The sequence below is a fragment of the Bubalus kerabau genome, chromosome 4 (assembly GCF_029407905.1).
Source record: "Bubalus kerabau isolate K-KA32 ecotype Philippines breed swamp buffalo chromosome 4, PCC_UOA_SB_1v2, whole genome shotgun sequence".
Lineage (NCBI taxonomy): Eukaryota > Metazoa > Chordata > Mammalia > Artiodactyla > Bovidae > Bubalus > Bubalus kerabau.
The window spans coordinates 53,070,758-53,552,141 of record NC_073627.1 but is presented as its reverse complement, the minus strand read 5'-3'; the positions used below and the strand labels follow the sequence as shown (position 1 = coordinate 53,552,141).

General features: G+C 37.8%; 4 protein-coding genes, 2 non-coding genes and 2 pseudogenes across 30 annotated transcripts; 5 read left to right on the top strand and 3 right to left on the bottom strand.

Moving 5' to 3' along the window:
* Positions 1-90,893: 90,893 nt before the first annotated feature.
* TRNAR-CCU (transfer RNA arginine (anticodon CCU)) lies at positions 90,894-90,966 on the bottom strand. The gene has a single exon. It is a non-coding gene; the product is annotated as a tRNA-Arg (tRNA).
* Positions 90,967-118,475: 27,509 nt separating this feature from the next.
* Positions 118,476-216,237, top strand: MED13 (mediator complex subunit 13). Of its 2 annotated transcripts, none has more exons than XM_055577431.1 (30): positions 118,476-118,999; positions 120,819-121,053; positions 129,154-129,322; positions 147,148-147,293; positions 148,142-148,339; positions 149,718-149,912; positions 150,466-150,628; positions 150,823-150,933; positions 161,491-162,174; positions 172,914-173,127; positions 174,384-174,465; positions 176,153-176,274; positions 178,519-178,609; positions 178,744-178,958; positions 179,176-179,372; positions 180,108-181,024; positions 190,876-191,037; positions 195,302-195,525; positions 197,152-197,341; positions 198,215-198,677; positions 199,853-200,072; positions 200,762-200,953; positions 201,133-201,356; positions 203,179-203,321; positions 203,784-203,942; positions 204,061-204,246; positions 206,311-206,459; positions 207,990-208,163; positions 211,803-211,903; positions 212,242-216,237. In XM_055577431.1, the coding sequence occupies exons 1-30, from the start codon at positions 118,934-118,936 to the stop codon at positions 212,372-212,374; spliced, it is 6,525 nt and encodes a 2,174-aa protein (XP_055433406.1). In that variant the 5' UTR covers positions 118,476-118,933; the 3' UTR covers positions 212,375-216,237. The 2 variants fall into 2 exon arrangements, with proteins under 2 accessions (XP_055433406.1, XP_055433407.1); XM_055577432.1 differs by lacking the exon at positions 118,476-118,999 and adding an exon at positions 128,742-128,780 and having other exon boundaries at positions 120,948-121,053.
* Positions 216,238-232,991: 16,754 nt separating this feature from the next.
* INTS2 (integrator complex subunit 2) lies at positions 232,992-289,517 on the top strand. Of its 13 annotated transcripts, none has more exons than XM_055577424.1 (27): positions 233,080-233,139; positions 234,256-234,313; positions 234,511-234,817; positions 235,681-235,819; positions 237,459-237,561; positions 238,393-238,506; positions 240,148-240,278; positions 240,526-240,699; positions 243,322-243,548; positions 245,231-245,356; positions 249,841-249,912; positions 250,000-250,114; positions 251,981-252,049; positions 253,383-253,517; positions 254,661-254,837; positions 255,341-255,445; positions 255,911-256,019; positions 267,390-267,494; positions 269,627-269,791; positions 270,935-271,136; positions 278,492-278,617; positions 282,300-282,498; positions 284,749-285,000; positions 285,353-285,460; positions 285,835-285,940; positions 287,207-287,383; positions 287,484-289,517. In XM_055577424.1, exons 3-27 carry the CDS (start codon positions 234,525-234,527, stop codon positions 287,651-287,653), a joined length of 3,699 nt encoding a protein of 1,232 aa, XP_055433399.1. In that variant the 5' UTR covers positions 233,080-233,139; positions 234,256-234,313; positions 234,511-234,524; the 3' UTR covers positions 287,654-289,517. The 13 variants fall into 13 exon arrangements, with proteins under 13 accessions (XP_055433393.1, XP_055433399.1, XP_055433397.1 ...); XM_055577422.1 differs by lacking the exon at positions 233,080-233,139 and adding an exon at positions 233,149-233,426; XM_055577423.1 differs by lacking the exon at positions 233,080-233,139 and adding an exon at positions 233,188-233,279.
* TRNAG-CCC (transfer RNA glycine (anticodon CCC)) lies at positions 248,542-248,614 on the top strand. The gene has a single exon. It is a non-coding gene; the product is annotated as a tRNA-Gly (tRNA).
* LOC129649701 (glycine cleavage system H protein, mitochondrial-like) lies at positions 258,224-259,382 on the top strand. Its single transcript, XM_055577430.1, has one exon. The coding sequence runs from the start codon at positions 258,825-258,827 to the stop codon at positions 259,341-259,343; it is 519 nt and encodes a 172-aa protein (XP_055433405.1). The 5' UTR covers positions 258,224-258,824; the 3' UTR covers positions 259,344-259,382.
* Positions 289,518-290,162: 645 nt separating the features above from the next.
* Positions 290,163-479,299, top strand: BRIP1 (BRCA1 interacting helicase 1). Of its 12 annotated transcripts, none has more exons than XM_055577414.1 (20): positions 290,163-290,564; positions 293,726-293,839; positions 295,913-296,024; positions 297,784-297,957; positions 304,476-304,603; positions 306,376-306,495; positions 344,129-344,419; positions 349,903-350,124; positions 352,262-352,461; positions 355,816-355,948; positions 368,669-368,823; positions 371,972-372,134; positions 372,248-372,388; positions 378,403-378,564; positions 409,656-409,815; positions 410,757-410,878; positions 444,599-444,711; positions 461,155-461,237; positions 466,847-467,074; positions 476,789-479,299. In XM_055577414.1, the coding sequence occupies exons 2-20, from the start codon at positions 293,750-293,752 to the stop codon at positions 477,505-477,507; spliced, it is 3,516 nt and encodes a 1,171-aa protein (XP_055433389.1). In that variant the 5' UTR covers positions 290,163-290,564; positions 293,726-293,749; the 3' UTR covers positions 477,508-479,299. The 12 variants fall into 12 exon arrangements, with proteins under 12 accessions (XP_055433389.1, XP_055433388.1, XP_055433385.1 ...); XM_055577413.1 differs by lacking the exon at positions 290,163-290,564 and adding an exon at positions 290,756-291,339 and having other exon boundaries at positions 293,730-293,839; XM_055577410.1 differs by lacking the exon at positions 290,163-290,564 and adding an exon at positions 290,756-291,339.
* LOC129648503 (cytochrome c oxidase subunit 7C, mitochondrial-like) lies at positions 294,792-295,935 on the bottom strand (annotated as a pseudogene).
* On the bottom strand, positions 359,707-360,732 carry LOC129649699 (40S ribosomal protein S13-like; annotated as a pseudogene).
* Positions 479,300-481,384: the final 2,085 nt, after the last annotated feature.

The window sequence follows — 481,384 nt, the reverse complement described above, 5'->3', positions numbered from 1 at the left end:
GGATGTCTAGCTGTAGTTCAGTGATCACACCATCATGGTTATCTGGGTCATGAAGATCTTTTTATATCTCTGTGTATTCTTGCCACCTCTTCTTAATCTCTTCTGCTTCTGTTAGGTCCATAGCGTTTCTGTCCTTTATTGTGCCCATGAAATGTTCCCTTGGTATCTAATTTGCTTGAAGAGATCTTGAGTCTTTCCCATTCTATTGTTTTCCTCTATGTCCTTGCATTGATCACTTAGGAAGGCTTTCTTATCTCTCCTTGCTATTCTTTGGAACTCTGCATTAAAATAGGTATAGCTTTCCTTTTCTTGTTTGCCTTTAGCTTCTCTTCTTTTCTCAGCTATTTGTAAGGCTTCCTCAGACAGCCATTTTGCCTTTTTGCATTTCTTTTCCTTGGGGATGGTCTTGATCACTGCCTCCTGTACAATGTCATGAACCTCTGTCCATAGTTCTTCAGATACTTTATCAGATCTAATCCCTTGAATCTATTTCTCACTTCCACTGTATAATCATTAAGGGATTTGATTTAGATTATACCTGAATAATCTAGTGGTTTTCCCTACTTTGTTCAATTTAAGTCTGAATTTGGCAATAAGGAGTTCATGGGCTGAGCCACAGTCAGCTCCCAGTCTTGTTTTTGCTGACTGTACAGAGCTTCTCCATTGTTGGCTGCAAAGAATATAATCAATCTGATTTCTGTGTTGACCATCTGGTGATGTCCATGTGTAGAGTCATCTCTTGTGTTGTTGAAAGAGGGTGTTTGCCATGACCAGTGCATTCTCTTGGCAAAACTCTGTTAGCCTTTGCCCTGCTTCATTTTGTACTCCAAGGCCAAACTTGCCTGTTACTCCAGGTATCTCTTGACTTTCTACTTTTGCATTCCAGTTCCTTATGATGAAAAGGACATCTTTTTTTGCTGTTAGTTCTAGAAGGTATTGTAGGTCTTCATAGAACCGTTCAACTTCAGCTTCTTCAGCATTACTGGTCGGGGCATAGACTTGGATTACTGTGATATTAAATGGTTTGCCCTGGAAACGAACAGAGATCATTCTGTCATTTTTGAGATTGCACCCAAGTACTGCATTTTGGACTCTTTTATTGACTCTGAGGGCTACTCCATTTCTTTTAAGAAATTGATGTATGAGAAAACCAATACAATATTGTAAAGTAATTAACCTCAAATTAAAATAAATAAATTTATATTAAAAAAAAAAAGAAATTCTTGCCCACAGTAGTGGATATAATGGTTATCTGAGTTAAATTCGCCCATTCCAGTCCATCTTAGTTCACTGATTCCTAAAATGTCAGTGTTCACTCTTGCCATCTCCTGTTTGACCATTTCCAATTTACCTTGATTCATGGACCTAACGTTTCAGGTTCCTATGCAATACGGTTCTTTACAGCATTAGACTTTACTTCCATCACCAGTCACATCCACAACTGGACGTTGTTTTTGCTTTTGCTCCACCTCTTCATGCTTTCTGGAGTTATTTCTCCACTCTTCTCCAGTAACGTATTGGGCATCTACTGACCTGGGGAGTTCATCTTTCAGTGTCATATCTTTTTGCCTTTTCACACTGTTCATGGGGTTCTCAAGGCAAGAATACTGAAGTGGTTTGCTATTCCCTTCTCCAGTGAACTACATTTTGTCAGAACTCTCCACCATGACCCGTCCGTCTTGGGTGGCCCTACACAGCATGGCTTGTAGTTTCTTTGAGTTAGACAAGGCTGTGGTCCATATGGTCAGTTTGATTAGTAGTTACATAGGATGTGAGAGTTGGATGTGTGGAGAGTTGGCTGTGTGGAGAGTGGGATGTGTGGAGAGTAGGCAAGTATGGATGTGAGAGTCATGTATGGATGTTTCCAGTAGTCATGTATTGATATGAGAGTTGGACTGTGAAGAAAGCTGAGCACCAAAGAACTGATGCTTTTGAACTGTGGTATTAGAGAAGACTCTTGAGAGTCCCTTGGACTGCAAGAAGGTCCAACCAGTCCATCCTAAAGGAGATTAGTCCTGAATATTCATTGGAAGGACTGATGCTGAAGCTGAAACTTCAATACTTTGGCCACCTGATGTGAAGAGCTGACTCATTAGAAAAGACCCCGATGCTGGGCAAGATTAAAGGTAGGAGGAGAAGGGGACAACAAAGGATAAGATGGTTGGAAGGCATCACTGATTCAATGGACATGAGTTTGAGCAAGCTCCAGGAGTTGATGATGGACAGGGAAGCCTGGTGTGCTGCAATCCATGGGGTTGCAAAGAGTCAGACATGGCTGAGCAAATGAATTGAACTGATGTCAACTGCTGTATTTATAGCACCTAGAACATTGTGAGACATAATTTTTTGACATACAAAATCAAGGTTTTTTTTAAAAAATTTATTGGAGTATAGCTGATTTACAATGTTGTGTTAGTTTCAGGTACATAGCAAAGTGAATCAGTTATACATATATCAGTATATATCCATCCTTTTTTTAGATTCTTTTTCCATGTAGACCATTAAAGAGTATTGAATAGAGTTCCATATGCCATACGTATATTCTTCTTAGTTATCTATTTTATATATAGCAGTGTATATATGTCAATACCAATCTCCCAATTTATCCCTCCCCACTTAATGTAACAGCTTTATTAAGTATAAGTCATGTATCAAACAACTGACCCATTTAAAGTGTATAATTCAATGGGTTTTAGTATAATCACATTATTAAGAGCTGTGCAACTGTTATCATAATTAATTTTAGAACATTTCCCCACCCTCAGGAGGAAACCCCATGTCCATTACTTGTCACTCCCATTTTGTCCATACTCTGGCCCTGGGAAACCACTAATCTACTTTCTGTCTCTATCAGTTCAGTTCAGTTAAGTCGCTCAGTCGTGTCCAACTCTTTGTGACCCCATGAATTGCAGCACGCCAGGCCTCCCTGTCCATCACCAATTCCTGGAGTTCACCCAAACCCACGTCCATCGAGTCAGTGATGCCATCCAGCCATCTCATCCTCTGTCATCCCCTTTTCCTCCTGCCCCCAATCCCTCCCAGCATCAGAGTCTTTTCCAATGAGTCAACTCTTCGCATGAGGTGGCCAAAGTATTGGAATTTCAGCTTTAGCATCATTCCTTCCAAAGAACACCCAGGACTAATCTCCTTTAGAATGGACTGGTGGGATCTCCTTGCAGTCCTATAGCATTTGCCTATTCTGGACATTTTGTATAAATAGAATCTAAAAATGGATAATCTTTTTTTTATAGCGGAAATAAAATCTTTTTTAAAAATTAATTTTGATTAGAGGATAATTACTTTACAGTATCGTGATGGTTTTAATCTTTTATGACTGGTTTCTTTGGCTTGGCATGTTTTCAGGGTTCATCCATGTTGTAGCATGTATCAATATTTCATCCCTTTTTATTGTTCAATAATATTACATTATGTGGATATATTGCATTTTATGTATTCAGTCATCAGATGATGGATAATTGAATTGTTTCTGCTTTTTGGCTACTATGAATAATGCTGCTATGAACATTTGTTTTTAAGTTTTTTGTGGACATGTTTTCATTTCTCTGGAAATTCCTAGAAGTGGAATTGATGGATCATATGGTGACTACTGGGGCTTCCCAGGTGGTGCTAGAGGTAAAGAACCTGCCTGCAAGTGCAGGAGAAGTAAGAGACACGGGTTCAATCCCTGGGTTCAGAAGATCCCCTGGAAGAGAGCATGGCAGCCCACTCCACTATTCTTGCCTGAAGAATCCCATGGACAGAGAAGCTGGGCAGACTACAGTCCATGGGATTGCAGAGTCAGACATGACCAAAGCGACTTAGTTCGCATGGTAACTATACATTTAACATTTTGAGGAACCGCCAGACTGTTTTCAAAGCGAATGTACCATTTTACATTCCCACCAGCAATGTATTAGGGTTCCAGTTTCCCCACACATCTCCAACACTTATTATTGTCTTTTCTGTTATAGCTGTCCTAGTGAATGTGAAGTGGTATCTTATTGTGGTTTTGACTTATATTTGCCTGATGGTCAATGATATTGAGTATCTTTTCATGTGCTTTGGGCCATTTGTATATTTTCTTTGAAGAAATGTTTGTTCAGTTCTTTTGCTTATTCTTATACAGCATTATTTTTTTCTTTTTAAAATCAGGTGTTCTTTATATAATCTAGATATAAATCCATTATAAATATATGATTTAAACATATTTTCCCCATATTTTTGTGAGTTGTCACAAAAGTTTTTAATTTTTATAAAGTCCAATTTATCTGTTTTTCCTTTTGTCTCTTGTGTTTTGATATCATATCTAAGAAGACTTTGCCTAACCTAAGAGCACAAAGATTTACTCCTTTATCTGTTTGGGCTGCTATAACAAAAATATCATAAAAACAAGAGAAACTTCTACGTGGCTGATAACAACAGAAATTTATTTCTCATTCTTCTATAGTCTGTGAAGGCCAAGATCAAGATGCTGGCAAATTTGTTATCTGATGGGGACCTATTTCCTGGTTCACAGACTGCTGTCTCTCACTGTATCCTCAGGTGGCAGAAAGGGCAAGGGAGCTCTCTGGGGTCTCATAAGGGCACTAATCCCATTTATGAGGGCTTCACCTTCATCACCTGGTCACTTCCCAGAGGTTCACTTCTAAATACCACTTTGGATGTTGAGATTTGGCATGTGAATTTCTAGGGATACAAACATTGTCTATTGCAGTTTTCTTTTGTGAATTTTACAGTTTCAACTGTCATATCTAGGTCTATGATCCATTTTGAGTAAATTTTGCACACAGAAATTTTAATAAATATTGCTGAATAAATAACATTGTTGTATTTAAACTACTCTTTATAGCCACTGTTGGTGAGGATATCTGAGAAATGAAAACTCTAACACAGTATCTTTGAGAATGTAAGTTATGATAACCTTTTTGGAGAACTGTTTGACAGTATGTATAAGTTTCTAGTGCATATACCCTCTGACCCAGTAATTTCACTTCTAAGAATTTATCTTACAAATATACGGTAGAGGTACTGTTAATCAGTCTCCACTTAAACAACTTAAACAGCTCACCAGAATAATCAACACTGTAGTTCTGTCTTGAAAGTACACACGGACACTAATTAAGTATACACTAATTCCCATCCTAAAACCCACAGTCCACTGAACTCTACACTGAAAAAAAGCTGAAATGGGAAATTGTAAACCTTATGTTTTGGCAATGGTTTATGCAAGACACATGATATAAAATTATACGTGATCAGTGAAACTCATTCTCCAAATAAAAGACCCTGACAATAGGCAATTTGACAAATAGTCAAAATATTAGAGAAGAACATATTTACTATATGTCTTAAGTTAATATAAAGCATTTAAAGCATGTTGCATTAACTTTTACATTTTCCTTGAATTGATTAAGCAACCACTGGTCCCAATAGGGTTAGATGAGATGGCTTCTACTCTACTTATTCAAGAATATTCATTGTAGCATTACATAAAACAGCAAAAATTTGGAAATAACCAAATGTCCCACTACAGGGGGTTGGCCAAGTAAATTATGAAACACTTATGTAATGAAATGCTAAGTGACTATAAAACATGATGTAGATATATTTATACTGACATCAACAGATGTTTAATGTATATTAAGTGAAAAAAACGAAATTATAAAGCAGAATGTATAATAATCTTATTTTTATTAAAATAACTAAAAAAACTGTTCCTATAATAAAGCCACACATATATGATAAGGAAAGAAGGTTAAATTATGACTACTTTCCATTGCTACTCCTGCCCTTCTTATCTTTCTAAGAAAGAAAGGTCCTTGATTTACTTGACTAATTACCTAATAATGGGATCAGTTTGACTGCAAACTAGAAAAGCCTACAGACTACTCTACTTGAGAAAAGAAAAGGGAAACATGAAAGACAGGGAAGAGCAAGGAGGTTTACGAAAAGGTGACTATGAATTTGGAGGAAGAGACCATGTGCGAGAGAGAAAGCAGTTTTGTGAAGTGGAGGAAAATAAAGTGAACACTTTGGAAATTTTGTAATGATATAATTTTCATGTTATTTCTTTTCTGAAAGGTGCAATAAAGCTCTCTGTTGCTCACCAAGCTTTTGGAGTTGGTGTTGTGTTTTTTAAACCTAGATACTGATTTCATATATGGATAGAAAAAAATATCAGAAAAAATTATACCATATCACTGGTAGTGATAATCTCTGGGGAGATAATTTTGTGGGGGAACTTTCATTTTCTTTGTTGGATGTTTCTTTAAGTGTGAATGTTCTGTAATGAGCATGCATTCCCTTAGTTAATAGGAAGCAAAATATAAAACTGTGGGGTTTGTTCCCTTATCTCAGGGCAAAAGGTGAAAGTAGTGAAATAAAAATGACTTAATTCTATCCAGGGTTTTTAGATCAAAGCTTTCCCACTGATAATATTAAAACAACCAGCTGCCTTTATTTTTTATTTTTTGATTGAGGTATAGTTGATTTACAATGTTATATGTATCAAGTATACAGCATGCTGCTGCTGCTGCTAAGTCGCTTCAGTCGTGTCCGACTCTGTGCGACCCCAGAGACGGCAGCCCACTAGGCTCCTCCGTCCCTGGGATTCTCCAGGCAAGAACACTGGAGTGGGTTGCCATTTCCTTCTCCAATGCATGAAAGTGAAAAGTGAAAGTGAAGTCGCTCAGTCGTGTCTGGCTCTTCGCGACCCCATGGACTGCAGCCCACCAGGCTCCTCCATCCATGGGATTTGCCAGGCAAGAGTACTGGAGTGGGGTGCCATTGTCTTCTCTGAGTATACAGCATAGTGATGCATAATTGTAAAGGTTATACTCCATGTATAGTTATTATAAAATATTGGATATATTCCCTTTGTTGTAAAATATATCCTTGTCCACTGTCTTTAATTTTGAAGGTATTGACTAAACTTAATTTTCATTACAGATATTTGCTCAACTACTGTAGCACTTGGAATTATCAGCTGTGTAAAGGATGAGCGTGTGTGTGTGTGTGTACGCATGCACACACATAACCACATATTGTTAAATAATTTAAAAAATAATTTATTTGTTTGTTTATTTTTGATTGCTCTGAGTCCCCTTTGCTACACTTGGGCTTTTCTCCAGTTGCGGTGAGCGGAGGAGACTCGTCATTGCAGTGCATGGGCTTCTCATTGTTGTGGCTTCTCTTATTGCAGAGCACAGGCTCTCAGCACATGAGTTTCCGTAGCTGCAGCACGCGGTCCCAGTACTTGTGGCTTGCGGGCCCTAAAGAGTGTTGGCTTCAGTATTTATGGCACATGGGCTTAATTGCTCTGTAGCATGTGAGATCTTCCCAGACCAGCAACTGAACCCATGTCCCCTGTATTGGCAGGCAGATCCTTATCCACTGTACCACCAAGAAAGTCCTGTTGAACAATTTTTATCAACTTTAGTTCATAAATCTTTTCAAACAGTTTCAATGACCGCTTGTTCATATATGGTTTTTTTCTTATTTTTAAAATAAACTTAACTTTAGAGAAGTTTTAGGGTCACAGCAAAATTGAGAGGAAGGTACAGAGATTTCCTCTTCACTCACTCCCCAACATATGCACAGCCATCCCCATTATCAATATCACCTACCAAAGTAGTACATTTGTTACAACTGATGAACCTATATTGACACATCATTATCATCCAGGCTTCATAATTTGCATTAGGATGCACTCTCGGTATTGCACATTCTATGGGTTGAGACAAATGTGTAATGACATGTGTCCACCGTGCTTGTTTGTGTGCTCCGTCCCTGTCGTGTCTGACTTTTTGCAACCCTATGGTCTGCATGTAGCCCACCAGGCTCCACTGTCATGGTTTTTCCCAGGCAAGAATACTGGGTAGCCATTTCCTCCTCCAGGGGATCTTCCTAACACAAGGATTGAACCTATGTCTCCTGTGTCTCCTGACTGGCAGGCGGATTCTTTACCACTGAGCCACATGAGAAGCCTGCTATATCCACCATGCTGCTGCTGCTAAGTCGCTTCAGTCGTGTCCGACTCTGTGCGACCCCATAGATGGCAGCCCACCAGGCTCCCCCGTCCCTGGGATTCTCCAGGCAAGAACACTGGAGTGGGTTGCCATTTCCTTCTCCAGTGCATGAAAGTGAAAAGTGAAAGGGAAAAGCTCAGTCGTGTCCGACTCTTAGCAACCCCATGGACTACAGCCTACCAGGCTCCTCCATCCATGGGATTTTCCAGGCAAGAGTACTGGAGTGGGGTGCCATTGCCTTCTCTGATACCATATCCACCATATGGTATCATATATTGTAGTTTTACTGCCCTTAAAATCCTCTGCGCTCCTACTAATCATCCTTCTCTCCAGGCTGCCTACTGCATTCCGGACTAATGGAGTATTTATGGGTCCAAAAGGATATGGGAACAAAGGAATGTTATTCATGAGTTTGAACATGATTATCAGGCATAGGCCTGAGAGAGAGCCTAATGTCAGCAAAAAGAGCCAGCAGACCCAAAGAAGTCCGAAGCAGGAAGGCATCTCAATACCTAGCAGGGCCCAGGTAGGAATGAACACGTCAGCTTGAATAGATGGCAGCTAGAAGCCCCAACATCATGTCCATCTCTGGAATTCAGGAATTCCAGAAAAGGCAGGAGAGGGACATTCTGCATTCACTGAGATTAAGTTCCTGCCCATTAGGCAGAATGGGAGTTTAAAATAGGAATTAAATGTAGTGATATAAAAATCAAGTTAACTTCATGTACTTCTAAGTTAAAGTCTGAAATCTATAAAAATCTAAATATGCTGCCAATGTCTTACTAGAATGTTTTGAAATGTCGTTTCTTGCCTCTGAAAAGCTTTAGGCTACCTTCCAAACATCATGACTAGAAAAAAGGTGTCATTGTCCTTGATTCTGAGTACATATTGCATAAGGAGTAGATGTATTAACCATAGCTGTGTAGAATTAAAATAGTACCTTGATAGATACTCAACAAAAATGTGTACTTATATTCACTAAAAGATATGCTCCAGAATATTCATAGCAGCATTATTTGTAATAGCTCAAATCCAGATGCTAACCAAATGCCCACTGATAGTATAATGGAGAAATAAACTGTGGTATGTTTAAAAAATGAAACAGTTTGTAACAGTGAGAAGGAGCAATTTATGACAGCATGACTACATTTCACAAATCTAAACCAGGTGGAAGAAGCCATTCACAAAAGTATGAACGTATTATCTCATTTATATCAAGTATAAACGCAGGAAAAACTATCAGTTAACTGTCAGGAGAGTACTTACCTTGGGGGGTGCAGTGGCTAGTGAGTAGAAGTGAGACTAAATGGTGCTTCTTGGGAGTTAGTAGCATTCTACTTCTTGATCTGGTTGAGTATATATGGATGTGTTTGTTTTGTGAAAATTCATTCAGTTGTACTTATATATGTCTTTAAAAAGTACTGTAGCTCTTATGTACTTGTTCTTCCTTTTGGCATTCAACTGTGCAGTTTCCAGTTTATGATTTGTCAAAAAAGCTGAGAGTCAGGTAAAGAAAAGTTAAGCCCTGAAAAATGGGATGATCAAAATTTTAAAATTTTTTCCTTTTTACACTGATAGATATTTTCTTCTACTTAAAAGATGATTGCTCAAAATAGTAGAGTAATTTTGGAAGGACTCCTGAATTTGAAAGAAAGCTACATTTTGGAATACCTAGTACTTAAGATGATTTCCATGTGAGGATGCTAAGGAGTCTAAACTTGCTTTATGAAGATGGACTTTCTTGAACAGCACCACTTAGATAATTCAGCATTCAGAGCATCAATGAAAACTTAGCACTTTAAATCTGGCTGGATTGTAGATAGAGACTGTCATGTTAGATTTAGTACAACTGTAGAATTAATACTCAAAAATCCCATGCTGCACAGTTTTCCCATATGTTACATAAAAATGCTATATAGTTTCTCACTCACAAGCTGCTACATTAGAGTGCTAGCTGATTTTATGCCTTCAACTTGCTTAATGTTTTCATTTATAAACAACCGAATTTTAAGCCACATTGGTCAAACAATCTATTGCAAAATAATTTAGAGTAAAACTATAATAAATTTATACAAAGTATTGATTTAACATTTATTTTCAAACTATGAAAGTCAATGAACCATAAATCTGTAAATAAATTGGTGAAGCAAAAGACATAAATGACAGAAAATTGGTCACTGTGTCGTGTATGTTCTTTTTAGATGGCTACATAGGGAAAATATATGGGAGGAAGCTTCATAAAATTTAAAATTAGTAACATAAAAATAACATAATGCACAAAGAAGTAGACTGTCTCAACAAAATTGTGAAGAAAACCACCCAGGAATCTGGTTCATAATCTTGACATACTGGCTTCACCATTCTATTGAATGATACCCTGCAAAGGAAAGCATCTTCACACTCTTCTGCTTCCAAAGATTTTTGGAGGCAGATAGATAGAGTCTATTTAATTCTTAGAATATCATGTTTCTGTTTGTGTGCATATGTTTGAATATCTTTGCTATTTAAAAGACCGCACTGAAGACATCACCTTGGCCCCCAGTGGATGTTTGAATCCCCTCTACTACGTGCTTTAAACAGTCATTCAGCCTGGATTTGATCACCTGCAGTGATGGAAACTCACTACCTTCAGTACATTTTGGTCCATTTGCTCTAGCCTTGACTGGTTCCTTAGGGATTATGGCAATGCCAGTTTAGTCTCATTTTGTCAGATAAAACCTTTTTTTCTAAAAAAACCTTTGAAATCCAGTTTCAGTGGTGTCAACTGGGCACAGGAGAGACCAAACAAGAGAGTCACTACGTTAATGAAGATACACCATCATCATTGCTTAAGAAAAAAAGGAAGTCCTTCACTTTGACACATTTAATTGATAGTTGCTGTCTTCATTAAATATTATTAGTATGAAAAAAAAAGACAGGGTTTTCATTTGGAAAATCATGTTATAACGAAGTACATTCCCATTAAAAATTTCTGAGATCCATCCTGATTGGACTAGTTTAGGTTTAGTTCATGTGCCTACCATTGACCCAGGGGCCAGGCGAATGGGATTATTAGCTCCATCATGTGCTCTAACTGTAGGGAGGTATTCTGTCAGATCATGTTGACTGTGACAGGGTGAACAGTGAATCACAAAGGAAAATGAGGCTGTGGTCAGGTCTGCTTCGAATGTTGTGCAGATTGCGCGCTACACAACTCCAAGAGTTACCTCTCACACCGTCTGCAGTGTGACTGGCACCACCTTGGAGTTCTGTGATGCATAACCTATGCAGCTGTATGCAGTACGCTGGCTGTGACTTGGAAAAGGAATTATTATCATTCTGGAGAAGCAAATTACAAATGTCCACTGTTCTGATTAACTTTTTTTGATTATCTGTTTGTTCCCAAAAGGCTTAAGAGGATGCTTATTTTTTTAAATAAAGGTAAAAAGTATTTTTTAAAGTTGACAATGCAGTCTAAATAATAGAACAATGAATTTATAAGCAGGATAATTCTGTAATTCTATTCACTCTGCCTCATATGTATTCAAACAAATGTTTAAATAAACATCTTGTCCAGCATGTGGTTATTTTGTGAGAGTCATGATTTTTCGCAAAAGTTAAGAGGGTACTTAATGATCCTCAATCTTATCTGGTCTATTTATATATTCTGTCTCTGCAACAGTGGTTTTCAGTTCTTTTTTCTCCTGTTACAGTATGAACCAAGAATGGTTTTCATGGAAGTGCATACCTAGGTTACATAAATTCTGAAGTGTGTGTTCTTGAACTCCATTTGTTTGAACTCCTTTGTTGCTCATTCAAGAAAGCACACCTATGGTCTCTTGAGCACCATAGGAAAAGAGAGGCATGGACCTGATTGTGTGTGCTCTGTTCATGGCGATGTGACTTCCTCCCCTAATCATAGCAAGCCAGGTAAAATGGGAAATGCTTAGAGGATCTCTTGTAAACTGTGTTTTGAGGGATACCTGCAAGAAGGAGTGACAGGCATTTTGGTATCCTGGATGTCCATATATCTGCTTAGGCAGCGCATCTGATCTATCACCTGTGCCTATCTGAGCGAGTGACTTCCCTCGTGGCTTAGATGGTAAAGAATCTTCCTGCAATGCAGGAGACCCGGGTTTGATTTCTGGATCAAGAATGTCCCCTGGAGAAGGAAATGGCAACCCACTCCAGTATTCTTGTCTGGGAAATCCCATGGACAGAGGAGCCTGGCAGGCTACAGTCCATGGGGTTGCCAAGAGTCAGAAGCGACTGAGTGACTAACACTTTCACTTCACACCAGACATACAGAATCAGAAATTGCAGGAACGGGGCCCAAAGAGCTGTGGTTTAACAAGCCTTCTAGGTGAACTTAATACACACAGAAGTTTGAGGACTTAAACCAATGCTTCTTGAACTTTATCTTTTGGCCGTGCCCTGGGTCATGTGGGATCTTAGTTCCCCGACCAGAGATCCAGTGAACCTGCGCTCCCTGCATTAGAAGCAGGGAGTCTTAACCACTGGGTCGCCGGGGAAGTTCCAGTGCTTCTTGAACTTTAATATGCATAAATATCACCTGGAGATCTTATTAACTGCAGATTCCGGTTAATAGGCATACTGATGCAATGGTTACATACAGATCCCCCCTTCAGGACTGAACCTCCCGGGAACCTCTCTGGGAATTGCCTTCAGTCAAAGAGAGCCACCTCATGCAAAGTCATGCCCCCTTCCAAGGGGTAGCCTGCATCCAGTGGCTGGTTGACATGCAGGAATAAAAGTCCTACCCCTTTTCCTCAAGGCAGAGAGGCCTCACGGGAATCTCTGATCTCTAGACATCCCTGTAGAGTCAGCTGAAGCCTCTCTTGCTTCATAGTTCAACTTCTCCCACTTCACAAGCCTGCTGTCCTCACCTCTCATAGGTGTTGTTCCCTACATAGAGTTGCCAGATTTAGCAAATATAAATGCAGAACACCCAGGTAAATTTAAATTCAGATAAACAAAAATAATATTTAATATAATGAAGTGAAAGTTGCTCAGTTGTGTCCGACTCTGTGACCCCATGGACTGTAGCTCGCCAGGCTCCTCTGTCCATGGAATTCTCCAGGCAAGAATACTGGAGTGAGTTGCCATTCCCTTCTTCCCAACCCAGGGATCAAACCCAAGTCTTCTGCACTGCAGGTGGATTCTTTACCATCTGAGCCACCAGGGAAGCCCAATATTTAAAATAAGCATGTCCCCAATATTGCATTGTTTATTGTTTATCTGAAATTCAAACTTAACTGGGCACCCTGTATTTTATCTGGCAACACTATCCCTGTAGCACTACCAAATAAACTTCCTGCATGTAAATCTCAGAGTCTCAGAGTCTGTTTCCCAGGGATCCTAATTGACAAAATGACAGTTAATCAAGTAACAGTTGGTTCCGGGAGATACTCGGAAAAGCAGACTGAAATGGGATTTTGGAGCTGTTTCACCCAACAACTGGCTTACAATGAAGACCTGATCACTGATGTAGATGTTAACCCTTGCCAAGTGGTTGTTGTATAATTGTGAAAACTCTGCCTGTGGGTAACTGGGATGGAAGACCAGAGGAAGGGGATGCTCTGGAGGGTTCTTTGAGAGTTCCAAGGGACGTAATTGACTTTGGAATTGGATGACTATTTCTCCAGTCTATTAATACATTATAGAAAGATGATGAAAGGCTGAGGGTCATTAATCACCTATATACGTTGACGTGTGAAACCAGAGACCCTCCTTGCCAGCATATAAACAGCCACTAATACAGCTGGAATCAAGATTGCCGGGGGAAATATCAACAACCTCAGATATGCAGATGACACCACCCTTATGGCAGAAAGTGAAGAGGAACTAAAAAGCCTCATGATGAAAGTGAAAGAGGAGAGTGAAAAAGTTGGCTTAAAGCTCAACATTCAGAAAACTAAGATCATGGCATCTGGTCCCATCACTTCATGGGAAATAGATGGGGAAACAGTGGAAACAGTGTCAGACTTTATTTTTTCGGGCTCCAAAATCACGGCAGATGGTGACTGCAGCCATGAAATTAAAAGACGCTTATTCCTTGGAAGGAAAGTTATGACCAACCTAGATAGAATATTCAAAAGCAGAGACATTACTTTGCCAACAAAGGTCCGTCTAGTCAAGGCTATGGTTTTTCCAGTAGTCATGTATGGATGTGAGAGTTGGACTGTGAAGAAAGCTCAGCGCTGAAGAATTGGTGCTTTTGAACTGTGGTGTTGGAGAAGACTCTTGAGAGTCCTTTGGACTGCAAGGAGATCCAACCAGTCCATCCTAAAGGAGATCAGTCCTGGGTGTTCATTGGAAGAACTGATGCTGAAGCTGAAATTCCAATATTTTGGCCACCTCATGCAAAGAGTTGACTCATTGGAAAAGACCCTGATGCTGGGAGGGATTGGGGGCAGGAGGAGAAGGGGACGACAGAGGATAAGATGGCTGGATGGCATCACCGACTTGATGGACGTGAGTTTGAGTGAACTCCGGGAGTTGGTGATATACAGGGAGGCCTGGCGTGCTGCGATTCATGGGGTCACAAAGAGTCGGACACGACTGAGCAACTGAACTGAACTGAACTGAATCATTTGGAGGCCAGAAAAGACTGAGGAACAGAACCAGGACTTATAAATAGCAGAATCCGAAGAAAATTGGGTTTTCTATCATGTCAGTTCTGTTATAGCAAGGTCAGGAGCCTGAGTGGGAAGAAATGGTACCCTGAGATTTGAGATGAGAGTTTATATCAGTGAGTCTATATATGAATTCAAGATCCTCTGGGTCAAAGCATTAAAAATTCTTCTGAATCCTCTGAGCTTCCAGAAGTAGCCTACTCCTCCCTGTTAAAGGCTAGCATTCCCCTGCCCTCCCTTTCTTTTTTAAAAACAATTTTTATTTATTTTAAATTGAAAGCTGCTCAGAAAACCCTGGCAGTCATAGGAGGGCCAAGGAAGGCAACTATTTCAGGAGGGTGGGCTGGTTTTTTGCCAAAAGCCTGGGCAGAGCAGTCTGGATCACATGGCACCCTCCCGAGTGGGACCCCAAAGTATCTCCCATGTGCAAGGATCCCTGGATTTGCTCCAGCCCCACCCTCTTCTTCAACCATATGGATGGCAGAAGAAAGATCAGAACGTACAGCCCACTTATGACTGGAGAGGATAACTTGTCATCTGGCTTTGCAGAGAAGGTTCCACCTTATGCTCAGAGTACATTATCTTTACCATGTGCTAGGATATCACATTTACAAGGGAAAAAAATGTAAAATACTTGAATGAGATTGTATTATAACCTTAATATTATTGACAGTATCTGCTTTCCAGGCTGAAGTGATTCATTCATTATTCTAGTCCTGCTTCAGTCATTTATAATTTGTGGTAATTATGCTTTTCTTTCTAATATAAAAATGTATAAAAATAAAAACTTGAAAAGGCAAAAAAAAAAAAAAAAAGAATGCTAGAGTGGGTTGCCAGGGCCTTCTACAGAGGCTCTTCCTGATTCAGGGATTGAAACCCATGTCTCCTGTGGCTCCTGCATTGCAGGTGGATTCTTTACCACTAAGCCACAGGGAAGCCCCCTAGATTCCATATGCATTTATATACAGTACTTGTTTTCTTTTTCTGACTTACTTCACTCTGTATAAGAGGCTCTAGGTTCGTCCACCTCACTTAAACTGACTCAAATTCATTTCTTTTTTTGGCTAAGTAATATTCCATTGTATACATGTACCACAACTTTATCCATTCATCTGTCGATGGACATCTAGGTTGCTTCCATGTCCTGGCTATTGTAAATAGGGCTGCAGTGAACATTGGGGTACATATGTCTTTTAGAATTGTGGTTTTCTCAGGGTGTATACAGGCTTTCCAGGTGGCGCTAGTGGTAAAAAACGCACCTGCCAATTCAGGAGACCCAAGAGATTCAGGTTCAATCCCTGGGTCGGGAAGATCCCCTGGAGGAGGACATGGTAATCCACTCCAGTAATCTTGCCCGAAGAATCCCATGGACAGAGGAGCCAGGCGGGCTACAGCCTATGGATGGCAGAGTTGGACATGACTGAAGCGACCTAGCACATACGCACATACAGGGCATATACCTAGCAGTGGAATTGCTGGGTCATACGGAGAAGGCAAGGGCACCCCACTCCAGTACTCTTGCCTGGAAAATCCCATGGATGGAGGAGCCTTGTAGGCTGTAGTCCATGGGGTCGCTAAGAGTCGGACACGACTGAGCGACTTCCTTTTCACTTTTCACTTTCATGCTTTGGAGAAGGAAATGGCAACCCACTCCAGTGTTCTTGCCTGGAGAATCCCAGGGGCAGGGGAGCCTGGTGGGCTGCCGTCTATGGGGTCGCACAGAGTCGGACACGACTGAAGCGACTTAGCAGCAGCAGCAGCAGCATGGTATTTTTATTCCTAGTTTTTTAAAGAGATCTTCATACTGTTCTCCATAGCAGCTTTATCAGTTTACATTCCCACCAACAGTGCAAGAGAGTTCCCTTTTCTCCACATCCTCTCCAGCATTTATTGTTTGTAGATATTTTGATGATAGCCATTCTGACTGATAAGAGGTGATACATCGTTGCAGTATTAATTTGCATTTCTCTAACAGTCAGTGGTGTTGAACATTTTTTCACGTGTTTATTAGCCATCAGTATGTCTTCTTTGGAGAAATGTCTGTTTAGGTCTTCTGCCCATTTTTTGATTGGGTTATTTGTTTTTTCTAATATTGAGCTGCCTGAGCTGCTTATATATTTTGGAGATTAATATTAATACTTTGTCAGTTGCTTCATTTCCCTTCCCTTTCCTGAAGACGATTCTGTCTTGCAGGACAATTCATGCTTTTCATTGGATTTATTCCCATTTTGTCTCCTGACCATAAAACCGATTACTAGGTCATGACATAATCTAGCACGGAAAGTGGTAGACCTGCTGAGGGAGAAAAGGACTATACACCAAAGGTACTGTAGGAGTTAGCTGACAGGTAACCTTGGGAACCAGGAGAGCATATGGACCATAGATTGAGTTTCCTGGGTAACAGATTCTGAGGTTGCTAAATCAAAGGGCACTGAATAGAGTTGGATAACAGAGCTTATTGATAGTGGACCAATATCCCATGATACAAGATTTAATACCTGGTAAGGATCCAGCGAAATGGTGGATTTTCCATTGTGGTTTAATCCTATATTGAATATAGTTCCTTGTGCTATACAGTAAATCCTTGTTGCTTATCTCTTTTGCATATAGTAGTGTGTACCTGTTAATGCCATATTCCTAATTTATCCCTCTTCCCCCTTTCCGTTTTGGTAACCATACTGTGCTCAGTCACTCAGTCATGTCCGACTCTTAGTAACCCCATGGATTGTAGCCCACGAGGCTCCTCTGTCCATGGAATTCTTCAGGCAAGAATACTGGAGTGGGTTGCCATTTCCTACTCCAGGGTAACCGTAAGTTTGTTTTCTATGTCTGTGAGTCTGTTTCTGTTTTGTATGTAGATTCATTTGGATTATTTTTTAGATTTCACATTTAAGTGATATCATGGTATTTTTCTTTGTCTGACTTATTTCACTAAATATGATATTCTCCATGTCCATTCATGTTGCTGCAAATGGCAATATTTTATTCTTTTTATGGCTGACTAATATTCCATGTATACATATTCTTAAGTCAAATATCTGTTGATGGGTACTTGGGTTGCTTCCATATCTTGGCATTGCTATCAACATGGAGGTGCATGTATCTTTTCAAATTTGTGTTTTCATTTTTTCTGGACATGTGCCCAGGAATGGGGTTGCTGGATCATATGGTAGTTCTATTTTTAGATTTTTGAGGAACCTCCATACTGTTTTCCATAGTGGCTGCACCAATTTACATTCCCAAAAACTGTACAAGGGTTCCCTTTTCTCCACATTCGTTATTTGTACACTTTTTGATGAAAACCATTCTGATAAGTGTGAGGTGATATCTCATTGTTATTTTGATTTCATTTTCATTTCTCTGATAATTAGCAATGTTGAGTATCTTTTCTTGTGCTTGTTAGCCATCTGTATATCTTCTCTGAAAAAAATGTCTATTTAGATTTTCTGTCCATTTTTTATTGGATTGTTTGTTTCTTTGATATCACATTGTATGAGCTGTTTATGTATTTTTGTATATCAACCAAAATGACATGGCCAAAATTTGTTGGCCATGTCATTTGCAAATATTTTCTCTCTTAGAGCTGCTTTTGCTGTATCCCATAAATTTTGGAAAATTATATTTTCATTTTTATTTATCTCAAGGTATTTTCTGATTTTCCCTTTAGTATCATCACTGACTCATTGGTTTTTTAGTAGCATATTGTTAATATTGTTTAGTCTCCATGTGTTTGCTCTATTCCCATTTTTCTTATTATAGTTGACTTCTAGTTTCATACTATTGTGGTTGGAAAAGATGCTTTGTATAATTCCTATCCTCTTAAATTTGTTGAGACTTGTTTTGTGACCTAATATGTGGTCTATCCTGAAGAACATTCCAGGTGGGCTTGAAAAATAATGTGTATTCTGTTTTTGTTTTTTTTTATATACTGTCCTGTACATACAAATTGTGATCTGTTGTGTTGTTTAGGATCTCTGTTGCCTTATTAATGTTCTGTCTGGATGATTTGTCCATTAATGTCAATGGGGTATAAATGTCTCCTACTATTATTGTATTATTTTCAATTTCTCCCTTTATCTGTTAGTATATGCTTTATATAGTTAGTTGTTCCTGTATTGAGTATATATCTATTAATGAATATAATATCCTCAATTTGTATTGATTCTTTTATTATTATATAATTCCTTTCTTTGTCTTTTGCTATAAAGTCCATTTTGTCTGACATGAAGGTTTTTTTCCTTAATCCAACCAGCCACCCTGTGTCTTTTGATCAGAGCAATTAGTTCATTGACATTTAAAGTAATTGCCATTTTATTACTTGTTTTCTGCTTGTTTTTGTAGTTCTTATCTGTTTACTTCTTTTGTTCTCTTGTGGTTTGATGATTTTCTTTAGTAGTATTTTTGTTTGTTTTTCTATATCTATTGTAGGTTTTTGTATCATGGTTACCATGAGGTTCATCTGTGTTGACCCATTATTATATATACTTGTTTTAAACTGGTAGTCATTTGAGATCAAACACATTCTAAAAAACCTACATTTTGTGTTTTTGATATCATGTTTTACATCTTCATATGTATCCCTTGTTTATTGTAGTTAAAGTTGCTTTTAAACTTTTTTGTCTTTTAATCCACATACTGGCTTATTTAAATTGTTTTCAATCCTTACTATGTATTTGCCTTTCCTAGCGGAATTTTCTTTTTTATAGATTCTTACTTCTTTTCCATTTAGAGAAGACCCTTCAACATTTCTTTTAGAGTAGGCTTGATATTGATGAATTCTTTTAATTTTTGCTTATCTGAGTTCTTTATCTCTCCATCTATTCTAAATGATAATCTTGCTGGGTAGAGTATCCTAGGTTGCAAGATTTCCCCTTTCAGTAGGGAATACATCACACCACTCCCTTCTGCTTGAATTGGCACTGGACATGAGGTTGGACTTCCTCTCTGCTCACTGGTCATCACTGCCCTCTCAGGGACAGGATCTGAGCCCAGATTGTTGGAGCAGAAGCCCTGAGGGTTGGACTTGAGTTGGCTCTGTTTCCTTTAAGTGTGGGCTTTTCCCCTCTCCCTGTATCAGGACCTTTGCCCCAGAGGAGGGGAGTATTGAAGCAAGGGGGGCCCATGCCTGTAGAGAGGTCCAGTGTGCTGCCTGGACTTTAGTCAGGCAGAGCCCTTAGTAGACAGAGACCTTAGTCAGATCTTTTCCCTGAATATGGGAACCCCAGAGTAAGTGCCTCACCGTGGCATGGAGCGAGTAGAGCCAGAGTGTTTGCTAGGCACATGCTGGGCCTTCTGGGGAGGTGGTCATGGAAAACACCACAGCCACTAGGGCAGACCTCTCGCTCCCCTGCCTTTGGGGCTGGCCAGTGCGTGTGTGCTACTCATGAGCAAAGTCCAGGCTTCTCCAGAATTTCTGTCCATCCAGTGGTCCTCCAAAGGAACTTGTTTCCTTCAAGTAGGACCTCCAGCCTGGGATTCCCAGTCTGTGGCTTGACTCACCTGGGCAGGTGTCAACCCATCCAATCTCCTTTCTCTTGTGAGTCCCCTCCTAGGGGCACAGATCCAGACTTGATCACAATTCGTCCATTCCTACCTGACTACCCATGTATCTTTCTTACAGTCTTGGTTGTACAGAACTCCTGCCAGTTTCCAGTTAGTCATCACTGATAACTGTTCCACATGTAGATGTATTTTTTATGTGTTTGTGTGGAGAGGTGAGCTTTACATCCTCTTACTCCACCATCTTGATCTCTCGATCACTTTTTGAATAGCAAGACCTTAGACTAATATTAGACAGTTTCATTACTTGCACCCTAAAACTATTTCTCATTGAAACAATAACTTGCTAACTTTTGACAACATAGTCTGGCTCCCCAGTATGAAAGAAGAGGATTTAGCTTATTTATAACTACCTGTATTTTCTTTTTCTCAGCAATGGTCCAGTTATTTCTGAATCTCAGACCTCTTCAGGACATACTGGCTTCTTCCTCCTCTGTATCCCCTAGTGTATATTCCTGCTACATCCTCCTTTGCTTTGCTTCATCAACCAGTAACGTTTCTCCAGTTGCTTTTTGTCTTCCAGAAATATAAGGTGATTTCTTATTTGTTAATGACTCCTATAGTAGAATAGTAGCTGTCCCCCAGTATCCTCTTTCTTAGTAATAGAACTCCCAATTTTTAAGTGGATATGTGGCCACCCAGAATAAAGTTTACATCTGTCATTCTTCCCACAGCTAGCTACAGCCCTGTGAATAAATTTTTTGCCAAAGGGATATAAATGAAAGTGCTCTTTCATTAAGAAGCATCCTCAAAAGGAAGGCACATCCTTCTTCATCCTTTCCATCTTCCTGTTGGCAGTGTTGTTAAATATTTACTGGCTATAATTCAAGCAGTCATTTTGGACCCTAAGGTGATCTTGGGAATAGAAACAAGGATGAGCAAAAAATGAGGAGTCTGAGGTCCCTAACAATAGGCTGACCACTGCTGGCCTTCTGGAACATAATAGAGAAATAAACTATCTTATTTAAGACACGATTATTTTAGATTTTTCTGTTATTCGAAATGAACTTAATCCCAAATTACAGAGCTGCTCTAGCCTTCATTGTTGTACTTTTAATACCTTTTTCTCCTTTGTTCACATGGTGTGGCATGGACCTTAATTCCCCAACCAGGGTTCGAACCCACACTCCTGCATTGGAAGCACAGAGTCTTAACCACTAGACTGCCAGGGAATTCCTTTAATGCCTTTTTTTTTTAATTCCTTTACTATTATTTTAGAGACTATTAAGAAGGGAAAGATTCAACTCATGGGTCTGATCTTGAATCTGGGCTCTAGATCATTCTTTAAGACATTTAGATATAAGAACAGCATTAAAATGGCCATGAGGGAATTCAAATAAAAGAAAAAGAATCATCTACCCTTTGGCCATCCCACCACCTCACAAATTCTCTTTCTCTGGTTCCCCTTCCAGGTTTCCAGATTTAATCACAATTTTATACTTTACTTTTTCTATTTATCTTCAGCATTTTCATAAGCTGTATACTGCTTCTAATTATGATTTTAACTATGTATAGTTTATTAAGTATATGTATCATAATTGATTTAACCCTTCCTCTAGTTCTATTTATTAAAATAATTTCTTAAGAGTGGGATTACTAAATCCAAAGATTTGAACATTTCTATGGTTATTGAAATGTATTATCAAATTGTAACTCCAAGGGACTTTCCTGGTGGCCAAGTGGTTAAGATTCTACACTTCCAATGCAGTAGGCCTGGGTGGAATCCCTGTTCAGGGAATTAAGATCCAACAAGCTGTGTAGTGCAGCAAAAAAAAAGAAAAGGAAAGAAATTGTAACTCCAATACAGATTGAATTCAGGTAAATGAAGGGGAATGAATTCAGATAGGATAAGAGCTGGGGTAATGATGTTGAGATAGTCATGTGTGCCTACCAAGTCGCTTCAGTCATGTCTGACTCTATGTCACATCTACTCTATGGACTGTAGCCCACCAGGCTCCACTGTCCATGAGATTCTCCAGGCAAGAATACTGGAGTGGGTTGTCATGCCCTCCTCCAGGAGATCTTCCTGACCGAGGGATCAAACCCAAATCCTTTGCATTGCAGGCAGATTCTTTACCACTGAACCACCAGGGAAGCCGTCTCTCCCCTCTTCATCACCCTAATGTACACGAGACAGCTGGATCCCTTTAGAACTTCTCTTGGTAGCTTGTTTAGTTACTAAGTCATGTCTGACTCTTTTTCAGTCCCATGGACTGTAGCCCACCAGGCTCCTCTGTCCACTGCATTTGCCAGGCAAGAATACTGGAGTGAGTTGCCATTTCCTTCTCTATGAGATAGTCATTGTCCATTGAATATTCAGGGACAGTGATTGTAATAGAGTTTGAGTAGTGAGTGGTGTAAGTGTGGATAACTAAGGTCCCATATTGAGATCTGATTGTGGAATGCCAACCGAAGGGAATTGGGACTTTATTCTGCAGGCAGTGGGAAGCCTGTGAAGATTCACAAAATGACAATGACAATGAAATTTTATAACAATGTTTGGATGAATTGTAAGAAAGGATTTGAGAGAGGAAATATGAAGTGAGGAGGGAATAGGGATATATGGAGACTGCTTTGAAATTATTACAGTATTCCAGAAATGAGAGGAGACGCCTGGTCACACAGGAAGTGGAATGAAAACCTTCCAAGTTAATGGTGGCAGATTAGTTGGGCTTGATGTGTCTTCTCTCTATTGTTTTTGAAAAGGCTCAAAGAAATTTTAAAATTTATGTACAGATTTTAAAAAAACAAATTGGCAATGATAGTGTAAATTTTAAAATGAAAGCCTATGTGTCAAAATAATAGATTCTTTTTTTAATTGCATCATGATTTGGTTGAACTGGAAGCTGTCAGTGACACTCTTTTGAACCTTTGAATGTCTAAGAACAGACGGAATACTGATTGTCCCCCACCGTCTGTTTCATCATCTGCCTCTGCCCCAGGATGAAGGGGTTGTACTGGTCAGAAAAACAGTCATATCCAAAACACAAAGGAATGACCGCTCCCTAGGAAAGCTAATAGAATCGGGGAAGGAGTGGCTAAAGGAGACTTCAGCCATAATTCTATTGTTTAAAAAAATCTTTTTTATATTGTATTAGAGTATAGCCAATTAACAATGTTGTGATAGTTTCAGATGGACAACAAAGGGACTCAGCCATACATATATGTGTATAATTCTCCCCCATCCAGGCTGCCAATAACATTTAGCAGAGTTCCACATGCTATACAGTAGGTCCTTGTTGATTATCCATTTTATATATAGCAATGTGTACTTTAAATATAACAATGTATAGCAATGTCCAACCCAAACCCCCTAGCCCTTCCTCCCATCCTTTCCCCCAGCAACTGTAAGTTTGTTCTCTAAGTCTGTGAATCTGTTTCTGTCTTGTAAACAAGTTCATTTGTATCATTTCTTTTTAGATTCTGCATATAAGGAATGTTATATGATATTTCTCCTTCTTTGTCTGACTTACTTCATTCAGTATGACAATCTCTAAGGCCATCCATGTTGCTGCAAATGGCATTATTTCCTTCTTTTTTATGGCTGATAATATTCCATTGTATATATGTACTACATCTTCTTTATCCATTCCTCTGTTGATGGACAGTTAGGTTGCTTCCATGTCTTCTTCCATGTTCCAGCCATAATATTAATGTTTGCTTTTATAAAAAGAGAATCTATTTCAATATCACTCATATAGTTAGAAATATTGGGTTAAACAAACCCATAAATACCTGAGTACATTGTACTACATTTCCTACCAGTCTTTAACCTTTATTTACTTTATCACTTAATCTTTTGCTGATTTTCTTAGTAGGCGTGAATAGAATTCTGTTTTCTAACTCATCTTAAGTACTTGTCTCAGAGTAATGTCCTTTTCAAGGTTTGTGTAGAAACTTCAGGACTTGAGGCTATTTTACCCCAAAAACATCTATTCTGGCTTGTCCTGCCGCAGTCACTACCCTTCAGGTGACCCTGTTTGGAACTGGGCTAAGTAATGAGCTGTTCTGCCTCAGGTTCCACTTCTTGTTCCTTCCCTCTTTCTTCTTTATGGTCCTATGAGAGTCTCCCCACAAGCAGCCTCTGAGCAAAAGAGAGCACTTCAGGGAAGAATCAGCTACCCCAGCTATTAGTTTATCATTCAGCATAGAATCACCACTTTAGCAATCAGTAATCTGCCTCTGAGAGAACAATTTAAAAAGTCTTCATTTAATCCAGAAAATTTTTTTTCTAAAAGGGTCAACATATCTAGGAGAATAAATGCTGTCTTTAAGCAAAAATCTAATATTTAAGCCCAAAACATCATTTTAGAACAAAACTATATAATATATTTTTATTACAATTCACTAAGAAGAGAACAAAAAAGAGATGGGTTTAGGTCTAGGTTTGCTAAAAGGAATGTTGTTACATCGCTTCAGTTGTGTCTGACTCTTTGCAACCTCATGGGTTATAGCTTTGCCAGGCTCCTTTGTCCATGGTATTCTCCAGGCCAAGAATACTGGAGTGGGTTGCCATTTCCTCCTCCAGAGGATCTTCCTGACCCAGGACCTTCTCAAAATATAGATTATATACCGAAACATGTTATTATAGATTACCTTCCTTCAGGATCTTTAAAAATAGAATAGACAATCATTCCTCTTGAATGATTTAGCTGCAGACCTGCTTGGAAGCAAGAACTGAAGTAAATGCTCCAAAGTTTGTCTAATCTATGATTTCTAACAACCCTTATCCCTAGCCACTGACTTTATCCCAGGTCATTATGGCATGGCAGAGATATAGAAATTGATGAGACGTAGATGCTGGTAGTGACATCACAGAACTGAGAAGAAATTATTACAATACTCTGTCAGTCCACCAACTGAGCAGTTAGCATAAGCTGGACTGTACAGCATAATCCTTCAGTTATTTCTAGAATCTTGATAACTCAATCAATCCATTCTTGAACAAATGAAGGAAAATAGTTACCCCACCCCCAAGGAGATATGATAAAGCTGTGATTCCGATATGAGCATAATATTGATCAGAACACAACAATGATATTCTTTTCTTCATATTCCTCCATAATGTCCAGTTCTTGTTCAAAGTCCAATACGTATGACATTGTTTTTAAAAAAGTGATTCATGGTGTACATTTATTGGAAACTCTGTAGAATGTATATAACCGACATGAATCTCCTACTATGAATTCGTTTTTCAAGAAATGCATCTTTCTTCATTATTCTACAACTTAATTTCTCTCTCTCTTTAGTCTCATTCTGCCAAGCGACCTCCTGCCTTAAACAGCGCCCCAGTGTCAGGGTGGAAACGGGCAGTGCCTCGTCCTTGTTCATCGGGGTGCGCTCATGTCTTTTGGAGTGTACCACCTCCTGTCTGCCTCCTCTGACTTTGGCCCAGGTGATTGTTCCATTGTCTCTCTTCCTGACTGCAAAGCCTCTCCGGATGTGCTCTCTTTCCCTACTTCCATGTTCCCTCACCATTCTTAGACCGCAGAAAACTAGGTGGGATGTCTAAGCTCCTACCCCAAGTCTGTGTTATTCTCAGGCATGCGGGAAGCATGTTGCTTCTCTCCACACCACACTGAGGCCCAAGGGAGGCTTCGAGGCCACCCCTTCCCCACGTGCCAAGGCACAGGTGTTTCCTGTGTGCCCTCACCATGCTGGGTACGGAGGACTCTGGTATCTTGAAGCCTTCTTGGGCTCTCTCTGGGGATGCGCCACAGGTTTCCTCTACCCTTGTTTCCTCACAGCACATTGGATAAATTGGAGAAGGATCTTGAACTCTTTCTTAGGAACTCACCAGTGTCTAAACCTGCTTTCCTTCTGATTTCTTTTTTCATCTTCTAGTTCAAGTAAACTTTATTTAGTCTCAGGCTTCCCTGGTGGCTCAGATGGTAAAGAATCTGCCTGCAGTGCAGGAGACCCATGATTTGATCCCTGGGCCGGGAAGATCCCCTGGAAAAGGAAATGACAACCCATTCCAGTTTCTTGCCTGGAGAATTCCATGGACAGAGGAGCCTGGCAGGCTACAGTCCTTGGGAGCACAAAGAGTTTGACTTGACTGAGTGACTAACACTACTACTACTTATTTCGTCTCAGCAGTATGGGACCTCAGATCTTCCAAACTATCCATGCTCGCGAGATTTTCAGCTTTGGGGTTTGTCATATTTGAAAATGTTTTCTGCTGTAACAGCCCTTCCCCAAGGTAATCAGTGCTTCACAGTATAGCTTTCATTGAAGATATAAATGAACTAGCAAGAATTAGAAACATATCTGTAAATATATCAAAATATGTTGCCACTCTACTGACTGCTATAAAAGAGATTTAATGACAAGAGGCGATGACTCTCTCTCTCTGTCTCTCTGGCAAAGCGTAAAAAGCACCTAGTTATTTCTTTTGGTTCAGCCTGATTTTATCTCTTACTGCACTCTCAGGCAGGTATCTATTACTACATAAGTCGAGGTCTACTTGACTGGCATCTGGAAAGCCCTCTCCTTGGAAAAGGAGAGATATTTCTCTGATATTTCAGGGTTTGAGTTAGAACCTAATCCTACTAAACCTTGGGTGGGGAGGAGGGGGTCCCTCAGTGGGTGCATAATGGCTGCCCACATACCCTCAGATAGGAAAACTGGCAAGAAAAAGTAGAAATAAATCAATCTCCTCTACCTTGGAAATTAGTTCTTTTCAACAGATTGTGTTAGCACTTGGAATCACTGCCTTAACTACTAAAATTGATTAAATTAGCAGCTCTGTATTTTGCCAAGATTTTTATAGGCTTTTCTCCCCCTTCTCAACAAATTAAAACCTGGCTTGGAGGGGAGTATAGTAGACTGGAGACATTTCTCCTCCTGTTGCTGGATGCTGGTGTAGCAAGCTTTTGACAGTTTTTAAAGAAAAAAATTTACTTCTTGATTACTCTTCCTTATGTGTCTTATATCAGGACTGCAGCATGGGTGTGTGGGAGGAAAACTAATGTAGCATTGAAGGGTTTAATAAATATTTGTAATTTGGGGTTTTTAAATCATTGATTCACAGAAGTCTATTATTATTATAAAAAAATAGAATTGTTTCATTTCAAAGGTAATGCTAGATCTTTGGTAATGTATTATGAGTTGAATAAAATATTCCACATTATAATGTCAGACCTAGTGCAATCTAACAGATTTAAAGCAACATTTTTAATTTGTCATAAAATATAATAGCTGCTAACAATCATACTCACTGCCCAAAATGATAACACTCTCCAAAGTCTAGAAAAGATGTAATGTTTAACTTAAATAATGCAACAATAGGATGTGGTAGAATGATGAAGAAATATGTATTATGATGTTCAAAGTGATATTATAACCTCGACTTTCAGTTCAACTGAAACACATATTTTTACTAAATTCTGTACTAACAACTTTGAAAGTATGCGTTTTTGCTTGTGTTATAATTGGAAGTGAAAATAGGACACACGCATGATATATAGATATAGATATAATGATCATAGCAATGTCTTTTTAAAACTGTGCATGAATAAAAGCCCAAAAGGCAATGCAGTGAAGTATTGTTAATGCTTGTCTTTTGGGTAGTGGGTATATAAACACGATTTTAAAATTTCTTTCTCCTTTCTAACACTCTCAAAATCTTCTTTAACAGGGACATATTTCTTTTATGTTGGCCAAATGAATGAAAACTTCTATGTTTAAAGTATTTATTTCCATCACTTGTGTTTATTAAGTACACTATTTTCTTTCTTCATGCTCCTCATGATGGTTTGGGAAAGTGGTATAAGCAAGAATTAAATGCTAACATGGTCGCTGAGATGCATCATCTTCTCCACACAGTGTTACCAGGAAGCAGGTATCAGAACAAGGATCAAACACACTTTGGTCTTCAAAGTAATAAAGACACTGAATAGTCATAATTTCAGTGTAACTCTCCTCCCTCTGTGACTAGATAGATGGCTTTGCCTTTGAACTGACCACTGTAAAGATTCAGGTGTGTAAATGCTCAGATCTTTCTAAGGTTGACAACTGCTTCCCTTCACATTTCATTTTACATAATGATTTCAATGTAGGAATGTCATGGTGTAAAGTGGTAGGGAAATATAAGGTGCTAAAATAAGGTAAAGCACTGTAGTTGAAAGGCTATGCGAAAAAAAGGCTATGGAGTTGCCTGTTGATTGCTGAGGTTTCTGCAGATTTTATCTATACATTGAGTGAATCCTACTGATGGGGAAGGCAATAGAACCTGAACAACAAGGATCAAAAGGAGAGAATGTCTTTGATCATCTGTTTGACTGAAAGTAGTAGTCACAATTTACTTGAGTATTTTGTAGGTGCTAAAAACTCATCCAAAATAACTTGCTCATCTGCTTTTAATGCCGCTGTCAGCACTGGTTTGTACAAAGATTTGTTTAAGAGTCTAGGAAAACAGGCAAATGCATGCCTTATAATTTCCCTACCACTGTTTCTTTGGGCTTTATTCTTTACCAGCCCTGTTCTCTAAGAAGAATCACTATTTTATTAAACTTGTATTGAGAGCCTTAGGGGCAATCCCTAGGTTATGATATCTCTCAAAGACCGTCTTTAAAATGTTATAAACAAATGGTTTAAATGAATCTATAAAGATTGTTTCATTGTTTCCCTATCAGAGAAAAGACCTTGGGTAATCATTTAAGAAGTTAAATGAAAGAAAGATCCAATGTATACAAGATGTAGAGTAGAAATCACAAAAATATAGGTTTCCAGAGCAGAATGAGCCTTGATGGGTACCCCACCTGAGAGGGTTCAAAATATGATATAGCTCTGAAGCCTTCTAGAAAAGACTCCCACCTGTTTTTTTACACTAACACCTTTGCGCCTGACAGGGTCCGTGTGCTAGGACCAACTGACTAGGGCAGCATGGAAGAGAAGATGGGCTGGAATATTGGCTCAATGGGAAGATCCCTAGGTCTGGAACATGGTCAAGAGTAGATAATGATCCCCAAGTTCTGGCAGATCAGAAATGGCCAGCAGGTGCTGGGTAGAACACAGTCTGCTTCTGAGAAAACCTAGGTAAGTCAATCGGAACTAGGTAATTGGATGTGCAGGGGTGGAACCAAGAGTAAAGAAATGGCAAAGAGTTGGACAGTGGGTCTCCCTGTAAGAAGGGTTCTAAGAGCAGAGACCTGGTAGCCAGAAAGGGATGGAGAGTTGGAATGGATAGACAAAGACAAAACCAGGATCAGTTCCTCTATTGTTATTGTTCAGTTGCTAAGTTGTGCCCAACTCTTTGCGGCCCTATGGACTGCCACACACCAGGTTTCCCTGTCCTTCACCATCTCCCAGAGTTTGCTCAAACTTAGGAACATTGAGTTGGTGATGCCACCCAACCGTCTTATCCTCTGTCACCTCCTTCTCCTCCTGCCCTCAATCTTTTCCAGCATCACATTCTCTTCCAGTGAGTCAGCTCTTCGCATCAGGTGGGCCAGAGTATTGGAGCTTCTGCATCAGTCCTTCCAACGAATATTCAGGGTTGATTTTCTTTAAGATTGTCTGGTTTGATCTCTTTGCTGTTCAAGGGACTCTCAGTTCCTCTATAAAAGGGTGATAATAATAAAATCAAAATCACTCTCAGAATATTGTTGAAAGAATTAAATGAGGTAATGCCCGGAGAAAAATAACTCAACTGAAAATAGATCCAGATCAAGAAAGAGCATAAAAGAAATAAGCAAAGTAGATCCTCAGAGTGGATGCCCAGGACTCTTTGAATGGTTTTCATGTGCTCAAGTTTTCTAATTAGTACTTCTCATTTCTGGTATCTCAGAGCCCTCAGAGACTGGAACCTTTCTTGTCCTACCTTCCACCTAACCCCAACTCTATAGAAGTATCATTTCATTCAGTTCAGTTCAATTAAGTCACTCAGTCGTGTCTGACTCTTTGTGACCCCATGAATCGCAGCACGCCAGGCCTCCCTGTATATCACCAACTCCTGGACTTCACTCAAACTCATGTCCATTGAGTCGGTGATGCCATCCAGCCATCTCATCCTCTGTTGTCCCCTTCTCCTCCTGCCCCCAATCCCTCCCCACATCAAGGTCTTTTCCAATGAGTCAAGTCTTCACATGAGGTGGCCAAAGTATTGGAGTTTCAGCTTCAGCATCAGTCCGTCCAATGAACACCCAGGACTGATCTCCTTTAGGATGGACTGGTTGGATCTCCTTGCAGTCCAAGGGACTCTCAGGAGTCTTCTCCAACACCACAGTTCAAAAGCATCAATTCTTCAGTGCTCAGCCTTCTTCACAGTCCAACTCTCACATCCATACATGACCACTGGAAAAACCATAGCCTTGACTAGACGGACCTTTGTTGGCAAAGTAACATCTCCGCTTTTTAATATTCTGTCTAGGTTGGTCATAACTTTCCTTCCAAGGAATAAGCGTCTTTTAATTTCATGGCTGCAGTCACCATCTGCAGTGATTTGGGAGCCCAAAAAAATAAAGTCTGACACTGTTTCCACTGTTTCCCCATCTATTTCCCATGAAGTGATGGGACCAGATGCCATGATCTTCGTTTTCTGAATGTTGAGCTTTAAGCCAACTTTTTCACTCTCCTCTTTCACCTTCATCAAGAGGCTTTTTAGTTCCTCTTCACTTTCTGCCATAAGGGTGGTGTCATCTGCATATCTGAGGTTATTGATATTTCTTTGTCAGACCTCTCTACCATGACCCATCTGTCTTGGGTGGCCCTACATGGCATGGCTTAATTTCACTGAGTTAGACAAGGCTGTGGTCTGTGTGATCAGATTGGCCAGTTTTCTGTGAGTATGGTTTCAGTGTATCTGCCCTCTGGTGCCCTCTTGCAACACCTACTGTCTTACTTGGGTTTCTCTTACCTTGGACGTGGGGTATCTCTTCACAGCTGCTCCAGCAAAGTGCAGCTGCTGCTCCTTACCTTGGACGAGGGGTATCTCCTCATGGCCGCCCCTCCTGACCTTGAACATGGAACATATTTCCCTGGTGGCTCAGATGGTAAAGCGTCTGCCTACAGTGCGGGAGACCCGGGTTCAATTCCTGGGTCAGGAAGATCTCCTAGAGAAGTAAATGGCAACCCACTCCAGTATTCTTGCCCCCCACCAAAAAAAAGGGGCTCAAAGAAATATCATTTCATTATCACAACTAAAGTCAGGTTCTACATAACAAAGCTATTTCTGCAGCCCCCAAATAATGTTATCAATGGAAATTTGTTTTCCTCTGTTTGGCGTTATCTCCTCATAGGGAAATAATCTTTTAGGCAAGTAAAATCTCATACCTGATCCTAGATTCTCAAAGCCAAAGGGATCATAAAAGACAAAATAGTCCAACACAATACCTGAACCATCTATAACAACCTTGTATTTGTTGCCAATGCTGCATAACAAATTACCCCAATATTGTTGACTTAAAACACAAGTATTATCTCAGTTTCAGAGCATCAGGAATCCTGGAGTGGGTGGTATTGCTAGATCACATAGTGATTCTATGTTTTACCTTTTGAGGAACTGCCAGACTGTTTTAAAGTGGATGATCCATGTTGTATTCCCAACAATAGTGTATAAGGATTTTAGGTTCTCTACATCCTCATCTATATTACCTGTTTTTTGACTCACATCACAATTGGAGTTAGTGGTATCTCACTGCGATTTAATTTGCATTTTCTAAATGACCGATTTTTGAGAATCCCTGTTTTCTGAGAATGCCTACATAATGTTGAACATCCCCTAATGATGAGCATCTTTTCTTTTGCTCTTAACCATTTGTATATTTTTGGAGAAACATCTATTCAGATCTTTATTTTTAGTTGGGTTATTGGTCTTTTTCTTTCCCCTTCTTTTAAAACTCTCTTAACAACTTTCATATATAGCATATGGCAGTGTTAATTATTAGGTTGATACAAAAGTAATTGTAGTTTTGCATTGTTGAACTTTGCCTTTTGTTATTGGAACATATTCTTAAATAAATGTGGTTGTGTTATACATCATTTTAATGTACATTTCTCTCTTTTTGTTTTTTGTGTTTTTTTTTTTGGTAATGACATTACTTGGTGTTTATTTTACATTTATTTTAGACTAAGGAAATGTTAGACAAAAAGCAAATTTGAGGAATTTTCTTATTCAAGTTCAAAATGGGTTGTAAAGCACTGGAGACAATGCACAACATTAACAATGCATTTGGCCCAGGAACTGCTAACACATGCACAGCGCAGTGGTGGTTCAAGAAGTTTTGCAAAGGAGAGGAGAGCCCTGAAGGTGAGGAGCGCAGTGACCGGCCGTCGGAAGTTGACAACCACCAGTTGAGAGCCATCATCGGAAGCTGATCCTCTTACAACTACACGAGAACTTGCTGAAGAACTCAACGTCAACCATTCTACGGTCATTTGGCATTTGAAGCAAATTGGAAAAGTGAAAAAGCTCGGTAAATTCGTGCCTTATGAACTGACCACAAAGCAAAGAAATCATCGTTTTGAAGTGTCATCTTCTCTTATTTTATGCAACAACAATGAACCATTTCTCAATCAGGATTGTGATGTGCAACAAAAAGTGTGAAGTGTGATGGTTTCTAAGACAGCTGGTGATGACTAACTCAGTGACTGGACCGAGAAGAAGCTCCAAAGTACTTCCCCAAGCCAAACTTGCACCAAAAAAAATGTCATCGTAGCTGTTTGGTGGTCTGCTGCCAGTCTGATCCAGTACAGCTTTCCAAATCCCAGTGAAATCATTACATCTGAGAAGTATGCTCAGCAAATCGATGAGACGCACTGAAAACTGCCATGCCTGCAGCTGGCACTGGTCAACAGAAAGGGCCCAATTATTCTCCACGACAATGCCTGACTGCATGTCCCACAACCAGTGCTTCAAGAGTTGAACAAATTGGGCTATGTGGTTTTGCCTCATCCTCCATATTCACCTGATCTCTTGTCTCGATATCTCGACAACTTTGCAGTGAAAATGTTTCCACTACCAGCAGGAGGCAGAAAATGCTTTCCAAGAGTTCATCGAATCCCAAAGCACAGATCTTTATGCTACAGGAATAAACAAACTTATTTCTCGTGGGCCAAAATGTGTTGATTGTAATGGTTCCTATTGTGATTAATAAAGATGTGTTTGAGGCTAGTTATAATGATTTAAAATTCACGGTCTGAAACCACAATTACTTTTGTACCAACCTAATATATTAATCATTTTGTGCATTCTATCCCTAGTGCTTATTTGTCTTATAACTAGCAGTTTATACCTTTCAACTGCCTTCATCCAATATCTTCCCCCATCCCTATTAGTCTTTTTATCATTGAGTTGTAAACATTTCTTAACATATTTCAGATACTAGTCCATTATCGGAGAAGGCAATGGCAACCCACTCCAGTACTTTTGCCTGGAAAACCCCATGGACGGAGGAGCCTGGTAGGCTGCAGTCCATGGGGTCGCACAGAGTCGGACACGACTGAAGCGACTTAGTAGCAGCAGCAGCAGCGGCAGCAGTCCATTATCAGATATGTGATTCACAAATGTTTTCTCCCATTCTGTGGGTTGTCTTTTTCTTGATGGTATCTTTTGAAGCACAGAAGGTTTTAATTTTTGTGAAGTCCAGCTTACTTATTTGTTTTTCTCAGTTGTGCTTTTGGTGCCATATCTAAGATGGCTCTGTCTAACTCCAAATCACAAAGACTTATTCTGTATTTTCTTCTAAGAGGTTAATAGTTTTCACACTTACATTTAGGTCTGTAATCTATTTGAGTTGATTCTTGTGTGTGGTGTGGGGAAGGGATCCAACTTCATTCTTTTGCATGCTGATATTCAGTGGTTCCAGCACCATTTGTTGAAAGATTTATTTATCCATTTAAAAATTTAGATAATTTTCTATTAATATTAATAATACCTAAAATTTGTTGAGCACTATGTATGTGCTAAACACTGTTCCAAGGTTTTATGTATGCTACCTTTTAACCCTTACACTAATTCCAAAGGGACTTTATCTCCCACAAGGGCTTCCCTTGTTTCTCAGGAGGTAAAGAATCCGCCTGCAATGTGGGAGACCCAGGTTCCATCCCTGGGTCGGGAAGATCCCCTGGAGAAGGAAATGGCAACCCATTCCAGTAGTCTTGCCTGGAAAATCCCGTGGACAGAGGAGCCTGGTGGGCTACAGTGCTTGGGGTCACACAGAGTTGAACATGACTGAGTGACTAACACTCTCCCTATGAGGCAATGATTGGGGATATGAATATGGAGAGAAGAAGGAAGCTGAATGTTCATTGCTTCTCGGTGGCAGAAATAAGAGCAGGAACTCTTTTATTCTCTTCCTTGCTTTTAATACTAGCGGCAGTGACTAGATTCCCTGATACGGATGCCATAATGTTAAGGGAAAAGCAAAAGACAGGGGATCTATTCAAATTCTTTTTTGCTGCTATCACCAGGAAAAGTGATAAGATGTTTAGGAGAAAAGCAATGGTGGTGGTGATGCTTAGAGAATACAGTATGATGTCACTGAGTTTGAAACTTTTGGCCCAGGGCAATTATAGCTAAGAATGAAAGACCTTGCAGATGTAATAACTCTGTTGTTGGCATCATTTTCACTGAATGTGAATAAGAAGTTCTGGAAGACTCAAGACTTGCTGTTTTTCAAAATGAATCAGGTGCTCAGTTCTGTCAGTCCTAGAAAACAGCTTGGCAGCTAGTGCAGACAATATCCTAGAATGGCTTTTAAAGTGGATGGTTTGTCAGGGGCTGTGTATCAACCTAGAGGGGTGGGATGGGGAGGGAGATGGGAGGGAGATTCAAGAGGGGATATATGTATACCTAAGGCTGATTCATGCTGAGGTTTGACAGAAAACAGCAAAATTCTGTAAAGCAATTATACTTCAATAAAAAATAAATATTTTTTAAAAAAGTGGATGGTTTGTGATTATTTAGGAAGAGAAGTGGTGACAAGTAGGAGATACCATGGGTTTGATTTCAGGTGGCCTCAGCCTACAATGACTTGGAGCAAGGCTTGGGTTCTGAACCAGAGACTGAGGCCAGGTCACGGTGGTGAAGGCACCAGATCCTAGCCACTAGACCCAGTGGTCAGTGGCAAGGATCCTGGCCCTTCAGTTCAGTTAAGTTCAGTTACTCAGTCGTGTCCGACTCTTTGAGACCCCATGAACTGCAGCACGCCAGGCCTCCCTGTCCATCACCAAATCCCAGATTTTACTCAAACTCATGTCCATTGAGTCAGTGATGCCATCCAACCATCTCATCCTCTGTCATCCCCTTCTTCTGCCTTCAGTCTTTCCCAGCATCAAGGTCTTTTCCAATGAGTCAGTTCTTCGCATCAGGTCGCCAAAGTATTGGAGTTTCAGCTTCAGCATAAGTCCTTCCAATGAACACCCAGGACTGATCTCCTCTAGGATGGACTGGTTGGACCTCCTGGCAGTCCAAGGGACTCTCAAGAGTCTTCTCCAACACCACAGTTCAAAAGCATCAATTCTTTGGCACTCAGCTTTCTTTAGAGTCCAATTCTCACGTCCATACAAGACTACAGGAAAAACCATAGCCTTGACTAGACGGACCTTTGTTGGCAAAGTAATGTCTCAGCTTTCTAATATGCTGTCTAGGTTGGTCATAACTTTTCTTCCAAGGAGCAAGCGTCTTTTAATTTCATGGCTGCAGTCACCATCTGAAAAAGCCCCTGGCCCTTCGGCTTTGCATGTAAAGTATTTATTAGAAGGAAAAAGAGTACAGTACGTGTGGATAGACACACAGGCAGCCTCAGAGGGAGAGTCCCTGAGTTGCTGAGTTGTGCAATGGCACCCCACTCCAGTACTCTTGCCTGGAGAGTCCCATGGATGGAGGAGCCTGGTAGGCTGCAGTCCATGGGGTCATAAAGAGTCGGACACGACTGAGCGACTTCACTTTCACTTTTCACTTTCATGCATTGGAGAAGGAAATGGCAGCTCACTCCAGTGTTCTTGCCTGGAGAATCCCAGGGACTGGGGAGCCTGGTGGGCTGCCGTCTATGGGGTCGCACAGAGTCGGACACGACTGAAGCGACTTAGCAGCAGCAGCAGCAGCTCTCATGGTAGTTTGAATTACTTTTATAGGGTATTTCTTCCAGGTTTCCTTTGGCCAGTCTTTCTGATTTGCCTGGTTCACAGTCTGTATTTGTTATATCTCAGAATCCTCCCATGTGTGCACACGCATCTCTTAGCCAAGATGGATCCTACTGAAAAGGCGTCTGGGTAGAGCATCCTTTGACATGACTCCCATTTGGCCCCCAAGGAAACTTTTCTGCGCATGTATGGTCAGGGAGGTCTCCTGACTTTGGGAACCAGAAATATGTGGTCTGTGCAGGGTCCAGCCTCCTCCCTTAAATGCCCTGCTATTCTTGTCTTGGAGTTTCAGTCAATAGAGAATGAATCTCCAGTTGCTTTACCCTGGGTTGGGGGGGTGCCCATCTGCCTCCTGCCTCAGGTTCACCATTCGAGTTGACATTAACAAGTTGACATTTGTTAGTAATCCTCTATTTGTACATGTACAATAATGTGTAATAGTTAGCAGTAAAAGCTCTCCATAAATTATATTTTCAGGTTGAAAAATAATATTTGAAATTGACATTGTATGTTCAGTCACTTCAGTCATGTCTGACTCTTTATGACCCTATGGACTGTGGCCTGCCAGGCTCCTCTGTCCATGGGATTCTCCAGGCAAGAATACTGGAGGGGGTTCCTATGCCCTCCTCCAGGGATTTTCCCTACCCAGGGATCAAACCCGAGTCTCCTGCATTCCAGGCGGATTCTTTACTGCTTAGCCACTGGGGAAGCGCCAAGACTGACATTAGTAATGTTATTGTTGTCGTTCAGTCGTGTTGGACTCTTTGAAACCCCATGGACTGCAGCATGCCACGCTTCCCTGTCCTGCACTGTCTCCTGGAGTTTGCTCAAACTCATGTCCATTGAGTCAGTGATGCCATCTCACCATCTCATCCTCTGTTACCTGCTTCTCCTCCTGCCCTCAATCTTTCCTAGCATCAAGGTCTTTTCCAATGCGTCAGCTCTTCATATCAGGTGGCCAAAGTATTGGAGCTTCAGCTTCAGCATCAGTCCTTCCAATGAATATCCAGGATTGATTTCCTTTAGGTATGACTAGCTTCATCTCCTTGCTATCCAAGGGAATCTCGAGTCTTCTCCAGCACCACAGTTCAAAAACATTACTTCTTTGGCATTCAGCCTTTTTTAGTAATCTGAAGAAGTAGTAATTCTTTTCTAACAATGATCTGGCACTTTGAAATTGAATAAGGTTTAGAAAAAGATTTTATTTCTATGTGTAACTGAATTTCCTTGTTGACCTGATTAATTATATCTGTTCTGTTTACATAAGAACATATTTTAGAGTAAAACTCAATTTAATAAATAAACAAACTTATTATGATGTAATTACTTTTGTAAGTTGCATGTTTTAAAAGTCAAAAATTAAAATGTGGATTGCAAACTGTTCTACTTGTAGCCTCAGGGAGGTTTGGCTTATAGTTCTGTAATTTTGTTTGGTTTAAAGCTAAATGTGTATTAAAATGGAGTGCAAGATTTACAATTGGAGTCATTTCATACTGATAAAACAAAGTTTTATTTAAAAAACAGTTTTGTTTAAGACGGGTAAAGGGGGAAGAAAAGCATCTCTAAGTGAAAGGAGTTTCTGATTAGGCTTCATATCTCTCCACACATAAACATCATATATATTATTTATGGACATCAAGTGTGAATGTAAACATGGATAGTATGAATACAAGAAGAAATAGTACAAAAGTATGCATGGGAGTAATATAAATTAACTTTAGGATTGTGATTATCTCTGGAGAAATACGAAAGATGAAGGGAGAATTTAGGGCTTTAGTTTTGGCTGTAATATTTCACTTCTAAGAAGAGTGAGAAAGAGGGTGGGTTTCTCTTTTTATTTTCTTTATGTTTGAAATATTTCAGTAATTGAAAATTTGAAAATGAAAAAGAGAAAAGCTGCTTAATTCTGATTACTTTTCTAAAGGATCAAAGTGTTTACCTCCTGTTGACTTGAAAATATGGTTAAAAAGGCTTAAAGGGTGCCTAGGGGTTTGATTTTTATAATCTTAGTGTATACTAAAAAAACAACAGCTACTATTGTTAACCACATACAGTGAGCCAGGCACTGTGCAGGATGCTTCAGATGAGTTCTCTACTGCTCTGACAGTAACTGTGTGAAGAAGTTATTTCTTTCATTCCCATTTAACAGATGGCAAGGTGAACTATAGTTCCAATCCGTTACTGGTGATAAAATATGCTAAGTGAAAATTCAGACTCCCAAATGTCAAGTTAAATATCCCAAAGATCATTTCTCATGTAATAATTTTCTTTTTCCCAAGAGGTATCTCTGCATTTTAGCATGTTTACTTAAGAAAAATTAAAAAAAAAATATGGACAGGGAAAAAGAAGATAAAAATTGCCTGTAATTTCAGTATCACCTATAGAAAATTACTGCTAGATCTTGATAAGTGCCCTTTCATGTGTTTTCCAGGAATAAATTTCTGTGAACTTTCAAATGTTTTGAGAAAGAACTATATCAGAAATTTCTCTATTAGTGTTGCTTCATGCCATATTACATAGAATAAATTTTTAAACTTCCTTTTATTCCATATATGTCTATATTTTTAAAAGCAGAGTTTAAAACTGAAAATTTTTATTTACAAATTTATACAACATATATAAAAAGAAATTAAATAGGCTGCTTTTAAAAACAATGTTGGCATTTATTATAATGATATTTCTAATTCAGAGACAAAGTGGACAATTACTGCATTATAAATTGCCAGTAAATTGTGGGATCAATAATCAGGATGTTACCTATTGTGGATAACTTATTTTAAAGGACAGATGGCTCTTCATTTTAAGGAAAAAAAGGAAAATGTCTATACAAAATATGAAAACCAATATTTCTAAATTTTAAATTTCTGTCATGCAGTTGTAATCTAGAATGCTCAAAAGTTAAATTGAGAAAAGATACAACTTATATATTGTTTCTAAATCCTTTTAGATATTTTATGTTTTCCCAAATTCTTTGATTAATTCAAGAAATATGACATGAAGCTTATCGTGACATCTTTCTGCTCTTCATTCCTGGAGAATATTCCCATGGGAAATGAAACGTTCATTCACTTCAGTTCAGTTGCTCAGTCATGTCCGACTCTTTGTGACCTCATGGACTGCAGCACCCCAGGCTTCCCTGTCCATCACCAGCTCCCAGAACTTGCTCAAACTCGGGTCCATCGAGTCAGTGATGCCATCCAACCATGTCATCCTCTGTTGTCCCCTTCTCCTTCTGCCTTCGATCTTTCCCAGCATCAGGGTCCTTTCCAATGAGTCAGTTCTTCACATCAGGTGGCCAAGGTATTGTAGTTTCAGCTTCAGCATCAGTCCTTCCAATGAATATACAGGACTGATTTCCTTTAGGATGGACTAGTTTAAGCCCCTTTAGTCCAAGGGACTCTCAAGAGTCTTCTTCAGCACCACTCAGACATTATTTGTGTTATGTTTCATGGAAGGAAACATTGATTTCTATTTTATTTCCCAATTTTTTTAATCATGGGAAAATAGATATAACAAAATTTACTATCATAACTGTTTTTAAGTGTATAGTGCTGAGGCATTAAATGCAGTGATGTTGTTGTGCAGCCATTACAATCATCCATCTCCAGAACTCTTTCATCTCAAAAGCACAACTTAAACAGTCACTCTCCATCCCCTCCTCCCCCGCTGCTGCTGCTGCTAAGTCACTTCAGTCTTGCGACCCCATAGATGATAGCCCACCAGGCTCCTCTGTCCCTGGGGTTCTCCAGGCAAGAATATTGGAGTGGGTTGCCATTTCCTTCTCCAATGCATGAAAGTGGAAAGTGAAAGTGAAGTCGCTCAGTCGTGTCCGACTCTTAGCAACCCCACGGACTGTAGCCTACAAGACCCCTCCGTCCATGGGATTCTCCAGGCAGGAGTACTGGAGTGGGGTGCCATCCCTTTCTCCACCTCCTCCCCTGAGCCCCTAGTAACTACTACTCTGCTTTCCAACTCTATGAATTTGACTAGTCTAGGTAACTCTCATAAGTGGAAGCATACAGTATTACAGTATTTGTCTTTTTGTGACTGGCACATTCTGCTTAGCAAAATGTCCTCAAGATTCATCTGTGTTACAGCATATGTCAGTATTTCCTTCCTTTTAAAGGCTGAAGACATACCATATAGCACATTTTGCTTATCCACTCATCTGTTGATAAACACTTGGGTTGCTTTTATGTATTAGTTATTGTGAATAATGCTGCTGTGAACATAGGTGTACAGATACCTCTTCAAGGCCTTCAATTCTTTTGGTTATATACTCTGAACTGGAATTGCTAAGTCACATGGTAATTCTATTTTACTTTTTTTGAAGAACTTCCATACCATTTTCCATAGCAGCTGTACCATTTAATATTCCCATCAACAATGCACGAATGTTCCAATTTCCCCATATCCTTGCCGTCACTTTTTTTTTTTTTTTAATTGTAGCCATTCTAATAGGTAGGATCTTCCCAGTAACTTAGACAGTAAAGAATCTGCCTGCAATGCAGGAGACCTGGGTTCAATCCCTGGGTTTGGAAGATCCTCTGGAGAAGGGAATAGCAATCCACTCCAGTATTCTTGCCTGGAGAATTGCATGGACAGAGGAGCCTCCGGGCCACAGTCATGGGCTCACAGAGTCTGACACGACAGAGCAAGTAACACTGCACTGCACGACACTATTCTAATAGGTATGAGGTAACTCTCTGTAGTTTTGATCTATATTTCCCTAATGATTAGTAATTTTCAATACTTTTTCATGTCCCTATTAGCTATTTATGTATCTTCTTTAGAGAAATATCCACTGAAGTCCTTTGTCCATTTCTTGTTGTTGTTAGTGGTGAGTTTTAGGAATTCTCTATATATTCTGGATATTAATCCCTTATCAGACATGATTTACAAATATTTTCTCTCATTCCTTGGGTTGATTTTGTACTGTCTTAATTGTATCTTTTTAATTAAAAGATAAATGTAAAACACTTTTAATTTTTATGAAGTTGAATTTGTCTGTTTTTCCTTTGTTGCCCATGCCTTTAGCATCACATCTAAGAAACCACTGTCAGGTCAAATGTTGTGAAGGTTTTATCCTATGTTTTCTTCTGTTTTACAATTTTACTTCTTGCATTTATGTCATGTATCCATTTGAGGTTAGGTTTTTGTACATGGTGATAGATAAGGATCCAACTTGATTCTTTTGCATGTGGATATCCAGTTGTTCTATCCATTATTAAGAGTGAGATACTGAACTCCAACGATCATTGTAGAACTATCGATTTCATCTTTCAATTCTGTCAGTCTTTGCTTCATATATTTTGATGGTCTGTTATTAGGTGCATGAATCTTTATAATTGTAATATATTCTTGTTATATTAATATATAATGTCCTTCTTTATCTCTTTTAAGTTTTTTGGTTTAAAATCTGTTTTCTTTCATGTAAGTATAGCCATTTTACTATTGCATGAATTTTCTTTTCCATCTTTTCACTTTCAATCTGATTATGTCTTTGGACCTAAGGTGAGTCTTTTAGAAACAGCATGTGGTTGGATCATGTGGTTTTATCCATTTTGCCAATCTGTCTTTTGACTGGAGAATTTAATCTATTTACATTTAAAGTAACTACTGATAAGGAGGGATTTACTTAGGTCATTTTGCTATTTGTAATTTTTATGCCTTAGCTTTTTTGACCCTCATTTCTTACGTTACTGTCTTCTTTTGTGTTTAGTTTGACTTTTTTGTGATGAAATATTTAAATTTATTTACCATTTCCTTTTTTGTAAACTCTTTGTGGTTACCATGGGGATTGCATTTAACATCCTTGAACTATAGTTATAATACTCTAATTTGAATTTATACCAGCTTATCTTCAATAACATACAAAATTTCTTCTCCTTTAACAGCTCCATCATTACCTCATTCAGTTTTGATGTCACAAAATCACACCTTTATACATTGTATGTCTAAAAAATAAGTTAATATTTAAATGTATCAGTCTCTTAATTGTGTAGAAAACAAAACGTGAAGTTACACCATGATATCAACTTTCATAACTGCCCATGTGCTTACTCCCTTTACCAAGATCTTTATTCATATACCTGGTTTTGGCTGCACAGGGTCTTCACTGCTGCTTGGCTTTCTCTGGTTGTAGTGAGCGGGGGCTACACTCTAGTTGTGGTTGTGGTGTGTGGACTGCTCCTTGCGGTGGCTCCTCTTGGGGCAGATCAGGGACTCTAGGCACACAGGATTCAGCATGTGGCATGTGGCCTTAGTTGCTCCACAACATGTGGAATCTTCTCGGAGCAGAGATCCAACCCATGTCCTATGCATTGGCAGGCAGATTCTTAACCACTCAACCACCAGGGAAGTCTGAGATCTTTATTTCTTCATACAGCTTTGAGTCACTGTCTAGTGTCTTTTTGTTTCAACCTGCAGGACTCCTTTTATTATTTCTTGCAGGAAGGTCTAATGGTCATAAATTCCCCCTAGTTTTTGCTTACTTGGAAATGTCTTTATTTTCCCCTCACTTTTGAAGGTCAGTGTTGCCAAATATAAGCTATTTGGTTGGCAGTTTCTTCTTCTAGCACTTTGAATATATCACCCCACTGCTTTCTGGCTTTCAAAATTTCTGATGAGAAATCTGCTAGTTATCTTACTGATCCCTGCTAGTTATCTTAGAAGAATCCCTTGTATGTGACAAGTTGCTTCCTCACTGCTTTCAGACTTCCATCTTTGGCTTTGTACAGTTTGATTATAATATATCCTGGTGTTTGTCTCTCTGAGCTCATCTCGGGGTTCTTTGAGCTTCTTGGGTGTTTATATTCATGTATCTCATGAAATTTGAGAAGGTTAGATCCATTATTTTTTCAAATATTCTCTCTGCCTTTTAAATCTTTCTCTTCCCGTTTTGGACTCCCATGATGTGTTATGTCAGTCCCCTTGATGGTATCCCACAGTTCCCTTAGGCACTGTTCACTTCAACCTTTTCTCTTTCTGTTTCTCAGATTCAGTAATTTCCACTGTCCTTTTTAAAGTCTGCTGGTTCTTTCTTCTGCCTGCTCAAATCTACCTTTGAATCTTTGTAGTGAACTTTTCATTTCAATTATTGTACTTTTAGCTCCAGAATTTCTTTATGGTTTCTTTTGAGGTTTCTAATATCTTTTCTGATGTTTATATTTTGTTTGTACATCTTTTTTTTTTATTGAAGTATAATTAACATACAATATTATATTAGTTTCAGGAGCAACATAATGATTCGATATTTGTATATCCTGAGAGATGACCCCGATATTAAATCTAGGTACCATTTAGTTACCATAGAAAATTACAAAAAATTTCTTTTTTGTGTGCTGTGAATTTATAAGTTCTGGTTTTAGTTGTTTTTTTTTTTTAATTATTGTTGACTCTCTTTGTGCCAAAGTGAGGTATAAACTTAAGGTCTTCTCAGGTCTCCTCTGAACTTGGGCCTTCTCTTGGCTATGCAAGGTTACTTTCTAATTTTTCCTGTATATGTGGTTGCTTTGGAATATCCTAGTCTGGCCCTTTGCTTCTGCTGCTGCTAAGTCGCTTCAGTCATGTCCGACTCTGTGTGACCCCATAGACGGCAGCCCACCAGGCTCCCCCGTCCCTGGGATTCTCCAGACAAGAACACTGGAGTGGGTTGCCATTTCCTTCTCCAATGCATGAAAGTGAAAAGTGAAAGTGAAGGTCAGTCGTGTCCGACTCTTAGCGACCCCATGGACTGCAGCCCACCAGGCTCCTCTGTCCATGGGACTCTTCAGGCAAGAGTACTGGAGTGGGGTGCCATTGCCTTCTCCAAGTCTGGCCCTTTAGATCCCTTGAAAATCAATTCACTTCCGGTGTGGGGCTTACAACAAGGCATGCGGGGTATGCAACAACAATGGCCACAGCTTCTTTATCTGCACCTATGTGACTGTTGTTGTTCAGTCGCTCAGTTGTGTCTGACTCTTTGCAACCCCACGGACTGCAGCACGCCAGTCCTCCCTGTCCACTCCCACCTCCCGGAGCCCGCCCAAACCCATGTCCACTGAATTGATGATGCCATCCAACCAACTCATCCTGTTGCCCCCTTCTTCCCCTGCCCTCAATCTTTCCCAGCATCAGCTCTTTGCATCAGGTGGGCAAAGTATTGGAGCTTCAACATCAGTCCTTCCAATGAATATTTAGGGTTGATTTCTCTTAGGATGGACTGGTCTAATCTCTTTGCTGTCCAAGAGACTCTCAAGACTCTTCTCCAGCGCCACAGTTCGAAAGCATCAATTCTTTAGCACTCACGCTTCTTTATGGTACAGCTCTCACATCCATACATAACTACTGGGAAAACCATAGCTTTGACTAGACAGACCTTTGTTGGCAAACTAATGTCTCTGCTTTTTAATATGCTGTCTAAAAGCAGCAATCAAGTGAGTGAAGCACAGATCCCTGGTATTTGGAAGTCAGGGTTCTTTTTGCCCACTCTGGCTTCTGCGAGCTGTGTGCAGGCTGCTTCAGGAACACATGCATATCTGCCTACAGTGGGGCTGAGGTGTGGGGATGCTTAACTACTACTGTGATAAGAGCTGAAATTGACTGAAATTAAGCACAATTTACCATTCATCTTTCCTCTGGAAATTGTGAGCCTTTGATGGACTCAAGAGTTCCAAAATTACATCAGACCAATTCTGCTAGTTATAATTGTTGTCTAGGTGGGGAGACAGATTTCTGGTGCTTTCTCTACTCTGCCATCTTTCCAGAATCTTTTTCTTTCTTTTATTTTTTAAAGCTATTGAGTGCTTACTATATACCAGGCACTGTTCTAAACATCTAGTAAGGGCTTCCTTGGTGGCTCAGTGGTAAAGAATCCACCTGCAGTGCAGGAGTCATGGGTTTGATCCCTGGGTTGGGAAAATCCCCTGGAGAAGGAAATGGCAACCCACTCCAGTATTATTGCCCGGAAAACTCCAAGGACAGAGGAGCCTGGTGTGCCACAGTCCATGGGGTTGCAAAAGAGTCGTACGTGACTTAGCAACTAAACATTTAGTAGTTTACTGCTGGAGCCTCCCTAGTGGCTCTGATGGTAAAGAATTGTCTGCAGTGCCAGAGGCTGCCTGCAGCGCAGGAGATGTGGGTTAGATCCCTGGGTCAGGCAGATCTCCTAGAGAAGAAAATGGCAATTCACTCCAGTATTCTTGCTGAGAAAATCCCATGGACCAAGGAGTCTGGCAGGCTACCCACCACGGGGTTGCAAGAGTTGGACATGACTTAGTGACTAAACCACCAGCCAGTCTACCACAGATTTTTTTTTTCTCATTTGAATAAATATATACTTTTACACCTAATTTTGTATTTGTAACTCTCCATTACTTTTCTTAAAGAGGGTTCCTAAAATTTTATGGATTTCGGGATACAGAAAGATTGAATCTTCCCCTTCTGTGGCATCAAGAAAGTAACATGCTTTAGGGCTTCCCTGGTGGCTCAGTGGTGAAGGATCTGCCTGCCAATGCAGGAGACACAAAGTCAGTCTCTGGTCAGGGAAGATTCTACATGCTTCGTAGCAACTAAGTTTGTGTACTGCAACTCCTGGAGCCCATGCACCCTAGAGCCTGTGCTCCACAACAAGAGGATGTACCGTGATGAGAATCCAACGCACTCCAACTAGAGCATAACCCCTGCTCACCGCAATCAGAGAAAAGCCCGTGCAGCAATTAAGTCCCAGCACAGCCAGAAATAAAAATTATTTTTTAAAAAAGAAAGTGACGTGCTTTAATTCAAAATGATGCCTAAATTGTCTAATCTTCAGTGTGGCCCCTGGTTTTCATTTTTGCTTCTTGGACACATTATTATCCCTACCCAACTCTTTGCCAATAGGAAAGTGTTACAACCAGATCTGGAAGGCAAGCTCACTGAAACACATCACCTTTTGCCTGCTTTGTGCTGTGCTCAGTTACTTCAGACTCTTTGCGACCCTATGGACCGTAGCCTGCGAGGCTCCTCTGTCCATGGGATTCTCCAGGCAAGAATACTGGAATGAGTTGCCATGCCTTTCTCCAGGGGATCTTCCCGAACCAAGGATCGAACCCACGTCTCTTACATCTCCTGCACTGGCAGGCAGGTTCTTTACCACTAGCGCCACCTGGGAAGCCCTAGAGTAAATTTCTAGGGTTGCCAGAAGTAGCAAATAAAAATACAGAATTCCCAGTTAAATTTGAATTTCAGATAAATGTTACATGGCACATACTAAAAAAAAAAAGATTCAAATTATCTGAAAATTTGATTTAAGTGTCAACCTTTATTTTATCTGGCAACTCTGAATTTCTCAAAAATAGTCCCTCCAGGACAGGAATTAAGTTTTGTTCATCTTTTTGTAGAACTAGAACAGTTTCTCAGATCAACGTTAGTGGTGTAGAATACTAACTTTAGCGGCTATCTCTTAACCTTTTCTGGGAAAGAAAAATCTAGTGCAACTTGTGGATCCTCTTCCCCCAAAAATGCACAAGAACAAAACACTTTGCACACAGTTTCAGAGCCCTAAGTCCCAACTTGTAAACTGTCTGTTCCTGCCCTCCCTGCAACCCAAGACTCCTTATGTAGAGCTCCTTGTTTGTAAATTTTATGATTTAGGAAGTACTTTTATCTTCACAACAGTCTTGTAATAAAACTATCCCATTTTGTAGATGAAGAAACTGAGACGTGGGTTCAAAAACACTGCATGCCCAGTAATTATGATGAGTTCATGATTAAATGGACTTGATGAACTTAAATGCAATTCTTCCTATTTCAATTCATGGGCTCTTTGCACTGTGCTAACCTGCCTCATTAGTCTTCCTTCTTAAAATATTCTGATTTCTACCAGTGTGTTGTTTTGTTTTTTGTTTTTAGCCGTGCCACACAGCTTGCAGGATATTAGTTCCCTGACAAGGGAATGAACCCGGGCCCACAGCAGTGAAAAGTGCACTGGGTTCTAACCACTGAGCCACTAAGGAATTCCCTCCGCCAGGGTTTTTGTGTGAAAGTCAGAGTGGGAGACTGAGGAGGACATTTGGATGAGGAGTCCTAGGCACTAGTCTCTGTGCCTTCTCTAGGAAGCTGTATGACACCCTGGTTTCCAGACAGCTCACTCTCATCCTTTCTAGGGAATCTACTTCCTTTTCACTTAATAAAACTCGTGCTAGTTAAAACTGCAGGGAAAAAAAAAAAAACACAGAAAAAAGAAGCCATAGAACTTTGACTAAACACTTTACCTTTCTGGGCCTTAGCTTATCTATCTGTACAATGAAGAATCTGGACAACATTCTCTGAGAAGCACTAGTATTCTGTGATTATAAAGGGCCCTTCTAATTGTCCAAATTTTCCTAGTAACCAAAATAAAAACTACTTTTTATTATTTTATTATTTACTCCAACCCTCTAAGGTACAGGGATTACATATGTAGGAATTTGCTGTTGAAAGGTTTAGGAGACATATGAACTTGTTCTATTTGGCCGGGCGGGGGCGGGGGTGGGGGGCAGGGAGCGGTTTCCAGGAACTATGGTTTAAAGTATTCGGTCTCAACCCAGCCAAGGTATGAATGGAGTCTCTAGGCACAGAAGAATGAGATGAACCCCCTTCTGCAAATCCTGGGTTTGCAGGGCTAGAAGAGCATTGCTTGAAGTTCCAGGCTTTGCTTTTATCATCACACTTTGGTTCCGCTTGAGGGAGAAAGAGCCTAAGTGCTGAGAGACCCCACTCAGATCATCAGCCCTGCTCAGCTGTCGTCAGCTACTTTACATGGAGCAAAGGACTTGGAGCCTCTGGTACTTGGAGGTACTTTCCCTATTTCAGGATTTAAAGGGAAACTCTTTCTTTGAAGATCAAGGGAAGAGAGTCCTGGGTTCTGTTCCCTGGTACCTAAAAGAGCAACTAACTAAATTCCTGTGCCAATGGCTGTCTTTTCTTCCCTTACATGGGTTCAACATGCCTGAACCTAATAAACATTTGATACCTCATGGGAATCCTCACTGACATGTGTGTGTGTGCTCAGTTGCTCAGTCATACCCAATTCTTTGCAACCGCATGGACTATATAGCCTGCCAGGCTCCTCTGTCCATGGAATTTTCCAGGCAAGAATACTGGAGTGCCATTTCCTACTCCAGGGGATATTCCTGACCCAGGGATTGAACCTATGTCTCTTGCGTGTCCTGCACTGGCAGGTGGATTCTTTACCACTGTGTCACCTGGGAAGCCCCCTAACTATTAATAATAACTTTAAGTCAAAATAATGTGTCAAGGACTTTCCTGGTGGTCCAGTGGTTATGACTCCACACTTCCACTGCAGGAGGTGAGAGTTCAGTCCCTGCTTGGGAAAGTTTCACATGCTGTATGGTATGGCTAATAATAATAACATGTCAAGAAATATCTTGGCCGTTACCTTAGTGGGTTTTCCAATTTGGGAATACTTCTAAGAAATTCTTACAAACCAAATTGCTTTGCCTCACCTTCATGATGGTGAAATTGTCAAAGTCAGAAGATGCCATTCCAAAGAAAGAACACAGCATGTGAAAGAAATCAGGGACCTTAGCACGGTGAATCTAAGGGAAGAAGGAGCCTTCCTTTTTCTTCTCTTCCTCCTCCCAGACAAACTTCATCCCTGGAGATACCCACAAGTCACCTCCTCTGTGATGCCTTACCCATTCCATTCCTATTTCAGGGAAAGTTTGAGACACAGAGTATTCCAGACCAATATTAATAATTTGGTGCCTCTTCAAAACAATTCACTTAAAAATATTTATCCAATGTCTATTAGGTGGGGTTAGGGAGAAACCAATATTTTTATTATTATATTAAAAAAGAGGTTCTGCTACTTCTACTTTGTGAAGTAGAGCCAATATTCTGGAAAAAAAGAAATCTCATTTTTCTGTGATTCTTGTTCTCATTTCTATTTTCTTTTGCAATTTACTGAATCAGACTACTTGGGAGACATACCAAAGAATTTAAAATTTAGGCTTTGTTCAACAATTTAAAATTCATTCCAGAAAAAACAGCTTGGTGCTATGCATGACTTGATTTAAGAATTTCAGTTGACTTCATCTGCAGCTGCTCACGGCAAAACTCATCAACAGACATAGGACAGCTCTAGAGAGGAGATCTTTGGTTTTTTATTTCCATGTGAAAGTATTATCTTTGGTGGAAGCAAAACCAAATTATCTTTCACCAGAAAGTTAAGGAGTTCTGCACAGAAACCTGAGTTAATTAGCACATTTCTGGTCTCTCATTCCTCAGTCCAGCCCTGTTCCTCAACAGAATGGAGTTGTGTGCTCCCTCTGGCTTTCCACAGCCCTCTACGTTGCCTTGATTAGAGACAATGTTCATCACATGATTTGTAATTGTTTTTGCATCTTTGTCCTCAGAAGGCAATGGCACCCCACTCCGGTACTCTTGCCTGGAAAATCCCATGGATGTAGGAAGGCTGCAGTCCATGGGGTCGCTGAGGGTCGGATACGACTGAGCGTCTTCACTTTCACTTTTCACTTTCATGTATTGGAGAAGAGAATGCCAACCCACTCCAGTGTTCTTGCCTGGAGAATCCCAGGGACCGGGGAGCCTGGTAGGCTGCCGTCTATGGGGTCACACAGAGTCGGACACGACTGAAGTGACTTAGCAGCAGCAGATTGTGAGCTTGCTTAGGTCAGAGACCATATCATCTTCATGATGCCTAGTGAGCCCTCAACAGATGAATGAGTAAATGCCATAACGAACTAAGACAGATGAACAGGCACCAGGACTACATGTGGGACAGCAATGAAAGATCTGAAGTCTCACTGGGCAGAGCCTTCTATATGATAGTCAGAAACCCTGAGCAGTCTTCATTGCCAAACGTTCAAAGATTTTAGTCACCCATTGGCTCTTTTTTGTGTGTTCAGAGTCCACACTAAGTAATCACCATCTCTAATTTGATACAAAACAAAATTGATTGTAATCCAGATACTGACTAATTCAGACAGACTAATATCCAGACAGACAGATCTTTACACATACTTCTTGTTAAATTATCATAACACCCCTGTGAGATAGATATTATTAGTCTCTAATTTATAGGTTAAATAACTAAATTCAGAAAGACTTAGTAAAAGCTCATCATCTCCAAGCCAGGAAGAGATGGAACTGGCCTTTGAATCCACCTCTGCTTTCTGATTCCACTATAACTCCTGTTACAGTTACACATTACATACCTCACTATGGAGCTATAAGGAACAAGGAACACTCAAGCATTACATTAATTAGAATATCATAATATAATATTCAAGAAATCAGAGACCAATTCTTTCCAGCCTCAGCCCCGAAACTGAAATACAGTAATGCTAGACATAAAAATCTATTTCGATTTTCCCTCAAGGAATCTTCCTCTCTTATCCACATAGTGAGCATTAACAATTAATGGGAAGTGCTTTCCAAACCCTATAACATCATTCTTAATATTTATGATGCCCACGAAACACACAAACATCTGTTCTGTAGAGTGATAGCTATTGAAGGATACTTAAGTGCCAAGTACTCTCATTCATGTAGATGAGTCAAAGCTTTAAGCGGTTGCCCCTCTGGAGATATCTAAATAGCAAGGATTCCAAGAAGATGGGAAGAAGATTATTTTAGACTCCACTCATCTTCAGTAGTATTAGTTCATTTCATTATGGACAAAAGCATACAGTAATTTTAAATGGAATAAAGTTATGTTTAAATGGTTGATATGATCTTTCATATTGAGGATGACTGAAATGCACTCTAAAGCTGAAGTTAAGATTTCTCTTTGAGAAACAAAATTAGAAGACTCAAAAGGTTCTTTTGATGGGTGCAATCATTCTTCAGCAGGAATGACATATCTAAGAAATCCTCTGTTAAAGTAAGACTGAAGAGTTGGGCACACCCCAAATCCAACTAAGGTGGCTCAGAGAGCAGGGCTGGCTTAATGTTATTACTAAGAAAGAAAGTCTTGCATTCTGCTTGTAAAGAGAAAATGTTTATGGAAGGCAGTGGTCAGCTTGGATTTTTGATAGCAGAGTTGATCAGTGGAGGAGCCCATAGCTTCACAGGAACTTCCTATTTGACAATAAATAAATAACTATTTGTGGTTTCGTGTATATATGTGCATGTGTTAAGTCACTTCAGTTGTGGCTGACTCTTTATGATCCCATGGACTGTAGCCCACCAGCTTCCTCTGTCCATGGGATTCTCCAGGCAAGAATACTGGAGGAGGTTGCCATTTCCTCCTCCAGGGGATCTTCCAGACTCAGGACGGAACCTGCATCTCTTACGTCTCCTGCGTTGGCAGGTGGGTTCTTTACCAGTAGTGCCACTTGTATACAACACACACAGACACACACATGTACAAACAAGCACTGCTACCTAGCCTTTCCCAGCTGACACTTCTTAAAATTGCAACAAACACAAGATTAACCTAGCAGCAACAACAATATTGGCAACTAACAATTGTTGAGTTAGTTATCAAATGTCAGGCATACTTCTAAAGCTCTACTTATGAATTACCCATTGAGTGTTCACAGCAAGCCCTTGAAGTAAAAGAAAATGCCTGCAGAGATTCCATAATATGTGCCATATCACGTGCTACTGAGTAGTGGAGCCTAAATTCTAACATAGGTAGGCTGTAGGCATTCTTAACCACTGGCTGGAGTTGAGGGAGCAGGGTAAACAACATGAATAAATTTAAATTAGATGTTCAAGCAGAGTTTCTTTTGTTCTTTAGTATGCAAGATACAAAACAAACTATTTCAAATAAAATGTTGAGTGAGGCTCACTGTAAGCCTAGTATTCTTTTCCCATAACATTTTGCATTTATCTCTGTCGTTGCATTTACTGCCCTGTGTTATCATTCTCTTTGTTCATTGTAATGATCCCACTTGATCCCAACAACTGTATTTTTTCCCTTTTATTTACTACTATATTCTTTGTACAAATAACAGTGTCTGACAAATGATAGGTACTGAAGAAATATTTGTTCAGATTAAAAGTAGGGTTGAGGACACTGGACAGCGATGGGGGTATTAGTTGATTAATAGTTAAAATAGAAACAAAAGTCAGCCAGATCTTATCAGAACTGAAAATTCAGGAACAGAGTTTATTCCCTATTCTGCACTGTACCCATGGTATCTTGCCTCTGTAATTTTTGGCATAAATATTCCATTTTCCTTTTTTAGAATAGCCTCCCTTTGCTTGTATATGATTTCTGCTCCTTCATAATTTTGACTTTTGTAAACTCTGGACAGCCTTCCTATGAGTCTTCCAGGCTAATGCTGCAAACCATCTCCCGACTCTACATGAGTCAGAACTCTTCAAGTTCTGAGCCCGCTGCAGACTCAATACTTACTCATTTAAAATTTCAGGAGAAAGATCCGGATCGGTTCAGCTTAGGTCACAAGGTCTCCAATTGTCCAATAAGCTGAGGCTGGGATGTTATGCGTCAAAGATGGCTGTGTAGGCTTGGCTTTTTGTCAAGAAGACAAGTTTGTCTGAAAGGATGTGTGCACCCCTAAAATGGGTCTCCTACAAAGGTCAATCTGATATTTTTTTGATTTGAAATGTAGACAGTTTTTAAAACCATCAAAGAGTATATTCTAAATTGCAAAGAAAATTTATAGTCATACACTGACTGTATTTTAACGGAATTTCTATGGGCTGCCGGCTGCCATTTTCCAGTTGCTCACATTTTCATTTTTGTTCTTTGAGTGCTTAAGAAACACAGATGTATTTTCTTTCTTGCCATGCAATGAAAATGTTCTATTTTGATATGGTATGTGTTAGTCATAGTGTTTGCATTTTCTTTATGATATCAAGAAGTTAATCTGTTCCACTTTTTCTAGCTAGTGTAGTTAAGAGCTTTTGATGGTTTCTTGTGATAATTGCATTATGATTTTCACCCTCTTCTGTTTTTGACTACATAATTTCTGAAGCATTAAGAGAATTGCCTGAAATTTTACTTGTAGTTCTTGATTTAATACCCGTGCTGAAGAGCCCTAGATTGCCCTTAATTTACAAATGAATTCCAAAAGATCACTTCTAAGTCAGTTTGAAACTGAAACACATTCTCCTAGTGTTCCACTAGAGGTTACTTAACCTATAATATATTCACTCAGTTATTCATTCCCTTAGGAGCCACCATTTTCCTGGCACTGTGTTAAACAACCGTGGGTACAAAAGGAAAGAAACAGATATGGTCCCTGTCCCCATGAAGTTTATAATCTATGGGAGGAACACAAATTGGCAAACAATTACACTAAGTAATTACACTTAGTAATAGTAACAGCTAACCGTTTGTCTGGTGTATAAGAGTTCTACAAAAACATTCATGGATGTGTGATTCAATAGGTTAAAGCTGACTACATTCATCATATCATTTAATCATCACAATTCTCTGAAGACTTAACCTTTTAAAATCTCTAATCATAACTAAACTGGTTAGTAATTCCTACTCAAAAAGACAAATTTACAGTGGATATATTTTTCAACCTTTATTGATATAGAATATATATATATGGAGAAGTGTGCATATTGCAAATACAACTCAGTGCGTTTTCTCAAACAGAACACAACTGATCAAGAAACCAACTTTTTCAGCAACCCAGAACCTTCCTTGTGCCTCATTACAGCCACTACACCCTCAGAGATAAAGGATATTATTTAAAAATTAAAATAGATGGGCTGGTAGTCATATAATAATGTATTTGAGAAGAAAGATAAATTTAAGTATATCCTAATTTGTCCATTTGAAATTCAATAAAATGTGTTACTAAACTTGTTTTTCTTATTACTTATGATTAGATTTATCTGTACAGATTAAAAATTCAAAATAACAATGGCTTAAGTAAGGCTATTCATTTATTTTTCATTTGAAAGAGGTTTCATTTGAAGGAGATATTTAGAGCTGATTTGGCAGCCCAGCAGTTTTCAGACACCGGGTTTCTTCTTTTTTTAACATTGATTTTTCTTTATTTATTTGGCTACGCCAGGTCTTTGCTCCCGAATGCAGGACCTTTCAGTTGCAGCACGCGGGTTCTTTAGTTGCAGGCGTGTGAACTCCCAGCTACAGCTTGTAAGATCTAGTTCCTTGACCAGAGATTGCTCCCAGGCCCTCTGCATTGGGAGCATGGAGTCTCAGCCACTGGACCACCAGGGAAGTCCCAATGCCAGGTTTCTTCTGTTTTATAGATCAGACATTCTAGTGCATAGCTAGTAATGGTCCAAGGTGGCTATTGGAAATCTGACTATCATGTCTATAATCCAGACAGGAAAAGGAGGAAGGGCAAAAGGACTCTACCTCCCAGCTGATTAAGTTTGCCTTTAAGGAGTCTGTCCCTAAGTCCCACATCATATTTCTGCTTTTACCTAATTGTCCAGAATTTAGTCATGAGGTCACATGGTTTTAAGGGAAGTTGAGTTTTTAGCTGGATAAATCGATACCTCCAACCATATAAGGGTTCTGTTAGTAAAGAAGAAGGAGAGAGCATATTTGGGGTAGACAACCCCTAGTGTCTACTATAGTTATATTAATTTTCATTATAATTACTTATCATACATCAGATGGTCTAGCAAAAATTTTCCTCCTGGGAAGGAAAAAAATGGAAACTTAAGGGTCATGTTTAAGAAAATGAGAGATGAGAGTTCAAAGAAAGTTCATTTACTATATAACACAATCTTTTAGCCAGATTTAATTTCTTGCTGGAGGCTCTGGAAGCCTCTATGGGCCTGAGTCTCACTGGTGGAAGGTAGAGCTATACCTGCCCTCTAATTACAGCACAGAGTCATGGTTAGAAAAGTTCTCTAAAACACTGTGTATGTGTCTGTGTGTGTGGTGTGTGTGTGTGGTTTAAGCACTGGCTAGAAAAATTCAAACTGATAATTTTCAGTTCTCACAGGCATACTTTCTTTTTCAAGTTTAGTGTTTGGAGATCAGGAAATGGATAAGTGTTACAGTAGAACCTGGCTTATTATATGGATTTGTAACTAGAACATGTTAGGTCTTGCCTCCCACAAGAAAAACTACTTACATAAAAATGCTAATGCACCATGATTAGAAGGCAGGTACCACTCTCATCTCCCTTTTTTTTTTTAACCACGTTATTTTATTTTTTACCATGTTATTAATGTTGGGCTTAGTTCCATGAGGAGTCCTCCCCAGGGCTGGGTGAGACTGGAAGCAAGTTGTACTTTGAGGCTTTCTTGTGTATCAGTTTTATTTATTTATTGGCTGCACTGTGCAGCATGCAAGATCTTAGTTCCCCGACCAGGGATCGGGCCTGTGCTTCCTGCATTGGGAGCTTGGTCTCTTAACCACTGGACTACCAGGGACATCCCCTTGTGTAGCACTTTTGAACAGGTGAATTCTGGTTAGAGTAAGCCTCATGGGCACTCTGTACTAGTAGAGTTAAGGATGTAAATAAACATCAGGAGGATCAGGAGGTAGAAAGGGAGATCAACAGCTGCCAAAAGAGCATGTCTCTAAAGAAATATTGTCTGGGACTAACTAGGAGCTGGCACCGGGAAGTGAGAGTGGGAGATGAGAATTTCTATACAGAGAGAGAATGGAGAAGGGGAGGCGGGGATAGAGGGAGGTTCCCAAGTAGGCAAGAGAGTTGCAGTGAGCATATGCAGGGCCCCAAACTTCAGGAGAATGGCAGCTGTACTGGAGCAAGGGCTAAGTGGCTGATTCAGTGGATGTGATGGAGCACCTGCCGTATCAAAGACACCATACTAGGAGCCATGGGGGACACAGATTTATTTATTTTTCTTAGTATATATATATATATATATATATATATATTTTAATTGAAGCATAGTTGACTTAACAATGTTTCAGGTACACAGCAAAGTGATTCAGTTATACATGTACACATATTTATTTTTGAAGGGGACACATTTAAATCAGACATGGATTCAGCCCAAAGAGTGCTGTTGGTCACCATCCTCTGTCGAGAGAGAAGGTATTTGCTTAAAGTATGCCACAAAGTTCAGGGTGATCAACACTATAAAAGAGGAGTAAATGATATGTTCGAGAAGTTCAGAGGAGCGGGGTAACAGAAAGGATGAAAAAGTGAAGTAAGGAAGGGAGAGGGGACTGTAAAGATTTGAGGAGACGTCTCGAGTTGAATCTTGAAGGCTGAGCAAGAAGAATAGGGTTTTGTTTGTTTGTTTGTTTTTAGAGAAAGCAGACAAAATCCATTTTGCAAGTTGTTTGCCATTACTGTTTTTTGGCATGTGGGATCTTTTTTTTTTTTTTAATTTTAAAATTTATTTATTTGGCTCTGCCAGGTCTTAGCTGCAACATGTGAACTGTTAGTTGCAGCATTTGGGATCTTAGTTCCCTGACCAGGAATCAAAGCTGCACCCCTTGCATTGCAAGGGCAGAGTCTTCTCTGCTGGACCACCAGGGAAGTCCTAGGGGGATAGGGTTCTTAAATGTAAGAAGAATAGAGTTCTTGGCAATGGGAAGATAGAGCTAAGAGACACAGGGGAGCTGTGAAGAAGGTAGGCCTAAGAGGCATGGCAAAATTCTACTGTCCTACAGAGCATAGGTGGGTGCCCAGTACCTTATAATTGAGAATCTATTCTGTGGAATAGTCTCTGATATGAGAGCAAGGAAAATACATGCTCTTTCCCTCAGTCTAGAGTTTCTACTTTTCTCCTATTCCTGCTATACCTCGACTTTGCCATCTGCGTCTGCTGCCGTCATCACAAAGAGACTTAGGGACACTCTGTTCTTTGACCTTTCAACTTAGATGGAGTAGCTGCAGACACAGTTGGAGAAGGTGGATCAATTAGAGGAGACATGAGTGAAAAGTAAGGGGTGGGGGGACGATGATGATCGCAAAAGTGGTTCCTTTATAATACACTTGGTGGATTTACAAGATTCTCTTGCGTTGTACCTTTGAAATCCTTCCTGAGGAATAACTTCCTCTAAGGTGCAGCAGAAAATACATTCTTCTCAGTTCAGTTCAGTTCAGTCCTTCAGTCGTATCTGACTCTGTGACCCCATGGACTGCAGCACACCAGGCTTCCCTGTCCATCACCAACTCCCGGAGCTTACTCTAACTCATGTCCATTGAGTCAGTGATGCTATTCTTCTCAAGTGCACATGAAACATTTTCCATCATATATTGAGCCACAAAATAGTCTTAATAAGTTTAGGAAGACTGAAATCATATTAAGTATATTTTCTGTAATCACGCTATAATGGTATGAAACTAGAAATCAGTAACGGGAAAATTGACAAATACGTGGAAATTAAACAACATACTCCTGAACAACCAATGGGTCAAAGAAGAAATAAAGAGGGAAATTAAAAAAAAAATTTAGACAAACAAAAATGAAAACACAATATATCAGAACTTATGGGATGCAGCAAAAGCATTCTAAGAGGGGAGTTCATAGCAATAAGTGCCTACACTTTTTAAAAAACATCTCAAATAAACAACCAAGCTTATCAGTGAACCAGAAAAAGAACAAGCTAATCTCAAAATTAGCAGAAGGAGGGAAAAAAAAATAAAGATTAGAGTAAATATAAATGAAATAGAGACTAGAAGGACAATAGACAAGATCTATGAAACTGAGTTGGTTTTTTGAAAAGATAAACAAAATTGACAAATCTTGGTTAGCTAGCCTAACCAAGATAAAAAAGAGAAATCAAATAGATAAAATTATAAATGAAAGGGGGAACTTTAAACTGATACCACAGAAATAAAAAGGATCATGAAACCCTACCAACAATTGCATGCTGACAAATTGGACAACTTAGAAGAAATGGATAAATTCCTAGAAACATAAAACCTGCCAAGATTGAGTCAGTTTAGAAAATCTGAACAGATCTATAATGAGGAATGAGATTGACGTGGTAATCAAAAATCTCTAAGGAAAGCCAGATGGCTTCACAGGTGAAATTCACCAGCCATTTAAAGAAGAATTAATACCAATTCTTCTCAAACTCTTCCCCAAAATTGAAAACTCACTTGATGAGGCCAGGATTACCCTGATACCAAAGCCAGATAAGGACACTTTTCTAAGTGAAAAGAAAATTATAGGCCAATATCTCTGGTGAACATAGATGAAAAAGTCCTCAACATAATACTTGGCAAAGAAAATTGAACAGTACATTAAAAGCATCATTCTCCAGGATCAAGTGAGATTTCTGAGGATCCAATTTTAAATTCTTCTCCATGTGATTATCTAGTTTCCCCAGTACCATTTATTATAGGAGAAAGAAGCCCAGCAACAACTTTCACCAAACTCCCCTGTTAACAGCCTTGTCAAGGGAGATTCAAAAGGTTAGAAGGGAAGCAGAAGCCATTATTGTTTCTCCAACATCAAAGGCATGTGGGCCTTGGGACTTCCCTGGTGGTCCAGTGGTTAAGACTTCGCCTTCCAATGCAGGGGGTGCATATTCAATCCCTGTTTGGGGACCTAAGATCCCACATGCCTTGTGGCCCAAAATCCAAAACAGAAAAGAAGTAATATTGTAACCGATTCAATAAAGATTTTTAAAAATTTTGTTAAAGGCACATGGATCTCAAGAGATAGCTAAATGAAGTTTTATAATGGCCTCTGGATGTCTACTGAATTCCCTCTTCCTTGGCTACGCAGGCAGCCGAGATAACTTTTGAGATTTCTTTATTTCCTCAGTTTATTGGTGGTTTTTCCATGAACTTTGTTCCCCCAACCCTTTCCAAAGAGTTATAAGCCTTCTATTCCCCACATTAAATCTCCTCCTACCTGAAACACCTACAGTGGTTTCTGTCTTCTTAGTATATCCTGGTTGATACACATAATGAAATGGAAACTTTCAGTAGAAACTAAGTATTTTAGGAAAAGAGATTTATATTCTCTGCACACCTGAATTTGTGGTTGCGATACATACACACATACTCACTTCACCACAAGCAGCTGAATCATAGACTTCTTTAATTAACAGCAATGCCGCCTCTTCTGTCTCCCCGCTCTTTTGATTCACTGACTAAATCCAATCAAATCCTGAAATCCAAAAGAACGGGGTTTAGGAAATGTGCCATTTCCGAATCCTAGGTATAACTGTATTTCAGGATGAGCAAAATTCTGTTTCATACTTGCTTTCATTTCCTTTCCATGTTTTCTTTAGCCTTGGTCTTTACCCATTTGCTAAGTCTGTACCACGTTCTTGCCATGTTTCATCTTTTCTCTTCGGGCCCAACTCTCCATTTACTGCTGCTAATCCAACTCTTGGAGAAGGCAATGGCACCCCACTCCAGTACTTTTTCCTGGAAAATCCCATGGACGGAGGAGCCTGGTGGGCTGCAGTCCATGGGGTCGCTAGAGTCAGACACGACTGAGCGACTTCACTTTCACTTTTCACTTTCATGCATTGGAGGAGATGGCAACCACCACTCCAGTGTTCTTGCCTGGAGAATCCCAGGGATGGGGAAGCCTGGTGGGCTGCCGTCTCTGGGGTCGCACAGAGTTGGACACGACTGAAGTGACTTAGCAGCAGTGGCAGCAGCAGCAGCAGCAGCAATCCAACTCTACACATGACTAAACAACTCTCCAATCACCCCAGCATGCAGATGCTGGGAGTAAAAAATAGGAAAGGCATAGCCCCTGTTCCAAGGAACTTACAGGGTATTTTGAAACATTATATGGGATTTCCATCCTGATGTTACTAGAATGTTATTAATAGTTACAAAATGTACACTCTTTAAAAGACTCTTTCAAAACATAGAATTAGATATGGTGAGACTGTAATCCATAGATTTACAACTCGAATGAACTCTTGCATATCAGGTTAATTTAAAGCATGCCCACTTGGCTATTAGTGAGCAGTTCTTAATGGAAAGGAGGTGCATCAATTGATTTATTATACAGAGGTCAGGATCCAAGCTGTCACTGCTTTGTATCTAAATTTGATTCCTAAAGGGTATCCAGGTGAAAGAATCACTTTTCAGATGAAAGAGGGCAATTTTAAAGAATACGTGATGGATTCATAAATACTTATGTTAGCCTGAGGCAAGCAAAGTTTATGTACTACTCTTTTTGAATATTTATTCATTCTTTGAGTGGTTTAAATTAGTACTTTCACTCAAAGCCCCAAAGGCATTATGTTTTCAGCAAAACTAATAATCACTTCCTGATAACACTAACTGACTTATGTATGTTTTTCTTCTTATCTTGCTGTTGAGAGAAGGAAGTCATAATGCTAAGCATCTGGTTTCAGTATTAGGCTTCAAAGAAAGAGTTATAACCTATCTTGCAGAGAACTGGTATACTGAAATCCTTTTGCTCTTTTAATTTACCTTCTAAATCTAGTTGCACAGTGTAACCTGTGGACCACCCAGATGAGAAGGGGCCGCCTTCAGTAATGGATGCTCTTATCTTGGTGTGCTTTTTGAGCCCCCAAATCTTGTTTTCAAAAGTCAGGCTGAATTCGGCTGGTTCAGGTACCATTTTTTTTAACAAAAAGATTCTTAACCATGACATCAGTAAGTTATCAGAAGGATTAGATAGATTTTTTTGTTGTTGTTTAGTCTGTCTCGTATCGGACTCTTTTATGACCCCATGGATTGTAGTTTGCCAGGCTTCTCTGTCCATGAGGGTACTGGAGTGGGTTGCCTTTTCATTCTCCAGGGGATCTTCCTGACCCAGGGATTGAACTCCCATCTCCTCGTCTCCTTCATTGCAGGCAGATTCTTTACCACTGAGCCACCTGGGAAGACCAGGTAGGTAGATAATAAAATAAACAAAAAGTCGCTCAGTCGTGTCCGACTCTTTGCGACCCCATGGACTGTAGCCTATCAGGCTTCTCCATCCATGGGATTCTCCAGGCAAGACTACTAGAGTGGGTTACCATTTCCTTCTCCAGGAGATCTTCCCGACCCAGGGTCTCCCGAACCCGGGTCTCCCGCATTGGAGGCAGACGCTTTAACCTCTGAGCCACCAGGGAAGCCCAGAAGGTAGATAGAGCAGCATAAATATGTGTATTAGCACTCTTGATGAAGGTAACTGAAACCAACTTGAAGTAGCTTGATGCTGAAGAGGGAATTTATTATATTTGTTAAAGGTTATCTCAAGCTGGAAGACAGCCAGGTTTCAGGAAGCAAGTGGCATTGGACACAGGGGAATTGTTAAGATTCTGGCTCTCTTGTAATCTGCTCTCTGCACAATTTCATTTTTCTCTCCATAGACCAAGTTTTACTTGTGTTGTTGTTTTGTTTAATTGTTTTAAATTTTGGGAATCATAAAGGCCTCTGGACAGATGCCTTGCAAATGTCAAAGTCTACTTTATGTTCACAAACATTTAAAAAATAAATTTATATTGTTTATTTATCTATTTATTCTTGACTGCCCTGTGTCTTCACTTAGGGCTGTGGGCTCCGTGTGAAGGCTGTTCCCTAGCTGCCCTGTGTGGCTTCTCTTGTTGTGGAGCAGAGGACCTCGGTGTGCAGGCTTCCGCAGCTGTGGTGCCCAGGCGGAGTTGTCCCACTGTACATGGATTCTTCCTGGACCAGAGATCGAACCCATGTCCCCTGCAGATCGAACCCATGTCCCCTGGATTGGCAGGCAGATTCTTAAGCACTGGACCACCAGGGAAGTCCTCACAAACATTTAAGCTACGGAATATCACTTTTAAAAACTTAAAAAAAAAGTGTAAGGAATGCTTGAGACCTGGCATGTTAGTAAATACAGATTCAATAGGGATGCATTTTAAGAGCTTATCTTAATTACTTATGGGAAAAATCCTTTTTACTTTTTCAGGAGATTATAGTATTGATTTCAGATTTATTCCTAATCAAAGGAGTAAAAAATTATACAAAAATCTTTAAAATTATGCCTTCTAATTCATAACACATTAAACATATTAAACCACTAAGCTGGTTTACCTATATTAAAGCAAATTAATCTTCATTTTTCATGAAAAAAAATTGCATGTATTATGTGTACTAAAGCCTTTCCTGTACTAACTTAAGAGTATGAGATGTTAAGATTTTTTGGATGCAATTCTTAAAGGAAGATCAAGTTTATGGACTTAATCAAAGTCCAAAGACTTTATGTCTTTGATGGAAAGACAGTATAGTCCTTTATTGTTGCATTAAACACACACAACTATACAAAACAAGTAAAACAATGTTAGTGAAAACTCAAAGATACTTTAATGATAATCAGAAATTAGGATATGCAGGAAATATAGAGAATAGGAGAAATAATTTTAAAATTAATCTAGTGATTGTGAATTTATATAAGGGCTGAAAAATAAAACAATATCATGAATATCATTTCAAAGAGTTCTTTCTCTTAAGTATGAAAATATCAAACAATTTTGATTTTGCTTTCTTATTGTTAATTAGTGTTTTTGGCTTGGGCACTTTCCAAACATTCTGAAAAATGTTTAAATAGCAGCAAACATATTTGCATAAAATTGGCTAAAAAAAGCAATTAGAACTTGATTAATACATAAATTTCATCCAGTACAAATACATCTATATCGAGCTTGTTGAGTAAATCTCTCTTGCTGCAATAGAAACCCAGGTGCATTTATTTACTTTAAAATTGAGCAAACTGATTCATAAAAAGTTTGATCTGAGAAAGTGAATTTGCAATCCGACTACCAAAAAAATGTTTTTCATTTGTTATTGACTTAATTACATGACATCAAACACAAAATGAAACTAGCTTTTTATAAGATAGTTATCTTGTAAACATATTTTTCCCATGTAGAAATTTTTCCTTACTATCTGGAATACAAAGTTAAAGATACCCATATAAATAATGTGAATAAAACACCTCTTATTAGAGCTGTGTGAAGAGACTGCTCCATTTGGAGAAAACACACAAGACCAGGAATTTAAAATCCCATGCCAGGAGTGACTTCCATCATTGTCTCCCACTAATTATGTAGGAAGCCTTTTTGAGATTCACTACAAAAATTTGGCAGTTAAACTCTAGAGGCTAATTATATTTCTCAGCCATCAGTCAGAAGGATTAACCAGTGACTTTTAAATATATATTGTAAAAATCCAGTTAAAAATTAGTCCTTTGGCAACTTATTGTATTTTATTGATATTTTTAATATTATGTGACATTTGGTGCATACCAAAGAGTAGAAGTAACATGTCTAAATATAGTGATGAGTGCCTGCCTGTTACTGACCACCCCGTGTAAGAACTAGAATGTTGCCTTTGCCTTTGAAGCAGGTGCTTCTGCCTATCCTATTCTTCTGCTCTACCTCCTAAGTACTCTGTATTTTCCTGTCTTGGTCTGTTTAGGCTGCTATAACAAAATACCACAGACAAGATGACTTGAAAGCAACAGAAATTTTTTCTCACGGTAATGGAAGCTGGATGTCAAAAAATCAGGGGGCCCACGTGGCTAGCTTCCATGTCTGGTGAAAGCCTAATTCCCAGTTCATAATCAATCATCTCTTCACAGTAACCTCACATGGTGGAAGAGGCTAGGGAGCTCTGTCAGGCTTCTTTTGTTTGTTGCTTAGTTGCTCAGTCATGTCCAATTCTTTGCAACCCCATGGACTGCAGATTGCCAGGCTTCCTTGTCCGTCACTGTCTCCTGGAATTTGCTCAAACTCACGATCATTGAGTCGATGACTCGTGGCCATCCAACTATCTCATCCTCTGTTGCCCCCTTCTCCTCCTGCCCTCAATTTTTCCCAGCATCAGGGTCTTTTCCAATGAGTCAGCTCCTTGCATCAGGTGGCCAAAGTATTGGAGCTTCAGCATCAGTCCTTCCAATGAATATTCAGGGTTGATTTCCTTTAGAATGGACTGGTTTGATCTCCCTGCAGTCCAAGGGACTCTAAAGAGTCTTCTCCTGCACCAGAGTTAGAAAGCATCAATTCTTTGGTGCTCAGCCTTCTTTATGGTCTAACTTTCACATCCATACATGACTACTGGAAAAACTGTAACTTCGACCATATGGACCTTTGTCAGCATAGTGATGTCTCTGCTTTTTAATTCAATGTCTAGGTTTGTCATAGCTTTTCTTCCAAGGAGCAAGCATCTTTTAATTTCATGGCTGCAGTCGCCGTCCACAGTGATTTTGGAGCCCGAGAAAATGAAGTCTATCATTGTTTCCATTTCCAACCCCCCCCCACCCCCGCATATATTTGCCATGAATTGATGGGACTAGATGCCGTGATCTTTTTCTGAATGTTGAGTTTCAAGCCAGCTCTTTCACTCTCCTCTTTCACCTTCATCAAGAGGCTCTTTAGTTCTTCTACACTTTCTGTCATTAGGGTGGTATCATATGCATATCTGAGGTTATTGATATTTCTTCTGGAAATCTTTATTCCCACTTGAGCTTTATCCAGCCCAGCATTTCTCATGATATACTCTGCATATAAGTTAACCTGCCAGGCTCCTCTGTCCATGGGGATTCTCCAGGCAGGAATACTGAAGTGGGTTGCCAGTTCCTCCTCCAGGGAATCCTCCCAACCCAGGGATCAAACACGTCTCTGTTATGTCTCCTGCATTGGCAAGTGGGTTCTTTACCACTAGGGCCACCTGGCAGGCCCCTCTCACAATCTAGTCACCTTCCAAAGACCCTACTTCCTGATACCATCATATTAGGCATTGGATTTTAACATAGGAGTTGCGGGCGGGGGAAAGGGGGGAAAAACATTCAGACTATAGCAATTATTCTTGCTTTTAAAATAATTTAATCATGTATATGTATGTCTGAGCAATGTATTACTTAGTTTTCTTTGTGAACCTTATAAAAGTGATATTCTGTATATAGCTTTCTGCCACCTGCTTTTTTTACCCAGTGTTATGTTTCTGATTCATCCTAAGATTATGTTCTAAGATTCATATGCTGTTGCATATGGCTGAAGCAGGGCTTTATGACCTACTTTTTCCACTCATTCTTGTGTTTCTAAGCTACATCCTTGTTGCTGTGTATCTGAGTGACCTTGGGCTTTCTCCCCAAGCCAGAGTTTTATTACTTTAAAATATAAACAATAATAATAACTACTATGCAGGACTGTTGTGAGAACCAATAAATTATTGTTTTCCCTCCTTCTAAAAACAAAGTCTTCTTATAGTTTAGTGTTTTTTCCTTGTAGGAGCCCTGACTTTTTCCCTCTGGGATTTTTAAGGTCTTCACTATCACACCAATTCATTATCCCAGTATGTCTAGGTGTGGATTTCTCTTTATTTTTTTTTAAAGCTTTATTTATAGAAATATTTATTTATTTACTTGGTTGTGTTGGGTCTTAGTTGCGTCGTGTGGATATTTCCTTGAAGGGCTCAGTGGCTCAGTAGTTGCCCTGCATGGGCTCAGTTACCCCAGGGCATGCGGAATCTTAGTTCCCTGACCAGGGTTCAGACCTGCGTCCTCTGATTTGAAAGGTGGATTCTTAACCACTGGACCACCAGGGAAGTCCCGGATTTATCTTTATTTATCATGCTTGATCTATGCTGTGCTTTATCTACAGATTTGTCTTTAATCAGTTCAGGATAATTCTTGGCCATTATCTTTTTCAATATTGCCTTTCTCCTAGTCTCTCTATTCTTTTCTTCTAGAACTTTGAATAGACGTATATTGAACCTTGTTCTAGCCTTTCTTTTAAGTCCTCTCATATTTTCTGTCTCCTATGCTCTCTGTGCTGTATTCTAAGTACTTTACTCAGATATGGTTTCCAGGTTATTAATACTGTATTTAGCTGTTTTTGTTCTGTTTTTAACACATTCACTGAGTTGTTAATTTCTCCTATTGGCCAAAAAGTTCTGCTTTTTAACTAATCATTCTGGTCATTTTAATAGTCTCTTGTCTCTTAATCTGTTTAATCCCATATTTGATTTCTTTAAATGGCTCATAAAACATTATTTGTAAATGACAATTCCAGTTCCTGCTCTTCAGTTCTTATAAATTTATTTTTTGTTTTTTTTTTCTGTTGATCCTAACTCATGGTGGTTTATGCGTTGGTGATTTTTTTTTTAATTGACAGCTCATATTTTATTGAACTTAAGTTATGGAAACCCAAGGACCCAAATTGGGAGGGAATTTCCTCCAGAGAGTACTTGCATTTGATTCTGAGGGGGTGGTCTGGGAAGCAGTTGATCAGGGATCTCTGAGGCTCCTCTCACAGAACCAGGCTCAAAGGAGGGATCTCAGGTGTAGTTCTGACACCTTGCCGTGCGCCTTCACGCGTCGTCTCCTCGTCCGGGGCTGCTGCTGGCACTTGACCATGGGAGCTCTGGCTCTTAACGTTTGCTTATTGCCTCCTGTTCTTGTCTGAGCTCACTTTTGTTTCTCCCTCTTTGACCTCTTTCATGAAACCCCAGAAAAACTTTCAAATGCTTTTTAGTTTTGATTCAAATCAGGTTTAATTCTCTCATAGCTGATGGCCCTTCAGCTTATTTAGCTTTCCTTGTTGCCAGAAATAGATGTCTATATACAACGTTTCTAGCTGAGTAACAATTCTTGGATGAAAGATGTGGAGGATTCTTACATTAGTATAATATTAAGCCTCTCCTTTCACTAAAGTCCCTGTCACAGAACTTAAGTTCTGTGCAGAGGAATACTCAGTTGAAAGACTTGCTCTTTGGTGATCCAGTGGTTAAGAATTTGCCTACCAACGCAGGGGACATGGGTTCAGTCCCTGGTCCAGGAAGATTCCGTATGCCAATAAGCAGAAGATTCGTAGGCAAATAAGCCTATGAGCCACAACTACTGAGCCGGAGGGCTCTAGACCCTGCGCTGTGCAATAAACCAGCACAGTGAGAAGCCTGGGCACCACAATTGGAGAGTAGCCCCCACTTGCCACCACTAGAGAAAGTCCATGCGCAGCAGCAAAGACCCAGTGCAGCCAAAAATAAAAAGAAAGAAAGCATACATGTGAATTATTATCTGTGTTGAGAAAAATCACTTATCCTGGATAAATTATTTAACCTCTCTGTTTCCATCTGTTGTACTATCAAATGGGGACATACTTACTACTGTGTGTGTGAACTCAGTTGTGTCCAACTCACTGCGATACCGTGGACTGTAGCCTGCCAGGCTCCTCTGTCCTTGGGATTTCCTAGGCAAGGATACTGGAGTGGGTTGCCATTTCCTCCTCCAGGGGATCTTCCCGACCCAGGGATCTCACCCGTGTCTCTTGGGTCTCCTGCATTGGTAGACGGGTTCCTTACGGCTAGTGCCACCTAGGAAGCCCCAGGAATGGGATTAGTATTTACCACCGCACAGTGTGCTAGTCACTCAGTCGTGTCCGACTCTTTGCAATGGACTGAGGCCCACCAGGGTCCTCTGTCCATGAAATTCAACAAGCAAGAGTACTGGAGTGTGTTGCTGTTCCCTTCTCCAGGGGATCTTCCTGACCCAGGGATCAAATCTAGGTCTTCTGCATTGCAGGCAGATTTTTTACCATCTGAGCCACCAGGGAAGCCACTTACCACCATATCTTCCCACAAGTTGTAAGGAGAAAATGAGACTCTGTGTTAAAAAACAAACAACAACAACAAAATAAAACCTTAAAAAATCATGAAGTAAGAAACAAAATACAGTGTTAATAATAGTAACTACCATTTATTGAGCACTTCTTATGTTTAGCAATTTGCTAAGCTCTTTATAAAACTCTCATTGGCACCTTACAGCAACCCAATAAAATGGGTGCTAATATCCTCAGGTAAGAGTTGAGGACATTAAGACTCAGAAAAACTAGAAGTATGAGATGATGGTACTGTTATTTAGGCGCTCCTTATTTTCATCATGAAATGATCCAGTTCAAAAAGAGAGCAGATAATTCCTCAAGGTAAGTTAAGCACTGCCATATCTCAATTTTCTGGACTGTTTTCCTCTCAAATAATGAGAAGTATTTTGCAAGGATGCATGCCCATCGAGATGCCTGCAATGTTAAAACTTCCTGCCTGAAGAAGTGATGTATTTTTGATAAAAGCAACTTAAGCGATGAAGACTCCATTGCAATTTGTACAGCTGTGTAATCGACACTACTAAAAGGCAAGTTAATATATTATTCTACTCACAGAACAGCAGTTTGATTCCTATGACTTCTTGGCACATCTGTTTGGGATATAAATCCTAAGCAGACTGAGCAGTCACTTTCTAAATCTTCAAAATGCTTTACTAAGCAAAGTCTTTAGTGTGGTTAAGGGGAAAAAAAATTAATGGACTCCCAAGTGAATGGAGTAGTCTCACTCACAGCAGAGTGTTTAGGGTAGGTGCAGGCAGACTGGGAGGTTGAGGAAGGTGCAGTCTGAGGTAGAGCATGGCACACAAGCCTAAAAGCACCAGAAGGCGAACTCTCTTGCCAACTTGAGATAATTAATGAAAATGGGTTGCCCATGTTTGCAACATGTTTAATTTTTCTTATTGGCAAGAGTTCAAATTATATGTTAAGTGGGTTTGATTAGAGATGCCAGTTATTACTGGCCTTCTCAGATCAGTTTCTAATAAAATCCCTATCCACTGACCTTGCTGAGTGGACCACATGACCGTGACCATGGCTGCTTGCACACCTGACCATAATCTATATCCAGTGACATATGCCTCATGTACTTTGGTTTACAAGGAGAGAAAAAGTGAAATCTGCTCTCTCGGGAACCGACAATAAGAGACACAGAAGAAAGCTGCAATATTGGTGTATCCTGGAACTGGAAGGCCATCAGAGTCCAGAGGCTAGAGTGGCCACTTTTGTAGACAGGTACAAAAAGTCAGTGAAGAAGGCTGGTCTAGAGAGAGTGGTGCTGATTCACTGGGAGGTCAAAAAGCCCTGAGAGATGATGAAGTATCCGTTCCTTACTGTAGCTATGTTGCAGTTCCGCTGTACAGGCCTCTTCCTGAGGCCTTGTAGTTCAATTTACTTAAAATTTAGTGAATATATATGTTTTTTTCTATTGTTATTCAGTTGCTAAGTCGTATCTGACTCTTTCCAACCCTATGGACTGCAGTACGCCAGACTTCCCTGTTCTTCACTATCTCCCAGAGTTTGCTGGAACTCATGTCCATTGAGTCGGTGATGCCATCCAACCATCTCCTCTTCTGTTACCCCCTTATCCTCCTGCCCTCTATCTTTCCCAGCATCAGGGTCTTTTCCAATGAGTCAGTTCTTTGCATCAGGTGACCAGAGTATTAGATCTTCTATAATCCCTCCTTTCAACCTGTGTCTTAGTGATGACTAATTTATCTTTAGTAACTTGACTCAATCTCTGTTTGTTGTAACCAAACCAACCCAGTGTGGATCAGACATCACTATTCTGTTTAATGCTGCTCTGGGTGTTTATACCTAGACGATCTTCAAAAGTACCCTACTTGTTTCCTGTTTAAATAGGACTCCTGCATTGCAAGTGGCAGAAAGCCACATCAAGCTGACTGGAAAGGGGGGATTTTTATAGGAATAACTGGAGTATCTGATGAAACAACCTAAGTCTGGAGAAGAACAAGGATGCTCCTGAGCCTCAGGGACAACGAACCAAGGACTCAAGCCCTGTAGGAACTCTAGCTCTACTTCTTATGTCTGCCTCTTTCCTTTTTAAAATTCTCTCTCCTTGCTGCAGACTAAGGTCCTCTACGTGATAGAAAGCATATCCTCCGAGCATCCCAGTTGTGTGCAGAGCTATACGGTTTAGTGATTAAGGAGCATGGGCCCCAAGTCAGATGTGATCGTTTTGAATCCAAACTTAGCCATCAACTAGCAGGGAGGTTTTTTGTTTTTGTTTTTTAACTTTTATGTTTTTAAAAAGTTGTTTATTTATTTATTTTGGCTGTGCTGGGTGTTATGTTGCAGCACATGGGCTTTCTCTAGGTGCATTAAGCAGGGGCTCCTCTCTAGTTGTGGTGCTCAGACTTCTCATTGCGGTGGCTTCTCTTGTTGCAGAGCACAGGCTCTGCACGAGGGCTCAGCAGTTTTGGCTCGTGGGCTCTAGAGCGTAGGCTTGGTAGTTGTGGCTCACAGGCTTAGTTGCTCCATGGCATGTGGGATCTTAGTTCCTGGAATAGGGACTGAACCCATGAGGACAGGTGGATTTTTCCACCAGGGAAGTCCCTAGCAGGGAGATCTTGACCTTTAAGCTTAACCTTGACTTCTGCATAACCTCTCTAAGCCTCTGTTTCCTCCTCTGTAAAATAGAGATTAAAAATAGGTACCCATCTCCCAACATTGTTGTGAAGATTATGTCTGATAATGTATGTAAAGCATTTAGCGCAGCATCTGGCACTCAATTAAGTTAGTTCTTATTATTACTTCCCTGCCAAGTGCAAAACCAGAAAAGGCTTTTCCTGAAGGTAGATCTTAGCATCTGATACAAATACATTTACAGGAAAAAGAAAGACAGGGTCTTTGGTAAATTTCTCCATCAGCAAGTTGCCGGAGGTTGAACTGCAAGGGACCAATCAGAAGTAAGGTTTGCCAAGATCTGACAGTAGATTCTAAAAGCAGCTCTTTTTAACTGTCACTGGAGGGCCCTAACAGGCCCAGGGATTCTCAAGTAGGACCTCGCTCTGAAACTCGCTGACAGCCAAGGCGCAGTCATCCATGACCACCGGAGGGTGCCAGATCGTCAGCACAGGGAGCGGGCCCAGGCAATTTGGCTGACCTCGGAGACTATTCTTGGAGAATGAACTGAGAGAAGGAAAGAGGGCCAATAAAGAAGTGTGTGCCTCACTGGCTTGTTGGGGGCATCATGCCAGCTGGAGACTCTGGAAACGTGAGCCAGGAAAACCCAGAGCCTCAGGAAATCTCTGCACGAGCTTGGACTGAGTTGAAGACTCACACAACCAAGCCTCAAAGAGAACAGGCTGGAAACCCAGGAAACTGTTGAAACATCACGACAAGAGGATTGTGAGAGATAAGAGTCAGATTTGAATTGAAGAGCCTTCAGAGAAGGCAAAGACCAAGATCAAGATCAAGATGGAGCCTGAAGATGTGACCTAAGGCAAAGTCAATGGAGGGCAGGAGCATCTAGGCTGCTGTCTGAGTGGGGAATGTGGAAACTCTCAAACCAGTTCAGGCTGAACTGTCAGAATGATTATTTCAGTCTTAATAAATGCTGCTAATTAGTTCAATCATGCTCCAAGATTATAAATATTAAAACACAAAGTTATCTAATATATAATTATCTAATATATGGGCTTCCCAGGTGGCGCTAGGGGTAAAGAACTCATCTGCCAGTACATGAGTAGTAAGAGACAGGGGTTCAATCCCTGGGTCAAGAAGATCCCCTGGAGGAGGTTATGGGAACCCACTCCAGTATTCTTGACTGGAGAATCTGTGGACAAAGGAGCCTGGCGGGCTACAGTCCATAGGATTGCAAAGAGTCGGACACGACTGAAGCAACTTTGTGCTCCATGAGAAAATTCATTTTAGGGTACAGCTGTAGAAAAAATAAAAGGGCAGCTAGTCAGCAGTCCAGAGGCAATTTAAAAGACAACATTTATTGGGCTTCAAAAATATGAGAAAGATAGAAAAGTATAAGTAAAACAAAAATGATTTGTACTCCCTCAATGGCACCCCACTCTAGTACTCTTGCCTGGAAAATCCCATGGGCGGAGGAGCCTGGTAGGCTGCAGTCCATGGGGTCGCTAAGAGTCAGACATGACTGAGCAACTTCACGTTCACTTTTCACTTTCATGCGTTGGAGAAGGAAATGGCAACCCACTCCAGTGTTCTTGCCTGGAGAATCCCAGGGGTAGGGGAGCCTGGAGGGCTGCCATCTATGGGGTCCCACAGAGTCGCACACGACTGAAGTGATTTAGCAGCAGCAGCAGCAATTTTAGTTGGTCGTTTAGTCTTATTTTAAATATATACTTTATGAGTATATTCATTTTGATATTCTGCCTTTTACACCTACCATCAGTTTACAAGTTTCTTTCTGTGTAACAAAATTATTCTTAATGACTGCATATGGGAGCCATGAATTTCATGTGGATGCACCATAAATTACTTTTACACACGGTCACTCTTACTGAATATTTAGATTGTTTTCAATTATAAATTATGCTATGATGGATATGTTTTGTGCATAAAACTGTGTTCACATTTCTGATTATTTCCTTAGAAGCGATTCTGGAAAATAGAGTTATTGGTTCAAAGAGCCTGAGTGTTTTAAGTCTCTTGCTATATAAGGTCAGATTGTTTTACAGACATTTTGGCCAAATCTATATTATCTCTACATTCTCACCAGCACTGAATGTTGTTTACTTAAGTATTAATAATATGATCTTTGATTAACAATACTGATAGAACTGTAAAGTTTAAAATATTTTTAGTCATTTGAATCAATATTACATCTGTCATGAATTATCTGTTTGTGTCTTATATTTATTCTTCTAAATTTGGAAAGACTTCCCTGGCAGTCCAGTTAAGACTCCCCTTCCATGGCAGCGGGCTTGGACTTGATCCCTGGATGGGGAACTAAGATCCCACAAGTCACATGATGCAACTGAAAAGGAAAAGAGAAACAACAAATATTTGGATCACAGTGTTCTTAGGATTTTCCAGGCAGGAGTACTGGAGTGGGGTGCCATTGCCTTCTGCAAATAAAACATAATAAAGAGTTTAAGAGACCTCCCTGGTGGTCCAGTGGTTAAAAATCTGTGCTTCCAATGCAATGGGTGCAGGTTCTATCTTTGGTTGGGAAACTAGACATAAATTGCAAAACATAAAGGCAACAAATTTTAACTGTAGGAGCAAAATCTGTATTTAAAAAATATAAATAAATAAAAAATTTTAAAAATAAATACTTTAAAGTATGTTTACCTTTTGTCCTATTAACAATTGGCATCTATTTTTATTGTGACACCTTGCTTTATTTCTTTTATTTAATTGAATTTATTTGTTAATTTGGCATTTCATCCATTGATTTAATTTCTATTGTGAAACCTTGCTTAGAGAAGTTATTCCTTCTATTTAATTGAATTTATTTGTTAATTTGGCATTTCATCTATTGATTTAATGATTATAAAGTTTTTCCTTATCTAAGAGATGAGGTGAATATTCTCATCTTTTCATCTTATTGTATTTTCATTTAGTATTTTAAGATTTTATCTTATATTTAACACTTGAAATTAGCAGGATTTCCTTTTGAGAAGTGATGTAAGGTGAGACTCAGTGTACCTTGTGTGGTGTGTGTGTGTGTGTGTGTGTTATTCTCTCAGTCGTGTCTGACTCATGCAACCCCATGGACTGTAACCCGCCAGGTTCCTATGTCCATGGAATTCTTCAGGCAAGAATACTGGAGTGGACTGCTCTTCCCTTCTCCAGGGGATCTTCCCCACTGAAAGACTGAACCCAGGCCTCCCACATTGCAGGCAGATTCTTTACCATCTGACCTGATAGTAAAGCAAAGTACTTGTGACAGGGCTCTCTTCTTGTGAAACACAGCCGCTGGTCCTGGTGAAGGAGCTTCATGGCATTCGGGGTCTCCCTGGTTTATTCCATGACTTACTCCCTTAGTTCCAAGAGCATCAGACACTGAATTGCTTCTGTGAGTTGTAGCCGCAGGAGGATTTCCAAAGTTTTCTCTGCTCCCTGGTACTTTGAAGTAGGGAACCCATTGGGCTGTTTCACTCCCTAGTTTATAAGAGATAGTAAAATCAGAATACTCAGAGAAAGAGGTTCATTTGGATCTGTCTCAGCTGCTCCAGGCTCCAGTGGTCCAAGCACATTTTCAGAGGATACTGGATACCTGTATCCAGCTTGAAGGTTTCAAACCTCTGAGGTAGCAGTGATAATGATTCCCATTCTTAAATCAGATAGTTGATATTCCATATGCATTGACTGCTGCCAGAGCCATGGCTCTCTTCTATTTGGGAAACATGGCCCTCACAGCATTTTTTAAAAATGTATTTATTTAGTCTATGGTGGGTCTTTTGTTGCTCTCGGGCTTTCTCTATTGTGGCGAGCGGGGTACTCTAGTTGCAGCGTGCGGGCTTATCACTGCGGTGGCCCCTCGCGTGGAGCACAGTCTCCAGCGCATGTGCAGACTTTGGGAGCTGTGGCTTGCAGGCTCAGTGGTGCAGCTTGTGGCCTAGGGCTGGGGCTCAGTTGTCACTGCACTTTCAGAGGCATTGGCTTCAATGGTGTAGAGCTGTTTGGATCATGGTAAATCAAAGTTGGGGAGGAGACAAGCAAGTCCTTAACTGCTAGAATGCTTTATCTAACTCTGGATCTGAGGGAAACTTTTTCTACCTTTTAAGAAGGTTAATTTTGGTCCAGGAAAGGCAGAGGCCTGTGAGAACTCCAGGAACAACTCAATACCTTTGGTGAACCCAGCTGAGTAGAAAGTACAAGGCTACCACATGGACATCCATGGGGATCTCTAACACAGTTCTTGGAGTTGGCCTGGAGTTAGTCAGCCTGCTACTGCCAGTGGTCAAAGAATCTGGTTTGCGGGCTTATGTCAGATTGGGGAAGTATCTCATGAGATTCTGCAGAAAGAGCATGACCTCCAGGAAGTCATACAAGTTGCTGTTTATAAATGACTAAGACAACGCGTAGGCAACATAGCGATGCCACGTATTTAAGACTTAATCATGGGCAGTCTTTCTTTCACTTTTCTTCCTTCCAGATCAGGGAGAAGTTGCAGGTTCCTTAAAAGTTTTCATTTTGTAAAGACCTATGCCGGATGTCAGAGATCAGTAGGAGCAGTTAGTGATCTCAGATAGATGATTTGTAGAAGTTGTGGTAATTCTACAGAGGCACAATTCCCTGTTTATTACAAAAGATGCTGGGACTGAGATGAAGGAGGCAACGAGACTGATGAAACTGTCACAAAAGGGAGGTGGCCAGTTACACCTGCTAACTGAAGGTCTCTGACTCTAACTCTGAAGGACACCGGATCTGTTGAATGGTCCCACTTACGTTACAGTAAGGAGATTCTTATATTTCTGTATCTAAAAACCACCTTCCTGGGACTTCCCTGGTGGTCCAGGGGCTAAGATTCTGTGCTTCCAATGTAGGAGGCCTGGGGAAATACCTGATTAGGGTGCTAGATCCCACATGCCACAACCAAGAGTTCACGTGCCTCAACTAAAAGATCCGGCATGCGGCAACTAAGACAGGGCCCAGCAAAATAAATACATAAATACTTTTAAGAATTAATAAGAACAGTAAAGCCACTTCCCTGGAAGTCTCGTGCTTATCCAGAATTCTGGAAACTGAGATCATGGGTGAGATCTGACCTGGCTGGGAGCTGATGTAATGGGAGCACAGGCTATAATGACGGCAGAAATATGACAGCGGGGAGAGGGAGTGGGTTTTCTGAGACGTGGTAAGGTCATAGGCTTCCAGTCAGAGCCGGAGATCCAGGGACAACATGTACATCGAGTGTCCCCAGTTCCTATCCATGCTGCAGTGGCCTTATATCAGGCGGGAGAGAGACCAGCTAGACCGGAGAAAGCTGTCTGACCCCCTTGATCCACCGCTGTTTCTTCTTCTTCTTTTTAATGTGGCTGGTTTTGGCTTTTGATATAATTTTTATTTATTTATTTATTGGCCGTGCTGGGTCTTCATTGCTGCACTTGGGTTTTCTCTAGTTGTGGTGAGCAGGGGCTACTCTTCACTTCGGAGTGCGGGCTTGTCGTTGAAACGGCTTCTCTCGTTGCGGAGCACAGGTTCTAGGCGTGCCAGCTTCAGCAGTTGCAACTTGCAGGCTCGAGAGCATGGGCTCAGTAACTGTGGCACACGAGCTTAGTTGCCCTGCAGCATATGGAATCTTCCTGGACCAGGGAGCGAACCCGTGTCCCTTGCATTAGCAGATAGATTCTTAACCACTGGACTACCAGGGAAGGCCTCCATCTTTGTTTCAACCTGAAGACTGTAACCCACAAACCTGTGTTCCACTGACATGTGAAACATCCCTCTGTGAGCCTAAAAACTAGGTTACGCATAGACTGAGGTGCAATAGGCTCTATAGTGGGATGAATGGGACCTATTTGAACCAGGCTCAATAGATAAAGTAGCCTGCTCTGTTTTAGACAAACCCAGCCACCCTGCCTGCTAGTTGTGAAATAAATAGAAAACGTCAACTAGTTGAGTTGAAACATAGACCTCACTTTATTTGGCCAACTGTTTGGTTTAATTAACAGACACACGTCCAGACACACTTTGTCTCAGTTATTTTTAATTTAATGATGAATCTTAATTCAGCCCTTTTAAAGGAATGGCACTGCAACTTGCCTGTTATCCTAAACACCTTTCTATTAATGTAAATAAATATATTTATTTCTATAAATAAGTGAGATAAAAGCCATGGTTACTACTGAATACCACTATTTTAATTATTATGTCACCATGATATATAGCATAGTGCGAAGTTGGTAATTGGTAACCTGCTCCCAGGATAATGTTTCTTTGTTTTGTTTTGGGGGTTTTTGTTGGTTTACTTTTTAGCTGCACTGGGTCTTTCATGCAGCACATGGGCTCTTCACTGCTGCACGCAGGGCTGCTCTTTAGTTTCAGCACACGGACTAGAGCACTCAGGCTTCAGTCGTCGTGGCGCTTGGGCTTAGCTGTCCCACAGCATGTGGGACCTTTGTTCCCGGAACCAGGATTGAACCCATGTCAGTTCATGGGGTCGCAAAGACTCAGACACAACTGAGCGACTTTCACTCCCACTCCACTCCAACATTGGCAGGCAGATTCTTAACCACTGAACCAGCAGGGAAGTCCTGGGACAATGTTTATGTTAGCCTTCTCTTTATCCACTCACCTTGGCCTTCTGAGGTAAAGTAGAGCCCATTACTTCTCAATGACCCGAATCATCATTTTTGTAGGTGGGGATGACACCCCCCTAAGGCCCGCCAGTCCACCGTTGCTCTAGTCTTGAGCGCCCCACTTGCTCTCCGTCAGTGGCTTCTGCAGCTCTCCCAGGGTCAAATTTGAATCCTCAGCACTTCTGGTTGCCAGAACCACCATGTGACGTTGTCTTCTACCACTGAGGCTGGGATTTTTTATTTTTTGTGGTTAGCACTTTCTTTAACAATGTATGACCATGTATAGGGTCTCACCCAGCTCTGCCACACGAGGGGACTCACAGGTGAGCCCCTGTGATCCAGTGCAGATTTTTTGGAGGTGGAGCAAGATGCCAAGATGGCCACCATCTAAGGACAGGTGGGAAGTCCCCACAGTCCTGGCTTGGCTGATGTGCAGCTGGACGGGCCCATCCCGAAGGCACAATTGGCCTGACCCAAAGACCGAGGTGGTGCAGACGATGAGGCAGGCGGTTCAACAGCGATGCAGCCCGCACAGGAGCACTGTGTGCGTGCCTAGACGTATGCCTCCTAGTGCCTCTTATCAAACCCATTTCGATCGAATGGCAATCCCTGCTTCTCCTCTGTGGGGCTGGAACTTGAGATGTAATAAAAAGGTTTCCTACAATTGCAACTTTTATAGCCAGCAGGCAAGATGTTTTGCCTACAGAGAAATGATAGCTCTGTTTTTAGACCCTCAAAATACCATATGGGCCCTTCAGTCTTCAGCGAGCTCCCCAAGTGAGACTGTTTGAGGGCACCCCTCTGTATCGCACTCAGGAATCTCTCACACTACTTCTCTGATGAAATGACGACTCAGGGTGTCTATCCAGAGATGTGCAAGTGAGGTCCCTAGTGTGACAGAGTTTAAGTGTTGGCTTGTGATATGGTATGCAAATATGTGTTAGTCGCTCAGTCGTGTCTGACTCTTTGCGACCCCATGGTCTGTAGCCCCCCAGGCTCCTCTGTCCATGGAATTCTCCAGGCAAGAATATTGGAGTAGGTTGCCATTCCCTTCTCCAGGGGATCTTCCCCACCCAGGGATCGAACCCAGGTCTCCCGCATCGCAGGCAGATTCTTTACCATCTGAGCCACCAGGGACACTAGTACAAATATGAGGCTCCATATTGTGCTTGGGAGGCTTCCCTGGTAGCTCCGCTGGTAAAGAATCCACCTGTAATTTGGGAGACCTGGGTTCGATCCCTGGGTCGGGAAGATCCCCTGAAGGAGGGCAAGGCAACCCACTCCAGTATTCTTGCCTGGGGAATCTCCATGGGCAGAGGAGCCTGGCGGGCTACGGTCCACGGGGTCACAGAGTCACAGCTGAGCGACTGCAGCACTGTGCAGGGTACGTGGTGGGGGCTGGGACCGTTTCAGTGGAGATGAATTACTATAGAAAGAGACTAATCTGCCCTCCACCACATATGGGGCCATTGTGATAAGATTCAGCAGAGCCCCGAGGACTCCCAGGGCTGAGGCATATGTTACTGGTACTAGAACTTTAAATGCACTTTCACGTAGAAGTACCGTTACTAAATAAATGGTGGTCAGAGTCTTTAGCATTATTAGTACAATATTTAGGTACATTAGGGTTCTGTACGTTTTTGTGGACTGGCCTTGGGGCAGAGACACAATTTGTAATATTGTTTCTATAGGAAAACTTGTTCCCAGTTCCAGACAACAACCCAACAAATAAACTAATAAGCTGGGAATTGCATATTTTGAGGCTTTTCACTGGTAAACACAGTAGATTCATAAGGCTTTTGTGAACCTACAGCCTGTGGTCTCAGATATTGGCTCTGAGCCCAGAAGCCCTCTTCTGACCCACTGTCCTCTCTCTGCTGACCATTGTGATTGAATTCCTCATAGCCTCAAGAGTCCATCAGCCAGTGTTGTCCCTGTCCTCAGACCCACCTGCAGGCATTCCATTAAGTCAAAGCTGAGTACAGTTGGCCCCCGTATGGACCAGTTCTGCGTCCGAGAATACAGAGGCCTACTATGGGACTCCAGCATCCATGGATTTTGATATCGGCAGAGGGGCTTGAAAGCAGTTCTCCCACAAATACTGAGGGCTGACTGTGCCTTTAATCCTAAAATTTTTAATGAAAATATTTCAGAATTACAAGAAGGTAAAAAGAATAATGCACCCTGATGTACCCATCTCAGAAACAAAGTATCGCCTGTAGCAGGGGTCCCACTTGCTGGGATCTAATGCCTGGTGATCTGAGGTGAGGCTGATGTCATAATAATAAAGTGCACAAGAAATGTAATGTGCTTGAGGGCTTCCCTGGTGGCTCAGTGGTAAAGAATCCACCTGCCAGTGCAGGAGACGCGGGTTCGATCCCTGATCCTGGAAGATCCCACATGCCACGGAGTTACGAAGCCCGTGCACCTCAACTGTTGAGCCGGTGCTCATAGAGCCAGGGAACCGCAAATACAGAGCCCATGTGCTGTAACTACTGAAGCCCGTGTGCTCGAAAGCCTGTGCTCCACAACGAGAGAAGCCACCAAATGAGAAGCCCATTCACTTCACCTAGAGAGTAGCCCCTGCTTGCCCCAAATAGAGAAAAGCCCATGCAACAACAAAGACCTAGCACAGCCAGAAGTATATAAATAAATAAAATAAAATTATAAAACCATGTAATGCACTTGAATCATCCCAAAATCATCCGCCTCTCCACCCACCGAGGTCCATGGAAAAATTGTCTTCCACGAAACCGGTCCCTGGTAACAAAAAGTTTGGGGACTGCTGACCTATATAGGTGAAGCCCCTGTAGCCTGTCTCTGGTCTCATCTTATCCTGGTCCTAATCCAAGTATTTGGGGACTCAAGCCCTGTTGTAAAGGTCTCAATTTTAGGAGGTGGAGAAAACAGTCATTATGTGTGAGGCTCATGTGTCAGAAGGAGGCAGGGAAGGCAGTCCAGGAAGAATCAGTATATGGTGTCACATGGGCTAGATCTGTCTAGCCCAGCAGATGGTCTATGTCTGGAATCAAGGCCAGGAAATGAGTAACCATAGAAAAGGGTGGTCAAGAATGGAAAAGTCTCATCAGAGAGGCCACCCCCTCTGAGTCCAACATTTCTAGGCTCTAGGAACAGGGCAATGTTACATGAAAGTCCATTCACTCTCTCAGTCATTCATTGTTATTCATCCAATAAATCAGTCCCTGTGTCTAGATCACAAACATTAGAGGAGAGATATATAATCAAGAACAAAAAAAATGGCCCTGTTCTACAGAAACTTCGATTAAAAGAGGAGAGGACAAGGACTTCCCTGGTGGTCCAGTGGTTAAGGATCTGCCTTCCAGTGCAGGGCTCACAGGTTCCATCCCTGGTCAAGGAATTCAGATCCCACATGTTGTAGGGCAACCAAACCCACTCGCTGCTGCAACCAGAGAGCCCACATGCTGCAGCTATGAGCCTGCATGCTTTAGAACCCTTGCTCTGCAACAAGAGAAGCTCACCACTAGAGAAAGCCCATGCACAGCAATGAAGACCCAGTGTAACCAAAATAAAAAAGAAAGAAAGAATCCAGAATGTAGCTTCTTAGGGAGGGTCGTAGAGGGTTGGGTGGCACTGTGAGGATCTAAGAGATGTTCTGGAGTTTAAAGGAAGGGGATGAGAACAGCAGAGGTCAGAAATTCAGATTCAGTGGGTAAGGATGAGTCAGGTGCAGACAGAGGTCTGGAATGAAACAGTTCAGGCACTGGACCCACGGGACAACTGCCATCTTCTGCTTACAGGTCCTCCACTCTAGATACCACCTGCCTGACAAATGGACTCCAGAAACTGCACTCTAATGCTCACACTCCTCTACTTCTGCTTCTCTTTAACGCCCACCAGACATTTGTGTCCTTAGGACTGCTGTCTATTGGTGAACAAATGCTCCTACTTCCTCAGCTTCTTTTCAGGACACGTTTTGGAGGACCATTCCAGCTCATCAAGACCTTTGTCCCACCTCTCCTCCCCCATCACCGTTACTCCCCCAGCCCTGTCCGCCCTGCTGCACAGAGAGCTAGAGTTCATTTCTGTTACATGCAACGAGAGACCTCGCTGATCTCCCACCACCTTCTAGCCTGAACTGAAACCTGGCTTTCCCCTGAGGTTACCACTTCCCCTGCAGTCCTTTTCAAGTAGAAGCTATTTATTCCTCCTTGCCCCACATAGAGAGGCGCTAGCAACATTCTTCTAGCTCCTGAAGCTAGAAATTGAGCAACTTCTCCTCTCCTCTAGTATGAAAACCCTGCCCCACTGAGGTCCTGCCATTCAACTAGCCACCTTCTCTCCTGTCATCTACCAACCTGGTTACACCCTCACATTTTGTTAAATGCCTGGCTCCTTTCTTCATCCTCTGGGGAGAGATTTTGCTGACATTGTGAAACACCCACTCACTGGCCCAGCTTCTTCTTAGTTTCTCGACCTTTCAAACTCAATGTCTTCACTTCCAGTCTACTTTAGTGCCTCCTATGGCCACACCCTGTACTTTGTTACCACCGGTACAGTGCCACCATAGAAAATGCAAACTCTCTATCACTATGACTACCCATCCGGCTCTCTCCTCTGATGCAGCCTGATGAATTGAGGCCTCTACAAATTTTCAGCTATGTTTTCAGCTTATTGGGTAAACCTGTTCACTGGTTTCTCATTAGCTTTCCCTTTAGTATCCGTCACTATTCTTCCCCAGCTCTACACGATGAGGTGAAACTTTATTTATTAATTTACTCATAATACTATTAAACAAATATTTATTGTGTACCTACTATGTGCTAGGCACTGTGGCTACAGCTCTACCACCGAGGAGCTCAGAGTCAAGACGGAAGCCAATCCCATGATCACACACATAATCACAAACCAGGATAAGACCCTGGGGTGGGGGAGCAGAGCCAGGGTGTAGAACAGAGAATTTCAGGAAGAAGCAACAGAATGAGGAAATTCCCTGGTGGTCCAGTGGTTAAGACTCCATGCTTCCCTTGTAGGAGACATGGGTTTGATCCCTGGTGGAGAAATTAACATCTGACATGCCTCATAGTTTAAAAAAAAAAAAAAGAAAAGAAAAGAAAATGTATTGAACTGAATAAAAATGAAAATACAACATATCAACTTTAAAGAATTATTAACAAAAGAAGTTTGCCAGTTTAAAAAGAAACAGAATGAGTGAAACTCTGAGGCAGAATGAAGTGTGGTTTGAGGAAATGAAACAAACAAACAAAAAAAACCTATCTGGTTGGAGACGGAAAATTAGAGAGTGGTGCAAGGTGAGGCTGAGTGAGAGCAGTGACGGGGTAAGATCTGCATTTTGAAAAGACCACTGTCAAGGAGTGAATAGGTGGAGCCCAGGGGCTTTTTAGGGCAGCGACACTGTTCTGCATGATACTGTAACAGTGGATACATGACAATATGCATTTGTCAAAACCCATTGAACTGTATCATACAAAGAGTGAATCCCAATATGAACTATGGGCTTTAATTAATAATAGTGTTTTAACATTGGGAGGCTACCCACTCCAGTATTCTTGGGCTTCCCTTGTGGCTCAGCTGGTAAAGAATCTGCCTGCAATGCGACAGACCTGGGTTTGATCTCTGGGTTGGGAAGATCCCCTGGAGAAGGGAAAGGTTTCGCACTCCAGTATTCTGGCCTGGAGAATTCCATGGACTGTAGAGTCTATGCGGTCACAAAGAGTCAGACACGACTGAACAACTTTCACTTTCATCAATTGCTAGAAGTGTATCTCACGAATGCGGGATCTTAATAATAGGGGAAACTGAGGGTAGAGTAGAAAGGGGTATAAGAGAATTCTGTGCACTATGAGCTCAGTTTTTGTAAATTGAAAACTGCTCTAAGAGATAAGACCTACTAAATAACAAAAAATAAATATAGGGAAGGAGGAAGACCACTGATAGCTTTGAGGAAAGTAGACTGCAGACAGAGGAGATGTGGGCAAATCATGAGAAAGATGTCTCAGAAGTCCAGGCAAGTCAAGACGATACCTCAGACCAGAGTGGTGATAGAGAGAAAGGAGAGAAATGGAGAGAAGAGGGTATTGACAAGACTTGGTGTTCGATTGCATATGGGTTGGGGATCAAGGGCACCTGAGATTTCTGTCTTGCCCAGCTTACTGGTTGAATGGTGTCACTTGATGATTAAATGAGACTCTAGGACTATTTTATCAACACTGTTACTATTGGCTGAGAAACCATTGAACACATAGATTCTAAGTATGCTTGTAAATGTGATGCTCAAATAAAAGTCATTTCATTGCCTGCTTTTCAGCTCTGTGATCATTCCCTGCCAGACCTTGTTTAATAGGGAAGTCATCCCATGAGTCCTGTTCTTGCTTTAACTGTTGATTGAAGTAGACAAGGTTACTTGGCTTTTTCTGGGCCTTAATATGTACAGCAGTAACACAAGAACGCTGAGCCAGATGGCCTCTAAAGGTTGGTACAGAGCTGGGATGGGGCATACCAGTGGTCTCTTACAGTCAGATTTCTTCCAGATACTGACTTGTTCTTCCTGCCTGTCTCTCCCCAACCCCTGGGGCTCCACAGTGAATGCTGATATAGCCTATTTGTTGGTCATTGTTCTGCTCCTGGCAGGGTTGCAGGTACCAGCTTCTTGATTCTGTAATTCCAGGAGTGTGACTAGGTCTGCATGAACCGCCGTAACCTTGAGCAACTGTGGACCGACATCAAATGCTTGTCTCTAAGTCAGGTTTGGGACACAATCCCAGGTGGTCCCAGAGGAACTTTAGTCCTCTGTGTGTTTCCATGTCAAAAGCAAGCCTATCTTCTGACAGCAGAACAAATGTGCTGACATCCTGTTCCAAAAACCAAAATACACAGACTCCAAGGAACCACCAGCCCTTTCGTCAAGCTGCCTTCTGGAGAATGCTGTTACCATTCAGTACCCCTGGGTTTACCCTCTTTTCAGCCACAATAATAACATAGCACAGCACCTCTAACTGACTGAGTCATGCCAACTTTGTTGCCAACCCACAATCAACAAAGTAGGGGGCTGCCCCTCAGTCTAAATTCTCCATGTAAACTCCTATCTATGGGTTCCTACAGGGGAACTCAAGGTCATATACTATAGTTGTGGCCATGATGCCTTTGCATATCATGGCTTGTGTAAAAAAAAAAAAAATCATTGAAGAAATTCCCTGGCAGCCCAGTGGTTAAGGACTCCATACTTCCAATGCAGGGGTATGGGTTCGATCCCCAGTTGGAGAACTAAGATCTCCAAGATAAGATAAAATAAAGTGAAATACTTCATTGAGAACTGCTTAAAGTAAACACAACGACAGAAGTCTGGCATGAAAAACCAGCACTACGTTGAAACCTTTGGCTTGCATGCTCAGTCGCTTCAGTCATATCTGACTCTTTGCGACCCCATGGACTGTAGCCCGCCAGGCTCCTCTGTCCATGGGGTTCCCCAGGCAAGAATCCTGGAATGGGTTGCCATTCCCTTCACTTAGGCTCAGACTAAGGACTGTCTCAGAGAATCCAAAGACCTCGTGCTCCTGCCACTTCTTCCTGGCAGCCCTGAGAAGCACACCTTATGGAAACTATCACTGATTTATCTCTACCTTCCTGCAAGGACTGTGGCAGAGTTTCACTGTGCCTCACTCTGCTCCTGATTTGAGTGATGAACCCTGCCCTGTGTTATGTTCAGATTACTCCTGCCCTCTGCCCTGCTTCTTCCTCAGAGTCCCTGAATGAAATAAGTGCCCTCTAACTTTCCATCTCATGAATGAGAAAGCTCCCCATGGATGAAATCCTTCCACATTTAGATTACTGCTCTGGCGTGTAAGCTTATCTCCCAGTGGTAAATATGTTAATTCTATATAATGTCTGCTACACTATAATTTCTTCCTTCTGTGGAAAGCTTATTAGTTTGAGTTAAACTGCAGGTTGCTGGCCAGGCACTGTATTAATTGTCCCTGGTCAAGAGCCAACCCTGTCAACTCTGTCTGGGGGAAAGGGGAGTGGCTTAGTGATAAACATAAAAGTCTCTTGCTGCTCCTGAAGGCAGCCAGTTAGTCCACAGCGTTTCCAACAACGGATCCCAAGGCCTGGTTTGAACAAAGAAGCCGAGGCAATTAGAATACACCTGAAGCACTTCTGTGATTATCTGATTAGTGTCTGTCTTTCTGACTAAATAGTAAACTGCATGGGAGCACACAGTATGTGGTCCACAGGTATTTCGCAAATGAATGAATAAAGCTGAAAGGATTCAGAGAAGTCAGGAGGAGACTTGAATGAGTCAGTGCTTTGACTATGTCAGGTTATGAGTAACCTAAGTTATGAGTAAGCAGAACCTGTACTGCAGAAGAGATGCACAGACTAGATGGGAAGAAAACCAGGCAGTAGTGAGTGGAGAGTGTGGCAGACACACAGCAAGTAGCTGAGTCACTTAAAAGTAAAGATTCACAAAATCTGCAGCTGAGGTCTTGGAACTGCCTTGAATCCATAGCCACCCTCCTATTCCTGTTCTTCCTGATCCTGATGGCTCATCCTTCCCTGCGTTTCCATAAATATCTATCTTTATAATAAACCATCTGTTAGTAAAGATAACTTGAGTGAACTGCCCCTTGTTGGGAGTCCCAGCTTTAGGGAGCCTGAAGATAACACATGACAGCCTAGGAATCATTATTATTTTCCCCGTGAAGCACTTTATCCCTTTCTGTGGCCATCACACATGAAAGTGTCCTGATATACTTGAATTCAGAGTAGAGACAGTTGAGGCTTAGTCTATAACTCCTGCCATCCTTATCTTATTTTTTAACCCCACATTTTAAGAATACTCTCTTATCACACTTGACCTAGGATAGCCAGATTTGCTTGGCCACATCAGCATTTTAAGGTTGAAGATTAGAGGAATTCCAGCTGAACTATTTCAAATCCTAAAAGATGATATTGTTAAAGTGCTGTACTCAATATGTCAGCAAATTTGGAAAACTCAGCAGTGGCCACAGGACTGGAGAAGGTCAGTTTTCATTCCAATCCCAAAGAAAGGCAATGCCAAAGAATGCTCAAATTACTATACAGTTGTGCTTATTTCACATGCTAGCGAGATAATGCTCAGAATCCTTCAAGCAAGCTTCAATAGTAGGTGAACCAAGGACTTCCAGATGTACAAGCTGGATTTAGAAAAGGCAGAGAAACCAGAGATCAAATTGCCAACATTTGTTAGATCATAGAAAGAGCAAGAGAATTCCAGAAAAACATCTATCTCTGCTTCATTGACTATGCTAAAGCTTTTGACTGTGTCAGATCAGATCAGATCAGATCAGTTGCTCAGTTGTGTCTGACTCTTTGCGACCCCATGAATCACAGCACGCCAGGCCTCCCTGTCCATCACCAACTCCTGGAATTCACTCAGACTCACGTCCATCGAGTCAGTGATGCCATCCAGCCATCTCATCTTCTGTCGTCCCCTTCTCCTCTTGCCCCCAATCCCTCCCAGCATCAAAGTCTTTTCCAATGAGTCAACTCTTTGCATGAGGTGGCCAAAGTACTGGAGTTTCAGCTTTAGCATCATTCCTTCCAAAGAAATCCCAGGGCTGATCTCCTTCAGAATGGACTGGTTGGATCTCCTTGCAGTCCAAGGGACTCTCAAGAGTCTTCTCCAACACCACAGTTCAAAAGCATCGATTCTTCGGCGCTCAGCCTTCTTCACAGTCCAACTCTCACATCCATACATGACCACAGGAAAACCATAGCCTTGACTAGATGAACCTTTGTTGGCAAAGTAATGTCTCTGCTTTTGAATATGCTATCTAGGTTGGTCATAACTTTCCTTCCAAGGAGTAAGCGTCTTTTAATTTCATGGCTGCAATCACCATCTGCAGTGATTTTGAAGCCCAGAAAAATAAAGTCTGACACTGTTTCCACTGTTTACCCATCTATTTCCCATGAAGTGATGGGACCGGATGCCATGATCTTCGTTTTTTGAATGTTGAGCTTTAAGCCAACTTTTTCACTTTCCACTTTCACCTTCATCAAGAGGCTTTTTAGTTCCTCTTCACTTTCTGTCATAAGGGTGGTGTCATCTGCATATCTGAGGTTATTGATATTTCTCCCGGCAATCTTGATTCCAGCTTGTGTTTCTTCCAGTCCAGCGTTTCTCATGATGTACTCTGCATATAAATTAAATAAACAGGGTGACTGTGTGGATCACCACAAACTGGAAAATTCTTAAAGTGATAGGATTATCAGACCACCCTACCTGCCTCTTGAGAAACCAGTGTGTAGGTCAAGGAGCAACATTTAGAACCAGACATGGAATAACTTGTTAGAACCAAACATGGAACAGACATGAAATGATAGTTCAAAATTGGAAAAGGAATACAATAAGGCTGTATATTGTCACTCTGCTTATTTAACTTATATGCAGAGTACATTATGCTTAATACTAGGTTGGATGAATCACACGCTGGAATCAAGATTGCCGGGAGAAATATGAACAACCTCAGATATGCAGATGATACCACTCTAATGGCAGAAAGCAAAAAGGAACTATTAATAAAGAGCCTCTTAATGAAGGTAAAAGAGGAGAGTGAAAAAGCTGGCTTGGAACTCAACATTCAAAAAACTAAGATCATGGCATCCAATCCCATCACTTCATGGCAAATTGAAGGGGAAAAAGTGGAAACAGTGACAGATTGTATTTTGGGGGGCTTCAAAATCACTGCAGATGGTGACTGTAGCCATGAAATTAAAAGACGCTTGCTCCTTGGAAGAAAAGCCAAGACAAACCTAGACAACATACTAAAAAGCGGAGACGTTACTTGGTCGGCAAAGGTCCATCTAGTCAAAGCTATAGTTTTTCCAATAGTCCTGTACAGATGTGAGAGGTGGACCATAATGAAGGCTAAGCACTGAAGAATTGATGCTTTTGAATTGCGGTGGTGGAGAAGACTCCTGAGTCCCTTGGGCTGTAAGGAGATCAAACAAGTCAATCTTAAAGGAAATCAACATTCATTGGAAGGATGCTGAAGCTAAAGCTCCAATACTTTGGCCACAATGTGAAGAACCAACTCATTGAAAAAGACCCTGATGCTGGGAAAGATTGAAGGCAAAAGGAGAAGGGAGTGGCAGAAGATGAAATGGCTAGGTAGCATCACTGACTCAATAGACATGAATTTGAGCAAAGTCTGGGAGGTAGTGGAGGACATAACAACCTGTCATGCTAGAGTCCAGGGGTTTGCAAAGAGTCAGACACAACTTAGTGACTGAACAACAACAACAACCTTGGTGTTCCAGTGGCTAAGACTCTACTCTTCCAATGCAGGGGACCCGGGTTTGATCCCTGGTCAGGGAACTAGATCCCACACACTGCAACTAAGAGTTTGTACTGCAACCAAGACCTGGCATAGCCAAATAAATAAATGCATAAATATTTTTAAAAGAGATCAGAAGGAAATAATAAGTATTATTTTGGAACAATATTTATAAGGAGTTGTGAAGATCATTTTTATTATATTATTGACAATTACTGCTTGATTATTATGAGTCATCAATTGGTTGATTGGACCACCATGCTGTCAATTATCCCCATGGTCCTGAGCTTTTAAAAGAAGATATTTATTTGACCACACTGGATCTTGACCACATGCAGAATCTTTAGTTGTGGCGTGCAGGGTCTAGTTCCCTGACCAGGGATGGAACCCAAGCCTCCTGCATTGAAGGTATGGAGTCTTAGACACTGGACCACCAGGGAAGTCCTCTGAGCCATTTCTTCTGCCTGTATATATTGGTTTTTATTGCTGCTATAACAATTTACCACACCTCTGGTGGCTTTGTTGTTGTTCAGTTGCTCAGTCATGTTCAGCTCTTTGTGACCCCAGGGACTATACAGCACATCAGTCTTCCCTGTCCTTCACTATCTCCAGGAGTTTGCTCAAACTCATGTCCACTGAGTCGATGATGCCATCCAACCATCTCATCCTCTGTTGCCCCCTTCTCCTCCCGCCCTCAATCTTTTCCAGCATCAAGGTCTTTTCCAATAAGTGTTTAGTGGTTTAAACAACAGAAACGTATTGTCTTAACAGCTCTGAACATTAGAAGTTCAACACATGCCCCTCTGGACTAACATCAAGATATCATCAGGGCTTCCTTCCTTTATGGAGGGCTTATGGAAGAATCTGTTTCCTACCCTTTTCCCACTTTATAGGATGCCTGCATTCCTTGGCTTATGGTACCCTTCTTCCATTTTCAAAGCCAGTAATGGTGAGTTGAGGCCTCTTTACATCACATCTCTCTTACCCTCCAAAGGCACATCTCCCTCTGACTTCATGTGGAAAAGGTTTGCAGCTTTTAAGAACTCACATGATTATCCTGAGCCCACCTAGATAGTCCAGAATAATCTTCCCTGGAATATAGTAATAATCTCAAGGTTGTTAACCTCAATCATATTGTTTACCAAGTGAGGTAACACATTCAAGATATTCACATGTTACAGGGATTAGGACATGGACATTTAAAAAATTACTTACTTTTATTTATTTATTCCGCTGCACTGGGTCTTAGCTGCGGCACACAGAATCTTTAGTTGTGGCATGTGCATTCCAGTTCCCTGACCCGGGATTAAACCCTGCACTGGGAGCACAGAGTCACAGCGATGGACCACCAGGGAAGTCCCAGGACACAGGCGTTGTTGTTGTTGTTCTGTTGATTCATTTTTTTTTCTCTCTCTCTCTTTTCTTTATTTTAATTGGAGGCTAATTGCTTTACAATATTGTGGTGGTTTTTGCCATACATTCACATGAATCAGCCATGGGTGTACATTTGTTCCCCATCCTGACCCTCCCTCCCACCTCCCTCACCATCCCATCCCTCAGGGTCATCCCAGTGCACCAGCCCTGAGCACCCTGTCTCATGCATTGAACCTGGACTGGCGATCTATTTCACATATGATAATATACATGTTTCAATGCTATTCTCTCAAACCATCCCACCCTCTCCTTCTCCCACAGAGTCCAAAAGTCTGTTCTTTATATCTGTGTCTCTTTTGCTGTCTTGCATATAGGGTCATCGTTACCATCTTTCTAAATTCCATATATATGCCTTACTATACTGTATTGGTGTTTTTCTTTCTGACTTACTTTGCTCTGTATAATAGGCTTCAATTTCATCCACCTCATTAGAACTGATTCAAATGTATTATTTTTAATGGCTGAGTAATACTCCATTGTGTAAATGTACCATAGCTTTCTTATCCATTCGTCTGCCGATGGACATCTAGGTTGCTACAATTATTCTGCAGTTACACACTGTAGTTACATATTCTTTTATGCTTTATTATCTCCATTTTATAGTTGGAGAAACAAAGTGGTTAAATAATTTGTGCAATGTAGCTGTTAAGTGGTAAAACTGAAATTCAAACTAAATTTTTCAGACATGAAAACCCATGCACTTCCACTATATCACTTGGCCTTCCAAATTTTCTGTGGAACTTAGCTTGTCCACATAAAAATTGATACACCACCACCTTGATTCTTTCAGGGGTTTTAAGACTGACTTTTCTGGACTCTTTAAAGATATACTTGGTGTTACACATCTTTAAAAAAACATGTTTCTAGACAATACCTTCTCTATTTCTCCACTGAAGTATAAAACCAGGAAAACTACTAAACACACTAAGTATTTCCCTCAGAAAGAGATCATGGATACTTCTGCCAATTAAACAGGAAGGTTGTGGACCTGAGGACTGCCCATGGAGATTTACTGATCAGATTCATGGTTCAATCAAGTGTTCTCTCTCTCTTTTTTTAAATATTTATTTGGCCACTTCCGGTCTTAATTTCAGCAGTAGAATCTTCAAACTTCGTTGTGCTATCCAGGATCTTTAGTTGAAGCATGGGGAATCTATTTCCCTGGACAGGGATCAAACCCAGGCCCCCTGCATTAGGAGTGCAGAGTCTTAGCCACTGGACCACCAGGGAAGTCTCTAAGTCCTCTCTTTCCATCAGTGACACTCAGATACACCTGCCTGTAAGAAGCCAGTGAAGGCGGCGCTGAAATACTTTTTCAGACAGCTCTGTCAAGTCTCACCCTCACTCTTAACCTTGCAGTCACTATGACCAGCAAGATTACAGACCAGGCTCACTGCAGATGCTTCTCACTAAGGTGGGAGATCTCTAATGGCTGCTGAGGCTCAGGGAGCATGTGGTCCTTCTCTGTGTGGACCCACGTGTATTGAGAGTCCTTCTCTGCCTGGTCTGAGTACTGTATGTTCTCTTTCCAACTCTGCCTTTTCCACATTTCCCGTGACCCACTGTGACACGCCAACTGTTTGACTGATCAACAGCTCTCCTCCCTGCAGAGTGTTTGCATGTACTTTGGTCATCATATCTTGTTCTGCCCTCTGATATTTATTTACTCACTCTTGATTTCTGTTGATTAATTGGCCTTTGTCTTATTGCTGCTCAAACCCGTGGCATTTCTTGTTGCTGCCTTGTTCTCTCATACACTCAGCCTGCTGCCACATTCAACATGAAGGCTGTTTCCTTCAGAATTCTCTGTGGGTAGACTGAGCATAGGGGCTTAAGTGGTACAGTGGTAAAGAATCCACCTGCCAAGCAGGAGATGCAGGTTCGATCCCTGGGTTTTGGAAGATCCCCTGGAGTAGGAAATGGCCACCGACTCCAGTATTCTTGCCTGGAGAATCTTGCCTGGCTTAGAAAGGTCAGGTAACTTGTCCAAAGTCTCCTCACTAGTAGATGATAGGAAGATCCAGGATTTCACCTCCATTCTGTCAGTTTCCAAAATGTAGATTTCCACTACCCTTTCTTATGGTTGTCAGTTCATATCTTAGTTTGCAACATTTTAAGAAGTGCAGTTAGTCAGTTCACTTCAGTCGCTCAGTCGAGACCAACTCTTTGCGACCCCATGGACTACAGCACGCCAGGCCTCCCTGTCCATCACCAACTCCCGTAGTTTACCCAAACTCATGTTCATTGAGTCAGTGATGCCATCCAACCATCTCATCCTCTGTTGTTCCCTTCTCCTCCTGCCTTCAACCTTTCCCAGCATCAGGGTCTTTTCAAATGACTCTGTTTTTTGTATCAGATGGGCAAAATATTGGAGTTTCAGCTTCAGCATCAGTCCTTCCAATGAACACCAAGGACTAATTTCCTTTAAGATGGACTGGTTGAATCTCCTTGCAGTCCAAGGGACTCTCAAGAGTCTTCTCCAACACCACAGTTCAAAAGCATCAATTCTTTGGCACTCAGCTTTCTTTATAGTCCAACTCTCACATCCATACATGACTACTGGAAAAACCATAGCTTTGACTAGATGGGCTTTTGTTGGCAAGGTAATGTCTCTGCTTTTTAATAAGTTATCTAGATTGGTCATAGCTTTTCTTCCAAGGAGCAAGCATCTTTTAATTTCATGGCTGCAGTCACCATCTGCAGTGATTTTGGAGCCCCCAAAAATAAAGTCTGTCACTGTTTCCATAGTTTCCCCATCTATTTGCCATGATGTGATGGGACTGGACGCCATGATCTTAGTTTTCTGAATGCTGAGTTTTGAGCCAACTTTTTCACTCTCCTCTTTCACTTTCATTAAAAGGTTCTTTAGTTCTTCTCTTTCTGCCATAAGGGTGGTATCATCTGCATATCTGCTGCTGCTGCTGCTAAGTCGCTTCAGTCGTGTCCAACTCTGTGCGACCCCATAGACGGAAGCCCACTGAGCTCCCCCATCCCTGGGATTCTCCAAGCAAGAACACTGGAGTGGGTTGCCATTTCTTTCTCCAATGCATGAAAGTGAAAAGTAAAAAGGAAGTCACTCAGTCATGTCCGACTCTTAGCGATCCCATGGACTGCAGCCTACCAGGCTCCTCCATCCATGGTATTTTCCAGGCAAGAATACTGGAGTGGGGTGCCATTGCCTTCTCCTCTGCATATTGAGGTTATTGATATTTCTCCTGGCAATCTTGATTCCAGCCTGTGCTTCATCTGGTCCAGCATTTCTCATGGTGTACTCTGCATATAAGTTAAATAAGCAGGGTAACAATATACAGCCTTGACATACTCTTTCTCAATTTGGAACCAGTCTGTTGTTCCATGTCCAGTTCTAACTGTTGCTTCCTGACCTGCATACAGATTTCTCAGGAGGCAGGTCAGGTGGTCTGGTATTCCCATCTCTTGAAGAATTTTCCACAGTTTGTTGTGATCCACACAGTCAAAGTCTTTGGCATAGTCAATAAAGCAAAAGTAGATGTTTTTCTGGAACTCTCTTGCTTTTTTGATGATCCAACCGATGTTGGCAGTTTAATCTCTTGTCCCTCTGCCTTCTCTAAATCCAGCTTGAACATCTGGAAATTCATGGTTCATGTACGGTTGAAGCTTGGCTTGGATAATTTTGAGCATTACTTTTAGGAAAGAGAATATCAACTAGGGCCTTCCCCAGTAAAGAATTGGCCTACAATTCAGGAGATAAAGAGTTTGATCCCTGGGTGAGGAAGATCCCCTGGAGAAGGGAATGGCTGGCTACCCACTCCAGTATTTTTGCCTGGAGAATTTCATGGACAGAGGAGCCTGGCGGGCTACGGTCCATGGGGTCGCAAAGAGTTGGACATGACTGAGTATGCACGCACATAATATCAAATAGTCAGGTAAGCAGCAAGAAATACCATAGGGAAAAAAACAAACAAATGGGAATTTTGATTACCCTCTGCTGATAAGATAAAATGGAACAAAGGTGGCTGAGTAGGGTAGCATCCTAGAGAGACCCAGATAGAGTGCCCGGTCCCCTCGCTGTCCTAGAGGGGTGCCAAGGTGTGGAATCAGTATGGATAAGAAAACAAGGGGAGCCAATGAATAAGTAGAAGCAAAGAGGAAAGAAAGGACTATAGCCTGGAGGAATTCCCAGCATGGAAGCAAATACCAGTGGACTTTGTTACAAGGCTCCCATGTCAGCTTGCATGGATTTGCCAAGTACAATAACACAGTCTGAAAGGGAACAACAGACTGGAACAGAGACAGTGTATGGTGGCTTGTGCAGCAAAGAAATGATCTTGAGATCTGAAGCAACTGGCTTGCTTGGTTCTTTCTATTAAGGATCTCCCACCTCTTAGAAGGTGATGGTGACTGAAGGATTGGGGAATGGTTGATCTGGGACAGGTCAGGAGGTTGTTAGCCATGTGTGTAAATTCTCACTTGAGACAGTGGGAAATGCCCATATCATCGAAGCTAGCAGAATTGGGAAATAGTCAAGGAATCAAAATCCTGGAAGCTAGGAGAGTCTGGAGGGAAGATGCGACTGAGGGATGTCATCCAACGATCCCAGAAAGGGAGACTGCGTAGAACAGTGGAAAGTCTATAGCATTCTTGTCTAGAATAGCTAAGCCCTGTTCTTTTCTAGAACAGTTCTTTCCTAATCCATTGAGACTGTAAAGGCCCTATAAACAGCGTGTGGTTGCTCATCTCCACATTAATTTTCTACCAAATCCACTTGCCCTTATGGTTTCCATTTCTATCCCATTGAACTGTACCTAGACTCTGCTGCTCAGCATGTTTCTTTGGCCAGGTACTTCATTAAGATAATCTTCTTGGTCCTCTATTCCAGCTTCGATCCTTGACCAGATTTGCTATGACTCCATGCTCTGCAGCCTGTCTTATCCTGTCAACCTGGTTAACTCATCCCAGAACACCCCCCTGAAGCCTTCTTAGAGCTGGGCCCGCAGTGATGTTCCTTCCATTCCACCTGGGAACCTGTAGAGTGTTGCCATACCACTGACCATGCCCTGCTAAATATTGAGATGTTCAGGGACTTCCCTGGTGATCCAGTGGCTAAGACTCCACACTCCCAATAGAGGGGGCCCAGTTTTGAGCCCAGTCAGGGAACTAGATCCCATATGCTGCAGCTAAACCTAGATAGCATATTAAAAAGCAGAGACATTACTTTGCCAAGAGATGGACCTTTGGTCCATCTAGTCAAGGCTATGGTTTTTCCGGTGGTCATGTATGGATGTGAGAGTTGGACTGTGAAAAAAGCTGAGTGCTGAAGAATTGATGCTTTTGAACCGTGGTGTTGGAGAAGACTCTTGAGAGTTCCTTGGACTGCAAGGAGATCCAACCAGTCCATTCTGAAGGAGATCAGTCCTGGGATTTCTTTGGAGGGAATGATGCTGAAGCTGAAACTCCAATATTTTGGCCACCTCATGCGAAGAGTTGACTCATTGGAAAAGACTCTGATGCTGGGAGGGATTGGGGGCAGGAGGAGAAGGGGACGACAGAGGATGAGATGGCTGGATGGTATCACCAACTTGATGGACATGAGTTTGAGTGAACTCTGGGAGTCGGTGATGGACAGGGAGGCCTGGCATGCTGTGATTCATGGGGTCACAAAGAGTCGGACATGACTGAGCTACTGAACTGAACTGAAGAGTTTCTATGCCATGATTTAAAAAAAAAATCCCACATGCCGCAACAAAGATCCCATGTGCTGCCACTAAGACCTGGTACAGCCAAATAAATAAATAAATACTAAAAAAAGAATCATGATATTCGGTTTGGGGAAATGTTTCCATTATGGCAAAGGAATCCATAGATCTTTTAGGAAAATAGGAATAGCTAGGTTTTCCAAAATGACAAGTAATACAAGAAAACCCATTTACCCCACCGCTAACCTTGAGCATCCTTTATAATTACATTTCCTGAACGAAACAAGGAAAATTTTTCTGTCATTCACTTTATTCACAGATACCATGTATAGGAAAATACATGAATCTTAAGTGTACAGCTGGATGGATTTTTGCAAAGTGAACACACTGGTTTAATCAGTACCCAGATTAAGAAACAAAATGTTATCAGCATCCAGTCCTCTCATATCCCCACCTGATTAGCACTCCCCATATGGTAACCACTTTTCTGACTTCTAACAACATTGATCAGTTTTTTCTGTTTTAGAATTTCATATAAGTGGAATATATGTTATGTGTTCTTTTGTATGTGGCTTTTTCGAGTCAACATTGTATCTGGAAGATTCATCCATGTTGTTGTGCATAGCAGTAGCCTGTTCTTTTTCATTATTATATAATATATTATATGAATATACTACTCTTTGTTCATCCTACTGCTGTTGGACATTGGGATTATTTCCAGTTTTTAGCTATTATGAATAGTCCTGCTATGAGCATTTTTGTGCATATCTTTTGATACACATATGTATGCATGTCTGTTATGAATATTATCTAGGAGTAGAACACAATATTGTACATGTGTTCGATTTTAGTAGATATTGCTAAACATTTGTTGTAACCAAGGATTTTTTTTTTAATCCCTCCTAAATCCTTAGGAGCCAGAAGGAAAGGGGTGCAGAAGTAAGCAGATAGAAATTTGGCTGGCAGGGACTTCTGTGGTCCAGGGGCTAAGACTCCAAGCTCCCAATGCAGGGGGTCCAGGTTCAGTCCCTGATGAGGGAACTAGATCCTACATACAGCAACTAAAGAACCCACATGCCACAACAAGGATCTAAGATCCCACATGTGACAGCTAAGACCCGGTGCAGCCAAATAAATAAAATAAATACATAAATAAATATTATTTAAAAAAAAGAAAAAATTGACTGCAGCGCCAGCAAGTGCAAGTTAAAAGCAACTCTTCCCTCTCCTTTATCATTTTTCTTTTGGTCAGGTAGTTTTCTTTCCAAAGGCACAGAGCTTGGAAAATAGATGCCATCCAGGTGCAGTTGGAAGGTGGAATCCTGCAATACCAGGGCTTAGTATGAAGATTCTCAGCTAAGTCAATATAGGATACCAAGCCAGAGGAATTAGAACAACTGAAAACTGGGCAAGAGGTCAAAGTCCAAGCAGCCTGAAGGAGAAAGTAGAGTCCCGTGAAGAAGGGTTGACACAACAGAAGAGGGACATGCCGGCATAGGTTGGCGTGTAGGGTCAAGAATCCAGGACGAGAAGAGAAAGAACAAGCAGGGGAAGAGTGAACGGCAATAGGTGTGCGTGTACACCAGCCTGGGGTTGAATGAGAATGGTCAATTGAGTTTAAAGAAGTGAAAAAGACAAAACAAGACAAAATAATCTCATCCTACTGAAAACCAAAGCTGAGTAAGCCTTGTCTGGAAATGTCTTGTGAGGATAATTGCAAACTTCTGGGAACTTGAATGGAGAATTGTGGGGGTGGGATGAGTATGGAGTTTTCTGTCAGAGATGTAATGTTTGTGTAACACACGTCTCTCCCAGCCACTCCAGTTTGATGGTACAACTGGATAATATGGAGAGAAGCAGCCTCCACGGGGAGACTGCTGGAATCTCAAGTCCCCTCCGTATCTCTCAAGGATACATGGGGGGAGGGGATGTCTCACACGGATTTCTGAGTGGCCATTCACTGACTCATATCACTAACCATAGCCGGCATGCAGCAACTTCTCTGCTAAAGCAGAGAGAGATGCCTTCCTCCCACCTGGTTCCATAATTAAGCCACAGAAAAGGGTGATCTTGGGGCCCTGATTCTTTGGGTGCCTTTAATGGTACAGCACTTTCATTTGACTTTGTTTTTCACTTGAACAAAAAACTGAGATGGCAATGTGAGTGACTTCACAATGTGCCATACCCAAAAATCATCTCTCCTTATTGACCTCCCCAAGCCACTCCTGTAATTCCTAATATTATATAATAATGCTAATATACGTGTAATAATATTAATATATAATAATTCCTGATAATACTTACTAGCTGTGTAACCTGAAGCAAGTTACTCAGCCTCTCTAATATTTAACTTTCTCGTAGGTAATATAGCAAGAAAAAGACCTACCTTTCAGAGTTACTGTGAGAATTACATGAGATAATATGTAAAGAGCCCAGGGAAAGGGATACTTCCACAGTGTCTTTCTTATCACCCTTGGTGTTCCCCTGCCCCCACGAGAGGAGTGACCAATCTGGTGGATTAGATTCCTAACCAGGTCATTTTCCCCAGCAGTTAAGGTCATGCATGATGTGTTGGATCATGCATGTGGGTATGGTGCCCTCCGAGTTCTTCTCCCTCTGCCCTCATGGGACTGAGTGACACTCCAACCCAAGCGTGCTCTCAGGCTCAGAGAGAGAAGTCAGCTAGTCTGTAGTTAAACGGTGCATCCTGGCTCAGTCAATGTCCATTTTGATTAGGCAGGATCCTAGCTGTCCTGGTGGTCACATAGTTTTAATTTTGCCTATGAAAAAGGCCCTGTAAGCATCCAGTTCTAGGCACGTGACCTCAGATTACCTTATCAGACTGTGCAAGCTTAGCTAAAATTCAGGTGTCGTTCTTCTTCTGCCACTGTCTCCTGTGGATAGTTCTCTCTCCAGACCAAAAACGTAGGGGCGGGCATGGCTGCGGTCTAAGGTAGGATTCTGGTATTCTTAAGCCTCTTTAAGAATACCAGAACCCTACTTTGATTCTGGTGTTCTTAACCAATGGGACTTGAGACCAACCATAACCTTTGGCAGTATTAATATTAGTAGTGTTTTGGTTATCTATGACTGCTTACTAAACCACTCCAGAATGTAGTGGCTTAAAACAAGTCTTTCTTTATTTTTTAATTTCTCATAATTATGTGAGTTGACTGGTTGGGGCTCTGCTGGTCAGTTCTGCTAGTCTCATTTGGGTCTCTCACATGCTGTAGTCAGATGGCAGCTAGGGCTGAAACCTCCAGGATGGCTTCACTCCTGGGTCTGACACCTTGTCAGGGATGTCTGGAAGGCCAGACCCAACAATGGATGTTGGCAAGGCAAGACCTCACTTTCTCACCAGGTAAACCCAGGGCTTCTCCGTTTCAATGTGGACTTATCAAACGGTGCTCAGGGCTTCTGAAAGAAGGAAAGTAGAAGCTACCAGACATTCTTAGAACTTAGAGCTGACTCATTGGGAAAGACCCTGATGCTGGGAAAGATTGAAAGCAGGAGGAGAAGGGAGAGACAGAAAATGAGATGGTTGGAAGGCATCAGCGACTCAATGGACGTGAGTTTGAGCAAATTCCAGGAGATAGTGTAGGACAGGGAAGCCTGGCGTGCTGCAATCCATGGAATCACAAAGAGTTAGACACGACTTAGCGACTGAACAACAAAGGCTTGGAACAGACACAGTGTCACTTCTGCCATTACTATTCTTTAAAATAAGTCACAGGGACTTCCCTGGTGTTCCAGTGGTTAAGACTTCACTTTCCAATGCAGGGGGTGCAGGTTCAATCTCTGGTCAGGAAGCTAAGATCCCACATGCCTCGAGGCCAAAAAAACAAAATATAAAACAGAAGCAATGCTGTAACAGCAAATTCAATAAGACTTTAAATATGGTCCACACATTAAAATAAAACAAGTCCCCTGATTCAAGGGGAAGGACTAAATAAGGGTACAAACATTAGTAAGTATGGTTGATTGGGGGTCATCAATATAACTGACTTTCATAAGAAATATTAGTATCAATTTCATTTGCAGTCTCTGAATTCAGTGAATGTACACCAGGATTTACCTCTCTTTTGATTCAGGGTAAGTTTTTTCTACATGTGGTACACTCTCCACAAAGTGTTTCCTGAGAAATGGGGGTCTTGGTGTATGTATGCATACTAAGTCACTTCAGTTGTGTCCGACTCTTTCCAACCCTTTAGACTGTATCCCTCCAGGCTTCTCTATGCATGGGATTCTCCAGGCAAGAATACTGGAGTGGGTTGCCATGCCAGCCTCCAGGGGACTTTCCCACCCAGGGATCGATCCCACATCTGTTGTGTTTCATGCACTGGCACGTGGGTTCTTTACCACTAGCACCACCTGGGATGCCCTATAGGACTGGTTATATACCCCAACATATCCAGTCACTATCCTTTGTATATGGTTTAATTTACAGTCATGCAAATAAAGCCTCTGTTGACCCACCCTCTCAAATTTGACCTCATAGGGTTGTGTAGAGGATTAAATAATATCACTTATGTAAATTGCTTGGCACTGTGTGTCAGTGAGAACTCAATGATGGTAATTATTATTTTATTATTAACAGGCTCCCTAATATATTGGGCTGGCCTTGGTAACAAAAAGTAATGAGATGACTTTGAGAAGTCACAATTTGCCCAGGCATCTGAGTGATGAATACCCAAGAAATCAGGTAAAGTCGTTAACCTGAGAAAATGGGGACAGAACAGGTTATCAGCTGCCCACATGGAAGATGAAAAGAGAATCCCCAAGTGCAGGAAGTGCCAGAAAAACAACAACAACAAGAAAAAATAGAAATTGTCTGAGGCCAAATGAATAGGAGGAAGAAATTTAGAGGCGAGATATCAGAACAAAAGGAAGAATCATATATAAACCACATTTGTTTCTTAGTCGGCAATAGGCCCCTAACAGGCGATGAGAGTGAAAAGTGAAAGTCGCTCAGTCTTGTCTGACTCTTTGTGACCCCATGGACTATATAGTCCATGAAATTCTCTAGGCCCGAATACTGGAGTGGGTAGCCTTTCCCTTCTCCAGGGGATCTTCCCAACCCAGGAATCAAATCCAGGTCTCCCGCATTGCGGGCAGATTCTTTACCAGCTGAATCACACGGGAAGCCCAAGAATACTGGGGGGTGTAGCCTTTCGCTTCTCCAGGGGATCTTCCCAGCCCAGGAATCGAACCAAGGTCTGCCCACATTGCAGGCAGACTCTTTACCAACTGAGCTATCATAAGGACAAGCTAATAGAGATTGTCTGGAGAGGGGAATGAGATGAGGAGCTGCCAGGAAGCAGCTTGCAAGAAAGACAGAGCCAGGTACCAATTAGACCAAGAGACCAGTGGGACCCACGTTCCCTTTGGAGTGGTATCAACCTTTCAACACAACCAGCTATGGAGAACCCAGACAGCAAAAGGCAAAGGGAAAAAACAGCCCTTGGAAGGTAAGAAATCAGTTTGTCCAGAGTGAGGAACCTGAGCCAATCAAAACAGCTTTGGTCTCATCATGATTACAATGTTAGCATTTAGCCAGTTTATAACTCACTATCTAGAAATTTCCTTTTCCCACATTTGTTACTCTAGTTTTCCTCTTAGTTCTCCTAGAAAAACAAAAACAAGAGCTAATAATCCATTTGAGAACAAAGAGATTAAATTTAAGTAAAGCCATAGGGGTAAAAAGCATTTTATAGACTTATAAGTACACTACAAATGTGAAATGCTATTATTTTTAAGGGAAGTAGATTCAAGTGTCACTCAGAGAGGGAGTGTGTTAGAGCCCCATGACTGAGGTGAGCAGTTCTAAGGCTGAAGACAGTGGGGAGTTGTAAAAACCACAGAGAGACCGTAGTAAAACCTTTGCTAATTATAGACCTTCTGAGCCCCACTCCAATACTCACCCCCCAAACTCACCTCTGTCCCTTCTCTCAACAGCTTTGAGAGAGAAAGTGCTTGGTATTATTTACATTCAACTAAGTTTGTGAACTGAAGTTGCAAGGAAAAAGATAGTGAGTACTTAACCACTGTATTAAGCTAATAAATATCTAGACACAGGTAATTCAGAAAGAAGTGCTGAGAGTAAATAATCATCATCATCGTCACTCCTAGTTTCATTTGTACCAGAGAAAGAAGAATTTTTGAACAGAGGGGAGCAAAATGTATGGGGAAATACTTCAGTAGTGGGCTGAAAGGAGGGAAGTCATAGTGATAGTTTAGATAGGAGGGTCTTGTAGGGGTTTTGGTGCTAAGTTAGCCTGAAACTGCAAAGCCATAGAAATGTATCAGAAAAGATGTTTGACTTTTTCTATAAGATTCAATATAAATTTCACATATTCTTTAATTCAGCAAGTATTTGTTGAGTACTTATACATATGGTACTATCTGCCCTCATGGAACTTATATTCTGGAGGGTGAGGCAGAAAATGAAATAATACATAAACACATATTTAAATAAATTTTCAGGGAATGATAAATTCTATGAAGATAATTTGGAAGAGGGGATGGAGAATAATTGTGTACTCACAGTGTATTTGTTTCCTCTACACTTAGCACAGGAAGGCACATTCTGCTTTCATACTCCCTTCCTTGTTTGCATGTGTGACGCACGCCATTGCCTGATTTTATTTACTTACTTAATTTTGGCTGCACTGGGTCTTCCTTGCTTGGGCCTCTCGTTGAGGTGACTTCTGTCTTGCAGAGCCTCAGGCTCTAGGGTGCTCAGGCTTCAGGAGTTGTAACCTCAGGCTTAGTGGCCCTGCAGCATGTGGGATCTTCTCTGACCAGGGATCAAACCGTGCCCCCTTCATTGGCAGGTGGATTCTTAACCACTGGACCGCCAGGGAAGTCCCATTGCCTGACTCAAAATGCTACTTTTATCATGACACTTTTCTACTCCAAAACCTTCAGTGACTTCCTACTGCCTTTTTTAAAAAGCAAAGTTTAAAATAGTGTATCTATCTATAGCTGAATCTTCTTTATTGATTAATATTATTTATTCTCCTAGATCTTACTAAAGACATGTTGTATCCTTTTAATGTTATTATTAACCTCAACAACCTTATAGGAAAGAAGGTAATAAATAGTCAACTCCATTTATGACACTCCAAATCTTTGAACTATGGAATCACTAAATGCCAGCGTTTGAATGGCCTTGAAGTCAGTTGAGATCAACTTTTTTTTTCACAGGTGAGGAAACAAGCAAATAAATTGCTCATACATGGATGCCCAGCCAAGTAAGGCCAAGTTAAAACTAGAATTCAGCCCTTCTTTTTATTTTATTTCTTTTTGGTTATGTCGGCTGTTCATTGCAACATACAGGCAACAAGGGATTGAACCCATGTCCCCTGCTTTAGAAGGCAGATTCTTAACCAGGAAAGTCCTGAACCCACCTCTTCTGATTCCCACTTTCCTTTCCATTACACTACGTCATACATATATATACATACATTTCTACATGGTTTAATCAGAGCACATATGCTATATTATGTCTCTTCTGTTTATATGGGCTTCCCTTGTGGCTCAGATGGTAAAGAATCTGCCTGCAATATGGGAGACCTGGGTTTTTACTCTATGTCCACATTTTAATGTATGGTCATTAAGCTAGGTTCTTGTCATCTGGGATAGCTATATGGCATTCTATCATATCCATATAGGCTATGGTCCTTTAAGAATCATTTTGAGTTGCCCCCCACAAAAGAAAACTAGCCTACTTTGTCTAAACTGTTTTTAATAATATAATATCTGTAGCTGCTTCACAAATTAAGTTTTTAAAAAATCATGTATTCTTAATCTGATTTACTTATATTTTTTTTCCTAAAAGTGGGAATGCTCATTTTGTGTTTTTTCTAAGTGCCGTTTGTATTTAAGTTTTTTACAGTATATGAAAAGGTCAAAGTGTAAATATATACGAAGTACAAAATTGTTTTGCATTGAAAAGTATCAAACTTATTTACTAAGGATTCAAAATGTGTACATATTTACATTCCTGATTATTCTCTGTAATTCATCTCTTTGATCATGGCTATTCTGCCTTTGAATATACAAAAAAGGGTTTAGGAACATATAATCCTTCTCCACCTTCCATCTAGAAAAGAGAAGGAAAGAGTCTTACAAAGGTAAATACCTCCAAAGTTCATTCAGTACTTCTCAAAATGTCTCAAGACTTATGTCTTTGGGAAAATTAAGCCCAGACTGATAAGCTAATGACCATTTTGTGGTGTTACAGCATCTTGTGTTTCTTGAAAATCATTACTGTAAGAAAAAACAAATTTAAAAAATTTCTAGTCTGTATTTAAATTAGGTATTGAATGGACTGCTTTCATCCAGAGAAAACTTTAAAGAGCAACACACACCTTCATAAATTGAGTTTTTTAATCATTGTTATTTTTATAGTTCCTTCATTTCAATATTTGGAAATCACTAGTCACAGATGCTGCATCATCTATGAGTGTAAAGTGTTAATCACTCAGTTGTGTCCAACTGACACAACTGAGTGATTAACACTTTACACTCATAGATGCTATGGAGTAGGTAACTAGGAGTAGGTAAGAGCGGAAGACTAGAAAAAACTTCTCATGGGTAGCATTGCTTGCTCAATTGTCTTGTTGTTGTTGTTGGGGGTTTTGTTTTGTTTTTAATTTTTGGCTGCACTGGGTCTTCACTGTAGCATGCAGGCTTTCTCTAGTTGAAGTGCACATGCTTCCCTATTTCCGGCACGTGGGCTTAGTTGCCCTGCATGTGAGATCTTAGTTTTCCTGACCAGGGATCAGACCCGAGTCCCCTGCAATGAAAGGCAGATTCTTAACCACTGGATCACCAGCGAAGTCTCCCAAATTGTTAATAATAACTATCATTCATTGAGCCCTTACTCTAATTGACATTGTGCTAAACATTATGACTATATCAAAAGCTATGGTTTTTCCAGTAGTCATGTATGAATGTGAGAGTTGGACCATAAAGAAGGCTGAGAGCCAAAGAACTGATGCTTTCAAACTGTGGTGCTGGAGAAGATTTTTGGGAGTCCCTTGAACTGCAAGGAGATGAAACCAGTGAGTCCTAAAGGAAATCGGTCCTGAATATTCATTGGAAGGGCTGATGCTGAAGCTGAAGCTCCAACATGTTGGCCACCTGATTGGAAGAGCCGCCTCTTTGGAAAAGACCCTGAGGATGGGAAAGATTGAAGGCAGGAGGAGAAGGGGATGATAGAGGAGGAGATGGTTGGATGGCATCACAGACTCAATGGACATGAATTTGAGCAAACTCCAGGGATAGTGAAGGACAGGGAAGTCTGGTGTGGTGCAGTCCATGGGGTTGCAAAGAGTCAGACAGGACTGAGCAACTGAATAGCAACATTTCTGTGTAAACATATTATGCTGAAACTTAGCCGTTTAAAACAACAAATAGGGCTTCCCTGGCGGTCCAGTGGTTAAGAGTCCACCTTGCAATGCTGGGGACACTGGTTCAGTCCCCGGACTGGGAAGATCCCACATGCCTCAAGGCAAGTAAGCCTGTGAGACACAACCACTGAGCTGGTAATTAGGAAGAGAATAGGCATCTTTTCTGCAAAGCAATATTTAAATGGTAGTGTATTTAAGTTACCTATTTGGGCAAACCAAATTATCCTAAAACTTCAGGTAACTAATAGAGATGTTGCTACCTGAAAGTGAGATTCAGCCATAACAAAATCCTTAGATCCATAAGTAACTTTGGAACAGGCAATACACTTTGGGGAGAGTGTTAGTGAAAGGCTACGGTACCTTGAAGAAACTGTTAATATAAGCATCGCAATTTTTGACATGCTGCAGGTGAAGGCTTGCAAACAATTAGGTAATGTTATTGGAAACTGGAGGGAAGGAAATCCTTAATATATAGTACAAAAAGTTAAATAACACTGTTGCCCACAGTAACCAAAATGCAGGAAATGTGACTAATGAACTGGGTGGTCTAGCTAGGGAGACCTCCAAGCAAAGGTTACCTTTTGTTGCTTATAGTAAATGTGAGAGCAGAGAGGTAAACTAAAGGACAAAGTGTTAACAGTTTCAACAAAAGGCAAACAGAGTTTAATGGTTTTGAGAATTCTCAGCCTCTCTAAACAGTGTGCGTTCAGTCACTAAGTTGTGTCCGACTCTGCAACCCTATAAACTGCAGCACGTCAGGCTTCCGTGTCCTTCACTATCTCTCAGAGTTTGCTCAAACTCATGTCCATTGTGGTCATTGTTGGTGATACTATCTAACCATCTCATCCTCTGCTGCCCTCTTCTCATTTTGCCTTCAATCTTTCCCAGTATCAGGGTGTTTTCCAATGAGTCGGCTCTTCTCATCAAGTGGTCAAAGTACTGGAACTTCAGCTTCAGCATCAGTCCTTCCAAAAAATATTCAGGACTGATTCCTTTTAGAATTGCCTGGTTTGATCTCTTTGTAGTCCAAAGGACTGTCAAGAGTCTTCTCCATCACCACAGTTTGAAAACATCAATTCTTCAGCGCTTAGCCTTCTTTATGGCCCAACTCTCACATCCATACATGACTACTGGAAAAACCATAGCTTTGACTATATGGACCTTTGTCAGCAAAGTGGTGTCTTTGCTTTTTAATAAGCTGTCTAGGTTTGCCATAGTTTTCCTTCCAAGGAGCAAGCATCTTCTAATTTCATATGGTAAACAATGCTAAAATTAAGATGTACCTTCTGAGCTACAAATCCAGGGCCCTGTTAGTACATGGTCTTAAGACGAAGCAAAGAGTGTGATTGTAAAATCTTTACCTAAAGTCTCAGAAAGATTGAAGGTTGTGCATCAGAATACTGTTTGGTCCTCTAAGAAGATTAAAGGTGTTTCACACAGTTTCTCAGTAAAATGATTAAGGACCTAGGAAGTATAAGGACATTGCCTGTCAGTCATTTCATCAGAAGCCCAAGGTAGAGAATAACTTATCTGAAAGATACTTGTAGGTATGACTTTTATCTAATGGAGTGGGCCCCAATAACATTCATGTAAGACTCATAGCATTTAAAAAATAAATACTTATGCAGAAACATTGCCACCTTGGACTGAAAGGGATATAGAAAGCAAAGCGAGAAGAACCCTTTGGACCCTCAAAGTTCCACTGGCAAGAAGTAGGCTGAGACAGTAGTATGGGCTATCTTTCATTATAAAAGGGCGTGTCGGGGGATGACTCAGGGGTCAGAACCAAGACTCCAGAACATGGATCTGAGAGCCAGGGAGAATTACTCCCAGGTTTTGAGACTTAATTAAGGTTTGTTCAACATTTGTTCAGCTGGATTTCAGAACTATAATGGGCCAGTGACTCCTCTGTGCCTGCCATTTTCCCTCTCTTTGAATAGGATTGTCTGTAACAGTTACCCTGTTACACCTGACTCACCATTGTGTGTTGGGGGTATGGAGGAGCACATAAGTTGTCATTTAGTTTCACAGGGGGAGAGGAACTATATTCAAGTAGCTATATTTAAGGAACTACACTCAAGGAGCCTCAAGGAGTGACGAGGAGATGTTGGATTTCAAGCTGACACTGTGATGAGATGAGACTTTTGATGACTTGGGGAGGAAGTGAGTGTATTTTGCATGTGGGAGGAACATGAATCACGGGACCAGAGGATGGACTGTGGTAGCCAGCCTCCAAGGTACTTCTCAATTATCCTTGCCTCCTGGTATTCACACCCTTGTGTAGCCCCTCCCCCAAACACACACACACTCTATCACAGTTGGTCTGTGTGAGCAACCTCATGTGCCAGAAATGATGTATGTTACTTCTGAGATTAGGTTATTAAAAAGACTTCAGCTTCCATCCCGGTCTCTCTCTCTCTCCATTTCCATCTCCATCTCTTGGATAACTCCCTGTTGGAGAAGCAAGCTGCCACGTTGTATATAGCTCTAAGGAGAAGGCCACCTGGAAGAATACTCAAGCCTCTGGCCAATGGCCAGCTAGAAGCTATGTCCTGCCAACAACCATGTGAGTCAACTAGGAAATCAATCCTCCAGCCGTACGGAAGCCTTGAGATGTCTGTAGCTCCAGCCAATATCTTGACTGCAACCTCATGAGAGACCATGAGCCAGAACCACCTGGTTAAGTCCCTCTCAGATTATTAACCTTCGGGAACTGGGTAAGATAGTGAAATGCTTGTTGTTTTAAGCTGTGAAGTTTCAAGGTAATTTATTATGCAGCAATGGATAACAAACACACCAGCCAAAGAGCCAGGACTTGCCAGCGAAACTGAGACCACCAAGGGAGGGGCCGTCTGTCTGCAGTTGGAGTCACAAAAAGAGATGCAGCCACTACTGGAGACGCTGCCTGAAGCACAAGGAGAAGGAAAGACCTACTCTCTCCACGGCCCCTACGTCTCACCTCTGCCTCCATTGGCCAAACCAAACCACAAGGAAATCGATAAGGGAGCCTGAAAAGTGTCATTTGCAAGCAGCAACCTCTCGCGATACAGAACAGGGCAGAGGAAGAAAAGGAAATTAATCTGAAAACAAATAGGCAAATTTCCAGCACAACCAAGGACCTTTTTCACATGGAATTCCCAATACACTCTTCAGAAGCATGACCTTAAACTCCAGTTTGGGAAATAATGGCCTAAATGGGTCTTCCCCAAATCTCTGTAAGCTCATATCTTAGACATCAATTATTATCCACACTATTTTATTTACTTATTTATTTTTGGCTACACTAGGTCTTCATTGCTGCGTGAGGGCTTTCTCTAGTTATGGCAAGCAGGTGTTAATCTCTAGTTGCAGTGGTTGGGGTTATTGTGGTGGTTTCTCTTGTTGCAGAGCACAGGATCTAGGGCGTATAGGCTTCAGTAGTTGTGGCTTAGCTGGGGTTTAGTTTCTTCTCCTCATGTGGAATCTTCCAGGACCAGGGATCAAACCTGTGTCCCCTGCCTTGGCAAGTGGATTCTTAACCATTGAACCACCAGGTAAGCCCTTATCCACTTAAATGCAAAGTCTTTCTCTGCTAACCTTTTGTTCCTTATTACCTGGGGTAGCTTCATCTTCTTTCAATTCTACAACATTTAATCTATACCCATTTTAGGTATTTTCAAACACAACTTACAGTTATTTAGTGCATGTCTTATTGTCTGAGATTAATAAGCTTCTTGAGGATCAGATCTGTTTCTAATATATTTTTGCATCTTGCCCCAACATCATAACACGTAGTACAGAACCTTGCTCATAGTAGATATCAGTACGTATTAAGTGAATGAATGAGTGAAGGTCAAAGTCAGCGGTAGAAATGGTATAAAACTGTTACCTTCTTCTATATTACTATCAATATTAAATCCCTCTTGGTTCTTAGAACCAAGAGATTCTAGAATAATCTTCTATTTTCTTGGCTGGTTACATCCTTTGAACTCCTTTGAACCCTTTCTTGGGTGAAGAGTATAATAACATTGCAAACCGGTTTGTATCTTGCCAGGAATAATTATCCTGTGAGACCAAAGTCCTGCCTGGAACCTTTTAACAGGAGGAGCAGGTTCAGTAAACTGCACTTGTTTCCTGTCTCAACTTTGAGAAAAATCATCTACTCAGTAAGAAAAGAATGCTCAGCAGTTTGCAAAAGTGATTTCCTCTACTTCCCTGTCTTCCTTGCAGATGCCTTAATAGAGGGAATAAATGTGAAACAGAAAGCATGTTTTCAGATAAACTCTTTTTAATTAGTTCAGGCCTCTTCACTTCCTGCCTGGATTACCACCATGCCCCCCACAAGTCTCTTGGCATCTTCTTTCTAAAAACAAATCTAGCTCGGCACTCTCATGTTTAAAGTTTTCAATCATTATTAATTCTCTTCTGGACTAAATCCAAACTCTTCATGATTTGGCCTTGGGGGTTCCTTTTTTAGCCAAATCTTTTCTTACCAACACCAGGCTTTCCAGCCTTCCTCTGTGTCTTCTGTCTCTCTCCATCCCCTCTGACCTGCATTTCCAGTTCAACCCACTCATCCTTTAAGATGTAGTTTCAACTGTCCCTCCTGGAGGTTTCTCCTTAGCCCCTCATGGTAGATTAGCATACTTTACGGACTTCTTTGGGCTTCCCAGGTGGCGCAGTGGTAAAGAATTCACCTGCCAAGCAGGAGATGCAGGTTCAATCCCTGGGACGGGAAGATCTCCTGAAGCAGGAAATGGGCAATCCACTCCAGTATTCTTGCCTGGAAAATTCCATGGACAGAGGAGCCTGCAGACTACAGTATGGGGTCACAAAAGAGTTGGACCCAACTGAACGACTAAACAACACAGACATCTTTGGCCGTAGGCAAGTTGCTCTTTAAACCTCAGCATTCCAATCTAGGGATCCCTGGAGCAGGAAATGGCAACCCACTCCAGTATCCTTGCCTGGAAAATCTCATGGACAAAGGAGCCTGGTGGGCTGCAGTCCATGGGGGCGCAAAGAGTCGGGCATGACTGAGTGACTAACACTTACTTATCCCAATCTAGAGAACTGGAATAATATATCAGTAGTGTGTACTTACCTCAGAAGCTTGTGGCAAGGATTATATAGATAATTAATTCAAAATTAATGTGACAAAATGACAGAATGTGGTCCCCTGGAGAAGGGAACGGCAAACCACTTCAGTATTCTTGCCTTGAGAACCCCATGAACACTATGAAAAGGCAAAAAGATAGGACACTGAAAGATGAACTCACCAGGTCAGTAGATGCCCAATATGCTACTGGAGATCCATGAAGAAATAACTCCAGAAAGAATGAAGGGATGGAGCCAAAGCAAAAACAACACCCAGTTGTGGATGTGACTGGTGATGGAAGCAAAGTCTGATGCTGTAAAGAGCAATATTGACTAGGAACCCGGAATGTTAGGTCCATGAATCAAGGCAAATTGGAAGTGGTCAAACAGGAGATGGCAAGAGTGAACATCGACATTCTGGGAATCAGTTAACTAAAATGGACTGGAATGGGTGAATTTAACTCAGATGACCATTATATCTACTACTGGGGGAAAGAATCCCTTAGAAGAAATGGAGTAGCCATCATAGTCAACAAAAGAGTCCAAAATGCAGTACTTGGATGCAATCTCAAAAACGACAGAATGATCTCTGTTCGTTTCCAAGGCAAACCATTAAATATCATGGTAATCCAAGTCTATACCCCGACCAGTAATGCTGAAGAAGCTGAAGTTGAACTGTTCCATGAAGACCTACAAGAACTAACCTTCTAGAACTAACACCCCAAAAAAGATGTCCTTTTCATTATAGGGGACTGGAATGCAAAAGTAGGAAGTCAAGAAACACCTGGAGTAAAAGGCAAATTCGGCCTTGGAATATGGAATGAAGCAGGGCAAAGGCTAATAGGGTTTTTCCAAGAGAACACACTGGTCATAGCAAACACCCTCTTCCAACAACACAAGAGGAGACTCTGCACATGGGCATCACCATATGGTCAACACCGAAATTAGATTGATTATATTCTTTGCAGCCAAAGATGGAGAAGCTCTATACAGTCAGCAAAAACAAGACCAGGAGCTGACTGTGGCTCAGACCATGAACTCCTTATTGCCAAATTCAGACTTAAATTGAAGAAAGTAGGGAAAACCACTAGACCATTCACATATGACCTAAATCAAATCTCTATGATTATACACTGGAAGTGAGAAATAGATTCAAGGGATTAGCTCTTATAGAGTGCCTGATGAACTATGGAATGAGGTTTGTGACATTGTACAGGAGGCAGGGATCAGAGCCATCCCCAAGAAAAAGAAATACAAAAAGGCAAAATGGTTGTTTGAGGAGGCCTTACATTAGCTGTGAAAAGAAGAGAAGTGAAAAGCAAAGGAAAAAAGGAAAGATATACCCATTTGAATGCAGAGTTCCAAAGAATAGCAAGGAGAGATAAGAAAGCCTTCCTCAGTGATCAATGCAAAGAAATAGAGGAAAACAATAGAATGGGAAAGACTAGAATCTCTTCAAGAAAATTAGCTATACCAAGGGAACATTTCATGCAAAAATGGGCTCAATGAAGGACAGAAACAGTATGGACCTAACAGAAGCAGAAGATATTAAGAAGAAGTGGCAAGAATACACAGAAGAACTACACAAAAAAGATCTAAACGACCCAGATAATCACGATGGTGTGATCACTCACCTAGAGCCAGACATCCTGGAATGTGAAGTCAAGTGGGCCTTAGGAAGCATCAATATGAAAAAAGCTAGTGGAGGTGATGGAATCCCAGTAGAGCTATTTCAAATCCTGAAAGATGATGCTGTGAAAGTGCTGCACTCAATATGCCAGCAAATTTGGAAAACTCAGCAGTGGCCACAGGACTGGAAAAGGTCAGTTTTCATTTCAATCCCAAAGAAAGGCAATGCCAAAGAATGCTCAAACTGCTGCACAATTGCACTCATCTCACAAGCTAGTAAAGTAATGTTCAAAATTCTCCAAGCCAGGTTTCAACAGTATGTGAACTCTGAAATTCCAGATGTTCAAGCTGGTTTTAGAAAAGGCAGAGGAACCAGAGATCAAATTGCCAAAATCAGTTGGATCATATAAAAAGCAAGAGAGTTCCAGAAAAGCATCTACTTCTGCTTCATTGACTACGCCATACCCTTTGACTGTGTGGATCACAACAAATTGTGGAAAATTCTTAAAGAGATGGGAATAACAGACCACCTTGCCTGCCTTTGAGAAATATGTATGCAGGTCAGGAAACAACAGTTAGAACTGGACATGGAACAACAGACTGGTTCCAAATTGGGAAAGGATTATGTCAAGGCTGTATATTGTCACCCTGCTTATTTAACTTATATGCAGAGTACATCATGAGAAATGCTGGGCTGGAGGAAGCACAAGCTGGAATGAAGATTGCTGGGAGAAATATCAATAACCTCAGATATGCAGATGACACCACCCTTATGGCAGAAAGCGAAGAAGAACTAAAGAGCCTCTTGATGAAAGTGAAAGAGGAGAGTGAAAAAGTTGGCTTAAAGCTCAGCATTCAGAAAACTAAGATCATGGCATCTGGTCCCATCACTTTATGCCAAATAGATGGGGAAACAGTGGAAACAGTGACAGACCTTATTTTGGGGGGGCTCCAAAATCACTGCAGCTGGTGACTGCAGCCATGAAATTAAGACACACTCCTTGGAAGAAAAGTTATGACCAACCTAGACAGCATATTAAAAAGCAGAGATATTACTTTGCCAACAAAGGTCCATCTAGTCAAGGCTATGGTTTTACCAGTAGTCATGTATGGACGTGAGAGTTGGACTATAAAGAAAGCTGAGCGCCGAAGAATTGATGCTTTTGAACTGTGGTGTTGGAGATGACTCTTGACAGTCCCTTGGACTGCATGGAAATCCAACCAGTCTATCCTAAAGGAAATCAGTTCTGAATATTCATTGGAAGGACTGATGTTGAAGCTGAAACTCCAATACTTTAGCTACCTGATGCGAAGGACTGACTCATTTTAAAAGACCCTAATGCTGGGAAATATTGAAGGTGGAAGGAGAAGTGGACAACAGAGGATGAGACAGTTGGATGGCATCACTGACTCAATGGACATGAGTTTGAGTAAACTCTGGGAGTTGGTGATGGACAGGGAGGCCTGGCGTGCTGCAGTCCATGGGGTCTCAGAGTCAGACACAACTGAGAGACTGAACTGAACTCAACTGAACTGAACGCAAAATACTTAGCACAGTGCTTGACATATATTAAGTATTGCATATTAGGTGATAAAATCATACCAGTTGTTTAATCTGATCTCTTTCATTAGGTTTGAGGAAACAGACATCCAGAGGAGTCAAAGACTATCTCAAGTGGAATAAAGATTGGAGAGGGAGATATCTGATTTGCTTATGAAGGTTTACAAGTCTAATTTCTAAGTAAGGAAATTAGAGGGAACTGACAGAGATCAGCACTGGGATTTCTTTGGAAGGAATGATCCTAAAGCTGAAACCCCAGTACTCTGGCCACCTCATGCGAAGAGTTGACTCATTGGAAAAGACTCTGATGCTGGGAGGGATTGGGGGCAGGAAGAGAAGGGGACGACAGAGGATGAGGTGGCTGGATGGCATCACTGACTCGACGGACGTGAGTCTGAGTGAACTCCGGGAGTTGGTGATGGACAGGGAGGCCTGGCGTGCTGCGATTTATGGGGTCGCAAGGAGTCGGACATGACTGAGCAACTGAACTGAACTGAACTGACTTAATTTAACATTAAAATAAAACATTTATTGAGAGTAAGACGAGGTTGAGAAAATGTACTACTAAGAAAATGGCCAGTCAGGGCAACTTTCAAAATAATTCAGGATATTTAAGGTTTAGAACTAATAAGTGTTCTTATTGTCTCAACTTGCTAATTTACTATTGTTGTTCAGTTGCTCAGTCCTGTGGACTCTTGTGACCCCATGGATTGCACCACACCAGGCTTTCCTGTCCTTTACTATCTCCTGGAGGTTGCTCAAACTCTTGTCCATTGAGCCGGTGATGCCATCCAACTGTCTCATCCTCTGTTGCCCCCTTCTCCTCCCGCCCTCAATCTTTCCCAGCATCAAGGTCTTTTCCCATAGGTTGGTTCTTCGCATTAGGTGACCTAAGTATTTGAGCTTCCATTTCAGCATCAGTCCTTCCAATGAATATTCAGGGTTGATTTCCTTTAGGATTGTCTGGTTTGATCTCCTTGCAGTCCAAGGGTATCTCTTTATTTCTGTCTTCAACTAAGTGGTGTCTGTGCATTCACTAAATAAAATAGTCTGTGATGCCTCAGCGTTTTGTTTTCTATTGAATTAAGTACAACATTAAACCATTAACATGACCTTAAGAAAATCAATATTGTCCCCAGGCTGAAGACCATTCATTCCACAGCTTAACTGGTCCTTAGCTTTAGCTTTTGACTGTGAACTTGTATTATCCACCACAGCAGCACTAGCTACATGTGGCTATTAGGCACTTGAAATGCGACTAAACTGAAATGTGCTATAAGTGAAAATATAATACATGAAGATTTTAATGTTTTGATTAAAAAACAATGTCCCAAACATAAATTTTTATGTTGACTACATGTGAAATAATAATATTTATATTAGGGTAAATAGAGTGTGTGCATGTTAAGTCACTTTAGTCACGTCCTACTCTTTGGGACCCTATAGACTGACTGTAGCCCGCCAGGCTTCTCTGTCCATGGGATTCTCCAGGCAAGAATACTGGAGTGGGTTTCCATGCTCTCCTCCAGGGGATCTTCCCCACCCAGGGATTGAACCTGCGTCTCCTGTGACTGCTGGGTGGAAGGTGAATTCTTTACTGCTGAGCCATCGGGGAAACCCAAATATAGTACAAAAGTAAAATGAATTTCATTTATTTCTTTTTTTCTCTTTGAATGTGGCTACGAAAAACATTTAGTTACTTATTTAGCTCTTATTATTTCTACTGCTTGAGACCCTGGCTTGTTTCAGAATCAGGAGGGAAGCAGGAGTCCTAAGGACAAACACTGCCCTTTCCTGGACTTTCTCAGTCTCAGGTGACGTAACTGTCACCCTTCCTGGAGGCTTGGGATCTCCATTTTCTCACTCAGGATGGAGCCCTGAAAAGGATGAAGAAGTGAAAGAACAGTTTAAATGTAGATCATTGAATCCACAATTCAAAGAGTAGAAGACAATCGGTGATTATCAACTCAGGGCAACTCCAGATTCATCTTGAGATTCCTGATTGGCTCTCCTCTTCTACTTGAATTACATCTTGTCATCACAGCAGTAAAATGTAGGTGCTATTATGACATAGTAATACATTTTACAAATGAGGAAATGGAAGTTAGGGGACTAGTAAGCATCTTGTGGAGTTTTGATACTAGTTTGTTCAACTGTCTAAATGCCGAATCTGGCAAGATTATGAATGAGTTCCTTGTATATCCTTTCATGACCTGACTGACATTCTAGATGACAAGTATGTGTAGTAAAATGTATTGTGATATGACTTCAACCATGCATATATATATTCCCTGTATATACACATTTGACAGTTAACTGCGAATGGTGATGTGCTCATGGGCATTTACAGGGGAGGAGGTAGCACATGCATTTAAAATGTTTTCACCTTTACACTTTCCTGTGTCTTCCAAACTTTTGACAATGTACATATACATTTTTCTTATTCTTTATATCACACAAAATGCCATTTTAAGAGAATGTGGATGGCTATGATATATTGTTCTTTTATCTCCTCCCCAAGATTTCAACATGTTTCCATTCCTCTCACTGTTGGTGTCTCTTTCTTCCACTTTGCTTCTCCTTTCTTTCTCTCTCAATTTTTCTTTACTTTTTCACCTCTTCCTTCCATTCTTGGCCACCCCCCCCCCCCCCCGTCTTTAGGGGAAGATTGATACTCAAATGAAATGCCAGTCAAAATGTTACTTCCCATCAGGTGGGTTTCAGGCAGATCCTGTCTGCCTCTGGAGTCCTAAGGAAGGTGCTCGAGTTGGGGGCAGGACAGTGGAGGGTGAGACTTCTAAAAAGGTTGGTTTTAGATAAAATAAATGACGGGGGAGAGCTTTTCAGAGTGACAAAAGCAGTGGGAGCAAGGACCTGAGGATTCTCTCCAGGAAAAAGAGATGAGCAGAGGGTCTCTTACCTTGTTGGGTCTGGAGATTGCAGTCTCCCAGTGCAGGAACTTAGTTAGAAAGGATGTGAACTTTAGTTGATTTGAGCTCCTGGATTGAATTAGTCCTGGTTGCATAATTGACTTTGATTTGTGGCCTTTGGATCTGAATTGGGTTTAATAAGATTTAACTGCTTCAAAGGGCTTTATAAGAATTCATTTTATCCTTCAAATCTGATTTCAAATGCTACCTACTTTGAGCCGCCTTCTCTGACTTTGGTGCTCCTCCAGCACTCCTATTGTGCCAGTTGATACATACCTTATTCAAGCAATTACCTACATGTATTTTATCTTATCCTGTGGGAAATGGTTCCTTTGTTGCCTTGCTTCAGGAATTCAGTTCAGTTCGATCAGTTCGGTTGCTCAGTCCTGTCCGACTCTTTGCAACCCCCATGGACTGCAGCACACCAGGCTTCCCTGTCCTTCCCCAACTCCCAGAGCTTGCTCCAACTCATTCCTGTTGAGTTGGTGATGCCATCCAACCAGCTCATCCTCTGTCATCCCCTTCTCCTCTTGCCTTCAATCTTTCCCAGCCTCAACGTCTTTTCTAATGAGTCAGTTCCTTGTATCAGGTGGCCAAAGTGTTTAGGGTTATGCATATATCTTATTCATATTTGTATCCCAGGCCTAGCACAGACCAGGAACACATATGAGTGTGTTCAATAATGATTTTTTAAAGTATATTAACAGCTAACATTTAGCAAGCACTGTGGCAAACCCTATGTCTGCAATGTTTCATCCTCCAGACACTTTAGGAGGAAAGTACTTTTATTATCCCTATTTCACAATGAGAAAATTGAGAGCAGGAGAAATTAGTTTGATCTAAAGTCAAATTTGATCCAAGATCAACTTGGATCAGTGGCAGTAATCTCCTGTAGTAGTGTGGCAGAACATCTCCTGTAGGTTTTTGGCTTCAATATCTGGGCTCTTCACTACCATATTTGAATCAATAAAGGAGGAAGGCTTTTCAATCTGTGGCTGAATAAGGGGCATAGAAGAATCCACCATCATTTTACAGAGGCAACTAAGATGAAAAATTATGGTAAAGTCCTAACTCGATGATGTCTCCAATTTTTTGAATCACCTTTACTTCTTCCTCCCTCCCTTCTTCCCTCTTCCCTTCTTTCCCCCTCGCCGCTGTCTTTCCTTTCCATCTCTCTCTCTTCCCTTCTCTCCCTTCTAAAACTTAGGGAAAATGTCTTGAGTTCCTACGTTGAAGTATGATCCAATCAAGAACTGAAATGTTTTGTGGGAACGGGAACGAACGTTTTATTTGGCTCCTACTTCTTTCCATTCAGTCGCCAATTCGCAAATACCAAGCACCTACTGTGTGCTAGGAACCTTTTTGAGACACTGGAGATACAGCGGTAAAGCAAAGTAAGGGCGGGTTCTCGCGGAGAGATGACTCTCAGTGGGCATTTTACATACACTTGGGTCACTTACTCCTCACAATAACCACACGAGGTAATGATGAAAACAGTAATAGACAACTCTCAGCAGTGTTTATCTGTGCCGGGCACTGGGCTTGCCTACGTGTTTTCTTTGTATTAACTCATTTACCACAACAACCCGTGAGGGAGACAAGTCTTCCTCATTTCACAGATGAGTAAACTGGGACGCAGGTAAGTGATCTGCTCAGAGTTCGAACCCAGGCAGTGTAACTCTAACTCCCCGGCTGTGAACCACAAGGCTATACTGTTTCATTTATGTTTCTTTCTTAATATCCCAACTTTCGAGCGGCCGAGTCTGGTCTCAGAGCATCTGACGCCCAAGACCAGGGGTTTGTGCCGCACCCCAACGGCCTTGAGGAATAAGTGAGATTGGCTTGGAATTTTGCCCTACTTTTTCTCTTCCAAAGAATTCAAACTGATTTCAACGTAATTCTCAGATTTGTGATATGAACCCTCTGGTACTGTCAATTGCCCGGCAAGGAGAGAGAGAGGGCGAGGGCCCGGGTCATCGCACACTGGCCGGGGCACCCAGCAGATGGCGCTGTCTCGGTGGCCACCAGCCGGCTGCCCCGTCCCCCGGGGCTCAGCGCCTCCGCTGAAAGCTTCCCGGCCCTCCCTCACTCCCTTCTCTCTCCCCCTCCCCACGGAGCCTGGGCCCACGTGACCTCCAGGCGGCCAATGGGCGAGCAGAGAGGGCGAGCTGGTCCCTGTGGCCGCCATTAAAGCGAAGGGAAAACCCGTGAATTCGGATTAAAGGGGGAAAAACACCGCCCGCTGGGCCCACAAAATGGGGGAGACTACGGCGTCCCGGCGGTGAGGCCGCAGGAGAGCGGACGTTAGGCCGGTCTGGCTCAGGGACGACACGAAGACACAGCCAGAGAATGGTCTGAGCCCGCAGACGCCGCCACCAACCTCCGCCACTGAGGAGACTCTGGGCTTAAGGACATCGCCGCCGCCGGGCCGGGGGCCTGGGCTTCTCTCCCGGTTCTCGCCCTTCCCGCCCCTCTGCGGGCGCCTCTCCGCTCCGGGAGCACCCCTCCGGGGCTCGGGCTCTGCCCGCTCGGACTCGGTTTTAATTATTTATTCTGTAATTTATTATTTTTTCTGGTGGCAGGGGCACACATCCCCTCCGTCCCCCAAAGAGGGACGAGCGTCCGCGGGCTCCGAGGCGGCCGCAGTCCGGCCGGCGGGGCGAGCGCGGCGCGGCCCTCCCGCCTCCGGCCCTCGGCCCCGGGCGGCTGGGTGCCGGCCGGGCGGCGAGGGCTGCTCGCGGCGGCGGGGGGGTGGGTAGGGAGGGCGGGCGGCCCGGCGGCCTTCTCTTCCACCGCCCCCCCAACCACCACCCCCCCGCCCTCCCCGGTGTCTGTTTCTCTCTCTGGTCGGAGGCGGCGGTAATGGCGGATGGTGGGTTGTGGCGCCGGCGGCGGCTGCTGTGAGGGACGATGAGTTCCTCCTTCGTGCCGAACGGGGCCAGCCTGGAAGATTGTCACTGTAACCTCTTCTGCCTGGTGAGTGCCGGGCGGGGGCCGCGGCGGGCGAGCGGTGGGGGAGGGGCCGCGAGGTGCGCCCTTGGGCCGTGGGGGAGGGGGTCCGGGTCGGATCCAGATGCCCGAGTCCCCGGGCGAGGCCCGGCCCGAGCCGGCGCCGCGGGAGCCCCGCACCGGCCCGGAGCCGCCGTCCTCGCCCGCCGTCCCGGGCTGCCCTAGCAGCGTCGGCCTTTTCTCCCGTTTCTGACACTTTTCTCACCCGCAGTCCTGTCTCCCAACTTGGGCTCCTTTCCTGGCAGGACAGCGGCATTTCCCTCTTGTGTTGCTGGCTGAACTGTTGCTTGTCTCCTTATTGACCGTGTATCCCTTTTCTGCCACTTTCTATTATTGCCCATTCTCTCACTGCCTGGCTCTGCTCCTCTTGTTTTCCCCCAGTAAACGAGACCCCGGAACTTAGCAGTCCTTTAATTTTACGTGTTCTTTTTTTTTTTTTTTTTTAATAAAGATGAGTCAAACTGTAGGGGGTTCGTTTGTTCCTTGGGTGACTTGAGACTCTTTAAAAAAACAGTGAATGCCATTCCGTAGTTTTTCTTTTAAACTTTGGAAACACTTTGAGGTTTTGACAATCTCTAGCCGACATGCTTTTATTAGAACATTAGGTTTGTGAGAGTGGAGCGAACTTATGGAAGAGATGCTATGGTTCTGGACTAAATATTTTTATACAGAAGGCTGCTCCTCCTCTGACTGAAAAGTCAGGGGACGCTGGCTCTACGGATGGCAGTTGTGTTGGTTGGCTCCTGTCTGGGAACGTTTCAATAAAGACTTTCAAAAGTACCAACTGTTGCAAATACTCAGTCTGCAGTTGGATAGGAGCTTAGCTTCATCAATGATTTGAAGTTTCGGTAACTTTTTTTTTCATTTTCCCTGTCCTATGAGAAATATTAAGAGTGTGTGATAGGTAAGTGAATTGAGTGGGCGGAGCACAACTAGTTGGCAAGTGTAAACTGCCAGTCATGTATCAGCAGTTTCATTTTTGGCACCTTAAGCTTGCACTTTTAAGTTAGATTAAAAAATTACTGAATTCACGCTGATAATTTCTTTTACGATACTAAATTGAGATCTTTAATACCTTTCCCCCTTATAAAATGTTTCTTGTACAATATCCATTAATCAGCATCTCTTCAGATATAGTAGACAAACAGCAGGTTTTACATTTCTGTCTTCTCCAACTCAGTCTATTTTTGGTACTTTTAGGATCGGGTTCTTTGAAGATAAGACTAGCACAAATCTGACAGTTTTTTGTGAGCAGCTATTTGACTTTTCCTTAAAGGGATATGTAAAGATTTAACAAGAATGTTTTCAATTGTAGTTGAGATTTCTTTTCGTTAGAGCTGTGACTTCTATAAACACGGAATGATGAATCTTTAAAAGTTAATTTTGTAGTAAGTTTGATACCAAGAAACAAATGTAACCAGTAAGAACAGAATTTAGGACTGAGAGCAAATGTTTACTCAGTGTGCAGTATTAAAGTCTATGTTTATATTTAACATTATTAAAGTTTTTTAATTTATCCTTGGGACACATTTATTGACTTGTATTCAGTGACATGTCAGTATTAATTTTTTCAGTGTCTTTGTTCTTTTCCTTTAATTTTTGGTTGTTGAATTATCAAAATAAGCTTTTTTTTCCCCCCTTTCTTTTCTGGTCAGTCAGTTTTCAGTATCCCAAGGATATGTTGAAAAATTGTAATGTCTTCATGAAATAAGGGACTTTAATAGTGAGGACTTTTGATTTTGAGTGAATATGCAATAATAAAAAAATCATACTTTCTTTTCCTCAGGCTGACTTGACGGGAATTAAATGGAAGAGATATGTATGGCAAGGCCCAACTTCTGCCCCTATTCTGTTTCCGGTGACAGAGGAAGACCCCATTTTGAGCAGTTTTAGTCGCTGCCTGAAGGCAGATGTACTTGGTGTTTGGCGGCGTGATCAGAGACCTGGAAGAAGAGAATTGTGGATATTTTGGTGGGGTGAAGACCCCAATTTTGCTGACCTTATTCACCATGACTTATCAGGTGAAAGCAGCTTATCATTTCTAACTTAAAGATACAGCAATGTTGTATACTTTTCCTAAAAACATTTGTGTTACAAATAATTTTTTTGGTGGAATATTGTTTACTGTGAAGCCAGACAAAAATTCAGCTTCATGTTTTATTTCACTGCAGTTATTTTATTTTACTGAAAATTATGCATTTTATGGCAGGTTTTTTTGAGCCTTGAATAACTTTATTCTTCTACCTCCCAGCTTTCTCATGAATTTCTGGCAGACAGGCCCAAGGAAGGCGTGTTAGTAAATTAATTAAAATTAAGAAAAATGGAATTGGGGAGCATTTCCTAACAAAGTCAAAAAATACTTTTGAAACCAAGTGTAATTCATCTTTGAGTCAATTCTGCTACTACTCTCTTCTGTGTAAATATGCACACAGTTGTAGAAATATCTGGAAATATTGTAACTTTCTCATGTGCTTTTTTTCCCCCCAGGCATATAGTTTTTTCAGTATTTTTATTTGTGGTTGTTACATTATTAACAAATGAAGGCATATGTTAATTTTCTTATTCTTGGAATGTGATTCTTTTATTTTAGGTACTGTTCCATCAAAGACTGTCTTTGATATGAAACAGTGCCAACTTGTTTAGCTTTTATAGTGGGACATGTGTCATAATCTGAAAAGTTAGGGAAGTGATTCTATTATGAGCAAATTGATAAGGTTACTTCTGTCTTATTTTCTTGATATTTAGGACCAAATGTTACTTTCAAAAGAGAAACTATAATTCTTCATGTAGTACTGAAGCTTGTGTTTACTTTAGAGTCCATGTTAACTGAATCTTTGATAATAGGAATGTAAATGATTAGTTGTTTGCTGCAGTGTACCAGAGATTTCAGTAAGATGTAACATAATGATTCTTGACGAGAAAATTTGGGATTTTTAGATAACTGAAAAAGTTTTCTTATTGGAAATCAAGTACTCTGGAGTTTCTATTGTCTATTTGATCTATAGAACTTATTTTATTTTTGGATGTATGTAATCCAGGTGACTATCTCAAACAAGCACTTAAGACCAGTGTTTGTGCAGGAATGTGTGTGTTACATTTTTTATCTTCAAATTAACAAACCCTTCAGTCTTAATATTTATTTTTGAGAGTTGTTGCAATTCTTTTATGATCAGTGCTTTCCAGCTTTTCTAATAAGATCCTGCTGGAGAATCTAGCCCTTATTTTTAAGTATGTAGTGTGGTTCTAAATATATTAAATGATGAGTTTGTATATATGTATGTGTATATGATGTATGCATATACGTCAGAGTATAATAATTCCTTTATAGCATCAGCAAGGTGATGCTTTGTAATTGTCATGCCAAAAACTAAGCCTGCCAGCTTCCTTTTTCTTTCATTGACTTTAGGTATGCTTGAGTTATTTTAATCTTGAAGTGATTATAAATACCACCTTGCTAAAATATTTGAAGACTGTTTTAATATTATTGATCATATAGATAAACTTACGCTGACTTGGAAGTTTCAGTCTTCTTAATAAAGTTAGAACGTCTGAACAGACCATTTCCCTCTCCCCCAGATTCCATGAAATACATTTCGTGGAATCAGACATAATTTAACAGTTATGTAGTATTAGTATTACATTAGTAGGACTAACATTTTGAAAATTAAAAGCCTATTAAAGTTCATTGTGAACTGGCGTGATGTATATTAAAATACTATGGGTAGTTTTTTTTTTCTGTTTTAAATAGGTTTTCTCCTGAAAATTCACAGCTATTAAATTTTTTTCCTCTAGTTTGCTTATAAGCATAATTATTTAAAATAGTGCTGCCTATACTTTAAAATATTTATTTGAACATAATGAAAGTAATTTTGGAAGTTTAGGCTTTACTTGTCAGATTTTGCTGAATGCCAATTAACTTAAGAATTTTATCAGTGAAAGCAATTAAAATAGTAAACCTAAATATAGTAATGGTTATATGTAATCATATTTTCTCTTCCAAAGTCTGTCTGGTACTATCTTAAACAGTTTGTGTAGCCAATGGTATTTTTATAATGTTTTAGCTTTTTTTTTTAACCTGTCATTTACTTTAGAATGTTTTTACTTAAATCAGACATATCTTAAAGAATAATAAGGTCTTTTCAGATGGAGTATATTTGTCTCGCCCTTTTCTTTGCTCCAGGGACACCGTCTGCCTCCCTTTTGGGGTAATTAGTCTGCCGCTGTCTCTCGAGCTAACCCCTTTTTCATTTCTTCCCATCTGTGGCACTCCATCCCCTTCTTTTAAGCTCCCCTGAGAAGAGAGCAGCTGGACAGTAGGGGTGGCATCAGCTGCTGGAGGCAGTCCTGAGTTCCAAGTGGAGGTGTGGTAGCAAGGAGAGGGGAACCGGAAGGACCCAGGTGGTAACCAAAGAGCTGGTTAATTTAGGTTGAGTGTGCTCTTTGCAGGCAGTGTCTTCCTGTTGGTTCAGCAGCTACCACATCTTGTTACTGAAATATTTGTGATTGTGGCAGTAACTCTGCCGTTCTTGGTGAGAGAAGGCAGAAGCCATTCCTTTTTGCAGATGAGAATTCTCAGTTTTTCATATTAAGTCAGTAATAAAAGTGCAAAATTGCCTTTACTTCACCCCCTTAATTTCATTTGTGTCGTTCATAGTGCATTTTTTTTTTAAGTAACTTTTTGTTTTAAAATAGGTGTAGATTTCCATAAATTGAACAGAGACAGCATAGAGTTCGGAGCTACCCTCACCTAGTTTCTGGTATTGCTAACACCTTCCATCAGATGGTGCATTGTCCACAGCTAATGAAGCAATACTGATACATTGGTGTTACCTACAATCGATAGTTTCTTTGGTTATCCTTTATTTTTATTTAATGCCCTTTTTTATCCTATGATCTCATCAAGGATACTATATTACATTTAGTTGTCATGTTTCCTTTGACTGTTCTAGACTCTGACAGTTTCTCAGACTTGCTTTATTTTTAATGATCTTTATAGTTCTGAAGAGTCTAGTCAGGTTCCATAGTGCATTTTTAATTTCTGCCTGCCTCTTACATGTAGCACATGTTTGGGTCACCTTCCTTTCAAGTTTTGCTAATGTGTAGAAATAGAATATAAACTCGTTTTACTGCTAATTGGTAAAAGTCTTTTACAGCAAGCCAAATCTGATTCGATACTTTAACCCTCAGTTCGAAGTTTATTGTTGTCACTATAGGCTTTTAGTTTTTCCCTTGAAACAAAAATAAAAACAACTACCCCCTCTCTGAGGCTTGCATCTTAAAAAAAATTATAGTAGCTAGAATGTGATGAGACTCTGAGAAAACTGATACCCTGAGAATTGAAAAAACAGAATCAGTCAGGGCTAAAAATATATCTTTCCTGGCTCCTGTGGTATTTATGCAGGATTTTAGTGACATATCCAAATACTTTTATTATAACAATTTCATCGTAAATACTGTCAAATAGGTCATTGTTTAGTCTTAGAATTTAATTTTAGATGCTTTTACTGAAGAATATTAATTACAGTGGAATTTAACCTTAAGTGACAGCTTTAACAAGATTGACAAATAGATAAATAGCAGCCAAGTATAGCAGTCTAGTGTTAGTCAACTAAAAATTTATTTTATGCCTCAGGTAGCCTGAAGAGAGTTAATTCATTTCTGTCTTCTGTTACATAATTTACTTGTGATCCAACTTTTTATGTTTGCTGGTCTTCTAGGGACAGCATTGCCATGCTTTTCTGTGTACTATCAAGCAAGAAAAGTGTATTTTTTAGATCTTCAAATCAAAGATAAACAAAAGAGGCTGCTTTTAAACCAGTTTTTCAGGTTTTGCTGATTGATAATGCTGCGAATTTAAGGCTCTCAGCAATTTGCTGAAAGAGCAGCTTATGAATGGGCAATTATTAGTCAAGACAGGTGCTAAACTAGACACTTAAACATTTCTCTATTCTTTCAAGAAATACATAGTATTTTCAACAATGGTCTATTTTGACCCATTTATTATTTTTTAGTATATGCTGCATTTTAATAGCCTGGCAGACTTACTTAGGTAGATTCCTTTTTTACTGGCTTACCACTATGAGGATATTTAACAATGTCAGTTTTGAGAAAACTGAGTACAAATGCTAAGGTATATCAAAATTTTTTTTTGTTTTTATTTTTCCCCCTACTCATAGAGAATTATTTTGATGACCTATCACATCCTTTTGTATCACTATACTCTGTAGCCTCAGAAAATTATGGAAATCAAATTTAGCGTTTGAACTTACTCATTGTTCAAATATTTTGTAAAAATTTTTCAAGTAACAGTAACGGTTAAGAGTTCTAATCCTAAGGCTAACAGAAAAGTACTAAAAACACAGAATTGAAACTGTTTTCTCTGGGGATACAGATAGAAGAGGAGGGAAACATTTATTTAAATACATTAAGTAGACTTTTTCCGTTAGGCTGTGGTTAATTAAGTTCAAAAAAGTTAGGTAAAGATTTGCCCCTGTGTTCCCCCTCCCACCCTTTTCTGTTATGCTGGTGTTGAGACACAAAGGCTTATTTTAATTAATGTAAGGGGTGTATGCCACTATGTCTTTGGTGGCTTGGTTGTACCATTTTGTTTTTTATATCTATGAATACAAGATGTGGAGAAGTACTTTTATTATGGTTACTATAATATCAAGATAGAAGCTTGGCCTAGTAGGCTTCTTTCTGAGTAACACTTCCCCCGCCCCTCAAAAAAAAAAAACCTTCTGACTTTTCATTGAATGTTATTAGGAATTATTCTTATTTCCTCAGCAATGAAAAATCAAATTGTTATTTAGTGTGATGGTTGCTTAGTTATCTACTATATAGGTGAAGATGTGCTTAAGAGATTTGTTGGCCTTAGAAAATCCTAACAGGTGATCAGATCTTTGTTTTATGCATAACTCCCATTTAGTGTTAATGAGCATTGTGGGCATTTGTGGGTTTAATGTAAAATGAGGGTTAAGTTCACCTGAGTTTTTCTAGACAGAGAATTAGAGCAATGAGAGAAAAATGCTTGAATATTAATACTGATTAATTTTCTAAACTATATTTAGTTTTCTTAAACTATTAACGACATACAGGTTTAACTGAAATAGATTTTTTAAAATACAATCTTAATATGTAAAAATTAATAAAAATTATTGTATTGCAGTTTTTACTATTTTAAAGATTTTTAACTTTTGGGTAAGAAGGTGAATTCAGTCTCAAGTTTTAAGTGAGTAATTTTCTGATATTTGAAGTTTATAGTGACTGTAGATGTTTGAAATGTAATGGTATCTGTGTTTTGGTTCTTTGTTGCTTAAAACTTAGAAGTAGTTTGAGAAAAGATTTTGGTAGGGGCTTCTTGTGTATGACATGTTACTCCATTGCATTTCCTTAGAAGGTAAGGATTTTTGAGGTAAAAGGCTATAAAAAGTACACCAGGACCCACTCCAGTGTTCTTGCTTGGAGAATCCCAGGGATCGGGGGAGCCTGGTGGGCTGCCGTCTATGGGGTCGCACGGAGTTGGACACGACTGAAGCGACTTAGCAGCAGCAGTGGCTATATATCCAGCTGAAGACTAGCCAGGGGGGTACTCTTTCTGTCCCCTTCTGATGCCTATGTCAGAAGCTTTCTCTGTCTCCTTTATACTTTAATAAAACTTTATTACACACACACACACACACACACACACACACACACAAAGTACACTAGGTAGTTTATAAAGAAGTGAAGAATTCCAGCATAATTCTTTTGGAATTAAGAATATGTGTACTTTTAGTAATCATAGATCACATAATTTTAGATAAAACTTTTAATGTAACTTTCGTTTTGAAATGATAGAAACTGATTAGACTAAAAACAGATTGATAAAGTTTTGATTTTTTTTTTCTCTCAATAACTTAGATATGCTTGTGATCTAGACTTTATAAATAAAGTGAAGCCACTGTGTGCCACTTCCCTTCTAGCCTCCTGTTTCCTTTAATAAAGTGAAACTTGGGAAATTTTGGCTTTAATTGGAAGTAGATAAGGATGTCTATAATACAGTAGAATATGAAGAACTTCTGTTTATTATTAATGATTTAAAAATTATTTCAACTCTCAAATATGGTCATTTTCTAAAGCTTTTCTCACTTTTAAAAAGCTTATCCTTCGGAAAAAATGAGTTGATTTGAAAGATTTTTACTGTAATTTAGGAAACGAACAACATAAAATCAACATTAACTTTTGTAGTAGCACAAATTTCTAGTGAAGTTAAAGTCCACTGTCATTGTGCTATTGTGCTTTTGAGTTAATGTTTATTCTGCTCAGTTGTTGTACAAGTTATGAATGTTTGCCATCTGTCACTCTTAATATGTGTCTCTGCTTTTATTCTAAAGCATCATGGTTTATTATTTTTCTTTTGGGATAGTTATGCATTTTTAGTGTTGAATTAAGAAAGATTTTTTTTTTTACTTAAATTGAAAGAAGGTCCATACTTTAAAAATGTTTTATAAAGTTAAATAGACTATAGGAGTATGCCACACTGTTTTATATTTGAAATAGCAAATTAAAATATTCCAAAAGTTAAAATGTTGACGGCAGTAGCTCCTATTTATAGTAGGGTTCCTTGGATGCTTTCTTACAGGTATAGATGGATAGAGAGTAAAAAGCTTTTTTTCTGAACCACATCCATACTTATCTCAAAATGACTATGTTGTTGTTATTTTTTTTTGTAACTTCACTTGGAGTAGTTAATAGATTTGCTGGCAAAATTGAGGCTGTATAGTTAGCAAAGGTTGCAAAAACCAAGATGATGGCATCCAGTCCCATCACTTCATGGGAAATAGAAGGGGAAAAAGTAGAAGCAGTGACAGGTCTTATTTTCTTGGGCTTCAGAATCACTGTGAATGGTGACTGCGGCCATGAAATTAAAAGACGCTTGCTCCTTGGAAGAAAAGATATGGCAAACCTAGACAGCGTATTAAAAAGCAGAGACATCACTTTGCTGACAAAGGTCTGTATGGTCAAAGATATGGTTTTCCAGTATTCATGTACAAATGTGAAAGTTGGACCGTAAGGAAGAAATAGTGTTTTTGAATTGTGGTGCTGGAGAAGACTCTTGAGAATCCCTTGGACATCAAGATCAAGCCAGTCAATCCAGTCAACCCTGAATATTCATTGGAGGGATTGATGCTGAAGCTAGAGCTCCAATACTTAGGTCACCTGATGTGAAGAGCCAACTCATTGGAGAAGACCCTGATGCTGGGGAAGATTGAAGGCAAAAGGAGAAGGGGGCAGCAGAGGATAAGATGGGTTGGATGGCTTCACTGACTCAATGTACATGAATTTGAGCAAACTCTAGGAGATGGTGAGAAGGACAGGAAAGCCTGGTGTGCTGCAGTCCATGGGGTCACAAAGAGCTGGACACGACTTGGCGACTAAACTACCAACATAACTTTATATCAGAAGTGCCATTTAAAATTTGTCTTTAAATTTTTAAATTTCTCCCCCATGTAGAGAATCTTATACTAAATAGTAAGCATGGGAATCATTTGGTTGAAATGAGACCTAAGGTGGCTGATAATGCGCTACTTGTTAGGCTCTGTGCCAGAAACTTCCTTTTTATCCATCACTTATTTTTATAGTTGAGTCGTGGATTAGAATGCTGATGGACGTAAGATGTTTTGAGTTTAATTATTAACTGTCTAGTTTTTTTTTTTTTTTTTGGCAGGGTGAATGACTGGAAGAGTTAGGACAAAGTAACTAACAAGTGAGTCAACTTAGAAATTGGCACTTTAGGTATAGAGTGTGTGGTATTTCCCTTGGTTATGCAAATGTCCTATTCATTTATACAGAAACCAAATCAGTATGTTTGTGATATATCATTGCTTTTTTATGTGGTGGGAAAATAATTTTCAGGTAATTTAATAGAGTACATGGCACTTTGGCCTTTTATTCTCTATGGATTAGCTTTGAAACCTGATGTTTTAGTGTCTAGAGAGATAGCAAAGTGGTTGTAGTTCAATATTCTGAGGTGAAGTAGGGTTTATGAATTTAGGGATTAAACTGTAATACGTTCAGTTTAACTCTGAGTAGATGCAGTGCCTCTATGTTACTTTTTGTTTCTTTCATTTCTTTTATAGAAGAGGAAGATGGAGTGTGGGAGAATGGACTTTCCTATGAATGCCGAACTTTGCTTTTCAAAGCAGTTCACAATCTGTTGGAACGGTGTTTAATGAACCGGAACTTTGTACGTATTGGCAAGTGGTTTGTGAAGCCTTATGAAAAAGATGAAAAACCTATAAATAAAAGGTAAGCTATCTTTAAACTCTTACTTGATATTTCTTTAGGCTTGTTAATATTAATGACTTTATAGAATGTGTGCTAAAACTAATATCTCACAGACATTCAGAAGGTTAACTTTGGCAAAGTCCTATGAGTATTCAGTTTTCTTTGATTCCTTCATTCTTTCTTTTACACATTTTAAGAATTTTCTTGTAGTACAGATAGGCTATGTGTCAGTACAGTGGCTTAAGTTTTGATTTGGGATAATAGAAAAAATGTGAGATGAAAGCAGAGACTTACGCATTGAAGTATATATATTTTTTAGTACGAGTGGAAATACATTCATGGTACTCTGTTAAAATTAAGTAGTATTAATATTTTTTTTAGATGGTGATCTGTAGTCATGTTTGGGTTGAGGTAATCCTCATTCTCAGCATCTTTTTGCTTTAATTAAAGTTATTTAAGTTTGTATGTTTCTATGTAGGACATGTTTACTTTTGGGGTGCTTATGATTTTCTTCAGCTTTAAATTAAGCAAATTCATGATGCTAATGTGTAGGATAGTTGCAGATGGAGGCACAGAAGACTTAAGACATATTCAGGTAAAAGCTTTAGGTTACTACAGTTCTCTGGTTTAAATAATATGAGGCGTAATCTGTTAGAAGATTTAGTTGCAAGCAGTTGTTGAATTAGTGAGACTTGAAGAGAAATGAAACAGTGGTGTGTAAGATGGGATATGGGAAAAGAAAAAAATGAAGGAAATTTATTGGTTTTCCCTAAAAGATGTGATGGTTGTAATCATTATTGAGATGTCATTTTATGTCAGGTGCACATCTTTTTTCATCCCTTTCTAGTTTCATTATAATCAATGAGTAGGTAAGACATATCAAGGCTTTCATTTTTTCTCTCTGAAAATTAAAACAAACCTTTATTGTCAAAGAATAATTGTACAAGGTAGGAGTGCATTCAGTTGCAAATGACAAAAAAGTCCTAACTAGCTTATGTAGGAACTGATTTTTCTTAATAGTCTAGAAATAGAATAGAAGATACGTTCAATGATACCATCAAAACTTAGGTTCCCTGGAGTTTTCTGCTCTTTTATCTCTAGCCTTTGGCTTTTATCTTCATGGTTCCAGTAAGTGTTCCATCTCCAGACTTCACTCACGGTGGATTCCAGGCAGGAAGAGGAAGGGAAGGAGGAGATGAGAAGGGGTGACCATTGGATCAGAAATTAGATTCTTTTCTGGAACTTTTAGCTGACATATCATTGGCTATCTTAAGATAAATACTCTGTACATGGGAACATTGCCACTCTGAGCAAAATAAACCTTGGTTAGTAAGAGGAAATGGAGAATAGATAGGAGGTAGTCAGTTTGAAGAATTCAAGCTGATTACCAAGAATTAAAAAGAGAACCTGTAATCCTGAGCCCCAACTACTAGATGTGCTCCTCAGAGGCAATCCCTTTAAATTCTTCTAACTTAACTTTAATCTACCCGTTTAAAAACTTACAAGCAAATGCTAATTATTGAGCTGTTATTTCAGTTATTCAAGATTTAATCTTCTATTAATAATTTAGCTATCTTACCGTCCCCTCCACCCCAGCCATCTCCCAACTCCCATCCCTACCACTTGGACATTGGCATACTGAGATACTCTGTTCTCCTGTCCTTTCTTTTTTTTCCCTTATCTTACCTATTGTTATGAGATTTGGTTAAAAAAAAAAAAAGTACCTATTGTTTCTATTATAATTTTATAAATATTTAGTGAGTCATACAGCATGTAGGATTACATTCCATTTTATTTTTCCCAGTGTTAATGTGATTACCTCTTTTTTCCCTTAATTACCTATGTCAAGGGTTGGTAAACTACTCCGCACAGGGAAGATATAGCCTGCCCCCTGTTTTTGTAAATTTCATTGTAACACAGCCTTGTTCCTTCATTTTTGGATTACTTTATGCCTGCTTTCACACTCCAGCAGAGTTGAATAGTTGTGATAAGAGACTGATGATCCCACAATACCTAAAATATTTCTCTGGCTTTTTACAGATAGTTTGCTGATCCCCAACCTGTATACTTACTGGTAATTCGCCCCTAGGCTATCTACAGGAAGTATAAGTCTCCCCTCTACCTTTAAGAAGTTTGTGTAATCTTTTAATTTCTTCTGACTCTCTCTCAGTATCCCTGTTTGAACCCTTCATTGTTCGATTCTGTTTTGGACTTGTTTTATTAGGCCTGTTTCACAGTAGTCATCTTGGGAATTTGCTTTGCCTTTTTGTCTGTGTTGGGTCACTTATTTCCTGGATCTCATGTTTTGTTTTTTTGTTGTTTTGGTAATGCCCATCTACCTGTAGTTTCCTGAGAAGAGAGTACATAAGAAGTAATATTTTTGAGATCCTGGATTGTCTGAATTATCTCCTTTTCTACTCTTAAGACTTCTGGGCACTGAAATGCTGATTGGAAGTTCTGTATGTGTAAATAGCTATGAAGCAAGCTGCAAGCTTTAGTAAGGTGATTGGGACTTGGCCATTTTTATTTAAAACTGTACTCTTATAGTAGCCACCAGTCAATTATAGCTATTTAAATTTCAGTGAATTGAAAAAATAAAAATTCAGTTCCTCAGTTGTCTAAACCACATTTTGAATACTCTTACGAGTGCTGGTTATTGTATTGCATAAGTTCTTTTGGATGATATTGCTTACACCAGAGCCTTTACACTTAAAATAATGCCTCAGCATCACTAAAGAAGTCAGTTAAGGGTGTTTTTGTTTTTGTTTTTTTTTGGAGGGGTTGGGCAGTAACTGAAAGACTACTTTAAACTTCACTCGTAAAGCTTTGTCTTCTTTCATACACCTGTGGCTTTTACACAGTCCCTTCAACTCCATCTTATTTAAATAGAAGCACCACAAGATTTAAGGTGGCTTATTAAGTAGCCATTTTGTATAGCTTTGGGATATCCTTTGATTGGATTCCTCAATACCTTTGAAAACTTAACTTCTACGGAAGCTATTATGTTTTCTCAGGACTCAATTCTTTTCTTCTTGTCTTCTAAGATGGCACTGTCTAATAGAAATACAATATGAGTCAATATGTATTTTAAAATCTTGCAGTAGGCACATTAAAGAAAGTTTTTTAAAAAGTGAAATTGATTTTCATATATTTAACCCAATATATCTAAAATATTTCAGTATGTAATTGCATATGCAAATGATATTAATGAGGTAGTTTACTTTTTTTAAAACTAGGTCTTTGAAATCTAATATGCATTTCATTCTTTAGAGTACATCTCAATGTGATCTGTCCACATTTACAAGTGCTCGATAGTCATGTGTATATTGGTTTGCATCAGTGGTGATGAACCCTCTTGGAATTGTATGCTAAATTGGGATTGTACTTGAGACTCAAAAATAGGGGAACTTCCAATTTCTGTCAAGATGTCCTTTATTTGCTAAGTTGGGCCTGGTTACTGTCTTATTTTTCCTCCTCTTAGCTTAGTCTATCATTAATGTCCATCATCAAGATTATTCTGAAGTCCTCAGTGATGATATAATAGTACTTAAGACCTAATGAAATCTCTCTGTGATGTTTGAGTCATTAGGATTTGCATGGTCAGTTTTCCCCATTCTCATGCTTTCTAGAAACATTTTTGAGAAAAATTCAGGACTAGGAAAGACTTTTTTCTCTCTTTTTTCCTTCCAATTAAGCTTTTCTTACTGTCATTTCTTACTGTGATTCTTAGAGATTCATGCAAATCTGTCTTTTTGAACTGTTGGTTTTAGATATGAATGATAATAGAGAAATTTTGTTTTTCTGAAGGGGAGAAGGGAATGAGAAACCTTTGCGTAAGCAGAACTGACCAGGCCGTGTTTGAAATCAGGGCTTAATAGGTGTTAAATCAGTTTTCAAAACAGACCTGTTAGTCCAGTTTTACAGTTGTTAAATCTGAAGAATAGGGAGGTTAAGGAACTTCTTGGAATTCATACGTCTTGCAGGTATTGGAGCTGGATTATAGGGCATGAAAAAATATGAGACAGATTGTGCCCTGTAGATCGCTGTATCTCCTGTACCTACGTGTTATTGTTTTATTTATTTTTTATTATTTAAAAAAATCTTTTAGCTGTGTCACACAGCATTGTGGGATCTTAGTTCCCTGACCAGAGATTGAACCCACACCACGTGATCTGCATTAGCCCACCAGGGAGGTCTTAACCTACATCTTTTTAAAGTTATAGAAAATAGTAAAACAGAAGACTTAAAAATATTAGGGAGATGCTATATTCTCTGAGCATTTGAAGTTGTAAACCAAAATAATGTCATTGCTTTCTGAGTATTCTTTACTATATAATGTAAGTGATGTGTTCACTAAGTGAGCTGAAGTATATAAAATTCACAGATAAAGGTGTTATATTCTGGATTTTAATATATATCTTTTGTTCATTCAGATATGCATGGTAAGGATATTTGATATTGAAATTGTACCTATAAATTTAAGGAATTTAAAGAATCACTCTGAGGGCTACAGAAATACAGATTAATGCAGTGGTCTGGTCCAAACTTGTCTGGATATGGAATCACCTTGAGAGAATAAAAACATAATCTGTGTATTAACCTGGGAATGTGGTGTAGGGTTTGGAATTTATAAAAGATCTCTGTGTGGTTCTAATGAAAGATAGGTTTGAAAACTATTTAATCAATGGAATAAAAATCTTGAATTAGGATGACTAGGATTCTTTTTTTGTGTGGTATAATATAAACAACACAAGTTACCATTTTAGCCATTTTTTAAGTGTATGGTACAGTAACATTAATTACATTCATACTGTCATGCACCCATCACACTATCGCCAGAAATTTTTCATCATTCCAGGCTGAAAATTTGCCCATTGATTAATGACTCCCTATTTTCTCCCCCTCACAGCCCAAGGTAACCACCATTCTACTTTTTGTCTCTATGAATTTGACTGTTCTAGATACCTTACATAAGTGAAATCAAAAGGTATTTGTCCTTTAGTGTCTGGCTTATTTCACTTAGCACCATGTTCTCAAGGTTCTTATCCAAGTTGTAGCATGCACTTTCATTTCTCTTTATAAAATATTTACATATTTCTTTATTTGACTGTTCTGGGTCTTAGTTGCAGCATTCAGGATCTTTAGTTGCAGCATGCATCTTGTTGGATCTAGTTCCCAACCAGGGATCGAACCTAGGCCCTGAATTGGGAGTGTGGAGTCAGCCACTGGACCATCAGGGAAGTCCCCGTTTCTTTTTAAGACTGAGTAATTTTCCATTGTATTTTTATACCACATCTTGTTTATCCACTCATCTGTCAGTTGACATTTGGGTTATTTCTACTTTTTGTCTATTGTGAATAATGCTGCTATAAATATTAGTATACAAATATCTATTCAAGTCCTTGCTTTCAGTTCTTTTGGAAACATACAAGAAGTAGATTTGCTAGGGCATACAGTAATTCTATTTTAATTTATTTTTTGAGGAATCTCTGAAGTCTTTTCCACTGTGGCTGCCCCATTTTATATTCCTGTGAGCAGTGTAGGAGGATTGCAGTTTCTACACATCCTCACCAATACTTCATTTTTTAAAAAATAGCAGCCATCCTTATGGATGTGAAGTAGTTATCTCATTGTCATTTTAATTTGCATTTTCTAAATGACTAGTGATGTTGAGCATCTTTTCACCTGTTGGGTGGCTGTGTATCTTCTTCAAATGTCTGTTGAAGTCCTTTGCCCATTTTAATTGATTGTTAGGATGACTAGAACTTTAAGTCAACACTCCCTTTAAATAGGTTTATGATTTTAAGACAAGTCAGTTAACTTCTTTGTGTCTTGAATTCCCTACCAGCAAAATGGGATATCATCTTTCTGTACCTGCCTAACAGAAGTGCTAAGAATACAGCACTTCCTAAAGCAGTATACTTACCTGTTACAGTATTAGAACAGCCGACTTTAATCTATAAGCATATTTTCAATTTATGTCTTAGAAATAAAGAATCTTTTGTTTAATTTCAGTACTTAACATTTTTCTACAACAGAAGATTATCTGTCCAGGTTTCATCTGTAAAATTATGCCTTATTCTTACCTTTTTGCTTTGGTTGTTACTGTAAAAGCTCCTGGAGAGCAGTTTTATTCTCCATAATACTTTATGGTACATAACAGTACCTTGGATTCTTATTGTAGTTGCACATATTTGTTTTAACTCCACTTTTCTAAGTGCTGAGTACTAAAAATGAAGTGATGTTGTAAAATGATCTCTCTCCTCGAAAGACAAGCCATTGTGAATTTAGTATGGTGGTATTACCTAACATTCACTTTGGCCTATAATATTTTCTGACTAGATTACCTTTAATATAGGTATACCTTGGAGATAATTGCTTCCCTGGTAGCTCAACTGGTAAAGCACCCACCTGCGAAGCAGGAGACCCTGGTTCCATTCCTGGATTGGGACGATAAAGATCTCTGGAGAAGGAATAGGCTTCCCACTCCACTATTGCTTGGCTTCCCTGGTAGCTCAGATGGCAAAGAATCCTGGGTTGATCCTTGGATTGGGAAGATCCCCTGGAGGAGGGCATGGCAACCCATGCCAGTAATCTTGCCTGGAGAATTCCCATGGACAGAGGAGCCTGGTAGGGGTCCATGGGGTCGCCAAGAGTTGGACACGACTAAGCTCAGCACAGCACATAAACCTTAGAGTCATTTTGTCAGTATCTGCAAAATAACTGCTCAATTTTTATTGTGATTGTGTTGAATCTTAGTATTCTATATCACCACAGTAAAGCACACATCATAATAAATTGGGTCACAGGAAATTATTTGGTTTCCAGTGCGTATAAAAGTTACGTTTACACTAACTGTAGTCTATTAAGTATCCAGTAGCAGTATTTGTAGAAAACAGTGTACGTAACTTACTTTATTACTAAAAAATGCTAACTATTCTCTGAACCTTCAGCAAGTCATAATCTTTTTGCAATAGTAACATCAAAGATCACTTACCACAGATCACCATACCAAGTATAATAATTATGAAAAAGTTTGAAATGTGAAAATTACCAAAATGTGGCACACAGACGTGAAGTGAACACACGCTGCTGAGAAACCGCTGCCAGCAGACTGGCTCGGTGCCAGGCTGTCACACCTGCGATTTGTGAAGCCCTCAGTTGTCTGTGAAGCACAGGAAAGCAAGGTGTACTTGTGTAAGAATTTCAGAAAGTTTATCCCATATTTAGAATTTTTAGTTGTTTTCCTCCTATACATGCACAAACTTTGGTTTATTTTAAACCATTTTCTATTACAGCTAGATCAGTCTGTATAGGAAACATATGCTAGCAGTATATGGTGTGATGTTTTTCCTAAAATAGGCAACTGGAATTGAGAGCTTGCTGTTAAGTAGGGTAGTACAGAGAGTAGGAATGGAGAGTTTATTTTCTTTTAATATTTTATGTATGAAATGAAACAGTTGAAAGCTGTAGTTTTAACTATAGTTCACTGATTAAATATGAGGATATAAAATACAGGTCTCCAAGCCTCTTTGTCTTTTAAAGATAAAGACTATGAACTTCCCTGGTGGTCCACTGGTTAAGAATCTACCTTGCAGTGCAGGGGACACAGGTTTGAACTCTGGTCTGAAAGATTCCACATGCCACGGAGCAACTGAGCCTGTGCCTCACAACTACTGAGCCCCGTGTGCTACAACTAAGGATCCCAAATGATGTCAACAAAGATCCTGCGTGCTGCAACTGAGACCCCAGGCAGCCAAGTAAACATTAAAAATAAGGAACAATGGACTGTTCTAGGTTGTTGCTTAAACTTGCAGATGTTCTTGAAAGTGTTTGCAATTTAGCTTTTGGAATCTGCTGTTGAATTATTGATTAAGCACACAGCATTCGTGATGATTTGTATACCATACTTACCTTAAACTTAATCAAATTGCAGTTTACCTATGTCTAGATTATTATTACTTGAGTCACTTCCTTAGTAAATGTTTCCCTTGACATAGAGAATTTTTAGTTATTCCCCTTTAAATTCTTAGTTTTTTTGTCAGCAAAATTTATCTTTTAATGTTTTCTGAAAAAACTGTATAGAGTTATAATGTTAAAAACTATATATATATTCATTCTAACTAGTTTAATATGAAGTTTTCTTAATTTTTTTTAACCACGTCTTTTCTCTTATCCACTCTTTGGAGAGAGATGCTTTGAAAATTGATTTCTGCTTGTTTTATGTCAGTACATATAATTGGGGTCCCAAATGGCTCAGTGGTAAAGAATCCACCTGCCATTCAGGAGAGGCAAGTTTGATCCCTGGGTTGGAAAGATCCCTTGGTGAAGGAAATGCAACCCAATCCAGTATTCTTGCCTGGGAAATCCCACAGACAGAGGAGCCTGGAGGGCTACAGTCCACAGCATTGCAAAGGAGTCAGACATGACTTAGTACTTAAACAACAAGCAATGTATAATGGGCATAACCCTCTCTGAACACTATTGGCTTGCTAAGATAAAAATACTTAGAAAAAAATTTAGAAATGATGTTATGTATATTTACGTTCTGTACCACTTAACAGTTATAGAATAATTTTGTCAGAAAAGAGGTCACTCGAAAGAAAAGTGTAAATATGGCTTTGTAAGCATTCCCACATCTAGTAATGAGATTGGTTGCGTATATTTGTTTACTTTAGATACATTCTTTGAGGAAAATGTATGGCGGCTTGTGGGTAATTTTTAAAAAATCCTAATGTTCCCTGGAGAAGGACATGGCTACCCACTCCAGTATTCTTGCCTGGAGAATCCCATGGACAGGAATCTGGTGGGCTACCATCCCTGGGGTCACAAAGGATTCGGTTCAGTTCAGTTCAGTCACTCAGTCGTGTCCGACTCTTTGCAACCAACCCCATGAATCGCAGCACGCCGCCAGGCCTCCCTGTCCATCACCAACTCCCGGAGTTCACCCAGACTCATGTCCATCAAGTCAGTGATGCCATCCAGCCATCTCATCCTCTGTCGTCCCCTTCTCCTCCTGCCCCCAATCCCTCCCAGCATCAGAGTCTTTTCCAATGAGTCAGCTCTTCTCATGAGGTGGCCAAAGTACTGGAGTTTCAGCTTCAGCATCATTCCCCCCAAAGAACACCCAGGACTGATCGCCTTTACAATGGACTGGTTGAATCTCCTTGCAGTCCAAGGGACTCTCAAGAGCCTTCTCCAACACCACAGTTCAGAAGCATCAGTTCTTCGGCGCTCAGCTTTCTTCACAGTCCAACTCTCACATCCATACATGACCACAGGAAAAACCATAGCCTTGACTAGACGGACCTTTGTTGGCAAAGTAATGTCTCTGCTTTTGAATATGTTATCTAGGTTGGTCATAACTTTCCTTCCAAGGAGTAAGCGTCTTTTAATTTCATGGCTGCAGTCACCATCTGCAGTGATTTTGGAGCCCAGAAAAATAAAGTCTGACACTGTTTCCACCATTTCCCCATCTATTTGCCATGAAGTGATGGGACCAGATGCTCTGATCTTCATTTTCTGAATGTTGAGCTTTTTAAGCCAACTTTCTCACTCTCCACTTTCACTTTCATCAAGAGGCTTTTGAGTTCCTCTTCACTTTCTGCCATAAGGGTGATGTCATCTGCATATCTGAGGTTATTGATATTTCTCCTGGCAATCTTCATTCCAGCTTGTGCTTCTTCCAGCCCAGCGTTTCTCATGATGTACTCTGCATAGAAGTAAAATAAACAGGGTGACAATATACAGCCTTGACGTACTCCTTTTCCTATTTGGAACCAGTCTGTTGTTCCATGTCCAGTTCTAACTGTTGCTTCCTGACCTGCATATAGGTTTCTCAAGAGGCAGGTCAGGTGCTCTGGTATTCCCATCTCTTTCAGAATTTTCCACAGTTTATTGTGATCCACACAGTCAAAGGCTTTGGCATAGTCAATAAAGCAGAAATAGATGTTTTTCTGGAACTCTCTTGCAGAAATACATGTTTTTCTGGAACTCTCTTGTTGGCAATTTGATCTCTGGTTCCTCTGCCATTTCTAAAACCAGCTTGAACATCTGGAAGTTCACGGTTCATGTTTTGCTGAAGCCTGGCTTGGAGAATTCTGAGCATTACTTGACTAGCGTGTGAGATGAGTGCAATTGTGTGGTAGTTTGAGGATTGGACATGACTAAAGCAAATTAGCATGCACACACGCACAAGGGCATACCCCAGCTGTACAAGAATCGGCCTAATTCTTACTGAAACGCTTTTTGCTTTCACAACATCCATTCTTCTCAATGTCTTCTTCTGACACGCAGGCTGTTCTTTCTTGGTCCCGTCTGTGAGTGTCTTCTATTATACTAAAGCTGCAGTTTTTAGAGCTCCCTAGGGCCAGTTCCCTCTGTTTCTCAACATTCCCTCTCTAGGTGATCACATTCATTCACAAAGATGTAAATACCATCCACACCCTGATAATCCCCAGATTTATACTATAAACCCAAACCTCCACCACATCATAAAAGTTACTTTGTCCAAAAACTGATTTCTTGATCTTTACCCCACACCTGCTCCTTCTCTAGACTTCTGTATGCTCTACCCTGAGGCTCATATCATCAGATACCGCTTTAATTCTAGGGACCTCCTGGTTCCCGTATATAATCCATCACCAAATTCCCAAACACATTGTAGATGCGCCCACTTCTGGCCATTTCTACTGTCACTACCCTAGTCCAAGTCACCACTGTCTCTCACCTGGGCTATTATTGCTCTAGGTCCTGGTGGCTCAGTGGTCAAGAATCTGTCTGCCAATGCAGGAGACGCAAGAGAGACAGTTTCAACCCCTGGGTTGGGAAGATCCCTTAGAGGAGGAAATGGCAACCCACTCCATTATTCTTGCCAGGAAAATTCTGTGGACAGAGGAGCCTCAAGGGTTACAGCACATGGTGTTGCAAGGTGTCGGACTTAACGATTGAGCATGTACACATGCACACATATCCTACGGATTCTCTTCTCTAATAACTGGTGAGATCTCCCAAGTAAAAACAAAAAAATATCAGATACTATCATTCCTCTGATTAAAAATCCTTCAATAATTTCCCCTTGCACTTTAGAACAAAATTCAAACTGCCTTGTTGTGTATATTCTGACCTGCTTGTTCCTCTTCCATCTTAATCCCAGTTTTTTGCTCCTGTCTATACTCCAGTTGATACTGATCTTCCTTCAGTTCTTCCAGTAAGCCAAAATCCTTCCTGCCCCAGGGCTTTTGGACCTGCTGGTTGCTCTATCTGGAATGTTTTCCTCTACTTCTTGCCCTGTAAACTGATTCATCTTTCAAATTTCAGCACAAATATCACTCTTCCTAAACCGCCTTCCATCCAAATTAAATTAGTTCCCTCTAGTGAGTTCTCTTTTAACATCCTTTTCTTTTGTATCATTCATTACAGTCTTTTAAGTAAATAAATATGTATATGTATGAACACATGTATAGGTATGTGTGTTTTGTGTGTGCACATAAAATGCCTGAGTCTTCCATTAGGTTGTGAAATTCATGAAGACAGGGACTCTGTTCATCTTGGTCACCTCTGCATAGCCTACACTTTGCATGGTGTCTAACACATAATGTGTGCTTTATTAAATATTTGCTGAACTAATTAATTAGTGAAAGTCTCCTTTTCCACCAATACTCTGTTTCTGAAAGCAACCCTTCTAAGAGTTCTTTTATCTTTCCAGATATGAAAACATGATTAAAGTGAAAAGAGTTCCAACATGATCGCATTCTAGGTTGTTTTCCTAGTACAAATTTTTACATTTGAATTAAATCTAATAAAAATAGCTTTAGAAAGATAATTAAAGAGAAGTAGGGGCTGCCGTCTATGGGGTTGCACAGAGTCGGACACGACTGAAGCGACTTGGCAGGAGCAGCAGCAGGGCCTAGATAATAATTAAAAGATAGTAAGAAAAAAAAGTTGAGATTTGACAATAACAAAGTACATGTTACATAGAAAGAAGCCATTACCATGTAGAACTTCAACACAGTAAATTTTGCTGAGCATTTATTATTATACACCAGGTCCTGTGGCTCATGTGCATAATGATTTGCCAGCACCTTTTTATCACTTGGTTTTATTTCTAATTTATTTTTTTAATTGAAGGATAATTGTTTTACAGATATCAGTAAGTTTTAAAAGGAAGGTGGTAAAGATTTCTTTAGTAAAACTGTTAAAAAGTGGTTAATTGTGTTACAAAGAAATACTTTATTTAGTAGTGAGAAAAATACTTTTGTTATTTCACAAAGGTGTTGAATTTTTAGCAAGTTGATTTTAGTAGTCCCGCTTTCAGAAGAAGAAATGCACATTTTGCTCAGTCCTTACTTATAGCAATGGTAGTTAATTAAAAAATCCAAAATTATTTTTTAGCAAGCCAGTAGTTTCGCATTTATTCAAGTTAGCCTTGTCTCCATAGGCACAGAGGACCTGAACTGTCATTCTAATGTACTTTTTTAATTGAAGTATATTCGAATCGTGTTTCAATTCATTGCATTAAAAAATCTGTTAAAAAAAAAAAACGTTTGGTAATGAGTAATGTTTGGTATTAACAAGAGGGTCTGAGATTTTACACACTTTTTTTTTTTTTTTAACTATGCTGGGTCTTTTTTGTGGCACAAGGGCTTCTCTTGTTGTGGCACAGGGCCTCTCAAGTTGCAGTGCACAGGATTAGTTGCCCTGTGGTATGTGGGATTTATTTCCCCAACCAGGGATTGAACCCTCATTCCCTGTATTGGAAAACAGAGTCTTAACCACTGGACTATCAGGGAAGTTCCTGAGATTCACGCTCTTGATTTGGTATTTTCTTGAGCTGTGTTATAACATAGTCCACACTATTGCTTTGTTGGGAAACTTATTTTCCAGCCCTGCAGTAAGTTCACTTAGGCATGTTTTCTGCATTCCAGATTATTTCAGGCAACAGTTCTGTGAAGTATTCATGTATTATATTAACATAGGTTACCATTTTCCTGACTGTTTTTCAGTGTTTGTATTCTTTGCTACCAATTCTCTGATCCCAAAATGAATGCCACATGTTTAGGTTTTTCTTATGGTAGTGCCTCACCTTTGGTGCCAGTTTGTATATCAGCTATGGCTGTGTAATAAACCACCCCAAAACATAGGGATTTAAAACAGTTACGTATTCTCACTAGTGTACCTACAGGTCAGCTAGGGATTAGTCAATCTAGTCACTGTAAACTGTAGTGTGAGTAGAGGTGTATTTTGTATGATTCTCATCCCTCTTTCGACCAGTGGACCAGTCAGGGCATATTCTTGTGATGACAGAAGCACCAGAGGACAAGCTAAGTATTCTTCAACCTTCTGCTTGGCCAAAGCAAGTCACAAAGCAAGCCTGATTCAAGGGTTGGAGAAGTATATTTCACCTCTAATAGGAAGAACTACAAAGTCTGGATAAAGGGAGGAATGAGCAAAACATTACAGAGCTACAGTAATCAAAACAGTATGGTACTGGCATAAAGACAAACATGTAAACCATTGGGAGAGAATAGAAAGTTCAGAGATAAGTTCTTGTGTATATGTTCAAATGACCTTTAACAAGTGTGCCAGGACCACTCAGTGGGGAAAGGACATTCTCTTCAAAAAACGGTGTTGGGAAAACAAGTATTCACATGTAAAAGAATGAACTTGGACCCTTATCTTATACTGTATACAAAAAATAACTTAAAATTGATTAAAAACCTAAATGTAAGACCTAAAACTATAAAGCTCCTAGAAAAAAAATGTATTGGAAAAGCTTCATGTCACTGGATTTGGCAGTGATTTTATGGTTATGGCACAAAAACATAGGCAACAAAAGCAAAAATAGACAAATGGGACTATATCCAACCTAAATTTCTTTGTGCATTATGGATTGGAGAGAATATTTGCAATCATGTATCTACTAAGGTGTTAATAGCCAGCATTATAAAGATTGGAAGGACTGATGCTGAACCTGAAACTCCAGTACTTTGGCCACCTCATGCAAAGAGTTGACTCATTGGAAAAGACCCTGATGCTGGGAGGGACTAGGGGCAAGAGGCGAAGGGGATGGCAGAGGATGAGATGGCTGGATGGCATCACTGACTCGATGGATATGAGTCTGGGTGAACTTCGGGAGTTGGTGATGGACAGGGAGGCCTCGCGTGCTGCGATTCATGGGGTCGCAAAGAGTCGGACACAACTGAGCAACTGAACTGAACTACAACTCTACAAAATATCAAATAACCCAATTAAAAAATGGGAAAAATACTTCAATAGATATTTCTTCAAAGAATATATATAAATGGTCAGTAAGCATAAGACAAGATGTTCAGGACTTCCCTGGTGATCCAGAGGCCGCCTGCCAATGCAGAGGGCACGGTTCTATCCCTGCTCTGAGAGGAATCCATGCTGTGAGGCAGCTGAGCCCGTGAGTTGCAACTACTGAAGTTTGCACGCTTAGAGTCTGTGCTCCGCAACAAGAGAAGCCACCGCAATAAAAAGCATGTACCACAACTAGAGAGTAGCCTCCTTTTGTGAAACTAGAAAAAACCCATGTGCAGCAACAAAGACCCAGCACAGCCAAAAATGTAATAAATAAATCTTAAAAAAAAAAGTTACTCAGTATCACTAATCGGAGAAATATAAATAAAAACGTGAAAGTCATTCAGTTGTGTCCGACTCTTTGTGACCCCATGGACTGTAGTCCATGGAATTCTCCAGGCCAGAATATTGGATTGGGTAGCCTTTCTCTTCTCCAGGGTATCTTCCCAACCTAGGGATCGAACCCAGGTCTCCCACATTGCAGGCGGCTTCTTTACAAGCTGAGCCACAAGGAAAGCCCAAAAACATATTAGGTGGCTACTATTGAAATAAAGAATAGCAGATGTTACTAAGGATAGAGAAATTGGAACCCTTATGCATGGTTAGTGAGATTGTAAAATAGTATAGTCACTGTGGAAAATGTTACGGGATTGCTCCAAAAATTGAAAACAAAATACCATATGATCCAGCAGACCTTTTTTGGAGTGTGTATCCAGAATAATTGAAAGCAGGATTTTGAAGACATTTTGCACATCCATGTTCATAGCAGCAGCATTCTTAATAGCCAAGGGGTAGAACCAACGCGAATATCCATTGATGGATGATGACTAAGCAAAATGTGTTATAAACATACAATGAATTATTGTTCATCCTTTAAAAGGGAAGAAATCCTGTCATGTGCTACACTATGGATGAACCTTGTGGACATTATGCTAAGTGAAAGAAACCAGTCACAAAAAGGCAAATATTGTATGATTCTCCTTATGTGAGGTATCTAAACAAAGGGGTAATTCTTGGTGGATTAAGTGATCTCGGTCTAGAGAGTTTAGTGCAAGGGTCAGATTGTGGAAGATCTAAAGTGCTGTGCTAAGGTTTTAGGGGTTTTTTTGACTTAGTCCTGAAGGCATTGGGAAACTATTGATTTTGAGCCTCCCAGTTGCATGATTAGAATTAATTTTTAGATCGCTGGCAGTGTTGTAAAGAAAGGTAAATTAGAAATTTTAACAACTACTCAGACCTTAAAAAAAACAAAGAACAAAAAAATTATCTAAGAACTGGAATCAGTAGGAATTAGTGATGGATTAGTTGAAGGTAGGAAGTTTGGGGAAATTGAAAAATTGGAGATGATTTATATATCTGGCTTGCACAACTGTGCAGATTTGATAAGAAAAGGAGAATGGTTAGGGGAAAAAAAAAAGATCAAATGTGGATTTTATTCTACAGTATTTAGTACTATGTGTCAAGGACCAATTCTATCAATACAGGGATACAACATTGTACGAAGGAAACACATTCCTTCTCCAGCAGAGCTTACATTCTTGGTGACTATAAGAAATAAACTGTGTAATAAGTTAGATTTTGATTATTTCTTAAGCCAAAACAAATCCCAGAAGAACAATTTAAAGGAGGGTGATCAGTGAAGACCTCACTTAGAAGGTGTTTAAAAATCTGAGAAAGGTTGATGAAGGTGAGTATAGCTATCTAGAGTGTTCCAGATGGAATAACAGTAGGTACAAAGGCCTAATGTGTTTAAGGAACAGCAGAGGGGTCAATTGAGGAAAAAGGGGGAAGTATTAGAGAACGATAAGTAAGAAATGAAATTGGAGAAATAAGAGTTATGGGGGGGATAGGCTGATGAAAGGTATCATAGGACGTAATAACTTTTATGGCGTTAACCCAAGTGTGATTCTTTTTCCCTTAGAAATTATATATATATAAAATGTATGTATATAAGTTTATTTTCATGAGTTAGGTCTTGTTAAGACAGTCTGTTAGTATCCTGTACATAATTTTTGTTATAGCACTTAGCAGAGCTGTAATTAAATGATTGAGATTAACATAGTGTCATGTGGTTTGCTACAAAACACTTTTTTAATAAAAGGAGTAACACTTGTCTTCACTTGGTTGTTTAATATAGAGTGCATTTATGTCTGAATATAAGCAAATGTCTACGGTCTTTGTAATTACACAACCATAGTTATTCCAAAGGACTTAGGTTTTTTAATCAGAAGAAATGAGCTTAATTTATTTTTAAATAATATAAATAATTTTATTTCCTGTAGTTATCACTTAAATCTCAATACAGCTGAAGCAAAAAAATAATTGGGTAAATGCATTGTGATATCTTGGATTTGATTCTGGAACAGAAAAAGGATATTAGTGGAAAACTCTGGTGAACAAAAAAAAAACTGGAGTTTGTTGTAGTAATGTGCCAGTGTTAATTGCTTGTTTGACCAATGAAGCATGGCTATGTAAGACGTTAAGGCAAACTGAGTGAAGGGTATATGGGGACTTCCTATGTTTGTAAATTTTCTGTAAATTCAGAATTATCCTGAAAATAATTTAACAACAAAAGCTACTGGGATGGGGAAAATACAGTAATTACTTTTACTGTAACTTAATTTATTATACCCTTGTCTAGTCCAGAAAAAATTCAAGGGGTTTAAGGATGTATACAATAGATTTCAAGCTTATTAATGGTTATAGCTTAAAGAATTGGTTCTTTAAGATGATTCTTAGGATAAGTGTTTGGAGAAGGAATAAAGTAAGTAAATTCTTCTTAGTGTATAATCTCATTCTCTTCTGGGCCCCTCGACTTTTCTAAATTTTACCTTATGGATATATCTACTTTCCTCTTGGGAACTTTCATTTTCCAATCTGTATACCCAGTCATATCTAAATTTCCTAAGATGGTCTATTTTGCTTGTAACTTTGATTCTAGAATACCTTCAATTATAACACTCATCATTGCTTTAAAATATTCATTGGGGAGGGGGAGGGCAGCACATTAGCTGCTTGATTAATTGCATTCAGCCCAGTTTCAGAAATAATATGAGAAAATATATTTCCATTTATTTTTTAATAGAGAAGAAATAAAAAATTAGATCATTTTTAATTCTATTGTATGCATAGATTTTTTTCATCAACATAACCTTTTTTTTCCTTAAAAAAAAAATTGAAACTATACTAAACTGTACTATTACCTTTCCCATCAAACCCACTCCCCCTCCTTTATTTATTTTAGTGGCTATATTATCATTATGTGTGGGTGTACCTAACTTGTTTAACTGGTTCCTTTCTTTGCAGCTTTTCCTATTATAAACAGTGCTGTGAAGAACATTTCTTATAGCTAAATCTTTGCTTATATCTGTGATTTCTTTTTTTCCCTTTAGGTGATAAGGTAGAATTTCTGGGTTAAAGAGAATGTGCATTTTTGTGGTGTAACTTCTTAAAAAAAAAAAGCAAATTGACTTTGTTTTTGGCTATAAATCATTATTAAAATACTATTTTTTCTTCTTTATTAGTGAACACTTGTCCTGCTCTTTCACCTTTTTCTTGCATGGAGACAGCAATGTTTGTACCAGTGTGGAAATTAATCAACATCAACCTGTATACCTTCTTAGTGAAGAACATATCACCCTTGCTCAACAGTCTAATAGCCCATTTCAAGGTAGATTATTTTATGGGTATAGTTCCTTGATTTTTTTATTGTTGTTTCAAGAAAAAAATCTTACTGGTAGAGATTAATGAGATTTCCCCCAATCTTTAGCCTAATGGTGATTCTGATGTAGTTTACTTCTTTCCCATTAGAGTATTAAGTCAATTAAATAAATTTTTAATGCAAATATTATTTTTAAAAGTTCTTGTACATGAATGTTAGCATATTTTAAAGTGTTCTTTTAAATAGGCTATAGATGGTATACATGTTATATATATTCAAGGTTCTCTTTTGTATCAGTTCACATAAGCCATGTTTAATGTAGGTACATAGGACTTTTGATATAATTCATACCATGAAAGTGGTTGAACTCTAGAGGAAATAATTTTGTAAGATTGATGATTAAAAAAAAAATTATTTGTTTGCAAGGACTGTGAGTTCTTTCAAGTGTGTTCTTTGTAAGACAGTGTGTTCTTGTTTTAGTTCTAAGCTTCCTATTTGCTCTTTTAAAATTTATATGGCAGTATATAATAAGGACTTATATGTTGTTTTTCCTTAAATTGCTTTTTCTTAGTGGAAAGTCAAGAGAAATTGAAGGATATACAAATATTCACAGTTTATGTTGAAACTATCCATCTGAGATTTTTGGGTAGACAGAATCTTAAGTTTTATAATAAACTCGGGGTTACACTTTATCTTCACTTAATGAAGTACAGTAAATTCATTTTCTCTGGAATTGATCATTATGGGTTTCCTTTTCTTTGTTTGAATTGCGTAATTATTTGCCATACTATTCAGTGTCATCTTATTTGGTATAATTGTCTTTAGTTACTTACTTAATGTCTCTTTTGGGTTTCTAGTTATCTTAAGCCCATTTGGACTAAATGGCACTCTCACAGGACAGGCATTCAAGATGTCCGATTCAGCTACAAAAAAATTGATTGGTGAATGGAAACAGTTCTATCCTATCTCATCTTGTTTGAAGGAGATGTCTGAAGAAAAACAGGAAGATATGGATTGGGAAGATGATTCTTTAGCTGCAGTAGAAGTTCTTGTTGGTACGGATTCTGAGTATTAATCCTAAGTGGGAAATGTGTGACTATATGTATTAGTTAGATTTTGCTGGATGATATAACTCTTTAATATCTTAGTGGCTTTTAATATCAAACATTTGGTTTGGCTTTCTTGTATCTTTTCATCCAGTATCTGGGACATAATATTCTTAAAAGAACAGAGGAATAATAGGAACTGAGTCTAACCATATTAAGTATATTTAATCTTCTGCTAGGATATGATATATGTGGCATGTGCTTACATTCCATTAGGTAAAAACTAGTATATGGCCAAGTCAGTCATTGGGGAAGGGAACTATAACCCACCTAGAGGGAAGCATGCTAAAGGTGAGAAGAAAATAATTGTGAATGAAGAATATTTGGAGGTGAGAAAGTTGACAGCCTGTGTGATGCAGTATCTTAATGTTTGGTAAAACTGTCTCCTCTGATGACTTGAAAGGCAGAAAATGTATACCTAAAGACCTTGTGGCTGATTAGCTCTGTCCAGGTCAGCTCTGCTTAGGTACGCTGTATTACATGCATCTTCTTCCTCAGGGACCTAAGTTAACAAGGTAAACTGTATTTGAGACATGCTAATATGAAGGCAGAGGACGTAAAGTAGGAGAGGCTGCAGTGATCCTGCAAGTGCATCTAAAGTTCTTGTTGGGTTGTGGCATTTGTCACCTGCATGTAGATTCCAGAGCAAGGTGCACATCCAACCTAACAATGAGTGCAGATGTATACTCCACCTTAGAGAGATGTGGGAAGTGTGGGGAATATATGGTTGAGCAGATAATTGGGATTAAAATTTGCAGCATTGTATTTAATGAATTCATATGGTAATGTTATATGAAGATTACCTTCTTTGTTTTTTTAATCAAAGGAGTATCAGTATTCAGTTTCAGTAAATACATCATCAGAGTAGTTGTGTCAGAAACAGGAACAAAACACAATAACATATATTAGACTTTTCAGATAGAAATATATAAAGAAGAAAATAAAAAGGTCCATAATTCCAGTGCCAGTTACCTTTGTTAAAGTTTTAAAATAAATTTGATCAAATTTGCAAATACAGTTTTTTTAAGTAATGCACATTCATGGTTAAAAAATCCAAAAGTGAAACGAGAAAGCTGCTTTCTTCTAAGTCTCTCTCACGAAGGGTAACCACTACCACCAGCTTCTTGTGGTTTCTTTCAGAAAAACATTTTACCAGAAAGAGTGTATATTTATAAAAATACACTAAATGTATTTTATATTTAATGTATTTTTATTTTAACAAATGTGATCATTTTGTATCTGCTTTTCCATTATTGCACTTTTGAGTGAAACAAATCCCACTACAAACCCAAAGGTAATTAATTTTCCTCTTTTCCCCCCCTTTTAGCTGGTGTCCGAATGATCTACCCAGCATGCTTTGTTCTAGTCCCTCAGTCAGACATTCCTACTCCTAGCTCTGTGGGATCCTCTCACTGTTCAGCTTCTTGCTTGGGTGTCCACCAAGTGCCTGCTTCCACAAGAGATCCTGCTATGTCTTCGGTTACTCTTACACCACCTACATCTCCTGAGGAAGTCCAAACAGGTGTTGTACTAATCTGTTTTATTAGCTCTAGTGGTAAATGGGTTCTCTTGAATATAATAAACACTTAAAAATAATTATTTTGAAATAATTTCACACTTACTGAAGTGTTTGCCAAGTACCTTACAAAAAGCTCTACTCATTCAGATTCCCAAATTGTTAATACTTGCTCCATCACCCTCTCTCTATGCATATATTCCTTAACATGGGTCTTTTTCTGAACCATTTGAGAACAAGCTGCAGACATAATGCCTCATTATGCCTAAGCACTAAGTCTGTTTCCCAAAATTAAGGACTCTCTTCTATATGACTACCATTTAATCTTCCAAGTCAGGAAATTAACATTAATATAATACTACCATCATTGCCCATCTCCTGTTCAAATTTTTTTGCTTTTTGTATTTTAAGTGAAGTGACCTGCTTTTTTTCCTCAAAATGTAAGTAGGCTTACCAGGTAGCTGGAGCAAGTTGTATGAGAAATCAAAGAAACAGAAAACAAAGTAATACTCTTTAACCTGCCTTTATTCTCCTACAATCAATTTTTTTTTGTTTTCAGTTGATCCTCAGTCTGCCCAGAAGTGGATCAAATTTTCTTCAGTATCTGATGGCTTCAGCTCAGATAGTACTAGCCATCATGGTGGGAAGATACCCAGAAAATTAGCAAATCATGTGGTGGATAGAGTTTGGCAAGAATGTAATATGAACAGAGCACAGAACAAGTATGTATTTTCATCTTCAAGTTTAAAAATTGCGTGTTGGTAGTTACTTGGAGATAAGAGATTTGAAAGTATAAGTGGTCATTCTTATGATTTTAATTCAAAAAAATTGATTTAAAAAAATTCAATTTTAATGCTTAATTCAATTTTACAAAAATTTTTATGAATTCTAAAGATTACATAATTTCAAATTTTAGGAGGAAGTATTCGGCTTCATCAGGTGGTCTGTGTGAAGAAGAGACAGCTGATAAAGTAGCATCCTGGGATTTTGTTGAAGCCACACAAAGAACAAATTGCAGCTGTTTGAGGTAAGTACTTTCCCCCCCCAGTTGAATGATGTAAGTACATATATGTGTGTGATAGTTTCTTACGCCATTGCATACTTATGCCCCACTTTGTTTGAGGTAAAAATATACAAACACAGTGTCAGGATTTTTCCCAAAAGAAAAAAATTTGAGGAAAATAAAAATTCAGTAATATGGAGCTAATTATAGAAGTACATAAAAATGTATGTCATAGATTCTTACACAGTTACCAGAGTTGGACTGTGAAAGCTTGAATTCACAGCCTAAAAGAATTTTATACTGAATTATGGAATATATAGTATCTGTAAGATAAGAGGAACACAAGTCTCTTGAGAAAACTGTTCATAAATAGCACTATGGTTGAGAAATTTCTCCCAAGTGTCCTCATAAAAAAGATGATGCATGATATACTAGATAAAATTTTTCTCAATTTTTTTTATAGTAAATTCAATATTGGGTTTTGTGCAGCAGTTTCTTATAGCATCCCTTTGGTCAAGCTGTAGGTGAAATGCTGAACTAAAAATCAGAAAATAAGATTCTACAAGGGACCAAAGCTGTAAAAATACAGGCTTTCTAATAGACTGTATTGATTGAAAGCTCAGTGGAAGAATGAATGTACATGGAATTCTTTAGGGACTTGGATGAGGTTTGGTTATTAAGGGATGCATATTGTATTGCCAAGAGTTTATTATTTTAGTCTACAGATTAAAGGTAGATCATATGCTTTTGCAGATGAGTAAACAAATAATGGCACTGACACCCCCTAATCAAGGACTTGTGAATAAATACGGTTTATTTATTGGTTGGAACCTGTGTCTCCTGCACTGACCAGCCACCTCTTATTGTCATGGTTGTGAGCCAGAGGGAAGGAGGCATGCAGGTTAGGGTCAGGGTTTTTCTTATATTAGCTTTGAATACAGTGACACCCCTTCAAGTGTTCTGGTGTGTTTTTGCATAGATTAAATTTATGTTTATATTTCTTTGGGTTAAAGACTACACTTTTAAATATTTGTCAACCTCGTTAAAAACTTGCCTCTGACCAGAATGGGGGGAGCTCTCACACTGTGTGTGACAATCACAGAGCACAACAGAAAGAAGAAACACTCCTCTCCTTTCCAACAAGGATGAGGCCAGCGAAAAACCATGGACTCTGTTTACTATACCCGTCCCATCTTCGTTTATTCCTCTATCAAAGTGTTGGCCTTCCCTTGCCATACAGGGAACTCACTCTTTGCTCACCATGTTTGTAGACCCCATATTGCTGTTCTCTGCTTATCCTGAATAAATCCATCTATGTTGGGGGTGGCATGGAGGTGGGCCATGTGCTCAGTCATTTCTGACTCTTTTGCGACCCCATGGACTATAAGTCTGCCAGGTTCCTCTATGAAATTTTCCAGGCAAGAATACTAGACTGGGTTGCCATTTCCTCTTCCAGGGGTTCTTTCTGACCCAGGGATGGTTGGAACCTGTGTCTCCTGCACTGCAGGTAGATTCTTTACCCCCTGAACCATCAGGGAAGTGCCAGGTTGGGAGTGCAGGTGGGGATGGAGGCGAACAACAAAAAAAATGCACCTGTGTTGTTGATAGGTTGGATTAAAAATATAGATAGATTAGTTCCTGTTTAACAGTTTAAAATAGTTAAAAGCTATACTCACCTTGGAGGGAAAAATCAAACTTAGTTTTGAAACGTAGAGATTCAGTGCATTATTTTGTCGGAGACCAGGGGTTGGCAAACTGATCTGTTGGCCAAATCTGGCTCACGTGGTTGGTATGGCCTGTGAGCGGAAATGATTTCAGTTTTAAATATTTGAAAAAAAAAATGGAAAATATTTTGTGAAAGTTATGTGAAATTCAAATTTATGTGTCCATAAATAAGAATTTACTGGGACAGAGCCACATCTGTTCATCCATGTACTAACTGTGGCTGCTTTTACAGAGTTGATTAGTTACAGGAGAGACTGTATAACTCCTAGAGCCTAAAATATTTACCGTCTGGTCCTTTACAGAAAAAGTTAGCTAATCCCTGGTCTAAGACCACTAGAATGCATAATGGAATTAGGCTTTTCTTTCCCTGTATTGGCATGTTTTGGTAGCAGCTCTTCTGTTTTAGTTTCTAACCTTTTTGAAAGATTTAGGTTTTAAGGCTATTTGCCTAGAATAGTTTTAGAGGAAGACACTCAAAGTTCACGTTGGTGAACATAAGTGTTAATTCTTGGTCTCTAAGCTAAACTTTTATTTTTAAAGACATACTTTGTCTCAGATTTCCAGAAATTCCTCCAGAATACAGAGATTTCATATGGTGAAATTTCATATAATCTATGTATTTGACTAACTTTGGTAATTTTACCCATCTAGTAAATAGTGTTTCTAATCATTTACTTTTTTACTATTGCATTTTGTACTTTAGATTCCTGCTCTACCCCTGCCCCTCCCCCCAAATCTGGTTCTTTTTTACTTAAGTAAGGCTTGAAATGGACTTTGAGCCACCATATGTGTGAGTCCTCTCCTGCCATAGAATATCGGAAGTAGGGCATACACTGATAACTGACTGTGCCAGTCAACCAGCTTATTATCAAATCTATCCGTATCTTTTCCCTGCCCTATTCTGTATTGCAGGGAATTACATTTTGTAGGCTTCCTTGCTTTCAACATGTTTTGTTGGTTTCCCCTCCCAACTTTATTGTGATATAATTGACAGTGATAACTGTATGACTTTTAAGATGCACAGCATGATGATTGATTAGGCTCACTTGTTTTTGGAGTTGACTAATTGGAGGCACTAACAGAAGATTAGTTATAATCTTAAGATTGGAAGAAACCAGGGTATTTCCCCACCCGTTTTTTGAGCCAGCTCCAGCAACAGCTGTGTCCCTTTATCAGCTGGTTCTTCCCTGGTCCCAGTTACCGTTAGGTAGTTCCTGTTGTGGTTCTAGCATCGTCCCAGGCTTTTGTGATCTGATGGGACTACATCATCTTATTGTCCTTTCAGTCATAGAAGTGATTGAAGCTCCTTGCTGTTACTACTTTCTCTGTTACCTCATTTTCCTGTGTTTTTTTTTTTTTTTTTGTAAATGATTCTCTGTAGTAAGTTAACTCTGTGTGAAAGATAGGACTGGACCTTTCTCTTGGAAATTGATTTGAAAAAAAAGTTGCATAGTTATATAAGCAGTTTGCATGAGTATATGTGATTTTTAAGAATTTAAATTATACAAATAGAGCTGAAGTACCCCTTGAGTGCTCTCTCTTTCCAAATCCTACTCTCTTCTCACTAGAAATAATTACTTGCCAGGTAAGTATTATTCTTTTGTGTGTGTGTGTGTAATTTTGTGTGTATATATGTTTTTCCTCCCAACACGGAAACATAATACAGATGTATTTAGCAACTTATTTTTTTCACTTAATGTGCCTGCAGTCTCTTCATTCTAGTTACTTGCGACTCTGCCTTACTGTTTTAAAAAACTTCTTGATATTCTACTGAATATAGGTATCATAGTGTTTTTAATCATTCTAGGATTGATGGGCAAATAGGTTGTTTGCAAAAGTTTTTAGCTTGTGTTTAACTTTTTAAAAATAAAATAACAATTTTGTGACTATCAGTTACTTGCTAGGTCTTTTTTTTTTTTTTTTTTTTTTTTGAAACACTCAGTGATAGATGATGTCCAAGGTTCAGGGTACAGTAGTGAACAGGGCTTCTCGTCTTATGAAGCCTGCATGCTAAGGGGAGGGGCAGATAATTAATTTGTTTTCAAAAAGAATTCTTAATCTTTTAAAATTAATGAGTGATGAGTGCTAAGAAGGAAATAAAATTAGGTGGGTGATGTGATAGACAGTTGTGGGTGAGGGGACCTTTTTAAATACTTTTCTTTAGACTTCAGAAGGACTACCAGTTTTACTTCCACTTTTTACATACAAAGGTATTGGTTTTTCTTGTGATTTCACTGATCTGAGAACTGCCCGTAAAATTATTTTTTTCCCATTATAATAAAACATAAAACATGAAAAACATAACATTTTAATTGGCATTTTTTTTTAGTTATTAGTGAGATTAAAAATTACACATTTATGGTTATTAGGCTTTAGTCTGGTGGAATGTGCATAAGAAAATTAGACTTTAGCAAGCTATATAAGTAGAAAGTGATGCAATTATTTTAGATATTAACACTGAAATACTAGGAACTTCAGTCAGTTGGAAACATAATCTAAAGGAGTCATTTTGTTGGATTGTACTTTCAGGACAGTTTCTTTTTTAGAAAAATTTCCCCTTTGTTGCTTCTAGTGTGAAATTCACTTGTCTCTAAAGATTAGACCTTTTAGGCAAAGGTCGATATAGAAGAAAGGGACTATGATTTGATGTTACCAAAGTTTTGGAGAGCCATTGCTGTTCTTATATAGCTCAGATTAATAGTTCTTAGCCTCACAGAAGGATACTTTTTGTATCCCTTGTATACTTGGAACACCTTAGATTATTAGAGATTGTTTCTCTCCTTAGTGCCTTGCATAACTTGATGAATTCTTAAATTTTTGGTTTCAGAACTCATTTATACTTTTAAAGTTACAGAGGCTCTGAATGTGCTTTTATTTATATGGGTTATGTCTGTTTATGGGGCTTCCCTGGTGGTTTAGTGGTAAAGAATCCACCTCCCAATACAGGAGATGTGAGTTCAGTCCCTGAATTGGGAAGATCTCCTGGAGAAGGAAGTGGCAACCCATTCCAGGATTCTTGCCTGGGAAATTCCATGAACAGAGGAACCTAGTGGGTTATTTAGTTTATGGGGTCACAAAAGAATAAACAACATGTGTGTTTATATAATTTTAGAGAAATTTTAAAGCACTGCTTAGTTTATTTTAAAAAAATAATAAGCCCAGTACAAATTAACATGAATAAAATACTTTTATAGAAATCAACTGTATTTTGGAAAGCAAAAAAAAAAAAAATTTACTTAGTTGACATTCTTTCATAAATGTCTTTAAAAATTAAAGTATGTTTTACATTATAAGGCACGTGTGGCTTTGGATACCATTCTTGGGCAGGACAGCTTTAGAAATAGAATTCAATATAAGACTAATACCTGGGTATAGGAAAAATGCATATATATATACACACACACACACACACACACACACGAATGTCTGGCTTAGAAAAGACAAGTTTCTATTTCAGTATAATTTTCTAACAACTAGAGCTATTTGATGATGGAATGCATTTCCTCATAAGGTAATGTGGTCCTTGTTGTTGAAAATATTCAAAGAGGGGGTAGGTAGAGAAGGGATTATTCTTAACATTGGGTAAGAACTACTGTTTATTTTTTTAATAGCCAGTAATTTTATTAAAATTTTAAATGCTATTAAAAAATAATGCACATCTATATAAAAATTAAAATGACAAGTTGTCCCTCTTATGTATGTATGTAGATCTGCCTGCTTGCTTTCATTTCTTCAAAAGGAATCATGCTATGTATACTGTTGTCTAACTTGCTTTTTAGAAAAACAGTTATCCTAGGTATCTTTCCTTGTCAGCACATAGAGTTTCCACTTTGTTTTTTCAAGTTCATAGTACTCTATAATACTGTTGATATAATGCTTTATTTGGCTAATCCTCAAAGCTGCACTCTTGCTGAAGGTTTTTAAAGCAGATCTTAAGTATCTTCATTTCACTCCTACTCCAGCATGCAACTCTTAAAAAAAGTCAGTATTTTCTTACATAATTCCATTATCATATCTGATAAAAGAAACTGCATTTTATTGGTGTCATCTGATACTTTATACAGATTTGTCTCAGAAATATCTTTTTGTGTTTAGTTTGACTTCCAGGATTCAAACAAGGAATGTAGAATTGATATTAAGTTTTCCAGGTCTCTCTTGTAGTGCTCTTACCCCTTTTATGACATGGACTTGGTTGGAGAAACTAGATAAGTTGTTCTCTAGAATGTCCCACATTACAGATTTTCTCAGTTTGTCATATATTTTAACTTGTTCTTTATTCCTTGTATTTCTGAAAATGGAAGGTAGCTCTAGAGCCATACCCTCCAATACCAGCTAGCTATGTTTGTAACCACGAGTGGCTATTTAAAGTAACTGGTTTTAAATAAAATTAAAAATTTAGTCCCTCCATTGCATAAGTATCATTTTAAATCTGCAGCAGCCACATAACATTTCTGTCATCACAGAAAATTCTTTTGGGCACTACTGATCTAGAGGCTTAGTGAGGTTCGGGTTTAATATTTTTGGTGAGAATATTTCATAGGTAGTGTTGTGTTGCTTTGTATAGTGTCACATCAGAGGAGACATGTGCCTGGTTTTCCCACTTTTAATAATGTTAAGATTGAGAAGATGGTGATCAGCCTAATGCCTTCATTGTAAAGTTCTAATCATGTGTTCTGTGAATAAAGACAGTTTTTCTTCTACTAGTTGTAGTTTAGTCGCTAAGTCATGTCTGACTCTAGCGACCCCATGGCTCCTCTGTCTGTGGGATTCTCCAGGCAAGAATACTGGAGTGAGTTGCCATTTTCTTCTCCAGGAGTTTTTTAATAGATGTTTTTTATTGGATTAGAGAGTTCTGACAAAATATGGTCCACTGGAGAAGGGAATGGCAAACCACTTCAGTATTTTTGCCTTGAGAACCCCATGAACAGCATGAAAAGTCAAAAAGATAGGACACTGAAAGATGAACTCCCCAGGTCAGTAGGTGCCCAATATGCTACTGGAGTTCAGTGGAGAAATAACTCTAGAAAGAATGAAGAGATGGAGCCAAAGCAAAAAAAACACCCAGTTGTGGACGTGACTGGTGATGAAAGGCAAGTCCGATGCTGTAAAGGGCAATTATTGCATAGGAACCTGGAATGTTAGGTCCATGAATCAAGGCAAACTGGAAGTGGTCAAATAGGAGATGACAAGAGTAAACAACAACATTTTAGGAATCAACGAACTAAAATGGACTGGAATGAGGGAATTTAACTCAGATGACCATTTTATCTACTACTGGGGGCAAGAATCCTTGGAAGAAATGGAGTAGCCATCATAGTCAACAAAAGAGTCCAAAATGTAGTACTTGGATGCAGTCTCAAAAATGACAGAATGATCTCTGTTCGTTTCCAAGGCAGACCATTCACTATCATGGTAATCCAAGTCTATGCCCCAACCAGTAATGCTGAAGAAGCTGAAGTTGAATGGTTCCATGAAGACCTACAAGATCTTCTAGGACTAACACCCCCAAAAGATGTCCTTTTCATTATAGGGGACTGGAATGCAAAAGTAGGAAGTCAAGAAACACCTGGAGTAACAGGCAAATTTGGCCTTGGAGTACAGAGTGAAGCCGGGCAAAGGCTAATAGAGTTTTTCCAAGAGAACACACTGGTCATAGCAAACACCCTCTTCCAACAACACAAGAAAAGACTACACATGGACATCGCCATATGGTCAATGCCGAAATTAGATTGATTGTATTCTTTGCAGCCAATGATGGAGAAGCTCTATACGGTAGGCAAAAACAAGACCGGGAGCTGACTGTGGCTCAGATCATGATCTCCTTCTTGCCAAATTAGACTTAAAATGAAGAAAGTAGAGAAAACCACTAGACCATGCAGGTATAACCTAAATCACATCCCTTATGATTATACAGTGGAAGTGAGAAATAGATTCAAGGGATTAGCTCTGATAGAGTGCCTGAAGGACTATGGACAGAGGTTCATGACATTGTATAGGAGGCAGGGATCAAGACCGTCCCTAAGAAGAAAATACAAAAAGGCAAAATGGTTGTTTGAGGAGGCCTTACAAATAGCTGTGAAAATAAGAGAAGCGAAAGGCAAAGGAGAAAAGGAAAGATACACCCATTTGAATGCAGAGATCCAAAGAATAGCAAGGAGGGATAAGAAAGCCTTCCTCAGTGATTAATGCCACGAAATAGAGGAAAACAACAGAATGGGAAAGACTAGAGATCTCTTCAAGAAAATTAAGAGATACCAAGGGAACATTTCATTCAAAAATGGGTGCAATAAAGGACAGAAATGGTACGGACCTAACAGAAGCAAAAGGTATTAAGAAGAGGTGGCAAGAATACACAGAAGAACTATACAAAAAAGAGCTTCATGACCCAGATAATTACGATGGTATGATCACTCACCTAGAGAGCCAGACATCCTGGAATGTGAAGTCAAGTCAGCCTAGGAAGCATCACTGTGAACAAAACTAGTGGAGGTGATGGAATTCCAGTTGAGCTCTTTCAAATCCTGAAAGATGATGCTGTGAAAGTGCTGCACTCAATATGCCAGCAAATTTGGAAAACTCAGCAGTGGCCATAGGACTGGAAAAGGTCAGTTTTCATTCCAATCCCAAAGAAAGGCAATGCCAAAGAATGCTCACACTCTTCATAATTGCACTCATCTCACACGCTAGTAAAGTAATACTCAATATTCTCTAAGCCAGGCTTCAACAGTACATGAACTGTGAACTTCCAGCTGTTGAAGCTGGTTTTAGAAAAGGCAGAGGAACCAGAGATCAAATTGCCAACATCCATTGGATCATGGAAAAAGCAAGAGAGTTCCAAAAAAACATCTATTTCTGCTTTATTGATTATGCCAAAGCCTTTGACTGTATGGATCACAATAAACTATAGAAAATTCTGAAAGAGATGGGAATACCAGACCACTTGACCTGCCTCCTGAGAAATCTGTATGCAGGTCAAGAAGCAACAGTTAGAACTGGACATGGAACAACAGACTGGTTCCAAGTAGGGAATGGAGTACGTCAAGGCTGTATATTGTCACCCTACTTATTTAACTTCTATGCAGAGTACATCATGCTAAATGTTGGGCTGGAAGAAGCACAAGCTGGAATCAAGATTGCCGGGAGAAATATCAATAACCTTGGATATGCAGATGACAGCACCCTTATGGCAGAAAGTGAAGAAGAACTAGAGAGCCTCTTGATGAAAGTGTAGGAGTAGAAAAAGTTGGCTTAAAACTCAACATTCAGAAAACTAAGATCATGGCATCTGGTCCCATCATTTCCTGGCAAATAGATGGGGAAACAGGAAACAGTGACAGACTTTATTTTGGGGGGCTTCAAAATCACTGCAGATGGTGACTGTAGCCATGAAATTAAAAGACAGTTGCTCCTTGGAAGAAAAGTTGTGACCAACCTAGACAACATATTAAAAAGCAGAGACATTACTTTGCCAACAAAGGTCCATCTAGTCAAGGCTATGGTTTTTCCAGTGGTCATGTATGGATGTGAGAGTTGGACCATAAAGAAAGCTGAGCTCCAAAGAATTGATGCTTTGGACTGTGTTGTTCAAGAAGACTCATGAGAGTCCCTTGGACTGCACTGTGATCCAGCCAGACCATCCTAAGGGCAATCAGTCCTGAATATTAATTGGAAAGACTGATGCTGAAGCTGAAACTCCAGTACTTTGGCCACCTGATGTGAAGAACTCATTCATTTGAAAAGACCCTGATGATGGGAAAGATTGAAGGCGGAAGGAGAAGGGGATAACAGAGGATGAGATGGTTGGATGGCATCACTGACTCACTGGACATGAGTTTGAGTAAACTGGGAGTTGGTGATGGACAGGGAGGCCTGGCGTGCTGCAGTCCATGGGGTCGCAAAGTGTCGGACACAATTGAGCAACTGAATTGAACAGAACTTTATTGGATTAAATTCTAGTACTTGCTAGCCGAATCTTTTTATATGAATAAGTATTGAATTTTGTCATGTTTTTTCTATATTTATTGAGATAATCATATAGTTTTGTTTTATTAATATGATGAACAATACTGTTTTTTTTCCTTATGAATGTTACACCTTACATTCATGGTGCAAATCCCATTTGATTATGATGTGTTCTTAATTTATGCATTTCTCAATTGCTTATCTTTTGTTACTGATTTACATCTGTGTTTTTTTTTTTTTTTTTTTAAGTGAAATTTATTGAGGTATAATTTTAATAGAGTAACTAACACTCATCCTTCTCAAGTGGGCAGTTTTGAATTCTGACAAATATATACAACCATGTAATCACCAAGTACATTTGTTTTCTTAAGAAATTTTATTCTATGATTTCGTTTTCTTACAGTGTCTTTGATTTTGGTGTCATGGTAATAATGGGTTTCTCTTGTGTCGTTTCAGCATAACTGCAGTTTTAACTTTCATGCTTTTTTCCCCTCCTGTACAATAAGAGGTCCCAGGCTCTGCACAGAAGGGTATCTCAGTATGTTCCCTCAGTGGAGAGGATTTAAATGGATAGATTTGAGTCTATTTTATACCTTTTTATCTCAACTAGACTCTTATCTCTATATTCAAATACTAAGATACTTAAATTATGTAAGGCAAATCACCTTTGCCTATCTGATTACATATTAAGTGAGCATGAGAGAATTGACTTTTATAAAGTTTTCTACATGGTCTTAGTTTTAGGCCACTAAAGAGAATTTTCCTATGTAAATTTAAATAATTTTTAGGATTATGTATGAAAAACAAATGACATGTGAAATTTCGAATACTGTTAACTTGTATACTTTGATACAACAGTTATGCTATTAATACACCTTTCTTTTAACTTTTCAGACACAAAAATCTCAAACCTAGAAATCCTGGACAACAAGGACAGGCACCATCTTTAAGTCAGCAACAACAAGTACTTCCGAAGCACAAGACCAATGAAAAGCAAGAAAAGAGTGAAAAACCACAAAAACGCCCCTTGACTCCTTTTCACCATCGTGTATCTGTTAGCGATGATGTTGGCATGGACACAGATTCAGCCAGCCAAAGACTTGTGATCTCTGCTCCAGACAGTCAAGTGAGATTTACAAATATCCGAACTAATGATGTAGCAAAGACTCCTCAAATGCATGGCACTGAAATGGCAAATTCACCTCAACCACCCCCACTTAGTCCTCACCCCTGTGATGTGGTTGATGAAGGAGTGACTAAAACACCCTCAACTCCACAAAGTCAACACTTTTATCAAATGCCAACACCGGATCCCTTGATTCCTTCTAAACCAGTGGAAGATGGGATAGACAGTTTATCCCAGTCTTTCCCAGCTCAATTCCAGGAAGCTGTAGAACCTACAATATATGTTGGTACAGCAGTAAACTTGGAAGAAGATGAAGCTAATATAGCCTGGAAGTATTACAAGGTCCCAAAGAAAAAAGATTTAGAGTTTTTACCACCTCAACTTCCAAGTGATAAATTCAAGGATGATCCAGTTGGACCTTTTGGACAGGAAAGTGTAACATCAGTTACAGAGTATGTATTTTTTTTAATAGTCAATTAAAATTTAAGGGTGGAAATGATGTAAGTTCTTAATAGACACCAGAATGGTTTCAGGGTTGGATTTACAATAATAAATCCTTTCAGTAGTTGAATATTAATTTTGGATAATTTCTCTACTGTATTTTTTCCTCAGGGGACCTCTTTATTATGAAATATTTTAGTCACAAAAAAGAGGAAGAAAATAATAACATTTATCCATCAACTAGGTTGGTCCATCAGCCAACTTAAGGATTTTACATACAATTAGCACTTTTGTATACTATTATTTTTCCTCTATTCTTCCTTCCACTATCCTGAATTTGGTATTTATCAGTTCTCTACATGTTTTTAGACATGTGGCTCTAGTTAATTAATTTCACTTGCTTTCAAGTATTTTCTTTGTTACGAATATATTAGCCAGAATTTACACAATTTATCTGCTCTCTTGAGATGGTATGTTGATCATTTTCAGTTTTTCACAAAAGATGTAGCAGTGAATTTTTTTGTACACATTTCCTTGTACACTTGTATGTAAGAATTCCTCTAGGGAATATAACAAAAAGTGGAATTGCTGTGCCATGGCGTATATTGATATTCAGCATTAAAGGTTGTTGCCAAATTACTTTCTAAACTGTACTAGTTTACACCCTCATCAAACAGCAGAGTATGAGAATAGCTATTCTACATTTTCCTCAGTCCTTGGTATTAAGAGACTTTTAATTTTCTAGTCTGCTGCATGCAGAATGGCATATTATTGTCTTACTATATGTTTTACAGTTTCCTAGTAAGGTTGCTGCTGCTGCTAAGTCGCTTCAGTCGTGTCTTACTCTGTGCGACCCCATAGACGGCAGCCCACCAGGCTCCCCCGTCCCTGGGATTCTCCAGGCAAGAACACTGGAGTGGGTTGCCATTTCCTTCTCCAATGCATGAAAGTGAAAAGTGAGAGTGAAGTCGCTCAGTCGTGTCCGACTCTTAGCGGCCCCACAGACTGCAGCCCACCAGGCTCCTCTGTCCATGGGATTCTCCAGGCAAGAGTACTGGAGTAGGGTGAGGTTAAGCAGCACTTAAAGTGTTTATGGGCCTATACTGTATATCATATTTTAGTCTATTTTCTTTTTCCCCCCTGATTTATTCCTTTCATATTCTGGTTATTAATCTTATATTGGTTATATATGCTTTGGATATAATTTTTTGTCCATTTTTGGTCTTTCACCTCCCTCCCACCCCGATTTATTCTTTGTATCTTCTGGCTGTTAATCTTGTGTTAGTTATATGTACTACAGATACCTTCCTCTGTTCAGTGGTCTGCTTTCTTTGTCCACAAAGTATGTCATAGGTACACGTTATGTATGATGTACTTTGGGGCAAAAATGGTCTTATTTTCAGTTCTCCCTTTACTTTCTCTGTTGTTCTGATTATCATCTGTCCCACAGCTTTTTGCATTTGTATCTATAGTAGGGTTTTTTCCCCTAATTTTTTATTGGAGTATAGTTGATTTACAGTGTCGTGTTAGTTTCAGGTGTACAGCAAAGTGAATCAGTTGGTGTTTTTTTTAAAGGTGAAAACCAACCATTATATTCATTTTACTATTATAGTCATTAAAACTATCTACCTATTTATCAATACAAGGCCAAGTAGTGTGCAGAGATTACATTTTCTTCTCTGTCTGTTGTCAGTGAAATTTTTTAGGATCTTTTGCTTAGAATGTTAAAATTTCACAAGAATATGTGTATGTGTATATATATGCACACGCACACATATAAATGTGATATTTTCATTCATTGCTTGTACTGTACTTTTGAGGAGGGCTGGTTTAATTTGAAGTCTTTTTTTTTTTTTTTTTTTTGTCCCATTACTGGAAGTTACTTTTTTCTTGGATAATGTCTTTGTTTTTTCCTCTATTCTCTGTGGAATTTCTAGAATTCAGATGTTGAACTTTAATATTTTCTCTCTCTTTTTTTTTCCTGAGAGGATTCCTCAACTTCTAGCTCTTTTCTTGTACAGTTTTAATATTTATTATTCATGTGTTTTTAATTTCTAAATTAAAAAATAATAGCACCCCCTTGTTAAATGTCCTGTAACTTTTTTTTCCTTTAGAAGTTCTTTGTTTTGGTCTTTTTCTTTACTATACTGATTCTCATCAAATTATTGTTTAATCTTACACATTTTATTTATTTGTTTTGGCTCTGCAGCATATGGGATCCTAGTTCCCTGATCAGGGATCAAACCCATGCCCCCTGCATTGGAAGTGCAGAGTCTTAGCCTCTGGATCACCAGGGAAGCTCCTCATCTTACACATTTTAGAATGAGGGAATAGAGGAGCTGAGTGGAAATTTGTGTGTAAAGATAGAACCTTGTCAATTGGCAGGACTTACTCATTCAATAAATATTTCAGTATCAATTGTGTATCAGTTCTAAACACTTTATGGTAGTGGGGTAGGGGATGTTTTGGAGCGGAGGCCTTATACCTAAACTTTCAGGATAAAAAGAATGACAAATCTTGTGCCTTCAGCAGGTTATTTATTCATTTTTCTTAGAAAAGGAACCCTTTCAGTACTGGGGCGGGGGTAGAGGAGGGGGATAAACTAGGAGTTTGAGATTAACATATCCATACTAGTATATATAAAATAGATTAACAACAAAGACCTGCTGTACAGCACAGAGAACTATATTACAATGTCTTGTAATAACCTGTAATAGAAAAGAATCTGAAAAATAATGTATACACACACACACACACACACGCACACACACACAAAACAGAATCACTGTACACCTGAAAGTAATAGAACATTGTAAATTAACTATGCTTCAATTTAAAAAATGTTTATTTTTTAAAAGGAACACTTTCTGTTTCTCCATTTTCAGCTTTTTGATTTCTTTCTAGAGATAAAAGTAGAAGTTTTCTCTGGTTTTTAGGCAGTTTGGCTCTCCTGTTGTTAATGTAGTTTGCCTTTAGCCCCCTCTTGCATATTCTAAGCTATGAACTTTCTCTACAGTGTTTCATTGATTTTTTTTTCTTTTTTTTTCATTTTGCTCGTGTTTCATTGATTTTTGAGCTTCCCTGAGATAAAGTAAAATGCCCGATCCATTTATAGCCTCTCATTTTCCCTACAGAGATGTATTTTCTTTTAAAGTTCCTTGATTATTATTTTAATAGATATAAATGTGTGCTTTGTCTAGCACTTTGAATTGTAAAAGCATACTAGTATGACTTTTTAAAAAATTAAAATTAATTTAAAATTGAGGGACTTTAGGATATCCTTATGATCATGGAAGACGACTAACTTAGTTACTAAATTAGTCAACAGTTCTCTTGAAAACAAATGATATGTTGGAAACAAGTAGTTCCCCTTTAAATTAGAATAAAATCCATAGTCTTTTCCTCATTTGTAAGGTTTCTACACAATCTCCTGCATACCTGGTTCTTCACTTGTGTTTACTACTCTCCTATTTGCTTCCTGACTTAACCACATCGGCTTTCTTGCTGTTCTGTCAGAAAGCTAAGGTCATTCCTCAAGGCCTTTAGAATTGCATTATGGGGCAGTGGGGGAGAGGGGACAGCTCACTCCTTTTTGTTCAGTCGAACTCGAAATTTACCTTCTCAGGAAGTATTTCCTTGACCACTGTAACTAAACTGTGGCTTCTCTTTAATCCCTAAGTGACTGCCTATCCTGTGAACTGCTTTCTTCCTGTTTTCCGTGTATATGTATATGTATATGTGTGTGTGTGTGTGTGTATATATATATATAATTACCTGAAATTACATATTTGTTAATGGTCTCTTCCTCCATTAGAATGTAAACTCTATGAGGGTAAGGATTTTGTCTTGTGTACTACTGTGTTCTTCCAGCATAAACACATACACAGGTTGTTTGTCACGACTGGGAGTATGCTGCTGACAGACATCTGTTACACACACACACACCCCCCTCCCAGGTGAGATTTGGCAATGTCTAGAGATAGATTGTTGGTCATGACCGAAAGTGTCCTACTGACATCTGATACACCCACACACACACACACACACATACACACACACACACACACAGGTGACATTTGGCAATGTCTACTGACATCTGATACCCAGACACCCCACACACACACACACACACAGAGGTGACATTTGGCAGTGTCAACTGGCGTCTGATACACAGACACCACACACACCCCTCCCAGGTAACATTTGGCAGTGTCTAGAGATGCATTGTTTGTCACGACCGGGAATGTGCTACTGCCATCTGATAGGTAGAGGCCAGGGATGCTGCTAAATATCTTACAATGTATAGGATTTTATCCAGTACAACAAGAAATTATTCTCCAGCCTGAAATGTTAGTCATGTTGAGATCCTTTAATGTCACGAATAACTTTTAACAGAAATAGAAATCTAGAATAACTTATTATATTAGATATGCTAACCATGTTTAATGGTTAGTTTCACGTGAGAGCTCTCCCATACTCTGTCTCTCCAAACCACAATAAAATACCTGGCATGGTCTTCTGTGTTTGTATTGTGCTGAAACAAAAGTTATTTTTTCTCACAGTTAAAGAGATCTTGTTGAAATAACTTATTAATTCAAGTGCCTGCTCTTAATATCACTTGAGATGGGAAATCATGAGGACTGGTCATCTCCTTACAGTAAATGGCAAAGCCAGATGACAGAGTCAGATGATGTCCCTTATGATTAAAAATAAATTCTCTAAAAAGAATTATAAATACCCTAAATTACTGTTAAACTTCCTTAATGGCATTTAAACAATCTTCTTAAATTCTTTGTAGAAGTATTCTATATTTTCAAAGATGTAATATGTCAAACACCTTTCTGGCCATATAGTAATCCATTCAAAAGCCTAGTTTGTTTTATATTAAAAAATTTTGTGAATTCCTATTACCCAGTCACTGTAAATTTCTATCATCTTTTTCCATACTTTGAGTTTTGAAAGTCTTAAAATGTATAACACTTAATTTTAATGAGGTTAATTAATTAAAAGGTTGTTGCAACTCCTACATTATTCTTTCTCCTTTTGTAGGAAGATTATCTTTTTAAAATTCATATTCCTCAAAGATGCATTATCAATTTGAATAAAACTGAAGTTTCTGTAACATACAAGATGCCATAAGATGTTGGAGTATAAGATAAATTTGGTCCTGGCCCTAAATGAAATTGTAATCTAATAGAAAATAATATTAAATTCTCTGATACAGATATATATGCAATATAGTAGGAACACAGAGTCAGAGTGGAAAATAATTCCATTTATAGAGATCAGAAGCTTTAAGTAGCTTAGTATGGAAAGATTATAGGGTGCTGCTCAATGATTTGGTATGTCATGATGAGAAATGAAATCTCAAGAGTAGGGTGGAACTGTATAATAGAGTAGCAAATTATTATTTATAAGGTGATACAGGGACCTTCCTAGGAAATTAGAAGGATGTAGTAGGGATGGATGGATTTTATAGATGTGGAGTAGACTAAAGAACCTTATGGCCAATTAGAATAGATCTATAATACAAAGAGTGGCAAGAGTGCATCAGTAGAAATAAAAAGTTTCTTTGTACTAGTTGACTTTTACAAATGTATGCTTTTTTAGGAAATAATGAAGGAGAAATTTAGACCTTTATTTTTGTTTAAGTGGCAATTCAGTTTACATTTGGCATAAATAAATGAAGTTTTCCACTGATTAGTATTAAAGGTTGTAATAGGTATTAATAATAAGTAGATAAAAGAAAGACATACTCTTTATTTTGCTAATCAGTTTTAGTTGGTGATGGCCACTTGTGAAGAGTAATTAATTACTTCATCATTTCTAAGCATTTCCTTTATTCTTAGGCTTCATGTGCAGGAGTTGATGCCAAATTTTTTAGTAGCTCGGTTCAGTTCAGTCGCTCAGTTGTGTCCAAGTCTTTGTGAGCCCACTAACTGCAGCACGCCAGGCCTCCCTGTCCATCACCAACTCCCAGAGCTTGCTCAAACTCAAGTCCATCGAGTCAGTGATGCCATCCAACCATCTCATCTTCTGTCATCCCCTTCCCTTCCTGCCTTCAATCTTTCCCAGCATCAGGGTCTTTTCCAGTGAGTCAGCTCTTCACATCAGGTGGCCAAAGTACTGGAGTTTCAGCTTCAGCATCAGTCCTTCCAATGAATATTCAGGACTGATTACCTTTAGGATTGACTGGTTGGATCTCCTTGTAGTCCACAGGACTCAAGAATCTTCTCCAACACCACAGTTCAGAAGCATCAATTCTTAGACGCTCAGCTTTCTTTACGATCCAACTCTCACATCCATACATGACTACTGGAAAAACCATAGCTTTGACTAGATGGACCTTTGTTGGCAAAGAAACGTCTCTGCTTTTTAATACGCTACCTAGGTTATTCGTAGCTTTTCTTCCACCAAGCAAGCATCTTTTAATTTCATGGCTGCAGTCACCATCTGCAGTGATTTTGGCGCCCAGGAAAATAAAGTCTGTCACTGTTTCCATTGTTTTCCTGTCTATTTACCATGAAGTGATGGGACGGGATGCCATGATCTTAGTTTTTTGAATGTTGACTTTTAAGCCACCTTTTTTCACTCCCTTTCACCTTCATCAACAGGCTCTTTAGATCCTCCTCACTTTCTGCCCTAAGGGTGGTATCATCTGCATATCTGAGGTTACTGATTTTTCTCCTGGCAAACTTGATTCCAGCTTGTGCTTCATCCAGCGTGGCATTTTTTAGTAGCCACTTTAAAGCAAAATTCCTTTTCTGATGTGTTAGAATTTAATTGGAGGAGAGAGAGGTTGGGTGGAGCTTAGCGTATCTCCCACACAAGATATATACATCTTTGACAAATATCTTTATTTTCTTTTTGTGTCTAATTATAGTTTCTTTGTTAATGATAACATCTATTTTAGAATAGTGGCTTAAGACCTTGTAAATATTTTTAAAAAGCAAAATTTCTGCCAAGAAACATTACAGTTGCTTTTTGACATATTTTTTCAAGAGTTTAGTTTTAGTAGAATTTGTGACAGCTTAAAATAATCTGCTATTCTGATTCACAAGGAATCTTTCTAAACCCTGAACAAAGAACTGTACTTGAGCATAGTTCTTATCATGATGTCTTGGTCAGTATTAAGGATACATCAGGATATCTTAACCATAATGTCCATTAGTAGAATTAGCTTTTATGTTGTATCAGTGATATATCAGATTTTTATTGTATGTATATAGTTATTATAATGCATTATTTGATCTCTAAAAGATAGATTTTAATTACTTTGTTTCATAGAAAGATGTCTATGATGAAGTAAACTTGCTTTGATTTACTGTATTCTAAATCTTTTAAGTTTTTTTTCAAGATTGTTTTTCTTTCTTATTTGATATCATACTTTAATGCAATACAGCTAAACTTTTGACAGCTAGCTTGACTCAGTTTAAGGATTGGTTCTGAATATTGGAGATGGTATTAGAAAAGGTACTATTAATTTTTTTGAGATTTATTAAATTCATTTCTTCATTAGCAATTCTTATATTATAGCTTACCTCTTTTTATAATTGCTAGTTCTAAAATATTGTTACATCTTGTCTGAAAGAATTTCTTTTGAATAAAGATATAAAAGCATAAGCTGTAAGCCATGTTAAATTCTCTACAAATACTTTTTAGGGTAGTGTGCTGCTTTGTCATAGTGAAAAGAAGGAGATACAGTTAATTAATAAAAGTAATTTTGGTTTGCTTTGGGCATTACAAAGGTTCCTGTTCATGGTTGTACCTAATCATTCTTTTCCAGTTTGTCTGTATTTACTTTTATATCTGACTGAAATTATCTCTGTAGTTAACAATTTGGCTTTATGTGAAAGTTCCTTTTAGAAAAGGAGAGGTGTGTTGTTCCTGTTCACAAAAGTGTCTGTGTACTTTATAATTGGATAGTGATGAAATGCTAACCTGAGTTTTTAATCTGGCTTATCTTTAAAAAAAATCACAGTTTTTATTTCTTTTATCAGTTTTAAATACAGAAGGATGTATAATGTAAATAATTTACATTTTTCATTTATTGTGACTTTGATACTCTTGATATCATTGACTTCATTTCAGTTCTTTGCTGTGAGAACCCTTCAATAAAATAACAAAAAGTTGTCTTTAGGTATTGCATTTGGTTTACTCATTTTTATTCCTAAAATAGCCCTGTGCAGTAGGATTTTTCTTTTTAATGTTACTGCCCACTAGCTTAACAACTACTTATGTGAACAGTGTGGCAGTTTTTATGCTTCTGCCAGAGGACAACTTAATATGAAAATAGTTGTTTTATTCACCTCAACACAGAGTAGTCATTCAGGTTAGTGACTGGGGATGAGGGGTAGGTTCTTATACTTTCCCCCTATGAATAGTTATGTGTATTTGCATATTTAAAATCTTCCCTGCCCTAACCCTGCCACTATCTGACCATTTCTTCCAACATAATTTTCACATCCAAGTCAGAGAGCACACCCTCTGGTTCCTGTTTCATGACTTTAAGTATTAAATAAGAAAATGCATGTCAAAGTAGATAGAAATACTATTTTAATGATTTATGTTGGTATCTAATAGACATTTCAGGAAACATTTGGCATCTAATATGGTGAGATAGAAAACTTCTCTTAAGAAATAAATGCTTATTTATAGAACAGAACCATTCTAATAGATAAACTGTAAAACATACCCCATTGACAGTTGGGTTAGCACTATGTTCCTATGGAAAAAGGTTTTGTATATTTGAGATTTCAGTTTGAGGATAAATCTGAGGCACATTGAGATTATAGTGACATATATCATATTTGATAGCATTGTGAGAAAATGTCAGTTATTCTTTTGATTACCTCTATTTCAAACCTTAGTTTATAGGGTATAGAGTGCTTCTAGGGCTGGACATTGGTGAATAGATTAGCTAGCTATGATAGCTCTGTCATTCAGATAGTTTATAAACTAGCAAATACCTCATTGATTCCAAACCTTATTTCTCTTATGATTTTTTTGTCTTAATATCCAGAACAGACAAGGAGCAGCAGTAGTATCATTTTCTGACAAATAAATATGATTTACTTCAAAGTACAACATACTGTACCTTAGAATTATTAATGCAAACACAGTATCTCAATCCTCTGTGGCTTTTAGATTTCATGTATTAATTTAGCAAGTATTTATTGAGCACTTACTATGTCCCAGGCACTACTCTAGGCATTTGGGACAGTTCAGTAAACAGACAAAATCCCTGACATTTAGAGGCTTATAGTCCAGTGGAGTGACAGACAACCATGAGCATAAACAAATGACATAGTATGTTAAGAGATAAATGCTATGGAGGGAAAAGTAAAGCCAGATAAGGGGGATCAATGTTGAGATAGTGGATTTACTTTAAATAAAGTCTCATAAATAGGTGACATGACTTGAAGGAAGTGAGGGAGTTGACCATGCAGATAGATAATTGGAGGAAGAAAGTTCCAGATAAAAAGAACAGTCCAGAGTGTGTCTCACCTGTTGAGGAATATCAAGGAAGCCCTTGAAAGAACAGTGAGAGAGGGAGGAATAGAATAGTAGAAGATGAAGGGAAAAGGGGAGACAGATCATGGAAAGCTTTGATAGGATATTATAAGGACTTTGTTTTTTACTCAGGGTAAAATAGTCATTGCAGGATTTTAAGCATTATCTGACTAGAAGCCGGGCTGCCATTGTTACGGTAGTGTGGGAATCTCAGCTTTGCAAGCCATAGAGAAAATGAATTTAGGAGTCTAAAAGTGTCATACAAACCGAAAATGAATCATTTTTCTATTCACACTCACCAAGCACCTTGGTCTTCAGACATGTAAAAGTCCTGATGATCATTTCCAGGGTTTTGTGATGCAATCAGTTTGTTGTGACTTCTTTTGCTAATAAGCCTTAGATTTCACTTTTTTCTGGTCTCTGTTTCTAGTAGTTCATCTTTCTAAATTCAGTGTTGTCTTCTTGCCTGTTCTGTTGTTCTTTGTCATTTTATTGGATATTTTAGGAGAGTATAGAGGTACTTGATCATTCATGAAGTGGAACCAGAAGACTAATAACTTATTTTCCAATGTGATTAGTAAAAACCTCTGAGATAACTTGTGCTGAAACTCCACTTGACATTATAAAAGTTTTGCTAGAATTATTTACAGTTGACAAATTGTTATTTTCATGAAATACAAATCAGCCTCTTAAACTTTTTAAACTTAAAGTATATCCACTCATGGCAGTAGGAAAAGGATAATCACTTTCATTGTATAAAGGTGTAAAGGTATAAACTGTATAGAAGTAGATACAAATTATTATAAAGGTATTATATAAAGGTATAAATTGTATAAAAGTTCAGTAGTCTCACTGTTTAGTGCAAATTTTGAGAGTTCCTGTGCTGAAGCAGTTTAGATATGAATCCCTTTCAAGTGACTGAATTTGTACAGGGTAATGCACTTGAGTATTTGGGAATGGAGTGGATTACCAAAAGACAACACATTTGGGTGAAAGACTGAGACCAGGATTTTAGCTCTATTTCTTTGTTGCTGAATTTGAGACTTCAGTAAATCACATAAGCTTTCTACGCCTCAGTTTCTTCATTTGTAAAATGGAGGATTGCAAGTTAGATCATCTCTAAATAATTCTTTTTTTTTTTTAAGAAAATCTGAAAATTTTGTGATAGTCACTTTAGAAATTTTTATGCTTTTATGGAGAATATAATTAATTTTTCTAATTTTATTTTTTGATGCAGGTTAATGGTGCAATGTAAGAAACCTTTAAAAGTTTCTGATGAATTAGTGCAGCAATATCAAATTAAAAATCAGTATCTTTCAGCAATAGCATCTGATTCAGAACAAGAACCTAAAATTGATCCATATGCATTCGTTGAAGGAGATGAGGAATTCCTTTTTCCTGATAAGAAAGATAGACAAAATAATGAAAGAGAAGCTGGAAAAAAACACAAGGTGAGTAAGAGAAAGTACACCAAAGTGTCACTAACGTTTTGTAGCTCTGCATATGGTACCACAATTCTCATTTTAAAAAAAGATGGATTCATCATTAACTTAGAAAAACATTTCTTAAAAATAGATTAATCAGGCACATTGTACAAAATTTAAGGGCTTATATGGATTTGAATTTATTACTGGTCTCTGATGATAATGAATAGATCTTTATTATAAAAGCTTTGAGATTAGAGAAAAAGGACATTAATTTCTGTTATATTGAAATCAGAACACTTAGGTAGATGAACTGCTTTGATTGAGTTAAACTATGCTGTAAGTGAATTAACAGTTTTCAAAAATGCAGTAAAATACACATCACTGTGTTTATAAAATACAGTGATTGATATTTTGAATATGTGACCCAACAAGTAAGCTTATGTTAATAAAGTGTTTTTAAAATTTTTTTAAATCAAATATTTGAGGATCTGTTAAGTACAAGATAACTCTGCTAGAGAAGAGTTTTGCCTTAAACACAGAATTGGAAATTGAAGGCTAGAAAATTACAAAAAGGACCCAGTCATATGTTTAATTCAAAGAATTCATTTCACAAAGTTTTGCTTAGCCTTTTTGTGTGCCAGGTACTTGACATTTTGTTCTTTTGTAAATATGAAAACAAGTAGCTGGGAAGGTAATAGATTTTGTAGAAAGAACATGGACTTTGAAATTTGACAGATTTAGTTTGAAATCCCAGCTCCACTACATATCAGTTGTATTTCCTGTATTATCTATAGAAGTATATTTCGTCTGTAAAGTGAACATACTTACTTATCCTGTAGGTTAGTTGTGAGAGTTATTGATAATGTCTGTAGAACACCCAGCAGAATGATCAGTACATCAGTTTAGTCGCTCAGTTGTGTCTGACTCTTTGTGACCCCATGGACTGCAGCATGCCAGGCCTCCCTGTCCATCACCAACTCCCGGAGCTTACTCAAACTCATGTTCATCGAGTTGGTGATGCCATTCAACCATCTCATCCTCTGTTGTCCCCTTCTCCTCCCACTTCAATCTTTCCTGGCATCAGGGTCTTTTTAAATGAGTCAGATCTTTGCATCAGGTGGCCAAAGTATTCAGCTTCAGCATCAGTCCTTCCTGTGAGTATTCAGAACTGATTTCCTTTAGGATGGACTGTTTGGATCAATACATAGCTACTCAATAATTGATATATTTTATTATTGGTAAAATATGTATTTCAATCTAATATGTAATATTGTATGCAGGTAGAAGATGGGCCGTCTAGTGTTACAGTGTTATCACATGAAGAAGATGCTATGTCATTATTTAGTCCCTCTATCAAGCAAGGTAAAACTTTTATTTTCCTGTCAAAATACTGCATTCCAGGATTGTTACTTTAAGTAATCTGATATTCTTGGACTTTTAGTATTCCTTTTTGCATAATTCATGTCTCATAGAAAGGGACTAATCTTTAAATGATGGATTTTAAGGAGAAGGAGGCTCAGGTGATAGAAATTCTGTTTTGAATTGTGGAGCTTCTTTCCTGTGTTTAACAAATAAAAATAACTCCCTTATCTGTAAAAGAAGGAGATAGGATAAGATCATTACCTAAGATCCCTCTCAGTTATGAAAACTCAGTTTATGCATTAGACTTTACTGTAATTTGGTTGTCCTTTTCTCCCCCTGCCCCCAAGTTAGAACAGTTATTGCTGGGGTCCTTAATATTGACATAGTTTTCAGGCACTGTTCTCAGCACTGGAGGTACACTGAAGACTCCACTCTGAAAGTGTCTGTTGTGTCCTCCTTGTAAGTAGAAAAGAGAGACGGGTTGTATTGTTTCTTTTACATGATCTGTTTAACTTTTGATGGAGGCAAAAGAAATTGTTCTTTGGTATGTGTCTATGAAGGACAGTTTTGTTTTAGCATTTGGAATAAATAAGGGAGGATCCATCAGACTCTGTAGCCAAAAACGAAATAAGAAAAAACGTCCATCTAAATAAGGAAGAGATGATGGTCTTTCATGAAATAAATTTAATGGTCAGTGGTTCTAAGTATCTTGGTGAGTTAACTATTGAGGTTTTTTAGTCTGTTTACCTGCCTTAGGATAAAGGGACTGTGTAATTGTGCCTGTAGTGTGGCTTTTTCAAAATGTGGACCATCTGACGCTGGACATCTTTTGAAGTGAAACGTGGGAATCTTGGTGTCTAATAAGTATTCCAGATGACTTTTACACACTAAAATTTCAGAACTACTGCTTTAGTGAATCTTTAGGATGGATTTGCAAAGGCACTTGGAAAGTGACCTTAATCTTCCTGAAAGAGAGGGTTGTTTCAAGTTGTTAACCATCCTAAGGATGCTTTGGAAGGTTTATACACCAACTGCTTTTTTTTCCTTGTGTGGGAATGCAGGTGGAATATAACTATCCTTTGTATGTTTATTTTTTCTAAAGTAGTCATATTTTTCACTAAAACTGGGGAGAAAAGCAAAAAGGAAAATAAAATTTTAGAACTCAGATGAAACTTAACTAAGAGGTACTTAAGTGAGTACTTAAGTTCCTGCACTGGGCAAAAGTGATTTATCCATTAATGCATTCTCTCACGTTTAATTCTTGTCATACTGTTAGTGCTGGAATTGGAATTCAAATTAAAGTAGTCTCTCTGACATAACTAGAGAGCTTAATTATTCTGTGCTTCCTTTATGTTTCAGAAAGATAGGGAAACTAAAAATGTCTGTTTAATTCTATTGTCCTTACAGTTTTATTTGATGCATTATTAATGTAGGTTACTTAGCTATGTTATGGATTATATAACCTGAGCTTCCTATATATGGTGAGCTTCCTTGGAAAGGTATCACCATATATTTACAATTTTTATTTCTATGGAAAAAAATCTATGGATTTTAAACAAATCAGAATTTCTTATTGCATAATACCCTTATAAATGTAAATGTACATGTCTAGCTTAAATAAATATAATAATACTTACTTGGTCAGTAGTAGAATTTTTTATTTTGTTTTTCTAATTGCCATATATAGATGCTCCCCGCCCTGCTGGTCATGCCCGACCTCCATCAACCAGTTTGATTTATGACTCAGACCTGGCTGTCTCTTATACTGACCTTGATAATCTTTTTAATTCTGATGAAGATGAACTGACAGTAAGTATCCTTATTAATGGTTACAATTATAATTTATTTTCCTTGATTTTATAAAAGTTTTTCTTTGGAAGTGATATGTGACTTGAATATTATGTTTTAGCCCTGAACGATAGGAAATGTTTTGAAATAAAATTTCTGTAATTGGTATCCTTTTTTTAACCTCATGTTTGAGGTGGTGGTGGTTTTTTTTTTTGCTCCACTGTGGTGCTTGCGGGATCTTGGTTCCTCAACCAGGGATTGAACCCAGGCCCTTGGTAGTGAAAGTGCAGAGTCCTAACCACTGGATCACCAGAGAGTTCCCTAAGCATCCATATATAATGTCACCTATAAACTTTAAGGGTTTTTTTTTTCCTTTATTTTTTATGTTTGAAGGACATGTATAATTAAGCTTAATTTTATCTCGGCCATATGTTCCTTTTCTGCAGTCCTTAGAAAGCAGAATTAGTTACCTAATCTTTGATCCTGTAATTTTAGAAATGACCCAAGAATTGACTCAATCAGAGAATAAATAATTAACAGTGAAGTTATATGCCTTGTCAGTTTATTCAGGAATTTGTTTGGTACTACTGCTGCTGCTGCTGCTAAGTCACTTCAGTTGTGTCCGACTCTGTGCGACCCCAGAGACGGCAGCCCACCAGGCTCCCCCGTCCCTGGGATTCTCCAGGCAAGAACACTGGAGTGGGTTGCCATTTCCTTCCCCAATGCATGAAAGTGAAAAGTGAAAGTGAAGTCGCTCAGTCATGTCCGACTCTAGCGACCCCATGGACTGCAGCCCACCAGGCTCCTCCGTCCATGGGATTTTCCAGGCAAGAGCACTGGAGTGGGTGCCACTGCCTTCTCTGTTTGGTACCACAGTCATTATTATAAGACATCTATATACTATAGTAGTGAAAGAGGAAGAAAAAGTAATATTTAATCTTTAACACCCATTTGCAGAGAAAGGTGAAGATACAAGAAATTAAGCTTAAAATGAGAGTCCCTAGAATGTGAAATGGCAACCCACTCCAGTATTCTTGCCTGGAGAATTCCATGGACAAAGCCTGGCAGGCTACAGTCCATGGGGTCGCCAAGAGTCAGACATGACTGAGCGACTATCACTCAGAATGTGAAATCTCTGGGAAATTAATAATTGAGCATTGCATTATAAAAGGGAATTCCTTTTTCATCTGTATAAAGGTAGCTTGGAAACTTCTATTGTACATTTGGTCTCTTCAATTAAGTGATATAATGCAGGTATCACTATACATAAACTTCTACTCCACATCCCACAATATAGTGTATTTTAGGTAAATATATGCCTGAAAACAGGGCTTCCCTGGTGGCTCAGCAGTAAAGAATCTGCCTGCCAATTCAGGAGACATGGGTTTGATCCCTGGGTCGGGAAGATCCCCTAGAGAAGGAAATGACAGCCCCCTCCAGTATTCTTGCGTGGGAAACCCTATGAATAGAGAACCTGGCAGGCTGCAGTCCGTGCAGTCGCAAAGAGTCGGACATGACTTAGAGACTAAACGACAGTCCCTGAATACTCATACTTTTGTACTTTCTCCCTGCTGCTGTTCATGTGTCAGTGTTGTTAGAGCTGACAGTTTGGTTCCTTGTATCCTGTTAGCCACTTTGTTTTAGGAACCAAATTGTCAGCTCTAACAACACTGATGACAGATTGGAGGTTTTAAGACTTGTTTTGTTCAGTGTATTAAAATTTGTCTTTAGTTAGGGATACTATTGCTTTGTCGTACAAGATCTTTCTGGAGTTTTGCTTTCTGGAGTTTAATCTTTTGTAGCATATTTGTAGGGGCAAGAAGATTATTAGGAAAGATAAAAATGTAAAAGGAATTTGGAAAGGTTATTGATTATATAGGAATCTTTAATGTCTTTTATTTAAAGAGACAGATGCTTTATAAGTATCTTTTACTAAGAGGCAGTTCCCAAATTCTGTAAGTTTTCTTACTATTTTTTTGTTATTTTAATAGGTTTTAATGTATTTTGAAAGTAATGGTTGTTTTCATGAAGGAACTTTTTCCTCTCTGTTAATTTGGAGTATTATTATAATCATTAGAGAAACTAATCTGGATTATTGATACCTTAAGTTTTTTTATGTCTTTAAATTGCATCTAGTAGATATTTGGCTGTGACACAAATGGGCTCTACTTTCAAGTTACATACAAATGATTACTATCTTGATCACACTGGATTTAAATTTCAGAGAAATATGTATGTATGTGTGTGTGTGTGTTTTTTTAATAGCCTGGATCTAAAAAATCGGCGAATGGATCAGATGATAAATCCAGCTGCAAGGAATCAAAGACAGGAAATCTGGACCCATTATCTTGCATAAGTAAGCTTACCAAATCTGTATTCCAGATAAATCTGCAAACTTTTAATCTCAATAATGTTTCCCATCCCTTAGTTTTATACACAAAATAACTTCTTTTTAGTCTTATGTTAAAATGTGTGTTTTATTAAATATAGGCACTGCAGATCTTCATAAAATGTATCCTACACCACCATCATTGGAACAACATATTATGGGATTTTCCCCAATGAATATGAATAATAAAGAATATGGTAGTATGGATACAACACCTGGAGGAACTGTTCTAGAAGGAAATAGTTCTAGTATTGGAGCACAGTTCAAAATTGAGGTTGATGAAGGATTCTGTAGCCCAAAACCTTCTGAAATTAAAGTAAGTATTTTATTTTTCTAGGAAAATAATTCACTTCTATATTTTATATAGAATTGGTTTACTGCTATATTCAAAAATCCTTTCATAATGAAAGAGTAGAATTATATTTACATTTTATTATTCTGTTTGAAAAAGGAAAAAAAGGTTAGAGTTACTTTGTTTTGTTTTTTCCCCCTTGAAAGACAAGATGCTGAAAATGATGTTATTTATATTATAGGATTTTTCTTATGTGTATAAGCCTGAAAATTGTCAGGTTCTAGTGGGATGTTCCATGTTTGCACCTCTAAAAACTCTACCAAGCCAGTGTCTGCCTCCTATCAAATTGCCAGAAGAGTGTATTTACCGTCAGAGCTGGACTGTTGGAAAGTTAGAATTGCTTTCTTCAGGGCCTACAACGCCATTCATCAAAGAGGGGTATGATTTAAATTTATATTATTGGTATAGTATATGAATACTTGTGTAGCTTTCATTTTTTTTAATAATTAACACCTAGTATATTGGCATCTGGAAAAAGATACTGGTTTTTGAAAATTTTTTTAAATTATTTTCTGATTAATAGCTTATAATGGTGTTTGGTACTGTTAAAGTAAAGTATTGGAACACAAAAGATGAGAAAATTTAGTATTTGGAAGCATCTTTTGTTTTGGTCTAAAATTCTAATCACACTTATTTGTATATTTGCCATATTTCACACACTTTTTATATTTAAGTATCTCTGAAATTGGGGTGTCTTATAATTGGTAACATCTTAAAATTGCCACTGTCCTTTTCTACCCATAAAGATCTCTAAAATCAGGTGTTTTTTTTTTTTTAAACCATTAATGGCATCTTAGAATCGATGAAGTATTAGTATTTCTGGTACAAGAACTGTAGAGATGGTAATCATGGATATATAGATGTGGAACAATGTATACAAATTGTATTTATAATAGAACTAATTAGTTGGATTTCACCACACAACAATCACCTGGAGTGGCTATATTAACCAAACATATATTTTAATTGTACTTAACAATTTTTGAACCAATTGTGTTTTCATAATTTTCAGTGTTACTGAGACATATTTGGGACATTTTTAATTGTATTTCACATTACTGATATGTTCCTTTATGTATGTTTTTTTATTTTCTTTTCCCCTGATGACGCTAGTGATGGAAGTACTATGGATCAAGAATATGGCCCTGCTTATACACCTCAGACTCATACTTCCTTTGGGATGCCTCCTAGCAGTGCACCTCCTAGTAACAGTGGAGCAGGAATTCTTCCTTCTCCGTCTACCCCTAGGTTTCCAACTCCAAGGACCCCAAGGACTCCAAGGACTCCTCGTGGAGCTGGTGGACCAGCTAGCGCTCAAGGTTCAGTCAAATATGAAAATTCAGACTTATATTCACCAGCCTCCACCCCATCCACCTGCAGACCCCTTAATTCTGTTGAACCTGCAACTGTTCCTTCCATCCCTGAAGCACACAGTCTTTATGTAAACCTCATTCTTTCAGAATCAGTTATGAATTTGTTTAAAGACTGTAACTTTGATAGTTGCTGTATCTGTGTTTGCAACATGAATATCAAGGGTGCCGATGTTGGAGTTTACATTCCAGATCCAACACAGGAAGCACAGTATAGGTGTACTTGTGGCTTCAGTGCTGTCATGAACAGGAAGTTTGGCAACAATTCAGGATTATTTCTAGAAGATGAACTAGATATCATAGGACGCAACACAGAATGTGGCAAAGAAGCAGAAAAACGTTTTGAAGCTCTCAGGGCCACTTCTGCTGAACATGTTAATGGAGGACTAAAGGAATCCGAAAAATTGCCTGATGAATTGATACTATTGCTTCAAGATCAGTGCACTAATTTATTTTCACCTTTCGGAGCTGCAGACCAAGATCCCTTTCCCAAAATTGGTGTAACTAACAATTGGGTACGTGTTGAAGAGCGGGACTGTTGCAATGACTGCTACCTTGCATTAGAACATGGGCGTCAGTTCATGGATAACATGTCAGGAGGCAAAGTTGATGAAGCACTTGTGAAAAGTTCATGCTTACACCCCTGGTCCAAAAGAAATGGTAAGTATGCTAATGAAGTAATTTTTCTCTCTATTTTGTTTTAGTTGTATGACTTTTCTTTCTTAAGAAAAGGTGATAAAGACAGTTTCCCATTTAGCTGATAGAGACACTTAAATTTGCACTTAAAGCTCCTTCAAGAATGACACTTTTAAAGGAAGGACTTCCGAGTAGTTTAGTTTAATTTCAGCAACAAAAGTATGGTTATTATAAATCTGTAATTATGTACTTGTGTAGGAGTATAAAAGGTACTTTGCACATGTTAATTAGCAGAAAATTGTTGGTTGTCTGCTTTGTTCAGGATTCTTTCACTCATTAAATATTTATTGAGCAACTAGTATATGCCAGGGACTGTTCTTTTATAAACTACAATATTAAAGCAAACGTATTTCCTGCCCTTTCTGAGCCTATAAGACTCAAAATAACAAATTTAAATGAAAGTAATTACATGGTATCAGATAGTGACAACTGCTTTGAAGGAAAAGCAGGGAAAGAAGTGGAAAAAGACAGGACAGAAATGTTACTTTAGAGGTATGTTTAGAGAAGTTATTACTGAGGGACAGTATTTGAGCAAAGACCTACATAGAGTGGGGGAGTGTAAGCTGTGTGGCTAAACGAGAGAAGTGTTTTCAGACAGTGCAAAGACCATGAGTAATGTGCTTAATGTTTGAGACACAGGAAAGAGGCACTGTTGCTGGAATGAGTTGGGTGATGGGGGACTGGTAGCAGCTGGAAGTCTAAGAGATGGCTGAGCACCACTGGCATGTGGAGTCTTATGGACCATGTTTTAACTGTGGCCTTTATGGTTTATTCCGAGATGACTCGGACAGTTTTGAGCAAAGAAGTAAGATGATCCTTACTTATCCAAATACATATTTGGAAATACAAGTTTTAAATTGAGAGGAGTGGTTGGGGCTAGAGATTAAAAAATTGTGTGTGTGTGTGTGTTAGCAGTGTTTTGGGGCTTCCCAGTGATAGCTCAGTGGGTAAAGAATCTACCTGCAATGCAGGAGACATAAGAGATGTGGGTTCAGTCCCTGGATTGGGAAGATCCCTTGGAGGAGGAAATTGCAAGCCACTCTAGTATTCATGCCTGGAAAATTCCATGCACAGAGGAGCCTGTTAGGGGGTCGCATCCCCTCCTCCATGGGGTCTCAAAGGGCTGGGACATGACTGAGCATGTGACACCTACATGGCCCCTGTCAGTGTTTTAGACTGTGGAGCTGCATGGGACAGCCTAGAGAGGGACTGCAGGTAGAGAAGTCTAAGGGTAGGACTCACATTTAGAGAGGGGGAAGAAGAGGAGGATCCAGAGTAGGAAATTAAGGAGGTAGGAAGAAAACCAAGGAAGTATGGTATACAGGAAGCCAAGTGTAGGAAATGTTTGAAAGAGAGAATGATCATTGATATCAAATATTTATATGTAGTTATCTAATGAGTTAATCCATTTGAGTTGCTTAACATAATACTTATCACACAGTAAGTAATGAATTTGTATAAGCTGCCATTATTAAAGTTAGCAATAAGTTTTTTGGTTTTTTTTTCCCAGATGTAGCCACTAGGAGATTTATACTTTAAAATGGTGTGTCAGTATACCACTTTTGGTAATTACACAGGAAGTTAGTCTTTCTTGAAACCTACCTATCTTCTAGCTGTCTTTCATGTGTTTTTGTTAAGAATTTATATTCTTAGGTGATAGGTGCCATTTAATAACTCTGATTTAGTCCCTTATGTCATTTGCTAATCAGTCATTTTTTGACACATGTGCAAAACAATGTGCTTGGTATTCTGGGAGATAGGAAGATATCTTATATTTAAATTACTTAGAGACTGCTTGGAATCTGTAAGTAAACTAAAGTCTGTTACTAAAACTGCAGTAAAAGTTTGAGATGAAAATACTCTAAATGCCCATTGACAAGAGAATGGGTAATAATTAAGATATAACAGTACAGAGGGAATCTTACATAAGCTCTGAAAATGAATAAAACTATTATAATAGATGAGTCTTACTAGAAGTAATGAGGGGGGAGGGAGAGGAATCAAGTCCCAGAAGATTTTATATGAGATTTTTTTTTTTTTTTATAAAGTGTAAAACAGGCAAAACTAAATGTATTTTTCAGATGCAGCTAAAATTCAGGATAGTGGTTAATTCTTAAAAGCTGAGGGATAGAATCATATCCCTCAGCTTTACTTCTTGGGCTGTGAGATCATAGTTGCTCATAATTATTATTAAAGAAAATGTGTGAAAAAAAAAAAAGAAAATGTGTGAATAAGATAGGGCTGTGCATGAATCAGTGGTTAAATTTTGTTCATGATCTAGTTTGATGGTTCATCAAACTCACTATACTCAAGGATCAAATTTTTAAAGAAGTATAAATAAATGTCATAGATTTATTTTTAAAAATCTATAGGGGTGGATTTAATGTATATATAGATACAGATTTAATACCTAGATTTTTAAAGTAGTAATTAAGAACATAGGCCATGGAACTGACTACTTGGGTTTGAAATGTGGCTCCATCACTATAATCTATGACCTTGGGCAAATTATTTCATCTCTGTTTCAGTATCTGGAAATAGTCAGTGATAGTATTTACCTCATACAATGTTAAGAGAATCAAATGAGCTAATACAAATAAACAGAGACCATATAAAACAGAGTGCTTAGCACAAAATAAGAATTCAGATATTTGCAGGTGTAACAGTAGTAATAATAGCAAGAGTAGCATTAGTGGTATTCTGTTTTATTTGTTTTTAAGAACCAACTCATCTTCTTTTGATGAAGGGTCTCATCACAAGAAAAAAAAATTTACAGCTGTATTTGGTGGTGGATGTTAGCTGGACTTACTGTGGTGATCATTTTGCAGTACATATGCATCATCATTTTGTACACCTGAAACTAATATTATGTCAATTATACCTCAAAAAAAGAAAAAAGCACTTATTTGCCAAGCAATAGAAAATGCAAGGTAATGCTCAAAATTTTTTAAGCTAGGCTTCAACAGTACGTGAACCGAGAACTTCCACATGTACAAGCTGGATTTAGCAAAGGCAGAGGAACCAGAGATCAAATTACCAACATCCGCGGGATCATAGAAAAAGCAAGAGAATTCCAGAAAAACATCTGCTTCATTGACTACGCTAAAGCCTTTGACTGTGTGGATCACAACAGACTGGAAAATTCTTCAAGAGATGGGAATACCAGACTACCTTACCTGCCTCCTGAGAAACTGTGTGCAAGTCAAGAAGCAACAGTTTAGAATTGGACATGGAACAACAGACTGGTTCCAAATTGGGAAAGGAGTACGTCAAGGCTATATATTGTCACCCTGCTTGTTTAACTTATATGCCAAGTTCAGTTCATTCGCTCAGTCATGTCCGATTCTTTGCGACCCCATGAACCGCAGCATGCTAGGCCTCCCTGTCCATCACCAACTCCCAGAGTTTACCCAAACCCATATACATTGAGTCCGTGATGCCATCTAGCCATCTCATCCTCTGTCGTCCCCTTCTCCTCCTGCCCTCAATCTTTCCCAGAATCAGGGTCTTTTCCAGTGAGTCAGCTCTTTGCATCAGGTGGCCAAAATATTGGAGTTTCAGCTTCAGCATCAGTCCTTCAATGAATGTTCAGGACTGATTTCCTTTAGGATGGACTGGTTAGATCTCCTTGGAGTCCAAGGGACTCTCAAGAGTCTTCTCTAACACCGCAGTTCAAAAGCATCAATTCTTCGGTGCTCAGCTTTCTTTATAGTCCAACTCTCACATCCATACATGACCACTGGAAAAACCATAGCCTTGACTAGACAGACCTTTGTTGGCAAAGTAATGTCTCTGCTTTTCAATATGCTGTCTAGGTTGGTCATAACTTTGCTTCCAAGGAGTACATGTCTTTTAATTTCATAGCTGCAATCACCATCTGCAGTGGTTTTGGAGCGCCAAAAAATAAAGTCAGCCATGGTTTCCACTGTTTCCCATCTGTTTGGCATGAAGTGATGGGACCAGATGCCATGATCTTTGTTTTCTGAATGTTTAGCTTTAAGCCAACTTTTTCACTCTCTTCACCTTCATCAAGAAGCTCTTTACTACTTCTTCACTTTCTGCCATTTGGGTGGTGTCATCTGCATATCTGAGGTATTATTTCTCCTGGCAATCTTGATTCCAGCCTGTGCTTCCTCCAGTCCAGCGTTTCTCATGATGTACTCTGCATATAAGTTAAATAAGCAGGGTGACAGAATACAGCCTTGACGTACTCCTTTTCCTATTTGGAACCAGTCTGTTGTTCCATGTCCAGTTCTAACTGTTGCTTCCTGACCTACATACAGGTTTCTCAAGAGGCAGGTCAGGTGGTCTGGTATTCCCATCTCTTTCAGAATTTTCCACAGTTTATTGTGATCCATACAGTCAAAGGCTTTGGCATAGTCAATAAAGTAGAAACAGAAATATATGCAGAGTACATAATGCAAAATCCCAGGCTGGATGAAACACAAGCTGAAATCAAGATTGCTGGGAGAAATATCAACAGTCTCAGATAAGCAGATGACACCACCCTTATGGCAGAAAGTGAAGAGGAACTAAAGAGCCTCATGATGAAGGTGATAGAGGAGAGTTTGCTGGCTTAAAACTCAACATTCAGAAAACGAACATCATGGCATTCGGTCCCCTCACTTCATGGCAAATAGATGGGGAAACAGTGACAGACTATTTTCTTGGGCTCCAAAATCTCTAGATGATGACTGCAGCCATGGAATTAAAAGACATTTGCTCCTTGGAAGACAAGCTATGACCAACCTAGACAGCATATTAAAAAGCAGAATACCACTTTGCTGACAAAAGTCCATATAATCAAAGGTACGGTTTTTTCCAGTAGTCATGTGTGGATGTGAAAGTTTGACCGTAAAGAAGGCTGAGTGCTGAAGAACTGATGCTTTTGAATGGTGGTGCTGGAGAAGACTGTTGAGAGTCTCTTGAACAGCAAGGAGATCTAATCAGTCAGTCCTGAAGGAAATTAACTGTAAGTATTAATTGGAAGGACTGATGCTGAAGCTCCAGTACTTTCGCCACCTGATACAAAGAGCTGACTCATTGGAAAAGACCCTGATGCTGAGAAAGATTGAAGGCAGGAGGTGAAGGGGGTGACAGAGGTTGAGATGGTTGGATGGCATCACTGAATCAATGGACATGAGTTTGAGCAAACTCCGGGAGATCGTGAAGGACAGGGAAGCCTGGCGTGCTGCAGTCCATGGGGCTACAAAGAGTCGGACATGACTGAGCGACTAAACAACAGCAACAAGTGGCAAATACTGGGTTGTTTACCTAATGAGCACTTTTTTTTAATAACAATAAAGATTGATATAAACAGATAACTCTGCAGCCATAAAGATGAATTTTATCCTAAGAACTTACATTGAGAAAATAATTCAAAACAAAAAAGAAATGTCTTTATATTTTAGTTTAAGATTTCAATGTAAACATGCTATAAAACCTAGATTTTCAATCATGGAGTACTTTTTCATTAAATTATAACAGCTTCATTAAATAGTAGCAAGCTCTGATTTAATACATTAGTACCTTTGCCCTAATTGTTTTCCTCTGCTTGGGACACTGTTCTTCCAGGTATTTACATGAGTAACTCTCTTCTCTCTTTACTTTTGTCAGAAATCATCTTAATGTAAAATTGCAAACCACTCTTCATCTTCCCCATCCTGCTGCTTTTGCTTTCTCCCCCTAGTGTTTGTTTATTACCTTCTAAACATATTGTATAGTGTATTAAATATTATCTCTCACTCCATTAAGTTCACTCTGTGCAAGTTCTGTGTACAAGAAATGATTTTTGTCTGTTTTGTTATGTCCAAATACCTAAAATAGTACCTGGCATGTAGTAGATGTCCAGAAGTCCAAGGTGTTGAAATATTTGTTAGAAGGTATTAAGAGTCTGTAATTTAATGGCAATGTTTATTTTTTTCAAAATAGGAAAAGCTCTGTTCTAATTATAAAAAAATACATACTTTCTGAAAAGAAAGTTAATCTAAATAATATAGATAAATAGAAGTAAAAATTGCCCCAGCCCTATCATTACACCACTGCATGATCACTCATCTTTAAGCAACTTTAGCATATCATACAGTTCATCCATTTAAAGTGAACAACTGAATGGTGTTTTTAGTTAGCACAGACTTGTGTAGCCATTACCACAATCAGTTTTAGGACATTTTCATCATCCCCGAAATCTGTAGTTATTAGCGATCACTCCTGTTTTCCTCCAACCACCCGCTCCTTGCCCTGGGCAATGACCAGTCTACTTTCTGTCTTTGTAGATTTGCCTCTTATATACTCCATATAAATAATATTATACACTATATGGTCTTTTGTGATTGACTTCTTTTTCTTAGCATAATTTTTCAGGGTTCATCCAGGTTGCAGCATGTGTTAGTACTTAATTCATTTTTATTGCCAAATAATATTCTATTTATGCATATACCACATTTTATTTACCCATTCATCTGTTGATGGGCATTTGGATTGTTTCCCCTCTTTGGCCGATATGAATATAATGATACATTGAACATTTGTGTACAAGTTTTTGTGTAAACATATATTTTTATTAGTCTTGAGTGAACTTGATAACTCTTGTTTTACTTTGTGAGAAATTGCCAGACTCTTTTCTAAAGCAGCTGCTCCATTTTACATTCCCATCGCAGTGTGTGAGGGTTCCACTTTTTCCACATTCTCATTAACACTTGTCTTCATGCATTTGTAATTATTACCATCATCATCATCATACAGGATTGTGAAATATTATCTTATTATTGTTTTGATTTGCATTTCTCTAATGACTAATAATGCTGAATGTCTTTTCATGTGTTTATTGCCTGTTTGTATTTTTTCTTTAGAGAAATGTCTTTTCAGATCCTTTGCCCATTTTTAAATTAGGTTGTTTTGTTTTTTCATTATTGAATTGTGAGTGTTCTTTATATCTTATGGATATAAGTTTCTTAACATCTGCACAAATTTTCTCCTTTTCTCTGATTTGTCTTTTCACTTTCTTGATGCTATCATTTGAAGGAGAAGAGTTTTTAATTTTGATGAAGTTCAGTGTATTACTCTCTTGTGTACTTTTTGGTTTGTACTTTTGGTCTGTATTTTTGGTGCCATATTTAAAAAGACTTTAATCCTGAGTCGTGAAAATTTACTTCTGTTTTTTTTCTATGAGTTTTATTGTTTTATCACTTATATTTACATCTATGATCCATTCTGAATTAACTTTGATATATCATGTAAGGAAGAGATTCCGTTTTATTCTTTTGCACATGAATATCAAGTTACCCTAGAACCGTTTGTTGAGAAGATTATCTTTTCACATTGAATTGTGCTGGCACCTTTGTCAAAAATCAGTTGACTGTAAATATGAAGTTTTATTTTTGGAGGCTTATTTCTGTTCTACTCAACAGACTATCTGTTCCTCATGATCACTCTGAAAAATATATATTCTAAAACCATTGCTTTCCAACCAGATTTCAGCTTTGAGACCTGGCAGTTATATTGTTGTTCATGCATTCCTCCCCACAAGATTATAAGATCCCTGAAGACATGAATAAGCGTGTATTTCACAGTATTCCCAGCAGCTAGCATAATTCCTGAACCATAGTAGGTCTTTGTTATATGTTTTTAATAATGAAAAATTGTGAATGAGAATCTCTCTGAATTAAAATCAAACTGTATGGAGAAGGAAACGGCAACCCACTCCAGTATTCATGCCTGGAAAAGCCCATGGACCGAGGAGCCTGGTGGGCTACAATCCATGGGGTCGCAAAGAGTCCGACACGACTGAGCGACTTCTGTATTTTTGAAGCTCAAAGGGATATGGGCCACTGAAAAGGATATAAACCAGGGAAGAATTTCTTAAAGAAGTAACAGTTTAGTTAGTTACAACATCAAGATAAATGGAATTGAAAGAGAGATACTACCAAGAGAGTTGGGCAGTACTGCTTAAATAATGCTCAAGAGTTTCTATTCTTAAATTGTTTCCTCTTGAGAGAAGATGAGCAGCACTGGGCCCACTCACTTCTGCCTTTTTTTGTTCCCCACTTTGTTTTTGTGTTGTTACTTTCGGAATTGTACTTTTTTCACCTTGTCACAGTAGCTGCCAAAGTGTGTTTTTATAAACATGGAGTTCTAGAGCGCTGGCTTCCTGCGGCAGAGGAAAGAAAGAAATGCATGTTGTACAAAATAAGTACGTTCATATGTTTAATAAAATAGTTCTATTATTGAAAAAAAATAAATAAATAAAAAATAAAATCAAACGGTAAATTCCTGAACTTTACTCACCTCAGAATTTCTCAGGGTAAGCTCTGTATATGTGTTTTATAAAAGTTCCCCATTTGATTATGATAAACAACCTTAGCCAGTGATAGCTTTTTCTAGATTTTATGTAAACACATATCAATACACAGTTCTGTTTGTGTAAAATATCTTCCAGTTTTAAAACCTGTTTTTTATTTACTAGTGTATTATCAGTCCACTTCAGATAGCTCTTATCACTTTTAAATAGTATTTTTGCTATGTATAATACTAGTTTATTAAGTATAATAGTTATTCAGCAATATATCTGAAATTAAATTATTTCTGATTCTGTATACTATTTATAGATATAGGGAATTAAAGCAAGAAATAATAAATTAGGCAATAATAATAATGAATTAAATTTGAATGATTTAATGTAACAGAGTGCTCAGACAAGATTTAATGATACAACTGAACCATGCTCAAGGGACAGATTAATTATATTAGGAAGATTTCATGGTTTTTTAAAAACCCATTTGATGTTTAAGAGCATCACCTTTCATATCCATTCTGATAGTTGTTCAGAAATGTAGATCATAATAATTTGATAATCTGTAAATCTATTAAGTCTGGGTTTATAAAAATTGTGTGGGTATTTAAGTCTAGGTTTATAAAGTATGTGTGGGCATTATGACGCTATCTAGCAGTGTGAACAAGTTTATCTGTTACTATGCAAATTTGGAGAAGGAAATGGCAACCCACTCCAGTGTTCTTGCCTGGAGAATCCCAGGGATGAGGGAGCCTGGTGGCTGCCGTCTCTGGGGTCCAACAGAGTCGGACACGACTGAAGTGACTTAGCATAGCATGCAAATTATATACTTTAGAATTGTTACAGTTTACTATTTTTCACAAATTAAACTTTAATCATTGTAACCAGTGTTATCTATCTGATCTTTTTACCAAAGTAGAGGTATATAAAGTGGATAATTAATAACCCATTTCTATATGAGGTAGTGTTCTTTCTATTAAGGTGCTTATTATGAGCACCAAAGACAATCAAAATAAATGCAAAAAGGAAGAAATTGATTTGATTAATTTATAAATCGGTTAATGAGCTAATGAATGACTTTATGAAGATAAGTTATGATAAGTTTTTTATTAGGTTTCTTCTTGGTCTTAAATACCTAGAAAAATCATCTCTATAGGTAATTCTAGTGATAAAGAACCTGCCTGTCAATGCAGGAGACATAAGAAATGTGGGTTCAATCCCTGATTCAGGAAGATCACTAGAGGAGGGCATGGCAACCCAGTCCATAATTCCTGCCTAGAGAATCCCATGAACAGGAGCCTGGCAGGCTACAGTTTTTAGGGTCGCAAAGAGTCAGACATGACTGAAGTGACTTAGCATGCACTCTCAGATCATTTTAGATAGAACTTAATATAGCTCTGTGTACAAGCAGATGCTTAATCTTGGTGATGTAGAGCTGAATTTACTTTCCTAGATGGATTTCTTTGTTATCTTGAAATTTTTTGTGTGTTGACAATAGCAATTCTTCTTTTTTTAATGGTTGTAGATGTGAGTGTGCAGTGCTCACAAGATATACTTCGAATGCTCCTATCACTTCAGCCAGTTCTTCAGGATGCTATTCAGAAAAAAAGAACAGTAAGGCCTTGGGGGGTTCAAGGTCCTCTCACTTGGCAACAATTTCATAAAATGGCTGGCCGAGGCTCTTATGGTAAGTAATTTACAGTCATATGTTTTGACTTATTTCATATCAGTTCTCAGTATCTTTACCCAACTTTATTAAGCACATTTATCTTCCTTAAATATTTCTGTGGCATATGCTTGACTTAAGGCCATTGTGGTCAATCTCAGCCTTCCTTACTTAAAACATTTTCAGCACTCAGTTTACTGAATTTTCCAATCTCACTTCAGAAAGAAAAGCTTGTTTTTACGTGTTATACTGACCAGTAAGATTCTATGCTAAGAAAGAATCATACTGCCAAATTTTTTAAAAGGATTTATATACTTTTTTGTAAGTTACCATTTTACATACAAAATTGAATGAAAAATGAAAAAGGATACTATTAGTGATAAGAGGCCCAAAGGTCTTCCCTTAAAAAAAAACAAAAAAAAAAACATGAAATTTGCCAGTTGTGACAAGAATAACTCCCACATAGTACACAGTAGATTTGTGGTCAACTATAATGGAAGGAGCATTCAAAATACTTAAACTATCTGTTGAACATTGTCTCTAGAGGGGAAAAAATTCTCTCTGAAAGGTGAGATGTAATGGAACTTTAAAATATATTTGGAATAACAGTTCTTAGCATTGAAATCCTTGACTTTTTGCATGGTTTTAGAATGCATCATGTACAGAAGTAGTAGATTTGCTCATATTTTCCTTTTCCTCCTTTTATTAATGGGTAAATAATTTAAATTTCATTTAAAAAAAGAAAAAGATATTCGAGGCTTCCCTGGTGACTCAGTGGTTAAGAATCTGCCTGCCAGTGCAGGGGACATAGGTTCTATCTCTGGTCCCTGAAGATCCCACAAGCTGCAGAGCAACTAAGCCCATAAGCTAGCACTCTAGAGCCTGTGACCTGCAACTGTGGAAGTCCAGGTGCCTAGAGTCCATGCTTTGCAACAAGAGAAGCCATTGCAATGAGAAGCCTATGCACTACAACTAGAGAGTAACTCCTGCTCGCTGCAACTAGAGAAAGCCTGTGTGCAACAACAAAGACGCAATTCAGTCATAAAAACCAAAACCTTGATACTCAGTGAAAACTGCAGTTTAATTATAGTATTTTTAGTTTCTTTTTTTCTATTTTTTAAATAGATTTACAATGATTTAAAAAGATTTAAAATGATTTACAATGTTAGTTTCAGGTGTGCAACAAAATGATTCAGTTATACATATATTTATTCTTTTTTAGATTCTTTTCTCATATAGGTCATCACAGAATCTTGAGTAGGGTTATACAGTAGGTCTTTGTTGATTTTATATAGTAGTGTGTATATCACAAGCTCCCGGTTTATCCCTCCCCCCTACATTTCCCCTTTAGTAACGGTAAGTTTGTTTTCAATATATGTAAGTATGTTTCTGGTTTTTGCAGATAAGTTGATTTGTATCTTTTTTTTGTAAGTAGATTCCACAGCTTAGTAATATCATATGATATTTGTCTTTCTTTGTCTGACTTATTTAGTATAATAATTTCTAGGTTCATGCATGTTGCTGCAAATGGCATTATTTCATTCTTTTTTATTGCTGAGTAATATTCCATCGTAGGGCTTCCCAGGTGGTGCTAGAGGTAAAGAACCTGCTTGCCAATGCAGGAGACATAATAAGAGATCTGGGTTCGATCCCTGGGTCGGGAAGGTCCCTTGAAGAAGGACATGGTAGCCTACTCTAGTATTCTTACCTGGAGAATCCTGTGGACAGAGAAGCCTGGAGGGCTATGGTCTATAGGGTCGCACAGAGTCAGACATGACTGAAGCGACTTAACACACAGCACAGACACACATTCCATTGTATATTATGTACTGAGCTTCTCAGTAGGTCAGTGGTAGAGCTGCCTGCCACACAGGAGACCCAGGTTCGATCCCTGGTCAGGAAGATCCTCTGGAGAAGGAAATGGCAATCCACTCCAATATTCTTTTTTTTTTTTTCTTTTTAATGCCAGTATTCTTGCCTGAAAATCTCATGGACAGAGGAGCCTGGTGGGCTACAGTCCTTAGGATAGCAAAGAGTCAGACACGACTTAGCAGCTGAACAACAATATTTGTACCATGTCTTCTTTATCCATTTCTTTTTCAATGGACATTTAGATTGCTTCCATGCCTTGGCTGTTGTAAATGGTGCTGCAATGAACATTGGGATGCATGTATCCTTTGGGATTATGATTTTCTCCAGATACATGCCCAGGAGTGGGATTGCTGGATCATATGGTATTTCTAAGTTTTTTAAGGAACTTCCATATTGTTCTCCATAATGGTTATACCAATTTGCATTCTCACATAACAGTAGAGCAGGGTTCCCTTTTTTCCACACCCACTCTAGCATTTGTTTTTTTAGTATTTTTACATTCTTTTTAAAAGTCAAAATAGTAGACACAGAGTTCTACAACTTACTGATCAATAACATAAGAAGCTCTCTCTTTTTTTTAATGGCTGCATATATTCCATTATTCTTTACACATGATGTAATTTTTACCAGTCTACTGTTTATGGATGTATATTGTTTGCATCATTATCGTTACGACTATTTTTCTGTAATGTTCACAATCCCTGGCTTAAAGCATGTGTGTACTTTTTTTTTTTAAGTATTACCAAATTGCTCCCTACCATAGCAGTTTAAACTCCCATCAGTAAAATGCCTATTTCCCCAAACCTTTGCCAGTAAGGTGCTGAGTAGATGGGAGAAAATGGTGTGTTTCTTTATAGTTTGAATGGTAGAATAATACATACTGTAAGGGTAGATTTCCTGAATTCTAATCCCATCTGTGCCACTTCCTGTGTGACACTGGACAAGTTATTAACTCTTCTATTCCTGCTTTCTCACCTCTAAACTCAAGTTGGTATTAGTGTCTGCCTCGTGGTTTTCATGGGGTTAAATGAGTTAATGTACATAAAGATCTTTGAACATTACCTGGCACTTAGCACTTGCTATTAATTATTTTAAATTCTTTGCTCTTAATGAGATTGAGCATCTTTTTATGTATAAGAGGTATTTCTGGTTTTTGTGAACTTTGGTATTTCTGGGTTTTGTGAATTTTGTCCATATCCTTTGTCCATTTTTCTGTTACGATGTTGATCATTTTCTTACAGATTTATAGGTTCCCTTTCTATGGTAAGGGGATTAACCTTTTGTTATATGTGTTGCAAATCTTTTCTTCTGATTTGCTTTTAATTGTTTGGCTTTGTTAGTAGTGTTTTTTCATGCCACAATTTAAAATTTATATTGTCAGATTAATCATTTTTATTTTTATGATTAATTTTTGCCCTTGCTGTTTCTTCATTGCTGCGTGTGGACTTTGTCTAGTTGCAGTGAGTGGGGCTACTCCCTAGTTGTGGTGTGCGGGCTTCTCATTGCCGTGGTTTCTCTTGTTACCGAGTATGGGCTCTAGGTACCTGGGCTTCAGTAGTTGTAACACATGGGCTTGTTGCCACATGGGATGTGGAATCTTCTCAGACCAGGGATTAAACCCATGTCCCCTGCACTGGCAGGTGGATTCTAAACTACTGGACCACCAGAGAAGTCCAGATCAATCAGTTTGTATATGTACAGGTTTTACATTATGCCTGCAAAGATTTTTTCTCGTCTAAATTTATTCAAAATAAAATGATAATGATACAGGTGAAAGGGATTAACAGGTACAAACTTCCAACTATAAAATAAATAAATCATGGAGATGTACACATGGGGAACGCAGTTAGTAAAATTATAACAACTTTGTGTGGTGAATAATAATAACATCTTATTTTGGTGATTATTTTATAATGTATAAAAATGTCAAATCACTATGTTGTACACCTGAAACTGATATTTTAAAAAACTCTCCCTCCCATATTTTCTTTTGTACTGATAAGTTTTTCACCCAAATTAATTTTTTTTTCATTTAAGTGAAGGTATAAGTCACATGTTTCATACAGATTTTTAGTAAATTCCTAACTGTAAAAGTCTCAGCCACTGACTTTTAGGCATTTTTGTCTTTAAATAAAGACAAAGTAGTAAATATTTTTATTTACTAATTTATTTTGTTAATAATTTATTTACTAATTTATATAGTATTTATAATTGTTTATATTTAATATTTATATTAATATATAATTTATATTTATTTACTAATTTATTAGTAAATAAATAATTTATTTACTAATATTTTTAAATAAAGACAAAGTAGTAAATATTTTTACTACTAATTATAACTTCACTAACTCTTGACATTTAAATGTTCCTCTTTTAGATCTTTTCTTAAAATATGTCTTTTCTTATTTAGGAACTGATGAATCCCCAGAACCACTGCCAATCCCCACGTTTTTGTTGGGTTATGATTTTGATTTTCTGGTGCTTTCTCCATTTGCTCTCCCTTATTGGGAGAGACTTATGCTAGAACCCTATGGATCTCAAAGAGATATAGCCTATGTTGTACTCTGTCCAGAAAATGAAGCCTTGTTAAATGGAGCCAAAAGCTTTTTTAGAGATCTTACTGCAATATATGAGGTAGGTACTTTAAAAGGTCGTTTTAAGACACCTTATGATTTGCATGTTTTTATATATAAAGTATACTGAACATTTCAGTTGATTGGTAAAGAATAATAATGATGTCAGGCTAGATGTTTAGTTCTTGTACCAGCCAGTTACATTCTTTACAGCTTTGACCCAGATCTTTTGTTAGATGTGTATGCCATGACTCACGGTGGAAGTTGCCATACTGAGGGGAAAACATTGTGTGCATACACATCCCATTTAAGACAATTTTTTTCTGAAAGAAAGGGTAATGTTAAATGGCTAGGAAAAAAATTACATTTTTTAAAATTCTAGTCTTAAAGAGAATTCTTGTCTTAATTCTCCAGGACTCAGGTAGTGACTCTAGTCCTTTTGCTCATAATAAAATACAGCTATGATAGGCCTCTCTAAGACTCATTTTATTTCTGAAATTCTTAGCTGGTCTTTTAAGTTATAATTCTTATGTTGTATCGATCATTGAGTGCAATGATTATAAATTTTAAGTACTCTGGAACATAAAGTCTTTATTTTATAGTCATTCCTGAGTATCCTGAGTGTATTGATTCTAGGACCCCTTGCAGATACCCCAATCTATGGATGCCCAGTCTCTTATAGAAAATGTCATAGTATTTGCATATAGTCAAAACACATCTTCACTTATACTTTAAATCATCTCTAGATTACTTGCAATATCTAATGCTATGTAAGTAGTTGCAGATGCGGGGAATTCAAGTTTTGCTTTTTGAAACTTTTGATTTTTTTTTTTTTTTTTTTTTTTAAATATTTTTGATCCATGGTTGGTTGGTTGAATCTGTGGTTGTAGAACCTGAGGATATGAAGGACTTATGGTATTTTCCTTTTCCTACAAATACTTGGAAGTCTAGTCTTTAAAATTTCTTTTACAATCTGAATCATTATTTTGTGCCAGTTTAATTCCTCATTAATATTCTGTTTAATAATTGCAAGATATCTGTAGTGTGTTTTATAAAAGTAAGTGTTTCCAAAGAGTGTTATTTAGAACACGAGCCCTGCAAAATCTTCCGAGAAAAAAATTCCATAGTTAGATAGGTTTGGGGAGACATTGTGTATCTATTTACCTTTTAGAGAGTCATTATACATGTTAGATTATTAAAGCCTTTGAAATTCTTACAGTAAAGAAATTCTTTGTCATAAGTTTTCGTAACCCAGTGTTGCAAACCTATTTGAAATTGGACTTCATATAACAAACCATAGTGACCAGCAGAATTAGAGGCAGAGCTGGATATTTGTATTTATATACATGATTTGAAATAGTTATACGACTTAAAATGGCTGCAAATCTATACTCAGTTACTTCTGTATTCTGCAAGTTTTTGTTATTCAAAGTACGTGGTTTTAGTGCTATTATTATCTAGGTGTTTTATTTCATTGGAGATAACTTTGATAGAAATTTAATGGATTTCTAATGTAAAAAGCATGAAGACCTATGGCACTGTTTCACCCTTGATATTTTTATTCCAAATGTTAATTATAAATGATAAAGCTTATTTTTTAAATAGTTTCAATGCTTTATTTTATCATATGTACTAAAAAAAACTATAGCAAATTCACTAATTCTGATTTCTGTATGTATATTTATAGTGTTGTCGATTGGGTCAACATAGACCTATTTCTCGATTATTGACGGATGGGATCATGAGAGTTGGATCTACTGCATCAAAGAAACTATCAGAAAAGTTGGTAGCAGAATGGTTTTCTCAGGCAGCTGATGGTAACAGTGAAGCATTTTCTAAACTCAAGCTTTATGCACAAGTCTGCAGATATGACCTAGGTATTGAATTTATATTTATTGTATAAGGCCAATTTTGGCAAAGTAGGATGCAGTCCACCAACTTTTTTTGTAAATAATATTTTAATGAAACACAGCCATTCATTTATTAACAGGTTGTCTGGGCCTCCTTTTGTGCTATTAATATTAAAATCAGAGCTAAGTAGTTGTGACAGAGACTGTGTAACTTGCAAAGCCAGAAATATTTACTATCTGATCCTTTACAGAAAAAACTTTGATCACTGCAATAGGGCTCCTTTCAAGTAGGAAGATATGTGTTTTTTGTTTAAGTTTATTAACATTAAGATTCTTGACTTGTTAATGGTTTAGAGATAAAAACAACTTGTAGTTCCCTCTACAATATCAAGAGATAGTCCTTTGTTGGAATTAAGAAAATGACAGTTATTGAGACTTGTTTTTAAAACCCTTAATTAAATATCAATGGACTTACTTTAGACTTAATCGAAAGAGACACAGAACCAAAACATTGAACCTCATTAGACATTCCTGTCATTTGAACTCCATAATTTGAACCCCTCTGTTTTATATTGAATTAGTCCCCCAATATAGTCACTTTTCAATTTGTGACCAGGGAACTCTTTGAATGGTTTAATGAAAATTTGCTGGATATTTCATAGAAATCATTTTTTTTATTTTGTATCTGTTGGTTTTTCAATTGAAAGTGGTTTTCAATTCCATTCAGAATTCATTTTTTTCACTTTCTAGGGGAAATAGTAAGCTAGTGTGCGCTACACTGTTAGCAGGCAACTTAGGGAGAGGGTAATTAGTATCCACTAGTTATTAGTCACATAGTAACTAAAGAACCAGTTAGTGAAATAAAGAATTAAATATCCTGCTTGTTTTTATTTTCTTTAGGTCCTTATCTTGCTTCCCAGCCATTGGACAGCTCTTTACTTTCCCAGCCAAATTTAGTTGCCCCTACAAGTCAGTCTTTGATTACACCACCTCAGATGACAGGTACTGGAAACGCTAAGACTCCGTCTGCCACCCCAGCATCTACAGTGAGCAGCACTATGACAGTGTCTTCAGGTGTTGCCGTGTCCTCTTCAGTTGCCACAGCTAACTCAACCTTGACTACAACTTCAACTTCATCTTCGTTGTCCTCCAACTTGAACAGTGGAATGTCATCAAATAAACTGCCTTCATTTCCACCTTTTGGCACTATGAACAGTAGTGCTACGGGATCCATGTCTACACAAGCAAGTACAGTTCCGAATAGCCAGCTAGGAGGGCAACCTCCATCAGCTCTACAAACAGCTGGCATTTCTGGAGAGTCGGCTTCAGTTCCCACTCAGCCACATCCTGATGTGTCTGAAAGGTATCTTTAAATATACTAATTTCGCAGAAATATAAATATATGCCGCTTCTATCTGAATAAGAATATAGAAGAGCCTTTGATCTTACCCTTGAAATTTTAGTTTTTAATGTTGAATATTTTACCTATAAAATTATGATGAAGACTCTTGGTAAAGTCTTTGTCATAGAATCTCAGAGTGGAAATGAAGACCTTGAAAACTGTCTAGTCCAGTTGTCCTGTGATGTTTGAGTCTATTCTGTGACATAATTGTCAAGTTGAGTTGCCTGTGCGAATCACTCTAGTGATCTATAAGTCACTATTGAATGACCCTGTTCAGAGGCATAAGAGTTGTACCAGGGTTTGAATCTTTGCTCTGTCGTTTACTGGCTATCACTTTAGGAAAGTTACCTAACCTTTTTGAGCTGGTGTTCTCTTATCTGGAAAGTGGGAGCAGAAGGATATAATGTACATTGTGTGCCTCAGAAAATGCTTCCAATCACATTAGTTATTTATAACAACAACAGTGATGATGACAGCTCTGTTCCTTTTATGAAGAAGATATTCCCTTTTGATTTATAGGTTAGGTAGCCTGAGCCTGGTTATATCTTTCAGCTCCCAGTTGCAGTTTTCCCCAAAGTTAGAAATGTGATTAAAAACAAACTCTTAATTACCCAGCTAGATCCTTCCATCTTTAATATCTATAATAGATTTGGAGTTTTAAAAACTCATACTGCCATCAAAGAATGAAGCTTAATCACCAGTGAAGTTATGACGTATGAAATGAATGTGTATTTTCTAAAAAGGTAGTAGACCACTGACTAAGTCTGGAAAACTGGTTTCTTTTTGGTCTAGCTCTGCCTCTAGACAGCCTTGTGATCTTGGGCAGCTCATTTAACTTAACTTTTGTCTCAGTTTTAGCACATAAGCACCACACTGTCTGACATTTCCTATACTCTGTGGTTTTAAGATTTCTGTTTCTTTTAATTGCAAACCTCTTAATGCCAAGGGTCTTTGTACACCATGAAATTGTGAACATTTATGATTCTCTTTGGAATGGTGTCCCTCATTTTTAGAGAGGCTCTCGATAGCACCCCACCCGCAAAGTGGGGAGAGGATAAGAACCTCCTTTGATGCTATTTTAAGAAGGTGGAGTACAGATTTTTCCCTAACTGTCTTATTTCTACTTCAAATTTTAGCACAATGGATCGAGACAAAGTGGGCATTCCCACAGATGGTGATTCACATGCAATCACTTATCCACCTGCAATTGTTGTTTATATAATTGACCCTTTTACATATGAAAATAAAGATGAGAGCACTAATTCTTCTAATGTATGGACTTTGGGGTTACTTCGATGTTTTCTGGAAATGGTCCAGACTCTTCCTCCTCATATTAAGAATACTGTTTCTGTACAGGTAAGAATGGTAAATGTTACAAGTTTATTTAAAACAATTTGGTCCTGATAGACAGTTCACAGCTACTATTCTATATCTAGATTGATTTTCTAAAAGCCAGATTCTGTTTTATTGACTTCATTTTAAATGATATTAAAAATCTTAGAGAGTTTATAAAAGATAAACTTGCAGTCATACTACAGTAATAATGGAGATTAAAAAGATTGCATTAAGTAGGGTAAATGTTTCTCCTGTGTTACTTTTATATAAACTAATTTTTAAATTCATTGGCTTAAATAAGAAAATCAAGAATGGACTGAAATAAGCTAGAGTTCTAAATAAGACTGGTTATAAAGTAAAAGTAGAGAAAAACTAACCACACATTAAGTTGTATGCAGAGAATTGGAATTATTTCTTTATAGACTGCAATAGGACTGTGGCAGTCACTGGCAGTATTAATCAATATAGCTGCTACGTAGAAATGTCTAAAGATTTTTACATAACAACTCATTAGTATAATTGAGTATTTATTAAAAATCTATATACTAGAAAAAAAATCTATATACTAGATAAGGAAGTATAATTCTTTATTATTTTACTTAGGTTCTGTTTAAATTTTCTAAAAAAATTTTTAGAGTTTTAAACCTACTATTCTTTTTTTATCTCTTCTTAAAAGTTTAACATTTGTACTATTTGCCTTTAATTCTTAGATTGTTCCCTGTCAGTACCTGTTGCAACCTGTGAAGCATGAAGATAGACAAATCTATACCCAGCATTTAAAATCTCTGGCTTTTTCGGCCTTTACCCAGTGTCGAAGACCACTTCCAACATCAACCAATGTGAAAACATTGACTGGTTTTGGTCCAGGTTTAGCCATGGAAACAGCTCTTAAAAGTCCTGATGTAAGTATGTTTTCCATAACCAAAGTTATTAAATGACTACTTTGTATGATTTTATGCAAAACTAAGTGCAGGTTTCTTTTTAGTTATTTTCCAGTTATCTTATAATGGGTTTTTATTTTCAATAAAAAGTTTTTCTGCGCTTGTATGGTGCCATAGTAACTTAATGTTTTATTCTACAGAGACCAGAGTGTATTCGACTTTACACACCTCCTTTTATCCTGGCTCCAGTGAAGGATAAACAAACAGAGCTAGGAGAAACCTTTGGGGAACCTGGACAGAAATATAATGTTCTTTTCGTGGGCTACTGTTTATCACATGATCAAAGATGGATTCTTGCATCTTGCACAGATCTATATGGAGAACTTTTAGAAACTTGTATCATTAACATTGATGTCCCAAACAGGTATTTTATTTTCTTAAATGTATCATTATATAAAGTCTTGGGATTATGGGTACTTTTCATTTCTTTTATAGTGAATATTTATATTATATAAGGGAATTAATAATTTTGATTAATCTGTTAAAGAGATTAAAGCCCCTAAATTGTATATAATAAACCTTGAGGTAATGATTTTAGCCTAACAAATTTTGAAACGTGGGACTAGAAGGTCATTTGCAATTTAAAATCCAGTAAAGCATCCTAGAACATTTGTTTTTCTCAGGTACCATCTAAGATACAGTCCCTAATAAACTGAATTAACTTTATTCACTGAGAATTTGGGGCTTCTCTGGTGGCTCAGTGGTAAAGAAATCCACCTGTCAATGCAGGAGACGTAGGTTTGATCCCTGGGTGAGGAAGATCCCCTGGGAAATGAAATGGCACCCAGCTCCAGTATTGTTGCCTGGGAAATCCCTGGAATGGAGGAACCTGGCAGCTACAGTCCAGAGGGTCACAGAAGAGTCAGATATGACTTAGTGACTAAACAAACAACAATTAAAAATTTTACTATTTAAATATTAGAGTGTCTTCTGAAAATGGTGGCCCTCTTTAGAATTCTTCTTGATAGTAGTTAGGTATCATGACTAGTTATTCATGAAGGCTGTGACTAATAGTTTACAACAGATGAACCTTGTATTGAGTTATCACTTAATAGACATACTGATACCATATTTCAAAGCTAGTGAACATTGCTTAAGAGAATGTGAAAAGTCCATAAAATAACTTTTGATCTTTCAGTTTTGGTTCTCTCCTTTATTTTCTTCTTTCTTTTAAAAACATTCTGTAGTTCTAAGGTCAGAAATTGGTTGTATGCAAAAAAAAAAAAATTGATTATTTGGGTATAGTGGCGTTGAAGAAACAGATATAGAAATATTGATCTGTGAAGGATGAGAATGAGAATAGAGAAATAATAATACTACCTTCCCAATACAGAGATAGTATATTGCCATTTTACTGAAAGTAAAAGTGAGATGATGGTTTAGAGGTCCAGTGCTAGAGTCATAGAGATCTGGATTCAATCCTGGCTTATTGGTTGTGTGATCTTGAGAAAATTACTTTACCCAACTGAGCTATAGTTTACTTTTCTGTAAAATCAGGAGGATAATTTTATCTGCCTTACAAGGGTTCTTAGGATGAAATGAGGTGTTACATATAAGTTAGTTAGGCGGGTGCTTGGTACATAGTAAGTACTCAACAAATGATAGCTATTGTTGCTCTCCAGAGAGTGTTTATGTACTTGGCCTAATAAAGGACATGCATGCAGAAAACAGCTTTGTTTGTTCTGAGAAGTATGGGGGGATTTGTTCGATATTTTTCTTTTTTCTTTTTTTTTTTTTTGACATTTTTCAATTTAATGTATGAAGCAGAGGTTGGCACACTCCAGTTTTGGGGCCATATCTGGCCACACTTATTTGTGTAACTGTTGTCTGTTTCATGCTGCAGCAGCAGAGTTGAGTTGTTGCAGAAGAGTTTTGATGGCCTGCAAAGCTTAAAATATTGGCCCTTTAAAGAACGAGCTTGCCAGTCTCTGGTGTAGAGCACTGTTTATGATGAATTTTGATAATTTGTGAATAGTTCTTTAATTTTAAGTATATATTTTAGTATGTATTAAACAAAATGTAAACTAGCATACCAAACCTGTAATTTTATATGTATTCTTATTTAGGAGTTGTGAAAAAATGTCAAGCATTAAAATGAAGGAACCAATTTTTCACAAATTCGAGCTCTTTTGAAATGTCATTGGAATTTTAGAAATATTTATGACTGTCTCTATTCCATACAACAGAGCTCGTCGGAAAAAAGGGTCTGCTAGAAGATTTGGTCTACAGAAACTTTGGGAATGGTGCTTAGGACTTGTACAGATGAGTTCATTGCCATGGAGAGTTGTAATTGGCCGTCTAGGAAGGATTGGTCATGGAGAATTAAAAGGTAAATTTGTGTTTTTGTTTTTTAATACTTAGATTTCTATTTTATGTTAATTCATATACTATTCAAAGCATATCTAGGAATAGGTACTGAATAAAATGCAAAAGGTAATAAAAACCTAGTATTCTGTTGTCTAGCGCCCAAATGGCCTAACTCAAATTTTAAGAGAACTTATTGCAATTTTATATAAGTGCTATTACTGCTATTCTTGTCATCTTCCAGTTTTATCCCCTTTCTGCTTATTAGTCAACTCATCCTATGTTCAGTAGATACTGTTATCAGCATATATTGAAGTTAGGGGGTAAAAGATGTTGAGACATATCAGTAATAGACTTTTGACTTGATGACTCTTGAGGAGTACATTAATTTCAAAACCATTATGTTTTAACTTTTGTTCTCTAGGTTGGTAACAGTGCTTTTACTTTGGATATTATTATTATTATTATTTACTGTTGATACCCACAGATTGGAGCTGTTTGCTGAGTCGTCGAAACCTGCAGTCTCTAAGTAAAAGGCTGAAAGACATGTGTAGAATGTGTGGTATATCTGCTGCAGACTCTCCTAGCATTCTCAGTGCTTGCTTGGTAGCAATGGAACCCCAAGGCTCTTTTGTTATCATGCCAGGTTAGCTATCTTTAGTTTATGTCAGATTTCATTCTTTATGTACTTAAGTTTCTAAGTATTACGTAAAATTGATTCTTCATTCATTAAAAGAAAAAAATACCTTTCATTTTCTTTTCAGATTCTGTGTCAACTGGTTCTGTATTCGGAAGAAGCTCCACTCTAAACATGCAGACGTCTCAGCTTAATACCCCACAGGATATATCATGTACTCATATACTTGTGTTTCCAACTTCTGCTTCTGTGCAAGTAGCTTCAGCTACTTATACCACCGAAAATTTAGACTTAGCTTTCAATCCCAACAATGGTAAGTGAATTGTTCTCTGAAAAGTGAAAGTGAAGTCGCTCAGTCGTGTCCGACTCTTTGCAACCCCATGGACTGTATTCCACCAGGCTCCTCCATCCATGGGATTCTACAGGCAAGAGTACTGGAGTGGGTTGTCATTTCCTTCTCCAGGGGATCTTCCCGACCCAGGGATCAAACCTGGGTTTCCTGCATTGTAGGCAGATGCTTTATCATCTGAGCCACCAGGGAAGTCAAATTGTTCTCTAGAGGTTTGCAAATATAAAATAAATCTGGGTGATTCTGACTGATTATAGATTAGATAATGCCTCCCAAAGCATCTGTGTCCTGTATATGTTCCTGAAACCTGTGATTGTTAACATTATATGCATGCGCTTGCAGATCTGAGTAAAGATCTAAGATGGAGAGATTACTCTGGCTTATGCAGCTGGGCCCGAAACGCAGTCTTATATATCCATAGAAGAGAAATTTGACTGTACACAAAAGAGGAGAGGACCGTGTAGTGGGAACAGAGGAAAGCAGAGTCAGAAATGACTGCTGCTGACTTTGAAGATGGAGGAAAGAGCATGAGCCAAGGCATATAGGAATAGATGTTGGAAAAGACAAGGAAACAGATTTTTCCCCTGGAGCCTTGAGGGAGAGCACACCCCTGCCTATACCTAGATTTTTGGCCTAATGACTAGCATTTTGATTTCAACCCAGTAAAACTGATTTTAGACTTCTGACCTCCAGAACTGGAAGAAAATAATGTTTGTTGTTTAAATATGTTTTTGGAAATTTGTTAAACTGCTACAGGAGACTAATACCATTCTTCTGCTTTATTGATATCAGAACTAATGCTGTGAATTACCCCATAAATGTTTACTTATTTTTTGAGTGATTAATTAATTTGGCTACACTGAGTCTTGCTTATAGCATATGGACTCTTAGTTGTGGCATGTGGGAATCTAGTTTCCTGGGAATCAGACTCAGACTCCCTGCATTGGGAATTCAGTCTTAGTCACGGGACCACTAGGGAAGTCCCTGATGTTTACTTACGTTAAAAGGTAACATTGGTCATAAAATATTTGTACAGTTTATGTACATACTGTTGAGTTACCTGTATGTAAACTTTGCAGGTCATTTTATATTCTTTTCTATTTTGATTTACCAAAATAGTATAGTAATTTATAACTTTTCTAGATGTACTTGTATAGATTGCATTTTAGTACAAGAGAAAATAAGTGGTGTTCCATTGTTGCTCTGAGTTACCTTAGAAAATGGCACATCTCTAAAGTCAAAAGTATGGGTAATAATTATTCTCCTCTTTTAATGTGTATACAGTAACTTGAATATTTTAATAATAAAGAATTAAGGAATTTGTTCTAACTAGTCTCATTTTAAATACATTTTCATTCCCAGCATTTGTGTTAGTTTCCTGTTGCTATTTGTAACAAATTACCACATTCTTATTGGCCTAAAACAACACACATTTATTTTCCTACAGTTCTGGAAGTCAGAAGTCCAAAATTACTCTTACTGGGCTATAAATACAAAGTCAAGGTATCTACAGGGTTGATTCTTTCTAGAGGCTCTAAGGGAGAATCTGTTTCCTTGTCTTTGACAACTTCTAGAGACCATGTACATCTCTTGCTCATGGTCCCTTTTTTCATCTTCAGTGCCAGCAAGATAATACAGTCACATCTTCAGTGACTCTAAGCTTACTTTAACCCTCTTATTAGGACCCCTTTGGTTACATTGGACCCACTTGGATAATCCAGAAAAAATCTCCCCATCTCAAGACCTTTAGTTTGATCACATCTGCAAAGTTCTTTATTGTAACATATTCAAGGTTTCTGGAATTAGGATGTGGGCATTTTGGGGAGGAACCATTATTCAAAGCAGTCTCATGTTTGTTTATGCATAGTTGATTATTTGGCTCTTATCACAATATTTGGCACATGGTAGACATTCAATAAATGATTAAATTAACTCATTTTGGTTAAGATCCATTGTTTTAACCCTTTCTTGTAAATGACTGTGGGATATGAAAAAGGGAATATTTAATTTTTTCTTCCTTCTTCATAGATGGAGCAGATGGAATGGGTATCTTTGATTTATTAGACACAGGAGATGATCTTGACCCTGATATCATTAATATCCTTCCTGCATCTCCAACGGGTTCTCCTGTTCATTCTCCAGGATCTCATTACCCCCATGGCGGTGATGCTGGCAAGGTAACCCTGTTATAAGTTCAGTTTATCTAAATGTCATTCATTAACTTAGTAATGGATTATATCAATGAGAAAGAACACTTTTAATTTTCTTGCTAATTTTCAAGGGAAAAAACAGTCCATTCATGTACTTCTACCACAGAGAGTTGTACATTATTAAGAGGGTCTCTAAGGTTCTTTCTCTGACTTTGTATTTTCTAGACTACTTGGCATTAATCCTTTTTAGTTTTCCTGCCACTTCACCATAGCTTCTACGTAGAAATAGGATTAGATTATCTGAAAAACAGGGTATGACTCTAAGAGCTGCCATTCATATCAGAGCTGTGGACAAGGAACATAAAGGAAATACTGATTTTCCCATAAAAATAGAAAAAACACCAACCCCTCCCCTTTTTATTTTTACCACTTACAGAAACATTTTGTCTTGTCCTTCTGTTTGAACTCAAAACTATTTGAGCTTCATTTGAATAACATCATTATTTGAATGAAATTATATATATAGTGGTTATTTAATTATTGTAATATGCATATGTTTAAAGAAGGATCTTCGTTTGACCTTACTTTGCATCCTTTCCTTTTTCTTTTTTAACTGGAAAGAAATGAAATGATGGAAAAAAAGACACAAATAAGGAAAAGCACCAATAATCATACCACTTTAATAGAACCAGTTTTGTGGGATCTTAGTTCCCAGATCAGGACTGAAACTGCATCCTTGGCAGAGAAAGCGTTGAGTCCTAGCCACTGGACCATCAGGGAATTCCCTTAGCAGCTTTTAAATTGCATTGTTCCTTTACCATAGTTTGTTCTCATTGCTGTTCAGTTCCTAAGTCATGTCCAATTCTTTGCAATCCTGTGGACCGCGGCATGCCAGGGTCCTTCACTATCTCCTGAGTTTGTTCAAATTTATGTCCATTGAGTCAGCAATACTATCTAGTTTGTTACATCATTCCCCAAATATTGGACACTTAAATCTTTTATTTTTTTCTGTTGTAGGTAATAATTGCATTGAACATTTCCTGTTGATATATCAGTTTTCTTTTTATCTGTTTCCTTAAATAGCAAAGAATGTGTTAACTAGTCTAAAGGATCTGAGCATTGCCATAATGCCTTCCAAATGACTCTTAATTGCATTTTATAGATAGTGCCACATGAACAAAGGTAAATTCAGTCCACCTTTTGGATTGGGATACGATCATGAATTAGTTGAGAGGGTATTAGGAAATAAATTAGAAAGTTCATTGAATGTTTTGTACTTTTGAGTCAGCTACAAAGATTTATACACTCACATGCTAAACATGTGCTTGACATAATAATACAAACTTGTTAAAATAGTATATTTTCTTAAAACTCTTAAAATTCATTTATTTAATGCTATTACTAATTACGATACATAGCAAATTGATTTTTTAAAATATCCTTCAGTATTTTTTAAATTGAAGTAATTAGATAATGAGACTGATAGTAAAAAACCATTCTGTATTTATAGCTATTACAGTAAATGAATTAACACATTTTTAATTTTGTCTTTTTAAGGGTCAAGGTACTGATCGACTACTTTCAACAGAATCTCATGATGAAGTAACTAATATTCTTCAGCAACCATTGGCTCTTGGTTACTTTGTATCAACTGCCAAAGCGGGTCCCTTACCTGACTGGTTCTGGTCAGCATGTCCTCAAGCACAATATCAGTGTCCCCTTTTTCTTAAGGTATTGCTCTTATTTTTTTTCTGGCTAGTTCCTGAGTGATGCTGATTGACCACTTAAGTCCTAAGAAGTATGGAAGTGGTGTTTTGAAGTCTTTAGCTTTTGTCTGAGGTCTTAAATGCATTATCACATATGACTCTCTAGATAAAATAACAAAGAGAATAATTATGAAACAACTCTAATTCTTAAATTTATATTAAGTTTAAACTTTTAAATAACTTTAAATGGACTATCTGAGACCCTTGCTCTTAATTATTTTTAGCTACACATTTAGAGTTTAGAGCTAGAAGAAACCTTGTATTAAAATACCTTTAACCTTTTCATTTTCTCAGTGAGCATATTAAAAGTTCAGAAAAAATCGTTTGTCCAGAGTCATAAATTGGTAGTAGACTTGATTAAAACCTGGATCTTTTAATGATTATGTAATGTTATTCTTTGAATTATATCATAGTATACTCCTATTATGCATCATTATTTTGAGAACTAAAGGATTCATAATCTTTGTAAAAATGTTTACTATTTAGGTGCATTTCCCTACCTCCTTAAAAAAGCTTGCTAGCTTTGTGTAAATTGCTGTGTTAAAACTATTGAGTGGTTTTCAAGTAATGGTATTCTCAGACCCATAGTGACTTATTTTATCAAAACAAATTAATTATCAAGTGATATAACAAGGTGGAGATAAATCATAAAATGGTAAAATGAAATGTGAAAGCTCTATCTAGAGTTTGTTCCTGCTGCTACTACTACTTTTCCAGAATAACAAATGCAGATCTGATTTCACTTATTCTTGTATAAACCCACCAGAAGTTGACTGGTTTATTCCATAAATTATGCTAACTTAACTACTTGCCAACTGATTTTTATTTGTAGGATGAAAGTTGAATAGTATATATTTTAGTTTTTTAGGATTATATTTAGTGGGTACTTGAACCAATAAGCTTGTTGCTGTCTTTTAAGCCTGTTACTATTAAATCTGATTCCCTTGGCTCACATATCATTGAGTCAGTGACATTTTAATTAAACAGTGAATTTCTGTAGCACATTCATGAAGAATACAAGAGCTGTTGATCTGAATTGACTGTTAGTGAGATAATATATTTAGAGAGTGTTGGCCAAGGTAATAGTTTTAGCATAAGACTTTTCTACCCCTTCCAGTGTATGTGTAGTGGTCTTGTGTCTCATTACCAGAACGTGTTCCCAGGGGGATTTCTGCACTTCTGTAGTAATCCTTGGAGTTTCTACAAAACAAAGGGTTCTTTGCTCCTTTAGGAAGTGCTCCATGTGCTTTCTGCTCTCTTTTGTTATTACCATACACATTAAAAGCTCTGAAAAACAGCAGCAAATAATAGTGTTTCACAGAACATGTTTTTAAGAAACACCACTTTATAAGAAGTCCAAGGGACTATCCAGATTCTTTTCTACTCAATATTTATTTGCAGAGAGGATAGTGTAAAGTGGGCATTCACCCTCAGATACAGTGTAACAAGATTAGGACTTCTGGTCTGAATTACCAGGTAAGGCATAACTTACCATAATTTTGTTCACCTTTTTTTTTTTCATACATTCCATTTTATTTCTATACCATAGGCAATAAAATCATTTGGTATGTTTCTCTTGTCTTGGGAAAAAAAAGGTTACCTAGATGATTAAAAAAATCTGTTTATCATTGAAATTAGAGCACTGCTACTAATTACATTCATTTATTTGTTATAATCTGCCATATGAAAGACTTTTGCTTATAACTCATAAATCAAGGGCCCATGGGCAGTTGAAACATATTTTTGGTTATATTTCTAAATACACAACACAAAATTTTACACATATTATTGCAATTGTAGAGGAGAGCGCATCTCAATATAAAATAGTACCTTTTATGGTCGTACACAGAATGAGATCTGTCAAGAGTTTCTGCAGTCAGTACTATGTCTTTTCATAGCTTAACACTATTATATATTTTGACTTACAAACAAAACAGTTCACTTTTGTTTAATTGAAATGTGAAGAAGAGTACCACATCCCTTTCTTTTACTCTTGATTGCCATACCTAAGTGAGTGTATGAGTTGTTACTAAGCCTCCACTATGAAATTGAAGGGGCAAAAAATACATCTGTGCACTGTATTACTACCTAAGGTGCTCAGTCAGTCAGTCAGTTCAGTTGCTCAGTCGTGTCCAACCCTTTGCGACCCCATGGACTGCAGCACGCCAGGCCTCCCTGTCCATCAGCAACTCCCGGAGCTTGCTCAAACTCACGTCCATCGAGTTGGGAGATGCCATCCAACCATCTCATCCTCTGTTGTCATCTTGTATGCTTTCAGTCTTTCCCAGCCTCTAAGTCTTTTCCAGTGAGTCAGTTCTTCGCATCAGGCGGCCAAAGTACTGGAGCTTCTGCTTCAGCATCAGTCCTTCCAATGAATATTCAGGACTGATTTCCTTTAGGATGGACTGGTTTGATTTCCTTGCAGTCCAAGGGACTCTCCAGAGTCTTCCCCAACACCACAGTTCCAAAGCATCAGTTATTCAGCGCTCAGCTTTCTTTATGGTCCAACTCGCACATCCATACACAACTACTGGAAAAACCATAGCTTTGACTAGATGGACCTTTGTTAGCAAAGTAATGTCTCTGCTTTTTAATATGCTGTCTAGGTTGGTCATAACTTTTCTTCCAAGGAGGAAGCGTCTTAATTTCATGGCTGCAGTCACCATCTACAGTGATTTTGGAGCCCAAGAAAGTAAAGTCTGTCATTGTTTCCATTGTTTCCCCATCTATTTGCCATAAGGTGATGGGACGGGATGCCTTGAACTTCATTTTTTGAGTGTTGAGTTTTAAGCCAACTTTTTGACTCTCCTCTTTCACCTTAATCAGGAGGCTCTTCAGTTCCTTTTCACTTTCTGCCATAAGGGTGGTGTCATCTGCATATTTGAGGTTATTGATATTCCTCCTGGCAATCTTGATTTCTTGCTTGTGCTTCATCCAGCCACTGAAAGTAGCTCTGCTTAAGATTTATAGCTTTTATAGGTAAAATATTTGCCTATGCTTACTTCTGGTACTTCAGACTTCCCAGGTGGCTTTAGTTGTAAAGAACCCACCTGCCAGTGCACGAGACATAAGAGATGTTGGTTCGATCCTTGAATTGGGAAGATCCCCTGAAGGAGGCCATGGCAATCCACTCCAGTATTCTTGCCTGGAAAATTCGCTGTGGACGGAAGAGCCTGGCGGGCTATGGTCTGCAGGGTCGCAAGGAGTCACACACTGAAGCTACTTAGCACAGTACTTTTTTCACTGCTAGACCTAGGTTAATTTGCATAGTCTATGTTACATAGAGACTATACTCAGGTTTATCAGTTTTGTTCTTTCTTAAATGTTTACTTTACACACCTAGGCAGGTTATACATAGAAAATAATTAAAAATCCTTTTTGTAGGATTACTATGTGGCCTCGAAAGCAATGAAACTGAAAAAATTTTGTTATGCACTTAAAAATTATATAATGAATTAAACAAGAAGAATAGCCATGTTTATAGTGGCTCCCATTCATTACATAAGTCTAAAATATATTTCATCAAGGAGGAGACCTTGGGAAAATAAGGTAAAACCAACAGATTTTTTTCCATTTGGCTGACCGATTATCTGTTACTTTTTAGGCCTCTTTGCACCTCCACGTGCCTTCAGTGCAATCTGACGAGCTGCTTCACAGTAAACACTCCCACCCACTTGACTCAAACCAGACTTCAGATGTCCTCAGGTACAGTTCTTCTTACCATTAAGCTTGGAAGGAATTATCATGTTGATCCTTTCATATTTTTGTCATTTTGGGCAGTAGTTTACAGTTGTGTTACCTTTGGATCTCTAGTTGAATTATTTATCATTCAGAATGAGTGCTTTCCTTTCTAATACATGTAATATACCTCTGAGAACATTTTAATGAAAATCAGTTTTCTTTAACCTCCCCAAGACCCTCTATTTCATACTTTAACTTTTTTTCTGTGTGTGACTTTTAATCTTATATGCCATCTTCGAATTTGCTTCCAAAATTTACAATGTAGGTACATACATGACTGACTTAGTTTACTTGCTTTTCAGGTTTGTTTTGGAACAGTACAATGCACTCTCCTGGCTAACCTGTGACCCTGCAATCCAGGACAGACGCTCATGTCTCCCAATTCATTTTGTGGTGCTGAATCAGTTATATAACTTTATCATGAATATGCTGTGATCTTCATTTGATGGAACTGTGCAAGAAAAGAACAAGGAAAAAGATTTTGCTGCAACATTAAGTTACAGTTATCTTCTCAGTGAAAGTCATTTGTGATGGGGTCTAATTCTTATTACTTCAACAAATATTGTTTTGACTTGGGGGGAGGGGCGATAACCCTGTTATTTTTCATTGACTATACTGAACTCTTTAGGATGATGACTGATCGATCATACACAACGTATTATAACATTTTCGTAGCAAAATTAACCTTTTTTTTTCCAGTCACAGTATTTGTGAAAAGTAATGAGCCATAGTACCCAGTCATGTTAAATGAATATTAAAAGCATGGAGAAGGAAACATGAGGAACAATGAATTTCAACATATGGCTTCAGAACATCAAGATGTTCTTGTATCGGATTATAGTATCTAGTATTCAAAAATGCCTGCATCTCTTATTTATTGTAAGTTTTTAAATGTATAAATTGTCTTATATTTCTTAACCTCTTTTATAAAAATTTTCCTAGAAGGTTTATACTGCCTTCTTGCTTTAAAGCAATTGGTCTAAAATATATGTAATCGTCTTAATTAAAAAGTTGCAGTAGGGTTGCTTTTAGAGTATTATTTTTTTGTAAGGGGGTGGGTGGGACAGTAAATTTGTATTGTCTTGATGTACAGTTTAATGGGGATAGAGGGGAAATAATGTCCATACCATTGTGTGTGGAGGATTTACAGCTAAGCTGTAGTTGCAGAGTACATGTACAGTAATGAAGTTCACTGTGTTTATAAATTGAAAAGGTACCGGGTCTTACAACATTTTATATCGATCACACCTTTACAGAATAACATGATGGCAATATACAAGTGATATTGTTAGGTGGTTTAACTTAGAATAAAAATGAGAATTCTTCAGTTATATTTTGTACTATGGTTTAGGGCTATGACTAATATTTCAGGCCATTTCCAGTGAAAGAAACTTAGTTTTACAAGAAAAACATTTGCTACTGAATGCTTAAACTAATTTTGGTGTTTAATGTTACATGCTTAAAATTTTTTGTTTGTTTTAACAGTGGCACCTCTAGGCATGGGAGTATTATTAATTATGAAAATTATCTTCAGGATCTGCTATAGGTTGAAATTTAGCCCAGCTCTAGGCATTTTACAAATTATTTTAAGAGCAGTCACTCTTGATTGTTTGACTTTTTTTTTTTAATTAAAGATTGGGAATGTGTGTGAGAGTATGCATATGTATGGGTGTGTGTGTGCAATCAAACTGTGGTGTAAATAGATTCTCAGTGAATTCTGGTATTCAGACTATTCCACTAGTTAAAGAACCATTTTCTAAACTTAACCTGTTTCCTTTTGCCTTTTTTATTTATTTAATTTTCTTGGTTTGGAGATGGCAGTCCCAAACACCAGAGTCTGTACTTTTCTATAACACAGCTCAGAAAAGGCAGGGCATATGCCAAGGAGGTTCTCACCTCCCTAAAGAAGGGACTTGAATTTTAGGGACTTTAATTCACCCCTTCCTTCAATGCAGCTTTCCCTCTTCTTGTTTGCACATGCCAAGATAACTGCTTTTATGCAGCCTTTATCCCCTTAAAAAATCCTTTCTACAGTGCTGCTCACAAGAGAGTCCAAGTTAGCCTCCTACCTGTGTAGCTGACTTGAATTCACAGTCGCCAAGTCTACCTGTCTTTCTTGGAAGCAGTCTAGCTAAATTCTGAATTTGTATGTTCACTAATTCTCTACAAGGACAAAATGGATTGTATTTACAAAACTGTAATTTGGTATGTTTTGTTATTTTTTTTTTTAAACTGAAACTTGTTTTGTAAATACTATATGCTTAGCTTAAATATCACTTTCTTATGAAAAATATAACTTCTTCAAATTGTGTATATTAAAACATTAGCAAGTCTTGTTTTTCCTATAGAGAAAACACAATTGGTAACAAAGGTTTTCAATCATTTGTTCAAAATTATAATGCAATCCCAGTGGTCAGCCTATTTTTGAAGTGAAAATTTAAAGGTCACATCTGTGCATTTGTTCTTAAATTATGCTAACACACTACAGATTATGTTGGCATGTTTTGTTCTGTACTTAAAAAAATACTTGTCTGAGATTTGAGGGGAAAGATGCTTATTTGAAATTTGTATTAAAATGGTATTCTTTTTTATATATTTTATTATCTCAGTAGTGACTCTTTAAAAAATATACTCTCAGTTGTTTAAAATCACTAATCTATAGTAACCACACCTCAGTTTGAAAACATATTTTTAAAAAATTATTCCCTGACAGTTTCTTTTATATGGAGCCATAAGAAAGGAACCCGTTACATGATTCCTTTTTATCTGGGAATCAAGGAATAGTTCCCAAATATATAGGATTTACTGATAAGATTTTTTTCTTCCCTTCATATATAAATTCACACTCAAATGGAAAATTATTAAATAGCCATTCGAAAAGGTCAGGAAACTTGTTTCAGAAAAAAAAAAAAAAGTAAGCCCTTTGTGCAGGATGGCGGATCTGACTTACTAGTGTAGTCACAGACAAATTTTGTTTAAATAGGTAAGCAAAGTAATATACTTTATGCCAGTTGATCACCAACACCATGACTTCTTTGTTACAGTGCTAATGTCTGTTTTTTGTGCAGTTATCCATTACAAAGCAGGGTGGGAGTTGAGTATTTTGGCATTTTAAAGGATTAGTTATATAATGTCTGCTTCCAGCCAGTGAGAAACATCTAGCCATACCTTTCTTATGCAAGCCATTCAGTTATCAGGACTGTGAATTAACACTGTATGAATAAATTTCTGTACACCTTATTGTTTGGCCACAAGGCCACCAAGTGTACTTATATGTAATCCTTAAATTTTAAAGTAGCTGTAATTTTTAAATCTTTCTAACTTTTCTTAAACCACTAAAAATTAAGCTCTTACTACTTAGTCAACTATCCTCAGCTGTATTCGTACTCAATTGTCAGTATGGCACAGATTACTGTATTTAAATATTCTCCTTTCGTCTTCATATTTACCTTCTGAGGTAATTTTTTAACTTAATGTGTTACTACAAAGATTTGCAGATCTTTAATCAAGCACTATGTTAATACTGTAATATCAAAATACTATGTTGCGTTATTTAAAATGTTCAAATTGAATACATTAAAACGAAGTTTTTAAATGCTGTTGCATCATATAATTTGCTACTCATCCACTATGGCATCACATATCAGTCTATTAATACATTTAATGTTGCATGAGTGATGTTTTGGTCTGGGTTTCCTTTAAGACTTTAGTTTGTCTAAATTAAGGAAAAATGTTTTTGACATAAAATTCTTTTGCTTCCCTGCAACCCTCAAAAAAATACGCTAGAAAATCTTAACCATTCAGTTTTTCTTGATGTTTTAATGGGCCCAGAACTGTGGTTTAAATTTTTATATATGTGTTTTCTTTTTTGTGGAGTATTAATTTAAAACTGGATTTGGGACCTAAAATACTCCTCAGGTTGATGTATTCATGAAGTTTTAAAATAGCTTTAGTTTTCAGAGTAAACTGGATTTGTGGACCTTAAAGTTACTGAGTTTAAACTATAAATTGTAATGTCATTACTGGACATGTCAGCATCAACTCTCTCCAAATAGCTTGGTCACTTTATGAAGGGGCGTTTTAAAGTTGTTTAGCAGTGACATTTAATATGGTCCAATTGCTTTTTTTTTTTTTTAACGTGACAAAAAAAGAATAAGGAACAAACACTATTGCTGCCGAATGCCATAACACTGAGTTGTACAAATTGTGATTGAGGAAATGAAAAGGTTTATACTTTTTAAAAAAAAAAAACAAAAACAAAAAAAACTTCAAATGGAATAAATTATTCATGAAGCCTTCATTGTGGTGTCTCATTCTCTTGAAAGTATTTCCATCTTAAATTCATGTAAAAAGTAGTAGTGGTATTTTTATGTCACTTATAAATGAAAAGGGGCAATCTAAAAACTGATGAGCTTTTAATTTCTTTGAAGTATTTTGCTTTGTAAAAGATTTTAATCATACATCAGTGTATAATATACAGGAAAATTGTATTTATACATATAAATTCCTTTTAGGCTGATCAGTTTCATATTAGTTTTCTAAAGTTACCTTGAAATACTGAAAGCTTAGTTCTGTACTATAAAAAATTGCCTAAGTGTTATTGAAATATAAACAAAGTAGGTGGGTGGGAGGTCTGTTGGTTTGATTTTGGTTTTTTGCAGCACAGAATGGCTTGTGGGATCTTAGTTCCCAGACCAGGGATTGAACCTAGGCTTTCAGTAGTGAAAACGTGTAGTCCCAACCACAGGACTACCAGAGAATTTCCAGAGAAGGGTTGTTCACATATAAACAACCAATTGAAAAATAGCTCTGCCGATTTTGTTTAAGCAGCTGTTCAAAGTATTTTTGTCCAAACTTAAGCTGAGTAAGGACAAATCCCAAAATTGTTGTGCTCATTTTAAAATTGGTGGTCATTTCTGACAGCAGAAGTAAAAAAAGAATCCTTTAAAAAGGTGTGAATGTCATTGGAATTTCTAAATTTTTTTTTCTGTCAAGAGAAGACAAAAAAATTATAAATATATATTTTTATTACATCTGGTCATTCTCTACCTTTAAAAACAATTTAGCAATCAGTTCAGTTCAGTCACTTAATGTGTCTGACTCTGCAACCCATAGACTGTGGCACACCAGGCTTCCCTGTCCTTCACCAACTCCTGGAGCTTGCTCAAACTCATACCATCGAGTTGGAGATGTCATCCAACCATCTCATCCTCTTGTCCCCTTCTCCTTCTGCCTTCAATCTTTCCCAGCATCAGGATCTTTTCCAGTGAGTCAGTTCTTCGAATCAGGTGGCAAAAGTATTGGAATTTCAGCTTCTGCATCAGTCCTTCCAGTGAGTATTCAGCACTGATTTCCTTTAGGGTGGACTGGTTTGATCTTGCAGTCCAAGGGACTCTGAAGAGTCCTCTCCAACACCACAGTTCAAAAACATAAATTCTTCAGTGCACAGCTTTCTTTATGGTCTAACTCTCACATCCATACATGACTACTGGAAAAAAACATAGCTTTGACTAGACGGACCTTTGTTGGCAAAGTAATGTCTTTGCTTTTTAATATATTGTCTAGCTTGGTCACAGCTTTTCTTCCAAGGAGCAAATGTCTTTTAATTTCATGGCTGCAGTCACCATCTGCAGTGATTTTGGAGCCCCCCAAAATAAAGTCTCTCGCTGTTTCCATTGCTTCCCCATCTATTTGGCGTGAAGTGATGGGACCAGATGCCATGATCTTAGTTTTCTGAATGTTGAGCTTTAAGCCAGCTTTTTCTCTCTCCTTTTTCACTTTCATCAAGAGGTACTTTAGTAGTTCTTCACATTCTGCGTTAAGAGTAGTGTAATCTGCGTATCTGAGGTTATTGATATTTCTCCCAGAAATCTTGATTCCAGTTTGTGCTTCATCTAGCCCAGCGTTTCACATGATGTACTCTGCATATAAGTTAAATAAGCAGGGTGACAACATACAGCCTTGATGGACTCCTTTCCCGATTTGGAACCGGTCTGTTGATCCTTCTCCAGTTCTAACTGTTGCTTCTTGACCTGCATACAGATTTCTCAGAGGCAGGTAAGGTGGTCTGATATTCCTATCTCTTTGAGAATTTTCCACAGTTTTGTGATCCACACAGTTAAAAACTTGGGCATAGCCAATAGAGCAGAAATAGATGTTTTTCTGGAACTCTCTTGCTTTTTCAATGATCCAGTTGATGTTGGCAATTTGATCTCTGGTTCCTCTGCCTTTTTCTAAATCCAGCCTGAACATCTGGAAGTTAACGGTTCATGAACTGTTGAAGCCTGGCTTGGAGAATTTTGAGCATTCCTTTGCTAGCATGTGAGATGAGTGCAATTGTGCGGTAGTTTGTACATTCTTTGGCATTGCCTTTCTGTGGGATTGGAATGAAAACTGACCTTTTCCAGTCCTGTGGCCACTGCTGAGTTTTCCAAACTTGCTGGCATATTGAGTGCAGCACTTTCACAGCATCATCTTTCAGTATTTGAAATAGCTCAACTGGAATCCCATCACCTCCAGCAGCTTTATTCCAAGTGATGCTAACTAAGGCCCACTTGACTTCGCATTCCAGTATTTCTGGCTCTAGGTGAGTGAGCACACCATCGTTGTTATCTGGGCCATGAAGATCTTTTTTTGTATAGTTCTGTGTATTCTTGCCACCTCTTCTTAATATCTTCTGCTCTTTTAGGTCCATACCATTCCTGTCCTTTATAGTGCCCATCTTTGCATGAAATGTTCTCTTGATATCTCTGATTTTCTTGAAGCAATCTCTATAGTCTTTCCCCTTCTATTGTTTTCCTCTATTTCTTTGCATTGATCACTGAGTAAGGCTTTATCTCTCCTTGCTGTTCTTTGAAACTCTGCATTCAGATGGGTATATCTTTCATTTTCTCCTTTGCCTTTCGCTTCTCTTCTTTTCACAGCTATTTGTAAGGCCTCCTCAGATGACCGTTTTGCGTTTTTGCATTTCTTTTTCTTGGGGATGGTATTGATCCCTGCCTCTGTACAATGCACAAACTTCCGTCCATAGTTTTTCAGGTAGTCTGTCTATCAGATCTAAGCCCGATTTCCACTGTATAACCGTAAGGGATTTGATTTAGGCCATACCTACATGGCCTAGTGGTTTTCCCTACTTTCTTCAGTTTAAGTCTGAATTTTGTGATAAGGAGTTCATGATCTGAGCCAGGCAACTCCCAGTCTTGTTTTTGCTGTTTGTATAGAGCTTCTCCATCTTTGGTTGCAAAGACTATAATCAGTCTGATTTCGGTGTTGACCATATAGTGATTTCCTTTTGTAGAGTCATCTTTAGTGTTGTTGGAAGAGGGTGTTTGCTATGACCAGTGTGTTCTCTTGGCAAAACTCTTAGCCTTTGCCCTGCTTCATTCTGTACTCCAAGGCCAAATTTCCCTGTTACTCCAGCTATCTCTTGACTGCCTACTTTTGCATTCCAGTCCCCTATACGAAAAGGACATCTTTTTTGGGTGTTAGTTATAGAAGGTCATTGTAGGTCTTCATAGAACCGTTCAGCTTCTTCAGCATTACTGGTTGGGGCATATACTTGGATTACTGTGATATTGAATGGTTTGCCTTAGAAATGATCAGATATTCTGTTACTTTTGAGACTGCATCCAAGTAAATGCATTTCAGACGCTTTTGTTGACTATGAGGGCTAAACCATTTCTTCTAAGGGATTCTTGCCCAGAGTAGTAGATACAATGGTCTTCTGAATTAAATTCACCCATTTCAGTCCCTTTGAGTTCACTGATTCCTAAAATGTTGATCTTCACTCTTGCCATATCTTGCTTGACGCTTCCAATTTACCTTGAATCATGGACCTACCATTTCAGGTTCCTATGCAATATTGTTGTTTACAGCATCAGACTTTACTTCCATCACCAGTCACATCCACATTTGGGTGTTGCTTTCATTTTGGCTCTGTCTCTCCATTCTTTCATCTTTTGAGTGGCTTACTGAAGGAAATTATTTTTTTCTTCGGTATTTGTGAAGAATTCAAGCTGCTTAGAAACAGATATGTTCCTTACGTTAGGCAAATGTACTTTTTTACATTGTGACCCACTGTTCTACATCATGGCGAATTCCAAGACTTGAAAGCTCAGGTGCTAGTTAATCCCTGGGAGTCTTTTCTTGTAAAACTTACTGCCACATTCTCCGTATGAATTAAGAGCTACAGATTGAGAGGTAAAACTGTGGAATATGGTGAACAAGGAATATATTGCACATGCAAACAAACGATCTTGGAATGTTACAGTTTCTAGGGAAACAGGCATTTAATGGAAGACCGTTATATCTCAAGTATGTTAAATGTCCAGGCTTTGCTTAACAAGATATCCAGGGTATATTGTTCTACTAACAACTAGTTGAGATAAGTCAATTCCCCTTGCCCCCAAGAACATGTAATTAAGAGTACCAAGTCCAAAGGGCACACTGAGTTATTTGAAAGGTCCACAGAAGTAAAGGGTGGTAAAGGATGGTAAAGAATCTGCCTGCAATGCAGGAGACCTTGGTTTGATCCCTGGGTTGAGAAAATCCCCTGGAGAAGGGAATGGCAACCTATTCTAGTATTCTTGCATGGAGAATCCCATGGACAGAGGAGCCTTGCGGGCTACAGTCCACAGGGTCACAAAGAGTCAGACAGGATTGAACAACTAACACTTTTCACAGAAGCGAAAACAAAAGAGAATCTTTGGCTTCGGCCCATGGTAAAAGATAAATTTAACTGTTGTGAAAGTATTCCTGAGTCAGCTATACTGATAATTCTGTAGTTCTCAATGTCTTCTGTGTATGCTCTCAGAGATGTCACACTTGGGTTGAAAAATAAAGCGCCCTCATTCTCAGAGTACTATAGCTATAACCAGAAATTCGGTTTAAAAATGTATGAAGTGTTTCTTGTTTTTTCTTTGAGAGCGACCCACCAGACTGTTTCAGGAGTGGCCTTTTGTGGAGTTAAAATTTGATGTTTTAAAAACTTCACTCTGTCAGTCCCTACTACAGGGGAAAAAATTCTTACTGAATGATACATTTCAACAGTCCCCAGTCTATGTAGTATCTTATAGGCTTGCATTCAGAATGCTAGAGTTTGTCTTGTTTCTGTTTTGTTTTTCTTGAGCAAATCTACTTTTAACTAAAACCAACAATCTTCGTCCACAGAAACCAGCTGGTTCTTAATAGTGTTCTTGTCGCTGTGAATTGCACTGTCATGCTTGTAAGGGCAGACCACAAACTCTTGTAACCAGTCATCAAAAACTGTTGGTCTTATCTTTTTACTATCAAATATGTCCATTTCTATCTCTGTTGGTCTGACCTTAGTCTAAATTAGCACTGTGCAGCTCCATACAGGTATTAGGTAAAAGAATCTTATCTGGGTGGACCCTCTGCAATATTCTCCCAACTTGGTCTCTCTACTTTCAGTATGTTTTACGTTTTTATTTATGTGTTTATTTTCAGCTGCCCTTGATCTTTGTTGCTTCTCGCAGCCTTTCTCTAGTTGTGGTGAGCAGGGGCCACACTCTGTGTGAGGGCCATCACGGTGGCCTCTGCTGTTGCAGAGTATGGGCTCTAGGGCTCAGAGGCTTCAGTTAGTTGTGACTTGCAGGCTCCCGAGCGTGGCTCAGTAGGTACAGCACACGGGCGTAGTTGCCCTGCAGCACGTGGAATCATTATAGACCAGGGATCAAACCCATATCCTCTGCATTGGCAGGTGGATTCTCAACCACTGGACCATCAAGGTAGTCCTCAGTATATTCCTTACTTGGTAGCTTAAAACCCTTCATGGCTGCTGCTTGCTCAAAAGCTAGATATCAAAAGTCTTAGATGATTTGTCCTCTGCCTCCTCCTCTACAAGCTTCAAAATGGGCCTTTCTCTTGTGTTCTCCTCCTAGCTTCCTAGGCATTTGAGTTCTCTGAAAACCCCATGGTTATTCTCATCTTAAAGCCTCACCCTAATTACCACATATACCCTCGCCTCAGATCAGGGCCCCTTGTTACATACTCTTACTGTAACACCCTATGTTTTATGGTGTTTCATAGTGTTTTGCAGTTTATGATTTGTCTCTGCTACCAAACAACTTCATGAGGGTAGAAACTTCGTCTATTTTGCACATGGTTTGAATGCAACACCTAGCATGTAGTAAGGCACCAAAGTATTTTTTAAATAGATTTCTTGTAACAAATCCCAGAAACTACAGAACTCAGCAATTGTGAGTTTTACACATAATTAAAATGAATTTATACAATTTTAATTACTTGGAACATTTACTTTCATATTAGTAGAAATAGTTTAGAGTCACTGGATTAGCGGAGAAGGCAATGGCACCCCACTCCGGTACTCTTGCCTGGAAAATCCCATGGGCGGAGGAGCCTGGCGGGCTGCAGTCCATGGGGTCGCTAAGAGTCAGACACGACTGAGCGACTTCACTTTCACACATTGGAGAAGAGAATGGCAACCCACTCCAGTGTTCTTGCCTGGAGAATCCCAGGGATGGGGGAGCCTGGTGGGCTGCCGTCTAGGGGGTCGCACAGAGTCGGACACGACTGAAGCGACGTAGCAGCAGCAGCAGCACTGGATTAGGATTTTTGCCTAGTTTATCACTTTCTTTCTTGTGACTTCAGGCAAATCATTGAAACACTTGAAGTCTCAATTTGCTCATTTGTACAGGAACTCAACAGTAACCATGTCTTCCTAACCAGCTTTGTGAACCTCAAAGGAAATTGCAAAAAACACTGAACTTTGTAAAATAAAAATACAAGATGATTAATATAATACCTATGTTCTCCAGAAGAGTTAAGTCCAGAATGAGCTAAAGCTTGCAAGAGAAAAAAGATGCTTAATGGCAAACCCAACTATGTTTCTAGCAAGAGCAAGGATGGAAAAGGTGCAGAGTATTTAGTACTCAAGATTTAGCCCCCTTCTGTCCCAAACTACTTTGACTAAAAAGAAATCAGTTTGAAGTGTCTTGAAGCTCTAAAATGTAACATGATAGAGTTAAAATCTGATACAGTTAACTCCTTTAAAGGAGTTACTCAATTCACCACACCCAAACGAATTACATTCTGGGTTCTGAAAAAACTTGCAGATACGAGTTCAGAAACACTGTGGGAAAATGAAGGGTTCTGAAAGACAGGGAATGTACAACTTTCCCAGTATTTACAGTTTTTCTAAAAAAACTTATGTAAATGTATGTTATTGCTAGAAACCAGTAATAAATGTACTTGATTCTATGAACAAGATCAATAGAAGCCGGGATAAAGCAAGCAAGTTCAAGGTCAGTTGCTCAGTCGTGTCTGACTCTTTGCGACCCCATGAATCGCAGTATGCAGGCCACCATGTCCATCACAAACTCCCGGAGTTCACTGAGACTCACGTCCATCGAGTCAGTGATGCCATCCAGCCATCTCATCCTCTGTCGTCCCCTTCTCCTCCTGCCCCCAATCCCTCCCGGCATCAGAGTCTTTTCCAATGAGTCAGCTCTTCGCATGAGGTGGCCTAAGTACTGGAGTTTCAGCTTCAGCATCATTCCCCCCAAAGAAATCCCAGGGCTGATCTCCTTCAGAATGGACTGGTTGAATCTCCTTGCAGTCCAAGGGACTCTCAAGAGTCTTCTCCAATACCACAGTTCAAAAGCATCAATTCTTTGGCGCTCAGCCTTCTTCACAGTCCAACTCTCACATCCATACATGACTACTGGAAAAACCATAGCCTTGACTAGACAGACCTTTGTTGGCAAAGTAATGTCTTTGCTTTTGAATATGCTATCTAGGTTGGTCATAACTTTCCTTCCAAGGAGTAAGCGTCTTTTAATTTCATGGCTGCAGTCACCCATCTGCAGTGATTTTGGAGCCCAGAAAAATAAAGTCTGACACTGTTTCCACTGTTTCCCCATCTATTTCCCATGACGTGATGGGACCAGATGCCATGATCTTCATTTTCTGAATGTTGAGCTTTAAGCCAACTTTTTCACTCTCCACTTTCACTTTCATCAAGAGGCTTTTGAGTTCCTCTTCACTTTCTGCCATAAGAGTTGTGTCATTTGCATATCTGAGGTTATTGATATTTCTCCTGGCAATCTTGATTCCAGCTTGTGTTTCTTCCAGTCCAGCGTTTCTCATGATGTACTCTGCATATAAGTTAAATAAGCAGAGTGAAAATATACAACCTTGACGTACTCCTTTTCCTATTTGGAACCAGTCTGTTGTTCCATGTCCAGTTCTAACTGTTGCTTCCTGACCTGCATACAGATTTCTCAAGAGGCAGGTCAGGTAGTCTGGTATTCCCATCTCTTTCAGAATTTTCCACAGTTTATTGTGATCCACACAGTCAAAGGCTTTGGCATAGTCAACAAAGCAGAAATAGATGTTTTTCTGGAACTCTCTTGCTTTTTCCATGATCCAGCGGATGTTGGCAATTTGATCTCTGGTTCCTCTGCCTTTTCTAAAACCAGCTTGAACATCTGGAAGTTCACGGTTCACATATTGCTGAAGCCTGGCTTGGAGAATTTTGAGCATTACTTTACTAGCGTGTGAGATGAGTGCAATTGTGTGGTAGTTTGAGCATTCTTTGGCATTGCCTTTCTTTGGGATTGGAATGAAAACTGACCTTTTCCAGTCCTGTGGCCACTGCTGAGTTTTCCAAATTTGCTGGCATATTGAGTGCAGCACTTTCACAGCATCATCTTTTAGGATGTGAAATAGCTCAACTGGAATTCCATCACCTCCACTAGCTTTGTTCGTAGTGATGCTTTCTAAGGCCGACTTGACGTCACATTCCAGGATGTCTGGCTCTAGGTCAGTGATCACACCATCGTGATTATCTGGGTCGTGAAGATCTTTTTTGCACAGTTCTTCTGTGTATTCTTTCCATCTCTTCTTAATATCTTCTGCTTCTGTTAGCAGTATTTATTTCAATAAACTGATCATTTATACTAGTAATAAGATATAAATCTTTGACCTTAAGCCCTCAGTCTACTGAGAAACATACTTGTATAAACATAGTTTGATAAGCCTTTTAAAGTGATATGAATGACAGTGCAGTGCATATATAAGAGGGAATAGCTGAAATCAAGCTCATTACACTTTATTTTCATAGCACTGATAAACTATGGAGATGCACATTCAGCAGCTCATTTAATAAAGTTTCATAATTCATATTTGAATTAATTTAAAAAACCAATAGTAATTGTCATACTGTGTGTCAAAGGCAAAGAAATTGAATCCTGCCCTCAAAGGACTTACTTTCTGGTGAGAAGGACAAACAAAATCCTAATGATTAGTGTAATATGTGAAGTCCTATGATGAAAAGAAGCAAAGGGTGGCTTGGGAGCCCTAAAAAAAGATGCTTAAATCTAACGAAGAGATAAAAGATTTGTCAGGAAAGGTTTCTTACAAGATGAGAAAAGGATTTCTTACTAGAGGTGAGATCTAAAGGATACTGGAGTTACTATATAAAACAAATGGAAAGAATAAAAGGCATTACAGATAGAAAAATAGTAGGGCAGAGCATGAAGGATTTGGGAAACAAGCAGTTCAAACTGACTAAAATGGAGGCACAATTGTGGGTTATGGCAGGAGTCCAGGCTAGAGAGAAGCCAGACCATGAAAAACTGCCTTTTAAGTGCCACCTTAAAGAAAGTGAGCTTTATCCCTAAGCAGGAAAGTGCATTAGTAGTTGGGATGATTCATAATTGGTTGAAAAATCATACCCAAAAAGGCTTGATTGGTGGAGCTATGTCAACCTGGAAGCATGTCTCTAATGTTACACTATAGAACCTTGGCTAGACCCAATTCTACTCAACATTTTACTTATAAAGTTAATGTAGATGTGTTTAGCCAAAGCAGATGCACGCTAAGTCACTTCAGTCTGACCCTTTGCAACCCTATGGAGTGTAGCCCTCCAGGCTCCTCTGTCCATGGGATTTTCCAGGCAAGAATGCTGGAGTGGATTGCTATGCCCTCCTCCAGGAAATCTTCTAAATCCATGGATCAAACCCTTGTCTCTTATATCTATGTGCATTGGCAAGCGGATTCTTTACCACTGGTGCCACCTGGGAGCCCTTAGCTAAAGCATATAGCCAGTATAAAAGAAGAGTCCAAAAGATCCCAACAGGCAGAAACAATTGAAGAAACCTTATAAAATAGACACACTGTTTAGGATAATTATTTTAAAATTCCATGTGGAAAAAACTGGAGCTAGATGTCTCCTAAGATCCCTTTATTTTTGAAATTCTGTTATTCTGTTTCCAAAGAACATTGGTGCCCTTTTAAATATTTACCTAAGTATTCTAATTTCTTGAAGCTCATTTACAGGGTAGTAATTTATAAAAGTACCTTGTATGGAGTAGGTTGCCATTTCCCACTTGAGTATTCTTGCTGGGATAATCCCATGGACAGAAAAGCCTGATGGGCTTTTCCATGGGGTCACAGATTTGGACACAACTGAGCACTCACACATAGTTAGTAGGCTTCAGAGAAAGCAGATCTAAAACTTAAAAGCTCGTGAATATTTTTTCACTAGGATGTCTGAGTTCTATATAATGATTACAAAAATTATTTCAATGGAAAACATTATAATGTTTTTCCCCATTATCTTTATTACCTCTACCATAGTTTGGCCCCAGGTAAATAACGGGGGTGGGGGGGTGGGGTGGGAACACAGCCCCACCCATCAACAGAAAATTGGATTAAAGATTTACTGAGCCTGGCCCCACCCATAGAACAAGACCCAGTTTTCCCCACAGTCAGTCTCTCCAAATCAGAAAGCTTCCATAAGCCTCTTATCCTTCTCCATCAGAGGGCAGACAGACTAAAAACCACCATCACAGAAAACTAACCAATCTGATCACATGGACCACGGCCTTGTCTAACTCAGTGAAACTGTGAGCCATGCCGTGTAGGGCCACCCAAGATGGACGGGTCATGGTAGAGAGCAGTGACAAAATGTGGTCCACTGGAGAAGGGAATGGCAAACCACTTCAGTATTCTTGCCTTGAGAACCCCATGAACAGTTTGAAAAGGCAAAAAGATAGGACATTGAAAGATAAACTCCCCCGGTCAGTAGGTGCCCAATATGCTACTGGAGATCCATGGAGAAATAACTTCAGAAAGATTGAAGAGATGGAGCCAAAGCAAAAACACACCCAGTTGTGGGTATGACTGGTGATGGGAGTAAAATCCGATGCTGTAAAAAGAAATGTTGCATAGGAACATGGAATGTTAGGTCCATGAATCAAGGCAAATTGGAAATGGTCAAACAGGAGATGACAAGAGTGAACGTCGACATTTTAGGAATCAGCAAACTAAAATGGACTGGAATGGGTGAATTTAACTCAGATGACCACTATATCTACAAGATATCCCTTGGGCAAGAATCCCTTAGAAGAAATGGAGTAGCCATCATAGTCAACAAAAGAGTCTGAAATGCAGTACTTGGATGCAGTCTCAAAAATGACAGAGTGATATCTGTTCATTCCCAAGGCAAACCAATATCACAGTAATCCAAGACTATGCCCCAATTGGTAATGCTGGAGAAGCTGAAGTTGAATGGTTTTGTGAAAACCTACAAGACCGTCTAGAACTAACACCCAAAAAAGATGTTCTTTTCATTATGGGGGACTGGAATGCAAAAGCAGGAAATCAACAGATACCTGGAGTAACTGGCAAATTTGGCCTTGGAGTACAGAATGAAGCAGGGCAAAGGCTAATAGAGTTTTGCCAAGAGAACACACTGTTCATAGGAAACACCCTCTTCCAACAAAACAAGACTCTACACATGAACATCACCAGATGGTCAATACCAAAATCAGATTGGTTATATTCTTTGTAGCCAATGATGGAGAAGCTCTATATAGTCAGCAAAAACAAGACCAGGAGCTGACTGTGGCCCAGATCATGAACTCCTTATTGCCAAATTCGGACTTAAATTGAAGAAAGTAGGGAAAACCACTAGACCATGCAGGTATGACCTAAATCAAATCCCTTACGATTATACAGTGGAGAAGGGGACAACAGAGGATGAGATGGTTGGATGGCATCACTGACTCAATGGACATGAGTTTGAGTAAACTCTGGGAGTTGGTGATGTACAGGGAGGCCTGGCGTGCTGCAGTCCATGGGGGTCTCAAAGAGTCGGACACGACTGAGCGACTGAAGTGAAACATTGTAATGTAGATTTGAAAGACTTTTGCTGATTAAGTGGATATGAGGGGGAGAGGTTGGAGGTTAGGATGGCTTCCAAATTTCTGGTCTGAGCACCTTTGGGTTTTGGTGATATTCACTGAGATAAAAATTGGAAAAGAAAGGTACTTGCTGGAAAATAAGTATCGATATTCATCACTGTTATATTCTAGATGTCTCATTCAGGTTGGATGTGATTTGCTGGTCTCTGTATATCAAGATGGATCTACATGTTGTGCCTCCATTTGTGATTACAGGATCATAAACAGAATTGGAAGAGATCCTCAAAATCACTTAGTTCAGAGGCTTCCCTCCAGTGGTTAAGGATCTGCCTCCCAATGCACAGGACCCGGGTTTGATCCCTGGTTAGGAGCTAGGATCCCGCATGTGGTGGGGCAACTAAGCCTGAGCTCCAACTGCTGAGCCTGCCTGCCACAAAGTACTGAGCCTAGGTGCCTCAACTAGAGAACCTGCATGCCACAATCTACAAAGCCCTTGTGCTGCAACTAGAGAGAGGTCTCTATATTACAAGGAAAGATCCTTGCAACATAGCCAACACAAAAAAGAAAGAAAGTACTTAGTTCACATCCACCTCCTCCTCTCATTCAACCACCAAAGCCATGTTTGAATTCCCTTCACTCTTCTTATAAAATGATCATCCAGGATGATGAAATTGCTTAACTTCTCATTTTCAATTTCCATAATTGTAAAATGGAGAATAATATTACTTACATCAGAAAATTAAATCAGATAATAGATATAAAGCACTAGTACCTATCAAGTGTTCAATAAATGTCTTTTCATAGATATCAACTTAAAAAAAGGATAGTGTTGTACAGTTTGTAACCCATTAGTAGATTGTGAAATCAGTCTTAGTGTTCAGTGACCACGACTGAGTGACTGAACTGAACTGAACTAAATGTGTATTATTTCATAAGATGTTTGTTTACATATAGATGTGGATATATATGTATATCTTTGAAAAAGGTTTGAAAAACACTGCAACACACATTAGTTCTTTTGTTCCTTTGCTTATTTTTCATGTTGAAGGCAAGACTTTATTTTTAAATAGATTGTCTGTCAAAGTTTTGGAAACTATTAGGTTGGTGCAAACATAATTTTGGTTTTTGCATTGTTGAAATTTGCCATTTGATAATAGAATACAATCTTTTAAAAATGTGATTATGTTAACATCATTTTAATGCCCATTTCTCACTTTATTTTTTTTGCTAATAATTTATTACTTGCTGTTTATATTTATTTTAGACTAGGGAAATGATATCAGACAAAAAGTAAATTTGAGTGATTTTCTTATCTAAGTTCAACATGGGTTGTAAAGCAGCAGAGACAACTTGCAACATCAACAGCACATTTGGCTCAGGAACTGCTAACGAATGTACCATGCAGTGGTGGGTCAAGAAGTTTCGCAAAGGAGATGAGAGCCTTGAAGATGAGCAGCATAATGGCCAGGCATGGGAAGTTGACAGCGACCAATTGGGACGATCATCAAAGGTGATCCTCTTACAACTGCAGATGTTCCCGAAAAACTCAATGTCTACTATTCTATGGTTGTTTGGCATTTGTAGCAAAGTGGAAGTGTGAAAGAGCTTGATAAGTGGGTGCCTCATGAGCTGTGAGTGTGTTAGTCTTTCAGTTTTGTCCAACTTTTTGCAACCCCATGGACTGTGGCCCAACAGGCTCTTCTGTCCATGGGATTCTCCAGGCAAGAATATGCTGACTATAAAACAAAACAAAACAAAACAAAACAAAACAAAAACTGTCATTTTGAAGCTGAAACAGAAGATATTAAGAAGAGGTGGCAAGAATATACAGAAGAACTGTACAAAAGAGATCTTCGCAACCAAGATAATCACGATGGTGTGATCACTCACCTAGAACCAGACATCCTGGAATGTGAAGTAAAGTGGGCCTTAGAAAGCATCACTACGAACAAAGCTAGTGGAGGTGATGGAATTCCAGTTGAGCTATTTCACATCCTAAAAGATGATGCTGTGAAAGTGCTGCACTCAATATGCCAGCAAATTTGGAAAACTCAGCAGTGGCCACAGGACTGGAAAAGGTCAGTTTTCATTCCAATCCCAAAGAAAGGCAATGCCAAAGAATGCTCAAACTACCACACAATTGCACTCATCTCACACGCTAGTAAAGTAATGCTCAAAATTCTCCAAGCCAGGCTTCAGCAATATGTGAACCATGAACTTCCAGATGTTCAAGCTGGTTTTAGAAAAGGCAGAGGAACCAGAGATCAAATTGCCAACATCCGCTGGATCATGGAAAAAGCAAGAGAGTTCCAGAAAAACATCTATTTTTGCTTTATTGACTATGCCAAAGCCTTTGACTGTGTGGATCACAACAAACTGTGGAAAATTCTGAAAGAGATGGGAATACCAGAGCACCTGACCTGCCTCTTGAGAAACCTATATGCAGGTCAGGAAGCAACAGTTAGAACTAGACATGGAACAACAGACTGGTTCCAAATAGGAAAAGGAGTACGCCAAGGCTGTATATTGTCACCCTGCTTATTTAACTTCTGTGCCGAGTACATCATGAGAAACGCTGGGCTGGAAGAAGAACAAGCTGGAATCAAGATTGCCAGGAGAAATATCAATAACCTCAGATATGCAGATGACACCACCCTTATGGCAAAAAGTGAAGAAGAACTAAAAAGCCTTTTGATGAAAGTGAAAGTGGAGAGTGAAAACGTTGGCTTAAAGCTCAACATTCAGAAAACGAAGATCATGGCATCTGGTCCCTTCACTTCATGGGAAATAGATGGGGAAACAGTGGAAACAGTGTCAGACTTTATTTTTCTGGGCTCCAAAATCACTGCAGATGGTGACTGCAGCCATGAAATTAAAAGACGCTTACTCCTTGGAAGGAAAGTTATGACCAACCTAGATAGCATATTCAAAAGCAGAGACATTACTTTGCCAACAAAGGTCTGTCTAGTCAAGGCTATGGTTTTTCCAGTGGTCATGTATAGATGTGGGAGTTGGACTGTGAAGAAGGCTGAGCACCGAAGAATTGATGCTTTTGAACTATGGTGTTGGAGAAGACTCTTTTTTTTTTTTTTGAAAATTTTTTTTTAAATTTTATTTTTAAACTTTACATAACTGTATTAGTTTTGCCAAATATCAAAATGAATCCGCCACAGGTATACATGTGTTCCTCTTGAGAGTCCCTTGGACTGCAAGGAGATTCAACCAGTCCATTCTGAAGGAGATCAGCCCTGGGATTTCTTTGGAGGGAATGATGCTGAAGCTGAAACTCCAGTACTTTGGCCACCTCATGTGAAGAGTTGACTCATTGGAAAAGACTCTGATGCTAGGAGGGATTGGGGGCAGGAGGAGAAGGGGACGACGGAGGATGAGACGGATGGATGGCATCACTGACTCAATGGATGAGAGTCTGAGTGAACTCCGGGAGTTGGTGATGGACATGGCGGCCTGGCGTGCTGCGATTCATGGGGTCGCAAAGAGTCGGACACGACTGAGCGACTGAACTGAACTTCTCTTATTCTATGCAACAACAACAAACCATTTCTTGATCGGATTGTATATTAACACAACGACCGGTGACAACCAGCTCAGTGCCTGGACAGAGAAGAGGCTGCAGAGCACTTGCCAAGCCAAACTTGCATCAAAAAAAAAAAGGGTCATGGTCACTGTTTGGTGGTTTGCTGCCGGTCTGCTCCACTACAGCTTTCTGAATCCCGGTGAAACCATGACATCTGAGAAGTATGCTCAGCAAATTGATGAGATGCACTAAAAACTGCAATGCCTGCAGCCAGCATTGGTCAACAGAAAGGTCCCAATTCTTCTCCACGACAACCCCTGACCACATGTAGCGCAACCAATGCTTCAAAAGTAGAAAGAATTGGGCTGCAAAGTTTTGCCTCATCCACCACATTCACCTGACCTCTTGACATCGGACTACCACTTCAAGCATTTTGACAACTTTTTTGCAAGGAAAACACTTCCACAATCAGCAGGAGGCAGAAAATGCTTTCCAAGAGTTCCTCGAATCCTAAGGCACGGGTTTTTATTCTACAGGAATAAACAAATTTATTTCTCTTTGGCAATAATGTTTATTGTAATGATTCCTATCTTGATTAATAAAGATGTGTCTGAGCCTACTTATAATGACTTAAAATTCATGGTCAGAAACCTCTACTTTTGCACCAACCTAATATAAAGTATAAAGTACTGTATCTCTGTAAAATATTTTTGTTTCAGTACCTCGCATAATATCTGGTGAATAGAAGGTGTTAAATACATATGGATTGAACCAGAAACCAGAAATAATATGCAAATATATATAGGTTAGAAGTTCTTGGTCTTCTGGGTGGTCCAAACTCCTTTGAGAAGTTGTTGAAAGTTTTGGACCCTCTTTCCACAAGAAGCTCAAGCATTCACAATTCGGCAGGGATTCTAGAGAACTCCTGAAATGCCATCCATCGCCCACGAAGGATCTATGCTTCCTGAGAAACCAAAATAACCATCTTTAACTCATGACTGTGTTTTGAGATCAAGAGCAGAATAATGCTTCAGGGTTAGATTACTTTTTAAATTCTCCTGCAAATCCCAGGATTTGCGGTGCTGGAAAGAATTGCGGTGCTGGAAAGGCAGAAGCAGAGACGGAAAGGTGTAACTGTCTGGTTTCCATTTAGCGTTCTGGCCAACTGAACAGTGCGGCAACCTGAACATTTTACATAACGCTGTCATTTGAATGCCACAGTAATCCGATGATGATGACACGGCAGCGCGAAGAGGCTTAATGATTTAGCTCAAGGGATTCAGCCGGTATGCTCTGGAAATGAGACTGGAAACAGCCGTCCAGGGTGAAGTAGCACGAACGGAGGCGGAGGAAGGGGCGGGGCCGCGCATGCGCGCCGCTGCGTCACCGCCACCGCCTCCGTGTGTCCTCTCGCAGCGAGCCTTCCTCTCAGTCCAGTACGGTGGCCGACCGGAGCCAGACGCTGGGGATGAATGAAGGTGCTGCGTGCGGGTGGAAACAGTCTCCTCAGCTTTCCCGTCCCTGCAGTCCAGGCTCTGCCTTTGCGCGGTGTCCCCATCCAGCCCCCGTCGCACCGCCGGCCTGACTGATCCCGACGTCTGGGGGATTTGGTGCCCAGGTCGACTCAGGGCAGAGCTGTAGGGCTGGGGAAGCCGGGTTCTCGCGTAGGCCCAACCTCGGACCGCGCTCTGGATTTCTACCGCGCCCCGCCGGTAGGGCGCGGAATCCGGGTGGGGTCCCGGGAGGCCGGAGGGTAGACCTGAAGGTATGAGGCTCCCGCTTCTAAGGCCTCGGAGCGTTTCGGGGTCCGTGTCCGCCACCGGCCCGACCTTTCTCCAGCGGAGGGACTGGTTGGTTCACGTTACGCCCGGGGGCGAGACCTATGAGCGCTCAGGTGTCCTCGCCTCTGCTGTCTCAGCCCGCCCCTCTGTTAAAAGGCCAGCTCCTCTCGCTGAAAAGCAGAACGTTTCTGCCCACGGCTCTTGTTACGCATGATCCTGCTAGTCTATGGGTCTCTGAGGGCATGGCTTTGGCTACCAGTTTTTTTGTTTCTGATTACTCTTGAGAGGTGCTCAAGTGGGATTCAGCTTTCTCCTTTCTGCTAGGAGCTAATTGGACCTCCGCAGCTGTTTTCTTTTCGCTCTTTTCTTTTTTTTAACCTAGTAACAGGGGATATAGGATAAAGTTCTGGTCTCCAGAGCTTTGAAACTGGCATAGCTTCTGGCTGGTGAGGCAGTTTACCAGTGCTTCTTCCAACCCGTGGAGGGTGGGAAAGAGAACCTAACAGTTCTTTACATGTTCTGGGTAGGCATGCGAGATTAAAGAGGTATTGAAGATGAGCATTCTTAGTTATGCTGTTCTTTTACTTTGGATTGTGGCCCTCAGATGACTGCTATCGTGGAGAAGGTGTTGCACTGGGATTTAGTAGAGGAGGGTTCAACTTTAGATTTTGCCGCCGACTAGTAATACTCCTCTGGGCCTATTACTTAATCTCTCTGGCTTTCCTATTTTTTCTCCGCAAAATGAGAGTATTAGAACAGAAGATCCCTGAGGCTGGAAGACGTTAGTATACTGTTTTCTTTCTCATTTTCCAGATGGCAGTAGAAACATAGGGAGTCAGTAATTGTGCCAGGAATAGTGCCAACATATAAGGTAAACCACATTTTTCAGAGTTTTTAAAAAGAGGGGCATTCGTATATGTGCAGTTATACCCCTACTTTCTTTGCTTTTTTTAAAAAAATTTATTTTTAACTGAAGGATTTATAAGTATTGCATTTACTGTAAGACTTTACAATATTGCATTGGTTTCCACCAAACATCATCGTTTTTTTTCTTTTTTTAACCACTAGGATCAACAGTGACAATGACCGAGTGTACAAGCCTTCAGTTTGTCAGTCCTTTTGCTTTTGAGGCAATGCAGAAGGTGGATGTTGTTCGTTTGGCATCTTTAAGTGATCCAGAATTGAGACTTCTCCTGCCCTGCTTGGTGCGGATGGCACTTTGTGCCCCTGCTGACCAGAGCCAAAGCTGGGCTCAGGATAAAAAACTCATCCTTCGTCTTCTCTCTGGAGTGGAAGCTGTCAATTCTATTGTTGCACTGCTGTCTGTGGACTTTCATGCTTTAGAACAGGATGCCAGCAAAGAGCAACAGCTTAGGTAATGAATATTGTATAATATGTGGATTGGTATTTACTTGGATATGCTAAAAATAAAAAAAGGAAATCAAATTTTTTTGGAGCTTTTTAGGACTTCTTATTGCAGTGCATTCTTCCAAAAAAGAGAAGATTGGGACTCTAAACTTTGGAGAGCATTTTTTAAAAGTTATTTTTAATTTATAATTAAAATTCTAGGATCATTTGAATTCTGTATTGTGAAATGTGCTGAGAACCTTGGTTGTATATACATTTGTATTCAGGCCTTCCCTGGTGGCTCAGACAGTAGAGTCTGCCTGCCAATGGAGGAGATGCCATTTCAACCCTTGGGTCGAGAAAGTCCCCTGGAGACAGGTGGCAACCCACTCCAGTATTCTTGCCTGGGAAATCCCATGGACAGAGGAGCCTGGTGGGCCACAGTCCATAACGCTGCAAAAACAGCCTGAGCTGACTTATATATGTATGCAGGCTCAAATGATTAGGCCAGTTGCTCTCAGTGGGAAGTGGATAGAGTAAGTTTCCCAAGAGCAAAAGGATTTATTGGAGTCTCCTGGGAGGCTTGGTAAGCTTACATCGAGTTCCCCAAATCTGAGGCGTGCTTTGTCCTTCCTTGCCCAGTGTGGATCCAGTTGTGAGCCACTGTTATTAATGGAAGTGGGTGTTAACCTGTCAGTTGTCATTGGAGTCTTTACACAGGTTGTAAATCTCTGAAATAGACAATATAGTATTCAGAAGTAATACATTCATGAAATATATCAAAAGAATTCATACATTCTTTTGTAGATTATTTCTATAAAAGATAGTTTTTATGCTTTTATTTCTGTGCCAGTGTTCTCATAATTGTTTTACACGTGTGTACTTTATTAGGCATAAACTTGGAGGAGGCAGTGGAGAGAGCATCCTAGTATCACAGCTTCAGCATGGACTGACTTTAGAGTTTGAACACAGTGATTCCCCTCGTCGATTGCGTCTTGTGCTTAGTGAACTGTTGGCGATTATGAACAAGGTGCATTTATTTTAATCACAGCTCAAAATGTGCATGATTTGATGTTTACACATAAAAGATAGAAACAGGCTGTACTTCCCTGGTGGTCCAGTGGTTAAGAATATGCCTTCCAGTGCAGGGGAAGTTTGATTCCAGGTCAGGGAACTAAGATCCCAAATGGCAGGGGCAACTAAGCCCCTGTACTGCAACTGCGACCTGATGCAGCGAAAAAAAAAGAAAAGAAAAGGTAGAAACAGGCAGGAAGGCAGGCAGCTTGCATCCTCTTCGACACATATCCTATTTGTTAATCAAGTGTCTTCCTTTCAAAGGCTTTAACGGATATTAAGTGCCTCCTTTTGAAGGCTGTTTTATAATTGCTGTTCTCTCTCATTTATGTCTGCTCTGCATTCTGCATCGTAAGGTGTTTTTTTTTTTTTTTTCCTGTATGGAGTCCATACGATGACTTCTTAATAGATACATAGCTCAAGACTTGTAAATCACCAAAGTTGATAATATCTCTATGATTTCCCACAGTAAATATGTGAAGTATGTACGTGATTCTTCAAAATATGTGTGACTCCTTTAGATACTGAGTGAATTACATACATCATACGTAACAGTGAGTGGGGAATATTGAGGCTGAATTGGATGTGGGATATTTGACTAGCCTCACTCACTAGATGACTGAATTGTTTCTGTGTACTAATGAAGGTTATTCAGCCTCTTGTCTCAGCAAAAAGATAAGTTGCTTTATTTATTTTTATTGAAGATTTTCAGTGTTTTATTTCAGGTGTACATAGATTAGGTCATGGACTTTGGGTGATGATGGTTAACTGAAAATCTGAATTTTAAATTTGTGAATGTCAGGAGTTATCATACAAATTGGATCTTGATATTAAGACGTCTTATATGAGATGGGGCTCAGAATTTGAGAAACAGATGTTTTTTACTTTGAGAATCTCAAGGTCAGTTACTTTATAATAAATAAAGTTTAATTTTATAAACTGTGGACCAATAAAACCTAAATTCTGTTTCCAAAGAAAATACTGATAAGGGAGAGATATTTTTAGTTCTAGTTTTTAAGATATGTTATAAATCTTAATTTTTTTTCCTATTACAGAGTTATTTGCCTCAACTCTCTTCCTCTGTACTCATACTCTTTAATTTTTTCTTTTTCTTATTTTTTTGCTGTGCCATGTGGCTTGTATGATTTTAGTTCCCCGAATAGGGGTTGAACCTGGGCCCTTGATAGTGAAAGCATGAAATCCTTACCACCGGACTTCCAGGGAATTCCTGATAATCTTTAATTTTAACTACTATTTTCCTATATCTTTTTCTTAATGGCTGTAATGAAATAAGTGACCTAGGTAGCATTCCTAGTTCATATCTTTGGCTTGTCTTTAACTCCAGATGTCTCCAAATATTTATATAGAAATAAATTAGTAAGATTTACATTGCATGTCTGGAATAGTAATGTGACTGACTAATTGTGGTTAATTTGGTACAAATTCATCCAGTCCTGCATATTCTTCTACAGTATATTAATGGCTATTAAGAGACATGGTCTGTAAGCTCAACAAACAATTGCAAGCATAGTAAGGGATCCAATTCATTACCTGAAATTAACAGAGCTCATCATTTTTCTTTCTTTCTTTTTAAGGTATCTGAGTCCAGTGGAGAATTTTTTTTTAAATCATCTGAGCTATTTGAGAGTCCAGTCTACTTGGAGGAAGCCGCAGATGTACTTTGTATTTTACAAGCAGGTACTGTAATGAATGCTCAGACATATTTCAGATGCTGTTAAATGTTCCTGTTAAACGATAACTGTGTAACTTCTTAACCTGGAATATTGTGTTATTTGAAAGTTCACCTAATTAAGAATATACCTTAAAAGTTTAGGTCAAAAGAACTAATGGTAGTGCAATGATTAAATAAATTATATTATTTCCATAGTAGAGTATACTCTGCTGCCATTAAAATGGTGTATATTTGAAGAACTTTAATCATTTTGGAAAATGTTCGCAATATATGTTAAATGAAAAAAGCAGGTGGCAAAATGGTAAGTAGAATAAAATCTTAGTTTTGTTAAAAGTACAGTGATACTCATAGGGGAATTAAAATCAGATCTTGCAAATTACTAACTTTGAGTGATGGGATTAGAGCTGATTTTATTTTTATTCTTTGTGCTTTTTGTATTTTCTGGGTTCTTTATAACTAGTGTGCATGATCAGAATGAAAAGCTAGAAGACACAGAAATGCAGAGAAACTTTTCATGAAAGTAACTTTTTTGACTAACACCGTCCACCACAGCGGCAGTGTTCTGTGCTCCGTACAGTAGCCACTAGCCACGTGTAGTTTTGGAGTACTTGAAATGTGGCAAGTGTGACTGAGGGGCGGAACTACTTTTAGCTTAATTTAAATAATCACATGTGGCTAGTGGCTGCCCTACTGGACAAGTCAGCTCGAGACTGTGAAAAGAAAGTACCTTAATTTATTTGCTTTTAAATATCATTGGTGAAATGTCAAAGATGTTTGATGTATAATACAATGAAATATCACTCCTTAGTAATAACACTGATTTTGTTTTCTTATAGAGCTCCCTTCCCTGCTTCCTATAGTTGATGTAGCTGAAGCCTTGCTCCATGTTAGAAATGGTGCCTGGTTCTTGTGTCTGTTGGTGGCCAATGTTCCTGATAGTTTTAATGAAGGTAAATGCAATTTTAAAGTGGAATATTGGGGACTTCCCTGGTGGTCCAGTGGTTAAGACTCCATGCTTCCAGTGGAGAGGGTGTGGGTTTGATCCCTGGTCAGGGAACCACAATCTCACTTGCTGTGCAGCGTGGCCAAAAACAAAAGAAAATAAAAACAATAGCAATAACAAAAAGGGATATTGAAGAGACTTGCTTGGGCATGTGTAGGACCTATTTTTTGAGCTAAGAAGAAACATTTATTAGGTTTTATCTGAGATTTTATTTTTTGAAAACTTATTAGTGAATGCTGTAGAAATGGGCTTTCCAGGTGGCTCAGTGGTAAAGAATCTGCCTGCCAGTGCAGGAGATGCAGGTTTGATCCCTGGGTTGGGAAGATCCCCTGGCGAATGAAATGGCAACCCACTCCAGTATTCTTGCCTGGAAAATCCCATGGACAGAGGAGCCTGGCAGTACACAGGGTTGCAAAGAGTCGGGCACAACTTAGTCACTAAACAATAAACAATTGTAGAAATACTGAATTTAGAGAATTCAAAATTGTTTGGAAATTACAGATGTAAATACAATGAGTATGCAGCATTTTTTTTTTTTTTTTGCATTCGTCACAAGTGCTATAATAGGGAAGTAAAAAACATTAAAGACATAGAAGCTATAATTTCTGTGTTCATTGAACAAAGGGGAGAGGATATTTAACTGTGAAATAGCCAGAGGGCAACATGAGATATATGGATCAGAAATACCAGCAATCAGACTTCCGTATTTTAGCCTTATTGCTGTCAGCTTGCAGAAAAGTATAGGGTAGAAATTGCAAAAAATCAACTAAAATTTTCACCTGTATTTCAAACTGCTAGTAGCTGAAGATTGTGGTTTGGGTCTGAGTGATATAAAAATTACATTTATTGAGCAAGATGTTTTGCGAATTGAGAGTCAAGGAGAAAAAAGCGCTAGATCTGGGGTTCATAATCTCTGGCTTTGTGACTCACTCTTTGTGCAATCTCCATCAAGGTACTTAACTTCTTACTTGTAAAATGGAAGTATTAATATTATTTTCTTTTTGTTTCTAAGAGATTTACTGACTATTCCATGAAGGTTTAGGTTGACATTTTCTGTTAGCTCTTTAAAGATGTTATTATTCTCTTGGCTGTGGTCATTTTTATCTCTGTTCCTCTGTATATTTCTTTTTTCTCTCTAGCTACTTTTATTTATTCATTTTTTTATCCTTTCTGGCTGCTTTTAAGATTATTTCTTCATCACTGGTTTTCAGAGATTGGATTATGATATATCGTGTTATGATTTAGTGTTTCTCCTGCTTGGGTTTCACCGATTTTCTAGGTTTATAGTTTTCATCAAATTTGGAAAAATTTCTTCAAATATATGTTTGTCTTTCATTCTTTTTCTCTTTCTGAGACTCTGATTACAAGTATGTAGAACTACTTGATGTTCCATGGATCACTTCATTTTTTGAGTCTCTTCTCACTCTGCTGGATTTCAACCAGTTTCTATTGCTATGCTTTCAAGTTTCCTGATCCTTTTCTTCTGTAATATCTAATCTGTGTAAATGAATGATTGTCAAGGCTGAAAACATTGATTCTGACATCTTACTTAAAAAGCTTAAAGTAACAGAGGCTACTAAATGTTCAGTTTGTAGGGGCCTGATCAAAAACGGAGAACGACAAGATGAAGAGAGTCTTGGAGGAAGGCGGAGGACGGATGCTTTACGCTTCTTATGTAAAATGAATCCTTCTCAGGCCCTGAAGGTCCGAGGCATGGTGGTAAGAGATCTTACTATTTTTATGAGACCAAAGCCTTTATATTAGGATCAGGAACTCTTTTTTTTCTTTCAGGACCTTTTTTTGAATCTTGCAGAGATTTGGAATTATATACTGGATATATTATTTTCTCTAGATTTTTGTGCTTTGTGCTATGTCTTCCCCTAAACTTTAGATGCTTCAGATTCTGGATAATCCTGGCCCTTCTCCTTATGATACTGAGTTCAATTTGTTTTCTTTGCTTTGTTAGGTGGAAGAATGTCACTTGCCAGGTCTCGGAGTGGCTTTGACATTGGATCATACTAAAAATGAAGCTAGTGAAGATGGAGTGAGTGACTTGGTTTGTTTTGTTAGTGGTTTGCTTCTTGGAACAAATGCGAAAGTCCGGACCTGGTTTGGAACTTTTATCCGAAATGGACAGCAGGTGAGGGAGAAATATGTGTTTAGGCCAAGGATCAAGCTATGTTAGTAGTTAGTAAAGGAGGAAGAAACACTTTTAGAATGATGTCATTAGGCCAGTGGCTCTCAGACTTCTTAAGTCTCAGGACTTCCTGAGATTTTACAATAAATCATTGAGGACACAAAGCGCTTTTGTGTTGGCCGTTATCTGTTGATATTTACCATACTAGAAAGGAAAACTGAAATTTTTGAAATATTTATTTAATTTACTTTAAAATAATCCTAATCTTATTAAATGTGACATTTTTTTAATAGAAAATTAATTTTTTTGCAAAAGAAAAATTTACCGAGAAGAGTGATATCATTGTACTTTGTTGCAAATCTCTTTAACGTCTGGCTTAATAGAAGCCTTCAGAAAAGCTGCACTATATACTTGTGGGAAAATGAGTAAAAAAGGTCTATAATGTTGAGATATTCTGACTTTTTGGACCCCCTGGAAGTATTGGTCATCTCCAGGTTTCTGGGTCAGACACACGAGAACTATATTAAATCATCACCATAAGTTGTTATTGTAGTCTATGGTTCATATATATACACACACATATGTAAATTATTGTGGTAAAATATATATAACATAAAACTTACCATTTGAATCCTTGTCTGAGTGCACAGTTCAGTGGCACTAATTACATTTACTGTATTCTGCAGCCATCACCACTGTTCATTTTCAGAACTCTTTCATCATCTGATAGAAACTCTCTACCAATTAAGCAATAACTTCCCATTCCCCCTTCCTCCCAGTGTTGGGTAATCTCTCTTCTACTTTCTGTGTCTATGAATTTGCCCATTCTAGGTACCTCGTGAACGTGGAATCATACAATATTTCTCATTTTGCGTTTGGCTTCTTTTTACTTGGCACAATGTGTTCAGGGTTCATGCATGTTATGGCAAGTGTCAGAATTTCCTTCCTTTCTAAGCCTAATATTTTATTGTGTGTATCGACTACATGTATCCCTTTATTGATGAATATATATTTTACAAGAGTTTTTAACTTGCAAAATATTGTACTTTTTGGAAAACATCTCATGATAACTGTGAATAGAGTTCTGTCCCTACATAGGAACTAATGCAGAAAGGTTTCTAACTTGTTGAGGTCTGTGAACTTCACAGTAGCAGATATATTGCTTAGATCCTTCTACAGTCTGTTTTTTTATGCCATTAATTCACTATACTTTTCTTTATCCAAGTTCTTCTTTATTTATAATCCATTTGAAAACTAATTTTAAATTTTGCCAGAGGTTGACATTTTTTGTGTACCTTGTATATTTCAGGCACTGTGCTAAGCTGTTGGTATAAGCCTCTTGTTTATAATTGTTCTTTGTGTCTAACATTGTTATTAAAACAAATTTTACCATATTTTACTCTGAAACTCTAAAAATAACAACTTTTCCCTAGCCCTTTGTGGTTTAGAAATGCTTTCATATTTATCATCTTTGTTAGTTCATTCATCTAACAGATATTGAGTGCTTGCTGTATGCCAGGCATAAGTCAGGCCCTCCTGAGTATGAGATGACTAGATGTTGTCCCTGCCTGAAGAGCTGTGGGGGTGACAGGCTTGTAAACTCCTAATTCCAGCAGTCCTGGGAATTAAATATTATTAATAAAATATCAGTTTCCTTCTCATTTAAGGAAATTGGGGCTGAGAGAGGTTAACTTATGTATCTAAACGTACATAGTTAATAGCAGGGCTGTTGTTTAAATACAAGCCCTTCTGTCGATTTAAATCCAAGCCCCAAATCTGAGCACTTTGTACTTAAGACTCCACTAGTCTTTATGTGTTTGGAAGCATCATTTACATGATATTTTACATTTCAAATCATCATTTATTTAGTGTTTTCTGTACAACCTGTCCAAATTAGGGTGAATAGTATTAGTGTTAGTTGATCAGTTGTGTCTGACTTTTTGTAACCCCATGGACTGTAGCCTGCCAGGCCTCTGTTCAAGGGTTTCCCAGGCAAGAATACTGGAGTGGGTAGCCATTCCCTTCTCCACAGTATCTTCCCGACCCAAGGATTGAATCTGGGTCTCCTGCATTGCAGGAAGATTCTTTATTGTCTGAACCACGAGGGAAGCCAAGGGTGAGTAGAGTATTTGTCAAATGAACCAGTGAGTTTGCTCAATGGATTAAAATGATATTCTGCAGTTATGACAGCCTCCTTAAATGGATCAGGGCTTCCCTGATAGCTCAATTGGTAAAGAACCCATCTGCAATGCAAGAGACACTGGTTCAATTCATGGGTTGGGAATATCCACTGGAGAAGGGATAGGCTACCCACTCCAGGATTCTTGGGCTTCCCTTGTGGCTCAGCTGGTAAAGAATCCGCCTGCAGTGCGGGAGACCTGGGTTCGGTCCCTGGTTGGGAATATCCCCTGGAGAAGGGAAAAGCTACCCAGTCCAATATTCTGGGCTGGAGAATTCCATGGGCTGTATAGTCTATGGGGTCGCAAAGAATCGGACATGACTGAGCGACTTTCACTTTCAAATGGATCATTTACAGGTGTCTAACTGGAGAGTTTTGTTTGAACTTCCTTTTGACTTAGTAAGTTCTCCTTGCTTTCTTCCTTTTGTGGTCCATATTTCCTACAGAGAAAAAGAGAGACCAGTAGTTCTGTCCTTTGGCAAATGAGAAGGCAGCTTCTTCTGGAGTTGATGGGCATTCTTCCCACAGTAAGAAGTACCCGCATTGTGGAAGAAGCTGATGTGGAGCTGGAGCCCAATGTGTCTGTGTATTCGGGGCTGAAAGAAGAGCATGTTGTGAAAGCCAGTGCACTCTTACGTCTGTACTGTGCTTTGATGGGGATCGCTGGACTCAAGTATTCAATAATTTGATCTTTTACCTTTTTGTCATTTTACTTTCTTGTTTCTAATCCCAAGAAAGTGAGCCATAGGCCCTTTATTCAGAGGATTTGGGTTTTCTGTTGGGCTCAGGTAGTAAGTTGACCTATGTCAAGAAGAAAGTCCCAAGGCAGAACTTTCCTAGTTGGGATGTGTGCATCTATTTTAGTCTGATCGTAAATAGAATTATATAAATATGGGAGGAGCCAGAGCAGTTTAAGAAACCTATGACTTACCCGCAGCTTGACATGACTGTGTGAATGATTGAGAGGGATCTTTTATGTAACCCATACAACTAGCCAAAGTAAATCTGCCCTGTTTCCTTTTACAACTGAGATCATAGATTGTTCAAAGTTGATCTGTAATTACTAAGCACAAGATTTCTTAGACACAGTACTATATCTTTTTGATTAATGTCCTCAACTGTTATACATATAGTCCTCACTTTTCATGACCCCAATACATATGAGTTTCAGTTAACATACTTTAATCAAATAACACTGCTCCCTCAACAAGTAATGTATCAGTTGCTGTGAGTCACTTACCAAATTCTTATTTATTATCATTAACCAAAGTACAAAGTTTACTGAAAACTTTCAAGCCACATGTCACTATGTGGAGGCACATTGTGATTAGTGACCAATCATAGGATTTCTTTTAAAATCTTTTGGCAACTGGTCCATATACAACTATCACTCAGTTCATGAACAGACAGCAAAGTTGGGTAGTAGTGCTGCCTCCTCGTCTCTCAGTGAATAAACCCATGTGATATTTTGCAAAATTGAATAATTGAAAGAGGTAATTGGCCAATAAAAATGAAAGTGTAGCAAAGAAAGAGAAAGGGGTTAACAGCAGAAGTGACATTTGAACCAAACATAAATAGAAGAAATAGTTGACTGAGAATGTTGACATTTGAGAGACCCTAGGTATGATAGCCAGATGAATTTCGTGAAGGTGAACTTGAGGGAAGTCACTGGGACCAAAAGGATGAAGACCTCCAGAAGACTGATGGTGGCAAAAATCTTTGCATTATAGGAACTCAGATATTTCATGTCTGAGAGTACACAGGATGAAATGTTGACAGCTGATCCAAACTTCGAAGGGAAGGGTATGATAAGTCATCAAGGCCTAGAGAAGATGCTCAGTCTATAAGTTATACAACGAGAAAATGGCAAGGGCTGTTTAAACTGCTCTTGATAAATCTTATAAAGACAACACTTGAATTCCTGATGTTTCTAATATATTCAATTATAGAATGCTATATAAATATTAGTTTAACTGTTTTAAAAAGTTTCCTTAGGCATTACAACCAACAGAATTTGTAATGTCTTGACAGAAATTTTAAAGGTAATGGAACGGTTGTAATTTTCCCCACTGATCACTAAGATCATGATGCAGTTTCAGCTTGCATGGTTATTTTTGTGGTCGCACACTACCATGCAAAGTGAGGACTACCTGTATTTGTGTCTGAGGAAGAGCACTGGTTGCAAACTCAACAGCTTTGCTTTTGACATCTTAAGATATTAAAGATTTTGTAAATAGTGAGGTATCATTCCAAAGATTAGGATTTGTATCTGAAAGGTTGAACTGTTGAGAAGTCCCCTCTTCTTCCTTCTCTCCACTGAAAAAACTAAAACCTAATAGTGTATTCCTTTTTTAGACCAACTGAGGAAGAAGCTGAGCAACTACTGCAGTTGATGACAAGCCGTCCTCCTGCAACACCGGCTGGGGTTCGCTTCGTTTCACTCTCCTTTTGCATGCTGCTGGCCTTTTCTACACTTGTCAGGTACCCAACTGTATACTTATTCTATTTTCCCAAGGTCTGCTTTTGTTTATTTATTAAAACAATATATAGAATTAATTAACTTACTGCAAAAGTGATCTATGTATGGACATTGGTATTATCATTTAATAGAAGGGTGTCAATAGCATCTCCTGTATGCCAGTTCTTTTGTTTGTCTTTGTCAAAGTTTCATATACATATATTTAAGGTATTCAAAGGAGCTCTTCAAGGTTTGAGACAAATGGTAGTCCTGATTCCCTTTTGCCCTGTTTTTCACTTCCCTAGGGGCAGCTTCTTTCAGTTCTTGTAGGTGATTCTTCTGGTTCTGACTCCCACATCTTTATTACTATGTTTGTGTTTGCTACATCTTGATTGCTTTGTTTTAGGAGTATTTGTTGACGTCCCACTATGAGAATGAGAAATCAGTTCTCCTTCTCTCTGTCCTCAACCTTCTCTGTATCCTTTGTATCTCTCCATTCTCCCTGTACATAAGTTGTTATTATTTTGCTTTGATCAGTACTTTATTGTTTAAGTTGCACTCTTGGAAGCTCAGCCAAGCGGTAGATGATTACTTTTCTTTAGCAAAACTTGTTTTTCCATTAAGAATTGTCCTGTTTGCTTTTGTTCTTTGTTTTTCATTTGCTTGGTGTTTTATGTACTTAGATTAATGCAGTTTCAAACTCTCTGCCAATCTAACCCTCCTCTCAAGATGTTCGGGCTCATTAGTTACTCTTTTGGTTTCATTTTCTTGAGGCAGTCCGTCCTGAAGCTTTTTGACCCCCTTGCATCTGAACTGGTTGCCTCTGCACCAGATACACAGCTCTCATCCTGGAATTGTGTTTCACTATTATTCTGGGGACTTGCTTTAACTCTTCTTTGTTGGGTCTCTTATTTCCTGCATCTTATGTCTCCATCTTTTTTCATTTGCTTCCTCATTTTGCTTCTTTAGAGTTGGGTATGTAGGAGGAAAATTATTTAGATTAATTAGATTATTTAGATTATTAAATTATTTAGGCTATTTCTGAAAATGTCTTTATTCTACTTTAACACTTGGTTGATAGTTTGATGGGGTATAGAGTTCTAAGTTGGAAACAATTTCCTTTGAGAATTTTGAAAGTCTTGCTGTATTGTCTTCTAACTTCCAGTGTTACCATTGAGGAATCTGGTAACATTCTGATTCCTGGTCCTTTTTTGTGGCTTGTTTTTTTAAAATATGGGAACATTAAGGATTAACTTTTTGTTTCTAGGGTTTTGGAATTTTTTGGTGATGTGCTTTTGTATGGGTCTGTTTTTGTCCTTTCTCCTAGGTATTTAGTTAACCTTTTCAACCTGGGAACTCACATTGCTCAGTTCTAGGAAATTTCTGTGAACGGATTTGTCTTTCACATTGGTTTCTCTGAAACCTCCTCTTGTTCTGATATTGGGCTTCCTGTAGTGATCATCTTATTTGCTTATTCTTTTTTACTTTCCTTATCTTTGTTTTGTTCTGCTTTTTAAAAAACAGCATTATTGAGACACAGTTTCAGTTCAGTTCAGTCGCTCAGTCGTGTCCAACTCTTTGCAACCCCGTAAGCGCCAGGCCTCCCTGTCCAATACCAACTCCTGGAGCCCACCCAAACTCATGTCCATTGAGTCGGTGATGCCATCCAACCATCTCATCCTCTGTCATCTCCTTCTCCTGCCTTCCTCTGTCATCTCCTTCTCCTGCCTTCAGTCTTTCCCAGCATCAGGGGTCTTTTCAAATGAGTCAGCTCTTCGCATCAGGTGGCCAAAGTATTGGAGTTTCAGCTTCAACATCAAACCTTCCAATGAGCACTCAGGACTGATCTCCTTTAGGAGACAGTTTGCTACTGCTGCTAAGTCACTTCAGTCGTGTCCGACTCTGTGCGACCCCATAGATGGAAGCCCACCAGGCTCCCCCGTCCCTGGGATTCTCCAGGCAAGAACACTGGAGTGGGTTGCCATTTCCTTCTCCAATGCGTGAAAGTGAAAAGTGAAAGGGAAGTCGCTCAGTCGTGTCCGACTCTCAGCGACCCCATGGACTGCAACCTACCAGGCTCCTCTGTCCATGGGATTTTCCAGGCAAGAGTACTGGAGTACATACCATAAAATTCACCCAGTTTAAAGTGTACAATTTAATAGTTTTTAGTATATTTACAAGGTTGTACAGCCATTACCACAGTCTAATTTTAGAACATTTCAATCACTTCGCAAAGATACTACTCATATTACCTTTTAGGATTTTTTTCTCAATTTTCTATTTAATTTTTAACTTCTAAGAGCTCATTTTTATTCTTCTTATTTCTTCTTTATAGTGTCTATGCTTCATGGTGGCATGGTCTCTGATATTACCCATAATGATCGGAGGGGTCTTATTTGTACTGTTTCTTTTCTCTAAGTTTCTTTTTTTCTGCCTTTTTCTATTTTTTGGTGTCTATTTTTCTCAGAGGTTTAGTAATGCTTAATTGTTCATATTTAAGATTAGGAGACTAAAAAGCAAATTAGAATTTCTGAATGCATAGATGAGAAGCTCTTGGGCTTTTCAGAGTCTTGGAGAAGACTGTTTTTTTGCCTGAGAGCTAAGGCCTGAGAAGAAATCCATAAGCGAAGTTAAAAAGTGAGGGTTAAGGGCTGGGAGATCTCAGCCTGCATTATAGCTGTTCACTTAATTCTTCTACTTTCCAAAAGGCGCTGCAGAAAGCTCTGGTTGTCCATCAGTTCAGAGACACCCTCTTTTCCCTTTTCCAGAGAATCAATCTTGTTTCTTCTCTGCTGGGGGACGGCAGAGTGGAGGGTTGATCTGGAGGTCCACTGCTTATCCAGACTGGCTATATTTGGTCTCTGTCTTCATTCTTACTCCCAAAACTGTTTGGAGGTGCGAGTTCCTGAGCCCTTTGGGGATTCTGTGGTGTAAGTGGTAGGTTGGTTTTCCTTCCTGCCAGTTTAGTATTCTGCTTTCTTGGTCTGCTAAGTCAGTTACTACTCCTCCTCCTTATTGGCTCCAGCTTTCCAATATTTTGTGGTATTGTCCTTCATTATCATCCTGAGCATTTATGTGTTTTAAGAAAATCCCTTTAATGTAATTTGAGTGGTGTGTTTTAGGAATGTGTGAAACTAAGTACATGAAATGAAGTGTTTTCTCTTTACCTGAAGTAATTTCTTGTTTTAAAAAGTTTATTTTTGGGACTTCCCTGGTGGTCCAGTGGCTAAGACTCTGTGCTCCCAATGCAGGGGGCCCAGGTTTGATCCCTGGTCAGGGAACTAGATCCCACATGCCACAACTAAGATCCTCTGTGGCCAAATAAATAAACAACATTTTTTTAAAAAGTTTATTTTACTGAAGTATAGTCAGTTTACTGTGTTGTGTTAGTTGCTGGTATACAGCAGAGTGATTCAGTTATACACTTATATATTACCTAAAGTTATATACTTTATATATAAAGTTAGACACTTTATATACTTTATATATAAAGTTATATACACTTATATAATACCTAAGTTATACACTTTATATATAAAGTTATACACTTATACATTACCTAAAATATAAATATTTACTTTATATTTTGTAGGTAGGAGAGCTAAAGTACAAGAAGATTATTTAAATGTCTTGTTCAAGGTCACTCTAACAGTAATTGGCAGACATGAGATTCCCACTCAGGTCTGGCAGACTCTAAAGGCTGTAATCTTTCTACTACATAACATTGTCTTGTATAAGTGGAGTAATATATGTATGGTTGAGCATGACCTTTTTAATTTTCTTAGTGTTGGGTATCAGGCTTTGTGGTTGGTTTTTATTTTTCCTGTTTATACTGCAGTGAAGTAGAAGAGGATCAATGGAAATTACTATTACAGATCAAAATTGACGTGTACATTTCAACCTAAACCTAGGAATTTGCTTGAAACAAGTCAGTGTTCATGTATTTCTGTAACCGTTCTTCATATATGGTTAGCCCCTGGCTGTCTCTTTTTCTTTTTCGAATAATGATCACTTATTTCCCTCTAATATTGAGTTCTGCTCAAAATGCCTCTACAAACTAAATTTCATTTCCCAGGTAAAAGTTGGTCTGGCTTCTGTCCTCGTACTCAGTTTGTGAGTTTTTAATGATTAAGTTTCAACACTATGGATTTTTTCTATAGGAAATAAGTATTGGCTGTTAGTATATACGTTCTTCTAACATTTTAATCCCAAGGAACCTTTGTTTTTCTACAGAATGTGAGGAAGTTTATCCTCTCCAACCTGCAAAAGTAGTAACTGAGACTTTAAGAGGGTTTGGCTGTCCATTAATAATGGAGAAAATTTATGTTTCTCTGTTCTTCTCTAGAACTACTACATATCTCAATGATAATTAATGGCCAATTCAATAAGCAATTAATTTGAGGAAAAAATAATTTCCACCAAAGATAATTCCAGAATGCTTTTTTATTCTTATGCTAGTATATCTGATTTAGACCAGTGACTTCTGATATATTTTCTATATTAACAGTACTCCTGAACAGGAGCAGCTGATGGTAGTGTGGCTAAGCTGGATGATCAAAGAAGAGGCTTACTTTGAAAGGTAAGATGATTTCATTTGTATCAGATAGCTGAGTGAGTTTTCTTATCCTTCCTTTGGAAATTCACATTTTCTTTTCTGTTTCAACAGTACTTCAGGCGTCTCTGCTTCTTTTGGAGAGATGTTATTATTGGTCGCTATGTACTTTCATAGCAACCAGCTCAGTGCTATCATTGACTTGGTCTGTTCCACTTTGGGAATGAAGGTAATTTCCTCTTATCTTCTTTCTAAAGAAGATGTTTCTAAGCTGGACATTTTCTTGTAATGTTAAGCAAATAGGTTGTTTTTATTTTGAAGTAATTTTAGTTTTCAATAGTGTGAAACTTTATCAGGAGCTCTCTAAAAAAATACATTATGTAAACATTATTTACAAGAATAATAGATGTTCTATGTAGAAAACATAGTAAAGAAGGGAAAGATATAATTCCATGTTCAGAGATATCAAGTACTATTAATAGTCTGGTATCTGTTCTTTCTTTAAATTGATATATATATATATATATATATATATATATATATATATAGTGGTTTTAATGAACTTACCAATATATAATGAGCACTTCCTCATATCAATAAATATTCTAATACAACATAATTTTCAGTGGCTGCATTGTAGTTATTGTGTGGGCTGATTGTGACATTTTTAATGATTCCTTTATTTGCCATGTAGATTTTTCTAATTTCTGAATAATGCTTAGATGAATATCCTATGTATGTAAATATACACACAGGCATCCATACATGTATATTTTCAAACACCTTTTGGATTCCTTCCTTAAGATAAAGTTATAGAAAGCAGTACTAAGTAAGGGCTTCCCTGGTGGCTCAGACAGTAAAGCCTCTGCCTGCAATGCGGGAGACCTGGGTTCAATCCCTAGGTTGGGAAGATCCTCTGGAGAAGGAAATGGCAACCCACTCCAGTACTCTCGCCTGGAAAATTCCATGGACTGAGGAGCCTGGTAGGCTACAGTCCATGGGGTTACAAACAGTCAGAGACGACTGTATATATATATATATATATATATATATATATACACATTGATGTCCCAGTTTTTCTATAGGGATTTTTATTGATTTATTTTTCCTTTTACTGATTCAGAAGTGCTCTTTATATATAAATGATATGCTGTTATGCGTTGTATATCATATTTCATTGATTCAAGACATGTATTTTACCATATATTGAAACTTGGATTCATTTTATAGTTGATGCATAATGTTAGTGTGATAGTGTTTGCCCTTCTTTATTTACTTGAAAAGCTACTATTAAATCAGTGGTGCATATTATAATCCTTATTGTCTTAAAGATGGAGAAGTATAATATGTTGCAGAGGATTTTTCCTAGTCTTTTCTGCCATGTGAAAATTATTTTCTATGTGTGTAATATATTAAGTATTTCTTTTGTGGTTCTTATTTTGTTATTATGCTTAGAAGTGCCTTTCTTTCCTCAGGTTAATAGAAATGGTCACCTATATTTTCTTCTAGTGTTTTTGTGGCCTTATGTTTTACATTTAAATCTTTAATACATGTGGAGTTAATATGGGGTATGATGTCATATGCAAATCTTTATTTGTATTATCTAGAAAGAGAGCTAGCCTCCACCTCCATTTATTAAATAATCCACTTCTTCCCACTGACTTAAAATGCAATAATAATATGTTTACTGAGTACTTAAAAATTTTTTTTATTTATTTGGCTGTACATATCTTATGGTATGCGGGATCTAGTTTCCTAATGAGAGATTGAACCTGGGCCCCTTGCATTGGGAGCTCAGAGTCTAGCCACTGGATCATAAGGGAAGTCCCACTAAGTACTTTCATATTTGGTTCCTGAGGAAAAATACATTTTAGTGTTAGGTTTGAGAAGCTACTTCTGAAACAGAGTATTTGAATGTTAATTTTATATATTAAGTCAAATTGTGCTTCATATATTTTATTTTCACCTGCTGTTGAAATCTTTTGGTTGCTTTGTTTATTTTATTTTATTTTATTTTTTGTAGAAAAGAGCCTTTCTTTTCTTGTTTTTTATTGGAATATAATCGCTTTACAGTGTTGTGTTTTGGTTGTTTTAGATTGTAATTAAGCCAAGCTCCTTGAGCAGGATGAAGACTGTCTTCACACAGGAAATTTTTACTGAGCAGGTACTTGTTTTAACTATTATCTTAGGTACTTCTTTAACTATATTTTATAACATTCCTTGTGAGAAAACTTGTGTATGTTTCAGTTTAAGAGAATAACATAGTCTTTATATTCCTTTTTAGTTTCCAATGATGATTTATTTAATCTTTGAAACTTCTGTAAAGAAAAATCCTATTTCAAATTTGTTTTCAAAGCTATTTACTACATAGAAAAGCATGTGCTAAGTAAATTTGCTTATTTTGGAGACTTTGAGTAGATACCTAAGAATGTAGTCTTAGATGCTGTTGACGGGGGTCTCACATGGGGTCAAAGTGTTAGGGGCTCAGTCATATCCAACTCTGCCAACCCATGCGCTGCAGCCTATCAGGCTTCTCTGTCCATGGAATTCTCCAGGCAAGAATACTAGAATGAGTAGCCATTCTCTTCTCCAGAGCAATCTTCCTGATCCAGGGATCAAATCTGATCTCCTTCATTGAAGGCAGATTCTTTACCGTCTGAGCTACCAGGGAAGTTCACTGACAATTGGGATTGTTAGGAGAAAAATAACAGAGATCTGTTTAAACCTTTTAGCTGTAAGGTGCCATGTCTAACTAGGTTATAGGCTAGAGTCTAAATTCCTTATTCTTGTATTGACTTGTTCTTATTTGGTCTCAGCACTTTTGTCCATGGGTAATACTAATAATATTTTATTTTTTCAATGATGGAAACTATTCTTTTTTTTCCTTTTTTTAAAAAAAAATTAAACTATAGATGATCTACAATATTATGTTAGTTTCAGATATACAACAAAGTGATTTGGTTATACATATATATGTGTATATATATATTTGTATTCTTACTTATTTATTTTTTAATTGAAGGATAATTACAGAATTGTGTTGGTTTCTGCCAAACATCAACATGAATCAGCCATATGTATACATATGTCCCCTCTCTCTTTTAAGATTCTTTTCTATTATAGTTTATTATAATATATTAAATGTAGTTCTCTGTGCTATATGGTAAATCCTTGTTGTTTATCTGTTTTATATATTATAGTCATTGAGCCCAGATTTTATGATTCCAAATTTTGCATATTTTTTAACTTTACTCTAACCCCTGGCAATGTATCTGTGTTTAGAAGTAAATTTTTAAAAAGTAGAGAACTTTACAAATTCCCATATGTGTGATGCCACCTCATCACTCAAAATAATTAAGTCATGTCATGATTGGTTTTTGTCACTCCCGCCAAAGGACCACATTAGTATTGACAGTCCACCTGGCTACTTCTCTCTCTTTCATAATAATTTTGTATCTGATTCTGTCATATGTATTGCTATTATTTTTCCCTTTTAGGTTGTCACAGCTCATGCAGTTCGAGTCCCTGTCACCAGCAACCTGAGTGCCAATATTACTGGATTTTTGCCTATTCATTGCATTTACCAGCTTCTGAGGAGTCGTTCCTTCACCAAACACAAAGTATCAATAAAAGTATGATCTTACATTTATTCTTCAAGCTAAAATCTGAGTTAATGCTTTTTTCCCAGTTCTCTTTGAGTTTGCAGACCTTTACTGTGGATTTTGTATGTGAAATGTTTTTAGTTACTCATCACTTACATAGTTATGGTAATTAGGCTCTTAATTTCAGATTTTTAAAACAGTATAGCTGTTCAGTTATAATGTACAATAGTACTAATTCCTTTTAAATTCTTGATGATATTTAGCAATTTCATTAAACTTTAGTAAGAAATTGCCATTCTTTATACTTGGTTTTGTTTACCAAACTTAGAAGGTTGCTGGTTAGCCATGACCAGTATTTGTAATCCATTTGTCACAAGGACTTCTAATATTAACCTTGCACATATTTTGATATGTTTTCAATTTATTATATAGTTGGCTATAGCAAACAGGTCCTCTAAAGAAAAAGCTTAACCCATAGGAGGTTAAAACAGAAAAAAATTTGTTTGAACCCTTTCTAAGAGGCTATTTTATTTATAAAGAACCCTGAACAACATATGCATTGCTATATCACATTTGATTGTCCTTGTTTTTATGATGTAGTGAAGTTATTTTCCATCTTGATTGTATCTTCTGCTTTTTATATTTTTTGCAAGTGAAGTAGAGAAGAATTAAGGGTCCAAATGCACCCCCAGTGTTTCTTCTTGGCCTGTATTTGTGCAGATAGTTAATCTCTCATATGTGGTTGTCAAAGCCACCTTCTTAATCTGTCTGAGGCTTGTTGTGAGAAACTATTCCTTTCCCTAAATGCCTTTCTGCTGTGGGGTCTTTTACAGCAGCATATATGGTGCTCTAAATATAGATATAAAAGGGACTTGATGGTGTTTTTCCCACTACTTAAAAACCAATAGATTAAAAACCTGAAGTCCAAACTCTAAACTCAAGCTGTCATTTTTAGGTTTATCTTCCATGGAACAATATTCTCAATTTTAGGAAAGAAAAATTGTTTCCATTTTTAAATCAAAGGCAATTATGAAACTGGATGATATTATTTAGCAACTGCTAAAAGTTAATAGTTTTACTTTTTCATAAATTATGTAAAATTATATGTGCTTGTAAAATTTTGCTTGCTTTTTCTTATTGCCATAATTTAGTACTTGTCACCTTCTTTTCTAGGACTGGATTTATAGACAGCTCTGTGAAACCTCCATTCCACTCCATCCTCAGTTACTTCCTCTGATTGACGTGTACATAAATTCTATACTTACTCCTGCATCTAAATCTAATCCAGAAGCCACAAATCAGCCAGTCACAGAACAGGAGATACTCAATATTTTCGAAGGAGTCACTGGGGTAAAATAGTGTTGTTGTTTTTTTTAACATTTATTAGTTCATTTTTCTTTTATTCTTCACACTTACTCCACATTTTTCCCCAGATTATTAGAGGAGAACCACTTCTAGGTGGTTCTGAATTTAAAATGGTGTTCAGTTCTTTAGATCACTTATGAATATTAAAAAATGGTATTCCATGTAGTTTGTTGATTAGGCACTTTTTTGAAGAATTCTTTTAAAAATCTCCATTTTAAAGTTTAAGGAATGTCTTGGAGGTTGTATGTTTAACACAGGATTATGTGACATTTCAACACATTAAACTAGCTTCCTAAAAATAAATAAATAAATAAATAAACTAGCTTCCTGAGAATTTAAGATATACCTAGATTATTTTTGGAAAATTTGGAGTAAATCTTTTTTCTCCAAATATACTTAAATGTACACTATCTTTTTTTTAGGAATTATTTTCTTCATGGTAATTTCAGATAATACTTGAGATTCCTGTAAATGTAAACTTTTTTCAGAAGCAGCCCTGTCTTAAAAACTGTGAGGTCGCTCAGTCGTGTCCAACTCTTTGTGACTCCATGGACTATAGCCTACAAGGCTCCTCCATTCATGGGATTTTTCAGGCAAGAGTGATGGAGTGGGTTTCCATTTCCTTCTCCAGGGGATCTTCCCGACCCAAGAATTGAAACCAGGTCTCCCGCATTGTAGGCAGACACTTTACAGTCTGAGCCACCAGGAAAGTTTAAAGACTGTTAAGCATTTTGATTTTATCTCTCAAGCCATCTCAAATTTAACTTAAACTTCACATTGTCAATTTGAGTTTAATGTGAAGACAGCAATAATTTCTCCCAGTTTCTTTAAGCTTGGGAGTAGCAACACCGAATAATCAATTTTGAGTGCTTTTACTATCAAAAAGTACTCATTGGAGCTTCTCTGGTGGTCCAGTGGTTTAGACTCTGTGCTGCCAATGCAGGGGGCAGGGGTTCTCCTGGTTGGAGAACTAAGATCCCACATACTGCCTCTTGTGGCCAAAGGGGAAAAAAAGCACTCATGAAATTTAACAGTATTGTTTATAATATTACCTCCAGGGTGACAACATCCGCCTTAATCAGCGTTTCAGTATCACAGCACAGCTCTTGGTGCTTTATTATATTCTGTCTTACGAAGAAGCTCTCCTAGCAAATGCCAAGACTTTAGGTAAGTTGTGTAGAGGCTAGTGTTTCTAGTGATAGTTCATCATATTTGCTTATATTTTGTTACTTTCCAGGCTGCTATTGGAGAAGATAAGGTCAGATATTCCAACAAGCTCCAGCATCTTTCTGCAGTCTTTGCAATGTTAGCTTTTCATACTCTGGTGTATAAGTTCATGTATGTGTGGGCATATAATCACTCCTGACGGCTCAGTGCTCCTTTTAGCAGGTTGAATTAATGATTAACTGAATTGTCTGTATTTTAACAATTTTAGTGACCTTATTGACGAAAGGTAAATTAAGACATAAACCTGTTGATACTGAAATAGAAGGTTTTTTGCTTGATTTCAACCTTTTTCCTATTTTTCCTTCCATTAATATGAAGAGTAACAGTCTAATCAAAGCAGTAGGAAAAAAAACCAACAGAAGGGTTTCCTTTGCCATTAACGTTATCATTGAATTTAGGTACTTTGTATAATATCAGAAGGTCACATTTAGTATAGGTAATATTAGTATAAAGTAGTATGTTTTCCTCTGTGTGAAAAAGAAAATTCACCTGTATTTTGGCTTGCTGAATGTAAGACTGAAGGCAGACAGAGAAGGGGGCTGTAGAGGATGAGATGGTTAGATAGCATCACCGTCCCAATGGACGTGAATTTGAGCAAACTCCAGGAGGTAGTAGAGAACAGGGGAGCCTGGTGTTCTGCAGTCCATGGAGTTTCGAAGAGTCAGACATGATTTAGTGACTGAACAGCAACAACAGCAAATTTATGTAGTTCCATATTCAAAGCAAAAAATGTCATTAAAAAGTAATAGGCATGGTATAGATGATCTTATTTGCAAAACAGAAACAGAGACATAGACGTCGAGAACAAACATATGGACACCAAGGGGGTAAAGGAGGGTGTTGGGAAGAACTGCGAGATTGGGATTGACATATTCACACTACTGATACTGTGTATAAAACAGATGACTAGTGAGAACCTGCTGTACAGCACAGGGAACTCTACTCGGTGCTCTGTGGTGACCTAAACGGGAAAGAAATCCAGAAAAGAGGAGATACATGTATACGAATAGTTCATTCACTTTGAACAGTAGAAACTAACACGACATTGTAAGGCAACTATACTCCAAGAAAAATTAAATTAAAAAAATGTCGCAGGCATTGAGTATTATAATGCAGGGAGAATTCTTTTAAGGGATTGTATTTTGTCATGGCTGAGTGATTTTACTTTTCGAAAGCTATAAATTAAAGTTACTTTTCAGTGTGTGGCAGAGGAATTTCTTTCATTTATATGGATATTGTGTTTTAAATACACTGTGAATTTCTCAGCAGCTTTCTTTTCCTGACTACAGTTGTTAGGGATATACAGATGATATCCCACAACTATAATTATAGTCTGTCATTTGAGGGACAAGATGGGCTAATAATAAGCATTAAGTAATAGTCTCCCACTTTTATCTGTTAAGGGATATGACAATTATGATTTAATAGGTACTAGAGGATTGAGTTACAAGGAGGTATTCTGGGGAGAACTCAGACCATGAATACTGTAGTAGGGGACCAAGATGCAAGTTTTTATTTAAATTAATGTCTAGCAAAAAAAATAATATCAGAAAGTACAGAGACTAGTATAGTCCACTTTCATGTATACACCATGCAGAATTAACAAATCACTCAGAATTTTTAAGACTGGAAGAATCTTTAAAGATAATGACATGCTCAGTTCAACCCTGTGTTCAGGTGAAGCTGCTGTTCCTTATGCAATAGTCTGATGGATCTTAATTGGAAAGTTAAGAATTTCAGGTTTGGTGTACACTTTAGCCTGGATTGAGTCTTCGAAAAGGAACTGGGAGATTGTAGAAAAGTTATTAGGTTTTTCTTGGTCTTCCCTGGTGGCTCTGCAGTAAAGAATCTGTCTGAAATGTAGGAGACTACCTGCAATGCAGGAGAGGTAGGTTTGATCCCTGGGTCAGAAAATTCCCTGGAGAAGGAAATGGCAACCCACTCCAGTATTCTTGCTTGAGAAATCCCATGGACAGAGGAGCCTGGCGGGCTATAGTCCATGGCATTGCAAGAGTTGGACACGGCTTAACCACTGAACAACAAAATGATTAGGTTTTTCCAAGATTATAGGCAAAAGATGGTGGCTTGGACTGGTAGCAGTGTATATATATTTTGAAGAGCTGAGAGGTTTTGCTGATGAATTCATTAGATTTGAGAGACGGGCGCCAAGGTTGATGTGGATGGAGGCTTTTGACCTGAGCTAGACAATGGCTATCTACTGAAATAAATGGCAGGTTTGTGGGCAGTCAGGAGCTGGTTTGGGACACACTAAGTTTGAGATGTCTGATGAAGTGGGGATGTTTTGAAAATAGTTGTAAATGCTGGCCTGGCATTTAGATGAGATAAACCTGGACTGAAGCATTGAGATTCTTCAGCATATGTATGATATTTATAATCATGATATTAAGTAGGATTACCAAGGGAGAAGGTGTGGAAGGAGACTCAGAGGGCTGTGATGTTCTGCATGTTAAGAGAAGAATGTTTCAAAGAAGAGAGCAAGATCACTTGTGTCAAATGATGGTGATGGATCAAGTAAGGTTAGGACTTAGGCTCAGCTGATGATCAGGTTTAGCTTGCTAGAGGTTCTTTGACCTTTACAGGACCTTACAGGTCCTTTTTTCCCCCCCTCAATTAAAGCCTGATTTTAGTAAATTCAAAAGCAAATTAGAGGGGACCGCCCCGCCCCGCCCCCGCCGGCCAGGGTGCTCTAGGTGCCCCGTGGAGACCCTCTGCACCCGTGCGAACATGACGCTGTGCGCGGTGCGGAGCGTGCGGGCCGCGGTCGGCAGCCTGCGTGCCATCTTCCCACCCAGCACGCCCTGCTCGCCGCGGCCCTGGGGACTGCGAGCGGGTGCCGTCCGGGCGCTGCGCACCGGCCCTGCTCTGCTGTCGGTGCGGAAATTCACAGAAAAACACGAATGGGTAACAACAGAAAATGGTGTTGGAACAGTGGGAATCAGCAATTTTGCACAGGAAGCTTTGGGAGATGTTGTTTACTGTAGTCTGCCTAAAGTTGGGACAAAGTTGAACAAACAAGAGGAGTTTGGTGCTTTGGAAAGTGTGAAAGCTGCTAGTGAACTCTCTTTTCCCCTATCAGGAGAAGTAACTGAAATTAATACGGCTCTAGCAGAAAATCCAGGACTTGTCAACAAGTCTTGTTATGAAGATGGTTGGCTGATCAAGATGACATTCAGTAACCCTTCAGAACTAGATGAACTAATACGTGAAGAAGCATATGAGAAATACATAAAATCTATTGAATGAAAATGGAACCCCTAAATAAACTACTTTGAAACAACTTAATCTAGCATAGTTGTCTTAAATTCGTGGTGGATAGATATTTAAAAAGCAACTTTTAGTAAAAGAAACTACTTGTAACAATGTTTCCTGAAGAAAATACCCTTTAACTTTCGAATGATTTCAGATAAACACTGTGCATCTTTTTCCACAGCATCCTGTGGTTTTTAGGCTAGGCTCCAGTTATAATATTCAGAATTCCTGAAATTATCTCTGGTAAAACTAATTACAAAAATTATGTAAGTCAAGGATAACATGGTTATCTTAACCTTATATGACATTGTAACTTGCTTACAGCTGTCCTTGGATTTGGGTCAAGATTATCTTCCCACTAGAAATAACTGCCAGTGGAGAAGTTTGTTAGTTGTATAGTGTCCAATGAAGAATATTACTATCTTAATTTTGCAATATACTGTGTTTGCTGGTGCTATTTTTATACAGTGAAGCAACAGCCTTGCAGGAGAATAAACAATAATAAAATATTCAACTTCTTAATCATGAAAAAAAAGAAAGCAAATTAGAGGAGATAATACTAAACCCAGTGAGTACAGACAGTTCTTTTGAAAAGTTGTAAAGAGAAGGAGGGAAATGAATATGGTAATTGGAGAGGAAAATGAGGTCAAGAGAGGACTTTTTATTTTTTTTAAGGTGAAAGAGTTAAGAGAATATTGTATGCTGTTGGAAGTAATCTAGTAGAGAGGGAAGCTTTACGAGAGAATCCCTAGAGGGATGTCCTTGATAGGTGAGAGGGGACCGGGTGTGGAAGACAGACAGAGGGATTGAGCTTTCCTTGGAGCATTTTTTCCCACAGTTTAAGAAATGTTTTTTTTTTTCTAGCCTGTTTTCTTAGTCCAAAGGAATAAGTTAACTGCAGAATATGTCATAACATGAGAGAAGTTTTCTCTTCCACAGCCAAAAATGATGAATATTCCGCCTCAAATTTATTCCTACCTTCAAAGTTGTGTTGTTTCAGTACCTTGCTAACTGGTCTGTGGTTTGGGGCTTTCTAATAAACATTATTAGCAGGCACCAAGTAGCTGTTGAAGCTCAAATACAGAATTCCAACATCTAAGATAGAGCCAAGTATTAGAATATCATAGTCACTAAAAAAAAATGTTTTGTACATACATATTTTTTCACATATGATTTGTTTAAAAATATTTGTAATACAAGTGCATATATAGTGTGTTTAGTCACTCAGTCATGTCCGACTCTTTGCAACCCCATAGACTGTAGCCCGCCAGGCTCCTCTATCCATGGGATTCTCCAGGCAAGGATACTGGAGTGGGTAGTTGTTCCCTTCTCCCGGGGATCTTCCCGACCCAGGGATCAAACCTGGGCCTTCTGCATTGCAGTTAAATACTGTATTGATCTAAAAGAACATGTGTAAGAAATAGCATAATAAATCCCTTGTACTATCCCTTTATTAATACCCCATTAAAATATGAGCATTGCCATTGTATTTTCAGTTTTTATACTTAAAAAAGGTTTCCTATTTATTATATCTGAAAATTTTATTATTAGATAAAAGTTTATTTTTATGTACTTTAAAAATTTTTTGATTTTATATTGGAGTATAGTTGATTAAACTAAAGGGCTTCCCTGGTGGTTCAGATGGTAAAGAATCCACCTGCAATGCAGGAGACATGGGTTTGATCCCTGGGTTGAGAGGCTCCCCTAGAGAAGGGAATGGCTACCCACTCCAGTATCCTTGCCTGGAGAATTCCATGGACTGATTAGCCCGATGGGCTACAGTCCATGGGGTCACAAAGACTTGAATGTGACTGAGAGACTAACACTTGCACTTTCTTTTCATAGTTGATTAAAAATGAGATGCTAGTTTCAGGTGTACAGCCACGTGATTCAGTTATACCCTTACAAGTATTACAGAATATTGAGCTGAGTCCCCTGTGCTATACATAGGTCCTTGTTGGTTATTTATTTTAAATATTTATTGAACATTTTAAATATAGAAGTTATATTTACATATTTTCGAGGTAGAAACAGTACTAATGAATACTGAACATGTTTTATCAGCTCTACCTGTTTATCTGCTCCTAAAGCAGCCAATGGGATGCTAAATACAGTCTCACACTTAGGTAGCTTACTTGCTTAACTCTGTCCCTTAACATCATTTATTTTGTCTTTTAAAAATACTTATTTATTTTGTTTTTGGCTGTGCTGGGTCTTCATTGCTGCGCACCAGCTTTCTCTAGCTGTGGCAAGCAGGGACTGCTCTTTGTTGCAGTCAATGGAATTCTCCAGGCCAGAATACTGGAGTGGGTAGTCTTTCCCTTCTCCAGGGGATCTTCCCAACCCAGGGATCGAACCCAGGTTTCCAGCTCTGCAGGCAGATTCTTTACCAGCTGAGCCACAAGGGAAGCCTGAGAATACTGGAGTGGGTAGCCTATCCCTTCTCCAGGGGATCTTCCCAACCCAGGAATCGAACTGGGGTCTCCTACATTGCAGGTGGATTCTTTACCAACTGAGCTATGAGGGAAGCCTAATTAAAGTATATTTGTTTTGTTTTTGGCTGTGCTGGGTCTTCACTGCTACACACCCACTGTCTCTAGCTTGGCAAGCAGGGACTGCTCCTTGTTGGGGTGCATGGGCTTCTCATTGTGGTGGCTTCTCGTGTGGCGGGGCACGGTCTCTCAGGCATGTGGGCTCAGTTGTGGCTCCTGGGCTCTAGAGCACAGGCTCGATAGCTTGTGGTGCATGGGCTTAGTTGCTCCGTGGCATGTGGGATCTTCCTGGATCAGGGATTGAACCCATGCCTCCTGCATTGTCAGGTGGATCCTTTACCACTTAGCCACCAGGGAAGCCCCTTATCTTCATTTAAAAACAAACTCTGGCTGCTTTGTCTGCTTCTGTCCTGTTTCATATGAAATCTCCTTCTTTGTCATCAGCAAACAAGGCCTATCTTGTGATACTTGGGAAACTGTAATGTTCAGTGGCTCTAAATTCCTGCACTTGAAGTTTTTCTTTGCACTTGATAGTTAATTATTGTCTTCCCAGAAGAAAGTTAACTCCACCTGTCTCTTTCAAAATTAGAAACTTTTAAGCAGACACTGACAGATGTTATTTCTTGGCAGCTTGAAGTTTCAGTACTGTAAAATCGAGTTTGACCAATAAAGGTTCTAACAGTAATATGATCATCCTGTGGAGTAAAAGTATAAGAATTTTAAACTTATTTCATTATTTAGCTAATTGCTTACCTATCTTACCAGCTTCCCTGGTGGCTCAGACGGTAAAGCGTCTGCCTGCAGTGCGGGAGACCCGGCTTCGATTCCTGGGTCGGGAAGATGCCCTGGAGAAGGAAATGGCAATCCACTCCAGCACTCTTGCCTGGAAAATCCCGTGGACAGGCTACAGTCCATGAGGTCGCAAAGAGTTGGACACGACTGAGGGACTTTACTTATCTTACTTAATGCAAAAGAACTGTTTTTTAAAATAAAATATTTATTTATTTATTTATTTTTACATATTGTAAACTTCACTCTTTTATTTTTTTTATTTTATTTTTTTAATTTTATTTTATTTTTAAACTTTACATAATTGTATTAGTTTTGCCATATATCAAAATGAATCCACCACAGGTATACAATTGAGGAAGTGAGAAAAGTACAAAGACCAGAGTATAAACCACCCATAATTCTACTGCCCAGAGATAATCACCACAGAATTTTGCTAGGAAAAAAAACCCTTCAGTCTTTGTACGTGTGATAACCTTCATAAAGTTTGGAATCATAAGTTTTTAATCTACCCTTTTACTTAAGACTACACTTTAAGCATTTGGCCTATTACAGTACATTTTTTGAAACATGATTTTTAATAGCTGTATAATATTTCTTCATAAATGTGTACCATTACTTAAAAATACCTTATTATTGGAGATTGTGTCTACATTTTGCCATTATAGAGACTGGCGGAATGAATATCCTTAGAGCTAACTCTGTATACAGATATAATTATTTATTTCTTTAGTACAGAACTACTAAATCAAAGATTTTTGAATTCCAGTATTTAAAAAATGAATTGTCATACTGTTTTCCAGAGAGTTTTTACCATTATAGACATTTTGTAGAAGACATATGTATAAGACATTTGTATAGGATGTGAGTACCAATTTTTTTGCATTCACAATGATAGCAGTTGGGTGTTATCATTTGTTTATGGTGTATTTTGATTATAGAATTCTGAGGAGAGGAGACTCTGAAAGTAAGGTACTAACATTATATGACTAATCACTTACATTTTCTTTTAGGATATTATTTCATTTTTAAAATTTACATATGCCTTTAATTTATGTATGTCCACCTCCCAGCAGTAAAAGCCCTGAGTCCTAATTACTGGACCACCAGGGAATTCCCTGAAATATTTTTTCTTTTAAAATTATTAAAATGTAAGATTCATGAAGTTATCAAGTATGGGATACAGACTGGCTTCCCAGGTGGCCCAGTGGTAAAGAATCTGCCTGTCCTTACAGGAGACACAAGAGACGTGGTTTCAGTCTTTGGGTGGGAAAGATCCCCTGGGGGGAGGGCATGGCAACTCTCTCTAGTACTCTTGCCTGGAGAATGCCATGGACAGACAAGCCTGGCAGGCTACAATCCGTGGGGTCGCAAAGAGTTGGACATGACTGAGCACACATCCGTGGATACAGATTCAGTTAAAAATTTTTTTTTCATTTTATGCATTTATTTATTTATGTTTGGCTGTGCTGAGTCTTCATTGCTGCGTGGGCTTTTTCTCTTGTGACGAGCAGGAGCTACTCTGTAGTTGCAGTGTGAGGGTTTCTCATTGTTTTGGCTTCTCTTATTGCGGAGCATGGGGCTCCAGGGGACTTGGGTTCAGTGGTTGTGCACAGGCTTAGTTGCTCTGTGGCATTGTAATCTTCCTGGATTGGGGATCAAACCCTTGTCTCCTGCATTGGCAGGTAGATTCTTTACCATTGAGCCACCAGGGAAGCCCCCAGTTGTTGTTGTTGTTTTTAAATAATTGGTTATTTGTCAACATCACAAAGCGAATAACCTGTCATTTTCCTATTAATTTGGAAAGTTGCTCTGATGTATATTGAAGTTTTATTACAAACCTATGTCTGTTTTTTTTTTTTGGTTAGGCATTTCCAGTCCCTTTCACAATTATTGTTCTTGTTCAATATTTCTGTCCATTTTCACGTATATAATCTTGCACATGAACTCTAAGATTTTGTAAAATTCCATAGAAGAAAATTATATTTGGATTTTGGTTAGAATTATGTTATGCTAGAATTAATTTAGAGAGAATACATCTTTACAGTAAAAGTATTTCCAGCTAGGAATATGAAATAATTTTTTAAATACTTATTTTGGGTCAGCTGTGCAGCTTGCAAGATCATAGTTCCCTAACCCAGAATCAAACCCATCTTCCCAGCAGTAAAAACCCTGAGTCCTAACCACTGGACTGCCAGGGAATTCCTTGAAATAATTTTTCCTTTAAATTATTAAAATGTAAGATTCATGAAGGCCAATTTTTATCTTTTTTTGCTACTATGTCAATGAGTTGGACAGGACTGAGCGACTTTTACTTACTTACTCATTTAGAATATTACTTTATACAGGGTAATCACTTAATACATGTTTTGAATGTGTGAATTTATTCAAATTATTTTTCTATGTCAATTAAACTTTGTATATACTTTGTATAATTTTTTCTTAAAGTGAAGTCGCTCAGTCGTGTCCAACTCTTTGCGACCCCATGGGCTGTAGCCTACCAGGCTCCTCTGTCCATGAAATTTTCCAGGCAAGAGTACTGGAGTGGGTTGCCATATCCTTCTCCAGGGGACCTTCCCCGACCCAGGGATCGAACCCAGGTCTCCCGCATTGCAGGCACACGCTTTACCATCTGAGCCACCAGGAAGGTATAGACGTTTACTTTGGGTTAGTTAGGCTCTGAATTTCTTAGAGTACCATTTAAAAAAACTTTATCAAGGGAATACTTTTTCAGCAGTTACTGAGATAATTTGGTCTATTTATAGAATTTGTTGTATAATTGATATCTATATTTCTGGAGTGGGCCCTACTTGCTCTGGGTATATTATTCTTTTAGCATGGTGCTAGATTTGATTTTTCTTTTTTTTTTAATATGATTTTTTCCCATCTGTGTTTAAGCAAGTGAAATAGGCCTTTTGTCTCTTCATTTCTTTTTTTCCTGGCTTTTGTTTACACTAATTTCATAAATGAATTAGGTTTCCATAGGAATGTTTTCAGGATTAAAATGTTACAAAAGCTAAGGGCAATGTAACTTTTGTTTCTGATTGTTACTGGTCTATAGAAATGCAAGAGATTTTTGTGTATTTAATTTTATATCTTGCAACCCTACTGAATTTATTAGTTTTCACAGTATTTTTTCCTTTTTTCTTTTCTTTTCTTAATTCTTGTTACTTTGGCGGAACTTTGATGTCCAGAAAAGCTTCCTCAACCACTCTTTTACCAGGCAACTCTACTTCATTCTTTAGGAAATTACTTGGAGAAGGAAATGGCAACCCACTCTGGTACTCTTGCCTGGAAAATGCCATGGACGGAGGAGCCTGGTAGGCTATTGTCCATGGGGTCACACAGAGTTGGACATGACTGAGCGCCTTCGCTTTCTTTTCCTTCAAAAATTTGTTGAGCTTTACAGTGTGTGGCACAAAGCCATACCCCGTAAGGTGTTCCTTGAATGTTGGCCCCTCATCTTACTATGGAAGCCCCAGGTATTCCTTCACTTCAGCATTTGCATGAGAGTCACTCACACATTTGTGGGCTAAAATATTTGTCATTTTTACCACTCTTTTTTTTTAGTTCTAACAGTTTTTTGATAGAATCTTTAAGATTTTCTGTATAATGCCATATCTACAAATAGTGGCAGTTTTACTTCTTCCTTTCCAGTTTGGATAGTGTTGGAACCAGAATTTGATTGTACTGGAAGCTATGTTTTTTTAAACTGTGTTTTGAGATACATTCTTACCCAGTTCATAAAAGATTGGTGTAGAAAACTGGAATGTTAATTCACTGACTTGCAAGGGGTATCATGTCTAGAGGTGTATTGTATATTTAGACAATGATTCTCAACCTTTATTGTAATGCTTGCACTCATATACTTCTTAACTTCAATCAATAAAAATTTGTTGAGCTTTACATTATGTGGTTTGTATTTGGAAAAGAATAAGTATATTGGATTTAGTTTTTCAAGCTATGGACAGCCTGGTTGAGATGCTCATAAGTTCTGTTGTACATGCAAAGCAGCTTGGAATAAGATAAGGGTGTCAGGCATATAGCATATGGTGGAGATGAGACAGAAAGTGTTGACTGGCAAGGTCAGTCAATGAAATCCATGGATCCAGATATTTGAGCTTGGATCCAGAGACACATTATCTGGCACCAGTGTGAAGGATGGTTCAAAAAGAAGAGGAATTGGAGTCTGGAAAATTGAAAATTGAACCACAGTAGTTATATAAATAAATGAAGAGTAGGTATTGAATTAGGATAGCAGAAAAAGAATAGAAATTAAGGTGGATTTGCTTAAAAAAAAAAAAAAAAGATGGACTTAGTTGAAGGTAGAAGTTGTAAGAGAAGAAAGTCATTCATACAGTCAGTCACCACTAATAGATAATATGATTAAGGCTGTTGGCATCATGAAGCTTTAAGCCATGTGGTCATGACTGCATTTGTCTTCCTAATTAGGTTTGGGGGAGTTTCTCTTCTATTTTTTCAAGAGTAGGACACTTCTGCAGGTGGCTTCTCTCACTCATGATTTTCCTTCCCACTGGTTTCAGTTTCAGGGCATTTTCTAGATCTTGCCCTGAAGTATGTTCTTGCTCATCATATGTATTCACTGCTTTGGTGTGACTCTTCATCTTTTATGAGCTATATTTACAGATTAAGTGAACTAAGAGTAATTTGACAGTGTATTTGTTCCCATTTGTGTTGAAGGTTAAGATTTATGTTGTTTCTGATGTTATATTTTACATTTCTTATTTTTGACTGACAGCTGCCATGCAAAGAAAACCCAAATCATATTCATCTTCTTTAATGGATCAGATTCCTATCAAATTCCTTATTCGACAGGCTCAAGGACTTCAGCAGGAGTTGGGAGGTATTTGTTTTGTTTGCTTTTTACTGGTAATGTTTATTGGTAAAAAATACCTACTTTTTTTAAAATTTAATTTTTATTTTTTTTTTAGCACCAAAACATTTTGTATTGGGGTATAGCCAATTAACAATGTGATATTTTCATTTGAACAGTGAAGGGACTCAGCCATACATACACATGTGTCCATTCTCCCCCGAATGCCCCTCTTATCCAGGCTGGCACATAACATTGAGCAGAGTTCCATGTGTTATACAATAGGTAAAAAATACCTACTATATGTAAGATTATAAAGTGTAATAGGTGCTCAAAGCTAAACATTCAATTTAAGAGTGAATTTCTCTTTACTTTCTTCGCTATCTTACTCCCTGAAAACTATTTCCCACCCCTGAGGCTCTAGCTATTTCCTTTTGGTATGTGGTTTCACATTCTTTTCTACAGGTTGAACCATATGAGATTACAACTATTCAACTATTTTTGACCTCTGAAAATGCAGTTTCATGTGGTTGAAGCTAATAGAAACACAAGTACAAATATCTTTTTTTGAGCTCTAAATGGTATCATACTGTATTTCTTCTTGACTTGCTTTCTTCTGTTGGAGTCTTGGAGATCTTATCATGTCGCTACATGTAGATCTACATTATTGTTTTTAATTGCTACATAACATGCCAAAGCATGAAATTACTATAATACTTTTACTGTAAAACTGTCAAGTAGAAATATAGTAATATTTTTTGAAATTCAATTTTTTTCTTAATTTAACAGCTTTCTATAATGTTTGAATGTATGGATTTTTTTCCTCTTTGTTTCTTTGAAGCTCAGATTTTCTTTTTGTGTCTTTATTATGGTTGATTTCAAGGATGAACATGAACTTTCTTTGGTCTTCTTTAGCCAGATGTCTGCATTTATTTATATCTTTGCATAATCTCTTTTCAGAGAAGTGATGTTATATTTTGCAGCATTTGGTAACTAATGTTGCAACTAATAAAGGGATTATGTAACGTAGACTAATTTGTACTATTACAAGCAGTCATTTTTGTGATCGTCCTGACTATACATATATTTGTGCATTTAAACTTTAAAATAATACCACTTGTGATTGTTACAGTGTCTTTTTCACAGAAACATTTTAAGCAGTTTCTATGGGAAAGGCAGTAGATACTTATCCCTTTGGGGACTAAGCAGTGGTTTGACTTGATCTAAGTTGCATACTAAGTGGATGATCAAATCTAAAGTACTTTTATTACTGCTGATACTCTTATTGCTGGCTCTCGCAACTGGGAGATGATGATGATAATTGTATAGTAACAACATTTATTAGGTAAATAACATAGTACTTCATCTATCTAAATAGGCATTATCATCATTTGTTTTTCATTGCTGATATTATACAATAATAATAATGAGTAGTCAAGCTATGCTGTAAGTGAGTTTAGAAAGGTCCCAATGCTTCTGAGCTTCCTAACCCTTCTTAAAAGAAAACAATTGCACCCTCTTGTGGGTATCATCAGTACTGCTTGGGTTGGCTTACACAGCTGTGTGACTTTAGGAACATTATTAATATAAATATCTTTCCGCCTATTTCCTTACAGTAGAACAGAGACAATGCTGCTTACCTTGTAGGAATGTTAGGGTGAAATGAGAAAATGTACATAAAGTGTACATTTAGGCACTCAAGTTGGGCAACTTTAATTTTACCCATGTATAGCAATGATTCTCAACTGGGTTGGAGGAGAGGATGTGTTCTCTTGTAGAAGTCTATCAGAATTTCTGAGTGAGGCCTTTTTCAAACCATATGTGATCTTTCCCAAATGAACCTTTTTTTTCCTTCTTTTTTTTTCCTCGCTACTCAACTCTTGAGCTACTGCTACTTTTATGCTGGAATAGGTTGGAAGAGAGCTTGAGAACTTTCGATAAAAGTAGTGGTTTCCAGCTTCCTGTGTATCCGTTCAAATGGGGATCTTGATTTAAGCAAAGTCCCTGACTGAAGTACTGAATATAAGTTCTCAAACTGTAGTGTGCATGTATAAGAAGTGCGGATTCCTTTGGCTGGTAGAAAATGAACGGGAAAGGCGAAAGAGGAAAGAGTTTGATGTTTAAGAATGAAGAATCCAATTGACATCTTGTACATTTTCAAGGGTTGCATTCTGCTTTACTTCGTCTCCTTGCAACCAATTACCCACATTTATGCATCGTGGATGATTGGATCTGTGAAGAGGAAATCACAGGGACGGACGCCCTGTTAAGGAGAATGCTTCTGACTAATAATGCCAAAAACCACTCTCCTAAACAACTTCAAGAAGGTACAGTAAACTGATCACTCCTTTTACCCCTTTAGTAGTACAAAGAGGTGTTAGCCCCATTGAAATCTTAGAATCATGCAGAATTTTCCTGGAGATAGAGCAGTGTTTTGGTGACTATATAAAGTAATTCTCTTTGAGTGTAAGGATTTTTAACCCCCTTTTTTTTTCTGACATGCTTGCATCTGTTTCCTCATAGGGTCTACATTACATCAATAAACAGGTCATATGGTTTAGGAAGGTCTTAAAACCAGTCAGAAATAAGTGCCATGATGTAGATGTATGACAGAAAACCAGTATTGCAAAACAATCATCAATCAATTAAAAATGAATAAGTATATATAAAAAAAAGAAATAAGTGCCACAGAATAGAAAACAATGTATTTGCTGTTAATGGATAATGTTCTAGGTTAGCACTGTCAAATAGAAATAGGATGTGAGCTACACATAATTTTAAACTTTCTATATAATTTGCCACATTCAAAGAGTTAAAAAAAAAACAGGCAAAATTAATTTAAATAATTATTTTATATAACCCAGTATATCTAATGTATTATCATTTCATCATGTAATCAATATAAAAACTGTTAGATATTTTACTGGTTTTCCGTACTAAGTCTGTGTGTTTAAACTTACAGCACATGTCAGTTTATACTAGCCACGTTTCAAATGCTCAGTAGCCAAAAGTGCTTAGTAACTATTCTATTGAAGGATCGCAGTTCTAGATATTTTTTTATTAACAGCTGCTTACAGCCCATAAAGGGCTACCTGAAGGAAGGTGTCAAGAAATTTGAATTTTTCAAATGAATGTCAATACCAAAAGCAATACTTGGGTATGTTTTCGTGGTCAGCCAATAATCAGTGCAAATCATTGTCTTTCTGTCACTGTCACTACTGTGGTTTTTAGGATGAGATTTGTTGTTGTTGTTGTTCTTTATGAAATAACTGCACTTTAACATGAATTTTTCTTAAGGGCCTAATTTTAAGTGTGCCCACAACTATCTATGGCTAGGACTGAAAGTTTTACATTCTTTAAAGCAGTATTGCTTTCTTGATTTGTTTGGCCTATAGTGTGATAGAACAATATTTGCTTTCCATTTGGTAAGCTGTGTGGTAATTAGATTGTGACGGCAGTTTTCCTTTTAGCATTTTCAGCTGTCCCAGTAAGTCACACGCAAGTGATGCAGATTCTAGAACACTTGACTCTACTCTCTGCCAGTGAACTTATACCATATGCAGAAGTATTAACATCCAATATGAATCAGCTGTTGAATTCAGGGGTTCCACGGCGAATTCTTCAAACAGTCAATAAACTCTGGATGGTTCTGAATACTGTGATGCCTCGGAGGTAATTTCAATGCTCTGTTACATGTAATAGATAAGTGTGTAGCAGTGATTGTATACAATAACCTAAGCTGAAATGTTGAAAAAAAATTGTTAAAAAAACCTTTTTGACAATATAAATCCTTTCTGAAGACTACTGATTAAAGGGCTGTTATATCTTTTAAGGAAAATAATACATTTTATCTTAACACAAAAACTTTCATGTATTTCCAACTTGAGAAAGTTCTTTGAGAGGGAGTTGTAGTCATTTGTGCCTAATTGTGGTGTAGGTTACCATTGTGTCTTGCATCATTGCAGTGGTTCCAGAGTTTGCTGTACATTGAAATCTCCCAGAGAGCTTTCTAAATTCCTGATCCCCAAGTTGTATGCCATGCTAATTAAATCAGAGTGGAATGCTAGATTCATTATTTTGTCTTTAGTCACATAGGTCTCTGATGGTCCATGCTGCTGCTGCTGCTGCTAAGTCGCTTCAGTCGTGTCCGACTCTGTGCGACCCCATAGACGGCAGCCCACCAGGCTTCCCCGTCCCTGGGATTCTCCAGGCAAGAACACTGGAGTGGGTTGCCATTTCCTTCTTCAATGCATGAAAGTGAAAAGTGAAAGTGAAGTCGCTCAGTCGTGTCCGACTCTTAGCGACCCCATGGACTGCAGCCTACCAGGCTCCTCCGTCCATGGGATTTTCCAGGCAAGAGTACTGGAGTGGGGTGCCATTGCCTTCTCCGCTGATGGTCCATAGATTGCATCAGAAACAGTTGATCAGGTCTAAAAAAAAATTGGGCTGGATTTACCTGAGATTTTGATTCAGTAGGTCTGAGAATATCTATACATTTTAATTTTGATTTTTACTTATACCAAATTAATAACTGCACATAAGTTAAATAGTGTATAAGGTCTGTCCCTACCTTCTCACTTCAGGCTATTGCTCCTCAGAGACACCTGTTCTCAGCTCTTTTATCTTTTAATTCTGACATTTATATCCCACCATATATCTTAGTCATATGCTTATAATTACCATGATTATCTGACGTTCCAATTTAGAAATTATCTTTTGACTTCCTATTGTATAACATAAAGATTGCACACACTTACCAGCTTCCCTGTGAGTCCTTCTTCCGCCAACACATATCCTCCCTTCCTGCATTTCTCCCAACACAGTTATGTCAGAATTTTTGGTTAAAGAAATATTCAGTGTATATATTATCAGGAGTTGTTGTTCAGTTGCTAAGTCATGTCCAACACTTTGAGATCCCATGGACTGCAGCATGCCAGTCTTCCATGTCCGTCACTATCTCTTGAAGTTTGCTCAGATTAATGTCCATTGAGTTGGTGATGCTATCTAACCATCTCATGCTCTGCTGCCCTTTTCTCCTTTTGCATTAAGTCTTTCCCAGCATCAGTTCAGTTTAGTTGCTCAGTCATGTCCAACTCTTTGTGACCCCGTGGACCGCGGCATGCCAGGCCTCCCTGTCCATCACTAAACCTGGAGTTTACTCAAACTCATGTCCAATCGAGTTGGTGATGCCATCCAACCATCTCATCCTCTGTCGTCCCCTTCTCCTCCTGCCTTTAATCTTTTCCAGCATCAGGGTCTTTTCCAATGAGTCAGTTCTTTGCATCAGGTGGCCAAAGTATTGGAGTTTCAGCTTTAGCATCAGTCCTTCCAATGAATTTTCAGGACTGATTTTCTTTAGCATTAACTGGTTTGATCTCCTTGCTGTCCAAGGGATTCTCAAGAGTCTTCTCCAACACCATAGTTCAGAAACATCAATTCTTCGGTGCTCAACTTTCTTTATGGTCCAACTCTCACATCCATACCTGACTACTGGAAAAACCATAGCTTTGACTATACGTACCTTTGTCAGCAAAGCAATGTCTCTGCTTTTTAATTTGCTGTCTAGGTTGGTCATAGCTTTTCTTCCAAGGAGCAAGCGTCTTTTAATTTCATGGCTGCAGTCACCATCTGCAGTGATTTTGGAGCCCAAGAAATAAAGTCTCTCACTATTTTCATTGTTTCCTCATCTATTTGCCATGAAGTGATGGGACCAGATGCCATGATCTTAGTTTTTTGAATGTTGAGTTTTAAGCCAGTTTTTTTCGCTCTTCTCTTTCACTTTCATCAAGAGGCTGTTTAATTCCTCTTTGCTTTCTGCCATAAGGGTGATGTCATCTGCATATCTGAGGTTATTGATATTTCTCCCACCAATCTTGATGCCCGCTTGTGCTTCATTCAGCCCTGCATTTCGCATGATGTACTCTGCATATAAGTTAAATAAGCAGGGTGACAATATACAGCCTTGACATACTCCTTTTCCAATTTGGAACCAGTCTGTTGTTCCATGTCCAGTTCTAACTGTTGCTTCTTGACTTGCATGCAAATTTCTCAGAGGCAGGTAAGGTGGTCTGGTATTGAAGAATCTCTTGAAGAATTTCCCACAGTTTGTTGTGATCCACACAGTCAAAGGCTTTAGCATAGTCAATGAAGCAGAAGTAGATGTTTTTCTGGAATTCTCTTGCTTTTTCTGTGATCCAGTGGATGCTGGCAATTTGATCTCTGGTTCCTCTGCCTTTTCTAAATCCAGCTTGAACATCCGAAAGTTCTTGGTTCATGTACTGTTGAGAATTTTGAGCATTACTTTACTAGCGTGTGAGATGAGTGCAATTGTGTGGCAGTTTGAACTTTCTTTGCCATTACCTTTCTTTGAGATTGGAATGAAAACTGACCTTTTCCAGTCTTATGGCTACAGCTGAGTTTTCCAAATTTGCTGACATATTGGGTGTAGCACTTTCACAGCATCATCTTTTAGGATTTGAAATAGTTCAGCTGGAATTCCATCACCTCCACTAGCTTTGTTCGTAGTGATGCTTCCTAAGGCCCACTTGACTTTGCACTCCAGGATGTCTGGCTCTAGGTGGGTGATCATGCCATCATGGTTATCAGGTCATGAAGATCTCTTTTGTGTATTTCTTCTGTGTATTCTTTCCACCTCTTCTTAGTATCTTCTGCTTCTGTTAGGTCCCTACCATTTCTGTCCTTTAGGTGCCCATCTTTGCATGAAGTGTTCTCTTGGTATCTCTAATTTCTTAAAGAGATCTCTAGTCTTTCCCATTCTGTTGTTTTTCTCTATTTGTTTGCATTGATCACTTAAGAAGACTTTCTTATCTGTCCTTCCTGTTCTTTGGAACTCTGCATTCAGATGGATATATGTTTTTTTTCTCCTTTGCCTTTCACTTCTCTTCTTTTCTCAGCTCTTTGTAAGGCCTCCTCAGACAACCATTGTGCCTTTTTGCATTTCTTTCTCTTGGGGATAGTTTTGCTCACCACTTCCTGTACAATGTTAAGAACCTCCATCCATGGTTCTTCTGGCCCTCTATCAGATTTAATCCCTTGAATATATTTGTCACTTCCTCTGAATAATCGTAAGGGATTTGATTTAGGTCATACCTGAATGGTCTAATGGTTTTCCGTGCTTTCTTCAGTTTAAGTCTGAATTTTGCAATAAGGAGTTCATGATCTGAGCCACAGTCAGTTCGCGGTCTTGTTTTTGCTGACTATATAGAGCTTTTTCATTTTCAGCTGCAAAGAATATAATCAATCTGATTTCGGTATTGACCATCTGGTGATATCGTCTCTTGTGTTGTTGAAAGAGGGTATTTGCTATGAGCAGTGTGTTCTCTTGGCAAAACTCTGTTAGCCTTTGCCTGCTTCATTTTGTACTCCAAGGCCGAACTTGCCTGTTATTCCAGGTATTCTTGACTTTCTACTTTTGCATTCCAGTCCCCTATGATGAAAATCACAGGGTCTTCCCAGCTTTGCCAAGTATTGGAGCTTCAGCTTCAGCATTAGTCCTTCCAATAAATTTTCAGGACTGATCTCCTTTAGGATGGTCTGGTTGAATCTCCTTGCTGACCAAGGGACTCTCAAGAATCTTTTCCGGCACCACAGTTCCAAAGCATCGATTCTTTGGCACTCAGTTTTCTATAGGCTAACTCACATCCGTGCATGAGTACTGGAAAAACCATAGCTTTGACCATACAGACCTTTGTCAGCAAAGTGATGCCTTTGCCTTTTAATTTGCTGTCTAGATTTGTCATAGGTTTTCTTCCAAGGAACAAGAGTCTTTTAATTTCATGGCTGCAGTCACCATCTGCAGTGATTTTGGAGCCCAAGAATATAAAATCTGTCACCGCTTCCACTTTTTCCCTTTCTGTTTGCCATGAAATGATGGTACTGGATGCCATGATCTTCATTTTTTTGAATATTGAGTTTTTAAGCCAGTTTTTTCACTCTTCTTTCACCCTCATCGAGAGGCTCTTCAATTCTTCTTTGCTTTCTGCCATAAGTGTGATGTTATCTACATATCTGATGTTGATATTTCTCCCAGCATCTTAATTCCAGCTTGTGAGTCATCCAACTTAGCATTTTGCATGATGTACTCTGCATATAAGTTAAATAAGCAGGGTGACAATATACAGCCTTGACGGACTCCTTCCCCAATTTTGAACCAGTCAGTTGTTCCATGTAAGGTTCTAACTTACTTTTGACCCACATACAAATTTCTCCGAAGACAGATAAAGTGATCCGGTATTCCCATCTCTTGAAGGATTTCCCACAGTTTGTTGTGATCCACACAGTCAAAGTCTATACTAAACCTTTGTCAGTGAAGCAGAAGTAGATGTTTTTCTGGAATTCTTTTGCTTTTTCTATGATCCAGTGGATGTTGGCAATTTGATCTTTGGTTCATTTGCCTTTTCTATATCCAGCTTGTATATCTGGATGTTCTTGGTTCATGTACTGCTGAAGCCTAGCTTGGGGGATTGAGCATAAGCTTTCTAGCATGCAGAATGAGTGCAATTGTGTGGTAGTATGAACATTCTTTGGCATTGCCCTTCTCTGAATTTGGAATGAAAACTAAACTTTTCTAGTCCTGTGGCCACTGCTGAGTTTTCCAAATTTGCTGGCATATTGAGTGCAGCACTTTAAGAGCATCATCTTTTAGAATCTGAAATAGCTCAGCTAGAATTGCATCACTTCCACTAGCTTTTTTCATAAGTAGTGCTTCCTAAAGCCCACTTTATTTCACACTCCAGGATGTCTGGCTGTAGGTGAATGACCAAACCATCATGGTTATCTGAGTCATTAAGACCTTTTTTGTATAGTTCTTCTGTGTTTTCTTGTCTTAATCTCTTCTGCTTCTGTTAGGTCCTTACCAATTCTGTCCTTTTTTGTACTCATCCTGACATGAAATGTTTCCTTGGTATCTCCAATTTTCTTGAAGAGACCTCTAGTCTTTCCCATTCTATTGTTTTCCTCTACTTCTTTGCATTGTTAATTTAGGAGTGCCTTCTTATGAGCACATAAATGTATTTTAGTTGAAGGATATGATAGCCTGTGATTATAATCTCTCTCTTATACAACTGTCCTCCTCTGCGTCCCACATACAAACCTTGAGTTGTTTGCCTCTTGTCTGTTAAGGTTTTTTTTTTTCTGTATTAATAACTCATTCACTTTCAGACTATATTATTGAGTAGAAATTTACATAACAGTTGTAACATATGAGATAACGTATCTGTAACATTTTTCCTTGGAAACCTTCCTTTCAGAGCTTTCAATCCATATGTTTCAATCTGAGACATCCACAGTAGCCATCTGGAATGCTTTGTCTTTGGTTCAATTCCATGTTTTTCTCTTTCTTGGTTTAGTTCCTTGGTTTATTTCCTTATGAGTGGAACTCATACTCAAGTGACTTCCTGAGAAAGGTTGTTTGGGAAACTTTTTTTTTTCCTTTGAGGTTTTCGTGTGTGAGAAGGTGTTTATTCTTCCTCTCACATATGATTGATATTTAGCCTTGGTGTAGAATTTTAGCTTATTTTTCCTCCTAGCAACTTGAAGGCTTTATTCTATTGAAGTAACTAGAGCTTTCCTGATAGCTATTGAGTAACTTCATTTACCACCTCCCAGTCCTTTGTATGTGACCATTGTTTTTTCTCTCTTAAAGGTTTTAGGTTCTTTTTCACTGTTGCTGCAGTTTCATGATGATACTTTTTGATGTGGGTCTTTTTTAATTTGTGGGCTTCCCCTGGTGGCTCAGTGGTAAAGAATCCACCTGCCAATGCAGGAGACATGGGTTAAATCCTGGGTCAGGAAGATCCGTTGAAGAAGGAAATGACAACCCACTGCAGTATACTTGCCTGGTAAATCCCATGGACAGAGGAATCTGGTGGGCTTTAGGTCACAAGGTTGCAAAAGAATCAGACATGACTTAGCAACCAAACAGCAACAGCAGCTTTTAAAATTCATGGTTGGCCTTTTTTTTAACATCTGGGGACTAATGCTAATACTTTCACTTCTAGGATATTTTCATATATATGTGTATATATATATATTTTTTTTCTTTTTTCCCAATAACTTCTTTCTCTCTGTTTTCTGGAATTTTTTGCAATTTGGGTTTTAAACCTCTTTGACCTACTCTGATTTTTCTCCTCTTTTTTGCTCTGTTTTAAAATTTATCTTTTAAATACATTTTCTAGATGTTTTCTGAATGTTATCTTCTGCTCTTTCCTTTGAATTTAAAATATTCCTGTTATAGTTTAATTTCTAAGAACTCTTATTTGAGAATCTCTAATTGTTTTCTGTTCTTGTTTCATATATGAAATGTTCCATCCTTTAAAGAAATGATACATTTAAGAATTGTTTTCTTCTTATCCCTACGTTTCTGTTTCTTTGGCATTCCCTCTTTCTGTTTGTATATTTTACTCTTTTTCAAATTAGAAGCTTTCTTTGATGTCTGATGATCATTGGCTACCCACTCCCCACTCATGTTTAAGAGTGGGCAAGCTCTGTGTGCGAGGGCTGGTGGACTCCTGGCCTTCACTGTAAGAGATCAGATACCCTCCATATTGCATATCTCTCAGTAATTCTGATGGTGTAGTTAGGTTAGTAACCACTTTTATGGTTTATTGATGTCTAACCTCATAGTGGCATCTCACATTGAGATTCTATGGTGATAAGTATAGAACAATGACAATTTATGGGGCCAATTACAGCTTCAAAGTGCTTTGGTGGATATAGTTTCATTTATAGGTATTTTCATATCTTACAGAGGAGAAATAAGTTCAGGAATCTCCATGACTTATACAGTCATATAGCAAGTACAGTATAACTGAGGTTTTAACTCAAAATTTCATTTTATATGCAATGATTATTCCATTAGAACTGTGAAGATTTTTTAATACTTTTTAATTTTCCCAAGTTCATTTACACCTGTTCTGTATTTTTTCCCTGAATGTAGCTTTCTAACATGGCTACAGGTTTCAATTATGATATAGCTGTTTTTGAACATGTGATTATTTTCTCATCAGGCTGTGGGTAATGACAGTTAATGCACTTCAACCATCAATAAAGTTTGTACGACAGCAAAAGTATACTCAGAATGACCTGATGATAGATCCTCTCATTGTGCTAAGATGTGATCAGAGGGTATACAGGTATGTGTTGAGTTTCATTTTTACTATAGATTTTATGCTTTAGAGAGTCAAAGGAAATTGAAGATATTCAGTTTCAACTTACATCTTACTGTGCTTGCAGATAACCTGAAGTATGACCTGTGAGGTTTTTGCTTTTGGTTCTTTTTGTTGTTGTTGTCTATATTCATGAACTTCACTTTAATATTTAATATGTGATTAATAACACTAGCTTTAAGAAAATATCATCCTTGGTTTTCACAGTCCTCAATAGTGGCTATTCTTTCAGAGTCAAGATAGTGAAAAATAATATTGTTTCTGCTACCATTGTTGAAAAAACCTTAAAAAAAATTGGTTTATTGTGAACTGTTGCATGCATTAAAACTGTGATCTTTTTGGAATCCTCAATTGTGAGGTTAGCTTCATTTGTTCCACGTTTGTGTATAATTCCTTGCCAGTGGTTGAACTTAATCAGTTTCTTTGAAGTAACTTCACCTCAAGAGGTGGAATTGATTAGTCCTCATCATTAATATTTGAATTTCTAAATAATAACAAAGATATACAAGTTGAGGGGTCTTCCTTTAAAGTTATTGTCACCTGTATGGGGAAATAAAACCGATACCTGAAAAGTTAAATAATATGGTCACATGCAGATGAACGGTATAGTAAATGAATGCTGTTAAAAGTTTTAGGAGGAGATCAGACTTGTGTTTTGAAGAATAGAAATAGAGTTTAAATGAACAGAAACTGTAATGATGGGGTGTTAGATGGTCAAAAAAGGCATCTTGAGAAAAAGAATAGTGTGAGCAAAAGTATAAAAGCCAGTGGGAAAAAGGCTTGAGTGGATAGCTGAATTTTTGAGAATACACTTTAGAGTTGAATGTTAGGTTAAGGTCAGACTATTGAGGGCCTTGAGTGTTAGGCTAAAGAGATCATTTAGGTGATAACTTGAGAAGAGAAAGTTCATGCTAGATGATTTAGAGGGGAAAGAAGCAGGAGTAAAGAAGACTAACTAGGGTACAGTCTAACATACTCATCTGTCTTTAATCCTGGGGATGACATTCTTGAAGTGACAACATCTGCAGAATAAATCAGATACAGTTCAGTAAGATCAAGATCTCAAAGGGAGGAGGAGTCAGAAGAATAAACAATATAAATGATATTAAGTATCTATTTATGGATACTTAAAAAGGAAACAAGAGTAAAGAACACTTCTAGAGAAGAGCCACTTCTAAGACAATTTACCATTGTTAAAAATCCACTTAACTAGGTAACTTTTCACCTAAATCACCTCCAGTTGTTCAGGAAGTTGTTAATTTATGCTGCCATAACATATTAAATGTTTTTGTAGTCTGGATCTTTCACTTAGTAACTTGTTTAACTTTTTCTCATGTTAATAGATATTCTTTTTAGTTGGCTAGGTAGTATTCCACATAGGTACACTAAAGCTTAACTCAGTTCCCTATTGTTGGATATTTTATTTCCATTTTTTTGTTAATTATTTTTAGTGCTGTGGTAATTGATTCTTAAAAATGGAATTGTTGAGGCAAAGGGAACATGCTCATTTTCAAGTCTTTTGATTCATGTTTTCATTCCGCCATCCCGAAAGGCCGAACCAGTTTACATTCCCGTAGTAGGTGTTTGCTATTGTATAATTTCTTATACCATTTCATGTAATATTTTCCGATTTGATAAGTGAAAAATCAATTCCTATTTTAATTTATATTTTTGTTAGATTGGATATTTTAATATATTTATTACTTTATACTTTAGCCTAGTTTTCTATTGGAATGCTTATCTTTTTTGATTTAAAAAGCTCTTTATGTATAAAGGATATCAGCTCTTTGTATACAGAATAGTTTTTTCTTTTATTGTTCTATTGTTTTGCCTTTTAATTTTGTTCATTTTTTAAAATTCAATTTTTTCCCAAGTGGTCATTCAGATGGTTTTTAAACATAAACAATATAAAGAGATATGACATTTTGGATTTTCTTTGAACTAACCAGTGGTTATGGTAGGTAAAATGGATGTGGGGGTCTGAGTAAGGCATGTGATGTGTAGATAACTGTTGCTGGCTGGCTGAGGGGTTCTTAGGTTTATTAAAATATTCCCTTTTTTAATGTATACGTAAAAGTTTTCACAATATATATTAAAAAGTACACAAACAAGTAGATTAATAAGAAGGAAAAGGTGTACAGTGGAATGTCATGTTCTCTCCTGTCTGTCATGCTGACATTTTTAGAAGAGAATTATTCTTTGTCCTTTTGACCAATCCTAATTCCATCTCCAGAAGGAACTTTATTGTCATAATGGTGTGTTAGGAACTTCACTTTCCAAGCATTTGCAAATAGAAATATTTACTTTTTCGTTTGGGTGGTTTTAAAAAATTAAGTGGTTTTTGGTAGGCTTTATTATTATTATTATTTTTTAAACCTACCATTTTCAACATGTTTTCCATATGAGTTTACATAGCTCCTCCTTCTTGTTGTTTAATTGCTGCATAGTATTCCATATATAGATTAGTATTCCATATATATATGCCTGTCTTCCAGAAACTCTGATCAGAATGTCTGGTGGAGTTTAGGACTTTTTAAAAAATAAATATTTCAGTTTTGGGAACATTGCCATGGCTTATTTAACTGTTCACATTATTTTTTCACTGTTAATACATGCATTTTTTATTATAGATAATTTGAACATTTCAGAAAAACTGTTGACATGTTGATGGACATTAAGCTGTTTCTGGTGTTTCACAGTTAAAAGCAAAGCTGTACTGCCTCTGTGCACACATGCGCAGTTTGTGACAGGCTGGGAAGTGGCATTGTCAAGTTTTTCTAAGGGTTTGACTTTTTAATATTTTAGTGGTTACTGATGTATCTTTTGGTTTCCTTTTTTACAGGTAATTCTTATATCTATTCTTATCTCATTTAACCTTAATTTATAACAGTTTTTGAGGAATGAATATTTATTTTTTAGTTGAGGAAACTAAGGCTCAGTAAATAACATACTGTCAAGTGGTTGAAGTGTTCTTGAAATACAGAGTTGTCTTGCTCCAAAGAATAAACAGTAGTAGAATGAATAAATATTCTATATATCTAATCTCCTTCATCTTATCAATAATTGAGTATTTCTCTCTTTGTAAAAATTTTTTACTTTATGTTGGAGCATAGATGATTAACAATGTTGTATTAGTTTCAGATGTACAGCAAAGTGATTCAGTTATATATGTATCTATTCTTTTTCAAATTCTTTTCTCAATTAGGTTATTACAGAATATTGAGCAGCATTCCCTGTGCTATACAGTAGGTCCTTGTTGTTTATCTATTTTAAATATAAAATTTTGTACATTAGACTGTTTCCCTTTGAGGACTGTGGCCTTGCAGACTCATAGCTAAGAGATTTATTGGGAGTGCCATTATTTTATAAAAAAGAATGCCATTTTTTCTAGGTCATACATTATATTTGGTTTAGCTGATGAAATGAAATAGATAATACTCTTCATATAAAGTATAGAGAATTACATGTGTTAAGTTTTCATTTTGAGAATGAATATTTCAGTGGGAAAAGTGTAACTTTTCTGCTCTTTAGGTTTTCAGGTACTGTTCAGGTTTTTCTGATTATATAAGCTGATTCATCATGTTCTGGCTAATTTAAAAATTTTTATTTGTTGTCATGTATTTGTTTCTTTTCTTCTTCCTTTGTGTAGATGCCCCCCATTGATGGATATTACTCTGCACATGTTGAATGGATATCTTCTGGCATCCAAAGCCTACCTTAGTGCTCATCTGAAGGAAACAGCAGAGCAAGATAGGCCTTCTCAGAATAATACGATAGGTTTAATTGGACAAACTGATGGCCCAGAAGTTACCAGAGAAGAACTGAAAAATGCATTACTGGCTGCTCAGGTAATAAAGTAAAATCTAATCAAAAAGGGCAATGGCTTCCCTGTTAAATAGATGGCCTTCTAAATACAGTGGTAACATATTGTACATCAATTTTATTACAGAACTTATAATGGGGTTACCTTTGCTTCTAAATGTCAGATGGACTTTATTATTTTAAAATTGGGAATAATCTTCATGATATTTAATAGTCATTTTATTGAGATTTACATTTTAATAAAAGATAAGACTTTTATTTCTTAAAATCAAATAATGGGAAATAAAATCAAATGGTAGAGACAGACGAGAAGTTATATATGTAATAAAATGTCAGGCAGTGATAAATACTATGACAACATAAGTTAATGTTTCTTAGAAAAGGTTTTTAACAAAGTAGAATTTATTAAAGCCTTAAGTAGTAATTTTTGCAGGGCATAAGATATGGTTGAATGTTAAGCAGTTAGAGGTCTTCATAAGAGAAATGTTTTCTTAGTTTGAAATATTTTCCAAAAATTTTTCATTGGCAATAAGGGGAATTAGAGTAATAATATAGATCCACAATCCCTTATCTGTGATACAGAAATCCATAAAAGCTATGAAAACTGAAGCATTTTTTCTGGTAATTCAGTTGGCAGAAAAACCTGACCTGATATGACCTCGTTTGTGACAAAACTTGACCTGAATTAATGTGACAAAATTGATCTGAAGCTATTTATGGCCTTTATCCCACTTAGTATGAAAATTGTTATGTTTTGCTGCAGAAATATATTTGATTACAGTATACTGTCTTAGTCTCTGCTGTGGGTATTATATAACAATACAGAAAAAAAAAATCTGAGTTCTAAAATAAATCTGACACTCAAAAGAGTTTCAGAGAAGGGATTGAGGATGGTAAAAGCTACCATTTATATAATGCTTATTATATGGTGGGTACTATTTTGAGTTTTTTATGTGTATTAACTCATTTAATCTTTACAACCAACCTATAAGTTATGGAGTATTATCTCCACTTTTGCAGAGTAGGAAAATGAGATTCAAAGAGGTTAAATGACATGCTCAAGGTTATGTATTTAGTAAGTAGGGAAGCTATTAATAGGATTCGAGCTTGGGCAGGCTGGTTCCAGAGTGTGTAAACAAAAATAATGCAGAACAGTAATAACCCAAACCCCCTCAAGAATGATTATAAAGTATACTTTATAAATGATTATAATGTAAGGCTAACCTGAGTCTATAATCAGGTCCTTACACAGTTAGATGGAGTAATTGTCTTCTTCTATCCCAGGCAGTGGCTGTGTTTTAGAGATGCATGTTATGTATTCATTTTCTTTTTCTTCCTTCGATTATAGCTCTCCCTTATAGGTAGGGCCATTAAACAGATCACCCCTCAAGAAACTCCTTTTCTATGAAATGACATACAAACTTGTAGACTGAGCAACAGTAAGTTGTACAGATGGAATGGATGGTGAGGCAGAATCTTTCCTGATCCTTAAAAAGTCCATCTTCAAATTAAAAAGGAGAAGAGCTTAGGGGAATGGCTTTTAGACACTGATTATTAACCACCATCTTCAGAGGTGAGGAACAAAAGAGGAATACAGGACATCCTAGGTGAAGTAAGAATTTAGGAGGAAGGACGAGATTCTGGTAGAAGTCACTTTTTGTCTAGGGTCCATTTTGGATGATACTGAATTAGAATACTCTTGTAGTAGTAAACTGCAGTCCATGGATCTTCATTGGAGATGTGTGAGAGCACTTTGAAATTATGCCATAGGTTAATATTTATGCTAAGAGGGTGGCATGTAGCTTCCTTCAGATTTTTTAAAATTTTATTTTATTTATTTACTCATTTTTAGCTGCACTGGATCTTCATTACCATGTGTGAGATTTCTCTAGTTGCGGTGATGAGGGGCTACCATTCGTTGTGGTGGCTTCTCTTGTTGCAGAGCACAGGCTCTGGGCATGGCAGGCCCAGTAGCTGGGGTGCAGGGGCTTAGTTTCTCTGCTGCATGTGGCATCTTCCTGGACCAGGGTTCGAACCCATGTCCCCTGCACTGACAGGCAGATTCTTATCCACTGCGCCACCAGGGAAGTCCTCCTTCAGATTCTTAAAAGAGTTCATGGCCCTAAAAATGCTGAGAACCACTGGAGTATAGATTGTTCACTTTTGCTCTTTGTATTTTAAAGAAAGAGTTATTTGTTTTTATCACATCAGTTTATGTGAAAACAAATCAAACTTCCAGAAACTTCTTCAGTTTTCTGTGTTTTACTTGTTTGTAGGATAGTGCAGCTGTCCAGATTCTCTTGGAGATCTGCTTACCTACTGAAGAGGAGAAGGCAAAGGGGGTCAATCCAGATAGCTTGCTAAGGAATGTTCAAAGTGTTATTACTGCCAGCACTCCAAATAAGGGAACGGAGGAAGGAGAAGATAATTTGCTCTGTAACCTTCGAGAAGTTCAGTGCCTTATCTGTTGCCTGTTGCACCAAATGTACATCGCGGATCCCAACATTGCTAAGCTTGTTCACTTTCAGGTCTGGTTTCACAGAATGATGCTCTTTGGTTGAACTTTGTTTTTGGGGGTAGTTGTGAATTGCTAAATTAATAGGATCATTTAGAAACTGGAGGTCATGCAAATGATCATGGTTCTTTGCAATATGGAGAAAAATCAAGGTTTTTAAAAATTTGATTTTAGCCTGATAAAGTGTTTGTATAATTTATCTCTATCTTAGTGCATCAGAGAGGTGAAATGCCAGGAAACATGGAGGGCATTGTAGCCTCCTGAGCAACTGTTACATAAAGGAAGTGAAACCCTTTGTATTTTTATCTGTATTTGACTTATAGTTATTTTATTTCTAACTTTTCCCCCCTTTCTTGTTGAGATAGGGTTATCCCTGTGAACTTTTGCCTCTGACGGTCGCAGGTATTCCATCTATGCATATCTGTCTGGATTTCATACCTGAGCTAATTGCACAGCCAGAACTTGAAAAACAGGTAATGAGCATTTTGGAACTTTAGGACAATTTTGACCTTCCTTTAATCTTCCTGGTTATATAAACTATTTTAAGTTTTTAATACTTAAAGACTGTCTTTAGGCTTCCCAAGTGGTGCTAGTGGTAAAGAAACCGCCTGCTAATGCAGGAGACATAAAGATACAGGTTCGGTCCCTGGGTCGGGAAGATCCACTAGAAAAGGGCATGGCAACCCACTCCAGTATTCTTGTCTGGAAAATCCCATGGACAGAGGCCCTGGCAGGGTGCAGTCCAAAGGGTTGCAAAGAGTCAGACATGACTGAAGCAACTAAGCATGCACATAGACATGCAAAGACCTTCTTCAGAAACATGTAACGTTTGGATTTTGTGTTACAGATATTTGCTATCCAGTTGCTTTCTCACTTGTGTATCCAGTATGCATTACCAAAGTCACTGAATGTGGCTCGCTTAGCTGTCAATGTCATGGGAACTTTGCTAACAGGTGTGTATCTAATGGGCATCAATAACAAAAATTTCTAACATAAAGTAGTACATATTTTTTCTGCATTTACTTACACCACGTTTTCTGCATCACTGATAGTTTAATTTATGCAATAATTTTGAGTTATTCTTTTTGAAAATTTCTCTGTGAAAAATGTGATGTACAGTATAGAGGGGATGAATAGGTAGGCAAGTTGTATCTTTCACTTTTGAGAATGACTATATATAGATTTCGGAGAAGGCAATGGCACCCCACTCCAGTACTCTTGCCTGGAAAATCCCATGGACGGAGGAGCCTGGTGGGCTGCAGCCCATGGAGTCGCTAGAGTCGGACATGACTGAGCGACTTCACTTTCACTTTTCACTTTGATGCATTGGAGAAGGAAATGGCAACCCACTCCAGTGTTCTTGCCTGGAGAATCCCAGGGACGGGGGAGCCTGGTGGGCTGCCGTCTATGGGGTAGCACAGAGTCGGACACGACTGAAGCGACTTAGCAGCAGCAGCAGCATATATAGATTTACAGTAAATATACTAAGCAGTACAAATTTTGTAAATGGAAATCAGGTCTGCTTTCTGAATGTAATTATGTCATTAGAAAACAAGTTATAATTTATTGCAAATGCTTAGAGTTCCAGAAAAATATAATCATCGGTGTACGTAAGAGATTAATATATTAGTTGTTTCCTTAAGTTCTAAAATGTACCCCAGCATTTTAACCATCTTCCAGGTTGTTAAGTAAAATGGAATGAAAATACACTGTTTTAAAAGATATGAAATATAATTCAATCTTTAAAAGTTATGTCTCAGTCAATTTCATATTCTTTGTCAGTGTTGATAATAATTTATTCATTTTTCGTTCCATCATATCCACTTCACGTTATACTATTTACAGTGGTTAGGAACTTAAACTGCCTGAGTTGTCTTTCCACCCACTGCTAACTGGAGTTGAACAGCTTCTTAATGTAAGGTTTATTTAAGAGTTTCCTTGTATATTAAATAGGTATCATAAAGATACTTTTTCATTTATAGTATTGTGAGATTTAAATGAAACAGTGTATGTCATGCACCTGTAACAGCGCTTGGACATAAGCATTTATGTGTTAGATAACGGTTGACTGCTGGATTGTGAGCTCCCTGAAGGCAGGGGCTGGCTGTGTCTTAGAAAACTTAGTATTCTTAGCACAGAGCATGGTGCTTAGTGTACAATATAGGCCATGTAGGTTGAATTTATATCTGTGAAAATTCTGTTTCATTTCTTTCCAACAGTTTTAACACAGGCTAAGCGATATGCTTTTTTCATGCCAACTCTGCCAAGTTTGGTCTCTTTTTGTCGAGCATTTCCTCCACTGTATGAAGATATTATGTCTTTGCTGATCCAAATAGGGCAAGTTTGTGCCTCTGATGTTGCCACTCAGACAAGAGACATTGATCCAATTATTACACGTAAGTAGTAACTTCTTTTCAAGAGTTGTTTAAATACCTCAGGCAGAAATGCCCAAATCCTTTCCAGATTGGCCTTAATTATTCTTCCTTATGTTTTTAGGTCTTCAACAAATAAAGGAGAAACCAGGTGGATGGTCTGGTATCAGTAAAGATCCATCTTATAAAAATGGACCTAGGGACACTGGAAGCATGGATCCTGATGTACAGCTCTGTCATTGTATTGAAAGCACAGTAATTGAAATAATAAACATGAGTGTTAGTGGAATTTAACAAAGAACACACTTAAAACTAAAAAATGAAGCTGTTTGCTGCATATACCCAACACGAACATGCATCTTATAACAACTAAACTGAATGGGAACAGAAGCATCTTGGAATCACTAAAATGATTAAATTCACCATGAATACAGTTTAGAACTCTCTTGAGAATTATGCTTGCTTGTATTTGATTGGCAGTTCTTTGGATCTACTTTGCTGGTATGTTTTTTTGTAGCAATTGAGCTTTTCTTTTTCTGTTGGCAGCGCATTTAAGAATCATTACTGAAAAAGTGAATATGGTCTTGTATTAAGCTTTTGAAGTGAAGAAAAACTGCCATGCCTTTAATTTAATATCTTATTAATAAGCCTGTGGTTATTTAACCATCAGCTAGTAACAGTACAGTGATGCAGTGGTGAGAGAGAGAAAAAGGGAAGGGGGAATTGAGGGAAAATTAGGAGTTTTAAACAATAGAAATCTCTAAAACTTGCAATGCAAGTAATAATAGTAATGAATGGAATAGTAATAGCAAGATGGAATTCCAATTCTCAAGAAACAGTATTGAGAAGGGCTTTAAAATAGGCAAACAGCTTTTTGTAAATGACTTCCATGGACGTACAGATGAGGATTTAAAGATTTTACATATTTGCTTCAATTTTTACTAATATATGAAGCCATATGTTTAAAGAGATACTTGAATAATTTGGAATTTTAAGATACTGGCTTAAGAGTTTACAGAAACATCTTTGTGTAGAGACTAACCTGAAAAGAGGTCTCATTTAGTTTTTTTAAAGTTTATTTTTATAATGGTCAGAGGGGGGAAATCCATTGGAATCTCATTGAAGTTTAGAGCAATAAAACCCACTGGATTAAAGAACTCTTGGTTTGATTTCAGGACTATAATTCATATCATAATTTGAGAAGATTTTGAACTAATCTGTTGTGTTTGGACCTCAGGAAAAATTAAAACAGGGAAAATTCTGTGTTGTGGAAGGATTTTGCAGTCCTGTTAAGTAATGTCCATTGATTAGGTAGATGCATTCAGTTAATCCATAATCCTCGTTTTTTTCCTTAATGAAGTATCCAGTGTAGAAGGTACTTCTCTTTGCTTTCTGAGAAATACCTGAATGAACCCCTCTTTCCCACCCGACTTGAAACAGACCTCTTCCCTTATAAAAGAAATAAGGAAGGCTAATAAGAAAGTGTGGTTTTTAAGAAAAAAAATTTAATTTTAGTCTTTTCACTAGGAAATAGTCACATTTCATTTTCCTTCTTTGTAAAATGGGATTACTACTGGCCCTACCTCATAAGGGTATTACATAAGAACTAATTTGTATCTGTTTCGAATCTCGAAGTGCACAGTATCATAGATGAGAGTATTTATAACTTTTATTAGATGCTTAAAGTTCAATTAAATAATTTTGATGCAAAAAACAGGCATACACTTAAAAACAAACTAAGAACTTCCATATTTTTAAACAAGGCAGTTTTATAGTCTTTTAAGATTCAATACAACTGCTCCTATTTGTTTCCTTTTGTTTAAACTGAGGTTTTGGAATATTTTGTGTGAGTAGGTAACCTCTAGGAGTCAGAAAAGGTTGAAATATGTTTTCTAACTAAATGCAGTGCACATTCCTGGATCAATTTTCAAAGACTGGTCAAAACCTGCTGTGTTAAAAATAATAACATATGCTGTTTTTCATCAGGTTTGTTGATGATGTAAATAAAATATGTAAATATTAGTAAATGTTAATATTCATGTATTTTAAGTTAAGGTTATAAAATTTGTCACAATGTGATTTTTTTTATTCAAGTGAAGAAAAGATGTGTGCAGCTATTTTGAATATTGGTTTATAAACATTCATATTCTTTATTAAATGAACTTGTAGTTTTTGTGTTTTATTTCACTGCTATTAACCTGAAAGGAACCGTTCAAGGGACTGGAATCCAGGACTCTGTGCTTCCAGAGCCTGTGTACCCCGTTCTGTTATGCTGCGTACATCAAAAGGCAATACAAGGTGAGAGTCAGTTGAGAGCCTTAGGGACTTATGAGAGGAAAATCATACTAGTTACTCTGGAGTAATTATCAGTACTTAAAAGATTTTAATATTTTAAAAATGTTGTAAAAGCAGACTAATAATTTGAAGGTATTTAAGAATTTACTTTTATAAATTATCCTCCTTACTGCTGACTTAATAAATGACATTTTTGCGGTACTTTTCCTTCATCTTTGCTTATGCACATGTATTTTCAAATAGTGGAACTCATAATACCCAGTTTAGCATTTATTTGTCTTTTCTCATTTAGCTTTATATGGAAATTTTTTGCAAGTTGTTTGGTTTTTATAATTATTTTATTGACTCCATAATGACTGAATTGATATAACCATCTCCCTATTAGTACTGGGACTTCCCAGGTGGCGCTAATGGTAAAGAACTTGCTTGCCAGTGCAGGAGATGTAAGAGTTGCGGGTTCTATCTCTGGGTTGGGAAGATTCCCCTGAGGAGGAAATGGCAACCCACTCTAGTATTCATGCCTGGAAAATCCCACGGACAGAGGAGCCTGGGGACTACAGTCCATGGGGTTACAGAGAGTCGGACACGACTGAAGTGACTTAGCACATTAGTACTAGACTGGGAAGTATATGGTTATTTTTCAGTATTAGAATAGGCACTATTATCAATTGAGGTGTTATTACTTTTCTTTTAGATTACTTAAAAAAATTTTTTTTATTTTTGGCTATCTCAGGTCTTAGTTGAAGTCAGGGCTCAGTTACTGTGGCTTGCCCTCTTAGTTCCTCCCGTGTATGTGGGATCAGAGTTCCCCCGACCAGGGATCCAACCCATGTCTCCTGCATTGGCAGTGCTTTGTCAAAAGTTATTTTAATTTCTCTAACAGGCAGATTCTTAACCACTGGACCACCACGTAAGTCCTAGATAACTTTTTTAGGATAAAGTTCTGAGCCTGAATTTGCAAAGGGTAGAATTTAGTCTTATTGACTAAGTTTTGTCATTTTGGGAAGATGTAGTAAAACAAAGGGAGGCAACGAATCAACTCGCCTTTCACTGCTCCCGCCTGCCAAATACTCTTGCCTGGGGAGTCCCATGGACAGAGGAGCCTGGCGGGCTACAGTCCTTGCAGTTGCAAAGAGTCGGCACAACTGAAGCGTCTTAGCATGCATGCACACATGCTTGCCTGCAGCAAACCTCTCCCAAACTGGTTTCATGGGATGTGAAAAACTGTCTCTGGTTTTGCTTTTTGAAACACTAGTATTTTAAGACAAGTTTACGCTACAGTTAAAAAATTTGGCAAGATGGTGTTTAACTCTCGCTACCTTTGAGGAAAGTGTGCTTTCTTAGCAACGAGTAATTGGTCTTAGGAGGGATAGGAGGCTGATTAAGTCTTAAAGGAGGTACTGGAGACCTCGAGAGCGTATCTCTGGTTGAATTGTGGACCCGGGAAAGCCTTGATTATCAGGAGGTTTTGCAGCCAGCTGTCATCCAACCTTCTCGCCTAATTTGGCTCAGCCGTCTACCAATTCCCGCCTGGGTCTTTACTCTGGCTTCCGGCAAGTTCGGAAATTTGAACTGGGAGGGCCCGGATGAACGCTGAAAGAGCAAGGGCTTAACAGTGTTTCCTCTCCTTTGGTCTACGGACTTTAAATACGAGACGTGGAGTTTCCAAAGAAACTGAGGCACAGGTTAAGTCGCCGGTTTTAAAAAAGTACAACGGAGCAGACGGAGTACTTTCCCCTAACTGGGATTCCCCGCAGTGCTTCACGCTTCTGGCGTTTCCCTTCCGGTGTCGCCGAGGACCTTGGGTCCGTTCTTACTGCGGAGGCTTTCATTGGGTGCCAGAGTGCGCGCCCCCTGACCTCGATCCACGATTGGTTGCTTGGTTTCGGTCTTGGCGAGTGATTGGTTGTCTGAGCTCGCCCGGCGATTGGGTGCTGGGGAGTTAGGGGCGGAAGGCGGGAATTCGTCCGGGTGTTGTGGAGAGGGCTGCTGAGAGCTGGAGTGGAGAAAAGGTGAAGCGGTCGCGAGCGTTCTACCGGCCCGGGAGTCGCAGCTCCGGGAGGAAGAGAGCCTAGCACCTTTCTTCTCTGCCAGGGCTCCGTTGTGTTTGCTCGTCGGTTTCGGCTTCCTTTTCTCCGGTGAAATCGGAGCCCATTCTGCGTTGTTTGGGTTTTCCTCAGGGCGGGCAAGTCTGTCTCGGGGGAAGGGCGCGACGTTGGCCACGAGGAGGGTCCCCTCTGCTTTCGTCCACCAGCTTTGCGGGCCCTTCGGTGTTGACTGGATCAGCAGGGTCTCGGGGGTCCCAGGTTGCTGAGGGAGGAAGGAATATGAGGAAGAAAACCTGGGGAGTGGGGAACCTGCGCTTAGAGTTTCCTCCGGGCGGGAGGGGACGACGGCTGGAGCCAGGTCGGTTGGTTTCCTCTTTATTCAGTGTGGGCGAAGTATCCTTATTTTGAGATACCTGCTGCCACAACTGGGGCGGGCGGGGAGGTTGGTTTTTTAGGTTCTATGTGAGAAACTGGGCCAGTCTTGAGTTGTTGGTTTAGTTTAAGGGATGCGTGCCTGCTTAGTCGCTTCAGTCGTGTCCGACTGTCTGCGACTCCACGGACAGCAGCCCACCAGGCTTCTCTCTCCACCGGGATTCTGCAGGTCAGATATTGAAATGGGTTGCCACACGCTCCTCCAGGGGATCTTCCCAAGCCCAGGGATGGAACTGAGTCTCTTATGTCTCCTGCATTGGCAGGCGGTTCTTTACCCTCACCCCGCCTGGAAAGCCCTAGATTAAGGGATGAGATTCCACCAAATTTCATTGCCAGAGCTTCACAGAAACACCAAATGTTAGAACTGAAAAATACCTTAGAATAGTGGTTCTGAACTTTCTGGGGACACATAAGCTACCGTAAAGGTTGTTATTGGCTTCCTAATCTGTTGAATTGGTATTTAACCATTTCTCTGTCCTCAGATCGAATTGACCTTTTTTTCACTACTGCAAATAATTTCTCAGTTGATAACAGTGTATATCATTTTCTCCTCAGTTTTCCATTATTTCCTTAGGATATTCTGGGAATGAGAAATTTATGGACTTTCTCTTTAAAAAAAAATGCAGTCATGCACAGAAACTGTTGCATGCAATATCAAGAGATCACAGTCTTTGAATTACAGCTTTGGCTCCTAGGTTAAGAGAATATGGTTTATAAGAAGTGGGGATTAAACAAGATCACTTCCTGTGTATCAGATACTGCAGTTTAGGCACATTCTGTACATTACCGTTTTTAATTCTTAACTCAGTGCCTGGCAGATATTCATAAAAACCCTGTCAGGCAGATATCTCCATTTCACAGATGAAGAAATAGGCTCTGTGAGGTTAAGTGATTCATAGTGGAATTCCAGTTTAGGCTTTCCCTTCTTCAAAACCCATCTTTCCATGATACCCTACTGACCTTTAAAGTAAGAACTATTGAGTGCCTATTATGTGCCCAAGGTACTTTCTTCCTTACAACAATTTTTAAAATTAGGGATTATTACATGTAAGAGGGGCTTTCCAGGTAGCTCAGTGGTAAAGAACCTGCCTACCAATGTAGGAGACACCAGAGACCCAGGTTCAATCCTGGTTGGGGAATATTCCTTGGAGGAGGAAATGGCAACTCACTCCAGTATTCTTGCTTGGAAAATTCCATGGACAGAGGAGCCTGGCAGGCTGCAGTCCATAGGGTTGCAAAGATTTGGACACAACCGAGCACAGAACACAAACACACATAAGAATCTTAGTCTGAAAAAGCGAAGAGACATGATCAGGTTAAAATATCTGAGTTGTCAGAACCTGATCTAGAACCTATATTTCCTAACTCTTGGTCCACAGTTTTGGCAGAATAGGGATGCAAATCTAGATTTGTTAGATTCCAAGATGTGTTCTTAACCACTGTGATTTGTCAGGGTAGGAAATTCTTTTACTTTCGTTTTGTTTATACATTTATTAATTCCAATTTTTAAATTGGAATTCTGTCCTAGTATTAGGTATCTGTTTTTCTTTGAATAGCCTTATTTCAATATTGACTTTCATTTCTGTTGCAGTTAGGAATCTGAAGTAAACAAAGCATGATGTCTTCAGCTGAATATACAATTGGTGGGGTGAAGATTAACTTTCCTTGTAAAGCTTATCCATCACAGCTTGCTATGATGAATTCTGTAAGTGTTTTTCGGCAATTAAGTCTTAAGATACAGGTGCTTATAATTCATAACATACATTGAGTCTATTACTTCATATTTTTTGCAGATGGTAGATGGATTTGCTGGGTTCATTGAAGAACCTCTGACTTTTGGAAAAATAATACTGATTGCTGCTAGACTATATATATAAAATTAGGAGGCAAAGGAGAGCATTGTAAAAAATGTTCTCAGCTCATCTGAAACTTCTATTTACTGAATTACTGCTTTACTGAATTACTTTGAAATACAAAGTATTTACTATATTTTATATAGAATACTATATTTTTAACCATAATTTTTAAAAATATTTCAATCATATAGGAATTTAATATACAAACGAGTAAAACCAACATACCAGCTTTGTTGAATCTTAATGTTTTGCCATATTTTACCTTGTTTACCTAGTGGCTCAGATGGTAAAGCGTCTGTCTGCAATGCAGGAGACCTGGGTTCGATCCCTGGGTTGGGAAGATCCCCTGGAGAAGGAAATGGCAGTCCACTCCAGTATTCTTGCCTGGAGAATCCCATGGACCACAGAGCCTGGTAGGCTACCGTCCATGGAGTCCTAAAGAGTCAGACATGACTGAGCGGCTTCACTTTCACTTTCACTTTTCACAAGTAAGAAGATAACTAATATCCCGAATTTGTTCTTTTTCTCTTCTAGCCGTGTTTTTATACTTACATTGCATATACATGTATGCATAAACAATATTGAGTATACTTTACATATTTTTAAACTTTGCACAATGATACGATATTGTACTCAGCTTTCTGGAGAACTTGATTTTGTGGTTTTTTTTCTTAACATTAATATTATTATTATTGGTTTTTAAGAATTTCTGCTATAAGTTTATTTATAGACATATCTAGTATGTTGAGTTCAAGAACTGGTGTTTTTTTAAAATGCTCCTTTTCATATTTGTTTCATGGATTATTTTTTAATCAGTTGGTGTCTTACTATAAAGAAAGGAGAAACAAACTGAGATCCAAAGTACAAAGTCTTCATAACTAGTAACTGCCACTTGTTTTCCACTGAAAATGGTAGATTCCTCCCCGGACCCTTGTCACAGTGGCTCCTGTGAACCATAGAGGTTGTGAACCTTCAGATGCTCTGTCCCATCATAGCACCGTTGGAAGTTCTGTGGCCGACGCAGAGTCTGAAGGCAGGAGAAATGGCAGCAGCACACCAGGCCCTCCTTTCCTCATGACCTTGTTCCCTTGTCTAACATTATTTTTAAGATGTAGCCCTATTGATTGATAACTCATTTTCATTCCTTATACTATTCCGTTGTTTTAATATACTAGAATTTTATTTGCCCATTTTCCTCTTGATAGATGTTTATATTGTTTACGTTATTTTGCAGTTACAAACAGTGCTGCCATAAACTTACACGTGTTGCCTTATATTCATTTGGGAAAGGTTTTAGGTATTTACTTAGGACTGGATTGCTGGAATTGGGTATCTTCAACTTTACTAGAAATTTTTAATTTCTGTAAAAGTGGTTGTAACATTCTCAGCAGTGTCCTCTATTAAGTTTTCATCAAAGATGTTAGTGTATTCTAGTTTTATAGAAATGATGGTGTTTGCATAAGTAAGGCACCAATTGCTTTTGTTTCTTTTCTGCTTGATATACTTTAAGTCTAACATAATTTTAGGGAGAGATATGAAGGAATCGGGGACTTCCCTGGTAGCTCCGTGGTAAAGAACCCCCCTGCCAGTGCAGGAAACATGGGTTTGAAGCATGGTTTAGGAAGATCCCCTGGAGAAGGAAATGGCAACTCACTCCAGTATTCTTGCCTGGGAAATCCCATGGACAGAGGAGCCTGGCGGGCTGCAGTCCATAGTGTCGCAAAAGAGTCAGACATGACTTAGTGACTAAACAACAACAAATAAAGGAATAAATTCCAGATTTAACTAAATTCTAGTTCTCCTTGCTGCTGTTGCCATGTTCCCTGAACTGCACGCAACTTAGACTTCTGGTGGTTGTAAAGGAGAGAGACTTAATGAAGTATGTTGTTTATTGATTTAAAAAATTGTTTTTGTGTTCATAGATTGTCAGAGGATTAAATAGTAAGCAGCACTGTTTATTGGAGAGCCCCACAGGGAGTGGGAAAAGCTTAGCCTTACTTTGTTCTGCTTTAGCATGGCAACAGTCTCTTAGTGGTAAGTAGTTGGTTGATATTTTCAGGTTGCTTATTGGGTCCTAAAAAAAATCTGATGAAGTACTTTTTACCCAGAATAATTCAACCATGTCCTAGCTAATTTAAATATTCTCTTTTAAGATATTTCTTTATAATCAGTTCTGGGTCTTCTAAGAGTTTGAGTTTAGCACAATGTGTTCACTTAATCCTAAAATAATTTTAAATGTAAGATAGTCCTTTATTTGATGATTCGGAGTATACTATACATAAGAACCTTGGAATACTTAAAGAATGATTATGAAAATAATTAGAGAATAATTTGTATGTAAAAGATTCAAGAGATAGGGCTGACATGATTATATAGCATATACAAATAATTGCTTTTTTAAAATAAATCCTTTAATATTGTTGCTTATCTAATAACATTAGAAAATGGGATACATGAAAAATTCTAGTTGATCTTTCTACTTGTTTGGATGCCAGAGAAGAATTCTGTCGTAAGCAGAAGTTTATTATAATATTGTTTTTATGGATTTGCATTATTTCCCATTGCTTTATTTGCTTACACATGTCACATTTACTAACAAAAAGTAGCACTTAACTTTTGTGAAAAACTATTTTATATGATAAATCTGAAAGACAATATTGGATACATTTTAGTTACATAATTAGATGGCTTTGACCTAAAGTATTAGGAGAATTTTAAATTAACTGTGGATATGTATGTGTATATATATGTGTGTGTATACACACACATACATATACATGTATACACACACATACATGTTTTTAAAAAAAATATTTTTGCTACTGGTAAGACTATTAAAGATTAAAAGTAAATATTTTATAAGCTTTTGGTTGTCCACTTTGTTTCTTACTGATGTTTATCTTTGGTGAAAATGTTAATGAAATTTTAATGGGAGACTCTGGAAAATGTATTTATGTAGTGCAGATGGGAAACTAATATCAGTACTGTATATAGAAAATAAAATACATTATTCAGATTTTTTAATATCTGAATTATATTCTTATACACTGTAGGCACACATGCAAAACTATTGCAACTTTGTATTTAAGTATTAAAAATTACCTGTTTAATTTGAATATTGACTTTAAACTATTTTGATATAGATATCAAAAATGATATTAAGAAACATGTTTTTTGAATTAGAAGTATAATGTGGGAATGATTTAACCCTTTTTTGTTTGCATTATTATTTACCATATTGAACTTTCAAGTTCTTCAGTTAGGAAAATAGCAGTAATTAAGAATGTAAGTAATTAAGAATATGCTTTAGGTATACTTAGTGTTTTAATATGTCTCAGTAGTGGTTGTGCCTCTGTTACATTATGAATCTTTGACTATTATTAGATTTTTCTAAATCATTTGTTAAATGATTAAGCTAAATTTGTTATTAGCATCTCTCTGTATATTTCTGGCATAAGTGTTTCTCTCCTGTCCTCATTCGATGCTGCAGATTGAGTGATCAGCTTGTCCAGATTTGCCAGGTAGTTTTCTGATTTTGGAGAAGGAAATGGCAACCCACTCCAGTACTCTTGCTTAAGAGAATCCCATGGACAGAGGAGCCTGGTGGGCTACAGTCCATGGGGTCGCCAAGAGTCAGACATGACTGAGCCACTTCACTTTCACTTTCTGATTTTAGCCCTGAAATTCTGAATCCTGGGAAATCGCCTAATCTTGGGCAAAAAAAGGGTGGTTGTGTATGCTAGCTGTGAAGAAAGATTAATGTTTTTTTAATTAGAGATTCTTTCGTTTTTAGGGAAGCCAATGGATGAAAGCTTAAGTAAGAAAACTGAAGTACCATTGTCGTGTTGTTGTACATGCCATTCAAAGAATTCTGCCAACAGTGATGTGCACCAGCGAACTTCGCATCATTTCAGCAGTCCAAGTACACCACCTTCTGAAAGAAATGGCACTTTGTCAGGTTCTCAAGGTAGTGTATATTTTGCCTGGGTCTGTTGGTATCTGTGATAGGAGTGTTAATTATTGCTGTTATGATACCTAATGTCGATAAATTTGGTTAGCATAATTGGTTATGTATTTCCACCTGATTTCTCTGGAATTATTTTAAATAATGCATAGAATGGTCAGAAATCCTTGGACTGTTTTCCTGGCCTCACTTTTAATTGATTCAAACATGTTGCTAACGTAAACCATTTTTAAAGAAGGCAAGGCAAAATTAATGATACTCAGAAACTGATGTTATTTGTAGGCAGTATTATTAGTTATATGATAGAATTTTATAAAACATATTGATCTGTAAGCATAAGACAAAATCTAATTAGCCTCACTTATTCTTGGTAAGTTTGCCTGAACTTCTGACACCAGTATCCTATCTGAGAATCAGCTATGTTTCAAGTATGATCCTTAAATATGTATGTGTTAGTCGCTCAGTCGTGTCCTACCCTTTATGATCCCATGGACTGTAACCCACCAGGCTCCTCTGTCCATGGAATTCTCCAGGGAAGAATACCGGAGTGGGTTGCCATGCCCTTCTCTAGGAGATCTTTCTGACCCAGGGATCAAACCCAGGTCTCCTGCATTGCAAGCAGATCCTTTACCATTTGAGCTACCTAGGGAGTTCTTACTAGATTTATTTAAGAGAAATATATTATCAATAACATAAGGTTATTACGGAGAAGGCAATGGCACCCCACTCCAGTACTCTTGCTTGGAAAATCCCATGGACAGAGGAGCCTGTTAGGCTTCAATCCATGGGGTCCATGGGGTTGCTAAGAGTCGGACACGACTGAGCGACTTCACTTGCATGTTTGACTTTCATGCATTGGAGGAGGAAATGGCAACCCACTCCAGTGTTCTTGCCTGGAGAATCCCAGGGACGGGGGAGCCTGGTGGGCTGCCGTCTATGGGGTTGCACAGAGTTGGACACGACTGAAGTGACTTAGCATAGCATAGCATAGCAAGGTTATTAATTTAAAGATATTTCTTGTGCTTTGACTGTATGGAAAAGATGGATCATTATCTGCTGAAGTCAGAAACCTAGGACACATCCTATACACTTTTCCTTATTCCCCCATATAGATTTCTGTCTCCATTGATATCTCCTAGTCCAGACTGTCATCTCTTGTTTAGAGCATGTAATAACTCCTTTCCTGCTTTCACTCATGCCATTCCTTAACTAATGACAATCCATGGCTGGGAGAAAAGCGGTTGCCATGATTGACTTATGTCTAAACATTATCCACTTTCTAAAATTAAGGATGGATTCATCTTCCACTAAAGTACTTGACTGTAGAGGATGTTAGCTGCTTCAACTGAAGTGTGTTTCTGTTGGGAATGAGGACGAGGAAGTGGACTAGATACTGGAGAGGTGACCACTTGTGTTTTCTACAGGGTTTTGACTGTTAACTCTTGGCTTTCTTTCCATTCCTTCAAAGGGTCATGCTTTCTCCTTTGCATGTGTTAACGTCTCTTCTGAATCAGGTTCCATCTTGTTTACTTGCTCTTCCTTTAGCTCTCAGCTTAAATAGCACTCTTTAAGGCAGCCATACTGCTCTTTCCATCGGATTAGATTTGGTTTCCCTGTTATATTCTGTCATTTCACTGTGTACCTCTCCTTCATAGCACTTGTTACAGCTTATATTATCCATGTGTTTGTGCGCATCTTTTATTAATCTCTGCTTCCCCTAGCAGACTGTATAGTCCATTAGATCAGGAGCTATGTCAGTTTGCTCATCATTGCATAACTAGCAGAGTGCCTGGCATATAGGTAGTAGTTAGATAAATACCTTTTGTATGAATGAATGGAATTGATTTTGAGCTAATTATAAGAACTCTGGCTTGTTTTACGTACAACCTGAATTTTTTTTTTTAAAGATAGCTTTATTGAAATATACATGACATAACAAACTCTGTATATTTAAATGGTACATTTGGATGAGGTTTAACGTAAGAGTATTTCCCTGAAACTTTCGCCAACATTAAAATAGTTACTATTATCTGTCACCTTCAAAAGTTTACTCATGCTCTTGTGTTATTCCTCCTTCCCACCGCTAATTCATCCTCCCCAAACTCAGGTTTCCTGCATTGCAGGTGGATTCTTTTACCATCTGAGCCACGAGGGAAGCCCTACAAACTGTTTATCCAGTCACCTGTTGTATATTTGAGTTGTTACTAGTTTCAGGGCTGTTATTACAAATAAAGCTGTTAGGAACGTTTGTTTATAAGTCATTGTTATGGACATGTGTTTTTACTTTCCTTGGTAGTTATCTAGAAATGTAATGACTGGATCACTTACGGTTAACTTTTTAAGAAACTTCAAAACTGTTTCCCAGAGTAGTTATGCCATTTTACATTCCTGCCAGGAGTGTATGAGGATTCTCGTTTCTCTACATCCTTGCCGACAGTGGTTTGGTAATCTTTTTAGCCATTCTAATAAGCTTATTGTTGCTGTTCAGTCACTGTCACGTCCACCTCTTTGTGACACCATGGACTGCAGCATACCAGGCTCCTGTGCCCCCTGCTATCTCCTGGAGTTTGCTCAAATTTGTGTCTGTTGAGTTGGTGATGCCATCTAGCCATCTCATCCTCTGCTGCCCCTTCTCCTTTTGCCTTCAGTCTTTCCCAGCATCACTCTTATAAGCTTATAGTGGTATCTTATTGTGGTTTTATTTCACATTTCCCTAATGACTTGTGATGTTGAGCATCTTTTCGTGTGCTTATTAGCCATTTGTATATCTTCTTTGAACTGTTGAAATCTTTTGCTTGTTTATTGTTTTTTCCTTATTGTTAAGTTTTAAGAGACCTGGCGTGCTGCGATTCATGGGGTCACAAAGAGTCGGACATGACTGAGCGACTGATCTGATCTGATACATTTTTGAGTACAAGTTTATTTTTTAATCAAATTTAGGTTTTACTTTTAGGTCTAAGGGTTAATTTTTGTATATGGTGTGAGTGTGGATTCAAGTTCATTTATTTGGCATATGAATATCTAATTGTTCAGCACCATTTGTCAAAAAGGCTGTTCTTTATCTGCTGCATTGCTTTTTTAACTTCGTAAAAAATCAATTTTCAATATGTATGCAACTTGAATTTTAATATAGTTGTGAGTTAGAGTTATTTAGAATAATCTTTTCAAGGATCAGATGGGGTAAATCTGGGTTATATTCTGATACTCTTTATATTTTTAAGTAAATTTTTTAGAAATATGTAACTTAAATATAGAAAAGCACACAGAATTCTAAGTGTATAGCTTGATGAATTTTCCCAGAGTAATTACACTCATGTAACTACCACCTAGATGAAAAATAGGACATAGCCAACACCCCAGTGGCACTTCTCATGTTCTTTTCCACTTGGTATTCTTTCTCATTATAGGTAGTTGCTATTTTCCCTATGTCATCATTGATGAGTTTTGCTTCTTCATAGAAATGGAATTATATTTGTACTCTTGTGTCTGTCAACTTTTGCCTAAAATATTTCTGAGATTCATTTGGGTTGTTGCATAAAGTAGTGGTTCATATAGCTTTATTTTATGGTATATAATAGATTATATGCCATAATTTATTCATTCTACAATTGTTAGACATTTGGGTGGGTTCTTATTTTGGTTATTGATCTTTTATGAGTATTCTTATTCTTTCTGGTACAGATAGGTAAATATTTTCTATCAGATATATAGCTTGGAATAGAATTGCTACTTTTGGTGTATATGATTATGATGAGCTATAGTAGATAATGCCAGCATTTTCCAAATGATTGAACCAATTTTGCACCCCTTTGCCCTACATCTAGTAGTATGTGGAAGTTATGTTGTTCAGCATTCTTGTTAGCATTGGATATTTGAGTCTTTTTAAATTTTAGCCATTCTGGTTCCTTTGTGGTGTTCTTGTGAGTTTTAATTGATATTTCTCTGGTAACTAATGAGATTGAGTGTCTTTTAATGTATTTATTGGTCATTTGAATATCCCCTTTAGTGAACTACCCCTTCAAGTGTTTGCCCATTTTTCTGTTGGGTTGTTTCTTACTGATTTCCAGGATTTGTTGTTGTTTTAAATATATTCTGAATATACTTAATTTCTTTATAACCTTTTATTTTAAAGATTTAACAGCTTTGGTAAGCTTCTTGCAAACTCCTCTACTATAAAGACTAGGAAGATAAGCCTTTTTGTATATGCATATGATATAATTTTTTTTCATGAATTGGAGTTAATCATATTTGACACATGGCAGTTTAGTTTTTCTAAAACTGGATTATTGTTTTTGGTAGATGTTTCATACCCTTTAATGAGTCCTACGAATTTGCCCCTTGGTTTATTTGGGGAAGGGAGTGGCAAGCTACTCTAGTCTTCTTGCCTGGAAAATTCCATGGACAGAGGCACCTGGAGGGCTACAGTCCATGGGGTTGCAAAGAATTGGACACGACTGAGTGGCTAACACTTCCTCGGCATTGGCACTTTTACCATTTTGAGTAGGATAATTCTGTGTTGTAGATAATTCTGTCCTGCACATTGTGGAATGTTTAGAAGCATCTCTCAGGCCTCAACCCCCTAGATGCCAGTAGTACTCACCCTCCTCCCATCTTGTGACAATCAAAAATCTCTCCAGATGTTGCCTAATGTCCCTGGGGTCTAGGGTGGGATTGTTAAAACTAGCCCAGTTAAGAGTCACTGATCTAGATTTGTTTGTGGTTATTTTACTTGTTTGCCAGGAAATTGTAGAGCTCAAAATTACATGTGTTTTCTAAAATATGTATGGGAATATAAAGGACTAAGAACAGCCAAGACAGTTTTCAGGAAGCAGGTTGAGGTGAGAGGACGTGATCTGTGAGATATCCTGATTCGTTATATGTATATGGCTATAATAATTAAAACAGCATGGTATTAGCATAGTGGAAAATAGTGGAGAACCCAAATTCCATTCTACATGTATGCTAAAACTTGATTTTTTTAATAGAAGTGCTTTTGTAGAGCAGAGGGCACAGGGGTTTTCCCATAAGTAGTGAAGCTTCAATCATGTCTGACTCTGCAACCCCATGGACTGCAGCCTGCCAGGCTCCTCCGTCCATGGGATTTTTCAGGCGAGAATACTGGAGTGGGTTGCCATTTGACTATTAAATATCTGTAGGAAAAAATTAAAATTGGAGTCCTACTTTACTCTATACACAAAAACTCATACCAGGTAGATTAAAGACCTAGGTATGAAAGGCAGAACTGTTAAGATTTTAGAATATAATGGGTTTTAAACTGTGTTCCTAAGAGCCTAAGGAAGAAACATAGCTTATAGGGAGAAGGGGACAATGGATCAGCTTAGAAATCCTAAGCAATATTTCTTTAAAAAATATAGTCCTCCTCAGAAAAAGCTTGAAAACCAGTGCTGCGTGGCATAGATTCACTTCTATGTTTGTGCAAACTCGAACTTCTTTTTTGAAAATGGATTGGACCTGCTGCTCATAGGGCTTTCTCCCCTTAATAGTCTGTAAGTTGTATAAGGCCAGGAACTTTGTTCTTCATTGTTGTCCATGGTGTCTGGAATTGTATGGACTCAATATAATAAATGCTTGAATAAATGAATTGAAACTCTGGGAGTGGAGGGAATGTGTAGAGAAGAGCACAGAGTAAGGAAGGTATTTTTAAGAATGCTCACGTTCTAGGGAAAGGGAGAAACCACTGTATAGGAACAGTTAAGAACGGTGTTACAGAAATTAAGGAGAAAGGAAATGTGTTTGTTATGTTCCAAGAAGACAGAGTGTTATGTTTGGCTGTATGCCTAGAGGTTATACATATGGATTTTGGAGTCAGACAGCGGGAGTCAAGTCACATGCAGGCCTTGCCTTTTACTTGCCATATGATATGAGCATGTTACTTGACTTCTTTTAAAACCTACTGCTCACATTTATAAAATGGGGATAATATTTGGTAATTAAGAGGTCACTGATAAACGAGATTGAGCTTTCAGGATTGTGGAATTAAAAAACAGATTTTAGGAGCTTGATTCTACTGTGTTTTTAGCCTGAAGATCATAGAGAATTTTAGTAGAAAAGAAACATTAAATAAGGCACTGTAAAGAAAGATTTTTATACAGATGAAAAGTTTTTGAGAGACTCTTAAAGTTATATTTTTTAAGCCACATTATTGGAAGTGGTCTACAAAAGCATAAACCTATTAAAAATCAAGGCTGGACTTTTCCTCTTGAAAACATTTCTTACAATGTTTGCTCTTTGTTAAGTAAATTCAGTGATAAATAAGTGATTTTAAAGATGTTTAGCATTTCATATTTTGAAGTATGTTTTGAAGTTATTAGAAATGTCAACATCTTTTTAAAAATTGAAGTGTACTTTATTTACAATATTATATTAGTTTCAGATGTACAGCATAGTGATTCAGTATTTTTACAGATTAAAATCTTACATCCTAACTCCAGTTTTTTTTCCTGGAAAAATTGACTAAATGTAATCTACTTACACTAATTTTTTATGACTTCTTATATAAGACTCTCCTGAAAAAACTACACTGGCTGCAAAGCTATCTGCTAAGAAGCAGGCATCTATGTACAGAGACGAAAATGATGATTTTCAAGTAGAGAAGAAAAGAATTCGACCCTTGGAAACAGCACAGCAGGTAAACAGTCTTGGCAGTGAAATAATCCCATTAGTTATGGCTGAACAAGGTAGTCAAGTATCAGTCGTTTTCAGTGGCATGTGAAGAGATTAGTTGGATAGTGTCAGATATAAATTTAATGGTCAGTTACTGTAATTTCATTTTATATATTTATTCATTACAAAGGAGCTTGTTATAGTAGATTATTCATAGTAGCATGTCATTAAAGTGAAACTGAATGATGCTTATTTATATTTAAGAAATTTGATAGTAAAACATTTACTTATGGCATGTTATAGTAATAGAGTTACTTTGTACTTTTAACTGCTCTGTTTTTTATCTAACAATGGTGTTTTCTTTTGGCCAGAATACCTCTGATACAAGTATTTAGGTCAGATATTTTTAATATTGATAGTTTTAATGTAATGATAAGGATTACTCTTATTTATTGAGTTTTTATTATGAATAATTATAAAATGTTTATTTTTAAAGTAATTTTTTACTAGAAGTTTTAAATGAAATATACTTTTAATAGGTGAATAGAGTTCATGGCGTTGAACTCATATATTTTCTCATAGAGTTCATAGCATTGAGGTAGGGAGACTGGACTTTAATAGATTTAGTTACAAATAAAGATTATTAATTAGCATGTCATTGTAGATAATTGTACATTTTTAATTGAATATTCTCAAAAAATGTTTGCATTTTTATATAGTTTGTTCCATGTATAATCCTAACTTCCACAATTAAACCTTGTTTTTAGAAATAGAATAAATCCATTTTCTAGTTTTATATTTGGAAAAGTCCTAATTACAAATGAAGTGTGAATCTTTAAAAATTTTTACCAGTGGGACTTGCCAGGCAGTCCAGTGGTTAAGATTCTGTGCTTCCATTACAGGGGGCATGGGTTTGATCCCTGGTTGAGGATCTAAGATTCCCACATGCTGCATGGTGTGGCAAAATAATAATAATAATAAATTGTATTTAAAAAAAATTTTTTACCAGCAAAATGTGTACTTACAGCTGGATGTTATGAAGTAGGGTTCAAAGTACAACATTTATTCCCTGATTTCATTGGCTTTCATTTCTTTTTTGATAGTAATGAATTATCAGTAGAAATGCTTTTTTTCCCCATCATAGTTTGAGTACATAGGTTTTTGGCAAGTAAGAAAAAGCACATGTAGTTTGGAAAGAAAACAGTGGTATTTATAAAAAAAAATTAGTCAAATACAGTTTGGATTATTAGTTATCTAACAAGTAATATAATAATAGTAATCAAATAATTCTATCATATAGGAAATAATGAATATTTACATTCAAATTTTTTATTCTGTGTGTTTTTTTTTAAAATTTAGAATAAGCTTTTCATGTTTAATTTTCCAATTGGATATGTAGTTGGACTTGGTATAATGCTATTCTTGGTGTCCATATGGTGGGACTATTTTGTGGGAAGATCATTTTACAATGCCGAGTTTTGATACATCACTAATTAAAGCTATTTTGGTTGGAATTTGAGAGATGTTACTGTATTCTGTTTTATTTAAGTCTTGTAATAAAGTGCCTAGTTGTTAGAAATTTGATTGTTATGGGGGAGCCTGGTGGGCTGCCGTCTATGGGGTTGCACAGAGTTGGACACGACTGAAGCGACTTAGCAGCAGCAGCAGCAGTTAGAAATAGTCATTTTTTTTTTTAATGCTAAAAGCGCACACTATAGCTGTTTTGATCTTTGAGAACAACTAGCCTCATCAAACTTTTAGTTTACAATAAACTTCAATTTGGTTCTGTATTTACAGATCAGAAAACGTCATTGTTTTGAGAAGGAGGTACATCATTTGGATGCAAAAGTTGCTTCAGAAAAGACCACAAAACTCAACTCTCCATTAGGAAAGATAAACTCCATTTCTCCACAGAATGTGTGTATTTATGACATTGTTCAGTTTAAAGAAGGCAAATGTGGTATTTGTTAATGCATTTTTGAAAAAGAGAAGGACTATATAATCAAGAGTAGAGAAAAACTCAGAAGTCTTAAGTGCTGTTGCATGTCTGCTGCTGTGAGAAATGGGAAACCTGTGCTCTTTGTGCCCGTTTCTTCACTTATAAAATAAGAGAATTGGACTGAGATGAGCTGTGAAAAGGTTTTTTTTTTTCCCGTCTTGTACATTCTAATGTTTGTGAATTCCACTTCCTGAATTTCTTTCAGTGTTCTTAGGGCATCAGTTCTCAAGGATTAGGCCAGGGAACTCCGGAGATTCCTGAGATTGTTTTTAGGCAGTCTGTGGGGTCAGAAGTACTTTCATAGTGATGTTAAGATGTTACTTACCTTTTTTTTTTTTTTTTTAAACTGTCTTCAGTGTTTGCATTGATGGTGCAAAAGTGAAGACTGGTAAAACTCGGATGCTTTAGCACGATCAAGATAGTGGCACCAACTTGTGTTAATAGTAATTTTCTTCTCTGTCATTAATGCATAATTAAGAAAAGCCAGTTTCACTTAAGAATGTCCTTGATGAAGTAGTAAAAGTTACTAATTTTATTAAATTTTTCACCTTTAAGATTTTAATTCTGGGTGAAGAATAGTTTTTGTAAAACACTTTCACATTCAGGAGTAGAATGGTTATCTTAAAGAAAAACACTTGTAGGATAGTTTGAATTGTGAGCTGAACTAGTCACGTTTTTCACAGAACATTGTTTTTACTTCAAAAAATAACTGACAGACTATGGTGATTCTTGAAAATAAAGTGAGCCTGATAAAATTTGACCTTTCAAGTGAAAAATCAGAATTTGAAAAATTGTATATACCACTGTGAGGTTAGCAGTTTTCTGATACTTAAAAGACTTTTCTGATGATATTTATTGGTAGTGATGTTATATATGTGACTTTTTGATATTATATAATGAAATGTGTTAACATTTATTTATAAGATCTGTAAAATCAGTACACCAAATGTTTTCAAAATGACATGTTTATGATATTACAAAATGATGCCTGGAAAAGATTCATCCAAATGCAAGACAGACCAATGGACATTTTTCTTCTCACCATCCTTAGGCAATGACAGATTTTTTTTTTTTTTCAGTCACTATTGGCTAGTTTTCATTGCCATAGTTTTATATGAATGGAATCATGCTTGGTAATTTTTTTATTGAATTCCAAATATTGTGAATTTTCCCTTGCTAAATACTGGGTATTGTATTTCTACAAACCCTCTTGACTTTTTTTCTGGGATGCAGTTATTACTTGGAATCAGCTTGATCCTTTTGGGTCTTGCTTTTAGGATGTGTTAGGGAGGACTTGATCAGGGTTTAGTTTTGGGCTACCTCAGTAGAGGCTGGCTCCTTTTGAGTCCGCCTAGCCGGTGGGAACGGGCACTGTTCCATGCTCTACGTGAGTGTCTCATTTCAGGTGGTTCTTGGCCGCTGTCTTAGATTGTCTCCTCATTGGTGTGTGCTGATCAGTACTCTACTAGATACTTGAGAGGTCCTTCTGCAGACCTCTGGAGTTCATTCTCTGTGCAGCTCTCTCCTTTCTGGTATTCTTATCTCAGAACTTTATTGATCTCCCTGAACTCTCAGCGATACCTCTTCAGGTTGAGTTTTCTGGGCTGTATCTGGGTTTCCCTTCCTGGTGCCCCAGCCTGGAGACTCTCAGCACAAGCTGAAACAATCATAAGGCTTAATCTCCTTTGTTTCCCATCCCTCAGGGATAACTCTTCCTTACCGGATATCCTGTATCTTAAAACTATTGTTTCATATAGCCTGTATTTTTTGTTGTTGTTGTTCAGGTAAGGGATGAAACAAGTCATTGACAAATTCCAAAAGTGTTTAGATGGCTTATAAAGCTCCTGTTTACTTGTACAGACTTTAAGCCTTTATAAACTTTTTGCATTCTTTTTCTCTTTCTCCTCCTTCCCACTCTGTTTTGACTGACTTCTAATTCTTCAGGAAGCCTTCCTTGGTGTTTCTAGTTTTGAGTTAGATTCTCATCTGGAATGTTCCTTGTATTTCTCAGTTTTTGACACTTACTACTCTTCATATCTTCTCTACCTGCTCTGAGTTCAGTTACAGACAACACCAGGTTCCCTAGTAGACTGAGGCCTCCTTGAAGACTGTGAGTGCTTTATTCATTTCTGTTTCAAGCACCTAAGCTCGTGCCAGGAACCTAGTTGTAGACTGAGTGAATCCATACCATAATCCCTGCCCTCAAAGAGCCTTCTTTTAAATTCTTGAAAATACTAAGTTGGGGTGGGGGGAAATTGTCAGTTATCTTCAGAGAAGCCTTGTTGGGAGAAGTTGTCTCAGTTTTTAATATTGTCAATAATAATACATGCTTTGTTTGTCTCTGCCAGTGTTTCCTTGCTTATTTTCTTTCATAGTACCTTATTGTCTTCATAGCCCTTACTGTTTGAATTTATTAGTCTACTTGTTTATTATGTGTTTATCTTGTTAGAATGTAATGTCAATCTTTTTCACAAGTATCTCTGGTACCGAGGATTAGCATATGGCATATATTTAGCATATAGCTAAATATTTAGCATATATTTAGCATGTGGCATATATATTTGTTGGTAGAATCTTATTGAATTCTTATGACTGTGAGGCAGGTACTATTGTTATTCTTATCTTATAGATAAGGAAACTGAGAAGTAATTTGCCTAAGATCACAAAGCAGAAAATTGTGGAGTTATTATATCCTACCTAAGCAATCTGATGCTCTGGCAGATACTCTAATTACTTTATTATACATTCTCTAAAATGCCTCTCAGAAATTCTGGAGCTATCTAAACAGTATTCTAACATCAAGATAAGGAAAAAATTATGTAGAAGCCTAAAGCAGAAAGAAATCAAGTCTAGAGTAAGCTATGATTGGATAATAGCTAAAGTGAAATAGAGAGTGATTTTACTTTTAATTTCATTTTGGTTTTTTAAAGACAGTGGACTCAAATCAGACAGCCTGGGTTTTAATCACAGTTCTGTTCTTTACTACTTTTGTAACCTTGATTAAGTTTTTTAACTATTGCTACTTCAGTTTCTCATTTGTTAAATGGGTATAGTATTTGTCTTACAAAGGTGCTAGAGGATTAAACAATTTAATACTTATAAAGTGCTTAGACTGTACCTGGCATATCTTGATGCTTATTAAGTGGTTCAGTTCAGTTCAGTTCAGTTCAATCGCTCAGTTGTGTCCGACTCTTTGCGACCCCATGAATCCCAGCACGCCAGGCCTCCCTGTCTATCATCACCATCTCCCAGAGTTCACTCAAACTCACGTCCATCGAGTCGGTGATGCCATCCAGCCATCTCATCCTCTGCCGTCCCCTTCTCCTCTTGCCCCCAATCCCTCCCAGCATCAGAGTCTTTTCCAATGAGTCAACTCTTCGCATGAGGTGGCCAAAGTACTGGAGTTTCAGCTTTAGCATCATTCCTTCCAAAGAAATCCCAGGGCTAATCTTCAGAATGGACTGGTTGGATCTCCTTGCAGTCCAAGGGACTCTCAAGAGTCTTCTCCAACACCACAGTTCAAAAGCATCAATTCTTCGGCGCTCGGCTTTCTTCACAGTCCAACTCTTGCATCCATACATTAAGTGGCAGGTGGTAGTAAAAGTAGCTGCAGCAGCAGTAGTAGTAGCAGCATAGTTGTATATTTTTATGCTGCTGATAAAAGCTATTATACTGGTTAATAATATAAATTTTTAAAGTTAGGTTTATAATTAATTATTTTAATTTGTGTTGATGATGTTTACGACTCAACCTGTTTAGAATTTAGGTTGCTTGACCAAGAAGAGCTACCATTGTCCTGGCTGAGTAATTTTAAACTTAATTTTAAACTAAGTTCTTAGATTGGTTTCTTGTTTTGGTTGTGTACTACGTTGATCATTTATTATGATCTCATTGGCAAAGTATAATTGTATCAATTCATGTGTATTTGTATTTTTATATCAGGTTTTTTTTTTAAACCAGAAATTATAGATTTTCTTTCTTGGGTTTAGCTGATATAACTCTGCATTACCTTAGAAATGGAGTATTTTTCATAGATGGGTGATTTATTATCCGTACTGTTAAAGACATGGGTTTCTGGCAATCTTCTTGTAAGTTTGAAGATTTATTGAACAAGCTAAATCTCAACTAACTCTAGTAACTCAAATGATAACATTTCACTAGTGACTTTTTACTTGTAAGAAGACATACGGGATACTTGCCATACTAATTAAGCATGCATACAGTAAATTTATCAGACAGCAGAGTACTTTTGCAATGACAGAAAAGACCATATGGCTAAGCTCTAATATTTGTTCTCTTTTTTGCTAATCCATACTGAAAAGCATGAATATATAAAGTAACTCTATGGAAAACCCCACAAATACTTATGTAAAATGATCTATTATTTTCAATATTTTTTTTCTTAACAAAGATAGAGTAAGCAGTTGCAATAGAAGCATAATTAGTACAAAATGTAAAGTTTTAGCTAATGTGAATGTTTCTTTCTTTTATACTTTAGTAAATTGTTAGAGAAGGCAATGGCAACCCACTCCAGTACTTTTGCCTGGAAAATCCCATGGACAGAGGAGCCTGGTAGGCTGCAGTCCATGGCGTCGCGAAGAGTCCGACACGACTGAGTGACTTCACTTTCACTTTTCACTTGCATGCATTGGAGAAGGAAATGGCAACCCACTCCAGTGTTCTTGCCTGGAGAATCCCAGAGACGGGGGAGCCTGGTGGGCTGCCGTCTATGGGGTCACACAGAGTCGGACACGACTGAAGTGACTTAGTAGTAGTAGTAGTAAATTGTTAGTAAATTTAGTAAATTTTAGTAAATTGTTAAGAAAACCTCTAGTATTTTGTATTTTGGCTGTCATCTTAATTTTAAAAGCTTACGGTAGCATTTGTAGTAAATCTTACATGGATATTTAGCACTAAATAATACATCTTGTTTTTCAGAGAACCAGGGCTAAACCTTTTCATGGATATAATATAATAAAGAATCATAGGGATATATGTAAAGGTCATTTATTTAAAGAAAGGAGTCTTTGAGTATAGTAATATTTTTTTTACCTGCTAGAAATTTACTTTGGTTTCTAGTTCAACTTTTTTTTCTCTTTCTCTTTTTTAATGGAGGTAAAATTGACATTTAATATGTTAATTTCAGGTGTATGGTATAATGGTTCGTTATTTGTATACACTGGGAAGTGATCACCATAAGTCTAGTTAATATCTGTCACCTTACGTAGTTGCAAGGTTTTTCTTCTTATGATGAGAGCTTTTAATATTTACTCTCTTAGCTTCTGTCAGGTATGTAATATAGTATTATTAACTATAGTTGCCATACTCTACGTTACATCCCCATGACTTATTTTATAACTGAAAGTTTATACCTTTTGACCTCTCTCATCCATTTCTTTTGCTCTTCACCCCCCTCTCTGGCTGCCACTAATCTGTTCTCTGCATCTGTGAGCTTGTTTTTTTGTTTGTTTGTTTGTGTCTGTTTTTAGATTTTACATATAAATTTGTCTTTCTCAGTCTTAGTCCATTAAGTGTAATATCCTTCATGTTCATCCATCTTGTCCCAGATGGCAATATTTCTTTTCTTTTTTTTTTATGGCTGAATAATGTTCCATTTTGTGGGTATGTGTCTGTGTGTGGGGGCACACGACTGAGAACGCATGCAACTCAAAGGGAGCATTTATTTTTTAGAAGAATAGTTTTTTGGATTTGTTGTCTTTTTACCTTCCTATTATCTCTAGTCAGCTTCCTTACTCTTCAAGTCAGAAAATGTCAATACTTCCTCTCTTGAATAAATTAACCTTCCAGTGTCCCTTGCTTTTCCCCATTCCTTACATTTTTAGATTCATGTTTTTTATACAGTTAATTCATATGTCAAAGATCTAGTGAGGCATCAGGCTCCATGGTCAAAACATGGTTAAGAAAAAATACTATATTTTAGAATAGAATACTACCGTTCTGATGGAAAAAGCAAGAGAGTGCCAGAAAAACATCTACTTCTGCTTTATTGACTATGGCAAAGCCTTTGACTGTGTGCATCACAACAAACTGTGGAAAATTCTTAAAGAGATGGGAATACCAGAGCACCTGACCTGCCTCTTGAGAAATCTGTATGCATGTCAGGAAGCAATAGTTAGAACTGAACATGGAAGAACAGACTGGTTCCAAATAGGAAAAGGAGTACGTCAAGGCTGTATATTGTCACCCTGCTTATTTAACTTCTGTGCAGAGTACATCATGAGAAACTCTGGGCTGGAAGAAACACAAGCTAGAATCGAGATTACCGGGAGAAATATCAAAAACCTCAGATATGCAGATGACACCACCCTTATGGCAGAAAGCGAAGAGCTAAAGAGCCTCTTGCTGAAGGTGAAAGAGGAGAGTAAAAACGTTGGTTTAAAACTCACCATTCAGAAAACTAAGATCACGGCATATAGTCCCATCATTTCATGGCAAATAGATGGGGAAACAGTGGAAACAGTGACAGACTATTTTTTGGGGCTGCAAAATCACTGCAGATGGTGACTGCAACCATGAAATTAAAAGACGCTTGCTCCTTGGAAGAAAAGTTATGACCAACCTAGACAGCATATTAAAAAGCAGAGACATTACTTTGCCAACAAAGGTCCATCTAATCAAAGCTGTGGTTTTTCCAGTAGTCATGTATGGTTGTGAGAGTTGGAGTATAAAGAAAGCTGAGTGCTGAAGAATTGATGCTTTTGATCTGTGGTGTTGGAGAAGGCCCTGGACTGCAAGGAGATCCAACCAGTCCATCCTCAAGGAAATCAGTCCTGAATATTCATTGGAAGGACTGATGCTTAAGCTGAAACTCCAGTACTTTGGCCACTTGATGAGAAGAACTGACTCATTTGAAAAGACCCTGATGCTGGGAAAGATTGAAGGCAGGAGGAGAAGGGGACGACAGAGGATGAGATGGCATCACCGACTCAACGGACATGAGTTTGAGTAAACTCCAGGAGTTGGTGACGGACAGGGAGGCCTGGCATGCTGTAGTCCATGGGTCGCAAAGAGTTGGACACGACTGAGTGACTGAACTGATAATACCTTGTTCCACTACTCATACTCGTTTTTCTAGAATTTACTTATGTATATGCTCTTAATTCTTTTACAAAATCCTCAAAATCAGTGAGGTATTTTCATAGACACATTTTATGCTTATTCCTGCTGTTTATTTAATAAATGCCAACATTGTATATATACTTCCACAAAAGTAATTATATTCCTTGATTTATAATAGTATTCATTTTTGCCTAGTGTGTAGAGAAGAGTTGGGTCCAGCAGAGTGCGCTGTTGGTCTTCAGATAAAGTGTTGATGTGCAAAGCCTTGGTCTGTTTTTCTTTTCCTTCTTGTTATACCACTATCTTGCTTTCTTTTCTCTTTTTCTCTCCCTCTCTTCACCCCCCACTGCCCTTCTCTATCTTCCTTTAATGCTTAATATATTCTTTAGGATCTCAGGAGAAAATGACCAATTTATTTTGAAAAGTCAGTGTTTTACAAGTCATTTTCTCATAGTTTTACCTTTTATTTAAAATAACTGCTTATGTAGTGGAACAATGCTTACCATGTTTTAGGAACTCTTCTGAGCATTCTGAAAATACTACTTGACTTGGTAAATACAGTTTCATGTGAGCTAATGGTTATTGCCAGTCCATTTAAGTTTTGTGTGAATTTGACAATTTTCAAAATAAAACAAAAGAATTTAATTGAATCCCTATGATAACCTTATGTGGAAAGTATTAATATTTAATGACAGATGAGGAAATTGATTCCCAGATTAACTTCATGTCATGAAACTGATGAGTAGAGGCTGGTTTAAAACTTAGCCATTCTGGCTTTAGAATTGATATTCTCAACCATGTTACTGTTCTTCTTCTGAATAGACTCTTCCAGATGACCTATAGATTAAAGACAGTTTATTTTTGTACTCTCATAGATAATATTATATATAGATAATTCATTTAAGATTCGTTGCTCTTTTAGACTCTCTCAATACCCTGTTCTTTATGATGCTTACCAAAGTTTATGATTACGGGTTTATTTGTAGGTTTCATGGTTTTACTTACCTCCTTGCCAGGCTGTCGCTAAGAACAAGTGTGATGTCTCTCTTGTTCACTTTTTTATAACCAGCATCTGGCGCAGGACCTATACCTAGTAGGTATTCATATATTTGTTGAATAAATGAATGGAAAAATGACTAACTTTAAGAAAGTGTATTATTTACCACTGTTTCTTACAGTACACTTTAAAAGTTATAGTTTTTTAATGTCCTAGCACACAAAAATAAAAGATCAAATAATGATTTCAGGGACCAAGAGGTAAAACTGGTATTTAATATAAACAAAAGATTAGAAACAACTTTTATTTTCTGTAGCTTCTCTAGGAACAAGTTGTTAAATAATATTATCACCTAGATGAAGTATAGTTTATTCAAGGCAGCAAAATTTTAGAAAACTGTTATATGCCATAAAATTAAGATGATAACTTATATTTCTGTAAGAGTTAATAATAACATAGTGATGGCTTTTCAGAATATATATTTGTGCCAGGCAGTTTCTATGTTCTCTCATATATCCTTACATCAGCTCTCTGAATAAAATAGAGCAGATATTAGTCTCATTTTATAGGTAAGAAAATTGAAGCCCAAAGATATATTATTTGATGATGGTAATAGTTATAGGTATATGATAGAATTGTGATTTGAGCCTACTTCTAAAATAGAGTTGAATATAGATTCATGGATTATAAATGCTGGAAAAGAAGAGAAAAGGAATGGCTGGGAAAATGTTTTGTTTTCTTGTTGACTGTTGAGGAAAACAGCAAAGTTGGCAAGAAAGATTTTTATTCAATATATCTGTCATTAAAGTATCTTCTTTTAGTCATCTTGCAGTTAGAGAAGGTTAAAGTATCTTAAACATTTTGTGTATTCTATCTAATAAAGAGTCAAAGGAAGTTTTAAATTCAAAAATAAATAGGATTATACATTGTTTGAAAAAAACCTGTATTAGTATAAACCATTACAGAGTAAAAATTATAATATTCTCCCTAAACTATTACTCCCATCCCCCTTTCTGCTTCCCAGAAGTAAACAAGAGGAACACCTTCATGAGAATCTTTCTGGATTGTTTTGTATAAGTTTACTACAGATGTTTTTCATAGTTCTGTTATAATTAAATTTTGTTTTTACATTTAACTCTCTTATTTACAGAGTTTATTTTAATATATTCATGAGGCCAACCTTTAACTATGTGGTTTTCCAAATAGATGATCAGTTGTCCCAGTGTCAAAATTTTTCCTGATTTGAAGGTTTGCTATTATCATATACTAAATTATTATATATACTTGGATTGGTTTCCAGACTTTTTTTTCTATTTACCTTTTAATTTTTTTCAAAGCATGTATGTGTATAGTCAGAATCAAAGAATTCTAGTGGCTTCAAACAAAAAGCAGTAGACCCCTGCCCTTGTTCTAGTTGCTACCATTTCCCACTATATGGTCACTACTTTTTAATTATTTTGCCTGTTTATTCTGATATTTATTTATCTTTAAAATGATAAGCACTTACAGTCTTTTTCTTGAATTTTCAGTTTTGGATAACTTCTGTTTTCTTCCTACTGTTTAATTTTTTCATTACTTCTCCCCTTCAAGCCTCACAGTGTTTGCTGTTTACATTATTATAATCATGTAAGTATCATTAAAAACTGAGCCAAGAGTTATATTATGATTACACTTCTTTGCCCAAACCAGGTTTTATTTTTTCTGGTGCTAAATGTTCAGAGAAGGCGATGGCACCCCACTCCAGTACTCTTGCCTGGAAAATCCCATGGATGGAGGACCCTGGTAGGCTGCAGTCCATGGGGTCGCTAAGAGTCAGACACGACTGAGTGACTTCACTTTCATCTTTTACTTTGATGCATTGGAGAAGGAAATGGCAACCCACTCCAGTGTTCTTGCCTGGAGAATCCCAGGGACGGGGGAGACTGGTGGGCTGCCATCTTTGGGGTCGCACAGAGTCGGACACAACTGAAGCAACTTAGTAGCAGCAGCAGCAGCAGTGCTAAATGTTAGTCATGTTATTTGCTTAGTTTTAGATATATCTGTAACTATTTATCTCCAAACTCTGACAGAACTTAAATTCGGTTAACTCATTCAAATGCATCAGATCAAGAATAGCCATATTTTTAAAACTCTCAGTATTTAGTGAAAATAATGAAAAAATACTTTTAAGATGTTGAATTTTAGTATCTATAGTTTAATGGTTTGTTTTTTTTTTTTTAATACAAAAGCAGTATCTATTCCTTAGCAAAAATTTGGAAATGATCAAAATGTGTATTCTGATTACTGATATTAATCTTTAATTCAACTATCCCCTCAGTATCAAACCCTGTTATTCTGCTTGCTGTCCCCTTTTACACACACATACAATTAGTTACCAGTTTCTGTGTAGCAAACCAACCATTTATTTAGCTTACTATTCTGAGAGTCAGCTGGGCTCAGCTGTGCATTTCTCTTGATCTCAGCTGGGCTACTCATGCCATCCATGGTTAGCTACAGGTCAGCAGGACAACTTTGCTTCATAGTGTTGGTTGGCAGTTGGCTAGGACATGGGACCATGGGGTGAGAATCTCTCATCATCCAGTATACTAAACTCAGCTTATATATATATATAGGTGGCCCCAAGGAACAGCAAGAGAGCAAACCCCAAATACCTTTTGAGCCTCTATTTCTTAATATCCCAGTCATCAAAGCAAGTCACATGGCCAAACCCAGATTCAAGGGATGGAGTTCACCCCTTGGTGAGAAGAGTACAAAATGAGCTTGCAAAAAGGGTTTACATATAGAAACAAGAAAAATTTGTGGCCATTAATATATATGTGTGTGTGTGTGTGTGTATATATATATGTAAAATACATTATGCATATACTTTTTAAGAACAAAATTTGAATAGGATTTATTATTAAAAAAACTTCCTGAAATTATTTGGCCATACTGCAAGGCATGCAGGATCTTGGTTCCCTGACCACAGATCAAACCTGCTCCCTGGTGGTGAAAGTGTAGAGTCCTAATCACTGGACTGCCAAGAAATTTCCATTAAAATTTGGACTGTAGTGTATATAGCTTTTACTTTTCACCTAATGTGTCATGGTTGTAGAAAAGGCTTTTAGAAATCCTAAGTAGTCTATTTTGATGCGGTTTTGATCTAACTTTTTTATTTTTTTCCTATTCCAGGAGTTTGCAAACTGCAACCCACGGCCCAGTGCCTGTTTTTATAAATTTTGGGGAATTACAGCTTACTGCTACTGCTAAGTCACCTCAGTCGTGTCCGACTCTGTGCGACCCCATAGACAGCAGCCCACCAGGCTCCCCCGTCCCTGGGATTCTCCAGGCAAGAACACTGGAGTGGGTTGCCATTTCCTTCTCCAAGGCATGAAAGTGAAAAGTGAAAGTGAAGTCGCTCAGTCGTGTCTGACTCCTAGCGATCCCATGGACTGCAACCCACCTGGCTCCTCCATCCATGGGATTTTCCAGGCAAGAGTACTGGAGTGGGGTGCCATTGCCTTCTCCGATCACAGCTTACATTCATTATATATTGTTTGTGGCTACTTTTGTGCTACAATGGTAGCATTGAATAGTTATGACAGATACCACATGGCTCACAAAACTTAAAATATTTACTCTTTGGCCCTTTAAAAACAGTTTACCAATCCTTGTCCTGTGCTGTTTTAATTGTGGTAAGTGAGGCCAGAAGTTGGTGGCCTTAGTGTGAACCTCTTGCTTTATCTGCAGATTTACCTGAGGGCAGGGTGATAGAATGGATGAGTAATTGCCTGAGTGAGTTTCCTTCAGCTCCAATAGTTATGATTTTTTTAAGAGCTTGTAGAAGACATAATAGTGACCTCTACAGTGGAAATAGAAAGGATTATTCTCAAAAATTTCAAATCTCCATCATGCTGAATGAACGTCATGGTGAATGTTTCAGAAAGATTTGATGGTTATTTTTGTTGATGTGTAGAAACATTTAATACATACAGCAGTCTAGCTCATGTGTATACACATTTAGTGATAGTAGAATCTACAGTTGCCATTTAGAAGCTTTTCACTCAGTGATCGTGGGAATGGAAAAATAACTTTACCTTGGAAAACTACATGTTAATTGACCAATTTTCTGACCAGTAGATAGGCAGATAGATTTCTTTATTAAAGATTTTGACATAGTCACAGCATTATACAGAAATTAGAAATACAGTGCAAATATATATATTTTTCCCATGAGCCATTTGATAGTAAGTTATTCATGTGATGTTCCATCACTCTGGAATACTTTTAGTGTCCATTTCCTAAAGCAAAGACATTCTTTAATAAAAACATAAAAACCAGGAAATTATAATTGATTCATTGTTATCTAATATTCAGAACCAGATCAAATTTTACCCATTGTCTCTATGAAGCTTTTATAGCACAAAGGTCCATCCAGATCAGAATCATACATTGCCTGTACAGTTGTCATTTTGTTATTTTCTTCAGTCTGGAGTAGTTCCTCAGTCTTGCCTTGTCTTTCATGACCTTGACACTTCAGAAGACTACGGCCTTTCTAGAATGTCTCTCAGCTTTGGGTTTTGTTATCATTAAATTACAGTTATGTATCTTTGGCAAGAATGTTACAGAAGTGATGCTGCATTCTATCTATTGCATCTTATGAGGCAGCAAATAATTTCATTACATTACTGATGATTACTTTGATGACTTGATAAATACGCTAGGCATCACTGTAAAGTTAGCTTCCTTCTTAACTGAAGAGGACTTTGTAGGATGGAACTCTGAAACTATATAAATAGCATGTCTTCATCAAACGTTCAGTTTATTCATTTTATATTTATTTTTGTGGACTTATGTTTTTCCATTTTATTAAGTGTTAATCCATTATATGATTGTTTAAATGCTCAAGTTGGAGTTCAGTTAAGTTGCTTGTGTATTTCTGACATGTATCTGTTGTTCTTAGAGCACTTACTTGCTTTCTGGCATAGTAAGATGTTCTAGGGTCATCTCTGTCTTGTTTTCCTCCCCTAGTCCTAGAGTCATCCATTTTTCCAAAGAACCTTGGTTTCTTTTAAATATTATTTCGAAACCAGGTTTTTGATACTGATTTTACCCATTGCTATTGGGGTTACTGTTCCAGGCCCTTTAAGCAGACAGAACTAGGCAATATGTGTCTGTGTAATATATGTGCGTGTATATACACACACAAATATATATATTTACAGATACATGTTTCTCTATTTGTATGTTAAAATTATGTGTTCATAACAATATATCCAATTCCAGTTCAACACCAGAGAGTTCATTCTGTTTCTTCCTTTTTATAATTTTAAATTAAAAACCTATTCCTAGTTTTTCAAAACGTTAAAAATAGAATTACTGTATGGTAATTCCATTTCTAGGCATATATATCACAAAGAATTGAAAGCACATATTGAAACACATGGGCTTCCCAAGTGGCACAGTAGTAAGGAATCCACTTGCCAATGCAGGAGGCACGAGAGATGTGAGTTCAGTCCCTGGGTCAGGAAGATCCTTTGGAGGAGGAAATGGCAACCCACTCCCATATACTTGCCTGTACACCAATGTTCATAGCAGCGTTATTCACAAGAGCCAGAGGGTGAAAACATTTATGTATCTATTGAGAGATGGATGGATAAACAAATATAGTGTATACATGGAATATTTAGCCCTAAAAGGAAGGAAGATCTGACACATGCTACAACAAAGATTGAAGATATGCTAAGAGAAATAAGCCAGTTAGAAATGGACAAATATGGTATAATTCCGCTTACAGTTTACTTTGTATTTGTGTATTGATGTGAGAGTTGGACCATAAAGAAGGCTGAGTGCTGAAGAATTGATGCTTTCGAATAGTGGTGCTGAGAAGACTCTTGAGAGTCCCTTGGACAACAAAGAGATCAAACAAATCAGTCCTAAAAGAAATCAACCCTGAATATTCATTGGAAGGACTGATGCTGAAGCTGAAACTCCAATACTTTGGCCACCTAATATGAAGAGCTGACTTATTGAAAAAGACCCTGATGCTGGGAGAGACTGAGGCAAAAGGAGAAGTGGGTGGCAAAGTATAAGAGGTTAGATAGCATCACTGACTCAATGGACACGAACCTGAGCAAACTCCAGGAGATAGTGAAGGACAGAGGATCCTGGCATACTGCAGTCCACAGGGTCTGCAAAGAGTCGGACACAACTTAGTGACTGAACAAGACATATGTTGCTGCTATAGAAATAGAACTCATTTTTGTATATTGACCATATAACCTTCAAACTTGCTAAATCACTTTTTGGTTCTAGTTGAAGATTGGCTCTTTTGAAGATTTTATAGGGCTTCCTAAATACAGAGCTATATGTTTGCATTCTCTTATAAACATTATTTTACTTTTAGTATTTGGCTTTAATATGTTTTCTTATTTTATCTTAGTGACTAGGATATGCAGTACAAGGTTGAATTGGAGCGGTGAGAGTAGACATCTTTGTTCAAGTTTCACTGGGGGAAAAACCCATTAAGAATGATGATTGATGTGGGTGTTTTGTATATGCTCTCTATCCAGTTGAGGAAGTTTCCTTCTATGCCTAGTTTTTTTTTTTTTTTCTTTTTGGCCGTACCTCAGGGCTTGTAGAATCTTATAGTTCCTTCACCATAGAAGGAACCCATGCCCCCTGCATTGGAAGTGTGGAGTCTTAACCTCTAGACTGCCAGGAAGTCCCTCCTTCTATTCCTAGTTTTGCTGAAAGTTTTATAATGAATGAATGTTGAATTTTACATTTTAAATTTTATTGCATCCATTAGTAGGATCACACAGTTTTACTCCTATATCCTGTGGATGTATTGACTTATACTGTTTGCTTTTTGGATGCTGACCCAACCTCACACTCAAATGAAAGCTGGAATAAAGCCCACTTGTTCATGATGTTGTACCCTTTTTATATCTTGCTAGATTTGATTTGTTAAGTTTTGTTGAGAATTTCTTGCATCTGTGCTTCTTAAAAATACTGGTCTTCAGTGGTTTGTGTGTGTGTGTATACATTTTATTTTGTTTTGATATCAGGGTAATGCTGACCTTATGAATTGGAAGTATTACTTAAATTTTTGATAGAATTCACCAGTTAAGCTATCTGGGCCTTGCAACTTGTTTTTGGAAAGAGTTTCACTTATATATTTAATTGCTTTAATAAATATAGGACTATTCAGATTTTCTGTTGCTTCTTGAGTCAGTTTCAGTAATTAGTATCTTTCAAGAAATTTGTCTATTCAAGTTTTTAAGTTTATTGTCATAATATTCAAAATATTCTCTCTTTAAAAAAGGCTGTAGGATCTGTAGTGTTATTCCCTCTTTATTTCTAATACTCAGAATTTGTATTTTTTTCCTCTGTATTTTTTGATCCATCTGGATAGAGATTTATACATTTTTATTATAGTTTAAAAACTTTTGTTTTTGTTGATTTTTCTTTAATGTTTTTCCATTTTCTGTTTCACTGACTTTTGCTTTTGTCTTTATTTCCTTCATTTTGATTTTTTTAAGATTTATTCTCTTTATAACTTCTTAAGGTTGAAGCTTAGATAATTGATTTTGAACCTTCCCCCCTAAGACAACCATTGAAAAGTATACATTTCCCTCTGCTTTCTGTGCATCACACAGATTTTGATATTATGTTACTTTTCCCCTCATTTTCCTATTGATTTCTTTTTTGACCCAAGATTTATTTACAGTAAATAAACACTAAATAGTTTTTTCCCCAGATATTTTTCTCTTACTGATTTGTGATCTGTGTGGTTAGAGAGCATACTTTGTATGATTCTAGTTCTTTTAAATTTAATAATCTGTTTGTGAAATCTCTGAATTTTTAGAAAGAATATGTATTCATTTATAGACTACTCCTCTGCTATTTGGTGAGTTAGTCTATAAATGTCAATTAGCTCAAGTTGTCTTGATTGTGTTGTTCATGTCTTCTGTATCATATTTTTTTGATCTACTTATAAAACAGAGATGGAGAAGGCAATGGCACCCCACTCCAGTACGCTTGCCTGGAAAATCCATGGACAGAGGAGCCTGGTAGGCTGCAGTCCATGGGGTCGCTAAGAGTCGGACACAACTGAGCAACTTCACTTTCACTTTTCACTTTGATGCATTGGAGAAGGAAATGGCAACCCACTCCAGTGTTCTTGCCTGGAGAATCCCAAGGACGGGGAGCCTGGTGGGCTGCTGTCTATGGGGTCGCACAGAGTCGGACACAACTGAAGTGACTTAGCAGCAGCAGCATAAAGCAGAGAGGAGGACTAAAGATTCTATAATTGTAGATTTGTTTCTGTCACATTTATCTATCTTGCTTCCTGGAATTTAAACTCTGATATTAGAAGTTGTATATACACCACCCTTATGGCAGAAAGTGAAAAGGAACTAAAAAGCCTCTTGATGAAAGTGAAAGTGGAGAGTGAAAAAATTGGCTTAAAGCTCAACATTCAGAGAACGAAGATCATGGCATCTGGTCCCATCACTTCATGGGAAAGAGATGGGGAAACAGTGAGTGTTAGACTTTATTTTTGTGGGCTCCAAAATCACTGCAGATGGTGACTGCAGCCATGAAATTAAAAGACGCTTACTCCTTGGAAGGAAAGTTATGACCAACCTAGATAGCATATTAAAAAGCAGAGACATTACTTTGCCAACAAAGGTCCGTCTAGTCAAGGCTGTGGTTTTTCCTGTGGTCATGTATGGATGTGAGAGTTGGACTGTGAAGAAGGCTGAGCGCCAAAGAATTGATGCTTTTGAACTGTGGTGTTGGAGAAGACTCTTGAGAGTCCCTTGGACTGCAAGGAGATCCAACCAGTCCATTCTGAAGGAGATCAGCCCTGGGACTTCTTTGGAAGGACTGATGCTAAAGCTGAAACTCCAATACTTTGGCCACCTCATGTGAAGAGTTGACTCATTGGAAAAGACTCTGATGCTGGGAGGGATTGGGGGCAGGAGGAGAAAGGGACGACAGAGGATGAGATGGCTGGATGGCATCACTGACTCGATGGACGTGAGTGTGGGTGAACTCCAGGAGTTAGTGATGGACAGGGAGGCCTGGCTTGCTGCGATTCATGGGGTGGCAAAGAGTCCGGACACGACTGAGCGACTGAACTGAACTGATACATTTAAGATTTTATCTTCTGGGTGCCTTAACCTGTCCATCATTAAGAAATGTCTTTGTTCTGAAATCTACTTTGCATAATTAATATAGTTGCTCTTTCTTAGGATTAGTGTTTGAGTACTGCATCTTTTTTCATCCTTTTAACTTATCTGTTTTTACATTTAAAATGGGTTTCTTATACATCATTGAATCTTCTGTTTTTATCCACTCTGATAAACCCTGCCTTTTAATGGCAGTGTTTGGCCTTCTTTTGGATTAATTGACCGTGATTTAGGATTCCATCTTTTCTCCATCATTTTCTTCTTGCTATAACTCTGAGTTTGTTTTGGAGTTTCTCTGAGATTTATAATTTGCATCTTAAATTTATCACTGTACTTTCAAATATTTTACTTCACATGTATTTTTTGAATGCATGCGTGCTCAGCTGTGTCCAACCCTTCTGACCTCATGAATTGTAGCCTGCAGGCTCCTCTGTTCATGAGACTTTCTTGGCAAGAATATTACAGTTGGATGCCATTTCCTCTTCCAGGGAATCTATCTGACCCAGGGATCGAATGCACATCTCCTGTATCTCTGGCATTGGCATACACTTAACATACAGTGTATGAAAACCTTTTCCCAGCCACACTCACCCTCTGTGATGGCCCACACTCAGTGGAGTGTGCGTTGCTCTGAATCTGAATAAATCCACTTTTTACCTAAAAAAAAAAAAGACAAACCACCTCCTACTATACTTTAATTTCCACTTTCTCCCACTATGCTTTTATTTCTACCTTCTCATATGTCATTTTTGTTATATAATTTACTTATGTATGTATTATGAACCATAGAGTATTTTATTATTACTTTTCCTTTAAATCATCAGTTATTTTTTTGATTATGAATTTTTTTATTGAGACTTTATTTTTATACAACAGTTTAAGGATCACTGCAGAATTGAAGGGAGGGTACAGATATGCCCTACCCAACTCATCGCATTATCAACATCTCCCACCAGAACGGCATGTTTCTTTTTAAAAATATTTATTTATTTATTTAGCTGCGTTGGCCCTTAGTTGTGGAATGCAGGATCTTCACTGCAGCATGTGGGCTTCTCTCTAGTTGGTGCATTCAGGCTCCAGATCATGCAAGCTCAGCAGTTGGGGTGTGCAAACTTTAGTTGCCCTGCAGCATGTAGGATCCTAGTTCCCTGACCAGGGATTGAACCATGCATTGGAAGGTGGATGGTTAACCACTGAACCACCAGGGAAGTCCTCAGGATGGTATGTTTCTTACAGTTGAACCTACATTGACAGGTCATAATCGCACAGAGACTAGTTTACATTTCCACATGCTAGCTATGGGTGCTGTACATTTAATGGGTTTGGAAAAATGTGTCATAACGTGTCTGTGATATACAGAGTATTTTCACTGCCCTAAAAACCCTCTATGTTGTGCCTGTTCATACCTTCCCTCTCTTCCTGCAAACCCCTTTCAATCACTAATCTTTTTACTGTCTCCATAGTTTTGCCTTTTCCAGAATAGTAAATATAGTTGGAATCATACCATATGTAGCCCTTCAGATGAACTTCTTTCATGTAGTAATATTGAAGATTCCTCCTTGTCTTTTCATGACTTGATAGCTTATTTCTTTTAGTTCTAAGTACTGTTGCACTGTTGGAATGTACCATTGTGTATTTATCTATTCACCTCCTGAAGGACATCTTGATTGTTTCCAAGTTCTGGCAGTAATAAATAAATCTCTCAACATTTGTGTTAATGGATATTTGTTTTTACCTCCTTTAGATAAATACTAAGGAGCATGACTGCTTGATCATAGCATAAGAGTGGGTTTAGTTTTGTAAGAGACTGCCAAGCCTTCTTTCAGAGTGGCTGTACCACTTTGCATTTCACCAACAATGAATGAATTCCTTTTGTTCCACATCTTCATATCCTTGTCAGCATTTGATGCTGATCATTGTTCCTGATTATAGCCTTTCTCATAAGTGTGTGGTATTATCTCATTGTTGTTTTAATACGCATTAGTCTAATGACATACGTTGTTTAACATCTTTTCATATGCTTATTTGATACCTTTTTGTCTTGTTCTTTGATTTTGTTCATCAGAATTTTGTAGTCTTGTACATATTTTATCAGATTTAAACCCAAGAATTTCATTTTTGGGGTACTAATATAATTGGTATTGTGTTTTTAATTCCAAATAATCCAGTTGTTCATTGTTGGTATGTTAGAAAGCAGTTGACATTTTTTATTATTATTTATGTCTGCACTGGGTCTTTGTTGCTATGCCTGTGTTTTCTCTAGTTGCAGTGAGGAGGGACTACTCTCTAGTTTTGGTGCATAGACTTCTCATTGTGGTGGCTTCTCTTGTTGTGGAGCACAGGCTCCGGAGAGTGTGGGTTTCAGTAGTTGTAGCAAACAGGCTCGGTAGTTGTGGCTCATGAGCTCGTAAGTGCTGGCTCGGTTGTAGTGGCGCAGGGGATTAATTGTCCCGTGGTAGGTAGAATCTTCCCAGATAAGGGATTGAACCCATGTGGCCTACACTGACAGCTGGATTCTTAACCACTGGACCACCAGGGAAGTCCAGAAAGTAATTGACTTTTATAAATGAACTTTGTATCTTGGAACCTTGCTATAATCACTTACTAGTTCCAAGAGGTTTATTGTTGATTCTTCCAAATTTTCTACATAGATACTCAGCAAACAGACAGTTTTATATCTTCTCTCTCCATTTCTCTCAAAGAAATTTGTAATTTCTTTCTCAATCTTCTCTCTCAATGTATACCATATATTTATTTTTCTTGTCTTATAACATTAGCAAGGACATACAGTTGAAAAGGAATGGTGAGAGGGAATAGCATTGGCTTGTACCTGAACTTAGAAATCTTCAACTTTCTCATCATTAAATATAATGTTAGCTTTAAGTTTTTTGTAAATAGTCTTTATCAAGTTGAGGAAGTGCCCCACTATTTCTAGTTTACTGAGAGTTTTTATCATGTATGTTTGGATTTTGTCAAATGCTTTTTCTGCATCTAAGATTTCCCTGTAGCTCAGATGGTGCCTGCAATGCAGGAGACCTGGGTTCAATTCCTGGATCAGAAGATCCCTTGGAGAAGGAAATGGCAACCCACTCCAGTATTCTTGCCTGGAGAATTCCATAGCCAGAGAAGCCTGGTGGGCTATAGTCTATGGGGTCACAAGGAGTTGGACATGACTAAGGGAATATGTGGTATTTCTTTTTTAGCCTACCAGTGTGTGATGGGTTACTCTGATTGATTTTCAAATGTTGAAGCAACCTACATAGCTGGGGTAAATCATACTTGGTCATGGTTTATAATTCTTTTTACATATTGTTGGATTCAGTTTGATAATATTATCTTGATATTGTTTAATGTGGACTTTTGCATTCGTGTTCATGAGAGAGATTGGTGTGTAGCTTTCTTTTAATGTCTTTGCCTGACTTTGTATTTGGGCAGATACTGGCCTAATAGAATGAGTTGGCAGCATTCTTTCTGCATCTATACTCTGAAAGAGATTGTAGAGAATTGGTAGAATTTCTTCCTTAAATATTTGGTAGAATTCACAAGTGAATCTGTCTAGGTGGTGCTTTTCTTTTTGGAAGATTATTAATTATTGATTTAATTCTTTAGTATATTGAGGCCTGTTCATATTGTTCATTTCTTCTTGTGTCAGATTTGGCAAATTGTGTCTTTCAAGGAATTGATCTATTTCATTAGGTTATCAAGTTTGTGGACATAAAGCTCTTAATCATAGTTTTTTTATTATCCTTAGTGTTCATGGGCTCTGTAGTGATGTCCCTCTTTCATTTCTGATACTAATAGTTTTTAAAAATATTTATTTGGTCATGCTAGGTCTTAGTTGTGGCATGCAGGATTTTCAGTCTTCTTTGCAGCCTGTGAGTGCTGTAGTTGCGGCTCGAGGGCGCTTTTAGTTGTAGCATGCAGATTCTAAGCTGTGACACGTGGGATCTAGTTCCCTGACCAAGGATCAAACCCAGGACTCCTGCAATGGGAGCTTGGAGTCTTAGCCAGTGGGCCACCAGGGAAGTACTAATATTAGTTAATTTTTGTCTTTTTTTCTTTTTTCCTTAGTATTCTGGCTAGAGACTTATTGATTTCATTGGGTTTTTTTTGTTTGTTTTTTGTTTTTTTTCAGAGAAGCAGGTTTTGGTTTCAGTAATTTTTCTCCTTTGGTTTTCTTGATTCAATTACATTGATTTCTGCTCTGTTATTCTTTTCTTCTGCTTAATTTGGATTTAGTTTGTTGTTCTTCTAGTTTCCTAAGGTAGAAACTTAGGTTACTGACTTTAGATCTTTCTTCTTTTCTACATATGCTTTCAATTTCCCCCACAGCACTTCTGTGACTGCCTACCATGTATTTTCATAGGGTATGTTTTTATTTTCATTTAGCTGAAACTACTTTTAAATTTCTCTTGACTTTTTTTCTTTGATCCATGTGTTGCATAGTTGTATGTTGTTTAATCCTTACTTATTTTGGGGTTTTCTAGTTATCTTTTTGTTATCAATTTCTAGTTTAATTCATTGTGGGAGCAGACATTGTATTTCTATTTTTTAAAACTTTTTAAAGTACATTTTGTCCCCAGAATGTGGTCTTCTTGGTTAATGTTCCATGTGAAGTTGGCAAAAATGTGTATTCTTCCACTGTTGAATGAAAGTCTATAGATGTCAGTTCTATCTAGTTGATTGGTGTTATTGTTGAGTTCAACTATGTCCTTATTGATTTTCTGCTTGGTTTTTAAAAATCACTCAGTTGTATACAACTCTTTGTGACCCCATGGACTATATATAGTCCATGGAATTCTCCAGGCCAGAATACTGGAGTGGGTAGCCTTTCCCTTCTTCAGGGGATCATCCCAACCCAGGGATTGAACCCAGGTCTCCTGCATTGCAGGTGGATTCTTTACCAGCTGAGTCATAAGCAAAGCCCAAGAATACTGGAGTAGGTAGCCTATCCCTTCTCCAGCAAATCTTCCTGAAGCAGGAATCGAACTGGGGTCTCCTGATTGCAGGCAGATTCTTTACCAACTGAACCATCAGCTATGTCTCTCCATTTCTGATAGTGACTTCAAATATCATAGGGGATTTAGCTATTTCTTTTGCATTCCTGTTAGTTTTTGTCCTATATAGTTTGACACACTGATGTTAGGCACATACATGTTGAGAACTGGTTTTTCTTTTCCCTTGGAGAATTGGTTCCTTTATCATTATGCAACGACCTTTAAAAAATCTCTGATAACTTTCCTTTCTTTGAGGTCTTCTGTATCTGAAATTAATATAGCTACTTCTTCTTTTTGATTAGTGGTAGCATGGTATATTTTTCTCTATCCATTTACTTTTAATCTATAAGTATCTTTATATCTAAAGTAGATTTTTTATAGACATCAAATATTTGGGTCTTGTTTTATGATCCTCTCTGACAATTTCTTTTAACTGATGTACTTAGACCATTGATGTTCAAAGTGTTATTGACAAGGTTGCATTAATATTTACCATATATATTACTCTTTTCTGTTTGTTGCTCTTGTTCTGTGTTCCTCTTTTTGTTTCCCATAATAAACATTTTATTTATTTATTTTTGTTTTATTTATTTTAAAAGGATTAGGGAGATAATTCTGTTTATTGTCAAAGATCAAGAAACAAAATCTGGAAATGCTCTATTATAAGTGCTGAGGAGCTACAAAGGAGGGATAGGGTGAGGAGACACAATAATACACAGCATTCTTTTGAGGAGCTCCAGCTCTTCATTCTAACACTTGAATCAAAGAGAGACAGCCGTCCTTTGTCACTGAGACTGCAGAAGAATGGAAACCTTACTCAGTGTATCAGTTCCTATAGGGCAAACAGAGCAAGAACCTATTTAAAGCTGATGCATAGGCTACTCATGGTCTGCTGGGAGCCCCCATGCCAAGTAGACTGGATGCTGAAAGTGGTCCTTGGCTGCCAGTGCTGGCTGGTCCTGGCTTCCTAGATCCTGGACTTCTCTTGATTCTCAGTGACAAGATTGTCAGTTGAATACAGTTGGCCATTATGACCTGTGGACAGACTTATTCTAATATCTCTTTTGGCTTTATTCATTAGGGCTTGAATTTTTATAGGATCCTCTACATTCTTATTTTCTCTGAAGGCAATTCATATCCTCCTGATGGTGTAAGTTGTGTAGTTGTAGGTGCTGAAGTGTTTGCCCTTCTTCAGCATTGCTGGATACAGATCCAGAACTTGTGTCGGGCTGAGGGTGCCATCTTGGGACAAAAAACCGCCAGTGGGTCCTCTTTGCAGAGGTCCTGAGTTTAATGTGACCTGCAAAACTTATGCAGCCTTAGGGTGCGACTTCACTTTCACTTTTCACTTTCATGCATTGGAGAAGGAAATGGCAACCCACTCCAGTGTTCTTGCCTGGAAAATCCCAGGGACGGGGGAGCCTGGTGGGCTGTCGTCTATAGGGTCACAGAGTCGGACACAACTGAACTGACTTAGCAGCAGGGTGCCTGAGCCAGCCACATGCATGGGCTCTGCTCAGGCAGTGGCCCAGGGATTGGCACAGGTCCTAAATAAGCATTTTATTTGATTCCATTTTCTGTCCTTTCTAGCATAGTCATCATATTCCTTCCTTCCTCTTTCCTTCCCTCCCTCCCTTCCCCTTTTTTACTGGTTGCTCTTGATTTTGCAGTATGCATTTATGGCAAATCCAAGTGTACTTTCCCATAACACTATACCATTTCATGGGTAGTATGAGTACCTTATATACAGTATAATGCTAATTTGTCAGTCCATCCCTTGTATCATTGCTGTCATTTATTTCATGCCTATATAAGCATATAAATTGACTCTTGACAAATACAGGGGTTAGGGGCACCAACCCCCCAGCAGTCAAAAATCTGTGTATAATATTTGACTTCCCAGGTGGCTCAGTGGTAAAGAATCCGCCTGCAATGCAGGAGACAAGAGTTTGATCCCTGGGTTGGGAAGATCCCTTGGAGCAGGAAATGGCAACCTACTCCAGTATGCTTGCCTGGAAATCCCTGTGGACAGAGGAGCCTGGTCCTGGACAGAGGAGATCCCTGGGGTCACAAAGAGTCAGACACAACTGAATAACTAAAGAACAACAACAACAAATTTAACTACCAATAGCCTGCTGTTGACCAGAAGTTTTACCAATAGATAACATAAAGTCCATTAACACATGCTTTGTATATTATTTGTATACTTACAGTAAAGTAGAGAGAGGAAAATATTATTAAGAAAATCATAAAGAGAAAATATCTACAAGACCTTTTAGAACTAACACCCCAAAAAGATGTCCTTTTCATTATAAGGGACTGGAATGCAAAAGTAGGAAGTCAAGAAACACCTGGAGTAACAGGCAAATTTGGCCTTGGAATACAGAATGAAGCAGGGCAAAGACTAATAGAGTTTTGCCAAGAAAATGCACTGGTCATAACAAACACCCTCTTCCAACAACACAAGAGAAGACTCTATACACAGACTTCGCCAGATGGTCAACACCAAAATCAGATTGATTATGTTCTTTGCAGCCAAAGATGGAGAAGCTCTATACAGTCAGCAAAAACAAGACCAGGAGCTGACTATGGCTCAGACCATGAACTCCTTATTGCCAAATTCAGACTTAAATTGAAGAAAGTAGGGAAAACCACTAGACCATTCAGGTATGACCTAAATCAAATCCCTTATGATTATACAGTGGAAGTGAGAAATAGATTTAAGGGCCTAGATCTGATAGATCAAGTGCCTGATGAACTATGGAATGAAGTTCGTGACATTGTACAGGAGACAGGTATTAAGACCATCCCCGTGGAAAAGAAATGCAAAAAAGCAAAATGGCTGTCTGGGGAGGCCTTACAAATAGCTGTGAAAAGAAGAGAAGCAAAAAGCAAAGGAGAAAAGGAAAGATATAAGCATCTGAATGCAGAGTTCCAAAGAATAGCAAGAAGAGATAAGAAAGCCTTCAGCGATCAATGCAAAGAAATAGAGGAAAACAACAGAATGGGAAAGACTAGAGATCTCTTCAAGGAAATTAGAGATACCAAGGGAACATTTCATGCAAAGATGGACTCGATAAAGGACAGAAATGGTATAGACCTAACAGAAGCAGAAGATATTAAGAAGAGATGGCAAGAATACACAGAAGAACTGTACAAAAAAGATCTTCAAGACCCAGATAATCACGATGGTGTGATCACTGACCTAGAGCCAGACATCCTGGAATGTGAAGTCAAGTGGGCCTTAGAAAGCATCACTACGAACAAAGCTAGTGGAGGTGATGGAATTCCAGTTGAGCTATTCCAAATCCTGAAAGATGATGCTGTGAAAGTGCTGCACTCAATATGCCAGCAAATTTGGAAAACTCAGCAGTGGCCACAGGACTGGAAAAGGTCAGTTTTCATTCCAATCCCAAAGAAAGGCAATGCCAAAGCATGCTCCAACTACTGCACAATTGCACTCATCTCACACGCTAGTAAAGTAATGCTCACAATTCTCCAAGCCAGACTTCAGCAATATGTGAACTGTAAACTTCCAGATGTTCAAGCTGGTTTTAGAAAAGGCAGAGGAACCAGAGATCAAATTGCCAACATCCGCTGGATCATGGAAAAAGCAAGAGAGTTCCAGAAAAGCATCTATTTCTGCTTTATTGACTATGCCAAAGCCTTTGACTGTGTGGATCACAATAAACTGTGAAAAATTCTGAAAGAGATGGGAATACCAGACCACCTGATCTGCCTCTTGAGAAATTTGTATGCAGGTCAAGAAGCAACAGTTAGAACTGGACATGGGACAACAGACTGGTTCTGAATAGGAAAAGGAGTATGTCAAGGCTGTATATTGTCACCCTGCTTATTTAACTTCTATGCAGAGTACATCATGAGAAACCCTGGACTGGAGGAAGCACATTCTGGAGTCTAGATTTCTGGGAGAAATATCAATAACCTCAGATATGCAGATGACACCACCCTTATGGCAGAAAGTGAAGAGGAACTAAAAGCCTCTTGTTGAAAGTGAAAGTGGAGAGTGAAAAAGTTGGCTTAAAGCTCAACATTCAGAAAACAAAGATTATGGCATCTGGTCCCATCACTTTATGGGAAATAGATGGGGAAACAGTGGAAACAGTGTCAGACTTCATTTTTCTGGGCTCCAAAATCACTGCAGATGGTGACTGCATCCATGAAATTAAAAGACGCTTACTCACTGGAAGGAAAGTTATGACCAAGATAGAATATTCAAAAGCAGAGACATTACTTTGCCAACAAAGGTTCGTCTGGTCAAGGCTATGGTTTTTCCTGTGGTCATGTATGGATGTGAGAGTTGGACTGTGAAGAAGGCTGAGCGCCGAAGAACTGATGCTTTTGAACTGTGGTGTTGGAGAAGACTCTTGAGAGTCCCTTGGACTGCAAGGAGATCAAACCAGTCCATCCTAAAGGACAACAGTCCTGGGTGTTCATTGGAAGGACTGATGCTGAAGCTGAAACTCCAATACTTTGGCCACGTCATGTGAACAGTTGACTCATTGTAAAAGACCCTGATGCTGGGAGGGATTGGGGGGCAGGAGGAGAAGGGGACGACAGAGGATGAGATGGCTGGATGGCATCACCAACTTGATGGATGTGAGTTTGAGTGAACTCCGGGAGTTGGTGATGGACAGGGAGGCCTGGCGTGCTGCGATTCATGGGGTCACAGAGAGTCAGACACGACTGAGCGACTGAACTGAACTGGACCACTACTGTAAGTTTGCATCATCTATAAGATGAAGCATCAATGTAAGTCATTTCCTACAAAAATGCTATCTTAAATGATACAAAACACCGTAGATGTTATCTGTATTTCTAACACTAGATAAAATGAAAAGATAATGTGAAAAAATAATTTGTATTTGTTTAGAGGTATAAAAATTTGTACATTGATATTGAAAAAGCTTTATGATATGATTTCTTTATGGTAATTTAGTGTAATTGATACAGTTGCTTCACAGTAGCCTGACCTATACACTAGTGAATCAATCATCATTCAATTTTTAAGGCATAAAGTATTACAGTCATGTTCATAATATGGTATTAGAAAAACATTGTTACTGTTTACTTTCTTACTCACTGTAAATGGGAATTCCTTAACACAGCTGCCTCAGTTTCCCCTGAGAGCAGGCTTTGTTAAGAAAACCCTAGTGCTCTGGTATATTTCAAAATGGTTCCCTTCCCCCTCCCATTACTGGGTGCACAAGGGTGTTTTTCTCCCCTGTATGTTGAGGGAACGTGATCTGGCTCCTAGACATAACTCTCACAATATTTGGGAGCCCTCCATGACTAAGTGCCCCTAGATTTTTAACTAAGAGAGTCATGCATATTGAGTCTGTAGCAGTTCATCATTTGCAGTTCAGGCTTTGTTAGCCCAGCACTTGTTCCTGCACTGGTTTTCCCTGGTATTGCTGCTCCAGTAAGCTGTTACTTCCTGTATTCACCTGTCTCCTAATCTTAAAGGCAATGGTTTGTCCTCCCCTCTCTCACAAATCCAGGAAAAGTTATTGATGTTTCAGTTTTTTCGCCTTTTATCTGTCAGGATAGAGTGGCAGCTTCCAAGCTATTTATATAAAAAATGGAAACCAGAAGTCTACCTCCGTTTTTTAAATAAATTTACAAATCACAAAAATTATTTTTTCCTTCATCCTCTTATTTCCTTTTTCTAATTCCCTTCATCCCTTTATGTAGATTCAGGTTTCTATCTTGTATAATTTTTCTTATAGCTTAAAAGGCTTCGTTTAACATTTGTAGTATGGCCCTGCTGGTAACAGATTTTTCTGTTCATTTTTTTAAAAATATGATACAGTGTACATAACAAAATTTGCCATTTTAACCATTTTTTGTGTTCAGTTCAGTGGCATTAAATCTATTCTATTCACCTTTTTGTGAATTCTTCTATCTTCCCAACTGAAACTCTGTACTTAACAATAACTCCTGTTCTCCCTTGCCTCAGCCCCTGCATAACTACCATTCTCCTTTCTGTCTGTGAATTTAACTACTCTGGAACCTCATGTAAGTGGGATTGTACAATGTATGTCCTTTTGTATCTGTGTTATTTCATGTCTTCAGAGTTCATCCATGTTATAGCATGGGTCAGAATTCCCTTTTATGGTTAAGTAATAATCTGTTCAATGCCTGTATACCACATTTTGTTTATCCATTCATGCTTCAGTGGTCATTTGAGTTGTTTTCCTCTTTTGGCTATTGTGCATATGCCAATATTGTGAATATATGAATGCTGGTGTACAATTATCTTTGTGTCCATCTCTGCTTTCACTTCTTACAGATATATACCCAGAGGTGGGATTACTGGATCACATGGTAATTCTGTTTAATTTTTTGAGGACTTTCTATCGTATTTTCCACAGCGACTACAGTATATTATATTCCTACCAGCAATGTAGGAAGGTTCCGTTTTTTGTTTTTTCCTGGCTGTGTCTTGAGGTGTGTGGGATCTTAGATCCCTGACCAGGGATTGAACCTGTGCTGCCTGCAGTGGAACATGGAGCCCTAATCATTGGACCACCAGGGAATTGTCAGGAAGGTTCCAGTTTCTTTACATCCTTGCCAAGCACTTGTAATTTTCTATTCTGTATTCTGTTTTCTTTTTAAATTATAACCATCCTAATGGATGTGAAATGGTATGTCTTTGTGGTTTTGGTTTGCATTTCCTAATGATTAGTGATGTTAAGCATCTTTTCATGTGCTTATTGTCCATTTACAAATCTTTTTTCCTCATTAATTAAGTAATTATTTATTTGTTTGGTTGCGCTGGGTTTTCCTTGCTGTGAGCAGGCTTTCTCTAGTTGCAGCGAGTGGGGCTACTCTTTGTTGCAGTGTACTGGCTTCTCATTGGCTGGCTTCTCTTGTTGCAGATCACAGGATCTAGGGAGTGTGAGTTTCAGAGTTGCAGCACAGAGGCTCAGTGGTTGCGGCTCATGGGCTCATTAGTTGTGGTGCACAGGCTTATTGCTCTGTGGCAACTAGTGCTGCTTTAGAGGCTTATGTACTGAAAAATTTGTCTACTAATTTTTAACGGTGGTGAAAGAAGCAAAAATCTCTTTCATTTATAGCATTTTGGTCAGTATGTAGAAGGTGACATCACAGGATGGCTTTGTTTTCTCATTTTAAAAGATTAATTGAAAAAAGTTTTAAAAATGCCAAAATACTGTATGATAAAGGAGAAGATAAAAATGTCAGACAATCCCAAAGGATTTTTGAAGTAAAATATATAACTGCAAATATCATAAGGGTTCAGTTGGATTAATTTTCACCAACTAAATAATATATCGTTTTACCACTGTTTCTGTATTCCTAGGTTCTTTTTGAGTCATGGCTTGATTGTTTAGATTTCATAATCATGTAGTTTTATTCAAGAAAAGTACATAAATATATTTCCTACTATAGCATATCAAGAGGCGCATGATGCCAGTTTGTCTGCCTACTGCTAGTGTTACAAATTGACTACTTGGTCTGCATTATAAAGGCATATTTTTCTTTTGTAATTAAGAAGTAATCTTTGGAGTGATACTTGGAGTTTATGTGAGTCTCTTGTTTCCCAACAACATTTATCCAGTGATTTTAGCATCCATTTATGTACCTTGTAGGAATCAACTATTACATGGCAGTTGTAAAATAGTGATTTTTAAGATTTTACCATTCTATTTACAATTTTTAGTAGCATTCTTCTCTAAGGAAGAACTTTCCTTTTTCTCCCCCATTTCCTTTCTTTGATTCTTTTTTCCTTTTTTTTTTTGTTGTTGTATCAATAAACACCCCAGGTATTTCTCATGAAGTTGGTCAGTGTGACTCTTTGCTATACTTTGAGACTCATTGCTGTAGTCACATCTGTATAAAGTGCTACTGTTCCAGGAGGACTGTTGCTCTGTACAGGTTGGTCAGCTTTATATTTGTTCTTAAACTGAGAAGTCTTATAGAAATATGATTGTTCTAGTATAAATGTAGATTAAAAATTATACCACTTTGGGGTGTTCTTGGTTATAAACTCAGAAACTGAGGCAGCTGTCTTAAGGAATTCCCATTTACAGTAGGCAAGAAAGTAAACAGTAAGTGGAGAGTAGGGTAACAGACACTTATGGTATCAAAAAACAACCGTGAAAAGGATCTGTCTTAATGTGCTAGCCCACTGCAGTTTAACATATTGCTTACAACCTTCACAATAGAATTTGAGTGACTTCAGTTACACATTCCAGGAGACTGGCAGTCTGTTACAATCAGAATCTGAACTTTAGAGCAGGCTAATTTACAGCGATGGGATGAAGAAAGTTGTGGATTTGTATTACACACTCTCACCTGACACTGTATCTGATCCCTTACCTGCTGATTGACATCTTGAATGAGCTCTTTGAAGCAAGTTCCAGCTTAATTAAAATGTTTGCTTGGTTAGCAGTGATCTGTGAAAGCCTGTGATAAATATTGAATCAGGTTCACCTGCTGGTTGCTGTAAGTAGATAAACAGCTGCCTTGTGCAGTTTAATCATGAAACTGTGGCAGTAGAGTACTACTGTTTGAATTTTTTAAAAAGAATAGTTGAAACGGTATAGTTATGTCACTTTTGCTATCTTAACTAGAGTGTGTGCCTACATGAGATTTTGCACAACAGGCATTCAGTACCTCTTCGGATGGCGTGGACAGCAGCAAATGGTTGATAAAGATTAACAGTAAACCTTCTTTCATATGCCTCAAAGTATAATTCAGTATTCATTGACTTGTTTTTACCACTAGTTCTTCATGTGCGTGATGTTTGGAAATAAAAAAGGGCAGTATTTTGCTTTTCTTTTTGTCAAGTTAAATGGTAGATTAAAAATGATCTTGTTAATTAAAACTTTAAGGTTTAAGGTTATGAATTCTAACTTCTCACAAATCTATCATGAATTTTGTAGCCACTTGAAGAACTTCAGATTTTATTTTTTCATCTATAAAATGGAGTTAGCAATAAACATTAGTGAACTAAATGTTATAGAATTTTGTTAATATTGCATAATTAACAAACATTAAAAGAGAAATTAATTTACAAGCAGTAGAGGAATCTTTATAAAATTATCTTCTTTGGACTATCAAGTTGTTTATTTCTTTACAGAATTAATGTGACTAAGCAAGTTCATTGTAAATAAAATGCTATTTCTATTTTATTTTCTTTGTAAAATCAGACATAAATTCTGGAATAAGGTCCTCACCCAAATAAGTCACAGTCTTCTGTGAGCACATAATGATAAGTTATGGACTCACTTTCTAAAAATGTATACAAAATTGTGTTTGTAGTTTCCGGGTGATCCCAAACTCTCTCCTCTGTAACAATACATGGATGTAAATTAGGAGTCTATTTCCTTATCATTTAGGCTGAAAATTTTAGTCAGGCGAGATTAAGATGATAGTTGTTCTGTTAGGTATTAAGCTGCTGAGGAGCAACCTGTATATTTGCTGTTTTAGGTTTCATTTGAAGCACTTTTTAGCATTTTGTAGGTGTGTTATGTATGTACTACGTTCCTTAGCTCCAAGGATTATCTACTGTAGTGGGGATTCCTAATTTTTTACCTAACGTTTTTATAGTTTTATTCCTATCATCAGTTTGTTTGGAAGTTTATGGGGAAAATAAAATTTTATATAAGTCACACTTAACCTGCTCAACACTTTTTTTGATCTTTATCTATGTTGATGCATAGAACTCTGGTTTGTATTTTTTTTTTAATTATTTACAGTATTCCGTTGATAGACTCCACAATTTATTTACTTATTCTTTTGCTGACACATTTAGCTTATTTTCCTCACTATTAAAACAGTACTACAAAGAGTATCCCTGTTGTCTCTCTCTGAATCTGCAAGTCTGTCACTAGCATGTATGACTAGCAGGCTCATGCTGGGCCAAGGGTCTGTATATATTTGATAGCACTGTATCACCAACTTGTTCTTCAAAGTGATTATGTCACTTTATACTTGGATCAGCAGTGTTTAAGAGAGTTGGTTTATATCTTTTCTGACACCCAGTCTGGTGAATGTAAATGAAATACAATTAGGGTTTTAATTGCATTTTCCTAATTAGTTTCCCTGGTGTCTCAGACAGTAAAGCGTCTGCCTACAATGCAGGAGACCCAGGTTCAGTCCCTGGGTCGGGAAGATCTCCTGGAGAAGGAAATGGCAACCCACTCCAGTATTCTTGCCTGGAAAATCCCATGGACAGAGGCGCCTGGTAGACTACAGTCCATGGGGTTGCAAAGAGTCGGACACGACTGAGCGACTTCACTTTCTTTCTTTCTTTCTTTCTAAAAGAACATCGGGTTGTACATCTTTTCAGATGTTTGTTGGGTTTTCTGCTTTTCTCTCCTGTGATTTTTTTTGTTCTTGGATTCTTATTCTTCTATTGGGCTTTTAAAAAATTGGTTTGTTGGAATTCTTTATGTGTTATGAAGACTGATCCTCAGTTGGTTATATACAGCATATGTGTCTTCTCAAGATTGTTTTCAGTCTGTTGTGCTTTTGGTGTATTGTTTAAGAAATCCTTCCCTATATTGAGGTCCTAAAGATATTTTTCTGTATATAGGGACAGAGATTTTATGACACATACAATCTAGAATATTTCCTCTCTGGTCCTTTGTAGAAAGAGTGTGATGCTTGCTCTAAACAGTCTCTCAACTGAAGAATTTTTGTTTTTCCCCCTTGTGGAACATAATGTCCATCTTGTTAGAAAATATTTGACTTAACTGTCAACTAATAATAAGTTAAAATGATTTTTATGAAGTAAATTTTATAGCTTATACTTAAGAATATTTTGTAATTGCATTCAGAAAATAATGCACTTAGAGTACTAAGTGAAACTGGTATTGATAATCTCCTATAACACACCTTGTAGAACAATTAAAAAGTGAAGATCTCTTGGTCAGTGGGATGAAATGATCTTTGTCATTGTCTATTTGGCCTAATAATGTCAGGAATTCTAATGTTTCTTGAATGAATGAATGGATGGATGGATAGATGAATGAATGAGATAGTGAGATAGTACATGTAGAGTGCTTAGCACAGGGACAGCCTTAATAAATGATAGTTATTAAATGAATATATCAGGATATGTGTTTGCCACTCACAACTAAAGTGGCCCAAATATTAACATAACAAGATGATTTTTCTTTTTGTTCTTGAAAAATAACAAATTGTCCTGTACTTTTTTTTTAAAGCTAACCTTTTTATTTTGAGGTTACTTTTTGATATGTGAAGAAGTAAAATTTGGGCATCTATTAAACATCTACAGATAAATAAAATGTGGTACATGGGTACAGTATTTGGTTTAGGGACATTAGTCACAATCCATCAATTAAAAAAATTAAGTTACACTTATATGCAAAATACCATGCTCAATGAATGAGTATATGAAGTAACGTAAGACATAGTTTCTGTCCTCAGGAATTTGCAGTGTGGTTGAAAGACAATGCATGCACATATGGAAAAGTATGTTACTGTTTCATGGACCTAGTTTTCTCTATTTCATGCAGATAAGCTTCTTTCTGGTCTTTTCCCCCTCTACTTCTTTATGTGCTAATTTTTCATATTTAACATCCTTTTATGCTTACTTTTAGAATTCATTTCATAGACTCTGTTTAGATACTCCCCTGATTTATGAACTCACAAAATAACTTTTCTGACAATGCAGTCATTTCTCACTACTCCTTTATTATTATCCTTTTTTAGGCATATTTAGTCACCATGCTAATTTTTATTTTTCCAAGTAAATATAGTAATTTTAACACAGTAATTTTCATTGTTGTTCAGGGGAAAGGTTGGCGAGAGCTATGAAACTTTAGAGGTTGACACAGTTATCTTAATCTATTTCTGATTATAACCTTGTGAAAGGAATAGTGGCAAGGACTCAGAAGTTGCCCTTTCAAGATCAAATATTATATTCATTCTTTATCCTTTCAAAAAACATTAATGCATATCTATATAGTCTGAGAAGAGAGGGAATAAATAGAAATTGCTGGACACAAAGATAATTTTCTAAAATCCCTGGTTGCTCCTAAGAACAATTTTTGGCTATTGTAGATTTGAAATGTATTTTTAAACAGTTGACTCCTACACGTGGAACTAATACAACTGTCACATCCACATCTCTTATGATAGTAGATTTTTTGGGGGCTGTTATTTGGGTTAAGTTTTCTTGCCTTTTGTTGAAGAAAAGGAACTCTAGACAGTTTCCAGCTATGGGAAAAGAAGTCATCTCTTAAAGAGATTAGTTCTACCATATGATATTGCTACTTAACAGTTCTTAGAGATTTCAGGTTTGGGGAGCCTATGTGTTTTATCTTTCTTGAGGTTTAGATATATTAGATGAGAAAGAATACTTTTTAATTTATTCTCCAGTTTCCTGATACAATCTATATAAATTTAAAGAGCAAAAACAAAAGGAAAATATCCTTGTGGGAGGTAAACTTGATCATCTGTCAGCAGGAGAATTACTTGGTGAAAAATACTTAATTTTGTTCACCTGTTGTTTTAAGATCCCTAGGTCAAAGAGTTTCAGAGAGAGGCCAGAAAATATTAGCCTAATTTTGAACTAGAGGATTTTATGAGTTCTTATCATTGCTGTTTTCAGGATTCTTTCTCTGTTTTCATACAAAATTGAAAGTTGGTGATTTTGGTACAGATAATTCTCTTTTGGTCCTAAATAATTGTGTTTTTTTTAAGCCTCTGTTCTATTATTGCGTTCAGTGTTTTCCATCTTCAACTATGATTATACCAAATCCCTTAAATAGGAACTTCAATAGAAGATCACTTCTGAAGAAGTAATTTCTCTTTAAATCTGCAAATAAATAAGAATCAACTTTCTTAGTTTCTGTCTTCTACTCTACTTGCCCAGCCACTCACTGAAAACCATCATCTTGAGGAGTTACCCTTGATTTCATAAATTGTATAATTCAGAACACTTGAAGATTTAACAAACATAAAACATTTTTAATATAAAAATTAGTTCTGTTTTATAATTTTTTTTCAATTACGGAGTGAAAAACACATTTAAGGTACATAAATAAAGCTGCTCTAGTAAGAACTTTCTAAAACAAGTCCTGTATCTTTTGCTTTTGTTAGTTATGCTGTTAGTATAACATTTTAAGGTAAGCAGATCCCTTTAAAAAATTATTAGTGCAAATACTGCTTTTAAAATTAAACTATTTGAATGCAAAGCAGAAAGTTATAAGACTGTATAACAGCATCCTTTTTTATTGGAAAAATATGAAAGATACATATAGGAGGATCTGCTAGTTATATGTGGTGGTTGACTTATTTTGTATTTTTCTATAACGTTTGAATTTTTTGTTTAGAAAAATAGCAGAATGAAAATAAAAGGAGTATATCCTAAAGCTTTAAGTGGAATTCATGTTGAAAAGTATCATATCAAAAAGTAGGTTTTCCAAGCCATGTGAAAAAGACTACTTTATTGAATTACTTTTAGGCTTGTATATATCCGTAGAGAATATCGTAGTGCATTGGGCCTAGCATTCTAGTATTCACAATGAATTTAACTGTATCATGGGAAAGAGATATAATTGAGTAAAAAGATTGAAAATATGAAAATAAACTAATTCTGCTACCAAGAGTTACCTTAATTCTTTTACTAAGTTAATTAATTTGATCATTGAAAAGGACAAAAAGGAATTCAGTCAGAAATACCATGATATAATTTGCATTCCATTTTCTGTGTGACCAGAAATTGTTAGATATTGCAACATATGTAACATAAACCACATGTCAGCTGTTTCCTGCCTCACTGTTGACAAGAGCCCCATTCATAACTCTTCTTTTATCCTTTCAGTGAATAAGTAATTATTCAATATAGAAGGCAGGATATTTGGAACTGGCTATTTAATGTGGCAGCACTCTGTAATGATATCTGCTGTTACTGGCAACCTGAGAGGGGAATGTAACAATTCCAGCATGGCTGTAACTTTATCTGCTTTGACTGACTGTTTATTTGGCACATCAGTGAACCTTTTATCCCAGTGAGTGACAGCTCCAGAAGGGTCACATTTACATCCATTCTATCATGTATTGTAATATTTAATGGCGGACAAGGTTGAGTGAGACTGGGAGTAATTCGAACTTGCTTTTCCACTGAGTTGAGGCTAAAAGACAGCTTGATCCCCAGTATTGTGGTGTAACATGCTAAGACTTAGCATTTGTTTATGAAGGCTAATCTTACTGATTATAATTAAAAAAAAAAAACTTCAGTTAAATGGAGTGTTTGTTCTACTAAACTTAAACTCTCTAGTACAAGTTCTCTTAAGCTACTGTGCTATTTAGTATTTTTCCCTATCAGTGACCATTCCTATAAACTAACCGTTTCTTAATCTTTCTCTTAAAGGAGGCTGCATTCTGTCTCATTTGTATAGTAACTGAGGTTGAGAAGAGAGTAGTTATTAAGAACCAGTGTGTTCTAATATATAGCATTAAGCTATTTTTTTTTTAATATTTGAGTTTGGAAATACAGAAAAGCCAGGTAAATATTATAATGTACTCCTGATGTTCCATATGGTATATTTAAGGAGCCATTTATATAACTTTTAATTATGAAACTGAATTGAGTAAAATTGTCTAGGAAAAGCTATCTTGAATGATAATTGTACTGATGGATTTATATTTGATGACCGGTAATTGAATTTCAGATATACTTGTTCCACACAAGCAGTCTGTCTTCATTATTAAATATTAATAATTTGCATTCATTTTCATACTTTTGCTAGAGAATAGTTTTCTCTTATTGTTTTTGAGTGATGATTTAAATTCAGCTTGATGTTTCTGTTCTTTTGTAAGTTATGTTAAAATGCTTTTTAAAGTACTGGTTTATTAAAGGATATTTGAATGGATTGTGCTGTGAAGAAAAATAACACTCTTAAATCTAAACTGTAATATCACAATTCACTTGAAGCCTAAGCAAAAATGAAAATTGTCTTTCGTTTTGTCTTAGTTTTATAATTTATGAAAGAGGAGAATTAAAATGTACTTAAAACATTTGGAATTTGAGAGTTGGAGTAGTATGTTAGAAAACAATGCAAATATGGAAACATTTATAACTCAAGAGTGAAAGAGAACCAATTTGAAATTGAATTTGCAGCTTTTTCTTTAAAGGCAAATTTTAGATGATGTGACATTATGGAATTTCCCATTGTTTGGCAACTGTGATTCGCTACTTCTAGTTTTGATTCCATGAAAAGTTTGATAAAAATTTTATGGTAGTCCAGACAATAGTCATCTTTTCTTTCCTTTGTTACAGCCCCCTGGTCACTGTTCTAGGTGCTGTTGTTCTACCAAACAAGGAAACAGTGAAGATTCTTCAAATACCACTAAGAAGGATCATGGGGGGAAGTTCAAGATACCCAAAATATATTTTGGGACACGCACACACAAGCAGATTGCTCAGATTACTAGAGAGCTCCAGAGAACAGCATACTCAGGGGTCCCGATGACTATTCTTTCCAGCAGGGATCATACTTGTATCCATCCGGAAGTAATGGGTAACTTCAACAGAAATGAAAAGTGCATGGAATTGCTGGATGGAAAAAATGTGAGTTAAGTTCATTTATTTTAGGCAAAAAATTAGACTGAAAAGATAAAAATTACTCCATTTTTAATGTGTTCATTTTATATGTACATTTACAGTGATAACTTAAGTCAGATTGATTGCTAATGTTGATATTTTTTAAAAAATAATTTTACCATAAGGAAATCTTTTATTCAAGTTTAAAATTATGAGTTTTTGTGCTAAAACGTGGGGATATTTAATTCCTTGAAAATTAATTTCCATGTCTTAATTTCTTCTTTCAAAAATAGTCAAACATAGAGATCAAATGAGAAAAAAACATTTAAATGATTTAGCCTAACTAGATCTGATTGATATATTTTACATATTAAAAAATTTCAGAATAAGGTAATTTGCATACACCATCTCTGGGCAAATTTTAAAATGTTTTTGAATTGAGAAATGTAATGATTTCACTGTCTCATCATTCTGATTAGTATAAACTTCTTTTAAAAATTACAGTAAATTATTAACTAAAGATATATTATTTATGGATTTGAAATTTTCTGGGGAAATTTAGAATAATATGAATTTTGGCTAGGTGGAAATAAATAAATCTCACTAAAGTCATGATTTTTTGATAATATTTTGCCAGTATTAGTTTAGTGTCTGTGTACCAGTTAGATAACTAGTTTACTCTAAAATTGAAGTTACAAGTCTGGAATTATACCCAGAAATTATAGTTGAACCATAAATTGATAGTATATGAAATGACCAATGATATTTTAATATATTTTGAAAGTTGTGTATTTCTGTATTTTGTCGAACCAGCATAGTTGGTTCTACACAAAAGTCTAAGAGCTATAGCCTCTTAGACTCTAGTTTCATTTAGCTGTATATCATCCCCTAATGTATAATGTGAATAGATTATTTTGTATTATGCTTTTCTTTTTCAGTGCTTCCTATTATTATATGAAATTTATTCAACCTTTATTGGAATTAATCAAAAGAAGCCTCAATAGATACACAAACCCAATAGATAATATAAAATATAAGTACTAAGGGGCTTCAGTGGAAAAACTTAAGTGACTTTTTTAGAATCAAGAAGAGAATACAGAATAACTGAATCAAAACCATTGTTAAAATTGTATGATCATATTTGTTTCCATATATATTCTTTCTAACTGAGGAATTGTGCAATCTTTTCACTGTATATTTAAAAAGTTCTCTTCAAAGAGAGATAAAAATATTAAAAAGCTGAATGTTAAAAAAATAATAAAATAGAGAAAAGGCTCTTCATGATAAAAACCCATAAATTTTATACTTAAGTAGACTTCTTTCCATATGTGGCTAACTGATCTACTAAATTCCTCAAATGCTTGAAATTTGTTTTTAGTCTGTGCAGAAAGATTTGCTGGCATAGTCATTATTTTTTGCTAGTTGCTATTGAGAAACTTATCATGTGATTATGCATTGAAAGCAAATATTTTATGTAATCTTTTAGAATCCTGCAGTGCTGGTTATGTCTTTTGATTGATCTTTACTCTCCTAAGTTTGAATCTTGTAAAAATAAAAATCAAATAGACTTGAATATTCAGAACATTTCACTGGCCTTCAGGTTCTGTTTTAAAGTAAACAAATATTTTATTTTTGAATATTAACAATATAAATAATTGAAGCTATCTGCATTTGTCTTGACCTAATTCTGCCTCAGAATGGCTAGCTCATAAGGCATACATGAGCATTCTCTTTCTTGTTCCCAAGCCATAAGGGTAATTTGGTATTGTAATGAGGGCCAATTACAAAGTCACTAAAGGTGTCTATGTTTACTGTGGCTGAATTACCAAAGAGAAATGATAAATAGATAACTGACAGTTTAAGTGAAAAAGAGTTTAGAGTGTGATAACACTTCAATTGACAGACTCCCCTCTGGGTTATATTACACTGCTAAAATGGATGAGCTTTTCTGGTTTTGCTATCAGCCTGCACAGCAGTGTCATTCTAAGTGCCCTTAAAGTGTAAACTTTCTGATTTTTTGGCTTGATCCAAAGGCACATGTGTTTTTGTTCACTGTTTCTTTTATATTCCTATACTGGAAAAGCAATGCACATATCTGCTAAAAGTAAAATTTTGTTTCAATTAAGAAAAAAATCTTAACTAGCCCTAGAAATCATTCTAAAAAATTATTTTAGGTATAGAAGAATATCTGTTTTTTGTTAAAATGAGATTTAACAGTCCATAACCATAGACTTGAAGGCAACTTAGTGATCACTTTGTTATCAGTACAAATAAAAACTTTCAGAATAGTATGAAAGGTACTTGGAATGAAGAAATGGTGAATGTCATTATTAAGCTCAATCTGATATCAAAGTCAGTATGAAAGATACTTGACATATTTCCATATTTGGGTCTCTAGACCCAAAATCATAGAATTTTAGAGCTAGAAAGAACTTCAGAAATGGCAGTCAGTGGTCGGAGAACTCTTCAAAGGCTTCTAGTTCAGCTACTCTTGATGCCTAGTCACATGGGAAAGATGGGCCCTGAAGTTTGCCCAGTGACAGACAACTAATCAGAAGAAAGAAAGCAAGTTTTCTCTTAACCCTTACAGTTTTCACTGCATTAGAAACAAAAACAAATGGTGGCATATGGTATAGGGAAGTTGACATGGCATGAAGGATTAAAGGGAATAATAGAGATTAGATAAAGTAAGTGAAAATAATACAAAATTGAAGCAAGTGAACACGGTTAGGTGAGCCCTTTCTAATTCTTATTTTTAATACCTTGGAGGAACAATAAGTAGTATGGCTGAATTAGCAGTCCTCAGCTGATCATTTCTTGTCCTTGAATTTGCAGACATCTTTTGTAGGTTATGACCTTTTTATGAGTTACTCCATTTCTAGCAGTGTCTAGATATTTTTGTATATGTAATAATGTATGAATATTTTAAAAACAGATTTTTGTTTTTGATGGTTTGTAGATAAAAATACACATACACGCACATACATCTCCCCAGTGGTTAAGAAAAACAAACTGGGAAAGATAAATATTAGATTTCAAAATCACATTAATTTTTTTATTGATATATAAAATTAATGAAAATTAAAATGGCCCATTATTTCACCACCTAGTACCAAATGACAATTGAAAAAACTAACATACATGGTTAGAGACTCAAAATTATGGAAAGGTATTAAATGAAAGGAGACGATTTCTCTTTCCAGTTCTTTCCATCTCTTTAAGGGACCTACTGTAAAGTTTTATGTATATTCTTCTAAAACACTTATAATATATGTTTTGTGTAATGTATGTGTATAGATTATTTTTAAAGCTTAAAAATCAGCACAAAGACAAATCAACCTCATTTTTTAAGGACCATACTTGGGTTCAATCCTTGGGTTGGGAAGATCCCCTGAAGGAGAGCATGGCAACCCACTCCAGTATTCTTGCTTGGAAAATCCCCATGGACAGAGGAGCCTAGTGGCCTACAGTCTATGGAGTTGCAAAGTTGGACACAACTGAGCAACTAAGCATAGCACATACCATTTATATGAATTTGCCAGAATTTATTTAACATATCCTCTGTTGGTAGATATTTAGTTTATTTCCAATTTGGTGGGAGCTATTAAACATTGCACTATATATATAATCACATAAATGGTGAAATTTTATTTGGTAGTTAAATTTCCTGTGTATTTCTAATAGAAGTAGAAGTTTATACTTCTAATTTTATACACCTTTTAATAGAATTTGATGCCTTTGCTAGGACTGTGTTTTATCAAACATCTTATTTTTGATTAGTGTATATATGTTAATAAAATTTTTTTACTTCAATAATAGAATGGCAAAGGACATTAGTAGATATTACCTGAAAGAAGATTCTATTTTTGCCTTTAAAATAGGCAAAAATAAAAAAAGATAATGTTGATAAAGGTGTGGAAAAAGGGTAATATAAAATGTTCATAAACATTTTCTGGAGGATAATTTGACAATACGGTTTTCAAGAAACTGAAAAATATACTCTCTGATCTCATAATGCCGTTTCTAAAAATGTATGATAAGAAAATATTTAGAAATGGGCATAAAATTGCTTATTGCAGCATTATTTATAAAGCAAAAATTGAAACCAGTCTAAATATCCAGTGATAAACTGATTCATCAGATGTGGCATATTAATCCAATATATGTTAGCAACAATGAAAAAAAACTTAGTGATATGAAAAGACATATTTGATAAGATTTTCAATAAAATAGGCCATGAGAAAAAAGGCAGTACCAGTTTTGTAAAAAACACTTAGTGACTGGATTGTCAGTAATCCTCAGTGCATGCACCTGGGGAAAATTTGATTTGTTCTCATTTTAATATTGGGTCACATTACAGAGATGTATTGATATATAGAGAAGAAATCTGAAATGAGATACATCAAAATATTAATAGTACATTTTTGATATAGTGGGATTTTAGGTAATTTATAGATTTTTGGTATACTTGTATTTTCCAATTTTATATGATGAATACTTTTGTCCCCTGGGACATTTCTTCTTCCCTCTTTCCCACTTTCCATTCTTTTTTCCTTCTTTTGTTTTTATTAATATTTGTATTTGATTAAGTAGTACTGTCTCATGGCTCAAACTGAAAAGATACAGAAATGTCTATAGAGAAAAATCTCTCTCAGTCCTATCCCAAGTCATTTGGCTCTCATCTTTGAGAGCAACTATCCAGTACTCTTGCCTGGAAAATCCCATGGATGGAGGGCCTGATGGGCTGCAGTCCATGGGGTCGCTAGGAGTCGGACACAACTGAGCGACTTCCCTTTCACTTTTCACTTTCATGCATTGGAGAAGGAAATGGCAACCCACTCCAGTGTTCTTGCCTGGGGAATCCCAGGGACGGGGGAGCCTGGTGGGCTTCCGTCTATGGGGTCGCACAGAGTCGGACACGACTGAAGCGACTCAGCAGCAGCAGCAGCAGTGATACTATTGCTCTTATGTATCCTTCCAGAAATATTTTTGCCTAATAAAACTTTAATCAGAACAAAGTCACAACAAATATACTTAAAAAATATGTTTCTCCATATACACTACCATATGTAAAATAGAAAGCCAATGGGAATTCGCTGTGTGACTCAGGGAATTCAAACTGGGGCTCTGTAACAACCTTGAGGGGTGGGAAAGTGTGGGAGGTGGGAGGGAGGTTCAGGAGGGAGGAGGCATATGTATACCTATGGCTGATACATGTTGATGTATGGCAGAAACCAACACAATATTGTAAAGCAGTTATCCTTCAATTAAAGATAATTTAATAAAAATGTTTCTCAAGTTAATCTGGAGTGTCTAGAGCTGTACTGATCTGGAGCTCTATCTGAGTTAGCTAATGTAGTTCTTTAAAACGGTTATATTATAGACCTGGTGTACTCTGTCTCCTCTGTTAAATCTTTATATTGTGGCTTTAATGATGTTTTAAAAATTCTGAGATAAACTTGTTTTAGTTCTTCTGTTCTAGTGTTTGAACCGTACATATTTGTTTTCAGGGAAAATCCTGCTATTTTTATCATGGTGTTCATAAAATGAGTGATCAACACACATTACAGACTTGCCAAGGGATGCACAAGGCCTGGGATATAGAAGAACTTGTCAGCTTGGGGAGAAAACTAAAGGCATGTCCATATTACACAGCACGAGAACTAATGCAAAATGCTGACATAATATTTTGTCCCTACAACTATCTTCTAGATGCACAGATAAGGGAAACTGTGAGTAGATATGTAAAAATTAAAAGAATTTTTTTCCTATTTATTGGGATATAAGTGATGAATGTAAAAACTTTTAGATGTTTTAATGCCTTTTACTTTATACTTAATTTATGAAAAATGTATAAACAGATTAGAATGTTCAGAGTGTATTCTAGGGGATATTAAAAAATGAATTTTAGACATTGTCATTTTAATTATCAAAGTAATAAGTACTTTTAAGGACCTAGTACTGAAGTGGAATTATAAAAGAATTTTTCAACCTTGACAGCAATGACGTTTTGGGCTACATACTTCGTTGTGGTGGGCTGTCCTGTGCATTACCGGATGTTTATTAGCATCTCTGGTTTTGTACATTAGATGCCAATAGTATACTCACAGTTGTCACAGTCAAAAATGTCTCCAGACATTGCCAAATATCCCCTCGGCTGCAAAATTATCTCCATTTGAGACTCATTTATAGCTATCACTTTATGATAGCTATAAATCAGAATTATTATAAAATATTTATCTAAATAATCTATGTTTTGAAGAACGTACGTTGGGAGAATATGCATACTATGCAAATTATTTTTTGTGAGCTTTGAATAAGTGAACTTTGGATACAACATTTATGTTTATTTACCTGGTTCTTAGAGACATCCAGTTGTTACAGCATAAGATAAAGAATGAATAACGGCATATTATTGCTGCTCTTTTTAGAACTGACTGTACAACTCTCATTAGCTTTCTATTTCTGGAAGTTCAAAATGAATGGCATTATATTTAATACCCCTATGGTTGAGCATGCACACAGCCTATCACAAGGACTTCTCAGCCCCTTCTGCCTCCTTGGCTTCAGCTCCTCCAACTATACATCCTTTTGTTTGGTTGCCTTTCAACTAGGTCTCTTTCCTTTGACCAACTGTATATATCAATGCCAAGTCAGTCTTTCTAATATTACTTTTATAACATCTTTTCTCTGCTTAAAAATCTCATATGGATAAAGTCCATATTTCTCAAGCTTTCTCAAGATGATCAGTGGTCTAACCTGAATCTGCCTTTTCAGCCTTTTCTGCTGCAGACTTCCAACTTGAGCACTTGAAAAATTACCTCACAATCCCCTGAGGATACCTTGTTCTTTCCTGTATCTCTGCTTTTGATTACACCTCTATGTATTGAATTGCCCTACTCTCTGTCTGTCCAAATCCAAATTCCACTCATCTTTTAAACCCCAGTATATTTCCTACTCCTTCATTTTTTTTCCCTCAGCCATCTCCAGCCCTCTGTATATTATTGTTCCTCAGAATAACTCAGTGGCAATTGCTTTGTGACATTTTGTATTAGAACTCTTTTAGTTGCCATTGACACAAACCCAGCTTTGGTAGGACTTAGGAAAAAAGTACTTGACTATTGTGGTGGCTTTATAATCAGGCAAGTTCTTCCCAGTGGAAACAGTGATAACTATAGTTAGCTAGCTTTTTTCCAGCTAGGTAACCTGGAAAAAAAGGATAGTCACCTATAATGACTCTGGATGGCCTAGATTGGATCTCATACCCATTCTTGAACTAGTGTGACTACACAGGAATGGAATACTTTATTTAATTGACAGGCCTGGATTCTGAATCTACCCACATTATGAGAGTGGTACCTTGCTTAACAGATTAACAGTCCTACCGATATCACATGGGTGTTGGAGAAGAGTAGTTCTCTAAAGGATTGCAGAAAAGACTAAAATGAAACAGATACATAATATATTAGTATTTTGAGAGCCTTTTGAATCTTGTGCTGTTATTAAAAAATTTTTTTTTGATTAAAAAAATTTTTTTAAATCAGGTTTTTTAAAACTTCTGCTTTTTAAGTTATGTTGAAGATCCTTAACAATCCTTTGTGTAACCAGCTATACCTTGATCCTGGGTCACTTAACACGTATTATTTTGGTTGATAGGTTTACAAGTATTTTGAGGGTGAAAAATGGAAAACTCTATAGATATTTGGTTGGTCTAAGTGCTTTACAAGTTTTAAGACTGAGAATCAGTTACTTCTGTAGTTGGACTTGTGATATTGGCCTGTGGTGTGAATTTTTGAATGAAGTGACCTACCTATTGCTGTTAAATCCATTTTGCTAAATGTTTTACAAGAAAACTCTTTTATCTTATAGATGGACATCAATCTGAAAGAACAGGTTGTCATTTTAGATGAAGCTCATAACATTGAGGACTGTGCTCGGGAATCAGCAAGTTACAGTGTAACAGAAGTTCAGCTTCGGTTTGCTCGGGATGAACTAGATAGTATGATTAACTATAATATAAGGAAGAAAGATCATGAACCCCTACGAGCTGTGTGCTGTAGCCTCATTAAGTAAGAGCATTTGTCTTTCAGTGTCATTTGGCTGCCTTTGTATTGGAAACATGTTCTATTATGCCAAGTATTTTATAATCAGTAAACTTGGACCAGACTACTTGGGAAATGGATTGTTCCTTGCCAGTTAAACATAGAGATAGCCTAGCCCAAACTTTCCTTTTGATTAAGTCTTTCCTTGAGGTGTTTTTACTGTGTAGAAGTTGGTCCTTTCTGTTTCACAGCATAGATGTTGAAAGAGTTGTCCGTAGTTGCTGATTCTATTTTCTCATTTCCCATTCTTTCCTCATCCATCCCTGTAGTGTTTCTGTATGCATAATTCTACTGAGATTGTTCTTATCAAGATCACCAGAGGTCCACAGATGGCCCAATGCAAAGGTTATTTCTGTTATCTTACTTAGCCTCTCAGCAGTGTTGGTTGCTGTTGAATACCACCTTTATGAACAGTGTCTTTGTCTTCTGTGGAATAATATATATACGTCTCTGTCGCCCGTTTCTGGCACAGAGTTCCTAAAACCTTTGTAGTTTCCTAATTGATAAGAGCACTAAGAGCATCTTCTGTTTTGTTGTTTCATTTTTGACCCCAGTTCCTGACAGAACTCCTAAATCCCCTGGGATTTCCTGGGTGATAGGACTGTCTTTTATTCTAATGAGGTGATGGTTGAAGGGCTCCTGAATGGATCCAGTCACTAGAAAAACCAAGCCATATTTAGAAGGTTGGAACTTTGAGCTCCACCTCCCCCTGGAAAGAGAAGAGGGGCTGGATAATGAGTTAATGTTCTATCATGCCTTTGTAATGAAGTCTTCATAAAAATACCAAAAAAAAAAAAGGCTTCAGAGAGATTCTACATTGGTGAACACATCTATATACTTGGAGTGTGGTGTATTGCACAAAAGGACAGAAGTTTCTGTGCCCAGCAACCTTCCTGACTTCACCCTATTTATCACTTGCATCTGACTTTTATCTATATCCTTTATTATATAATAAACTGGTAAATGTGTTTCCCTGATTTCTGAGCTGTTCTAGTAAATGCCCAACCTGAGGAGGGGGTTGTGGGAACCTCTGACTTAACAGGTATTTGGTCAGAAGCACATATGACAACCTGGACTTTTGCAACTGGCATCTGAGGCTGGGGGAGGGAGGAGGGACAGTCTAATGAGACTGAGTACTTAATCTGTGGGGTCTCTGCAAACTCAGTTAGTGTCAAAATTGAATTGAATTATAGGACACCCATCTGATGTCTCAGAGAATTGCTTGTGTGGGGGAAAAAAACTGACATGCATGTGAGACCAGAGGTATCAGAAGTGAAGTAGTGAGAACAAGCAGACACACGGGAATGTGTTTTCCTTAGACAGCTTCTATGACACCTCCTGGTTTTCTTCCTCCTCACAGTCCGTTCTTTCTCAGTTTCTTTTGATAGTTCTTAATTTGTTTGATGTTTAAATATTTAAGTGTGTTAGGGCTTGGTCTTGGATACTCATTTCTTTTCTAGTTCTTCATTTTCCTTAAATTACATAACTCAAAAGCAGTGCGGACGAGGCCTGAATCTGTATTTGTCCCAGTCTCTCCCTGGAATGCTCTTTTTATCTACTCAACTATGCTTTCTATCTCTGTTTGGATATAAAATTTCAACTTTCCAAAATACTCCTTTCTTTCCCTACTTACCCCACCTGCTCTGTCTTCCTTATCTAAGCAGGTACCACCAACCAGTTCTTCAAATCAAAAATCTAACTATTATCCTTGATTACTGTCTCACCTCATCCAATTCACCAGTAAGTTTTAAAAAGGCCACCTACACAATATATCCCAAATCCTTCAATCTCATATCTGTCATCCCAGAATCATCTCTCAACTAGAACACTCTGCATGCGTGTGCTGAGTCACTTCAGTTGTGTCCGACTTTTTGCAGCTCTACGGACCTTAACCTGACAGGCTCCTGTGTCCATGGGATTCTCCAGGCAAGGATACTGGAGTGGGTAGTCATTTCCTTCTCCAGGGTGTCTTCCTGACCCAGGGATGAAACCTGTGTCTCTTATGTCTCCTGCATTTGCAGGGGTTCTTGACCACTAGTGCCACTGGGAACCCCCTAGAACACTGTTGAAGTGAAGTGCAAATCGTTCAGTCATGTCCGACTCTTTGCGACCCCATGGACTATACAGTCCATGGAATTCTCCAGGCCAGAATACTAGAGTGGATAGCCTTTCCCTTCTCCAGGGGTTCTTCCTGACCCAGGGATCAAACCCAGGTCTCCCGCATTGCAGGTGGATTCTGTACCAGCTGAGCCACAAGGGCAGCCTCCTAATAGGTCTCTCCTTTCATTTTTGCCTTTCTCCTATAATGCGTTCTGCCTTTAAACTGGAATCATCTTTTAAATGCTTAAAGTAGATTATCTCTCCTATTTGAAATCCTCCATTTAAAATCTTCCCATTTTACTCTGAATAGAATTCAGACTTCTTATCCTGGCCCGATATCATCTGATTGCTAATTATCACACTAACATTGCTCATACTATTATTCTGTCTGCCTGTTGTGTTGTAATTACATTGACTTTGAGGTTTTTAAATAAGCAAAATTTGTTAATCACCCCCAGACATTCCTTCTGCTTGGAATACTCATTTATTTTTTCCCCTTGATTCTCACATGACTGAGTGCTTTCTGCATTCAGTCGTTAGAATAAATGTCACCTCTAGGAGAGCTTCCTTGACACTCCAAATGAAAGTAGCAATTAGATGACATTAATCCAATTTATTTTCATAATATCACTATCACTACCTAATGTTTTCATGTTCATAGATTTGTTTCTAAGTTTATTTCTACTTCCCTTTAGTAAAATCTTATTTCCATAAGAATAAGGACTTTGCCTATTTTATTTACTGCTGTATTTCCACTACCCAGTGCAGTGTCTGGCATAATACATTTAAATACTCACTGAATGTACAGATGCCTCTCTGTGTGTTTGTAAGTGAATATATTAGTTATTTTCTAGTAATTCCATTTTAATATTAATATTTAATGCTGTAATTTCTCTATTAGCTTTCTTGTGTTTCTTTTTATGTGCAGACCAAATTTGTCAGTTGGAGAGATACACCAGTTAAGCAGTGTAAATTCACAAAACACAAATTGGGGATCACATGCATCTGTCTCTTTTCTGAAAAAAAGTTTGCTTTTTAGCTGTATGATTACTTTGTAATATGAATCATACATGCTATTTAAAATATGTCTTAATTATCTACATTTATGTGCTAAGAGCATCAAGGAATACAGATCAATGTATCACATTTCTGTTTGTTCTGTTGAAATAGTGGTGCACATAAAGATGATATTGGTTGATGAAATTGTTCTTTTTATTCCAGTTGGTTAGAAGCAAGCTCTGAACATCTTGTGGAAAGGGATTATGAATCATCCTGTAAAGTATGGAGTGGAAGTGAAATGCTCTTAAATTTACACAAAATGGGCATCACCACTGCTACTTTTCCCATTTTGCAGGTAAGATATTTTTTCTACCTGTAAAATTTATTTAGTGAATTAGAAATGACTTAATACTGCTAAGTCACTTCAGTCGTGTCCGATTCTGTGCGATCCCATAGACGGCAGCCCACCAGGCTCCCCCATCCCTGGGATTCTCCAGACAAGAACATTGGAGTGGGTTGCCATTTCCTTCTCCAATGCATGAAAGTGAAAAGGGAAAGTGAAGCTGCTTAGTTGTGTCCGACTCTTAGCGACCCCATGGACCACAGCCTACCAGGCTCCTCCATCCATGGGATGTTCCAGGCAAGAGTACTGGAGTGGGGTGCCATTGCCTTCTCTGAAATGACTTAATAGTGAATAATTAATCCAGAGTAAAAAAAAAAAAAAGTAGCAATTGTTTTTAAAATTTTATTGGATCAGTTTGATAATCTAAGTGATGGCATAAATTATAGATGAAAAAGTAGCGTTATTAGTTTGAAGGAAATATGGATTAATTAATATGGAATTAACTACTTTGTTTAAAGCTAAAAGAAGTCAGTAATTTTAGGTTGTAAATATTTTGTCAATTATAAATTTTAAAATTTGGAAAATAAAAAGATAAATTCATATTTCATTCTCCTTAACTTAGAGGTTTTAAACCTGGGTGTAGAGAGATCATGAGTGGGCTACAGGATACTGTGAACCTTATGAAATCGCATTCCAAATTTTATGAGTGTGTTCTTTTGTACATCTTCCGGATAGAAGCTTGATGCCTGAACAGTGTTTTCAGAAGAATGTTTGTTTTGGGTTCTTTGTTTTGTTTTTTTGCAGATGAGAATGTTTTTCATTTCTGTCTTTGTTCGTATTTATTTATATTAGTTGACTTTTATTTTTGGTGTATCTAAGTAATTTTAAGTAGTTTATTCCATAATTTCATATGTAGACATAGATACGTTGTTGGGCTATAAAAACCTACATAGGAAAGGATAAATATCTGAAAGGGTATACATCAAAACTATTAATACTGGATTACTCCTGGGACATCAAAGCAGGTGTGAGGAGTGGAAGGTTGCAAACTTATTTTTCATTTTACTTTTGACAATACTTTTTTTTTTTAAGACATAAAAAATGCATGATAAAAAAATAACCTGCAGAAATGAATAATCAGTAAAAAAAAAGTTTCTTTCTTACTCTGATGTTCCTATTCCCATATCCAGAGGGAACATCTAAGTTACTTGAATGTCCTTCACAACACAGTTTATGCAAATAGGCATTTACAGCTTTCTTACTAGCTCTAGGGGGCCCTCGAAGACAGTGCCTCTGCAAATGGAGATGACTTCCCAGATCACCCTTCAGTGACAGACTTGCTGTCCAGTTGAGGGGAATGCAGCTTGACTTTACTTTTTAAAGTGGTTGTTCTATGTTAAATTGAGCAAAAAGGAAAGAATTCTCATATACCACCACCCCCAGCCACAGATGCTATAGATTCTCTTATTATTAACATCTTGCAATACTAGTGCATTAATTACAGTTGAACCAATATTGTTACATTGCTTTTAACGAAAGTCCATGGTTTGTGTTAGGGTACACTTTTTGTGTTGTACAAGTCTATGACTTTTGATGAAAACATAAAGTCATGTATGTACCATTAAAGTATCATACAGGATACTTTCATTGCCTTAAAAATCTTCTGTGCTGCACTTATTCTTCCTTTCAACACACCTCATGTCCTCTGCTGAGCCTCTAGTAACTGCTGATTTTTATTTCTGACTCCATAGTGTTGCCTTTCCAGAATGTCGTATAGGTGTAATCACATGGCATGTGGTCTTTTTGGACTGGCTTCTTCCACTTAACAGTATACATTTAATGTCTCTGTGACTTGGCAGCTCATTCCTTTCTATTTCTGAACTAAATTCATTGTATGTATGCACCACGGTTTGTTTATCTGTTTACTTACTGAAGGACATATTGGTGGTTTCTAAGTTTGGGAAATTATGAATAAAGCTGCTGTAAACATTCGTGTACATGTTTTTGTATGGACATACTTTCTTTTCATTTGGATAAATACTTAGGAACACAGTTGCTGGATTGTATGGTAAGACTGTGTTTAGCTTGCAAGAAACTGCTAAACTATCTTCCAAAGTGATTATACCATTTTACATTCCCACCAAAAGTTAGTAAGAGTTCCTGTTGTTCCACATCCTTGCCAACAACTGGTGTTTTGAATGTTAGCCATTCTAATAGATAGGTAGTAGTATCTCATTGTTGTTTGAATTTATGTTTCCCCTGTCAGTTTTCATTCCAATCCCAAAGAAAGGCAATGCCAAAGAATGTGCAAACTACCACACAATTGCACTCATCTCGCACACTAGTAAAGTAATGCTTAAAATTCTCCAGGCCAGGCTTCAGCAATACTGAACTGTGAACTTCCAGATGTTCAAGCTGGTTTTAGAAAAGGCAGGGGAACCAGAGATCAAATTGCCAACATCTGCTGGATCATCGAAAAAGCAAGAGAGTTCCAGAAAAACATCTATTTCTGCTTTATTGACTATGCCAAAGCCTTTGACTGTGTGGATCACAATAAACTATGGAAAATTCTGAAAGAGATGGGAATACCAGAACACCTGACCTGCCTCTTGAGAAACCTGTATGCAGATCAGGAAGCAACAGTTAGAACTGGACATGGAACAACAGACTGGTTCCAAATAGGGAAAGGAGTACGTCAAGGCTGTATATTGTCACCCTGCTTATTTAACTTATATGCAGAGTATATCATGAGAAACACTGGGCTGGAAGAAGAACAAACTGGGATGGCCAAGGAGAAATAATAACCTCAGATATGCAGACGACACCACCCTTATGGCAGAAAGTGAGGAAGAACTAAAGAGCCTCTTGATGAAAGTGAAAGAGGAGAGTCAAAAAGTTGGCTTAAAGCTCAACATTCAGAAAACTAAGATCGTTGCATCTGGTCCCATCACTTCATGGCAAATAGATGGGGAGACTGGACACAGTGGCTGACTATTTTTCTGGACTCCAAAATCACCACAGATGGTGATTGCAGCCATGAAATTAAAAGACGCTTGCTCCTTGGAAGGAAAGTTATGACCAACCTAGAAAGCATGTTAAAAAGCAGAGATATTACTTTGACAACAAAGGTCCATCTAGTCAAGTTTATGGTTTTTCCAGTAGTCATGTATGGATGTGAGAGTTGAACTATAAAGAAGACTGAGCGCCGAAGAATTGATGCTTTTGAACTGTGGTGTTGGAGAAGACTCTTGAGAGTCCCTTGGACTGCAAGGAGATCCAACCAGTCCATCCTACAGGAGATCAGTCCTGGGTGTTCATTGGAGGGACTGATGTTGAAGCTGAAACTCTAATACTTTGGCCACCTGATGAGAAGAGCTGACTCATTTGAAAAGACCCTGATGCTGGGAAAGATTGAGGGCAAGAGGAGAAGGTGACGACAGAGGATGAGATGGTTGGATGGCATCACCAACTCGATGGACCTGGGTTTGGATGGACTCTGGGAGTTGGTGATGGACAGGGAGGCCTGGCGTGTTGCAGTTCATGGGGTCACAAAGAGTTGGACATGACTGAGTGACTGGACTGAACTGAATGATACATGTTGCCATCATTTCACATGCTTATTTTCCATTTACATATTTCATTTGGTGAGATATTAATATCTCTTCAGATATTTTGCCTGTTGTTTTCTTATGGTTGAGTTTTAAGAGTTCTTTGGATTTTTTTTTTTCCTGTTAAACAATGGTTTTATGGCTTGAGTACAATAGACAAATTTATGCAACCAGGGCAGAGGCTGTGCTGACTCGTATTTCCAATTAGCGAGGAGGACTCCTTTGGTATTATAATGTGAATATGGCTCTCAATCAGAGTCAGATGGAATTTAGCGTCTTTATCCTTTCTGTTCTTCTCAAGATGCTTTTGAATAGCCGCTGCTGCTGCTGCTGCTAAGTCGCTTCAGTCGTGTCCGACTCTGTGCGACCCCATAGATGGCAGCCTACCAGGCTCTGCGTCCCTGGGATTCTCCAGGCAAGAACACGGGAGTGGGTTGCCATTTCCTTCTCCAATGTATGAAAGTGAAAAGTGAAAGTGAAGTTGCTCAGGCATGTCCAACTCTTTGGGACCCCATGGACTGCAGCCTACCAGGCTCCTCTGTCCATGGGATTTTCCAGGCAAGAGTACTGGAGTGGGTTGCCATTGCCTTCTCTGTCGAATAGCAGCAGCGCTCTTAATTAAATGATAGAGATCCTCGGGAAGATCAGGAGCAAGTCCTTTGCACTTAAGAGTTCTCAAGATTTTATTGCCTTCACAAAACATACTTGTGTAACACTATGTGAGTCTCTCAGATCACGCAAATTTGTGAGGAGTTAGGCTCTTCAAGTTGGCTGGTTTGTAGATCTGCTCTTTCACGTCATCAGCTGTCAGCTTCAGCCAGGTGGGGACTCTCTGGCAGTAGGGCCGAGCCGACTGGGACAGGCCCTTCCTGGGAGCGTGCATGTGACCCGTGAGGGTGGTGGTGGTAGCAAAAGGTCCTTTGGGTCTTTCATATGCAAGACCTTCATCTGATGTGTGTTTGCAAATATATTCTCCCAGCCTGTGACTTGTTTTTTCATCCTGTTAATGGAGGCTTTCACAGAACATAATGCTTTTAGTATTAATAAAGTTCAAGTTTTTTTTCTTTAATGGATTCTGTTTTTGTTGTTTGATCTAAAAATTTATCACCGAACCCAGAGTCACCTAGATTTTCTCCTATCTTGTCTTTTAGAAGTTTTATAATTTTGTATTTTATATTTAGGTCCGTGTCCCATTTTGAGTTAATTTTTGTGAAGTGTGTTAGTTCAGTGTCTAGTCGTCTCTTTGGATGTAGATGTTACTGTATCACTGTTTGTTGAAAAGACCATCCTTTCTCCATTGGATTATCTTTGTTCCTTTGTCAAGAGATCAGCTGACTGTATTGTGTTGGCCCATTTTGGGGCGCTCTATTCTTTTCCGCTGATACACTGTCTATTCCTTTATCAGTACCACACCTGTTTTTATAGTAAGTCTTGAAGGCAGGTAGTGTCAGTCCTCTGAATTTGTTTTTCAGCATTGTGTTTGCTATTCTGGGTCCTTCATTTTTCCATATAAACTTAGAATTAAACTGAGCAGGACCCTGTGGGGCTCCTGGGCATGGAAGCCTTTCTGTCCCCCATTTCTTGTTTATAAGGAACAGACTCCAGTCTCCATGACCTTCCCTGGGTTTCAAGGGTAAATTCAAACAATTGGTAATTGAGGAAGGGAGGAGATGCAGAGACTAGGGAGGAGAAGCCAAGAAACTATCTGAGGCAAGATTAGAGGAACCAGGGAAGCTCATCATTATTAGGAGACCACCTGAGACAAGATTTAAGGCATATAGATCCTGCATACATTCTAATCTTGTTCAGTTCAGTTCAGTTGCTCAGTTGTGTCCGACTCTGCGACCCCATGGACTGCAGCACACTAGGCCTCCATGTCGTTCACCAACGCCCGGAGCCTCCTCAAATTCAAGTCCATCAAATCAGTGATGCCATCCAACCATCTCATCCTCTGTCGTCACCTTCTCCTCCCACCTGCAATCTTTCCCAGCATCAGGGTCTTTTCAAATGAGTCAGTTCTTCGCATCAGGTGGCCAAAGTACTGGAGTTTCAGTTTCAGCATGAGTCCTTCCAGTATATTCAGGACTGATCTCCTTGAGGATGGACTGGTTGGATCTCCTTGCAGTCCAAGGGACTCTCAAGAGTCTTCTCCAACACCACCGTTCAAAAGCATCAATTGTTCAGTACTCAGCTTTCCTCATAGACCAACTCTCACAACCATACATGACTACTGGAAAAACCATAGCTTTGACTAGATTAACCTTTGTTGGCAAAGCAATATCTCTGCTTTTTAATATGCTGTCTAGGATGGTCATAACTTTCCTTCCAAGGAGCAAGTGTCTTTTAATTTCATGGCTGCAATCACCATCTGCAGTGATTTTGGAGCTCAAGAAAATAAAATACTCTCACTGTTTCCCATCTATTTGCCACGAAGTGATGGGACCAGATGTCATGATCTTAGTTTTCTGAATGTTGAGCTTTTAAGCCAACTTTTTCATTCTCTCCTTTCACTTTCCTCAAGAGGCTCTTTAGCTCTTCATCAATTTCTGCCATAAGGGTGGTGTCATCTGCATATCTGAGGTTATTGATATTTCTCCCAGCAATCTTGATTCCAGCTTGTGCTTCATCCAGTCCAGCGTTTCACATGATGTACTCTGCATATAAGTTAAATAAGCAGGGTGACAATATACAGCCTTGATGTACTCCTTTCTCGATTTGGAACTAGTCTGTTGTTCCATGTCCAGTTCTAACTGTTGCTTCTTGACCTGCATACAGATTTCTCAAGAGGCAGGTCAGGTGATCTGGTATTCCCATCTCTTGAAGAATTTTCCACAGTTTATTGTGATCCACACAGTCAAAGGCTTTGGCATAGTCAGTAAAGCAGAAGTAGATGTTTTTCTGGAACTCTTTTGCTTTTTCCATGATCCAGCGGATGTTGGCAATTTGATCTGGTTCCTCTGTCTTTTCTAAATCAAGCTTGAACATCTGTGAATTCACGGTTCATGTATTATTGAAGCCTGGAAGTTCCTGCTTCATGTACTGTTGAAGCTAATCTTGTTAGCAACCGAGAACTTGAATTATTGCTATAAAACTCCTCCCCAAATCCTCCCAAGTTGGGACACACAGTTTTTCAAGGTTTCCTTTGCTTGCAAAGCAGTTGAACTATTCTTTCCTACTTTACCTAAAACTGTCTCCAAGATTCAATTTGGCATCAGTGCACAGAGGCTGATCTTTTGGCTTGAGAATCAGTTTGTCAGTATTCATGAAGTATCTTGGTGGGACTTTTTATTGGACTGCATTGAATTTATAGATCAATCTGGGAAGAACTGACATTTTAACAATATTGAGTTTCTTATCCTTTAACATGGAGCATCTCCATTTATTTAGATCATCTTTGATTTCTTTTATCAGAGTTTTATAGTTTTTCTCTTAGTTTTTTTTTTTTTTTCTTAAAGACAGTGTAACTTTTTTTAAATGTATTTTTGGCTGCATTGAGTCTTTGTTGCTGCAGATGGGGTTTCTCTACTGGTAAGGAATGGGGGCTGCTCTCCAGGTGAGGTGTGTGGGCTTCTCACTGTGGTGGCTTGTCTTGTGGAGCTCAGGCTCTAGCGTGCGTGGGCTCAGTAGCTGGCACTCGGGCTCAGTAGTTGTGGCACAGGGGCTTAGTTCCCCCACAGCATGTGGAATCTTTATAGACCAGAGATTGAACCTGTGTCCCCTGCGTTGGCAGGCGGATTCTTAACCACTGGACCACTAGGGAAGTGCCCTCATACAGTTTTTTTTTGTTTTTAATTTGGCTGTGTCGGGTCTTAGTTGCGGTACACGGGATCTTTCTTTCTTGCATCATGGAGGGTCTTTTGTTGCAGCATGAGGACGCTCTAGTTGTAGAGCTTGGGCTCAGTAGTTGCAGCAGGTGATCTTCGTTGCCCTGCGACATGTGGGACCTCAGTTTCTTGACCAGGGATCAAACCAGTGTCCCTTGCATTGCAAGGCAGATTCTTAACCACTAGACCAACATATAGTGTGGTAAGTCCCTCCTCATATAGTTTTAAAGAGATTTTTGAACCAAAAACAGTTAAAAACTATTGCTAACAGAAGTAGCTTCTGGACTAAGAGTATTTTTATTTAATTTATTTTTATTGGAGTGAAGTTGCTTTACAATAATATACGAGTATTCAAAATATATTTTGATTTGATTGTATTTATCTGAACTTTTAAAGTGCAATATACCATAAGTATTTTTTCATATACTTTTTCATTTTTTTGCATAAGCTTTTTGCAGTCTACAGATTTTTCATATCAATAGTAAAATGGATTGAATAAATTGTGAGATATTCATATAGTAGAATACTACACAGCAATTTTTTAAAAAATGAACCACTGCCTCCACAACTGTGTAAATGAATCTTACAGACATTATGTTGTACAAGAGAAACCAGCACAAAAGAGTACAAACCGTATGATTTCAATTTTATGACATTTAAGGACAAACATAATTATGCTAGTAGAAATCAGAATACTGGTTACCACTGTGCAGGGATAAGGAGTAGTTCGGACTGAGAAGGGACACAGGGGAACTTTCTGGAATTTGAGGAATTTTTTTTTTTTTTGAGGAATGTTTTGAATCCTGATTTAGTTTTAGTTATACAAGTGTGCATATGTGTGTGTGTGTGCTTGTGTTTAATGACCGGTACACTTAAGATTAGTACACTCTATTAAAAAAAAAACAAATAAAATGTATGTCAAAGGAAAAAACTTGAAAAATACAGAAAGGTACAAAGGAGAAAAAAAGACTTGTAAACATAAAAATGATTATTAGTAGCGTTTAGGTCTATGTGTACCTTGTCTTCTGTGTGTGTATTTGCTTAACATAAGTTAATTTTTGAGATGAAATTTTTTTACCGCCTCATTTAGTAGTATGTTATGAGTACTTTCCTATTTTAATAAAATTGCTTTCACATGAATTTTAGTTGCACTGTAGCATTTTTGTGAGTGCACATATTATAAATTATTAGACTAATCTGGCATTTGACAAATAAGTTGTTTCCAGTTTCCTTTCAATAAGAAAAGGTTCTAATATGAACAGCCTTGAAAATAGATCTTTGTATATATTTTTGACTGTTTCCTTTATGTATTCTAAATATTAATTCTTTGTTGCTTATTGTGCTGCATGTATTATTCTTGTGTCTATGGCTTGTTTATGGTGTCTTTTTAAGTTTTAAAATTTTAGTGCATTGAAATGTATCCATGTTTTTTCGTTTAGTTTAGTTTTCTTGAGTTTAGTTTTAGTTCTTATCCTTTGTGACATTTTTCTTCTAAGAGTGTTAAAGTTTTCTTTTTTAATAAATGTTTTCAACCACCTGGGAGTCATTTGTTTATGTTGTATGGAACAGAATCCATTTTATTTCCTTAATGAATTTTCTCATCATCATTTACTAAATAATCCATCTATTTCACTCTGATTTGTAATGCCACTTCTGCCCCACAGCTGATTTTGTATATGTGTAAGCTTATTTCTGGACTTTTGTGTTCTTTGATTGTGTTTGTCTAAGTTATATGATTTGTTAATTACTGTAGCATTAGAAAAATGCTGATGCATGGTAATAAGGCATATCTCCTCATTTTATTTTCCTTTGAAATGATCCTGGCTATACGTTGCCTTATTCTGCCATTTGAATTTTAGAATAAGCTTATAAATGTCTATGAACAAATCAGTTGGAAGTTTGACTGTAATTGCATTAAATTTATATTAGAAAGAATTGACATATTACAGTATGAAGTTTTTCATTCATGAACAAGATACAGTTGTAATCATTTATTATCTCTATGTATCTTTCAATAGAATTTTGTAATTTTTAAAAGTCTTATTTGCTTTTGGTTAGATTTATTCCTGAGAAGTTTTAAAGTTTCTATTTCTTTTTCAAATGTTGTAATTCAAAAATTGCTTTTTCTGATTCTTATCAGTATATATAAATGGTAATTGACTTGAGATACAATTCACATGCCATAAAATTTACCCTTTAGAATATACAGTTCAGTGGTTTTTCCTGTAGTCACAGAATTATGAAAGTATCATTGCTGTCCCATTTCAGATATATTCGTCACCTCAGAAAGAAATCTTATACCCGTTAGCAGTCATTCCCATTTGTTCTTACCCCAGATTGTGAAAACCTGTAATCCACTTTGTGTTTCTGTGAATCTACCTGTTCTTGTGACTGCCTTCTTTCACTTTGCATGATGTTCTCAGGGTCTATGTTGTAGCATGTATCAATACTTCATTCCTTATTATTTCCAAATAATTTTACATTTTATGAATGTACTGTATTTTGTTTATCCATTATCAGTTGTTTCTACTTTTTGGCTGTTGTAAACAATGCAACTATGACCATTTGTACACAGATTTTTGTGCAGACATGTATTTTCAGTTCTGTTTGGTATATACTTAGGAGTAAAATTCTTGGTCCACAAAGTAACTCTGTGTTTAACTTTTTAAGAAACTGCCAAACTTTTCCATAGGGGCTGTACCATTTTACAATCCCATCAGCCATGTACAAGGATTCTGATTTTTCCGCATTCTCACCAGCACTTGTTTTCATATCTCTTTTATTATAATCTTCGTAGGAAGAATGCAGTGATATCTCAAGATGATTTTCTTTTCTTTTCCCTAATGACTCATAATGGCAAACAGTTTTTCAGCTGCTTATTGTCCATTAATATACCTTTGGAGAAATCTGTATTCAAATCCTTTGCCCTTTCTGAAATTGAGTTGTCTTTTATTGTTGATTGTTTAAGTCCTTTCTGTATTCTGAATATGAACAGCGTATTGGATATATGATTTGCAAATATTTTTTCTCATTTCATAGATGTAGTAGTATTTTTACTTATTTTAAAATTAGGTTAGGGAAATTTCCTTTGATCCTAAGAAATTCATTATTGTGATTATTGAATTGTTTAGAAGTTAATTTTTACCACAGTAATGTGTGAACATAATTTAAAAGTCAATGTTGTGGAGTGATTGTCCTCCAATTAAATAAAATAAATAAATTTTTTAAAAAGTCAATTAGTACTATCAAGAAAAGCATTCATCTGCCCCACTCCCAATTTTTACTTCTCAGTGGCTCTTTTAATTCTTGTAGTGGCTTTCTCTGATAATTAACCCCAATTTTCTAAGTAACATGTAGATTCAGCTACTTTTCAGTTTTCAAGTTTTGATATTCTCTATTGAATTCCCGTTAAGTATGGTGAGGATTCAGCTCCTTTACACACATACTTTCTCTTTCTCTTTCAGAAACACACACACACACACATACACATATACCTCCTCTCTTTTCCTCTCTGTCCCTCCCTCTCTGTTTCGTTTTCCTCCCGTCTTCTTCCCCTTTCTTCTCTCTCCACTTTCTCAGCATAATTATATTAATATTCACTGTGCATGTCATCATATTCTATGTTATCATAGTTCATGATAGTAATATCATGTAACTTGCTTGATTAATTTTTAATACAATTCTAGTTTTACTATGAAGTAATAATTACCTGTAAGTGTGTGTGTTTCCCCATTTGCTTAGTTTTCTATTTATCTATAAACCTAGCTATCATTGTTTAGGTAACCTAGCCAGAGGTAGCCTTGGAGTTGTCTCATGGTTCAGTAGATAGAATTTCATTCAGTCCTTTTATTTTTTACTACAGTGCCTTGTTGTCAGGAGTTCAGAAATTACGTAGCTTTACGAAGTAAATTGCCAGTTGTCTGCCAGTGTTGGAGAGGAATAGTAGCTTTCATGTAAGGTGTTTCTCAGAGAACTTGATTTTTTTTTTTTTTTAAAGAACAAATTAGTACTTGTCTTTTGTTGATACTTTGTACTGTTGAATTATTCAAGCTCATGTTATTTTTTTGTTCTTTATTTTTGAAAAATACTTTTGCAAGGACCTATTGTATAGCACATGGAACTCTGCTCAATTTTATGTGCCAGCCTGGATGGGAGGGGGGTTTTGGGAGAGAATGGAGACACGTATATGTATGGCTGAGTCCCTTCACTGGTCACCTGAAACAGCCACAGTGGTGTTAATCAGCTATACCCTAATACAAAATAAAAAGTTTAAAGTCTGGAAAAATAAAATAAAAGTAAAAAAGTTTTTTCATATCCTTTAATGTTTTGTTCAGTGGAGACTAACTTTACTTTTATAAATGTGTATTATTTCACAGTATATCTGGATATTGAAATTTTGTTTTATTTATCCCATTTCCCCATTTTATTTTCATTGATTGTATTGCATTGCTCAGTTGCTCAGGCATGTCCAACTCTTTACAACCCCATGGATTGTAGCCCACCAGGCTCCTCTGCACATGGAATTTTCCAGGCAAGAACACTTCAGTGGGGTGCCATTTCCTACTCCAGGGAATCTTCCTGACTCAGGGATCAAACCTGAGTCTCTTGCATCTCCTGTATTAGCAGGCGGGTCTTTACTGCTGGGCTACCTGGGATGTCTTATTTATCCTATTTCCCCGTTTTATTTCCATTGAGCACAGGTTTTATTGTCAAACATCAGAGTTGTCACCAGTACCTTTTATTGTTTCAATATTCAGAATTTTCTCTTTCACAGTGTGGGAAATTTATCTTAATGTCCACACTTCAGTCTGTATTTAAACTTATAAGCCATGTAATCACTAATGAGCCAGTTAAAATACATTTGTATTTAGCATGTATTCTTTCTTTGCTTTTTATTTTTTTAATTTTGCTTGTTACGTAGTTATGATTCTTAGCATAGGCATACTCCCTGGAGGTAATTCAGGGATTTAGGTGGCGTATCAGATTTTTAAGCTTTTTAGAAACCATTTTGTACATTTTTATTTAGCCCATTGCTTTTGAAGGGCACTGAATAAAAGTCTAATTGCCCGAAGAAATAATGAACTTTCTAAATGTGTAATTTCTTATTTAAATGTCTCTGAAGAGGATTTGAGAATATATGGGAATTCAGAATACATTGTTAGCACTTGCATATTAATGTTTGACTAAAATTTCAATTATATTTCATTTGGGTTTTATTAACAGTTTTAAGAATTTTCCTTTTCCTCTCTTTTCCCTCCCCCACCCCTAACCAGTACACTTAACATGCCAATTTCTTACAGGGGCATTTTTCTGCTGTCCTTCAAAGAGAAGAAAAAGTCCCATCAATTCATGGTAAAGAGGAGGCAAGAGAAATACCTGTTATTAGTGCTTCAACTCAAATAATGCTCAAAGGACTTTTTATGGTGCTTGACTATCTTTTTAGGCAAAATAGCAGGTAAGTAAAGATATCTGGTCTGTATTCTTCCTCTTAAAAATATTAGCCTTACTGGGTGCTAGCTACTAATTTTATGTGAGTACATGAGATAATGATACACAAGTGGTATAAATACTGCTCTTACTGGCACAGACTCAGTCAACTGATGTTAGTTTTTGTTAATGAAAATGAGTATTGAAACCAGTAAATAAATACATTTAATTAATTTAGCATTAAATTTACAATCCTCTGAGACTAAATTTGCCTTCATTTAAGTATAATTTATATATGTTTCTTCCAGTGTCAGAAAGTCTCTCTTATTACATAAATCCTCTGTTTAATAAAATGTGAAAGCAGTCAACTTCCCACACACTACTCCTTAGTTATAGTACTACCTGGCTCCAATGTTTTTTTAAGTTTTTTGTTTTTTTTTTTAATGGTAAAATATCCTGGTGGCTCATATGGTGAAGAATCTGCCTTCAGTGTGGGAGACCTGGGTTCTGTCTCTAGGTCGGGAAGATCCCCTGGAAAAGGAAATGGCAACCCACTCTACTATTCTTGCCTGGAGAATTCCATGGACAGAGTCCACTGTAGCCTGGTGGACTACAGTCCATGGGGTCGCAGAGTCGGACACGACTAAGCGACTAACACACACACAGACACACATAATATAGGGCTTCCCAGGTGGCGCTAGTGGTAAAGAACCCGCCTGCCAATGCAGGAGATATAAGAGACATGAGTTCAGTCCCTGGGTTGGGAAGATCCCCTGGAGGAGTGCATGGCAACCTACTCCAGTATTCTTGCCTGGAGACTCCCATGGACAGAGTAGCCTGGAAGGCTATAGTCCATGGGGTCGGGCACAACTGAAGCAACTTAGCATGCATGCACGTATACATAATGTAAAATGGAACAGTTTAAACATTTTAAGTGTACATTTTAATAGCATTAACTATGGTCACGTGGTTGTGCACTGTCAATTTCCAGAACTTTTTCATCATCCCAAACAGGAACTCTATACCCATGAAACAGTATCTTCCATTTCTCTAGCACCATAGCCTTTGGTAACCTCTGTCCTACTTTCACCTTTATGGATTTGCCCCTTTTGGTGTCTCCTGTACGTGGAATCATGTAGTATAATGTTTTTAAGGTTAATGCATGTTATAACATACATCATTCCTTTTCATGGCTGCTGAAGAGTGGACACAACTGAAGCTAAGTCACTTCAGTCATGTCCGACTCTGTGCGACCCCATAGACAGCAGCCCACCAGGCTCCCCTGTCCCTGGGATTCTCCAGGCAAGAACACTGGAGTGGGTTGCCATTTCCTTCTCCAATGCAGGAAAGTGAAAAGTGAAAGTGAAGTCGCTCAGTCATGCCCTACTCTTAGCGACCCCACGGACTGCAGCCTACCAGGCTCCTCCGTCCATGGGATTTTCCAGGCAAGAGTACTGGATTGGGGTGCCACTGCCTTCTCCAATTTTTATGGCTGAATAATACTCTATTGTGTGTATATGCCATATTTTGCTTATCCATTTTTATATTGATAGACATTTGTATTGTTTCTACTTTTTATCTATTGTGAATCATGCTGCGGTGAACATTGATGTACTAGTATCTGTTTTGAGTCTCTGTTTTCATTTCTGGGTACATACCTAGCAGTAGAATTGCAGGATTTATGGTAATTCTGATCTAACTTTTTTAAGAGCCACCATACTGTGTTTCATAGCAGCTTCACATTCTAGATTCACATAATGATGCACAGGAGTTCCCAGTTTCTCCACATCCTTGCCAGTACTTGTTATTTTTGTTTGTTTTTTTTTTTTTAATAGTAGCCATCTTAATGAGTATAAGAGGTTTTGATTTACACTTCACTAATGACTAGAGATGTTGATCATCTTTTCATGAGCTTATTGTCCATTTCTATATCTTCATTGGAGAAGTGTCTGCTCAGCTCCTTCATCCATTTTTGAATGGGGATTTTGTTGTTTGTGAGTTGTAAGAGTTATTCTGCATATTCTGTTTCATATATATACTTTACAAGTATTTTTTCCTATTCTGTGTGTAGTCTTTTCACTCTCTTCGTAGTGTTCTTTGATGCACAAAAGTCTTTAAATATTAATGAAATCCAATTTATTGATTTTTTTTTCTTTTGTTGCTTATGCTTTTTGTATCCAGTTACAATGGCCAAATATGATGTCATGAAGATTTCTGCTATGTTTTCTTCTAAGAGAGTTTTGTAATTTTTAGCTCCCAGGAAATTTTTTTTTTTTTGACCACTCCCCAATGGCCTGTGGGATTCGTGTTCCCCAACCAGGGAACAAACTCACGTCCCCTGCATTGGAAGCTCAGAGTCTTAATCGCTGGACCACCTGGGAAGTCCCCCCCACCCCCAGTATTTTATAAAATTCTCTCCACCTAGTACAAGGTTCCTGACTTGGACTTTCTCTCTGAGGGTAAAATTAACAGTCAGTATTACTGTGAGGACATGGTAGAGAATACCAAATTTCATTCTGTTTAAGCTTAGGTTTATAGCCTCTTATGGAGAGAATTTATAAACTGTATCAGATTACAGAGGTCATATAGTTTAGTACTTTCATTAAGAATAGATGAAAAGGATGTTCAGGTGGGAGGGGACATAGGTAAACCTATGGCTGATTCATGTTGATGTTTGGTAGAAACCAGCACAATATTGTAAATCTTTCAATTAAAAATAAATAAATTAAAAAAAATAGATGAAGACTGAGATCATATTTTAAAGGCAATTGAAACTCAGTTTCCTAAACTTTCAGTAGAAATTGTCTTTCTGTTTTCTAATGCAATAAAAAAGTTTAACCCACTCTTTAGTTGTTTTTTTTTTTTTAACAATAATACTGTTAACTATTTTATAACTAATAATGTAACATAGGATGTAGAGAGCTCTGAAGTAGGAGTTAGGAGGCTTGGATTTTAATCCTGGCTTTGCTGTGATTTACGTAATGTCTGAACATAGGGATGAGAAGTGATAAAGGGTGGATGGTTAGATGATGCATAAACTCTGTAAGGGTGGATTGACCCTAAGGTTTAATGATTTACTTTCTGCCAGAATTACTGAGTTTAGTGGTATGGGTTGTTGGTGGGGGACGGTGTTATCTAAAGTTCTACCACTTAAATGCCATTTTATTTTCATTTAGATTTGCAGATGATTATAAAGTTGCTATTCAACAGACTTACTCTTGGATAAATCAGACTGATACTACAGATCATGGGTTCTTGATTCTATCAAAAAATAAGAAACGTTCAAGGCAGAAAGCAGCAGTTCATGTGCTAAATTTTTGGTGCTTAAATCCAGCTGTGGTAAGCTTATCATGCTGTAAATAAGAATTCTTCTTGCTCAATACCAACGATTAAGTAAATTTGTTTGACTTTTTAAAAAATGATTTTATGTATTTAATGTTGTTTCCTTGTAGGCCTTTTCAGATATTAATGGCAAGGTTTGGGCAATTGTTTTGACATCTGGGACATTATCACCAATGAAATCCTTTTCATCAGAACTTGGTGTTACATTTACTATTCAACTAGAGGCTAATCATGTCATTAATAACTCACAGGTTAGTTTCTTTTTTTCTTTTTTGAAGTCTTAGTCATTTTACCTCAGTATAAGTATCTATAAACAAGTTAAAAGGTAACTGAAGGACTAGCAAACAAATCCTGATAGGAAAGTCAACATTTCAGTTTCAGAATAAAGAAAATTTGTCAGCTACTTGGTAGTGTCAGCAGAAGGAACTACTGGTAAATAGTATTCCTTCAACCCAGTGAGTAAAAATATGTACTTTGCTTGCAAAGACTGTATTGCAGTTTCCTTATTTAAGTTTAAATTTTTTTAATCAAAATTAAAAAGGAAACAAATTCAACCTTTTTTTTTTTTACTGTAATTTCTAATTGTGTAATTATTTGTGATTCTTTTTTCCATTAGACTATGATGTATCTGTATTCTAATTTTTGTGTCTTTATCTTTCCGTTGCACCTAGATTAATAGCTGGTATTAGTTAATAAATTTTCAGCACATGTTTGAATATCTGAAATTTGAATATCTGAAATTAAAAGTATTCTTGTGAGTCCTGTGACGTAAATTTTAATTTTTTTATAACAATACCCTGTAAATGTTACTTAAATTTTCCTAAGGATGTTTCAATTTTTCATTTGTCAATCTGCTCTCTATTTCTTTTTATTAAGTAATTGAAAGTAGTTAGCTACATGCATAATCGTATGGCCCTAGAGAAGCAGAAGATATTAAGAGAAGAGGTGGCACGAATACACAGAAGAACTATACAAAAAGATCCTAATGACCTGGATAACCATGATGGTGTGACCACTCACCTACAGCCAGACATCCTGGAGTGCAAAGTCAAGTGGGCCTTAGAAAGCATCACTGTGAACAAAGCTAGTGGAGGTGATGGAATTCCAGCTGAGCTATTTCAGATCCTAAAAGATGATGCTATTAAAGTGCTGCCCTCAAAATGCCAGCAAATTTGGAAAACTCAGCAGTGGCCACAGGACTGGAAAAGGTCAGTTTTCATTCCAATCCCAAGGAAGGGCAATGCCAAAGAATGTTCAAACTACTGCACAGTTGCACTCATCTCACATGCTAGCAAGGTAATGCTCAAAATCTTTCAAGCTAGGCTTTACCAGTACATGAACCGAGGACTTCCAGATGTTCAAGCTTGATTTAGAAAAGGCAGAGGAACCAGTGATCAAATTGCTAACATCCAATGGATCAAAGATAAGGCAAGAGAATTCCAGAAAACATCTGCTTCATTGACTACATCGAAGCCTTTGTTTAGATCACAAGAAACTGTGGAAAATTCTTCAAGAGATGGGAATACCAGGCCACTTTATCTGCTTCCTGAGAAATCTGTATGCAGGTCAAGAAGCAACACTTAGAACTGGACATGAAACAACGGACTGGTTCAGAATTGGGAAAGAGAGTATGTCAAGACTGTATATTGTCACCATGCTTATTTAACTTATATACAGGGTACATCATGCGAAATCCCAGCCTGGATGAATCATAAGCTGAAATCAGGATTGCTGGGAGAAGTATCAGTAGCCTCAGATATGCAGATGACACCACCCTTTGGCAGAAAGCAAAGAGGAACTAAAGAGTCTTGATGAAAGTTAAAGAGGAGAGTGAAAAAGATGGCTTAAAACTCAACATTCAGAAAATGAAGATCATGGCATCCGGCCCCATTACTTCATGGCAAATAGATGGGGAAACAATGGAAACAGTGAGAGACTTTGTTTTCTTGGGCTCCAAAATCACTGCAGATGGTGACTGCTGCCATGAAATTTAAAGACGCCTGCTCCTTGGAAGAAAAACAATGACAAACCTAGACAGCATATTAAAAAACAGAGACATTAGTTTGCCAACAAAGGTCTGTATAGTCACAGCTATAATTTTTCCAGTAGTCATGTATGGATATGAGAGTTGGACCATAAAGAAGGCTGAGGGGCCAAAGAATTGATGCTTTTGAACTGTGATGTTGGAGAATGGAGAAGACTCTTGAGATTCCTTGAACTGCAAGGAGATCAAACCAGTCCATCCTAAAGGAAATCAGTCCTGAATATTCATTGGGAAGACTGATGCTGAAGCTCCAATACTTTGGCAATCTCATGTGAAGAGCTGACTCATTAGAAAAGACCCTGATGATGGGAAAGATTGAAAGTAGGAGGAGGAAGGGATGACAGAAGATGAGATGGTTGGATGTCATCACCAATGGACATGAGTTTGAGTAAACTCTGGAATATGGTGAAGGACAGGGAAGCCTGGCATGCTGTAGTCCATGGGGTTGCAAAGAATCAGACACAACCGAGCAACTGAATAGCAACAACATGTTTAATAGTACTTGAGCACCTAATTTTCTAGTTCTTTATAAAGAGCTATAGTTTTCAACCAAGGATTATTTGTGGGACTTACTGGCATTTAGTAGGTGAGGGTCTTGAATGCTAGACTCCTATGTAACAATGAATTGTGGTTTCCAAAATGCTAGAATGCTCTTATTTAGAAACATTGCTATTAACAGTAGCAAAAGAAAAATATATGATCCACATTTTCAAGTTGTTTTCTTTGGAGGCTTACATAAATATGGGAAGTTATTAATAAATTGAACATATTTTTCCAAAAGAATGTTATTATAGGGTCTATGTTCTCAATCTTGTGCACAAAAGTCCATTTAACTTATAATGTTACTAGAAAATGATAATTAGTAAGAATAATGCTAGTTCAGCTGGATTCTGTTCTAATATTTCCTCCAACTTTTAAAAACTTTGATTTTAATTGTGGTAGAAAACACATCGTAAAGTTTACCATGTTAACTGTTTTTAAGTGTATAGGTCAGTTTTATAAGGATATTCGTTTTGTTGTGTAACCCATATCTAGAGCTTTTTCATTTAACAACACTGGAATTCTATTATAAAATAAAAATTCTCAATTCCCCCCTCTTCCCAGCCCCTGGTGACCACCATTCTACTTTTTGTTTTTATGAATTTGACTTTTCTAAATCAAGGGATCTAAGACCAGGGATCGAACCTGGGTCTGCCACATTCCAGGCAGATGCTTTAACCTCTGAGCCACCAGGGAAGTCCACTATTCTGAGTACATCATCTAAATGGAATTACAAAATTTTGTGATTAGTTTATTTTGCTTAGAATGGTGTCTTCAAAGTTCATATTTGCTGTAACATGAAACAGAATTTCTTCCTTATTAAGGCTGAATAATATTTGAATTGTGTGTGTGTATCACATTTTGTTTGTCCATTTGTTTGTTGATTTCCCCAACTCTTTATTTAAAAAAGTATAGCTTGAAACAAGTGGAAAAAATAGTATTAACATAGTGAATATCTTTATAACCTTAATGTAGATCCATCAGTTGTATAACTTTGCATCTGTGTATATATACATATGAGAGAAAAGGAGAGAAGAGTAATACTGTAAAATATTGACAATTACAATAACTGGATATGTTATTAGAAAGTAATTTGTAGACATTGTGATACTTTGCCCTTAATTAGTTTAGAATGTTTATCCTGAGAACAGGTACATAATCTTGTGTAATCACAATATCATGATCATATCCAAGCAATTTAATATTACTACAAATAGAATCTATATTCTTCCAGTTATTTCCAGTGTGACTTTTATAGTGTACCTGTTTATTTTTTTTTTATTCTTGATTCAGGATCCAGTTAAGTATTATATATTGCATGTGGTTTTCATGTTTCTTTAGTTTTGTTTTTCTTTTTTTTTTTCTTTCTTATTTTGATTTAATTATAATTGATTTACAATATTAGTTTCTGGTGTACAACATAGTGATTCAAAATTTTTATAGATACTCCATTTAGTGTTATTATGAAATATTAGCTGTTATCCCTGTGCTGTACAATATATCCTTGTAGCTTATTTATTTTTATACACAATAGTTTATACCTCTTAATCTCTGACCCCTATCTTGAATTTCTCCCCTCTGGAGTAACTGCTAGTATGTCCTCTCTGTGAGCCTTTCTGTTTTGTTATATTGATTCATTTGTTTTATTTTTTAGTTCCCACACATAAGTAGTAACATACAGTATTTGTCTTTGTCTGACTTATTTCACTTAGTCTAATACCTTGTAGGTCCATCTGTGTTGTTGCAGTTGACCAAATTTCATTCTTTTTTATGGCTGAGTAGTAGTCCTCTGTGTGTGTGTGTGTGTGTGTGTGTGTGTGTGTGTACATCTTTATCCATTCATCTGTCGGTTGATGGACACTTAGATTGCTTCCATGTCTTTAACTATTGTAAATAATGGTGCTATGCACATTGGGAGTGAGTGCACACAAACATCTTTTCAAATTAATACTTTTGTTTTCTTTGGGTATATTCCCAGAAGTGAAATTGCTGGAGCATATGGTAGTTCTGTTCTTAGTTCTTTGCAGAACATTCATACTGCTTTCATATTGGCTGCACAAATTCATGTTTTTTTAGTCTTTAAAATAGCTTTTTTGCCCCTTTTTTTCTGTATTTCATGATATTTTAAAAGAATTCAAGTCACCAGTTGTCCTTAGGAATATTTTATAATCTGGATTTTTCTGATGGTTTCCTCATGATAAGATTCAAGTTAAAGTGTTTGATAAGAATGTTTTGCAAGTGATATTGTTACTTCCCATCATATCATATCAAGAAACACATGCTATCAGTTTGTCTTATGACTTGTTGATCATTTAGTTTAATGTTGATTAAACTGCTGTCCATCAGATGTCATTTTACAAAATATATCTCAGTCTTGTGTATCGTTTAAAATATAGGACTATAACATTTTTCAACAATCTAAAGTGTTCATATTACCTTTCGAATGGGCTTCCCCGGTAGCTCAGCTGGCAAAGAATCCGCCTTCAATGCAGGAGACCCCAGTTCGATTCCTGGGTAGGGAAAATCCCCTGGAGAAGGGAATGGCTACCCGCTCCAATATTGTGGCCTGGAGAATTCCATGGACAGAGGAGAATGGTAGGCTACAGTCCAGGGGGTCGCAAGGTATCGGTCCGACTGAGCGACTTTGACCTTTTATCTTTAGAATACTAATAAAATTTGTAGTTTCTCATAATCATATACTAAGACTAGATCTGTATAAATACAGAGAACTTGTATATAACTAAAAAATTTGATGGGTCTGATTTTCTGTGACTGTAGATCTTTGAACGTCAGGGAATTTGTGAAACAGTAGTTCCTGTCATAAGTGAATCTTAGAGACTTACCTATAGCAGATGGTGTGTGCATGCTCAGTTGCTTAATCATGCTGGACTCTTTGTGATTCCATGGATGGTAGCCTGCCAGGCTCCTCTGTCCATGATATTCTTCAGGCAAGAATACTGGAGTGGGTTGCTGTTTCCTCCTCCAGGGGATCTTCCTGACTCAGGGATTGACTCTGCATCTCCTGCATCTTCTGGATTGGCAGAGAGAGTCTCTACCTCTGAGCCACCTGGGAAGCCCGTAGCAGATGGTACCATCCCTCATGTCTTATTTTGGATTCATTTCTAATTTACTCATTTCCTTTGTTCCCATGATCTAACAAAATTGTTACATGGTTAATTTTGTAAAGGTATTGAGGAAATAAGTAAAACCTAATTTCTGTCATTCTAAGAGAATTCAGTCTGCCTGAAGAACTTAGGCAGACTTTGGGTCTAAAGCAAAACGTCTATGACTTAAATCTGGGCTTCCCAGGTGGTGCAGTGGTAAAGAATCTGTCTGCCAATGCAGGAGATGCAAATTTGATCTGTAAGTTGGAAAGATCTCCTAGAGGAGAAAATGACAACCCACTCCAGCATTCTTGCCTAGAAAATTCCATGAACAGAGAAGCCTGGCAGACTACAGTTCATAGGGTCGCGAAGAATTGGACACGACTGAGCGACCGAGCACCCTTGCATACATAACTAATTAAAGATAATAGGAAAAAGCCCAACAATTTAAAAATAAATTTACTCTAAAGTCGTTGATTGCTCTTTTTTTGACATACACAATTAAGGCTCCCAACTAAATGCTAATTTGCCTGTCTTATTTTGGTATAACTCTAATACTGACATACTTATATTCTAGGTTTGGGTTGGCACCATTGGGTCAGGGCCCAAGGGTCGCAGTCTCTGTGCTACCTACCAGCACACGGAAACATTTGAATTCCAGGATGAAGTGGGAGCTCTTTTGTTATCTGTGTGCCAGACTATTAGCCAAGGAATTTTGTGTTTCCTGCCATCTTACAAGGTAAGGGAGTATTTTTGTTTACTTTTGCCTTTGAATAATCATATGGCATTACCATGATAAGCTTCCTAGGATCAAGTGCAACAGAGTAATTACAGTTTTTTAAGCATCATATATTATTTTGCTTTTTATTGGTTAAGATACTGCCTGCTTATTCTGTCACTGTTTTACCTGGAAGTCCAAAAGACTGAAGGTGTTCAAGCATTTTAGTGGGGTGTTTTTGTATATGTGATTTTTATTCCTTGGGGCAACTTGATGTTTTCTGATTAAAGGAAAAAGGATCATTATTTTTCACTTTGATAAACTAGACTATTTGAAAATTTCAAAATATGAATTTAACATATGATCTTCTTTAATGCCCATCTTTTTGTTTCATGTATTTGGCTAGGAAAAAAAACTGTTTTTCTTGTTTTTAGAGTTGTTCTGAGTTTTAATATTTTCAGGAGTTAAATTGAGTTATATAGTATATTTTAGTCCTCCTAATACTCAAATCATTAAAACCACATGTAATTCCTGAGGGTATTATCATAGTTAATGAAAATCTAAGCTAAATTTCAGTGTAGAGGTGGTACTCCCTTTTCTTTTTTCATAGGAAGTTATATATATAAGGACAGTAGTGTAATATATTTGAATGACAATATTGATACCTTTGGCTCTTCTGTTGTCTTTCCCTCTGTATATATACTGCTATGGTCTGATGTGTCCCCCCAAATTTCATATGTTGAAATCCTAGCCCCCAAAGATAATGACATTTGGAAGTGGAGTCTTTGAGAGACGCTTAAGACATGGTGATATAGTCCTCATGAATAGAATTAGTGACTTAAAAAGAAGCTCCAGTGAGATTTCTTGTCCTTTCTACCGTGTGAGGTCACAGTGAGAAGGTGCCACTGTGAACCAGGAAGAGGGCCTTCACCAGACATGACTGTGCTGGTGCCTTGATTTTGTACTTTACAGCAATTTCTGTGATAAATTTCTGTTGTTTATAAGCCACTTGATTCCTGACATTTTGTTATAGTAGCTGGAATGGGACTAAGACACATACTTTGTTACCCAAAGGTGCAGTAAATACTGTAGATAAACTGAAGGAATTACTCTCAGGAGAAATTTAATCAGATTGGTTTCTTTTTTTTTTTTTTTTTCCAAGAATATCTAAAAATGAAATGGACATAAACATATTGAAAATTCTTATGACAAAGCAATATTTATTACAGAGTGTGAACATCTATCCCAGAAGTTATGTGAAGGAAAACTAATAATTAAGCCTGGAACTAAGGAGAAGCAAGCACATTAAGAAACCTTTTAAATTAACACAACAATGTAAATCAACTATACTTTAATAAAATTTTAAAGAAATAAAACCTTTTTATATTTTCCAGTCACAATCACAAAAAGTGAGCCTGGAAATGCCCAGTTAAGTAAATGAACAATTTCACTTTTTGTTAGTCTTCAACAAAGTTTTTAATGACTGATTCAATTTTAATAGCTTTTAACGTCTTCAGATTTTCTATTTCTTTATGATTCAGTTTGTAGATTGTTTGTTTCTTGGAATTCATCCATTTTATCTAGGTTATCCAGTTTCTTACCTTATGTTAGTTTTAGGTTGTTTGGGTTTCTTTTTCTTACTCCTTCAGGTGTAATAGTAGGTTTACTGGTTTAAAATCTTTGTTTTTTTCAAGTGTGTGATTATAGCTATAAATTTTCCTCTAAGCAGTGCTTTCTTTGTGTCCCGTAAATTTTGTGTTTTCATTTTCATATTTGTAAGATATTTTCTAGTTTCACTTGTGAGTTCTTCTTTGACCTATTGATTGTTTAAAAATTGTGTTGTTTGGGTTCCTTATATTTGTGAATTTTCTACCTTTCTTTTTATTATTTATTACTACTTTTAGTCCATTGTGATTAGAAAAGATATTTTATATGATTTCAGTCTTTAAAATTTTATTATGACTTGTTTTGTGGACTAGTATGTGGTCTCTCCTGGAAGATATACCATGTGCATTTGGAGAAACTGTGTATTCTTTTGTTGGGTGGTGTTCTATATATTTCTGTTAGGTCCAGTTGGTTTACAGTGTTCAGATTCTCTATTTCATTATTTATCTCTGTCCAGTTCATATTCATTATTGGAAGTGAGATATTGAAATCTCTGTTACTGTAGAATTATCAGTTTCTCCCTTCAAATCTGTCAAGGTTTGCTTCATATGTCTTGGGAGTTCTGGGTTTGGCTTTTGTTTACAATTGTTACATGTTCTTCATGAATTGACCCTTTTATTCATATGTAATATCCTTTGTCTCATAACAACTTTTGATATATTTGTCTCAAACAAGTAATGGCATCCTAACTTTTTTTGGTTATTATTTGTATGGAATCTCTTTTTCCATCCTTTCATTTTTGACCTCCACATCTTTAAATCTAAAGTGAATCTCTTTGTTTTGAGGTATAAGTTTATAGTATTATGTTAGTTTCAGGTATATAGCACAGTGGGTTTTTTGTAAATTATATTCCATTATAAGTTATTACAAGATGTTGGGTATAATTCCTAGTTCTATGCAGTAAATTCTTGTTGCTTATCCATTTTATTTATAGTGGTGTGAACCTGTCAATAAACTCAAATCGATTGTTATCAACATATAGTTGGATCATCTATTTTTATAATCCATTCTGCTATATCTGCTTTTTGATTGGAGAGTTTAATTCACTTACTTTTAAATTAATAAATGATAAGAAAACACTTTTTTTCTGACTGTGGCGCTGACTGTGGCTCAGATCATGAACTCCTTATTGCCAAATTCAGACTTAAATTGAAGAAAGTAGGGAAAACCACTAGACATTCATGTATGACCTAAATCAAATCCCTTACAATTATACAGTGGAAGTAACAAATAGATTCAAGGGATTAGATCTGATAGACAGAAGGCCTGAAGATCTATGAACAGAGGTTCGTGACATTGTACGGGAGGCAGTGATCAAGACCATCCCCATGAAAAACAAATGCAAAAACAAAATGGTTGTTGGAGGAGGCCTTACAAATAGCTATGAAGAGAAACTGAAAGACAAAGGACAAAAGAAAAGATATACCCATTTGAATGCAGAGTTCCACAGAATAGCAAGGAGAGATAAGAAAGCCTTCCTCAGTGATCACTGCAAAGAAATAGAGGAAAACAATAGAAGGGTAAAGACTAGAGATCTTTTCAAGAAAATTGGAGATACCAAGAGAAATTTTCATGCAAAGATAGACACAGGAAAGGACAGAAACAGTATGGACCTAACAGAAGCAGAAGATATTAAAAAGAGGTGGCAAGAATATACAGAAGAACTATACAAAAAAGATCTTCATGGCTTAGATAATCACAATGGTGTGATCACTCACCTAGCCAAACATCCTGGAATGTGAAGTCAAGTGAGCCTTAGGAAGCATCACTATGAACAAAGCTAGTGGAGGTGATAGAATTCCAGTTGAACTTTTTCAAATCCTAAAAGATGATGCTGTGAAAATGCTGCCTTCAAAATGCCAGCAAATTTGGAAAACTCAGCAGTGGCCACAGGACTAGAAAAGGTCAGTTTTCATTCCAATCCCAAAGAAAGGCAATGCCAAAGAATGCTCAAACTACCACACAATTGCACTCATCTCACACGCTAGTGAAGTAATGCTCAAAATTCTCCAAGCCAGGCTTCAGCAATACGTGAACCGTGAACTTCTACATGTTCAAGCTGGATTTAGAAATGGCAGAAGAACCAGAGATCAAATTGCCAACATCCACTGGATCATCGAAAAAGGAAGAGAGTTCCAAGAAAACATCTACTTCTGCTTCATTGACTATGCCAAAGCCTTTGACTGTGTGGATCACAATAAACTGTGGAAAATTCTTCAAGAGATGGGAATACCAGACCACCTGACCTGCCTCCTAAGAAATCTGTATGCAGGTCAGGAAGCAACAGTTAGAACTGGACATAGAACAATAGTCTGGTTCCAAATGGGGAAAGGAGTACGTCAAGGCTGTATATTGTCACCATGCTTATTTAACTTATATGCAGAGTACATCATGAGAAATGCTGTACTGGATAAAGCACAAACGAATCAAGATAGCAGGCAGAAATATCAATAACCTGAGATATGCAGATGACACCACCCTTATGGCAGAAAGCGAAGAAGAGCTAAAGAGCCTCTTGATGAAAGTGAAAGAGGAGACTGAAAAAATGGGCTTAAAATTCAACATTCAGAAAACTAAGATCCTGGTATCTGGTCACATCTCTTCATGGCAGTTAGATGGGTAAACCATGGAAACAGTGAGAGACTTTATTTTGGGGGGCTCCAAAATCACTGCAGATGGTGATTGCAGCCATGAAATTAAAAGATGCTTGTTCCTTGGAAGAAAAGCTATGACCAATCTAGACAGCATATTAAAAAGCAGAGACATTACTTTGCCAGCAAATGTCTGTCTAGTCAAAGCTATAATTTTTCCAATGGTCATGTATGGATGTGAGAGTTGGACTATAAAGAAAGCTGAGTGCCGAAGAATTGATGCTTCTGAACTGTGGTGTTGGAGAAGACTCTTGAGAGTTCCTTGGACTACAAGGAGATCCAACCAGTGCATCCTAAAGGAAATCAGTTCTGATTATTCATTGGAAGGACTGATGCTGAAGCTGAAACTCCAGTCCTTTGGCCACCTGATGGGAAGAACTGACTCATTTGAAAAGACCCTGATGCTGAGAAAGATTGAAGGCAGGAGGAGAAGGGGATGGCAGAGGATGAGATGGTTGGATGTCATCACCGAATCAAAGGACATGAGTTTGAGTAAACTGTTGGAGTTGGTGATGGACAGGGAGGCCTAGAGTGCTGCAGTCCATGGGGTCACAGAGTCACATACGACTGAGCAACTGAACTGAACTGAAGAAAAGACTTCAGCCATTTTATTATTTGTTTTCTGTATGTTTTACGACTATTATGTCCTTCACATTTCCTCCATCATTACTTTCTTTTTTGTTTGATTTTTTTGTAGTTACACATTTTGATTCTTTTCTCATATTCTTTCTTATGTATCTGTAAGTATTTTCTTTGTGATTACCATAGGAATTACCTATAACAAATACTTAAGGCTATAATACTGAATTTTTAAAAACTTATTTTATTTAATTATATTTGGTTTACAATGTGGTGTTAATTCCTGCTGTACAGCAAAGCGATTCAGTTATATTTGTATGTATGTATGTATGGGAGGCCTAGCGTGCTGCGATTCATGGGGTTGCAAAGAGTCGGACACGACTGAGCAACTGAACTAAACTGATACACAGATAGATATTTTCTTATTCTTTTCCATTATGGTTTATCTCAGGATATTGAATATAGTTACCTGTGCTAGACAGTAGGACCTTGTTGTTTATCCATTCTATATATAATAGTATGCACCTGCTCATTCCAAACTCCTGCTCTTTCCCTCTCCCCTTTGATAATCACAAGTCTGTTCTCTATGTCTGTGAATCTGTTTCTGTTCATAGATAAGTATCATATTTTGATTCCACATATAAGTGATATTATATGGTAATTTGTCTTTCTCTTTCTGACTAACTTCACTTAGTATGATAATCTCTAGGTCCATCTGTGTTGCTGTAAATGAAATTATTTCATCCCCTTTTGTGGCTCAGTAATATTCTGTTGTATATATGCACCACATCTTTATCCATTGATCTGTCAATGGAGATTTAGGTTGTTTCCATGTCTTGGTGGTTGTGAATAGTTCTGCTATGAACATGGGGGTGCAGGTATCTTTTTGAGTTAAAGTGTTTTTGGATATATGTCCAGGAGTGGGATTGTTGGATCATTATGGCAACTCAATTTTTAGGTTTTTTGAGGCACCACCGTATTGTTTTCTATAGTGGCTGTACCAGTTTACATTCCCACCAACAGTATGGGAAGATTTCCTTCTCTCCACACCCTCAATTATTATTTGATGGGTAATGTCATGAGTTTTTAGTTTGTCAGTTTTTTAAAAACAGTTTTGATAGCAGCCATTCTGACTGGCGTGAAATAGTGGTTTCACCTCATTGTGGTTTTGATTTGCATCATATAAGAAACAAATCGCCAGTCCAGGTTCCATACAGGATACTTGGGGCTGGTGCACTGGGATGACCCAGAGGGATGATACGGGGAGGGAGGTGGGAGGGGGGTTCAGGATGGGGACCATGTGTACACCCGTGGTGGATTCATGTTGATGTATGGCAAAACCAATACAATATTGTAAAGTAATTAGCCTCCAATTAAAATAATTTAAGTTAAAAAAAAACAGTTTTATGTTATAGTTTACATTCTCAACAAGCTTTTTCTTCACCTTCATGAAATCTAGTATGTTTATAATGTATGTGCAAGAGGCTGGCAAGAGTTCAACTAAAACAAATTATCAACCAAGAAAAGAAGGGAAAGATTTGACAAGATTTTTAAATGCTAGACAAAATAATGAAATTCTATTTTTAATTAATGAATAATATGTCTGTATATCCAGCGTTAAGATCAGAATGCTATTAACATCTAATATTATGGCATAATGGACATAATTGATAAAATACTGTTTTGTTTTATAGATGTACAACTCAATTTTAAAACATATCTGAATATAATGACGTTGTAAACAACTTCTATGAAAACATCAATAGCTATGAAGATAAACCAACTGAAGTTTATAGGCATTAGCCCTTTTTATTTTTTTGATACATTATCTTTGATAAGCTGCTAGGGCCAGGGCTTCCCCAGTTACTCAGCAGTAAAGAATTCGCCTGCAATGCAGGAGATGCAGGTTTGGTTCCTGGGTCGGGAAGGTCCCTTGGAATTGGAAATAGGAACCTACTCCAGTATTCTTGCCTGGAGAATTCCATGGACATAGGAGCCTGCTAGGGTACAGTCCATGGGGTTGCAAAGAGCAGGACACGACTGAGCACGCACACATGCTATTGATTTTTCCAAGATACATTGTTTAATGTATATTTACCTTGTCTTATAACAATAAAAAAAATCTCAAAAATGACAATTTTAACCTGGCTTCCTAGTAAAAGTACATTTTCTAAATAAGTGAAAAGTTAAGTAAAATTTTTAAAGTGTTGGCTTTATTATAATAAACATTGCATAATTAAATGTTACTTTGATAGAATTTTAATACCATATAATTATACCATGTGGTTGTAAAAAGATCCACAGTCTAAGGGTTGTTGGGTTTTTTTCCTGTGTGATTAGCATACTAAAAATGTATTTATCATGAGGTATGAGACTAAAGACATAAAAAATTTTGAAAGTTTAATGTGTTACTGAGTGTAATTCAATTCAGTTCATTCGCTCTGTCGTGTCTGACTCTTTGCGACCCCATGTACTGCAGCATGCCAGGCTTCCATGTCCATCACCAACTCCTGGAGCTTGCTCAACCTCATGTCCATCGAGTTGGTGATGCCATCCAACCATCTCATCCTCTGTTATCCTCTTCTCTTCCTGTCTTCAGTCTTTCCCAGCATCAGAATCTTTCCAGTGAGTCAGTTCTTCACATCAGGTAGCCAAAGTATTGGAGTTTCAGCATCAGCATCAGTCCTTCCAATGAATATTCAGGACTGATTTCCTTGAGGATGGACTGGTTTGATCTCCTTGCTATCCAAGGGGCTCTTACTTCTTTATAAATAAAAAATATATTTAAAACAAATCCAGTGAAGAATCAATATTTTGGCACAAAGGAGAAAAGTTTTATTAATTTATAATATTTAGATAGTTTTTACTGTCTAATTACTCATTTTGAGTCCTGTTGCATTTTATTAAATCTTAAATTTTTGAAAATTCAGAAGCCTTCGGATTGTTTTTCCTTTATTAAAATTTCTTCTTAGTCTCAAATGGGGCTTCCTTTCTATTTTTATATAGAAACCTTTTGTTTGAGATATAATTCCCATACCCTTTTACAAGGGTACAATTCTGTGGCTTTTAGTACATTTACAAAGTTATACAACCATCACCACTGTCTAATTTCAGAACAGTTTCTCTGCCCCTAAAAGAAACCTCGTATCCAGTAGCAGCTACTTCCCATTCCTACCTCCCCATAACTTGTGGTAACCACTAATCTAGTTTCTGTTTCTATTGATTATCCTTTTCCAGATGTTTTGTGTAAATGAAATCATACAATATGTGGCTTTTTTAGCATGTAGTTGGATCATTCTGCTAATCTCTGCCTTTTAATGAGTGTTTGCTCTATTTAAATTTAATGTAATTATGGGGCTTCCCTGGGTAAAGATTCTGGTAAAGAATCTGCCTGCAGTGCAGGAGACCTGGGTCTGATCCCTGGGTCAGGAAGATCCCCTGGAAAAGGAAATGGCAACCCACTCTAGTATTCTTGCCTGGTGAATTTCATGGACAGAGGAGCCTCGTGGGCTACAATCCATGGGATCTCAAAGAGTCGAACACAACTAAGCTACTAACACACACACATTGATAAGATCGTTTTTACATTTGTCACTTTACTGTTTGTTTTCTGTATGTTACGTTTCCCTCCTCCTGTTCTTCCACTGGGACTGCCCGTGACTCAGTGGTAAAGAATCCTCCTGCACCATAGGAGCCGCAGGAGACACGGGTTCAGTCTCTGGGTTGGGAAGATTCCTCTGGAGAGTTCCATGTACAGAGGCACCTGGCAAGCTACAATCCAATTGCAAAGAGTTGGACGTGACTGAAGTGACTTGGCACACACTCATTTCTCCATTACTACCTTTTCTGTTAAATATGTATTTTCTGATGTGCCATTGAAATTTTTCTAGTATGACCTTTTAATTCCCTTAGTGTGTTAGTTGCTCAGTTGTGTCTGACTTTTTGAAATCTCATGGACTGTTGCCCACCAGGCTCCTCTGTCCTAGGGATTTCCCAGGCAAGAATACCGGAGTGAGTAGACACTGCCAACCCAGGGCTTGAACCCAGGTCTCCTGCATGGCAGGCAGATTCTTTACCATCTGAGCCATCAGGGTTAACTGATTTTAATGGTGGCTCAGATGGTAAAGAATCTGCCTGCCATGCAAGAGACCTGGGTTTGAGTGCTGGGTCAGGAAGACGCCCTAGAGAAGCGAATGGCTACCCACTCCAGTATTATTGCCTGGAGAATTATATGGACAGAGGAGCTTGGTTGACTACTGTCCATGGGGTCACAGAGTTGGACACGACTGAGTGACTAACACTTTAATTCCCTAGCATTTCTTTTACTATATACTTTTGAGTTATCTTCTTAATGGTTGTCCTGGTAATTAAACAGTTTATAAAATGTAGTTTGAATTGGTACTAATATAATTTCAATAGCATGTAAAAACTTTGATCTTTTATAGTTATATTACATTCTACTTTGTGCTATTATTGTCATAAGATAATGTGTTTATACATTGTTGCTTATCAAAACAGATTTATTATTATTGCTTTATACATTTGTCTTTTAAATGAGACAAGAGACAAAAATTTACAAACTATGTTTATACTGCCTTTTTATATTTAACTATGTTACTATCTTCACCAGTACTCTTTAATTCTTTGTGTAGATTTTAGTTACTGTCTGGTGTCCCTAAACACTCTTTTATTAATTAATTAATTTTTGGTTGCCCTGGGTGTTCATTACTTCACATGGACTTTTCTCTAGTTGCAGAGAACTGGGGCTACTCTATAGTTGTGGTGCATGGGCTTCTCATTGCAGCAGCTTCTCTTGGAGAGCACAGGCTTTAGGGCGGCCAGGTTTCAGTAGTTGCAGCATGGAGGCTCAGTAGTTGTGGTGTGTGGGCTTCATTGGTCTGTAGCATGTGGAATCTTCCTGGACGAGGGGTTGAACCTGTGTCCCCTGCATTGACAGGTGGATTCTTATCCACTGTACTACCTGGAAAGTCACCTAAACACTCATTCTTAAATAGTCTCCCCTGCAGCTCTCTCAGTTGTAATCCATTGTCATTATCCTGGAGCCCTGTTGATGTGATGGTAAGGTGTTGGGAACGGGGAAGCATTGTCTAATTTTTTAGTTAAGTCTCAGTCTTTTAGTGGGCCTGTGTGCCTGGACTGTGTCCTTCCCATATGTTTCTCAGCTCTTTATTCATTTCCTTAGATAAGATAGGAAGTCTAGTGGGAGCTGAAGTTTGGGTAAATTTCCTTTCCCCCAGTTTGGATAAGGCCCTGGTAGTCTTTTCCCTTTACTGGGAGACTGGCCTGAGTTATGGAGAATGCTTTGAGTGTATTTGAAATGGCTGTTTTCCCCCTCTCTGTCAGAAAGAAGAGGGTTTTTCTTCACTCTTCACTGTGAAAACCTTGGTAGGGGATTGTTTCTGAAGATAATATCTACAAAAATTTGGGGACTCCCTAAGGATATGGCCTGTAGGAGTTTCTCACTATTTCACTGGTATACACTATGCCTTCAGCAATTTGTCAAAATTATCTTTTAAGCATTCCTACCAATTTATGGTTTTAGTGTCTTCCTCTTCCAGTAAGCAGTTCTCAGTCTATGATTCTCAGTATTTACTGTCTCTCCAGTTTCTAGGATAGCAATTTGTCTTATGACCTTAGTTCTCTGATGTGTCCAAGCCGTTGATTTTCAGTTTGTTCAGCTTTTTTCTTAGTATAAGATGGGTGTGATGACTTGTGAGTTCTTTACATTGGAGATGAAAGTAGAAGTCCTAATTTTATCTTTGAAAATGTATTTTCAACTGAATTTCAGAATGGAGATATAATTTACCTAAAAGACAAACCCAACAAATTGTAATGGGCTTTGCATCTTTGTCAGCTGTTACACATTACAGTGGTTAACGTCATTGAATGTCCTCTCTTTTGCATTTTGGAGGGGTTTGACATTGGACTTGCAGAAGACATGAGAGCTCACATTTGAATTTATTTTGAGGGGAAATTTGGGACATACAAATTTAAGTTTTCAAATCACATTGCAGTGGTAAATAATTTTTCCCTATATGTCTAGATAATTGCAATCCATAATTTATATAAAACTATTCTTTCACTGAAAAACAAGAATTTCCTTTTATTACAAACTACAATATTTGTGTAAGGATAAAAGTGGGAAAGTTGTCATTCTAGATCCACGCCCCTCTTCTTTCAGAGCCTTCTGAAGTAACTAAATATGGTAATAGATTCATGAAGAGTACCATTCCTCCACTAAGATCAACTTGATTTTGACTCTCTATTGTCATTAACTGGTGGCACCACTGCCTTAGAACTCTCTGAGGGATCATTTTTATGGGTAGAAGAGTTTTTAAACTCTTGCTTATGGATAGAAAGTTTCCATTAATTTTGAAAAGTGACTCTGGTGCCAAAGTAGCAACATGGACCTTTATAGTTGTACATTGCAGAGTCTGATTTTCTTTTCAATTTTTATGAGTAAAAACCATTTTCCCTGAGGGAACATTTTGCATTCATCGCTGAATGTCAGATAAGGAATAAAATGCAAAATGTTTCAGTCTCTAGTTACAATTTTTGTCAATATTGTTTAGTAGTAAATGTGTATGTTGAGAGGTTTGTAATGCTACTAGTTCGATGTTTCTGATTTTTAAGTTGTACTACATTTAATTTAAAGGAGAAACCAAATTGTTCCATGTAAAACATTTTTCTGTTTTCTTATTTAGAGACCCTTGAAATTTATGTAGATTATGGATTTGCCTTACTGTGAGTGATCAACTGAGCCTTTTTAAAGAATGTTTTTTCCACTGTGTTAAATAAAAAAAATTTTGAAGGTATTGAAGCTTTTGGGGTGTTTTAGGGAGGTTGTTGGAGAAGGAAATGACAACCCACTCCAGTATTCTTGCCTGGAAAATCCCATGGACGGGGGAGCCTGGTACACTGTAGTCCATGAGGTCTATTTAACATGTCCTATAGGTTTTCAACTTTTATGTATGGCTTAAACATCTTATGATTTTCATATATCTGTTTGGTTTCTTGTCTTTTATAATAGAATTGAATATTCTCAAATAATACAACAAATGGAAAGTCCAGATGTGAATTCTCTCAATATCTTGACTTTTTTATGTAATTATATTTTATATATTGAATTTATTTTGAATTTAGGTGATTGTCTTCACTTTTTAAATATAATTATATTTATTTATTTATTGTCTTCACTTTTTTATATAATTATATTTATTTATTTTTTGGCTGTGCTGGGTCTTTGTTTTTGCGTGGGCTTTTCTCTAGGTTTGGTGAATGGGGGCTACTCTTTAGTTATGGTATGCAGGCTTCTCATGGGGTGGCTTCTCTTATTGCTTAGAACAGGATCTAGGGCTCAAACTTAAGTAGTTGAGGCACGTATGCTCAGTAGTTGCAGTTCCCAAGCTCTAGAGCACAGGCTCAACAGTTGTGGCAGATGACTTTAGTTGCTTCATGGCATGTGGGATCTTTCTGTACCAAGGATACAACACGTGTCTCCTGCATTGCAGGTATTTCACTGCTGAGCCACCACAGAAGCCCCTTGCCTTCACTTTTAAGGTGCCAGATTCTCAAGGATTATCACATTTTAAAACTCTTTCCAAAGATACGACATTTTCTATAGGACGTAGTGAATGAATGCTTAAAGCCCATACCAATGCATTGGTATTTGCCTTGGTAGAAAGTACTGTTTCTGAAGAGTTTTTAGATATAGCATTTGCCTCAGTTACCTGGTTCAGTTAATGTAGCTTGAAGATGGTATAACTAGGAAATTGTGGTAACATTACAGATCATGAAGGGAAATATATCAAGGAAAAGATTCTCTGGATAGCAGCTTAATGTTGAATTTCTATTGATTATGTAATATTTTTGAAAAATTTTTAGTGTAGTTTTAGATTCATGGAAGAATTGAGTGACCAGTACAGAGAACTTCTGTACTAGCCTCACACATGCATAACCTCTGACATTATTGATGTACTTGTGCTCAATTACACAGTCATGTTCAACTCTTTGCAACCCCATAGATTGTAGCCTGCCAGACTCCTCTATCCATGGAATTTTCCAGGCAAGAATACTGGGACAGGTTGCCATTTCCTACTCCAGTGGATCTTCCCAACCTAGGGATCCAGCCTCTGTGGATTATGTACCACTGTGCCACATTATCAATATTCCTCACCAAAATGGTACATTTATTATACTGATGGCCTTATATTGACACATCATTACCATTTGAAGCCCATAGTTTAAAGTAGAGTTGCCCTTGTTATTATATATTGAATAACACTTAGAGAATTAGTTTTTATAAATGTGTAATGACAGGTTTCCACCATTATAGTATCATGCAGAGTAGTTTCACTGCCTTCGAAATGTTCTGTGCTCTGCCTGTTCATTCCTCCCTCCTCCCAACACATAGCAACCTCAGATTTTTTTAACTAATTTTAAAGTTTTGCCTTTTTCAGAATGTGATGTAGTTGGAATCATATAATATGTAGCCTTCTCAGATTAGTGTCTTTCACTTAGTAATATGCATTTAAGTTTCATCCATGTCTTTTCATGGCTTGAATAGCTCATTTCTTTTTAGTGTAAACTACTATTGTTTGTACCACAGTTTGTCCGTTTACCTATTGAGGATTTTGTCAATTATGAATAGAGCTACTGTAAACATCTGTGTGTAGGTTTTTAAGTGGATGTAAGTTTTCAGTCTATCTGGGTAAATATCAAGGAGCATAATTGCTGGATTGCCTGGTAGCTCAGCTGGTAAAGAATCTGCCAGCAACGCAGGAGACCCCAGTTCAATTCCTGAGTCAGGAAGATCCACTGGAGAAGAGATAGGCTACCCAATCCAGTATTCTTCGGCTTCCCTTGTGGCTCAGCTGGTAAAGAATCCGTCTGTGATGTGGAAGACCTGGATTCGATCCCTGGGTTGGGAAGATCCCCTAGAGAAGGGAATGGCTACATACTCCAGTATTCTGGCCTGGAGAATTGGAGTTGCAAAGAATCGAACACGACTGAACATCTTTCACTTTAACTTTTAACTTTTATGGTAAGTGTAGGGGCTTCCCTGGTGGCTCAGTTGGTAAAGAATCTGCCTGCAGTGCAGGAGACTTGCCTGCAGCACAGGAGATGTGGGTTTGATCCCTGGGTCAGGAAGATCCCCTGGAGAAGGAAATGCAACCCACTCCAGTATTCTTGCCTGGAGAATCCCAGGGTTAGAGGAGCCTGGTTGGCCACAGTCCATGGGGTTGCAAGAGTCAGACAAAACTTAGCACCTAAACCACAACCACCAATCATGGTAGGTGTATATTTGCCAAATTGTCTTTCAGTGTCTGTACTATTTGGTATTCCCACCAGATACTTTGGTGTTATCATTGGTTTAGATTTTGGTCATTCTAATAAGTGTGTTGTGCTATCATGTTGTTTTGATTTGCAATTTCCTGCTGACCTAAAGCCAGTACTCTTGCCTGGAAAATCCCATGGACAGAGGAGCCTGGTAGGCTGCAGTCTATGAGGTCGCTAAGAGTCGGACACGACTGAGTGACTTCACTTTCACTTTTCATGCATTGGGGAAGGAAATGGCAACCCACTCCAGTGTTCTTGCCTGGAGAATCCCAGGGACGGGGGAGCCCGGTGGGCTGCTGTCTATGGGGTCGCACAGAGTCAGACACGACTGAAGCAACTTAGCAGCAGCAGCAGCAGCAGCTGACCTAAAATGTGGAATGTCTTTTCATGTGCTTATTGGCCATCTGTATGTTTTCTTTAGTGTGGTGACTGTTCAGATCTTTGGCTCGTTTATCAATCAGGTTGTTTTCTTATTGTTGAATTTTAGAAGTTTTTTGTATATTTTGGATTGTTATTGTTGTTCAGTAGCGCAGTTGTGTCTGACTCTTTGCAATCCCATGGGCTGTGGCATGCCAGGTTTCCCTGTCCTTCACCATCTCCCAGAGTTTGCTTAAACTCATGCCCATTGAGTTGGTAGTTCTTTATCATATGTGACTTTTGCCCAGAATTGTTTTTTCTCCCAATCTGTGGCTTATTTTCTCATCCATTTATTTAATGCTACTTCTTCTGTTAACTTTGGTTTGGTCCTCATCTTTAAATTATTCTTTTTTTAAAATAATTTGTTTTTATTTTTGGCTGTGCTGAGTCTTTGGTGCTGTGCCTTTGGTGCTGTGCAGGCTTTTCTCTAGTTGTGGTGTGTAGGCTTCCCATTACGTGGCTTCTCTTGCCATGGAGCACAGCCTCTAGGACATGCAGGCTTCAGGAGTTGTGGCGCCTGGGCTGAGCATGAGTTTAGTTGCTCCACAACATGTGGGGTTTTCTTGGACCAGAAATCGAGCCTGTATCTTCCACATTGGCAGACAGATTCTTTACCACTGAGCCATCAGAGAAGCCTTATTCTTAACTGATCTTTCTCCGTTCAGTCTTCCCTTCACCAGTTTTTCCTCCTTATTGATCATGTTGCTCTCCTGTTTAACCCTCAGTAAACCAGTTAAAATAGCCATAACCATTTGTCATTTTTCTTTTTTATAAGTCATGGGAATGATTTATAGAATTAAGAATAAAGTAATAGTTTAAAAATCAGCATTATTAAATTTTAAACTTTAAAAAGAGGTTAGACATAACAACACCTCTTTGTAACAAGTAAATTTTGGTGTACTGATATAAAAAATCAGAGGCTAATGTCACATGTCTTTTGCAACAATGAAGTTGGAAGAGACGGTCAGTGTTGCTGTTGCAAAATATTTTGTGATGAAGTCCTTCCTGCTGAATAATTAACTGGATGAGACTACCATTGTTTCTTGTCTTTAGACATGTTCTGATCACATATCAGTTCTTGAATTTGATCAATTTTGTGCAGTATGTTGTTATCTGATGATTTATAGTCTGAGATTTCACTTGCACCATCCAGTTTCACCATTGTCACTAGAATTGGAATGTTCCTCAGACTTTTGTCTTCTTATTCATCTAATATTATGATATATATTTCTCTGTTCATTTCCTTTTCTTTGCTATTTTGGTCATAAATGCAAGTATTTGGTGTCCTCAGTTTTGTAATTTCTGGGAAGATGATGCAATACTTTGAACAATACTATGAGAAAAAAGAATGGCAGCTCAGTATTGCATCCTCCTAGGTTGTTCCATCATTCTTCTCTTTCTTATTATTTTAGATTTTTTTGAATTATTAGGAATAATGTGATGAGTAATCATGGATAATGATGGAATTATTTGTAGGATATTAAAACCACTGAATATTTCAAGATGTAGGAAAAGTAATGTCAGTGAGATCCCGTAATATTTCTTAGCATTATAGAAGAGTTCAGTTAACCCTTGTGGTGATTACAATATACAATAGGTTTTACCCTATTTAAATAAAGTACATTTTCTCTTGGCTTTTTTTTTTTTTCTGGGGTGGGGGGGAACGTGTAGTAAGAAAAAGTAATGAAATATCTTTATAAATAATTAGAAATGATGGAAAATGATACATTGGACCCTAATGATATACCAAGAGTTAAAAACCTTTAGTAATTCCCAGTTTTCTGAAAGATAAAGCTTAAAATCCTTTGCATTTCCTGGAAGCCTTGGTTATTTTTCAGCCTTGTGCCAGCAGCCCCCGTCCTATATATACCCTTTTTAAAGGCATCTTGTATTACTGTGAGTGCTTTGAGCTGCTATATATTTTCATACCTGCATAAAAGTGGTAGGGAGAGTTCTAAGATGACCCCCACAATTCCTGGCCCGTGGTATATACATGCCTTCCCTCATTTGTTCAGTCAAATGCTAATGTAGGTACTGTGAAGGGATTTTGCAGTTAGTTGACTTTAAAATCAGTCAGTTCAGTCGCTCAGTCGTATCCGACTCTTTGTGACCCCATGGACTGCAGCACACCAGGCTTCCCTATCCATCACCAACTTCTGGAGCTTGCTCAAACTCATGTCCATCGAGTTAGTGACGCCATCCAACCATCTCATCCTCTGTCATCCCTTTCTCTTCCCACCTTCAATCTTTCCCAGCATCAGGGTCTTTTCTAATGAGTCAGTTCTTCACATCAGGTGGCCAAAGTATTGGAGTTTCAGCTTGAGCATCAGTTCTTCCAATGAATATTCAGGACTGATTTCCTTCAGGGTTGATCTCCTTGCAATCCAAGGGACTCTCAAGAGTCTTCTCCAACACCATGGTTCAAAAGCATCAATTCTTTGGCGCTCAGCTTTACATAATCACTTGAACCCTTTAAAAGCAGAGACTTTTCTGAAGCTGGTTGCAGAAGAGAAAGTCAGAGGTATGTGATATCTGGCTAGACTGGAGGAAAGCCGCATCTGTGTTAAACTGACTGGTGGGAGGGTGGGGCATGTAGCAAGGAATTGCAGGTGGTTTCTGAACTGAGAGCAGTCCTGACTAATGACTAGCATAAAAATGGGAGCAGTTGTCCTACAGCCAATAGGAAGTAAGTTTTGTTAATAACCAGTGACCTGGGAAGAGAACCCGAAGTCCCAGATGACAACTTCAGACCTCCAGAAACTGAGGTAATAAAATGGGTATTGTTTTTATGCTGCAGCCTGGATGAACCTGGAGGTTATTATGCTAAGTGAAATAAGCCAGTCAGAAAAAGACAAGCAATGTATGATTCCATCCGTGTGAGAGATCTAGTCAAATTCATAGAGACAGAAAGTAGAAGGGGAGTTGTCAGGGGCTCGGGGAAGAAGGGAGTGAGCTATTTAATAGATATAGTTTCAGTTTTGCAAGATGAATAGAGTTTTGGAGATTGGTTGTACAATAATGTGAATATACTTCACACTATGACCTATACACTTAAAAATGATTAAGATGGTAAATTTTAAGTTACGTGTATTTTACCACAATTTTAAAAATTATTTGAAAAAGTGAGTCTTAAGTCTCTGGATTTGCAGATAATTTGTTATGCAGCAGTACTGTTCATGGTGTTGTGTCTGCTTGAAATCCACTCTCTGAGTCTTCTGTTATCCAGAAACTTTATACTCTCCATCCAGCTCAAAGGTTTACTCTATTAAACCATCCTTAACCCTGAGGCAAAGTTAGTCACTCTTTCCTCTGGCTAACCATATACATCTATAATAGCACTTACCACATTGTATTTTATGCATTTTTCATTTAGGTCTTCTCCACTAGACTGTGAAGTGATGTTTTTCCCAAAGCATTTCACCTTCAAGTTTTATAATAACAACTTTATAGTAGATTCAGGTTGGCAATACCTGAAAGTAGTAGCTTTTAGGAAAATTGCAGCGGTTGCTTCTTATTAATTTTCTTTTCTCAGTCTAGATTATACCTTAGATTCTAATAGTGCAGATGCACTGACCTTGTTCAGTTTACTTTAACTATTTGTCTTTTAACAGAGGGATAGAAAATGAGCTCCCCCCCTTTTTCAAACTATAATCAGTCTACTCAGGTAAGAAATGAAACGTATAAGTGAATTTATTCATTCTGGTCTCAGCCAGCATTTATTAAGCCAATACTTCTTGACTCTAAAATAGCAAAATTGGTTAAATACATACTTTTTAACCAAATGGTTACTTCAGACATTAATGAACCAATTATGTTGATCAATCAACAGAAATTTGGAATATGTATTTTAAAGAGTTAAGAATTTGTTTTGTGCTTAAATATCAATTGAGTTCTTATTATTTTCTTTTCAAGAGATTTCAGCAAAGTAGGTGAAGAAATAAATGTATGTTATTTCTCAAATTGTTTTCTTTGAAAAATGTTTCACTGCAAGTATTGTGGATTTTTATTAAAATATATCAATAAATGGCTGTAAATAAGTATATCAGTTGCAGTAATTACTGCAGTTCTGACATTTTCATAGTCTTCATTCTTTTAATAAATTTATGAGAAAGACTACTCCTTGTCTGAGACCGTAGGACCTTTCATTTCCATATAGATAGCCAACAACTACAAGCAGTGTTCCTTTCACTTCAGGACAGTATTCCTCCCTATTATTCTTCCTAATATATTACTGACTGCATGCATATTCATTGATAGTTTGATCCTGAACTATAACCCAGCCTCTTGAGATAACACTAAATAGCTAGAGTGTAGGAAGTTGTTTCAATAGAAATGAATATTTGTGGCTTTCTCATATTTTATATTTGGATGCAGCAAGAATTAAGGATATGCCCTTTTTTTCCTTTAATTTAAAATGTTATAAAAATATACTACTGCTAATTTCTCATTTTTATTTCTGTTTTCAAGGAAGTGTGTATTGTTCCTAACATATGCCAACTATCAGTACATATCAACTGAACCAAAGAAAGTAGGTATTTCTTATATATTAGTACCCCGTGAAATGAATGTGACAGATCATCTTCAGATGGAAAGATATGACAGCTTTTACCTAAGAAATAAATTATGTGAAAAAGATTACAAAAGATGGTAGTCTGTTTAGGCAGGCCTATTAAAAGCATTAAGACTTGAGTACTGGCTATTAAAGTGAGTAAATGGCAATATTATAAAGTTAAACACATGCCAAAAAACATTTTCCAGAGGACCAGGATTGTAACAATTCCATTAATGAGGGCAAGGAGGTCTTAATGCAATTTACACTTTCTAAAGTTTCAAAAAGAGGCTTTGAGTTAGTGCATTATTAATGTACTGAACATCTGGAACTGTGTAAAAGCTATAGACATTGAGCATATGCAGGATTTCCCCACTAGGTTGCATTCTAACTTACTGCCTCCCTAGTGAGATACCGGTTTTAAAAAGTTTGAAAAAATAAAATGACAATATCCAGATAAGGCATAAACATTCAAAAATGTCTTTTAATTTGTGAGGTCCTACACAAAAATGTTTTTTCTGACCTCATCAAATCTAAGTGATGTGAATGTAAATGAGTAGATTAAATCATCTGTATCACTGTGCATAGACTAGACTCTCTGTATGTGAATAACATTTGCTGTTTATGAGCTAAGTAAACTTTTGTAACAGATTCTTCATATTTTTTACATATGTATGTTAAAACCTGAGAGATGATTCTGTGTCAGTGTACTTTACTCCAGGTTTCTTGATTTTTAGGTGTTTTGTTGGGATACTTAAGAAAATTTTAAAAGTTGAGGGTAATGGGTATATAGTTTTGTATGAATTTTCTGGCAAGGGGCAAGTAATTAAGATGTATATAGATGGCTATTTGAGTCTCACCTGTAATGAGAATGGGAAAACTATAGACCTTTTTTTTTTTTAATTTAAAACCAAAAATTTGCCACAGACCATTTTCTCCAAGTAATCAGTATGTTTTTTTGCTATAGAGCTACACTCGAGATTTGCATATATCTCCTGTATAATCCTGAAAAGAATTCTGGCTTTTAAAGTACTTAAAAGAATCTTCATGGAAGAGATTACAATAAACACATTGTGTTCTGTGGAAATATTGTCTCATAGTCACCAAATCCCCTGATCCCTTTTTTACAGTGTTCCCAGTACCTCCTTACCTGAACTAGAATCTGGATATACACAGAGGACATGTCATTTTCTTGTCAATCTTTTCACGTTGTGATTGCTGTTTTCTCTGTAGTACCTCAGGATTGGTATCCTATTTACTTTCCATTGCTCTTTCTAAGCCATAACCTCTCCATCTTTTTTTTGGAAGAAAGGGAAAAAAGAAAGGAAAGGAAAAAGAGAAACTCACCAACAGAAAACTCTAGTCTCTCGGTTCATATCTTTTAATCATGTCATCCTTTCTGCTTCATCTTTATTGATATGTTATAGATCACATGAATACTCATATCAAGGACTTTGGCACCTGACTTTATAGGGAGTTTTTTTTTTCCTCCTCCTTTACTACCTTCTCTGATCTTCCATTTTTTTTTAACCTTCCTTTTTTTATTCATTTGTTAAATTCATTCAACAAATATGTATTGCCCACTTTCTAGGTACTGGACAGTTAGCAGTGAGCAAGACAAACAAAAATCATTCCAGGGGTAAGAGACAGAAAATAAACCAGATATATAGAAAGATTCTTATGTATTAGATGATGCCGTGGACCAAATGTTTATACCTTCCCTGTGCTCAAATTCATATGTTGAATCCCTGACCCCCTCAGTGTGGCTGTGTTTAGGAATGAAGACTCACAGAAAGTAATTAAGGTTAAATGCAATCATAAGGGTGAGACCCTGATCTGATAGCATTAGTGTCTGTACTAGAAGAGATACTGGAAATCTTGCTGTCTCCCCCACAGCATGAGCAAAGAGGAAAAAGTGTGTGAGGATTCAGTAAGGTGGCCATCTGCAAGCCTGGAAGAGAATCTCACCAGGAAATGAATCAGCCAGCACCTTGATCTTCAACCTGCCAGTGTCAAGAACTGTAAAAAATAAATTTCTGTTTAAATTACCCCATCTGTGGTATGTTTTCTCCAGCTTTATTGAAGTATTATTGAATATATATATATAAGTTTATGATTTGATATGTATATTTATTATGAAATGACTGGAGTTTTTTGTTTGTTTTAATGGCAGCCTGGGTAAACTAAGGGCTTCCCAGGTGGCTCAGATGGTGACGAATCTGCCTGCAATGAGGCAGACCCAGGTTTGATCCCTTGATTGGGAAGATCCCCTGGAGAAGGGAATGGCTGCCCACATGAATATTCTTGCCTGGAGAATTCCATGGACAGAGGAGCCTGGCAGGCTACAGTCCATAGGGTTTCAAAGAGTTGGACACAACTGAGTGATTAACAGTTCACTTTCACTGAGTGGACTAGTACAGACAGATAATGGTAAGCTCTGTGTAGAAAAATAATAATGCAAAGAAGAGGGAAATGGAATTCCTAGGGGAGTGGATAGAGGTACTTTAGAATTTTAGTTGGATGGTTTTGCAAGGCCTGTCAGAGAAGGTGACTTTGAGTAAAGGCCTAAAAGAAGTGGGGAAGCAAACTGTTCTGATATGGGGGAAGAATATTCAGACAGAAGGAACCTTGTGGAAGAAGAGTATTGTTTTGTTTGATCGATAAGACTGTGTGTGTGTGTATGTGTGTTCATCACTCAGTCATGTCCAGCTATTTGCGACCCCACTAGCCTGCCAGTCTCCTCTGTCCGTGAAATTTTCCAGACAAAACACTGGAGTGGGTTGCTGTTTCCTTCTCCTTTTCCTTCTGGGATCTTCCTAACCCAGGAATCAAACCCAGGTCTCCTGCACTGCAGGCAGATTCTTTGCCTTGTTTGATCAACAGGAAGACTACCCTGGTTGAAGCAGAGTAGGGAGAGGTAAGAGGTGTCACCTCTCAGGTGAATCTCAGGCCAGAGAAGTAGCTGTGGTAAAATCAAGCCATAGTAGGGCTTGGATTTTATTCTGATATGGTAGGAAGCCATTGGAGGCTTTAGACTTAATTTTAAAAGGATTGTGCTGGCTGCTGTATGGAAGCAGACTGTAGAGAGCATAAGAAGCATGGTGACTGTGTAAGAGTCAGAGCTAGTAACTCATGTGAGAGATGGTAGTGACGTGGACCACTATGGTAGCAGTGTTTGGAGTCTAGACAATATTTGAAAGCAGTGGTGGTAGGAATTACTGATGGATTGGATGTGCAGTGTGATAGAGAGGGAATAAGATTGTCTTGCTGCACTCTTTTCTTTATTTGTACTCTGCTGCTGATCAGTCTCATCTGTATTCATTCTTCTTGTTATGTCTGATTGTCTTGGTTTCCCAATTTATAGTTCAGTTCTGACTTTCCTATAAGTATCACACTCAAGAGAAAAAACACCTCTTCTGTGTCTCCTCTATGATTAATAATCTACTACAACACAGCTTCACTTCTGACACCTGATATATGGGTTTCCACGCGTTAGACAATTGTGTGACGCCAACTGAGAGTCCTACAGCTTAACTCAGTTATTACAGTATTTGTCTAGAACAGAGTGTCAGATACCAGAGGTTAAGGGCTCCATCCCACAAGACTGTTCCCACTTCAGACAGCAGTCTCATGTCCAGGTTATCTGTGTGTCTGACTGACCGACTATAAATTGAAGATTCCCACAGCTCCCTTCTCAAGTTTGATCAATGCACTAGAGTGGTTCACAGTTTGATTAATTCACTAGAGTGGTTCACAGAACTCAGAGAAACGCTGACTTACATTTCAGTTCAGTTCATTTCAGTCGCTCAGTTGTGTCTGACTCTTTGCGACCCCATGGACTGCAGCACACCAGGCCTCCCTGTCCATCACCAACTCCTGGAGTTTACCCAAACACATGTCCATTGAGTCGGTGATGCCATCCAACCATCTCATCCTCTTTCGTCCCCTTCTCTTCCCACCTTCAATCTTTCCCAACATCAGGATCTTTTCTAATGAGTCAGGTCTTCACATCAGGTGGTCAAAGTATTGGAGTTTCAGCTTCAGCATCAGTCCTTCCAATGAACACTCAGGACTGATCTCCTTTAGGCTAGACTGGTTGGATCTCCTCGCAGTCCAAGGGACTCTCAAGAGTCTTCTCCAACACCACAGTTCAAAAGCATCAATTCTTCGGCGCTCAGCTTTCTTCACAGTCCAACTCTCACATCCATACATGACCACTGGAAAAATCATAGCCTTGACTAGACGGACCTTTGTTGGCAAAGTAATGTCTCTGCTTTTTAATATGCTGTCTAGGTTCATCATAGCTTTCGTTCCAAGGAGTAAGCATCTTTTAATTTCACAGCTGCAGTCACCATCTGCAGTGATTTTGGAGCCCCCAAAAATAAAGACTGACACTGTTTCCCCATCTATTTCCCATGAAGTGATGGGACTGGATGCCATGATCTTAGTTTTCTGAATGTTGAGCTTCAAGACAACTTTTTCATTCTCCTCTTTCACTTTCATCAAGAGGCTCTTTAGTTCTTCACTTTCTGCCATAAGGGTGGTGTCATCTGCATATCTGAGGTTATTGATATTTTTCCTGGCAATCTTTTGATTCCAGCTTGTGCTTCATCCAGCCTGGCATTTCTCATGATATACTCTGCATATAATTTAAATAAGCAGGGTGACAATATACAGCCTTGACGTTCTCCTTTTCCTATTTGGAACCTGTCTGTTGTTCCATGTCCAGTTCTAACTGTTGCTTCCTGACCTGCATACACGTTTCTCAAGAGGCAGGTCAGGTGCTCTGGTATTCCCATCTCTTTCAGAATTTTCCACAGTTTATTGTGATCCACACAGTCAAAGGCTTTGGCATAGTCTACCAGCTTATTATAAAGGATATTATAAAAGATACAGTTGACTAGCCAGATGAAGTATATAGGGTGAGGTCTAGAAGAGGTGTGAGCATAGGAGCTTCTGTCTCCACGGAACTGAGGTATCTACCCTCTGGTATGTGAATACATTCACCAACCCAGAAGCTCTCTGAGCTTCATTCTTTTTGGTTTTATGCAGGTTTCGTTAGCCAGCAGTGTTGGCTAAATCATCGGGCATTGGCAGTTAACTCAGCCTGTAGCCCCTTTCTCCTCCCTGGAGGTTGGAAGTAGGGTTGGAATTTTCGTATACCTGGTTCATCAAAAGGATTCCTGACTATTCCAGCCTGTGTAGCGTGTGTATGTATGTGTGAGTGTGTGTATGCATGTGTGTGTGTGTGTAAGCCTCCCTACACCAGCAGTCATTTCTTGGATGCCAGCAGGATGTCCAAGAATTCAATTCAGTTCTGACACTGTACACCCAGAGATAGAATCAGACTCCACAGATAAAGTGCTCACAACCACAAGACCACCCTCTACATCCTACACTAGTCTCACGCCCAGGTTGTTACCCATACTTTTGACAGACTGGCTGTAAACCAGAGGTTCCCACTACCCACTCTTTGGGGTTAATAATTTGCTAGAGCAGCCCACAGAATTCAGGAAAACCCATTTACTCACTGGATTACCAATTTATTATAAAAGGATATTAAAGGATATCAGTCAGTAGCCAGATGGAGCAATACACAGTACAGGGTCCCAACAGCAGAGGGAGTGGGACTGAAGTGATGGGCTCCATAGACAACTAACCCCATCCTAAGCTACTTTTCAAAAGCAACCTCATTAACATAACACAAGACATCTTTATCATTCTCAACACTTGGGAAATTCCAAGGATTTGGGGAGCTGAGCCAGGAATGGTAGATGAAGACCAAATATATATATATAGGTTATCTGAATGACCAAATGTGTGTTTTTCTTGTAAATCACAATATCGCAGTTCTGCTGGCAACCAGCCATTGTCCTCAGGTTGCCTGGGACTGTCCAAACATCAGGTGTGGTTGAAGGGACTTGCTATGAATAAATCTTCTAACCTTTATATATGACTCTGGAGCTATTTCAGAAACTGAGAACCAAAGATGCCCCTAATAGTTCTTATTGCTCAGGAAATTCCAAGAGTTTTAGAAGCTCTGTGCCAAGAACAGGGACAAATCCAAATATATATATATGTATTTATATTTCTTTTATAAATCACAGCATCACACACTGCTTCCTCAATATGTCAGTCTGAACATCTATTTGTAATCTTTCCTCCCAGTCTTGGCCCTTTTCCAGTGTTGCCTTAATGAGTGAAAGGTACTGCAATTTATATTTGGACTAATCAGGTAATCTGGACTAAATATTTGGGCTAATCAGGGGGTGTCTATGAGCCTTCTTCTCTCTTTCCTATCATCTCCAATCTAATATCCATGACAAATTGGGATTTACTCCTGGAATGCAAGCATTGTTCAATATCTGACAATCAATTAATATAATACACATTAATAAAATGAAAAAAAATGATCATTTTACATTGTGATTTTACATGCTGTAAAATATGTTATAAGGTATAATTCTTTTGGTATGTTGCTGAACTTTGTCTGCTAGTATAGGTTGAAGTTTTTGCATTGATATTTGTAAGGAGTATTGGTCTATAGTTTATTTTTTGCCTATAGTGTCTTTGTTTGCCTTTTGTATCAGGGTAAGGCTGGCCTCTAGATTGGGTCAGGAAATGTTCTCTTTTTTCATTCTCTTGGAAGAGTGTGAGAAGGATTGATGCTAATTCTTTAATATTTGATGGAATTCATCAGTGAAACCACATGATCTAGGGATTTTCTTTGTTGGAAGGTTTTTGATTACTGATTCAAACTCCTTACTTGTTATAAGTCAACTCAGATTTTCTATTCATGATTCAGTTTTTTGAGATTGTGTATTTATAGGAATTTGTCCATTATGTCCTGATTATTATTCAATTTGGTAGCATACAATTGTTCATAGTATTATGATCCTTTTTATTTCTATAAAGTTGGTGGTAATGTCTCCACTTTCTTGTGTGGTTTGAGTAATGTGAGTCATTTTTTTTTTTTTTTTAGTCAGTCTAGCTAAAGATTTGTCGATTTTGTTGATCTTCAAAGAACCAATGTTCATTCCTCTATTTTTTTTTCTGTTCTCTATTTCATTTATTTCTGCTCTAATCTTAATTTTTTTCTTCTAACTTTTGGCTTAATTTGCTCTACTGTAAAATGCAGGTAGGTATTAATTTGAGGTCTTTTTAATGTTTGCATTTACAGCTAAAATATCTTTCATAGCACAGTTTCACTGTGTCTTGTAAGTTATATTTGTATTTTTGTTTTGATGTGTCCAAAGGTATTTTCTAATTTTCCTTGTAATTTCTGATTTTATCCAATGATTGTTTAAAAGTGTGTTGCTTATATTGTATAGCACAGGGAATTATAGCAATTATCCTGTATTAACTCATAATGGAATATAATCTACAAAAATATTGAATCCCTATTCTCTACACAAGAAACCAACATAATATTATAAATCAACTGTACTGTAATTTTTAAAAAGTGTGTTGTTTAATTTTCATTTTTGTGTGAATTTTACAGTTTTCTTTCTGTTGTTGATTTCTATTTCCACTTCATTGTAGTCAGAAAAAACACTGAATCCTTGTAAAATGTGCTTTGTATTGTGGCCTAACCTGTGATCTATCCTAGAGGATGTTTTTACACACAACTGAGACAAATGTGTATTTTGCTATGTTAGATGGAGGGTTCTGTATATGTCTATTAGCTCTAATTAGTTGATGGTATTTTTCAAGTTGTCTTTTACTTGTTGAATTCCTATCTGGTTGTTTTGTTCATTATTGACATTGGAATGTTGAAGTTTGTTACTATTAGAACTATTTGTTTCTCTCTGTTCTGTTAATTTTTTGTTTTGTATGTGTTCTGGGGCTCTGTTCTTATGTGTTTGTATGTTTATAATTGTATCTTCATGAATTGATGCTTTTTCGATATATAATATTCTTTGTCTCTAACAATTTTTTACTTAAAGCCCACTTTTTATGGCTTTGTTTTATTTTCCAGCATCTTTTTTATTTCAACTGAAGGACTCCCCCTAGTATTTCTTGTAAGGAATCTCATGGTGATGAACTCCCCCAGCTTTTGTAATTCTGGGAAAGTTTCTCTCTCCTCCTCCCCCTCACCTCCTCTTATCCTCCTCCTCTTCCCATTCTTTCTGCATTTTGAGGGCCAATTTTTTTCTTTCAGCACTTTGAATATATTATCCCATTCCCTTCTTGTTTTGCTCTTGCTACTTTCAAAATTCTGTCTGTCTTTGATTTTTTGACAATTTGTTTATAATATGTCTCAGTGTAACCTTCTTTGGATTCACCCTTTTTGGTGTCTTTTGGCTTCTTGAACCTGGATATCCATTCTCCCCTACCAGATATGAGAAGTTTCTGGCTACTAATTCTTTAAATAAACTTTGTACCTTTCTCTCACTTTGTTTTTTTTTTGCCTTCTGTGTACATTTGTCTATTTGAAGGTGTCTTGTAAATCCCCCAGGCTTTCTTGACTCTATTTCATTCTCTTTTCTTTATATTTGTCTGACTAGATCATTTAAATGACCTGTGTTTTAGTTCACTGATTCTTTATTTTGATTGACTATGACTGCTGTTGAATCCCTCTGGTGAACTTTTTATGTCATTTACTGTATTCTTCAGCTCCAAAATTTCTGTTTTGCTCTGTTTTATATTTTCTGTTTCTTTTTTTAAAATTCTCATTTTATTCATGTATCATTTCCCTGAGCTTGTTGAGCATCTTTATGATGGTTACTTTAAATTCTTCATCAAGTAAATCATATACCTCCATTCTTTATGGCTGATTTTCTGGAATTTATTTTGTTCCTTTGATTGGGTCATTTCCTCCTGTTTCTTCATGTTCCATGTGACTTTGGGTTTGTATCTACCCATTTAAAACAACAGCCACCTCTCCCAGTCTTTTATGGGCTGGTTCTATACAGGGAAAGATCTTCACCAGTTCCAGTTGTAGATTCTGGAGGCCTCTCAAACCTTTTCTGTGGATGTTCTTTCTCTTAACTTGTGTGTGTAGATTCCTGATTAGAAGGATTTTTCAGTTTCTTTTTAATTGTCATATTCACAACTTATTTATAAACTTGTGGCCATTCTCATTGTCCATAAATTTCTGAAGTTCTTAGAATCCAAAATCAGTGAATAGAATGTCTTTTATAGTTATCCATTGTAGCAAATTTTGAAATACTGCATATATCACACCTGCTTTGAAATTTTTCTAAGCTTTTGTAAACAAATATTTCTAAATCATTTATAACCCTTTGATATTCTGAATTCTGTTCTGCATAATGGAGGAAAAATCCCTGCTGGATTCTGGGGGGAAATTTCTACTTTGATCCAATTTCCTTTTTATTTCTCAGATTTTTCTTTGTAAAGAGATGTTAATCTATTAAAATTGAATATATTTTGGAATCATCAACTTAATGGTCTTCCTTAAGTAAAGTAAAAGTGAAAGTGAAGTCAGTCAGTAAAATGCTGTGTATTTCTCCAGATTTTGAATGTTCAAAACACTGGAGTTGTTATTCTTTTGGATTCAAGGAATCAGAGGTGAAATATTATCTGTGTTTTCAGAAAAGAGTATAGCACCATTGAATTTAATTCTATTAAGAATCAATAATTATGCAGATTCATGATACTTTTCATCTGGTTTTACATCCTTGGGATATTTTTATGCTCTTCTAACTGAATTACAGCAGCTAGAAGAGACTAAGAATTTGCATGGTGAGAAACTTTGATTCAGAAGGTGTATATTCAAAAAGTAAATTCTAATAGCCAAAGTAAAGTTTTTTAAATTAATAATATCCCTGTTGTTTTTTACCTGTTAACATGGTGTTATGGGAAAATTTTATTCTTACTGATCAGAATACCCTGATCAATGTATGATATGCAATGAATTGTTTTACCAGTTAGGGATTTTCTTAGTATGTTCTGGTTGTTGGAATAAAATACTCCAGACCTGGTAGCTTATGAACAGTGGATCATATTTCTCATAGCCCTGCTGGAAGTCCCAGATTAGGGTGCCAGCATGGTTGGGTGACAACCCTCTTCCTGTGGGGAGCCAGTTCTCTCTTGCTATGCCCTCGTGGTAGAAGGGGCAAAGGAACTCGGTGAGATCTCAAAAATAAGAGCAGTATCCCATTTGTGAAAGCTCCATGCTCATGACCAAATCACTTTTAAAGACCCCACTTCCAGATACTTTTAGCTTTAGAGATTAGGATTTCAACATATGATTTTGGAGGGATACAAACATTTAGACCATAGCAGTGATTTGGACAGAGGAGCCTGGTGGGCTGCAGTCCATGGGGTCACTAGGAGTCGGATTCGACTGAGCGACTTCACTTTCACTTTTCACTTTCCTGCATTGGAGAAGGAAATGGCAACCCACTCCAGTGTTCTTTCCTGGAGAATCCCAGGGTCGGGGGAGCTTGTGGGCTGCCGTCTCTGGGGTCGCACAGAGTCGGACACGACTGAAGCGACTTAGCAGCAGCAGCAGTGATTTTTTAAAAAATTGTTTTGTTGTCTTATTATTGTTTCCAAAAATAGATATGTTAAAATTCTGAGGAAATAAATCATCTTACAAAAATTAATTTTTGTTCTCTGGAGGTTTGAAGTAATTTCTTGATGCTTGCCTATATTGTGACTTCCCTGGTAGCTCAGACGGTAAAGTATCTGCCTACAATGTGGGAGATCCGGGTTCGATCCTGGGTTGGGAAGATCCCCTGGAGAAGGAAGTGGCAACCCAATCCAGTACTCTTGCCTGGAAAATCCCATGGATGGAGGAGCCTGATAGGCTACAGTCCATGGGGTCACAAAGAGTTAGACACGGCTGAGAACCTTCACTTCACTCACTGCCTATATTGTAATAATTGGCCCATATTGCATAGAACTCTTTGCATAAAACAAGTAAAACAATTCAACTTAAGTCATAATAATCTCTACCACTGTTTTTTTTTTTTAATTTATTTCAATTCTTATCTTTACTAACTTCTGCTTTCTTATTACCTTTATTCCATACCACATGTTTTGGATTGTGGGTACGTTTTTTAGTCATTCAGATCTAAAGACGTCATCAATTCTGTTGATTTCTTCTCTGTATGTTCTCTTTTGTTGTTATTTATTTTCTTTTTGCAGCTTTATTGAGATATAATTGGCATATAACCCATATGCTCTTTAAGAATATAATCTTTAGTGTTGAGCTTGTATGTTTGTTTCTTTTCACTAAATTTATGTTATTGACTTTTAATCTAAGTTTGTATTGTTGTTAGAATATGTGGTTAATCTGATATTCTTTGAAATTTGTTGAAAGTCCTTTTGTAATCTGTCATATGGTTGTTTTTGTAAATGTTCCATTTGTGCTTTTATGTTTTGTACTTATTGGCTGCCTGAGGTTCTGTTTATATATTTGCTCAATTCAGTTTATCAGTGATGATCAAATTTTCAAGCAGCGTGGCTACCTATGTACTATGTAAGATGATCTTTAAAAATCTTCATTTAATTAAGGATATTAAGAACTTTACCTTAGATTTAGAGATAAGTTAAAATTTATGAACTTCGAGGTAATTTTTTTCCTGCTTCTGAAATCCCCAAGATAGCAATGATAGACATAGTAGCAGTAGCAGCAGTAATGTTAGAAGCAATAATAATGGTAACAGCAGCCATAGCAGTCACCATCCATGAAGCTCTTACTGTGTGCAGGGCCTCATTCAACGCTTTCTAAATTGGTTAATGAATTTACCCAGTCACAGCTCTATGATGTATAATTGTTTTCCTCATTTTTTAGACTAAAACACAGAAATGTTAATACTCTTGCCATAGTCATGTTGTAATCAGATTGTCTTTAAACAGATAAATATAAGTTTGTTCAGTTGGATACACAAGAAACTCAATGTTTTCTTTCCCCTTTTCAGTTATTAGAAAAGTTAAAAGAACGTTGGCTCTCTACTGGCTTATGGCATAATCTGGAGTTGGTGAAGACAGTCATTGCAGAACCACAGGGAGGAGAAAAAATTGATTTTGATGAATTACTGCAGATATACTACGATGCAATCAAGTACAAAGGAGAAAAAGGTAATTGGAAATTATTTGATAGTGAAAAAATTTTTTTACCATAAAGTGACAAGTTGGTGCTGTTAGAATTATATTTGTATTGCCTTTTTTTCAAAAATTATTTCTATAATTCTGAGTGAAAAGAAAATTAAGTTAAAGAAATTCTTCTGTTTGGAATTGTTCTCCTATGAGTACTTTCACTTGAAGATGCCAGTTCAGTTTTAAGAAATGGGATGCCTTCAGGTATTATCCTATAAACTTCCTTACACTACCTAAGAAGATGGTAGAGTATGCATTAATATCTTCCTTACTAGTGGAAGGAGGTTACATTTTTATGCAAAAATATACTTTGTGCTTATATTTAATTGCGTAAAGTAAACATAACTGAAGGCTAAATTTCAAAGTTAGAAAATGCCCATAAAACATTTCACAGAAAGGGCAAATAATAATAACTTATAAACAGTGAAACATCACAAAGATGCTATAACATAATTGTCAATATCCTTGTATGGTATGCACAGAGTATTCTGTGTGTGTATGTTTTAAATACTTTGCAGTATAATATTGATCTAATGGTACAGAGTCCTTTAAATCCTTCTGATAACTTTACATTCTGGTGGTAAAGGTAGTGATCTCAATTTCAGATATTTTAAAGATAAAACAGTTGATTCACAATTGCTCGGTTCACATGCAGGTTATTACTCTGACATGGTTTTTCTATATAGTTTAACTGGGAGATACACAGTTTGTAAATTGGTCCTACCATGTTGTGTCAAAATGTAATTTTGTTTTATTTGAAGACATTGAACTTTAAAAACTTTATCTTACAGTAGTTTTTAATTTTGAGTCTTTTTAATTTGATATTATAGTTAATAATCAGATCTTTTCAAAATGACAAGAATAAGACATTTTCTGGGAATCTTGATTATGCTTTTAAAAATGTTGATTTTCTGTTGCTTAAGATGGAGCCCTCCTGGTGGCAGTTTGTCGTGGTAAAGTGAGTGAGGGTCTGGATTTCTCAGATGATAATGCCCGCGCTGTCGTAACAATAGGAATTCCTTTTCCAAATGTGAAAGATCTTCAGGTAGGCCATCAAAGCCTTAGAAGTTGTATTTATCACAGAAGTTGTTCGTTTTGTGTAAAGTTAACTATACATTTTTCTTGTATCCTCAGACATTCTATGTTAATGCTCTAGTGACTCAGAATGAGTGAGAAAGGTTTAGTAGATTTGGGTTTATTTTTAACCTGCACTGTCTTTTACTCAAAACAAATGATTTTCAAAGTATAGGACTGGATCAAGAGCATCAGTACCACCTGTGTCATCAGCGTCATCAGTATCAAGTAATAGAAATACATATTTGCAGGTTCCATCCAGTGCTCCTGAATCAAAAACTCTGGAGATAGACCCCAGCAATCTGTGTTTTATCAAACTCTGAGCCACAGACTGACAGAGAACCCCCCAGGGAATTCTAGGGCCCTTTCTTCTCTTCAATGCCATGTCTTGTCCTGCAGATTTCAGTGATTTTTGCTGCCTCAAGTTCTCCTGTCTTCCACTTCAGCTCAGCAGGACCACCGAACTCTGCTTGTACTTCTGTGTTCTGCGCTATTGTTGAAAAATTATACCCAGAGGAGCACTGAGAGTCATGGAGTTCACCTAATGGATTTCCCTTGTCTCTGAGATTACAGTCTTATGCTGCCCTGTGTCTGCCCCCCTGAAAGCAGTTGCTTTATTTATTTTGTCCAATTTACAGTTACTTACAGTGGGAGGAATATTCCTAAGACAGTTACTCTGCCTTGGCCAGAAACAGGAGTTTTGTTTCACTATCACTGATTGTTCACTAAAAATTTTTGAAAACTATTTGTTGTAATAATTTGAATCCTAGGGTGATATTATCTTTATTGGGAAGAATTTTCTTTTATTGCTACAGGAATTTGAAGGTGCTAGGAATCTGAGACCAAGACTTAAGGTTTTCTGACTCTATTGAGTATAATCTGTATCCCTTTCAGGATGCAACCTGTTAGGATCTCATGTTAAAGCAACAGTTCTTTCCCTCAGTAATTATCTTTTTCATTGATAATATTTTACTAGACATTTGGAATTACATAGTATTAACAATGTTAATATTTCTCAAGTTAGCTCCTATACTCTCCTAACCTCTGGTCCTCCTCAATATTTCTGAAAGTCCTCAAGGGATATTTAATCCTTTCAGTCTTCAGTAACTTTGTTGGCTTCCATTGCCTTTCTCCAGCCACAAGTGTTAGTACTGAAAGTTTTGATGACCGTTCATTAGGGCTCCTTTTCTAAAATGGCGAATGCTGCCTCTGACTAGTACTATGATGAAACAGTAGACATCTACTCAAGAAAACTGTTGGGTTCACCCTCAATGGCATTAATGCTCATTCCGCTGAAGCTAAGTGCTGTTGATGGGACTGCTATTAGCAGTGGTACTGTCTTTTTTGAATGTCTTAACATTTTATCTTGAGTATATTTACAGTATTATATTACTGTACAGATGCTGCTTTGTTTAAGCAGAAAGAATCCCACACTTTCTACCACACGTTCTTCCCATGTCTTAAATATAAATTTTTTCCCCTGAAACTAGCACTTTCACCTTTTGCTTGTATCATCTTTCACTCTTGGACCTATATATGAGTCCTTGAGAGCTGGAAAAGGAGATAGCTTTATGGCTAATAACTGGGTTGTATTAAATATCACACTCACAAAGTAACAAGCCCTGAAAGGATTCACATCAAACTCATAATAGTGATTATGTATGAGAAGAGAAAGGAATGATTTTGGAGGTAGTTATCAGGGACTTTATTAACTAGTTAATATTAGCTACTAACTAGCTTAACTAGTTATCAGGGACTTTCCTGTCCCCAGTGACTTTAGCTTTTCCTATAATGTTTGTTTTACTAAAAAACAAACTGAAAGAAAATATAGTGAGAACATAATTGTTTATTTTGTTATTCTTTGAAAAAAAATCCTTAAAATTAAGTAGTGTTTACTTTTGAAGAAAAAAAAAATACATTTACCTTCTATTTTCTCTATCCTCTCTCACAACAGCTGTGATTCTGGGTGTTGTTTATTGCACCAGTCTTGGGCTTCTTAATGCTTTCTTTCCTCAGGATAAGTTCTTCCCAGGCAACATCTCAGTCTGTCATTGAAAAACAAAAAAAAAGATACCAGTGACATGCTCTGACATTCCTCAGTCATGGTCTTGCTTGTCTGTGCTTATCTGAAATCCAGTGGCTCTAGTTATATAAAACAGCAAAATCACAGAAGCTTCAGTGAGGTCTGCACAGGGAGGAGGAAGGTTATTCTAAAGGCGTTTCCCTAGTGGTTCCAAAAGGGGGCAAGTAGGTGGACCCAAGAATAGTCTAAGCTGCAGGATCAAGGGACAGATGAAGAGGAAAAGTCTTTACTGGAAAGACTTGTAAGGGAAAGTGTATCTCTTGATGCTGTATTTCTGGGCCAGTCCTTCCTAACAAACAATTCTAAAATTCAGTGGCTTGAAACACCAGTCATTCACTGTGGGTCAACATCTATGAAGGTGGGGTGGGCAATAGATGATTTCAGCTGAGCTTAGTTGCCTTGCTATGGTTTGACCAGCATAGGTTGAGTTCAACTGGATCAGCTCTGCTGTACATGTATCTCATCCTTTGTGAACCAACAAACCAGCCAAAACATGTTATCATTGCAATGGCAGAGGTGCAGGAGGCAAGCTTGACTGTCTAAGCAATTATCAAACACCTACCTCTGTCACATTAGCTAACACGTTGCCTAAAGCATGTCACATGCACAAGCCCTAAGTCAACAGTGGTTGGGGGTGGGGGGTGGTGGATATTTTGCATTACATATGATAAAGGGATAAGAATAAGGACTCCAAAATGAAGTCTTGGCCTTTAAAAAAAAATAATAATAATAATTAAAGCATGTTTATGGCTTCCCAAAGCCTTTGACTGTGTGGATCACATTTCTGAAAGAGATGGGAATACTAGACCACCTGACCTGCTTCTTGAGACACCTATATGCAGGTCAGGAAGCAACAGTTAGAACTGGACATAGAACAACAGACTGGTTCCAAATAGGAAAAGGAATACGTCAAGGCTGTCCCTGCTTATTTAAATTATATGCAGAGTACATCACGAGAAATGCTGGGCTGGAAGAAGCACAAGCTGGAATCAAGATTGCTGGGAGAAATATCAATAACCTCAGATATGCAGATGACAGCACCCTTGTGGCAGAAAGAGAAGAGGAACTAAAAAGCCTCTTGATGAAAGTGAAAGTGGAGAGTGAAAAAGTTGGTTTAAAGCTTAACATTCAGAAAACGAAGATCATGGCATCTGGTCCCATCACTTCATGGGAAATAGATGGGGAAACAGTGGAAACAGTGTCAGACTTTATTTTTGGGGGCTCCAAAATCACGGCAGATGGTGATTGCAGCCATGAAATTAAAAGACGCTTACTCCTTGGAAGGAGGGTTATGACCAACCTAGATAGCATATTCAAAAGCAGAGACATTACTTTGCCAACAAAGGTCTGGCTAGTCAAGGCTATGGTTTTTCCTGTGGGCATGTATGGATGTGAGAGTTGGACTGTGAAGAAAGCTGAGCGCCGAAGAATTGATGCTTTTGAACTGTGGTGTTGGAGAAGACTCTTGAGAGTCCCTTGGACTCCAAGGAGATCCAACCAGTCCATTCTAAAGGAGATCAGTCCTGGGTGTTCATTGGAAGAACTGATGCTAAAGCTGAAACTCCAGTACTTTGGCCACCTCATGCGAAGAGTTGACTCATTGGAAAAGACTCTGATGCTGGGAGGGATTGGGGGCAGGAGGAGAAGGGGACGACAGAGGATGAGATGGCTGGATGGCATCACCAACTCGATGGACATGAGTTTGAGTGAACTCCGGGAGTTGGTGATGGACAGGGAGGCCTGGCGTGCTGCGACTGAGCGACTGAACTGAACTGAACTGAACTGATGGCTTCCCTGGTGGCTCAGATAGTAAAGAATATCTGCCTGCAGTGCAGGCAGGATATAAGATAGCCTGTCATCCCCTTCTTCTCCTGCCTTCAATCTTTCCCAGGATCAGGGTCTTTTCCAATGAGTCAGGATATAAAAAATACAAAAGTTTGGAATTTTAATAGAATCCACATTATGTTTTGCTGTTTTTGCCTGTGCTTTTGGTGTCATATTTAGTAAGCTGTTGCCAAATCCATGGTCATGCAGCTTTGCCCCTTATGTTTTTTTCAAAGAGTTTCACGGTTTTAGCTCTCAAATTTAAATATTTGCTCTATTTTGAGTAAATTTTTACATATATTATAAGATGAATCTAGCTTCTTTATATCTAAAATGAGTCTCTTGTAGACATCATATTATTGGATTATGTTTTTTAATTCATTCTGCCAATCTCTGCCTTTCCATTGGAGAATTTAATCCAGTTAAAGTAATCATTCTTAAGGAAGGGCTTAGTTTTACCATTTAACTGTTTTCTGCCTGTCTTATGTGACTTTTGTTCCTCAATTCCTTTTTGTTTAGCCTTTTTTTTTTTTATTGTTGTATAGTATTTTGATTCCCTTCTCTCCTTTTGTATATATTTTTTAGTTATTTTCTTACTGTTACCTTAGGGGTTAGAAGTAACATCTTAATCTCTGTCTCTCCCTTTTTCTGTTACACAGATTACACCTTTATACATTGTATGCCATTAGCTTAATTTATAATTATTCTTTTATGTATTTTCCTTTTAAAAAGTTGCAAAACAAAAGTTCAATAATATTGGCTTTTATATTTACCTATGTAGTAAGTTTACCAATGTTTTTTATTTATACTTCCTAAAGTACATACTTAGGGCTTCCCTGGTAGCTCAACTGGTAAAGAATCTGCCTGCAATGCAGGAGACCCCAGTTCGATTGCTGGGTTGAGAAGTTCCCCTGGAGAAGGGAGAGGCTACCCACTCCAATATTCTTGGACTTCCCTGTTGGCTCAGATGGTAAATAATCCGCCTGCCATATGGGATACCTGGGTTCAATCCCTGGGTTATGAACAGCAGAGACATTACTTTGTGGACAAAGGTCCATCTAGGCAAAGCTATGGTTTTTCCAGTGGTCATGTATGGATGTGAGAGTTGGACCATAAAGAAAGCTGAGCACTAAAGAATTGATGCTTTTGAACTATGGTGTTGGAGAAGACTCTTGAGAGTCCCTTGGACTGCCAGGAGATCCAACCAGTCAGTCCTCAAGGAAATCAGTCCTGAATATTCATTGGAAGAACTGATGTTGAAGCTGAAACTCCAAAGCTGAAACTTTGGCCACCTGATGCGAAGAACTGACTCACTGGAAAAGACCCTGATCCTGGGAAAGACTGAAGGCAGGAGAAGAAGGGGATGACAAAGGATGAGATGTTGGATGGCATCACCGACTCGATGGTTATGAATTTGAGCAAGCTCCAGGAATTGGTGATGGACAGGGAAGCCTGGTGTGCTGCAGTCCATGAGATTGCAAAGTGTAGGACACAACTGAGCTTCTGAACTGAACTGAAAACACGTATTTACACTGTCTTCATTATAGTGTATTTTGTGTGTGTGTTAGTCACTTGGTTGTGTCCAATTATTTGCAACCCCATGGACTGTAGCCCACCAGGCTCCTCTGTCCATGGAATTCTCCTGGCAAGAATACTGGAGTGATAGTCATTTCCTTCTCTGTTATATTTTAGTGTTTATAAATATGATTTATAGTCTGTTTGATGGGGTTCCTCAAAGATAAGGACAATTTCTTAACTATCTTTGTTTCCACACTTAAATATTGCCTTGGACTATATTGAGTGTTCAGTAAATTAGTTTAATTAAGGATTAGATATAAAACCATTTACCTCAGGCTGGGACTTGAACCCGTGTGCCAGGACTCGAACCCATCCAAAACCCTGCTTGGGAATTGAACCCACAAAGCTGGGACTCAAACCAAGCTAAAACCCAGTTTGGTACTCTAATCCACGTGGCTGGGACTTGAACCTGGCCAAGACCCACAGTCTTCCAAGTGAGTTCACAGACCTGGTTTTAGGACCTGATGAATCTCAGGTTTTTGATGTCTCATTGCAGAAAGAATTCAGTGAGAGACAAAGTGATAGGTAAGAAGTGGATTAATTCAGAGAGAAATACTTCACGGACGGAGTGTGGGCCATTGCAGAGGGTGACTGTGACCTTGAAATGTGGTATGGTTAGCTTTCATGAGCTGGATAATTTCGTAGGCTAATGAATGGGTGGATTATTCCAATCATTTAGGGGAAGAAACGGAGTAGGGGAAGAAACGGAGATTTCCAGGAATTGGGCCACTGCTCGCTTTTTGATCTTTGATGGTCAGCCTTGGAACTGTCATGGTGCCTCTGGGTATGTCATTTAGCTTGCTGATGTGTTATAGTGAGCATATACTAAAGATCACGGTCTAGTTAAAACTGACTTGTCTGCCATCTTGGACATAGTTGGTTTTAATCATCATTTTATGTTGGGCCCTCAGGCTATGTCATTCTTGCAAAGGTTGTGCCCTGCTCTCTTTCCTCCTGTTTCAAATGTTTATTTTTTAATATAGTTTAAATCTTAAATATATACTTTTATATTTAAATATATTTATTATAACTAGTAAATATTTGTTAAAGCAAAATTAATTAAAACTAAATTTGTGTGTGCTTAGTCACTCAGTCATGTCCAACTCTTTGCAACCCCATGGACTGTAACCCACCAGGCGCCTCTGTCCATGGGATTCTCCAGGCAAGAATACTCGAATCGGTTACCATGCCCTCCTCCAGGGGATCTTCCTGACACAGGGATTGAATCCAGATCTCCTGCACTGCAGGCAGATTCTTTACCATCTGAGCCACTAGGGAAGCCCAGGAATAATGAGTGGGTACCCTATCCCTTCTCCAGGGGATCTTCCTGATCCGGATATTGAACCAAGGTCTCCTGCATTGCAGGCGGATTCTTTACCAACCGAGCTACCAGGGAAGCCCAAAACTAAATTTAAGTACATTTTAAATAAGTTATCAAAATAGTATTTGGTTTTGTTGCTTATTTTACTTAACATTAAAAAAAAGAAAAACAGTCCTTCATTCCTAGACTCTAATTAAGGCATGATAATGATAGTGATCATTATTAGATGATGAGTAGGACAGTAGTATACATTCATATGTAACATAATAAGGCAGTACAGTGTGTTGTTACATCATAAATCATTAAAGGTGTTATGAAGGTAGTACTCAATTCCACTAGTATTTTACAGCCTATCTAACACATAGTAGAATATGTTAATAGAGAGGGTATATTGATTATAGTGGCCCTATTTGTATTAGTGTTCTATTGCCCTGTTACAAATTACCACAAACATAGTGACTTAAAACAACACACATTTCTTACGTCACAGTTTCCATGGGTCAGGAGTGTGGGCATGGCTTAGCTGGGTCCTCTGCTTATGGTTCCACAAAACAGCAATCAGTGTGCCAGCTGGGCTGCTTTCTCATCTGGATCTTGGGATCTTCTTCCAAGCTCATTTACTATGTTGGCAGAATTCAGTTGCTTATAGCGGTAGGACTGATCCAGCCAAGAGCTGCTCTCATGCCCTGCAGGCTGCTTGGAATTCCTTGTTGTGTGGTCGCCTTACAAGCCCTCTCACAGAATGTCAGGTTACTTCTTCAAGGCCGACAAGATACTGTCTAGCTCCAGTCTCCTAAGATGGAATCATACAACAACATAAGAGGAGTAACTTCCACACCTTTACCTTATAACATGGTCTGATCAAGGGAGTGACTACCCCATTGCTCTTGCCATATTCTGTTGGCCAGAAGCAAGTCACAGGTTCTGCTCACACTCAAGGTCAGAGGGTTATACTCTCTGGGAATCACCCCAGGCTCTGTCTGCCATTTATTTTCTATAAAATGAGATGATGAATTAAATGATTTCCGTAAATGGTTCTTCCAAACCTAAAACAATACTTCAAATTACTGGACCATAAATTAGGACTTTTCAGTTTTCTTTTACATTAATACTTAATCTACCATGCAAAATAAGTAGAAATTATTTATAAATGAACATCTGAAGTATTTTATCTTATGGAAATGAAACAATCTATTTCTGCCTTATTTTCTCTATTGTTTCATTTGAATTTGAATTCATATTTTAAAGAGTTAAGGTCAGTGTCTGAGTTACAAAAGTGATCTGAGTGGGAAAAAGAAGGCAATGACATTAATTTTATGATACTAAATTTTTTTTCTTAAATTTGAGACAGATTATGGAAGTAAAAATTAAAATATAGTTTAAAATACTAACTTAAGACTCTTGTAGTCTCAGTTGCGGAGTTTGGCTTTTAGAGAAACAGGAAAATGTATGTTAGAGCCAAAAATATGACTTCTTTGGCTGTGACCAGGATTTCCTCTTCCCACCTTGGGGACTAGAAAGTAGAGGTAGGAAAATTTCATTTTGGAGCCAAGTGTGACTTGTTTAGTTCAAGTCATAATTTATAGCACATACCTTAGGGACCTGAAAATAAAGAAACCCACTATGAAATGTTGATAATGGGCCACTCTGAAGGGCACGCATTAAGCTAACTTTCCCAGTGAGGATTTTTTTCACTTCCACCTTTCGCAGATGCTTCTGATCATTCTATAAGGACATACTTAATCGTGTAATAGCTGAAAAGAAAACTTTCTGTGCACTAAAGCAAAGTATTTGAGGGGCAGGAGAGTGAACCAAGACCTTTATATTATTAGATGGTGGTGGAAAAATAACTGAAAGAAAAGTTGTTTTCTTTTAATGCAATTAAGTCACAGTATAACAACGCTGCCCTTTCAGTGGGTATCTAAAGCAAATCCTTTGGCCAATTAGTATGATCTAAAAACTTAAAACAGCCTTCAACTTTATAATTCAGGCATCCACATCTCAAACTGGTGGCATGGTCATAATTTGTGAGATGTTATAAGGTACAGTATTTAGATTTTTAAGTTCCATTTTATTTGCATTTATTTACATTTTTATCCTTAACACAGTTTAATAGTATAAAAAATATTCTCCCTTCATGGGTATTGTGCCTTTTTCCTCTGAAGAAAAATTCATGAAACCATGGCATGTACCTAAAAAATTTTATGCTTTAAAAATGTTCAAGTTGGTATCTTAGACTTCTACAATAAGTTTAATAAAATTTGATGATAATATGCAGTATCAGAAAAGCAGTATCAGAACAATGATTAACTGAGATAATAAATTTTATATTTGTGTATTATTTTGCTTTAGTAATATAGTATGTTGCATTAACAAGCTAGAGTTCATTTGAAAACTATTTAAAATTCAGTTGGTGATCTTAGTATTGGCATATGATAATCATTATGAATTCCTTTTTTCATTTAGGAAACTTCTTTTAGTCCTGAAGGTAACTGAACTGAACTATTTAAGTATATTATTTTTTAATCAACTTGGAAAAATTACATTAATGATTGAAAAATACCAGCATCTACTTTAATTTTGTTGAATTATTGACTTTTTAACAAACACACATAAATTTATAAGCTTCCATGCATTCTTGGCAGTTTTATAAACCTCAGAAAAGGGCTATTATCCATTGCTTGCCCTAAAGGATAACAGCATTAATGAAATTGAATGCACAGTAAACCAGTGCTTTCAAGCGTCAAAATATTATGAGATGATGGCAGTATTAGAATTCTTGAATCTGATATTTCTTTTTAAGTAGATTGATGATGTTCCTTCATTATTCTTGTTGCTTTGGCAGCAGTGTGAATATTCCCGAGTAGATGAATGAAGGCAGGAACACAAGGGATATCAAGACAAACTTGATTTCAGAAACAAAAACTTTTCCTAGTAATTTTGAGTAGATTCATATATTCCTTTTGAATCACTTTCATCATTGTGTTAATGATCTTTAGTGTTTTAGCATTCATTTATTCATTTATTAACGAACTGTCACAATTTGTACTAAGTATAGTCACTGACTCGATGGACGTGAGTCTCAGTGAACTCCAGGAGTTGGTGATGGACAGGGAGGCCTGGCGTGCTGCTATTCATGGGGTCGCAAAGAGTCGGACACGACTGAGCGACTGATCTGATCTGATCTGATCTCTGATAGTCAGTGCAAAAATGAACAAGATGCCATTTTTAATGATGTCTGTAATGTAGTAAAGGACTTGAATGTGTAACAGGATGTTTTGGTTGGATAGGATCTGGGTGTTCTGATGCTTAGGGAAGGTGAAGTTGAGTAACAGCTTTCACCTCCCAGCTAGATATCCATTTACTTTGGCTGATTTGGGTAAAGTAGGTGGAGGAGCCAGAGAAACGATATTTGAATCTTGTCTACATTGAAAAATACATACATTTGATAAAATGGAATGGCCTCATCAAAGCCAGTTTATAAAACTATTCAAATTATTAAGACTATTCAGAATAGTGAAACAGTTATTTTTTTTAATATCTGGCTAGAGTATCAGGTACTTTATAGACTGGTGACACGGTGATACACTCAGAGATTATAGCCCCTTGTTTCATGGAACTTACAGTCTAGTGAGGAATGCTGAAATTAAAATAATAAAGAAACACTTAATTACAGTTGTGATGAAGGCTGTAAGAAAAAAGTCACAGGAACTATGAGAATGTATAACAGGATCCTGACCTAGTCTTTGGGGGTAAAATAAAGACTTCCTGAGAAAGTGATATTTAATCTGACATAGGAAAGAAGGCTAGGAGTTATGTAGTTCAGCAGAATGGATAAGAGTATTCTCAGCAGATAGAACAGCATATGCTAAGGCCCTCAGGTGGGAAAGATGATAGCTATTCCCAGGAATTGAAAGAAGTGGAGGTAGAGAGTGAGTTGGGGAGAATGGTATGTGAATTGAGGCTGGGAGACTTATTCAGAGAGCCAAATCATTTAGAGCCCTGTGTGGCATTTTAAGGATTTGAGACTTTATTCTAAGCTATGGGAAACCAGATCCAGGAATAGTCTGAAGTCAGAATGTAGTGGAGTTGTATAATATAGCATCTGATACAGAAACCCACCTGTATCTAACCTTGATGATAATATGTGGTTACTCAGGGGAAATGGCTGTGTATATAAACTTAAAAGGCTTAAACTCTAACATTTAGGAGTCCAGCAGCTTGCTGTTGGAATTGTTGGAAACATTTAGGCCAAATCACAGATATGGAAGAAAAACCTAGTCACTTCTGAATGTCTAGAATAAGTTTATCCTCATTACTGAAACTGTTTTTTCCTATTCAGAAAACTTTTTTCCAGCTTTTTTTTTTTTTTTTTTCTTTTAAGGTAGTTTGGCCAAAAGTATTAAAGCAGATTGTAAGTAAACCTTGAAATTCAAAAATTGAAATCTAGTTTATGCCTAATTATTCCACCTACATTGACAACTTATAATTTGCCTTGCACAGAGAAAAATGAGATAACCAAACTTTGTTCCCATCCCTCCTGAAAAACAAAAATTAAGACATAAAATAAATGGATGAACTGCTGAGGTATTAAAAAATTTCCCATATTTCTTAAAGGAATATTTTGGGTTTGGGGGAAGAATCATTTAAAAATCACAAAATTTTCAATAAGTCTGGTTGATAGCCTTTTCTTCCAATACTCATATCATTGTATTTTCTTCGGAAAAAAAGCCATGCCTGAATATCGCTAGAAGTTAAACCTTTGGATAATTAAAAAAGTTTTTTAAAAGCTTTGTTTTTTGAAAAATTCTGAAGTGCTTTTCCTGTGTTTATCTTGTTCTTTGGTGAGAACAAGCTATTTTAAACCTTTATATTTTACTTTTCCTTTCATGGCAGGTTGAAAGTTTTAAACGTAAATTTATCACCCTGGGGACTTGTAAGGTTGATTGACTCGACTTCTGTTGGCACAGAGCATAGTCAGCAGCACCACCTCAAGGGAAGTGGTGGAATTAACTTCTCTGAATATAATTTTAATTTTTTTCCATCAGACCAGTTTAGTTATAGTGGATTTTAATCAGTTTACTTTGTAGATTCTCTTAAACCCTACAGGGTGCAGATATGAGATGGGCTTTAGATGAGGGTGTCACTTGTTTGTTTGTTTGTTTCCCAATTATAAAACCTCCCAGGTTGACTCAGTGATAAAGAATTTGCCTGTCAGTGGAGGAGGCACAGGAGATGCAGGTTCAATCCCTGGATTGGAAAGATCCCCTGGGGAAGGAGATGACAACCCACTCCAGTATTGTTGCCTGGAGAATCCCAGGGATGGAGGAACCTGGTGGGCAGCCGTCTATGGGGTCGCACAGAGTTGGACACGACTGAAGTGACTTAGCAGCAGCAGCCCAGTGTGCTAGGGAATATAGTCAAGTATATATTAAGTCATAGTATAATTTTCTATTGCATCAAAATTATCAGGTTTGTTCTTTACAGTTGCTTAATAGAGTCTCTGAAGCTTGGCACTATTGTCATTTGGGGATAATTCTTTGTTGTGAGCGATGCCCTGTGCATTGTAGGATGTTTAACTGCATCTCTGGACTACATGCCAGCAGCAAGCCCTTCTCCCCCACCAGTTATGACAACCAAAAATGTCTTCAATACTGCCAGTATCTTCTGGTAGATAAAATCACTCTCAGTTGAATACCCTTGCTATATATAGTGAAATATACAAGTGTATGCCATGAATTAAAATGGTCAATCTGCATTTGTTTTTTAATTACTTTTTTTAGCAAGTTGAAAAAAAATCCAGTCAAGCTTTTACTAAGAGCCTGATTTATATTAGGTTAGCGGAGAAGGCAGAAGCACCCGACTCCAGTACTCTTGCCTGGAAAATCCCATGGACGGAGGAGCCTGGTAGGCTGCAGTCCATGGGGTCGCTAAGAGTCAGACACGACTGAGTGACTTCACTTTCACTTTTCACTTTCATGCATTGGAGAAGGAAATGGCAACCCACTCCCGTGTTCTTGCCTGGAGAATCCCAGGGACGGGGGAGCCTGGTGGGTTGCTGTCTATGGGGTCACACAGAGTCACACACAACTGAAGTGACTTAGCAGTAGCAACAGCAGTACAAAAGTAATTGTGGCCTCGAACCATGAATTTTAAATCTTAACTAGGCTCAGATACATCTTTATTAATCAAAGCAGGAACCATTACAATCAACACATTTTGCAAAGAGAAATAAGTTTGTTTGTTCCTGTAGCATAAAAATCCATGCTTCAGGATTCAATGAACTTTTGGAAAGCATTTTTTGCATCTTGCTGGTTGTGGAAGTGTTTCCCCTACAAAAAGTTGTTGAGATGCTTGAAGAAATGGTAGTTGGTTGGCAAGAGGTTAGGTGAATATGGTGGTTGAGGCCAAACTTCGTAGCCCAAGAATTGGTCTTCAAGTTTTGAAGCGTTGGTTGTGTGCCGTGCAGTTGGGCATTGTCATGGAGAAGAATGGGCCTATTCTTTTGACCAGTACTAGCTGCAGGCATTGCAGTTTTTGGTGCATCTCATCAATTTGCTGAGCATACTTCTCAAATGTGATCTTTTGCCGAGATCCAGAAAGCTGTAGTGGGTCAGACCAGCAGCAGACCACCAGTGACCATGACCTGTTTTAGGTGCATATTTGGCTTTGGAAAGTGCTTTGGAGCTTCTTCTCAGTCCAACCACTGACGTTGCTGGTTGTCATATAAAATCCACTTTTCATCACAGGTCACAATCTGAGAAATTGCTTGTTGTGTAGAATAAAAAAAGACAACACTTCAAAACAACGATTTTTTTTGATTTTCAGTCAGCTCATGAGGCACCCGCTTATCAAGCTTTTTCACCTTTCCAATTTGCTTCAAATGCCAAATGACGTTAGAATGGTCAACATTGAGTTCATCAGCAGTTTCTCATATAGGTGTAAAAGAATCAGCTTTGGTGATTGCTCTCAGTTGGTTGTTGTCAACTTCCAATGACTGGCCACTATGCTTCTCGTCTTCAAGACTTTTATCTCCTTTGCAAAACTTCTGGAACCACCACTGCACTGTACGTTCATCAGTCATTCATGGGCCTAATGCGTTGTTGATGCTGCGAGTTGTCACCTCTGCTTTACAACCCATTTTGAACTTGAATAAAAAATCGTTCAAATTTGCTTTTTGTCTAAAATCGTTTCTGTAGTCTAAAATAAATAAAAATAAACAGCAAGTAATGTCGTTATCAAAACAACATAAAGCGAGAAATGTGAATTGAAATGATGTTTAACAAAACGACATTTAAGAATGTATACCGGTATCAAACGGCAAAGTTCAATAATGCAAAACCGTAACTACTTTTGCATCAGTATGATAAAAAGCAGTTGATAGTTTCTTATATTAATAGCGTCTTGTCTTTTACCCCTTTACCAGCCCCCACTTCTGAGAAGCAGTGACTTTCACTTCTTTTATCTATTTCATCTGATATTTACCTCCATATTTTATCTTTATTTGATCAATTTCAGACAGTAACTGTTTACTTCCTATACGAGAGAAGATTTTAGCTCACTTATTCCACCTTTCCCTTCTTTACATCCTCCCAATATCATTTATCACAGGTTTTAAAATTAAATACATAATCAATATTCACATTATCAAAACTATGAAAATATTGTTCACGGTAGTCAAATGATTTCCTTCCTTCAGCTTTTTTATTTTTTTAAAAAAGTTCTTTAAAGAGATCTTCAATAAATCTGTGTAGCACCACTCAATACAATTTTCCTATGAAACCTGCCAGGTGATAGGTCAATTCTTTTCCTCCCCTGAAAATATCTCTTCCGGAGCCTTCCAGTCTCCTCCTTCAATCAAGACTTAAGCTGCTCTTTAAACTCTCTTAACTGCCAATATCCTGAGACTTCCCTTTACTGTCATCCTAGGAATTTGATTTGCTTGTCTTCTGTGTTGGTCTCCAGTTTCCTGGGTCTCAGATCTTCCTCCTGTTTTTTTTCTTCTTTCATCTTTGTGGTTACATATCCTCCAGTAGTTCCCACTTTCATCCATTTCCTCAGCCTCTCTGGACTCCTGCTGGCCTAACTGCCTTCTTTCCTATCAGTAGCTCTGGGGGTACTTTGGTTTGAACTTTCACCTCTCTGCTTAGTCATTTGTAATTTGTCCATATGCTTTTCACAGTCATGTATTTGGGTTTAATTTAGCAGATGTCTTAGTTTAATTGAAAATGAAACTATTTCTCTTTCTTATTTATCTTTTAATTTGGGCTCAATTTTTAAGAGGCAGAGAAAAAATTCCTTTGCCTTCCTGAAACCAGAGTCTTCATTACTCTCTAAGACAAAGTATGAGATTTTGAAGTGCTCCGAACCCACGTGCTTTCTTTCCACACTCACACATTCACATATGAGAAGCTCTGAGTCAAACATTCCTAACAATAATATTGCAAATGTAGAAAATAATAAATGTTTTTTCAAAGTCTAACACTTATGTTTGAAAGGTATGTTTGGATGTAATAATAAAAATCCCAAAGAAAGGCAATGCCAAAGAATGTTCAAACTACCGCACAGTTGCACTCATCTCACACGTTAGCAAAGTAATGCTCAAAATTCTCCAAGCGAGGCTTCAATAGTACCTGAACCGAGAACTTCCACATGTTCAAGCTGGATTTAGAAAAGGCAGAGGAACCAGAGAGCAAATTGCCAACATCCATTGTATCATAGAAAAAGCAAGAGAGTTCCAGAAAAACATCTACTTCTGTTTTATTGACTAGGCCAAAGCCTTTGACTGTGTGGATCACAACAAACTGTGGGAAATCCTTTAAAGAGATGGGAATACCAGACCACCTGAGAAATCTGTATGCAGGTCAGGAAGCAACAGTTAGATCTAGACATGGAACAACAGACTGGTTCCAAATCAGGAAAGGAGTACATCAAGGCTGTATATTGTCACCCTGTTTGTTTAACTTACATGCAGAGTACATTCATGCACAATGCCGGCTGGATGAAGCACAAGCTGGAATCAAGATTGCCAGGAGAAATATCAACCTCAGATATGCAGATGACACCACCCTTATGGCAGAAAGTGAAGAGGAACTAAAGAGCCTCTTAATGAAAGTGAAAGAGGAGAGTGAAAAAAGGTGGCTTAAAACTCAACATTCAAAAAACAAAGATCATGGTACCTGGTCCCATCACTTCATGGCAAGTAGATGGGGAAACCATGGAAACAGTGAGAGACTGTTTTCTTGGGCTCCAAAATCACTGCAAATGGTGAATGCAGCCATGAAATTAAAAGACACTTGCTCCTTGGAAGAAAAGCTATGACCAACATAGACAGCATATTAAGAAGCAGAGACATTACTTTGTCGACGAAAGTCATCTCGTCCAAGCTGTGATTTTTCTAGTAGTCATGTATGGGTGTGAGAGTTGGACCATAAAGAAAGCTGTGCACCAAAGAATTGATGCTTTTGAACTGTGATGTTGGAAAAGACTCTTGAAACTCCCTTGGACCACAAGGAGATCAAACCAGTCAATCCTCAAGGTAATCAGTCCTAAATATCCATTGGAAGGACTGATGCTGAAGCTGAAACTCCAATACTTTGGCCACCTGATACGAAGAACTGACTCATTAGAAAAGACCCTGATGCTGGGAAAGATTGAAGGCAGGAGGAGAAGAGGAAAACAGAGTATGAGATGGTTGGATGGCATCACTGACTTGATGGACATGAGTTTGAGCACCTCAGGGAGTTGTTGATGGACAGGAAAGCTTGGTGTGCTGCAGTGCAGGGGGTTGTAAAGAGTCAGACATGACTGAGTGACTGAACTGAATAATAAAAGTCTAGATGGCAAAAGTATCAAGACTCATTTGTTGGGCTATAGAGGTAATAAACAGAGTTTTAAATATATTTCCAGAGTTTTCTAATGTTCATGTAATCTTTTTCTTATGTGCACATTTTGTCTTGCTTGTGCTCATCTTTAAAGATCACAGCATTTAAGTATCTGAATCTGAGCCTCCTCTCACTAGGATTAGCTTCTACTTCCTATGCCAGCCATTGCCACTAAACCTTTGTGCCATCCTCCCATGGTCTCAGTGCTTAGTTTTGCATCCACAAGCTTCTTCCATGAGAGACCTCTTTATCTTAGAATGTTGTTTAGGAATAGGTACAGGTTGCTAATACTTGCTGATTGCAGCACTACTCATCCCTCTTAACAAAACCTCTCAATATTGGCACTTTCCTTTAAGAGCCTAGGGTTCCACTTCAAGTCTCATGTTGCTCTCTTATGTAAGACAATATTTCATTTTGTTGGTTGTTAATGCTAGAAGGGTTTTATTCATAGTATTTGGTTCTTGTATGCAACTTTAACAAGGGAAGCTCTAGATTGTAAGATATATGTAAGAAATAATATTTAGACTAATAGAGGACAATCATGTACTCATTCTGTAGATTACACCACTAACATGTTTTATATAGTTCTATTCAAATACAGCACATAGGTTGCAAAGTGATCAAAAAGAATTTTGAAGGATATTAGGAGTGCTAATGTTAGTTATGATTTTTCAGAAAAATTAAGATCAATTGCAGAAGTAATTTAGAAAAAAGGTATGTTTCAAAACTGAACACTGGTTTCTATGTGTCTGCTGCCAATGTACATATTTTCATTGATATTTAATGAAAAAATGGCCACTCCATAAGCTGAAGAAACTTTTGAGTCACTTAAAATAATGTGTACTTATATTGAGTAGTATAGGTTAAGTGCCTTGAGAGAGAGTTGACCCAAGTGTCAAAACTCTGATTTGAGATGAACAGCCTAAGGCAAATGACCTCCTCTGTCTGTAAGTACTATGACTTATTGTCATTTACATGCAACTGTATGTTGCAACAGCCTGTAATGCCCACCCAAGCCTATATTGTTTTTTAGATATATGGGATTATTTAATGACTTTTCCAACCCACTTTTCTTTTTTTTTTTTTTAAACTTATTTCTAATATATAATGCTTTAGTGTTTCATGTCCATTGCTATTTATTTCTTGATCCAGCTCTATGAGGTAGGGTGGGCAGGAATTATTTTCTTCCATTTACAGAGGAGAAAACTGAGAAGGGAAGCTAGATGGGATACTGTAATTTACCCAAGGTCAGAAAGAAAGTGAAAGTGAAAGTTGCTCAGTCGTGTCCAACTCTTTGTGACTCCATGGACTATACAGTCCATAGAATTCTCCAGGCCAGAATACTGGAGTGGGTAGCCTTTCCCTTCTCCAAGGGATCTTTCCAACCTAGGGATCAAAGCCAGGTCTTGTGCGCTGCAGATGGATTCTTTACCAGCTGAACCACAAGGGAATCCCAAGAACACTGGAGTGGGTAGCCTATCCCTTCTCCAGCGGATAAGGTCAAACAACTAATAAATGTCAAAGCTTTAACCCTAAGACAATGTGCTTTTTCCATTATATCTCCTTGCTTCAAAAATATATATGTATAATATTTTCTAGAGATGATAATTTAAGCATTTTTGGGTTTATCTGGATAATATTTTGTTATGGACAGCCTAACTTGATAGCTTTAACAAAGCCTACTTTTCTTAAGAAAAAAATTTTTTTAACTTAGCCCTTTATAGAATTTTTTGTTTTTGTTGTTTAGTCACTAATTAAGTCATGTCTGACTCTTTGTGATCTCATGGACTGTATGTAGCCCGCCAGGCTCCTCTGTCCATGGGGTTTCCCAGGCAAGAATACTGGAGTGGGTTGCCATTTCCTTCTCTAGGGGATCTTCCCGACCCAGAGACTGAACCTGTGTCTGCTACATTGGCAGGCGGATTCTGTGTGTGTGTGTGTGAGAGAGAGAGAGAGAGAGAAAGAAGTGCTTTTTATTATAGAATACCTTGTTCTATGTTCACTGTTTCAATGATGAAAGGACTCTGAACTTGTAAGCAAACCATGCCATGACAATTTTTTATGTAGAGAAGTTGGTTAAAACACAAAATCATATTCTGATAAATTCACTTTAAAATGTTTTTCGCATCAAAGGCTTAAAATAGTTACAATAGTGTGTTCTCCTGTTCCTCAGGAACACAAGGATGATTTTGGACTAGATGAGAAACATTGAAAACAAGCACACAGAACCACCAGCGTCCAACTGTGTGGTCTAGAGAAAAGTTTCCTGAGTGTGTCTGAGAGAGTGGGCTGACCGTCGGCTGTTCAGCAGCAGCTGCAGCAGATTCCTTCTGTAAACTTAGGTCTTTGAATTTAACCCTTTGGGAAGATTTGTGCAGTGTGAGTCTTTGATATCTTGAAAATTTCACAGGAGAGAGGAAGAAAGTTCTAGTTATTCCAGAAGCCACTGGTGTAAATCATGCTGCTTCTGTGAGGTCAACTGATCAACAGTTGTAAGGTGTGTGATAATCACTGAGTGAGCAGCTTGCCCTTACACACTCAAGGGAGCCAGCCTAGTCTGGGTGATGCTCGATGGCATAGCAGGAGTTAGGGCTGAGGAAAACTGGGTGAAAGTGAAAGTCGCTCAGTTGTGTCCGACCCTTTGCAACTATACTAACTCTCCAGGCCAGAGTGCTGGAGTGGGTAGCCATTGCCTCCTCCAGGGGACCTTCCCAACCCAGGGATCAAACCCAGGTCTCCCATATTGCAGGTAGGTTCTTTACTAGCGGAGCCACCAGGGAAGCCCCCTTCAGAGATAAGGTCAAAGGGAAGCCCCCTTCAGAGAATATGCATATAGCATTCATGCTAAGCTCAGGCTTATCAAGAGTCAGGACTTCCCTGGTGGCTCAGTCGCTAAAAATCCAGCAGGTGGATTTTCTACTGCCAAGACACCAGGAAAACCCCCTTTAGAGAATAAGCGTATAGTTGTTTATACAACTTGCATGTCTTAAAGGATTAACTATCATTTTTCTTTCTTTTAATAGAAAAATATTCATTTCTGCTTTTTTCCTGGGCTCTTGTCTTTTTTAAAATTTTATGTTTTTATTTAATTTCAGCTGTGCGGGGTCTTTGTTGCTTTGCAGGGCTTTTTGTAGTTGCGGCGAGCAGGGGCTACTCTAGTTGCAGTGCTCAGGCTTCTTACTGCGGTGGCTTCTCTTGCTGCAGAGCACAGGTTCTACTGCACAGTATTCAGTGGTTGCAGCACATGGGCTCGGTAGTTGCAGTACACAGGCTTAGTTGCTCCATGGGCATGTGGGGTCTTCCTGGATCAGGTATCGAGCCTCTGTCTCCTGCATTGGCAGACACATTCTTTACAGCTGAGCTATCAGGGAAGCTGTGTTCTTTTTTATATTAAAAATTTTTAGGCTATTTGTTGTAACACTTACAATTTATGGCACAAGGTTTAATATAGTTTTTCTGAAAAGGTAAATTATTCAAAGCAGTCTTAAAGCATATGTCAGATAAGTTATATTACTGTTACTATGTCTTGATTCTTATTTCTTGGTAGATTATTGTGGTCAATTCCAAGTGTAGTGTAACAAGGAGAGTAAGTAACAGTTGAAAACCATGTCAAGTGTGTGTGTGTGTGTGTGTGTGTGTCTGTGGTGTATTTAGGTCTAAAAGGAAGCCTGGCTTCTTAATTCTTGGCAGAAACCCATTTTTCCCCATTAAAAAAAAACATATATACTATATTTGCTTAACTTGGTGTTTCAGAAATCTTGAAAATATGCCAGATGAAATAAAACCAGCTATATTCCTTTTATCTAGCTAAATTATTTCACATACAAGATCTTAGACTGAGTTTAGGACTCTAACCATTGGAATTTATATTGTGATACCCTGATAAAAGTGTTTACACTGTGATGATCTGGACCAATAAGTGTCTCTAATGCACAGTGTCTGTCTTCCAGATTTGGTTTGCTATAAATGTTTATATTTTAGGTTCTGTACTTTGACTAAAGATAAAACTATACTTCGTAAGTGTTTGCTAGATAAATGTGTTTATTTTTCTGAGGCAAAGTTTTCTTAATATTTTAATTAGTAAGTTTAGCTGACTATTTAGTCTTAGTCTTATTTCGAGGCTTGAACTTTTGTCATAAGGCTTACATACAAGAAAATAAAAGTATATTCTGCCTATATTGTTTGCTTTTAGGAAGGCATTTATTACTGAAATAATAATATATATACGAATCTGGACAAATTTCATCGTCTTTCATATGAGGCAGTAGTAAAGTGAAGGGATGCGTTTATAGTTTCAACTTGTATTTATCACACCATTTATTTCTTCACAAGCTAGTTATAAAGCTTGTAAGAATGTACTCTTGTACAGACATGTTTAAGGCCAGCACTGTTGGGTTTAACTGAGTTGAAAAATAATGTTCAAAATTGTGACTTAAATTTCTTATTGACATATAAAGTATAATCCTTTTATTTATTTCGTTTATACTACTGTTATCAGTAGTATACTACTTATACTGTCTCCAGTAAATCTGAGTCATTAGTGGACTTAAGGAACTTGTTATTTGATCTCAAGTATTGTGAAATGGTAAAATCAGAATCCAATCCATATGAAACTTTTGCTCGTATGCTAAATGGGTATTTATTATTCATTTATACATCATTGTACATCATTATACATCATTCCCCAAGTGCCACTTCAGTCTTGATTATCTATCTTTGTTATTCAGGATCTCATCTGTACTTATATCAGGTTAGCCCATGATGCAGATATATTTTCAGTTGACTAGAAACTACCATGTTAAGAGTTTTTCATTTTGTGTGAATGTTGAACTCCAGTTATGAGAAAAATGTTTTGTGAATCAATGTAACATCTGAACCAGTGGGCTACAAGCACAAGCTGTTACAGGAGTTAAATAGATGATTTAAATGAGTGAGCTAGTTGAGAGCTGGCAAATAGTTTGTATTGTTTTTAGCTACAGATGGGAATACCAGTCATCCTGACCTGCCTCCTGAGAAATCTGTATGCAGGTGAAGAAGTGACAGTCAGAACTGTACATGAAACTACAGACTGGTTACAAATTGGGAAAGGAGTACATCAAGGCTGTATATTGTCACCCTGCTTATTTAACTTATATGCAGAGTACATCATGTGAAATGCCAGTCTGGATGAAGCACAAGCTGGCATCAAGATTGCTGAGAGAAATATCAATAACCTCAGATATGCAAATAACGCCACCCTTATGACCGAAAGTGAAGAAGAACTAAAGAGCCTCTTGATAAAAGTGAAAGAGGAAAGTGAAAAAGTTGGCTTAAAACTCAACATTCAGAAAACTAAGATCATGGCATCCGGTCTCATCACTTCATGGCAAGTAGAGGGGGAAACAGTGGAAACAATGAGAGACTTTATTTTCTTAGGCTCCAAAAGCACTGCAGATGGTAACTGCAGCCATGAAATAAAAAGATGCTTGCTCCTTGGAAGAAAAGCTATGACCTACCTAGACAGCATATTAAAAAGCAGAGACATTACTTTGCCAGCAAAGGTCCATCTAGTCAAAGCTATGGTTTTTCCAGTAGTCATGTACTGAAGTAAGAGTTGGACTATAAAGAAAGCTGAGCGCCGAAGAATTGATGGTTTTGGAGAAGACTCTTGAGAGTCTCTTGGACTACAAGGAGGTCCAACCAGTCCATCCTAAACTAAATCAGCTCTGAATATTCATTGGAAGGACTGATGCTGAAGCTGAAACTCCAATACTCTGGGTACATGATGCGAAGGACTAACTCATTTGAAAAAACCCTGATGCTGGGAAAGATTGAATGCAGGAGGAGAAGGGGATGACAAAGGATGAGATGGTTGGATGGCATCACTGACTCAATGCACATGAGTTTGAATAAGCTCCGGGAGTTGGTGATGGACAGGGAAGCCTGGTGTGTTGCAGTTCTTGGGGTTGCAAAGAGTAGGACACGACTGAGTGACTGAACTGAACTGACGGGCCACACAAAAACAACTTTGGGCCTCCAGTTTGCAGCCTCTGATAAAATAGTTTGCCTTCTCTCTGCTGTTCACACATCCCTCCAAAATTACACATACATTAATTTACTGAGGCTGGGTAGCAAGTGGTTTAAACTCCTTCCAGAGTGTACAATTAAATATAGCTTTCTATTTTGGGAAAGCCTTGTAAAATGTATTTGAAAAGTAATATTAACTGGTCCAAAAGATCATCTTTCCAAACCACACTTGAGCTAACTTTATGGTGTTTACTTTCTGTCAAAACTTAGAAAAAACATTCACAGTTAACTTCCATAATATAAAATGTCTGTCTCATTAGGCATTAAAGAAGCATTGGTCAACAGGTATAATGCTGTTAGACTGTATAGCTAATGCGAATGTGGACATGACCTCCCAAATAGATCAAAGACTAATCTCTTTGACAGTTACAGGATGGCAGAACTTGCCATGGGCCTTTTGCTGTTGCACATTGAAACTATTTGTTTGGAAAGCATGCCTGAGGGATGAGAATGTATTTATAAGGATGAGCAGGTAAAAGTAAAAGGTTGTCTTTTGACATTTCAACTAATCCCTTCCAGCCTTTGGTTTACTTAACATTTAGGCTATTTGCTGGCAGGAGAAACTGGCTTTTTCACATATGTTTTATGTCATTTTAAATTGGGCATTGATTTTTGTGCCTGATAATTCCTAAGTGTACAATGAAATAGATTCTGATGTCATTAAAATGAGGTGTACTAGCTTTCTACCATTTCCAAACTCTTACTTTTGCTTTCCTTTAATTAAATGTGTTCACCCAAAGACAATTTTAAAGTTTACTTTTAAAACTCCTTCTTTATATAATAAAAAATATTTCAGAGTTAACCTTTATATATATTTACTTTCAAAAGTTTTTTTTTTTTTCTTTACTTTTTACCTAAAATAATTTCCCTAGGTAAAATATTGGCAGTATTTTAAAGGCCATTTGGATTGTAAGAACTTGAAAATTTTCAACAAGTTGAAATAATGTACTCATACATAAAAGTTAATTCATTTTAAAGAAAAATAACAGACTGAGGAGATAGAATTTTGTTTATTTAACCTAATATTTGCTATATTGGGGCTTCCCAGGTGGCGCTAGTGGTAAAGAAGCCACCTGCCAATGCAAATAAATGTAAGAGACGTGGGTTCGATCCCTGGGTTGGGAAGATCCCCTGGAGAGGGAAATGGCAACCCAGTGCAGTATTCTTGCCTGGAAAATTCCACGCACAGAGGAACCTGGTGGGCTATCGGCCATGGGTCACAAAGAGTCAGATGTGACTGAACACACATGCACACATTTGCTGTATTGCCTCAAATAACTTAAAACTCAGTTCAGTTCAGCTACTCATTCGTGTCAGACTCTTCGCGACCCCATGAATCACAGCATGCCAGGCCTCCCTGTCCATCATCAACTCCCAGGGTCCATCCACACCCATGTCCATCGAGTTGGTGATGCCATCCAACCATCTCATCCTCTGTCGTCCCCTTCTCCTCCTGCCCTCAATCTTTCCCAGCATCAGGGTCTTTTCAAATGAGTCAGCTCTTTGCATCAGGTGGACAAAGTATTGGAGTTTCAGCTTCAACATCAGTCCTTCCAATGAACACCCAGGACTGATCTCCTTTAGGATGGACTGGCTGGATCTCCTTGCAGTCCAAGGGACTCTCAAGAGTCTTCTCCAACACCACAGTTCAAAAGCATCAATTCTTCGGTGCTCAGCTTTCTTTATAGTCCAACTCTCACATCCCTACATGACCACTGGAAAAACCACAGCCTTGAATAGACGGATCTTTGTGGACAAAGTAATGTCTCTGCTTTTTAGTATGCTGTCTAGGTTGGTCATGGGGTAACAGTAAAAATCTCAAAAATCTTTTTAAGATTGTTGTAGGAATTAAATGAGATAATGATGCATAGTAAGCACTGCACTGTGCATGGAACATTATAGCAGTTTGGTAGATATTGTTATCTTTATTAATAAGATCTTTGATTCCCCACTTTTCCAATTTTGACTTTCTAATTAGCTAACTTATTATCAATTTCTATTCTTGGTTTAGAAATTATTTATTTAACATGACTTAAGCCAATGCCAAAGAATGCTCAAACTATCGCACAATTGCGCTCTTCTCACACGCTAGTAAAGTAATACTCAAAATTCTCCAAGCCAGGCTTCAGCAATACGTGAACCGTGAACTTCCGTATGTTCGAGCTGGTTTTAGAAAAGGCAGAGGAACCAGAGATCAAATTGCCAACATCTGCTGGATCATGGAAAAAGCAAGAGAGTTCCAGAAAAACATCTATCTCTGCTTTATTGACTATGCCAAAGCCTTTGACTGTGTGGATCACAATAAACTGGAAAATTCTGAAAGAGATGGGAATACCAGAGCACCTGACCTGCCTCTTGAGAAACCTATATGCAGGTCAGGAAGCAACGGTTAAAACTGGACATGGAACAACAGACTGGTTCCAGATAGGAAAAGGAGTATGTCAAGGCTGTATATTGTCACCCTGCATGGTCAGAGTACATGAGAAACGCTGGGCTAGAAGAAGCACAAGCTGGAATCAAGATTGCCAGGAGAAATATCAATAACCTCAGATATGCAGATGACACCACCCTTATGGCAGAAAGTGAAGAGGAGCTAAAAAGCCTCTTGATGAAAGTGAAAGAGGAGAGTGAAAAAGTTGGCTTAAAACTCAGCATTCAGAAAATGAAGATCATGGCATCTGGTCCCATCACTTCATGGGAAATAAATGGGGGAACAGTGGAAACAATGTCAGACTTTATTTTTTTGGGCTCGAAAATCACTGCAGATGGTGATTGCAGCCATGAAATTAAAAGACGCTTACTCCTTGGAAGGAGGGTTATGACCAACCTAGATAGCATATTCAAAAGCAGAGACATTACTTTGCCAACAAAGGTCTGTCTAGTCAAGGCTGTGGTTTTTCCAGTGGTCTTGTATGGATGTGAGAGTTGAACTGTGAAGAAAGCTGAGTGCCGAAGAATTGATGCTTTTGAACTGTGGTGTTGGAGAAGACTCTTGAGAGTGCCTTGGACTGCAAGAAGATCCAACCAGTCCATTCTAAAGGAGATCAGTCCTGGGTGTTCTTTGGAAGGAATGATGCTAAAGCTGAAACTCCAGTACTTTGGCCACCTCATGCGAAGAGTTGACTCATTGGAAAAGACTCTGATGCTGGGAGGGATTGGGGGCAGGAGGAGACAGGTGCAACAGAGGATGAGATGGCTCTATGGCATCACTGACTCGATGGATGTGAGTTTGGGTGAACTCCGGGAGTTGGTGATGGACAGGGAGGCCTGGCGTGCTGCAATTCATGGGGTCGCAAAGAGTCGGACACTACTGAGCGACTGAACTGAACTGAACTGAACTGAAGCCAAGTTTATCTTGTTCCTTAAATGTATTTTTTGTCTTCTCTCGGTGGGTTACTGGATTCTGTCAATGACTGGCAACTGTTGAATCATTTTTGACTTTTCCCTCTCTAATAAGCCCCATCCCCATATCTTCTTTGTCACTTAAGTTCTATGTGTTATGAACTGGGCCTCCTTTCCCTTCTCTTTGCCTTTCCTAGTAAGGCCCTCATTACCCTTGTACCAAATACATGGCATGATTTTGTTTCTTAACTTCTGTACAGTGTAATCAGAGTTACATTTGTATTTACTTGATGGTCATTTGTACTCATTCGTTTCTATTCTTACAAGCTCTTGCTAGGCAGAAAATATTTTTCATTTAGCTTTGTATTCTTACTGCCTATCACAGATACCTTGCGCACAGCTAAAATTATAAATATTGAACAGAATTTAGTGGGGGTTTTTTGTTACCAAAAATTTCTTCTTTTCATTATATCAATTTTTATAGTTTAGATGCTATTTTTAATGTTTCTACAGCATTCTTGAAAGCAGCTTAAAGCATAACTCCCTTTTTTAATTCAGTGTATGAAAAATGTAAAATCATAATACATTATTTCCTTTCACTTAGAAGTTACATTTTATAATACAACATTGTAAATTAACTATGAAAAGTGAAACTGAAAGTAGCTCAGTTGTGTTCTACTTTGCGACCCTATGAACTGGAGCCTGCCAGGCTCCTCTATCAAAGAAATTTTCCAGGCCACAATAGTGGAGTGGGTAGCTGTTCCCTTCTCCAGAGGATCTTCCCACCCCATGGATCGAACCCAGATCTCCTGCATTGCAGTCAGATTCTTTACTGTCTGAGCCACCAGGGAAGCCCCCCAAATTAGCTATATTTCAATTTGAAAAAATAACTTGCATTTTACTTTTTACAGGAAAGAGTTCATTAACTTATATATTTGAATAGATCAGTCTGATTTGTGTATACCATATGTTCTGACCTTGTATATGTTCATCTGTTTTGAAATGACATACTTCTAAAGGTTCTTATGAAGACCAGATGAAGACTGGGTATGTGGTACCCTTTGGTGTGACAGTTCTACTACTAGGAATGTAGTTTTATGCCCTGTAATTAATTGAGTCTCTTTGAAAAATTCTATGGTTATAGTATCAACTTCAAGGACTAGATAGTCCAGAAAAGATGCAGAAGTTGAATTTAACACAGTCTCTGTGTTATTATCTAGATAGAAAATAAATGTAGCTGCAGTCACTCGGAAAAGTGAGAAATTCTTGATATCCTTTAATAGTGGAGCCTTTGAGGCAGTAAATATTGTATCAAATGTATTAGTAGTTTCAGCCTTGATTTTTAAATTTGTTTAGATTATCATCAACTGCTTTTATATGCTCTGATTTTTTTTACACTAACCAGTGTCTTCAGTGTGTATAAAGTTATTTTGCTCTAATTGATGTTTCATTATTTCTATTGATCTGTCTTAAGATTTACTGAGTAATTTTTCTGCCTTCACCATTATGTTAAACCCATTTGGTGAATTTTTTTCAGCTATTCTATTTTTTTTTAATTTCTATTTGGATCTTTTTTATATTTCCACTTTTCTACTGAGATTTTCTAAACTCTAGTCATTAAACCATATGTTTTTAGGTTATTTAAATATATTTATAACAGCTAAAGTCTTTGCTAATTCCAACGCCTGAGCCCTTTTTCAATTGGTTTCTATTGACTGCTTGCTTTTTCCTTGATTACTGATATCTTTCTAGTAATTCCTATTGTAGAGTGGACATTGTGGATGGTACATAATAGAGATTCTGGATTCTGTTATCATTCTCTGGAGAATATTGATTTTTATTTTTTAGGCAGATAAGTTAGTAACTGATCATTTTGAACTTATATAGACACGATTTGACAATATATTTGGGGATACGTGGGAAAAGCTCAAAGTACAGTCCTTAAATTGTTTCCCTGTGGTTCTTGTTAGCTGCTGCTGCTGCTACTGCTAAGTCACTTCAGTCACGTCCGACTCTGTGCGACCCCATAGATGGCAGCCCACCAGGCTCCTCTGTCCCTGGGATTCTCCAGGCAAGAACACTGGAGGGGGTTGCCATTTCCTTCTCCAATGCATGCATGCATGCTAAGTCGCTTGAGTCATGTCCGACTCTGCGACCCCATGGACAGCAGCCCACCAGGCTCCTCTGTCCACGGAATTCTCCAGGCAAGAGTACTGGAGTGGGTTGCCATTTCCTTCTCCAGGTTCTTGTTAGGGTTTGGTTTAAATCTTTTTGGGGGTAGTTTAAAACTGACATTGCTCTAAATTGTGGTCCTTATTCCTAACGTGATACCTGGCCATTTGTATGTATGTGTTGTGTGTGTTTTACTTTTTTTTTATTTAAAATATATATCTTGCTTAATTTCCATGTCAGAACATACAGATCTATTTCTTTTTGTATAATAATCCAATATTTATCTCAGAATAAATGTAATATATTTCATTGATCCACTTGATGTCCATCTTGATTGTTTCTTAATTTTCTTCAATACAAAGATGTAATGAATATCCATGTACACACTAACATTTATCTATAGTTACTGGAAAATACAAACACATTTGGTAAATGTTTTTCAGTATTCTACAAATGAAAACCATGGAAATTTTAAATTTGCATTTCTTGGTTTATTAAGGTTGAACATCTTTTCATATCAGTTACCATTTATCATTACCAGTTAGCCATTTATCATTCATCTTTGATGACTTGCTTTCTCTCAGATTATTCACTTTTACTAGTGAAATTTTGTTATTGATTGTGTATGAGCTCATTGTGTATTAGGTAACAGAACAGTTTTTCATTTTACTTTCATTGTTATTTATGGTCTGTTTTGAGGCCAGGAAAGATTTTTACCGCAGGAATAAGGGATCCATCTTTTTAAAACCAGGATCAAAGCCGGCAGAAAGTTCAGCACAGCACTGTATGGGCCTCTTTTTCCCCCAGTTTCTTTGAGATATAATTGACAAATAAAAATTGCATATATTTAAGGTGTAAAGTGTGGTGACTTAATTTATATTGTAAAATTATTATAATCAGGGTAATTAACATAAACATTGCTTCACATAGTTACTATTTTTTCAGTGTGTGGTGAGAACACTTAGGGCCTTAACATATTTCAAGTGTACAATACATTACTATTGAGTATAGTCACCATGCTGTACATTCAGATCCCAGAACTTATTCATCTTATAATTGAAAGCGTCTGCCTGTAACACGGGAGATCCAGGTTCGATTCCTGGGTCGGGAAGATCCTTTGGAGAAGGAAATGGCAATCCACTCCAGCGCTCTTGCCTGGAAAATCCCATGGACGGAGGAGCCTGATAGGCTACAGTCCATGGGGTCACAAAGAGTCAGACACAACTGAGCGACTTCACTTCACTAACTGATAATTTATACTCGTTTACCTAGTATCTCCCAATTTCCTCTACCCCTCACCTACTACCTAACCACATACTTTTGAGTTCAATATGTTTAGCATTTTTAGATGCCATGTATAAGTGAGGTCATGGCTGTGTTTCTCTATGTCTGGCTTATTTCACTAGTATAACATCCTCCAGGTTCATCCATGTTGTTACAAATGACAAGCTTTCCTTTTTATGGCTGAATAATATTCCATTGTATGTACACGTGTGTGTGTATAGTTTACACTTTCTTTATCCATTCAGTCATTTGTCAATGACGCCTGGGTTGTTTCCATATCTTGCATATGTGAAAAATGTTGCAGTGAATGTAGGATTGCACACATCTCTTCAAGACAGTGGTTTTATTTCTTTTAGATATATACCCAGTAGTGGATTGCTGGATTATATGGTAGTTCTATTTTTAATTCTTTGGGGGAATATCTGTACCATTTTTCATAATGGCTATACCAATTTATGTCCCCACCAGCAGTGAATAAGTGTTCCTTTTACTGCACACCCTTGCTCATACTTGTCATCTTTTGTGATTTGGTAATGATTAGTGATGTTAAACACCTTTTTATATACCCACTGGTCATTTGTGAGTCTTCTTTGAAAAAATGCCTGTTTGGGACTTCTGCTCATTTTTAAATCAGGTTTTCTTTTGTTTTTTACTTTTTTTTGGTTGTTGGTTGCATGAGTTCCTTTTATATTGTGGATATAAGCCACTTATCAGATATATGGTTCTCCTGTTGTGTAGGTTGTCTTTTCATTTTGTCAGTTGTTTCTTGTGTACAGTGCTTATATATGAGCATTTTAATGTAGTCCCACTTGTTTTATTTGCCTTTGTTGCTTGTGCTTTTGGTGTCATATCCAAAAAATCATTGTTGAGACTAAGGAGCTTTTTCCTGTTTTCTTCTGGGAGTGTTATGGTCACAGATCATACATTTAAGTCTTTAATTCATTTTGAATTGATTTTTATATATGGTATAAGATAAGGATCCAGTTTCATTCTTTGGCATGTGGATATCCAGTTTTCCCACCACCATTCCTAAAGAGACTATCCTTTCTCCATTGTCTGTTCCTGTTGCCCTTGTCTAAGATTAATTAACCATATATGTGTGGATTTATTATGAACTTTTCTTCTGTTCCATTGGCCTGAGTGATTAATGCCTGTACCATATTGTTTTTATTAGTAAAGTTTTTAATATAAAATTTATAAATTTATGTAAATCAAACTTTTGATTACCAAAGTTTGAAATTAGGAAATGTGTTGCCTTCAGCTTTGTTCTTTCTTCTTAATATTGTTCTGACTATTGAGGGTCTTTTGTGGTTCCATACAAATTTTAGAATTGTTTTTCTATTTCTGTAAAAAAATGTCACTTTGATTTTGATGGAGATTTTATTAAACCTGTAGATCACTTTGGGTAATAAGGACATTTTAACAATACTAATTATTCCTATCCGTAAACACAAAATCTTTCCATTTATTTGTATTTCTTCAGTTTCTTTCATCAGTGTTTTATAGTTTTTAGTGTAAAGGTTTTTCACCTCCTTGGCTAAATTTATTCCAAAGAATGTTATTCTTTTTGTTGCTATTGTAAATGGGGTTGTTTTCCTCATTTCTTCTTTTTCTTTTTTGGATGGTTTGTTGTTAGTGTATAGAAACACTATTTAGTATGTTTATTTTGATTTGTGTATGTTGATTGTTGTATCTTGCAACCTTATGAATTCATTTATTGGTTCTAAGAGTTTTTTGGTAGATCTTTAGGATTTTCTACATATAAGATCATGTCATCTGCAAACAAACAGTTTTACTTCTTCCTCTCTGATTTGGATGCCTTTTATTACCTTTTCTTGCCTAACTGCTCTGGCTAAGACTTAGTACTTTGTTAAATAGAAGTGGTAAGAGAGGGCACCTCTCATTCCTGACTTCAGAGGAAAAACATTTAGCTCTTCACTTTTAAGCATGATGTTATCTATGGGCTTGTCTCTATGGCCTTTATTATGTTGAGTTTACATTTCGCTGTGCCTCATTTTTGAAAACTTTATCTGAAAGGATGTTTAATTTTGTCAAATGCTTTTACTGCATCTATTGAGATAATATTTTTATTCTTCATTTTGTGGTAGTGGTGTGTCACATTTATTGATTTATATATGTTGAACCAATTTGTATTTCAAGGATAAACCCCACTTGATCATGATGTATGATCCTTTTACTGTTCTGTCGAGAGTTTTTTTGCCACTCAAAATACTGGCCTATAATTTTCTCTTTTTTATAGTGTCCCTACATGCTTTGGTATGAGAGAAATGGGGATCTCTTAAAGTAAGTTTGAAAATGTTCTCCTCTCTTCAGTATTTACAGAATCATTTGAGAAGAATTGGTGTCAATCCTTAGTAGAATGGTGTCAGTGCTTAGTAGAATTTCAGTTTCACCAATGAAGTTATCTGGTCCTGAGCCTTTGTTTGAGAGGTTTTTGACTACTGCTGTAATGTCCTTTTTTATAGGTCTGTTCAGATTTTCTGTGTCTTTATGATTTAGTCTTGTTAGGTTGATTGTTTCTAGGAATTTATCCATTTCTTCTACGTTATCCACTTTTTAGCAAATAGTTATTTATAGTAGTCTCTTATTACAGTTCTTTGTATTTCTGTAGTATCAGTTGTAATCTTTGCTTTCATTTGTAACATTGCTTGACTTTTTTGTTTGCTTAATTATTTAGCAAAAGTTTATCAGTTTTATTTATCTTTAAAAAACAACTCTTAGTTTTATTGATTTTTTTTTTTTTTCTGTTGTTCTTCCTGGTCTGTTTCATTTATTTTTGCTCTTGTCTTAGTAGTTTCCCTCCTGCTGAGATTAGCTTGTTCTTTTCTCTCATTTCTTAAGATGTAAAGTTATGTTGTTTATTTGAAATCTTTATTTTTTCTTAATGTAGGCATTTTTTTTTGCTATTGACTTCTCTCTTAGAACTGCTTTTGCTACATCCCATAGTTTGGTTTCTTGTGTTTCCATTTTTGTTTGTATCAAGATACTGTTTGATTTTTCTTTTGATTTCTTTGACCCATTGATTATACAGGTATATAGTCTTTAATTTCCACATATTTGTGAATATTTCAGTTTTCCTAATGTTATTAATTTCTAATTTCTTACCATTATAATTGGAAAAGATGCTTGATGTAATTTCAGTCTTAAATTTCTTAAGACTTATTTTGTGGCCCATCATATAGTCTATCTTGGAGAATGTTCGATGTGTGTACTTGAGAAGAATGTGTTTTCTATACTGTAGATTTAAACCAAATTGTAACAGTAATTGGGGCTTCCCAGGCAGCGGTAGCAATAAAGAATCTGCTTGCCAATGCAGGAGACGTAAGAGACTCAGGTTCAATCCCTGTGTTGGGAAGATCCCCTGGAAGAGGAAATGGCAACGCATTCCAGGATTGTTTCCTGGAGAATCCATGGACAGAGAAGCCTGGCAGGCTGAAGTCTGTAGGATCACAAAGAGTCAGACCTGACTGAAGCAGCTTAGCACGCATTTTCTTGTTGAAAACTGAGCATGACAGTAATTACATTGAATATAAATAGTCTAAACATCCCAATTAAAAAGCAGAGATTATCAAGCTGGATAACATGAAATAATGAACTAGTGATGTATGTTTCAACATGAATGAATTCCAAACTCATAATGCTAGATGAAAAAAAGACACAAATGGTTACATACAGTATCATAACATTTACATAGAATTCTACACAAAGCAAAACAGAAAACAGATCATTGGTTGACCAGGTCAGCAATAAAGGAAATTGCCTGAAGAAGGATAGAAAAATATTTTTAGGAAGTGAAAATATTTTAAATTATGATTGTGATGGTGGTTACATTTATTAAAATTTATCTACATGTACATTAAAAGTTTGAGAATTTTGTCATACATAAATTATGTCGAAAACTGATTGATATTATCACAAAGCTGATTAATTATGTTCATGTATGAATTTAGGTAGTGTTAAGGTGAATGGAAATGTTTTAAATGACCAAAAAAAAAGTTTAGTATGAAAAAAAAATCTTTCTACCCTAATTAAATGATATTCAAAATGTTAGAAGTTAATATGATTTTTAAATGAGCTTTAATTATCTACCGTATTCTTTATATTTTAAAATTATAGGTTGAACTGAAGAGACAGTATAATGATCAGCATTCAAAATTAAGAGGTCTTTTACCAGGTCGTCAATGGTATGAAATTCAAGCATACAGGGCCTTAAACCAGGCCCTTGGTAGGTAAGTGGAGTGAAATTTAATGTAACACTACTGTAATATTATCTCCAACCAGGACTATGTGTACAGCTAGTCCTGCTGCTTTATTCCTTATAAATAAATTTGATGGAATTTTATTTTACTGGAACACTCAGTACTGGTATATTCTCAGTGATAGATGTCAGAAGTGAAAGTTGAAAGAGTCAGTGAAATAAATAAAACTCAATATTTGCTTAAGTTCAAAGATTTATGATTGGTCAGTGAGTATACAACAGAAGTGCTCAGTAGATGTTTATAGAATTTCACCACCAAACAATAAAATTTTATCTTGTGAACATCAGAACCCAAATGATGATCTTATGGGTGAAAAGCAAACTAAGAGCGATTAAAAACAAACTGTGTTCATGGTACTAGAGAATACAACTCCCTGACAGTAAAATTTAATTATAATATACTCCTTTTTCCAAAGATTGTGGTCCGTTAAGATTTGTGCCTTGTGGAACTAGTTTTTAAAACACCATTTTATACCATAATTTCACATGAGGTCCTACAGCGGGGTTCCCCAACTCATTCTCATCCGTGGCCTGTTAGGAACTGGGCTACACAGCAGGAGATGAGCAGCCAGTTAAACTGGAAACCCCTCCTAACCATCTTCCCCCCACCCCATCCCCCAGCTGCCATCTGTGGAAAAATTATCTTCCATGAAACTTGTCCCTGATGCCAAAAGGGTTGGGGACTGCTGTTCTACAAGACATCAACACTTTAAATTTATGAACACTAAAATTATTAGATTATTTATAATCTAATTTAACATTTTATCATTTTCTATTTCTGAAATTTTAATTAGTTTATGCATATAATAGTTTTTTCCTGTGAAGCTACACAAATAAAATTCAGAAAATTCAAATAGAAGAACACAGGTTAAGGGCAAAATCATGAAAACATGGCCATTTGACACACTTTCAGTTCAGCCAGAAGACCTGCAGCTAATCATTACCTACCCTAACCAATCTAGAAATTATATTTTACTTGTGTCTTGTTTATTCACATTAGCTCATTTATACCTAAGCAGACCAGAATACATTTCTGTTCAGATTTACATATGTTGATGACATAGGACTGCAACAGCTAAAGTAAGTCCTAAAACGCATCACCTACTCCCCTCGCCATCATTTCAGAATGATATTCTGTAGTTGTTTCTGTTCAAACTGAATTATTCAGTTCTGTTTAACCTACCAATACGGTTAAGTTGCTGCCCTTCTCTTCCTAGAAATCCACTTGTACTTGGCATCAAGTTGCACTGCAAATTGTCCTTGAAGCATTCCATCTACTTACTTTGTCTCTCCCTGTTGGTTGACCTGTTTGTTGTATTAGAATTTTAATATTCAACAAATAGTTTCTAGGGGAGCCTGAATATTTGTTTTTAAAATTCTTGACTTTTAGTTACTATGTTGAATTTCAGGAAAATAAATATTTTTACATCAGTTGATTATTTTTTCTCTCAGTATGAGCAATACCTTGAATTTTCAGAAACCATCTGAAGCAAAAGTATATTTGTATCTTATTTTGTCATTTATAAAACTTTTTCTACATATATTAAGCAGGTTGTGAAGATGAAATTACTTGCCTAATGTCACACAGCTGCTAAATGCACCTTCACGTCTTGACCCCACCTACATTTAAAACCTTAAGACTTGCTTTTTCATCCACTAAAATTCTCACTATTAAATATAAACATCTCATTATTAAACTATTAAATATTCCATATCCTTTCATTAGTCTTTGCCGTCACATTCAAGTTACGTACAATTCATCTGGTAAGTTTACCAGTTAAAACCTAGTTGAAGAGGTCATGTCCTACATGAAGACTTTTTAAAATTTCTCCAACTAGAGTTATTTACTCTGTAGGAAACCCATAGCATTTTATACTCATCTCTATTATAACATATATCTCATTATATTGGAATAGCCTGTTTATATATCTGTCTCCTTCCCTAAACATGTATTAGACATTTTTACATTCTTAGCAACTGTGTCTCATCTTGGGGCATAGATGCAATGTATGTACTTGTTGAATTAGTGAAAAATGCCAGGTTCAGTGCTTTTCCAGCTATACCATATTGAGTAGAGAGTTTCTAGAGCTTTGAAACATACTTTTCAAGAATTTCAGAAAAGCATGTGTTTATAATATTGATATATAATATTATTGTTTCATTATTTCATTAATTAAAAAGTGACAGCCTGTTATTTTACTGATTTTTAGAGAAATGGAATCAACAAGTAGAACTTATTACAAAGAAACATCCACTAAAAAATCAAGTGAATGTTTTACATCATATGGTAAAATTTGTAATGTGTATTGATTGACATAAAAGGTGCTTATACTAAGGCACTGTTCTTATAAGAGATATGTCTAGAAGGACTAAAGTAAGCAGAAACAAATTGAGTTTAAAAAATGTTATCTTTTTTTTAAGCCCACATGGGACTCTTAGCGTTTTTGAAGTAATATAAGCCCATGAAATGTAATAACAGCTTTCAGGAATGTACCAGATGGTTTTGTGACCAGGTTACAACTGCACTATAAGTTTCCTAACAGTTCTGCTTTACTGAAGTATAATCTTTGTCTCAAGTGGGCATAATTCATTTGAGCAAGGCAGTATGAAAACAATGGGAAAAAGAAAAGGTGAAACCTTTTTCTCTGAACTATTTTGTTAATGCCTTGCTGTTATAGAACACTTTAAATGTAAACCAAAGTGGGACCATGATAGAATGGCACCCTGACTTTACATTGATTTTCAACAGTTTTATAAAACAGTGTTATTATATAACAATTGACAGTATCCATCTTCCTATCCTGCCCTTCCAATTTTGTGGTTGGTCTGATGCCTCGGAACCTATGGATTACTTTAAAATATCACAAAGGAGTCGGAGAAGGCAATGGCACCCCACTCCAGTACTCTTGACTGGAAAATCCCATGGATGGAGGAGCCTGGTAGGCTGCAGTCCACGGGGTCGCAAAGAGTCGGACACGACTGAGCAACTTCACTTTCACTTTTCACTTTCATGCATTGGAGAAGGAAATGGCAACCCACTCCAGTGTTCTTGCCTGGAAAATCCCAGGGACAGTGGAGCCTGATGGGCTGCCGTCTATGGGGTCGCACAGAGTCGGACACGACTGAAGCGACTTAGCATCACAAAAGAGTATCATATAAAATTTAGATTTTTTAAGTCCCTATGGAGAAATCAAACATTTATATTAATTTTCACCCCCTCTCAAAATCCGTATAGGAATAAAAATGTCAAATCTATAGACATGAAAAGAGTGGGAGAAGAGATAATAACAGATGAACTGTCAATAAATTTTAAACACAGAAAAACAGATGAATGACTGAATGACTTAACAGGCAAGAAAAAGCTGAAATTTAAATCTATAGTCTTGAAAGCTAATAAGATCTTCCAGATTCAAGCATAGAAAAACTTAGGACTTGGAGCTACTCTAGAATTGGTTACATGTTAGTAATAAGTAGTTAGACAGCCCGCTCCATCCAGGTTTACTCTCTGGATATAATGAACTAGAGAGTCTATATTCTTTTTTTTTTTTTAATTAGGTAATCATTTTATTGCTCTAACCACCTATTCATTGACCAATGCCAAATTGCTATTCTTTTTTTTTATAGGATTTTTCTGTCTATTCTTGCTGTTTTATTTTCCCATATAAATTTTTGTTTTGTTTTGTTTTTGTGTTTTTTTGCATATTTTTTTTAATTTTATTTTTAAACTTTACATAATTGTATTAGTTTTGCCAAATATCAAAATGAATCCGCCACAGGTATACATGTGTTCCCCATCCTGAACCCTCCTCCCTCCCCATACCATCCTTCTGGGTCGTCCCAGTGCACCAGCCCCAAGCATCCAGTATCATGCATCGAACCTGGACTGGCAACTCATTTCATACATGATATTTTACATGTTTCAATGCCATTCTCCCAAATGAGAGTCTATATTCTTTAACTATGGGTACAGCTAAGAAGGGATCAAAGATGGGGGGTTAGAAAAGTCTACCTACTGAATGTGAGAACTCTATCCTCTTTTTTTCCCTCAGCTGACAATCTTACATCTTCAAGGCAGGAAAGTGCAGTGTTCTTCTCTAAGACAGGTGGACAACCCTGTCTTACGTTAGTCTGATGCCTTGGAACCTTGGATTACTTTAAAATATCACAAGAGAGTATCATAAGGTGGAATTCCTTGTAGGTGGAAGAACTTGCAGAAAACAGAAACAGTGTAATAGAACAGGGGTTGGCAAACTGTAACAGGCCAGACAAGAATGTTTTATGTTTTTCAGGCTACACCCAGTCTGCATCCATATTCTTTTTTTTTTTCTATTTAACCTTTAAAATGTAAATACCATTCCTAGATTGTAGGGTATACAAAAATATGATGTGGGCCATATTTCCTCTGTGGACTGTATTTTGCCAACCCTGGGACAGAAGAAAACTTTATAAATTTCTATTGGTAATATCCATAGGGAGATAAGATAGTGCCTCCGTAAAACAAGAATGGAAAATAAGAAAAAATTCCTAGACATTAATATGGTAGCGACAGATTTTAAATGTAGAATTGGATTTAGGAGGGAAAAATTAGAATTTCCCACATCCAAAAATCAAAGAGAAATAGGAAAGAAGAACTAGAAAATTAGAGGAGCAGTATGCAAGAACCAACTTCTGATAAATAAGAGCTCCATATGAAGAGACTGGAGAAAATAAAGAAATATGTCAAAGAAATAATTCAAGAAAAATGCTCAGAATTGAAGAATGTAGTTTCCTGATGAAAAGACACACTCAAGCACCAGTAAAGGGGAAGAGCTACAGAGCACCTCACTATGCAGTTTCAAAGTACCTAAGGTAAAGAAAAGGTCCTAAAACCATCCAGAGAGAAAAAGATAACTCTCATACAAAAGATATGGAGTCTAAATTGAAATAGACTTCTTAAAAGCAACACCAGAAGCCAGAAGACTGTTGAAAATTATCTTCAACTATCTGAGGGAAATTTTTGATTTGCAATTTATGTTCTAAGCAACCCCCAAATGATCAATAAACTATAAGACAAAATAAAGCCTTCAGTGTTAAAGGACCTGAAACATTTGCTTCAAATTCACAGTTTCTCGGTATTCTACTGAAAGACATGCTTTATCAAAGAAGAGAAAATTCAGAAAGAGGAATACCAAGGATGCAGGAAACTGGAGTTCCAACCCAGAAAAGTGGAATTCCCAAAACAAGAAAGAAGGTTGGTTCTAGGATGAATCGGTGCGGCAGTCCCATAGTAGTTAGTCTAGATTGGTTTTTGAGGATGGAAGGTTTGCCCATATTGAAAAAAAATTCACAGCTGTGACAAAGTGGGAACTAATTAATGATAGAAAACAGAAATTAAGCAAGAACGGGGAGAAAGAGAGTTAGTAACTCCAAGGTAGACAAAAACATACGAGAAAGGGAATGTAATCATAGTCCATCATGTAATTTCATCTGTAAGCCACTGAATATTGATTTACAAAAGAATTGTGATATAACTGTACTAGGAGATTGGAGAGGAGTGAAGTTATCAGTAATATGAAATAAGCATCTTCTATAGGAAGAATCCGTACATAATTTGTAGTGGTTAAAATCCAAGACAAATGACCACAAGAACTATCTAAGGTATTTTTAATTAATTGTTTCTGAGATTGGGAACTGAAGATGTGATATGAGTAGGCAAAAGAGAATTCTGGTTTTATTAAAACTATTATAATATTATAAAACTGACTTTTAAACTGTGCTTGTGTGTTTCATTAAGAATTAAAATTTACAAGCTAAAATTAACTTCTTACAATGTCTGGAGGTTTCAGTCCTAGATAAGATGGAATGAGTGCATTCTTTACTGTTTTAAAAACCTGGATAAAATTCATAGAGCTGCTATTTGAGTACTATGAAAAGTAAATCATACTAGACAAATTGATAATTTGAATTCTGATCTTCTTCCCCAGTGAACTGGTTGGAATAACTATATTAATATCAAGACAAAGTAGAATTCAGAACAAAGAAAATTACAGGGGTGCTAAAAGGAAAATTGCATAATGGTAAAAGGATCACTTATCAAAAAAGACATAACAATCTTAATTGTGTATTCACCTAAAAATAGAACCTCAAAATAAATGACACAGAAGCTAACATCTGAATAGAGAAATAGACAAATCCACAAGTAAAGTTGGAGACTTTAAAATTCCTCTTTCAGTAATACTGGGTTGGTCAAAAATTTCATAAGATGCGATGGAAAAGCCTAAATGAACTTTTTGGCCAACCCAATAGCTAGCAGTAGGAAACAGAAAACCAGTAAGGAGATAAAAGAGTTAAACAATGTTGTTATCCAACTAGATCAGATTGACATTATAGAGACAGAATAAACATAACCTAAAGAACATGTACCAGTGTAGACAATGTCCGGGGTGACAAAGTTAAAAGTTGTTTTGAAGATTTGAAAGCAATCAATAAGAATTATCTCTAAGGGAGTTGAAGAGGTTGAAGTTGGTATATAAAGCCATTTTAAATATGATCAAAGAACTAAGAAAATTATGTCTAAAGAACTGTAAGAAACTATGGGAATGATGCTTCACCAAGTGAAGAATACCAATAATTAGAATTTTTTTTTTTAAAAAAAGAACCTAATGGAAATTCTGGAGTTGAAATGTACAATAAGTGAAATGAAAAATTTATTAGAGGGGCTCACCAGCAGTTTTGAGGAGAAAGAAGAAAGAATTGATTTCTAGTATGAGGAACAGATAGAAGAAAAATGAAGACTAATTAAGATAGCCTCAGAAACCTGTACAACCACATCAAGCATACCAACATACACATAAAAAGAGTCTTAGGGGTAGAAAAGAGAAAGAAGGGAACAGAAAGATTTTTTTGAAGAAATAATGGCTGGAAACTTCACAAATTTGGTGAAAGACACTGATCTCCACATCTCAGAAAAGCAGAAAACTCTTAAGTGGTTTGAACTCAAAGAGATCCATACATCAGAATGTTGTGATCAAACTATCAGAAGACAAAAAGAGAATCTAGAAAAGAGCAAGAGAAAAACCATACACAGGATCACTTCGATTAGCAGATCTTTTACTGAACACTATGGAAAGGAGGCAGTAAATTGAAATATTTAAAGTGCTGAACATGTATACCTGTGGCGGATTCATTTTGATATTTGGCAAAACTAATACAATTATGTAAAGTTTAAAAATAAAATAAAAAAAAAGAAAAAGACCATCAGTGGAATCTATATCTGGCAAATTTATACTTCAAAGATTAAGGAGGAAGTAGAACGCTTACTTCTTGGAAGGAAAGTTATGACCAACCTAGAAAGCATATTAAAAAGCAGAGACATTACTTTGCCAAGAAAGGTCCATCTAGTCAAGTCTATGGTTTTTCCAGTGGTCATGTCTCGATGTGAGAGTTGGACTATAAAGAAAGCTGAGCCCCAAAGAATTGATGCTTTTGAACTGTGGTGTTGGAGAAGACTCTTGAGAGTCCCTTGGACTGCAAAGAGATCCAACCAGTCCATCCTAAAGGAGATCAGTCCTGGGTGTTTGTTGGTAGGACTGATGTTGAAGCTGAAACTCCAATACTTTGTCCACCTGATGCAAAGAGCTGACTCATTTGAAAAGACCCTGATGCTGGGAAAGATTGAGGGCAGGAGGAGAAGGGGATGACAGAGGATGAGATGGTTGGATGGCATTACCGACTCAATGGACATGGGTTTGGGTGGACTCCAGGAGTTGGTGATGGACAGGGAGGCCTGGTGTGCTGCAGTTCATGGGGTCGCAAAGAGTTGGACACGACTGAGCAACTGAACTGAACTGAGAACATTTTCAAACAAAAACCAAGAGAATTAATCTTTGGAAATCTTAATTGTACAAGAAGCACTAAAAGGAGTCTCTTTCTTGTTAAATGAAAGGACACTAATCAGTAACTTATATCCATATGAAGAAATAAGGTGGATCTGTAATTTCATAGGTAAATATAAAAAACAATATAAGTATATTTTGGTAGCTCTTTTTCTCCTATTTGATTTTTGAAAGCAACTGCATAAAGCAGTAATTTTATGTCTGTGGTAATAAGCATGGGTCTTGGGGCTCCCAAAAACCATACTTAGATTTAGTTATTCACCAGGAGCAGTGATAGATTTAGCAAACAGCTGTATACACAGCTAAGATTTATTGCAATGAAAGGATACAAAGCAAAAACAGCAAAGAGAAGGCACACAGGCAAAGCTTCAGGGGAAGTCAGGCACAATCTTCCAAGTGTCTTCTCTCAATGGAGTCATACAGGGCACTCTTAGATTCCCAGCAATGAATTGTGGTAACCTGTGTGAAATAATTGCCAACCAAGAGAGCTTGTTAAAGATTCAGCACCCAGTGTTTTTATTTGGACTGGTCATATAGGCAGTCTCTGCCTAACACTTTACCAAAGTCTAGACTCTCAGAAGAAAAGCACATGTTTGGCATTAACCTTATTTTTGCATAGACATTTTAGACACAGAGAGACTTTCTTATCAGTTTGTGATTGGAACCTTCCTGAAATCTAAAAGCCAACCAAGGGCTGCTTTTATATGCAGACATTTTTAGAGATAAGCAACTTGGCCTGCTGTACTCACTCTTCTGCACAGGTGTAATGTTTAAAGATAAAATTTAAATTAAAGAACACAGTGTGAGGGGGGAAGAAACTGTTATTACAGGAGCAGTGTTTTTGTATACTTCTGAAATTAAGTTCATATCAATCCAAATTAGATTTTATAAATTAAGGTGTTTATTAAAATTCTCAAGAATTATACAAAAAAGATCATAATGACATGGATAACCACAATGGTGTGATCACTCACCTTGGGTCAGACATCCTGGAGTGTGAAGTCAAGTGGGCCCTAGGAAGCATTACTACAAAGCTAGTGGAGGTAATGGAATTCCAGCTAAGCTATTTCAAATCCCAAAAGATAATGCTATTAAAATGCTGCACTCAGTATGTCAGCAAATTTGGAAAACTGAGCAAGTGGCAACAGGACTGGAAAAGGTCAGTTTTCATTACAATCCAAAGAAGGAAGGTACCAAAGAACGTTCAGGCTACTACACAGTTGTGCTCATTTTGCATTCTAGTAAGGTAATGCTCAAAATACTTCAAGCTAGATTTTAGCAGTATGTGAGCTGAGAACTACAAGCTAGGTTTAGAAAAGGTAAAGGAACCAGAAATCAAATTGCCAACATTTGTTGGATCACAGAGAAAGCAAGGGAATTCCATAAAAAACTTCTGCTTCATTGACTATGTGAAAGCCTTTGACTATGTGAATCACAACAAACTGGAAAATTCTTAAAGAGGTAAGAACCAGACCACCTTACCTATCTCCTGAGAAACCTGTACACAGGTCAAGAAACAACAATTAGAACCTCACATGGAACAACTGACTGGTTCAGAATTGGCAGGATATATTTAAAGTATTGAAAGGGAAAAATTCTACAATCATGATTACTCTACCCAGCAAGGATCTCATTCAAAATTGATGGAGAAATAAAAAGCTTTTCAAACAAGTGAAAGTTAAGAGAATTCACTACCACCAGACCAGCTTTACAACAAATGTTAAAGGGATTTATATAGTCAAGAAATATAAGAGAAGGAAAAAGATCTACAAAATCAACCCCAAACAATTAAGAAAATGACAATAGGAACATATGTATCAATAATTACTTTAAATGTAAATGGATTAAATGCTCCAACCAAAAGACACAGACTGGCTGAATGGATACAAAAATAAGACCCATATATATGCTGTCTACAGGAAACCCACTTCAGACCTAAAGACACATGTAGACTGAAAGTGAGATGATGGAACAATATATTCCATGTAAATGGGAAGCAAAAGAAAGCTGGAATAGCAATCCTCATATCAGACAAAATAGACCTTAAGATAAAGAAGATTACAAGAGAAATGGAAGGACACTACGTAATGATCAAGGGATCAATCCAAGAGGAAGACACAACAATTGTAAATATCTATGCACCTAATATAGGAGCACCTCAATACATAAGACAAACACTAACAGACATAAAAGGAGAAATTGACAGTAGCACAATAATAGTAGCATACTTTAACACCCTGCTCACACCAATGGACAGATCATCAAAACAAAATTAATAAGGAAACACAAATCTTAAATGATACATTAGATGAGGTGGATCTCATTGATATCTTCAGGACATTCCATCCAAATGCAAAGAATACAGCTTCTTCTCAAGTGCACATAGAACATTCTCCAGGATAGACCACATCTTGGGTCACAAATCAAACCTCAGTAAATTTAAGAAAATTGAAATGGTATCACACATCTTCTCCTACCACAACACTATGAGACTAGATATCAATTACAAGAAAAAAGCTGTAAGAAGCACAAACGCATGGAGATTAAAAAACACGTTTCTAAATAACTAACAGGTTACTGAAGAAATCAAAAGGGAAATCAGAAAATTTCTAGAAAGAAATGACCATGAAAACACGACAACTCAAAACCTATGGGATGCAGGAAAAGCAGTTCTAAGAGGGATGTTTATAGCAATACAATCCTTCTTCAAGAAACATTGAATAGGCAACCTAACTTTACACCTAAAACAACTGGAAAAAGAAGAACCAAAACACCCCACAATTAGTAAAAGGAAAGAAATCATAAAGATTTGAGCAGAAATAAATGAAAAATGAAAGAAACAGTGGTAAAGATTAATAAAAGTAAAAGCTGGTTCTTTGAGAAGATAAACAAAATAGACAAACCTTTGGCCAGACTTATCAAGAAAAAAAGAGAAGAATCAAATCAACAAAATTGGAAATGAAAAAGGAGAGGTTGCAGAAATACAAAAGATTAAAGAGACTGTTATAAACAACTATGTGGCAATAAAATGGATAAACTGGAAGATGTGGACAGATTCTTAGAAAAGTTCAATCTTCTAAGACTGAACCAGGAAGAAATAGAAATTATGAACAACAACAAAATTACAAGCAGTTAAATTGAAGCTGTGATCAAAAATCTCCCAAAAAACAAAAGCCCAGGACCAGATGGCTTCACAGCAGAATTCTATCAACATTTAGAGAAGCGCTAATACCTACCCTTCTAAAACTCTTTCAAAAAATTGCAGAAGGAACACTTCCAAACTCATTCTATGAGGCCACCGTCACCCTGATACCAAAACTAGATAAAGACAACACAAAAAAAAGAAAACTACAGGCCAATATCACTGATGAACATAGACACAAAAATCCTTAACTAAATTTTAGCCAACAGAATTCAGCAACACATCAAAAAGCTCATACACCATGATCAAGTGGGGTTTATTCCAGGAATGCAAGGATTCTTCAGTATACACAAATGAATCAATGTGATACACCATATTAACAAATTGAAAGGTAAAAACCATATGATAATCTCAATAGATGCAGAAAAAGCCTTTGACAAAATTCAATACCCACTTATGATTAAAACTCTTCAAAAAGTGGGCATGGAAGGAACCTACCTCAACATAGTAAAGGCCATATATGAAAAGCCTACAGCAAACATTATTCTCAATGGTGAAAAACTGAAAACATTCCCCCTAAGATCAGGAACAAGACAAGGGTGTCCACTTTCACCACTGTTATTCAACATAGTTCTGGAAGTCCTAGCTACAGCAATTAGAGAAGAAAAAGGAATCCAGATCGGGAAAGAAAAAGTAAAGCTCTCACTGTTTGCAGATTACATGATACTGCACATAGAAAACCCTAAAGATAATATCAGAAAATTACTATAGCTAATCAGTGAATTTAGCAAAGTTGCAGGATACAAAATCAATACACAGAAATCACTTGCATTTCTGTATTTCTAAAAATGAAAAATCAGAAAAATTAAGGAATCAATCCCATTTACCACTGCAACAAAAAGAATTAAATAAGTAGAAATAAGCTTACCTAAGGAGACAAAAGAACTGTACACAGAAAATTTCAAGACACCAATGAAAGAAATCTGAGATGACATAAACAGATGGAGAGATATTCCATGTTCCTGGGTAGGAAGAATCCATATTGTGAAAATGACTTTACTACCAAATGCAATCTGCAGATTCAATGTGATCCTATCAAATTACCGATGATATTTTTCACAGAACTAGAACAAAAAATTTCACAATTCATATAGAAACACAAGACCCTGAATAGCCAAAGCAGTCTTAAGAAAGAAGAATGGAGCTGGAGGAATCAACCTTCCTGATTTCAGATTATACTACAAAGCTACAGTCATCAAGACACATGGTCCTGGCACAAAAACAAGAAATATGGACCAATGGAACAAGATAGCCCAGAAATAAACCCATGCACCTATGGGTACCTTATTTTTGACAAAGGAAGCAAGAATATACAATGGGGCAAAGACAGCATCTTCAATAAATGGTGTTGGAAGAACTGGGACAACTACACATAAAAGAATGAAATTAGAACACTTCCTAACACCCACAAAGATAAACTCAAAATGGATTAAAGACCTAAATGTAAGACCAGAAAGTACAAACTTCTTAGAGGAAAACATAGGCAGAACAGTTGATGACATAAAGCAGAATCGTCTGTGATCCACCTCCTAGAGTAACGGAAATAAAAGCGAAAGTAAACAGGTGGAACTTGATTAAACTTAAAAGCTTTTGCACAGCAAAGGAAACTGTAAGCAAGGTGAAAAGACAACCCTCAGAATAGGAGAAAATAATACCAAATGAAACAACTGACAACGGATTAATTTCCAAAAGCAGCAGCTCATACAACTCAATACCAGAAATACAAACAACCCAATCAAAAAGTGGGGAAAAGACCTTTCTCCAAAGACATTTCTCCAAAGAACACATACAGATGGCTAACAAACATATGGAAAGATGCTCAACTTCGCTCATTATTAGAGAAATGTAAATCAAAACTACAATTCTGACCTTACGCTGGTCAGAATGGCCATCATCAAAAAGTCTACAAACAGTAAATGCTGGGGAGGGTGTGGAGAAAAGGGAACACTCTTGCACTGTTGGTGGGAATGTAAATCGATACAGCCACTATGGAAGATGGTATGGAGATTCCTTTAAAAACTAGGAATAAAGCTACCATATGACCCAGCAATCCCACTCTTAGGTATATCCCTTGAGGAAACCAAAATTGAAAAAGACACATTGTTCATTGCAGCACTATTTACAATAGCTAGAACTTGGAAGCAACCTAAATGTCCATCGGCAGATGAATGGATAAAGAAGTTGTACATATACACAATGCAATATTACTCAGCCATAAAAAGGAACGCCTCTGTGTCAGTTCTAATGAGGTGGATGAACCTAGAACCCATTGTATAGAGTGAAGTAAGTCAGAAAGAGAAAGATAAATATTGTAATCTAATGCATATTACAGAATCTAGAAAAATGGTACTGAAGAATTTACTTATAGGGCAGCAATTCAGAAAGAGACATAGAGAATAGACTTATGGACATGGGGAGGGGGAGGAGAGGGTGAGATGTATGGAAAGAGTAACATGGAAACTTACATTACCGTATGTAAAATAGATAGCCAACAGGGAATTTGCTGTATGGCTAAGGAAACTCAAACAGGTGCTCTGTATCAACCTAGAGGGTTGGGACGGGGAGGGAGATGGGAAGGAAGTTCAAAAGGGAAGGGATATATGTATACCTATGGGTGATTCATGTTGAGGTTTGACAGAAAACAAAAAAATTCTGTAAAGCAATTATAATTCAATAAAAAAAATAAGACATCACTTTGCCAACAAATGTCCATATAGTCAAAGCTACGGTTTTTCCAGTAGTCATGTATGGATATGAGAGTTGGACCATAAAGAAGGCTGAGCACTAAGGAATTGATGCTTTTGAGTTGTGGTACTGGAGAAGACTCTTGAGAGTCCCTTGAGCTTCAAGGAGATCAAACCAGTCAACCCTAAAGGAAATCAGTCCTGAATACTCATTGGAAAGATTGATACTGAAGCTGAAGCTCTAAAACATTGGCCACCTGATGGGAAGAACAAACTCACTGGGAAAGACCCTGCTGCTGGGAAAGATTGAGGACAGGAGGAGAAGGGGGTGACAGAGGATAAGATGATTAGATAGCTTCTCTGACTCAACGGACATGAATTTGAGCAAACTCCGGGATATATTGAAGGACAGGGAAGCCTGGCTTGCTGCATCCATGGGGTCATAACTAGTTGGACCAACTTAGCACCTGAACAGTAACAAATGCAAGAGAATGAAGTTAGACCCCTACCTCACACTGTACAGAAAAGTTAACTCACAATGGATCAAGGGCTAACAAGGTGCAGATTTTCTTGACCTTGGATTAGGCAAAAGTTTTTAAAATATTTCAGATCATGTATCTGATCAGAGTCTAGTTCCAGAATATATAAAGAACTCTTATAGAGTTCAACAATAAAAAGACAGTGCAATTTTAATTTTGACCAATAATTTAAATACATATTTCTCAAAAAAAAAAAAAAGACAATCAGTATGCACATGAAAAGATGGGCAACATCATTAGTCATTCAGTTCAGTTCAGTTGCTCAGTCATGTCCGACTCTTTGCGACCCCATGAATTGCAGCACACCAGGCCTCCCTGTCCATCACGAATTCCCGGAGCCTACCCAAACTCATTAGTCATTGCTGCTGCTGCTGCTAAGTCACTTCAGTTGTGTCCGAGTCTGTGCGACCCCATAGACAGCAGCCCACCAAGCTCCCCCGTCCCTGGGATTCTCCAGGCAAGAACACTGGAGTGGGTTGCCATTTCCTTCTCCAGTGCATGAAAGTGAAAAGTGAAAGTGAAGTCGCTCAGTCGTGTCTGACTCTTAGCGAACCCATGGACTGCAGCGTACCAGGCTCCTCTGTCCATGGGATTTTCCAGGCAGTGGGTTGCCACTGCCTTCTCCACGTTAGTCATTAGGGAAATGTAAATCAAAACCAGAGTGAAGTACCACTTCATACCTTTTATGGTAAATATATTGAAAAAGATGGGCAATAGCAAGTGTTAATGAAGCTATGGGGAAACTGGAAATCTCATGCATGGCTAATGGAAATGTAAAATTGTGCAACTGCATTGGAAAAAAAAATGTGGCAGTTCCTCAAAATTTAAACATAGAGTTTCCATATGAACTAGCAATTCTATTCCTAAGTTTATACTCGAGTTTTTTTTTAATGTATTAACATAAAAGCTTATACACAAATATATATAGCAGCATTATTCATAATAGAAGTGGAAACAGTGCAAAATGATCAGTACTTTATGTATAGATAAATTGTGGTATATTCATACAATTCAGTAATAATATACGATACAAGGACCTTGAAAACATTATGCCAAGTGAGAGAAGCCAGACATAAAATGCCATATATTATAAGATTCTAGTTTATGAAGTGTCCAAAACAGATAAATCTGGGGCTTCCCAGGGTGGCATTAGTAGTAAAGAACCCACCTGCCAATGCAGGAGGTAAGAGAGAGGTTTGATCCCTAGGTCAGGAAGATCCCCTGGAGGAGGGCATGGCAATCCACTCCAGTATTCTTGCCTGGAGAATACTATGGACAGAGGAGCCTTGTGGGCTACACTCCATGGTGTCACAGAGAGTTGGACACGACTGAAGCCACTTTGCATGCACACATGCATATGAAGAGAAAGTAGATTACTGCTTGTCAGGGGTTAGGGGAAATAATCCAAGTAATTCAGGGAGACTAATGGGCATGGGGTTTCTTTTTTGGTGAGATTAAAATATTCTGTAATAGATTGTGTTCCAGGTTGTAGAACCTTGTAAATGTGCTAAAGAACCACTAAATTTAAAAATCTTTAATAATTTTTAAAATAAAACAATTGGCAAGTTGAGCCCCACAATCCATAAAAAGAATAATGCACCACAGCCATAGTGGTGATTCTAGGAATGAAAGAAAGGTAAGCTCAATATCTGAAATTTTGCTAGTGTAACCCACCATATTAGCAGTTTAAAAAGAACAACTACATGATTATATCAATTGGTGCAAAAATTTTTTTTACAAATTTATTTATGATAAAAACTTGTTAAATCAGAATAAAAGTTATCTACATAAAATCTACAGCTAGTATAAGGTAAAAAATATTCTGTATATGTAAGGAAGGTTTGGAGGAAATATTTTTTATAATTTTCTTGACTTTTGAAATAGAATGCATGTAGCATTCTTGGGTATAAGTTATCAGTAGTTGGCAAAAGTAGGGTGTTTTTAAATACACCTACTCTGGTACATTGTACTGAGTAGTTTCTATAAACCTTATTCATAATCATGACTTTGATTAAAGGACACATCATTAATTTTCTCAGTCTTCTCTCTGTCCCATTAGAAATTTGACTGTTTTCACTGTTGTATTTATCTTACTTTCTCCCTATTTTTTAACAGGTGTATTCGACACAAGAATGATTGGGGGGCTCTTATTCTAGTCGATGATCGCTTCAGGAGTAACCCAAGTCGATACATATCTGGTAAGAGTCTCAGCTGGGCTTAGAGTTAGAGTTGGTAGCAAGCTTTAGTATTTAATGACTTCTATTTTTAAAGACAAAGAATTGGTTAGAGAATTTGAATTACTAGATCTAACATGAAAAAATTCACATTGCCTGGAAATCTAGCCTTTTAATGCTTCTATGTTTACAAAAGATCTTTAGAGAGAAGAATCTGGTTAGTTCTAAGGGATCATCGAAAAAGCAAGAGAGTTCCAGAAAAACATCTATTTCTGCTTTATTGACTATGCAAAAGCCTTTGACTGTGTGGATCACTATAAACTGTGGAAAATTCTGAAAGAGATGGGAATACCAGACCACCTGGTATATCTTTTTTTTAATTTTATTTTTTAACTTTACAATATTGTATTGGTTTTGCCATATATCAACATGAATCCACCACAGGTATACATACTCGTGTTCCCCATCCAGAACCCTCCTCCCTCCCCATACCATCCCTCTGGGTCGTCTCAGTGCACCAGCCCCAAGCATCCAGTATCGTGCATCGAACCTGGACTGGTGACTCATTTCACATATGATATTATACATATTTCAATGCCATTCTCCCAAATCATCCCACCCTCTCCCTCTCTCATAGAGTCCAAAAGACTGTTCTATACATCAGTGTCTCTTTTGCTGTCTCATATACAGGGTTATTGTTACCATCTTTCTAAATTCCATATATATGTGTTAGTTTACTGTATTGGTGCTTTTCTTTCTGGCTTACTTCACTCTGTATAATAGGCTCCAGTTTCATCCACCTCATTAGAACTGATTCAAATGTATTCTTTTTAATGGCTGAGTAATACTCCATTGTGTATATGTACCACAGCTTTCTTATCCATTCATCTGCTGATGGACATCTAGGTTGCTTCCATGTCCTGGCTATTGTAAACAGTTCTGCGATGAACATTGGGGTACACGTGTCTCTTTCAATTCTGGTTTCCTCAGTGTGTGTGCCCAGCAGTGGGATTGCTGGGTCATAAGGCAGTTCTATTTCCAGTTTTTTAAGGAATCTCCACACTGTTCTCCATAGTGGCTATACTAGTTTGCATTCCCACCAACAGTGTAAGAGGGTTCCCTTTTCTCCATACCCTCTCCGGCATTTATTGCTTGTAGACTTTTGGATCACAGCCATTCTGACTGGCGTGAAATGGTAGCTCATTGTGGTTTTGATTTGCATTTCTCTGATAATGAGTGATGTTGAGCATCTTTTCATGTGTTTATTAGTCATCTGTATGTCTTCTTTGGAGAAATGCCTGACCTGTCTCTTGAGAAACCTGTATGCAGATCCAGGAAGCAACAATTAGAACTGGACATGGAACAACAGACTGGTTCCAAATAGGAAAAGGAGTACATCAAGGCTCATATCATCAAGTACATATTGTCACCCTGCTTAGTTAAATTATATGCAGAGTACATCATGAGAAACGCTGGGCTGGAAGAAGCACAAGCTGGAATCAAGATTGCCGGGAGAAATATCAATAATCTCAGATATGCAGATGACACCACCCTTATGGCAGAAAGTGAAGAGGAACTAAAAAGCCTCTTGATGAAAGTGAAAGAGGAGAGTGAAAAAGTTGGCTTAAAGCTCAACATTCAGAAAATGAAGATCATGGCATCTAGTCCCATCACTTCATGGGAAATAGATGGGGAAACAGTGAAAACAGTGTCAGATTTTATTTTTGGGGGCTCCAAAATCACTGCAGATGGTAATTGCAACCATGAAATAAGATGCTTACTCCTTGGAAGGAAAGTTATGACCAACCTAGATAGCATATTAAAAAGCAGAGACATTATTTTGCCAACAAAGTTCCATCTAGTTAGTCAAGGGTATGGTTTTTCCAGTGGTCATGTATGGATGTGAGAGTTGGACTATGAAGAAAGCTGAGCGCCAAAGAATTGATGCTTTTGAATTGTGGTATTGGAGAAGACTCTTGAGAGTTCCTTGGACTGCAAGGAGATCCAACCAGTCCATCCTAAAGAAAATCAGTCCTGGGTGTTCATTGAAAGGACTGATGTTGAAGCTGAAACTCCAATACTTTGTCCACCTGATACAAAGAGTTGACTCATTGGGAAAGACCCTGATGCTGGGAAAGATTGAGGGCAGGAGAAGGGGACGACAGGATGAGATGGTTGGATGACATCACCAACTCAATGGACTTGAGTTTGGGTGAACTCCAGGAGTTGGTGATAGACAGGGAGGCCTAGCGTTCTGCAGTTCATGAGGTCACAGAGAATCGGACACGACTGAGTGACTGGACTGAACTGAGCTGAATGTAGTATATTAATCAATTAAGATCCTTCAGTTTCATCAGAATGTGGTTTTGATTCAGTAGCATAGCAATAATTTATTTAGCATTGTCAGGGAAAAAAACTGTTCCACAGAAATTAATTTTTCAAGAAATATTAAGTTTTACATTTAAGCACACAAGCAATCCATTGGCTGCATAGGATTCTTCTTTCATTTTGGGTTATTTGATTTTTATTGTTTGTTTAGAAATGCTTCTGTTGTTACAGAGTTTATATTAATCAGAGTTAGTATCTTCTAAAAAGAAAAAAATGCACCACTGCATACTGCAAGATGAAGTAGGTGGTCATTTTTCCCCACTCGAATGAACAAACACCATGTGCCTATTGTTTTCATCCAGCTGGAGCACAGTCCCTTTGAAATCAATATCAGGAATCTGTCTGTTATTAAAGAACTGTTAGAAATACTTGCATTTTTATTGTTAGCTTTAGAGCTAAAAAGTTCGTACCATACTATAATATAATGAAATGATGCTAATTTTTTGTTTCAGATTAGCTGTCTATGTATATGTACTCTACTTTTTATATTTCAGAACCTAATCATTATATCTGATTCAATATTAAAACATATCCACCTGGATTGAAGCAGGAAATGCTGCTTTAGTAATCTTTTCTCCTCTTTCCCTGTAGAGCAAGCCATTGAGTTTAGGCCAAGTCATAACCAAAGGCAAATGTTAAGTGCTTATGTTTAGTCAGCAGGTGGAGCTCAGATTCTTTCAAGTTTTCAAAAGCAAACTGACATTTTATACTGAAAAGGCCTTTTTTTTAAATCACAAAAAGGTCAAAATGAAAGTGATAACTATAATGCTAAAATTTTTAAATTTGAAAATTTTTCATATTTTTATTTGGTATAATTATTTTCCCCAAGCAAACAAAAATCAAGAACTTTAAAGAAATGAATGCTTTAAATTTTTTTTATTTTCAAATCTGGAACTGAAATTTTTACCTCAGATTCGTTGATTTTTTTTTTTAATTAAACATTTTTTATTATTTTCTGTAAGATTTTATTTTTTTCTGAGACTCATAAAGAAGACTGAAATCTTACATAGGCAGTAACAGCACAACGTACAGATTCCTTTTGATGACTAATTTTTGTTTAAATTCAATTTGCATAAGAATAGATTGATAGAAAATCTCCATTAAACAGAAAAACTAAAAGAATATATTTGTAATGAAAGTCTAATTGTTCAAGTTGCTTGATGCCCTGTCTTATCTTCCTCTCAACTGAAAAATGGCATAATGAATTTTTAAACTACTCCGAAGGATGATTATAGTTTTAGCAATATCAGCAGAGAATATTTATTTTATAAAGTCCAAATATCTGAATTTCATTCTGAAGTGGGTCATTATCCAAGACACCTTATACTGTTAATATGGTTTATTTTTATGCAGTTTTCATATGTCACAGGATCAAATCTTATCTCTTATAACTTGATTATTTATATATTAAAAATAAATATATATATTCATATAGGACATGATTTACACATAAAATGGTGTTATTCCTTTTACCCAGAATAGTTTAATATATTTGGAATTGGGAGAAGGGAGACCAAAAAAACCGTCTTTGAGACTGTGAAAGTGAGAAAGGGTAAGTGGCTCAGTTGTGTCCTACTTTTTGTGACCCCATGTACTATAGCTTGCCAGGCTCCCCTGTTCATGGAATTCTCCAGGCAAGAATACTGGAGTGGGTAGCCAGTGGGAATGCCCTTCTCCAGGAGATCTTCCTGACCCAGGGATCAAACCTATCTCTCCCACACTGCAGGCACATTCTTTTACCATATGAGCTACCAGGGAAGCCCAAGAATATCAGAGCCGGTAGCCATTCCTTTCTCCAGGGGATCTTCCCCACCCACAGATTGAACCTAGGTTTCCTGCATTACAGGCAGACTCTTTATCATTTGAGCATCAGGGAAGCCCAAAGTGAAAGCGTTAGTCACTCAGTTGTGTCCAACTTTTTGCAACCAGATGGACTGTAGCCTCCCAGGCCCCTCTCTCCATGGAATTCTCCAGGCAAGAATACTGGAGTGGGTAGCCATTCCCTTCTCCAGGGGATCTTCCCAACCCAGGGATCAAACTCCAATTTATTTTTGCTCAAGGAATCAAATTTAAAAGTTGTAATAAGAGATTGTGTTGTTTACAACTTATGTTTTCTCTGCAATTAAAAGATAGGCAATTTTTGTGGGGAATTATAATAAAATTCCCCTTCATGGATCACAGCCTTGTTGTGGCAAAGGGGCTTGCGTAACTCAAGCTATGAGCTGTGCTGTGCAGGGCCACCCAAGATGGATGGGTCATAGTGGAGAGTTCTGACACAACGTAGGTACACTGGAGGAAGGGTTGCAAACCACTCCAGTATTCTTGCCACGAGAATCCCATGAAAAGTATGATAAGGCAAAAAGATATAATGCCGGAAGATGAGCCCCAAGGAAATTAAAGACACTTGCTCCTTGGAAGGAAAACTATGACAAACCTAGACAGCGTATTAAAAAGCAAAGACATCACTTTGCCAGCAAAGATCCATATAGTCAAAGGTGTGGTTTTTCCAGTAGTCATGTATGATAGTTGGATTATAAAAAAGGCTAATAGCCAAAGAATTGATGCTTACGAATTGTGGTGCTGGAGAAGACTCTTGAGAGTTTCTTGGACTGCACGGAGATCAAACGAGTCAATCCTAAAGGAAGTCAACCCTGAATATTCATTGGAAGACTGATGCTGAAACTGAAGCTCCAATACTTGGGCCACCTGATGCGAAGAGCTGACGCCTTGGAAAAGACCCTGATGCTGGGAAAGATTGAGGGGAGGAGGAGAAGGGGACGACAGAGGGTGAGATGATTGGATGGCATCACCAACTCAATGGACATGAGTTGGAGCAAACTCTGGGTGATGGTGAAGGACAGGGAAGTCTGGGGTACTTCAGTCCATGGGGTCACAAAGAGTCAGACACAACTTCGTGACTGAACAATAACAACAATGATAAAATTAAATTTGCCTTATTCCCCAGTTATTCAGATTGATAAATAATACATTTCCCTATCTCCATTCTACTTCTACTGTCTCTTCCCTCCATCCAGTTGACAGTCACTGCATGTAAAGAGAAATGCTACTGATACCAGAGCATATTGTACTTAAGAAGGTAAAAAGGCAGGAAAACGGTTGAGAACCATTCTATATACTCTAAATTCAAAGTAGATTATTTCATCAGAGAAGTTATCTAATTGTTTTTCTTAGTATATCGTCACGAATAACCAAAGTTTCTTTGCTGGTTTTACTTTTTGCCTTAGGACTTTCTAAATGGGTTCGACAGTTGATTCAGCACCATTCAACCTTTGAGAGTGCACTGGAGTCCTTGGCTGAATTCGCCAAAAAGCACCAAAAGGTCATTGCTGCATCCAAAGAAGACAGAAAATCTATACAGGACGGTGAGCCTACACTTGGAGTGGCTTGTTTGAAGGACAGTACCTATTTTTTAGAAGCAGCAAGCCATTTATCACCAGAATATGCTATGGAAGGTAAAGCAAAAATGTGTTTAAAACTACCATATCCTAAAATGATAAATGGAAGTCCATCATCTCCAAAAAGGAGAAAAGTATGAAAAGTTCTACCCATTTACATTTAGTAGAGAAGTCTCATTATATTCAGTGAAATGATATTTGTTATGCTACAGATTAATGTTCTTAAATATGTTGGTTTGTAATATAAGGTGTTATCATAAAAGAATGAAATAGTATAGTGTATTGGAATGGGAACAAACTTTGTCAGAGACCTGTACATATTTTCTGGTTTTCCACTAAGAAGCTTTGCCACTAATTGTGACCCTCTGAGCAAGTCACTTAACATTTTGAGTCTTAATAGAAGAAGGAATATCTGCCTACCTGTCCCTCCAGAGACAGATGTGAAAGTCATTTATTCTAAATGATAAAAAAATAATAGTTTAAAATATCATAATATGCTAGATTAGAATATAATTTGAAAACAATAGGATATAGTTTAAATATATTAGAGTATAATATATCAGGAGTTAGCAAATTATGGCCTATGGACCAAATTTGGCCTGCTCTCTGATTTTGTAAGTAAAGTTTAATGGAATGCAGTCACAGTCAATCACTTACATATAGTATACAAGAGCAGAGTTAAGTAGTTGTATATATTACACTAGAACATACTTGAGTAGTTGCAACAGATACTATATGACCCACAAAGCCTAAAATATTTATTGTCTGGCCTATTACAGAAAAAGTTTGCTAAACTGTGTTCTATATCATTGGATATCATTTTATTTGTTTTATTTAATATATAATAGTTGTTTCATATATCAGTTTTTAAATATTTATTTTATAGTATATGCTTGTATCCTAACTAAATGTTATAGTGAATTCTAGGCCATTATACTAGTTTCTAGTCCAGGTCTGATTACCAACCAATTTTATTTTATTTTATTTTTAAACTTTACATAATTGTATTAGTTTTGCCAAATATCAAAATGAATCTGCCACAGGTATACATGTGTTCCCCATCCTGAACCCTCCTCCCTCCTCCCTCCCCATTCCATCCCTCTGGGTCGTCCCAGTGCACCAGCCCCAAGCATCCAGTATCGTGCATCGAACCTGGACTGGCAACTCGTTTCATACATGATATTTTACATGTTTCAATGCCATTCACCCAAATCTTCCCACCCTCTCCCTCTCCCACAGAGTCCAAAAGACTGTTCTATACATCAGTGTCTCTTTTGCTGTCTCGTACACAAGGTTATTGTTACCATCTTTCTAAATTCCATATATATGCGTTAGTATACTGTATTGGTGCTTTTCTTTCTGGCTTACTTCACTCTGTATAATAGGCTCCAGTTTCATCCACCTCATTAGAACTGATTCAAATGTATTCTTTTTAATGGCTGAGTAATACTCCATTGTGTATATGTACCACAGCTTTCTTATCCATTCATCTGCTGATGGACATCTAGGTTGCTTCCATGTCCTGGCTATTATGAACAGTGCTGCGATGAACATTGGGGTACACGTGTCTCTTTCCCTTCTGGTTTCCTCAGTGTGTATGCCCAGCAGTGGGATTGCTGGATCATAAGGCAGTTCTATTTCCAGTTTTTTAAGGAATCTCCACACTGTTCTCCATAGTGGCTGTACTAGTTTGCATTCCCACCAACAGTGTAAGAGGGTTCCCTTTTCTCCACACCCTCTCCAGCATTTATTACTTGTAGACTTTTGGATCGCCGCCATTCTGACAGGTGTGAAATGGTACCTCATAGTGGTTTTGATTTGCATTTCTCTGATAATGAGTGATGTTGAGCATCTTTTCATGTGTTTGTTAGCCATCTGGATGTCTTCTTTGGAGAAATGTCTATTTAGTTCTTTGGCCCATTTTTTGATTGGGTCATTTATTTTTCTGGAGTTGAGCTGTAGGAGTTGCTTGTATATTCTCGAGATTAGTTGTTAGTTGCTTCATTTGCTATTATCTTCTCCCATTCTGAAGGCTGTCTTTTCACCTTGCTAATAGTTTCCTTTGATGTGCAGAAGCTTTTAAGGTTAATTAGGTCCCATTTGTTTATTTTTGCTTTTATTTCCAATATTCTGGGAGGTGGGTCATAGAGGATCCTGCTGTGATGTATGTCAGAGAGTGTTTTGCCTATGTTCTCCTCTAGGAGTTTTATAGTTTCTGGTCTTACGTTTAGATCTTTAATCCATTTTGAGTTTATTTTTGTGCATGGTGTTAGAAAGTGTTCTAGTTTCATTCTTCTACAAGTGTTTGACCAGATTTCCCAGCACCACTTGTTAAAGAGATTGTCTTTAATCCATTGTATATTCTTGCCTCCTTTGTCAAAGATAAGGTGTCCATATGTGCATGGATTTATCTCTGGGCTTTCTATTTTGTTCCATTGATCTATATTTCTGTCTTTGTGCCAGTACCATACTGTCTTGATGACTGTGGCTTTGTAGTAGAGCCTGAAGTCAGGTAGGTTGATTCCTCCAGTTCCATTCTTCTTTCTCAAGATCGCTTTGGCTATTCGAGGTTTTTTGTATTTCCATACAAATTGTGAAATTATTTGTTCTAGCTCTGTGAAGAATGCTGTTGGTAGCTTGATGGGGATTGCATTGAATCTATAGATTGCTTTGGGTAGTATACTTATTTTCACTATATTGATTCTTCCAATCCATGAACATGGTATATTTCTCCATCTGTTAGTGTCCTCTTTGATTTCTTTCACCAGTGTTTTATAGTTTTCTATATATAGGTCTTTAGTTTCTTTAGGTAGATATATTCCTAAGTATTTTATTCTTTCCGTTGCAATGGTGAATGGAATTGTTTCCTTAATTTCTCTTTCTGTTTTCTCATTATTAGTGTTTAGGAATGCAAGGGATTTCTGTGTGTTGATTTTATATCCTGCAACTTTACTATAGTCATTGATTAGTTCTAGTAATTTTCTGGTGGAGTCTTTAGGGTTTTCTATGTAGAGGATCATGTCATCTGCAAACAGTGAGAGCTTGACTTCTTTTCCAATTTGGATTCCTTTTATTTCATTTTCTGCTCTGATTGCTGTGGCCAAAACTTCCAAAACTATGTTGAATAGTAATGGTGAAAGTGGGCACCCTTGTCTTGTTCCTGATTTTAGAGGAAATGCTTTCAATTTTTCACCATTGAGGATAATGTTTGCTGTGGGTTTGTCATATATAGCTTTGATTATGTTGAGGTATGTTCCTTCTATTCCTGCTTTCTGGAGAGTTTTTATCATAAATGGATGTTGAATTTTGTCAAAGGCTTTCTCTGCGTCTATTGAGATAATCATATGGTTTTTATTTTTCAATTTGTTAATGTGGTGTATTACATTGATTGATTTGCGGATATTGAAGAATCCTTGCATCCCTGGGATAAAGCCCACTTGGTCATGGTGTATGATCTTTTTAATGTATTGTTGGATTCTGATTGCTAGAATTTTGTTAAGGATTTTTGCATCTATGTTCATCAGTGATATTGGCCTGTAGTTTTCTTTTTTTGTGGGATCTTTGTCAGGTTTTGGTATTAGGGTGATGGTGGCCTCATAGAATGAGTTTGGAAGTTTACCATCCTCTGCAATTTTCTGGAAGAGCTTGAGCAGGATGGGTGCTAGCTCTTTTCTAAATTTTTGGTAGAATTCAGCTGTGAAGCCGTCTGGACCTGGGCTTTTGTTTGCTGGAAGATTTTTGATTACAGTTTCAATTTCCGTGCTTGTGATGGGTCTGTTAAGATTTTCTATTTCTTCCTGATCAAGTTTTGGAAAGTTGTACTTTTCTAAGAATTTGTCCATTTCTTCCATGTTGTCCATTTTATTGGCATATAATTGTTGATAGTAGTCTCTTATGATCCTTTGTATTTCTGTGTTGTCTGTTGTGATCTCTCCATTTTCATTTCTAATTTTATTGATTTGATTTTTCTCCCTTTGTTTCTTGATGAGTCTGGCTAATGGTTTGTCAATTTTATTTATCCTTTCAAAAAACCAGATTTTGGTTTTGTTGATTTTTGCTATGCTCTCTTTTGTTTCTTTTGCATTTATTTCTGCTCTAAGTTTTAAGATTTCTTTCCTTCTATTAACCCTGGGGTTCTTCATTTCTTCCTTTTCTAGTTGCTTTAGGTGTAGAGTTAGGTTATTTATTTGACTTTTTTCTTGTTTCTTGAGGTGTGCCTGTATTGCTATGAACTTTCCCCTTAGGACTGCTTTTACCGTGTCCCACAGGTTTTGGGTTGTTGTGTTTTCATTTTCATTCGTTTCTATGCAAATTTTGATTTCTTCTGTGATTTGTTGGTTATTCAGCAGCATGTTGTTCAGCCTCCATATGTTGGAATTTTTAATAGTTTTTCTACTGTAATTGAGATCTAATCTTACTGCATTGTGGTCAGAAAAGATGCTTGGAATGATTTCTATTTTTTTGAATTTACCAAGGCTAGCTTTATGGCCCAGGATGTGATCTATCCTGGAGAAGGTTCCATGTGCGCTTGAGAAAAAGGTGAAATTCATTGTTTTGGGATGAAATGTCCTATAGATATCAATTAGGTCTAACTGGTCTATTGTATCATTTAAAGTTTGTGTTTCCTTGTTAATTTTCTGTTTAGTTGATCTATCCATAGGTGTGAGTGGGGTATTAAAGTCTCCCACTATTATTGTGTTATTGTTAATTTCTCCTTTCATACTTGTTAGCATTTGTCTTACATACTGCGGTGTTCCCGTGTTGGGTGCATATATATTTATAATTGTTATATCTTCTTCTTGGATTGATCCTTTGATCATTATGTAGTGACCATCTTTGTCTCTTTTCACAGTCTTTGTTTTAAAGTCTATTTTATCTGATATGAGTATTGCTACTCCTGCTTTCTTTTGGTCCCTATTTGCATGGAAAATCTTTTTCCAGCCCTTCACTTTCAGTCTGTATGTGTCCCCCGTTTTGAGGTGGGTCTCTTGTAGACAACATATGCAGGGGTCTTGTTTTTGTATCCATTCAGCCAGTCTTTGTCTTTTGGTTGGGGCATTCAACCCATTTAAGTTTAAGGTAATTACTGATAAGTATGATCCCGTTGCCATTTACTTTATTGTTTTGGGTTCGAATTTATATACCGTTTTTGTGTTTCCTGTCTAGAGAATATCCTTTAGTATTTGTTGGAGAGCTGGTTTGGTGGTGCAGAATTCTCTCAGCTTTTGCTTGTCTGAAAAGCTTTTGATTTCTCCTTCATACTTGAATGAGATCCTTGCTGGGTACAATAATCTGGGCTGTAGGTTATTTTCTTTCATCATTTTAAGTATGTCTTGCCATTCCCTCCTGGCTTGAAGAGTTTCTATTGAAAGATCAGCTGTTATCCTTATGGGTATTCCCTTGTGTGTTATTTGTTGTTTTTCCCTTGCTGCTTTTAATATTTGTTCTTTGTGTTTGATCTTTGTTAATTTGATTAATATGTGTCTTGGGGTGTTTCGCCTTGGGTTTATCCTGTTAGGGACTCTCTGGGTTTCTTGGACTTGGGTGATTATTTCCTTCCCCATTTTAGGGAAGTTTTCAACTATTATCTCCTCAAGTATTTTCTCATGGTCTTTCTTTTTGTCTTCTTCTTCTGGGACCCCTATGATTCGAATGTTGTAGCATTTAATATTATCCTGGAGGTCTCTGAGATTGTCCTCATTTAATTCGTTTTTCTTTTATCCTCTCTGATTCATTTATTTCTACCATTCTATCTTCTAATTCACTAATCCTATCTTCTGCCTCTGTTATTCTACTATTTGTTGCCTCCAGAGTGTTTTTAATTTCACTTATTGCATTATTCATTATATATTGACTCTTTTTTATTTCTTCTAAGTCCTTGTTAAACCTTTCTTGCATCTTCTCAATCCTTGCCTCCAGGCTATTTATCTGTGATTCCATTTTAATTTCAAGATTTTGGATCAATTTCACTATCATTATTCGGAATTCTTTATCAGGTAGATTCCCTATCTCTTCCTCTTTGGTTTGGTTTGGTGGGCACTTATCCTGTTCCTTTATCTGCTGGCTATTCCTCTGTCTCTTCATCTTGTTTAAATTGCTGAGTTTGGGGTGTCCTTTCTGTATTCTGGCAGTTTGTGGAGTTCTCTTTATTGTGGCGTTTCCTCACTGTGTGTGGGTTTGTACAGGTGGCTTGTCAAGGTTTCCTGGTTAGGGAAGCTTGTGTCGATGTTCTGGTGGATGGAGCTGTATTTCTTCTCTCTGGAGTGTAATGAAATGTCCAGTAATGAGTTATGAGATGTCTATGGTTTTGGGGTGACTTTGGGCAGCCTGTATCTTGAAGCTCAGGGCTGTGTTCCTTTGTTGCTGGAGAATTTGCTTGGTATGTCTTGTCCTGGAACTTGTTGGCCCTTGTGTGGTGCTTGGTTTCAGTGTCGGTATGGAGGCGTTTGATGAGCTCCTGTCAATTAATGTTCCTTGGAGTCAGGAGTTCCCTGGAATCAGGGTTTGGACTTAAGCCTCCTACTTCCAGTTATCGGTCTTATTTTTACAGTAGTTTCAAAACTTCTCCTTCTATACAGCACCATTGATAAAACATCTGCGTTAAAGATGAAAAGTTTCTCTACTGTGAGGGTCACTCAGAGAGGTTCACAGCGTTACATGGAGAAGAGAATTGGGAGGAGGGAGTTAGAGGTGATCCAAATGAGATGAGGTGGAATCAATAGTGGAGAGAGTGGGCTAGCCAGTAGTCACTTCCTTATGTGCACTCCACAACTGGACCGCTCAGAGATGTTCACGGAGTTATACAGAGAAGAGAAGAAGTAGGCAGGAGACAGAGGTGGCCAGAAGGATAAAAGGGGGAAATGAAAAGGAGGGAGACAGATCCAGCCAGTAATCAGTTCCCTAAGTGTTTTCCACCATCTGGAACACACAGAAATTCACAGAGTTGGGTAGAGTAGAGAGGGGTTAGGGAGGAGATACAGGCGACCTGGTGGAGAAAACAGAGAGTCCAAAGGGAGAGAGAGCAGTCAAGCCAGTAATCTCGTACCCTAGTGAAAAATGGGTCCTGAAGATTGGGTTTTTAAAGGTACAAAATTGGTAACAAATACATAAAAGCAAAAATTAAAAATCTAGAGTAGAGTTTGGAATTTCAAAAATGCGATGTTAATGAAAAGAAGAAGGAAAAGAAAGAGAGAAAAAACGAACAAAGAAAAACAAACAAGGTTGCGAAAATTATAAAGAAACTACAGGTACAAAATTGATAACTAATACCAAAAAGCAAAAATTAAAAATCTAGAGTGAGTTTGGAATTTCAAAAATACAATGTTAAAAAAAAAAAAAAGAAGAAGAAGAAAAATAAAGAGAGAAAACAAACAAACCAACAAAAACAATGTCGCAAAAATTATAAAGAAAATACAGGTACAAAATTGATATCAAATACCAAAAAGCATAAATTAAAAATCTTGAGTAGAGTTTGGAATTGCAGATATATGATGTTATACAAAAGAAGAAGAGAAAGAAACAGAGGAAAAAAAAAGTCACAGAAATTATGAAAAAAAACTATAGGTACAAAATTGATAACATATACCAAAAGGCTAAAATTAAAAATCTACAGTAGAGTTTTGAATTTCAAAAATACAATGTTAAAGAAAAGAAGAAAAAGAAAAACAAAAACAAAAACAAAACACGGTCAAAAAATTATAAAATATATATATGAAGTTTGCTGAAGAAGAAAAAAAAAATAGGGTTTTTTTTTTTCCTTGCAAAGTAATAGTTATAAAAGTGAAAATTAAAGGACAATAGAGGACTTAAATTTTTTTTTTAATTAAAAAAAAAAAGAAAGATTGATCGTAAAAATAGTAAAAATATATCTAGGTCTTTCTCTGGTTTTGTTGTGAGTATTGTGGGTTCAGTTCATTTTTGGCTAGTTCCTTGGTCTGACTTATATTTCTCAAGATATATAGGCCCCTTCCTATGCAGTCTGTAGTAACCACAGGGTTTAATCTATGGCCTGTAGCTTCCAAGGCGTTTCCCTCTGTTATAGCTTCTTCTGTTTGCTGGTCTCTTCAGTGTCTGGTTCCTGCCCTGACACAAAGGGGACGGTGGAGGACACTATTTTTTTTAATTTTATTTAGGCTCACTTGTTCAGCCGCGCTGTGGGGAGGGAGGGAGGGATGCTGCAAACAGATAACACTGGCGTGCGCTCGCAGTGCCTCAGCCACACTGGGTCTGCCCCCGCTCGCGGCGCGTGTAGCCTCCCTGCCCACACTGCTCGGGCTCTAGGTTGTTCCGTCGGGAACAATCAGTGGCCGGCCCTGGGCTGAGCTCCCAGGTCCAAGCCGCTCAGGTTCAGGCACTTGGGTAGTCCTCAGAGGCGCAGACTCGGTTGGGCCTGCGTTTTGTGCTCTTCCCAGATCTGAGCAGCTCAGGTGATGTGTTTGGCAGGCGCCAATGCTGCGACTTATCGCCTCCCCGCCACTCGGTTATCTGGGTGTAAAACCGGCACACCTTCTCAGGCAGATGTTGACCGTCCAGTCCCCCAAGACGTTTTAGTTAGCTAAGAAGCCTGCTTACAGTTTTATAGATAGTGTCTCTCTTGGGCTGCGATTGCCCCCTTAGGGCTCTGGCTGCCTGTCACCGGAGGGGGAAGGTCTGCAACCGGCTATCTCTGTTCAGTCCTTTGTTCTGTGCGCGGGCCTGGTGGTGTCTTAGGTTAGGGCTGGCTTTTCACGTGGTAGATATCCCACAGTCTGGTTTGCTAGCCCAAATTATTTCGCTCAGATAGCGCTCAGGACATTCGGCCCGATTCTTACTCTAAGGGACACAGCCCGCGCAGCACTTCCCTGCCCAGCCCCCGCTTGCTAATGCCGTGTGCAGGCGTCTGCGCTGCTTCTCCGCTGGGGGAGTTACCGTAGGGCTCACAATCTGCGATTTTTAATTGTTTATTAATTTTTTTTCTCCCTTTTATGTTGCCCTCTGTGCTTCCAAAGCTCGGCACAGATTCGGCGGTGAGAAGGTTTCCTGGTGTTTGGAAACTTCTCTCTTTTTAAGACTCCCTTCCCGGGACGGAACTCCATCCCTCCCTCTTTTGTCTCTTTTTTTGTCTTTTATATTTTTTCCTACCTCCTTTCGAAGAGTTGGGTTGCTTTTCTGGGTGCCTGATGTCCTCTGCCGGCATTCAGAAGTTGTTTTGTGGAATTTACTCGATGTTTAAATGCTCTTTTGATGAATTTGTGGGGGAGAAAGTGTTCTCCCCATCCTACTCCTCCGCCATCTTGGCTCCTCCCCCTACCAACCAATTTTATAACCTCAAGCAAATATCTTAGTCTTTGTGGTTGTTAGTTTCCTTTTTTTTTTTTTTTTTTCGGTTGTCAGCTACCTTAGGGAATTAATCTTGGTCAGTTTTTCTCAATCACTGGTTAGTGGATTTTTAAAGCATTTTTACAGCCTCTTTCCCCCGTTACTCAGCCTTCTTTCTTTTCCTTTTTATCCTTCCTTTTCTTGTTCACTTCTGAGGTCCCTGGTGTGGAATTTGATAGTTTACCATACAGCATTATAGCTTGGGCTAGGAAACACTGGAGACCTAAGATTCCTTTCAGAGTTAACATGTTGTGCTTTACATTCTAAAATGGAAGTCCTGCTACTGCTTGTTATGGGCTCTGAATTATGCATCCTATACAGTTATTTCAGTATTTCTAACAAAAATCACTTTTAATGTAACAATTATTATGTTAGGAGCAGAAAGTTAACACTCTTACACTCTTGTATTTGTAGATGATCCAGAATTATTAGAAGAGTCTGCCCAGGCAGTAGGAGCAGAAGGAATTGTGATTTCCAGATCCACAAGCCCAACCTTCAGCAAACAAATAGACCAAGTTAGCTGGTCTGGGAGTAATTTTGGGGGACAGTGTCTTACTGGTAAAATTCTGACTGCAACACCTATGTTTAGGTCATCAGAGGACTGTGCTTCTACTTCTTCCACTTTCAAAACAGAAAAGAAATGTGAAACAGTTTTGCCGCTCACTGATAAATATGAGTCCTCATCTCTGACAGTAGATACATCATTTGGAGCATGCCCTCAATCAGAAACCATCGTTCCATCTACAAACGTTGATGCTACTAATCTGAATTCAGAAGATCCAGCAATTCAGTTGTCTGTAGTAAGTGAAGAAGCTGAACCTTCTCCTTCAACTACAGCTTCTGAAACAGAAGCAGAGGATGAATCTATCTATTTTACACCTGAACTTTATGATCCTGTAGAGACAAATGAAGAAAAGAATGAACTAGTTGGAACTGAGAGAGACAGTAGATTGACTAATAGTTCAAATTGCATTTTAACTGAAGATCTTTTTGAAATTAAAACTACGAAAGGAGTGGATTCAGTCAGAGAAATGAAAGCCGAGGACTGCACAGACACAAAGTTGAAAAGACTCATGCCTATTAAAGAAAATAAAGTTGACCTTGGTAGTAATGTAAAAACAACTCATAAATGAATTGGAACTGGGAAAATACTCAGGAAATGGATATAAAGAACTTTAAACTGTCTCCTTCCAAAAATAAAGATGTGTTCCTGGTGTTAGGTAATAATACTTAACTGTCAAGCTATAAAAACATACCATCATGCATATATTCAGCTGTATTGTAAATTGGATAAGTAGCATGGTCTTTGGGGTTTATTTTTAGTTTGAGATATATTTTTCGCTTTAATCCAAAGACTATATTATGTTTAAAAATACAAGTTTTACTACTCTCAAGTTTTAATAAATTGATTCTTAAAAAATATTTTCCTCCAAGAAGTCTTCCTCTGCTAAATGCTATAGTGAATTAATCAATTTGGAAGATACGTAGTTTCCTAATGCACTTTAAATTTCACATGAATATTTGTTTTTGTAGTCCTCTTCATCCATTTGTTTTCATACTGATATGTAAAAATTAATAGCAATCTAATCCAGTCATCCATGGATCATGTTTCTCTAGATTTTACCTCAGATCAGTCTGAGATTTTTTTTTTTTAGAAGTCACAGTCTTCTTGAAAAGTATATTCCTATATTAAACTTCCTACTTCTAAGTAGTTAAGAATTAAGAAGAAAACTACATGCATTTCTAATTGAAATTATTTTTTGTTCATTAAACCTAAATCAAGCATGTTTTAAACAAATTTATATAAAATCATAAGATGCCAAATTAAGGACTCCAGATTTTCAATTCTGATTGTTCAGCTTCATCACCATTGTGGAAAAAAGTGATCTTTTCTAGCTGAAAGGTTTCAATTATGCAGCCAAGATAGGAAACTTCAAATATAAATTTAATAAGTAAACCCAAACATGTAACAGTAGCTGAAAAATGTTCTGTGATATCTCAGTAAGCCTTTCTGTAAATTTTGACTCTGTATTTTTATGAATGAAGCTGTACTTCTGATTAAAAATGGTTATAAAAGCTCTTCTTTGACATCATTCCAAAAATACATTCACTGATCTTTTCCAAGAAACATCTGTTATTCAGTAGACATTTAGGCTTCTTGTGAGTGATTTGAATTGAAATTTTATGAGTTGTTCAAGTTGTGGATGTGTTTCATTATTTTCAAGTCAAAATTCTCTGAAGTCAGGTATCTTTTTATTTGGGACGATTTATTATATATGAATATATTTACTTTCAGTTCAATGGCATTTAGGTTGAATACAGCTTAATTGTTTCAATAGCATTGGATGTTACAACTCTAAGCATAATTCAAAGAAATTTAAATGGATAATTTACTAGTTAAAGACTGTATCTATAGATTGGGATATATTCAGTCCCATCTAGTATTAGATCTTTTTCTTAGGTGATCAGTAAAAAGTTTCAAACACTGGATTAGAAGGTAATTTCTAAATTGTTTTGAAAGGGTGAAATCATTTGTCCTCTTTGGCATAGTTTTTAATCCACAGATAAAGGGTAGTGTGATAATAGGGAAAGTACCAGGTGGAAGGCAAGAGACTTGGACTCTGTTCTTGGCTCTGCCACTAAAATTTGCTAAGTCATGCCTTTTGGGGAATTAGTTTCATCTGTGAAATGTGTAGTTTGATACTATAAAATCATGCAAATCCCTTTCAACCTTGAAAATCCATAATTTAAAGGAGTATGTGTTGATATTTTATTCTGAATCGATTTTTATTTGCTTTTGTTGCAAAATGCTTAAAGCAAACCGTTTGTATAAAAATAACATGGATAATTGTATGAATATGTGCATAATAACTTAGGAAAATATTTTAACATTGCTGCAATTAAAATATTCCTGAATGCTTAAAATTGTCTTTAGAAGAATTGGTAAACTACTGGAGAAGAACCAAGTACAGTATTTTTTAGTCATATCTTGCTGCTGCTGCTGCTAAGTCACTTCAGTTGTGTCCGACTCTGTGCGACCCTATAGACAGCAGCCCACCAGGCTCCCCCGTCCCTGGGATTCTCCAGGCAAGAACACTGGAGTGGGTTGCCATTTCCTTCTCCAGCGCATGAGAGTGAAAAGTGAAAGCGAAGCTGCTCAGTCGTGTCCGACCCTCAGCGACCCCATGGACTGCAGCCCACCAGGCTCCTCCATCCATGGGATTTTCCAGGCAAGAGTACTGGAGTGGGGTGCCATTGCCTTCTCCGAGTCATATCTTGGTACAGTATTTTTTAGTCATATCATATCTTATCAAAGGAAAGAAAGTGAAGGTGTTAGTCACTCAGTCGTGTCTGACTCTTTGTGACCCCATGGCCTGTGGCCCACCAGACTCCTCTGCCCATGGAATTCTCCAGGCAAAAACACTGGAGTGGGTAGCCATTCCCTTTAGGGAACCTTCCCAACCCAGGGATCAAACCCAGGTTACCTGCATTGCAGGCGGATTCTTTACCATCTGAGCCACCAGTGTTCTTATCCAACTCAATCTCAAATACCATCCCTTTCCCTAGATATAATTTATTCTCGCCAAAATCTAATTTTCTCCAAGGCTAAAAATTTCAGTTACTGAGAATGTACATAGAGATGTGGCACAACCTTATAGTAATCCCAAGTGGTGTTTCAAAAATTTTGTACAATGATTCCATGGTTGAAACAGGTATATAGTTTCCTCAGATCACAGCTTTGACCAAGATGGTTTTGCAAGAAGTAAAGTACTAGGCCTTTATAAAGAGTAGAAGTAGAACATTTTCATTAGTGATAAAATACTTTTTAAAGAGATGTTTTAGAAGATTCAAGTTAAAACATATAAAAGCATTTAAAAGAGTATCTGACTTACAGCAAATCCTCAGTTATTACTTGGTAAATCAATCATATATGTGGAGCACATTCTTGCTTTATATGGAGTCTTCCCTAATGATGATAGATAGATTAGATAGATGCTGCTAAGTCACTTCAGTTGTGTCCAACTCTGTGTGACCCCATAGACAGCAGCCTACCAGGCTCACCCGTTCTGGGGTTCTCCAGGCAAGAACACTGGAGTGGGTTGCCATTTCCTTCTCCAATGAAGAAGGCAAACCCTGCTAAAAAATACTGTGCAGTTCTGTAGTGCTTTTCATCTTGAAGTACCTTGCTGCTGCTGCTGCTACTGCTGCTAAGTCGCTTCAGTCGTGTCCGACTCTGTGCGACCCCAGAGACGGCAGCCCACCAGGCTCCCCCGTCCCTGGGATTCTCCAGGCAAGAACACTGGAGTGGGTTGCCATTTTCTTCTCCAGTGCATGAAAGTGAAAAGTGAAAGTGAAGTCGCTCAGTCGTGTCCAACTCCTAGCGACCCCATGGACTGCAGCCCACCAGGCTCCTCCGTCCATGGGATTTTCCAGGCAAGAGTACTGGAGTGGGGTGCCATTGCCTTCTCCAGATTAGATAGATAGATGGGTGATAAACTGACAATAAAGAATCATTGTATGGTGGTTCAGTTCTGTCGCTCATTTGTATCCAACTGTCTTTGCAACCCCAAGGACTGCAGCATGCAGGCCTCCCTATCCATCACCAACTCAAGTTCATCAAGTCGGTGATGCCATCCAACTGTCTCATCCTCTGTCGTTCCTTTCTCTTCCTGCCTCCAATCTTTCCCAGCATCAGGGTCTTTTCCAGTGAATCAGTTCTTCGCATCAGGTGGCCAAAATATTGGCCACCAATGAATATTCAGGACTGATTTCCTTTAGGATTGACTGGTTGGATCTTGCACTCCAAGGGACTCTCAAGAGTCTTCTCCAGTACCACAGTTCAAAAGCATCAATTCTTCAGTACTCAGCTTTCTTATGGTCCAACTCTCACAACCATACATAACTACCGGAAAAACCATAGCTTTGACTAGATGGATTTTTATATAGTAATAAGGGGAAGTCATTTGGCTGGTTTATTTTTTAAGGCTTTTGAGATATTTAAGACAGAAG

Coding starts and splice junctions, on each gene's coding strand:
- MED13 (XM_055577431.1), top strand. CDS start 118,934: ATGAGTTCCTCCTTCGTGCCGAACGGGGCCAGCCTGGAAGATTGTCAC. Junction 147,294..148,141: donor GTCTAATAGCCCATTTCAAG/GTAGATTATTTT, acceptor TTGGGTTTCTAG/TTATCTTAAGCCCATTTGGA. Junction 200,954..201,132: donor CAGCTCTTAAAAGTCCTGAT/GTAAGTATGTTT, acceptor TTTATTCTACAG/AGACCAGAGTGTATTCGACT.
- INTS2 (XM_055577416.1), top strand. CDS start 234,013: ATGCTGTTCTTTTACTTTGGATTGTGGCCCTCAGATGACTGCTATCGT. Junction 245,357..249,840: donor GCCTTTTCTACACTTGTCAG/GTACCCAACTGT, acceptor CTATATTAACAG/TACTCCTGAACAGGAGCAGC. Junction 271,137..278,491: donor AATACTGTGATGCCTCGGAG/GTAATTTCAATG, acceptor TTTTCTCATCAG/GCTGTGGGTAATGACAGTTA.
- LOC129649701 (XM_055577430.1), top strand. CDS start 258,825: ATGACGCTGTGCGCGGTGCGGAGCGTGCGGGCCGCGGTCGGCAGCCTG.
- BRIP1 (XM_055577414.1), top strand. CDS start 293,750: ATGATGTCTTCAGCTGAATATACAATTGGTGGGGTGAAGATTAACTTT. Junction 372,389..378,402: donor ATGTCATTAATAACTCACAG/GTTAGTTTCTTT, acceptor CTTATATTCTAG/GTTTGGGTTGGCACCATTGG. Junction 444,712..461,154: donor TTAAACCAGGCCCTTGGTAG/GTAAGTGGAGTG, acceptor ATTTTTTAACAG/GTGTATTCGACACAAGAATG.